The sequence below is a fragment of the Natator depressus genome, chromosome 26 (genome assembly GCF_965152275.1).
Source record: "Natator depressus isolate rNatDep1 chromosome 26, rNatDep2.hap1, whole genome shotgun sequence".
NCBI lineage: Eukaryota > Metazoa > Chordata > Testudines > Cheloniidae > Natator > Natator depressus.
Window position 1 is genome coordinate 3,977,432 of NC_134259.1, and position 576,716 is coordinate 4,554,147.

A 576,716-nucleotide genomic window follows, 5' to 3' on the forward strand; every position below is an offset into this window, starting at 1 on the left:
TGCAAAACAGTGCTCACAAACACTCATTCAAAACACATATGGACGTTGGTCTAGTAGCCATGTTAAAGGACTAGCAGCCAAAACTCCTGGGTTCTATTCTCATTTGCCACTGGCTTGAGGTACTACTTTGGACAATCCGCTATGCCTCAGCTTCCGACTGTGAAGATAGTATTAGCTTTTTGTATGAATGGATTTTTGTTTGCACAAATGTTTGGGGAATGGCTATGAGAGAGAGACCAGATTGGTGAGATATTATCTCTTATTGGACCAACGTCTGTCAGTAAGATAGACAAGCTTCCAGAGCTTACACAGAAGAGGTGTAAGTTTGAAAACCTGTCTCTCTCACCAACAGAAGTTGGTCCAATAAGAGCTATTATCTCACCTACCTGGTCTCTCTAATATTCTGGATCTGACACTGCTACAACACTGCATAGAGCAATGGAGAATGGCTATCTTTTGTACTAATGTTTGTACTCACATGGGAACAGGGTCTTTATGCAGATAAGAGAATTCACATGTTCATTATTTGCTATTTGTAGTTTGTTATTCAGTAGCGTTTCAGCCAGCCAAACACCAGTACAGACATAGTAACATATGACTTAGGTGAGCAGCACATATTGCAAATAGCCTAAGGAAACAGTTCACATACAAGCCAGAGACTGAAAGTTGTTCCCATAAACTGTTCTGCAAACACACCCATCCATGGAGGTGTTTAGGTACACCCTACCGCTGCACTCACTACACACATGGAGTTTCTGCAGCCTACTGAACAAGAGTTTGGGTGTCATATGTGTGGGTGCATGTTCCCTCTGGTTTAATATCAGCCTACTGGAGCTTCGAACTAGTGGGTCCTGAGTGCCACAGAGTCATAAAGAGGAACCTTCCATTTTACAGTCCTTAAAGATTAACAGATGAAAGGGTACTTTGTCAGGTTTATGACTGATTTGGGGTTTGGTTTAACAGGGGTATCATATTGGATCCCATGTCATTTGATCCCCAGTGGATTGCATTATCAATTCCTTTCCTTAGGTAACCACTGCAGATATTACTGTAATACAGACTTGACAAAAATGAGGTAGAGAGAGAGAGATCTGCCAAAGAATATTCCCTATACTTCTCTGCAATCCATCATCTTTTCCTCTTAAACATTTTGATTGTATACACCATTTATACCACCCACCCACATAGCACAAAGTTGTGTTTTACACACACACACACACCCCTTCCTGTGAAGCATAATATTTTGCGTGATACAGTGAGCAGGGTAGTAAACATCAAAATGTTTGATGTTCATGCTTGGTTTGAATAAGCTTCCAGAAGCTGATCTGAGCTATATGAATCCTTTTGGGTCTGCAGAATTGGGTTAGAAGTTATCTTAGGGACAGCTTTACTGGTGAAATTTCTGGTCTCTCTGTTTCTTCTGGTCCCATCAAGAAACCAAGAGTGAAAACAACATGTACCAACACCTGACCTAAAAACACAGCAAGGCTCTTGAGGCAGGACAGACAGACTCAAGAGCTTCACCCACCCCTACTTTTCACTCTTTATAACTAGATGCCCATTGGCCTGATTATCTGGTTTCTCTGTTTGGTTCTCTTTTTTTTCTTCCTGCTTACCACTGCATGCGCTCAGTGAACTTGAACTGAACTTCACTGAGACTTAAAAGGAACATACTGCATGTCTTGTCAACATCTATATATAAAAAAAAGGAAAGTGTTGAAAGCAGTTATTTCTTGCTGACGTCCCTGAGAAGGGCAGCATCTCATTCTGCAGTGAGCACACAGTGATCTGGAAGGAAGAGGTGAGAACAGGGATCTTTTAGGGTCACTGGTAACGTCCCAATGTCATGGAGAAGGCAAGAGCAAAAGAAAAAGGCAGTGGAAGAAAAACAAAACAAGAGAAGGCTTATGCAACAAGCTTCTCCTCTATGCAATTGATTCTGCTAGCTGCTAAACCAAACAGCTTTACCTCCATCCCTTTGGTTCTCTTTAAAAAGCACTGCAGAAACAGCCATTTAAAATCATAAATCACTTTCATTAGTAAATGATGCAGAGTGGAAAAGACACTGTAGTGACTGAATCTCCTCTCACTCTGGTGTAAATCAGAAGTGGTATCTGTGGAGTTATACTGGTCTAAGAGAGGCACATCATTTTTATATAGCTGCCCCCCTCATGTCTTCCCCAAACTCTCTTCCGTATACCTTATATCAACTCTGCTAGGCCCACTCTGGCCTGCTCAGAGCACATCTCAGTGCAGGAGAGTGTCTGCACCTCATTTTGCAACTTGTGCAGTGTTGGTTAGTGATGTAAGACAAAGCGTATTTTAAACACAACACACACACTCTCTCTCCTTTGGTATAATTCCTGCCTCCAACTCTTCATAGACACACACATGAAAACGAATTTGTCTTAATGTCAGCAAAAGTGACAGAAACTATGGTAGATTGATGATTGTGGCCCTGGGTGTCAAACAGAAAAAAATGCATTCTACAGGAGTGTGCACTGTGTTTATGGCCAATTATAAAGTCAGAACATCCCCTGACTTCCCAGACCTAATGGGATACGAGCAGAACATAACCAATAGCAGCTAAGCCTCCATTATATCCTGAACATTCATTATCGTATCCCCAAGACAATACTGAACAGCACACATGCCAGATACCATAAAAGTTCTTTGATTATTGCAGAGAGCCAGTGGATATGACTCAGCAGACAATCCATTACTAATCAGCTCTGACTGGTAATTATAGAAATGGTGACACACCACACTCTGGACATCTTGGAGAAGGTGATCAGGTAATGAGAGCAGAGCACTGCCAGCCAAGCCCCTTACTGTTGTTCCTGTCTCTGCCATTAAATTGTGTGTGACCTTGAGCAAGTAGTTTGGAACAGATCTGCAGAGCACCCAGTGTCGCCCACTGTGACCCTTCCAGCCAGGTTTTCAGCAGAGCTCAGCACCCAATGTGCACTTAGTGTGCTAAACTCTTTTGAAAAATCTGTCCCATAATTCCCTGTTCTTCAGTTTACCCATTTCACATGGTATTTTTTGAGGCTTTACGAATGTTTGTCAAGTGCTCTTATATCCTCAGAATAAAGGGGCTTTTGAGATTTAAATGATTTTTGTTCGCCTTGTTTTTTACCCAAAAGGTTTGGGAAGAAATTCACACAAACCTATGAAAACAAACTCTTTTCCCCCTTGGCTAGTTTCTCCAGTGGGGAGAATTACTCCAGTACACAGAGCTGTAATATGTTTCCCTATTGGGAGCACAGGGACGAAACCCTTAAGAAAAAAAGCAAACATGAGACTGGAGTGAGCTTTGACTTTGGTTCCAGTCTGCAGCCCAATTTAATAATAAGGTTAATGTCAGAGCTTGCTGGCTAGTTTCCCCAGGGTGATGCTTTCATTTAAACCCCTTGCCATGCCAGCTATGCATGTGACATTTCTGTATTCTCCCACTGCAGAGCAGTGCCACCTGCTAATAGGAACCAAGACTCCAGGTGACATTTATGTCTTCCTTCCTCCCTCTCCCTTTTTCCCCATCTAGTATTATTGTTAAAGGAACAGAATTAACTTGGGAGACAGAGGACAAATAGATCAGAGCTCTGTCTTTCCCTGATTTTTCTTACATTTATGATCTCCTAGTTCAGCAATGGAACGATCAGTGTATAATTTATGGCAGAATGTCCATAGAAATAAGTTTGTAGTTATGTAATAAAAAGCTTGGAGCACTGGCAACTCTAATAAACTGAGACGTAAGGGTGGAGCAGAATAAAGAGGAGAGGGAGAAGAACAGAGAGTCATTAAATCACTTATACCAATGTCTGGCTCTGAGCTGCACTGAAGTCAATAATATCATAAAGTTTTATACTGGCTCTAGCATGGGAAAATGTTATTATCTGTGGCAAGTTATCACAAAACAATTTAGATCTGATGTGCATAGCAGGACGGAAGGAAGGATAAATGGTTCTGTGATCTGGAACACATGTAGGAAGAAAAGATTGTTCAGGGAGTGGATCCCGAGCTGAGGGTCACAGACAGGTGTCAGGGTGTTGTAAACACCCTGCCCTTCCCATGTTGTCTTGGCTAGATCCCACCTAGATGGGAATAGTTTCGGGGAGGAGGGACACTTCTTGCATAGAAAAAGGAGTCCTGGTATGGAAAAAGATGAGAACCACTGGCTTAGGGTAGCATCTTAATAGTCCTCTGATGACTTTCATGGAGAGAGGGCAGCATTGGAGGGGATGAGAGGAACTAACCCATACATGTGTCCACATAGGGCGGAAGAAAGCATTACACTCTCGTGGCAAGGTGATGAGTGTGTGATAAAGAGAATAGATTTTATCAATGATCTGAGAGAGAGAGAACATGGTCTTTGCAAAAGATGATTCGTTGTGAAATCTTAAGTATCAGAAACTTCAAAAAACACCAGAAAAATTCAAGAATAAACACTGGAAGATAGACCGTTATAGGATGGAAGGACCTGGCTATGAAATTCCCCCCCAAAGTCAATTCATTTATCCACAATCCATCCTTGACTTCTTTTCACCCTTCAGATTTTTTTTCCAATTCATTTCCTTGGCATTGTCCATTCATCTGCAGGATCAGAGCTGGGGGGAGGAACTAAAACCTCACCACCTTAGACTCCAAGTGCAAGGCACATTTGTCTGACTGGGTCTCTCTGACAAACAAAAAGCAGCATATTCATTTGAAAAAAGAAATCGCAAAACCAAAAGCTACCAGAACAAAATACTTCATGGCACACACAATTTTCCTGCGTGAAGAGGCTGAAAGAGAGAATGAACCACATGTGACAGATGTAGTGCATTGTGTTGCAACTCACTGGAAGGTACTCAGATACTACAGTGACAAAAGCAGTCTCAGAACTTGTACAGAGCAGAACAGATGGGACTAGAGAGAGAGATAATAGAAGAGCTGAGTGAGGGCCAGGCCTAAAATACAAAGGATGCTCCAGGTTAGGGCTGAGATGTGTGGGCAGAGCAGTATGTGAGCAGGACTTTGCTTAGTACTCTTCCTGCTACACTTGTCTCTAGCAAGTGCAATTAAACCCATTAACTTCACAGTCATCCAAAAGTTCATAATGAGACTAACCTGAAAGTCTGGATGATTGAAACTGCAATCTTTTTTTTTTTTGTTTTGCTCCCCAGAACAAGTCTCTGAACTTTTAGGATGACAGAAAGTTTCTGGGGGAATTAGTTACTGCAAAAAGATTGACAGTAACAGTTCTCCTCGCAAGGATGAAATCTAGAGCAGCGTTAACGAGGAGTGGGACGTTGGAAGGTAGAGAGGAAGATCTCAATAAGGGAACAGGAGCAGATATAACTTATACTGTTGATAACATTCTACTTGAACTTTCCCAGGGATTTGAAAGAGAGAAAAAGACCAAAAATTATTCAGTTTTAAAAAAAAATGAGAGAGCAAGAACTTGGAATAAATTTTGCTCTTCTGTATCCCAGGAAACTGAAAGTGACCATGGCCTAAAAATAGGTGGAATTTTACTAATGTAGAAGAGAAAAGACTAGCAGAAGAGTATGGATGGGGAGAGACAGAGATACTTATACTTAGCAATAAAGCAAACTAACTGCAATTGAATGTCTGTTGGTTTTATGGACAGAAAATATATTAGCAGAGTACCATGTACTATTTGATGTTAAATATCACTTAGATGGTCTTTATTAATGTGTATTATGTTCCACTACCCAACCAGAAATGAGACGTGCATTAAAGGAAATTATAATAATGTTTATAAAGAATCTTCCATCTGAGGAAGGTGAGAACCATGGAACCTCCTGGATGCTGAGCACCTTTGAAAATCTGGCTATTAATCTCCCTGCCTCAATTAGCCATCTGTAAAGTGTGAATATTATATTAGTGCCTAGGAACCATTTTCCTTAGGCAATAATCATCCCTCCTTTCTCCCACCCTTTGAATGTCTTGCATATTTAGAGTATAAGCTCTTTGGGACAAGGACACCAAACTTTTACATTCTTAGTCAATAGCATTGCAGGGCTTTGTCAGAAAGCAAAGGCGTATAACAGAATATTGGTCATGTACCCTCCAAGTGCAGCTTGGAGCATTTGCAGTGATTAGATGGTTTCTGATCTCACTTGCATAGATGCAAATCAGGAGAACTCCATTAAAGTCAATGGAATTACATCAGGTGTGAGATCAGACGTAAGCTTGTTGTGTGGTTCAGCGGGATTAATCTGTCCCTTAATGGAAGTGTTTAAGTAATGCCACCTTGTCCTAAGGCTTTGAACTGAATTTATATCCTTGTTATCTACACTAAGACTACTTGCTTTTTGTATTTATGGTTGAATGAACCCCAGTTATTTTCTAACAGGAGTCACAATTTAATTTATCTCCCCTTCCCAATCTCCAAGTCTCTGCATTTTTCAGCACCCTTGAGCCAGAACCGCCTAGGGATATCTTCCTTTCTTAAAGCCACTAATGGCATTTTGCTTAAGTACAGGACTTTGCGAATGATAATGATTATTCCCTCCTCATATCCCTCTCCCTCCTCGTATAGAAAATAAGTATCACAAATTATACAGATCCTTATTAGATGTCATAAATAAATGCATGAAGTGCGACTGGATTTCTGATTCCAAGCCTATCCATTCTGACAAATGAGAATCAAACTCCTTCCCTGTCTTACTCTGGTTAAGAGTCAATTGTTTATTGGGGAATTAATGACTGGAGATGACGGTGTTTACCTGTGGGCTAATGCTTGCCAGGCACATTCGTCTGACCATTGCTTAGTAGGTGATGAGCTGAGACTATTCCTTATAATGCAAACCATCCTCTTATTACCATTGTTTCCCCCTTCCCATTCTTCCGTTTGTTCTTTTTATCTATTGTATGTTGACATGTTCCTAAAATGTGAGCTCTCTGGAGGAGGATTGCCTCTTTCACTTGTTTGCAGAACACCTAGCACAATGAGATCCTGATCTGTAATTAGAAGGGAGGGACATTCTTCTGTCTAAGACAGTGCACTGGAACTCAGGACATAAGACCTCAGTTCCCAGTTCTACCATAGATTCTCTGTGTGTATCGGAGCAAGTCACTCTGGGTGACAATTTCAGAAGTGTCTACATAACTCAGGGCTTGTCTACGCTTAAAACTTTATAGTACTGCAGCTGTGCCACCCTAGCGCTTCATTGTCCACACTACCTACACCAGCTTTAGTCCTATTTTCAAAAGTCACTTATACACTTTTGAAAATATTACCCTTAATCTCTATACCTCTGTTCCAAACTTGTAAAATGAAGATAATATTTATTTTATCTGTCTTGTTTGTTTAGATTTTAAATTGTTTGGACCATGGACTGTCTCCTACTATATGTATGTACAGCACCTGACACAACACATCTCCAATTGTGGTTGGGCCACTAGGCATTACCATTATACAAATAACTAACTAACTACAACATTAGGTACTATTGTAATATGAATAAAAATAGTCCTGTATCAGGGGGTAGCCGTGTTAGTCTGTATCCACAAAAACAACAAGGAGTCTGGTGGCACCTTAAAGACTAACAGATTTATTTGCGCATAAGCTTTCATGGGTAAAAACCATCTGAAGAAGTGAGGTTTTTACCCTCAAAAACTTATGCTCAAATAAATCGGTTAGTCTTTAAAGTGCCACCGGACTCCAAGAATAATCCTGTAATTAGCATAGCAATGTATTAAAATGTCATTTCCGCCATAAAGGTTTTAAAAGAGAAATGAATAACTCTTCTAACCAAGTTTTACAGCAATCCCTCTTTACCATTTTAAATACTAATTTCAAAAGAGAAAATGTGGAAGGAGGATAAAAAAAACCAAGCTTCATTTTTACACAGCTCTCAAAATTATAGCACAGCTAATAAAATGAGGGTGTCCTACACGCATGCCAATATTGTATAAATCATGAATAATACATCAGAAAAAAATGAGAAACTGCGATGGAATCAAACCTATATGGAAATAAATAAAACACAGCAGCAGAGCAGCAATCATGTTAGCTATGTTCATAAAATGTGTGTTTGGGAAGAGGGAGGGGACTTCTCCAGTAAATGATCGTAAATGCATTAATAATAATAACGGGACTATGTGGCATGCCAAGAGAAGTGGTAATTAACGAATAAGCCTTGAGTTCACTAAGACCATTTGGAGGAGAAAGTAGTAAGTTGGAAAATAAATGAAACAGCATTATGAAAAACAAAACAAAACATGTAATGAATGAGTCTTTAGGAAGGATGCCCAGACACTGCAGAACAAATCTGGATTGCATTCAGTGCTTTGGGGCTTCTTTATTTTTAAATTTTATGCTTAAAATAGTTCTCTGTGGAAATCAGAAGGGATTTTGGGACAGGGATTAAGGAACAATCTCAGATCCCTGGTAAGCAAAGTGTTAAACCCTAGCTTCCCTTCCCTTTGCTCACAGACAGATATTCTCAGGGGAGGAATGACCGCTGAGCTGCTACTGGGCAATATTGCCTGTTGGAAGGCAGCACTCCTTACTCACTTCAGGGGTGAATCAGTGCCTGGAATGGGTGGCCTTGTGGTTACAGCCCTACACTTGAACTCAGGAGATGTGGGTTCAGTTCTAGCCCTGCTACAGACTCCCTGTATGACCTTGTACCAGTCACTTAATCTCTTTGTGCCTCTGTTCCCTGTATGTGAAATGAGCTAATGATACTTCCTTTCTCCCACTCTTCATCTGCCTTGTCTCTTTGGATTGTAAGCTTTTTGTGGCAGGAGCTGCTTCTTACTATGGATGTGCACAGCACCCAGAACAATGGGCACCCATTCTTGGTTGGTAATCTGGGAGCTAATGTAATACGAACAATGGTGACAAGAGTCATAATAATACTCAATATCTGGCTTCATTCCCAGATCGTGAGGATGGGTTTGAGCCCCAGGCTGGAGAGGGGTGCTGTGTTTTATGGTTTGACTTTATGATAACTTGCCTTGATTCATGATTATAAATAACAGCTCCTGCTAAAAGCCATTGCTGCTCACTGTTGGATCTCATCTCTGCTGAACCAGTTGACAGATCTTTTCAGGCTCTCACCGAGATTTAAAGAAATATTCAAAGCATCATTAACTAGCAACAACAATAATCTTACACTCCATCTCCTTTGCTTATTCTCATCTTCACGTCTTATATCATGCTGCCTTTAAAACTCTCCTTCTCCTCGTTTCACAAATATATTCTGTCTCCTTTCAATCCTCCCTAAAAATCTAGCCATCCACCCAGGAAGTCTTTCCTCCTAACTTGTCACTGTTAACAGTCTCCAGCTCCCACCCTGCTATCCTATGTCTTTTCTTAGTTAGATTGTAATGCCATGGGACAAAGATGTATCTTATCTAAAAGAATGCTGAGCACATCCTTGAAAGATGCTGAGTGACTTTAACTCACATTACTTTAAGTAGAAGTTGAAGGATGCAGGGAGTGGGCCTAGAAACCTGGTTTTCAGCAGCACCTACAACTCCAGTTGAAATCAACAGGGGCTGTAAGTGCTCAGCATCCCTGAAAATCAGATCTTCAGTGACTACCCCCATGAGGAAGATGACCCCAACAGCTACCAAAGGAATTAATGATTATATTACCCCCTTTTGTACTCTCTAGCCAGCTCTTAGACCAAGTGAGAGAAGCAGAAGCATCGGTCAGTGCAAGCAGGAATATACATCAGCATCTGAAATCTGCATTCCTCTGATAAATGGCATACTAGATTGCTGGGCTATTTGCCAGGGAGTAAATTCAGGGAAATTAATTTCAGTGGCTGCACATGATGGATAAATGGCATGGCTAATTCATTTAAATGGCACGTGCAACTCCAAGAAAGATATTGGGAAAACTGGAAGCAGTTCAAAGAACAGAAAAATGTTGATCAGGGGTAAAAGGGATGAACTTTTGGGGATTGCTTAAAAGAGTTTGTCACAGGGTTCACTCACCAGAGCAGCACCTCCTGCTGGCCATCACAGAGATTAACTCTGCCCACTGGTGCACCCTCTCCCGGTGGTACCTCTCCCATCTCCTTCTCTGCCTACAGACCTGCCTCAATCTGAGTATCCAGCGTCCTCTTCATGACTCGGCCCTCTGGCCATGCCAACAGCCACATTTCCCCCCTTCCAGGGGAGGGGAAGTATCACAGTCCAAATCCTGCCACTTCCCCAGTGGCAAGTGGGGGAACCCAGGCTCACCCAGTACTCCAGGTCCCAGCCCAGGGACTTTGTAGATAGCAGCCTCTTGCTGCAACTCTCTAAGTTCCTTCTCTGTTGTTTAAGTTCCCTGGGCCACTTCCTCATGGTCCCAGCACCTTCTTCACCATCCTCTCAGAGCCAGAGTGAGTCCTAGGAGCCAGCCAGCCAGCCCAGAGTTCCCTCTTGTCCCTCCAAGCAGCTGCTTTGTCCAAAGTACTCCTATTCTCGGCCTCTCAGGGACACAGTCCTCACTCCCTGAGCGCCCAGCAGCCATTGACCCTATGCTGCCCTTCAGCTCACTTTTATGTGTGCCCACTGAGCCCTGACTGGCTATTCCTTACAGCCTCCCTCCAATTGGCTGCTTCCTGGGCAGTCTCTCTGGTCTGCTTGGAGCACTCACCTTCACTGCTCCTCTTTGGAGCAGGGTGTGGCAGGCCCATGAGGTCTTCATTAACCCCTTCATCTCCAGTGTAGGGTGAACAAAGCTAAACATGCATAATTGGCTAAAGGCCAACCAAAGGAGGTAGGGTTCACCTAGTAATATGAAAAAGGAATTATTCAGATTGGTACATCTGGTGATGAAACCAGAGTTAAAACCCATTGAAGTCAATGCACTGACTTCAATGAGTTATTGAGCAAACCCATAATGAGGAGCAATGGGATGAAATTAAGAAAAGAGAAAATTAAGGCTGAATATGAGGAAAAACTTGCTTAAAGTGAAATGTATTAGTATCGTGGAATAGCATCCCAAGGGAGCAGGTGATAGCCCCATCACTCAAGACAATTAAAGCCAGATTAGAATGAAAATTTGTACCACTGGGACTCATCCAATTTCAGACATTATACTGGGGGCTGGCAAATCTCCCAATTCATATTAAACATTTTCTTCTACATTTCTCCTTCCCCACCCCCTTTTCTTTTTTTCTCTCCTTTATTACAATAGAGTTCTATCCAGAAAGGTAGCTTTGGTGATTTTGAACTGTAAAGTACATGTAAGTCGAGCTCAGCAGAACTAAAGCATGAAGGGTACCCTCATGCATGTTTAATTGAACTCCAAAGAAAACACTCAAGGACAAAGACTCCATTGCTAACAAACCCCCTTTAATGATTCCTGTGTTTCAGAGTAAATCTCTCACCCCTAAGATTACTGTTAACATTTTATGAAAATTGGATGCATCTCTGTATGTTTTTTAAGATTCAGAGTAATCTATGCACATCTTTATACTAGTTTTCAGAGCCATTAGCCAAGATGAGTTCATATTTTTATTCCCTTTGCATGCTGACTGTATTTTATTTCTTTGGGGGTGTCAGCTTTTATTATATAAGTCAGCAAAACCTGATGCATCTGATTACCTCACTTTCTTCCTTCTTGCTCCCCCGCTACCTCAAGTGATTTATTAATCAAAATCAAAGTTTGGATTTTTAATGAGCTGTACATTTTCCTCCACCTTCTTTGCACTCTTTTCTGAATGGAAACAGAATTCACCTGATCAGAATAACTCTACGCATAACATGAACAGTAATAATAAAAGAGAAGCCATAGCAGTTTTCAATACTTGTCAACCAAATCTGTACCTTGAATAATTTGAAAAGGGTTTAGTTTATCAAAGGGAAGATTTAGCTTATGAGAGAGAAGGTGAAGGGATGATTTGATCACAGTCTATAAGTACCTACATGTGGAACACAAATTGGATAACAGAGGGCTCATCAATCTAGCACACAAAAGTATAAGCTGACCCAATGTCTGGAAGTTAAAGCTAGACAAATTCAGACTAGAAATAAGGTGCACATTTTTAACAGTGAAGGTAATTAACCACTGAATCACTGCTCAACCCCCTGCTCTGTCCCAGGCCCTGCCCCCACTCCACCCTTTCCCCCAAGGCCCCTACCCCTTCCCCCAAGCCTGTCATGCCCTCGCTCCTCCCCACAGAGCCTCCTGCCATGTGAAACAGCTGATTGCAGCAGGCGCTGAGTGGTGGGGCTGCCGGCGGATGGGGGATGCTGGGGGCTGGAGGGTGGGAGCTGATGGGGGGCTGGTGACATATTACTGCGGCTCTTCGGCAATGTACATTGGTAAATTCTGGCTCCTTCTCAGGCTAAGGTTGGCCACCCCTGCTCTAGATGAAGCACTTCAGGGAAGTCCTATAGCCGCTGTTATTTATGCAGGAGTCAGACCAGATGATCACAATGGTCCCTTCTGGCCTCAAAGTCTAGACATCCATGAAAACTTTCTGTGAGGTGATGTTAAAAAAAGATCTCTAAGACAAGCTGGCAATGGATAAAGGAAAGGAAAAACAATTGTCTTGCCATTAAGACATTAGATCTAGGTCTCCTGGTTCCCAGTCCAATTCCTGTCTCTAATGCAGACTTACTGCATGACCTTGCATGAGTCACATACGGTCTGATCCAAAGCCTATTGTGGTCAATAGGAGAATTGATTTCAATGTTTTTGGAGTAGGTCTTTAATCTCGGTTTCTCAGCTCCTCAACTATAAAATGGGGGTGATAATCCTTCCTTTCTCCCATGACTTGTCTTGTCTAGGCTATAAGGGATGGCCTCCTATGGTAAGCACAATAAGGCTCTGATTTTCTATGGAGCACCTAGATGCCACGATAATGTTAATAAAAATAATAATTACTGGGAAGAATGAATTCTTTATGCCTATCAGCTACATCAGTGGTCAACAATGATGCAGTAAAGAAAAGAAGCTGATTTCCACTTGATCCATTTGCAGATGGCTGCAGAATTCGTTTGGTTAGAGTGCAAAACAAATATTGTTTATCATGCTCTTTCTAAGAAAAAGATAATGCTCAGCCCAAGAATGACTCAAAGGTCAGTGCCACAGCACCATCAGCTGCATCACAGCAATCAGATCCATTTATGCTGCATCCACCCTTCAGTGGAGGTCTCTGGAAGTCTTACAGAATCAGCTATAAATATTAAAAAGTCCAAATGCAGCAGTAGGCAGGTGCCTCTTTAATTTAATTATAAAAGTTGCAGCAGACCAAGCTTTACAAGTATGAAGGAGGGACAGGTTCTCCTGCCAGAAACAGCAATGCGTACAAGGTTCTAGCTCCCATTGTCTCAGGGCTTGTTTACATTACCCGCTGGATCGACAGGCAGCGATTGATCCAGGGAGGTCGATTTATCGCATCTAGTCTAGACGCGATAAATCAACCGCCGAGTGCTCTCCCGGAGGCATAGGCGGAGTAGACGGGGGAGCGTCAGCAGTCGACTCACCACAGTGAAGACACCGCAGTGAGTAGATCTAAGTACGTCAACTTCAGCTACATTATTCACATAGCTGAAGTTGCGTAACTTAGATAGATCCTCCCCTGCAGTGTACTGCAGACCTCAAAGACTGCAGTTTAGGGAATATTGTCAACCTATTCAGATCTCAACGATCAGGAAGGTGGAGCATAATCATTGCACTTCAGAGTTGCTGCATCTTTGGCAATCCCATTAAAGGTAATGGGAGCTTGAGGTATTCAGCGTCTTTGAAATCCAGGCAAATATTATTTATAGTATGGTAGCCCTAATGGAGATCCAGGCCTTACTGTGCTAGGCACTGTACAAATACATCTGAGCCTTTGGACATCATGAGATCCCACCCAGCCAGGCTTTCCTTAATTAAAGTGCATGGCTACTTTCTGTACTTCCTGTTGCTGTGACAGTGAAATGTGTCCAAGTAGAAGGAACAAGTCTCCACAAGCAAAACCGAGAGCAAAACAAAATGAGTCAGTCAGTCAGCCCCAAAACAAAATAAATGGCACATTAAACTTGGGACTCTGACAAGGTACTAAGGGGGCCAATGATTGATCTCATGATGCCCTTTGGTAATCTTCTCTTTGTGCCTTATCTGAGCACATCAAAGGCTCTGAAGCAAAGTAAGCAGTCCTGGGCTAAGAGGGGAAGGTCCTCCCATGAGTCAGTAACTGGTTAAAAGATAAGAAACAAAGGGTAGGAATGAATGGTCAGATTTCGTAATGGAAAGTAATAAATAGTGGGGTCCCCCACAAATCCATATTGGAAAATGATCTGGAAAAGGGGGAAACCCCCATTTTAGCAGCCACTCCCATCACCTGTCTTATTCACACTTTGTTTCATAAATGTATGTGACATCCTCCGTCACTATGATGTGAAATAGTCAATCCATGCTGAAACCACAATTTAGTATCAGGATGCAGCGCTGAATGGAAGCAGGGCAGCTCTCTTAGTAACATTAATGCAGGATGGATTTAGATTTGGACAGGCCAAAGCCCTTGAGGTTATAGTGTAGACGGGGAACAATCCTGCACCAACAGAGACCAATGGATGGACAGTGACCTAATAGGACTTTTCCATCTCTGTTTTCTATGGGCTATTGCTTTCAATGGGGAGTTCCACTTAAACTATGGTAGGATGCAGCCTTATGGTTCTCACAGTTCTCGGCACTGTCTGCATAACCGTGAACGTACAGATTAGGATTGATGACAGGACGTGATGGCAACATAACAATACTAAACAAGAAAAGGGGACCCAAGTATAAAATGGTAGGTGGTTTCACCAGTGAGAAAATGGAAATAAACTTCCAAGCATTAATCCTTTTAAGACCCTTTCCCTAAGGCTTGTTCTATTATTCACGAAGTGGTAATCACATAACAAAAGCAAATCAGCAGAAAACACGGAGCAACAATCGCCAGAGGTTCTTTCCCTGCTCCAGCCAACCAGTAGGGTACAGGACACATCTTTGCCTTTTGATCCAACTTCCTGTTCCTTTTATGCTCTTCCCCAAGGAGTCATGTGATCAGCCAGGACTTGTCCACTCTCTAAGCTTCCACACAAAGGTAGACTCAGAAGACTGCACAAGAAGCCCCTCATCTTATCTTATGATGTGTAGCTTACTGACTATTCCTTCCCCTATTGCTGTCTCACATTCTTCCAGCAGACCCTCTACCTAACACCATTCATTAAACCAATCTAATGCTATCCCACCTCTTGACCAAATTATCCCATTGGACCATAATGTTGATTTGCTGCAGCTTAGCAAAAGCTGCTGTGTAAGGCTGGGAAGCCTATGGTAAAGCCAGTGGGAATTGTCATCTAGAGGGAAGAGGTGGTGAGGATATCCCTTCCCCTGGTTCTAGTGCTTTAGGTCAGATATTAGTGGAGAAAAGGTTTCCATTTGCCTACACAGGTGCCTGATTCAAAGCCTACTGAAGTCATCCCTTTAACTCTGAAGGGCTTTGCATCAGGATCTGAAAAAAAAAAAACATGTGAGAGTGGGTGGAAAATAAAAAGTTAACAACAATGGTATTATTGGAGATGCACATCCCCATGTGGTGCAATTGCATATGTTCCATGTTTAATAACTCTGATGCTTTGGAGAAATTTGTTAAATGTGAAAAGTCACAGTTCATATTAAAGTGAAACCCTCTCAGCCGACTGTGAGATATAGGCAAGGATGAGAACCCAGTAATTTACAGCATTTGTGACCTTGTTACAATGTATTTTGTGCTTGACTGCTCTCCAGTCCTAACAGGGGCTGTTATTGAGGGCTCTATGGAATACTGGCCATTATGTATAATTGGACGTGAAAGGGATATGTCTAAAAATACTAAAACTGCTTTTTTGAATATTTTTATCTTAACTTACAAAAAGAAAAAAAAAATTAGAAACAGCAAATTGCTCTTCGAAGCTCTAACATGAATCTAAATGGTGATGATGAAACTGTCTCTCCATAATAAACAACAAGCAGTACAAGGTCTGGTAGAGCGGCTTCTAAAAATGGGCTAATTATTCAGCTAACCAGCACAACAATAAGTGCCCTCCAGGGACTGTTGAATAGTTCCTGATTTGAAATTTTCTAACTTGCACCAGCACTGTGGAGATGACAGTATTGCAATCTGCCCAATGGCAGCACCCTCAGGTGTTGCTCAGGCAATCTAGGGTAAGTTTTTGCATCTAACATAAGAATGGCCATACTGGGTCAGACCAAAGCTCCATCCAGCCCAGTATCCTGTCTGCCAACACTGGCCAATGCCAGCTGCCCCAGAGGGAGTGAATCTAACAGGTAATGATCAAGTGATCTCTCTCCTGCCATCCATCTCCACCCTCTGACAAACAGAGGCTAGGGACACCATGCTTTACCCATCCTGGCTAATAGCCATTAATGGACTTCACCTCCATGAATTTATCCAGTTCTCTTTTAAACCCTGTTATAGTCCTAGCCTTCACAACCTCCTCAGGCAAGGAGTTCCACAGGTTGACTGTGTGCTGGGTGAAGAAGAACTTCCTTTTATTTGTTTTAAACCTGCTGCCCATTAATTTCATTTGGTGGCACCTAGTTCTTATATTATGGGAACAAGTAAATAACTTTTCCTTATTCACTTTCTCCACACCACTCTTGATTTTATATACCTCTACCATATCCCCCCTTAGTCTCCTCTTTTCCAAGCTGAAAAGTCCTAGCCTCTTTAATCTCTCCTCATATGGGACCCATTCCAAACCCCCATCATTTTAGTTGCCCTTCTCTGAACCTTTTCTAATGCCAGTATATCCTTTTTGAGATGAGGGGACCACATTTGTACGCAGTATTCAAGATGTGGGCGTACCATGGATTTATATAAGGGCAATAAGAGATTCTCCATCTTATTCTCTATCCCTTTTTTAATGATTCCTAACATCCTGTTTGCTTTTTTGACTGCTGCTGCACACTGCGTGGATGTCTTCAGAGAACTATCCACGATGACTCCAAGATCTCTTTCCTGATTAGTTGTAGCTAAATTAGCCCCCATCATATTGTGTGTATAGTTGGGGTTATTTTTTCCAATGTGCATTACTTTACATTTATCCATATTAAATTTCATTTGCCATTTTGTTGCCCAATCATTTAGTTTTGTGAGATCTCTTTGAACTTCTTCACAGTCTGCTTTGTTCTTAACTATCTTGAGCAGTTTAGTATCATCTGCAAACTTTGCCACCTCACTGTTTACCCCTTTCTCCAGATCATTTATGAATAAGTTGAATAGGACTGGGCCTAGGACTGACCCTTAGGGAACACCACTAGTTACCTCTCTCCATTCTGAAAATTTACCATTTATTTCTACCCTTTGTTCCCTGTCTTTTAACCAGTTCTCAGTCCATGAAAGGATCTTCCCTCTTATCCCATGACAACTTAATTTACATAAGAGCCTTTGGTGAGGGACCTTGTCAAAGGCTTTTTGGAAATCTAAGTATACTATGTCCACTGGATCCCCCTTGTCCACATGTTTTTTGACTGCTTCGAAGAACTCTACTAGATTAGTAAGACATGATCTCTCTTTACAGAAACCATGTTGACTTTTGCCCAACAATTTATGTTCTTCTATGTGTCTGACAATTTTATTCTTTACTATTGTTTCAATTAATTTGCCTGGTACTGACGTTAGACTTATCTAGAACCTTGTTATAGGGGAGGTCAATTTTGCAGGTTTATGGGCCCAAAATAGCAAACACTTATTATCAGATGTAGTGTTTACTACTACTTTGGAGTCAAGTCCCACTCAAATCTGCTTAGATGGTTAGCTCTTTGGGGAAGGGACTGTCTTTTGTGTGTGTACAGCACCTGGCACAACAGGGCTCTGATCCATGACTGAGGACCTCCAGGCACTTCCCCACTACAAATGGGTAAATAATAGGGCTGATCAAAATGAAATTGCTTCAAAGCATAAACTTTTTGTGGAGATGTATCAGTTTCAGGAGGTTTTTTGGGGTCCAGGACTCTCTGAGTGAGAGCGTGAGTGAGTGCATGGAGTATGGTAGACCCAAGTTCAAGTCCCAGGGACAACAAACTCTGCTCTGAATCAGACAGATCAAGAACTTGAACCCATGTCTCCCACACTGCTAGCCAGATAGTGAGAATACTTTTGAATCCTTAGAAAGCAAAGCTCCGATATAAATGTTCTCTTCATGGACAAATGCTATAGAATTTAATAGAGAAAGATAACCTTTCCATGGAATGCAAAAACCATAAAGAGTTCTACAAGAGGAGGTATCATTCTCTATTACACTTTGTGGGCTGGTGTAAAAATTTTATAGAAAGGATCTCCTTCTCTATTAAATTCTGTAGGTTTGCAGAGTAATTCCTGTAGAAGACTGTTTAATTTCTGGGGCGTTCTAGCAGTTTTGTAGCTATTCAGTTCTACAGGGCTTTTCCATACACTTTTAATAATGAATGGAAAACTATTTAAAGGAGAGACTTCCAGTTTAAATTATCCTGTCAGTTTACTTCTGAACTCATCTTAAACATAATGAAAGGGCCCCTGCCACCCTCTGGAATATAATCCCAAATCAAATGTTTATTGAAAACCCAATTTAACCAACATTTGTCTGTGATTCCTTAGCTGGAGATTATTATGTAATTAGAAACTGCCTCTTCTCTATACAAGCTTTCTCAGGTGCTCAGATACCAGTATGATGGGTACATTATAAGAACCTCAATATTCTATTTTATTCATGTACTCATATAATACCCATCATCATGGAATATGATCTCTTCAGTCCAACCAGGGGAAGAGAAGAGAATCATCTTCCTGCCAAATTCATTCAGAGATCTGCAAGCATGTGTCTTGTTTTGACATTACCATGGCTTCCATAGTGATGAACTGGGAGATCACCACAGGACAATATTCACCTATCCATATACATATAAGGACCTCATGGTCCTATCTGAGCAAAATCAGTCAAAAAACAATAGCCTAGTAAAAACCAAGAGAGTAATCTGTAGACAACTGGAGACCAAGGCTTAAAGTGGATATAGTTGTCATAATCTCCCAGACCACAAAATGACCCTGTGTTTTGAAGTTCAGAAGAGACTTAGTGACATCCCTGGCCAACCCAGATCAGCAGCCGTAAGTGAAATGTCTAATTTGCAGGAGTGCTATGGAGGTACCAAGATTGCAATCCGCACAATGGCAGCATTGTCAAATGTTACTCCGGTGATCCAGGGTAAATGTTTGCATTATAGGGGATGTCAATCTTGCAGGCTTAGGGACTAAGGGTGTTTCACTCACTGATTTAATGTAAACCTGTTTAGTTAAACTAGTGTAGATTTCATTGTACAAAGGACTTACTTCAGTTTAGATTACATCTGCAAGGAATCAATTTAAGCTAAACTGACACAATCTACTCTTAAATAGAAAGAAGATGGTCTGCATAGGGTTTTGCATTGGCTTAACAAAATGAACTTAAATACATACCTTTAGTTAAAGTGGCGCAAGTCTGTGTATAGAGAAGGCCTGTGATATGCACAACTAATGCATGAAAGCTCAGTATGATCTCAAACGTATGTTTTATGCAGGAGGTAATGCTGATTAGTGATGTGCACTGGTCAAGACTCTTCGGTTCTTTCCCAATCTGATCTAGGCATTACAGTTCATATTGAGGAACTCAGAAGCTCCTTTGCTGGAAGTTTTCAAAAGGAAGCTGTATAGCCATCTGTCTTGGATGGTTTAGACACAACAAATCCTGTATCTTGGCAGTGGGTTGGACTAGATGACCCTTGTGGTCCCATCTAACCCTATGATTCTATATCACAAGACTGGATCAGAGCAATGGTCCAACTAGCCACATTTCCTACAGCAGACAGAATCAGCTGTTCCAAAGGAAGGTGACAAACTCTGGCAGCAAGTAGTTATGGGATCTCTGTGCCTTAGTTTCTCCATCTGTAAATGAGGCTCCCAATACTTTCCCTACTTTGTAAAGCACTTTGAGAGCCTCAATTATGAAATATAGCTATATATTATATTGTTTTTCATGGCAAGTTGAAGCAAAGCAGCAAAAAGGCACTTTTAACAAAGACTGTTTATTCATTTTTAAAAGCTTCTGACTGTGACATTTGCATCACAGAAGACTCTGCTTCTGCTATTTCATTTTGTTCTTAGTTTATTGTGGGAAAACAAAAAAAAGGGCAATTTAAGAAAGTTATTCTTTGAACTTCTGTAATCTTTGCAGCAAACAATTTAACAAAGGTTTTCATGTTTGCATCTATTGGGTTTTTATACCAGAACATTCAGAGCCTTTGCTTGATTGCACTGAGAAACCAAACGGTTGCTGCTCAATCTCTTTGCAATGTTCCCTATAGTGCAGCCACTCAGAGAGCTATCAAAGCTCTGTGGAGGGCTGATAAAATCAATCTGTTGAAATCAGCTATACAATCTGATCTCACCCTTTTCTTTAAAAAATAAAAAAAAAAGCCTGTTTATTACCTAGCAGCCCAGACCAAAAGAAAAAAAAAAGAAAAGAAAGAAATCCCCATCTGTACCATGCTCTTGGATAATGCAAACTGTATTGATATGTAGAGTGTTTGCTTTCACAGATTAAAAATTCATCTGTTACACTTGAGGTGTTCAAGCTGTGGAGCATATTGCAAAGGCAGTTAGCAAATGGCTGTGCTGATTTTCTATTTGGGTTGTGGGGAGAATGGTGAATCAAGGAAGATGTAAATTAAGCTTTAGCTGATGGAAGATGAATGAGAGGCAGGACAAAGAAGGCTTCAAATGGCTTGCTGGTCAGCCCTGCTTTAATCACCCTAGCAACATCTACAAAACTGATTCTCATAAATCACTTTTCTTTGTGCCCATCATCCCCAATGAGAGAGGTAAATGTAGATATAATAAGACCATTTTATACCTAGGGCTTGTTCAAAAAAAAAAGGGGGGGGGGTGGTACTAGATATCTTCCCACAACCCACGCCCTCAAGAAAATCTCTTTCCCTAGTTGCCATTTCAGTCTCTCTTTTCATCGCACCTGTTGGCCACTTACCAACTGATGAGATTAATTAGCCATCAATTATCATCAGTTACATTCTGACTTTTTCTACTAGTTAATCCCTTCTAGCTGTTCAAATAACCATGTTCTGAGATCCATCCCCAGTCAGTCAGCATGTGGCCTTCCCACTTTAGCCCTTCCCTGGCCAGTCTTTCTGCTTGTCCCTCCGCCAGCATTCTGTAAAAGAATGTCGTTCCATACAATAGACTAGCAATGTGCCAGGCGGGTTGCTTTGCTTCCTTATGTGAGGGGGGATGGTTCCTGGTAGTGCACCCCTGTGTACACACACACACTGCTGTAACTCTGTGTATTCTGGGAACTAGCTAAAGTATTGGAGATATACCACAGCAAACAAAAGCATAACAAGATCCAACGGCTAGCAGGTGAAGTCAGTAAAATTCAAACCGGAAATAAGATGTACATTTTTAACATTGATGGTAATGAATCAGTGGAACAGATTACCAAGGGATGACTTGGAGTCTTTAAATCAAGATTGCATGCCTTACTAAACAATATGCTAGCTCAATCACAATGTAGAGGCTAGATGAAGGAATCACTAGGTTATGCCAGAGGTCAGACTAGATGATCATAGTGGTCCCTCCTGGCCTTAAAATCCGTGCATCTGTTAATCCTGAATTGTCTGGAGGGTTGGGGATTTCAACCATATCAAAAATATAAATTTGGGTTCAAAAGAAATTTCACAGAGCTCCACAGAAATTACCCTAAAATCCTGTAACATTCAATAGAGACTGTTATCTCTTCTCGAGAATATTTAAACCAACAGACAGTATTTAATCAAAATGAAATCCCTGCTATAGTATTCTCTTGCACTGGTTGTTTAAAAAAAATTCTCTCTTTCCACACAGTGCCAATCAGTGGGGTATCAGAGCCCTTTCTGAAAAAAAAAAAAAAAAAAAAAAAAAGGTTCTCAATCCTTGTTAAATTCAATACAACTTTTTCATAAGGTGTACAATGGTCTGGAATGGTCTTTTCTTGAAAAATGAGAGCTACTAAGTTTTAGAACAAGATTAAAAAGGGGGCAAACAGTAACATCCTTTACAGCCCCAGAAAGCAGAAAAGTGTAGCTTAATGCACCATGAAAATAGAAAATGTTCCACTCTGCTGACCCACCTGATGTTCATGCCAAAATGTCTGATATTGGTGGTGTTGGGAGCTGAATTCTAGGGTCAGCTTACAACTGTGCTGAGCCTTCCAAAACAGTCATGGGAGCAGCTGGTGAGCTGGAGGCGTAACCTGTAAAAAGCCAAGAAGATGACTGAAGCGAGTCGCAGCCAGTATTAGAAAACATGGATTAGTACCTGACTTCTTAGGGATTTATTTTATTATTATTTATTTATGCTTTATTTTCTAGTGGCAGGAGGAGACGAGGATACGGTGTTAGCTCCTCCAGAGGAGATCTCTTTGCTTCTACAGCCAGTATAGCAGTGCTGGCCCTTCCCTGAGCCCAGGACATATAACGCAATGGCTCTCAATCTTTCCAGACTTCTGTACCCCTTTCAGGAGTCTGATTTGTCTTGTGTACCCCCAAGTTTCACCTTCCTTAAAAAGTACTTGCTTACAAAATCGGACATAAAACTACAAAAAGTGTCACAGCCACACTATTACTGAAAAAATGCTTACTCTAATTTTTACTATATCTTTATAAAATAAATCAACTGGAATATAAATATTGTACTTACACTTCAGTGTATGGTGTGTACAGAGCAATATAAACAAGTCATTGTCTGTATGAAACTTTAATTTGTACTGACTCCGCTACTGCTTTTTATGTAACGCTGTTGCAAAACTAGGCAAGTATCTAGAGGAGTTGATGTACCCACTGGAAGATCTCTGCATTCCCCTGGTTGAGAACCACTGATATAGTGTACATATGGCTAGAAGAATGGGACACCATAGTTGCAAGCAAAATTAAGCCTCTGCAAATAGAACCCTGGGTCCTCAGCTTCCAGAATACAGGGCAGCACCACTGCTTGAGCTAAATGAATCTCTGCTATCTGTAGTCGAACTGGGTACTGTGTATAGTTTCAGGTGGGGTAACCCCCTATTCTAGGGAAGCTCAGACATTCCATCCAGTAGAGAACAGCAATGCACATCACATCACATCATCCATCCCAGTTCGGTAATGACTTATCACCTTGATCACCATATATACATGCTTAACTTGGCATAGTGTGATCAGTCTTACTGAAGTGAATGGGCATAAGTCTTGGAAGGACAGAGGTTTAGGTCCCAAACCTGCTCTGGGACTGAGGCCTTAACTACTGTCTGAAGGCATACAAGCAGAGAAAGAGAGAGAGAATCACAACATGTGCTAGGAACTGGGCGGGGGGCGGGGAGGAGGGTCAAACCATTCTATGCATTTGAACATGCATCAAATTCCGCTATTGTGTAAGCAAGTGCGTCTCTATTAACTTCCAAGGAACTGCAGCTCTGCTTGTGCCAGGCCTGGAGAGGAGGCCCTGTGAAGTCATAGACATTCAAATCCAGGGTTTTAAAGAAGGGAGCTGTGTGCCTGAATCCAACAGAATCATAAAGCTCCACTTTGAAATGCCACGGTTTATTACTAAGCTTTTCCCTACCTGTCAGGCCTAAATTGTCTTAATTGTCTGAGATATATCCTTAGCAATTTCCCTTAGTGATTTATGGGATTAAGAGCTGTTTTCTTGCTGGTAGGCAACATTGTTTGCCAGCCTCTCATCTCCAGTTCCCATTTAATTTAGACATACGTGGTGAACTGGCATTATGAAAATTGGATTGTTTCTTTATCCCCATTAAACTAAAGGTGATCTGATACCAAGTGTTAAAATATTATTGCTTTATGCCTCTCCCCAGTCCATCAAATTCCCAGCATGCATTCTGTGGCACAGCATGGAATAATCATATGTTAAGATTCAGTGCTGGTGTAAACAAACGAGACATCCAGCTTAGTATCCATTTGTCTTTAAATGTTAAGAATGTGCTTCTTTCTAATAGCTTCTCTCTAAACAATGCAGAGGAACAGAGAGAGCCTCCTGCCTGCTAGAGGAGCGTGACAATTGAGCATCTCTCCAGTACCCATCACCGAAGGAATAGGTCAGAGACAGAGAGAGAGAGCGAGCAAGCAGAAGGAACATGACAGTGCCTTGTTTAGATGATATTAAAAGAAGACAAGTCATAATCAAAAGACATACACACAGAGCATGGTGAGAGATAGGGAAGCTATAGCCTCACAGCCAGCAAAGAGAGATGAGGCATGGCAGTCTGGGAAAAGAGGAAAATCAATCTTCTGGTGTGACATGAGATTCCTTTGATCAAACTAATCTTTTCATACCTCTCTTCCCTTTTCTTGTTGCTCTGAACATCTTCTGCCTTTGCGGGGGGAAAAAAAAAGAGAGAGAGAGAAATAGATAAATAGACCGGCATCTGAAATCAACCAGCAAAGCATGGACTGGGAGAGTTTGCTTAGGTGGGAAAGGGACTTGGCAGGCACGGATTCCAAATAAACCGGTAAATTCAGCACTGACTCTTGCCCTTGTGGAGCCCGTTGGTGCAGGTACAGGGAATGAGCAGAAGGGGCTGAAGAAAGTCATGTGTATTATACTCCCTGGATCTGATTCTCTCCCTCCTCCTCAAATCCCCAAGATCTGAATAACTGCCAGTAAAGTCAATAATTGGGCCAGATCCCCTGCTGGTATCGACGGGCTCTGCTCCAGTGATTTCAGAAATGAACAGTTGGAGGCAGGAAGGGGCACATTACATTTCAAAAAACTCTGATTCAGCGAAGGATGTAGGGATACTCATATTTTTAAGCATGTGAGTAATCTCCACCCAATGCAGCAAAACATTTGCACACCTGGCATAAAATTTGCAAAAGTGCCTAAGTGACTTAGGGCCCAGATCCTCACAGGGACTTAGACACTTAACTTACATTGAAATCACTGGAAGTCAGGAATACCTTTGAGGATCTGGGCTTCAGAAACCTAGGTCCCATTTTCAAAAGAGACTTGGGGTCTCCTTAGGCTTCAGAGCCCAAGCTGCAACTTCAAAGCACAGTCCAGGCAGCTATTCTTAGAGCACTAGCATGAGCCTTGCTGGCCCAGGTTTATCAAATCAAGCTGGAAGGCTCGCTTTCGTAGGCTGTGTAAATGTACCCTTGGGAACTTCAGAGCCAAAGTCTCTTGGGTGCGTCTCAAAATTGCACCCATGTTTAATTTTTAGCATATATTTAAATCCTATTGAATAGAGAGAGACTTAAGCACATGCTAGTGCTTTGCTGAGTAAAGGTGAGGTTATATGCTTAAAATTGTGCACATGCTTAAGAGCTTGGTTGAGTCTATGGGAATCTAAGGTGCTTCAGAGAGAATCCAATGGGTATAACATGCACATTTTGGTGTCTGGAAGAAAGTATAAATTGCACCAATTTAAACTCATTCTAGATTCACTTCGATTCACCTCCATTTTGGGGCCAGGAAATCTGGAGATGAGTGCTGATGGTGCTGAGATGGGAGGATTAATATAAGCTTCCCAGTTTCCACTGGCAGACAGTAGGAAAACACAGACTGCTAAAGTAAGCAAAACATTTAAGTGTCAACCAACCAGCAGCATGAATATCCATTGTCTCTCTTCCCAGGGGGTACCACTGCTGAATTACATTGGTAAGCTTTCCATCCTTTCTCCCTCCAGTCATTGCGTCAATCATAAGTAAGTTCTGCATGTAGGACATAACATGTCTATCTGTGTGTATTTATTACGAGACAAAATATGTATAGTATGTGTGGATTGGTGTGAATTTTCACCATCAATGTGGGGGACTGACAGCACCTTTATGTGATGGTATCCCTTAATCTCTTATAGGCAATCAATAGGGTCCAATAGTAATATAAGAGATTTCTTTAGAAATCATTCTAAAAAAGCTATAGGGTCACATTATCAGCTGGTGTAAACTGGTGTAGCATCAATAAAGCTATATCAATTCACACCAGCTGACAATCTCTTTTATAGACTTTATTTATGAATGAGATCCTTTCTATAGGGCTTTTTTTAACCATCTTATAGCCACTGATAGCAAGGGATAGAATATAGTATGAGATTCTATAGGATGGTTCTAAAAGGCAAAATAAAAAAGGCCCCCATTCATTATTAAATTTCAGGGGACTTTCCCATACAGGTTAGGAGACTCAAGTGATATGTACATCTAAGTATCTGTGAATAAGCATATTTTATACAGTTAATAGGCTATATGTGCATATAGCATACAAAAAGTAACAGTTTGAAGCTAGAAAAAGGAAAAAAGTCATGCTAGCTATTGGAGCGAGGGGCGGTATGGAAAGTGTCTAGAGAGTGAGTTCACACAGTTAGTGGAATAATCTCCCATGGGACGTTGTTGAGACTCTTTCACTAGACGCGCTCAAGAGAAAATTGGATTTAAAGGTGAACTGTAAAGGTTTTGCTGAAAATTAAAAAAATTCACTCATAAGATCCCGAGAGGGGGAAACAGTCTATAGCCGCTGTTTAAATATGTCATTAGTGCTGGATTTTAGCAAATCTGAGACAGTTACCAGCTCTTTAAGATCCTGAAGCATTTGATCAGCAGAGGTCTTGTTTCCTCCACTGGAGGGAGTGACATTTCACAGCCACCAGAACCATAGCATGCAAGAGACCCCTTCCAGTTTTAAATCCTCATAACTTTCAGCCCAAAGGACAAAAAGAAATCGAGACACTTCTCACTCTTAAAATCTGCTCTCAGCTACGTGGACACAACTCAAATCAGGGCTTAAATGGGACTAATGTGGTGCATAGGCCTTATACAAGGCCATCCACTCAGACGTTGATTTCACCCAGTGTGTGCTGTTGCTGTGTTACAATACTGCATTTCCGCTCCAAGGTTTACATCAGTGTGACACTGGATAGGTCATTATCGTACTACAACCACTTGAAGAAGAGGGCAGCCAAAGTCAGCACTTGGAACAACCAGCTCAGAAAATTGGTCAGTTCCATGTAGGGTATGAGCGCCCAGACGCTTAGAACATCAGCCCTTGCCTTCTGCTATTCAATAGCAGAGAGCACTGTGCACCCACCTGGTGTCGCTCATCTCACACGAGGCTGGTCGAAACTGAGCCTAACAAAGCTATACCTGTAGTTACTGGGACTTTATGTGCAACTCCGTTGCGATGGCTACCAATACTTAGTAATATAGCACCACCCGATATTTGCTGTGAGAAGGCCTTTGTCATGCTGCTGGCCAAGCTGCATGAGAACAGTGACCTGCGTTTGTACGCAGACCTCTTCAACCACCTACCAGCTCACCTGTCTTCTAGACGCCCTGTATAGTCATTTATGCCACCACAGGACAGGATGGTGGAATCCACTTGGCGGAACGAGTGGTCAGCGAGGACAGTCATTAATCACTCTCTCGTCACTGACCCAACCATCTGTCCACCAGGTTTTGATCTGCCAAGGCACCTGTGGTCATCTCTGAACCGGTTTTGAACAGGACAGGGCGGCTGTGTGGCCAGTCTCTTTAAATGGGGTTTTTCTAATGACCCGCGATGCAGCTGTGGTCAACTTCAGACTATGTCACATAACCTTGGTGAATGGCCATTGATTTATTCCGACGGCAGGCTACCAGCTCTCCCCTGGCTGATGACGACGCCATCAAATGGCTGGGGACATTGAGCATACGCTGAGAGCGCTCTAAGTCAAACTCACTCTCTGCATATGAATTTTAAATAACCAACTCAATTTGGAAAATAATAAATTCCCCACTGCAGAATTCTAATCAGATCTAGCTCCAGTTACACAACAGGTTGCAAAAATCTCATTTTGGAAGCCTGTCTATAGATTCCTTCATCTTTATCCAGCCACCCTTCTTTCAGCCTATATTTATCATCAGCAGCATCTGTCTATCTAGACGCACGTGTGTGTCTGCCCATGTGTATTGTGGCACATGTGAGCCCTTAGAAGTATGGGAACTTCAAAATAGATGTGCCAGATGCTATGAGCACAGGGAATAGTCATAAACTTTTGTCTCTATAAATGTTGTCTATATCTTTAGGAGCAAGGGATTGTATTCTAGCTCCATGGTGGAGGGTTACCAAACTTCCTCCAGGAACTAAAATCAGTGGCGGGTGGGTTATTACTGCAAATCCCGGGACAAGTAAGTCAACTCCAGAGAAGTACGCCCCTGGGGGAGAATTGTACAAAGTGGCTCAGTGCGGGTTCAAGAGACTAATAAACAAAGAATGGTCTTTTGGTATAAAACGGGAGCCTGAATTGACCCAGAGGCCCCCCTCTGATCCTTGAATTGACATGAAACTGTAACTAAGAGGATTTGAAGGACTTTGGGAACCTACCAGGGTCTCCATGGGGAAGGTGAATGACAGCTGGTTAGCTTAGTATGCATGGAGACTGTTCATTTTTCTGATAGGTATTCTCTGTAATGCATGTGTCCTAAATAAATGTACTGTGCTTTGTGAAAGCTGGTAACACTCTCATAGCCCCTGGGGGAGAGTGAGAGAACTCTGGGAGAACAGCAGGTGCTAGACTAAGGTCAGACCTGCTGGGATAAGCACAGTGTGCAAGGGGAATGCACACCCAAACCTAGTCTGCACACCCCCCGCCCCACCCTCCCACACACAGAAAAGTGATGCCAGGATGCCTGAGATCTAACGGGGAGCCCTTGAGGAGACCAAGAAAGTTACTCTGACATGTATAATTAATTTTAAGCATTAAACAACAAGCGTTGCACCTGGATCAACCTCTGTGATTAAGTAGACTGGAGAAACTATTGTAAATCTCTCTTTTTAGCCATTCCATGATCTGACAAAATATTCAGGCTCTTCTCATTAAGTTTGATGTCTTATTATTCTAGTCATACATGGCCCTGGTAACAACAGTTCCACATTCAAGGCTGGGCTAAGTCCTGTCCCTTTGTTGGATCATATTAAAGACGTTCTGTATTAAAATCACAAATGAATTTGATTCCCCATAGTTTAAATTCCAGGGTATTACTAATTAAGAGGGAGGTCTCTTGGGTTTTGGCTGCTAATTGTGTTAGTACATCCTAAGACAGAGTCTGTTCTCAAAGCAATACTTTGTAACAACAACTACTCACACACAGAGAGACTCAAAGCAATACTTTGTAACAACAGAAACAGCACACAGAGACTCCCCACCCTTTTGTTGTATTTATCTCGCTTTGTTAACAATTGTGATTAAAATAGAGATAGAGGATGTATGTGGATGGATGCTTGGTGTGGATAATAAATGAATGATCAGGGAGGTGCCAGCCTAAGAATCCAGTGTCCAACGGCCGAAGAAGGCGTCAAGTGGAAACAACCAGAGGACCTCTGGAGGGCAGACTGGAATCCACCCAACAGCCTCAAGGATGGGAGAACCCAAGAACAAGATAACAATATCTGGCAGCACGGAGCCGTCAGGAATGTACCATCTGCTGATTGATTCAGCAACAGCATGATGAAGCAATTCCCATAGACTGGCATAGGAAGAAATTCCTACAAAAATGGACTCTAGAAAGTGAGAACTTTGGGGTCTGATTCTGCAAACCAACTTCCAGGAGCATCAGATGAGCATCTGACAAGGCCCTGCTCCCTCCTCGTGTCCAGATCACCTGGCCAGTGGCTTGGCACAAGCAACTCTAAGGATGGTAACTATGATAACCTTGCAGAACCTGTGTGTGTGTGTGTAAATATGAGATTGAATGGAATGTTATAGCTATAACTAACTGCTTACTATGATTCTTTCTGGATTCACAACAAATGTGGTATTTTGCCTTATTCCCTTTAATAAGATCCTGCAGGTTTTTATTTTATTGGTATAATACCTTCCCTAATCCTGTAACAGCCCAAGCAACTGCAAGAAGTATAAAGCACCATCTGCTCCCAGTGAAGCTAATGGGAGTTGCGGATATTTAGCACCTCTTAAAATATAGCCCATAAGAGAGAAGTGTGTTCAGTATCCTGCAGGATCAGGCCTTCTGTACATAGGTGTGTGCTGATAAGATACAAGGCTGGAGATATGGGGGGAAAAGCACACTGAGTGGTGGCAAATGCTAAAGATTTGCTGGAGTGCAGACTGAATGGGGAGCAGCTGTAAAGGACTAATAGTCTTTTCCACATCTGAATTTGGGATATAAATAAGCACTCAGATGCTCAGATAAGGTCAGTGAGTCTGCAGGTTGCCAACCAGAAAGGGGAAGAATGGAGGGAGGTGACTGGAAACAGGGGAAGGAATCAATCAAATAGATTTTAATTATTTTGCATGTACCTTTCTTGTGATTAGAGATAGAGACCACTGGAACCACTCAGGGAAGATAAACCATGCATAGAGGGCTGTGCAGGAGAAGGTACAGCTTCAAAGGACATGAATAAGCTCCCTTCTCCTTTGATATTATCACCTTGTAGACAGAACAAAATTAATTCCTAGATAGGAAGGTTGGTTATATAGTTAAGATGCTGCACTGGGGCTCATGAGATCTAGGTTTAGTTCTCAGTTCTGGTACAGACAACCTGTGTGACCCTGAACAATTCACTTACTCTCTCTGTGCCTCTGTTTCCTCATCTGTAAAAGGGGGATAATAATCCTCGCTTTGCCTGTTTACTTCAGGACAGGGCCTGTCTCTTACTACATATCTGCTCAGCACCTAGCACAATGGGGTCCTGGTCCATGACTAGAGCTCAGAGGGGCTACTGCAGTATAAACAACAATGGTCATACACTGGTGGAGAATTTGACAAATACTTTTACAGGTGGGAGAGGGCACAAAACAAAGCGTAGCCAGCCCCTATGAAGAGAATAGGTTTCTGCCCTTTCTCATTCCTAACCTGTTGATTAACTTTGCACTGTGAATGGATTGATGCTCATGCTGCTTCGTATTTTTGTCAAAGGCCTTTGTCACAAAACTGCTGTATCAAATATTTAAGGTCCTGTATGCTCTGTGAGTTATAGCAGGGGAGATGGGGCTACACTGACCTTTTCAATATTCTGTATTGTGACTAGCTTTAGCCATTCCATCCATTCCACTGTTTTACAGCCTCAGTGAGCTGCAGAGACTGGGCAGACTAGCCACCCCAATCAAAATACGAAATGACGAAAGGTCAGAATAGTAAAGTACACTAGTATATTTCAGGGGATACACTAAAGCATTAAAATTCTGATACAACATCTTTGTGCCAGAGTCTGTAATGAGAAAAAGAAAATGGCAGCACATGAATTCATAGTGGAACCAGAAACGTAGACACAAACAGGAGTGAACACGCACACATTTGCACATGCATGTGTGCACAAACACAGATATGCACACACACGTACATGGATGCACACAAACGTGAACACACACCCACTTGAAACAACAGAACACACCCATTTGTTATGATTGTAAGAGTGATTCCCGCTCCCTCCCACACTCTCTCACCACCTCTCTCCCCCGGTCCTTTATAGGCTTGGCCCAAATTCTCAGAAGTATTTAGGTGTCTAACTTGCATTGTGATCAATGGGAATTAAGGACCTAAATAACTTTAAGGATCTGGGCATTTGTCCCTGTCCCAACACTTAGTGACTGGTAAAGTTGCATGAAACACAGCTGCTGAAGTACACAGATGGACAGTAAAAAAATATTTTGGTTCATTTCCAGCAGGGCTCCCACCTCCCCAGTCTCTCCTGAGTTGGGCTGTTTTTTCCACATACCTTTTTCCGTGGAAACCACAGGCGAGATGTCATCTTAAGGTAGCTACACCAACTTACACCAGCTGAGGATCTAACCCCATAAAATCAGCCCATGATTACTTGACATTCAGCTGACATAGGCTCCAAACTTGGCTAAGACTGGCTGAAAACGTTTCCAACCTTTTTGACTAGCCTGGGATATGGTTCAGGTTGGTAGCAAATCCCCAAAGCAATTTACACCAGTACATCATTGACGTTACTCCTGATTTACACGGGTGTAAGTGAGCAGGGAATCAGGCCCTGTGCATTTGGTTTACTGTAACATTTTTTGTTCCAGCTGCATTGTTAGCCAGTTTGCTCAGAAGAATTAACAATAGAACAAAAAAAAAAAATCACCAAAAATTGTTAAGAAAAGAAGAAAAAAAGTAATGAGATCAAAGTTCCTTGCTTCTGCTACAGACTTCCTGTGTGAGCTCAGACAAGTCATGTAATTTCTCTCTCAATTCCCCATCTGTAAGAGGGGCATAATAATACTTTCTTCAGTCCACCCTCATTTCACCTTTCTTTTCTATGCTCTTCAGGGTAGTGATGGCCCCTGACTAGGTGACTATTTGCCTAGTACAATGGAGTCTCAGTCTATGTTGTGGCCTCAAGATGCTTCTGTAGTACAAATAAATAATAAGAAACTCAACATTTATTTGGGGAAAAAAGCTGCTTTCCAATATCTTTCACAAGTTAATAACCAGAACTCAAGATAAGCTTGAGAACTGATACAGACGCACACACAAAGAGACTAATCTTGGCAAATTAGATGATAAACTGTAACGTTAACTATATTTTTTAGATGCCATTTTAGATTATTCTGATTAAGGACAACATTTTTTTAGCCTGATACATTTGCAAGGTTTTCCCAGTCTGAAAGCCCCTATTGAAACTACCACAAAGTGAGAATGCATGAATGAGAAGATAACTTTGATCAGAATTTTATTGATTTTCTTTGCATGTCTGTGAAGCTGGTCTTGATTCAAGTACCTATGTTTTAGGGATAATTTTTGAAGGCTTTACGCCAAGCAGTTTTAAATTACATCTGAGCCAAACGCTACAAATTTCATTTCAGAATCGGGGATGTTGCTGATACCAGAAGATCTTATTAGCAATAAAAGAATATTACCTATAATTGAATAGCTCCTCAATTAATAAGTGGGGTGGGAGAGCCACCAAATACAAGCAGTTCCCACAGCAGGAGACATCTGAATGATCAATGAGCCCATCAGCCTACTTCTACCCAAACAAATATAACAAGATAAAATATGGATATAACAAGATAAAATATGCTAAACTGAAAGAGGTAAATATTAGTTTTATCAAAAATGGATGAGAAAAGTTTAACAATTAAAAAAATTTGGTACCTTTCAATAAATAATTTATATTTGCAATACAACCAAAGTTAGATTGAGGGCATAAATTAACAGGGCCAAATTATTGTTATTTGTATTACGGTAGCACCTAGAGCACCCGTTGTGCTAGACACTATACAGACATAGTAAGAGAGAGTCCCTGGCATGAAGAGTTTCGGTTTAAATAGACAATGGGTGGGAGGAGAATCAGAGGCATGGAGTGGGAAAGTGACTTGCCCGACGTCACAGAGCAGGTCAGTAGCAGATCCAGAAATAGAATGTAGTCTTCTCAGCCTCCTTCCAGTTCCCTATCCACGGAACTACATGGCATCTTCTTTGCCTGTGATGACTTGTGCACGATAAAGTGGTGGCCCAGAGAATTTCCATTGAAGTCAGTGGTATTTCTGAGGTGTGAATGTCAACTGAATGAGAGGAAAACCTGGATTTAAGGCTATGTCTACACTATGCACCTTTTAGTGACACAGCTGTGCCACTGTAGCCATGCTGTTAAAAGGTGTGCAGTGTAGCCAGGCAGGAGAGAGCTCTCCCACCAACAGAAAACTTGCACCCCCAACAAGCGGTTGTCATTCCGGTGTAGACAAAGCCTAAGTCACATGTTTTTGGTTGCAAAGACAAAATATTCATTATTTGGAGAAATATATCTGTGGGGGTAAAACAAAATGTCAGCTTTCACCTGTTGAAGCTAAATAGGCATGTTGTTTTCATGAATAGTGTGTAATTGGGTAATTCTGATTACAAATAAGAATCTTCTTCTTCTTCTAAAACAGGTTTAAGTTTGTACAAGGTAATGAAGCAGGGCTCTAAAGATCAGTTATGGAACAAATTGCATTAAGGGAAAGCAGGCAGTTGGCTATTCTGATTTCTGTGGTTGGAAAAGTTCTCTACCACCCCTTCCCCATTGCTGCTAGATTATTATGTTTTTCGTTCTATGAAAAGACAAAAATTAAGTGATTAAGGGGAAAAAATTACAATCAACTTCCATTCATCTGCCACCCAAAAACTGATGCTGTTTCATCCCAAGTTTTGTTAAACCCCTTTCAATAAATAACATGGAGACAGAAATGGGAAGGATGTTGCTATGTAACTTACAGTTTTGAAATGTACTAGGCACAATGACCTTCGCCTCTGGAGATTATGTGCAAACCATTTATATGCACAGCTGTACAAATTGCCAGAGTTTAATGTTAAATTCCATGGAAAATCATGTTTGCTGCTCTGCATTTGAGGGAAGGACAAGGTTTAAATATTTAATAGGTTTCCTTACTGTGCAAGCACATTCACTATTGCATTAGTGGCTAGGCCAGCACAGAGCCCTCTTTCAGGAGTTTGCCTTTCAGCATCTGACAGACTTGCCTATAACTAGAACATAATGATACAAGTTTATCAAATCACAGACAACAGGGGCAGGAAATACAACCAAGGTGGTCCAGACAGTTGCCGCCTACCACCAGTGTTCTGCGGGACTACATCCAACAGCATACCTTCCCACTAATATGTAATCCAGCCTGCTGCTGAATCTCTGCAGAGATGGTAATTCATCCACCTCCATCAGGAGTCTACTCCGCTGACCGTTTGATCTTAGTGGCTGAAAATGACCCCAAGTTCAGTGGCTCACACAAGGGCTCATGTACCATCTATGCATTATTTATGTATTTATTTGTATTACAGTAACAACTAGAGACCGCAGACAAGATCAGGGCCCCATTCTGCCGACCACTGTACATGCACATTGAGAAAGACCATCTTACCCTGAAGGGTTTACAGGGAGAGATCAGGGACTTTAAAAGTCAGGGGAAATTATAATTAGTTGAATTCATTAAAATCCTGCCCTTGTATTCACCCACAAGAGCTCTTGATAGCCCTCAGAAAGCAAGACATCCTAATATTGTAACATGGTGCAATATTCTATAGACATGCCCAGGTAGCAGACGGACAGATAACCCCCTGATGACAGAAGCTGGAACTTCATGTCATGCCTACTGCTGTCCAAAAAGAGTTCTTTTGCAAGACGAACCAACCACGCCAAATGAAGCACAGAACTCATACCACTTTAGCTGTGATTGCATCAGGTCTCTCAAACTAAGGGTCTTGTCCCACTTCCAAATAAAGAAAATGGAAAGAATTCTATCGATTTCAATGGAAGTTGGATGGAACCCAGCACAGCTCAGGTCCTGGTCAGTAACTGGCTGTGCATATCTGCTTGTGGTAATTGCACACACAGATAACAAGCTGGATGGATTTCAGTCAAAGTATAAGATAAGAAGATGGAGAAAACTAGTTACAGGGTTAATGCGTGTGACATTAACCCTGTAACTTGTGTGTTTACTAATAAACAGTAAACAGTCTGACCCAAGATATTTTTTACTGAACAACTGAATTATACCAACAAGGAAAGTCCCACAGAACCTAAAACATTTTATTACTGTGAACTAGTCTGAAAAAATAAATCATTCACTGGGAAGAGATTAAATCACCAAGTCCAACAGTGAGGCGGAAGGGAGTTGGGGGCTTTCACCCAAACATTTTTAGAAACATGGAGATCTAAATATTAGGAGAATTGCTCAGATTTTTCATGTAATGAGGACTATTATATCTCACCACTTGAAAAAAGGTAACATTTTCAAAAGAGCATAAATGAGCTAGAAGTTTAAAGACCACATTCAAAAGTTCAAAAGGGTTTGTCTACACTGGGCCAATGCATCCAATGAAGTGAGCTGTAGCTCACGAAAGCTTATGCTCAAATAAATTGGTTAGTCTCTAAGGTGCCACAAGTACTCCTTTTCTTTTTGCGAATACAGACTAACACGGCTGCTACTCTGAAATCTAGGAAAGTTAATCTTAGATAACTAACACTGTGAATGTGAAGTGGATTATTTAATCCTCATTAAAGCCCCGTGTGAGGATTTAAATTAAATTAAATTAAATTAAATTAAAGTGGCCATAATTCAGTTTATTTGAATTCCCTTTGGAAATTAATTAAGCTAAACTGAATTACAGCCACATTAACTTTGAACGAGGGTGTTCACACATGGGTTTAATGTGGTTTAACTAATCCATCAAATTCACATCTTAAATTAATTTGGATTAATTTTCCTGGGTGGCCCTATGTAGACAAACCTTTAAGCACGTACGGGCCAGATTTTTAAAGGTATTTACGCATCTAACTCCTATTGAAGTCAATGGGAATTAGGCACCTTAATACCTTTAAACAATTGGGCCCTTCCAAGCACAAGTCGTATTGACTTTTAATTTTTGACTCTTAATGATTTCAATGGGAGTTAGGTGCTTAAGTGCTTTTGAAAATCTCACTCTGTGGCTTAGAGGCCTAAATACCATTTAAAATCTAGACCTTACGTGCTTTTGAAAATGTTACCCCAAAGCTAGAATTATTGTTGTTATTGTATTGCAGTAGCATGTAAGGGCCCCAGTCAAGGATCAAGCCCCCTGGTGCTAGGTGCTGTACAGACAAATGAAAAGGATGTCCCTGACCAGAGGATTTTACAATCTAATTACAAGATGAGATAAAATAGGTATCCAATTCTCCCACCTAAGGTAATTCCCATTGAGAAAACCACATGGGCAGCAGTCATTTTTGTGTTAGAACACACAAATGGCCCTCTAAGTACCAGTCTCCACAAAGGTGGAATGTCTCGTCTCCCACCTAACCTGTAAAAGCCATCAGCCAGCACCTGTAACCCAGCATACACACGAAGATCTAAGTGGTGAGTTCTTCCATGGTGACCACCCTCTTCTGACGACATTCGAATGCCTGATGGCTGATCTGTACAATGCTAGCCTAACTCCTGTTCTCACCCACCCCTATCTCCAAGCTCTACACTGTCAACACGAATCAGGTGCCAGCACCGGAACAAACGCGAACATTTGAAAGCAGCTTCCCCTTTTTTATTCTTCTTTTATTTCTCAATATTTTTTTCAATTTACCACGGGCCCTAATTTCCCTATCAGTGCTGAGGCTTTAAGCATATTGATTTAGACTCCTCTCTGATATCTGCCACAGAGAAGCACTAAACAGATCAAGAAAAATGCTAACGCGATTCCCAAAAGCCAAATCAACAAAAAGATTCTCAGTGGGGGAAAAAAAGCTAGAGACAGAGGGGGGAGAATGAGAGAGAGAGACAGGAATACAATCCAGCAAGAGCGCAATGCCTCTGCACTGACTAGCTCCACTCCACAACCACATTAAGCAAAGAATTTGTCTGTAGGACCATCTGACCTGTGTGTGTGTGTGTGTGTGTGTGTGTGTGTAATTTCAGTGCAAGCTATCACTGGAGAAATACCTTTTTTTAAAAAAAATAAGCCATTTGAAAAAAAAAAAACCCAGCTAGTTACAGAGCCTAAGTGAATAAGGAAATTAATGTGCACTGGCAAAATTTTTAGTGGGTGCAATTTATCCCTGTGCAGAGGGTGAATACAAGACGGAGGAACCACTTATCTTGAGCCCTGTTTTGAAGAAATAAGCAAGACTTAAACTGTGCACTGGCCCCTCTGCATAGGACAGAGAATTGAACTTCAATTGCTGTTTTGAAAAAGAAGGAAATTAGAGTGTGCATTAAATACAAGACACTAAACTGAAATGATAAGGGTGAAACTGGAAACTAAATTGAGAAGAATGAGGAAGTTCTGAGCTGAATGCATACAGAGCCTCACTGTGGACCTGATTCAGGAAAGCACTTAAGCTGGTACTTGACATTTAAGCACATGCTTAAGTCCTATTGACTTTGATGTCATTTAAGCACATGCTTAAGGGCCATCTTGAATAAAGATATTTCCCTGAATCAGGACTAGAGCTGCTTGGGAATTTTTCAATTTAACATTTTGTTATTGGAAAATGCCAGTTCATCAAAACTGAAGCTTCAAAAGGGATTTAAGCACTTAGGAACCTAAATCCCATTGACTGTCAATGGGATTTAGGCTCTTGAGTGCTTAAATTCGTTTTGAAAATAACACTTAGACATTGCAACTCTGGGCCAGATGATGATAACCTTACTGCTAATAGTACCTTACTCCAGAAATATTCACATCATCTTCAGTGGAATGACTTGGTGCAAAGTACTATTCAGTGTGAACAGGGATCTCACCATGTAGCCCTCTGTGATCACTCACTCTGGAATCACTTACACTACTTATACAGTCAGGCACAACTCAGCATGAGAAAGGATGGCCGAATTGGGCCTGGAGTATATGTCATGTTCCAGGCACTTCACAAACATCATCTAATTAATGTGAACGATACACTGCCATTGCTAAACATAGTTTGAGACACCCTTAATCACCTGATCGCTGATCAGATAGATATTTTGTAGCTATTACAGTCTAAGTCACTCGGCCATTTGAGATCTTTATTTTATTGTTATTATTCTCAGATGGAAGATTCTAGGGTGAGATCTTCAGCCAGTGTAAACAAGCATAATTCCCTTAATGTCAGTGCAGTTACACCAATTTACAACAGGTTAAAGATTTGGTCCTAACCTTGCAATATTGCCCAGAGAAGCACTGTGATTTGAGAAGGTTTCTTTTCAGCTGACTCCCATGAGAATGTATTGAGGAAAGCTTTGGCAAATACTTGCTATGCTCTGTGCTACCCGTTTAGACCCTGGTGATATCAGTGGACACTGGTTCTGCCACACCAGCTGGGGGCAATGTGAGGAAGTTAGATTATTAATAAACTCACATAACAGATGGGAAAATGTAGTCAGCCATTTATTATTGATCCAATTTTGCCCTATATCTTTCTAACCAGAGGAAATTTCCAATGTGGAGAACCTTATATTGAGCTCTCCATCCACTTACGTAATCACATTTCTTTTTGTAACCTATTTATATTGAAGACTCCCCCTATACTGAACACAACTTAATGGTATTATATTCTGAGGCACAAGCACAGCTGAAATATTAACTTTATTAGTTCCCTGACTCTACCTGTCAGGAGTTCTGGCTGCAGCCTGACAGAAGGTAGACACATACGAGGAAATGAGGTTAAAAACAAACAGTGTTTGGAAGAAGTTACAGAAGGCAAAAATGCTCCCATATGTAAGATAAAACCAGGTATTGCTTTTTTTGTGGATGTCTGGTTTTCTATAGGCTTCTCCGTCAACATACAAAGAAAACAAACAAACAAAAAAACCACCCAACCAAACCACAGTACATGTGATCTCTGGATAGAAACTGTATTTGTAGCCTGGAAAAGAGAGCAGGAGGGACTGGACCTTTCTGACCTTTACTACAAAGATCTGGAGCTAATATAATTTTTGCAACATTTTGACAAGTTGATGAGAAATGCTGTGTTTGTGAAAAGGTTATAAAGGGGATCTGCTGGGTCCAAAGCACTCCCTCAGTGCCTGTGCCTAATCAGATTAATCTTCTGGCTATAAGACATCAACCTTGTGGTGCTGATTCTTCATGTAGACTGGTTTCACATAAACATAACTACAGGAACTTCACTAGAGTTACTCCTGATTTAAATGCGAGTAGAATCAGGTCCTCTCTATTCAAAGAATTCTGTGTAGATACAACTTCCTCTTTTGCCATAACTGCTGGTTCTCTAGCTGACCTCTGCTGTACATCATCATTTTCAACACAAGAGAGATATGTGGTTGGTGCCTGTGAGTTAAAATAGAGGAGCGAGTGCAAGTTTACAGAGTGGCACTATCCAAGGTGCTGAAAATATTGCTCATCTGAAATTCAGACATGTAGTAGGGAAGTGTCATAGATCTCTATCAAGCTTTCTTACAACTACAATATTCTCCTGCTGAAGTGAAGAAACAGATTGACAGAGCCAGAAGAACACCCAGAAGTCACCTACAACAGGACAGGCCCAACAAAGAAAGTAACAGAACTAGCCATCACCTTCAGCCACCAATTAAAACCTCTCCAATGCATCATCAAGGATCTACAACCTATCCTGAAGGACGATCTCTCACTCTCACAGATCTTGGGAGACAGGCTGGTCCTTGCTTACAGACAGCCCCCCAACCTGAAGCAAATACTCACCAGCAACCACACACCACACAACAAAAACACTAACCCAGGAACCTATCCTTGCAACAAAGCCCTTTGCCAACTCTGTCCATATATCTATTCAGGGGACACCATCATAGGGCCTAATCACATCAGCCACACAATCAGAGGCTCGTTCACCTGCACATCTAACAATGTGATATATGCCATCATGTGCCAGCAATGCCCCTCTGCCATGTACATTGGTCAAACTGGACAGTCTCTACATAAAAGAATAAATGGACACAAATCAGACATCAAGAATTATAACATTCAAAAAACAGTCAGAGAACACTTCAATCTACCTGGTCACTCATTTACAGACCTAAAAGTGGCAATACTACAAAAAAAACCTTCAAAAACAGACTCCAACGAGAAACTGTTGAATTGGAATTAATTTGCAAACTGGACACCATTAAATTAGGCTTGAATAAAGACTGGGAGTGGATGGGTCATTACACAAAGTAAAACTATTTCCCCATGCTTATTTTTCCCCCTACTGTTACTCACACCTTCTTGTCAACTGTAAGAAGAGGGCCATCCTGATTATCACTACAAAAGGTATTTTTCTCCTGCTGATAACAGCTCATCTTAACTGATCATTCTCATTATAGTGGGTATGGCAACACTCATTTTTTCATGTTCTCTGTGTATGTGTGTGTGTATATATATATATATATATATATCTTCCTACTGTATTTTCCACCGAATGCATCCGATTAGGTGGGTTTTAGCCCACGAAAGCTTATGCTCAAATAAATTTGTTAGTCTCTAAGGTGCCACAAGTACTCCTCGTTGTTTTTGTCATTTTACTGGGACTCTTTAGAAATCAGATAAGGTTGCATGCTGGGTCCTCAATGCTTCTTTTGAGGAAGTGCCCCATGTATTAAAATCTATGAACAATACAATATTTTAAATAAAAATACTATAATAATCAATGGGATAAAGTGCCACATTCTGGGAATCCCTTCCAAACATACAGACTGTGACATTGTTTGGTCACAGAGACCTCTTTGGGACTGTCACCCGATGTGCTGAAACTACCTCTGAGGCCATTTTGTCTGCCAGTTTGGGACTCCAGAACCCTGTCTTGTTGAGCCAGACATGCAAGCCTGCTGCAACACAGACCCAGGGTCTGAACCACATCCCCAAAGCTGCAGACTTAACTGAAAACAGCTTAGCAAGTACTCCTGTCTCCAGCACCCAGATGCCCAGTTCCTAATGGGATCCAAACCCCAAATAAATCCTTTTTATTCTGTATAAAGCTTATACAGGGTAAACTCATAAATTGTCCACCCTCTATAACACTGATAGAGAGATATGCACAGCTGTTTGCTCCCCCAGGTATTAATCACTTACTCTGGGTTAATTAATAAACAAAAGTGATTTTATTAAGTATAAAAAGTAGAATTTAAGTGGTTTCAAGTAATAACAGACAGAACAAAGTAAGTTACCAAGCAAAATAAAACAAAACACACAAGTCTAAGCCTAAGAAAAAGAGAAACTGAATACAGGTAAATCTCACCCTTAGAGATGTTCCAATAAGCTTCTTTCACAGACTGGGCTCCTTCGTAGTCTGGGCCCAATCCTTTCCCCAGTACAGACCTTGTTAGTTCCAGCAGGCATCTTAGGTGAAAAGCAGGGGATTCCACATGACTGGGTCCCCTTTGTTCGGTTCCACCCCCTTTTATACCTTTGGCACAAGGTGGGAATCCTTTGTCTCTCTCTGGGTTCCCACCCCTCCTTCTAAATGGAAAAGCACCAGGTTAAAGATGGATTCCAGTATCACCTGTGACATGGTCACAAGTCACTGTAAGACTTCATTACCCACTTGCTGGCATTCAGGTATACAGGAAGGCTTACAAGTAAACAGAGCCATTTACAACCAATTCTCCTGGTTAATGGGAGCCATCAAGATTCCAAACCACCATTAATGGCGCACACTTTGCATAATTACAATAGGACCTCACAGTTATATTTCATATTCCTAGTTTTAGATACAAGAATGATACATTCATACAAATAGGATGACCACACTCAGTAGAGCATAAGCTTTGTAATTATACCTTACAAGAGACCTTTTGCATAAAGCATATTCCAGTTACATCATATCCACACTTATAAACATATTTTATCAAACATATGGAGTGCATCATCATAGACTTTCACCAGCTTGCAATTATTTAGAGATGCTAGAGAAAACCTAGAAGGTGAAAGAGCCAAGCAGAGAAGAGCACTCAAGTAGCGAACAGGAGAAGACCAGATTTGCCAACCTAATACTGAAACACATTTTCTTGCTTCATCTTTACTGTCATCCTTTCTTCTCCCTGCCCATGCAGCCCCATTCTTTCCTACCCCACAGAATCATGCCCCCAAAATATTCTCTAGTAAAATGGGCAAATTAAAAAACAACCACAAACAAACACACAAATGCATGATGCATACAGAACCATCATCACAAAGGAATCTGCTGGACCAGGCCCTCACACTCGCATGGAATCCTACTGACATCAGTGGGGCACATGGAGAATCTCACACCTGCATATTGCTTTGTCAAGTCACCTGCATGGGCATAAGAATCCACTTGTGCTGTTCTCTTAGCAGGATCAGGGCCTTCAATTTGTTTCTCTCTCCCTACCACCACCTGATCCCTTTGTCTTTCTCTTCCCTTTCCATTCCATATCTTCTTAAGCCCCAGTTCTGCAAACTGATCCAACAGGGTGGATCCCAATATCCCCAACTTCAGTGAGACTCCTTACAACTGCCAGGACCAGCCCACACAGATTAGATGACAAAGTTGGAGCTTTAGGGCTAGATCTACAATTGGATTCATCTGACCACCTCCATGCACTCTTGTGAAACCCCTTTAGCTTCAGCAGGTCTTTGCGCAGGCACAGGAGCACCCACACATTATAAATTGCTGAACGGGGGCCTTAAATTTTGCATTTTCAAGATACCATCTTTATGCAACGTTTTGCACAAAACATAGCATGATTGTTGGTAATTAGTAAACAATTACATTTGAAACCCTTATGCCAGGCACAATATATTTAGGAGTCTGTCTTAATACTAAAACACCACTGGCTCAAGTCCCCACCCAGAATTTCTGTGATCACTAAATACCTTCCTTGTGAGCCCTTACTAGGGAATCGTTCCCCACTTGCAAGTACTGAGTCTGTGTAAATGGGAAAAGAGAACACAGTATCAACTTGGGAAAATACAACAATCTATCTATATGAATAAGTTCAAGACTCCCCTGGGGCAATGTTGGCAGTTGTCCATTAACTCAGTTCCCTACCTGCCCTTAGGCAAATGTCTCTTCCATATCACTTCTCCCTTCCCATCCATTAAACCTTACTAAACATCAGTGTGTAGTTCAGTCCCAGAGTCCAGAGGTGCATACAGGCAAGCCTGTCTCAAGCCCTTTGGGAACTTCTGGCTGGTTGTGCCTCGAGGCTCCACCACATAATCGTGATTTCAGCTTTATTTACTGGCTGGGTAGCAGGGGGCCTTACTGCAGTTCGCTGAGCTTTGCTGTTGCCCTCTGCCACTTCAGCAAAGCACCCCATCAAGAAACTGCCTCTGTGCCACTCCCATTATAAAATCATTTGCAACAGCTCTTGTAGCGAGGTCATCAGCCTGCATTATCTGTTACTGCAAAGACCTCTCAACAGCACAGATTCCTCTAGGAAGGGAACCACTAACATATAGGACCTTTGAGCACAGTCCCTGCCAAAAGGGATGACCAAGGTAGAAGCCCTTTCCCTGTCAGTTCAGTTCCAACACCCAACCAGTTCTGAGTTTGTGTACAGTTATGGTGACTCCCAAAATGTCACTGATGTAATTATGGGTAACTCTCTTATGCAGGTGATGCAGCTCTGTGGCCATTCTTCCCCTTGTTTACCAACAGACAGGGGCAGAGAACAACTTACCCTCTAGGACCAACGAGAGAGAGAGAGAGAGAGAGAGAAAGAAAATTGTCCCCTATTCTCTTAAAAAACTAGGGACAATGACGATTAGGACAGTCTGGATTTTGTGCATTCCTATAGATAAGTTGGGAGCGAGCAATAATTTTCCTTCTATGTATGTGAAACTACTACTACAGTACAAGGCAAAATAAATAAATGAATAGTTTTGCTTATGCGTTTGAAGTGCCTGGAATAATGGAATCCGAGGTCCCAGTTCAGGAGAGAGCAGCCATGTTCAGGAAAGCTTAATTGCTCAAGGTACTTGAGTTGAAACATGCGCATTTACACCCCATCACTTTAGCACATGCTTAAAGTTAAGAAATTGCTTACGTGAATTAGGGTCTGATTTATCTTTCCCCCCACCCAGTATGAGAGCTTTTGGGCAAAGTCGATACCATTTCACAAATGCTTTTTCCCCCTAGTACTTCTTACTAGAGACTTCGTGCACCTTATTCAGTGAACATACCAGATGTTGTAATTTGCACCTGTTTGGTTAGTGTCAAAAAGGCCTTTTTATTTTTCGGCTAAGCAGAAGGAAAAGTGTCTTCAGTGCTTTTTAAGAGTTCCATTAACTTTTTGCACTTCCCATTAACTCATCTAGCAAGACTGTCCTAAAGAGGCAGAAATACATCAATGATATGCAATGGAGGAAGTAAATCAACATTGTAGGCCAGATCCTTAGCTGGTATAAATTGTATAGGGAAATGTAGTTCATACCAGCTGAGTATCTGCCACAGGAAGAATTTTCCATGGGATTTAGCCGTAAAAGATTGTCTTGCAAAGCAGAGCGTAGAGCTCAGCACACTTATCATCATGACCCTACCATTTAATTGGTTCTCAGAGCAAACCAAGATCTGTGTCCTTGCGAAGGCCCTCTCCAATAATGACTCAGCTGTGCCATACAGTGTAGGGCAAAATGGGAACCAAGCTAATCATAAAAGCAAATATTTGCCAAATATTTTATTTGGAAATATTTGCAAAATTCATCAAGAAAATGATTACATGAATTTGTTCTCAGGTTAGTCGCCCAGCTCTACACATTGAGTGGAACTAGAATTAAAAGGCAGATTTTCAAAAGAGCTCAACACCTACATATGAAACCTGATTTTCAAGAGCTCAGCTCCCATTTAAGCACCTAAATGTAGTGACCAGCTTTTCCAAAGTGCTTAGCACCCAGCAGCACCCACTGAAAGCACTTTGGAAAAGCAAGCTATTAATGAAATTTTGGGGATGTTCTTTTTCCCCCCTGCAAGCTAATTAGTTTCACTGATATCAATAAACAATGGATCATTCCACCCCTTCTCTGAACATAATTAAACATGAGAGCTGAATTTGAAACCCATCCAGGGGCCCTCAGAACTGCTGTATATTTATTTGCTAGAAATGTTCTCACAGCTTTCCAGCAGAGATCTAAGCAGCAAGATGTCTGAATCGAGAATCAGCTCCTCTCTCAAAGGCGGTGAAGAGCCTCACAGGAATTAGGTGACCCCAGTGACTAATTCCCCTACTGCAAACCTTTTGGAAGGATGCCTGTGATTACACTGATGGGGGTGCAATCAAGGTGGTTTGATTAAAATGAAGGGGAAAGAACTTCCCCTATTCAAAAATAGAGACTATCAAATACTAATTAAATCAGAGCTAGCCATTAAAAAAGGATGCATGGCCCATGCAGCGGCATTGAAACACAGATTCCCAGTTTATGACCCACATGCCTGTGGTGAAATTCGTCCCTTTCCAGAGGAGCCAGAACAAGGCCAATTCAGCACTTCAACCCTCAAAATCAGGCTGAATTGAGATGGCAGAGGTGCATGGAACTTGTGCTGGCTCTCTGCCAATGGTAAAATTTCACCCATAGAATATACATATCCCTGCGATAAACCATTGTTTTCAGAGAGAGTCCCATGCTTTTGACTTTGAATTTTTGTTCCTGTTTCAGTTCTATTATTTGTTCAGCCCTGTTGCTATTGGCTAAATATTTAAAGATTTTTTTAGCTTTTTTTTTTTTATCAATATGTAATATTTTTGACCCGAGCCTGCAAGGCATTGAGCACTTCCAGAAAGATGCATAATATCAGCTCCCACTGAGTTCAATAAGAAGACACAGACCTTGCCACATCCAACAGAAGATCTAGGAACAGAATCCAGGTTTCCGAGCATTTAGTCCTATTCCTTCACCATAACACTAGCAAAGGGACTGAAAGTTATTTGCCAGTGGAAGAGATCCCTACAGACACATTCCCATTTTGAAAGGTCTAGTGGTACTGATGAACTGATATAATTACTCCCCTCCTTGACACAGGGAAGATGCCAGAGAAGTTACAAGGTTTGACACAATGTATATAAGCTTCACCTTGCAGATAGCATACAGTCTAACTCCTCTGCTGTGTCACTGAGTCAAGCTAATGAGAAAACTCCTGAGGTTTTTCTAAAAGTCACAAAAAGGAAATAGAGGACACGCATCAGGGCTGGATTATTTATTGGAAACAAATAGGTAAACGACCTTGGGCCACCAGAAGCCCAGGCCCCTTATAGGCCTAATGTTACATGTATTACTTCATTTCCAGACATGTGCTCTCTGGGCATTTAAACTCTGCCACATGAACTTGCATTTGCTTTCAGGTTGTCTTCTCCCCTTTCTGTACCGGATAAAGGGAATTGGAACTAGTTACTGTGTAGTTGTGGTGAAATCAACCAGATAAAACAAAAATGTACCACCATGCTGCCTAAATAGAGCATGAGGATTCAAGAGAGACCTCAGGTGAAGAAAGCAAAGCAAGAGACTGACAATGTTATAGCTCATGAAAGCTTCTCCTCAAATAAATTTGTTAGTCTCTAAGGCGCCACAAGTCCTCCTTTTCTTCTTATGGAAAGGTGGATCTACAGAGATGCTTTTCTCCTACCTGCCTGGTTTCCTAATGATTTGCAATTATGTTGATCCATCCCAGAGAGTTTGCACTTGCTCATCCTTCGCTTGGTTGCATGCATTTGTTCTCTCTCTCTGATTCAGAACAGGGTTTTTTATGTATAAAGATGGTTGCTTTTGGGGGGGTGGGAGTGTTGCTCTGACTATGTTAGCCCAGATACTAAAGAGATTAACAGGAGTGAATCAGAGAACGGAACCTGCTGCTGGGCTGTGAATAGGAAATGATCTGTGAGTAAATTCAACAAGCTGGGATGCAGTAAATAGGCAATTAACATTCATTTTGGCAAATCTGCACCTGTGAGCTGAAATGTGAAAAGAAGAGCCATAAAAGGGGAAACGGCTCTTAAACGAGGTCAGAGACAAAGAGGACCCATCACACATTCTTGGTCCTGTGTTTATCAGATTCCTGGCTGCATATCACCAGCCCGAAAGTATTGGTTTTATTTATGAAGGGCGGCAAGTGTGCGTGATGTTTTGCAAAAAAAAAAAAAAAAAAAAAAAAAAAAAGGGCAAAGTGGGGATTAAAATAAGAAATGTGGAATAAAACCCAGCTCTCCACACATTGTATCTTCATTTAACCCTTCTGGTGCTGGATTCCATCAGCCTGGTCTCTCTTCCTGAGTGCTTCATTCAACAGATACCCTGGTGAAATTAGTGCTGCAGTTAGGGCATGGCAGTTGCTCTGTCTGCTCATATTTCAGGGGCTGATTTTAAGAGCTGCTGAACACACATGCAAATCCCATTGACCTCACCTAGAGTTGTGAGTACTCAGCACTTCTGAAAAAAAATCAAGCCCATACTTGCTATCACTACGTACATGAGAAGTATAGAGCCTAAACTGAGGCAGGAAGGCTTAGTGCATAGACACCAGGCTAGGACTCAGAAGACATGGGTTCTAGTCTTAGCTCAACTGGTGGGTGACTTTGGGCAAGTCACTTCACCTCTGGGCTTCAGTTTCCCCATCTGTATAATGGGGATAATAATACTGACCTCTTTTCAAAAATGCTTTGAGACCTACTGATGAAAAAATGCTACTTTTAATGCTAGGTATTAATTATGCCAATGGAAAGACTTCCATTGACTTCATAAGCTTTCATTCATCTCCTAATTTAAAACAAAGAAAATATCTGCATAAATCCCTTGAGAGGGATCTTCACTGTTTCAAACTCCAAGCCTCTGAGCTTCTCCTCATCAGAGATCCTGATTTCATTGCAAACATCCCTAATAATAAATAAATAAATGTAAAAATAAAACAGAGAGAAGGTCAGGAACTAGCAAGTCTATCCGCAGAACTGTCTGTTAACAGGATGTGTCTCAAAGTTTGCCAAAAGGCCTTTAAAAGAACCTGCCTCACCTATTTTAGTTTCTCAAACAAAAGGATACAAATTAAATCACTTGCAACAAATCTGGCCAGTTTTTTTCCCTGCACCCACACCCCCCACTTTCAGATTCTTTGAGCCTGAAGTACCAAAATTCTAAATGCCAGCTGAATTGCAGAGATTCTTGTGCCCCAACAATAGCATTAGATTGATTTTCTGATTGTGCAAGAGAAGTAGTGGGGGAAAGAACTGATTTGATTTGTCTTGAAGGTTCTGGAAAAACATGGAATCAAAGAGCCTGTACTGCCAACTGATGTAATCAGAGCCCCTATCACTTAGAAGATCATTGCAATACTTAAGCTAATCAGCTGTGTCAAAGAAAAACATGTTTCATTACTTCCCAGGCCCTTGTGAGAAAACATATTTGCAAAACAAGAAAATGGCAGCAAAAGTGACCTAGAAAAAAGAGAGAGAGAGAGATGAAGACCATTTGGAAAAATGAAAGTAACAATTTAGGCCCGGGTGGTCCTGCAATGATCCCCATGCAGTGATCACCGAGGAATAGCTTCATTGTTGTGTGAAGATGTGGGGTTGCAGAGATCAAAGATCATCCTCCCTTTTGATAGACATTGTCCTGGACAGAACTGAACCGGAAATGGTGCTCTCATCCCACAAACATTTTCCAGATTTCAGAAATTTCCCATTATGTATTGGGAAGAAACTACACTTTCTTGATATACTAGGGATCGTCTGGTGCGTGGAGGCATGGTCACCTGGAAAGATTCACTGAGAGCACTCCACGCCTGGCTGAGAAAACAGGAAGGGGATTTTCAAAATTCCCAGAGAATTTAAAGAGCGGGTCTGATGGTTGGTCACCTGAGTGCAGGGCACTAGAGTTCAAAGTGATGACCAGAGTGGCTAGAACAGGCATTGTGGGACACTTCTGGAGGCCGATCAGAGCGCATTAGTAGACCAAGGTGTTCACACTGGTGCCGCGGCGCTCCAGCGAGGGCACACAAAATGTTATTCCACTCTCCAAGGTGGAGTACCAGGAGTGCTTTAGCCGCGGAGTCAGAGCACTATACATGCCTTGCCAGTGTGGATGGGTAGTGAGCTAGCCCGGGGCTCCTTTAATGTGCTCTAACTCGCAAGTGTAGCCAAGCCCTTAGAAATCTCTTTTGGCTGTGTGTTTTCTTCACAGTGTTAGAAAGCACCAAGATCCTTGAACTGTTAATTGACTCCATTTGAAACTGCAGCATTTGTGTGCGGGGGGGGCGGGGTGTGTGTGCAGTTGTGGATGGTAAATATGGAGAGTTTTGGTTTATTATTGTTTCAAACAAATATATAAATTAGTGCCTCTTGTCTTTCAGCCTGGGAGTGTTGAGTTCAGACTATGACTAGGTGAAAAGGAGTTGGGTGGGTGCTACTAGATTTACCAGAGTGATGGAAAAACCCCTTTTGCTAGCGCCTGTTTATGCACACTCCAAAAAATGAAACACACCATGCATTTCAGAACTACTGGCTGTCTTTATACAGCAGAGGCCCAGAGTGGAATTGCCGGGGATGCTACAGGACAGGATTAAAGTATATTGGCAGAGTTGTGGGCAGTCCCAGGACTGGAAGAAGCAAGGAAGCATACCTACTTGTAGAAATTGCAATAGATTTGGTTTAGAAGAATTCATTCGACTCCCTCAGGGAACAGATGGCCAGGATCCCCTGGGGGACTAACATGAAGGGGAAGGGAGTCCAGGAGAGCTGGCTGTATTTCAAGGAATCCCTGTTGAGGTTACAGGTACAAACCATCCCGATGAGTCGAAAGAATAGTAAATATGGCAGGCGACCAGCTTGGCTTAATGGTGAAATCCTAGCGGATCTTAAACATAAAAAAGAAGCTTACAAGAAGTGGAAGGTTGGACATATGACCAGGGAAGAGTATAAAAATATTGCTCGGGCATGTAGGAAAGATATCAGGAGGGCCAAATCGCACCTGGAGCTGCAGCTAGCAAGAGATGTCAAGAGTAACAAGAAGGGTTTCTTCAGGTATGTTGGCAACAAGAAGAAAGCCAAGGAAAGTGTGGGCCCCTTACTGAATGAGGGAGGCAACCTAGTGACAGAGGATGTGGAAAAAGCTAATGTACTCAATGCTTTTTTTGCCTCTGTTTTCACTAACAAGGTCAGCTCCCAGACTGCTGCGCTGGGCATCACAGAATGGGGAAGAGATGGCCAGCCCTCTGTGGAGATAGAGGTGGTTAGGGACTATTTAGAAAAGCTGGACGTGCACAAGTCCATGGGGCCGGACGAGTTGCATCCGAGAGTGCTGAAGGAATTGGCGGCTGTGATTGCAGAGCCCTTGGCCATTATCTTTGAAAACTCGTGGCGAACGGGGGAAGTCCCGGATGACTGGAAAAAGGCTAATGTAGTGCCAATCTTTAAAAAAGGGAAGAAGGAGGATCCTGGGAACTACAGGCCAGTCGGCCTCACCTCAGTCCCTGGAAAAATCATGGAGCAGGTCCTCAAAGAATCAATCCTGAAGCACTTACATGAGAGGAAAGTGATCAGGAACAGTCAGCATGGATTCACCAAGGGAAGGTCATGCCTGACTAATCTAATCGCCTTTTATGATGAGATTACTGGTTCTGTGGATGAAGGGAAAGCAGTGGATGTATTGTTTCTTGACTTTAGCAAAGCTTTTGACACGGTCTCCCACAGTATTCTTGTCAGCAAGGGCCGGTTTTGTTCAATATCTTCATAAATGATCTGGAGGATGGTGTGGATTGCACTCTCAGCAAATTTGCGGATGATACTAAACTGGGAGGAGTGGTAGATACGCTGGAGGGGAGAGATAGGATACAGAAGGACCTAGACAAATTGGAGGATTGGGCCAAAAGAAATCTGATGAGGTTCAATAAGGATAAGTGCAGGGTCCTGCACTTAGGATGGAAGAATCCAATGCACCGCTACAGACTAGGAACCGAATGGCTAGGCAGCAGTTCTGCAGAAAAGGACCTAGGGGTGACAGTGGACGAGAAGCTGGATATGAGTCAACAGTGTGCCCTTGTTGCCAAGAAGGCCAATGGCATTTTGGGATGTATAAGTAGGGGCATAGCGAGCAGATCGAGGGACGTGATCGTTCCCCTCTATTCGACACTGGTGAGGCCTCATCTGGAGTACTGTGTCCAGTTTTGGGCCCCACACTACAAGAAGGATGTGGATAAATTGGAGAGAGTCCAGCGAAGGGCAACAAAAATGATTAGGGGTCTAGAGCACATGACTTATGAGGAGAGGCTGAGGGAGCTGGGATTGTTTAGTCTGCAGAAGAGAAGAATGAGGGGGGATTTGATAGCTGCTTTCAACTACCTGAAAGGGGGTTCCAAAGAGGATGGATCTAGACTGTTCTCAATGGTAGCAGATGACAGAACGAGGAGTAATGGTCTCAAGTTGCAATGGGGGAGGTTTAGATTGGATATTAGGAAAAACTTTTTCACTAAGAGGGTGGTGAAACACTGGAATGCGTTACCTAGGGAGGTGGTAGAATCTCCTTCCTTAGAGGTTTTTAAGGTCAGGCTTGACAAAGCCCTGGCTGGGATGATTTAACTGGGAATTGGTCCTGCTTCGAGCAGGGGGTTGGACTAGATGACCTTCTGGGGTCCCTTCCAACCCTGATATTCTATGATTAGGCTTCCATTGGTTCCTCCTCGTCATTTATTTTTTAATTGGAGAACCAGCCTCCAGGAATCAGTGGACCAAAAGACCTGTTACATTGGGTTTAAATTTACTTCAGAACTAGAAGTCAAGTATTTTCCCTTAGAATGTCCCACAAATTGACAGTGCTCTACTGGGATTTAGGACAGGAACAGGAAGCGGTAGTGCAGGTCAGGGCTGAGGTGCACTGAGAGAGTTGCATGGAGAAGACGACTCTGCACGTACGTGCATCAAAAGCCTCAAATATGTTTGCTTGTCGAAATGTTCCAAAGAAAGTACAAAACGTGTCTAATCTGCAGTTCCTTCAGACAAGTCTCTGACCCTTTTAATCCAAGCAGTCCACATCACAACAGGGAGAGAGAGTGTGTGTGTGTGTGTCCTTTTAATCCAAGCAGTCCACACAACAGTGTGTGTGTGTGTGTGTGTGTGTGTGTAAGGGATGGCTTGGTATCTGTATGTGCTGAATTGTAGGGATTAGTTCTTGCAGCCACTAACAAAGAGAATGGGACTGAATCCTAAGAGGTCTTCTGTATGCTGCAACTGAATGATTTATTATTCAGTTAAAGCCTCTAAAGAGGGAAACAAGACCTCCTTGTCAACTCTGATTTATATTCTCTCATTTCGCAATTCAATGAGCGAATCAGGTGGGCATTGCTAGAAACTGCTTATGGATTTTGCCCAATGAGATATAATTGTATTTGTATTCAAAGTTTCATTTTTATTTCCTCTCCATTTTTGATCTTTTCCTTCTTTTCTTTTCTCGCCCAGAAAATCAAACTAAAAGGCTGGAGTAGGTCACTTGCTATTTTTGCCATTTTTCTTGTTTTTCTGTGGTGTGGCCCCATTGTGAAAGTTATTTTTTACTTAGCCCCTACATGATGCTAATTGCCATAGACTGAGAAACCTCCCGCACTGGAAGAGAATTAACATGTCACATGTAGGGTGAAATCCTGGCCCCACTAAAGTTAATGAGAACTTTGCCATTGACTTCAGTGGGGCCAGGATGTTAATGCTGGGTGTTTCCAACAAACAGGGGAATTAGAGAGAACGTTCAGGATAGCAAGAGGCATTACATTAGAGCTCATTAAAAAAAAAGTGGCCAAAATTGTTTTGGATCGAAGTAGGGGGTTTTTGGAAACAAATTTTGCTTGCTTAAAATTAATTTTTCAAAATGTTCTGGGTTTTATTTTTGTGGGTGTGTGAAAACCACATTAGAACTTTCAAAAGCAACACCATTTTTTAAATGTTCATTAAATGCAACCGGCAAAAATATCATTAACATGGATTTTTGTTCCCAGAAAACACTTTCCATTGTCTGACCAGCTCTACATTCAGTCTTCTTTGTCCCTTTCTTCTCTCCCAGTAGGGGAGTGAGCACACTCAGGTAATTACACAGCAGTTGCTAATCATGCCATGTTCATTGAATGTCTCTTAAAAGCTCTTCCAGAGTGAAATTCTATTTTAAGGGCTTGGTGCATAGGCAGTGTGCTTGTTCCCTTTGCACAGGGGTGAAGTTCACCCTCAGTGTTTGCACAGTTTCATAATCAAATTCACTTGTGAACAAAAAACTAGTTAAAATAAGGAGAAAAGCAGTACACTACAGTACAGTTGCAGAGATTCATCTGCCAATAAATACATCCTTCTAGCAAAAGGCTGCTTGTTGCTTCATTTATAGCAATGAACAGATGCAAAGCAGCATGTATCACAAGGACATCAGCATCATTATGAACATGTTCCATGGTGTGCAGAGGCCCAGTGAAACATATGAGACCAAGATACCCTCGCTATCATAGCAAGATAACCTCGCTATCTCTTCTTAGTCCTAGAGCCACCCCCGCACCACCAGACACGGATCTGATCAGGCCAGCACGTAGAGGTGAAATGAAGTCCATGCTGCAGCTCGCAGTAACCAGTTCTTCCCCCATGCTTAGGCATTAAGGCTTTTGACAGTGAAAGGAAACAGTTCTTTGAATTAGTGTGAATTATTTTGTCGGGGAATAGTGTAACTACCAGTAATTTTCAGATCAGTTTACATGACATTCCATTTATTTTATGCAGCCCCATGTTGCTATTCCGCTTGACTGCACAAATAATACGTGCCCTTAAAATTAAAACTTTTCATCTTGGCGTAGCTCATATTTCCTCTGGTTATATATTGAAATGTCTCCTTTTTATCAGCTGGTTTAACTCTGTTTCCCTCCAGCCCTGAGCTGCTGCAAAGACCTTTCTTTAAAAAGAAAAGAGGAGGAGAAGAAAGGTACATGCAGCGCCTAATGATATAGGGCCTGATGTTGAACCTTGGGTGTATTTTTGAATCCATACTTGTGTTGGTGTCTATATATCACCCCCATAGCATCTGAGCACCTCCCCAGTCACAAACCAATTTTATCTTTACAGTACCCTGATTTACAGATGGGGAGCTGAGGCACATGGTAAAATAAGTGACTGGCTCATAGCTACACAAGGAGCATATGGCGGAACTAAACCCTAAATTTCTGGGCAGTAGGGCAGTACTGTAGCCACTAAACTAACCTTCCTATCCACCCCAGTAGTTGATGAAATGACTTTCCCAAGGTCACACAACAGGGTCAGTGATTGAATCAGAAATGGATGGTTTCCTGGCACCCTGTCCAACTCCCTTGCTACTAGACCATGCTAGGCAGTAAAGTAACAGATGATTGGAAGCTGAATTAACGTCACTTAGAAGCCTAAATAATTGATAGCATCTATGTGCTGGGTAGACATCCAAGTGGCATTTTTTACACCTGTAATTATTTCCAGGCTGAACAATCTGGCCCATAATCTTTAAAAGGGGAGAAGTTGCGAAAAGCCTCTTCTATGAAAAAAGAGGAGAGACACAAGGTGGGTGAGGTAATCTCTTTTATTGGACCAACTGCTGTCCAATCTCAAAGATTTTGATTGAGAGCCAACTGAAGTCAATTGATAGACTTCTACTAACCCCCAGTGCTTCATAACAGGATTTGAGGCAGATAAGTATCATTTTCGTCATTTTACTGATAGAGGCACAGAGAAGCTAAGGGACTTGCCCAGGGTCACACATGGAATCAGTGGGAGACCTGGGAATAGACTCCAGGAATCTTAATTTACCACCCAGACACCACATAGATGGGCACAATGTAAACACAAAGACAGAGTGATTCCCAACACCTGATTCTCCTCAAGGACTAGTTTTGCTAGTGAAGCTCCGTTAAATGGAGTTAATCTTTACTTACATGGGTCCTCAATGAGACTCAAACCCTCTGACCTTTAGAACAATCACTGGCCACAAACCAAGGGGAATAAAAGAAGGAGCAGAACGAAAAGATCTTCTCACTTGTTGCTTCAGTGTGAATTGTTCATCCAGAAAATAAAACTGTTTTGCCAACGCTGAGTGCTTTTCCTGCTAGAAAGCACCGTACATGACAGTCACCTGATGTCACACTCACCCTGAGTCTCCAGACAGGGTATGAGCACAGTCTAAGGATGTCTCTAATGGAGAACCAAATTAGCACACAGAAAAAAACAAACAAGAGCTACTCATTATGAATTGTTAATAGCCTGTTTACTGCCGAAGCTGTCATGGAAAACAAGAGAGTCTGCTAAGTCAATAATTTATTTCGGGCCGTGGAATTAATTAGGGAGACAGTTAAATAATTGTGGGAAAGTGAAAATATGTTTGGATTTTAGATGCGACTGGCAGTTTTCATTTTTTTCTGCAATAAACAACAAGTACAAGAAAAAAACATGCTGTATCCAAGGGGTCACAGGCAAGAAAGGGATATGACAAGCTGCACCTTAATTAGGGTTGGGAGAACTCATTTGGATGAATTTAGCATCCAGTTGAAAACAATAGATTGTAGATTTAGGGCTTGACTACACAAACATTTAGTTCAGTGGTTCTCAACTCCTAGTCAGTGGGCCACTTGCAGCAGGATCAGCACACAGCTGCAGCCCATGTGACTTCCTCAGGGCCATGCAGATAGTATATATTAGGGTGGCCAAACTTACTGACCCTCTGAGCTGCATATGATAATCTTCAGAAGTTCAAGCGCTGGATGCATGTGCCAGGGCTTCAACCCCACAAGATGTGTTTGCCAGGGCTCAGGGCTTCAGCCCCAACACCCACAATCCTAAAGGGCAGAAGCCCCTAGCCGAACCACCCTGCCACAGGGCAGAAGCCCTGACCTTCCCCTGCTCCAGTCTGGTAGGTGGAGAATGTGGGGGGAAGAATATGGGAGGCTCCGCGAGTCGCACTTTAACTGTAAAAGTTAAAACTGCAGCTTGTGAGCCGTGGTTTGGCCATACTTGGTATATATATTGCATGGATGTGGCCCACAGTGGTAAATAGGTTGAGAACCATTGTGAGTTTGTGGCAAGCTGGGGTCTAACTCTACCCTGCACTAGCCTGCCATGCACTACGTGTTTGTGTGGACTCAGCTGACACTCATTAATAGTTATTTAGTGTGCTTTGAGCTACCCCACTTCAAAGCTTATTCATGAACGGTTAGTTCAAGGCTGCGGGGTCCACATAGATACTTAGGGCTGGTCTACACCTAAAACTTAGGTTGGCATAGCTATGTTGCTATGTTTAAGCCAGCCTAAATCCCAGTGAATTCTTCCTTCAACTTAGCTACTGCCTCTTGGAGAGGTCGATTGACTAGAGTGATGGAAAAACCCCTTCCATCACTGTAGTAAGTGTCTCCACAATAGCAATGCAATGGTGGAGCTGCAGCGGTCGCCCAACCTGCATGACCTGGGAGTCCAGCTTCTGAGCCTAATGCTGCTTCCTCAGCATGCCAAGTGAGCTGTCGCAATGTATTCTGTGAGCTCACACAGCAGTCACTTTCTATCATGTCATCAGACGTGACACAACGCGAAGGTTCAAGGAAAGGGAATCCAATGCGACTTGTTACAATGCTCATGGAAAAACTGGGGGGAAAAGCTAGGTGAAGCTATATTTTGTTCACACTCACACACATACATACATATACACACACTTATGTACCTTTTGGCTGTTCATCTGCACACACATATACACACACAAACTTGTGTGTCGGGATATTTATACATATATATCATAGTGAGTTTGTTCATAGTGTCTGTGTATGAATGTGTGTGTATGTATTTATGTAATGTATTTGCATAGTAGCGAATGTGTGTGTATATAGTGAGAGTGTATATAAATATTTCATTACATATCAAGGAATGGGATTCGTGTGTATACTTTCTGTGTGCTGTGCCTATTTTCCCATTTTGTTTAAAGTTTTCAGCTGCCTGCAACTTGTGGCATTCAAAGACTTGGCAATATGAGTGTCAGAACTGTCAGGAAGATTAACAATAGGTATTTTAAAAGAAAACAATAGGTAGTTAAGGAGCTGTTCTTGGGATATGATTTATGGGAGTTTTTATGACAGAACCATGACTTTGAGATTAAAACAGTGCACATTCCACGAAAACCCAAGTAAGTTGGTGTTCTGATAAACTGCTTGCTCTTTGCCAGGAAATGCTGTCCTGCTGTTTATTTCTTAAAGATGTTCATATTCTCTAAAAGGAAGATAAAGGAGAATACTAAAGCTACAGCCCTAAACAAACCAGGGGCAGATCTGGGCCAGATCCTCAGCTGGAGCAGGGTAAATCCATTGAAGATGGATCTATGCCGATATACTGCAGCGGACGATATGCCCTACAAGTTTAGGCAGTTATTCATACTCACAGGGAATTAGGTTTCAGAGTAACAGCCGTGTTAATCTGTATTCGCAAAAAGAAAAGGAGTACTTGTGGCACCTTAGAGACTAACCAATTTATTTGAGCATAAGCTTTCGTGAGCTACAGCTCACTTCATCGGATGGGAATTCTTGCTCCCAGTTAGGGACAGCCCATCTCAAACTCACTGTTCTCGCCCTGCTCCCTCTACTCACCTACTGCCACCATCTGTATTTTCTCCCAGAAAAATCTCACCCCCTGTTGGTGCAAGAACCATCTTCTCTGCAGCTTCTGCTACCTGCAACAGGCCTCTGTTGAATTTCAGCTTTCCCACACCACATCATATTTTCCTCTCTCTGCCACTTTTACTTTTTTAACTGTGATGGTCTTATTCTCCACCTCCTTGCACCTTGTTTCTCCATTCACAAAGCAAACATATCAGGTTGTAAAAATGGTCTCAGATGATCACAATTTACACCCACGTTGCCCAGATAGAAGTGACTCCACAAGGTGCATAGCAAGGGGGAACCCAGCCCTGCAGATTTCAGGACACTCACTTGTCTTACAGAAGTGACACTGGTGTCTAGTAGTACAGGAAAAGGAACCAGGGCTTGAGCCAGCTCCCATTAGAGCCAATGATAGTCTTTTCATTGATTTTAATGGGGCTGGGTGAGACCCATAGAAAGAGGTGTGCAAAGGAGGAAATCTCTAAAAACAATCCTTTTTTTCTTGTTCTGTTTTAGAGGGCAGGGCAACAGTTACTCATTCTACAGTTAGGGTATCAGAAACGGTTATGGTATTTCTGATAGACCTATTAAACAGCACAGTTGATGAAATTTTCAAGATTTTTTATTATTATTTACTTTAACTTTTCAGACAGCAGGGGACGGTTTTGCCTGGGTTATTCTTAATGGGGAATTAGACTTTGCTGGAAATATGAATGCACTGGCACACAATGTCCCATTTTCTGAGTAGTCTGAATGAAAAAAGTGACTTTACTTTTTGGTTATGATTAAGCATTTGCTTCTCAGCTCTGGGAGCTGTTTCTTAGAAAAGGATCCAGCTCTTTTTATTAGCTGGCAGTACAAATATAAAACTATGGAGAAGATTAAAATGAGAAAAATTATTTTCCTTAGTTAAAAAAACCCACAAAAATACTAAAGGTTGAGCTTCACCCCTGTGCAGCGATTCAGCACAAAGTCTATGTGTTGTAGAAACATCTCAGGTTTAATGAACTTTTGTCAAATGTCAGGCAGGTTTCTATCAGAAATCTGCCTGGTTTCCTGCTGGTAGGGCGCCTTGGCTTCCAGAGTAGATAGCTCCGGGGGCAATCCCACCATGCAGATGCCCTGGGTACTCCAGGGTTTTCTGGCTCCCTGATGCAGAGCCAGTATAACTAGGTTCAGGAAAGACTTGGACCTATCCTCTATGAACTTATCTATCATTGTATGTCTGCCAAGACGGTCAGGGATGCAACCCTATGATCTGGGTGTCCCTAAATCTCCAACTAGCAGAAGCTGGGACTGAATGATAAGGGATGGATCTCTCGAAGTTGCCCTGTTCTTTTCATTCCCTCTGAAGCATCTGGCACTGGCCACTGTCAGAGATTGGATACTGAGCTAGATGGACCATTGGCCTGACCCAGTATGGCCATTGTTATGAGCTCTCAGGACTTCCAAGCTCCTTGCTATGGAGCTGGAAGCCCTGGGAGCCCCAGCTCTAACCAGGGCTCAGAGCCAGGCTCTGCAGTAGAGAACCTGGAAGCTTTAAGAACCCCAACTTGAATCAGAGAGGCAGCTCCCTGCCAAGAAGTCCTGGGACAGGCTTTAAGGGTCTGCAGCCCTCCAAATGCACATTCTGGGCTATTACTGAAGTCAGTGGGAACCACACATGAACACAAGGGTAGAATTTAGTCTCTCATGTCTACCTCTCACGCAGACCTCAGTGTCTGTTTAATAAGGGCTTTTTCTAGTTCCATTCTTCTGTTGCTGGCCTCTGAACTTGACAGCAGCTGCTGATACCCAAACTAGGTGTTTCTGCTGCAATAATTTCATTGGGAAGCTTTTATCTAAAGAAGGTTCAGCTATTAAGTTTCATCAAGACAAATTTTAGCTCTCTTTCATAGAAACAGCAGGTAAGTTACACCAGTTGCTGTCTAGAGCAAAACTCATTAAGCAGCTTGGATATAGAAGTGTCTTTGGTGATAAAATCTAACACATAGGACATTTCTACGGCTATAAGCTAGATGATTGAAACGAGCAATACTATCTTAAGTTTAACATAGAGGATTTCATGCCTCAAGGGTTCCTCACAATTGCCAAGGCAGTATCAGATGGGCTGAAAAAAAACCAGACATGTCAAGTAAGTGCTGGGGCTCAGACAAAAACATATGTCTTCGGCAATGACTTTTTTGGCCATTTCAAAGGCTTGAGAATTATGCCCATCAGCCAAATGAGAAAAAGGGAAGTTGTAAATTGTAAAGAGATTAAAAAGTTTTCTTTAGGATATTTTCAAATTCTGAATGCGAATTCCTTAAAACATTTTTTCATGACCTTCATTTTCACACATCCACTCCACTGATCAAAACAATAAAAAATAACAATGAATGACAATAATGCTTTCAATTCCTCAGAGGAAAGCTCTGTCCCTATGCTGATGCAGAGGGAAACTGAGTCACAGAGATAAGTTTACCTTGGACTTGAGGGGTGTGTGTACCCCAGAATGTGATCAAGCCAATTGCAACCATATTATGTGCATTCAGCCACCATGAATTAATAAAATAGAACACCACATAAAAGCCTCATAACAACTTACAACTTTATGAACAGAGGGCCAAATTCTTCAGTCCTTTCTAAAGCAAGACGTCTACTGACTTCCAAAGACTGGCCAACACCTCCCATTGATTGAATAAAGCTTGCAGGATTTTGGATCTAGCTTTAATTCCTGACCATTCTCATCTTTATTATATAGTCTATCCTTTCCCTTCGCTTGTCAAGTACTTCAGGATATCTAGCATATGAATTGCACCTTAAAGGAAAGAAACAGAAAGGGACATGGTAATAAAAGAGATTGTTGTCACTTGCAAATGCTGTTCCCTAGCAGAGATTTAAATACCCCATGATAGTCAAAGTGGCCATAGATGTTGAATGGAACAAAACATCAATTGTTTGGAAGAATTTTCTAGCTTTTATTTTATTAAACGTTAGGGAAAAAAAAAGAATGAAAGTAAAGAAGAAATCTCTGTGCTTAAAACCCCAGGGGATTTTAGGAAATGGCCTGATGTAATTGTCTAAAACAGCTGTGAAACCATTTATCCTTGTTTACATTTATGTCCTCTGCCTTTATCCCTTGCCTTTTTTTTTTTTTGCTTTGTTCTTTGTGGCTTCTGTCTCCAGCCTCCTATTGTAGCTTTTTCTCAGGGTTATCATTCCTGGTCTTCTTGGCTGTCCAATCTATTAATAATGCTTTGCTGTTACACGCAACCTTTGACAGCGAGTTTCAAAACAATATTGCAAATGTGAATGATGCCTCACTGCTCACCCTGAGCGAAATTCAAACACATGCACAAGGTCTGTGCAGTACTTCAGTCCTCACTCCCTGTGTGGTAAGCAAGCGTTACCACCCTGATACTACAAAGTGGGGAAACTCATGGTACTAGTCTACACCGCACGTTCAGGGGTAATTGTAGCATGAGGAGAAATGCCCGTGCTAGATTTAATCTAGCTAGCACAGGTAAGAACAGTAGTGAAAATGTTGTGGTATGAACATCAGCATGGGCGAGCAACCTGAGCACGTACCCAGGGTCCCTGATGGGCTTATACTGGTGCAGCTAGTCTAGTATACCTATTCATACTACAATCGCACCTTAATTTGTGGTGGAGTACCCTGAGACAAAGAGCAAGGAAGTGACTTGTCCAAAGTGACACAGCGAGTAAGACACCAGACTATGAACAAAACCTGGGAGTCCTGCTGTCTAATCACCTTCACTCATCATTAGAGTATGAGAGAGCAGCCAGATGTCTCTTGGTCTCCTTTTTGACATCTTTGATTTGCTCTTCATTTGATATGATGGAGCTCCACGGATTGGGAGCAGAGCCAGTGCCAAAGCACAGGGGTTCGGCTTGGAAATCCTTTCCTTCCTGTGGAGCCCTCTCTAGATACACCTGGCTTGTGGATTATGGGAAGGGACCACCAAAAGCGGATCCTTGCAGAGATTTCCTCCTGCAGAGTTCCCTTCCTGTGGGTTTTACAGGGAGAAGGGAGAAGCAGGGCCTTAGCCAGTGCTTGATGTAGCTCTCTATTCCCAGACTGCAGAACTTGTGGTTGTAGAGTTGTGCTCTAGAGCCTAAAGTTTCATATTCAAAAACGAGAACTACTTCCAAATATTAATGGAGCGTGACCCAAGAGACTGGATTAATGGAGTGTAATCCAAGGAATTGCTGCCTTCCAGACAAACTGGAATAAGAGCTCTTAGAAAGTTATGAGCTCCCCACATTCACCTCAGTGGAGTGTTGACACGGAACCCTAATGATTGTGATTTGAATGTCAGCAATGTAAACTCTTTCACTACCAATCACAGCCACTTAATTCCCACGCTGTCTTACATGTTCCAAAGTGCCAAAAGTCCAGGTGCACCTTACCCGGATACTAAAGCCTCTTCCTTTTCCCCTGAAAACTTTTACAATGCCGCCATATGTTTTCAAAGCAAAATTCTGTAGTACTGAACATTGAAAATGTAGTGGCAGTGCAAAATAAACTGAGTTTTGTATCAAGTTAAATAGTGCATTTAGCCAAGCATTCCTGATATTATTTACTGACATTTTTAATTAAAGAAAGACTTCCCTTTTATAATTTATCTGAAGCTGCTGCAGAATCTCCAGTTTGCTGCATGGGGGTGCTGCAGAATTCAGATGATTACGGTTATTATTTATGTATTTGCAGTATGGTAGAACCCAGAGGATCTGACCAATACGGAGGCCCCTTCATACTGTGCAAACACATAAAAGTAGATCCTGAGCTGGTATAAATTGTCAGTAGAGCTATGACAACTGACACCAGCTGAGAATATGCCTGGTAGTAAGAGATGCCCTTAACAGCTTTTAATCTAAATAAACAAGAAAGATAAAGGAAGCATTGTTATTCCCATTTTACAGACAGGGAACTGAGACACAGAGAGATTAAGTGACTTGCCCTAGACACATCCTGGATTTGAACCCAGATTCTTCCAAGTCCTTAGTTGGTGCCATAACCACGGCAGTATCTTTCACCTCAGGCTTGCTATAGTATACAGGGTGCTTCACTCTTAGCTCTCTGCAGCATGCAACCCTCTAATTTCCCCCCACACCTTCTCCTTTAGCTTTCACTGCTGAAACATTCTGTCTATTATATACTGTTGCTTTATTTCTCATTTCCCCTCCCATCCTTCTCCTCTCTGCCCAAACCTGTCATGCCTGCATCAGAAGAGCAATCAGAAAGGGGGATCTCAGAGGAGCTACCTGTCAGCTCTGTCTACTTGGAGATCAGCTCCACTGCTTTGATGCGGAGTTGAGTGATTCCTGGGAGGAAATATTGCTGGATTGGTGTTAAAGAAAGGCTGGTGCTGGTGGATGTACCAGAGATCTATCAAAATAAATAATAAGAAATATATATTAAGCCATCAACCCTCACTAGGCCACTTGGGCACCAAGGGAAAATAAGGTTAGGAACATAAGGGAGATTTATTTGCAAATTGCAGCTGAGTATCAGAGTGCAATGTGCCCCACAGGGATTCTCACTGATGCGTCCTGAAATACCTACACATGTTATTATGCACCTTCAGGTGAAAGGCATAGAGGAATTAATATGCATTTTAATGACAACCAAAATATAATTACAGTTTTAGGCCGTTAAGTGATAAAGAGAAGGATTCAGCAATATTATATCCTGCAGCATCCAGAAAGATCATTTGTACTCGCTGTCATTTAACTGCATGACCTTGATGAGTGATGGTTTACTGCCTTGTTTATATATGGTAGTCTAGTCAGATCTTTGTGATTATTATCCATTTTAACTCCCATCAGACAGGTAAATTTTCCTGTGGGCCCAATTTAATCTGCACTCTTTGGACAAATACCTTACTGGTAGTTCCAGAGAAGCAGACAACCCATTAGCTAGTACAGCATTTTCCATAGGTGAATTTATGAATGGATTGCAGGAACTTTTCGACAACTTTCCCACATTGCTACGGCCAGCTAAAATGTAGTCACTGCGTATCTTAATTCTGTTCTGTTCTTTGTAGCATGGTCTAGCTCCAATTCCTTAGTCTCCTGAAGACTCATACAAGGAAAGATCTCTGTAGATAGTCGTACAGATGCAGTAAATGGGTATCTGAAGGATAGGTGGCTGGGGATATTAGGAGCTAGCCATCCAGATAGATGTCCAAGAAATAAGTGTTTGTTTCTGAATGTGGATGACATTTCACTTCCTGAACCATGAATGTTTCTGAAAAAATAAACCACAAGATAAAACATGCTGACGAGTAGGCGGCAGGAAAAAAGTCTCTTTCTTTTGGTCAGTAAACAAACCTAGAGAGAATAGGTTTTCAGTGTGTTGACGATGTTCTGGCAGTTCATTAATCCCAGCAAAATCTCTCCAAAGTTACTGATGCGTGGATTCCATTTTCAAATTTCTCATTAGTTCCTCTTTATGGATTAAATGCTGATGTTCACGAATGAATGCACACAGCTTCAGTTGATGGATGTAATTGGGTTGTAATGGATTTTAGCTGCTGTTCCTTCTGATCTAGCCAATTTGAAATGCAGTATCAATGTATTCTCCCCATCTCTCTATAGGGAATGAGAAATTGAAACCTACAAGATGAAATTTATCAACTTTCATAAAGTCAGCTTCAACCGTCATAAAACTGTTAAACTTCTCATTATCATTCTGCCACAGTTATTTCCCGAACTCTGGTCTGGCAGTCAAAATATTAAAGTGCATTTGAAATAAGTAGAGTTGATCCTTCAATATTCTATGTGTCCTCAACATTGATTTAGGTGCTGTAAATATTACCAACCCAGGATGACATTAACATCGCAAAAATTTAACAGCAGGAACATGAATGACAAGAAAAGATTTAAAGGTTGCAAAACTTCCTTCCAATTATTTATTTATTTATGTATACACACATACATACATACATATACACACACACACACACACACTGTTGTTCTTCATTCTGCTACCTCCGCATTTCTTGATGCTCAGAAATATCATTGGATTAACAATAGCTGACTGCAGGTATATAGAACCTTAAAGATGGGATTATCCTAAGAATTTAAGGGAGCTAGGCTCTTTGAAAATGCCATCCTAACTCTCTAAGTCACTGGTATAAATGAGACAAGTTTTAAGTGGTTAAAAGCTTTCAGTTGCCATCTGAGGGCTACTTGCTGAGTCCGAGGCAGTTAATCTAATTCCTGCAAGACAGGGGTCCACATCCTTCTAACCCATCATAACTGGAACGAATTAGCCCTTTGTTGGCAGTTTCAGAGTAAAGGCTGAGGAGAGAATATTGGGGGGAGATTTTCTTTTTGGCATTTTCTAAACAAAACATTTTGATTTTTCAGTCTGAAATTAATTTTTTGTTTCAAAATTTCCTTCAGTGTTGTTAAATGAAAATTTTAAAAAACACTAAAAATGCTCAAAATCAAAACAATTTTCCTTACTTTTCAATTTGTTTCCTCCATTGCCTTTTCACGCTGGCTTTACAGCTACAGTGGGCTGTAAGCAAACTGTGGGCTTGTCTACATGGCGCTGCAGTCTGGACTGTGGAGGTGTGATTTTTAGAGTGCTCTAATGTGCTGCTCTGTGTAGACCATGGTGGCATGTACTAAAAGGCACCTAGTTACATGGACAATTAGAGTGCAACACTTTAGCGCGCTCTACAAAACACACTCCCATTGTTCAGATTGTGGTACCAGGTAGACAAGCCCTAAGTGCAACAAAAACTGCTAAAAAAAAGCCTCTGTAATAAGGCTTGTATTTCAATGCTCAAACTTGCCACAGCCATTTACCAACCCTTTCCTACTATGATGTGGGAATGGATCGTTTGTGGCGTTTGAATGGTTCAGGTACAGTACATGGACACAGCGCTAGGCTTAATTTTCTTAGCAGCACTTAACTGTGCCCATTCTCAGCTCACAGATACCTTAACAACAACAAGCCTTAGTTCCAGATGATAGTCTCCAAATTTAGCACTGCATGTTGTGCAATTCATCACCTTTCTAAGTAATGTGAGGCATGTACTATTCAGATGCATTCCTATTCAACCAGCTTTAAAATCTCAATTATTAAGAGCATAATGTGGAAAACATGACTGTTGTTTTATACTCACATGGCTTTACCTAAGTAGAAATCTCTTAGGAATGTTTTCTACCACAGACAATTTCAATGGGGTTGGAGATTTTCAGCCCCTCAGAAAATAAAGTGATCAGGTGAAAATTGAACTATAAGAAATCTTGATGGAAAATCTAAGTTTCAGAGTTCAGATCTAAAAACTTTGACCTGTATTAACATGGATCCACAGTCACACACACCTACATTGGGCACGTTTTCAAAAGAACTCAGGGACAGATATACCATAGTTCTCAACATCCAACGTTCTCCCAGCGGCGCTTTTAAAAATCTGGCCATAGTGTATACACACACAGACCCATAAACAGGGGTCTGTCTATATGTAACACCAACAGACCCTGGTCGTCGGCAGACGGGATCAAACCTGGGACCTTAGTGCATGAGCCTCTACCGCATGAGCTAAAAGCCAACTGGCTCTAGCTAAGGCTGTAGAGCAGACTCATTAATATATAGGTTTCAGAGTAACAGCCGTGTTAGTCTGTATTCGCAAAAAGAAAAGGAGGACTTGTGGCACCTTAGAGACTAACCAATTTATTTGAGCATAAGCATAAATTGGTTAGTCTCTAAGGTGCCACTATTAATATACAGAATGAGCGATACATATATATATATATATATATATATATATATATAAAATATATAGAACTAGTGATATATATATAATATGGCTCGTTCTCCCTCGTCTTGGTGCTACTAGAGATGGGTCAGAACACCACACCCAAGAGGGGTGTGGGTTACATATACACACAAATCCACACGCCACACACACACACACACACACTATGAAATGTCTCCCTAAGTTTTACATGAGTAACAAAGTCAGGTTTATGAACCCCTCGCATACCTAACATAGGTAACATGGGCCTTGATGTAATAATTAAGACCTACAGAGCTACGCTAATTGCCATTTCAACTGTTGGAAAACAGGTGAAAGTTCATAAAATATTATAACCTGTAATAATGAATGTTGATATAAGGGGCATGAAAAGGAGACAGAAAATCTAGATTTGTTCGGAAAAAAACGGCTACTGATGCAACCCAAGGACTGTGGCAGGATCGTGGCTGAAAAACATGGGAGGATAGAATTGGAAATCAATAGTCCCAAATTGGTATGTCAGAAATTGGGCTGTACTGGTGAACAGAATAATGAATGGATGGTTTATTTTACCCACCATTACCCCTTTTGGAGCTTTAAAAAGAGAAACTTTGAGGACCAAACTGGTGGAATGGACCCTTGGGATTCTCGCAGGAAAGGTAAATAGGCCTGTGTTTCATTCCAGAAACTGTCTTTCGCCAATGAGCCTTGACCATTGGGACATCCTAACCAGCACGCTGGTGAGGATGCCTGATCATCACCACAGGACCAGCAAGGACCCCAGCTTGATACAGAGATCCTTCTCTGTTTTCCCTTCCCTTTTATGTTCCTTTAAATCCCCCTGTATCTTCCTCCTGTCCTCTCTATCTCCCCCGTTCTCTCAGCTTTTCATCTGATTCTGAGACCCCCTGCACTGCAGAGCACCAGCACAATGGGTTGAGGTGACCCATCCAGCTCTGCCCACCCTGAGAAGGACAAGTGAAGGAGAAGAACCTGACCCAATAAGCCAGATGGAATCCCAGATGTGACAAAATAAGAGATTCTAACTGATATCTTCTCTCCGAAAAAAGGGACTTTAATAAGTTTTAACTATTAATTCTGCATAAACACTCAGGCTATGTCTACATTACAGCAGCTACCATGGCACAACTGCACGGACACAGCTGTGCCACTATAGCGTTTCTGGTAAAGACACTCTAAGCCAATGGGAAAGAGCTCTCCCGTCGGCTTAATGACTACTGCCTCTGCAAGAGGTGGGAGCTACGTGGGCAGGAGACGCTTTCCCGCCGACACAGTGCTGTGCACACTGGCGCTTAGGTTGGTATAATTTACGCCGCTCAGGGGTGTGGATTATTCACAGCCCTGAGTGATATACAATACAAATTACTTCAGTAAAATTTACATGTAGCCTCAGTTTCAAAATGCTTTATGTTTTCTTTTTGATTCTCTTTCTCTTATGCATCCTAGTAGATAAATGTCCAAACTTTGGCGTGAATTTCCTGTGGGTTTGCCTTGGTACTACTTAGCAGGTTGAGGACTCTGTTCTCCACCCCAAACCATGTTTAACTGCTTAGTGTTGTACAGTGAAAGGGTCATGTTAGCACCTCTGACTCTCTGGGCACAATTATTCCATTGAAATTAACACAATAGCCTGAACCAAAGCCATGTCAAGTAAATGGGAGTCCTTTAATTGACTTCAATAGGCTTTGGCTCAAGCCCTCTTGGCAGAACCTAATTTTTGAGGCTTTCCCAGTTTTACAACTTGCCAATTGTCTCTCTCATCAGTTGCTACTATAGCTGAATTCATTCCCTCTGTCTCACTTTCTCTTTCTTTCTGTTCTGGAGCCAATTCAGAACTGGGTATAAGTGGAAACAATTTCATCCACTTCAGTGGAGTAACTCCTGATTGTGTCAAGACTGAATTTGACCTGCTCGGTCTATTCTTATTCATGGAATCCCAGACTAATTATACAGTCCCAGTAAAGGCAGATTCTACATTTCAGAATGTTATTGCCTCTCTCATTACACTATCCACTTCCATTTTACAAGGTATTTAAATGACTGTCATCGACACTAAACTGTACATCAAGGGCACTACATAATAAACTTTCCTTACACTGCAAAGCTTGTGCACTCTGACTGTCTCTCTCTTGCAGAGGTGTGAAATACATATTCAAGTCATGCTTGGTTAAAACAATAAACCTCCAAACTACTGAAAACTTGGAGAGAACAAATACGTGTTTCTGATCTTTCTATGTAACCCCAAAGCTGAGATCTTCAGCAAAGCTTGTGCTTAACTAGAATTGGGGTTTTAGTCAATGAGTTGGCTTTGGGATATGGAGCATATACTACTTTGCAGCTGGTTCAAATCCACCCAAGATGATAAAGGTCAACATTCATTGTCATTTGATGACAGGTCCATGTGAAAGGAGTTCAGGTCTCAGTGTAGCTCCTTGTGGACTCGTATCCACAGAATAAATCCACCAGCTCTCCTGGCTCCCATTTCGGATCATATGGACCTTGAGGAATGATTTCACCACTACATTTGAACACGGATTTGGTCATTTAGATGCAGCCATAGCTCTGAAGGATCAGTTGTGACACAATCAGATAACATTTTCTTTTGTAAAATGCCATCAATGCTTTTGCACTTCTGGGTTCTGATCCAGAGCAAAAAGGAAGTTTCTAAATACCACGAGGGGACCCAACTTACCAGACCATCCTATTCACCAAGCATTCAAGCACATGCTTAACATTAAGTATATGCTTAAGTCCATTTTAAGTCAAAAGGACTTAAGAGCAAGCCTAAAGCTAAGCATATGCTTAAGCTTTGCTGAGTTGAGGGCCTTGATATTTTCAGCCAGGATGGGAACAAGGAATGCTAGAAATCTGAGCAGTAAACCTGTTTCGCATGAAGTTCTCAGCTAAACTCAAAAAGTTTGGGTAAGCATCAGAGCTTTTGGGTGTTGATCTTTGAACTTTGAGAAGTTTGGCCACTACTAACTGTAAGGATGGGAGAGCAGCCGCGGAATGTTTGCCAGACTGTTCTTTTCCACAAGCCTGCCAAAGTTTTCCTTTGAGCACTTCATCTGCCCCAACTCCATTTTATTATTTGAATAATTTTCCATAAGATGCTTCCATCTGTACAAGTGTTAATCAATACCACATATTAGCACACTGAATCTCCACATGCAGTTGCATTATGTAAAGCAGGCTAATACTAGTGGGGGTTTATATCTTAAACCTCTCCTGACAGGAGCTTCCCCTACAGCTTGTCCATTGCCTTATGGTTTATATTTAATTTATCATAGGAAGCCGAAGAAGCAAACTGCCTTTAAATTTAAATAATTTAAACTTTTATTAAGGGGAAAAAATTAATGCAGGGACAGTAAGAAAATGGCAAAGAAAAGCCTCAATATTATGAAAATAGAATAGAGGTTCAGAATTGAAAGCTTCACATGTTCCCCTAGCCTCATCAAAGCATAACAGAGATGAAATAGGCAGCTACTGACAGCTCATGTGTTTGAGAAACCCAGGATGTATGGCTCTGGTTTATTTATTCCCATTTTTCCCCCCATTTCCTTTCCCACATCAAATAGAATTTTACAATGTATCTTTGTGCCTTTTCACCTATGGCTGTGCATGTGTGAACATCAACTTGACAGGGGCTTTATGTGTTTTCTGACTTTGAATCCCTCTGAAGTAAGGATGTTCCTATCAGATGCAGAGATTCCAAATTGCCTATGATCAGAGGTTCCTGCATCTCTTCAGAGGCAGCAGTCTTCTGTCATACCTTGTCAGTGGAGTATGGGAAGAGAGGGGGAAGGAGACCAGAGAATGACACTATAAACATTACAGAGAAGGAACACAGGAATATAAGACTTGCCAAACCCAATCAGCTCATGGGTAAGTCTAGTCCTGTCTCCTGTCACCAATCAATCTTCAGGACAGGGTCCATTTCTTCTTCCACATCTGCACAGTGCCTGTCACAATGGAGCGCTGACCTGCATTGGAAACTACTGTGATACAAATGACGAACAAAGGGATTTCCATACTAGATCAGACTAGTCCTCTCTCCAACCGAGGCCTGTGCCAGCTGCTTCAGAGGAACATGTAAGGAACCCTGCAGTAGGCAGTGATGGGATGACCTGTCCACCAAGGAAATTCAATAAGAAAGATGTTGGCTTAAACCCTGAAGCATAAGGATTTATATTCCTTCCAGACCTCTTTATTTTTTAATACTTACTATTATAACCAAATATTCTTATTAGTCCTATAAACGGCCAATCCTTTTTTGAATCCTGCTAAGCTCTTGGCCTCAATGAATTCATGTGGCAATGGGCTCTCCAGTGTAATTGTAAATTGTGTGGAAATGTATTTCCTGTCATCATTTCCATGTAATCTAGAGGGATGGGGCTTCTCCAACTCTTTTTGTTCTGTGAACAGCTTCATAGCAGAGAGGTCCCCACATGAGACAAGTTCCCGACCAGTCATCACATTGCTTGGCTCTCAAAATATTTAATTTTGCCAGTTACCAGGAAGAGCTCCATGCTCCATCTGAGTGAGAACCATTAACTGTGAATTAGAAAACCCCAGGTCGAAACCTTCAGCGAGTTCAGGTCTGAGTCTGAAGTTTGGAATGGACAAGCTGTAACTTTAGGCAGGAGTGTGAGGCTCCCACCTACTTTCCTTCCTTATCATTCCTCAGATCTGCTTCTCTTGGCAGCTCCCCAGGAACTGGTGAACATGGCATTCAGCCTTAGCCAGAAGGGAGCGAGTTGATCACAAAGGGAATTCCTTCTCTTCCCCCCAGAGTTAAGCACCCCCAACCCACACCTCCAGGGTGTAGCTTGGAAAAAGAAGATAGAATCGAGTCAAGATCACCAGTAAGAGAAATCAGAGGCTACGAAAACCTATTAGATCAAATATAGTTCCTTCCACCACTCCTCCCTGCCCTCACACCATACTATCGTTGCCGGTAGAATGGCATGCCATGCTAGTTTGGAATCTTCATATGCTTTGTCCAGACTAAATCTCTGTTCAGACCACTTAGTTCAACTAGCTTAGCCCCCGTGGCAATACACAGTTGTTCCCTGCTGCATTTCCCCAGGGCTTCGTCCATTTTTAAATGGCTCATGCAATGGAGCTTCTGTTGCTCTCGTGGTAAACCATTCCATTCAAAATGGCCGCTGCAGCCTTTAGAAAGTTGTTCCAGTGGTTAATGGCTCTCACGGTTAAAACTGTATGCCTTATTAAGGGTCTGAATTTGCCTAGCTTGGAGGGATTAAAAATGTCCTTCAAAATTAAGGCCTAGTCTACATTAGAAAAGGTTTGCTGATACAGCTATACAGGCAAACCCTCCTCATGGAAACACGTCTTATACCAGCAAAAACCTCCTTTCGCTGGTATCGTTTATACCATTCCCCAAGTCAAACAAGCTATACCAGCAAAAGCACTTTTTTGCTCAGATAACTGTATCTGCAGATGGGTTTGCCAGTATAGAAATGTAATTTTAAAAAAACCCATACAAAGCAAATATACAAAGAAAACACCCCTACCTATCTTTTCAAAGTTTCTAGCATAGACCTGGCCTGAAATAATGAGCTTTCAGTGGCCACATGGGATTTGGCAGCACTGAAAATAAAACTCAATATCAGACCATCTTCTTTCTTTATTTCCATTCAAACAGAAAGGATTTTTTTCATATCTTATCACTGATGATTCCCCTCCCTGCAAAAAGTACCACATATACCCTTAATTAAATGATTCAGTCCTTTTTTTGGATTATGAATAAATCTTCATTTGTTTTCTTTATTAGCATTCGATCTGGTTTTGTTAATTGTGTAAATGTTCCCCTCAGGCAGAAAAGCAATATAGTTCAAATGAAGCAGGACTTTTTGTTAGGGATAGTCAATTTGATTAACATCACTGTCAATATGATGAATGAAAATGCTCTCAAACGAGTTGCCCAATAACTTGAAATTGATGCCGGAATATTCGTGTCATTAGGACACAAATGATTAATTCAATTTGGAATCATGTCAGTGTGTGCTGAATTTCCCTTAATTTTGGAAACAATGGTAAATACTTCGTCTTCTTTAATGTTTTTAATGAAGGATCTCAGCTTCTTTAAACCTCACTATCTCCCTGTCAGCTATGGAAGCCTTATCATCTTTGTTTTACAGATGGAGAAACTGAGGCACTGGACAGTGAAGTGATTTGCTCGAGGTCACCCCACAAATCAGTACCAGAACTAGGAATAGCATCCAGGAGCCCTTGTTCCCAGTTTCCTCCTGTTCTGCCCTCTAAAGCATGCTCCCTCCTAGTGCTTAGGAAGAAGAACCCTGGAGTCCTGCTTCCCAGACACCAGATCTAGCTGCTAGTCTACAGTCACTCCTTACTTTGACCTCTAGTATCCCCCACCCTTCTTTCCTCCTTCTAATCTCTCTTTTGCTTCTCTCCCCATTATTTTCTAACCATTTTTGCTCATTCTTTCTCCATCAGTCATTTTCCTCTCCTAACTCAAATGTTACTCCCAGAAGCTGATCCAAATTCCATTGAAGTCAATGGAAAGTCTCCCATTGGATGAATGGGTTTTAGATCCTAGTCACTTTAGCATCTGCCTCTACGTAAACCAAAACCTGAATCCAAGCACCCCTGAATTCTAGGAAAATTTGGATATGGTTCTGAATTCATTCTCTGGGGTCTGGGATCCTCTCTACCTACTTTATCCCTCCACCAGAGCTCCTTATAGGCCACTGCTATGCACAGAGAAGGCTCTGCTTCCTACAGTTCCTCTCTGCACCATCAACCCTGTGAATAGTTCCAGCCTTTCCGTTGGTTTGTGTCCCAGCTCATTTACAATCTCCAGCAGCTCCTTGCTGTCAGCTCATCTCCACGTCTGTCCTTCTCTGCCCTCCACCCTGGAACATGACCCCCTCATGTCCATCCTTGAAGAGGGGTAGGGAGTCTTTTTGCATCATCTAACAGCGAGGAGCTAAGCAAAGTGGCAGCCCCTTTAGTTCTGAACAATACAAAAACTTCACACAACGGGTCTTGAAATACAGCCATGTTCAGCAATCACGTTCCTCATGAGGCACATAAGAGGTTGAAGACAGTTAATCTGCTGTTGAGAAACAAAGGAATAATAGACCTCAAAGTGTGAATTACAGCTTGCATAGAAAGTGAAAGAGATGTCACATCTTAACTGTCCCTTTAAGTACCCCTAAATCTCACTCCTGCTGGTTGTTTCATAATCGCCTTTGTTCTAGGCTGATTATTATAAGATCCTTAATTTAGCCTCACAAGAAAGGCTTGGTGAGACTTCCTCTGTTCTCCTTCCAGATATTTTTTTCCCCCTGCAAGCATATGAGGAAGGTACGAGAAGCCTAAATGGAGTGCAAGCTCCAATCAGCTGTGATTTCTAGCTGTCCCATGGTGCTTCCAAAACACAGCCTGCTGATCATGGTTAGACAGGTGGTAAGCTGTGACTATTCCTTTTCTTTTTCCCTACCTTGAACCCACTTAAAAAATACAATCTATGTAAACTAACAATGCTAGGCCAATTCTGCATCGTGTTCATTTGGTTGTCCAGTATGTTGTATTGCCATCCTCATCCCTTTGTCTCTGTCTGTTTGTGTCTAAAGTCCTTCAGAGCTAGATTTGTCTCTTTTCTTTATTTTGAACAGCACCCAGCACCCTGGACGTTCAATACCAACTGGGTCCTTTGGGTGCTACCATAATAGAAATGTTAAGTAATGAGAGAGAGGATAGGGGGTTGGCGGCAAGAGAGTGGAAAATGAGCCAGGGTAGCTTTAGAAATGCACCTAAGCATTCAACTATCACCACCTTAATGAAGCACAGAGAAGGAAAGATTGAGGTGATAGAGTGGGTGTGTGGCCAAAGATGGTGAATCTTGTACTTCCTCAGAGTAATGGTGCATTACATTTGATGAGATGCAATATATAATTAGAAGCACAGGAAAAGGGTCTCTCTGCTTTCTACTCCCTCCAACCTCCCTGCCGGTCTCTTCCTTTTTCTCTCTCTTTTGTCTTTTTAATTAAATATCCTCTAATCCTAGTGATATTGCCATTATTTAACACAATGTGTGTTCATTAGAAATGCATTTACACTTATCATATCTTGATTTATCAGTTCTTCCCTTCATTTCCATATGCCAGATTAATATGCCTTGTGATAGAATTTATTTGACAAGTTCAGAAGAGCCTGTGTGAGAAGATAACATTAATAACCCAAATGGAATCCTATTAGAATTAGTGGGAAAAAAACCCAGAAAAAACGAGGAGCATCGGCAGTTGATTGAAGGCACAGTCAATAGGTTGGACTCTAAGTATATATTATCCAGCCCTATTGTGAAAAAAGCCCAATCAGACACTTTTTACCCGTTGGCTTCTCTAGTATATACATGTAATCCTAAAATCCTAAATATAATAAATCCTCATGCTTCAGGGCCCAAGACAAACTCTAATTTACAGGGGTTAGGAACAAGCTTTCCATGTTAGGCATTTATCTAATCACGGCCTTGCTCAGCTGGTACCAAGATACTGGACTAAATGACCCATTGGCTTGATACAATATGGCTTCACTGGAACTACGTTAATTTATATCAGCTTAATATCTGGCCCATGGTCTCTGGAAGATTGGATCAGTTTAGGGGATTAGTTAGCGCTGGCACAGAAGTGAACAATCCGCAGTGAAAAAATTGAAACTGGTGTAACAGGGCGTGGACGAGAGGAATGGAAATCTCTAATTATGTGTGAGCACAAGGAGAGAAATATCACATAGGTGCCCATCCTCTGTATGGAGCTAAAAATGGCGCCAATTTTCTGGGGCAAGCTGTCTGTTGGATTCATCTACAAGCCATCACATGCTTCCCCCATAGTTACATAGCAAATCAATTTCATGCTTTGACTGGCACTACTTGTCTCCACCTACCATGAATTGGCAGGTGCTTTGTGCTGGCCAATGTATTGCTAAGCATGTATTAGAATGAATTTTGTCATCAAAAGCTCCCATCTTGTTCTCTCCCTGCCTGTCCGATGGGCAGCATCAGTAGCTTGGGCATTAACAAGCCATATCAAAGGAGGAAGTTTTCCACAGTTCACTACATTTGCATTCTGGCATAGGCCAGCTGTGGATTGCACTGCATCGCATTACTTCTATCAATATCACTGTGTTAATTGCCCTAGAAATACCAAAGGTAGCCAGGCAAGAAACATATATTTCGGAGACATTACAACTATTGGCCTCGTCATAATATTTAGGTGCCACATACATGTCAGTATGTCACATCCTCTTTAAGGGTCTGATGTAAAGTCCATTGGGGCCAATTAAAATATCCTCATTTATTTGAATGCCCTCTCTCTGCAATATAGCCCCAATCCAGACAAGCACTTAATTAATATTAGTTTTAAGAATATGAATAGTCCCATTGACCTCAAGCTTTACTAGATGGTATGATTTAGGGATTTCATCTGTCATGTTGATTCTTCATGTTGTTCTCCAAGTCAGCTGGTAGGCGGAACTACATATGCCAGGTATTAAATTAACCCATGCTGTTTATAACCTAACAGACACTCTTTCAGGATGATGGTTTGAATCCTCATCAGTTGCCATCTCTCTAATCTGCAACAAACTCTAAAATAATGTCTATACTACAGACTGCTTTCGGTATAGCTATGTTGCAATTCTGTGGGGTGAGGGAAAGATGCTGCAGATATAGCAGTTTCCCTATACTCCACAGAGAGAGAGAGAGAGAGAGAGAGAGCGCTCTTCATCCCCTTCAGAAGCAGAGGAGAAGATACAGCTCAAAGAGATTAATACAAACATTTGTTTAGCAGTGAACATGTAGTATAGTACTGTCAGAATCTTTGCAATACCTTTGTGTGGATATGCTCTGCACACCTTGTGCAACACATGCAGACTGAAAAGGGCATGCAGCCTTGAAATCAATTGACAGAGCAGGGAAGAGCATTATTAGGCATCTGCAACCTCTCGACACTCTGCAGCGGCGAGATTGGTTGGAGGGCAGAAATGACAGCTATATAACAACAATATCTTATTGATATGGGCTTCCTGAACAGAGACGGAAGAAAGGGTGAATGCCTCTGACAGCAAGCGACTGCAGCGTATGTTAGAGGCTTGATGGAGCAAGCAAGGCTACAAATGAAGTGGCAGAGGAAGAGAAATGGACATGGCACGTTGCAGATAAAGATGTAAGTAGGTCAAGCACCACTATCTCGTGATGGAAGTGGCATTTTGTCCTACACATCAAAGCGAGTCATTCGTTATTATTTTGTTTAAGCCCATTAAGCACACTGGCTGGCTGCTAGTGAAGCCATTTGTATTAAAATCATATTGATGATTCCACTGCTGAATGCTGAGTTTGCTCTACAAGGTTATTAATTATTATCATTGTCAGGCTCAGAGCGTGAGAGAGTTCACCTGTTCGCAAGAGTATTATGCAGAGAAGTGTAGTTATCAAGCCACAGCTGTTTATGATAGGAAGATTTGATACATAGGGGCTGTTTTCTTTAAAGAGGAAATGAATAAGAGAAGACATGATAAAGGTATAGAGAACATGAATGCCATAGAGAAGGTGGATAGGGCACTTCTATTTACCCTTTCACCTAATAATACAAAAATAAAGAGTCATTCAATAAAAGGCAACCAATTTAAACGGGATAAAAGGAAATACTGTTGCCATACAATGTCCAGTTAGCCAAAGTTTAAATAACATTGAAAGAGATCTAGAAGAACAATTTCAAAAAGCAAGACCCTGAATGACTGCGGACCCTGAGTCTCATTTTCCGTATCGAATTAGACACTAAGCCCTGTGGGAGTAAGGTGCCTAAATACCTTGGAGAATCTGGGTTTAAGAGTCCTAAGAGCCTAAGTCACTTATGAAAACATATCCAGCATTTTATCTCCTATGTTGCCTTATTAGGAAAAAGGCAAATAAACCAAGCTGGGATTCAGAAACACATGATCAGATTTTATTTATTCATTGTTTCTAGCCCACAAGCCCCCTTTAGAGTGCTGCTTAATTTATCTGGAGTCTGAAGTTTATATAACTTGAAGTACTGATGTAATTTTAAAGAGATGTAACATTTTTCTAGGCAGTGATGGTGAGATAAGTAGAATGAATCAATCCAGAATATTTTTCCAATATATCATAAAATACAATTCCTTACTCTTTTGTGGCATCACAGACCTTCCTCCCAGTAGATGCAGTTACATGTTTTTTATTATAATCCTCCCTCCTAAAAGTAGGACTCGGCCACATGACCCTACATTTATCCAGGAAAACAAAGGATATGGAATAGTGAATGGCAGAAATTCAGTGTCAGACTCTCACTTGCGCTGATTAACACATCACACCACAAATGGTGACCCTGAAGTCAGTGGGATCGTTCAGGCACTAAGGTGCTAACTAAATATAGAGCACGAGAAATTTGGTCCCAGATCTCACAGGGACAAGGTAGCTAGGATACCTGAGAAGGTAGCTGACCTCTGAGAGGGAAGAGGGTATATGGACAGTGGTGAACTACCTGTGAAAAAAATGGAGGCCCAATTTTCTAAACGAAACGTATTTCATGTGCTGCCCAGAATTTAATACTGTGGCTAGAGCTGCTTGCATAGGCGCCGATTCCATGACTGCTCCCGGGCTGAAGGACCGCCACAGCTGTTCCCTGCCCTCGCTGATCAGCTCTTGGGGGGGTGCCACTACTGCCACCCAAAAGCTGATGGGGGCTGCGCTGCTGCCACACAACTGATAGGGGGTGATGCTACCACCAAACAGCTGTTTGGCAACTCGGGGAAGGTCTTGGGGGAAGGGGGAGAGCGGCGGGTGGGTGGCAACCTCAGAGAGGGGCGGAGTGGGAGCAGGAAGAGATGGAGCAAGGGCAGGGCCTTTGGGGAAGGGGTGGAGTGGGGGAGGGCCTTGGGCAAAGTGGAGGTTGAGTATCCCTGGGGGAAAGGAAAAGTTGGTACCTATGGCAGACCCTAAGGTGCCAAGCTGGAAAACTGATCTCTAAGCCTCATGATGGGCAAACCTTGGAAGGCTCAGATAAATGCCCAAAAGTTCTTGGGTCTCAAAAAGCGGGTAGGAAATATATATATTCCTTTTCACTATTGGTCTGTAATTTGCCATCAAATCCACGGCAATTAATGTATTTATGCTGGTAATAAGCCAGTGTAAGTGAGATCAGATCAAAGGGACAAATCCTCAACTGCAGTAATTCACGTAACTCCAGGAAAGTTAGTGAAGCTATGCTGATTTATACCAGATGAGGATGTGGCCCTGGGTTTCTTTTCAAAATTATGTACCTCCCTGCAAACTGTTTATACTGATTTGCAAAGGTCCAGCTGACAAGTGTAATGATGAACCAGGAGACATTAAATAGAAAGGCCTGAGAGCGTTGAAGGTCAGGTTAAGCTTTGTTCGTTAACAAGGTTATTTTGACATTATCACATGCAAGAGACGCAAAACACTGGTAAAAGCCATTAGATTAATGATGGCGTCAAAAGCATTCACAAATTCTATTTGTTAGCTTGGCTTTTCTTCAGTCCTTTATTACTTGCTCAAGGCAATGGATCTGGAGATCCAAGGTGAGCCTGGTTTAACCCAGGCTTCTGTATGTATTTTGTTTGTATTGTCCATCACAACAAGAAAAATAGTTAAACAAAGAAACCAAACACCACCCTGACACAAACCAACAAAACAAAACAAAATTGAACACTAAGTTTGGAAAATGGAATTCATACAACCTCAAATTAAAAACAACACTCTCCTTGCAGGTTTCTTTTGTCTCACTGCTCCCAAATATTTGGTAGAAGTTCCTTTACTAATAAAGATGAAAGTTGGGAGGAATTGGAACTATGACAGTAAAGATTTTATCATCTGAAGTTTTAATGATGCCTGAAATCATTCCCAAAGGCAATTTGTTCGGCGTTTGAAGGAGATGGACATTATTTATCCATCAGAAATGCAGGCATTATTTCAGTAAGTAAGTAGGTAGGAGTAACAGTAATGGGTGCATAGAATGGAACAAACAATGTCCCAGGGAACAAAGTCTCTGCTCTTAGCAAAGGATTGTATTAGGACATATAGAAGTGCATCAGTTCAATAACTTAATGGAAATTATCATTTTACATTTGTCTATTAAGAAGATGAGAGTCCCTATTAATAAATGAAATGGAGTTTCCTATTTTTTTAACTAACCACCAGCTAAACGGCTTTCTTTAAACTGCTTACTCAGTTTGGATTGATTTGAAAGCGATCTCACTGTAGCTTGACAAGATTTACAGTGATGCTGTGCATGAGCCTTAGGGGATTGATATCTTTATAAAATTAAAAACATTCATTCTCTAATGTTCATGCAGAGAGCTCTTCCAAAATCCCCTGGTAACTTCACCCCCCGTCTGAAATGAGATGCTATGTTTAAAACAAAATAAAACAAAACAAACAAAGAACATGGACGATTACTACAGATACTAGGCAAGGAATTAGATTAAAATTGAATTGTTTAACTATTGGAGAAAGAAAGAAAGAAAGAAAGTTAGTTTAATGGATTTCCACCAGTTGATATTTTATCAGAATATGGCCCAATGACACTTAATACTTCTTTTCTGCACGTGACATGAAGAGAGAAGTGAATTCTTGTATAAGGACTCTTAGAAGATGAGGAGAGTGGAAAATATGCTTGACCTGAGTTTTATGACAAGATGTCAAACATATACATAAAAGTGTGGTATAAAAGGAATCTTTTTTGCTCAGTATATGACGCCAAGGTTACTTCTCAGATTAATAGAAGCTACTGCCTACAGACTTCAATAGTCCGAAATCAAGACTTGGCTGCAGTAATGTGCACAACACACACAAACAGGCCTTGTCTACACTGGTGTAACTATACCAGTACAGCTAGATCGACAAACCGCCTTAGTGGAAACCCAGTATAAAATAGCAAGGGAGTTCTTTTGCTGGCATAGCTTATATCAGTCTCTCCTCCCCCACACAAAATAAGCTATACTCACAACAAGACTTTTTGCCTATATAACAATGTTGACACTGGGGCTTTTGCTGGCACAGCTATGTCAGTCAAGGTGTGATTTTTTTCCCCACACTCCTAACTGAAATAGCTATGCCAGTAAAACTTTTAAATATTGATCAGGCCACACACACAGTAAATCTAGGGCACTCCAGAAATGGGTTAAGACATGCACTAATATCCAGCCATCACTGTTAATATTATTGCAGATCTCCACCTTTGGAGTAGAGTAATACTCTAAAAAGTGGCTATGTAAAAATAACACTGGATGAAACTAGCTCAAGGCCTATGCACCACCTAAGCTCCACTTAAACTCTCAAAACAAGGTCATTTTTTTCTAACAGCTGATGTCACAAACTCACCCTGGGATCCAAAAACCATTCTGTTTTTATATTGGCAACAAAGATTATAATATCAGAATACAGTGGATTAATTAGCTAGTGGTACATGAGGAAGAAGATACTCTAACTCACTCTCCTGTATATATATATATATTCGTTCTGCAAAGCTAATTAACGGAGTGGGTGAATATATTTTTCTTTGAAACATTTATTTGGAAAAAATGCATTTTTAAAAACAAAATTTTCACGAATAACTTGGAGGTTTTTAATTTTAATTCATGTTCTGCTTTTCCCTCCTGCCTCCCTTTTTGCCAGTGAATGCAAAAGAATGAATGATGTTGACAGGGTATTTTTTTCTTCAATTCTTCATTTTTTGTTTGGTTGTTTTCTTTTCACCTTTCTGCAACCTTCGAAAACTTCCTCAAACTTGAGAAAGTTACTGAGTTGTGCAAAAGGAGAAAGGAAAACCCTGTAACTTCACCACTCTGTTACTCTTCCAAAGTCAGAGGTGTTTTCAAAATGCACACAGCACTTGAATTACAGTTTCATTTTTCCTTTGTCACTAACTTTTCCCTAAGTTTAGGGCATTTTGCAAAGTTACAGAGTTGCAAAAGTGGGAACGAAGAAAGGAAAAAATGAAAAAGGGAATCTTTGGTGACTTGGAGGGTGTGGAACAAAGCAATAGGAGAGGAAAAAATAGGGGTAATAGTCCTTCTTTTGACTGTCTTAGAATCATAGAATATCAGGGTTGGAAGGGACCTCAGGAGGTCATCTAGTCCAACCCCCTGCTCAAAGCAGGACCGATCCCCAACTAAATCATCCCAGCCAGGGCTTTGTCAAGCCTGACCTGAAAAACCTCTAAGGAAGGAGATTCCACCACCTCCCTAGGTAACGCATTTCAGTGCTTCACCACCCTCCTAGTGAAAAAGTTTTTCCTAATATCCAACCTAAACCTCCCCCACTGCAACTTGAGACCATTACTCCTTGTTCTGTCATCTGCTACCACTGAGAACAGTCTAGAGCCATCCTCTTTGGAACCCCCTTTCAGGTAGTTGAAAGCAGCTATCAAATCCCCCCTCATTCTTCTCTTCCGTAGACTAAACATTCCCAGTTCCCTCAGCCTCTCCTCATAAGTCATGTGTTCCAGTCCCCTAATCATTTTTGTTGCACTCCGCTAGACTCTTTCCAATTTTTCCACATCCTTCTTGGCGTGTGGGGCCCAAAACTGGACACAGTACTCCAGATGAGGCCTCACCAATGTCGAATAGAGGGGAACGATCACTTCCCTTGATCTGCTGGCAGTGCCCCTACTTATACATCCCAAAATGCCATTGGCCTTCTTGGCAACAAGGGCACACTGTTGACTCATATCCAGCTTCTCGTCCACAGTAACCCCTTGGTCCTTTTCTGCAGAACTGCTGCCGAGCCATTCTGTCCCTAGTCTGTAGCGGTGCGTGGGATTCTTCCATCCTAAGTGCAGGACTCTGCACTTGTCCTTGTTGAACCTCATCAGATTTCTTTTGGCCCAATCCTCTAATTTGTCTAGGGCCCTCTGTATCCTATCCCTATCCTCCAGCGTATCTACCTCTCCTCCCAGTTTAGTGTCATCTGTAAACTTGCTGAGGGTGCAATCCACACCATCCTCCAGATCATTTATGAAGATATTGAACAAAACCGGCCCCAGGACTGATCCTTGGGGCACTCTACTTGATACCGGCTGCCAACTAGACATGGAGCCATTGATCACTACCCGTTGAGCCCGACAATCTAGCCAACTTTTTATCCACCTTATAGTCCATTCATCCAGCCCATACTTCTTTAACTTGCTGGCAAGAATACTGTGGGAGACCGTGTCAAAAGCTTTGCTAAAGTCAAGGAACAACACGTCCACTGCCTTCCCCTCATCCACAGAGCCAGCTATCTCGTCATAGAAGGCAATTAGATTAGTCAGGCATGACTTGCCCTTGGTGAATCCATGCTGACTGTTCCTGATCACTTTCCTCTCCTCTAAGTGCTTCAGAATTGATTCCATGAGGGCCTGCTCCATGATTTTTCCAGGGACTGAGGTGAGGCTGACTGGCCTGTGGGGAGTATAAGCTCTTGGGGGCAGGGACTATCTTTTAGGGTAAGTCTACCCTTGGAGCTGGGGGTGTGATTCCCAGCTTGTGTAGACATACTCACGCCAGCTCTCGGCGAGCTAGTGCACTAAAAATAATAGTGCAGGTGCACTAGCATGGGCAGTGGTGAGTGGCAGCATGAGCTGTCTGTGCAAAACACTAGCTGAACTGAAAACTGTGTACACACACTCAGGGAGCTAGCCAGTGTCATTGCTGCTCCAACTCCCCGACTATTTTTAGTGCGCTAGCTCAGTTGGAACTAGCACAAGTATGTCTGTGAGCTGGGACTCACAGCCCTAGCGCCAGGTGTAGACATACTCTTACTGAGTGTTTGTACAGCACCTGATCACTGCTCCAAATTCTACCAAAATGCAAATGATAATTAGTTATAAAAATGTATTGCAAAGAGCAGCCATTTGCAGGACAGAACAAGAAGTTTTACCGGTTGGATAAAACCCAGGAACTATGATCCATCTTTTTGAGTGCCATCTACTTGAACCTTATCTATTAGCTATTTACACGTATATAGACAGAGAGCACTCCTGTAACATACAGAAAGTGAGAAGGTACCACTGCTACGTAATGACTTTGGCTGATTACAGACATAGTTTAAGGTGAAAGGAAAACACTCCCAAAGGCCTCAGGATAATTTGTTTTCATACATCCCCTCTTATTACACTGCAGTGACATCATTGTTGCTCTGTCCAATGCAGCTCCTAAGCTTTCCTTAATGCTCAGTCCCCAGTCCCCTGAGTCCACTCCAGGCTGTCAATACAGTCATTACCAATTATGTCAAACCAGGGAGAGCAAAGATTAATAATTCAGAGTTGAGACATCATAAAGATTTTTCATCTTGCATGTACAGTCTGCAGATAGCATTGAGAGGCTGTCACTGAAAGGCATTAGCTGGAGAAAATTAGAGCTTTGTATTGATCACCAAACATTTATAGTTTATCAAGCAGTGATGCTTTAATTGATGCCAACAGGTAACGTTTGGGTGCTTATTATCTCTGCATTCATAATTAACGTCATATTTTGCAAGGCACAGAAGTGAGGTTCTTGTGAAATTAACTCTTGGCTCCTCACTGCCCCCATTGCCGTCTCCAAGGTTTGGAGAAGCTGGATGCTGATCCCCTATATAAGAAGGTGCTGCTCCATCCAAATCACGAGCATAGACTCTGGTAGAGGGGTGGCAACTCTGCGCAGGAGTGGTGGGAGGGTTTAGGTGATGCAAGTGGCTCTAGCCTCCCCATGCTGAGGGAGGCATTTAAGGGCTGGTGTCACCCAAAAAATAAGAGAGGGGACTAGAAGGGAACAAGACCAGAGCAAACAAAGGATGTACTGATTCTCCACATCCGCTTGGAAACCTTTACTAATTGAGCTTCTGTGAAGCCCCAATCAGAAAGTAAAGTTCTTCTGTTTGTGATTAGCTTCAATCTACATGTTAGGATTCTCTGCAAACCTCTGTAAGCTAATTCTGCATTTTAGCCCAGTACACGTGTTTTGCTTTTCAAAGTAAGCAGTAAATCACCAGAATGACCTGACCTTATCCTATCTACCTACCTTCCTATCTCTCTGATCATTGCTGCACATCTCTCTCTCTCTCAACATTTGTGTTGTGCTTTCAAAATGTTCTCCCCCCCCCCTTTTTTTAATTAAAAATTTCATCAAAAATTTAAGATTTGAAAAACATTGGCCCACTATAGCTTAAAAATGTAGGACAAAGATTATAAAAATGAACACAACGTTTTTCTGTTTGTTTTTTTTAAGTGAAACTCAAAATTTCATTATTTCATAATTAGAAAAAAAATTGTCCCTCTCTGATCATAATGGGTGCCTCATGACCAGTGAGGTGGATGAAAAATCAATTTGCGTTGTTAAGATGTGAAAAATCATAGAGAAAGCAAAAATTGGATGATTTTTCCAAGGCAGATGATAAAGATTGTAGAATCAATATGAATAGATAATAACATTACTTTGATACAAAGGATGTCAAAAAAGGGTATTTGAGAGAGAGAGAGAGAGAGAGAGAGAGAGAGATTTACTGTAAAAGAATAAGGAGTAAAAAAGTTAAGTGCAGGTGAAGCATTAAATATGAACAAGGTGACTGAATAAAAAGACAAGTCTCGTTTTCATCAGATTTGATGCAGAGATGAGTCATGATCACCTTAATAGGTTTCAGACCTATTTAAAGACATTAATGTGTCTATAGCTGAAATTCATTCAGGGCCAGACTGTGGCCTGAGCTATGCTCTCATGCAGCCATCATGCCTTCATCATAGATAGAAGTCTCCATACCTTTCCCTGCACAGGTGAGTGGTAAATAGGTGGAGCTGCTTCAAGGTGTATATGGTTCACCAAATATAGACAGTATGATGACTCCCCAGAGCACCAGAGAGTGGGGAAGGAGAGGTGGTAAGGCCTTAATTGTGACTCCCCAGACAATTCACTGTTCCTAACCCAGGACTCATGGTAAAGCCACAACTGAGCCTTAGTCTCTAAGGCTGCCACAAGTACTCCTTTTCTTTTTGGGAATACAGACTAACACAGCTGTTACTCTGAAATACATACATGGACTTAGAATTCCCCACCTGATAAAAACTGCCAGCGATCAAGTCCCTTGGGTCACAGGAGGATATTTACACACTAGCACCCTTCCCATGTTCAACCAGCAGTGAACCCAGTATCTGCTGAGTCACGAAAATCAATCATCTCCTCTCTTGGAGAGAACAATAAACTGTTGTTTAATACACAACCTGTGGATTCTGGACAACTGAAGGAAAAGCTTTCCCTGTTCTTACAGCTCAAGGGGAGAAAAGAGAAAGCTTTATGCTTCTTTAATGAAAGTGACTGGCCAGTTTCCTCATATTTAGATTTAGAAATCCCACACTATTTTTGGGACATCTATAGAGGATGGTGGCAAAGAAACAACTTGGTTAACTGGTAGGAAGTTTGTTTAGAGAAATAATTCTGTTTCACATTTTCTACCTTAATTCCATTCATGGTGCATTTTACTTTGTATTAAGCATTGGACTTCTGCCTAAGCCTCTGGTATCGATCCAGTTCTCATTGACATCACTGGAAATCTTTTCACTGATGTGAATGGACTTTGGATCAGGCCCTTATTGCCTAAGGACTGCAGGATTGAACGTTTCTTTTATGGATCCCTCCCTGACAAGGATAAGCCTGTGAGTTGTAATTAAGCAGATGGCATCTATGAACATGACATGGTCAGCCCCCTAGTCTTTATTAGAAGCCTCATCTCCTGACTTCAGCTCTCTTATTCCTATGCAATTTTGCTTGTGATGGACAGGTGTTCTCAGTCCATGCGAACCACTATTCCTGCTTATGCAAAAAAATAAAGACCCCAATTATACACTCCAGATCCAGGTGAGAGAGAAGTTAAATAGCAGCCTTAGATAGCAGCCTTAGTTTTGAATGTTTTTTTAAAAATGCATTTCTGTGGCTTTTTCCTTCTTTAAACTGATTATTATGGCCTAAATAGATTACTTTACTCTTTTACAGACACTCTCAAGTGATAAGTTAAAGACTGTATTCAGAGTAACAACCGTGTTAGTCTGTATTCGCAAAAAGAAAAGGAGTACTTGTGGCACCTTAGAGACTAACCAATTTATTTGAGCATAAGCTTTGCATCCGATGAAGTGAGCTGTAGCTCACGAAAGCTTATGGTCAAATAAATTGGTTAGTCTCTAAGGTGCCACAAGTACTCCTTTTCTTTTTATTTATTCTTTCTTATTTCAGTGGTTTCACTTCTTGGGAACAAAAAATTGATCCAGAATGAAATCTCTAAGGGATTCATTTACTTGGCAAAGACTTTTTTTTTTTTTAAATAATAGTCTGATTAAACATTGGGGGAGTTACTGAAAGAGGAGTACATGCCCAGGGTGCCGTTGGTCTTATATATAATTAATCTTCTACCTCCAGTAAACCTGCAGTACAGACAAAGAGAAAGGAAGACTCAGGTCTAAAATCATGATTTATTTTTTAAAATATTCATCCAAATGGCTGTTTCTCTGCCGCCATCTTCCCATTGTGGGTTTTACATGTTAAGAATCAAAGAGGGAATTACTGTGATCATTTGAAGGCCACTACAACTAGCTGACACCCTGGCATTGTGCAGGCAGAACGCTTAAGGCATGCTGCTGCTTTGGGCTCCCAGGGACCTGCTACACTGAAGGAGTCAGATCCTGAGCTGGAGTAAATCAATACACCTCTGCTGATTTACAGCAGTTAAGGATCTGGCCTAAGGTATTTATATATATAACTGAAAAGGTGCTACAGGAAAAATAATAATAATAATAATTAATAATGATTTGAAAAGCTGGTTTAACTCTTTTAGATTTATATATTGTCAATAAGTGGCCTACAGTTTCTCCCAAACAAACACAATGAAAGCTATTAATCTTCTCTGCAGGTAGATGAAGTAGAAAGGAAAACAAAGAGTTGTGAGTCCTTTAAATCTAATCATTATTTAACTTAGCTTCTTCCTCCACTACCTGCAGCTATTGGATTTGAGGGAAGCATCCTGAAAATGAATAGTGATCTATTGCCAATTACATTGTTGAATTACAAACACTATTTTCAAACACCCCAAATGGTCCAAGTTTGTCAGTGTATCTATCCCCAATTTCTGTTTCACACCATGTTCTTGTATATTAAAGAGCCAGTTTAGCTTTAGAAACATGGAGGGATGGAGTCCTCTCCTGTTATTACTCAGCATATAGTACATGAAACAGTGTTGGCCCTCTGCATAGAGGTGAATTTTGCCCAGAGATAAAGTGATTTCCCTTGTAAAAGAATGCTATGGCATTATACAGCAAACTTAGCATGGTTTGGAAAATTACCCAGGTTTATTTTTTGTTTTGTTTTGTGTTGTTTTAATAGTGGCTAGTGAAGTTCACAGAATTAGTGACAGAGCCAAGAACAGGACCTAAGATCTGAACAGGATCTTAGAGATCTGATCCCCTGTTCTTTTCTCCAGCCATAGACCATACCTCCCCCATCTCTCTCTCTCTCTGTGAATCTCTTGCCATCTATGTATTTATTCTTCAAAACATCTTTTCTAATATAGTGAGCACTGCATAGTAAAAAATAACCTTTAAAAAAGGAAAAAAGGCTGTGTAGAAGGAAAGCAGATAACTGAGGAGCTGAGCTGCTGCTGAAGTAAAATATTTTAGTCTCCAAGTTGGAAAGAGAGAGAGAGCATGTTCTGGTGTCAGAGGAGTGGAACTATCATGCTATTTTCCAACTTTCTATGTCAAAGGGATGTTTAATTTACTATTTGATTTAATTATTCATTGGGTCTAATACACTTAACATTTCAATAATTAACTTCTACAGCAACTGTGGGGAAAATCTGATTTATCTGTTTATTTCTGTCTTTGGCTGTCTGACTAGCCATACTATCCTCTTCTCTGTAATCTCTATTTGTGGATGAAAAGAGAGAGACAATTGCAGGGACAAATCAAATGCCCAGAATTTCCTTTAGCTGATATGAAGGTCGGAAAGTGGACACTGTGGCAGAGACAACAAGGTAAAAGGGTTTTTATTCTCATTGCCCTTTAAATAGAGTTGGAAGCTAAACCTTGGATCTGAACCTTTCTTCAAACTCTGGGAATATTCAGATTTAGGTTCAAACGCCACACCTGGGGCTTATCACTACTTTGAAACAAAAAAGGAGGAAAACTAGATGTAGCTTTGGTTTTGCAAAATCCATTTTGTTTTGCTTTTGTAAAATGCAAACCAGGGAAGGTTAAGATCCAAGTATCCTTGTCTCCAAATCTTCAAAGTCCTAGTAGGACAGGAGTTCTTGATTTGTCCCAGCTCTGCTTTTTTACAAACAAAATCTTCTTTATTTTTCCCTTGAATGTTTGACCCTGTTTTCCATGGAAACACCACAGGTAGCCAGCAACCGAGAGCAGAATTCTCACATGTAGATTTCAGATAACAGTGGAGAGAAAGCTTTGAAGGCTGATTTCTAAAATGTAAGCCTCTCCTGAGAAAGTTTAACTCTTCGATCAATCAGAACAAGCCATTCACATTAATGGATCTGCTCCTCCTATCACCAACTGTCCTCTTTCACTTCAGACTCTAAGATATTGTATAGTGTTGCAGTGCACTATTAAAACAGCTGCTCGATTCCCCTCCCACTCCTTGATTCTGAGGGGAGTCCAGTGATGGGTGAAGTGATCCCTAGGCATAGTTTATAAAGCACCATGAGATCCTTTAGGATGAAATGCATGCTATATGATCTATATCAATATTGCCATCTTTGTAGTGTGTGTTAGGAAGTTGCACATGGGCAATCCCAGGTTTTGTGTTCAGGCTGTCTGCTTTACAAAATTTTGGCCATAATATATATTTTTTCATATCTTTCATATGATCTTATTATGTGAAGTCTTCTAGGTTGTCCTACCCACTCTGCAAACTAACACAGGCAGGCAGCAATGGAGAATACAACCACAACTGTAAGCTATCAAACTCCCATGTTTGCAAAATTTTTATTTTGCTTTTTAACTCACCATTCCTTTAGAAGTAACTCCTCTCTACAGTAAATAAGGTTAGAAAGCCTAATCATTAATTCTATTTACACCTAATATGTTATAAAGCCAAGGAAAGCAGGCCATTTTCCTCTCTGCTGGGGCACAAAAAGTGTATTAACTATTCCAGCTAGTGCTGTGAATGATTTATTAATTCAATTTTGGAATGTGTGACTGTCATATCATATAAGTTCATCTTATAAAAAGACAGTCTCTCTTAGGACTCTCTTATGCTTTTTTAAAACCAGCTGACTGACACTTCACATGGTTCACCACTATATCCATCTATCTCCTTGAGTGTTGCATAGAGGTTATACAAATTGCTGGTCAATATCAAGAAGTTGTTTTTCCCTGAGGACAGGCATGGGGGTAGTACTCAGTGTGCTAGTGGCATTACAGTCTCAAACTATGCCCTAAAATCTTGTCTTTGGCCCATGGACTAACCCTCTCCGTGGAGCACTGAACAAACAGAATTGCTTGTTTCCAGAGAGAATTCTATATTGCTCTTCTTTGCCAAAGGAAGGGTTGCTGTGCCTCTCAAAGATGAGGAGCAGAAAAAGGGGGCATATGTGGGATATTCTGGGCCTAGAGGACTTTTTAGAAAACAAGAATGTGTGTGTATAGATACAGATATATATGCACAGAGACAGACAGACATAGGTATTAATATAGCAATGCAGCTATAGATTATAAATTAGATAGATAGATATCCAAATGTAATCTCATTCTGTCTCTCTTTATACTTACATACATATATATGAGCATAGATATACAGAGAGAAGAGGATAGAATAGAAAATAGCACCTAGGCTATAAGAAAACATCAGATTTGTTTTTATAGGCAGCCCATGTTCTTAAAACATTCCGCTTATGAACCCATATAAGGTCAATTTAGGTTTTGTGAAAACAAGTTTTACAAAGCCTAACATCAAATGGTCTGGTAACAATCTGGATGGTTTTGCCTTCATTCCCCTGCTGTGTTCTCAAGAGCAATACTGCTGCAACATGATAATCACAGAAAAGCAGAAAGTGAAACCGATAGAAACTAACTAATGAAAGACAATGAAATTGGACTTCATTGTCCAGGCTGAGAGAAATGCAAAAAGCAAACCAGAAAATGGTAAAAATTAAAAGCCAAATCGGATTTTTATTTTTTACATTTAGTAACCCAAGGTGTTATTTTCTTAGCAACACGGGTAAAAGAAGCAATTTTTCTTTTAAATATGTGAGATCAGCGTCTGCTCCTGATTACACTGCTGGATATTCAGCATGACTCCTATGGCCCTGATGTTGCATCTCCAATGAACCTGCTCCTGATTTACAACAGTGTAAGGCAGAGGAAAGATGGTACAGTGGTGAGGGTGCTAGTTCTGGAAGACCCAGGTTCAATTCTCTGCCCACTACAGTCGTCCTGTGTGAACTTGGGAAAGCCAGTTAAGCCCAGATCCACAGAGATATTCAGGCTCCTAACGTCCACTCAAATCACCCATTTCAATTGATTTAAATGGAAACAACGAGTCTAAATACCTTTGTGGATCTAGCCTTAGTCTCTTTGGGTTGTATGCTTGAAAGGAGTTCGGCTCCTAGTGTCCACTGAGCCGAGTGCCTCGGTTTCCTATCTGTACAATAAGGATAAGAGCACTGCTCTATCCGACAAGGGTGCTGCGAACATAAACACAATAAAGATTACGAAGTGCTCAGATTATCTGGTGGTGGCGGGGTCATATAAGTACTTAAAGGAGAAAAATCAAGCCCAGTAAATATAATTTCCACAGGCCTTGGTATTGTCAGGGGGGCAGTTTGGAGTAAGGGCTGCAGAATGAAGCTTCCACTCAGGTTATTTTTCATTTTTATAGGTTAGTCCCCCTGCCGACGCATCCCCTCCTACCACCCCTCTTCTCTGATTTCCTCTCTGTTTCCTTGTGCATTTAGGAGCTGTCTCATGACTGTCAAGTCAGGGGAGTCTTTGGATGTTAGGATACACACAGTGAAAGAACAATATAGCTCTATGCTTCTGGCTGTGCTGAGAGACATTCCTATTACATCTAGGGTGTTCTTAAGTGGTTGGATAAAGGCTTTTATGAATCACAGTTTAAATTAATATTAAAAAAATAGGCTATGATTTATTTCTAATCCTATTCTATACACAGCGATTAGACCTTTCTAAAGCTGGGTGGCAGTGAGTGGGCTCTGTAAAATTTCATAGTGTTACTCTTTTTGACCCAAGTGGTTAGCCGGTTAGATATTGATGATGGAGTCTGGTATTTCTTTGATGCAATCCTGTTTATTTTCAAAGAATGTACAAAGTTCTGTTTCCCTGAACACAGCAGGGTTCAAACTACAGGAGACAATTTCTTTGCTCACAGTTCTAAGCCTCTCTCCAGCCAGCACTTTATCCAAAAGATTTCTCTTTGAGCTTTTTTCTCAGGGATATGCTACCTGGGCTTCACTAGCTGTGTCTGGGGCTTCTTTACTCCATCTCTGTGCTTTTCTATGTATTTCTGCTGCTTTTCTCACACACAGAGATATACACACAGCTCCATGGATCATTGCCCCAGCCCTTCCTTTGCTATATCAGTCTCCATGGAAACAGCTCAGGACCACATAGTTCAGCCTCTACTCAACCCTTGCCGTGTGCCTTTGTTTTAGGTGGTGGCTTCTATTATTTCAGCTGCTTGGTTCCACAAAGGAGCTTGATTGTTTTTTAGATTCGTCTGGAATGAAGGGCAGCAGTTATGCCCACCAACTTCAATGAGGTTTTTCCCACTCCTGCAACATAACAATACGAGGTAACTGAGGTGAAATTCTGTGCCTATTGAAGTCTAAGGAAGTATGACCATTGACTTAATGGGGCCAGGATTTCACCCAGGATGTTTTAAGTATCTGTACTCACGGCTCAAGCCTGCTCTCTTGTCCTGACAGACCTGAGCAGTAGGCTGGGATTTTCAAAGGAGTATAAGGCTTTGTCGACACTACTCACACCTTTGAGTGACATGGCTGGGCCACTACAGCTGTGCCACTAAAAGACACGCAGTGTAGATGCTGTTTGTCAGCAGGAGAGAGCTCTCCTGCCGACAAAAAACTTCCACGCCCAACAAGCGGCATTAGCATTGTAGGCAGGAGAGCGCTCCTGCTGACAAAGTGCTGTTCACACAGGTGCTTTTCATCAGCCAAACTTTTGTCGTTGGGGGGCGGGGCGTGAAAGGGGCGTGTTTTTTTCACCTCCCTGATTGACAGAAGTTTTGTGGTTCAGTTTGCAGTGTAGACAAAGCCTAAGGAAGTTGATGCCCAAATCGCACTGAATTTTAATGAATGTAGATGCCTTTAAAAATCTTAGCTTTAAGCCTTCACTTAGCTTTAAGCAAATGATCAGTCCTGACGCTAAATGGATTCTGCAGGAACAACATCCAAGCTCAGAGAACTCTTTGTAGGACGGGCATGTTAGACTTTAAACTGTTTGGACTGATTGGCCCATTTTATCCATTTTTCAGTGTTATTTACATCTATAGCATTAGATAGACAGATAATGATGAAATGAATGATTAATCTTCACCATCTAATGAAGGTACATTCACATTAATTATTTCCCCTGAAATCCTCATTTTTGGCACTGTGGGGTTTCAGTTTGGGTCCATCTCAAAATAAAATAATTCTAACAAATGGTAATCTCAACAATAAACGCCATCTCTCACCAGAGGAAATAGCTGTGAAAAGATATCTTCAGACTGGGAAGTATTACAATTCTGCAACAACATGATCATGATCTCAGTTCCATTTTCAATCACTTAGGCAGAATTTTGCAGCTACATCTCTCAAAGTTAACCACACTTTACTTAATCATCTGCATATTTGAAATGCAAATAACAGGGTCAGTTCTATTACATGACTGATTCAGGCCAGGCTGATACTTTGCAGGATTACAAATATATGAGGCCAGAAAGATAAGCATTAGGAAAATGACAGGTTTCAGAGTAGCAGCCGTGTTAGTCTGTATCCGCAAAAAGAAAAGGAGTATTTGTGGCACCTTAGAGACTAACACATTTATTAGAGCATAAGCTTTTGTGAGCTACAGCTCACTTCATCGGATGCATCCTTGTCATTAGGAAAATGAATCATTTCCCAACTCATTTGTAAATGCAAGGTAGAAAGGAACCTATGTGCACTGGACATGCAAGGTGCTAAGTACACTGGTCACTGACTTACCTTTCAGATCTTCCCATATGGGGGGAAAAATAGGGGTGGGAGGAAAGAGAAAAATATTTTAGCTTTGCTCATTTCTGGGGAGGTTTCACCCTTGTGATTTCAGGATGGTCTGGGTCTCTGCACTTAAGGGACTTCTGGGTGCTGGCTTAGCCCCCAGACAGACTCAGACAGTACTCAACAAAAAGTAAAAGAGTGAGCAAGGGACAGGGGAACCTGAAAATCTCAAATACAAAAAATTTTAAAAAAGGAAAAACGTACTATTTTATTCAGCTCTAAAGCAAAAATTCATTTTGAATCAAAATGAAACAGAATTTGTCACTTATAAATTTCCTGCAAAAACCTGAAATTTTTCATTGAAAATTGTTTCGGGGAGGGGGGGGAACACCCATTCCTCTCCCACCCCTAGGTATAAATTGGGAGTAACTTTATTACAGCCAGTGGTGTGAGATCAGAGTGTTTGGCTGGTCAGCCATTTTTCTGTCATAGGAACTCATGGAATGCTGGAAAGCTCAGCAAGATTTTAAAGAAAGGATTAGATCATAGACAGAGACAGGCCTGAATCAATCCCTTCCCAAATCCAAATACCCACAGGGTCTGGAAGAATTTGAACCTGGAACTGAACTCTGTGACTCAGGCTAGTCTTTGATGAATGGAACTCAGAATACTTAAACCCTCTTCTATCGTAAGCCCCTATTAACAACCCCAAGCCTCAAGAGAGGCAATTAATTAAGTCTTTAAAAACAATGAAAACCCCTACCCCAAATGGATCTCTACCCTTGAAGAGGGAGACATGCCAGAGACTCCATGAAGTCTACTAGGGCCATCTCTATTTATATTGATTTGACATGGAAGGAGCTCAGATCCTCCGGTGAGGGGTGGCAGCAATGCCTTATGCTGTAACAAGCAATAAAATAGTCTTGCCACTCTAGTTCCTTTGCTTTATAATTTCCTCTGATTCATTCAGGGCAGCTCCGGTAATAAAACCAGGACACGCTCCTCTCCTTCCTCCAGATGGGGACTAGATAATTAAATGGATGTTTCTACCACAATGTTTTTATATATATATATATACACACACACACACACACACACACAGAGGCTTGTGTATGGTGAATTAATATTGTATCTCCAAACCAAGAAATAGCAGAAAGAAATTGATTTGTATCTAGCTCTGTTGAATGTGAATCTAGGTTGAGATATGTTCCTCTCTGTATTATACAAGACAAGACGGGGAAAGCAGGTTTATAATGGTTTAGAAAATCAAGATTGTGGTGATTTACCCCCACTTTGTACTTACTTTGCACAGACACAAATGAATGCTCAAGACACAAGGAATAGAAGAATCAGACTATTTATATCCATTCATCTATCCAGGCCGGAGTCTCATTTATAACACAGCATATTGGAGCAAGCGGGAGCAAGCATTCCAGCCTGGGTCAACAGGCTCAATGTGGTGGGGCTTATGCTAGCACTCTAAAAACAGTTGTATAGACAGAGCTTTGAAGCCGCGGTTTGGGTGGAAGCTCAGGCCCTGAAGCCGAGGGTGGGCTTCAGACCCCAAGATGTGACTTCAAAGCGCTGTCTTCATAGCTATTTTAGAGCACTAGTGTGAGCCCTGCTAGCCTGAGTCTGTCAGCTCAGGCTGGGAGGCTTGCTCCTGCTCACAACAAAATGCTGTGTAGACATACCCCTAGAATAAAGGGTTCTTAATGTGGGAGTAAGGCCCTTTACACTGTAAAAGTGGTGTAAAGGGACCTAAGGCTTTGTCTACACTACCAAGTTTTGTCTTCAAAAACTGCCTTTTGGCAACAAAACAGTGAGTGCGTACACACTGCAATGCACTTTTGTTGGGAAAGATGCCCAGTTTTGGCAACAAAATATTTCCAGCCCTCTGAGAGACTTTTTTCTTTTCCCATCCCTTTATTATCGACAAACAGCCAGGGTAGACACGACGCATGCTTTAATCGCTTTATTTGGCCTCCAGGAAGTGTCCCACAATGCCCATCCTGACTGCTCTAGTCAGCAGTTTGAACTCCACTGCCCCGCAGCCAGGTAAACAACAATCCGCCCCTCCCCCTTGCAAGCCCCGGGAATTTTAAATTCTATTTCCTACTTGCGGGCTTGGCGTGGGGAAGTCTCATCCCGTCTTCCCAGGTGACCATGGCTGGCTATCACACCAAACTCTCTCTCGCCTGGACCGCAGTGAAGCTGTTGGATCTGATCAGTGTATTGGGAGAGGAGGCTGTGCAGTGCCAGCTGCGCTTAACCCACAGGAACTGGGATACGTACATGCCGATTTCTCAAGGCTTGTGTGAAAAGGGCTATGATCGGGACACACTACAGTGCAGAGCGAAGACAAAGGAGCTGAGGCAGGTGTACCATAAGGCGAGGGAGGCAAACCGTCACTCCGGTGCTGCACGTAAGACCTGCTGTTTCTATAAGGAGCTGGACGGTATCCTCAGTGGTGACCCAACCTCCATCTCCAAGAGCACTTTGGAGGGAACGGAGGTAGTGGAAAGATGTCCTGACCCAGAGGACGAAGTTATTGATGAAGAGGTGAAGCTAGTCGAGGATGTGGAGCTCCCGGCAGGGTCGACTGGTGGGGCAGGCAGCCAGGAACTGTTCTCCGCTTCTGAGGTGTCTAGCCAGTCTCAGCAGTTGCTCTCCAGTGAGCAAGAAGCAGGAGATGAGATGCCTGGTAACTGGCTGTGGCTTGTATAGTGCAGAGCTGGGTTCAGGGCATAGAAATGTACAAGTCTGACTGTGAGAGCTGGACATTTCCCCATGTAGCTAATCAGTATGGTGGAACAGGGTGTTGATGCATGCCGAGATCTCACGGGAATCCTCCAGAGAGATCTCCACAAAAGTTTCCTGGAGGTACTGGGTAATCCTCTGACACAGGTTGCGTGGCCATGCAGCTTTGTTCCTTCCCCCATTGTAGGACACTGTCCCGCACCATTCGGCAATCCCTTGTGAAGGGACCAAAGCAGCACATAGGTGAGCTGCGTACAGAGCAGGGTGGAAGCCGCAAGCATGCAGCAGATGTACCCTGCTTTCCCCCTCGGCAGTGAGATGTCTGCTAGAATGATCCCTGCCTGCGGAAAAGTGTGGGATAATTTTAGAATTATTTCCCTGTAAAGCTGCACCGCAACCCCTGTGAAGACTGTATGTTCTTCCATCCAGTTGCAGCACCCTCCTCCCTCCATGCCCAAAACTCACCATGTTTCGGGTGCTTGCAGAGATGTATGCCTGGCAAGGGTCAGTGAGAAAGTGACTGGTATGTTGCAAAAGGTGCACATGAGTGAAATGTTTCAATGCTGTGCTTGAATTCTGCTTTTGTGCATTGTCCCCTGTGCTTCATTAGATGTTGCCTTCAGGAACACCCTCCACACCCCCCGACGACCGCCTCTGCCAGATAAGAAAGAGGCCAAGATGCAGCAAAGAAGACATGTTCGGGAGGTACTGCAGTGCTCCAGTACAGAGAAAAAAGAACCAAAGGAGTGCTGGGAAGCCAGAAGGCAGGACAGAAAAGAGAAAACAGAAAAGAGCGGATGATAAAAGCAATGGAGGAGGAAACAGAAATGCTCAAGTCTTTAATAAGGCTTCGGAGTGTGCAGGTCCAGGCTCAACCTCCACTGCACAATTGTTTACCAGCCCTCTCCCCCCCCCCTCCCCTCCACCCGCACATTCCTCTCCACTTTCGGGGACTCCTCCATTTCCCCATCACTCCACCCCCTTGCATAACTTTCACAATGACAGCTGGACCTATACACAGTTGTGAGGGTCAGCCCTTTCCCAGTCCCTTCCTTTCCCAGAAAGCATCTATGTTTTGGTGAGTGTCAGTGTGCTTTTTCTTGATCAATAAAGGCAAAGTTTTATAATGGTAAATCATCTTTATTTTGTTTTCTACAAATTCCCATTGCAATCACTATGCATACATGTACAGGCATTTTAATCATTTTCTTACTGGGATACATGGCCCCAAATGTCAACATAGCCTCCTTGGAAAAAAGCATAGAATTCATCATGGAAGCTACTCTAAAGATATACGTTGCTGCTGCTCATTGTCAAAGTGCTTCCTCAAAACCTCCTGATTTCAATTGCCGCCCTTTGGGCTCCTCCGACAGCCCTGGTATCTGGCTGCTCAAACTCAGCATCCAAGAACTCTGTCTCAGCGCTCCACCCCTGAGAGCAAACATTTCACCCTTAGGTTCACAGCGATTATGCAAAGTGCAGCATGCGGCTATGATCATGGGAATATTTTCCTCATTAAGGTCTAATCTGTCATAAAGGCAATGCCACCTCACCTTTAATCCGCCAAAGGCACATTCAGCTGTCATCCAGCACCTACTCAGCATGTTGTTGAAATGCTCCTTACTGCTGTCCAGGTGTCCTGTGTAAGGTTTCATGAGCCGGGCTGTAAGCTGGGTCTCCCAGGATCACTTTGGGCATTTCCACATCCCCCCCTGTAATCTTGTGGTCTGGAAAGAAAGTCCCCACTTGTAGCTTTCTCTATGACCGGTGTTCCTGAAGATGCGTGCATCATGCACCTTTCCAGACCACCCTGCGCTGATGTCAGTGAAACTCCCACGGTGACCCACAAGTGCCTGCAACACCATGGAGAAGCACTCCTTCCTATTGATGTACTCTGTTGCATGGTGGTCTGGTGCTAAAATTGGAATGTGTGTGCCATCTTTCACCCCTCCACAGTTTGGGAAACCCATCTCTACAAAGCCATCCACTATTTCACGCACATTTCCCAGAGTCACAGTCCTTCATAGCAGGATGCGATTTATTGCCCTGCACACTTGCATTAATACAGCCCCAACGGTAGACTTCCCCACTCCAAATTGATTTGCAGCCGACCAGTAGCAGTCTGGACTCTCCAGCTTCCAGACAGCAATTGCCACACACTTCTCTACTGAGAGGACAGCTCTCATTCTGGTGTCCTTGCGATGCAGGTCTGAGGCCAGCTCAGCACACAGTTCCAGGAAGGTGGCTTTACGCATCCAAAAGTTCTGTAGCCACTGCTCTTCATCCCACACTTGTATGACGATGTGATCTCACCATTCAGTGCTGGTTTCCCTAGCCCAAAAGCTACAGTCTACCATATACAGCTGCTCTGTGAATGCCAAAAGCAATGTAAAGTTGCTGCTATCCACATCACGCAGAATCTCGGGAGCCTGCGAGTCTTCCTCTGTCAGTAATTTCACGATTAACTGCACTGCCATGCATGATGCCCTCATGACACTTAACAGAGCAAAGGAGAGAAGTGTGGGATCCATCCCTTCTCACAAAGATACCGGGGTGCACAGCAGAGAATGACCATTTCAAAAATGCAGTGAAAGAAAGCCAGAAGCCAACGGAGTGCTGGGACACAAAGCAATGCATCACAGGACATTTAGCCAGGTCCCAAGATGCCTCCTGACCCGCTCCACCTTCCCACGACACCTAGCAACAGAAGGTGTCGCACTGCACTGTGGGATACATACTCACTGTGCAGTGCTCACACGGTCAATGACAATGCCCCCAATGTGGATGTGGTCTGTCGCCAGAGGGGTCTAGTGTGAACAAGCTTTTCCTATTTTTATTAAGTCGACTTTTGAGTGTCAATATAAGTGTAGTTGACAAAACTTGGTAGTGTAGACAAAGCCTAAGTGTCAGTGAGATATAGGGCCTTTATCTTCTATCAGAACACCCAGGGCCTCTCTCTCCCTGTGCACTTTGTACAGACATTCACAGGAATGCAAAGCAAGTGCAAAATGGGTGTATAATTCCACCATATAGCAATCGTAGCATTTTACATCCTCTTTCACCTTACATTGCACAGGTATAAATAACAGCACATGGTGCAAGACAGTGGGGGGAATCAGGGCCTGATTCTCCTTTCACTAGCACCAATTTTACACTGGTGAAACTGCAAAGATTACAGTGCAGTCACTCCTGGTTTACATGAGAGTTACAGAGAAGAAAATCCAGCCCATAGGGTCTCAAAATTCAAAAGAAAAAGGAAAAAAAATGTTTATCTAAAGTTTTGAATGTGGCATAATTATTCTTTCAAATGGCATTGCCCATAGAAGAAAAGTGTATGTAATTAGTATAATTAGTGTACCTCTGCAGCTGGAAAAAACAGATAAGCAGATACAGTGCATGTCTTTCTGCTACCCATCAGAGGGGAGAGTCACCAGATGGCCATGGGCCAGCATTTCTGTACACTTTGATTTGCTGATCCTTATTAACCCTTTGTAAAACACAAAGCTGTAAAATCACAGTGGAATCTACAGATGACCAGTGAAAGGGCGAATTTCAACCACAGCAACTGAAACCATTGTATCAAGTTAACCTCATCTCATGCAAGCGCTTCTACCCTTCTGTGAATCAGTTCTCCCACCCACACCCCTGAGCGTCTCTCATCCATCTTAATGGGGACATCACTTCACTTGCATTAACGAATGGCTCCGCAGGTGTGTGAGGGTAAGAGAAGTCCGGCTGTGGACTTCAAGGAGCCAATCTATCAATATAATTGGTGCCCTAACTGTCAAAAGACTTCTCAGGTGCTGACAAGCAAGAGACACATAATTACATGGCATGATTCTCTCTTTGAAAGGAAAATTGAACTTAATAAACATAATGTCCACAGGGTGCAAAGGGGAAAATGGTTCTCTCATTGTACTCCTGAGTAATTTCTTCTCCCCTTATGTATCCTGCAATAAAGTGATCTCTCCAATAGGGACAAGAGATTTATTGCACCTATCAATCTAATGTAAGGTATATTTTCCATTTGCACCTACATTACCCCTGACTGGACTGCAAGTCTTTTACCTTCCAGAGGCAGGAAGTGTCTCTGCACTGAATTTTTTTTTGTACAAGGATGCAGCGTTTTGTGACACTGTACACCATATTCTTCATAATTGTATTATTATATGAGTTTTGCATAATTATGATGAATTTTATTCAAGACGGGTCATGTGAGGTGTCGTTGGAAAAGTTAGGATAATCCTCTTCAGGAAATCATATTTGTATGCATGTATCATTTTTGTATCTAAAGTTAGGAATACTGCCTGGGAACTGTAATTCAATCGTGCTTACTCTGGGTGACACCCACAACTAGCCTTTCTGGTACAACAATGAAGAAGCCAGACAGTGCTGATGGTCCATCAGCAAAGACAATGGACCCCAGAAGAACTTAACCTTCCTGTGAACATTCCAAACAGCCTACAAGTAATTGCTGCTATAACTCAGCAAGGTCATGTGATCAGACCACGTCTCTGGACTCCATCTTGATATGTCAGTATTTTTCCACAAACCGGTCTGGGAACCAAGTTTTGAAACAAAGGGTTCCTGTCCTATACTAAAGCTATAAAAGGCAGGGAATTACATCATCTGATGTTCTTCACTCCCCACACAAGAAGACTCCTGGAAACACCAGAGGAAAAAAGACTGAAGGGGGGGTGGGGCGGAAGTGCTGGACCTAGGCTAAAGGGATTTCTAGTCTGTGTATGAAGACTTGAGAAACCCAAGCTGTAAAGCTAATGCAGCTTGTGCCTTAAGAATCTACAGGTCTGCCTGTACCATCAGTTAGAATGAGAATCTGCTATTCATATCCTATCTATCTAGTATATTAAGCTTGTGTTGCATTTTTATTTATTTGCTAGGTAGCCTGCCTTGATCTGTTTGCTATCTCTTATAATCACTGAAAATCTATCTTTTGTAGTTAATAACTTTATTTTATGTTTTAATCTAAACCAGGGAGTTTGGAGTGAAATACATGGGAATCTTAGCTCAGAGAGGCTGTTGCATATTCTTCTCCACATGGCACGTGGAGGGGGGCAAACTCTATGAGCTTATGCTGTACAGTTCACTGTACAGCACAAGATAATATAATTTTGGGTTTTTGCTCCAGATGGGAGCATGCCTGGGGAGCTGAGAGTTATCTTGGCTTTAGCCTTTCTACTGCTGGTCCATGCAGTGGCTAGTCAGAGCGCCTGCATGTAACTGCAGGTGGGTGTGTCCCTACCTGTGTGTGTATGCTGGTGGAAGTGTAAGACTGGGAGCGTGTCTGCAGCTTGTCACAGCAGCACAGTGAGAGAGCATGCGCCCAGGCTGGTGGGGCAGAAGGCTCAGTGGTACCACAGTTCTAGGTGGCACCCCAGGGGGAACCCGTCACATGTTTCTCAAGTTAACAAAAGAGGAGGAGCAGAGGGTGGAGTAGGAGTGGGTTTGGGGGGAGAACTGAACTACGGAGGGTGTAGAGGTCAGTCTGAACTCTCCTAAATAGCAAGAAAAGGAGAGGAAATTTGGCTAATGCTGTGATTTAGCCCATAGGGGTAGCTCACAAGTCAGTCTTTTATACTGAAGATCAAACGTTTCAATGGCCTCAGTGTAAGCAGGGTACAGAGCAGAAGTAATGGACTGCAGGTCTAGCCTCTGCAGGTCATAAAACTTGGGAATGAGAGCAGATTTCCCTTGCTGACCTCCCACATCCTCTACCCATCACCAAAGGTAAAATCAATTCCAAAAGAGAGTCCCAAGCAGAATCAGAAATGTTCCAGCTGAAAGCATCTGAACGGGGTTTCAAGGTGCACTAAATGGGACCTCCCATAGCAGGATGACTACAAAACCACTTGTACTGAGCCTTTAAAAGTAGAACTTGCCTGGATAACTCTAAGACAAGTTTCTTTATGTATGGCGGCTTCCACTCAGGACAAAATTCAGTTCCCTGCCCGTGCGTGTTCTCCAGACTGGCACTAGTAGTAGGAAGTGCAGCCTGAGAGGAAGATTATAGAAGGGACCTAGCAAAATGGGGCCCTGGTATGGGATTCCTAGCCACTACTGTAATAAATAAATAAATAAATAAAGGGTAAAATATTCACAAGTACCTAAGTGACTTAGGATACAGCTGGATTCCATTTTGTGCAGGATTTCAATATTTTGACATTTGGTTATGTTCCAATTTGAAATGCAAACCAAAAACTTCAAAATTGTCCATAAAAAGGGAATGAAGCTTTGACTCTGGGGCCGTTCACCACGGATCCTGGAAGCCCTGGAGTCCCCAGCTGCAAGGCAGTCTGTCTGGGGGACTGTCTTAGAGCCACAAAGCCTGGAAGCATTAGGGTCCCTAGCAAACTGCCAGGTAGGCTGCTAAAGATGTGAGCACGTGACCTAGCAGGAAACCCAGGCAGGTTTCAGAAACAACCTTGCCCAGATTCCATTGGGTCTTCGGTGAAATGGAACTTTGTCTTAAATGTTTCAATTTCAGTGAATCAGCACATTCCGATTAAAAAACACTTGACTGGAATGATTCCAAGTCTCTCTAACTTGGATGCCTAAGTTCCATTAATTTTCAAATAAAAATTAGGCTCTTAAGCACCTAAGGGCTTGATTTTTAAAGGTACTTAAGGTATCTACTGGGATTTTCAAAAGTACCTAGGTACTTAAATGGGTAATTCCCATTGAAATCAATGAGGTTTAGGTACTTAGCTGCTTTGAAAATCCCACTAGATGCCTAAATACCTTTAAAAATCTGGTCCTAAATTACTTTTGAAAATGGGACTAAGGCCCCTTGGTTGGTTTGAAAATTTTACCCCAAAAGTCTTTACTGTGAAAATGTGGGCGCTTTTACCTACTCTGAGTAAAACTCATTCATCTTCTGTGTGACCTTGCCCTTGTGAAAAAGCCCTAAAGCCTGTAACAGAAAAGGATTAACCGTTCTATATCTTCTTTTTTTTTTTTTTTTTTTAAAAACCATCCTATAGAATACGATAGAAAGCATATCACAATTCTAGGATTCTGTGGAATGGTTCAAACCCCTACAGAAATATCAGCATTTGCTATTAGGATTTTAGAATAATTTTCTGCAGAACCCCATTTGTTTCACCACTCTTTAGATTCTATAGGACTTCGCCACCGGAGCAAAGTGAGCAAGTCACTTCAAGTCCTCTTGGTCTCATATTGGTCTGATGCCAGAAGAGAAATTCGCAAAAAGAAAAGGAGTACTTGTGGCACCTTAGAGACTAACCAATTTATTTGAGCATAAGCTTTCGTGAGCTACAGCTCACTTCATCGGATGCATTCAGCAGCTATTATATTTTAGTGGGCCTGATTCTATCATCCATAAGGAGCGTAATAGACCTTTGTGCTGATGGCTAGTGCAAAGCCTTATTTTGAGGGCTTACGTGGTATGTAGGGTTGCACAGGGGGTGAATTTCACTCACCATTTCAAAGGTGGAAGAATTGAGTTTAGAGATATCCATCCTTCCTTCCTCACTCAACAAAATAGTCCAGAGATTTTACAGTTCAGCTAATACATCCCTTCTAATGCTGCATCCACAAGGCTATTGCATATATAACAGATCATGAGGTAACCATGGCAAATGCAGCAATTCCTAGTGAGGGATTTTGAACTTTAAATCTTCGTTTGCCATTCAAGGTCACTTCACAGCTACTTGCTCAAGAGCAATGTGTGCCACGCTCCACATGGGAAAAGTAGCATGTTATTCTATTAGAGGAAAGAGAGAGAGAGAGAAAAAAAAAAGGGATGCAACAAGAGATGTCTGATTAGAATTTGTTTCTCTCTCACACAGGCTCCCAAGCCAGTCTGTGAGAAAGCCTGTAAAGTGAGTGCCAACTCTGCACAAAGTGCCTGAACCATCAGATGAGAGACGTTCAGAGAGATAGATTGGTGATTATTATTAGTTGAATATTATAGATAGGAAAACTGAGAGGGTAATATGGATGTACCTAGGAGGCACTGTAGTCCAATGAATAGTATGGCAGCCCCAAGCATTCAAAAAGACATGAGTCTACCCCACCTCCCCCAAATCATGAGATTTAAAAAAAAAAATCATGATTTTTAAACCAAAAATATCATTAATGGTTTTTGTTTTTCATTTGCCTTCTGATTTCTGAAACTTTGGGGTGCATTTGGGTCATAGTTTCAGGTTTTTCTCCACAATGAGGTAGGCTAGAAACTTATTTTTTATTAATTAAAAAAAGCAAAAGAAAAGAGCAAAAAAAAGAAGAATTTGAGATTCTCTTATTCACTTGACTTCAGAAGCTGCGGCTGTAAGAAACACACCAGATATTGGGAGGCTTACAATAAATCACGAGAGTTGGCAGCATTGGGAGGGGACAGAGTTAGGAAGCTCAAATTTTAATCCTGGTTATTATTTATTTGTACAGTGGTAGCATCTAAAAGCTCCGAACAAGGATCAGGGTCTCATTATGTGAGGCACTGAGCACACATATAACAAAAGGAAAGTCCCAGCCCCAAAGATTTTTTTTCTTTCCACTTCCCTATTCAGGGTTGACAACTTTTATAGCCTTCTTCCAAAACTAGACACTGTATTCCTGGCTGTCGTGCAAAATTGGATTCTCTAATCCATGGACAGAGTCTTTGGCCTCCCTCTTGGTCATCTTCTATCCACCGTCATCGAAAGGGCCATCCTATCAATATAACTCTCAAGTCTCCATTGGACATGTCCATACCAACATGGCCTAGCTTCCTTCAACTTGTCTTCAGCTGAGGCAACCCACATTAGGCCCCTCACAACCCCATTTCATTTCCTATCATGAAGTGCCCAACCATTTGACCATCTCTACATCTTCATTTCCAAGGTGGAGAGCAACTGATTTCTTTTCTTGTGGCAGGCCAAGTCTCTATCCTGTACATGAGGTTGGGTCAAATTACAGTTTCGACATTCTAAACATTTTGACTTTTTTGAAATTTGTTTGTTTTTGACGAACAATTTGGTGAATTTGACACAAATTCATAAAATGTTTCAGTTGACCCAAATCTCCAGATTCTAGCCCCCCCCCCAAAAAAATCTTCCCCCAAATGTCACCCAGCTCTACTAAAATCATCTCCCCCCCTTCCCTCCTCTCCTCCTTTTTAAGCCAACATTAGACATTTATGAAAGGAAAGTCAGTGGCTAGTGTTGTGACTTTAAATAAATAAGCAGGGAGGTGTAAATATGTGATTTCCAGACATCTCTTGCCATTGTACGTGGTAGAGAGCTGTGTTTATTCCTCTGAACCAATTTGCTAAACGCAGAAAGTTTCCAAACCCTGTTTCCATGACCCCAAGTTGTCAGTGGTTAAAGAGTGGGACTGGGAGGCTATTGCTTAGAGTATGGGTCATCAGATGCTTCCCCCACTCCCTCTCTTCCCCAGTTGTGAAGTACACAGATCTCCCATGGGGAGTAAATTGCCACTGGCTCATCTTTCTAGTCTGATTAGACCTTCCTGATGTAAACTCCAAATGGCAGGCCATGGATTTTCCCCTACAGAGAATCATTTTACAGATTAGCTGGAGTCTGGCATCATTTATTTATTTGACTCTGTCACCACAGAAAGCAGCTGATTGGAAAGCAACCGGAGACTCCTATTCATGGGTGTCCTGTGCCATTTTGTTACAGGGCACTAGATGGGACAGAACACCAAATGCAGAAGGTGTGTGGGTTACACTTGCTCCTCTCCTTCTGCAGGGAGAAGGAACGGTGGCTTTTTCTGATGCCAAACCCTTGTCCAAGCTCCCTACAATCAATCAAGCTCAGGGCCTAAATTTATTATAACACATTTCCCTACTCTGTAGGATGATGATCCACTTCTGCTCTCGTACTCGTTCCTTACGCACAACCAGCAATGGCTGTACCTACACACAGCCTCGCTACTGTTGATGCTAGAGCCGCCTCCTCCTCCTGTGAGGCTCCTGTCATCTGGAACAGCCCCCCCGTGCCTGTTCACATCATTAAGCTCCTCTGTAAACATGGGGCCAGACACACCGCCATGCCCTGGTTGCTTTGTTCCACCCAGAGTTCAGAGCAGTGGTAAACCTAGCCTAACCATTAAGCATAATTTACAGTTGCTTTCCATTGTCAGATGTGTGAAGCAGTCAGCAGTGGGGCACTAGTGAATGTGGCCCATAATTTGTCCCTTTCCTCTGCTGTTAAATCGCTCCCATGTAGTATTTAACTCAGTAATTGCATTGTTTGCACAGCATCACTTTGACGCATTACGCAATAGAGTTTGTCTGGAACAGACTATATAAAAACTGAATCGTTGTAGATCAAAGCTACTCAACAACAGATACAGTGTGAGCAAAGCCCAGACCCAGAGGCTCCCTAACGCCTGTCCCCTACAACAGCCAACACTTGTATTGCTCAGCCTGCACTTGTTGCTCAGCAAGTTAGTGACCTCATTTACTGCAGATCTTGTAGACCCTGAAGGTTTCAAATGTGTTCTAAGAACTAGCATCAAATTTCTTTGCTATATCATACAGCCTGGATTCAGCACACAATGAATCTGATTCTCTGCAGCCCTGCGGTAGGATCCAGATCCTCTGCTGTGTAAATCCACCTAGCTCCACTGAAGTAAATTTAGCAGCAATTTACACCCACTTTTCACCGGTGTAAATAACCACCTTAGAAGACTGATCCTTCACTGTTCTAAAGCAGCATAGCATCACTGAAGTGAATGCAGCTAGACGATTTTACAACAGTGCAGGATCAGGCCTTTTATGTGGTTATTTTCACCAGTGAAAAGTGGGTGTGAAGTAAAACCAGATCAGATTTACCTGCATTTTGCCCTCCCTTTGCAATGTAAACGTCTACACAAGACGCAGGGCAACAGAGAGTCAGGCATCCAGAGTCTTCACCAGAAGGAGGTTAGAGAAAGGCAAAACATTATTATTCTAAAGTTACTTGGCAGGCTTTTCTTTTTTATTTTTATTTAATATAACAGAAAAAAAGAATTTTTTTCCAAACTCTCTGGCCTCCATGATTAATGAATATGCTGAAGACCCAGTCACATGCATCTCAGGAACAGATGGGCTTGTTTTGGCTCAATTGCCACCAAGAGGCACTTTATCATTTTTCTTTTCCCCCAAATGTACGTATTGTATTTATTTTGTCAAGACTCTAAATTTTCAACCTAAAGGGGAAGGTAGGAGAGAAGTCAGGAGGGCGAAAGCTTCTTCTGGTTAGAGATAAAAGCTGAATGAAACAGAAAGGAAGGAGAATGATATACAGAGAGTGGGTGGATAGGCTGGTGGGGCTGGATAGAGACATACTATTGTGGAAGTTATTCCATGCAAAGGGGATTCATCCACCCAATAGTCCCATTGACTTCATTTGGCTCTGTACTGGATGGAATAGATGGGGGCAATCAGAACCTAAGAGAAGAAGGGGAGAATAATGAAAAGAGGAAGAGAAAGAAAAATCAAAAGGAGAGGGGGAAACAAAGGCGTGAGAGAAGACTAGAGAGATAGGGAAGACAAAAAAGTAGAAATACAAGGAAGAGGGAGAAAAAGCAAGAAGAGTGAAAGAAAAAGAGGCAGAGAGGGAAAAGTTAGAGAATAAAGGAGAGGGGGATTTTTTTTTTGTTTGCATACTGAGGCTAAGAACTCATCTAGTTTATTAAGTGAAAGGACCCCCTGAAGATTCCAACTCTCAGGAAAGCAGAGGGAGCTTCTTGTACCAGCTACAAACACAATGTGCTTCACTGCTTCGTAACCAGAACCAGAGAGATCATGGGGATCTGACGCTGGGGCGTCAGAAAGAAAACTTTGCAGGGTGCTAATTCATTTCTTATTACCACTCCTATTGTTTTAACCCTCAACACTGCCCAGAGAGACATTGAAAATGAGGTGGAATTTCTAAAGATTTTCAGGCTTCTGAGATCTCTTCTTGGAAATGAAAAATTTCCTTGAAAGGCTTTGGATGCAAAAAAACCACCCAGCTGACTGAAATATTTAGCCAGCTACTTTGACTAGAGTTTATTTAGGACATGGAAGTTAGTGGGAGGTTTGCCACTGATTTCAGTAGATACGGAATCAGGCTCTTAGAGCATTAGGATTCTTACTCTCAAGAGCCATAGTAAGGTATGGTAAGGAATCAACTTAGGTTACCTCAATATTCGTCACTTTTAAACTGATTGTCCATATAAGGGGCATTGCACTGGATTTAACAATCAGTTTCTAAACCAAATCAGTGCAGTTCTTGTGTGTGTAGATAAGAACTACACACATTATGTCCGATTTTCATAGCTGCTTAAGGATACCTTTGGGTGGCTCAGTTTACCTCCTTGCAACATGGGGATAGTCTACTACATCGGCATGACTATAATGATACAGTTAATGCTATTTGTAAAGGGCTTTGCAATCCTAGAATGACAGACAATACAGAAGGGGCAGGTATTTTTATTATTGTCATCTTTGTATTTCATCTTTTCTTTCCTTCTGTTTTGGCTTCCTTGGTTGGCATACAGACTACATAGAACAACAACAGACAAATCCCTCTCCCAGGTGGTGAGTGAACTGCTAGACAGAACCGTGTGTAAGTGACTTCTCTCTCTCATCCTCCCCTCCCCTCTTTCTCTCTCCCTCTCTCCAAAGGCAGAAGGTACACATTGTACAGCCAAGCTGCCAAATCAGATTTCAGCAGGCGGACATGATAGAAAGAACAACCAGAGCTCAGGATTAAATTTGCTTTGCTCTCTGCTCCTTGACCTTTGACAGGGGTGCTTGTGTCATCCCGGCATCATCAGCTGAATCTTAGGGTATTTATTTAAGCCTAGCAAAAGGAGGCTAGAATTGCTCCACATCCCTCGCTACCTGCAGCTTGTCAGCTCTCTGCAGCCCCTGTGACAAATATGGTATACCCTTGAGCAGAGCACAGCACAGGGAGGAATCCAGAGGGCAGGCTGGCATGCATTTATGGGAGACAGAGAAAACACAAGGCCTTAGTGCAAATGAGAATGAACCCCAAACTCAAACTTGGTTTACGGCCAAGATTTATCCTAAGGGATGAATTTTCTCTTATCCTTATAGCTAACATTTATGCTACAACATTCCTCTGTACCTGAGCTTCTCATCTGTACCATAAGGATACTTCCCTTCCTCGTTAGGGTGGTGTGAGGATAAATGTATTAAACGCTGTAAGGTGCGCCAATACTGCATCGAAGGAGGCTGTGCTGTTTGTGTGATGGTAATGATTATAAGCCCCAAATGAGAACAAGGTCCCATTGTACTAGTTGTCGTACGGAAAACACACAGTGAGAGACAGTTCCTGCCCCAGTGACATTACACTCTAAATAAACCAGATTGACAAAGGTGAGAGGGAAAAAATGAGGAAATGGGCCTTGCCCAAGGTCACACAGCAAAGCTGGAGCAGAACCCAGGTATCTGTTCTAATCTATAGTGGTTTTTACAGCACCCTCCTCACCGTGGTATCTGAACACCTTCCAGTAGCGTAATAAGCAACGTGACTTACATTCCGAGTGCCAGCCCAGTGCTCCGCCTGCTAAACTACCCTGCCTGGCCCTTCTCAGTGGACAGACAGTAATATCTACTCAGCCCTTGTAAGTGATTTTTTGAGGACTATGTCTCAAAAAACAAAAAAACCAAACCAAACAGAAAACAACCCTATAGTGTGATTGGATAGATTTAGGCACATTCAAAAGACATTGTGGGGCTTGACAGGTTTCTTTATACACATTGTTTGACACTAGAGATGGTTGAAAAATTTGCAAAGGTATAGTTTTCTGTCTGAAAGTGCTGTTTTGTGAAAATCAAAAATGTTTCACGGGAATGTGTCCATTTCTATGAAATTTTCAGAGGAAAAATTTTGAAATGATTCATTTTGGCTTTTTGTTTTGTTTCATATTTTGCCCTATTATATGACAACTTTAATGGTATATTGTATGTCTATATATTATATTTAATGTTTAATGTTTCATGTTATTTTATAATGTTTCTTCATTATCAAAATGATTTTATATATTTTAGAATCAACAGTTTTGGAATTTCTCTTCTGAAAAAAAATAATTTTTTACTTTTCTTCCTGATTTGGGATGAAAACAAATTTCAAAATGTTGGAATTGCCCATTGGATGGAAATTCCTTTAAAAAAAAAAAACCCACTAATTCTATTTAACACACAAACAGAGGTGATCTTGATATTGTACCATCTTGGCCAAACAAATATTTAGTGCTGAACATGTCTGCAGGTCATATTTGCACTACACTGCACCTAGCTCGCAAGTAACAATATCAAGAAAATAGCAATCTCTTCTGATAAAGGAAGTACAAGGTGAGGGTTTGTTTTTTATTTTAAATGGAAGAGAATGCTGGGGATATTTCAAATATCCCCAGCAAAGGACACATTCTGCTTGCTCATTTAATGCATACCCAGCAAACCAGACATCTGCACTCCAGATCAAAAAGCAAGAACATGTAATTCATTTGGGAAAGATAGTTGTTAATCGCTAAATAATTATGCATTTTAGCTTCCAAATGCAGAATTTCCAACTCTTAGGGGGAGTGAAATAAAACTTGCTCCTTCCCCCCCTTTTTCTGTCTTGTCTACTTAGACTGAAAACTCTTTGGGGAAGGGATTCCTTCTTACTGCATGTTTGTACAGCACCTAGCACAATTGGGCCTCAATCTCAAATGGGGCCTCAAATCAGTACAACAATAATAAAATCAATCATAATTGGCCATAGAAATGAGATGGCAAAATGCCAGGTTAGTTTCTTCTGAACTCTGAAGCAAAAGTAAGGTGACTGAGTAAAGATTTGTCCATCTAGATTGTTACACAGCAATCATCATGCTATCTCGGCATCGGATTGTCTCTGGAAGAATTTGGAGATACTCCACCCTTATAGTCCAAAGGAGAAATGAGCCAAATGACAGATGAGGAAATCAGGATTTGATTACATTTCTGCATGCAAGTGAAACAGGGTTTGGCTCTTTATATGTGCAAGATCAATTAGCAGCCTCAGTTACCGCAGCCCACTCGCACGGAGTTCAATGGTGTTGCATCAGTGAGAAGCAGAGCAGAATTTCCTTGATCTAAGAACCAATGATGGCAAAGTATGCATTAGAGGCGGACACACAAGGTGGGTGAGGTTATAGCTTTTGTGGGACCGACTTATGTTGGTGAAAGATAAATTGGCCCAATAAAAGATATGACCTCACCCACCTTGTCTCTCTCATAGCCTGGAACCGACACATCTGTAACACTGCACATAGGATAGATACATAGATCTACTACAGCATTCTATAGCAATGGGTCTAAGCTCTGCAATATCTCTGCTGTATGGTGCAGTATTTTGCATTATTAGTCTAGAATTCTGAGGGCTTTTCCCCCCTCTATAAGCATGCATTGTGCATGCCTGTACATCCAGCAGGGTGAACAGGTGGGGACTTAAGAGAGTCCAACCCATCCTTTTCCCAAAGGGGTTTAGCTATTAAAGCCCCTAAAGTAAATACAAAAAAGGTGGGTGTTTTTTTAAACATATTCCTGTCTATGGGCCTGGGAATTAGACCTGATGCAAGCCTAAGAGAGTGTCAAAATTACACCATATCACCTACTGAAAAAGGACAACACAGCAGGCCGGCTGGTCAGCAGGAGGCCACTTTCCCAGGGCTCCAGCTAGCACTTTATCTGTCAAAGGCAGGGGCTCAAATTAGGGCCTATTGTAGTTAATAAAGCGACACATCTCTCAAGCACTGGAGCAGCCGGGGTCTTTCTAAGGACAGAGCATGCTGTGGCTGGTGGGTAGCTGTACTGACACATCACGGAACCTCCCCCTGCTCGTCTCACTCCCAGGGTTTCACTGTGCCATTTTTTGCTAAATAGGGAGGTGGCAGCCACAAGTGCCTGTATGTGCAGAATATATTAGCTGGGAATGTTCAAGATGCACTAGTACAGCAAGAACTGCTAAAAGGCAGGCCTGTTTGGGGGGTTGTTTAATATATCTTTAATCTCCAAGAGGATTTGAAGCTAGAGCCTCATGTGGTATAAATAATATTTGGAAGTGAACATCAAGTTCAGATACTAAGGCCAAACAGACAGGGAAATGATGTGTTTGCACCTCCAGGGGACACTCTGGGAGAAGTTATGCCTTGAGGAGGTATAGTTCTTCCCTAATCTCCCTAGCAGACAGGGGAAGTGCCGAGAGCATCACCTTTGCAGTTTCAATGCCATTGGTTTGAACCCCTGACTATAACTTGCATTAGTCCCTACTCCAATGCCCACTGATGTCAGCATGAGTCTTTCCATTATCTTCAATGGGTTTTCAGTCCTTTTCTAAGCAAGTAGCAGTAATAGGGTGTTGTCCTCTATGTGGACTAGCCAATAGAGGGATGATACAACACACTTTCCCAGAAAGTGTTACATATGCACAAGAAAAAAGAGTGAAGGTCTCTTGCGTGCGTGTGTGCACACATATATTACACACACACACACACACACACACACACACCCCATATCCATCATAGGGACAGGTACAATGCAGCCTCCAGTGTTTTAATACTTCAGAAGTTGTGCCCTAGTTCCGGAAACCACTTCAGCATGTGCTTAGTCCCATTGCTTAAAGCTGAGTACATACTTAAGTGCTGTCCTCAACTGAGGCTAGCTGATCAGCCCAAGAGGTGATTTCACAGGCCAGGGGAGGAAAGTTAAATCAGAGTACCTAATGGTTACTTTAAAGGATCTTTTTTAGATTAATGCAACTATTTTCTAACAGCTAAGCTCATTTTTCTTTCAATCTATCTTATTGTACCATTATGCAGCTTTCCAATACACTTAACCACAAGCTGAGAACTCCCTTTCTTTCCCCGCCCCTTTCTTACCTTTGAATCTTATGCTTTTAAAATCTAATTGGAGATGCCTGGGATTCATGTTTAGCTGCTGTCTCTGAAGAGCAAGTGTAGGCAATATGAGAGACCCAGCCCACTGATTAGATAACATTGTACTCAGCTGCCTGGAGTCTATACATTTTTTGAGCACAGACTTAAGGCTAATTGGTTCCAAAATATACTCCCCATTCTCACTCATTACAATCCCTCTAGGGATAGCGTTTGTGAAATAACTAGTGATATTTAGGAAGCTGACACTACGCAGTGAGACTGTGGAAAATAGTCTCTGGGCATTGTTGTCACTTTGCCCATAGAATATTTCATTTCCATGAAACGTACACCTCTCAAAGTTGCTCTCCATTCTTATCTTTTTGCCTTACTATATGGATTTACCATAGTGGATAAGACTAGCAGCCCATTTAGTCCAGTATTCTGTCTCCAGTATTGACCAGTTCCAGCTGCTTTAGAGGAAGGCCCAAGGAACTCCATAATGGGTTTATTGTCTTCATTTTGACTGATCACAGTAATAGAGAGCCACATAGGATAGGGATAAACGAAACAGATATGGGGGGAGGAGGGTGTAATATCTTATTGGACCAATTTCTGTTGGAGAAGAGTCAAACTTTCAAACTTCAGAGCTCTTCCTTGGGTCTGGAGAAAGTAACTAGAGTGTCCGAGCTAAATAGAACATGGGACACATTGTTAAGCATATGGATTTCACACATGCTGTAGGAGACTATTTAAAATGAAGTGGGCAATTAAAAGTTAGCAGGCAGTAGGGTGTGTTTCAAATTGGTGCACTGAGCCACAAAACCAGCATCTCTGTTAAGTCCATTGTCTTTAGTGTCCAGCAGAGTTAAGTTTCAGGCTCATCTTTTGAAGGTGTTGTGCAGTTTCCTTTGAAAATGAGAACTGAGGGGTTACATATGGAGTGATCACTTTGTGAAAAAAAGTGTTCGCCCACAGGTGATAAGGTGTTTTGTCTTTTATCATATTTCTGTGTGTTCATTCAAGAGTGTAGTGATTGTCTGCTTTCACTCACACACTTGTTGGGGCATTTGATGCAGTGGATAAGGTGCGCCACATGTTGTGATAAGCATATGCAGAACCCATAGATCTTGAAAGGGGTGTTGTGGGGGGGGTATTGATCATCGTAGCAGTGGAGATGTGTTATTGCAAGTTTTGCATCTGTTGTTCAGGAAGGATCGGGAGGAAACTGGTTCTTTGTAGTGTGGTGAGTGGTGTGAAGATGGTTTCTAGGATATGCCTTCAGTAAGAGTGCTGTGGCCAGGCATCATTGGCCTGCCTGGGTTCCCCTGTTTGTGTAAAAGCAGGTATATAGTCCTGGGGTAGGTTCATGAGTTTTTCTTGGATTTGTTTGTGGAAGGATTTGATGGTATCTTTAAATCCCTGTGTGAATTGTGGTGTGGGATATTCTCCGAGTTCTTTATAGTACATGGTGTTGGTCAGTTGGCCTCAGTAACCTAGTAATCACAATTGAGGACTATGATGGCTCCCCCTTTGTCTGCTGGTTAGATTTCATAGGCTGTACAGCTATCCTCTCAGTGGTGGAAAGATTGTGGAGAATGTAATGTTTGTCAAGGATTTCACAATTGTTTTTCCCCTAGAGCAAATCAATGTAATGATCCAGTATGTGGTTCCATCCACTAGGGGATGCCCAGTCAGATGATTCTTTTTTGTTATGCTTGTCGGAAGGGATGTGGTATTTGTAGAAGGTGTTGTATTTCTTGTGAAAGAATTCCTTGAGGCAGAGTCAGCAAGAAGAACACTTCTAGTTCTCCACATATTCGTATGGTATTCGGTTTTGTGGCGTGGCAGAAGTTCAGTTCCTTAGAGTACAGATACTTCAATTCCAGTTAGTGGTAGTCTCCTTGGGTGGATGATGTTGGAGTGTCATGGATGTGGTCCCCGTAGTAGATCCTGGTGTCACGGTTTCTCCCAGAGATGGTATTCTGTTGGTTCGGGAGTTGTAGCTGGTTCCACTTTTTGGTTTTGTGTTGGATGGCTGTCAAGATTTTTCTGATAGTTGTTTTGGGTTTCCTGATTTTGTTTTTTTTTCGTTTTCTTTTACTTCCAGCGTGTGGGAGCACGTGATGATTTCTTGCTTGAGGTGGTCCCTTCTGGAGTAAGTAAGGTTCAGGAAAGGGCTCCTCAGTTTTTCAGAGGTCCTTCTGAAGAGCGGTTCAGCATATTTGGAATTGTATGTCAGAGGGTTATAAATAGAGAATCCTCTGGGGATGATGATTTATTTCTTGCTTATGCTCAGGAAGTGGATCTCTGTTCAGTCTAGCTTCTTCGTTTCATGAAATGTCCATGTTTAAATGGAAAAATTCACTATTACACACAGTAGTCTTAGCAGCCCAGCTCAGCATATACAGAGAGAGAGCCAGAACCCATATACCAGACTCTCTCCCTGGCCTCTCTTAAGGGGATGGTGCACCAGTTATCTAATGGTGCACAAATGCAATACAATGGACAATTATTTTCATCTCACCTAGGGGGAATTTTTTCTTAAGCTTCTTTAGTTAGTGGCTGGCTTATGCTCTGAAGCATAAGCCTTTATAGCTACTCCTTCCCTCCACTGGTTTAGCATCAGCCGTTGTTTTCTGCTAAATTTTTGTAAATACATTTGTTACAGCTGCTTTTACCAGATCCATAGCAGTGTTGGATGAACTGAACTGGTTCTATTCAAGGTGGCCCTGCTTAGGAAAATTGGATTTGGCATACCAGATAGAACAGTTGTCTATCCAGTCCAGTATCATCTCTCTGAAGACCTTCATAATAATGGTTCAGAAGAAGGTACGAGGAAATCCATAATGGACAGCAAAGTCACCAGCTCATTAATTTATTGCAAGTCTCCTGATATTGGTGTTTTTCTTATAGCCCAAAATTTTGAAGGCATGTGATTAAAAATATATAAATAAATATAATAATAAAAAAATTAAGAAAATTTCTAGCCATCCTGGCTCTGGAGAAAGCTTGAAAAACATGTAACAAGTGCACCCTAAAAGCTCAGAAACTAGAGCAAATAAAAGAACTCCAAAATATTTACACACAAAACTCATGATTTTTAAGCCAATTTCCTGTTAGGGTTTGGGGCCTGAATAATGATTTTTGAGCATGTGGAGTTGACAATACTGAGAGTTATTTTATCATCATGTCAATTTGACAGCTTCTATCCGTAAAATGGATCTGAAAACATCTGCCTCCCAAATTTACTTCTAGTTCGTAAAGTGCTTTGAGATTCTCAGATGAAAGATCAGGAAGGGACACTTATTTTTCCTGTGAATTTGGCACTGGCAAAATATGACAGGGGGGAAGAGAGATGCATTTAAAAATGGGAACACCGTGGTCTCAGGCTGGCGTTTGCACATGTTAATTGGAATTAGTTTAGTATTTGTTCTGCTTATGTCGCAAATCGTATTGTCCAGGCACACGTCAAGTCCTATCAGGAACAATCAGAGATTAGATTTAAATTTCTTGTGCTCTTTGCCCCCAAAAGTTTACAGTTTAAATCCAAATGCCTCCATTATCAATCTTTGTAGCCTGTCTCTGGTGACATTTATTGGTCTAAAAGTTAAACCGAACCAGAGACATTATGGTCCTACCTAGACTCCTTTGTCTTTTTTAGACAGATTGTAGGGAGGATGCAAAGCACTATATGCTATTTGACAAGAAACCACTAGCCTCAAAATAAACTCATCTAAGGTAGGAGTAATAGAACAGAGATACCATGATGACAGGCACACTAGACAAATTTTGAAAAAAGTGTTCAGGGCCACGTTTTCAAGGGCTTAACACCCATAACTAATCTAGACACATCAAAAGGCACTGGGCTCTTTTAAAATCTGATCCATTATGCAAAGAAAAAAAAACATATGGACCAGTAACATTCTCCTTGTGTAGTATATAGGAATTGAGTAGGATCCCTTTAAATAGTTTGAGCACCGGTGGTGCTCACGGTGTTGTGTGGTGGTTGAGCTGCAGTGTTTATAGGTTTAGTAAATATGGTTATTTGGAACCGATTGTGATGGTATAGTTGCTTCATATTATGGTTCTGGTGTAAAGAGCAGAAGAGACAATAATACCTTGCGACCATACTGTGCTTTGGGAAGTCTTTCATTTGAAAGACTTTACACTAAGCTCAGTAATCAGGGCTTTAATTAGCTAGAGCACCTCTGATTAGCCACAGTGCCTCCAATAACCCTGATGAGAACTGTCCAGGTTAAAATCCTCAGTACCACTAAAGCAGCTTTAAAGTAGTTTGCCTGGCTGCGGTATTGCAACAAAGCCAATCATTATTATTGTCGTCTTTACTTGTTCAGATAGCACCTACCAATGCTCTAGGCACTCTCTGAATGGTCCCTATCTATCTTTAGATTATGAGCACCTCAGGAAAAACAGAATTTAGAGGGAAGGAGGTGGTCAAAGTGGTGGTTTGAAACAGGTTTTGCATCGCTACACATTGTTACCATGGCAAAGTAGCTTTGTCAAGCAACCATAGTGTATTCATTTATTTACACGTGAAATTAAAATTCTCCTAATCCTTTAGCTGACATTTCCAAGAGAGTGAGAACACCGAGTTAAGGTCCAGAGTAGCACAGCTCAGTTTAATAGGTGGTTTTCAAAAGTGTTCAGTGGGCTCCAGAGCTCCAAACAACAGTAGTTGTGAGGCAAGCTTGGCTAGGAAGTTCCATTTCCATCCATTCTTCCAGGTAGAGGCAATCCTATGGAACAATTCTATCATTCAAAACAGTGGCAAAAAACTTTGATGTGGAGGGATTGGATGGACAGAGGAATGATGACTGTGTTGCAGCTAATTGACAATGATAAAATTTAAACCATTTGCAGATTTTCAGCAACCATTTGGCTTGCCTGCTGCAGAGCATGGAACTCTCTCTCAGTACAGCATTTACTTACAAATGTATTTGGACTAGATGCATTGGTTGCAAATGAACCTGTATTATTTTGGAGGAAACTTCCTGGACTTATTCAGCCGGCAGTATCCTTTTACTAATTTTCTGACCCCCAAAAAAACTCTGCCAAAGATGGAGAATTTGAGAGTTGCTTGGCATAGAGGTTTGGATACAAAACTCTGACCGAATTGAATACAGTTGTATCAATAGGCCTGAGACTAAGGCTTATTCACCAAAAAACCACTTTTTCAAATATACTGGTCCCCACATAGGCTCATGGTAATGGGCCTCAAATGCTGAACGCTGTTGGAAATGCAACTCCTTTAGTGCTAAATGAATTCATTTTTGGGGTGTGCTCCTATATCAAGAATTTCTGTTATGAGGTAGGTCAAAGGACCCATTAGATATTGGATGCTAAGTTGGAGTCCTCTCCCTTAAATTTCATTCTTGGATGTATTCTGGACACCAGGAGATTACCTAGCAACAAAGCATTGTGGTTCCAATGTGCAGCTTTGGTTGCTGAATATTAATCCCACAAAAATTGATCCCCACCAAATACGGATGCCTGGCTCAGTGATATGGCTGATTTTGGAGCTAATTAATAACTGGCATTCCACAGAAAGAGAACGCCTGAAACAATTCAAAGTAATTCGGGCTGACTTTTTAGTGGTCTACGATTAACACAGATCCCAGGACAGGACAGAAGGGGGTGGTGAAGCACCATAATCTAACTCTATTTATTTGCTTTGTGCATGATGATGAGTCTGGTGTATTTATTGTGTTTGGAAAAAATAAAAAATTAAAAAAATGTTCAGAATCAACCTAACTAACTACTTCCAGTTGTAAAGTCAGTTGTGAAGCTCCTTTAGGTGCCAATGGAGCAATATTAGGCCAACCCTGAGTGTTTTACAAAAACCCTGTGATGTTATCGAATTAAAATAGGACCATAGAGACTATTGTTGCAACCACTGTGATATATTTGCAACAAATCTTGTACAAAATGTGGCATGTAAGAGGTCTCTGAAAAGCGTCTGATTTGCTGGTTATGATTATGCTATCTGCATGCATGCATGCATCATTTTTGTATTTGAAGTTATGAGTATTGGCTGTGCACCTGAATTTCAAATGTTTGCTCCTGTGGTAACAATCACAAGGTAGTTAACCAGCACATCTTGGAGGGACTATTCAAATTGAATGGCCCATCAAAAGGGCACAACTCACAATGGGCCATGGGAGACTCCCATCTACACTGAATGGACTTTCCTGTGGACGTTCCATCTGAAGTATAGGTAATGGCTTCCTCAGATGACTAAGTGAAATCGGGCATGGAAGAGGGTCTGCCCATGTGACTCCAAACTCCCATCTTTTACCTGTAATTTTCCACTAGCTGTGCTGAGGGCTTTGTTTAAAACAATGGGTTTCCCTCCACATGGCAGAAGCTATAAGATGCCCTGGAACCACCTCCATTTTGCCTCTTTCCTGCTCAAACCTCTGGACTATGGATTTATACTCATGGGAGCGTTCTAATCAAGGAACTGAGGTCCTTCCAATGATTTGGAAGCAACCAGAGACTTAACAAGCCAGCAGTTTATTCCATCACGGCTACAAGCCTGAACCAAGAACTTTGCAATTACTGTATGTATTTGATTCCTTTAACCAATTTTAACCCTCACCTTTTTCTCTATGAAAAAACCTTTAAATACTAAAGGATTGGCATCAGCATAATTTTTAGGTAAAATCTAAGTTATATGTTGACCTGGGTGTGCAGCTGGCCCTTTGGGATCAGAAGAACCTTTTATTTGAAGAGATGAGTGATTCTTTAAAACCAATCTCTAAGTCTAGTGTTTTCAGTAGTAATACACGGACTGGAATGCCTAAGGAAACTGCTTTTATGACTTCTTGTTAGCCAGTACGGAGAGACAAAAGTTTACTTTTGTTGCTCGTTTGGTATATCCTATGGAGGATTAGCCACCAGTCTTGGGGTGTGTATCTGCCCTATTTCTCAGCAGTTTGTCCTGAATTTGGCTAAGGCGGCAAGGTTACAACCCCACCCTAAAACACCGAGGCAGACTAAATATGGAAAGGATCATGTTCCCTTTCTCTAAGACTTTCCCCCAGTTTATCCCCTTAACAAAAAAATCAAGCCCAAGCCATAGCTAGTGTAATCAGCACAGCCCTATTGAAGTCAGTGCTGCTATGCTCATTTGCACCAGCTGAGGATCTGGCCACAAATGTTGCAAACTATATTAAAACCATTTAAAATCACCAAGCAAACAAAAAGCCACTTTTCAAAAGTCACAGCCATTTAATGCTTGGTGCCAAGTTTCCAAAGCCCTCATTACAACGTCATTATTGTTCTTTCCCAAAGGTTCACCTTTACCTTGCAGTCAGAGGAATGGCTGCCAGCAGTACTGGAAAGTTAGAAAGATTTCATATCACAAATTAACTTTTTATGCCAAAAGGAAGCTTGACGCTAATTCCCTCCAAGCAGGTTCTGAGTTGTTTCCTCTTTCCCAAGCCCTCCCTTCGACAGTGGGTTCTGCTACATGGACAGTGAGATGTAGGTGAATTATTTGTCAAGGGGGCCATAGCTCCAGACTGGGATTCAGTAACTTGAAGGATTGGTGATGGGCTTCATAACACTTCACCTTTATGCCACTGGTTCACTATTGGCCAAATACTGGTTACTGGGCATCAGGTGTCCGTTCAGTGACCTACATGGGATGAGTTAGAAGTCTCTATGCAGCTCCAAGAAAAAAGGTGTCCATATCCCCAGATCAGTGGTGCTGTCAACATTATTGGCAGTCTCTAAAGAAAGGCCAAGGACTGAAATGGCCACGGAGATGAAGAAGGAGTCCTGGAAGAATGTTGTGGGGTTCCAAAAATCAAATAGCCAGAGGGACTGTGGGTCGTTTGTATACTCTGTGCATGATACCTTTATTTTCCAGAGTCTCTTGCATTTTAAAGGTGTAACTGTTCTGTTCCCTGGGTATGATCTTCACTCTGGTTGAGCCTCACATAAAACATATGGAGAGAAAACCATGCTCTGTTCTGAATGTTGGATTGTTACACTCCAGCCCCTGCCATCATCTACACTATTAAGGCTTTGAATTGGAAACAAGCATGGAATATAGTCATCCCAAGCTACCAGCTGTGACTACCCACGCCTTTCCAGCTTCAATCCTGTCACAGTGGGACTTCTCTCAGTCACTTGTTTCTTATCTAGCTGATTGCGGGAAGCTCTGCCTTCTCCCTGTGACTGTATGACCACTGGAAAACGTTCAGAACAAGGAAAAAGACTGATGCACTTAGTTTGCGCAGGTGCATGTTCCTTGCCAGATAGGGACAAAGTGTGACAAGAAAAGCCCAGCACTGATGCACCCTGGAATCACCACATTTGTAAAGCTGCATGAAGAACTCCTATTAGTATTCTTCACAACCTGCTAATGATTCAGAAACTTTCCAGCTAAAGATCTTGGGAGCCTTTTTTTCTGCTACCTCTTGGCTAATATTTCATGCCCTGAACCCCTCCAGTGCCAAACTACCCGCATTCCTGGATGGGGAGGCTGTTTCTGCCTACTAGGTATCACTATTTAAAAAAGTAATCCATGACGACATTATTAGGAGCATGAAGCGTAAGTGGCATAAATTTTTAATGAGGAAAATTTAGGCTTCGGGTGTTGTAGCTAGCAAGTGAGAAAATGCCTTTGAGCCTCTCTTTGCAGGCATGTGGCAAACTGTAGGTGTTTTTGGAAGAAGCACTGCCAAGGGTTTGAGGCCCCCCCGAACATGTCCTAATTTACTTTTTAAAAATAGTTACAGGAAAAATCCTGCAGCTCCTAAATAATAATGAAAAAGCAGTTCTGTCACTGAAAATTAGAGGGAAAAACAGGCTCTTTCTGCAAGTCCAACAGAAAGAGTGATTTGGGCTCCCCCTGATGGCTAGATAGAAGCAATTAACTTACAAGCAATGGGCCTGGTTCTGATCGGGCTTACGCTGCTGCAAGAACCAAGTAACACCACTTACTAGATTTGCACCAGCATGACAAATGTAGGGCTGTTATAGGACATGATGAAATTATGTTCTCGCAGTCAAAGAACTGGAGTGAGATCAAGTGGCTTGGTTTTAATTAGTGGCTCTGCCACAGATTCCGTGTGACCTTGGACAAGTCACGCGAGCTATGCACCTCAGTTTCCCTTCTGTAAAATGGGGATAATGATACCTCTGTGGTTTCCAGCATTGTTGTGAGAATACATTTAAGGATTGTGAGATGTTCAGCTACTATAGCAATGGGTGACAGAAGCACCTAGATGTAAGTATGAGATAAGTCTGGATGTACAGAGACTATGGATAATGCCAGATTGTAGATGCAAAGGATATATCTACACTGCATTTGGGAGGTGTCAGAACAGCACATGTAGGCATACCCATGCAAGCTTTGAGCTATACTTCTTGCAATCACACCATCCAATTGCAGTGTAGATATACACCAAAACCTCCCTTATGGCTTCTAAGGGTGCCCTCCCCCCAAACTTCAGATTCTGGGGCTTGCCTGGTTGGAGAGCTTTTTGCACAGGAAGCTGGAACCCAGACATTTACTTCCTTTACATCCTAGGCTGGACTGCCTCCCACCATTTACTTTCTAACAATTAAGGTCCAAGTAAGTTTTCTTCTTTAAATGCTATAAAGTTTGATCCAGTTTCCCTTTGATATTGAGGCAGCAGCCCTGGTGCTTCCATTTAAGGTACCTAAAGGTGAAGCAAGAATTAATTTTTTTTGTCAAATAAAGTCTGTGTTTTTATGGATTTGAATCCACTTGACATTTCTCTTTCACTCTGAGCAGCATGCAGCTTGCATAATAAGAATGCCAGTAAGCAACACCACCCAGCTCTGCTGAGGCAAAAGCTCTATCAGACAGACATTCTCCACTATATGCTCTGCCTTGCCAGGGTTCATACACGAGCCTTAAAACTGTGTTCAGGGTTGAATGGTCCATAAACTCTGCTGCTCTAATGTAGCAACCCAGCTTCAGCCTGAGCCACTCCGGGAACTAATCGGTGTTTTACAGGATTGTTAAATATGCATTGAAGCAAACAAAGATGATCAGTTGTTGTTGCTGATCACTTGCACTGGCCATATCATACCAAGCACTAGGAAGTGCACATGCAGCTCCTATTAACTTCAGCTGGAGTTTGTGTGTCCTGCTCAGAACCTAGCCCTTAAAATGGTCTAAATATTCCCTAATCCCATTGGCCTTGCTCCTCCAATTCCACAAAATGTTCTCACCCAAGAGAGACTTTCACCCCATGCAGAACTTCAGAATAAAGTAAGTAGCATATAGACCTTATGCTGGCTCTCTGCATGGGGTGAATGTCACCCTATATTATTAAACCTAAGGGCTCTGACCAAGACAGGAGCCTCATTGTGCTCAGTGCTGTACAGTCACATAGTAAGAGACCGTCCCTGCCCCAAAGAGCTTACTATCTAAATGGAGAAGTGAAGTATTAATATTGCCTTTTTACAGATGGGGAGCTAATGAATGAGTTTACGTGACTTGCCCAAGGTCACACAAATTCTCTGGTAGAACTGGAAATGGAACCAAAACTGATTTAAGGCAAGGGCCTTAGCTATCTATCCCCCATTGTATGTCTGATAGTCTGTATCAGCACTTGGGCTAAGCAACAAAAGAGCTTCCCTCCCCCCCAGCAGGAATGGAGCCCTTTTTTTTTTTTTTTTTTTTTTTTAAAAGAAAAAATTTTATTAAAATGGAGGAAAACTGAAGGGCTGGAGGCTAATAGCAAGCCTCAGAAAGAGGCTGTTTTTATGTGCATATCTCTAGGTTCATGTCTCTACCAGGCAGCCAGCTGATTCACAGGGACAAAAGGTATTAATTCCGCTCAGTGGATTAGCCCTCCTTTGGCAAACACCGCAGGTGGATCAAGGGGGGGGGGGGAAAAAAAAAACACCCCACCCCAGCACTTATTTTCCCATGAAAATCAGCAAGAACAATGCAGTTCGGTACCACTGGGTCATTATGTGTATTTTTCAGTCCGGGATATACTGTCGTAACCAATCCTGTCGTTATCCACATAAGGGAACCCTGGAGAGGACATGCCAAGCTTTGTATTATTTTACTTTTCATCCTCAGTGTCAACCAGTTATGGTGGTGAAACATTTTCAATTCCCCACCTTCATGGGAAAACAAAAACATGTCCCCTACTTCCTCCCGCCTATCCATAGCGTATAATCCTTGTGAAGGGTGACTACACAAGGACAGAACTTGAATGCTAAAACAGACATCATTGTGGGAGGGGGATTATATCAGAGCAGGGCAAGCCTCTGAATCTTCCAAATTATGCTTTCTATGTACACCCACATGCCTGGCTGGTAACCCACCCCTTCTCCAAGCTACTCAGCCTCTTGGGTATGCAAAACTAGGCTGAAAACCTCATGAGAATGAGTAAATTTCAAATACCAGACCACTTGTAATAAGTGACAGTTGCTTATAACACAAATTGTAATTGCCTCACTGTTACCTTGTGTTCCCCACCCCAGCCTGTTGAACACCCCTTGTTCGAAATTTATATTGTAGAGAGTGTACGGGGAAGGGGGGTTGCAATTATCCTGTCTCCCCCCTGCACCAGCTCAGCTGGCATAAAGAGACTGCAGGACAATGATGAATGGAGCTGAAAGGGTCTTTTCAATAAGGTGTAGAGCCCAGAGTCCAGTGTAAGGGGACTTGCCTCCCACGGAGCAAGTAAGATAAACCCAACCATGCAGCAAACCTAAGCTGGAGACAGGGGATACAGTAGGGCAGCACTTTTCTGATCTGCATTTTCAAAACTGATTAGTGGTGTGAAGGGCCTCAGCTGGCAGCTGTCCAACTTGAGACACTTAAAAGAGGCCTGATTTTCAGAGCCTAAGTGTTCAGCACTGTCTGAAAATCAGGCCCCCCTAAGATGCATGAAGTGAGGCCCTTCTAATCACTAGTCAGTTAAAGAAAAAAACAAAAAAACAAACAGGCTTGTAACGGTCATCTGTAGGATCACCAGTGGTCTATGGAACCCTTCATGGTCATCTGTAGGATGCAATGTCTCAAGAGGCAAGCAGTGGAAGGACTGCAGAGGTGAGAAGGGAGACAGGCTCCTTGGAAGGATTATCTTGCCAAGAAGCCTGTAGAACAAAGAACCTGGGGCCCCTCTAGGGATGAAAGGAAGGATGGTGCAGCATTAGGTGAACCAGTCTGGGGCTTGCAAGATGTGTATTCAGTTTTCTGAGCTGATAAAAGCTTTGGTGTGTCCCCTTTCTATGACAAGATTTTTAAAAAGTATTAGATACCTAACTCCATTGCCTAAATACCTTTAAAAAAATCTGGGCCTTAGTGTCTCTGTGCCTCAGTTCTCCACCTGTGAAATGAAAAGGAGTATTTGTGGCACCTTAGAGACTAACCAATTTATCTGAGCATAAGCTTTCGTGAGCTACAGCTCACTTCATCGGATGCATACTGTGGAAAATACAGAAGATGTTCTTATACATACAAACCATGAAAAAATGGGTGTTTACCACTACAAAAGGTTTTCTCTCCCCCCACCCCACTCTCCTGCTGGTAATAGCTTATCTAAAGTGATCACTCTCCTTACAATGTGTATGATAATTGAGTTGGGCCATTTCCAGCACAAATCCAGGTTCTCCCCCCCCCCGCCCCCAAACCCACTCTCCTGTTGGTAATGTGAAATGGGGATAATAGCACTGCCCTCCCTCAAAGGGGTGTTGTGAGGTTAAATTTTTGAGGTAACGGGAACCATATAAGTAACTAAGATTACATTTCTATCTACCTAGTCTTCCTTAAACATCTCAGCAAGGCTTCTATTTCCCATGCTCTTGCCTGACTCCCCAGGTGACCGGTGCCAGTGAAGGAAGATGAAAAACACAATCTTTGTTTTTGTTTGTCTCAAAGCAGCAGATGATTATGAATCACAGTCACATTTTGTGAAGCTCAGAGCATTGCTGACACACACCGGTCCCCCTTCAGATCCCAGGAGTGGGGGAGGGAAGAGTTCTCAGTGTGAGATGCAAAGTGAATTGTCATGCCAGCTGAGTCCAGTCAGATTAAAGCCAGAAAGATTTAAATCACTTGCACATGTGTCAGATGCTCATGTTTGCCTGGTTAACGCTTTGGAACAGGCGTGTTATTTTTAAACTATAAAGACATCATGCGTGACATAGATCATGTCTGCTTGATAGTCCAAGCTAGCTAACACCAGCTTCCGGAGTGCATTCAACCTGGCAGTCAAAAAATGAACTGCGCACACATAATGAGTTCTGACAGGGAAAAGCCTCCTGCTCTACCTAGCCATGAATTTTCGGTCTGATCTCTCACTTCATCGGAACCTCCCTACATTCTTTGGCTCCCCATCCTTGTACAAAGCACTTGAGGCACCCGAGCTTGAGCTCATTTAGGCTACTTGTTCTAATGACTTTGTTTAATCAGCAATTTAGGTTTGCTCTACCATGAGACAGACAGTTCTGCCTGCTTTCCCAGCTAGCTCCTTTGTGATGGTGTTAGTAACAGGATGTCTGCCTGCTGCATACCCACCCTCCCACCCCCAGATCAGCTGGAGTGGCCCTGCCACACCCTGCCTTGGTTCCCCTTCTTCGGGTCTCCTTAATAAGCATGACACTCAAGCTTCTCTTTGTTCAAACACCTCTCCTTAGGGCCTAGGTTTATCAGCATTGAGCTTTAATCTGAACTTTAAAGCTCCAAAATAAAGTCCACAAAATTCAACTCAGTTCCCTGTTTTTAGCAGGCCACTCCCAGCCCTTCCTCCCTGGAAAGGTTTTTTCCTTCTCCCCTAGGCGATAGTCTGCTCTCAGCAGCTCTCTCCAGGCTTCTGTCCTGCCTGAGAGCCCCAGGCTTAGCTGGAGGCTCTTTTAGATCCAAACCCTTTCCCCTGGTCTAGGGTGTTCTTCAGGAGCCTCTGGCTCTTCTGTCTCTACCACAGCTTCCTCTCCAGCTCTTTATGGAGAGCAGTTGCCCTATATCAGGCCCCATCATGAGGCTGTTAACGAGGTACAAGTGGGCTGGATCAATTCCCTCTTAAAGGGCCTGTATTACAGTAGTGTCCCATAATGCTGGGCTCTGTACAGACAGAAGACAATCCTTACTCCTTAGAGCTTTCTGTCTTTTCTATTAGAGTGTAAGGGTGGAGAAAAGGAAATATCCTGTTTTACCAATGGGGAACTGAGGCACAAAGGTATTTGATAACTTGCCCAAGGTTGCAGAGGAGACCTATGGAAGAACCAGGAACTGAACCAACCCAGATCTCCTGGGTCCCAGTCCAGTACCTTAACGATAAGGCCATTCCTCCTCATTACAAGACCAAGGCTGTCCTTCACCTTTCTTGTTAAACTAGAAAGGCAGTGCTAATCTGAAAAGTGGTATTGTGATGTTCCAGATTCCAATAAGATTATCCATTAGACAGAATTAGAACTGCTCATCTGTGTGTCATAGCCTCAGGTACCAGACAAAAGGATCTTCTCCTTTTGCTTATGCAGTACTATAGGTGTCTGGGTTTCTGGAACAGGATGATCTGAATTCTGATCTCAATGCCATTGTGAGGCTCTAAGGGGCAGAGTTCTAAAGATACTTAGGTACCTAGTGGGATTTTCAAGAGTACCTTGGGTGTTAGGCACTTGAATACCATTAAAAGTCTAGCCCTAACTGGCTACTGTACAGATAATAGTGATAAATGTCCCAGTAACCCCATGTTCAGCGCAAGATTTATTTTCATAGGGTGAATTTCACACCTGTGCGAAGGGCAAGCACAAGGCCTGTTTAAAGTCTTCGGATGTAAGTGGCATGTAAAAGTTCATATGTGAATTTCATAGTGCTCCCTGATCACATTGGCTTAGCTTGCAAGCTAAGCCAAAGATGCATTTGCTGTCTGCTGGAGACTTAGGTTGAGATTCTCAAAAGCCAAATCAAGGATTTATTGACATCTCCTGGTCAGCTTTGAGGAATCTCAGCTTTAAACGCTATCTGGGATCTGAGAATCCTCTTTTCTTTTTGCCTCTGATATTTTCAGAGGCAATCATGATTCACTATTCAGAATGCAGTGAACAACTGTTACTGGAGTGCAAGGCAGGGGAGAACCTAGCTCACTCTCTCCTACCTGTCTGGAGGGACATCCTGTGGCTCATGTGATATCACAGAATATCAGAGTTGGAAGGGACCTCAGGTCATCTAGTCCAACCCCCTGCTCAAAGCAGGGCCAATCCCCAATTTTTGCCCCGGATCCCTAAATGGCCCCCTTAAGGATTGAACTCACAACCCTGTGTACAGCAGGCCAATGCTCAAACTACTGAGCTATCCCTCCCCCCTAATGCTGAGCTGTTTCCAGTATTCTTGTTCCCAGAGAATCAGCAGGTCAGGAGTTAACAAGAAGTGAGCTGCTAGGAGACTGCAGGTTGATTATAGTGGGGGTGGGGAGGAAGGGAAGAATTCTCAGGCCCTTGGGCCCTCTGTTCCACACCACTGGCAATTAAAGCAAATTTTACCAGCTTCCTTTTCATGCATAAAGATCCAAGTAGACCTGGATGGGGAGTCATGCTCTCCCAGGGGTGCTGTAATGACTAAGGAAGAGTTGAGAGGGAGACCTGACATGAACCTTTGCCTGCAATTGAAGCTGAACTACAGACCTCTTGGGGAGGTTTACAAAATCTGCCAAAGGGTTTATTTTTTTCATTTCAGCAGAGTTCTTTCCCAGCAGGGACACCCTTCTTCTGACTGAGGAGGACTGAAAAACCAAGCACGAAGTGGTGAACCTGAGAGATTTGGGGGCTGTTTCCTCTCTTCTTCCCTTCCATTTCACACCCAACATTTCCCTACAAGATATACATCCACCTCACTTCTGCCCAGGGGGTAAAGTATGCAAGAGAGGGTCTGAGAATAGCTCTGGGAACCATGAACTCCTGAATTCTAATTTCAGCTCCCTCCACAACCTTGGCCAAGACACTTCCGCGTAGTGCCTCAGTTTCCCCATCTGTGCACTGGTGATAATACTGCTTATCTAATCTCCAAGTGGTGTGTTTATGCTTAATTAGCAAATAATGTTTGCAAAGCACTTAGATGAAGTCCACTGTACAAGTATTATAGGATGAAATAAAACCACTGTTTCAAAAGCCTCTGGAAATGGTTATGCATTTAGACAAGTTAATTCTCCTTGTAATGCTCTCTGGTCTCTTTTAATGTCTTCTATTAAATATTCTAGGAACTTTATATGGCTTGTATAATACATGAGAAAAACGGCATATAGTCAAGAATTAGGATGGGTGTCTGTCTTCATTTTCAGGCAGCACCAGTGCAGTCTATGGCGCGAGTCAGATGGTCTAGCACCATTGATACCATAGATTTTAAACAAGCAGTTAATATAGGAAAACTGAACTAAGGAAAATTTAATCTCATATTTCTAATCACTATTGAGAGCTAAATTGAGCTTGTCTTTTTTTCCCATTTGAATAGTTGGGTGAAATTTGGCCTCCCCCCCCATGAATGAAATTTCCACAAAACATTTAGATTTTCCTGAAATGTTTCTCTTTCCAATTAAGTTTTGCTGCTGTTCTCGCTTTTCAGACAGCTTTTGCTTCTCTCCCCTTGAGCTGCTGATTTTGGTTGGCCAGCATGGTCTCATGGCGAGATTTGGGATTTTTCAAGTTTGAAATTTTTCAAAAAAAGTAACATTTGCATTTCTAAATTAGGAAATTTCTTTAAAAAAATATAAATTTAAAAAACCAAAAAAAATGAAAAAGGTAGAAAGTTAATGGTAAGTCCTATCATATTTTAAAATACAAAATTTAACAAGATGCAATTTTAAAGTATGGAACAATCTCCCAGGGGAAGTGAGTAATTTAAAACTTGCCTGGACAAAGCACTTGAGAATATACGGTAGGAAAGGTTTCAGAGTAGCAGCCGTGTTAGTCTGTATTCGCAAAAAGAAAAGGAGTACTTGTGGCACCTTAGAGACTAACCAATTTATTTGAGCATAAGCTTTCGTGAGCTACAGCTCACTTCATCGGATGCAAAGCTTATGCTCAAATAAATTGGTTAGTCTCTAAGGTGCCACAAGTACTCCCTTTCTTTTTACGGTAGGAAAGAATCCTGCACCAGTGGGTAGAACAGATTACATCACTTTTAGTTTTGTCTCTAACTTCTAGGATAGCATGAGGCCCGATTGACCTAGAAATCTCAGTAAAGGGCTAGGGAAATCAGACAGATTTGGGAGTTCCAGCCCTAATTCAGCCAAAGGATAATTTTAGCTGCATAGCCCTGGATAAGTCACTAGATTATCTGAGGTCACATACAGCCGAACTAGGCAAAAAAGTAGGAATCTGAGTGGCTGAGCTGGTACTGAGCTTTACCAGGGAAATCTCTCTCTCTCACCCCCCCGTACTTTTATATTTTAGTGTGTGGGTTCTTTAGCTTTTCATGGTTTTGGGGGTATAGTCCACTGTCAGATGTAGCTTTTGGGGCAATTATAAACAGAATGACCAGATAGATGAGAGAGCAGCACAGTCTTATAAGAGCGAAATAATTGGTGAGAGCTGAACTGCATTGGGGTTAAATATTAACAAAGTTTAGACAAAAGTGACATCCTCTTTGCGTGCCATGTTCCTTTTCTAAGCATCTTGAGCAGATCAAGCAAGAGTAGAAGTGGGTTGGTAATTACTGAAATCAAGCTTTCTATGCAACGTATTAGACTCTTGCACCTTTCACGACACACTGACTTATGAGTAAAAAGACGTATTAAAACAGGTCATCAGCAAAGTTTGCAAAAATCAGGGGCCACATTTTCAAGAGAATGGAGGTTCTATATTGTCAGAATCAACATTTTGGTTCAAATCAATCACTCATGACACATTTCTGCCTTCTTAGGGAGAAGCATACATACACAGTCACAATTACAATCACATCTCACACCCAATTATATACACATCTCTACAAATCACATTCCTTGTTCACACTCTTCCTAGTCTCTCTCTCTCTCTCTCTCTCACACACACACAGAATCTCACCCCCACACACATGGTCAGTCATCCCAGCACAATCACACAGATGTGCAACTTCACCCCCCCCAAACAAACAGGTAGTCACACCACACACAGCAATCTCCTTTTAGAAAGTGCAAGTATTTTCAAAAGCTTTAGTGCGGCTTTTGCTCTGCAAATGCTATTTGTCAAGCAGTGATAAAACACACACAAGCACTCTGCACTGCATTCGTGTGTGTGGGTACCTGCTGCCCTCTCCTGGATGGACTATCAGAACTACTCAGATGGATATGATCCCGTGACCCTTTAAGTGGACAGACATTAAAGGTTTGTTTTTAGGTCAAGTAGCACTACAGAGTTTGTTATTTTGGGACCAAACTCCTGAGTTCTAGCCTTGCTGCTGAGCAGAAAGTCCACTGGGGCCATGGCCTGCAAAAGACCTGACAGACCATGCAGCCATGAGTGTAAGTATCATCACACTAAACCGTAAGCCTATGATTCGTATGTGATTTATTTCTCAGTGGAAGCACAACGTGGAAAGCATCTGGTTCACTGAGATTCCAACCATCTAGCCTAATTTTCAGATTGATTTGGATGAGGCATAAGGATATCAAGTGACCTGCTCTGGGTTACATGGACATAATCTTCCATTGGGACTGGAACTCCTAAATCATTCTGGATTGTCAGCCTTTTGCTGAGACCAAAGACTCCCTCATGCTTCCAAATCCAGCAAACAGGTATAACTGGTGTGAACCCCAGGCACTCATGCTAAAAGCAGGTATGTGCCACATTGAGGGCTGTCGGACAACCGTCAAAGAAGAGCCCTCTCCCAGCAGAGATCATTGTATTAGCCTAGATTTATACTCTCTGAAGCACCTGAGTATTTATCCAGCATCTGTGCCTTCAGTCTACAATTACAGTAGCTTCCCTCATTTGTTTGTCTCTCCGCTCCCGCTGCCTGAAGATAGACTGGTGTGCAGCAGATTAGAAATCTCTACAAAATTCCTGCATAATTTTACATGAAAGGGTCTGGCAGGGATGTCTTTTAGCGGAGTGGATTTTTAATGCACCTCCTCTGCTTGGGTCATCAGATAAGGCCCAGCACTTCCATGGATTGCTCCCCAGTTTGACCTATGAGACATCTACAGGAAGCAGTGTTTAAACTGATCCCTCTTCTCTGCCTTCATCCAAACATTTCCACGTGAACGTTAAAAATACATTGACACTCTTCTCCAACCGTAATCTTATCTTTACAATCCTTTTGTATTTCATCACCTACAGCATTATAGTGCAGCGCCTCAGGCTAATCCTTGTTATTTACTTTGGAGTTTTCTGTGCATAACTCCAGTCCAGACTGTCTTTTCCTTAAATGTTATTTTTATTTTCTTATTTTTAAATTCACTTTCAGCAGTTGTAAAAGGTTGCACTGAATGTATGGTGATTGTCCCTAAAGTTATCCACAAAAGCTGTTACAGTCAGTTAGATGGACAAACTAGTCAAGTCCCCCTGCTGTCCCCAGTTTCAGAAGCAAGTTAAAACTGAACCATTGCTGAGATTCTGAAATGTTTGGCTAATCATTGCACTCGCTCTCTCTGGGGGACGTGGGAGGTAGTTCTCGCTAGGAAGATATCTTTATGTGCTGCAATACTGTCAAGATAAGCTATTCTTGCACCACTTTTGTCCAGGACCAGGTGCCTGATTTTATGCCCTTTGGAAATATCTCCATTGATTTGAACAGGTCTTGGACTGGGTCCCAGAAGTGCCAAGAGTCTCATGGGAAAGCCTGTCCTTGCAGAGTTGTAGACCAATGTTGCAGACTCAAGGAGGTGTGGGTAGTTCAGATGTGCTTTGCAGAAGCACCTGAAATTTTGGATACTTATCTGAACCAAACCCAACTAGTGTTACATCATCAAGCAAGACCAGAAGCAGAGCATGGGCCTTCACGTCTATAACAGTTTGATGACAAAACTGAACCATTCAAATAGAGATGGGCCTGAAGAAAAACTCCAGATCTGAAGAGTTGGGAGATTAGTGAAGGTTCTGAATGAAATTCAAGCTATTATCATGATGGGACAAACCAAAAGCCTGGCTCTGCACACTCTCAAACTCTGCAAAAGTTCAGATGTGGGTATTAAATTAGGTGTATCTCAGGCCAAACTCTACTTTTAAGACTTACCAAGCCCTAGGTATTTCTAGCATGACAGAGCTTTAACATGAGTGGGCAGATTTTTCAAAGGTGCCCTGCAAAACACAGGTCCCTTTGCTCTCAGATGGCAGTTGCTGGATGCAGCACACTTTTGAAGATCTGGCCACAAGAGGTCACATTTTCAAAAAAAGCTCAGTTCTCCTTTAAAAAGAAAAAGGAGTACTAGTGGCACCTTAGAGACTAACCAATTTGAGCATAAGCTTTCGTGAGCTACAGCTCACTTCATCGGATGGTTAGTCTCTAAGGTGCCACTAGTACGCCTTTTTCTTTTTGCGAATACAGACTAACACAGCTGCTACTCTGAAAAAAGTTCTCCTGTAGTCATTGAAATGAAGCAGCCAGATTTTAAAGAGCACTCAGCAACCTGAAGAACAACGAGAGCTGCTGGGTGCTGAGGCCTTTTGAAAATTTGGGCTAAGATTCCTCCTTGGTGCCTCACAAGCCAAGTTTGCTGTTCCCAATGTCTCACATGGCATATCAGTCTGTAATTATATTGAGTCAGACCCTAGCTTGGCTTTCTTCTGCTAGAGGCTCTAATCTTTTTGAGTGGGACATCATCGGGGTAGCATATTGCACTGCACTCTTCTAGCAGAACATGTGCATGTGATGATATATGAGTGTGAGGTGCATAATCAGATCAACAGTTCACTCTGTTGATATATTAGTCTAATACTCCAGATGATGCACGAGTATCAGAATGGGCCCATCTGATAACATGTACGAGTAATTCATCACCAGAATGGGTTGCTCTGATGATGTATTACTCAAAATAGAATGCACCATCTAGGGGGAGAATGGGTCCAGGAGCCGCAGTTATTTCCAGAATGAAATATTCACAGGACCTAGAGGGCTTCCTTGGCACCTGAAATGTTGGCACTATGTAAAGATATATGATGTGCATTGCCAAAGTACAAATGCAGTTAAATGAACCCGTCCCCACACGCGCGCTCACACACACACACACACACACACACCCCCCTCTCATACGCAGAGAGCATGGAGCTGAAAATGCTGCACTCTTATTCATATTGAGAGCCCCTCTGGATTTCTTCAGGAACTGGGATCTGCAGTTTAAAGGTTGTTGGTTTTGGTTTTTTTTACAGATTAAAATTAATTCAAAGAAATTATTCTTAGTTTCTTATTTTGTATTGGTTTGCTTTTCTCTTTTGGTGTTTTGAGACTTGAATTTAGTTCAAACTAAATCCAGTTGGTTAGTGGGGAGTGGAGGGAATCTCTCTTGATGCTTGTGTTCTCTAATATCTGTTGTATTTATGTGCTTTGTATCTTTATAGAGATGCCAGCACAATGGAGAGAAATTATTTTCAAGAGGCAATTTAAAACCTGTGTAATAATGATGGCGGCAATATGGATAAGTAATAAATGCCTTATGTTTCCATAGTGCCTTTCATCCTGAAGCATCCCCAAACTCTTTGCAATCTTTATGTAGTCAAGTATCAATTCATTCAGGGCTCAAATGCAGCCACCTGGAATGGAATGGGGGTTCTACTGAATACTCCCAGCAGCACACTAGAGAACACTGAGGCAGGAAATGAAAGACATTTCCCAGGAGACGGAGTTTCAGGGGTGTGGAATGTAATCACCCAGAACTGAAAAGCTATCACCCCTACACTTGCAAATGTGGTTAGAAACATAGCTTTGTCGCTTATTGCCTTTCTGCTGCAGGAATTAACAGGTGAACATCTGTGGTCTTGGTTATTCAAGAAGTCAGACTGGATAATCTTAACATTTCTTTAAAATCTGTGAATTTTTAAGAGGTCATTTTCAAAAGCACATAGGGGAGTTAGGTAGGCGCCTACCTGTCCTTATCTTAACCACAAACTGGCCTCACAGCATAGATCTAGTCATCACAACGGTGTTGTTTCAGAAGAAAGAGGGCTACCTACTAAATCTCTAAGGGCAAAAAACTTGACAAGGGCCTAAGGAGGCTACGTTCCATTTTCAAGAGTCTTGGGCACTTAGGAGCCCACTTCTTATGGAAAGTCAATGGGGCTTAGACTCCTAAATCAACCAGGTACTTGAAGATTTTACTTGAATTGCTGGGATGGATGGGAGATCTCCCATCCAAGTACTAACCGAGAAACAATGCTGCTCAGCTTATGAGATCATAGCCTGAGGCGGTATATGGCTGCAGAATAGTTCAGCTGAGAAATATCAACAGCATTAGCAATCATCTTCTTTATGAACCAGTGCACAAGAAAGGAACATATTGAGTTACACATTCTACTCAGTGAGACTCGTTTTCAAAGGGTTTCCCATAAAACATTTTATGTTTTTCCCTTTTCCCCTTTCCACACTTGGGGAGACAATAATTTCATTAAATGCTTTTATTCTTCTGACTCATAGTTTATAAGACGTATGAGCATGAATTTAAATTAGTGTTTCTCACAGTGAGAACAGGGAGTGGGAAGAAAGCATTCCTGAGATGCATGAACTAACTGCACAATGGGTAGTGCATGAGCAAAACCGCACCTTCAGTTACACGGGGGTAAATCTCTAACAACTCCATTGAAGTCCGTTACACTGATGTAAAACTAGTGTAAATCAGATTAGAATTCAAATTCACTATATTCAACTAGTGTTGAACATTTGGACACCGGACTTCTATGAGGGAAAATTCCCTTTAAGGCTGGACTTAGAGACAGTTTCTCTTCCTTGCCTTTCCCTTCACTTCTAACCTATAAGATTATAGCTCGTGTCAGACCAGAATCAAAACCCTGGTTTCAAATGCTGTTAACTCTGAGGAGTGCAAAACCAGGCTCAGAGCTGATTGCAGCAGTCTGGGACACATTCTACTTACACATAGGCCCAACAACAGTGAGCATTAACAAATAATGGAACAGTATCAATTAGAATAAGTTTCAACAGGCCTTCAAGTGTTTGGATGCTTATCCCCATTTACTCAAAACCTGAAAAAAACCAAATTTTTCAAGTCTCTGGACTCCATGGGAATCACCGATGGAATTCGAAGAGAGCCACTCAGCCCTTCCTCCCCTGAGAAATCCATACACAGTAAAAATGCACAGAGATTGATGTTGCAGACAAGTCCCTAAGAATGGAGGTCCCCAGACTTTTATTTTGTGTGGGCATTCAAGATCCCATGGTATTTCTTGTCTAATGAAGGATCCTCCTTCAAAAATACCGCCTTTCCCTCCAATTCTGTGCAACTAGCTCGAAAGTGATCATCTGACTTTGGCACTGCCACCACAGAGAAAGTGGTGTGGGAGACGCACAGAGGGGTGGGCATGGTTGTCCTGTACACAGGACGGAGTGAGAATCAGGAACTTGTCTCTCCAAAAACCACTTTTCCCCTTTGCTTTCCACTAGCAATCATCTTGCCCTACTTCTGGCTGCTTAAAGAGATCAGAACGTGCTCACTATATAACATAGCTCACAACCGAGGAAAACTGCTGTTTTGGTTAAAAAACATCACCATGGTTTAGAGGGTAAGTACAGGCATCTACATTTAAAAAAAAAATCTATAACAAATGAAAGGGAAACTGGTAATATAGACTAACATAAGTTAGAAATTGATAAGGGAAGTCAAGGGACATAAGGAGAAATCTGTGTCCAATACAGTTAAGGACAATAAAAAGGAGGAAGGTATTAAGATATAGGAACAAAAAAAATCCTGATAATGGCATTAGTCCATTTCTAGATGGAAATGATATAATTATCAATAATGCAGAAAAGGCAGAGGTGTTCAATAAATATTTCTGTTCTGGAGGGGGAATAATATATTCTCATATCGTGACAACATTCCACTAGTATCTCTGGAGGATGTTAAAGTGAAACTGCTAATGTTCGACATTTTTAAAAAAAAGTCAGCAGGTCCACATAACTTGCATCCAAGAGTTTTAAAAGAGCTGACTGAGGAACTCACTGGACCTCTTCAACTGAGACTAGCTACGTCAACAGAAGACATGCTCTAATGAAGACACAGATATGCTGACATAAGGAGTTTTGATGGCATAGCTGTGTTGACTAGGGGTATGTTTTTTCCCCACATGCATGGCCGTCATAGCTAAGCTGACATTGTTTAGTTTAGACACAGCCTTCCACTCTCGTAACTACATTGACTTCAGTAGAATTTGCTCCTGTTTTTCTTCAGTGCAAAAGACTTGTTGCTTGTAGAGTTGCACTGATTTAAGGCACACAGGTTTTGTACCAATTTAACTATGGTAGTTGGGGTATGATTTTCTATGAAATAGTTAAATTAGTACAATCTCTAAGTGTGGGCTCAGTTATATGGATATACAGCTCCCTAGTACTGGTACACCTCATTCCCCTTCCTGTACAGGAATAGCTATACTGGTATAACTTTGCATCCCCAGTAGAAGGGGTTGTACCACTTCAACTATATTGGTACAATTTGCATGTGTAGACAAACCTTTAAGGTTTGATTTGAAATTTATTCAAACCAGTTCAAAAGGCTATGTGGCCACTCATTTCAGCTTAAAACAGGCTTTTTAAAAAAAACTGATTAGGAACAAGTTTAAGGTAAACTGAAAGTTACTTTAATGATACTATTAACGTGATATTGATCCCTCCTACTTTTGATATATTGGTACAAGTGTGCTTATATTGGTATAGTTTAGTCCTATATGGAAAGGAAAACATGTTATAAGGAACTTTTATTCTGGTATAACTACATCCACAGCAGGGTTACTCTGGTATAACTATTTTGATAAAAACAATCACACTGATAGATTTTTTTTTAAAACCAGAACGAGAGAGACAAATGTGTTTAGATCAGTCCCACCTGTTCACATAAACCAGTGCAAATACCTAACCTGGGGCATGTTGTGTGTAGAGATGATCCAATTCTCCTCTCATTGAGACCCTTTGATTCTTAGAATGTCAGTTCCACTGCTTAATGCTAGCTAATTTTAATCCAGAAGCTGCACCATTAATGCCCTTCAGAGATTTCAATGGTTCTGGCTGTCACCATTGAAAAATCTCCATGAACTATTCCTCAGCCACTATTGTCTCCTTCATTTGAAATTAATTCTTGTAATTATCCCAGCTTTTTTCCTTTGGACTTCAGACCATGAGGACTCTCCCTGCAATTAGCTCCCCAATTAGAGGAGAGAGAAGTGTACTGGCTGACAGTGTCTGGATTATTATTTTTTTGTGTACATCACTGTTTCATGACTAGAAAACACTTTAAATAAAATGCCCTAAATACACTTAACCTTGTTTCATTTCATCTTAATAGGATAGTTATTTTGTGTTTTAAAACCTTCCACTAATGGAATATTACTAATACCCCAGGTTTTGGAGGTTTGATGATTAATAAAAAGGTTTTACCTGGGAGAGACTTTTGCATTTCACTCAGCGTGATTTAATTAATATTTGAACACAATTAGATACTGCTCTCAAAAAACCTTGTTATTCTAACCCCTAGATTAGAACAAGTCAAAAATCTAAAAAACAGTTTCCATTCTACAGGTTTTCAACTTGAAAAAGTTATTTGGTTTTCAAGTTGTCATTGAACATTTTTGGTTTTGGTGTTTTTCCACCTTTCCTTCCCCATTTTACCCTGAAAATGGAGAGGAAGAGAGGCAGAACACTTGGGGGGGGGGGGGGGAGGGGATCAGAACCAAATCCAAAAGTGTTGCAAGGGAGGGGGATAGAAAACTAGAAAAATCTTTAAAACAGATTTAACAATTGCATTCAAAGAGTGGAGTATGACAAAAATAATCACTCCTGGTGTGCTTCTCCACTGCAACGTACAATGCAGTCAGAGCCATTAGAAGTTTGGCATATAAAGCCCACTGTGCAAGAGGCTTTAGATCAGTCCCAGTCAATGGAGAGACTCCCACAGGCTTTGGATCAAGCCCTATCTTTGTAAGTCCCATCTTCTTCTAGCCAAGATGTGAGTAGTCCCTGTGTGTTATCTAGCTCAGGTACTTATATGGTTCCCATTGACCTCATCTGAGCACATCACACATCCTGTGAGAAAGGGCAGTGCTATTATGCCCATTTTACAGATAGAGAATGAAGGCACAGAGGGATGCGTACATGGCAAAAACCATAAAACCCACAGCAGCAATTCCCAGAAGCTGGGTTTACAGACTTGAGCTCATGCTACAGCATTAATATGTTCCGGCTCAGGCTGAAGTCTAGGGAGAGGGGGAGGGTTTCAGAACCCAACCTCTAGCCTGTGGGACACTATGCCACAGGGCTTCTTTTTGCACAATGTAGATGTACCCAGAGAAACACTGACTTGCCTTAGGTCACACAGGGAGCTGGGAACTGAATATGGTTTTCTTCTACTTTGCCAGGTGCCCTGACAACTAGATCACTTTTTTCTTTGGTTTGCGGTCAGATCCATGATGCTGTTAGTACAGGAGACAGGAAAAAAAAAAAAAAAAAAAAGAGATTACGTGGAGCCAATTCTCCCTCCCGCTACAACCGTTCTGACTCGGTAGCATTGGCCTCAGTGTGAATGGCTGTGTAAGGTGCAGAGCAACAGGGAACCTAGATGTCTGTAAAGAATGGCCTACTCATTAGTGTGCCAGCTGTAGACCTACGGTTCAATTCCTGGCTCTGCTGCAGACTCCCTGTGTGACCTTGAGCAAGTCACTTAGCCTCAGTTCCCCATTTGTACAATGGATGTAATAGTACTTCCCCTACCCATACAGGGGGCTTGGGGGGTATAAACAGTAGAGGGCACTCTGATATTACAGTGATGGGGGCCATATGAAGATGGAAAACAATATGCCTCAGAAGTATGGGGCTGGTTAGAAGGTGCTGCCGATATATTCCTCCGATATCTCTTCAGACACCAGATAGGACTGAATATTTTATCACTCTATGCCCCTCTTCAGCCTTACACCATGGGAGGTTGAACTGGATACACTGGGCAGGGAGTAGATAATGCTGCAGGTATCAGGACTGCAAGATGAAGGCAGTCATTTCAGCAGCCAGAAAGAGAGTTCTTTGCACTTCAGGCAGGAGGAGATGGCTTCTTAAGCTAAATATTCAACAATTAAGAACAAAGCAGAAGGTTTCCACCTTCTCCAGGGTAAATGGCAGCCCTAAAACTTCTTAACCCTCACAATGCTGGATAGTATGCATTTATTCTGGACGACACTATTCAACCTGACGACACTGTTAAGACTTTCACCAAAAGTGCCAGGTGATTGCAGGGGTGGTTTGTACGTTGTGGACTTTTGTCCCACTAGGTACTAGATGAAGATCTCTCCTCCCGCGCGCCCTCCCCCCAACACTTCCTTCCCTGCAGGCCTCCAGAAAGCCCATCAGATGGTAATAAATTTTAATCACTAATGCTGTAATCCAGAAGTATTCATCTAGATCTGAAAAGTTCTATATCCCAAGCCCCATTCTGTCCCCAGGGTGTTCAATATTGCACATTTAATCAGTATATGCAAAAAGCATATCTGAACAAATTCAAATACCTACTGGGTATTTATGGACCATTGTTAATTGCCAATCACGGAAACCCAGGGATCTACATGGGATGCTTCTCTGGCCTGTAGTATTCGCACAGCTCAAAGCAGGTTTCAGGGGGAGAAAAGCATGCTGATCCTTCAGAAGTGTCAGCTAGATCATATGCTGTATTTACAATACTTTGTCTGCTTCAGTGAATCATAACTTTTAAAGGTGTATTTAATGAGCAAGAAGAATTTATTTCTTGACTGTGCATTTTCTAATAAAAGCCACAGCCCTGGACTGAAGTACAGAGGAAGATCAGCTCAGAGGGCAGCTGAGGGTGTCAGAGCTCCATTGAAGTCAAAGGAAGTATTCCTATTTACACAAGCTGCAGATCTGGCCTCAAGTGACTCGGGGATAGGGTGGTTCTCCAGAAGCTCTAAGTTCCTTTTACTCCACATTAGAAAATCTGCACCCAATTCTTGTGAGTCCTAGTTCTGGGTTTTAACTAGACCACCATCCTTTACCTGGGAGGCTGTTTAGGATAGCCGATGCTGCACAGAACGCGGCTCAGTAATGCACATTGGAAAACAAATAAAACGATGGGGTCTAAATTGGCTGTTACCACTCAAGAAAGATCTTGGAGTCATTTTGGATAGTTCTCTGAAAAATCCACTCACTGTGCAGTGGCAGTCAAAAAAGTGACCAGAACATTGGGAATCATTAAGAAAGGGATAAAGAAGGCAAAAAATATATCGCCTCTATATAAAGCCATGGTATGCCCACATCTGGAATACTGCATCCAGATGTGGTTGCCCCATCTCAAACGACATATTGGAATTGGAAAAGGCTCAGAAAAGGGCAACCAAAATGATTAGAGGTATGGAACGGCTGCCATATGAGGAGAGATTAATAAGACTGGGACTTTTCAGCTTGGAAAAAAGAGATGACTAAGGAGGGATATGATAGAGGTTTATTAAATCATGACTGGTGTGGAGAAAGTAAATAAGGAAGTGTTATTTACTCCCTGTCATAACACAAGAATTAGGGGTCATCAAATGAAATGAATAGGCAGCAGGTTTCAAACAAACAAAAGGAAGTATTTTTTCCCCACACACACACACACAACACAGTCAACCTGTGGAACTCCTTGCCAGAGGATGTTGTGAAGGCCAAGACTATAACAGGGTTCAGAAAAGAACTAGATAAGTTCATGGAGGATAGGTCCATCAATAGCTATTAGCCAGGGTGAACAGGAATGGTGTCCCTAGCCTCGGTTTGCTAGAAGCTGGGAATGGATCACTTAGCGATTCCCTGTTCTGTTCATTCCCTCTGGGGCACCTGGCATTGGCCACTGTCAGAAGACAGGATACTGGGCTAGATGGACCTTTGGTCTGATCCAGTCTGGCTGTTCTTAGGTTCTCAGAGATGGGACAAGAGGCCAGTGAGTGATGAGTGTACCCAATGGAGAAGGAAGAGAGCAAGCCATCATGTTACAATTTGTCAGCAAGGTCTATGTCAAAACATCAGCTTTATTTTTCTGCCTTACCTGACAGAGAGAGAATTAGAAGGAAAATCCTGACTTCAGTGTGGTACGGAGTCTTTGTCAAGCACAGTGCGGATGGGATCAGATTTACAGCATTAAACAAACATCGCCCCCACCCCCCCACCCCCACCCCCCCACACACACACACTCACTGGTGGTAGCTACATCCCTCAGACTTTATAAGTAAATCCACCTCCCTCCCCATTTATTAGCCTCAAATAGATTTGAGCTCAGATGCAAAAGAGGCTTCATACTGAGACATGATATAATTTTTACATGGGTTTTTTCCTGATGTGACACAGTAATTGTTGCAAAGAGCAGGGTCTGACTTTCAGGCTGTATGAGGGGAAAAGTTGCCTTCACATCAAATATTTTATTAGATGTTTTAAAGGGGCTGGGGTGACCACTGGTCTCAGGGAATGTTATGGAGAGACTTTATATAATCATAGAATATCAGGGTTGGAAGGGACCTCAGGAGGTCATCTAGTCCAACCCCCTGCTCAAAGCAGGACCAATCCCCAATTAAATCATCCCAGCCAGGGCTTTGTCAAGCCTGACCTGAAAAACTTCTAAGGAAGGAGATTCCACCACCTCCCTAGGTAACGCATTCCAGTGTTTCACCACCCTCCCAGTGAAATAGTTTTTCTCCAATATCCAACCTAAACCTCCCCCACTGCAACTGGAGACCATTACTCCTCATTCTGTCATCTGCTACCACTGAGAACAGTCTAGAGCCATCCTCTTTGGAACCCCCTTTCAGGTAGTTGAAAGCAGCCATCAAATCCCCCCTCATTCTTCTCTTCTGTAGACTAAACATCCCCAGTTCCCTCAGCCTCTTCTCATAACTCATGTGTTCCAGTCCCCTAACCCTTTTTTTGCCCTCTGCTGGACTCTTTCCAATTTTTCCACATCCTTCTTGGCATGTGGGGCCCAAAACTGGACACACTTTCACCTCCTTGCTACTGGTGCAGATCTGGTATCCATTGCAAAACAGATTGATGCAGAGAGTTCACCAGTCAAAACCCACTGCGAACCGATTTTAATCCTATTTCACGTAGATAGTCATCCAAATCAAAACTGGCAGCAGCAGCCTCTCTCACTGGCTGCAGCAGTAGTATACCCAGGGATTGAGTGGGCCATGGAGACCAAACTCCACCTCTCGCCCTTTCAGGTCAGAGTTAGCATGCAGGGGAAGTTAACATCTCGCTGCCCATGTTGTACCTTTTCTATGGGGAAGAAAAGAGGATTCAGGTCACCAGCTCTGCTAATCCCTCCCAGCACTAAATTCAGTTCTAAAAATAATTTTAGTAGTAGCTGCATTCCATTAGCATGTAGAAACCGCACCTGAGATCAGGGCCACCCTGTGCCAGGTGTGGTACACACAAGTAGTTAGGGGCAGTCCACTCCCCACAGAGTTTACACTCTAAATACATAAAACAAAGGAAGGATTATGCTCAGTTGAGGCAGTCTTTAAGCAATTTGCCCAAGGCCAGAGAGTCTGTGGTCAGAGTCAAAGTTCTCCCCACCAAAGGCTCATGCAGGGGACATGGTTAAGACACATCAGTGTCATAGCCAATGGTACACAAGGGAGCGATGTGGCCAGCATGATGTCTGACTGTCTTTGACTACCTTAACTCCATGGAGCTATTTTGCAGCTGGGTGAACTGGAGATGGCCTTTCAGCATGAGATTGACAGACTCAAGCTCACAATCTTGAGCCCAGGATCCAAGACTGTGCGAGGAGGAAGGGCTCAGGCCCCAGACCACATCTACATTGCTATTTTTAGCCTGGCAGCCTGCCTCAACTGACCCAGATTCTGAGACTCTACGGCAAGGGTTTTATTGCAGCGTAGACCTACAGCTATTGTTCTCAAGCCACCAGGGGTAAGATGACAGCAGCTTTCCCCTGCTCCCCTCAAGTAAGGCCAGCATGAGGACATGGCTTAAGGTTTCCATAACTAGGGGTGACTACTCCAGCCCTCCTAGAGGGCACTAAAAGTTGAAGTTCACAGCCTGTGTGAGGATTCCACCCCAGTCAGTCTCAGCAGGTGCCCTAATAAATATTCCGCACTTGTCTGGAGTAATTACTTGTGATAAAGGCCAAACACATGATTCTGACAGGGATGTCCTTACAAGTTTAAGTGGCCTGTAAAACTGTCAGGCAAATGCCTTTTTATATTTTGATACTTTAAGATGAGCTAACAAGTCAGGTAATCATCAAGGGAATCAGCTTGGATATTTCACTTGACAGAGACTCTGATCACTGGACTTCTCTTCCCTCTCCCTCTTCCCCTCCCCATTATGCCTCTAGAGCAACTATTTGATTAGGTTCTAGTGAGGTTTCTCCAATAAAACAAAGGGGTGAACTCCAATCGCTGTAGTAAATAGAAGAGGTGTCAACTGAGTTCAGCATGAGTGATGTGTCTCTGTGCTGCTCCAGAAAAATGCTGCATTAGAAAGAAGCTTGTGACAAGCAGATTCATCCTAAGTGGTTGTCTTTTTCCTCCTTCTGTGAATTTAGTGCTAGTGAAAGGCACCAGCTTGACAGTCCTTGAGACTGGAGTTTCATTTATTCCCAGAGTTAGGAGAGCACCAGGATCAGAGACAAGCTTGCCTCAACCCTGCCATGTAGGGGTTTCAACTCTGCAGCTAGGAGGGGTGTTTAGAATCCACCCTCACTGCATCACTCAACTTCTCTGCTGGAGTGGCTGATGAGGGTTAGTGCCAGCGGGAGTGGTGGTTTTGGCACCACCCATCCCATCAGAAGTACGCAGACCTGACAAACTGAGTTCACACTGGCCATCAAACAGCTGTCAGAAGGAAACAGCTCCTAGCCTATGCTGACCTGGGCTGGAACAAGAACTAGCCAACCCACTCTTGAATGGGAGTTATTTAAACCCAGCTAACAGACTAAATGGGACTGTCAAGCTGTCTGGAGCAGCTCACAACACAACTGAGTGCCATCCTCAGTGCACACTATCAGGAAACAGGGCACAAACCCCAAACTGATTGGCTGTTCTATACTTACATTTACCAACCAAATATGAACTCCTCAAGCACTGTAACAACCTTAACATGCATACAGACAGTCCCCAGGGGCACAGCGGTTTATCTTGCCACCCAGGCAAGCTTGCCTTTTTTGATAGATGGTCCCTTATACCAACCCCCCCCCCCCCAATAATATTCAGGTTACTCCAGTCCCAAAAGACCAGTGAGGCACTTACCCCAGGTCAACTGCACCCTAGCTCTTTCAAAGAATGCTTGTAACCAAAGATTAACTAAGGCCATGCCTACACTAGTGAGCTTACAGAGGCCCAGCTATACCGATGTGGCTTCACGGCTGTAAGATCACTCACGGAGCCGCTCTATGCTGATGGGAGAGAGCTCTTCCGTTGACATATGTCTCGCTCCTGCTGCCTTAGCACTGTGCATGCTACCACTTATGGTGGCAAAACTTATATTGCTCAGGGTGGTGCTTTTTCCCCCCCCACAACCCTGAGCGACATAAGTTTTGCTGACATAAGTGGTAGTGTAGACATTACCTAAGAAAAGAAATGAGTTATTTTAAGATTAATGCAGGTAGACATAAATGAGAGAGTCTTAGGTTCCAAAAGATATAGTAGCTGCTCTAATATGCAAGCGGTGTCTCTTTTAGGGCTAACCCCAGCCAAACATCTTCAGGATCCTTTGCCTATGCTTAGAAGTTCTGCCCTCTGAATTTCAAGCAGGACAATGACAATTTTCTTCTGTGGAGGCATTTTTCCCCCTTCCCTCAGATTTCAAACTGTGATGAGATGAGGGCTTGTGCATGTACCCTCTTCTTGGGTGTGGGAAAACCAGTCTTTTGTCCACTGATGTTCCACAATGGCTTGTCTGGTGTCTGTAGGCCTTCTTTTGTGGTGGTGAAGAGGACCCCTCTTGTGGTAAACTAGCATTTCACACTTGGTAATGCTTCTCTGCTAAAAGTGTAAAACCCTAACATACATACATATTTACAGAACACACAAATATTTCCTTATAACATGGGATACCGATACTTATAAAATTAATACATGCAGCATCCTACAAGTCTAAATACGAAAACATTCTTATAACTACTTTACCAATACGAACACAGGTAAGTCAGACTGGTTTCCAGCTATTCATTTGTCAGTGTTCAGTGAGGCCTTTGGACCTTGGCATAAGCTGGCACCTGGTCTGCCAGCACAGGGACATTATGAAGATAGGAGATCACTTGATTTAGGATTTTTTTTTTAAATTAAAGGAGAGTACATCTTAATACTGAGAATGTCACATGAACACCTCTTCTCCCATTCACCATTATCTGACCTCCCATTGTCTATCATGTGGGCCACTCTCCTCCCATCCTCCACTGGGAAACAGCTCTACTAATTGCTTACATGGAAGAGTAATACAGGGAAGTATTGAATATGTACTTTAGCTGCTTCTGTTATTTAGCACCGGGGTGGGGAGAGGAGTCAGCACTATGTTATCAGCCCGCCCTGCACACCACCAGCCAGTGCTCTGCAGGCTGCGGTTTGAAAACCTCGATTCTAAATAACTAAGTCACCGAGATCCAGATTATAATGAACAGGGCATCAGATACATCATGCAGAAGTGCTCTGGCCCATGGCTTTATATTCTACCCAGCAACTGGCTCCTGTTGTAGCACAGTGTAAGACCACACTAGGAAGCTGGGTTGATAGTGATTTAGAAGGAAGTGTCAGCAATGTTACAGCCGATACCACTTCTCTGACTTTGGAATCCCTTCAAGGAGAAGTGTAAGTCATAATCATTAAATACCAGCAGACATGAGTGCAACGTCTCACCCTCTGTTCTTGCCCAAATCCCTTCCCGCAGAAAAAGCCCCTTGGGAAATTTTAAGCATTTAATCATTTAAAAAAAAAAAAACAAAACAAAAACACACCACACACATACACACAGTATTGGACTACTAGTCAAATCCTCCAAGCAACAGGAGCCTTGCTCCCTATTCCAGGTAATCTAAGCCATTTGCCTTTCCCACTGACAGGTGGGCAGACCAGAAGGTTTTGATACTGGTATAGATTAAGTGAAAAAGGTAGTCTGTCCCTGGCTCAATGATTCTGCTGTTGACTAATATATGCTGGCTAGCATATCACATTATATATCTGCACCATATACATATTGATGCTTAAATGTTGTTAGTGTGCATTAAGAACAAGTGTTGTAAGAGTGATAGTGTCTAAACTGGCCTATACCACAACCCTGTTCACTTATGCTAAGTATCATGTGTCACTGCATTTGCTGAAGTAATCATTTGGCACAAGCAGATAGAATGAATCTTGGTTTTTTGACAAGTTTCCTATGTCTTAGTACAATCCCAGGAAGTACCTTAATGGATTCGTACCTGGAATGCTAGCATCCAAAACCAAGATAAGGAACAGAACAAGTTACGGAACTTGAACAAACTGATAGGTTGGATTGTTAATGGCATGTAAATAAAGGTGTAACTTGTAAAATCATAAATACCAGCTGAAGTGTGTAATTTGGGGAGCACATCTTCAAAAGGTGAATGTAACATTGCGGCATGGGACTGTTCTTCAAGACTGGTATCATGAAGAACCTCTCTCCTGTACCATATTAATAAACATGACTGACAGTGGTTATTTGGTCTCGAGTACATTTCATAATGCAACGAAAAAGTGTGGTCAAGCAGTTGCCTATACAATTTATCAACAATGCTAAGCAGCACTGTTCTCCTGTTAGGAGTGCTAAGGTCACCTAATTCCCATTGCCACTGTAATAAGAATTATAGGGCTTTGAAATACCTGATGGTGGTACGTGTATATTTTAAGTTTCCAAGTATATCACACTTAAGTATTTTGCTTTCTTTGCAGCCAGAGCCCCCCAAAGGACATGAGATTCTATTCAGGCAGCACATGGAGATGATGGGCTTGTGGGGGAGCAGCGGGATGAGAAAATGACAGACTCCAGCTTAAACATTGTAGCCTTTTATATCTCACTCAGGCTGAGTGTTTGCATTTTAAGACTCACTCTGGTTTCAAGTTAGGAATTCCAGCCAGGATCCCATCCTTGTTTTTGCTTGGTAGGTAAATATTGTGCACAGCAACTGGATTCCAAAATCACGTGCCTAAACTGAATGCCAGTCAGGACCAATAGCTGTATGAACACATCAGAACTCGTTATGCCCTATGCCTCAGTACCTTCAGCTACACGGCTACTGCATGCATCTGATGAAGTGGGTTTTAGCCTACGAAAGCTTATGCTCAAATAAATTGGTTAGTCTCAAGTACTCCTCGTTCTTCTTACAGCTACAGGGATGAGTGTGTGTGTGTGTGTTGTGTATACACACACACACACACACACACTCTGCTTCAAACTTACAATACATGAGCCAGACACATTCCACTTAGTGGTATAAGTCCACTAAACTCAGTGGAGCTAGTCCTGATTTACCGGGGGAAAGAGGGGAGAAAAAAGGAACGTGAGAACAGAAATGGGCCCCATTCTCTTTGAGCTCCTCTGCTTTACTATTTGTTTGGATAGTTCCCCCTTCAAGTTTAGCCAAACCTGTCAGGAATACACAGGAGACTAGAACACTTGCTGTTGTCTTTGTGTTCTGTTTTTGTGTAATGTTCACCCTAGGGCCACTAATCTTGCTGCAAATGAATAAAAGGGCTGTGGCTTATCCCTGTCATTGCTGTTCTGTTTTCTCCTGTGATCTCCTGATCGGAAATACTTTGGATCTAGCACAAACAGAAATCCAGTTTCTGCAAGGGATTGTTACCAACTGAATATCTGAAAGAATATTTTTCTTGCTTCAGTGTAGCTCCAAGCCAGAGAAACCTATTGTGTATATAAACAAGAATAGATCGATGCAGTATTTAGGATCCGAAACAAAGGTCCAAACTAGGAATTGAACCTAGGTGTTTAGGGTTACAGGCTAAGCTATTTCATTGCCTCGTTAGGCCTCCCTTCTTAAGCAAAGAAGGAGATAAAGGCTAGTTTCCTCTCTATTCTCAGTCAGCCCTGCTCAAATTGGGCCACCACAGCCTGCCAAGGCTCAACCCTGCTTCCCATTGACATCAGCAGGGTAGGATTGGACCCTTATTCACCATCATTGCTATAGGCATGCCCTATACGGTAGGCTGCAACCATAATAATACATTGCTGGCCTGATTTTTGAAGGGGATTAATACCTGCAGCTCCCCCTGATTTCACTGGGGGGTTGCTCAGCACCTCTGAAAAGGAGACTGAACTTCTGTAGCTTTACAGTCATTAGTGAACAAGTCTCATAGCATGCTAAGGAAGGGGAGGAATATCAGACCCATTTCACAAATGGAGAAAATGAGGCACACAGAGATAAAGCGACTTGGTCACAGAGCAAATCTGTGATAAAGTGCAGATTCAGTATCGAATTTAGAATCCTGGCTGCTCAGTCCTAAGACCTGCTGCTATAAAGCACTGTACTTCAGTCACTCCTAGGGTTGCCAGCTTTGGTTGGACAAATTCATGGAGATTTCATCACATGACAATCTTTAATTCCTGGAGGCTCTAGGACCATCCTGGAGGGTTGGCAACCTTACTCACTCCCAGAACCAGGAATACAAGAACAGGAGCCCTCACTCTCAATCCTCCATTTAAAACACCGTAATATTCACTCCCAGAGCCAGGACTATAACCCAGAAGTCTGACTGAGTCCCCTGGTCTAACCACTGGCCTTCCAAAGCTGGGAATAGAACCCAGGAGGTCTGACTCCCAGTTTCCTGCTCTGACATCTATTAGAGCACATCCACTTGCCTACAGTTTCCTTTTATAGGACAGTATCTTCCATCAGGTTTCAGAGTAACAGCCGTGTTAGTCTGTATTCGCAAAAAGAAAAGGAGGACTTGTGGCACCTTAGAGACTAACCAATTTATTTGAGCATAAGCTTTCGTGAGCTACAGCTCACTTCATCTTCCATCATTGGCTATTAATGTTTCTCTTCTTCTCATTGTGCATGGTCAGGGGTCTGCAACCACACAATGCATCATATTCATTTGGTGCTTTTAAAAAAAAAAAAGTTACTCCTTCCCCCCAAGACATTTGACCTGGAGGGAAATATTCCCTTAAACACACAGAAGGCAACTACATAAAACTTGGCTGTTTGCCACAAAGATGAGGCAATGGGGATGCTTTGAATAGAAAAAGGGCCTTTGCTAGAAACAGACCCTTCGATGAGCTAAGAGCTTTCTGCTGGGGATGGCATGAAGCTGAATATTCTCTCACTGCCGAGTATTAGAGGAAAGCATCAAATCCAATCCATTTCACAGTAGCCCACTATGAGACCAAACGACCAGGACCAAGTAATGGGTGAATGTAGTAAATCTACTTGTACATTAGTCTGTTAGACATGCAATAATCCAGGATAATATACCTATACCATTTTATCACGTAGTCTGCTATGCAGCCACCAGTTTGCGTATGGGTTATAGGTCTGTTTATTATGCAGTCTGCTGTAGTGCAGATTCAGTTGTCTTTTCTTACACATTAGGGCGCAGAGATTTTTACATCTGAGCCAAATGCCATGTTTTTCACACGAATTGGTTCCCTCTTGGTCTATTTCAACACCTCCATTTATTCCAGCCTAGCCTGCAAACAGTTTCTTCTGAGCAGAGTGTTCCATTTAGCTGTGGTCTCCTCTCAGACGGCCCTGTGGTTGCAATGGCTTACAGCAACATAACGGCTTGTTGAATCACACTATCTTGATCAAAATGCAGACCTGGAATGAATATTAGATGCTACAATGCAGCGAAGTGTCAGCACCACAAGGCTCCCATCGCACATGAAAAGTCAGCGTGAGGCATGTTTCAGCTACAAGTACTCCACTGGGAGTACACAATGCAAGGTATTTTGCCAGACATCCACAATTTAGTGTGTGTTGGGGGTGGGGTGGAAAATGAGCTGTAAGCATGTGCTGAAACCTTCTAGAGTCAAGCCTGTGATTCTGTAGCACTCCCAGCCAAGCCAGGAATGCAGCCTTGGTGTCTGTCATAAATATAAAGGGAAGGGTAAACCCCTTTAAAATCCCTCTTTTCAGAAACTGAATGCTTTTTCATTGTTCTTAAGATCCAAGGGTTTGGGTTTGTGGTCACCTATGCAAATTGGTGAGGATTTTTACCAAACCTTCCCCAGGAAGTGGGGTGCAAGGGTTGGGAGGATTTTTGGGGGGGAAAGACATTTCCAAACAATGCTTTCCTAATAAATAAACCCAGATAAACGTTTGGTGGTGGCAGTGGAAGTCCAAGGGCAAAGGGTAAAATAGTTTGTACCTTGGGGAAGTTTTAACCTAAGCTGGTATAAGTAAGCTTAGGAGGTTTTTATGCAGGTCCCCACATCTGTACCCTAGAGTTCAGAGTGGGGAAGGAACCTTGACATGATGGCAGAGCGGTGGGATTAACTTGAAATCATTTTGAGATCAATTTGAGATTTTTTGAACGAGAAAAAAAGATTTTAAAAGGAAATTTTTAAAATCCTTTGGGCTGCTAGAAAGCAGGTCTCCAACTGGAAATAGTTGGAAGGTTTTTTTGTTTTTTTTTGCTTTGCTTTGGGGCCAGAGCAGAGACAAAAGGGAATTCTCTTTTGTGAATAGCAGTTTTCTCTACCTAAAGGCAGAGTAGTTAACCTCCTGCAGGGAAATTCACAAGTCTTCACAGACCTGAAGTGTTTTTTTGTTTTGTTTTGTTTTTTAACCTAAAAGTAACTAGAGGGATTTTAAAGGGGTTTACCCTTCCCCTTATATTTATGACAGTGTCCCTGTGCTGTTAGGGCAGCCCATCATCTTGTGTTTACCTCTTGGAGCCTAAGGTCTCAAATTAGATTTGTATACACAACAGCCATGAATACCCGTGAGTCTGCAACACACACAACAGCCTGGCTTCCTCGTGTGCCAGGGTGGGACATGTATGTAATTAGTGTGTATCAGTGAAAGTGTGACAAATGCATGCTATCATAGTGATACCACAGGTATCATAGTGATCCAGCTTCCACCGCACTCCTATGCCACGGCTTCTGCTGCTCTCTTTGAGTCTGTTTCATAGACTCATAGGGTTAGAAGAGATCGCAAAGGGCAGGGGGTTAGACTAGATGATAAAGGATTTGTTGTGTTTAAGCCATCCAAGACACATGGCTATCCAACCTCCTTTGGAAAGCCTCCAGTGAAGAAGCGTCTACAACCTCCCTAGGCATCTGTCCCATTGGCCTACTGTTGGGATGTTTTTTCTGAGATTTAATCTAAATCTGCTGTGCTGTAGTTAGATCCCATTGCCCCTTGTCCTGCCCTCTGTTGGCAGAGGGGACACCTTTTCCCCACCTTTATTATGGCAGCCTTTCAAGTATTTGAAGGCCACTATCATGTCCCCTCTTAATCTCCTTTTTTCCAAATTCAACAAACCCAGGTCCTTCAGCCTTCGCTCCTATGACTTGCATGCCAGCCCTTTGATCATCTTTTTGTCGCTCACCTCTGGATCCTTTCCAGTTTCTCTACCTCCTTTCTATATAGTGGTGACCTAAATTGGACAAAATACTCCAGCTAAGGCCTAACCAGCACCAAGTACAGCAGTTCATCTATCTGCATGACCTGCATACTGTGCACTTTCCAGAGCAAGGCCTGCCCTCTTTGGGTGTCTACACTACCGCCAACATACACAGTAGGCAGATGTGTGCCCAGTACATTAAACATTCACCAGGTGAAATTCACCCCTGGACAGATGTCCTAAAGTCTTAAGCACCCCTCCCTCCACCCCAAAATGTTTTGAAGGCTTCAGTGAGACTTATGAGGAGTGTTAGCATTGCCTAGACACTCTGCACAGGGGGTAAGTTTTATAGAACAGGAGTTGAGGCCCTGCATCTATGTACTCCCTTTTTCAGCTGAATTTCAATTTTTGACTGTGTGCGCGCATCTATTTTCCTGGGATTAACTTCTGTCCTGAAGCCCATTCACTAACATCAAATAGATACAAAATTAGTGCAAGAAGGGTGTATGTGGGGGAGAAATCAATTTGGAGTAATTCTGCTCTTATGATTATAATTTACTCAATTTTTTCTACTTGTTATTGCATATTCAATTCAAAGTTTTCATGGCCATAAAAATAATTTGAAAAAATCTCAGTGCTGGAAGGAATTAGTTTCCCTTGTTCTGCTAATGGAGCAATTTCCCACTGGTCACTCTGAAGTTCTCAAGGTAGATGGTTGTAACCATGACTCCACAGGAAGAAAGTGGTCTTCCTCAAAGCCAGGACACAATGCCAAGCTCTTACACGGTGCTTTTCAGCAGCACGTCTCACAGCATTTTACAATAGGGGGTTAGTATCATCACCACCATTGTACAGATAAAGAAATGGAGGCAAGGTCACCCCGCAGGCCTGTGGCAGAGCTAGGAATAGAACCCATGTCTCATAAGTCACATCACATTTTCACAGACAGGTCACTGGATTTCCAGACTGGTGCAAATTAAAAGAAAAATTCTACCCTTTTGAATTCACAAGGCATTTCTTGACACTGATATTCTGCTTACCCTATAGCCACAGACCTCCCATAGAGGAGCTTTCATCCCAAGAAGCTCAACACAGATTGATCGAACTTGAGGTTCCCATTGACCAAGTGAAGCCCCAGTTTCCAGCACAGATGTTCAATACCAAGCGTTAATTGTCACTTGCCCAGCACATAGAGCCTTTCAACTTCCCTGGTCATGCGAAATCCTAACATGCCTGTGTTTCAGAACCATGAATCCTTTAATCTCTGCCGCTGTGTAGCACTCTCAGGGCTATGGAACATTTTCCCACCAGGGCATTGGTTTGAGCCTGCTCAGCTCGGCAGTGACTAGAACTTGTTAGTTTTATGGCTATTCTATGCTCAAAACGAGTGGATGGTCCTTTTCCAGGTCCCACACAGTAAGGTGCCTACATCGCAAAACACTGCACCACAATTGTTTTTAATTAGCATCAGCAGCACATTCAAAAGAAAGGTTGATCTTATACTTAAAGCACTGAACTAAGAATGCTAGATTCCATTATGAGCTGGGGCAAACCACTTCATCTGTGTCTCTCTGTTGCGGGGCGACACCACTTCCTTTCTCTCATCCTGTCTCTGATTTGTCTGTTAGGAAGTCTCTGCTCCAAAGAGCTTACAACCTGTCTGCATACAGCACCTAGCGCAAGGGGGCCGATTACACTAGTGTCTAGGTGCCCAAAGTGAAATGCAAATCTTAGTAAAACTGAATGAATGATGTCCTCATGAAGTCTACCATGATTTTATTATGCAGTCTGTTGTGTAGCCCTGATACCAGGGTAGAAGCACTTCTACCTCCAACCCATCTCCTGCTGCTGCCAGTCCCCCTTCAGAAGCAATCAGCCCCTGCAAATTCTTTTGCCTCTTTAGGAATGCAGCAGGGTTATAACAAGCAGTTCTATCTATATGGAAATGCAGATTCCAAAACAGATCCATTCTAATAATCAAATTATAAAGGAAACAATCCCCTAATATGGAGCTAATAAAAGTTGATTTTAAGTCAGCCTAAAGCTGTAAGCAATAAGGAGCAGATTTATAGTGGAGAGTTATTACGGCGGTTGTTCTTTACAATTTATGCCAATAGAAACCGATTGGCCAGCTTTACTGGATTTACTCATGCCCTCCCAGACTCACTCAGTTGATGCTGTTTTCCCTCTTGCACTCAAATGACTCTAAATGTATCTATCTATATACTAGGAACCAGATCCGCAGTGGATGTAAGTCAGCGTAGTTCTATTGGCTTCAATGAAGCTAAACTGATGTACAGGAGCAGAGAATCTAGCTCTATTTCCCACCCTGGTAAAGCTGTAACTGTTGCTGCTGCTCCCTGGGACTATTGATTAGCCATTGAAATCTTGTTTCAGGTAACAATGAGGCTGTTAACTTGGGGGCATAAGAACAAAGTCAGCATAACTCGAATTGGTGTAACACATTAGGAGCCCTGTGGTTTTTAATCTGTTCAAGTCGCTTTTCTGCATGTTCTGGCCCCCCATCCTCCTATTGATATGGATCTGCAGCTATAAAAACCAACAATGGAAAGATCCATGCATTATACCAGAAATGGAGAGAGAGAAGAAGATAAATCCCCACCCTCAGTGCTGCAAGGGATTGATCCTAGAAACAGTAGATGAAGCAGCACAAGAGAGGCTTGCTTGCGTGTTGTCAGTGAATGGAGGCACTCTGCTGATTACTGCGGAGACGAACAGCAGGCAGGAGCCAGCTGACGTGCACAGACCATATAAGCAAGTGAGGACAAACCAGCTGCGACCTAAAGCATCACCAGAAAAAAACAAACAAAAACAAAAAACGTACTGGCAGCATGCCTCAGAGGGCAGAGAGCAGAGCATCCGTCAACACCCAGGAATCTCCAGAGCTAACAATCATTGTAGAAGAACCACCCAAGGCCAGATATCTATGGCACACCACCATTTAAGAAAGGAGTTATTCCAAGGATTAATTGGACCTTCTTTAACAAGGATACTGTGATTACATTGAAGTTACAATGCAATTGTAACTGCAGTCATGCTTTATTAATACCTTTTTTAATAATCATAAGCAGAAAGTTCACTATATCATTATTAGTCCAATACAGAGTTGTTACTATACTTGGATTCCAGCAGTGAATTACAAACACCAAAGGGGTAATCAGTAAATTACTCATTACTTTGTTAGGTTCACAGAATACACACAGACATTAGATAAAACCATGAATACTCTTGCTGGAAAGTCACAGTATAACACTAGTTTATTTCTTAGAATTCAGAAAGATAATCCCCAAACTGAAAAACCTGGCTTCTCCCTAAGGCAGAACTCACTCCACCTTGCTTGAAGCTGGCTCTTTCCAGACTGGCTATCTGCTGACTCAGTGTAGGTCTACATGGTGTTTTAAACCCCACAGCAGCAAGTCTCAGATCACAACTCTCCAGAGTCAGGCTCACTCTAGGACACTGAGAACAGCTGTATAGATGTTTGGGCTCAGACCAGAGCTTCAGCTTTGAAACCCAGCCCCCTCGCCAAGCTCCAGAGCCCAAGCCTGAGGGTTCACACATCTGTTTAGTACCATAGTGCAAGCCCATGGGTGTAGACTTAGGCTCTAAGATGCACTACTGCAGGTTTTAAAACAGTGTAGATGACCTAGGTCACAGGGCTTCCTTCAGAGCCCCCTAGCTTACAAGCAGGGCCAGGAAATCCCTCACACTTTCAGCTAGTTTCAAAATACACCACATACACAAGGTTCCAATTATATGAATAGGTGGTAATAATTACCTTTTGAAAAGCAAAACCACAACATAATTACATGGTAATTCCATGGCAATATTATAAAGTTGACCCCCTGCTCCTTAATAGAGACTTGGGCCAGCAACGGACCAGCGATGGGTCTGCCCATTTCAATGGGCTAGTGGGAAAATGGTGAATTACCCCAGGAGAAACAGTACAGGGCAGACGTGCATGCAAGCCTGATTTTGTCACATGGCTGGCAAACAGGAGTTTGGGGATATTGTTAAAGCATCGCACAAGAAATTCAGAGATGATTTGCCCCAACTTTTCTCCTCCTCAAGAGACTTTCTGCTCCCTTGTATTCAGAATGAAATCTTGAGAGACATATTGCATCATAAGACTATCATGACCCAGGAGACACAATAAATCAAACAGTATACCTTGCAAGGTAATTGTAGGCTAGTGGATTTGACCACCAGCCTGAAACAAGCAATGAGCCAAGCCGCATTCCATTTATAGTTCCTTTCTTCAGGGCTCTATTCTCAAAATAGAAGCCAAAAGGAAACGTAGAATAAATTGCAAGTGCCCTGTTCTTCACTGAGATTGTGGGGCCCTTTGGGCTACAGACCTGTGCAGCCACAGGAGAACTGCTTTCACTTCTCACCTGCTTTCCCCACCACCAGGTAGGGCCCTCCCTCTACATCCACCAGCAGAGAATCAGACCCTATCAATAGTTGCTGTTTAGCTGGCACAGCTGATTCCCAGCACCTGCTGGGCTTCCCCCCAGAACAGGACCAGGTTGCTCCCTGGCTATTAAAAAGGTCCACAGCACCCTGCTACACTAATCACCAAGCACACTACTCCCAATGAGAGATCAAACAGCTTGAAGCTTTAAAGAAAAATCAGAGTAGAATGAAGAAGTTTTTAAGGGCATAAACACAGGGGAAGATGAGGCCACCAGATGTTACAGCTACAGGCATTGTGTTGCATTTGACCAGGGTAGATACACAGGTCAAGCTGGACATCCAGCAATGGAGGCAACCAAAATTAGCAGAGGCTTTTGAGAGCATAGGCCTTAGAGATAAGTTTGTCCTTGACTTACTTGCATAGCCTATAGAACCCTACTGACTGCTTCATTCACAGGTGCTAAGTCAGGAGAGAATGTGAGTGTAGAAACAGTAGACTCACCGCAGGCACGTCCCCCTCATGGCAAGGTGTGGCAGCTCTCTTTCTGTAGCACCTCCTGCTGAGTGTCACTCCAGCCCTCGGATGGCCTAGGTCTTCTTACAACTTGGCCAGATCATGATTTAATTCCACACCCCTTTCAGGGTACTCCAGTCTCAGCACGACATAAAACAAGACCTAAAGCTCCAGCCTATTCAGCCCCTCCTCCTGAGAGTTAAGACCAGCAGTCATCACCCTTCAGTATAGACCATTCAAAGAAATCCTTCCTCAACTCCTAGTACTTCACCAATCCTGTCTCAGGCTCACCCTGGTGAGAACCCCTTGTTTCCTCCCCATCTCTGCTGCAGATTGAACCCCTTTCAGTTCCACTGCAGTGAGAATCACAATTTCCTGTAGCCCTCACCCTTTCACTTTCTGTACCCAGGGTTTTCCCTGCCTCTAGGAACCTTCCCTGACACCCTCAGCTTCCTAAGCTCCCTAATTAGGTCTCATGCTCTCCTTCCTCAAGGCTTCTTGCCAGGGATCAGCCTCATGCCTGTGAAGTTCTTTCTTGCTCTTATTTCACAGTACAGACTAAGTATCCTCTTAGCTCAGGTTTCTCTCAAATATCAGTCCAACAGAAGAAACTCCCATCTACCTGTCAGCTAGGTCTTCTCCCTGGCTTTTTTTCCTACTACCCTCTGCACTTTCCTTTCTGAGAACACAGCTTGCACCCAGCTGTGTTTGATCACCAATTAGGCCTAATATTTCTCCAGGTGCTACCCAGTGACCTAAATTAGGCTCAGGCTGCTGGATAACCCACCGTTAACCAGTGTGAGGTTTATACACCCACTACAGTGAGCTATTGCAATAAGGAAAGTGTGAATTAGCCAACCATGAATTGTGAGCTATAGGGCCTGCAAGCTTTGAAGCATCTCTTTGAACCTGTACAAACTCTTTAAGCACTGTACAAACACAGGGCAAAAAGATGGTCCCTGCCCCAAAGAATTTACAGTCTAAATATAAAACAAGAGACAACAGCTGGAGACAAACAGGGGAGCGCAAGGAAACAATGAGATAACATAGGTCAATGTGATAGACAGTGGCTCAGCACACCAGCAGCCTGGGACTGGATGTGTTCCAGTTTGCCAGTTAGAAGCTTGGCTTGGCCAATGTTTATCATAAAGCTGCTTCACAATATTTCACCATGAAATAAAGCTGTGACTTTGATGTGGTAACATGAGATAAGGAACTCTGAGGGTGGGAGGGGGGATGGCATGATAGGAGGGTAACTGAGCTAAGGAAGATTTAGAATGAATATCAGAGAATTTTTCGTGCCCGCGAGGGTTTCTATTAACCTGAGCTCTCCAGATGTTCACTGTAAACAGGACATGTAAAATGAGAGTGGAAGAGGATAGATTGTGGGAAACAATCCTCCTCTGGTCCTTATGCGATTTAATAGATCTTTTCCACTGAGACGACTCCTGCTACCAAAGGGACCTATCTTGGCATTTGAATTTGTGTTTATATTTTAATGGCTTTTAGTGTGTTTGTGGAACAGTTTGGGGGCGGGGGGGAATGTGGACAGGGAAACACTCACATTCTAGCTTAATAAGCATGGTCGTGATCTGCCCCCTTCATAGTATTTCTGTCATCCAGGAAATCAAATTCAGTGAGTTTGGTAGTAATTCCTTTCTAATTGTGCATATTTATTAGATTGTGGCTCTTTGGAGCAGGGACTCTCTCTTGCTAGGGTACTTCTACAACACGTAGTTGGGACCTCAAGCTGCCACTGTAGCAACAGCAGTAGTCATAGTAAAAAAGAAAATAATCATAATAATTAATGACCCACCCACTATCTCAAGCCCATCAATGGTTGCTAGAGACATTTCAAAAAACCATGAGAAACATAAACCTAAATACACCTACAAATACAAAATTAGAACGCGGAGGCATACCTATTAATAACCAATGCTGAAAATGAAAAGTTACTGGAAATCTATCTATCTAGCTATCTGAGATATTACAAAATGAAAACCCTGGTGAAATCATCTCTAATTTTTCTGCCGTGTTAAATAATAGACCATTTTTCTTCTTTGTTTCTGTCAGCTGTGATTGATGACACATCTTTTGCTAAGGATATTATGGAAACACACACACAAATAAAACCACAGCCTGCATTGTACTTGTCTGCTGAAGAGAAGACTTGTGATTTTGACACATACAGTGAAAGACTGGCAATTAAGGGGAAAGGGATGGGACACTGGATGTGGATGTGTGATGTGATGTCTGCCTGACTGCCAGCATCATGGGCCCCAATGAGTTCCATCGCCCAGGACTTAGACTCCTCTATCATAACTTTGCAGTTATAGCATCCCAAGAGATAGTATCCAGTTTTTCTATTCAGGTCTGTCCTTAAGGGGAAAAATAAATCAGGATTATATTAGAATTTTGAAAAGAGTCTTTCACTTGGTAGTTCAAGTAAGAGAGTTTGAGAGGCATGATCTAGTAGCTTCAGCGAAGGACTGGGTGCCAGAACAGTTGACTGCTGATCCCAGACCAGAAACTGTCTCCCTCGACTTCCTTCTATATTGCTGAGAACTTTCTGTAGTCATTTTCACCTGAGCAACGTGGGTTCAAAACCTTATTTGGTGGCATTTTAAATTCACTTTGCACCGGCATAAATGATGACACCATGTACAAAGCTGTAGAGAATCAGGCTTCCTGTGTAGCCTTGGACAAGTTCTTTAAGTTAACAATTTTCAGATGTATCTTAGCTTAGGCATCTAAAGAAATGGGCCCGATTTTCAGAGGCGTTGAACTCCCCTTACCTTCCATAGAAGTCAACTGCACTTTTGGCTGCTTAGCATCTCTGATAATCAGGTCCTTTGGCTTTTACCACACTGGGCCAGCTCCCTACCTGGTTTGAATCACCCTAAATCCACTGATGTAATGGAGCTGTGCTGATTTACACCAGCCAAAGATCTGGCCCAGAGTCTCTGCCTAAGTTTGCCTCTCTGTAAAATGTCGATAACATTCACCTGTGAGGATTAGCTACATAATATTGTCACAGTGCTCTAAACATGAATGTGCTCCATAATTCTGTCCAGGTGGGGACTTGTACGCAGAGTTTGATTTCTGGATAAATAGGGCCTGATTCTCATTAACATTAAGGCCCCTTTACACCTCTCTGGCAGTGTAAAAGGGTCTTAAAGTGAGTGTAAATGTAATTTTTATGCATGTAAAGGCCACTTTATTGTGCCAGAGCAGTCTTCGTGTAAATGAGAATCAGGCCTTTAGAATCTGCCTGGGGATCATCACCACCTGCCAACCTGAATCACCACAATGAAACCAAGAGTTACAACAGAGTAAAACTGGTGTAATGTCCCCTAGTCTAACACTTACCCTACATCTGACATATACAGGGTGGTGCTTCACTATGGGATTTCGTATCACCGACATTTTAAAGGGCTATAAAATAGATTTATGAACATGCTGGGGTGGGGGGAATAATGACTAAATACCTGACATTATTTATAGTACCAGGCATCTTCAACACATCCACAGGATGGATATTGTTCATTTACTCTGCCTGGGTCTTGGGAGGCTTAATCAATAGTTGTTATTATTATTATAGCACAAATGTCTAGCAGCCAGAACTGAGATGAAGGCCGCTTTGTGCTAGACACTGTAGAAACACAAAGTACGCCATGTCTGCCCCAAAGAGTTTACAGTCTAAACACACAAAAGGTGAGTAAAGTGAAGGATTACTATCTCCATTTTACTGGTGGGGAACTGAGGCTCAGAGCTATTCAGTGATTTGCCCAAGGTCACCCAGGCAGTCTATGGCCAAACCAGGAATTGACCTCAGATGACCTTAGTGTCTGGCAAGTCCTTTCAGAACATGACCATCCTTCCTCCCTGTCTTATGGAGAGCTCGCAGAACCTTGAGTGGACAATATTACAGCTGAACAAAGTGTTACTAATATTAAAGTGATAACATTCTAGGCCTGATTCTGATCTTACTTACACTGACTTTCTTACTAGTGTAACTCTATAGATGTCAGTAGTTCACTCCCATTTTACACCACTGCAAGTGGGAGTAGATTTTGATACACCATTTTCTTTCTTCCCCTTGTTCATCTGTAGGGACACCTTTAAAAGTGTCTGTGTCTTGCCCTAGCTCGGACTGTCATGTCTCTCTCTCTCTCCCTCTGCATGTTTCATCTGCCCACTTTCTTACTTCTTCTTAGAGCCTCAAAGGGCGGCTCTGTTTATGATCAGCTAATACATCCATACAAAGAATGAGATGTGAAGTGTGCTCTTAAATATTACCTTGGACACTAATTAAGTTGAATCCGAAAGCGAGAACACATTGACACTGTGAAGGTTAATGAGCTAATCCTTTAGCAGAGGATACAACCTTGGCTTGGTAGTACTAATTGTTTTATTGAAGAGCATGGAGGTGCATTGTTCCACAATGTCCCGGAGCATCGCAAGTGCTATTAACATTAATGGTAGTGGTGTCTACATGTCCTTTGAGTAACTGGCACTTGGAAAATATTTTCTAGGGCTTGTCATTTTCCATCAGGATGGCAACAGATATTAAAAAGTTGTGTGTTTGGGGGAGGAGGGTTGTTTGTTTTGCTCTCTCCGATATAAGACACAAACCTACCACATTATCAGAAATTAAATGTGACCTGACATAAAACCTGCAGCCAGAATAAGAGAGGGTAGAGTGGAAGCAATATATCTATTGTTTGTTTTGACTATGAAGAGCCAGAGGCCGAAACGTCCTTTCCATATGCGGTTTCTAACACTGAGGCTAAGGAGAGAGATGGCTGAGATGGCAGGAGGCTATGTAGCAATGAGCCTCCATGTCAGGAAAGCACACTGCTAAGAAATGGACAGAGGGGATCAGACTCCAAATGCAGCAAGTAGCTCTGCCCTGGGTGGACCTTAGCATCCTCTGACAGACACCTGAGGGATCTAGTTCATTTTTACACGTTGACAACATTTGCATAGCTTCTGGTGCAAACAAAGTTTCATTGAAGTGAAATATTGAAGTATTAGCATTAGTATTAGTCGTATTACTATAGAGCCTTTGTTCTAGGTGCAGTAGAAACTGCTAACAGAGAGACACAATGTCCTGGCCTCGAACAGCTAAAAATCCAAGAATGCGGTCTTGTCTATACTACAGATTATGTTGGTATAATTTATGTCGCTCAGGGATGTGAATAAGCTACCCCCCTGAATGACGTAAGTTACACTGACCTACATGCCAGTGTGGACAGCGCCATGTTGGCAGGAGAGCTTCTCCCACCAACATAGCTACCGCCTCTTGCGGAGGTGGTTTTATTACACCAACGGGAGAACTCTCTCCCGCTGGCATAAAGCATCTTCATCACACGTGCTACAGCAGCACAGCTGCGCCACTGTAGAGATTCCAGTGTACTCTAGCCCTAAGCCTATAGACAACAGCTGGATACAACAACCGATGAAGAGGCAGGGAGAACAAATCATTGCAGATTTCCTTGAATGGACCAGACCCCAAAAGGTTTGCGGACGTGTGGCCTGTAGCTCTTGGCTTGAGAGAATCCCTTCCTGGGACTCTACAGCAGGGTTGCAGTCATTAGAACAAACTGCCTTGGTTTTCAGTACTCCGAGATATCTTGCAATGGATTCTACAACTTCCTGTCTCCGGGGACTTACAATGGACCTGACTAAAGAAACCATAGAGGCATCACATTCCCTATGGAAATATCTCATGTCTCTCTGGGGTGGATATTACGCATTTTTTTCCTGCCAGTGCACCTTGCTGAGCACGCACATATGCTCACTAATAACAGGTGGGTATTTGCATATGTCTCCTGTATAATGCTCTGTGAAACAGGTCTAGCAAGAAAGTACCATGATCACTGATCCTTCAGAACATAGGGCTAAGCAGATATGGACACTCAATTCCCATTCATTTTAATGGGATTTGGTTGTCCAAAGCCCTGTATACAGCAAAGGGATGGGATAAGACTTTGCCATTTATACAAGAGAATGAGAACATGGCTTAGGTCAATTGCTCATTGAAGTCTTCTTCTCCTATTGAAATTTCCTTCCAGATACGTGGCTAGGTGAACGTTCTCAGGATAATTTTTCTAAAAGCACTAATTGCTCTCTGATCACGTACCCACGCTAACGGGGAGCCCAGTTAAAGCACAGCACAAACTGACCTATTTTTTAAAACACTCCTCCTAAATGCTTACAAGGCTTCAGTCTCCCATGTCAGTGTGGATAAAATTGCCTGTAATAATAGCTGCCAAGAAGGCTCTTGTGGTAATTAGCAGAGGTAACATGACAGAGATATATGGAGCTGAACAGGTAACTCCCACAACTCCAGCATTCTCCCGCCAGCACAAAATGAATGTCTCGCTGCTCTCAGAGCACCAGGGCAGCAGCAGAGACATCCCCAAGTCAGGGCTCTAGGGCAATGAGGTCATCTCCATGACTTTATCCTGAGGCAGATCATCAATAACCTGTTTGCTGCCCAGGGTATGTTTGTTTTATCAATTACGTGCTGATTCCTATTTTTACCAAGAAGAAATTTAAGATCAATAACCAGCTATTGAGACTTTCAGACTGTTTCAAATTGACATCCATTCTTCTGTCTAGAGGAATAAAAATGTCAGTGGAATAAATTAAATTGCTGCATTTACCTCTCCCCCAGTCTTAATTTGCACACGTACTCACAAGCACACCTGTGTACATACACATGTACCATGCAAACACATAAATGGTCACCAACCCTGCTCTTGCAAATGCTCTTACTCGTACACACTTACATGAATACATGTCCTTACATGCATGCTCACACATAGACTCAATAGACACATGCCTTTATTTACGTGCACACTGAAACACCTTTTGAAGCATGCGCATGCCCCCCTCGTGGGGTCCCAGAGCTCAGGCTCCAGCCCGAGCCAGAACATCTACCCTGCAATTTTATAGCCCCGCAGCCCAAACCCCGTGAGCCTGAGTCAGCTGATATGCGCCAGCCATGGATGTTTTATTACAGTATAGACATACTTTTAATCCTCCAGTGCAAGCTCTATAGTCTCCTGCTCTTAGTTGCAGATGCATGGAAAGGGTCTATATAATTTCAAGTTTAAATGATACGCAGCTCCAGAACATTTCATCTGTGGAGCTTAAAGTTCTTTTCAAACATTAATTAGTCCTCTCTATGTCCCTGTGAAGTAAAGGTAATTACACCCATTTTATAGATGGAGAAACATGGACCAGGTGTGGTGAAGTGACTTGACATTTAACAGAACAGCCAGAAAGAGATTCCCCAGAACCAGTGATCCAATCTTAATCTAATCACTTGATGTAGTGACAGCTTCACAAAAGTTCTCTCAATATCCCACATCTTGCTCTGCACATTTGTCCATGCCAGGCCGGAAGTCTGGGCTCTTGACAGAACATTGCATGCAAATGAACAGGAAACATACATATTCATGAACTATGGTCTTGTAATTAAAGCCCCAGACGGGGATGGAAGAGACAGAGGTTTGGTTCTCATTTCTACCACAAACTGTCTGTGTGACCTTGGGCAAGTCACTTGGGGCTTGTTTACCTGTCACGGCAACGTGCACTAGAGGGGTATGATTTATAAAGCATACCAATATGTTGTGCACTACTTCCCTGTGTAGACCCTGCTGGTGCACACTAAAAGCTCCCCAGGGCGTGGTATCATAGTGCTGTGTGACACTGGACTGCATTAATACTCACTAGGGAACTTTAAAAAGAAAAGGAGCTACAGCTCACGAAAGCTTATGCTCAAATAAAATTTGTTAGTCTCTAAGGTGCCACAAGTCCTCCAGTTCTTTTTGCGGATACAGACTAACACGGCTGTTACTCTGAAACCTGTCATTAGGGACTTTAGTGCAGGCAAGCAGGGTCCAGTGGGTCTACCCTTTACTGCACGTTGCTGCGCCATGTAGACAAACCCTTATTCTCTCTGTGCCTCAGGTCTCCCTCTGTGAAATAGGGATAATGATACTCCCTCATCGCCACCTATAGTCTGTGTAAGTTGTCATCTCTTCCGGGCAGTGACTGTCTCTTACTACATGTACACAAGGCACCTGGCACAATGCAGCACCAATCCCAGTTGGGACCTCTAGATTTTGCTGTCATACAAATTAATAATGGTAATAAAGACAATAGTGTTTGTGAGCAGGCAATGAAGCTGGACAAGTTATAACAAAAGAACCAATTTTCATATGCCAAATAACAAACAAAACCAATTTGCTGTTGTTGTTAGTCTTCTTTGGAAGGACAAGCGCTTTAAAAAAAGGCCCCAAAGTTTTCAGTCAAAGATGCTGGCAGGGCTAATAAATAAGGGGAGCTGTTTTAATAGGAGTGCTGTCAGCATGTCCCCTTCTTTTAACAAATAAATGTGACAAATGAAGACCATTCTCCAGCCCCTATGTTGTATCTTCAGTACATTTCCGCAGTGGGATTATTCCTTTCTGGAGTGAGAACTGATTGGGCTTCACACAAATGAATCCCCTGTCACTGCTGGGAAAGCTCCTTAGTGCTTCAGCAAGATCCTGGTTGCTTGCATTCACACTTAACACAAGGTCCCCTAATGACCCTAGAGATTTTTAATTGATGCTGGTCATCAGGAAAGCCTGGGTTTCATACTATCACCCACCTTCAGCACTCCTCCCAGTTCACCTCCAAGACGGAACTGCGGTCTAGCGTATTGCTTACACAGGCTAATGATACCAATTTCCCAGCCCCCAGCAATTGTGCCCAAGGTTTTGGAAGCAAAGCCAGTTAGATCTCTTGAAGCTATGAGCTGTGTCTCACGAAGAGGCTGTGCTGAGACCCATTTAAAAATAACATCCTGACATTCTTTGGGCCTTTCTGCTCTCACACAAGTGTAAATCCTTTGAGGCCAGTTCGGTTACACCCATGTGAACCAGGAGTAATTCTAATGAGGTTAGTGCTGTTACAGTAATGTAAATCAAGGATAACTCCATAGACATCAGTGCAGTTACACTGGTGTAAAGACAGTGTAAGTGAGATCAGAATTAGATCCTTTCTATGTACATGAGTATTTGTGTCTGGGGCACGGGGGGAAGACATAGCTAGAATGAACTAAAACAGACAAGATCAACTCATGAAGAAGAAGAAGACGACCTGAAGAAAAACTCTGTGTATGCTCAAAAGCTTGTCTCTTTCACCAACAGAAGTGGGTCCAATAAAAGATGTGACCTCACCCACCTTGTCTCCCTAATGGCCTGGGACCAACACAGCTACGACAACACTGTAAACAAAAGATAGATGAGTTTATCAGCGGGACCCAAATATTCTGCCTGCTACGGTTTATTATCACACACTACCAATAATGCCAAGGTAAAATATTCATGCGCTTCCATTATCCTAATGTCCGTGATGATAATGGATGCCATTACTAGCCGTCATGCCATCTGGAGACACAACAGTTATCATCTCAGCATCATTGCTTAGTTTAGGTTTAAGAATACTGGCATTGGTTGGCATTAAATCCTAACTAGTCAGCCACAACACGTATGGCGAGGAGCATGAAACACCAATAAGTGGTGTAATATACGTTTCATGCACATGACTAAAACCCTATTAAATAAGACAAATGGCACCACCAGCATCTGAACAGCTAACTGCACTGAAGAAATATAAAACTGTCTCTAACAATGATAAATCCCATGGATTGCTTCAACTGCACAGCTGGAAACCTACCATGATGTGAAAGGAACAAGCCAGTTGTAACTCTAGGACAAATCAAGAACCAATCACAGAGAAAGAGAGAGCAATTTCTATATGGGCTCAAAGAAAAAGAACACAGAGGAGCTCATCTCAACACAATGACCTGCTTAGAAATGACAATCAAGTCTAATATTTCTATTAACAAGACAACAAAAGAACCCTGCATTTTTGCTCTCACTCTATGGGATAATTTACGCACCTTGGCTTTAAAGAATGTATAATCCAAAAATCGCCTGCCCATTGTCATAGCAGAATGGAGACAGAGAGTTATATAAATGGGTATCACTTAATGTGGGCAGGAGACTGGAAGGGTAGCACAGGCTCATAGAAAATAGGCAAACTTATTTTTTGCATCAATTCAGTAGACTGTAGAATAAACTTCCAATGGAATTTATATCATTACTGTTTCCTCCTACTTCATAATGATAGTTAGCACTTGTATAGTTCCGTCCATCCGAGGATCTCAAAGGGCTTAAAACATTAATTAATGAAGCCACACAACGTGCCACCGCTATCACCACAAAGTCATATTGATGCCCATTTTTACTGATAGGAAAACTGAGCAACACCAAAATCAGAATCCACATATTATAACCTTCATTCCTAGGCGCTGACCTCACGAGATACCCCCCTCTACAACACACATACACACACTCTTGCGTCTATGGGAAAGAGATGAGGAACGTGAGGATGGAGTCTTTAATACCTTGCCTGCAATTTGATTCAAAAGAACCATCTCCCGAGCATAGGATGAGTAGGCGATGATTCCATTTGATCTCAAATCCATGAAATCTTTCATGAAATGGAACGTCCATCCTCAGCACCATTCTAGTTTTATCTCCGCAAGTGGAGTTTTGTCAAAAAAGAAATTTTTCATTAAGGAAATTTGTTCTCCAGGAGGATACGTCAAACAACACCAACAATTCTGTTCACAACCAAAGTTTCCAGTTATTTTTGATGAAAACCCAAATATTTTAGTGGACAGCAACTTTCTTTTTGCTGAAAATTTTCATTTTCACGCGGGGAAAAACATTCCCCAGCCAACTCTACTGGAGATGAGCAGATTGTGCTGCTTTAATGACTTGTGCATTGGCTGGGAAGGTAAGAAGGGACAGTGATCAAATATGCCTATTTCCATTTGCAATGGCCATAACAGAGTCTGGGTCAGTGAAGGCTAGTAATACCTAAAAGCAGGTGGGCAAAACTGAAACACAAAGTTAGGCTTTGAGCCATTTTGCAGCATCAGATAAAACTCATACAGTGCTTGATTCAGAGGCAGCAAACTACCGTATCTGTCCTGAGGAATCTTTCATGTCTTTTGTGGATCTTTGGTGTCCGTGTACAGCAGGGAGCAAAGATCTTCAAGGGTCATGAGACATCAGATGTAAAAATGGGCTCTTGTGATCCTCAGACTTCCCAGGGGACTGGGGGAAAAGATAACATGCTACTGCGATCTTTGGTATAACATGCTTTTCAACAGGCAGCCTAGATATGTGAACAGCTCTAAATCCCTGTTGTACTTTCATTAAGTTGCATTCCCCTTTCTACTGGCAGTAGATTTTCAAGGTTGTTCCCCCTAGTCTTTTTTGCAGACTTATACCTACTGCTAAAAGATTTTGAGTAACATTGTGCAGTCTACAGAAACTGAGAGAATACAGCAGTCCTTATTGCTTCCTTAGTATTAAAGAAAAAAAAAACAGTTCCCCTTCTTTTGATTAATTTCCCACTTACACAAGAAAAGAATAGATCAAGAATTATTTTGAACATAATGGTCATCTCTTACAAAGAGCCACCGCAGCTTCGGCTTTCAGCAGCAGTAATAAAAATAAAATAATAATAAATAATAACTAGTTCTTATATAATGCTCTTCATCAATCTCAAGGTGCTTAATACGACCAGAAGAGTAGAGACATTCCAAGACTAAATAGCTTTAGCCCTAAGGCACCGGAGTACTGCTGCTCCAGAACCAACCGACTGAGAGCTTCCTTGTAACAGCGCGTGAAGACTGTCTTTTCTCTCGGTACCTGGTGTATCTCGCACTTTCCTTAAATCTCTGAGCCAGTGAGGGTGCATTAAATCATTTCCCTGAACACCCCCTGAGCCAGTAATGGTTCACTGATGATACCTGCATGATACATCCCTGGGACACTTGCATCAAAACAACAGATTTCCTATATGAAAGCCAATTAATTAATTAAAAACACGTCAATAATGTGAGCCAGCTATGATGACTCTGCTGGCTCAGTCCACATCTCGAGCCTGGTCTCCTTTCTATCCACTTTCACTGACTCTAGAGTTGGAAGCTCTCTTGCTTTATCTGCTCATCCCTTCCCTCCACAGTTTTATCCAAAAAGAAAAGGAGTACTTGTGGCACTTTAGAGACTAACAAATTTATTTGAGCATAAGCTTTTGTGAGCTAAGGTGCCACAAGTCCTCCTTTTCTTTTTGCGAATATAGACTAACACGGCTGCTACTCTGAAACCTGTCATTATGCAAGGCACAGAATTTAGCCGAATGGAGTGGAAATCTATCAACGGCATCCGATGAAGTGAGCTGTAGCTCACGAAAGCTTATGCGCAAATAAATTTGTTAGTCTCTAAGGTGCCACAAGTCCTCCTTTTCTTTTTGCGAATACAGACTAACATGGCTGCTACTCTGAAACCAGTTTTATCCAAGCTACTGAGCCTTTTCCCCTTTTGAAAGGCCATATCCCCAGCTAGTGTAACTTGATGTAGCTACATTGATTTCCTCAGGGCTACATAGATTTATATCAGCTGATGATCTAGCTCTAAATTCCACCTTTAAGACTTTCTCTTCTCTTCTAAACAGCTTCTTATACCACCCTTCTCACTACAATATCTGAGCGTCTTCCATAAATCAACATTACTAACATCTCTTCTCACGTGTGGTAGATGTTTTTTATTCATCCTGATCGGCATTCACGTTGTGCTCCCCATCAATACCCGGCCCAGGCCAGGGCAGCTAATGATGCAGACCAAATTTGGTGATGAATCCTGGTCACATACCACCTGAGACACATTGTGCATATGCTAAAAAGAAGATTCCTTCTGCAAAGAATTTTATAATGCCTCTCTTGGCAATGGTTTGCAGCGAACTACATTCCCAATCTAATTAATTTTGAATGATTCCCTGCTCCTCAACCAGAAATCATAATTGCCACTAAGTAAAAATACAAAATCACTACCCTTTCACTTTGCACAAATAAACTTTTTGTGACAGATATACCTTTATTTATGGGTTATTATTATTATTAATAGTAGTTATTTAAAGTTTAGGTCAACAGATGAGCCACCCACCATGCTCTGAAAGTCAGCATGATTACTTTCTGGATGGACAGGGAACCACAGAAACACGAGATTTCCATATTGGATCAGACCAAGGGTCCATCTAGACCAGTATCCTGTCTCCAACAGTGGCCCACATCAGCTGCTCAAGGAACTCCCTTCTGGGCAATTACGGAATAACCAGCCAATAGGGAAAGTTTCTCCCTAAACCCCTCAGTGAAAGGTTGGATTATGCTCTTCAGTATGAGGGTTTATCTCCCTTCTACTCTGAGCAGGTTAGAGAATCAAGGATGCTCCCCAGAAAACATCCTGGCTCCTGTTCTCCACATTAGGAATACAGGGATTATAATTATAGAGATGGTTGGAACTGGAACACCAGATTAAACCCCCTTTTCCAAAATTATGCAGAAGTTCATATCAGGAAGTGGGTTTGGCTGTGAGTTTCACAACTGGGATCTCCCTCTCTAGTGGACTGATCTAGACCACCAGGCCCAAATGCCCTTGAATCCAGATTAAAAAATGAGCTTCACAGCTCAGGGCTTATCTTTGTAATGGACTGCCCCAAACTCTAGGGATGTTGCATCTGACTGAGAAGCCAAATTTCACCACTTGGACCCATCTCATGTTGTAGAAGTGAAGAAAACTGGCTGATCTCAAATGACAGACTGGTACACAAGGAACTGCGGACTTAAAAAAAATGTCATTTTGTTTTCTCCTTCAAGTTCTTCTGACGTATTATTTTATTTTATTTGCTGTTTTTATCATGCTTTAACTTGGCACACTTCTCAGCATCAAAGAACATTGCTTTATTGTGACATTTTCAAATGAAAACTGCATGGCAGTAATAGCTTTCCAAAGAGCGCTCATTTACCTTGGCAACGTTTATGTGTTTCGGGGAGAAGCGGGGAGGGGGGAAAGATGACGACTCTGCATAAAACCAGCGCTCTGAGCAAAACTCTGTGAGAATTATTTAGTAAACAAGCTCCCATATTAGAATGGTGGTAAGGAAGATTGCATAGCCAGACTAAATTACACTTTACAGGGATATGGCACTGAATGGCTTTCTACTGAGGTTACGCTTAAATTATAGCTCTTGCTAAAGGAAACAGCTCATGATTTCTATGTGAATTTGAATTATGCTTCCAACAGGCAGCATATTTATGAGAAAAAAAGTCAAGTCAATAGATTGCTAAATTGCTGCTACATTTGTAAAGGACAAAAATAGCTATGATAGTAGGACATCAAAATGCAGCCACAAACACAATTATACACCCTTGCCCAGCAACTCTTGGGAGAAGTAATTTGGCATGTTCTATACAATGGAGATGGGTGTCAGTATAAAAACATAAGATAGCTAGACTTCTGGGTTGTTCCCAGTAGTCATCATTCCATGTCTGTCCACTGGCACCTAAGAAATACCCTCAATGCAAAGACTCTGTAGAGACATGGTCATAAATTTATTGCATTGACTTGCAATGGACATCTGGACTGGGATGTCTTCTGGAAATAAGTCATTGTAATTATATGACTTCGGGGCATTTACTAAGCAGCTTTCATCCAAGGACTGCAGAGAGGCTCACAATTAATTACACTTGATAACCCATCTTGGGAGGCGCATGAGTATTATTATTCCTATTGTATAGATTGGAGGTAACATTTTTGAAAGCACCTAAGAAATTTAGGCACCCAAGTCCCATTAAAACAATAGGATTTAGGCTCTTAAGTCACTTAGGCGCTTACCCTTGGAAACTAAGGCACAGGGAACATTAATTTCAAGGAGCTCGAACTCTTTAGCTCATCAAAGAGAAGAGTAAGGTGCAACTTCATCACAGTCTATAATTACCTACATATGGAATAAAAATTTGATAACTGAGAGCTCTTCAGTCTAGCAGGAAAAGGTATAACAAGAATCGGTCGCTGGATCATTGAAGCTAGACAAATTTAGACTAGAAAGAAGGCATACATTTTTAACAGTGAGGGTAATTAATCAGTTAAACAACTTACCAAGGGTTGTGTTGGCCTCTCTATCACTGGCAATTTTTAAATCAATATTGGATGTTTTTCTAAAAGATCTGCTCTAGTTCAAGCAGAGCTATTGAACATGAAACAGGAATTAATGAAAGGAAGTTTTCTGGCCTGTGTGCTGCAATAAGCCAGCTAGGGCAGGGGTGGCCAACCTCAGCCTGAGAAGAAGCCAGAATTTACCAATGCACCTTGCTGAAGAGCCACAGTAATACGTCAGCAGCCCCCTCATTAGCTTCCCCCGCATCAGCGCCTCCCCCTCCCTCCCCACACCTCCCAATCAGCTGTTTCAGGGTGTGGAGGAGGCTCTGGTGCGGAGGGGGAGGAGCGAGGGCATGGCAGGCTCAGGGGAGGAGGTGGGAAGGGGTGGAGTGGGGGCAGGGCCTGTGGCAGAGCCAGGGGTTGAGCAGTGAGCACCCCTGGCACATTGGAAAGTTGGCGCCCGTAGCTCCAGCCCCGGAGTTGGTGCCTAGACAAGGAGCCGCATATTAACTTCTGAAGAGCCGCATGTGGCTCTGGAGCCACAGGTTGGCCACCCCTGAGCTAGGCCATCACAATGGTCCTTTCTGGCCTTTAAAAATCTATGAATCTTTAAAGTCATCCTGTGAGCTAGCGGCAGAATCAGGAGGAGAATCCCATGTTCCTGACAGCATGCTTTGCTCTAACTAAGGCAGTGCTGGTAGCTGTCAAAGGCAGTATACTGAACTAAATGGATCCCTGGTCCAATGCATTTTGGCAGTTCCTATGGTCCTAATGCAGGAACCTATGGAGAAGAGGGAAAAATAAGGGGAACATAGGTGTAGCTCCACCAAGGCCCCTCCAAATAATTAAAATCAGAGCCTATTCACCCACTGAGGTGGGCTTTTCTGAGCTCTTACATCTTAATTGGCTAATGAAATAACACAGGAGATTGCATCAGGGGAACAGAGTGATTCCTCAGATTTACTAACACCATACAGGTTTAGTGTGTAGCTCTCTTGAAGAGGAAACTTGCTCCGTACTGAGTGTGGGAGAGCAAGACAAGGAGAAGGGAGGCAGGATGGCCTCTCTGGATGTGGTGGCAGTCTAGATATACACTAAGTGTGTGTACAAGGCCTAGTACAATGGTGCCCTAATTTTTTGTAGGAGCTCCTGGACACTAATTTAACTAAGAATGAAGGAGGAGGCAGCAGCAGCAAGGGTATAATTTAGGACAGAGCTTATCCCCTTATTTTGCCCAAAGTATTTTGCAGTGTTTGTCAGAAATTAATTTCTCAGCCTCTTAAAATTTGTAGAAGCCGTGCACTATCCAGGGCAGAATAATCTCGGAGGTAAATACTGCATAAGCTAATATGGTGCTCCAGCTTGTGATTTTATTGTGCATTGATCCATAGCCTATTGACCCTCAATGTTGTGTAAATAACTGATTCATGGTCTTGAAACAAAAGATCTAGAGACACAACCCACTGGGAAAGTGATGAGCAAATTTTAAGTTTATTTTTATATGCACATTTGGAGAAGGATTGGTCAGAAAGTGCTGAAAATTTTGCGATGATTTTTTTAAAAATTTTTGAAACATTTCCACAAGTGTTAAATGAAGAAACATTAATGAAATTCTGAAAAATAAAAAATGTGACTATCTCTAATGTACAGCGCCTAGCACAATGGGGCTTCTAGTCACTACCATGAAACAAATAATAAATAATAACACTCTCTCTTTTTACAGTGTGAAAATGCCAACAGGAAGAAGGGGGAAGAAAAGAAGGGACCATAATTGTTTTACAGAGGCTATTAAAATGTGCTATTAAAATACGCTTAATGAATAGATATTAATATCTGGTTAGAGCTGCTGTGACCTCCTGTCTTACAGGTTCCATTTATGTCTTCTTTGATGAAAGTTTTCCGCGACTGCAAAGCAAAAGGGCAAACTGATTTATGAACAAGACTTATTGTCGCAGTGGCAGATTTGTATAATGAGAAATATATTAAATCTAATGAAGGGAGAGCGTGCCTTTCCAAAGCAGTACGTTTCCACCATGATTAAGTGATTCAATATGCCTCAGTGGATTAATTTAGACAATGCAGCGGGGCATGGAGGCACCGTTGTAGCCTCTTGCACTAATGACAAATACTAAGCAACGCCAAATATTTGTGTTCTTTTCTAGATAACAAGACAAATATCAGGGATGCTAACGTCCCCACTGATTGTGCTGGAGGAAGATCTATCAGAGGTCCATCTTTGAACATCAGCGTGTGGCAAAACTGGCTTCCAGAGACTGGAAACATATAACTTTAAGTGGTGCACGGTACACTCCAGCTGACAGCAGCTAGCTATCACCCATTTTAATTCCGCTACCAGTCCTCTAAAGAGCAACAGTGAACCATGGGCCCATCCGTCATGTGCTCTGATTCCTAAACAGGGGGATGTTTGTTTTTAATTGCATCACATTGCAGACTCTGCGCAAAGACAAATCTCATGGGTGACACTTGGAAGCAACATTTATGGAGCGCGCCCTTCCATTAGCCAGGAATAACTCTTCTAAGCAATGGAGACTTTCCAGTTTCTGGATGAAAATGTGGACAGCCTGATTCATCACTGCCAATGTAACTCCATTAAAAACACCCAAAAAGAGAGGGGAAATGAGCCAGTTCCTTAGCTGCTGTAAATCAGTGTCCCTCCAGTGATTTGGATTTAAACCAGCTGAGGGTCTGACCCCATGCACCCCTGCAAGTCTGTGCTAAGCATATGCTGGACTATTGCAGAACTAGGGGCATGCACACAATGGTCCTGATGCTTATTTACACTAGGGCCTCTTTGCACCCTAGGGCAGTGTAAAGGAGCCTTAAAGTAAGTATAAATGTAATATATGCCCACTTAGAGGACACCAGGCACTGCCAGAGCTGTGAGACATATTTCTGGCAAAAGTATCACATTTTGGCTTCAGCTTGAACACACATTCCTATGGGTCAACTGGAAGAGGCCGTTTTAGTTTAATATTTGTATTATGGTTGCACCAACTGAGACCAAGGCCCCATTGTGCTAGATGGTATATATACAAACAGTGAGAGATAACCCCTAGCTCAAAGACCTTGCCATCTAAATGGATATGATGGAAAAACCTTGGGGAGAAGGTCCCAAAGCCCAGGCTTCAGCCTGAACGTCTACACCATACTTTTATGGCCAGCAACCCAAGCCCCATGAGCCCGAGTCAGCTGACACGGGCCAGCTGCTGGAGTTTAACTGCAGTGTTGACATACCCTAACCTGCTCCGTTCTCTATTCCATAAACCATCAATTCCTTCACCAGCAAGAAGTGCAGACCGGGACAACAGGCTGCGCTGCAGTTTACTGTGGAGTTTGGAGCAGCAACTTTGCAACGGATTTTAGATAAGCAGAGACTGAAGTACAGAACCACGCCAAGAGAAAAAATTAAAAATGGAATATAGTCAAAAGAGCTTCCTCCCCACCCCACTAAAAAGATATTGATTAAACAAAAGAATGGTTGTGGAGATGCTGGAAAATGGGGGTGTAGAAGCCAAACATTGATCAACTTAATTAAATTTCTAATGAAAACAGAAGCAGCCTGTGGTGATTACTCTGTGTAACTGAGACTAATACACCAATTAGGCTAATTCATCCCCTGATGCTCTAAACACAGTTATAAATTTAATCCATATTTCTTCTTGCATGTCAACAATTGATTTCCATCATTCAGTGGAAGCTTCTGGTTTGGACATGAAAAGCAAATGATGCTCATTCGCCAGGAAGAGGCAGACATCCCACTCGCTGCTTATTTCCCCACAGGGATTCTTCTCTCTCTTTCTTATTCATTTCCACAGGAGACTTAATCCTCCCTAAATCTTTAACAAGGCCTGTTCCAGGTGTTATTAATTACTGTACTTTGCAGGTTCAGGAGACAGAAACCCTGTCTGTGTCAGAACATATGCACAGTGAATGCCGAGAGATTTTTAAAGGATTTTGTTTCTACAGTCAAGTGAAAACCTCTGCATGGGATGATGCCCAAACAACTCCTGCCTCTCCCAAGTCCCTTGAGCTGGAATTCTGAAAGGAGCTAAGGAATTTAGGAGCATTGCTCCCAATGAAATTTACCCCTGCTGAAGGCCTATGAAGTTCACCTCCTCTGGTATAGTCCAGCAGAGTGTAACACCACATGATAAGCTTTAAAGCAATCTTCTGTCATTTTAACTCTGCTTTTATTTTAATTATACTATGAAAAACTGGCACAAAATTTAAAACTCTTTCAATTTATTACCACAGGAAACTTAGGTGTGACCAGAACATAGGTCAACTAAAATAGCATTCCCTGAGTCCATACCAGAAGTGGTCCTTTTCATCCGTCACATAATATTTGTTAGTTTTCACTTTACCAACATCCCAGCATCTCAACCATAGTGTGCAATTTGGAGACTGTTCCCCCAGAGTGAATGCATATGTCGCCAACTCTGTCTGTAAGACTTTTCACCTGCACATGTAAGTGTCCCCAGGTCCAAACATCAGTACAAGTCTGGAGCTTTCCAGACCTTGCATTCTCTTGCAACAGTATTTGAGGCGAGAAAACAAACTTCTTCCATACCGTAAGTTGTAGTGCTTTCTAGTGCTTTCACTGATAACACACTGACCAAGGTTGGGTTTGGGGTTTTTCCCCACAAACTTCATAGTGTTGGACCCTTGTTAATTTTCATACCCTGTACTAATTAGCATTACCTCCCTTGTACCAATTTTTTAACTTTTCTGTGGTGATAAAAGAGGGCAACCTTCCTTGTTCTATGTCACTGAAGGCCTCTTTGACTTTATATAGCATATAGTTCCCATATGTCTTTTTTTTTTGTCTTGTACCTTTCATAATAGGAAATTAACTTTATCTTGTACATTTAAAAAAACATTTACAACATCACACATAAAATAGTTAAAAGCTCTTTATCAGTGAATTCTTTGCTTTGTTGATTTTCAAAGTACAACACTCTAGATGCTAATTCTGGCTGCAACATTTGCTCATTAATATTATTAAACAATATTTCCTTAATAAATTTAACCTTAAGCGATTAGTTGATTTGTTTCCAATCTAGGGCATTTCAATCTTTTATACAATTGCATAATTTTAAAGCAATTATTCTTTTGCCATTTATAAAACGCTACCATCTAGGTTTTTACTTCCTAATAATATTTATTTTACATCACAGTTAAACAGAACTTTTGAATAAGATTGTTAATGGTTAAGCTGCGTTTCTAATAATCACTGATCTTTTTTAGTGCTGTGTCGGTTTCTGCTTCCAAACAGACAGCCATGTGAAAAAAGGAAACACAACCTATTGTGGCGTCTCTTTGGAGCCTCTATAATATTCAATTAAATAGCATGTCTTATTTACATTTGTTTTACCCTTTTTACAATATACACTACATGTTTGCATGGGAATGTATCTTCCGTCCATAGTGCAACCCTTACCCTTTATTTGCCATGAAATCGTGTTCGCCATATTCATTTTCACATGAAGTTTAACTGTTTGTTTTGTGCTTAAAGAGTTTCCATGTACCCCTCCTATCAAAGTGATTGTCTAATTACTCAGAGCTTCATACGGCTCAGTGTTCCTAACATTGCTACCTTTGTGACATGTCCCACTTTCCCCGCCAAAGTCACAGCAAGTCCTCTGGTCCCTATTTTAAAAGATGTTGAACTTCACAAAAGTATTAAGATTCCCAAATGGTTAAATGCTAAATAACAAAGCCAGATAACACCAGCTACTTGTGTTTGGCTTGAGAAGGGAAGGGGAAAAAAGAATTTAGCAAAGGCTGCAGGAGAAACATTGGCAGCTGTTCAAAAAGTGTCTGTCGGTTTTTGCAACTTTGACTGGAAAATTCAAATGGATTTTGGCTGGAATCTTTTAAAAGCCAATTAATTTTAAACATACAAAATGGGGTTTTACAAGCCAGGAGTGTTTGTTTATCTCCTTGAAACCTTGCATGATTACACAAATGTATTTTGCGTTTCTTTTAAATATTTTGCTCAGTACCCATGGTGTTGCTCTAACTACTTTTTACATAACTAAACCTAGATTACATTCATTACTTGTACATTCAGAGGCATCCAAGTTCAAATGGAAATCCCTTATTTCCTTTTAGTGAGTTTGACTAAATTGTCCATAGTCAAATGATTCAAATCAGATTGTCTCTCTGCCTACAGCGGTAGTTTACAATTGATTATTTACAGACCATTCCTTTGGGAAAGGGGCCCATTTTCCTTCAGAACGGATGTAAAGGATTCTGGGGACAAAAACATAGTGCTGGTAGGTCATCGCCGTCTGACCTCTCCTTGAAAATGTGGTTGACTTCCAGGGTTTCACCAGGTGAGACTACTCTGAGTTATACTGCCCTAACCAGGTTTTATTATCAAACCAAGCATTCTTTTTTCCCTTCTTATTTAATGTTACCGCCAATACCTTTACTACACCAGCCTGCTTAATCCTTTCAGCACTCTGTAAAGTTTTTAATGTCTTCACAAATGCTCCCTTGAACTCCTCACTCTCTTGCCTTAAATCGCTTATCTCCCAAAGTGACACATTTCTCAGCCGATTTCTCTTGGCGAATCTGAGCTTATCTTTGTGGTTTATTTATTCATTTATTTTTGCACTCATTCTTTAGTTACAGTTGCTGTTCTCTCCATGGGTGCCCTTGGGTCTTATTCTTTAAAGTTTTAGTGCATTTAGCAGACCTTTGTTGTGGTTTGTTAAGCATTCTTTTACATAGAGATCCAAAGTACCTTCCTCTATTCCCTTTATGTTACTGAATTTCTCTACTACAGTTTAATCACATGCTTCTCCCCACTACCCCCATTTCTCATCTAATACTATTTGTTGGACCTCCTTTTCCATCCAGTCCCAGTCTCCCCCTATCACTTCCCAGGGAGTCCACAGGGACCTCCTTTAGATCTAACCCACTCCTCCAGTACCCTGGAAACCTCCTCAAATTTGAACCCTTCCAATACCATTGCTAAGCTGCTTGCTTGTGATCATTGACAGCAAAGCTACACATATAATAAACCATGCGTTACCTGCTCCAGATGAATGGATCCGAGTCCTGGCACACTATGTTGGGATTCCCTCCAAGATCCATTTCCACTCAGCTTCCCAAGAACTCAGTTCGACTCCAGGTTTTGTCACTCGGGTATCTATGTTTGGTATACAGAAAAGCCACAATGAGTTGATCAGACTCAAGCATAGGGAGTGGGTAGAGGGCGCACCACACATCCAAAGTTACACAGAAAAACTTTTCCTTTCTATAACTTTACACATCACATTGCAGTTACTATACATTTCATCACATATTTTGGGATTGGCTTGGTTACTTTGTAGAAGCCAATGCCTGTATAGTATGCTCTGTCCATGCATACCTGACCTCTACCTTATCTTACATTTAAGCTTGTTTACTAATACCAGGATGCTCTTGCTGATCGTAGCTAACCATTCTGACTCCAGCATACTGCTTGTTATGACTACTTAACCTTCCATTCAACTCCCCAATCGTGGGCCACTAAGAAATACGCCAAGTTACTAATGTCAAGCCAGGCCTACACAAACCTGACCAAAACATCAGACTTGTCATAAGTAAACCTCCAGAAAAGACATCACAGATATGTGTAATGAGCTGATTTCTGGTTTCATAATGAAAGTTTCACATGATACTATTTATTGGGGGCATGATTGTTTAAAATGAGATGTGCATTTGCAGGCACAACTATGTAGCTCTATTTGCACATGCAATTACCACAATTGTGTGTGGCAGGCAGGTGACTGCAAGTGCAAATCGCCATTCAGGCACAAATATTTGCACATGGAAATGGGCCTCTACTTTTAAAAAAAATTGTCCCAGATTCTTAAAAGGTGAAAGCACCCCTATGTAGAGAACTACATACCACCTAAGGCCTTTTGTGTGTTTACATGTGATTTCAGTGATGTGTAGGCCTTTTGCTGCCTCCTCTGTGCATTTCACCTGTAGCAAATGGAAGTGGATAATATAAAGGTCATCTTCCAACCAATTCCCACCCTTTGCAAAGAAGAAGAAGGAAGAAACATTGGGCAATTTTGGCAATTTTGCCTGTCAATACTGTAAACTTAGCTCAGCTGGCTAGATACAGTAACTGCACCAAATAAATGCTATCTCTGGCAATTAGCAGCACTTAATTTTGAAAATGAGCTAATATAATCAATTATGTCTTTCAATTTGCTAGACAGCATTTTACAGGGGTTTAATTTTCTGCTACTACACCTTTCAAATTATCTTCAGGTGCTATCGGAATTTAATCATGGATGCTCATTCCAGATCCATTAGTATTAAAGATGCTCTCCTCCCACCACCAAATAATGTCAATGATCCCTGGTTCTGAAATAAGGAGACACCAACCCCTCCTTCTTGGGCCCCGGCAGTATCCTACATTTTCCACATCACCCCAACTTTTCGACTCTCAGATAAACCAGAGAGGATCAGTTCTACTGCTTTTTCTGAAGCTCATGTCTGGCATTTTTATTTTTATCTCACTCCGCTGAAGGATAACACTATTTCTGGAGGTTTTACATGAGTAGATTAGAATTATTACTAGCAGGAGGATGTACTGTATGCAGATTGTGAATGGCATAAAGAGAACTCATGTGTATGTATCTCCTACTCTCACTCTCTTTGTGCATCAGATAAGCTGTGCTGTGCTGTGTTGTGCTTGCAGAGCATTAGGAATAAAAAGTTTGAAGAGTGACTCTGAATTCACACCTCTTTGTTGTGTAGGAATTATTGCAACCGAAAATACCATTGACACAATTAAGCTAATATCCTCTTGACAGCTGTAGCTAAAAACATGTTTCAGGCCAACACCACCCCCAAGTAAACTAAACTATCCTGATAGTTCTGCAATAGTTTAGCACAAGGGAGGGCTGCAGAAATGGCTACATTTTAATGCACATTGAACTGATAAGCCTTGTACACACACATACACACACACACAGATTCTGAGCTGCAGTCGGTGAATACAGCGTGAGATGGGAGCACCTTTTCATTCCCTGACCCTGGAGTCATATGAAAGGCAGTCTGGTCCAGAGTGAGAAATTACAGCAATCTAAAGGCTGCTCTAATCTGTTCAAATGACCAGCATTCCCAAAGGGCTATTCCAGGAGCTGGGAATGATTAGTCACAAGCAAGCCCCAGTTATACCCTTTCTTGCCTACCCACATCCTCCTGAGTTGGCAGCCAGGAGAGGGGTGTCATAGATGTTATCAGAGCAGCTCTGCAGTACCAGGAGGATTCCCCTCTGCAAGGGAAATCCTTCAGTTGCAGGGTCAGGTGGCTTTAGAGTTGCATTGCATTGGTGGAGTGATACAAAGCTGTCGCCATGCCCCTGAGAATCAGATCTTTGGTCTCCAAAGGTCTGACTCAAAGTCCTCTGAAGTTAATGTGATCTTTTCCATTGACTACAATGGGCCAAGGATCAAACACCAAAAGCACCTTGGGGGCAAAGGTACTATAGAAACACCAAAGAAATTAGGGGTCAGATTTTCAAAGCAGCCTAAGGGAGTTAGGCACCCAAATCCCAATACAATTCAATAGGAAATGGGCTGCGAAGGCCAGAATTGCAAATACTAGGAGCCTAAAGATGCAGATAGGTGCCTGGTGGGACTTACGAAAGCACCTTAGCTAGAAACCTCAGCACTTTTGCAAATCCTACTAGACATCTATCTGCATCTTTAGGCTCCTAAATACTTTGAAAATCTGGCCCCTAACCTCCCTTAGAATTTTTTTGAAAATCCCAGCCTAGAATCTCACAAACAAGAGAAGCCCAGTGATGAGCTAGATGCTCTATCTGCCTTTTCAGGCACTCTGCAGATGCCAGTCACCCACTATAGTAGAGGAGGAGAACGCGGTGACCATTTCACTGCTGTCCTGCTTGGCCCAGGGAGGGTTTCGTGCCTACCTTGAAGCCAAACCAACTGTTCCAAACCACACAGAAAGTGTCAGCAATTGATGGCTGATTGTAGGAAATGATAAGAGAAGGAAAAGCCATTTACCCCAGATCCTCAGAGTATAGACACAGCAGCTCTGGCCTCCATTTGTCATTTCTGGGGAGTGATGGCATCACAACTTTCAGCTTGTTGAGCGGGTTTATTGTTTATTTTTTCCTTGGATACAGAACAGTTTACGTAGATTTATCTTAGTTTTGCCTGGGAAAACTGAGAATCTTAATAGATTTTTCCTATTCTCTGACATTTTTTATCATTATTATGGTTAGCTACACAGGAAATATAATGGCTCTGTTACTCCAGCCATTGTGTAATCAAATGGATTTTGGTAAGTAAAACTTATATGGGGAAGAAACAATTACAGACTTCAAAATAAGAGAATTACAAGGTGGACACTACACGGGCTGTCCACAAGCTTTAAGGCTCTGTAAAAGAACAAAGACACACAATGTGTACAGGAAGCTCCTGGTTGGTGACAGGGGACTCACTGAAAATTCACTGGAAAAGGGCTCATGCATCAGGATCCTTTACAGAAGGGATTAAGCTGGTGAGTAAAGGAGACTCTGTTGGGATTCAGAACAAAGGGAAAGCAAACGGCAGGTGAAAGCTAATCGACAAAGGCAAGCAGAGTCATGTTTCCAGCACAGGGATAATCCACCATTAAGCGGTCCAAAGCCCATTGAACTCAAGGGAAAGACTCTCACTGAGTTCGACAGACTTTGGAACAGGCCCTAATTCTTCAGTGGGGCCCCCGTTCAGCAAAGCACTTAAGCACATACTGAATTCCAACTGGCTTCAAGTTCCCATGGAACTTATGCATATGCTTAAATAAGTGCTTTGCTGAACAGGATAAGATGGCTCACGTGCTTTCAGTTAAGCATGTTGTGTGCCTAAGTTCTGTTTTGAATCAGAGCATTAGCACCAGGTCCAAAGCTGCCCTCCAGTCCATGTCTGGATGGCTCACTGGTCTCAAGTCTGCCGTATCCAGAGATTTCCGTGCTGCCTCGTTTCTTACCATACTAGTGGTGCATTTGGGCATGTGATGAAGCAGTGGGTCACTCCTTACATCTCTCTTGTATGGCTTGGGTTTCAGGAATACATAGCACTCCATCTGGCTGCACTTGTCTCACCGGAAGGCATTGCTCCTGCTTGGCCTAGGCAGCCAGAAATTGTGTTTAAATTGTCAAAGCAATTATGTTTATTCAAATACAGTAAATGTGTTTCTCACGTACTGTTTGGAATTAATGCAATGACTGAACAAAATCTGTGGCTGGGGAGAGGGCCAGTGGGGATTGCTGGTATTTGCTTACTTGTTTTCTTTTTTAAAAAATATACTTTAAAATAATTTGAAGCCAAGTTAGGATCATGGATGAAGATTCATTACAGTTACCCTCACCCATCCTTCTAAATGCGCTGTGGTCAACAGCACTGCCAACCAAGAGTCAGTTCCTCAACAAAATAATGAGATTGGCTTAAAAATCATAAGCTTTTTTTTAAATAATATTTTGGGCTTCTTCTAGCTTTTGAGCCCTTAGGTGTCACAACTTCAAGCTTTTCTCTGCAGTGAGTGCTATAAATGTACGTCTTTTTAATGAAAGCTAAGAGTCTCACATAATCACATGACTCCAGGAGCTGGGGCTTTAGGGAAAACACTAAATATAAACATTCATGATAGAATTGACTACACTGATTCAACAAGAGTCTTTCCACTGACATCAGTGGGAGTTTGATTGTCCCCTGTCCTAAATCAGATCCCAATCTTGCAAACACTTACCCCCTGGCATAATTCTACTCAGGTGATGAGTTCCACTGGATAAAGTTATACACATTGTGAAGTCTTTGTAGAACTAGAGTCTTATGCAGTAAATTCTTTGGGGCAGGAACTGTAAAACTCATGTATACATCAGCCAGCACAATGATGCCCTGATCCTGACTGATGCATATGAGTGCTACTGCCATTAATAACAACAATCACAATAATAATAATAATAAACTGAATAAGTGCTAAGAGTTAGTATTATAATACCTGCAAGTTCACTCCATGTGGCCACTTTTCTTATATTGTCATGTGATAGAAGAAGCCAGTCTGACAGTTTGAACAATCTGGTTGGCTAGAAAGTTTATTCTAACATGCAAGCCTCCTGCTTTCTGCGAGAAACTTCCCAAAACACACACACACACGTCAGCAGCTGATCAAGTATTCCCATCCCAGCTCAGAGCCGCTTAGCAGGCAGCCAGCAAGGTCAGAAGCCTAGATTTGAATGTAATAATAACTTTAGTCAATTTACAGAAATAATGTGATTTCCTAAAACATGGGAATTAGCAAGCCAGGCCCAGAGAATTAAAATCACTCAGCGGCTCAGATGCCCTGAAAGAAACCAGCAAAACTCCGTCTAAAGTAAGAAAGAAACAGGGTACAGCATCTATTTTGATGATGACAGCTTTAAGGTCACATTGGTGGGGGTGGGAGAAGGCAATGAAAAGGTATCTTCTCTGAAGACACTGTTTTACAACCCTTACTTTGCTTGTAGCTTGTTAATTTTCACAGCAGAGTTGCCCTGGGATATGAATTGAAGAAACAGATGAAAAAAAATTTTTTTTCTTGCGCCTCTAACTGTACTGAAGGCCCCATTGCACACTCCTGCGCCTTTGATGAGAAACATTAAACATTTTTAATTTAGCACATCAATTTGAAAATCTAATTTTTTTTAATGCTTTGTAGCAGCAGACGCTTTCCACGGTGCTGTCACGGCCATAGAAGAATTATGAGAAACTTGAACCGCAAAAAGTAAATTAGAAAAATCTCATTTCAGTTACTCTAAAAAGAGGGGAAATTAGATTCTGATTAAAATCACTCACACATACAATTTTAGGTAAACTAATTTAGCAAGACTGACTATATAATTTTTTTTGCCTGCTTCTGCGTCCTTTTAGTACCAGCTGTGAGGCGCCTGTACTCATCACCTCTCTCAATAGCCAGTAGGGTAGGGAAAGAACTGTTAATAAAGTGGCCTTTTCCTTGACCATATGCTGTGAGGCTGTCGAAAGGAGATTAATTTATTTATTTTGTCAAAAAAGAAAAAACAAGAAAAACCTTTAGAGTCCTTCCCAGCAATTTAAGGTTGTACTTTTCCCTTCTTCAAACTATTTTATGCATTTGAAATAAATATGTATGAAACAACAGCAATAAATGCCCCAGCTATTCAAAAGTCAGAAGGTCTGAGTTGCAGTCCTTTGTATATTTTTTTTTCAGTTTGATCTATCTATCACGAGAGAGGGGATTAATTTGCGGAGGATAATTTATCTACTACTTTTTCATTTATTTCACTTCTTTTTTTGGTTCATGAATGGTCCGCAAACAGCTTGTGATTTTTCTCAGACTTATTTGTTATTTTAAATTATTGACAGAAAAATGACAGCACATAATTCCTGACCTGTAGTTCATGTGCAAGCTGTTCACTGACAAAAGTTTGATATTCAGAATTAAAAATTCAAGCTGTGCTATTTGGTTTTGATTTGGTATATCACCCACATGGCACTGATTCTGTTTCTTGACTGGATGAGTAGAACACTTAGAGCCAGGTTTCCAGTGAAAATACATGTATGTGTTAAAAGTGTGTATATTTTATTATTATTGTATAGCACCGACAGTTTCCTGGGTGCTTTATCTACGTAATCTTCATAAACACCTTACGAGATAGGTACATGAGGGTTATAATTTTACAGATGGGGAAAAGAAGACACGGGGGGGTGAAGGGTATCAAAAGCTGCGTCACAAAACTTTGGTATAGCTGAGATTAGAATTCAAGTGTCCTGACTCTCAGTCTTTTGCTAAGTGATACTTCGAATATGGGACCCTGCCTTTCTGGCATTTGTGGAACCTTCCTCTTTCTTGCATGCAAAACCACAACATGATATCATTGGGGACAGCATCTATTTGGTGCTAACAGTAAAGGCCCTCTGGCACATGGCATACCATTTAGTGGCTCTGATTACATCCACTGTAGTGCAACCACACTCATGTACCCATGAACCAGCTCATCCTAATATGATGGTGTGACCCTGTGCACTGCATGTACTCATGGAATTGCCAGTGGGTTATGGAGCAGCTGGTGTTTTGCTTTAAATGAAAATAACTGTCTCAGTAATAGTGTCTGAAAGACCCAGGTCTGATATTTCCATGAAGCTATGCAAATTTATACTAGCAGAGGACAAGGCCTGATAGCTACATTTATACCTCTTCTCTTTCAGAACCCACTGATAATCCTGAAGAGACAAATTTAAACTCTTAAATTTAATTTTCCTGGGTTGTGGAATAGCCATTAGCATCAGATTGGTCAGATCTCAAAATACAGGTTGTTTCTTATCCATATTGGATGAAATTTATCCCTGTGCAGAGGTCCAATGAAACACTTAAGTCCCACTTAAACATAGGTGAATTATCTCTTTAATTTTCCATTATCCCATGCCAATGGCATAATTCTTAGCACTCACACAGTAGGATTTAAATGGTGCATAGGTACTCTAGTGGCTCCCTGCATTGGGGTGAATATAATCCATATAGACTTGAAGATCCTTCTACCAACATCAATATTCTCTTTTCCTTCCTGATCAGAGAACCCAGAAGCAGTAATATAAAGTAATACATACTTTTCCCCTGGATTGTGGGTTTAACCTAGAGTCAGCTGGTTTTCATCTCCTGCGCTTTGATTTAATTTGAATGCCCTGATAGTGGAAAGACCACAGTCTAAGATGAAATGCAGAAAACACTAAGTGAATTCACCTGGCCCTAATATTTGCAAGCCGTTCATTTTTTCCTCCTGTAACTGCAAATTATCAACATAATATTGATTGCAGATTTTCATTTCATTTTAGAGAACTGCGGGGGCCTGGGGGAGGCAGAGATAGGTCAATTATTTGTCCCTAAGGACAGACTTGGCTGAAATTGACACAACAGGCCTGATTCTCCATGTCCCCAAACCTTGTGGAGTCACTTACACCAGTACAAAGTGAATATAAGATGCTTGCAAATCACAGTGGCAATAACTTGCGCCCACTTTGCACTGTGTTCATAATTGCACAACTTTTGGAGGGCAGGAGGAGGAGCTGGGTCCAAAGCACAGGTGATATAGGAATGATGATAAGAAGGATGCCATTGGCATATGAGAGGTAAACTAAAGAGATAATGTGAGGTATAAACTAATGGGCAGTGGTGGATAAGCCTTTAGATGAAATTTATCCCTAAGCAGAGGGGCCAGCACTAAGCTTCTGCAGCTCTTAAGTCCTACTCATGGGGAAGAAGTGTTGCATCAGACTTCTTTTGGCTTCTCTATACATTGCTGAGTATCACCCTCTGTATTGTTTCTAGAAGCAGCTAGTAAAGATTTGTACTTCCACTCTCATAAGAACATAAGAGCGGCCAGATTGGGTCAGACCAAAGATCCATCTAGCCCAGTATCCTGTCTTCTGACAGCAGCCAATGTCAGGTGCCCCAGAGGGAATGAACAGAACAGTTAATCACCAAGTGATCCGTCCCCTGTCGCTCGTTCCCAGATTCTCAAAACTGAACCACTGAGTGTGACCTGAACCACAGATGAGCAGGTTATTGGGACACTTTCACCCTAATTACCCACAGGGGGAATCTCCAATTAGTTACACATGGGCCTGAACCAACCCTTTCCCCATAACCTCCCAACATCTGTTACCTCTGAACTTTGGCAAAGTGTAGAAGGTGTGTGAAAATCAAAATATGAATTTTTCATACAGGCCCTGGGTTAAATTCTACTCCCAGCTGCATTAATTAATCTCCCATTGAAGTCAATGGCAGCTGGGCTTAAGTATCTTAGGGCAGAACTGGAGCCCTACTTAATTTTACCGTGGCTGAGGATGTGGCCCAAAACATGACGCCCAATCTATTTTATAGTTTCCAAAACAAGTGCAACTGGTTGGGGATGCTTTTCCCCCTCATTATGTTTCATTTTTATTAGCCTGTTCTGGTCTTTTTAGTATATGATTAAACTGTTTGGTAGTTTTTCGTTTCTTTGTAAATTACTTACTTAATGGAACTCGCAATCCAATCAGTTTTATTTCAATAACAACAGTTTCTACACTGTTATGGCTCTGGCATATTTTTTTTTTTTGCCAAATGACAACAGTGCCCCCTTCACTGTCAATAGCTGTGAGCTGTTCCCCCTCTGAAGAATGGGGGGGAAGAATGGAGAGATGAGATGGGATCCACAGCCAGATATCCTCTCAGCAAATAATATAGCAAAACACTTAAGCACCTGCTTAACTTTAAGCAGGTGCTTAAATCCAACGCTATTCAGCACAACACTTAAGCACGTACTTAAAGTCTAGCACTTGCTTAAGCGTGTTGCTGAATCAGGGCCAAAAGCAATGAGTGGGTGACATTCACCCTTGTGCAGGGAGCCAGGTTAAGGACTATGCACCACTTAAGACCTCAAAATAGGGTTTACACAGGATTTAAGTGGTGCATGTGCCTAGTGCTGCTCCTCTGCCCCAGGGCGAATTTCACCCAGTCTGCATTCCACTCCCTGATTTGACTGAGGTGTGTTCACGAGTTGCAGCATGTAATTGGATACAAGATTCTCTTACTTGCTGAAGTAACCAGTTCATGGCCCCAGAGAAGGCTTCACTGATCAAATTAAATAAAAAGATGAATATTAACTGGTGGAGTGCTGAGCAGAATACAAGAGCCACTCCCAGCTTTTAGTGTTGGGCTGGTAGCCGGAACCCACCCGTCTCTGTGACATAGCAGGTCAAATCATTAAGTAGGAGGTTCCTATTGCAACCCTCAGGGAACAATACACAGGAGGTAAAGGCTGGAAGTTTGCAAATGGAAGCAGAGGTTAGAAGGTGCCTGTATGCGGGCCAAGAAGAGATGCCGCATTTAGGATGTATGATGAGTCAACGGTTGACTTTAGTTGTAAAGCTGCAACAGCTACTCATGGGAATCGGGAAGGGGCAGCTTTTGTTTGGTGGACTGAACTGATGGCTGGGAGTCCAGCAAGCTTAGTTTACTTCTTGGTTCTGTCACTGATTTGCTGGGTGATCTTGGGGCAAACTGGCAATAATCAAGAATAACTGGAGCCAGCCAAAAATATAAGTATTTTCTGTGAAAAATTTTTAAAGGAATAAAAAAATTGTTCAAATCTTTCCATGGAAGTTTTTGTGGTTTTTTTTAATTGGAAAAAACAAATGGATTTTGTTGTCATCGTTTTTCAGTGTTTTTTCCCCCTTTCCTTGTTTTAAAAAGGAAAAGGAAAAGTGGAAAAACAGAAAAAAGAAACAGGGTGGGGAACTAAAAACATCCAAATGAAAAAATAAAGTATTTATTTACTTTAAACTAAATAAACTAAAATGTTTATTGCTTTAGAAAAAATATACAGTTTTTCATTGAAAATCAAAACAATTCAATGAAAACAAATGAAAATTCTCTTGCAACAATTTTTGCATTTGTCAAAAAACCATTTTTTGCCACTGTTTCAAAGAACAATTTTCTACTTGTTCTGTTAACTGTCTTTTTAAGCACTTAGAGATCTCTGGATGAAATTGCTGTATAAGTGCAAAGTATTTTACATAGGAATTGCCGTACTAGAACAGACCAATGGTCCATCCAACCTGGTGCATTATCTCCAACAGTAGCTAATATTGGATGCTTCAGAGGAAGGTGGAACAGCATTACTTTGAAACCCACTCCAGCTTCCATTTGAAAACAAAGAACAGGGTCCAGAGTTTCTCAAGAAGAAAACAAGTGAATGCTCTTTGTTGAATGAGTCTGCTGAGTTTCAGGATGGGTTTCGTGATTTCCACATGGATTTCCAGGAAAGTGCACAATCCAATTGCTGTTTTTCAAGAGTTTAGACCTAGTCAATGCCAGAGCTGTATATTGTTCTCTGTCTAAAATATGGTAGGGCCTTTGAAACCTAACTAGATTGTCCAGAGTTTCACCCTGTAAATTGATGAAGTCTTAGGTCTTGTTAGCAGACTTTGTCAAAAAGGAGGTTTCCTAACTTAGCACCTACTAACCTTTTGGGTTTTGCAGATATATCCATCCAAACTCACTGCTTGGGTAACTAGGCACAGCTCTGGGAATTCAAGGGAATTCCAATGACTTAAGCTAGCAATGAATTTGGCCTCTGTGTGAAGGGAAGGATAGTCTTGAAAGATCATGAGTGAGCTTCATTCAAAAAGGACGATCCTGTGCTTACGTCACTGGAATGGAACCCAGGAGAGCTGTCTGTAAATCCCGTCTCCGTCACAGACTCCTTGAGTCGTAAAGATATTAAGTGACGCAGTTCCCTCATCTGTAGAATGGGAATAATAATACTTCTCTGGTCTACTTAGATCATAAGCTCTTTGTGGCAGGGTCTGTCTTACTATTGGTCTACACAACACCTAGCACCATGGTGCTCTGATCTTTGCTGGGGCCTGTAGGTGCTACACTGTAATACTAATGATAACTAAGACCACAAACTCCTCCTCACTGTTTCTTCCTAGCTGTAGGTACTGTGCCTAGTTCAATGGGACCTCCTTCTCAGTTAGGGTCTCTAGAAGCTACTGAAATACACATGACTATTAAAAGTGGGTACACTGTATACATATCCCTTTAAGCATTAATTTGGCTGGCAGCCTGGAGAAAACCTGTGAAAAGATCACCAGACTATCTGTGGGTCTGCCTGGGCCTATTTTCACTCTGCATCTTGTTCCTTTTTTGTGGTGTGCATTCCATTGGGCTCATTTAACCAGTGCCCACCCCATTCTGTCTCACCGCTGCTTTGCAGAGCTGTGCATCACACTCTTTTGCAGAGGTGCAGCAAGGCATCTACACAAAATGCGCTTGGCAGCACTTCAGATGCAACCAGTAGCTCATTAGTGACAGCTGCATCCATAGTTATAGGAAATGAGCATGGGAATGTTACCCAGTAATACTGTGGATCTGCCTACAGTCTTTTCATAGTGCTCATGCCCATTGGAGCATTCACTGGAAATCTATAGAGGACCGTCTATAGGAACCATCCCACCTCCCACAGAGACTTAAGTTTAGGCTCTGTAAGTGGAATAAGGGGGTCCGGGGGAGGAAAATGAACCTTCTGCAATCTCTGTTGTGTGGTCAGAACAATGACTAGCAGAGCTGTACAGATACATAGGGAAGGGAGGGTGTATGGTGCAGGCACTAAATGAAGGCAGAAACAGGTATGCTCCCTACTCTCCAGGGAGCACAGGGAGGCAGAATTTGTGGAGTGTTGTGCTTAAGTGCTATCATTGAGGTTTAAGACTCCAATCCTGCAAGCAGTACAGTGCAGTTGGACTCCGGCACGGTGCAGAGCCCCTCACGGGATCGGGGTCTAAGTGTACAAACAAAAATGGGGAAATAAGAATTTTCATTCACGTTCTTCTCTGCAAGCCACAGCTGACTAGCACACAGCTCCTGGAACCCAGACTAGAGAGCTACGTAACAAGGCTCACACTCCCTTTTGGTTTTTATTGCCATCAGTTTCCAAGAGAAATGTTGGGGGGCTGGCTGCCTTGCATGGGATGCTCAGCAAACTGCACCAGGCTCCTTAATAGCAATTGACTCTGACTAAAAATCCTCATTGTTTAATATGTAGGTGATTAGGGAAGCAGTGAGGCAGATCAGATTAATAACATTTCCAGACATCTCATATTTAATAAGGATTTGTGTGTGTTTGTTCTATGCTCAGAACAAGGCAAAGCATTAGGTCTTGAATCTAGGGAAGGTGCTTCACTTTATATAGAAATGTATTGCTTACTATAAGAAATGCTATAATATTATGTATGTTTTTATGCACCATCACAGGACTGGGACCCACGAGACCTGGGTTCAGTTCCCAGCTCTGCCACTGAATTGCTCAATAACCTTACGCAAGTCACTTCCCCTCTCAGTGACTCTGTTTCCCTTCCCACCTATGTGTCTCTTGTCTATTCAGTAAGCTCTCCAGGATGAGGGTTGCATCACATTATATGTTTACACAGCACCTAGCACAGTGGGATCCTGATCAGAGCTGGGGCATCTAGGAGTTACTGTAACACAAATGACAAACAATGGATCTTACTGATCTTATATTATGAGTGAGGGGAAATCTGAGCACCCAATATACCCTCTGTATCCCATCCATCGATTCCAAGGCTGGAAGGGGCTATTGTGATCATCAAGTCTGACCTCCTGGAGGACACAGGCCAGAGAGCTTCTCCAAAATAATTCCTAGAACAGATCTTTTAGAAAAACATCCAATCTTGATTTAAAAATTATCAGTCATAGAGAATCCTCCACAGCCTTTGGTAAATTGTTTCAATTACTCTTACTGTTAAAAATGTACACCTTATTTCCAGTCTGAATTTCCCTAGCTTCAACTGAAGAGACCACTAAATATTTGTTCCCCATGTAGATACATACTGCCTGTAATCAAGTCACCTCTTAACCTTCTCTTGTTATCCATTATTTTGCACACCTTTACCATGTCCCTTGTTATTTGTCTCCACGCTAAACTAACCCAGTCCAGTCCCAAGGTGAAAACTTGACCCTATAGAAGTCAATGGCAAAACTCTTATTGATTTCAATGCGGCCAATATTTCACGCCCTGTCCTTTCAGTCTCTTTTCATATGAAAGTCCCTCCAGGCCTCTGGTAATTTTCTTTGTCTCCTAACCCCTCAGTTTCTCTCGAAAGAGACTATGATTCCATTTCTGAACTCTCAGCTCAGAAAATACCAGCCCCACACAGAGACGCATCTCTGGTACCGCAGGATTGGAAACGTTCTTTGCAAATTAATTTTTGGTGTATTCATGGATTTGAAATACAACCGGCAAAAATTAATTTACAGCAATTATATCTAGCAATAGCAAGTAGCAGCTGGACGGGACAGCCAGTAGCCTGGAAATGATTGGATAGAAATACACAGGCAAGCTTTCTTGTGCTAAAATAGATACTGAAAAAATTCCTATAATTAATTATTATAATTATTATTCCTAGAGGCCCTGATCAAGGACAGGGTCCCATTGTGCTAGGTGCTGTATAATGAAAAGATGGTCCCTGCTCCAAAGAGCTGACAGTATGAGTACAAGATGAGAAACGACAGGTGGACACAACAGACAGAAGTGCGATAAACAGCAACCACAGCAGACCACTTGCCTAACCAATGTCACCTATTTTGCATCATGGTACAGGTTCTATAGTTTCTCTACCCACAAATGCCCATCCATCTGTGTGGAGGCCCCAGGCCTCCTTTCCAGCAGCAACCACTCCCTGCCCTTGGCAGCACACAGCCAGGGACCCTCCTGGCCGCAGCTCACCCTAAAACCACTACCTTGCTACTGAGGGTAGTTATATGGCCCCCATTGTCATAGTATTCAGAAGTACACAATCTTTAATACATTTATTCTCCCAGCATCCCTGTGGGGTAGAGCAGGTTCATTAGCCTCACTTTGCTGATGGGGAACTGAGGCACAGAGAGACTATGTGACTTTTCTAATGTCACATGGGGAGTCTGTGGAGGGGCAAGGAATTGAACCCAGGTCACCAGCTAACGCTCCAACCACTGCACCATTCTTCCAGCTATTGTGCATAGAACAGGGACTGCAGGAAAAAGCTAACACAGTCCTGAACTTTATTAACTGTTTCTAAGTAAGGCTTGTGGGATGTTAGCTGAGGAAAAATGTGCCAGCCATGCTCCCAGACCACCCACCCCTAACCAGTCACTGCATCCGCCCTTCTATGTGGGCTCTGGAATCATCTAGCAGGGGATAATGCCAGGCATGGGAAGGGGACAGGCATGTGTGGAGGGTAACTTCCATCCACAAATCTCATGCAAATGAAATGGGAATATGCATATAACCCTGTCTCGACTGGCAGAGGGCTCTTCTACTGCAGTACACAGGAGGTGGTCAACTAGGTGAAGAGGAGGCTGTCTGCTTTAGAGGCAGCCTCACTGGTTACCAGCCCTCTGGATGGTTATAATAGCGAATCAGTAAAAGTGATTGTACCATACGTCCATCTGGCCTTATTTGTTTTCGATGATTAACTAGCTGCAGACCATGTGTGAGCTAAGCTGGGGGATAAGAACACCTTCCCCCTCCCTCTTCTGCCGGTGTCTGTTTGGGAAGCTCTTGACTGAGCAATAGCTCTGTACACCGCAGGCAAAAGCAAAGAACCTGAGTGCATATCCTGCAAGTCGCACACCTCAAAGGCCTGGCTAATAAATGAAACACGCTCTTCTGGGGTTTCATCAACAACTGGAAGCCTATTTAGCACCAGGCTTAGCTACTTCCTGCCACAAACATGACCGAGAGGGAAAGGTGTGAAATGACACTTCAGGGGCTCCATTGTTGTGAAAAAGTGATGTTTCCTCTGTAATAGCAGCCACTCCCTTCATCTGATGTCAAATGCCGCTGGCATAACAATATCATTATTTAATTCAGCAATGCCGAGGCTTATTCCCTGCCCTGAGATAGATGCTTCATGGTTCTAAGTGCTGTGCTTACAAGAGCAAGAGTCATTCCATGCCCTAAATGGACAAAGGGTAGGAGAAAGGAAGGATTGCGATCCCTGTTTTACAGATGGGGAAACTGGGGAGCCGTGAAATTAAATGATTTGCCCAAGGTCACACAAAATGTCTGTGTCAGAGACAGACTTTCATCTAGACCTCTCCACTCAGAGGCCAGTGCCTTAATTACAAAACCATTCTTCACATTAGGTAAATTGCATCCCCATCTGCAACCTAAAGCCACCTTTTGGAAGGGGTGTTGTGGTGTGTGTGACTGTGCGACTGCAAGCTGTTCTATGTTGTTGTTTGTAGGAGGATGAGTGGAACTGGAGAAAGATGGTCAGTTTCCAAGAAGACCACAGTATAGTGTTTCACAAAGGGAACATTTACACGGCAATCCAAGGTGTGATTATAGCATAGATCGACATGCCCCCACTACCTTTTACTTGTGCTAGCCCAGCTAAAAATAGCAATTGGGCTGCATGGGCTTCATTGCAGGCTGTACAAGCACACCATGGCCCCTAGAAATGTACTCACATTGCTAGCCCTTGCTGAAGCTCATGTCACTGTGTCTACACTGCTATTTTAGCCAAGCTAGCACAGGTATGTCTACCCAAGATGCAATGCCACCTCAGACTGCAGTGTAAACATACTCTTCGAAATGCAAGAAGGTGTGAGGCTGCTAGCAGACACGTTTTAGAGCCCTTGCTTTTAACACTAGCCTCTCAACGTGTTTAATACAGATCTCTTTCTGACAACTCTACCTGCCTTCACCATCAATTATTGCTAATGAAACAGTGTTTGCACCTGCTTCACCTTTAATCACAGAGGTCTCTGCCTGCCTTTTTGTGCGTGTTTTAGTTCAGAGGCAGAATGTTACAGAGGAAGCCACTGCACGCTGTGTCCTACAAAAATCCTTCTTTGTTTGCTTTTCCCCTTAATCTGAAAAAAATGCCAGCTGCACTGGAATAAACATGTGATGCGCTTTGCATGCAGGAAAACAAAATGGGGGGGGGGGAGGAGAACGCAAACCTGGTTCAAGCAGGTACAGGCATATTAGAATAAATTATCTGCTGAAGAGCTATGATGTGACCATGACCACCGTCTGAATTACTAATGCTTAGACTGAATAGCTTCAAAGAAAGCTAGTTTTTATATATATTATTCCTTCTTCCGTTAGGACTTAGAAGATGAAAGGGGTGATTTCAAACACCCATGGGGAATATTTTGCACTTCCTGTTGTATTGACATAAGGTATCTCTCTTACTTAGATAAAACCTGTGAGTCAGATACTGTCCATGCAAAGTGACTTATTTCTAACAGGTTGCTGATGACAGCATTCATCCATGTCTGTTCAAACACTGTTCTGGCCAGAGGCAGGACATGCCAGAAAGCCTGTTCTCCTAAGATTTTCAGCCCACTTTCCTCGCCTTGAGAGGTTTGGTGAAACAACTGAGCGGCTGGGCATTTCTGGAATCAAATCCAAACCTCAAGTAGTTTGAGCTTCATGCCCCTCCCCACCACTTCAACATGTGGCAGTCTGGTTTGAATTTTGCGCAAAGATTCAGGTAGGTCCTGATTTTCCCTTCAGAACTGCTAGGGGACCTGATGTTCAGAGTCTATGATGAGAACAGATAGCTGCTCTGTACAGCTCTCAAGGCACTTCTCAAAGAAAAGTCAGTAATTTTTTGCAATGTGGAAACGGAGGGACTGAGAGGGTGATTTGCCTATGGTCATACAGCAAGTGAGCCAGGAATAGAACCAATGTCCATTAGCCCAGCCACTGGACTATGCTGCCACTCAGATAAATTATATGAGCTTCCACTGAATGTTCACTCACTGCACCCTTCCAAAGAACAGGAGTCCTTGTGGCACCTTAGAGACTAACAAATTTATTTGAGCATAAGCTTTCGTGGGCTACAGCTCACTTCATCGGATGCATCTGGCCGCGGCGCCTCGCTCGCTTCTCCATCCCGCAGCGTCTCCCCTCCCCCAGTGGGGGATCCTCTTCCTCTCCCTGGACCAGCCTGCGGGGAAGCCCGGGCCTCGCCCCCTCCCCACCATGCTCCACAGCCTGCCCCAGCTGCTGGCAGCCTCGCCGATGAAGTGAGCTGTAGCTCACGAAAGCTTATGCTCAAATAAATTTGTTAGTCTCTCAGGTGCCACAAGTACTCCTGTTCTTTTTGCGGATACAGACTAACACGGCTGCTACTCTGAAACCTTCCAAATAAAATTTCACCTAAAGACTTGTCTGTATTAGGGATAAAACCATGATAATGCAACTGTTTTTAAGCATGGTTTCAATGTGGCTTAGGCTCACATTGTTTAGATGGGGGTGATCATTTAAAATCCATTGGAAAAATTCTCTATTAATGTAACTCCATTGAAGTCATTGCACTGAAGTCCATGGATGTATGACAGCAGAGAATTTCGCCCAGTGTTTCAAAGTCACAAAGTCACAAACAAACCCTTGTTAAAAGCTGTTTATCCGATCCACGTTGGTCAGGCAAGTTTTATCCCCAGCATAAATGGAGCCTTAGGAATCATTATTTAAATTAAAACAATGTAACATTTATTGGAGGAAATCATTACGAATTTTGCATGGCTGCTAACTGCTGCCTTTTATTCTCCTATGTTCCTTACAACAAACTTTCTTCGCTATTAAGTGTCTGACATAAATACCCACAGTCCTTTTGATTCACTCAGTTTAATGGGTTGTTATTAGCCTTGCCCCCTCCAGCCATGAACTGCCTTGCCAACTTGCGCAAGTGGTGGTGGAATAAAAATCACTAGAGATCCTAGATCCCCAGCCTAGTGAGCCACTATCTGGAGATGTCCCGAGATATTAGAGTTCAGTAAAAAACGCAATGAGTTCTGTGACCAAAAATATGGAGTCATCTCCTGGGGTCTATTTGTGGAAGCTCCATCAGTGGAGATATTCACTGAGTGCCTAGGTGAAAAATACATGACTATTCCTTGGGGTCTGGATGGCTTGCCAGCTCCAGAACGCCATGGATCAAATGCTCCCCACTTCTGGACAGCGCAGAGGGAAGAAAACCCACAAATAATCCATTTGGTGCACACACAATAGGTGAGGGAATGGAGCCAACACTGCTTGTCCCCTACGCCAATCTCTTTCCCTGAGCTCATGCAAAACTATTCACAAGAAAATGATGCAGCTGTAGATGATGGAGCTTTGTGGAGAATGTTGAACCAAGGGGTAGCTGCGCCTGTCAAAAACTGCTGGATTGTAAACTGGTCAATACCATGTAATTCATACTGATCAACTCAGCACTAATTTTTACTCAGTGCTCTGGGAGCCCTGAGGGAGGAACGGCAGAGCACAGGTGCTGAAGGGAGATCAACAGCATCATGATCCCTTGGTCACCTTTGCTTCCAGCAGGTAGGAAACAAATCAATAGAGGAGATGGGGCTTTCAAGCCGCATGGATGCTCAAGGGGTGTCAGAGTGGGGGCTGAGTTTCCTTATTAGAGTTGGTTGAAAATTTTTGTCAACAATGAAACCATTTTTGTTTTTATCTATTTTTTTCTTCAAAATGTTCTTTTTTTGGTCAAAAAACAAAAACAAAATATTTTTGATTGTCAACAAAAACCCTATTTTTTAATGAAAATGAAAAGGATGTCACAAAAATCTCCATTTTGTCATTTTTATAAGAAAATCTTCAAATAGTTCCATTCCTTACAGCTACTCAGACTCCTTGGAGGTGTGAGACATGGTGACGGATCCTTTGCCTACAAGTTTCCAAGTCACTTCCTGATTCATGTGTGACACAGCCAGGTTTGAACCTATAGAAATTAGAGAAGCTGGCAGTTCTAGTCCTGCTCTTTTCTGGATTCTCTCTTGGTTGTACCTTGTGTTGTCATTTACACTTCTGCAAAGTGAGTACAAAGGGAGTGTAAAACATTCACTATTCTGGTCTGGTTGCATTTTATACCCATTGTGCACTTGATTTGCAGTGGTATAAATGGCTACACAATAGGTGGGACTATGGGGAATCAGGCTTAAAGTCTTTTATTTTTTTCCTTTTGCAGCTCAGTCAGGAGTTCTTCAGACTGAGTTTACCGACATCCCGTAAATTATTTCAGAGAGCTTGTTGTCACCATAAAGGAAATCCATGCTGAGACTGCTTAAACAGTCTGTGGAGTTCCAATACATAAGCAGGGCTTAGTGTAACATTCATTTACAAGTTCAAAATTAATATCTCTGACTCTGACAGGATTGCCTTCCATGAGTCTCTCTGACATGAGCTGGCAGAGGGCCAGTACAAAACACATGCACCCCTTAAGTAAGTCCCACTTAATCCTTCAAAATAGGCTTCTTGTGGAACATAGGCCTTGTGCTGGCCCCTCTGCACAGGGATCAGTTTCACCCATATTCACCAGGTGGTCACACACTTCAAGCATGGACAGGGCCAGCCACTAAACAGTCCGATGTGCCATCTTCCAGAAGTGCCCTGTCCGTTGTGACAAAGGACATGGGGATTGGCTGTCAGAACAGCGAAAAGCTGCAGTGCCCTGCAAAGCATCACAGGCACGCACGATGCCAAACATAAATGAGAGCTAATAAAATGCAGAATATACATCACCCATTTACATTTATTGCACATTAAACCTCAGCGCACACAAAAGATAATGACGGATGCAAATTGAGAGCACTCAAACGGTGTGTGTCTGTCAATGGGGCATGGGCATGGTGCCAAGGACCCAGATTTTCAGCAAGCTTCAATGCAGTGTCTATTAGATGGTAGATTAATCTCACTAGGGAAATGCTGGAAGCACATTCCCTTCTGCTTCGTGTCCAAATTTATTGCAGTTGTTTATTTATTGGCAGAGATGGGACCCACGCAGAACCCCAAATCCCAACATCTCTGAATTTTGGATTCTGATTCAGACTTCATGTCTCAGGCTCTTCTTACTGCTAATTATTAATTACTTGTTGGGGTCCCTCAAGGCCCAAACTCAGATCAGGGCTCCATTGTATAAGCAGATAATACAAGACAGTCCCTACCCTATGGAGCTTATCATCTAAATAGACAAACAAGGTGGGTGAGGTAATATCTTTTATTGAACCAACTTCTGTTTGTGAGAGAGACAAGCTTTCAAGCTTACACAGAGCTCTTCTTTAGGTCTGCAAAGACAGTTTCATCATCCCCATTTTACAGATAGATAACTGAGGCACAGGTTAAGGCACAGGCACTGAGGTTAAGTGACTCACCCAAGGTCGTGCAGGGAGTCTATGGCAAAGCTGGGAATTGCACCCAGGTCTCCTGTACCTATGTCCAGGGTGTTTAGTACAAGACCATACTTTCCCATCACTGTTTTTAGCAAGAGGAAATCGGCTAGTTATCCCTCAGTTCCTCCTTCTCAAATCACCCCCTAAAACTGCCCTCTCACATTAGCTATCAATCTGATTGAGCTATTTAGCTGGCACCCATGCTTGCTCTACTAGTGATGAATCTTCATCTTAGATGGAAATGTCAGGGTGGGATTCAAGTTCCTGCACAGCTGGAGCACAGCTAGTGTATCTGGGAAACATCTGGGTGGAACAAAAGATACTTAGGGTTACAAGAAGCAAGAGGTCCCACGGGTTCTTATCCGTTTAGCCACCTGGACAAGAAACGGAGATTTGATCCTCATTCAATTATTTATTTTTCAGAAACAAAATGTGTTGGCAGCCAAGAATGAAAGTGTTTGTCTTCAATCTCTCTCAGTCTCTGTCTCTCCACGTGAGCTCCTACAGGAACATTTTGTTGCTTCCGTTGCTTCTGCAGTGCCAAAGATAAACAGCCCATCAGCGCAGTGCTGAAAAGGAACAGAGAAAAGGGGCTGGGAGTAGTTTAATTACTGAGAATGCTTGCTTTGTGTGCGGTGTGATTGCTTCCTGTGATACTGAAGCTGCTCTTTGCCTTGTGCAAGCTCAGTGTTTCTATTTATCAGGATGAGATTGAAGCAGCAAATTACACACAGAGAGAAAGAGAGCACGTAGATCACTCCATTTGTGAGCAAAGACTCTGACAGGGCTGGCAAAGGGGCACAAGCCCTTTCAGGCAGACCTCTGTGGTCTTTTCCCCCAAGAGTAAGGGCATTAACATTGGTGTCCATGCCAAATTCCAACGTACTTAGCACTTCTATGCACTTTCCATTCACAATTAACTTTAAAATACTGACAGTTCCCACCACATCCCTGTGACCTTAGTATAGACCTTAGTATAGACCAAATAGACCTTAGTATCCCCATATTACAGGGGTGGGCGGGGGGGGGGGGCAAAGGCACAGAGAAACCCAAATGACTTGACCACGGTCACAGAAAAGATTCAGCTTTAAGGAGGATTAGAACTCAAGAGTCCTTGGCCTGTTACCTTGGATTCAGACATTTCGACCACTCTGCACAGTCTGGAAATGTCACTTAGGTAAGTATAATCCCACTCCCTAACGTTCCTTCTGCTGGTCCTCTGCCAATGGCATGAATTTCCCACCGAGACAGAACCATCACATTCCTGAATGGAGTCTGGTATCTTTCACCAACACTGAAATCACAGGGGACACGGGGCGGGGGGGGGGAGGGGAAAACTGGGAACACTGGGCCTCAAAATTGACTTTGCTTGGACCACTAGCAGCTCAGATATGCAGCGTGCATTGAAAGGTTGGCTCCAGACCAGAAGCAACCTTTCAAGCCCCAACCCTGCAATTGGATCCACACATACAGACCCCTTCACTACAGCAGATACCAGTGAGGACAGATCCAAGGGTCTACCCAGTAGATCCGATTGCAGAATCAGGACCTTTGATTGTTGGGAGTTTACAGTTGGTAACATTTCTTATAATCACCTTTTTCATTTCAGTCTCTGTTTCTTGTGCTGCCTGCTAGGGATCATTAAGCAATACTCTAGTTATCACTGCATATCACTCCATGTGCTTTGCTCTAATAAGCTTTTGTAAATAAAACCCAAAGAGATGAAAAGGCCAATGCCTGATTACAAGCTACAAATTTTGTTTCATTAAGCTCTTATAAGGGGGGAAAAGTAAATAGAATCTTTATCAATCTCTCACACTTGCAACTGAGAGGAGGGAGAGCAAGAGAGAGAGAGAACAACCTGAATTCATTAAGGAGAAGGCTGAGAATAGAGAACTGTTTCCAGATGCTTATGAAGCTATTAAAGGACGCTTTACTGATGATCAGCTTTTACCTCAACTAAAGGATGCAATGGCAAAGGGTGAATAATAAAATATTTATGTGTAATGTGTAACAAACACAGAAATAAATATCACAGGGACGGTAAATAGCTAGATACCTCTTCCCCTTCTTTCCTTTTCCTACTTCCTTACTACCTACTTCTACGATTAAAACAAACTAATGCACAATCAATAGATGCGACATACAAAGCACTCACAACTCATCACCATACTCATTTGCTTGTATGTTTTTCAAAATTCATAGGTTTTAATGAGAGAGGGGACTAGCACGATCATCTAGTCTAGTGGTGGGCAACCTGCAGCCCCTGGCTGCATGCAGCCCATCAGGGTAATCTGATTGTGGGCCGTGAGACATTTTGCTGATGTTGACTGTCCACAGGCATGGCCCCCTGCAGCTCCCAGTGGCCGCGGTTCACAATTCCTGGCCAGTGGGAGCTGTGGGAAGCGGCAGGCCGCAGGTTGCCCACCACTGATCTAGTCTAACTACTTGCATAACACCGTCCAGAAAATTTCACCAAGTGAAATTTATCCCCATACCCTACCCTGCATCTGTTTGCTCATTTAGACTGGGACATGGGTTACCTTTTATTATTTACTAAAGTTTTGGTCAAAAATCCAACTGTCCAAAAACCTTAAAATTTTAATTGAAAACTTGACATTCAGAAAATATCAGCTGACTTCAATCAGGCCCAAAGTGATCAAGGTGAATGCAGATACCTGCCTCATTAAGTTGCACTTTTGTTTGTTGATGTTTATTTTTCTATTCTTTACACTTAACTCACTAAATTCCCTTTCCCCATCCACCTTCCACCGTTCAAGCCTTTTATCTTTCCTCAGCTCCAGCTCCCAGCATTAGATCCGGTGTCCTTGTGTTCCTTCCCTCCTTGGAAACAAGGAGTTCATTCATGAAGATAAATAAATGAAACAGATGAGTAGCGATGGCTTAGTGAGCTAGATTCTTGCGGGTGTTACAGAAGAAGTGGGTGATTTTAAAAAATAATTGAAGTATTGTGGGAGGGAGGGGAGAAATATAGGAAGATTTTCATAGATTCACAGATACTAAGGTCAGAAGGGACCATTATGATCATCTAGTCTGATCTCCTGCACAACGCAGGCCACAGAATCTCACCCACCCACTCCTGCGAAAAACCTCTCACCTATGTCTGAGCTATTGAAGTCCTCAAATTGTGGTTTAAAGACTTCAAGGAGCAGAGAATCCTCCAGCAAGTGACCCGTGCCCCATGCTACAGAGGAAGGCGAAAAACCCCCAGGGCCCCTTCCAATCTGCCCTGGAGGAAAATTCCTTCCCAACCCCAAATATGGCGATCAGCTAAACCCTGAGCATATGGGCAAGACTCACCAGCCAGATACCCAGGAACGAATTCTCTGTAGTAACTCAGATCCCACCCCATCTAACATACCATCATAGGCCATTAGGCCTATTTACCATGAATATTTAAAGATCAATTAATTACCAAAATCATGTTATCCCATCATACCATCTCCTCCATAAACTTACCGAGTTTAATCTTAAAGCCAGATAGATCTTTTGTCCCCACTGCTTCCCTTGGAAGGCTATTCCAGAACTTCACTCCTCTGATGGTTAGAAACCTTCATCTAATTTCAAGTCTAAACTTCCCAATGACCAGTTTATATCCATTTGTTCTTGTGTCCACATTGGTACTGAGCTTAAATAATTCCTCTCCCTCTCCGGTATTTATCCCTCTGATATATTTATAGAGAGCAATCCTATCTCCCCTCAACCTTCTTCTAGCTAGGCTAAACAAGCCAAGCTCCTTGAGTCTCCTTTCATAAGACAGGTTTTCCATTCCTCGGATCATCCTAGTAGCCCTTCTCTGTACCTGTTCCAGTTTGAATTCATCCTTCTTAAACATGGGAGACCAGAACTGCACACAGTATTCCAGGTGAGGTCTCACCAGTGCCTTGTATAACGGTACTAACACCTCCTTATCTCTACTGGAAATACCTCACCTGATGCATCCCAAGACCGCATTAGCTTTTTTCACGGCCATATCACATTGGCAGCTCATAGTCATCCTATGATCAACCAATACTCCAAGGTCCTTCTCCTCCTCCGTTACTTCTGATTGATGCGTCCCCAGCTTATAACAAAAATTCTTGTTATTAATCCCTAAATGCATGACCTTACACTTCTCAATATTCAATTTCATCCTATTACTATTACTCCAGTTTACAAGGTCATCCAGATCTTCCTGTAGGATATCCCGGTCCTTCTCTAAATTGGCAATACCTCCCAGCTTTGTATCATCCGCAAACTTTATTAGCACACTCCCACTTTTTGTGCCGAGGTCAGTAATAAAAAGATTAAATAAGACTGGTCCCAAAACTGATCCCAGAGGAACGCCACTGGTAACCTCCCTCCAGCCTGACAGGTCACCTTTCAGTAGGACCCGCTGTAGTCTCCCTGTTAACCAATTCCTTATCCACCTTTCAATTTTCATATTGATCCCCATCTTTTCCAATTTAACTAATAATTCCCCATGTGGCATGTATCAAACGCCTTACTGAAATCTAGGTAAATTAGATCCACTGCATTTCCTTTGTCTAAAAAATCTGTTACTTTCTCAAAGAAGGAGATAAGGTTGGTTTGGTATGATCTACCTTTCGTAAAACCATGTTGTATTTTGTCCCATTTACCATTGACTTCAATGTCCTTAACTACTTTCTCCTTCAACATTTTTTCCAAGACCTTGCATACTACAGATGTCAAACTCTTCTCTCCTCTTACTCTTAGGTGCTATTAAACTTTTGAAAATACAGTGGATATTCCTCCCTAGGGCCCCCTACCCCCACCCCACCAACACCATCAAAGAGTATGAATTAATGCAGATGCATTAGTTTCATGACTGTTTCTCTCATGCATCAGGCTTGTCTATCACCCCATTTGGGGACAGGGAAGATTTGAACAGAGTTCATCCATTAGGATCAGGTGAATGAAACACATGATCAGTTTCCAAAAATGGCATGGCATTGCTGTACCCTGGTGCATGGTATGGCATCCCTTCCCGCGGGTGATGTTCTAAAATGGACACCACATTGTTCCTTCCTCTAGAATGGTTCTATCTGACCATTCCAAAGCACCAGAAATGTAACCTAGGGCCAGTTTCCCCATTCAATGGATGCACCCTACTAAACTGCCGTGGGGGGCACCAACCACCCGCAGCAGCACCCTCTGCCCTAGCACCGCAATCCGAATCCCAGCCCAGTGGGGAGGGGAGGTGCCAGAGTGGAGAAGTGGGGCTGGAGATCAAGCCTCCCCCCACTCATCCGGCAGCAGTGGTTCCTGTTCAGTGGAGCTGGGCCTGGATCTATGCTCATGCCTTTGCAAACTGGTGCATGGGGTTGCAATGCCACTCAGGTTTTGCCCAGCTCCCTGGCCTGAGTGTCACCGCAACCCTGCGCACCAGGTTGCAAAGCTACTCACTCCAATTTGACCCCGCCATGCCTACCCCTGATTTAAGTGGTGCAACAACTCTGTGGGCCAGGTCGCAAAGCCGAGAGTGGGGAGTTGGGTCTGGCCCAGCTCAGCCTCGCAGAACAGGAGCTGCCACTGCAAGATGACTTCACTGGGTGCTATTAAACCCATGAGCCCATGTTAAAGCCACCCGTAGCCCAGGTTTTCAGAAGAGCTCAAGGTATTGGGTGCTCAGCTCTTGAAAAATCTGGCCTCTCCTGAGGTACCTAAATATGAGTGGAGCACTTATGAATATCTGCATCTTAGGTTTCTGGGATTTCCATCACAGGAAGGCAGAGGAAGCAAATTTCCTTTCTCTACTGCAGGGATTTTAATCCTAATTGTCAACCTTGCCGGAAGGAAAGAACAGGAAGGGAAAACAGGGACTGAGGCTGTGCTTTGTCCAGTTGTTGGTCTGTCTATCTCTCACATTCCAGTTTGGTTGTATTCAGGCCTTTCTGCAGCAGAGCACTGGAAGGCTATTTCCTTCCAGAAATTAACCCCCTAATGTGCCTGGGGAAGGGGGCTGGTGTATGCAGGGTCTGAGAAAAGAGCCAGGAGCCTCTCCCCTACCAATGAAATTTCTGTTAAAACATCAGCAGGCTCATCAAGAAAGGGAAGCTACTTGTCACCACATTCAACAATTCTGTCTAAAAAGTTGCTCATCAACAATATGATGCTCGCAGCATGTGCTGGACACGTTAATGGCAAAGGCATGCATGCAGGTGTCAGCTTGAATAAGGCCTGTAAGATTAAACAATGCACAATTTTAATCAACAGGCAACTTGATTTAGGTATTCAGCCCCCTCCCCCTTAGTAATAATAATGTGCATATATGTCAAAATAGCAGACCATTCCTTCTAACAGTCAATGCAACAGTGCCACCTATGGGCCCTGAGACCGATGCACCTTTAGCAGGAACTGATTTTTCCACGCTACTATGTAGCTTGCCCCCCATCCTGCACTGAGGAAGCTCTCACGCGAATGAGGACGACTCTGGGGTCACCTGCCGGGGGAAGTAGCCCCCTCGCTATCATCAGAGCCCGGAGTGGCAAGGTGGTTTCACCGTCATCAAACAATATGATGGCACGACACGCGTGCAGGAACACATGGCCGGAGTGCACAGACAAAATGCAAATTTGGCGTTGAGAGACCCAAAATCAAGCTCTTCTGGGTTTGCACGCCCTAATCTATCTCTTTGCATTTGGAGATAATTCATGCTAATATTATGCTTTTGGCCTGGAGGCATTCTAGTCAGAGAGATTAGCTCTGCAAGTAGCTAGCCGGATATTTTATTTTTCCAGAAAGACAATTGTGAACATCTTGCTCTTGGCTTACAGTGTGTGTGTGTGCGCACATGTGCTGAGTGCTTTTATGTGCCTATATGTGCTTCAGAGACAAGGTGGGTGAGGTCATATCTTTTGTTGGACCAACGGCTGTTGGTGAGAACAATAAGTGTTCGAGCTGACACAGAGCTCTTCTTGAACATCTGTCTGACTGTGTGTGCAGATAGGTACATGGGTGCACGTTTTTTTATGCGTTCATGCTACTTTAGTGTCCTGGTGCATGATGTCTGGCTGCTGCTTTCATTGGTGCCTCTGTGCTTGCAGGTGTATGCTTCACCTGCTTGCTTTTGTGTGCCTACGTGCATAAGGGTATTCATATGTGTGGGAATGGATTTGTGTCCCTGGATTTTGTCTGTCTAGAGTTATGTATGAGTGAGCCCTCATGATAATGGGTCCCTCTACATGAGGTTATATGTGTGTGTGTGCCACTGATGTTGAAAAAAATACCACAGCAAACTTGCAAAGCAAAGTGAAGGTTTTGTTTTTATATTAGACACATGCAGGAAATAGAACACTAGTAAAAAGCCCAGAGCAAATGAAGTAAAAACACTGTCCCTTTTATATGAGGGAAATGCAGTCTGAACCTTGTTAGGCCTCATGCCTCCCCATGCTCCAGAAGATGGGAAATTCACTAATCAGAGAAGATAAACCCGAGGAGTGTTGCTAACAAGCCTTCAAACTGACAACAGGCTTTACAGGATTATGGCGTTGAAGGCCTTTTAAACTTTAGGGGTCGTTATCCTCACACACTTAAAAAAAATCCATCCAATGGGTGCACAGGCCTCGGATCTAATTAGGCAAACGACTGCGAAGGAGTATCTGATGTGACTCAACAGAGGACCGGTATAAGGCCATCGTGGTGTCTCCTCTAGGTGGCTGCTGCCTCTCCACAGGAACAACAGACCCTCTTCTGATTGTGTGGGCTTCAGAGAGCACCATAGGCCTGATTCAAAGCCCACTGACATTAACCAGGCCCTATATGTATCTTCCACAGGTCCAGTCATTGATTTGGGAGTGTGAGCACAGCCCGGACCTCACTGCACCTGTGGCTCTGTAGTAGTGCCATTTGGCTCTGCAGAGATGCAAATGAGGAACCAGCTCCTCAGGTTTCATTTTCGTTTCCAGCCATAGGAACCAAGCCACTTTCATTCTCAAGTTCAGGAATCTCCTCCTGCTATCCCCTGGAGTAGAGGCCTCTGGGAGTGTGTGATCCCCACCTTCTCCGCCTTCAACAGATCCATTCACTTCCGCCTTCCAATTTCCTCTGTTCCATTATTCCTCCCTCCTGAACCAGCTTTGCTTCCACGGATATTTCTTAAGTTCCCTTTGAACTTGTCTCAGATCCTGCAAGGCTAACTGCACCCTGGCACCTCTTAGCAGTTTCCAGCCAGGCTCTCATTACTGCTCTTTAATTAGAGAGGCTCTCAAGATGTAGCGCTGTGTGCTCGTCAAATCTGAAGTACCTCTTTTCTGTTTCTCATAGTTTTCATGCAGCTAATGCTCAGCCGGATGAAATAGATGAACTGGGAATTGGCCTTTCCCTTCTCATTCCTATCATGCTCACACACCCCCTCTCCTACCAATGCATACTCACCCCCATTTACAGTCCATACACCCCATTTACAGCCATGGACATAGTACAGATCCCTAGCAAAATAGGGTAAGGTCCTGATTTGCACTGGGCAGCTTACCCTTATGTCAAGCCAGGGTTAGTACCTCCAGTGCAAACAGCAGCTTTGCTTGTGGTCAAAATGGTGCCAGCTACACAGGTAGCTGGGGGCAAATACCCAGTGTAGATAAATCCACCCTCCCCTGAGTCTTGGTTTGACCTTGCCTATGTTAGGGCCCTATCCTGCTAGGTGCTGCTAATCACTTGCAACTCTAGCAGGAGTGGCAAATGCCCAGCATCTCTGAATCTATCCCTTGCTATTAAGTGGTGTTGAAGGTACCCTCTCAGGGATGCAAGATTTAGGGCGCAGCAACCCACATCTTGCTATATGAGTGCAAAGCACGGTGCACATTTATGGCACTGTATGAATGATTTTCAATCATAATGACCAATAACTGATAGCAGCCCAGAGCCATGACACAGTCCAATCCCACCTAACGCCAAGGCTCCCACTAGGTGTGGAATTCTGTCAGCTTTCATCAGCTTTCAGGGGGCTTGAGGTCACGCAGCACCCTCCAGGAGGCACTCAGTACACTTTGATGGATCAGGCCCTTAGTTAAAGTTACATTGGAAACATCCCTAGTAGAACCACTGATTGGCTGAATTATTGATAAGCAGCAACACGACAGCCATCGGTGACCACAAGGCAGCTATATCTTGATCCATGCTACTGAGGGAAGGAGAGGAAGGAACAGGCTGCTATTTGCTACCTCCTCTGTTTCTACGGGTGGGGACACAAGAAAACAAATAAAGCAGAACAAAAGCTACACAATAAAACCACCCCTTGATTTCTGTGTGCAATGTATTTCTTCATTTAGTACGAAGAGGAAACAAACTGAGCCACGCAAGAGCGGAGGTGTCATTCTGGAGAGATTTCAAACAGAAATGAAGAATTTGTATGATTAGTTGGAATTACACAGAGAGGCATAAACAACCCTGGCAAACTGGCTAGGGGCAAAAATAAATTCCAGTGCTTCACAGTGTCTGATGCTATTTTGTCTTTTGATGTTTGTTTTCTGCACCGTGCCAGCAATTTCTGTCATCTCTGGTGCGTTATGCCAAGTCTATTATGCGCGATGATTCCTGCTTTAAATATTTTTAGCTGCAGCGGATTTTTAATCATGGGGGGATTGTTTTCAGGAACGACTATTTTATGTGCATCCAAAAGCAAAGCTGAAGCTCTGATCCAGAAGCATTTGCAATCAGCTTGTAGCCAAGGGACAATGCAGGGGGATGGCGTACACTCAAAGGCCACTGAAGAAAAGGTTGTCTCATTTGGATTATGGTATGGTGGGGAGTCGACACTTTTTGGGAGGGGGAAGGGGTAGGGGGTCTTACAGGTGGGTGACCACCCGGAGGAGGTGCTGTAGTCACACGCACACCCGATACACACACCCAGCCAGCCCAAGTCCCCTTTAACCCTGAGCAATGGGGAGGAGCAGGGCTAAGGGGGGCCCTGGCTGGGGGCTCCTACTGTGCTCCAGGCTCCAGTTCCTAGTCCTGGCCATGCTGCAGAGGAACGTGACTTCCTCTTTCCCTGCACAGGTCGTTCCTGTGGCCAGGTGAGACCCACTTCCGGTGGCAGCGCAGAAGTCAGGGTGGCAAAACCATACCCTGCCACCTCACTTCTGTACTGCCTCTGCCTTCAGATCTGGGCTTCTGGCCAGCAGCCGCAACTCTCCAGCCACCCGTCTCTGAAGGCAGCGCCGCTGCCAGCAGCAGAGCAGAGGAAAGGGTGACAATCCTGTGACCCTCCTACAATAGCCCTGTGACACCCTCCACAGGCTCTTTTTGGGTCGGGACCCCAACAGTTACAACACCCTGAAATTTCAGATTTTAATATCTGAAACCATGACATTTAAGATTTTTTAAATCCAATAACCGTGAAATTTACCAAAATGGACTGAATTTGGTAGGGTCCTAGTCCTGTTGGAACTTCTGTGGCAGAGGAGGGAACTGAACCCCGATGGCCTGAGTTTTAGGCCAATGCTTAAAGCCTAAAACCATCCTTCCTTCCATTTAGGCTGGATATATAACCACATGCCCTTCCTTCACTCCCGTTGCTGCATTTCCTGGCCTGAATCAGGAAATGCATAATTCTATCCAAGCCATTTTGCCCCTCTCTCAGTTTTGATCCTTGTTGACAGGAGCACTGCCGTATCAGTTTGACTTCATTCCCAGTGGGGTCACTTCTGCAAGGGGCTGTCTTCCAGCACGATGCCACAAGCCATTTGGCACTGTGAACCCATCAGGTGATATCTGTAGGAGTCTCTCTCTCTGGTGGCTGCATGAGCAACAAACTCGTGATCCTACAATTCCGTCAGTGGTACTGATCAGCCAAAGCAGCATTTCCATAGTCACCCATCTCGGAATATCGTCTAATCTTTTCTAGCTATTTTCCAGGCACTGTCTAGTAAGCGACTGTGGTTTTAGCGCACTAGACAATTACAGTGATGGACAGGGCAATATTAGTTACGGTAAATTAGCTTTGGTAACACTCAGAGAGAAACAAGCACACAAACAGCCGCTGAAGGCTCTGCTGCTGCTCACTGACTATGTGAAGTCAAGATGGAACTTGAATTCCTTCTGCCCCGTATTCTAGCATGAGAGCTTTGTGTTGACTCAGGCAGCTGCAGGCACCTGCAGTGTTCAAACTGATCCAACAAGAGGCATTGTTCAGAGTGGAAATTTGTAATACAATCAATTTAGTAATTTCTGAAGAAAAGGATTTAAGAGCTGGAAGAGCAATTCAGTGTCTCTTTTCCAACAATAGGTGGGCGTTGGTTCATTCTAAGTCATTACAATGTATGCCAGTCAAAGGAAATACCGGTAAAAGACTATAATGAGGCATATTAACTTTATTTCAGTCTAGTCTTCATTAACCAGCTCTTTGACAGCTCAGAAGTGTACCTGCCTTAGGGACTTAGGAAGGGGAGGTGAATGAGATGAAGCGTTGATCCGTTGGAAGGCATCGGTTGCAATCAACTTTAGGCTACAACTGAAATGGATTTGGTGTGCTTTGACTACCTCTGGCAATTCTTGCTTAGGAGGGGTTCAGGATCAGAATAATAAAGGAACTGGTGCAGCACAGAATTCTGGTACCTTGGCATACACGAGGAAGGGTACAGAACTGGGATTGCTCTCGGTCAGCTTTAAGGTGCAACAGCAGAGGTCTAGGGAGAACACCTTGCACTGTGGTTCAGCCAGCTGGTGCATTCTTAGCCATCCAGCACTGTTTTAAATAGCACAGGGACCACGGAGCCAAAGCTAGTATATTTCATACTGAATGTTAAGTGCCAGACATAATCACATGTTTAAAAATCGAAGGGGCCTGTGTACATGTGACAAAATGTATGACTGCAATGAAAGCAGTGTCAAGAACATAATTCATAATTCAGTATTCATTAACCTCCTCACCTTCACGATGAGGCTAAACCACAGCAGGATTCAGTGATGGAGGACTAAGGTAATCCTAAAGAGATGGCAGGAGGCCGTTCTTAACCCTTTAAAGGGACACTGCTTTTAGTTCAGGCACAAAATACAAATTTAGTGTAAAAAAATTAAAATTAAAAATGAACCAAACGTAAACAGATCAAAGGGTTTTTCATTAAATTAAAATAAAATAAGAGGGTTTTTTTCCTGCTTAATTTTTTGTTTTAATAAAGATTTCTCTCTGATGCTGGAAATGCAAACAAATATCAAACAAGGACTACACTGTGTCTGTGAGGCCCTATTGCAATGGGGTCGGTCCTTAGGCACTATTGCAATAAACATAAACATAATAAATAAAATAATAATCAAACCAGATTAGGAGATAAAGCAGTGATCACGATTATTATTTATTTCCATTACTGTAGCACCTTGAACTCTAGTCATGGACCAGGACCCCATCGTGCTAGGCTCTGTACAAACACAGAACAAAAGGACAGTCCCTGCCCTCAAAGAACTCACAATCTGCTCTTATTTGGAGGGCTGTGCTGTTTGTGAATATTTGGGTGGTCACCAGATATTTGTGAAAATATTTATGAATCACAACAGTTTCAGAACATTTTAACATGAAGAATTCTTTGTCTGAAGATTCATAGCAGAAAGTGTATGATGTGGCAGAGTGTCATGTTTTGGAAACTGTTGTATCTAGTAGGAAATAGGCTAGAGAAAGACTAGGCAACTGACAGAATTTAGGAGTTCTATGAGTCTTTCATAGAAACCTGAAACTCCTTGCTTCCTTGAGAGTACTACACACTTTGTTATTCACTCTTCATTTTTCCTTCCATTTAAAACCATTCCAGTCATTCAGTTAGGAAACAGAAATAATTTTATGTGACTCAAAGGGCAAATCATACCCCACAAATAGCAAATACCAAAGAGCTGATGTAAAATTTGCTTGAAGAAAGAATTTAGTGAATACTTTTTAAGAGTGCAAGCTCAGAAGGATAAGCACGATCCAGCAGATTTCCAAGATCTCCAGAGAGATATAGTGTTGCCAACTCTCGCGATTACATCGCAAGTCTTCCGATATTTGCTGTTTTTCTTAAATCCACAATTGCTGGAGAGATGGGATTATGCAAGAATCTCAGCTCTTTTGTTTGTTTTAAAGTAACATTCTAGCCATCATGGTTGGGGAGAAATGAGACCTGAGTCTACCCTAAAGGCTCAGGAACCAGAAGTCATATAAAAACGAACCCATCCTTTAAAAAAAACAACAACAACAAAAAACAATTTTAATCACATGTGAATTTTAAGATAATGTAATATTTTTATGGGGATCCTAGTTGTGATTTTTGAATGCTTGAGGTTGGTAATCTGTATTTAAAAGCACAGGTCCTATTAAAAGTCAATATTATTTATGCTCCTAAATCCCTTAGGCATGTCTGAATGTCTTTGTGACTGCTGACATCTTAGTTAACCCTCAGGAATTTACCTGGGGACCTCGAAAGCTGAAAGCATAAACTTGAGCTAAACAGACAGGCCTTTTCGCTCGGCTGAAACAAACCCTAGCCTCTAAAATTCAGGTGCAGAATGGGAGGCGTAATGCACAGTGACCAGTGGGCTACATCTTCATGAGAGTTTGTATAGTCCCAACCACAATGGCCCTGTTTAGGGCCTCTGAATTCTACTGAGATACAAATCCTAAATAGTAATACTTATCAATAATGAATATATTGACAGAAATCAGGATTGGTTTGTGAACGATGTACAAACAGCAAAAATCAAAAAGGGACTAAATTAGCAATGAATATTATTCTCAGCTCTTATTGGAGCGCAGCACAAGTACTACATCAGCTTGCTCAAAGCATATTGTTGCAGATTATTTGTATGGAAAAGAGCACAGCAACAAGGAACCTGACGGTGATGGGTCTGCCCATAGCAAATGGCCCAGCTGCATGTTTTTGCACAACCAAAGCTCGTGATTGTTTTTGGAAGGAGCAGGCAGCAACAACAAAAGAGCTTCGCAAACCTATGGCAAACACAGGTAATTAACAGACAATCATAAAATGTGAGTGCTGTTGGGAACCTTGAAGGTCTTGTACCCTGTTTGTAAGATAGGATACTTTTTACAGGAAGACTTTGTGCAGCTTCTTTCATTTATCATCTGTACACTCTAACCGCCTGCACACTGTGCAATGTCATACACCAGACAAAGCTATGTACCAGAGGGGGAATGTTAATATTTTATTTTTCACAAGCTCATATTAGCTTGATTCTGCTTATAAGGTGAGCCCAGGGGCACTCAGTCAGCAGCAAGAGATAGAATGTACACTGTAGCTGATATGGTCTTGATTCTACATTCCCATAGTTAATGTTAATAGATAGACCCTACAGGAATCCTAGTTACTGGGCCAGATCCTCAGCAAGTGTAAACTGGTGAAGCTCCTGTAAAGTCAACACAGCTATGCCAATTTATACCAGCTGAGGATTTAGCTCAGCCTCTGCACTTAGCAATATCTGAAGAAGGAATTAAAGATTCAGATTCTCTTCTTGGAGTTTGTGCTACAGGCCTCACACAATAATGATTTTTGGTTATTGCAGACCAAACCTGAAGTTGGATTTGAATCAGGGACCTAGGGGTGAAACCAGGGACGTTTTCTGTAGATCAAGCTGTGCTCAGAGTTGCCCAGATAAAATACCATTTGCGCAGAATTCCTTTAATCTGTGCCTGAGGTGCCTTTCCTCTCATTTTCAGTTTCCTGGTAGAAACCACAGTCATATCGCCTTCAGAGTGAAGAACTCTAGATGGATTTTAGAAAGGGCCGGATCACTTTATGAGGATAGCATTCACAGTCAAGGACAACTAAATCTCATGCTTCAGGGCTTATAACTGGTCACTGTATGGGTCAGTGCATGTAAAAAGGGCATGGTCACCTCCCTGGCACCCCTTTGCAGCTGAGTATGGCTTGAGTAGCGGATAATCAGCCCTAGGTCTCCTGGATTGAGGAGTTTCTTCTCTAAAAGTCCCTGGCTGGGGTAGGCAGGGAAACCCAGGACCTCCCACAACACCGGGTTCCAGCTCAGGGCCCTTGTTTGGAATAGCTAGAACCAGTCTCTCTCAGTCCCAGCTGTTCGCTCAGCTACTTCTTGCCTCTACAGGTTTCCCCAGACTTCTGCTCTGTTTTCCCCTTTTTAGAGTGCCAGTCTGCTGGGGGGGGGGGGGGGGCGCGGGGGGTCTACTGTCTCTGCAATCCCTCTGGCAGTTTCCTTTCTCTGCAAGAATTTGTCCTCCAATTAAGGTTCTTTACCTTTTATCATGCCCAGATGCTTCCCTGCCTAATTAACTGCCTTCCAGTTACTCAGTGAGTTAACTACACCAAGGTGAAATTGGGTCCCCCGTGTAGAGCCAATCAAGGGTAGGCTGGGCCCCTGACCCCTTCTGAGGACCAGCTACCCTTTGACAGTGCATTATTGCAAAACTGGCCTATTGTGGATTTCTTACATTGCTCAGAAGCATCAGGTATTGGTCACTGGCCTCTCACACGGTACCACACCAGATAGACCAGTGCCCTGTGGCAGATTCTGTGCTGCCTGAGCTTACATGTCGAACGTGTCACAGACAAAGAGCTTGTAGAAGCAACCCAAATTAAGAGCTAGATTGCAAGTTTAGGCACAGCCTTGAGCAAGTGCTAGTGAATAATGTATACGAGCCCAAAGCAGCCCTGGAAGGCACTGGGACAGATTTTGAAAGATAGTTAGATGCTGTCAGAGGATGGCAATGACCTGTGTGCCCCTCACAGCCATTGGGCACACCTGTAAGCAGTCCCTGCCTCAATTTCCCCCTTCAAGGACCTTCTTCAATAATTCACAAACCCTTTTTGTCTATTCATACTCTCTCTCAGGTTCTGATTTATCAAATTATCCAACCTTCAAAATAAAGATCTCAAGTCCCTCCATCTCCCTACTTATCAGGTCACTCCCAAGTTCCTGCTTTCACCACTACAGCCTAATCACTCCCAGCAATTCTCTTCACTGCCACGTACAACTTCCTGGGGGAGCCCCCATTCTGCTGCTCTTTATAGTGAAACCAGATGATCCCTGCTCAGGTGTGCCTCCTTAGTGACTGGGGGTGGCTGGTCCCAGGCCTCTAGCTCTTAAAGTGGCAAACCACCCTCTTACAGGCACCTAACTCCCATCGGTTTCAATGGGAGTCAAGTGCCTGAATACCTAAATATCTGGCCCATGGTGCCTAAACACACAATTCCTCCTCTGCTCCCACCTTGCTCCCACAGGATAATAATTTATTGTTGGCCTGTATCAGCAGCGAATTACTACCCCTTCCTGGCACAGGCTCAGGGTAGGAGGATTGATAGCTCCAAGTTTCTGCACATTCCTCACCACCCTTCCCATCCACCTGCACCCAGGAGACAGTAACTTCACTTACTCCTACAGGCCTGGAGATCTAGGTGAGGATGTAAAGGGAGGTTCTTACTCCCTTCAGCAGATGTGTAGCCCAACACCACTAGCCCTAGACAGTGAGAGAAGATGAAATGGTCCTTTGAACTAGAGTGAGCACTTTAGCCTGAGAATATCATCCTTCTGGATCAGTAAATGTGTCAGATCCCCATCCTGGAGGCAGCCTCCATGTCCACTGGCTCACACCAGAAATGTGCTTGAAAATTAAAAGCCATAAAAAAGGGGGTGGGGGAAGTTCTCTGAGAATCACATCAGTGAGTCAGAGCCTTGCCCATAAAGAGGATGGATCTTAGGTGGCATCTGGAGTGTAATCTTCAATGGCTCTGCTGTTCAATGGTAAGTGACTGGCAGATAAGATCAAGGCTTTAACAAAATGAGGATCTTACCTATCAAGGAAGCTGACTGTGCATTCTGCCTTTGTAAGGGGAAGGGGAGAAGCTGGCATGTTGTTGCTCTCGCCCCCGTCTGCCTATGTCTTCTGGCTCGGAGGATTTGGGTGGGGTAGAGCTCTCACCATCTCAGGCTGGAAGGGTTTTTTAGGTGGGGGGGGGGGGAGGGGAATTTATAGCTAGCAGGCGATAAGGGAGTTAAAATAAATAAAGAAGAGATTTAGATTGAAATCTTCTGAAAAGCATGAGATTGAATTCTCCCCAACCTGACTGCGCTGGCTCTAGCCATGCTTGTCCCTACAGCCTTCCCCAGCCCCAGCCTCAAGGGCATTTAACTTGATAGAAAATGGTTCCTGGTGTGTTCGCTAGAATTACACAACAGATTGCCATACAGGAGGTGCTAGCTGCCCTGTTCTAGCTGCTGTTTACACGCTACCCTTCTGAGCCCCAACAGTCATTAACGAAGACATCCACATAACAACCACAGGAACCTGGGAATCTCTTCTCTATTTATCCTCACAATGCCCCGGTGAGTGAGAGGAGTGTCGCTATCATTTGACAGACCGGGAAAATGAGGCACATCGAGATTTATCAAGGTCACCCCACAAGATTTGAAGCCAGATCTCCTGATTTCTAGTCCAGTGCTATACCTTCAAGCTCATCCTTCTTACTGGCTAGATTGAAAAAGAAGGAAAAGTGGTCACCAACCACAGACAGTGAGTTTAATTAGCAGTTGGGACTAATTAACCCAGAGCTATTGGTATTTACCTGTCCAATGCAATGGGGTCTGGTCAGTACCTTCTCTGAGCCCATAGGTACAGTGATTGGCATGGTCTACTTGGAGATTTCCTTTGGCCCAGGTGTCCATGAATATTCTGTTTCACTCAATGAGAATAATGTTTTAAAGTGTGTTGGATGAAGGGATTAGCAATGCGGCACTAAGCCTTTCCCAGTTCAAATTCCACCCAGGTCAAAAAGCTGCTACTGTCTGGCTACTTGGCAGCCTATATGAAATAAATTTGTCCAGTACCTGTTGAACAGGAGGAAGGCCTTACTCTCATGGGAACAGAACAGCAAACAGCTATTTGCAGTGCCATGGTCACAAAACATGCTTGGGGAGGGCCATACGCTGCCACAGATGGTGCTCTGCAGTGGTATGAAGGATGCCCACGGACCTTACAGACACTGGGGTATGCTTACCTCCAAAACCACACTATTATAAGTGGTAAGAATGGGGGCCCTCATCAGGAGTCTGCACGGAGAGGCCAAGGACTGAATCAGCAAGAAGGCCCAAATCATCTCCTGCACCTAGGAGCAGCGACCCTCCCGATGAAGAATGTGGTGCACTGTGTGGGATGAACAAGCTGTGCCTGTCCTTTGGCCAGTAGAACTAAAGTCCCTTTGGGCTCTGCTGGCTCCCGTCAACATAGGGTGCCCCCCAACCAGTCCTGCAAATCAGAGGTGCTGAAGTTCCCTGCCTATCCAAACTGAGATCATCCTTGCTTAGCAAAGTAACAAGGGAGTTCTCCTCATTGTTTTCTCATGAGCTGTTTTGGGACGGGGATCCAATAGTGAAGTTTCCCACCATGCATCATGCTGCTTGATGGCTGAATGGAACACGTATATCGTTCTTAGAGGAGGATTTCCTCTGTCCATGTTTCCATCTGCCTCATGGACAGACCAAGTCCACTTCCCATCAGCTGCTATCCAGCCTGCTAGTGCGCTAAGCCACAGAGCCCTCTTATCCTCTGGCATTTTAGTGTAATTAAAATGATAATTATTCCCAGTCCAGAGCATTTCACTTACTTGTGGACCGTGGGAGTATTAACGTTGATTAAACACATATGCTGCCGTTAGATAGCTCCTCCAATCACATATGGAGTGATAAAGGGCTAGCCAAAGGAGGACAAAATATTACATGATACTGTACTAATGCAGCAAAACGCTGAGCCTGTAGCAGAGGGGGGACGAGCTTTATTTCTACAAGGGACTTCTCTGACAAAAGATAGAGCTGTAGACCAGAAGCCTAAAGAGGGTCTTTATGAGAAAGAAGTGGGCTAAAATGTCTCACGTATCGCCTATTCAAGACAAGCATCCTCACCCTTATAATTAATGGACCGAGAATGGAATGCAAGTGCTTTGGGTTCAAAGGATGACTGTACAAGCATTTTGCTTGGGCTCAGTTTGCAAGGGCTTTGCACACTGTTTTTATTTTGAGTCTGAATAAACCCCAAACTCAAAGAGACATGTAGCCAAATCTAATCAATTTTTGGCATACATACATACACCTCTATATTGCTATATATCTAGGTTCTTATATTGGTGTATATATAGTACCTGAGCATATCCAATTTCATCTGGTTTCACACCCGAACTAGGAGTGGGACCAGGAACTTGGGGGGTGCATTTGCAAACCCCAATTGGAGGAGTTCTGGTTCAGCGAACTCTCACCCTGGTTCAGATCCAGGCACCATTTCCTCAGAATCACCAAAGATGAGAGGGTGAATTTGCCAATTTCAGTTTATGAAACTCACTGAGCCTTCCAGCTCGCCTGGTCTGGGTTGTACTGAAATCCAGAACAGCTACATTTCACCCAGTTCGGCATTGCACTGTGAACATTTCACTCTGCTCTAAGAGCTGTAGGCTCTAAACCAAAGATACCGAGTGTGCGATGGGATATACAAACCCCACACTGGGATGGAAAGGGTTAAAGGACTATCCTGGGCCCAGCTAGCCCCACCACTCCCGCTTTGCAGAGCATATGTCAATTGGATACAGGGTTGAAAAGGGCAAGCTACCCAGCTCAGAAGGGGAAGACTAGGAAGGAGTGCAGGCCTATCCTGAAGGCTCCTGCCAAAAGGGGCTGGAGAAGCCTCCCTGAAGGAACAGTACTGTATGTGGAGCCCAGCTTGGGCTGACAGTTTGGTTTCATTTTTAATTTCTCCTTCTCTGGGACCAGAAACTGTAGGAAGAAAGCAATGGCAGGAAGCGACCCAGGGAAGGCAGCTCAGAGAGCCCCTCCTGGAGGCCAAATGCTGCTGACCTTCCTAGGGACCTGGGTCAGAGCCAGGTGGAGTGGGTGGGCCCAAGCTCCCCTACCACTGCCCCACGACCAAGTGGATGCTAACTGCTAGGCCCCTTGGACCACTGAGGACCCCAGTCCTGAGAGCAACAACTGTATGGGGAAAAAAAAAAATCACACTGCCACCTAAGAGTAAACAAGAGTCACATTCCCCACAGATGAGACAGTTGTCAATTACAAATACCTCTGAGAAGCTGAGCAGAGAAGCAAAGGAGTGAAAATCATGGTCGAGGGAGCTTGAAGAAAGATGCATGCACCAATGGAGACAAGTTCTTTTGGCAAAAGCACTAGCTGTCAGGAGACTTGGGTTCAAATCACACTTCTGCCACAGATCACTTTGGGCAAGTCACTTAACTTTTTTGGGCTTCAGCTTTCATCTGTAAAACATGAATAATTATCCTTCCTTTGTCTGTCTTGTCTATTTAGATTGAAAGCCTTATAGAGAAGAGGCTCTCTCTCGCTATGTGTTTGACAGTGCATAGAACAATAGGGCTCCTCTCAGTTGAGGTCTCTAGGTACGAATATAATAAAAATAAAAACAAATGGATAATTGTTGCTAACTCAGGGCTGAGGCACATTGGGGAGAGAAGTGTAGAGATGATGTCTGTGGATAAACAGAGGCCTCTAGTTTCCAGGGCTTTTCAAAGGATCTCCTTTCATTAATACAAAATTCACTTACAGGGGCGGAGGGGAGAGAAATAGAAAGCAAAGCTATTTCCTAGATCTTGTGGACAAACTGCTGAAGTTGGCCATCTTTCTCACTACAAACAAACATTTCTTTATGTACCTTGAAAGCACTAGTTGGACTGTGAGGCGAAGGAGGACAGAAATAGCACTTGCTTTACCAATGTAATTGCCTATATTCCATCTGGGGGGAAAAGTGTGAGTTTTCTCATTTGCAGAAGTCACAATCTGAAAGGCTTTAAAATGTACTTTTTTTTTTGCCATTGGAAAAAGTGCTGAGGTAGCTTTTTTCCCTCCACCGGTAAACAGGATGTTTTTTTATCATTATTTTAGGTACATTGCAACAATTTAAAAAGGAGAGCGAGAGGATGACAAAAGCGCCACACAGTGAATTTCCCCTTCATGTACCAGAATAAAAAAATAGAAACATGGTAGCATAGGATGAAGCCCTTGATCACAGTGGAAAGTTTGGGGAAGCTGTAGAAACAGAGACAGATTTTTAAATAACGGAGAGCGAGCTGAAAATAAAATGATGTGCACTTTTCTCAGTGCTGGTGCCAATTGCTGTCCCAGTTATTCCACCTGGAGTACCACCTCTGAATATTTGCACTATGGAAGCCTTGTGGATAAGGCACTAGACTAACTGCAGGAAGAGCTGGGTTCAGTTCCCAGCTTTACCACGCACTCCCTGCATGATCTTAGGCAAGTCACAATGTCTCTGTGCCTCAGTTCCCCATCTGTAAGATTGATTCTGCCTTGTCTATTTAAACTGAAAGTCTTTGGAGGCAAGGACTGTCTCTTACTCTGCATATGTAAAGCACCTACCACAATGGGGCCCTGATCTTCATTGGGGCCGGCAGCTGCTACAGTAATACAAATAATAGTAATTCATAACATTCTCTACATGGTTCCCCTCTGCAAGATACTTACTGTCCCTGGACAACAAAACCACATGGTGACATAGCCAGGGAACTCAGGAAGGCGGTCTACAATACTAAGCAACAAGTGAGCAGGGGTTTCAAGGTCCACCCTGAAGTTTGGATGGACACCCAAACCCAAGACTCTGAGGTTTGGGTCCAATTTTACAGCCCTTACTTGCACCAGCAGACAAATTGGGCTCAATGAGGTTACACACATGAGTAAGGGGTGTAGGATGCTGCCACTTTGGGGGTTTGTCTATCACTGAGTATAAGTTAGATTTCGTGCCCCTCTGAGATGGGCCCTTCCAGGGGGAGTGGAAAAGGCTTTGAACCATCCATCTTGCTCTGGTATGTGCGTGGATGATGAGTGGACCTTATCCTAGTAAATCCACCACGGCATTCATCACCCACTGTGCCACCAACTGTCCCTTTAATGAAAGAAACACAGACAGATGAGAGGGCTCGACAGACAAATGGACAAAAGACTGACCGACGGATGGACTACTGAGTCCTGCAGGCTCTCAGTGTCATAATTAATGGAACTCTGAAACTAATTGAACTAATTTCCCTCTATATGTAACTGCTACACATTTTATTCCATTTGTGTGTTTATTTTGGTCTCGGTGGGGTCTGTGTGCCACCGCAGATAACATGGTCAACTCAAGAGCAGCACCGATACAGACAGACATGGGCTTTTGCAGGATCTCAACACAGTAGGGACCAGAAATCACAGAGGAGAGAGAGAGAGAGAGAGATTTTTAACAGGTTCAGTATGGTGCACAGAGGATAAAACAGTGAAAAGTCCATGACACAGGGTTGTGAAAGGACGCTGGCCAGATAAGAAGACTTTGCAGCTATATAATACTGCTAACACCTGTACTTTTCGGGGACCTGATCCAAATACCATTGAAATCAATGGAAAGATTACGGTGGGTATTGGATCAGACCCACATTCAAACAGTCATCTATAATGATGATAATGCTCAGCACTTTTATAACACTGCTCATCTGTAGATCTCAAAGCACTTGACAAAGGCAGGTACTTCTTAGAGATGGTTGAAAAATATTGGAAGGGGTTTTCCACTGAAAATGTTGATTTTTTTTTAAATGAAAACTTTTTTGGGGGGGGGGGGTAAAGTGAAAAACTGAAAATTTGTGGCTGAAAACTGCCAAACCCTGATTTTTTTCCAGATTTCAGCTAAAATTTTTGGTTTTCAGTTTTCTGATGAAAAATAGAAAATTTAGAGGAAAGCTGATACTCCCCACAAACATTTGCATTTAGTTGAAAACCCAATTTTCCATGGGGGAAAAAAATTGTGAATGAAAATGTTCAACCAGCTCTAGTACTCATTATTAGCCTCAGTTTGCATACGGGGAAACAGAGGCACAGTTACTTTAAGGGACATGCCCATTGTAATGTATTGGTATTTTAACTTCCAGACCATTCTTTCAAAGGGCACTGAGAATATCCTTGCCATTCCCACACTGCTGAGCCCTGGAAATTGTCCTACTTAGCATGAGAAGTTAGGCTTCATCCACTCAAAAGCTCCTTGTCCTGTTCCTAACAGCCCCAGAAGATTTCTGGAAACTCTGACAATGATTTATGGATGTCACTCTGCTGACAATGGAATAAGAACATTCAAGTTGGTGTGTCATTGCTGGCATGTCATTGTGAATTCAAGGTGCAGGCAGAAGTGATTATGTCATTAGCACGAAAACCCTGAAGCCATAAGGAATGGGGGCGATACACATTTATTATTTACTTATTTCAACGTATACGTACTGCATGCTCTGGAGACAGCTACATATTTAAAATATACAATACAAAAATAATGTCAAGGAAATACATAATATAATGGACGCCCTACACAACAAGATATCTATTTACCTATCCCAGTACTGTTGTGTTTGGCCACTTTGTTTTTTCATCCTTAAAGAACAAACCACAATCCTCCACATATCATCACCCACCTCTTAACCCCAATTGTCCAGGAAAACAAGACATATGTGGAAGTTTCTTATATTTGTGCTCTGGCAGACTAAAAAGAGGAAGCAAGTTCCGGAATGAGAGACCCTTTAAAATTTTAATTATTATTATTATTATTTGTATTACTGCAGAGTCTAGGAGCCCTAGTTGACCCGATGGTGTGAGGCACTGTACAAACACAACAAAGCGATGTCCCCTACACCAAGGAGCTTAAAATATTCTGTCATCAGCACCCTACCATTTAAAGTGAGAAGGAGACCCGGCTCAAGCCCCTCCGCTGGTTGCAACTGCAGTGGTGTCACACACACACACACAGAAAGGAGGTCTCTCGTGGAGCCAGATCCACAAACCACTTAGGGCTTTATATACATTATACATCTGTCCGTGTGGTAGAGGCTTTGTGATCAAAGAAAGAGTAAATCCTGTCACCACTCTGCTGAGAGGTAGCAGATCTCGGGCCCTGGCAGGTTAGCTTTCAGTTGGAGAAGAAATCAGGGACACAAGTCTGAGTATATTCTTAGCGCAATGTGATTATTTTTACACTGTCTACACCAGTCCTGGCACTCAGGCAATGCTTCAGGATCTCAGTCCAACACCAATGTCCAGTTCCCAGGGTGTAATTCAGCCTCACACATTGACGCTAGCTAGAGAAATTAAGGCAGAGAGCAAACTCCCTTGCTGCTTTCCACAGGTCCCGCAAAGAAACCCCATAAAAAAACCCCACAACACAGCATTTCTTCCAAGACTAATGTGCTTGCACGCCAAGAGAGCTTATCAGATGATGTGTACAAGCGCCATCTGGTGACCCCTGCCATAACAATATCAGCAGAGTCTTCCGGGTGGAATGACTTGCAGAGATGTGCCCTTTGCTTTTATTGGGGAAAGCGGAAATTCATTATCATGCAGGAGGGGTGAACTCAACAGAGCATTGACACTGAGCGCCAAACCAAACAAGTAGTGACACAAGACACTGGGGCAGTAGGGGCATTCAGATATTATACCCTAGCAAAAAGCAATGATAGGAAACCTACCCTGTCCACAACCCTGTAGAAGCTGGCTTTTTCTTCTCTCGGGTGGAGTAATTTCAGGTCAGCTCCCTCTGAGAGTTCCCCACTGAAGACTACTGCTGCCCTTATCAGTGTTAATACATACTGACAGTCTGGAGAATTTGCCCCCTCATTTAACTCGACAGAAAATATTATTCTGCTGTCAGCATTGTCCGGGAGCTCATGAAGGCAATGAACTATGGCTATACGTTCACCTGTCACATCCCAAGGGATGGGGATGGTTGGAGAGGCTCAGGTTAGGTTGCTGCGTGTTTGTGTGAGTGCATAAGAGAGGGAGAGAAAGAGAGAGAAATGATACATACTCCTTTCCCTCAGTCTATTTTAGAGTGCATCTGGAATAAAAGTTACATAAGGAGCTGTTGTATCACTGCCTGGCCGGCACATAATAGGATAGTGAATGGAAGTCAAATGGGCTTCGAAGACCACCCCATCAAAATGTAACAAGGTTACTAAGAAAATCTGCCCAGCAGAGAGCTGTTTAAAAATATCTTTCATGAAAAGATATGTGGGATTTGTTGAAAATGAAAATGTGTTGTCAGTGAAAGAATCAGGTTTTTTTCATATCAGTAACATATGGTTTCAAATGGAAAGTTTTCAGTTTTAAACTGAAAATATTTGGTTGATGAAAACCAAAAAAAAAAAGAAGGCTTATTTCTACTTATTTATATTTTTCACAAAAACCTAAACTTTTTTTTTTGCAGGAAAACAAAAATTCTCAACCAACTCTGCCACAGATTGTCACAAGCTCCCAGAAGAGAAACCTCTCCACAGAATCAGGAGGACAACCGAAGGATGGATGAAATCTAAAATGTGGGTCAAGCAGAGAAAGGAGGAGCAGCCTCAGAGAACTAGAATTCAGAGAACTCCCGACTCTTCCTTAAACACAACAGTAAATTCAGGTTTATCTTCCCACCTGTGTTTAAAATCACCCTATGACATTATTAACTGGTGGGAGGCAGGAAGAAACCATCACTATATAGTTTAGTTCATAATTGCACACTAGGGATTTTCATTTAGCATCTTCTGAAGCAGCTGATACTGGCCACTACTGGAGATGCAATACAGGATTAGATGGATTCCTTGCTTGATCCAGCATGGAAATTCCTGTGGTCTCCTCCAGTCTGACAAACTAAGCATGGTTGGTTGGGTCAGTGATCTCACTGTAGGAATTTTTGCTGATGAGTCAGTAGGTGCAAATCCTGCTCCAGCAGACCTTATAGAGCTTGGTGCCATGGGAGTGCAAAAATATGGAGGGGTCATTAGGAGTAGAAGGGGAGCCCACTTTGGGTAGTGTTTGGGGTCCCATCTGAAGATCACCATGCTCCTGAAGAGGTGGAACTCTTCCTTCTGACTGGGAAGGAATCAGGAAAGGCTATGAGTAGCCGAAAGGGCTTAGAGATGGCTGCCTGGTGGAGCAGACCTCTGTGTGTGCTGGCTGAGGCTTTCAAGAACCTCAAGGAGCCTGTGAGGGTTGACTTTGGTTACTCTGTTTGTGCTTTTATCCTGGTTACCCTAAGGGTATTTCATGTCAGCTTTGTCCAAGGCGAATCTCCAAAGACATGATCTGCTTGTGATACCTGGGGGTATCTTCAGAGAAGGTCCCTGATTTGTCATGGATGCCCAGGTGTTCAGGAGAGCATCCTGGATGGAAGACAGTTGGTATCCCTGTGGTGATGTACACCAACTCGACTGGAATCTACTGTGCTAATGCTACATGTCCACACAAACACTGACAAGTGGCATTAATGGCTTCCATTACAAAGGAGGAAGGTAGTTCTAGGCACAAGGTAAAACACATACACTGTAACCAACCACTGAGTCACCTGCGGCCTGCAACGTGTGCCTGATTAAATGTGAAACAAGGCCAGAGGAGTAGCTGCTGCACACCGTGTTGTATTAGGTTGATTGGAAGGAGACAGCTGGACCCCAGGGAGAAGCAGATAACTGCTTTACCCTGGCCTGGCATTTAGCAGTTCCTCAGAGCCCTAAGAAACTTGGAGGGGAAAAAAGGAGAGAGATCCATGAATACTTAATTGCTATCTACAGTGTTTTACTGAGGCTTTTTTTTTTTGGGGGGGGGCGATCTCTGTCCATCAAATCACCTTTCAAGTGAGCAACAGAACAGTGGCTGTGGTTTCAGTCCAGACTGGGCCCAATACTATAATAAACACAAATATCTTCAGCCCTCTGATTGCATCTAGTGCAGATGCCACATGAACCCTAATTGTTTCCCTGTGCAGCATTACTGGATATCAGGGACAGACTGGCCAGCATGTTTGGCATCCACCTGACTAAGCGACTGCTCTGCCTGTTACTCTCCAGCACTCTGTTTGCCAGTAACATCACAGGAAGGCAGATGATTGCAGCCCTGCAAGATGGTCACAGCAAACCATGTGAAACTCACATGGTTTTGCAATCGACTCAGCCTACGTTCAGGGAAGGCTTCTTCAGTCTTTTAGTCTGTCCATGTTCCTGCATGACCCCTACCTCCATAGTGGAGGCCTATACTGCAGCTGGAAGCGTGCCTCCTGGCATGGGTAGGAAGACTCATGCTAGCTGTGCTTGAAGAAGAGCACTAAAAAGAGCAATATGGGCATTGTGGCATGGGTGGCAGCTCAGGTTAGCTGCCCGTGTCCAAGCCCATCTGAGCTCAGGTGCATTTCCAGAGCTGTGGATGAGGAGCTCAGGCCTGGAACAGCAGAGAGGAGTGAAAGTCAGGACTGAGGTGATGAAGGATCCCAATACTGAAACAGCAGGAGGCTGAGGGTGAGATGCAGTGGCTTTCAACCTGTGATCTGTGGACCCCTGGGGGTCCGCACACTCTGTCTAAGATTTCCAAAGGGGTCTGCAGCTCCATTTGAAATGTTTAGGGGTCTGCAAATGAAAAAAAATGTTGAAACCCACTGTGTTGGAGCTATCCAGAATGGCAGGACGCTACGTTAGATTAAGAGACCCACTGTCCCATTATATGATAGCCTTAAAGACAGCCTTTGGGATCACATTGTCTCCTCACTCCCCCAGAATCACTACCCAGTGGGATATTTCCAGCATTCAATGGGCAGAATCCTTGCAGATAATGTCCCCTGGATGTTGCACAGAACAGCCACAGAGGAAGGAAGGAAGGAGGACAAAGGAACAAGAAAAGGAATCTATCTATCTATCTATCTGGCGCCCAGCACTGTGCTATTTAAAGGGGACTGGGAGCTCATTCAGATGAGCTAGGACAGAGTGAAATTAATGATGGGGAAGGCTGCAGTGATCTTAATGCTACATGATGGACTGTAAATGAGAGAGGTGTCTTTCTGTCTCAGCTGAGTGAGGAAGGCAGTTCTTTCCCCTTCCCTGAATAAGCCCATCTGCAACACTTCCAATTTGAATCCAAATAATCGTTGAGGTTTGGGATTCCGTGGCAAACTAGCTCTGAGTCTCTAATCCCACCACCTGATGTCAGGGGGTGTTGGGATTTGGAGCTAATTAATTCAGCCACCTGCAATTTTCACTCAGATGTGCTGCCTGTTTCTTTCCTTCTTTGACATATAACATTGTTTCAAAGACTGCAGACAACAATACTGGCTCAGCTCCTCCTCCCCCTGCACAACTTCGCAATCCACCCCTCCACTACTCTCTCTCTTCATCTCTCTCTTGCTTCCTTCCCCTCCCTCCCTCTCTTCTTTGCTGCCATATCCATTTTCTAGATTCTTATCCAAAAATGCATCTGACGTTGGGTAATTTGTTTGGCTTTGTGGAAACAGAACCTTCGTGCTCCCTTTGATGCCTTCTGCAGAGTGACGTTCTCAGCATCTGTCCCACTCTCTTTGGCAGGTTTCATCTAAGCAGGAGAGGTTTGGCACTGACTATTCCTGCTGGGCCAAGGCATCAGGTGATAAATATTGCAAGTTCTAGGAGACCCAGGAGTCTTGTCCTGATTTCTTTCCCCTGGCGATGAAGGGAGGGGAGAGAGAAACAAAAAGATAATTAGCTTGGAGTGTTCAGAGATGACATGGAAAAACTTGGTTCATTCCCTTTCAGCACAGAATGAAAGTTTGGGTATGAACTATGTCAACTGCAAGCTTTTGGGAGTAGTGAACTTATCATCTTACTTGTCTTGTCACTCTTTTGCTCCTATATAAATAATATATCATAATAACTATAGCTGGATTCACTTTCTCCACATTTGTGTAGGCCAGATTTATTGTTATTTTGGAAGTGCCAACTAAATTTTGGGGTCCTTTGCACTGTGCAATATGCACACAAATAGTAGAAGACAGTTCTTGCCCTCAAGAGTTCACAATCTGAGCCCTAGTTCTGCAATGAGCTCCACACAGGCTGAGCCCTATACTGGTGCAGAAACATAATGACTGCCTTGGGGGGAAGGGGACTAGCTGCAGGGATCTGCCCACACAGAGATTAATGTAGGAGTAAGGCCTTAGTTTAGGATCAGAGGCAACAGGCCAGTGTGAGGAGGGGCAGAAAAGGACAGAGCAGCAGTGACAGAGGTGTGTTATTGAGTAGACTACCTGCATGCATTCATAGCTGTAAGGAGCAGATTAGCAGCTGTCATCACAGCTCATCACCTGATGAGCTGGTTCTTGGGTTTCCGCCTATGCCGGTCTGTTTGAATTTCAGAAGAACCCAGAATCTCCACTGAGTTTCCCCTGGTTTCAAGAATGAAGCAAAACTTCACATGTTGCGCAATTTCTTTGCGCAACCATAAATTGACTCCAGGTTTTCTTGAAAGTGGTATAAGGTTCAACTGAAAGGTTTGTGGCTGGTCAGAAAGCTTTTGACCACCAATGTCTGAATGCCAGGAGTATCCCACACTTACTGAGTGTGGTTCTCGGACAGCCTCTGGTGACTAGCCCACACGGAGGTTGATGAGTCTGCTTCAGCTCTTGCTGACAAAAAGGAGCCTTTTAACTCAGGTAGCAGAGTTTAGGCTTTTAGATCCAGAGTTCTGGGGTTCAATCCCCACTGCCAACAACCCACTCATGCATGTCCCATTACAAAAGCAATTAAACTGAGAGACGACACTCAACAAAACCCATAAACCCAGGAACATTTTGCTCAGTTTGGGATTCTCTGGCAAATATTTCATACTGTTACCGTCAAAACTAGACTGCTAGTTACTTTCAGTTGTAGGAAATGCCTTCTTCTTTCTCTGCTGGGTCAGTGAGTGATACATTACATTTGTCTATCTCACAAAGCGATGTAACATAAATAGTGTTTCATTATTCGCAGCTGTTAGTCATTATTGCCATCAGTACTAAGGCCTGCCATGGGAATTTAGGCAAAATTCTTTGGCAATGGTCTTGCCACAATGGTAAGTAACTTGGGTTGCTGCTGTTTTCCTGACAGAAGTATTTCTTTGGAAGCTACAGGAAGGTCAACAATGTTTTGGCTGAAGGTCAAGGGACACCTGCAATGATGGCTACAAACAGCCCAGAAGAACCCAACGGATCAAGGGTTGTTGCTGTTTGAAAGAGATAAAGTTATAACTACTTAATGTGACTGGAAGTGAAATTAGAATGATCACATAATCTCATTAGCCTCTGACTACCAGTCCAGCATGGGAATATGAATCTTAATTGGTATTTTCTTATCAATACACCAAAGTTAGTGGGATTAGGGATAAGACTCTTAATACAACCTGGATTTTTGGAAGATGCTTCTGATTTTATTGTGATCAGGAAATACAGCCAGTGCAGAGATAAATGGCACAGGGAGAAGGTTCATTTATGATAGGAACAAGAACTTGAGTTTGCAAGGTATTGGAATATATAAACAGTCACATCTGCACAGCTCTCTAGCTCACACACAAAAAATACACAGTCTGTGCAAAGAAAGCCCAAGAAATCAGCAGCACAGGTATATGGGAAATTAAAGGTTTCAGAGTAACAGCCGTGTTAGTCTGTATTCGTAAAAAGAAAAAAGAAAAGGAGTACTTGTGGCACCTTAGAGACTAACCAGTTTATTTGAGCATGAGCTTTCGTGAGCTACAGCTCACTTCATCGGATGCATAGCATATCGTGGAAACTGCAGAAGACATTATATACACACAGAGACCATGAAACAAAACTTCCTCCCACCCCACTGTCCTGCTGCTAACAGCTTATCTAAAGTGATCATCAAGTGATCATCAAGGAAGGCCATTTCCAGCACAAATCAAGGTTTTCTCACTCTTCCCCCCCACACACACACACACAGACACACATACAAACTCACTCTCCTGCTGGTAATAGCCCATCCCTCTTTGAAACCTCTCTTTATAATGCGCATGATAATCAAGGTGGGTCATTTCCAGCACTAATCCAGGTTTTCTCACCCCCCCCCACACACACCCCCTCCAAAAACCACACACACAAACTCACTCTCCTGCTGGCAATAGCTCATCTTACAATGTGCACAGCAATAATCCAAGTTTAACCAGAACGTCTTGGGGGGGGGGGGGGGTTTGTAGGAAAAAAACAAGGGGAGATAGGCTACCTTGCGTAATGACTTAGCCACTCCCAGTCTCTATTCAAGCCCAAATTAATAGTATCCAATTTGCAAATGAATTCCAATTCAGCAGTTTCTCGCTGGAGTCTGGATTTGAAGTTTTTTTGCTGTAAGATAGCGACCCTCATGTCTGTGATTGCGTGACCAGAGAGATTGAAGTGTTCTCCGACTGGTTTATGAATGTTATAATTCTTAACATCTGATTTGTGTCCATTTATTCTTTTACGTAGAGACTGTCCAGTTTGACCAATGTACATGGCAGAGGGGCATTGCTGGCACATGATGGCATATATCACATTGGTGGATGTGCAGGTGAACGAGCCTCTGATAGCTGATGGCTGATGTTGTTAGGCCCTGTGATGGTGTTCTCTGAATAGATATGTGGGCACAGTTGGCAACGGGCTTTGTTGCAAGGATAGGTTCCTGGGTTAGTGGTTCTGTTGTGTGGTATGTGGTTGTTGGTGAGTATTCGCTTCAGGTTGGGGGGCTGTCTGTAGGCAAGGACTGGCCTTTCTCCCAAGATTTGTGAGAGTGTTGGGTCATCCTTCAGGATAGGTTGTAGATCCTTAATAATGCGTTGGAGGGGTTTTAGTTGGGGGCTGAAGGTGACGGCTAGTGGCGTTCTGTTATTTTCTTTGTTAGGCCTGTCCTGTAGTAGGTGACTTCTGGGAACTCTTCTGGCTCTATCAATCTGTTTCTTCACTTCCGCAGGTGGGTATTGTAGTTGTAAGAATGCTTGATAGAGATCTTGTAGGTGTTTGTCTCTGTCTGAGGGGTTGGAGCAAATGCGGTTGTATCGCAGAGCTTGGCTGTAGACGATGGATCGTGTGGTGTGGTCAGGGTGAAAGCTGGAGGCATGTAGGTAGGAATAGCGGTCAGTAGGTTTCCGGTATAGGGTGGTGTTGATGTGACCATCGTTTATTAGCACTGTAGTGTCCAGGAAGTGGATCTCATGTGTGGACTGGACCAGGCTGAGGTTGATGGTGGGATGGAAATTGTTGAAATCATGGTGGAATTATTAAGGATCTACAACCTATCCTGAAGGATGACCCAACACTCTCACAAATCTTGGGAGAAAGGCCAGTCCTTGCCTACAGACAGCCCCCCAACCTGAAGCGAATACTCACCAACAACCACATACCACACAACAGAACCACTAACCCAGGAACCTATCCTTGCAACAAAGCCCGTTGCCAACTGTGCCCACATATCTATTCAGAGAACACCATCACAGGGCCTAACAACATCAGCCACACTATCAGAGGCTCGTTCACCTGCACATCCACCAATGTGATATATGCCATCATGTGCCAGCAATGCCCCTCTGCCATGTACATTGGTCAAACTGGACAGTCTCTACGTAAAAGAATAAATGGACACAAATCAGATGTTAAGAATTATAACATTCATAAACCAGTCGGAGAACACTTCAATCTCTCTGGTCACGCAATCACAGACATGAGGGTCGCTATCTTACAGCAAAAAAACTTCAAATCCAGACTCCAGCGAGAAACTGCTGAATTGGAATTCATTTGCAAATTGGATACTATTAATTTGGGCTTGAATAGAGACTGGGAGTGGCTAAGTCATTATGCAAGGTAGCCTATCTCCCCTTGTTTTTTTCCTACAAACCCCCCCCCAAGACGTTCTGGTTAAACTTGGATTATTGCTGTGCACATTGTAAGATGAGCTATTGCCAGCAGGAGAGTGAGTTTGTGTGTGTGGTTTTTGGAGGGGGGGTGTGTGTGGGGGGGGGTGAGAAAACCTGGATTAGTGCTGGAAATGACCCACCTTGATTATCATGCGCATTATAAAGAGAGGTTTCAAAGAGGGATGGGCTATTACCAGCAGGAGAGTGAGTTTGTATGTGTGTCTGTGTGTGTGGGGGGGGGGGGGGAGAAGAGTGAGAAAACCTTGATTTGTGCTGGAAATGGCCTTCCTTGATGATCACTTGATGATCACTTTAGATAAGCTGTTAGCAGCAGGACAGTGGGGTGGGAGGAAGTTTTGTTTCATGGTCTCTGTGTGTATATAATGTCTTCTGCAGTTTCCACGATATGCTATGCATCCGATGAAGTGAGCTGTAGCTCACGAAAGCTCATGCTCAAATAAATGGGAAATTAAAATGCATCATTGTTTCTTGCTTGGGTAAGTCTCTGGGGGGGTCTTTTGATTATACCACATTGCTTAAAATAATACCCTGGAAAATATGCCACAATACATATTACCTAACCCCCAAACAAAGTACTCCATAAATTGCAGGAATTGCATTAAGTATTATATTTTTACAGGTTGATTAAAGTTAAGTGCACGTTCAATCAATTTGCTGAACAGGGATGCTTTGCTGAATTGGGACCTAAATGCATATCCAAGCACTTAGAGGGATTTTCACCCCTCTTCCCCCTTCTAAGCAGAGAAACAAGAATTCTTACATTAATTTGAATCTCCTGTCACGCTAACAAATGAAGAGCGGCAGATATAATATCCCATCAACCCAATCCCAAAACACCAGCTGCTCGCTTTGTCAGGGTGACCCAAAGTAAACAACAGGGTGTTGGCTGGTGTATTTTTCCACTGATGAAGCATAAACTCAGGATTCCTCAGAGTGCATTAGCCTTCTGGAACATTCTTCTGAGTGTGACTGCCTTGCAGCAGATATCCCATGCCCATCTTTGTCAGCAGTGAAAGGCAGAGCTTTGCCCCTTTCATGGGAGTAAATGAGCAAAAATGTCTGTAATAATCAAATCTGCAATTCTTTCCTGTTGTGGAAGTACTTCCCATTCATTCCCTGTCTGTCAGCTCCAAGCTGCATTTTTCTCTTTATTATGTCAGCTATAACATGTAGCTCAACCTCTCCCGCAACTCTCTGCAAGCTTTTCTTGTTCCTAATTTCTTTCACTTCATTTTTTACTGCACTCATTCCCCTCTTGGCGAACATTTTCCTTGGGAATTGGCTGGATAGACGGGAATACCCTCTAGGACATGCCCCAGACCACAGGTCTCAACCAGTGGGTCAGGAGCAGCTTCACTTGTTTTGAGACACATCATGTCCTGCATGTCCACACACGATTGTAAGAGGGTGTAAAGTATCTCCTTATTCCCCTATAGTGTCTACCACAACACAGGTAGCAACACAAGAGAGGAAACAGCTTCTGCAGGACTGCTATTCCCTCTCCCAGGCAGATGGGCAGAGAGTGAGCAGGGATGGCAGCCTTATCCCCAGTGCACTGAGCAGCATGCTGAGGGACATGGTATGCACCAGGCATAGGGCTGGAGGGAAACTGGAAAGCAGCTTGTGACTGTCTGGGTCACAGTCTGCTTCCTGGGCCGATCCTAGGGCAACTCGACTATGCACTGGCCCTTATACAAGGCTCATGGCAAAGCCACAGTCACAGTTTATCCTTTTATGGTTGTATGGGAGGCGTGGTCCCAAAAATGATGGGAAGTGAGTCCTGAAACTGTTTTCTTTTACAACGTGCTGTCACAGTATGGGAAAGGTTCTGAATCACTATGCTAGGGTAGCCAGGGACAACCGGCCTACCTGACATTTGAAAAAAGTAAGGAAGAAGGTGTCTAATAGGCACAGTGATTGTACACAAGACTAACTATCTAGTTAAGCCAAGAAAGTAGTGGAATCCCCTTCCCCCAAGTCACTTAAAATAAGAGGTAGAATTTAGTGTATTAGAAGTTATTTTCAAAAGTGACCTCGGCTTTTAGGAATCTACAGCCTAAATTTTTTAAGTATTTAAGCATTGCAAGGCCTAAATGATCTAGGAGTCTGTCTTTTTTAAAGTTACTTTTGAAAATAGCAGTCTACATCACATAGGCTTTGCAACGCTGAGCAAAGCAACACATAAATACCTTTTCAAATATGGGCCCAAGTCTGACTGACTTTCAATGAGACTTAGGCTCCTAAGTGTCTGAGTCACTTTTGAAAATGGGACTTAGGCTAGTATGTCATTTTGATTCCTTTGGAATTTTTACCTAAAAGAAAAATGTGAAAATATAAAACAAATGATTTTTTTCCATTTTTGAAAATTAAATTGTACAAAACGAAATGTTTCCACTTTGAATTAGAAAAATTAAAACTAAAAAAATTACTGTGAGAAATCCCTTCCTAAGCAATCAAGGGGAGCAATCAAAATCGGCAATGAAACAAAACTAAACAAAAACCAGCCAAATAAATAATCTTGAACAAACAAAAACCAAGTGACAAAAAAAAATGAAAAAACAACAAGAAGTTTCTATTTTTTGAGAACCAGAAACTTTCTAAAGAAATGTTTTTGTGAACACTTCTGGTTCTGTAAAACAGCCAAATATAACTGAAAAACATTTTCAGATTAAGATTTTTGACTGTCTGTCTTTAGAACTGGATTGAACAAAACACTGGAGAATGAGCTGATTCAGTCCTGTACTGGGAATGGACTAGGTCATGTAGTCATAAAAATGAAAGATGCCACGGCCCATTTGATCATTGATTGTATCTTCCTGTTGGTGCATGATTAGGTACTACTGTATATTTTCTAGACATAGGCTGGGATTTTTAAAAGTGCTTTAGAGCCTGATCTTGCAACAAAGAATTCAGTCAAATTCATAGATTCATAAATTCAGTGGGATCTTAGGACTGGATGCACAAAGGGAGTTAGGCATTTTAATGCTGAGCATCAAAGTGCCCAATATTTAGGCACCTAGAAAATCACTGTGATTCATAAAGCCTGAGTGAGGCTGCTAGGCTCCCTATATAATGAATGGGGAGAGAAGGGCACCTTAGACAGCAATTCATAGAAGTCAGCACGCTAGAAAAGAAGACGCCTAAGCTAGCCAATGGGAGATGCCGACAAAAGGGGCGTGTGCTAAGCACCACCCCTCTGTTATAAATAGGCACCTATCGCTGCTTGAGATTCTCAGCTATGAACCCTCGACTGGAGTTAGAGGCCTACGCCGTTTTCACAGGAGGAGAAGGTGGTGGTGTCCACCTTATAGATTTTAGCCCCATAGTTAAAGCACTGTCCTGGGATTCAGAAGACCTAGATCCATTTGTCTTCCCCCACCCCCAAATTAGATGGGGAGAAAGTATTTGAACAGGGGGTCACCTATTTCTCAGGAGAGTGCTCTAACCACTGAGCCATAGGATATTGGGATATGGAGCTCCCTCAGTCTCTCCTGTTGAAGGTGTTCCACTGTGCATAGATAGAGTGATTAGAACAGGGAAACTGGATCAGGCATCTCCAACCTCCCCTGTAGGAGCCCTAACCACTGGACTACAGAGTCATTCTCACACTCTCTCCACTGTGGATAAATACGTAAATAGTCATTGGGCCAGAGTGAAAGTGCCAAAGGAACTTGTACCCTGAAAACATAGACACAGACTGCGTTTAGGCACCTACTGGGTTCAGCAGCAGTTTTGTGGATCGCAGTGGCCCTGAAACTGGAACTTAGGCTCCTAACTCCTTTGGTGACTTCAGGCTTTTGCCACTAACTTCAGTAGATGCAGGATTGGGACCTAAGTGACATAGGAGCACAAGTCTCAGACTTAGGCACTTTTAAAACCCTGCCCATTATGTAACACATTCTGTCCCTAAATTGGTTAGTCTCTAAGGTGCCACAAGTACTCCTTTTCTTTTAGCGAATACAGACTAACACGGCTGCTGCTCTGAAACCTGTCCCTCTAGTGTCCATGATGGTGTCCTACCACCATCAGCACCATGGACAGTGCATGAAATAGGAAAACACACAGGAACAAGAGGCAGCTATGGGAAACAAAAGCGGAGCAGAAAAGAGGAACAGATCTTGCTGATTAATCTCAGCATTTTGGACCAGAGTTTTAAAGGTATTTAGGTGCCTAAAGATGCAGCTAGGACTTGCTCAAGGTCACACACAAGGTCAGTGGCATTCCGGGGAAATAAACCAGCTCTTCTGATTGCCAGCCCAGTGCCTTAGCCACTGGACCATGCTGGCTATGTGAATAAGTTTCAGAACCTTTACAAAGATTCCCTTTAAGTTTGATTCTGAGAGTGGATGAATGAATGTTAAAGCAGATGGGGTACTATGTCTGGATCTATTTTTTCTTTCTGCCAGGGATTGCTGCAGATTTTTGGACAAGTCTAGCAGCTGTTTCTTTACGTTCACTGCAGTCTTGAAGATGTTAATACTCTGAACTTTATTCTGATTTTTTCAAGAACAGTGACTTGAGCCCTAAAAGCAAAGAACTATCAATATTCATACAGTTATTTCTGCTCTATTCACCCTCAGGACCTCTCACAGGAGGAAGTTAAAACCACAGAAAACTACAAATGCTTCCAATTCAGGAAGGCTGGGGCTTTAATCTGATCTAGCCCTTCTAAGGCTCTTATACAGTGCCCAACACCATAGTACCTGGGCTCCTGAACGTGTCCCTGCCACTTAATTTCTTCATGCCAGGCATATCCTGCTGTCTAATTAAATGTATCATTTTCTCTTCTGAGTAACATTTCAGGGATAAATGGAATCCTTGGCCTCACAGAACAGGCTATTTTGTGTGTAGATATTTGAGTCAGTTTGCAAAACAAGCTCGCTATGCTGCAGAGATATGCTCCTGGTTATTATAATACAGCTCAACAAGAAAGAGAGTAGTCCCTGTCACACAGGACCAGACACCAGGGATGTCTAGACAAGAGGCTCATCGGCAAGCAGGAGCCCAAGAACGGTTCCTAACTTGTGTTTAAATGGGGCAGATTGCAGCCACCCTGGAGGTGCAACCTGCAAGACAGCAGGCCCATAGTACAATGTACTATCTTGATCGCAGCAGCAGACAGTACATTTGTGATGGAGCATGGCATACTGGGACTTGGCATGTTAAATAAAGCATTCATCAGCCACACCGTAGAACGGTGCACTCTGCATGAGGCCCCCGGGTTGCAGCATGAACAATCTTCCATCACACTAGCTTTTCTTGTATGGACTGCAGCTTAGCTAAACACCAAGCTCCTCAATGAGAGTGGAGAACTCTGCTTTGCTATTTGTAAGAGAAGAGAATGTCTTTTAGTAGCATCACTGACAGAGAAGGAGCGTGGCCTAGTGGTTTAAGCAAGTGTCTGTGAATTAGAACGCCATTACGTTGGGAATAGAAGGCTGAACATGCTTTCGTGCAGTATGTTACGCAGCAACTAGTTGTCTCACCTTCCAGACAGGGTGTAGTCGCTCATTAAAAATAGAAGACAAAGCAGAGACTTAAGGCAGAATGAAACATGTAGTTGGTAGTACCTAGCTACAGCTAGTTTAAAAACAGGGGAGGAGGGTTGTGATTTTTTTTTTCCTGAAATCTCAAACTTCAACCAAATTTTGAAATTTGAAACATTTTGACCAATAATGTAGGTGAGCAAAAAAGAGACAGTTTATGAAAATTTAACAAATATCCCCCACCCCTTTTTAATTTAGAAATTTTAAAACCTGACATTGCATCAAAGTTTTCAAAATTCAAAAAAATTGTGACCACCTTCATTTAAAGCGTTTTTCTTTAATACACTTCTCCTGTTGAAAAACTCTTGAGGTTCCCTGTATTATTACACATCTTGGCCATGGATTTGCAATGGGCCAGTGGGCAAATCATTTTGCCTTTCTGTGCTTCCGTTGTCTTAGCTGTAAAAGAGAAATCTTTATCTTTCCTACCAATGCAGCCATATTGGAAGGCTTTATAAGTCAATGTTTGTAAAGTGCTTTTATTTTTACTCATTCATTCATTATTTGCATTGGGTTAGCGCTTCAGATCCCCAGTCATGTACCAAGACCCCATGGTGTTAGGTGCTGTACAAAACACCCAACAAAAAAGACAGTCCCTGCCCCGCAGAGTTTACAGTCTAAATTAGGAGTGGGCAAACTTTTTGGCCCGAGGGCCACATTGGGTACAGAAATTGTATGGAAGGCCAGGTAGGGAAAGCAGGGGGAGGCTATGCCTCCCCAAACAGCGAGGCATGGCCTGGCCCCTGCCTACTATCCAATTCCCGGAACCCACCCCCCTGACTGCCCCCTGGGACTCCTGCATCCTATCCAAACACCCCTGCTCTCTGCCCCCTGACCATCCCCATGGGACACTTGTCCCCTATCCAATCCCCCCGCTTCTTACCCCCTGACCACCCCTGGGACTCCCACCCCCGGGACTCCCACCCCCTATCCAACCCTCCCTGCTCTCCCCACCCCACATTACCTATGTGGTGGGGGAAAGGGGGGCTCAGTCCTTTCCCTGTGCATTTCCCCCGCTCATTTGGCTGCTCTTCATAGAATATGAGGGTTGGAAGGGACCTCAGGTCGTCATCTAGTCCAACCCCCTGCTCAAAGCAGGACCGATCCCCAACTAAATCATCCCAGCCAGGGCTTTGTCAAGCCTGACCTTAAAAACCTCTAAGGAAGGAGATTCCACCCCCGCTCCTAGGTAACGCATTCCAGTGTTTTACCACCCTCCTAGTGAAAAAGTTTTTCCTAATATCCAACCTAAACCTCCCCCACTGCAACTTGAGACCATTGCTCCTCTTTCTGTCATCAGCTACCACTGAGAACAGTCTAGAGCCATCCTCTTTGGAACCCCCTTTCAGGTAGTTGAAAGCAGCTATCAAATCCCCCCTCATTCTCCTCTTCTGTAGACTAAACAATCCCAGTTCCCTCAGCCTCTCCTCATAAGTCATGTGTTCCAGTCCCCTAATCATTTTTGTTGCCCTCCGCTGGACATTTTCCAATTTTTCCACATCCTTCTTGTAGTGTGGGGCCCAAAACTGGACACAGTACTCCAGATGATGCCTCACCAATGTCGAATAGAGGGGAACGATCACATCCCTCGATCTGCTGGCAATGCCCCTACTTATACATCCCAAAATGCCATTGGCCTTCTTGGCAACAAGGGCACACTGTTGACTCATATCCAGCTTCTCATCCACTGTAACCCCTAGGTCCTTTTCTGCAGAACTGCTACCGAGCCATTCGGTCCCTAGTCTGTAGCGGTGCATCCTATCCAAACACCAAATCTCTTCCTGGCAGTCGGGCAGGGCTCGGTCCCTGTCTGGGCTTGGCTGCTGGGGACAGGGGCCAAGCATGCTGGGCTGGAGGGGGGCCCTGGCTTGCTCTACCCCTGTCCCCAGCAGCAGGGCCCAGGCCCCTTGACCGCCCCCCCAGAACTCCTCCGCTCCCTGACCGCGCTGCCCTGGAGCACCAGGTCTGGCAGCGCTATAGCCATGCCGCCTGGCCGGAGCTGCAGCCACTCTGCTCAAGCACTGGGGGAACTGTGACGGCGAGTGAGTCAGGGAGGGAGGGGAGCCGAAGGGGAATCATAGAATATCAGGGTTGGAAGGGACCCCAGAAGGTCATCTAGTCCAACCCCCTGCTCGAAGCAGGACCAATTCCCAGTTAAATCATCCCAGCCAGGGCTTTGTCAAGCCTGACCTTAAAAACCTCTAAGGAAGGAGATTCTACCACCTCCCTAGGTAACGCATTCCAGTGTTTCACCACCCTCTTAGTGAAAAAGTTTTTCCTAATATCCAATCTAAACCTCCCCCATTGCAACTTGAGACCATTACTCCTCATTCTGTCATCTGCTACCACTGAGAACAGTCTAGAGCCATCCTCTTTGGAACCCCCTTTCAGGTAGTTGAAAGCAGCTATCAAATCCCCCCTCATTCTTCTCTTCTGCAGACTAAACAATCCCAGCTCCCTCAGCCTCTCCTCATAAGTCATGTGCTCTAGACCCCTAATCATTTTTGTTGCCCTTCGCTGGACTCTCTCCAATTTATCCACATCCTTCTTGTAGTGTGGGGCCCAAAACTGGACACAGTACTCCAGATGAGGCCTCACCAGTGTCGAATAGAGGGGAACGATCACGTCCCTCGATCTGCTCGCTATGCCCCTACTTATACATCCCAAAATGCCATTGGCCTTCTTGGCAACAAGGGCACACTGCTGACTCATATCCAGCTTCTCGTCCACTGTCACCCCTAGGTCCTTTTCCGCAGAACTGCTGCCTAGCCATTCGGTCCCTAGTCTGTAGCGGTGCATTGGATTCTTCCATCCTAAGTGCAGGACCCTGCACTTATCCTTATTGAACCTCATCAGATTTCTTTTGGCCCAATCCTCCAATTTGTCTAGGTCCTTCTGTATCCTATCCCTCCCCTCCAGCGTATCTACCACTCCTCCCAGTTTAGTATCATCCGCAAATTTGCTGAGAGTGCAATCCACACCATCCTCCAGATCATTTATGAAGATATTGAACAAAACCGGCCCCAGGACCGACCCCTGGGGCACTACCCCAGTGTGATGAGTGGGGCCAGGGGCAAGCCTCCGCCCCACTCATCACACTGCCAGGGAGTTGGGCTGTCTCCTCCACAAGCCTATCCTGATCCTGCTCCCTGGCAGGAGCTCGGGCGCCAGAGGAAAGGGTCCTGCGGGCCGGATGTGGCCCGCTGGCCATAGTTTGCCCCCCTCTGGTCTAAATGCAAAGAGACCATTAACATTTCATAAAATCATCATTTGTGGAATCCGGGTGTACATTACATGACTTAAATTGGGTCCAAATAATAATAGCCCCCCACACACACAGCTTGTAAGCCAGGACACAGAATGCCTTGACTATGGAAAACACTAAAGAAGTGCACAGACAACAACATTTAATCCTGTGTAGCAAGCCAGGTCAAGGTCTACAAGCTACTTAAAAGTCCCACCCAGGTCGTATGATAGCCCTCTGAGTAAGGCTGAATTTCACCCAGTATTACTACCTTCTATCTCACAGTCAGTAGCCCAGCTTTCTGGTCTGGTTCTAAGGAGTTAAAATCTTATCTAGGAAAAGTTGGGTGCATCTAGTCTGCACAGACTCTGACACTATCTGGAGCGGTTTGGTTCAGGAGGCTGCACTTAATTAAAACTGCAAAATGGAACAATTAGCTGAAGCTGAAAATTTCCTCCAGCCTCAGTTGAGCATGACAGGTGTTTTCTAATCTCTATCTTATTGTCAATCTATAGCTATCAATTAAAACAATTCTCAAAATTCTATTTTGATGGGTCCATTTGGAAACCACTTAGATAACAATAGAATCATTTAACTTTTCTTTTGTGGAGCTTAATTTGCCTGGGGCATTTTTTTTCTGCTTTACCATTATTAAAAAGGATTTGGGTTCTGGTCTCAGACCTGGCAGGCTATTGGCACGCTACCAAGCAGGGGGATCCAATCTCAGCTACCAAGGCTGGTAAGGTTACAGAGACAGCAGAAGGAACCAACTTCCGACACACCGCTGGAGCATAGGTTTGGTAGGTTGAGGGAGCACACAGGGCAAACCCTCCCAGGCCAGAAGAAAGCTACTATGATATGGAGTTGTTGTGGTCTGGAAATAGCAAGGACAATGGAATGGACCCAGACAGACCTTTTCCTCTTTTAGAACAGAGCTGGTTAGTTCACAGGTTTGGTACTGGGCAGTGGTGCCTTTCACAGCTAGAAGAAAAAGGAGGATTTGTGGCACCTTAGAGACTAACCAATTTATTTGAACATAAGCTTTCGTGAGCTACAGCTCACTTCATCGGATGCTGTAGCTCACGAAAGCTTATGCTCAAATAAATTGGTGAGTCTCTAAGGCGCCACAAGTCCTCTTTTTCTTTTTGCGAATATAGACTAACACGGCTGCTACTCTGAAACCTTTCACAGCTAGGTTATAAGTTTAAATCCAACTCAACTTGGTAAAGGCTGAACGGTGCTTAGTCTGTCAGCAGTGCTAGAAGAGTTCAGGGCATTAAATAATGTCCTTTTCTACTAGTCAACTGAGTTGCATATAACTGAATTCAGCACTGGTGAGAGGTGCCATATTGCTAGTCCTGGCTGCATGCCTCCATTTATCTTTAGCAGGGGTACCAGCTTCCCCTAACACATCAGTCTGTCTCTCTCTTGTCATGGAAGGACCATCTCTAGGGCCCAGAGGGGAGTTCAGTCACCAAGGCCTATTCAATCCTTCGCCTCTCGGTTTAGGCCTAACAAGCCTGACAATCAGGATGGGGTTGCTGAGTTTTATTTTTAATGTAGACATCGGTCTCCTAGCCCATTGCATTCAGACCACTGAACAGACGGCAACAACCTTTACTCGCTGCTGATCACAGCAGTGTCTCAGAGATGCCTGGCTCCTTATTCCATCCGCTAGCACTTGAGGCATCCAGCTCCCCCTTAACATGTGATTTATGATGGTAAATAAACTGTGGTAATAGCTGACATTAGCAATGGCCCTTCCCTATGCTCCAGGTCACCCATTCTAGCTGAATGCAGCAGTCATTGGTTAGTGTAAGTTTGAAGCATTATAAGTAAATCAGGAATCTCACTGAATACCCCTGGTCAGCACAGACAGCTGAGATTATTCTTTCACAGTGGTTTATTAAAATAGCAGTAAGCTCTGAATTGGGAGTTTAACCTCCTTATTTATAGATCTGACTCTTTAGGAATGGGGAAGGAGTTTCCTGAACCTGCTGGCATTCTGAGCATGCTCCAGTTAGATGGGAGAGCTCCCCAACACACAGTGCACAAAACTAAAGCAGGGTTGCCCCATCTTTACCCAAAGAAGGGGTCACACTGGCGGTTTGCTAAAAGGATCGCACCTGCTCTGACCCTGAGTGTACTCAGGTCATATGAAAGGGGGTCAATTTTTCCACCATGCACATGATTTGACCTCTTACATGTATACCATGTTCCAGTTTGTATCGACGGTGGCCAATGATGAAAGGGGGAAAGATGGTAGCCCTGCTACTCTTTAGAAATGATAGGGACAAGCACACAGTAAGATCTCTGCTCAGAGGAGGATGGAGCATTGCAAAATTTACAAAGGTGCCTAAGTGATTTTGGTTGCCCAAACTGAGATGCCTTAAAATCGGCCTGATTTTCAGCATTATCTGAGATTGGCCCTTTTAAGGTGTCTCCAACCGGAACCCAAAATCACCTGATCCAGTTGAAAATCTCAGTCTGAGACCTCTCTCCTCTATAGATTGCATGTTTATTAAAAATAAGAGTGCCTGAAAGCCATAGCATTGATCCCCTTGGACTGAAAGGAAAGCCACCCAGGAGTGAAGTATATATTGAAAGATAGTAAAAAGCCAAAACAAATAGTAACTTTAAGCCAATAGTACTGTTTATTTGAATTTCAAAATGTTGCACTTTTCTTTTCAGAAATTGTGAAAGCTCAAAGTTGTGCAATAATCAAAAAATGTTGACCAGCTGTACAGTGAATACATGGGTGCAGGAAGGTATCTATGAATACAGCTGGGCAGTTTACACAATACATCATTGCAGTATCCTACATTATTATGATGCCTTTGAATGTTTGTGCAGTTAATTACTTCGTTGTGTAAATGGCAAGTGTTTTCTTTCAGAGGTACATGAATACAGGTTCACCCTTTCCCTTCCTCTACCTGGAAGCCTAGTTTTTCCAGTACAAAGCAAATCAAATCTTCTAGCAAAAATGGTGACATTTCATGCTTACCCAAAAAATTGAAAAAGGGAAACTCAGTCAGCACATATATTTATTACAAAAGCACCCAGACTCATAACCAGGATCAGAGCCCTGCTTTATTAGGAGCCGTATACACACACACACACACCATAAGAGACAGTCCCAGCCCCAAGAGGCTTACAAGTCTGCATAAATGGGGAACTGAGGCACAGAGAGATTCAATGGCTTGGCCGACCTCACACAGTAAGTCCGTTTCAGAACCAGAAATGGAATGTGTATCTCCAGAGTCCCAGCCCAATGCCTAACCACAAAATCATCCATATTCCCCATGTAAACCTACATAACACAAACAATCAGTTTCACAGGGATCTAAAGATCAGCTATGGAGATAAATTTCATGGGCCAAATTCACATCTTCCTTACTGAACACACACCCATGGGGTGAACCGAGCATAATGGGGCCCTGTTCCACTAATGGGATTCATAGGTGCTACCACAAATACAAACAGTAACACCTGTCACCCATTCACAGTCAGGAATAATCCCACTGAAGTCAGAGTTTCACCAATGTAAAAACTGAATCAGCCCAAAGTTAGGTCCGGCACAGGGAATCCTGGTCTCAATGAAGTCCATGGCAAAACTCCCACTGACTTCAATCAGATCAGCATTTCACCCAGGGAGCTGTACTGTGCTATCTATGCAGCCTCAACTATTGGACTGAACATAGCTCAGAGCAGACTTTATCCTAGCATCTTCCCTGTAACTGACATTCACTCTGGGCCTGATGCTGCTTTCTTATACCAAGGTGTAAGTCAGGAGTAATGATGGAAATTGATGGAATTAGACCATTTTAAAATTGGTCTGAGTAGAAGAATCAGGCCTGGGTATATTTGAAAAATTTAGTATAAAATGCATTACAGAATGTTGCATAATATATGAACTAGCCAGTAGATGGGGTTTTTTAATTCCCATAAATATAGAAGAGCATAGAGATTTAAAAGAAAAAAAATGGACTGCTCAATGCATGGAAACTATAATAAATGATGATTCAAATGAAAATAGATTCTTAGGTGACTCCAGTTCCCTAATGCAATACAATAAAACATCCAACTTCTCAGCCAGCGTAAATCAGCATTGCTACATTGACATCAATAAAGCTACGCTGATCTACGCAAATTGACGAGCTCTCTCCCCCATCCCAAAATTAATGCCTTTAAAAAAAAAAAAGGAGAGAGACACACACACAAGTTTGGAAAGTTTGCCACAGTTTGTGTGTGTTAGCTCAAGACAACTTTCTGAAACTCAGATAAAGAAAAACATTCAAAACGAGGAAAGGATGAGTAATTGACGATCATAACTGTGATTACAAGGTATAATTACAATTAGCTGCACAAGACTGTTAATCATAAAAATAATTACATGCCAGCTTTCTTCCTACAAAAAACAAAACAAAACCATAATTAAGTGGCCCAGAAGGGTGACAAAAAACACATTTCAGACTGACAGAGATGTTGTTAATGGGGGGTTATGGCTAGGGGTAATGCTTAGCATTGCTGCTCAAACCTCTTGAAATGAGGAGAGGGTACGCAGTGTTATTAGCACTAATAACTGGCTGTTCAAGTTAACTGAGCCAATTTTAACACCATTAAAAAAGAAAAAACTCCCAGGGATATGGCATCTATGTTTCCAATCTTTGCAAGGCTGAATCTGTTGTTATTCCTATTGTAGTAGGATTCAGAGCAAGCCAGTTCCCAAGCCACATTTTCTCCAGCTATCATAAAACAAGACAAGAGGAGAATGCCACCTGATTTTGAGTAAAAAGAAAAGGAGGACTTGTGGCACCTTAGAGACTAACAAATTTATTTGAGCATAAGCTTTCGTGAGCTACAGCTCACTTCATCGGATGCAACTGTAGCTCACGAAAGCTTATGCTCAAATAAATTTGTTAGTCTCTAACGTGCCACAAAGTACTCCTTTTCTTTTTGCAAATACAAACTAACACGGCTGCTACTCTGAAACCTGATTTTGAGTAGACAGCCAAAGAGCTTTGAGGTCTAGTTGAAAAGAGACAGGTCTAGGAGTCTGAACAGCTGCATTCTATCCTATTCTAGGCCACACCACTGATCTACTGTGTGAACTTGGGCAATTTACTTCCCTTCTCTTTGCCTCATTTTCCCCTATCTACAGAAAGATACCAATAGAGAGAATTGAGTGTAAAGTGGGTATGAGATGCTACCAAATGGTAATATTTCACATCAATTTTGCACAGGTTTTAAATGACAAACACAAGTTGTGTGGATTTGTTATAAATATATAATAATTGTACATTTATAAAAAAAATATACAGTTGGTCAAATTCTGCTCTCAATTCCATTCATGCAGTCCCATTGAAATCAATGAAATTGCAGTGGCATCACTGAGAATATGGGGTTCATTGTGTGTCCTTCTTTGGTTTCTAAGGCTCCGCTCCAGCAAAGCACTTGCACAATTTTAAACATGTGAGGGGTTCCATTGAAGTCCCGGAGTCTACTCAGATGCTTCAAGTTACTCATGCTAAAATGCTTTACTGGATCAAGGCCTGAATGTTTAAACTGCATCTTCCCACTAAGAATATCATCATATCTGGCCACGGCAGTGGCTTTCATCGTAATCCTTTTCTACTTTGGGCTTGCCTATTTGCTCCACCTGCTGTTGGGTGAATTTGATGCTTCAGCCTCATGAGAAGGTCTGCGTGCCGCAGGGCATCCGTGGACCACTCACTGTCTAGCACGCACACCATGAATCATAAAAGCTCTCTCTTTAGGCAGTAAGGGTGACAAGGTCCTGTAATTTATCTCAAATGAAAGGAGCTGGATTATCCGAGTGGGCCAGAAAACGCTGTCCATTAATTCTCCAAGATAGCTTCTGAACCCTCTGGGGTCACAGTTCCAGTCCACCCATCTCATTCACTAAGGGTGGTTGGTTTTTGGTTCATGCTGTTACACTGCAGACCCAACTTTGACTCTTAAGATTACATGGGTCTAAAAATCTGTCTTCACATCACAAGCCAGTTTACCCCATGTGAATCCTTTCATTAAAGCGGGGAGAGGGAAGGAAAGGGGGGAGAAATCATGCTCATGTTAAAATTTCCGTTTCCTGCAGGTCTTTGGTTTGCTTAAATTGTGTTTTGTTTTGTTCAGGAAGCAGCACTAAGCGCAGAACTCAGGACTGGTGCGAACTAGGGAACCTTTTCTTCCCCTGAGCAAATTTTTTGAATAGTCAGGAAACCTGAAAGAAAGGGGCCAAATTCTTTTGCAGGTATAAATTGGAGTAGCTCCATTAAGTCAATAGAGCTGTACCAATTTACACCGGTAGGTAACGTGGACCTGTATTACAGTGATCCCACTAGGAAATTGGATGTGCAGATTGATAGCTTCAGAACTTGCCACATTTTTCAAAGCCTTGTCTCTTTTGCTTTTGACTATCAGGTTAGAAACAGGCTTTTCTTTTTTTTAAAACAGTGATGGATAATTAACCTTTGGAACAACTTGCTTAGCAATATGGTGGCTTCTCTATCAGTTGGAGTCTTTCATTTAAGATTAGGTGTCTTTCTTTAAAAAAAAAAAAGAAAAGAAGCCATAGTTCAAACAGACTATGGGCTAGATGTAGGAATCACTGGGTAAAGTTTCATTGTCTGGGGTATGCAGGAAATCAGACTAGATGATAATGGTCCCTTCTGGTCTTCAAAATCTACAAAGCATATGGCAAAGCCCAAATACATTACAATGATCGGAGCTATAAATTGAATGCTCTCCAGCATGATTTGAAACCCCAGCTCTCAGCTGTACAAACTTCCACCACTTGGAGGAACCCTGTTAACTAGTAGCAGTAGTAGGCTTTTATCCCTTCGATGAATGAGCCACTGTAAGACGACAACACCTGCTTTGCAGGCATAAATCCACCTTTGATGCGAAGCACTAATAACCCTTCCCAAAGAATATCACTGGTGAGCCATGACGAGCTGTAGCTGTGAGATCTTCACCAGTACAGCAATTTGCATGGGAGCTGGCTTGTTGGATTTCAGTAAATTGCTGGAGTGACTTCATACCTCTGCAAATCATTAAAGAAGGCCAAGTCTCTCCAGGAGCTGCTTTGATAAATTCCCCTGGAGTAGCAAAATGTTTTTTGTTGTTTTTTATTTCCCCTCAGCTCCATTTGTAATGTCAACACTATGATTTTTTAATTATCTGTTTGAAACAGATTTAAACCTGAAGCCCAGGAAGGAACCTGGCCAGAATAGGGAATAAAGATCCCCTTGGGGATTGCTTGGCAGGTCTGACCTGAATTCTTATACAAGAGTCATTAGAGTGGAGCCAAAATGAAAGGCACTAAATATTGCAACCCTTTTGCTCCCCTGCATAGCCATCTGGCCCTCCCATCCCAGCTGAGCACACACTGCGTCTGGTGCTCATACAGAGGGGACTGAAAGTCAAGAGAGTTCTCTCCCACACACTGCAAGAAGGCACTCGTGAGTCTGGGGAAGGCTCTCCCCCATATACTGTGGGAGGGAGCTCTCTCTATGGTACAAGGTTAGGGGCTCATGAACTAAAGGGAATCATCTAAAAATGAGGACACAAAGAATATGGTGGTTGATAGGGTACCTAGACCTTGACATTCACTGCCCCATGGAACTTATCTTTGTGGTGGTATCTGAGGTCCTCACAATCCATAACAACGAGTGATTAGATAGACAGGGCACAGTGAGACCAGGATTCCCCCGCAACTCCTTAGGAAGCGCACATTGCACCAAATGGGATCCCCACACTTGATTGGGCCCATTTTTCTGGTTCCACCTCCCCCCCATTCCTCCCCATCTGTGGAGCAAGCACTGCCTTCTAACCCCCCACACATATGGGACCCACAGACCTCCTCCTGCCCCTCAACTTTCTCACACTTTCAGGGGATGTAGGGGAATATCAACTTTCTGACCCTTGCCCCTCTCCCCCCCCCCCCCCCAAGCCTGGGACAAATCCACTTTGCTGTTTAATGTTCTGCATTTCCCATTACAACTAATCTCCTCAGATGAAAGAGGGGAGCCTGGACTGCTTCAGTCCATACCGCCTTCAAGGGAGCGTTAATCCCCAGCCTTCAGTGCTTAACATTACCAGGGGTGGCTGAATGACCAAGCACACAGTGCTCCACTTCTCAGTCTTCCCCTCTGCAGGCTGTAGTGAAAGCACCTGGCACTGGGGACAAGTACTTGTGGTTGGGATGCATCGGTACCTGGACAAGAAGTGCCCATCAGCCATTGACTCTTGTCTGGGGGTGGTTTACATGACCCCCCCTACACTGAAGGGGAAACTTAGAGGTCCTGAAGCCTCAGGGAAATTTCAGAGAAATTCATGCAAACTGAAATGCATGGCATTCACTCAGGTCTGTACTTCGTTATACTGATGTGGCAGTGACCCCTTTGTCTAGAGAACAGCTCACAGGGATCCTTCAGGATGAAAAGATGCTCTAGCCATATAAAATGAGATTTGCAATACTCTCTGGGTTGCCAAATTAAAAAAAAAAAAAATTAATAACTTTAGCCATCTCATTTGCCTGCATTAGTCTCAGCTTTTGGCTTTATAGCACCAGGCATGAAGAATATGGGGGATTTGAAAAATTAACCAGCATAGTGAGAGTTGATTATTAATGCTTGGAGCTAAGAGAAAGAGAGAGAGAGAGGAAAACAAACAAAACAAAAAATGAGCCAAAAATAAGGGTAATCTCTCATTTCCCAAAAGTGAGATAACTGAATTATTGCCATAGTTAACAGATGCACCAAAGGAATTGAATAAATACCACCTATTAGCTTTTTGGGGACCTGATATTTTAACTTCTACTGGCGCACCTGTGGAATTTTCTAGAAGAGTTTGAGGAAAGGGTGGTACCAAAAACTCTGTGCCTCTGACTATGGGCAAGTCACATAGGAGCAGATTTTCCAAAGCATTCAGAACCTAAAAATCACACCCAGATTTTCAGAAGAGCCCAGCTCACATATGTTGCCCCAAGATAAATGGCCAGGTTCACATCCGATGAAGTGAGCTGTAGCTCACGAAAGCTTATGTTCAAATAAATTAGTTAGTCTATAAAGTGCCACAAGTCCTCCTTTTCTTTTTGCGAATACAGGTTCGCAAAGGAACTCAGCTTCATTGGTCCTGAAATCTTTTGAAAATCTGGTCCTTAAATGGCTGCCCACATAGGAACTCAGCTCTTTTGAAAGTTGAGTGTGTTGAGCTGTTTAGAGCAAAGGTGCTCGAGGATAGACTCTGAACAGGACTCAGGGCCAGGTCTTCAATCTAACTACATTGCTTCACACCACTGAGCAACACAGTTAAGTTGATCTAAACCCACAGATAGATGGCTGAGTCAAACAGAAGGATTCTTCGGTCAGCCTAGCTTCTGCTGCTTGGGAAAGTGGAATAACCACATTGGAAGGGGTCCCCCCCCATCATCAATGTAGGGAACATCTACACTATGGTGCTACAGCACTGAAGCTGTGCCTCTAGTAGAGCTTTGGCCTTACTCCCATGATATAGATGAGGAACTGAGGCAAAGAGAGAGTAAGAACACTTATTTTGACTATAAGCTCTTCAAGACAAGGCCTGTCTCTTGCTATGTGTCGAGCACAAATGGGCTCTGATCTCATCTCCTAGAGTCATTCCTGCATCATAGAACATCAGGGTTGGAAGGGACCTCAGGAGGTCATCTAGTCCAACCCCCTGCTCAAAGCAGGACCAACCCCCAACTAAATCATCCCAGCCAGGGCTTTGTCAAGCCTGACCTTAAAAACTTCTAGGGAAGGAGATTCCACCACCTCCCTAGGTAATGCATTCCAGTGCTTCACCACCCTCCTAGTGAAAAAGTTTTTCCTAATATCCAACCTAAATCTCCCCCACTGCAACTTGAGACCATTACTCCTTGTTCTGTCATCTGCTACCACTGAGAACAGTCTAGATCCATCCTCTTTGGAACCCCCTTTCAGGTAGTTGAAAGCAGCTATCAAATCCCCCCTCATTCTTCACTTCTGAAGACTAAACATCCCCAGTTCCCTCAGCCTCTCCTCATAAGTCATGCGTTCATCCCCTAATCATTTTTGTTGCCCTCCGCTGGACTCTTTCCACATCCTTCTTGTAGTGTGGGGCCCAAAACTGGACACAGTACTCCAGATGAGGTCTCACCAATGTCGAATCGAGGGGAACGATCACGTCCCTCGATCTGCTGGCAATGCCCCTACTTTATATATCCCAAAATGCCATTGGCCTTCTTGGCAACAAGGGCACACTGCTGACTCATATCCAGTTTCTCGTCCACTGTAACCCCTAGGTCCTTCTCTGCAGAACTGCTGCCAAGCCATTCGGTCCCTAGTCTGTAGAGGTGCATTGGATTCTTCCATCCTAAGTGCAGGACTCTGCACTTGTCCTTGTTGAACCTCAGATTTCTTTTGGCCCAATCCTCCAATTTATCTAGGTACCTCTAATCTATCCCTAGCCTCCAGCGTATCTACCTCTCCTCCCAGTTTAGTGTCATCTGCAAACTTGCTGAGGGTGCAATCCACACCATCCTCCAGATCATTTATGAAGATATTGAACAAAACCGGCCCCAGGACCGACCCCTGGGGCACTCCACTTGATACCGGCTGCCAACTAGACATGGAGCCATTGATCCCTACCCGTTGAGCCTGACAATCTAGCCAGCTTTCAATCCACCTTATAGTCCATTCATCCAGCCCATACTTCTTTAACTTGCTGACAAGAATACTGTGGGAGACAGTGTCAAAAGCTTTGCTAAAGTCAAGGAACAACACGTCCACTTCTTTCCCTTCATCCACAGGGCCAGTTATCTTGTCATAGAAGGCACTTAGATTAGTCAGGCATGACTTGCCTTTGGTGAATCCATGCTGACTGTTCCTGATCACTTTCCTCTCATGTAAGTGCTTCAGGATTGATTCCATGAGGGCCTGCTCCATGATTTTTCCAGGGAATGAGGTGAGGCTGACTGGCCTGTAGTTCCCAGGATCCTCCTCCTTCCTTTTTTAAAGATGGGCACTACATTAGCCTTTTTCCAGTCATCTGGGACCTCCCCCGATCGCCATGAGTTTTCAAAGATAATGGCCAATGGCTCTGCAATCACATCCGACAAACTCCTTTAGCACTCTCGGATGCAATGCATCCAGCCCCATGGACTTGTGCTCGTCCAGCTTTTCTAAATAGTCCCGAACCACTTCTTTCTCCACAGAGGGCTGGTCACCTCCTCCCCATGCTGTGCTGCCCAGTGCAGCAGTCTGGGAGCTGGCCTTGTTCGTGAAGACAGAGGCAAAAAAAGCATTGAGTACATTAGCTTTTTCCACATCCTCTGTCACTAGGTTGCCTCCCTCATTCAGTAAGGGGCCCACACTTCCCTTGACTTTCTTCTTGTTGCCAACATACCTGAAGAAACCCTTCTTGTTACTCTTAACATCTCTTGCTAGCTGCAACTCCAGGTGTTATCTGGCCTTCCTGATTTCACTCCAAGCCTGAACAATATTTTTATACTCATCCTTGGTCATTTGTCCAATCTTCCACTTCTTGTAAGCTTTGTTTTTGTATTTAAGAGCAGCAATGATTTCACTGTTAAGCCAAGCTGGTCGCCTGCCATATTTACTATTCTTTCTACACATTGGGATGGTTTGTCCCTGTAACCTCAATAAGGATTCTTTAAAATACAGCCAGCTCTCCTGGACTCCTTTCCCCCTCATGTTAATCTCCCAGGGGATCTTGCCCATCAGTTCCCTGAGGGAGTCAAAGTCTGCTTTTCTGAAACCCAGGGTCTGTATTCTGCTGCTCTCCTTTCTTCCTTGTGTTAGGATCCTGAACTCGACCATGTCATGGTCACTGTCTCCCAGGTTCCCATCCACTTTTGCTTCCCCTATAATTCTTCCCGGTTTGTGAGCAGCAGGTCAAGAAGAGCTCTGTCCCTAATTGGTTCCTCCAGCACTTGCACCAGGAAATTGTCCCCTACATTTTCCAAGAACTTCTGGATTGCCTGTGCACCGCTGTATTGCTCTCCCAGCAGATATCAGGGTGACTGAAGTCTCCCATGAGAACCAGGGCCTGCGATCAAAATCCCCCAGCCCAAAGTCCTAACCAACTTTGCCTTTATGAGGAAAGAAAAGCACATAGTGAATTATCTACAGAAAAAGATACCACATTGACTGCCATAGCTCCATTGAACCGGGTGGGATCACCCAGGACTGTCAAGGCTAATGGTAATTGATGTTTCCTTTCACACCTGCTCTCTTTCCTGCTTTATTACGCCTTTGCAAATACTGTTGTCTCGGGGGGGGGGGGGGGAAGAGTGGGAGGAGAGGAGGCAGCCCGCAGAAGGGAACAATTCCGGTTGTGCTGCACAATGCTGTTAAATTGCATTCAGCCTCCCTTTCATAAAGTAATAAAAAGTGTTGTCTGAAAGGCAGCACGGAGTTTTAATTTTCTCATTGTCAACGGATACCCTAATCATGTAATTGAAGGGTGGGTGCTTGTCCTGTAAAGCAAGCAGAGAAATCCAGCACGTGGGGCAGCTGCTAGGGAACTGGAACAAGTTTGATTCGCTCCTGAAAATGCTACTTCTAGAAGTAATTTTAATTCTGGAAACCTAGAACCCCCCAGATGAGTAATGGGGCTGAAGAAAACTGAAATTTTCTCCATGGCACCTTCAAACTCAAAGGGCCTGTATTTCTCTTGTATTGTACCAGTCCGAGACTGGCATAACGGCACTGAAAGCACAGTAACATTACACTGATGTAATGTAGATGGGAATAAGACCCAAGGTATCTCAAAGCACCTTAAGCATGGAGTCAGATGCCACCAAGGTGAGCTAGTCCCTCTATACAGTTGTCATCTTGGGCTGTGATCCTCACGTATTTCCCATACTACGCAGCATTGGGACTGCTCAACAGTTGGATGAGAGACCTACAGCAAACACAGAATTGCTGCAGAATCTGGCCATGTTGACTTAAATTGCATTTTACCTTCCTGTCCCCTATAGGGCTCAAGGCCCTACAATGATGTTGTGATGCTAGCTTGTAACAGAGAATCCAGCCAAGCCCCTCTGCACGATTCCTATGAAGCAAAGGGGGTTGAAAGATGCTAGATTAGCCCACTATGGAGCAGACGTCAGTGGCGGTAGAGATGACCAAGCTGGCTTCTCCACCCCCTCCCCACTGCACTCCGCTGGGGGAGGCATGTATTTCTGTGCATGCCATAAATCCTTGCTTGGTAGAGGACTTCTTGGAGAGTAAAGTGTGTTGACACAGATTAGAGCAGGCCCAAGGTAGCTTTAATCTAGGCCTAGATCAGTGTAGAACTTGCTCGCTGGAAGCCACAGAATCCCATGGAAGCATGTAGTGAAAGCTGGGCATGGCTGAGATTCTGGCCTCCATGGTTTCTGGACAACCCAGAAAAAACAATCATCCTGTCTGGCATCATTAAAGAATTCCTGAAGCTGTTGGCAAGTATAGGGGTGTTGTTTATCATAGGTTTCTTGGTCAAGTTCAACTGCCTCTTTAGATTTTTTTTTGTTTTGTGGTGGTCTGCTAGTTCATTTATGCTATAGATTTAGGATGAAATCCTGGCCCTACCGGCAAAATTCCCATTAACTCCAATGAGGCCAGGAGTTTGACCATGGTGTCTAACTTCCTGTACAAGCCTGTTGTGTTCTTTTCTCTACTTTATGTCCCCCGCACCCCACCAGTTGTCGCTCTTTGAGCTATTTTTACAAAGCTTGTACTAGGATTTTCTGATACTACTTTTCTAACAGCTGACTGACTGCTTTATAGTACAGTGACATCATCAGTTTTGATTTTTTTAAAGTGCATCCCACAAAAGCAAACAGAGGACTTTTCAGGCAGCAAAACAGCAATGCCACTCCCTTCCACAGGAGAAATGGTTGTCATGGTATCCAATATGGACACATCACGGTCATCTCAGAGTAATCAGCAATCTTGTGGAAGACAGCAGGCAGTGCTATGTAACCACTGACTTTTCAGACTCAGTGATCAGCAATAGGCAGCTGACGACTTTTTCAAAGTAACTTTTAATAACCCTGTGCCCAGACCCTGGATACAAATACAGCTGCAGAGCTGCAGTCAGATGGCTCACATACATGGCCCGTCAGCAGAGCTTGTTTTACTGGGGAAAAAATAAATCTCCCCCCACCCCTGGAAGTGGGGATTTTCTTGTAATTAAAAGGGACTTGACAGTCATGGGTTCTATTCCCAATTCTATCACTAAGGCAGTGCCTGGGCTTGGGCAAGTCACTTCACACCAGATTGATAAAGATATTTAGGTGTATAGTAAGATTACAGAAGAATCTACTTCAATGGGAGTTAGACATCTGATTTGGTTAGGATGTCTGAAAATCTTATTAAGTGCCTAGCTGCATCTTTCAGTGCCTAAAGCACCGTTGAAAATCTGGCCCGTAGGCGACATCTTTCAAATTCAAAGCTTAAACTGAAGCACCTCTACCCAGCTGTAGGCAGACCAATGAAAGTGGCCAGTGGGAGCGGTGCATGCTCAGTACTTCTGCAGACACCTCAGTAAAAGCAACCCAATTTTCAGAAGGATGTAGTTGCCTAACTTTAGGAGCAGAAAGCTCTATAGATCATTACCATTTCCAGAGTCAAGGGACTCAGTACACCAAGTCACACGGCCGGGGGGGGGGGGGGGGGGGGGAGGAGAAGAAAGAGGGAGGAAGGATGTAAATAGTAAATTAATTCAAGACTGATGAAAGGAAATACACAATGCACAACTAACCTGTAGAATTCACAGCCACAAGAGCTCTTTGCAGTCAAAAAGCTTAAACAGAAGGCTTTAAAGAATATAATGGCCAGACTGGGTCAGACCAAAGGTCCATCTAGCCCTGTATCCTGTCTTCCAACAGCAGCCAATGTCAAGTACCCCAGAGGGAATGAACAGAGCAGGTAATCATCAAGTGATCCACCCCCTATTGCCTATTCCCAGCTTCTGGCAAACAGAGGCTAGGGACACCATACCTGCCCATCCTGACTAATGGCTATTGATAGACCTATCCTCCATGAATTTATCTAGTTCTTTTTTGAACCCTGTTATGGTCTTGGCCTTCACAACATCCTCTGGCAAAGAGTTCCACACGTTGGCTGTGTGAAGAAATACTTCCTTTAGTTAGGTTTAAACCTGCTGCCTATTAATTTCATTTGGTGACCCCCAGTTCTTGTGTTATGAGAAGGAGTAACTAACACCTCGTTATTTACTTTCTCCGCACTAGTCATGATTTTATAGAGCTCTATCATATTCCCCCCTTAATTGTCTCTTCTCCAAGCTGAAAAGTCCCAGCCTTAATCTCTCCTCCTATGGAAGCTGTTCCATACCCCTAATCACTTTTGTTTTCCTTTTCTGAACCTTTTCCAATTCCAATATATTTCTTGAGATAGGGCAACCACATCTGCATGCAGTATTCAAGATGTGGGTGTACCATAGATTTACATAAAGACAATATGATATTTTCTGTCTTATTATCTATCCCTTTCATAAGGATTCCCAACATTGTTAGCTTTTTGGACTGCTGCTGCACATTGTGGATAGTTGCCTGAAAACATCCACTCAATGACCACTCAAGAAAGATCTTGGCATAACAGCTAATTTAGACCCCATCATTTTAATATGTATGGTTAGGAGTATGTTTTCCAATGTGCATTACTTTGCATTTGTCAACATGAAATTTCATCTGCCATTTTGTTGCCCAGTCACCCGGTTTTAAGAGATTCCTTTGTATCTCTTTGCAGTCTGCTTCGGATTTAACTATCTTGAGTAGTTTTGTATCATCTGCAAATTTTGCCACCTCACTGTCTCTTTTCTCAGATCATTTACCCCATTTTTCCAGATTAAATAAAGAATGTGCTATAAAAAGTTACATGAAATAGGATACAAATGTGCATATATTATCTCATTTTATAGCACTTATTTTTTAATCTGGAAAAAATAGGGTAAGTGATCTGGGAAAAGGGTTAAACCATGAGGTGGCAAAATTTTACATATGTACAAGGGCTATAACTCCTCATGCTTCAGAGCATAAAGACCTATAACTGACAGGGGTCAGGAAGAACTTCCCCAACAACAGGTTATTCCATTATGGACATTCTCACACCTTGCTCTGAAGCATCTGATATAGGCCACTGATCTAAACAGGCTATGTTGGACTAGAGGGCAGATGGATTTCATCCGGCAGGGTTGTTCCTGTGTTTCTCTTGGCAGCATTTGATACAGGGACAGGCAACTTTATGTTCTCCATCACCTCCACTGCTTGTTCTGGTATTGTATCTACAGTACTTCCCATACCAGACTATTTTGCCTAGTCCTGGATGGAGGCCTGTCATGCAAAATCCAGAGGCTCTGCTTGTAAAGTAATGAGCCCTGCACCAAGCTGTACATCCTTCCCTAGGTTCCTGATCATCACAGAGACTCACTGCATACAGTGCAACCAGCATTTTGTAAGCCATCTGATATGTAAGGAAGCTGTAAACCCACCCATTGAAAATGGACTGGTGAAATGCTTCAAGTTCTCATGTCAAAAAATCCCAAGTTTAAGTCCTAGGCCACCATCCTTCCAGCCACATGGATGCCGAGCACTGGCAACAGATGGCATAAGGCCAGATCAGTCATTTACATCTAGTCTCCATAGCATCTCTCTCCTGTACAGGTGGAGACCTAGAGAGAACTACAGGGTATATCAATGTCCAGTAGCCTCACTGAGAATCCTCTTTTTGTATTCTTCTATTCTTCTCTGCCACAAAGGATATTGATAAATATCTAGTCCTCATGTAGTGCTTTTTATCAGTACATCTCAATGCACTTTACAAAGGAAGTCAGTACCAAGAGCCTCATTTGACAGATGGGGAAACTGCAGGAGAGGCCTTTGTCCTAGTTGCTAGAGTCCAGCCTCTCATATGTAGTGTACTGGGGAGAGTGCTGTCCATCCTTAGCTTTCTGTTTTCAAAGGGACAGCAGGGGGAAGGAAAATGTAATTGAACAGAATCATAGACTTTAAGGTCAGAAGGGACCATTATGATAGTCTAGTCTGACCTCTTGCAGGCCACAGAATCTCACCCACCCACTCCTGTAACAAACCCCTAACCTATGTCTGAGATATTGAAGTCCTCAAATCATGGTTTAAAGACTTCAAGGTGTAGAGAATCCTCCAGCAAGTTACCAGTGCCCCACACTGCAGAGAAAGGCAAAAAACTCCCAGGGCCCCTGCCAGTCTGCCCTGGAGGAAAAATTCCTTCCCAACCCCAAATATGGCGATCAGCTAAACCCTGAGCATGTGGGCAAGACTCACCAGCCAGACACCCAGGAAAGAATTCTCTGTAGTAACTCAGATCCCACCCCATCTAACATCCCATCACAGGCCATTGGGCATATCTACCGCTAATATTTGGAGATCAATTGATTGCCAAAATTAGGCTATCCCATCATATCATCCCCTCCATAAACTTATCAAGTTTAGTCTTGAAGCCAGATATGTCTTTTGCCCCCACTGCTCCCCTTGGAAGGCTGTTCCAGAACTTCACTCCTCTATGGTTAGAAACCTGTGTCTAATTTCAAGTCTAAACTTCCTGATGGCCAGTTTATATCCATTTGTTCTTGTGTCCACATTGGTATGGAGTTCAAATAATTCTTCTCCCTCCCTGGTATTTATCCCGCTGATATATTTATAGAGAGCAATCATATCTCCCCTCAACCTTCTTTTAGTTAGGCTAAACAAGCCAAGCTCTTCGAGTCTCCTTTCATAAGGCAGAAAAGGAGTACTTGTGGCACCTTAGAGACTAACCAATTTGAGCATAAACTTTCGTGAGCTACAGCTCACTTCATCGGATGCATACTGAAGTGAGCTGTAGCTCACGAAAGCTTATGCTCAAATAAATTGGTTAGTCTTTAAGGTGCCACAAGTACTCCTTTTCTTTTTGTGAATACAGACTAACATGGCTGCTACTCTGAAACCTTTCATAAGACAGGTTTTCCATTGATCATCCTTGTAGCCCTTCTCTGTACCTATTCCAGTTTTAATTAAGTAAATACTAAGAAGGATGAATTCAAAACATTAAAGGATCTCCTCCAGAGGAAGAAAACATCAGGAGGGCACAGGTGCTGACTTCCCAATGTGCTAGGGTGGGGGGAGGGGGGTGCTTGATCCCTGAGTCTGCCCCAGCCCCACCCCCACCCCACCAAGTCCCCCCCACCTCTTTGCCACCCCATTCTGCCCCCTCCCCAAAGTGTACCATGTCCTTGCTCCCCCCCACGCCTCCTGCACACTGCAAAACAGTGATTGTTGTGGGCAGGAGGCACTGATTAGAAGGGCCTGCCGGTGGGTGCTCAGCATCCACCATTCCCCCTTTGGTGCTCTAGCCCTGGAGCACCTATGCAGGGGGGGAGGGGAAGAGATTTCTTATGCGAGAAAGGCTTTTGTCTGAGAACCCTGTAAACACTTAAGCAATGGAAGAGTTCTAGAGATTTAGAGATGCAAGAGTGCTGACAAAGACTAAGTTTTATCCATTTCTCTCTCAACCCCTCTTGGCATATTTAGCAGCAGCTCATGAAATTGAATCTGGTGAATTTAAATGATGGCCTTTCCTATTCCGACTTTTTAATTTCACATCCCTTGGACTGCCCCTTTGTTCTCCTGTGATGTTATCCATCTGTGCCCACCCTCAGGCCACTGGACTGGAAATTGTTTCCTTAAGGAATGTTACAGCTCTACTGACTTTAATTAGGAGAAGATAGCAGCCTGAGGGTTGCAGCCAGAGTGTGGGCTCTGTGGGTGGGGTGGGGGGAGTTTGAGAACCAAAATGAGCTCAACAAAATGTCGTAGATAGTCTGGAGGGCCACTGACCTCTGATGTTCTCCCACCAGGGAGGGGCTGGACCTCTGTTCACACTCAGATGCCTCAGTGCTTTTGTTTGCTTTACAGTTCGTTAGCTGAAAGCTAGGTCACCCAATGGAGTCAATGATTCTGTACTCTTGGCCTTGGGATGCTTTATATTTACATAAATATGTTGGGGCCTTAAATATGTTGATGTATAACTGTATCTGGAGGTCCCAACTGAGACTGGGGCCCATTGTACTTGGTGCTCTACAGCCACAGACAGCCCCTACCCTAGAAAGGTTACAAGGCTGATGAATGGTGGGAGAGAACACCTGGGTTAAGGTCTCACAGTGGTGGAATAAAGTGGTCCTCAATAGGGCACTAGCTTGGGACACATGTCCCTGTGCTATCAACCAGAGACCTTAGACCAGAAACTACCAGCCAAGCCAATAGAAAAGGAAGTTTCACGGAGAAGACAATAGCTTTTCCACAACTCATTAAGTGTCCAGACTCCATTAGACCTTTGCTTGCTGTCACAGGAGAGATGCTGGGACAGGCACCTGCAATCTGGATGCTGCAGGCCCCTCTGGCTGGATTGTCATTGTATTAGGAGTGACCACTCCAAAACCCTGTGACACCTGGTCCTTGCTGGCCCTAGCCCCTGCCATTCGAGGATATGTTGGCCTGCTACAAGAGGGAGTGAGTTTTATTCAGGTGGAGAAAACTCAGGCCCAGAGCAGGCAAGAGGCTGGCACAGAACCCTGCATCAGCAGTGGCCTGAACTGTCAGCCCAGCCCTGAAAGACTGTTCAGCATGTTAACCATGGTGAGAGGCAGACCGAGTATAAAAACAGCCTCTATAATTGGCACTGTGTCAAGGTTTCAGGCTGCTGCACTAGGATGTCAGACTGCCTGCCACATAAAAATATCAATAGCTAGTGGATTTCATGAACTCTCTGGTGCTTCTCCCTTTTGGGGTCAAAAATGCTGCTTGGGGTAGGGTTTTTGTTTTGGGGGTAAAAGAAGAAGTCAGCATTGAGAGTTATTCTTATGGTGAAAGGCTGTTGTGGTAGCATCTCGAGTCCGCAACCAACCTCAGGGCCTCCCCCCATCTGTTGGGTGCTAAACAGAGACACAACCAAGCCGTCGGACACAGAAAAGCTTAGAATCTTAACAGCTAGATAAAATGCGCCGGACAACTTTTTTGATCACTCTTCTACAGATCTGAAACAGTTGCCCAAGGTCAGTCTTTGGCAGAGCCAGGAGTTTCATCAAGATCTTTAGAGTCTCAGCCTTTAACCACAGGGCCTCCCTTTCCCTGTGAAAGGACACATACCAGCTTGATGCAGGTGTAACTATTGGCTCAAAGGAATTACTCCTGATTTGCCCCAGCATAAGAGGAAGATCAGGCCTTCCCTGCATGTTAGTCACAGGGAAGATCTGATCCACGACTCTGGTCTATAGCAGCCCTTCCAGGTCCGCAAAGCAGAAGCCTCATCCATAGCTGCTCTGTTAGCAGCCGTGCTGAGCCCCTCCCACCTAAGAGTCCCTGCTTCTGCAGTGTGCAGCCGCCCACAGCAGTAATTACTCACCTCTTCACATTCTTCTGTGGTTCTCTGCTGCGATTTTAAATCAATCCATCGGTCGTGACAGTTTCTGAGAGCGGATATGGCTCATCCCCTGAAACAGGCAAGCAGTGGGTAAGAGCAATTATTCCATAAATGGTTCTCTTTTTCACCTTATGTCTTCTTGGATCCATTACCTCTGCTTCTGTTCCTAGGTAACCCCCATCTGTGGCACATTATTTTTGCACATCAGTTCAGTGTTTACAAAGCCCTGATCCCACCCCCTCTATCCCCACAATGAAAGGCTCAGTGTTGTGTAGGGGAAAGGTAAATTGCATGTTAAGTGATTTAATTTGTTAACACAATAGACAGCAGCACAGGCTCCCCTCAGAGCTGCCATTTAAAGAGAAGTGCTGTAGATGGATAAAGTGCACCCAGAAAACTCAAGACACAGGGACATCAGCCAGTGAAATGAGCCCTGTTAAATAGTTCATCACTCCCCTGCCATGCTGGGAGTCAGGAATCACTAAAAGACAGTGGGGTTAGTGCCAAGAGGAAGTGGTAGGGTGACCAGAGGTCCTGATTTTATAGGGACAGTCCTGATATTTGGGGCTCTCTCTTATATAGGTGCCCACTAGCCCCCACCCCTGTCCCGATTTTTTACATTTGCTGTCTGGTCACCCTAGGAAGTGGCGGTAGCAGCAATAAGGTGTGTGTGTGGGGGGGGGAAGAACAGCAATGTGGGGGACGCTAGGGGTGGTGGACGTGTTGGTGCTAACACTCAGGTTTTGTCTACACTAGACAGGTGGTCAGCGTAGCTAGACTTGACTTGGTCTAGTGTGGATGCAGGTTAGACACCTTTTAGCTGGCCGATCATCCACCAGCTAGACTGGGGTAGAATAGTGTTAACTTGCATTTGCGTAGGGAAAGGTAGAGGTTAGTTACAATGCATTAGCTAACTTTAAACCACTTTTCCTAGTGTAAACAATAATTAAGACTAGGTCTACATTACAGACTTTACAGTGGCACAGCTGTACCACTGCGCTGCTGTAAAACAAGTGTCTGGTCTAGCTGCTCTATGCTGGTTGGAGAGCGAGAGCAAGAGTGCTCTCCTGCTGGCATAGTGCTGTCCACACCAGCACTTTTGTCAGTGAAACTTATGTCAGGGGGAGGGGGGGGCTTAATTGAGAGAGTCTTATCCAAAAGAAAGAAAGACTTAGTCAGTGAAAGGACTCCCATTGATTTTAGAGGGCATTGGATCCGGCTGCAAGTGAGTGCATCAGGCGCATTGTTTGAGGAGCTAGAGGAAAGAGGGGTGGGGCTTTGCATCACCCATGGCCTTTCCTGGTCTGCACTCAATTATACTTAAGCAAACAGCTTTCTTTCCATTGACTCCTGGGCTGAAATGCCTTCTCAAATGTGAGCAATAAACTGTTTTATTGTTTTCAAACTTGAAGCTGGGTCAAGGGAAGAAGCCAGGAATTGCTGGATGATTTTATGATCTAATTTAATTCTTCTAGTTCATCAGCCTGAGGTTCCTATATTTGTTCAAGTCCCTGACTGACATACCAGGCCAAGACCTATAAAACAGGAGTGAGTGAATGAGTCTCAGTATAACTACGAAGGAAGAGAAACGCACCAGAGGAAGGGAAATACTTGCCTGTTGGCTTGCATGTCCTATCTACATAGGGCCAGATCCTGGTTGATGTAAAGTGGAGCTATGCTGATTTACACCACCAGGATCTGGCCTACAGCATCTATTTTTAGTGGAGAAGAAACTCCTTCAAAAAAAAAAAAAATCTACATTAATCCTATAGAGCAGTGGTTCCCAAACTTGTTCCCTTGCTTGTTCAGAGAACACCCATGGTGGGCTGGGCCGGTTTGTTTACTTGCTGTGTCCGCAGGTTTGGCCGATCATGGTTCCCAGTAGTCGCGGTTTGCTGCTCCAGGCCAATGGGAGCTGCTGGAAGCAGCCGGTACGTCCCTCAGCCTGCACTGCTTCCAGCAGCTCCCATTGGCCTGGAGCAGCAAACCGCGACTACTGGGAACCATGATCGGCCAAACCTGCGGATGCAGGAGGTAAACAAACCTGGCTGGCCCGCCAGGGGCTTTCCCCACACAAGCAGTGGAACAAGTTTGGGAGCCACTGCTATAGAGGGGGAAAAGGTTTTAAATATGCATGTACACAGAGTTACACCTGCCAACCCCCATTGCCTTCACTGGTATCAGCCCCAATATAACTGGGGGCAGAGTTTTGCAGATGGCGCTTATCTTGCTTACAACACATCCAGATCAAAAGCCTTGAATATTTCAGCAACAATTCAGAGTGCTGAAGTGACTCAAGGTGCAAGGTCAGTCTGTGGCAAAGCTAGGAAGCAAACTCAGATCTTGAGTCCCAGTCCAGTGACGGCCACCCTTCCTCCCTCTGGAATCTTATTTTCTTAGCCTGCTAAATATATATTGATCTTGTTTGGTGTTCTCTTCAGCACAGTAGGAATAGAAGAGTCCAGGTTGCATGGATAGTGAAATAGAACCCCCTCCCTCCCTGAAAATTCTCATCTGAGGCTGCCAGAGGAATTATGCATAACAAGATGGCTGGGGGGTTATGTCACTCCATGAAAGCTGTAATTTCCCTGCTATTGATTTCCTAAAGATAAACTTGTGGTTTGCATGTGGTGAAAGCTAATTTAAAACAAGAAAGATGAGTCTCTCCAGAACACCTTGATTGGCAATTGTGATAAATTCCTATAATTACTATTGACTCCAAGAAGGATTTTCATTTGTTAAAGATGTTGCTGAAATGACAGCCCAGAAACGGAAGGAGACAGGGAAAGCAGCATGCAGCTCCTGCCTTTGCCAAGTTACCCGAGTATTTAGCATCATGCAGATGTGCAAAGGGTCAGAGTCAAAGTACTTTGGCAAGCCCAGTATTACCAACTCCAATCACTGGAAAATTGGAGTCAGGCCACTCAATCATGAGCTTGGCTTAAATAAGGGTTTTCCCCCTTAAAAAAAGTTTTCTTCTTTTTAATTGGCCTTCTGGTTTGGGCATTTAGGATTAGCTTGAAAAGGTGATACAAGTGTTTCTCTGCAACCATGAGGGCTAGAAGTTTATTTTAAAAAGTGAAAGCTGAGATTCTTATGCATTCAACAGCTGAAGCTTTAAGATGGACACCAAGTAGGACCAACCCTCCCCCCCCACCACACACACAAACCTTCAGCTTGGGACCTTATTTACGCAATTAGCCTGCCCCAAAACCATTGTACCTTCGCTGCTATTGGTACTCATGCTAGCTAGATCTGGCACATCTACACAAGCTGCAGTCACACCCCCGAATCCAGTGCAGACATGCTCCGAGTTCAGATGAACACCCATATGGCAGACTGCACCAGTGCCGATCCATTTGGATCTGCAAACTCAGGCTGGAAACAGCACAGGAGTGGCCTCTTTGCTGTAGTTCTGTTTGGAACATATTTGGGAGGGGAAGAAAAAAAAACCAACCAACCACCACCTAAAAATAGGGAATGGGGTAGGGGGAGCTAGCCAATTTTTTGAAGCTTCAGTGAAAGTTCAGTTGGACTATCAGCTCGAGAAGCATATAAGTATTGTATTGCAATACATGTATCATGGTCACAGGAGAAGCTTGAATGGGATACACTGTCCAAAGTGGAGAGAACTGAAAGAGTGTGGAACATCCTCCTCTCAGGGACAGCGAATCACAAGCATTTGCCACTGAGCAGAAAACCCCACTGTATAGTGTAACCCACACACCTCCTGGGTGGGGTTCTCTGTCCCATCTAGTGGCACCGAGACCACTTAGAGAGAATGAGTCTGCTCTACAGCCTTAGCTAACAGGCAGTGGGCTTTGAGCTCATGCTGTAGAGGCTTACGTACTAAGCTCCAGAGGTCCCCAGTTCGATCCCGACGACTGCGGTCTGTTGGTGTTACAATGGTGCACCCTGCGATGATGCATTGTGCAAAAGCATGGAAGTATTAGGATGGAAATCAGAGTGCAGCATAGACAACAAAAACCCAAAAAGCACAACTTTGGGGTGTTTGGATGCACACAGGGATGAATGTGAGGGACCTGGTTGCATGGCAGGAGAAAGACCGTCCCAAAGAAAGCTAACAAAGTCAGTGGACCTTAGTACTGCCTTGGACAGACGAAAAAATGGTGGATCCTTGCATGACAAGCAGACCCCACACTTAACGAGATAAGGGGAAGAGTCCAGTAAATGCATAAACAAAGGGGACACTGGCCTTCCAAAAAAAGTTATATATATTATATACACACACACAGTGCAGCTGCTTGCTCCCAAGAAATGGCTTGCAAGAGAATCCTCTGGCTTCTGCGTGACACTCAAAAGCCACACTAGGATACCTTAGGCCACCTGCAAACAGTGTTTCTGCATTGAGATTTTTCACCCTTTAAATCTAGTCTGTTGATGGGCATGGAAGCCTCAGCCAGAAGCTCTGCTACTCACAGTCAGGAGGTGAGCGATCATTGAGTGGCACAGAGGAACAGAACAGCAGATAAAAAGAGTGCTTTGTAGGAGACCGTCTCTTGCTATTTAGGTAGTTGTTTGGCTGGTCTAGTTTCCTTTTTCCCCCTGGAGATGGAGCACTTGATGGTAAAATACAGCCTTTATAAAAATGAAGGGTCAATAATTAACAGCTGCAAAGCTGTCATTTCACACAAGACCCAGCTTCTTAACTACAGGCGGAAGGGAGAAAGTGTCAAGGACACAGCAGATATTTCAATTTCCTCACCTAACTGCTTTCTTCTGGGTTTAGACAGGCTTACACATGTCCTGTACATGTGCACACTGCAGACCACCCCCATAACCACCACACGTGAACAGTAAGCATACAAAGAAATGTTTGCATAAGCCACTCGCATAACTACCCAGATCCACATCCCCATATATGAATTCACTGAGACAAGTACCCAGTCATTTTTACACCCACATACAAGTTTGAACTTCCTCTAATTTTAAAGACTGTGGAAACTTTATTGAACTGCTAAACATCCCAGAGCATCTGACATAAGCTTCTGAGAATGAAGTTTCATTTCCAGGATGTAAGAGAAGAAATTAACAGGTGATTCATTCATAAGTGAAGGTTTTTTTTTTTTTGGTTTTTTTTTTTTTGCACACTTCAGTTCTGATTCTAAGCTATGGATGAGCTGAGAGGCTTCGGACATGAAACATACTAAGAGGCATGTCAGTATTAGCCTCGTTTTGCAGAACAGATACAGAAAGGTACCGTTGAGCCAGTAGCGGAACTGGAACTAGAAGCCAGAAAATCTGGCCTTATTCCCTGCTCTACTTTAACCTCTAGACTATATTCCCTTCTTGGAGTTTTCCTTCTTTTAAAGGAGGCAGGGATGCTAGCTTCACTTTGAGGTGTGCTCAAGAAAGTTTGCAATCCAGATACTGTATGGATGTTTTAGCCAAGGCTAAAAGTGGGAGAAGAGATACTGATATCTTAACAGCTGTTCCCTGTAGCACAAATAATTTGGGGAAAAAGAGAGGAGCAGGGAGGAAGAGTTCCTCAAAATACTTCAGCTCTTCATTCAGAATCCATGAAGGAGGCCATGTTACCATGGAAATGGAGGGGGGGTTGTGTCTGCCTTTTCAATAATCCCAAAGGGGGTGTTTAATTGGAATCAACCACATCTTTTTAAACTGGAGAGAAATAAAAAGAAACTGCTGCCAGAAGAGGAACATTAAATTAAATAAAAAAATAAAGCCATGAAACAAAAAAGGAAATCAAAAAGAATAAATTTACTGCAACTAGCAAGGGATTCATTAGGGTTACAAAGCTCAAATCAATTTCCCTTCTATTGACATTAACAAGTTTGATGTAGGTCCAGCTTGAAAGCCAAACAGAGCAGCTCTCCCCCTCTGGATCCCCACAGGGCCCAGCAGCTGTTTGCAGATTGTTCCACACTGGGGGAACAAGGGCTTTCTTTCTGCCTTCATCTAGCTCCACCTAACCATACCAGCAATGAGAAGCTTTTCCGAAAGTCTGCCTCACCTCTTGCCAGTCACAGCTTCACATTCCCAGCATGCCTAGACCCTCTGACTTGGATGTGCCTGTTTAATGGGAGATGTTCTCATAGAACTAGCTTGGGCTGTGGCTAGCAATATTTTTGGGCCCAGCAGCTGATCCTCAGCTTTTATTATTGGATTAAAAGCAGTATAGAGGCTCCAATCACTATCAGACCCCATTGTACATACACACCCACACCCCACCCTCCCAAAAGCTTACAAGCTAAATACACAAGACAAAGGTTGAGAGGGGAACCAGACAGAGGAAGTGACTTGCCCTGTCACCTTTCATCCTGGTCTTCGGATCATAGAATATCAGGGTTGGAAGGGACCAGGAGGTCATCTAGTCCAACCCCCTGCTCAAAGCAGAAGCTATCCCCAATTTTTGCCCCAGATCCCTAAATGGCCCCCTACAAGGATTGAACTCACAACCCTGGGTTTAGCAGGCCAATGCTCAAGCCACTGAGCTATCCCTCCCCCCACCCCCCAAGATGAGGGACATCTGCACCACTTCCTAGAGTGGAAATGAAATAAAGCTGCCTTACCAGCTTATTACACAGTGGTGAGAGATGAAGACTAGTATTCAGGGCAGGAGAGACTAGGAAGGGGTTTGCATTGGCCTGCTAAACCCAGGGTTGAGAGTTCAATCCTTGAGGGGGCCATTTAGGGATCTGGGGCAAAACTTGGGGATTGGTCCTGCTTTGAGCAGGGGGTTGGACTAGATGACCTCCTGATGTCCCTTCCAACCCTGATATTTTATGAACCTTAGATCCTGCAACTCCCTGTGTGCCCTTGTGGAAAAGAGCTATTATATATTTGTGCCAGTAGCACCAAAAGGCACCAAAGAAGATAGAGGGTCATTGTGCTAGGTACTGTACAAACACTTAGTAAGAAACTAATCCTGGCCTGAAGTGCTAGATTCACACTCAGAGCCTCATGCTTCCTAGGGAGCCATTCAATCCTGCAAGCCAAAAGAGGTGCTGTGCTCATCTCCCCCAGCTGGAAGTCATTATGTGAAGCTACTAGAGTATTTTCCCCTCCATTTGATTCTTAAGCTGGATCTTCAGTTCACAACACCCCACCTAAAAAATCAGAAATCTGAACTCACGCCTACCTTCTTGTTACCCTAAACTAGCCACTGCCCAGCCCCCACCCACAGCACCTTTCTGAGAAAATAGAAACAGTGAGAGAAAAAGGGACAGCTGTAACAGATTTTCCCCACTGAAGTTTAAACCTTCACTCTGGGCATTGAATGGCTGGTCATTTATGCTGCCAATTCGAGGCATGTTAGACAACCTCCATAAGTGCTGCTATGAAAAATGGTAACAGAGATCAGAAGTGATTGGAATGCAGACAGGACCCTCAGCTCTTGGTATAAAAGTGATTAATGAAAAATCCCCAGCATCCTCTCTCCTCCCTGCAAAAGGAGGAGTGAGCAAGGCTGACAAGAACAACTGCTCCTCATGTGAGGAAGATAATAGCAGGAATGATACGTCTCCAGGAGATTCCCAAGGCCTCGTGCTCATGTAATAAATGCCCTTATCGCTTTCAGGAAACATGAAGAAAGATCACTAAAGCCAGTGAAAGTAATGAGGGAAAAAAAAAAAGATTCAACCTCAGAAGTGCTCCTGCTCCACTTGCCTCCCACCTTCGTTTGTTCTGCAAAGTGTTTTCTGAAATGAACAAGAGTGGCACAGGCAGGGCCCTGGGCTCATAAAATGACAGTCAGACCGTGACAGCAATAAAGCCTGGAGTGGGGCTGCCTGCTGCAAAGCCACAGCTCTTAAACAGCATGCTACAGAGAGCTGAGATCACGGAGACACTGGCATGGCATCGTAGCACGAGACCCTTGTAGACAGGTAATTAGTTGGTTTCTAGGTGCGAGGAAGTCCTTGTGGTTAAGACACTGGACTCAGGAGAGCTGGGATCAATTCCTGACTCTGCCGTGAACTCCCAGTGCAACTGTTTGGGCAGGTCAATCTTTTAGTGCCTTGCTTTCCCCCCACCCCATTCCCTTCGGTACAATGGAGAAACCCTTCACAGTCATGACTATTTAGACTGGAGTTCTTCAGGGCAGGGGCTGTCTCTTACTATGCGTATGTGCAATACCGATCATAATGGGACCCTGATCTTGGTTGGAGTGGCCAAGACAAGTAATAAGAACAAACGCTAGCTAAATCCTAAGTATTTACATGATCAGGGCAGAAAAGATTAGGATTTTAGCCATGGTAAAAGTAACTGGACTGATGACCCTTAGACATCAAGGACCCAGTTCTCATTTACAATAGAGGCCCTTTATACTGCTCTGACACCCGTTATATGGTCAGCATATATTGTCACTGCAAAAGTGTTGTAAAGGGGCCTTAGTGTGTATGAGAATCAGGCCCACAAGTCTTCTGTTTATCCACAGGACAAGTACAGCACAAGCAGAGAGGTAGTGCAAGTCACTTGGTCTTTGTGGCTCAGTTCCCCTGCATAAAATAAAGGTAACAGCACTGCCCTTCCTCACAGGGGTGTTGTGAGGACAAATGCAAAGACTGGGGTGCTACAGAGATGGGGATCTTGTGAGTTCCTTAGTTAGGCCCTCAACTGGTTTGATAGGGGAGGTATTGCAGGTGAGGAGAGCAGGGCCTTGGCAGAGCTGTGAGATCATAGCCAAATGCGTAACTAGTTCCACACGCATCACCACTTCAGAGAGGAAGAACATTGCTGATACAGCAGAACTGAAATTGTGCCTCCCATTGCAGTGCATGGAGCAAACAGGATCCCGAGACTGGGGCTATAGAATATGCTCGGTCATCAGTGGGGAATACCCCATACAGATGCGGTTGGACAAAGCTTCATTTCACCTTCTTTCTTTTGAGCAATATCAGCCAGCCAGAGAGATGCAGGCCAAGTGCACCTAGATCTGATGTGGCTTTCCCCACCTGAACGCGTCCATTTACCTGCCATCACATCCCATTAGGCCCAATGGATCTCGCAAAGCTGGCTCCAGCCCTTCAAGACATTTCCTTCTAAAGGGAGACAAGGGAAGGAAAACATCCAGCAGCAGCATCATTTAGTAGGTCATACTTCAGGATCCTGGAGGGACAGGCAATGAGCAGCCTCCTCCTCAAAAGGGGTTGCTTTGGTGCCTGGGATTCATACAAGGCTGTAGCATCCATGGTCTCTTTTCCTTTACCATGTACTGCTGTTAAGGTTCTTAGAGAGGTCTTGTTTCCCAGATTCTCACTTCATGGGAGCCTTCACTATTGCCAGGATTTCAACCTACAAATTATGATGCTCAACTTGTTTCAAGGTGTTTCCTTTTATCCTGCTTTACATGGAAGGGAGAGAGAAAGTTCAGTTCCTCACCCAAACTTCATACCAAATCCTACAAGTAGTCCCTCCGGAGTCCTCTGTGATCCCTACACCTGGAAGCATCATCAGTTCATGCTTCCAGTTGTGCTGGGTCTTCAAGCCAGCTGACAATCCATAAACAATCAGATCATGCAGCACCCAGATCAGTAAGATGAGTATAATGGTTCCTTTCTTCCCCCATTTGTCTGTCTTGTGCTTTCTTTGGGGGTAGGGACTGCATCACTATATGCCAGTACAGCTCCTAGCACAAGGGGCTCTGATCTTGGGGCTCTGAGAGAGAGAGAGTGTTCCCACAATGCTAATAAGGATGATAATTAAGATCACAAACTTCCTCACCATCTGTTTCCCTTAAGTCAGGCCCAGTTGCAGAGCTGGTCAGTTTTGGGGGGCTGGATTTTATCCCTTCCAGTTTTGTCCTTTGTGACCTTTCCATCTCATGCTAAAAGCCATAGTTGGAAAAGCAGACATCTCCCCTCCCATTGCACCACACATTCCCACAATGGAAAGGCCATTCCTTTCATAGCCAGACAACGTGTCCGATTAACTGACATGAGTTGCCCTTTCTCAGGCTAAGTCATCAGCTTCAGTGTTTTCCCTCTTTTTTATATGTCCCTCCCCATGCAACAAGAGGCTTTTTCTACCTCTACTGAAATATCACTTTCTCCCTAGCAGGGGGTTTGGGTGGAGGGAAGCTTGAGGCCCAGATCTTGTTACCATTAAGAAGCCAGAAGAAAAACGTAGTGGACTGTTGTAGCCCTTCGTGTCACTGGAACAGCTGCTCCTCAGAAGACTTGAGGCAAAGTGAAGAAGAAGTAAAGTCTAGGGTAAAGTCCTGGCTCTGTTGAAGTAAATGGGAGTCTTGCGTTTCACTTTTAAGGATAAAACCCTGGCCCCCTTGAATTCCTAGCCCTTCCTTTGTTTACCCCAGCGTTCATGCTAACCAAACAGAACCTACACTGAAAGTAGGCAATTGGGAGGTGTGATTGCAGATCAAAGCTAGCTCAGGCAATAACAGCAATGAGGCTACAGCAGCATTGTTAACTACAGGGACGAGGCCCGCCTGCCTAGGGCCCTGGGTCCATATGCACAACTACCAGCCATGGTTTCACTACTAGCATGGCTCAAAGCTAACTTTGATCCAGCTAGTTTGTGTATATCTGCACATCCTGCAGTCAGACCTCTCAACTGCAGCGTAGGCATACCCTTAAATTCATGCAGCCAAGTCTTCAAGAGTGAACAGTGATTTTTGCTCCTTAACCAAACCCCTTTAAAAGGGTTTCAAGTTATCTGAAGTGCTGAAAATCCACAGCGCCAACAGAATCCCATGAAATCTGCAGATCAGGCCAAAAGCATCTCAGGTAGATGAGACTGAAAACTGGAGTTTCCATCCCAGGGGAAAATCCAGTATGATTTGTTTTTATTCCCAACTGGGAGGAAAAGTCAAATATATTAGAAATTTTACATGAAATGGAAAAAGTTTAAAAAAAACAATTTAGAAACGTTGAAGTATTTCAGTTTGAAAAACAATTGACTTGTTTCACTGTGGGTCAATTCAATGTTAAACAGAGTCCACCCAAACCACCACATGCCTCATGGGAGTTGTAGTTTGGGTGCCTCATGCCCCCATTCTTCTCTATGGCTCAGGCTAGCTTGATGGACTACGTCTCCCATGATGCACTGTGGTCCTGTCTTCTGTGATGCACCACAATAATCTCTGAGCACCTGTTTCTTCATTGGTCTCGTGGGGATAATAATGAACTAATTACTCAAAGGAACTCCACATGTTTGCAGAGTGCTGTGTGAGAATCATCATCTCAACTCTTCCTCCTAAGGGCATGAGCCTCCAGGTGTTCCATACACAGAAGTATACATGTGGGGGTCTGATTTTGATCTCACTTATGCTTGTTTCACATTGTAATCCCACTACATTCAGCGGGGTCACTCCCAAATTACATGGGTGTAAATGAGAGATGGGTCAGACCTGGAGTTTGAGTTTCTTCCCTGCTGTCACAATGCAGTTACTCCAGATTTACACCTTTATCATTGAGATCTGTCTGACCCAATCACTGGACATCTCACTTCCTGAGCTCTCTGCCTTGTCTCATCAACTACTTCGGGGGGGGGGGGGGGGAGGAACAGTCCCAACTCAGTAACAGAAAAAGGGGAGCTGATTTTTGACTTGTTACATTTGCATGTATATTACAGATCTGTGATCTTGGACATCTTTCGATCATTCTCATACACACAAAAAAGCCCTCCCTGATTCTCCTTTAATGGATCTGAAGCAAGCCTTTCTCCTCCAAATCACCAGCAGCTGCCATAGCTGCTCCATTCCAACAAACAGAAACCTTTTCTCTGTGACATTTAGATCTCCCTTTGTAGCAGACTCAGATATTTTTACTGTTAAAAGCAGCCTGCACAGCTGGGCAATTTCATTACTGCAAATGTTATTACAGCAAGAGTCTGTTTAAGACAATGTCATTGACAGGAAGATATGCCTTAGCAACAGGCTCAGCTTGAGTGAGTGCCTGGATTCATCACAGCATAAACGGGAACCTTCAGGCATCAGAGTCCCTCATGCAACAGCAATTTCCTCCAAAGAAAAAAAAATACAAGGTGCCCCAGAGCCCTAAAGCCTGAGGGCTGAGATTTTCAAAGGCAATTATGGGAGTTGGGCACCCAACTCCCACTGAATTTAGATTTGAGCTTGTCACAGGTTGGGTGATTGAACAGGAGCAAGAAGGGAACCTTGCCTCACTCTGCAACACAATGGTCCCAGTCCTAGGCCCTTAAAGGCAAGAGTCTTCTTCTCTTCCCACATCTGGCCCTGAGGTCCCCAGGATCATTGCTCAGAAGATACTTCTTGGAATGGGATAGGCTGGACAGTTCTCAGCCACTTATCTTTCAAGGGCCAGTACAGGGCTCATAAATCATTTGGGCAGCTTTGGAAATCCCAGCCCAGGTTCTTTAGCCTAGATATTATGGTCGGAAATGAAATAAGAAATGTATGGTGATTTGTAGATCTAATAGCATCCCATTGGGCTAGGGGCTGTATGTGTATATAATAAGAGACTAATAGGACATATAAACTTCACCAGCATGGAAGGGGATAAGGAGCTGCTTTTGTTTGGAATAGCCCTGCCCTACCACACCTGCAAGTCATGCCAGGTTTGGAGGGGTTTAAGAGGAGGAAGCAGTAGTGGGCAGTCCTGGAGAGGAAGTAGGTGGTTGAACTTCCCAGCTTGAAGTCTAGTAGCTAGCAGAGCCTCTGCCCTCACAGAAAGGGAACACAGGGTCCCTATGCTAAAGAAGGGGGAAAGACTATTTATACATTGTGCTTGGAGGGCCAGCAAACTCCGGATGGACTGGGGCCCCTCTGAAGGGTTCAACTATCATGACTAGAACTTCCCATGGGCAGGGTTTCCCCCCCTCCTGTGCCTGTGTGCTTAGTCCTGACCTTGGATTTGTGTTTCCACTTGGAAAAGGGAAGACGTCAGGAGGCCTTGGCCAGAGGGCTGAGGACCTGCCATTGAATGTTCTTGCTGGAAGACCTGAACTTGTGTGCGCGCACTTGCTATGTAGCATCTGAAGGGGGTGCTCTGGTGGACAGATCCCTGACAAACCCTGCCCTGAAAAGCGGCCAATCTTAGTAAAATGTGTAAATAGGGACAGAGGAGGATATACGCTTTACCTGCTCATAGAGGGCCAGATCCTGGCTCCACTGGGGTCAGTAGGAGTTTTGCTATTGACCTTAGTAGGACTAAGACAAGGACCCTAATCCTCAAGTGACTGAGCTAATGTAGCTCATTCTTCCCCCCAACCCCCAGGCAAATTCCACTTGGCATCAATACAGAAGCACCCATTTAGTGCAGTAGTGAAGCCAAGCCCAAAGTCTTAAAAGATCAATCTTTATAAGGTGTGAGGTTCTCAGATGCTATGGTAAATGAGGCCATTACATACCTTAGATATAGTTCATTTGACCCTGCATTTTGACCGTGCACTGCTCTCTCCCCCAGTTAGAATCTTGTACTCAAGGGGCTAATCTAAAATGCACTGAAGTCAATGGGAGTTTCTCCCCCACTCATCAGTGAGCTTTGAATCAGGTCCTGGCTTCCTTTGTTGACAAGCCCCTAGCTTTAGTGAAGTCAGAAAGGAAGCATCTTGATTTAACACATTTTGGCAGCAACTTATTGTTTTTCTGTCTTTTAGGTCCCACCCCCCCCCTTCCTTTCTTGAAGGCCAGCAACTCAAATCCATCCCAGATTTCAGACACTAACAAGGCAGCATCTGACAAGCAGAAAGCATCCACGAGCAAATCGGAGATTCCCAGCTCAGTCATCATAAATGCTACAAGTTCTCTACAAAGCAAGTGGCTTCAAGACAGGGTTTAAGACCACTGTCTCCTCAGGTTTCAGAGCTGTAGGACGACTTGTTGGGGACCTTTGGTTGCCGGAGGAGTCAAGTTGAGCTCTTGTGATGAGATCCATTTAAAAAAAAAGGGGGGGGGGGGGAAGAGGAGATAAAACAGGCACCAATCAATAAGTTTCAGTAGGCTTTAGCTTCCCTTCTGGCTGATGCTGCTGTAATCAGCACCTGAAAAACTGAGTTACCTGTCCTTCCGTCCCAGGGTTTATCTATCATGTTTCTTATAGGGAAGCATATTTATTTTGAGGGGATTGGCATCCTGGACTGTAGTCATGGCCAGACAGCTTCTGTCTCCTCCCTGGTGCCTAGCATGCAGCAGCGTGGGGGAGTTTAATAGAACACTTAACTGTTAAGAGCTTGCAGGAGGAGGATCACTTACAGATTTGCGGTTTCCTTTGTGAGACTATATCCCTGAATTAAATTTTCATCCCCTGGCTCATGCACTGGGAGGGAGAGAGCGAGCAGGATCATCATAAAACTTGGATTAACACCTTAGTGCTTCATTTGGGAAAGCAGCATGAGCTAGTGGTTAAGTCACTGGTATTTGGGAGACCTGAGTTCTGGCTCCAGTTCTGCCACTGACTTGCTGTGTGGCCTTGGGTATGTCACTTTCTTTCCTTTCCCACCACTTGTCTATTTAGATTAGGACTACCTTTGGGTAAAGTCGGTCTTATACTACATATGCACAGCACCTTGCACAGTAAAGCCTTGATCTCAGCTGCAGTTGTGGCAGTACTGTAATACGAGTAGTTCACTATTGTTGCAACTTCCAGTAGCATCTCAATTTTCTTACACAGAGCCTTCCTGCTTCGCCAGCAGACAATAGTTCCAGACAGGCTGGCATAGCATTAAATCAATCTTGAATGTTGTATGCAGTGCCATGCATGCTGGCTAAAGATTCACTACCCCTCAACAAGGCAAATAAGTGTCTCAGAGGATAGGGAACTCAGATTCCTAAAACCCTGGACAGCATTCCTTAATCAGAAGTGTTTCACCTACTGCCTGACATCACATACGTGAGATCCCCATATTGCCACACCTCACATAGGCATGACAGCCACACCAAGTGCATGTGTATTATACATACACTTCACACTCATGCATGAGCTGTACACCACACAAGTGCATGCCACAGCTCACATACCCATGGATGACACTTGCATGCTGTCCACATGTGATCCATGCACAGCACATCTGTGACTTGCTTACACCTCACAAACCTACATGATGTGCACCAGGCATGAGTAACATACACAGAGCTTTCCTCACATGTGACACACCCACATTTACACAGAAGGCTATTTAGAGGGCAAACTTGCCTATTTTCAAATTATTCCTGGAAAGGTAGAGGTGTCCTGGAACACTTTCAACCCAAATCGCACATAGGGACCACACTACTTTTCATACTAGAAGGATGTAATTCTCTACATACTAGAGTCATTCTAGGAGCAAACACATACAGTCTCCCTTACAAAGGGCTTTACAATCCCCTGAGCCTCTGGGTTCCCTGGAAAGTTTACTTAGTTATTTTTCAGAGAGATGTCTTTTATTTAGCAAAGACTCATACCACTGGGGAACTCAGCACAAGCAGCAAAGACAGCCCTAACATGGCATCCTGCTTCTACACCTCTCCGACATCAGCATAGCCTGGGAAGGGGATTCTCCTTATGCAAGTCTCCAGCCCATTCCATCTGCTATAGGAAAAACCAGGGTCATGCCATCAGACAGCACCTCTTTAGCACAGACAAAGAAATCTGAAATGACAGTGTCCCATCCAGCAGACCCCCCTGTAAACATACATCCTTACCTCTAGGTCACCTCTTCACATCTGGACATGGCATTGCAGGGTTCTTTGCCTCACCCACCAATTGGCTGCCAGAGCAATCACACCCAGCTGATCTCCTCCCCAGACTTCCTCACAAGGGCTTCAGGGTCTCAGCCCTCCAGCCAAATCACACAACAGCTCAGTTCCCTTCCAATAGTCACCTCTAAAAATAGGTTCTTCACTCTCCTGAGCTCAACTTCACATACAGCAGCTCCTTCACCCCTCCCAGGTCTGACTTCAATTCCCTTTGGGCACTACCTCAGAACTCATCCACAGGAACCTATCATGCTACCTGGGAAGCTCTCCCAAGAAAGCTGCTCCCCTTAATAACCCAGTCTTCCTGCCACTGTTGAGGGCCCAGCTCTGTTTAAGAAGTGTGCTCCCTGCTTCAGCCCCACAGCTGGGGGTGGTTGGGCTTTCTAATTAAGCCCCATTACACCCAGCTGGGATCACTGATTAGCCCTTATGTTGCCAGATCATCAGAGAGACTGAAGGTCAACTGCTAAGTCATGAGCCAGGCTGAGCCCAGCTTGCCTCAAAGGGCCAGCCAGCCTCCGACATCATGTTCTCTGCCACACCATTACAGAGGAAAACACACAAGGGGTGGAGAGACATTTTGTCACATTTGAAAGTGTTTCCCAGTCTTACCCTTTCCAGCTCCAATGCAGTCATGAGGTGATCATGAAGAGATGGATATAGGTATGCAGAGAATGTTCACCTCGCTCTGGCCTGCTGGCTAGCAGACTGCTGCTGAAAGAGAAACACACAGATAAATTCAAACCCTCAGAACACAGTACCTAGCACAATGGGGTCCTGCTCCATGACCAGGGCTCCTCTGATCATAGTAATAAATACATAAACCTTTTCCTTCCTCCAGCGGTTTCCAGCTCAGGCCCACTACGTGCTTTGCAAACATTCCTTCATGAAGTAAGGCAGGTCAGGAGAGGAAGAATGGTTGACTGGTTAGGGTGTTAGCCTGGGGCTTAGGAGAATGGGGGTGGGGGGCATAGCCCTGCTTGGCTACAGATTTCCAGTGTGACCTTGGGCCAATCACTTAGCCTCTCTGTACAGTAAGAATAACTGCACTTCCCTACCTGACAGAGGTGCTGTGAGGATAAAAATGTTGAAGGTTGAGATGCGCTGAGCTGCTATGGTGATGGAAGCCTTATCTGTATCTAGGCTGTGTTCTCTTCTTCATTTGATGGACGGGAAATGAATGTGATTTGCCAGGTCATAATTATTTTTGGTATTAAAAGACATTATTTGTATTACAAGAGTAATACATTATTTGTATTACAAGACATTATTTGTATTACAAGACCCCGTCCAAGACTGGGTCCCCATTGTGCTGGGGAAGTGACAATTCCCCACCTCAGAGAGCTTATAGGGAACTGAGGCACAGAGAGGCAAAGTGACTTGATACAGGTCACATAGTAAGTCAGTGGCAGAGCTCAGAAACGTTACCCCGATCTCCCAGCTGCCTCTCCCTACCAAGCTGCTCTTCTTTTCCATCTAATGAACTGGAAGCTCTTGGGGTGACTGCTTACGCTGAGTCACATGGACACTTATCCCCTCTCAGGCCTGTGTACTCCTGCCTGACGACACCTCTCTCCTGCATCTACTTATGCATTTGCCCCCCAGCCCTGGGAATTCTGAAACCAGTTAGAAAGTGATAGAATATTACATCCCTCTGGGTCCCCATGATTACATCCCAGAGGCACTGCAAACAACGCTCAAGCTTCCGAGCATGTCACTTGCCCCCCAGATAACCCTCTGCCACCTTCCTTTGCTCTGAGGTCCCAATGGATCAACAGAGGTAGGCTACTGCCTGGTGCTGCTGGCTCACTTGCAGGGTCTGATTTGCTGCTAAGATGTATCTGATGTTTACAAGAGACTTTGTGAGGGAATCCATAGGCATAAGGGTCTGCAAACAGGGTATTAAGATGTCGCTCGATTCACCTGCTCTGCTCTATGGCAAACAAGTACAGCATCCATCAGTCATTTCTCTTCCATTTACACACACACACACACACACACATACACACACACACGCCCAGGGAAAACAAAGCTCTTGTTGACCTAAATCTGCAAAATAATGATAATAAAATGTACCTTATGGGTGACATCCCCTCTCTCTAAGTAACTATGGGGACCTGCTTTTTTGAGCACTGGACTCATTCCTCTGAATCTTTTGCCTGAATAAACATTGTCCGCTGTTACTAACCAATTTGATGTGAAAAGTGGGAGGCTGAAATGCAACCGTCCTCCCACTCTGGGTCCTACAGAGAAGCCGGATGGGAACAGATCTCATGGCCCTGAGCTGGGAAGTCCAGACATAGTCACATAGAGTTTGGGTGGTGGTCACCTCTCCCTTGTTATGAATGCAGTAGATAAACTCATGTGGCAGAATATTCACTGGACTTACCCAGCTGTGGCATTGCCTGACCCCTAGGGCCTATGTACAGCCCCCTCTTCAGAGAGTGCCTGCTTCCCACACCTGCCTTTGACTGTCACATGCAGACAGCAGGTGGGTCAGGATTCCATCAACTATCCGTCACTGCAGTATCCAGGGTCTCTCTGCAGACAAGAGTCTACCACACTGGGACATCCTGCTTACTCCCTCGGATACCTGCTAGACAGGGGTCCCATACTACAGAGCCTCTTGTATTTTCTATCTGCCCTTCTGGTGCACCCTGTAAGAGAGACCCAGTTGAAATGATTCTATCAGTGTCCTGCATTCATGCTGCTTTCTTACCCCATACCATCCCCCCTTCCCACACCCTCTGAGCTCCCTCCTTTTGTGCACCTGCTTCTCAGTGAAGCCACCCACCTGCGGTCACAAGAGTGAGATGCCTGCAAGCAGCATGGAAACTTTTTTAAAACACCATAATAGAGGCTCAAATTAAATGTATAACAAAAAAAAAAACAGCAAACGGACCAAAAAAAAATGTCACCATGGCTAAACAACAGACTAAAAGAGGTGGCTGGAGGTAAAAAGGCATCCTTTAAAAATAGGAAGTCAAATCCTACTCAGGGAAATAGAAAGGGGCATAAACTCTGACAGACCTTAGTGAGGTGGCAAAATTTGCAGATGATACAAAATTACTCAAGATAGTTAAGTCCAAAGCAGACTGTGAAGAGTTACAAAGGGGTCTCACAAAACTGGGTGACTGGGCAACAACATGGCAGATGAAATTCAATATTGATAAATGTAAAGTACTGCACCTTGGAAAACATGATCCCAAATATACATACAAAATTATGGGGTCTAAATTAGCTGTTAACACTCAAGAAAGAGAACTTGGAGTCACTGTGGATAGTTTTTTGAAAACAACTGCTCAATGCGCTGTGGCAGTCAAAAAAGAGAACAGAATGTTCGGAATCATTAGGAAAGGAATAAATAATAAGACAGTTAATATCACAATGCCACGATATACATCTATAGAACAGCCACACTTTGATTATTGCATGCAGTTCTGGTCACCCCATCTTAAATAAGATATATTACAACTGGAAAAGGTACAGAAAAGGGCAACAAAAATTATTAGGGGTATGGAAGAATTTCCATATAAGGAGAGATTTAAAAGACAGACTGTTCAGTTTAGAAAAGAGATGACTAACAGGGATATGATAGAGGTCTATAAAATCATGAATGGAGAAAGTGAATACGGAAATGTTATTTACCCCTTCACGTAACACAAGAATCAGGAATCACCCAATGAAATTAATAGGCAGCAGGTTTAAAACACACAGAAGGAAGTACTTCTTCACCCAACGCAGAATCAACCTGTGGAACTCATTGCCAGGGGATATTGTGAAGCCCAAAAATATAACTGGGCTCAAAAAAGAATTCACTAAGTTCATGGAGGATAGGTCCATCAATTTAGAAATAAATGGAATTTAGCCAAGAAGGTCAGGGACGCAACCCCATGCTTGGGGTGTCCCTAAGCCTCTGATTGCTAGAAGCTGGGTCTGGGCGAGAGGGGATGGATCACTCAATAATTGCCCTATTCTGTTCATTCCCCCTGAAGCATCCGACACTGGCCACTGTCAGAAGACAGGATACAGGGCTAGATGGATCATTGATCTGACCCAGTGTGGGCATCCTTATGTACTTATGCAGTGGCTTTAACCTTACCCTGCTGCACTGCAGCCATTTATACCCTCTCCAGTACAATCTCTCTTTCTGCCAGCCTCCTTCTGTGATCGGTCTATTGGATGGCAGATGTTCAATGAAACATGTAAATCCTCCCTTGTTTATGAGTGAATATAATAAACTCTGGCTACTGCGCTTTCCAGGTGGCCGTTGGATGCGCTGTGTTTAGTGCATAAATACCCAGTGATTGATCTCTGATCTTTAAAATAGGGCTGTGAGATCCGCATGCATCTGGAGTCCAAAGCGGGGAAGCGGCAGCTCTAACACTCCTTAGACACTGCTATTTATTCCCTTGTGTTACATTTTCTGTGTTTTACTGCAGTCGAGACAATGCACATGATGTGATTTATGTATAACCAGAGCAGCCCCCAGTGGCTGCATCCGTGAACTCCTTCACTGAGGTGCCTGTTGCCTTTGTCTCTCTTGCAAGCTCTGTGAGGCTCTGTCTCCCTAGCCCTGGCATTGAGCCCAGCACAGAGAGGGTGTGCTGGGGGCGGCTTGCACCTTGCCTATTGTGGGAATGCTGGGGCTAATTTGGCCTCCAGAGCAGATTAAAGCAGCCCTTGTGCCCTGACTGCAATAGTCCCTCTGGGCATGGGGGTACCTGCAAATAGCTAAGGCTGGCCACCCCTTCTAAATCCTGCAACCCACCCCCAGCATGCTGCTGGCATGCGCTCTGCACCAGGGGCTCTTGCCAGGAAGAGAGTATAGAGTCAACTATGCCAGACCCCTCCCCTGGTGATATTCTCCATGGGGCATCATACGGCTGCTTTGCCACCCCTGTTTCTCATGCAAAGGGGCCACAGGCAGGAATGAACTCTTCCCTCTCTCTCTCTTTTACATTGTCCAGAATGACCCGAGGTATCCTACGAGTCCACGTTGTATTCTTGACACAGCATTGAATAGGCCAGGGGTTCCTCTCCCATGTCTCCTGTCTGGGAGGGTGTAGGAATAAAGGCATTATATACCGATTCATCCCTGGTGTAGCTCGTGTCAACGTTGATGGAATTACGTCAACCGAGAATTACCGGTAATTTAGTCCGTTGTGGCTGAACATTGTCTCAACAAGGCTGCAGACTGGTAGGTGAGATTGGCTTTTGTGACACCTGGATTCTGTGAGCTCCGTACACCTGCCATCTCCCCACCTTGTACCAAGACTGGGGGATTAAGGAGCGGAAGTAACTCCTATTCCATGAGGCATGCAAAGGTGGCTGGTAAGGGCCAGATCCTCAGCTGGGGCAAATCAACCGCCCAGTCCTGAATGCAGGAGTCACCACAAGCTCCAAACCGTGCCCATGTTTCCACTGAGACTGCAGACATATGCTGAGCTGCTCCTGAACTTTGCAAGAGACAAGCTTCATAAGAAATGCACTGAGCCACTCAGCAAGTAGAAACCCCAGCCGGGAAGGAGGGAGCAAATCACTTTCTGCTCCAGGACCAGTGTTTAGGGAGAAGTGTTGGGATTGGCGGGGGGGTAGAGTATGCACATAGCTCCATTTTTCATATCCGAGCAACTTCCCTTAACTTAATCAGGGGGTGGCTTATTGACATTTTTACTCTATGTGGCTCCCCATGCATTTCAAAGTGCCTGAAATTTCGTTATGTGAAAGGCAGTCACTGACTCTGCTCCAGAGTTTGGCTACTTTTCAAAGCATTTCCACTATTATTATTGGAGTAGAAACATGCAGAATGAAAATCCTGCCGTTAAATGACCAGTAAGTGCCCTATAGGCAGCACTAAACCAAAACATTTATCCACCTAATTTTATTTCTCAAAGATTTTTTTTATTCAGATTTACACATGAGTGACAGGCATTAGAAGCATTTCTTTTTCAATGTGAACTGTGTGCTGGTGAACAGTCCTTCACTGGTGGCCCAGGGAAGCAGAGACCTCTGTTTATCCACATTAAAGGTACTGCACCGGGCAATGGAAGTGCAATCTTCCCCTTACACTGCCTGGCCAATGACACTTCTCTGCCATGACACTTCCAGGAATAAGTGGGGAGTTCAGTCTCTATCATGTTAGGTAGAGTCACAGTCCTTATTCTTGAGGTGGCATTTTTTCAACAAAACAACTACAGACAAGCATGCAGGCTTCCACAAAACTTGAGTTCCAGTCTTGTCTCCCTCATTTACCAGGAATCATATTTTCTCTGGAGCGCCATGTAGCATGTAGAGATTGGATTAAATACTGCAAGTAAATATATTACCATCTCCAGGTCTATAATATTCTTCACTTCTCTGCTGAGACTACCAGCAAGGGGGGCAGATGTATTATGGACTCCTGTCCACTAGGTACACCCTTCTATGTAGTTATACAGTCCCAATCACCATAGTATCTAAGACCCTTCCAAATATCAACAAATCCATCTTCCAGTATGCTGTAATACTATCCCCATTATACAGATGGGGGACTGAGGCACAGAGAGAGACTAAGGGGCAGATATTTAAAGGTATCTAGGTGCTTAACTCTTGATTTCAACTGATTTCAGTGTGAGTGAGGCACCTAAAGACCTTTAAAAATTTGGTCCTAAATGACTTGCCCAAGGTCACACAGCGAGTCAGTTGCAGAGCTAGGGACCAAACCTAGCTCTCCAGGCTGCTGCCATAGCCACAAAATTATGTGTGCCTTCCCATCAGTTCATTTCACATAAGTCACCAAACGACATCCAGATGGCAAAAGCTTTTGATTACTGCTGCCCCAAACCAGTGATCTATATGCAAAGACCCCTATAGCCCATCAGCATTCCCTGGAGTCATGGATCATTGTTGTGGGGCCATAGGTATGCAGAGTATTTTACCACCATGCCAGGTCCTTGCTGCAAAAATCTGTCTCCTATTTAAGTGATGATAACAAGCAGTGAAGGCAAGAGAGGGAGGGAGAAGAAAGCCTATAGTGCAGTGGTTCTCAACCCATGGTTTTCAGGCCACTTGTAGCCCAATCAGCACAGCACAGCGGTGGCCCCTGTGACATCCTCAGGGCCATACAGGTCGTATGTGTATTGTGTGCATGCAGCCCACATAACACAGAGAGAGCTGCAGATGTGTGGGGCTTCAGTGGGGGTCAAAGGGAAGGATCAGCAACCCATCTCTTTCCTTCTGTTGCCTGGAGCTGCTAGCAGCTGGCTGGTTTTCCTACAGACCGAGGGCCTGGATACCCCATCCCAGGAGGCAGTGAGGCTGCTCTTGGAGGGGCAGAATGGCTTCTGATGACTCCAGTGGATGGCGGTGGCAGGCAGTGCCTCTCTTCCCCGTCCCTGGAACTGGCTGCAGCAACATAGTCATCAAAGGTATTACACACGTTCTCGCTCCCTCCAGTCAGCACCATGTGGGTAACCAGCTAGTTAACACAGGATCTCGTCAGACCCTCCTCGGCAGGCTGCTCTAGCTACCATTTCAGAGGCGCCCTGTGGGTAATTACACAGCAGATTGATTCAGCAAAACCAGGAAACAAACATTAGTGAGGGATGGGGCTGAAGCCTCTCTGAAGGATGTGATAAGTCCTAACCAGCAAAAAGAGGCTGGTGGATTCCCCCAAGAACCCACAGCTCCCTGGGAGCATCTTGGACCCAAACTCTTGCCCTTGTGCATGTGGTCTTCTGTAGAAATCAGTGGAACTGCATGAGATTATCCAAGGTATCCTTCCAGACATACGGCCAAGCTTCCTCCAGCCTTGCAGCCTTCTGTCCTCACTGTGATCACTGCGTTTTAAAGTGAGATGTTCAAACAGTGCTGGCACTCCTGTCAGGGAACCCTGACTTTGCACCAGAAATGCCAAGCCTGATCTTGGACCTTTGGTACCATCAAACTTGAGCTCCTGGCCAGGGCTGGCCACCCAGCTGGAAGGTGGGTCTGGTTCCCCGCTGTGTTTCTCCAGTTTTATGCTAGTGTAACAGACCCTCTTGTGAAAGGCAAAGACCAATTTCCTGGAGTGCCATTGAAAGATGGGCAAGGAAAGAAAAGAACGACAAGATGGAGATGATGGCCCCAGCTGCCTTCATTCAGGTTCACTCAGTGACTTGCCTTCACTTGCCCTTGAGTACCTACAGCCTCGATTTACCTTCTCATAGCCCTACCATGATGGGTCTCTGCCCAATACCTCCTGCTGTCACCCATTAAGATGGGGGTGGGCTGTATTGGCTAGCTAGGGGGCAGACTTTCAGGAGAGCCCAGCATGCTGGGTGCACATTGGATATTGAGCTCTGTTGGAAATCTGCTCACAAGGGTACAATAGAAGTTGCTGGGTGCTGAGCTCATTGAGAAATCTGGCCTCACATGCAGATGTGTCCCTCACACTGTGACCACATTCAACATGCATCTTGCATGTTACTACAGCTAAGACTCACACCAGGTCTCTGTGAGCTATCAGCAGCAGCTCTCTCAGATGAACTGAAAGGACGATGCACCACCTGCATTGAGATGGTTGGAGCTGTGCTGACTTCTTGCTCTGGGCAATCATTTCTCAGGCACCATTCCTAAAAGCTCATGCTTCTGGGTTTAAACTGGCCACCTGCAGGAGTCAGGAAGGGATTTTTCCCCCTAGTGTATTCTGGAGAGGTTTTTTTTTTTTTTTTTTTTTTTTAATCTCCTTGCTCTGAAGCATCAGGGATAACCACAGCTAGAGATGGGACATAGAAAAGGGAGGACCAGGGCTCTGAGGTGGCACCAAGCATTCTCTCTCTCAGGTGCTTGGCTGGCTGGTTCTTGCTCACATGCTCAGGGTCTAACTGACTGCCATAGGCGGTGTTGGGAAGGAATTTTCCCCCACATCAAGTTGGCAGTGACCTAGTGGGTTTTTGCCTTCCTCTGCAGCCTGGGGGAGACAGGGTTTTTTGAGTATATCTCACTTAACCATTTCCTGACATTGCAGGGGCCTCAGGCACTGGTGCACCTTGGTCCCGTCTATTTCCTGCCTGCAGCACATCACAGTCTAGTCTCCTGTGGGCTGTCATACTTTGGTCTCGTTTCAGTTGTTTGGTTTAATGTGCAGGTGCTGGGTGGCGCTGGTGGTCTGTGATATACAGGTCAGACTGGATGATCTGGCGGTCCCTTCTGGCCTTAAACTCTGTGACTCTATTCCCCATTATTATTACTATTCATAATCTTAACTAGCTCTTAGATGGAGCTTTTCATCAGTAGAATAGTCTTTCTTTCCTTTTTTATTTCCTGTAGCTAGCTGTGTATTGCGGGGGGATGGGGCAGGGGGGAGCACAGAGATATGGAGAAGAATTTGTATGCGTTTGGATGCAAGTTTTTGTATGTGCATATTCTTGTGGCTGTGCATGTGTATTTCCATGCATAGGAATATGCATGTGTGTGTGTGTGTGTGTTTATATGTATGACTGTGTGTGCGTACACCTACACGTGTGTGTTTGCATGGGATGTTCTGTGTTTGTGTCAATCTCCCTCTGCTTTCTCTCTCCCCCACCCTCCACCCACCCACACGATGATATAAACAAACCTGCCTCTGGACATGTCCTGGCTTAAAATAGATGTTCATATATCAGCCTTTCTACAGCAGCAGCAGCGGCAGCAACAAGAGCTGCAGCAGTAGGAAGACATGGCCGACTGGATCTGACTAGAAAACTCACCCTGAGCTGAGAAATCACAGCCTGCACAAAGGTAGAGTAACAGGGACGGGTGTCTCCCTCCTGCCTCCTGTCCGTCTGTCTTTCCGTCTCTTTGCTGAGCGTGTGGGGTTGGGCAGCCTGCCCGGGTGCGATAACGTCTATGCAGAGCAGCCGTGTGTGTAGGCAGGGTCTGTCTGTCTATCTGTCTCTCTCCTCCCTCCGAACGCAGCGTGAGAATGGCAGGGGTGGCAGAGGCAGCCATGTACCTTGAGCAAGAAGTCACTGCATGCAGTAGCTCACCCTGTGTTTTAATACAGGAATGGGCCACACCTCCCATGTAGCAATGGTGCTTTGGGGATTTGCTCTGGGGTCTTGTATATCAGGTAGCAATTGGTGATATTTACCAGCTAGAGCCCACTGCACGTCAGCACCCAGTGGGTGTTGGGGGCAGAAGATGAGGGTCAGATACATCTGTGAGGCCGATTGAGTTATATGCCAGAGTGGCTCTGTCCCACAGATTCTCAGGCTTGTCTCCACCTCAAGCAAAGGTGGGTTTGCAGCTCAGCCAGGCATGCCCCTGCTAGCTTTAATCTAGCGAATGCAGCTAAAACTAACAGTGCAGACGCAGCAGCCCAGATGCAGTATTTCCAACTTCGAGAGCTCAAAAATCACGAGTCGGGGCTGCCAAAATCCTGAGATTGGCCCCAAAGTCATGACATTTTTGAAAAAGATGGTTTTTTAAAATCAGTCTCTTGATGTTTGAATTCCCCCTGTCCATCATCAGGCATGTGCATGCGACCATTAGTGTCACCCACTCCCCCATGTGTACTGGAGAAGGTGATTTTGGCCCCTGCTGCAGGAGCGTTCACCCCCACATCTGCCCGTCTCCTGCCCAACAATTAATCCTGTCCCCCAGACCCCCATCGGTTCTGTCCCCACCCAACCCCACTCAATTCAGCCCCCCTCAATTTAGTCCCCAGCCCCCATCTTCTGCACCCCATCATTTCAGCCCCCCTGCCCCATCGACCCCCACTGCCTTCAATTCACCCTCCCAGCACCACCCCATCTGCTCAGAACCCACCATCAATACAGGCCTCCCACCCCACCAGCCCCCCTCCTCACTTCAGCCCTCCTGCAGCCCCCAGCCTCCCCTCTGCTCCTTAGGGTTCTTCACCCTCCCTAGGCCTGAGGCGCTGCAGTGCGGTCCCCTCTCCCACTTCCCAGGCCGGCAGGGGAGCTGCCGCCTGGGGCTGATAGCTGGAATCCTGGCTGCACCTGGAGCAGCTGATGGGATTTCTAAATAAAATTAAGCCTCACTTTTAGAACTGTCAAATGTCAGGATTTTTTTTTTTTTCAGTGATTCAATTGCTTATTTGAGATTTGGCCTTGCCCCCTTCTATTTGTCTCAGATGAGTTTCTCTTCCCTGCTGGGTGTAACCCTTCTGTCTCTTCCCCCTACTTGATAGCTTGATGGCTCTGTTTATCTGATATGTAAATGAATTCTCATGGTCTTTCAAAGTACTTTGGAAGTAACTGGCCAGTGAAGAAATCGCATTCGTTTGTTGAAGGTGGGGATAACTCCTGTTGGACTGGAAACACATTTTAAGAATGTGGCGGGGCAGGAAAAAAAAATCCTGACATTTGAGAGTTCTATCACCAGATCACGAGTGAGGCTTCATTCTGCTCAGAAATCGCGACTCTCCCAATCGATTCGCGGGAGCTGGCACGTCTGCAGGTATACAAACCCACCCGGAACACTGGATAGGTACTTGCGTGTGCAGCCTGCACCAGGGTCTGTGCTGACGAGTCTTTGCTGCTATTTTTAGCCATGCTAGCTAGATTAAAGCTAGTGCAGGTATGTCTACCTGAACTGCAATCACACCTCCAGTTACAGTGTAGGCAGACCCTTAGCCAGCCATGGATCTGCTTGTAGCCTTATATTAAGGGGCACGGTATGGGCCAGGCTTGGATGGGCCCAGGCTGAACGGCCTGCTGCAGCATGAGCGGGCAGATACCCCGTGGCATTGTGCTGCGGCTGATCCCAGCTGTGGTGTGCTGCCCACGGGCTTACCAGGTATTTATTCCTGGAGCCAGCAGGTCAAACATTCAGCAGAGTGTAGGAGACATAGAGCCAACTCTGGACCACGGTATACGCTGCTGCAGCTCCTGTTACGATCTGTGGCAGCTGCACCCAGTCATACCAGGGCTGATAGGGAACCCCTGGCTCCAGAAAAGTCTATTCCATGCCCGGCACAACCATGTCCAAGGCAGCATCCAAAATACCCTGCAGAGAATAAACTGTAGGGAGAGGTCGGTAGGGAGGGAAGTACTTAGCAGGTCTCTTTAGATCCCTTCCGAATTCTGCGGTGCCCTCATGACGTTTCCATCCTCTGGGCACAATCAGGTAAGTGTCTCGGGGTTTCCTCCTTCGGCACCACTGGCTGCCGGCCATTGCTGAGGGCGGGGTGCCAGACCGACCGAACTGATGGTCTAAGCCAGCAAGGCAAATCTGAGGTCACTCCATTTCCCCCTTTTAGCCGCTGAAAACAGCTGGCCAGCGCGGAGCCGCTGACGGGAACGGAGCTGAGAGGTGAGACTTTGGATGGGTTCCCAAATGCTTGGAGGCAGCTCCTGGCATCACCAGCAGCAGCAGCTTTCAGCTGGCTGCACTGAGGAGGAAGGCAGCAAAGAAGAAAAATGTTCCCAAGGCTGAGGCTTTGTTACGGAGGCCGGGTACATCCCCCATGTGGGTGGGAGTGGGACTGTCCCAGGGGGCTTGTTGCCGGCTTGAGGAAGTCACACCTGGGAGTCGGGCCTCTTGGGCTCTATTGCTTACCCATAAAAGTCTCCTGCCCCACGACTAACGCCTCCCACCCCAAACCCAGAGCAGCCTCCCAGCTTTTCAAATGCAGCAGGGGGGTTGCTGTGCCAAGAGAGGTTAAGACCGCCTCTCCCTCCCATCAGGCTGTTTTTATTGGTACACGACAGGCCGATGCCCAGTGAGACCCCACGTGACACCGCATGGAATCCGCCACCTGCTTCTCCTCCCAGCCCCAGAGCCTGGCACCAGGCCCAGAGTCTTCGCTGCCTGCCAGCTCCTCCAATCCTAGGTTGACACAGTCAGCTCTTGAGTTGGCATCGTGACCCTGGCAGCCAAAGCCCTCTAGCCAGTTCAGAGGGAAGGCGACAGCTGAGCTACTCTGTCATCTCATAAACAGAAAACCCTGGGTATTCTGGGCCTGCCCGTGTGGCACTGACCCAGCAGAGCAGAGCTGGAACGTTGCCCCTTCACCATGAAAGGGGTGCACAAGTGGGCTGAAGGCTTTGGTGACCCCACTTCCTCCTTTACTTGGTTCACAGTGCTCTGGCCCCATTAAGCCCTCCCCAAATGCTCCACCTTCCAGGGGGGAAGCCTATGATGTACGGCCCCCGCCTGACGTTGGGAACCCGTGGGCGGAGAGGGCTCTACACCTGCAGCTAGTTGTTCACATAGGTTGCTGGGAGGATCTGCAGGGCTGCTTTGAACTTTTGTGAGGTATTCCGATGCACGACCAACTCACCCCACTTCCAGTGGAGCCAGGAGTCTCAGCCCAAAGCTGCTTGACCTGGGTCTCCCGCTCAGGAAGAAGCAGCTGGATTTGTGTGTGTGTGTCAGGGCAGCGGGGCGGGGCAGGGCCGGGGGGGGGGGAATTCTCTGAGCTGATCACTTGTCACGTGGGGAAGGGCTTGGCAATACTCCCATGCCGGGGTCACCTAATGGCATCTCCACTACTTACAGGACGGGACTGCGGGTGACGGCAGCTGCAGCGTTATCGCCCACAGGGATGCGTCGTGGGTCTCGGGAGCTCCAATGGCGTTTATGTCCAGGTTCTCCAGAAGCAGCTCCAGGTCACCCAGCCGGGGGTCTCAGGAAGACGCCAGCAACCACCCCATCCTCAGTGTCTTTGAGCTGGAGAGGCTGCTGTACACGGGGAAGACAGCCTGTAACCATGCAGATGAGGTCTGGCCAGGACTCTACCTGGGAGACCAGTAAGTGCAGGCCCAGGGTCATGAGGGAGAGCGGGAATTGGTGGGGATGGGAAGGAAGAGTGAAAGGGACATGGTAGCATAGTTGTGGGAGGGGGCACGGCCTGGAGAGGAGGAGAGTGCAGCGCCACTGTGTGTGTGTGTGTGTGTGTGCGCGCGCGCGTGCGTGCGTGCAGTATTCCCAATGCCAAGTATTCAGGCAGCCCCGAAATTGGGGGCTCTTTTTATTGGCCTTCTGGCTTCCAAGCCTGTGCCAGCACATTCAGGTCACGTTTTCAAGCTTTTCTCTGCAGTCACAAGGGCTAGAAACACACTTTTTGTGTTCATGAAAGCAGGGATTCCCCAGTAATATTGATTCCAGGAGCCAGGGCTACAAGAAAAACAACGTTTGTGTGTGTGTGTGTCCATCCTTTCCATTTGTGATAGTGGCACTCAAAAATGGCCCCTGAGGGTAAAGGTATCCATGTGAAAAGACCCACCACACACGAACTGGACACAGCAAGCACCCTAGTTTGCAGCAAGGGATAGTAGGTCAGAAAGGTCGGATATTAGGAAAAACTTTCTCTAAAGCTGTAATACTCAAAGTGAGACTCGGGAGCCACAAGTGTCTTCTGTAAGGCTCTTTGCAGGGCATGATAGTATAACACTTGGCAATTTAATTATTAACCAGTCTAAATTATTAACTCATCAGGATGCTTTTACTATGTTATTAACCAACTGTAGTTGATAAAATAATTATACTTGGTCAGAATATCCAAGAAAATATATATAGTAAATGAAACAATGAATTCACACGACTGTGGCTCTTTTGGGTAATACTGATCGCTAATTTGGCTCCTGAATCACTGAGGTCTGAGTATCACTGTATAAGGACAGGAGGACTTGTGGCACCTTAGAGACTAGCAAATTTATTTGAGCATAAGCTTTTGTGAGCTACAGCTCACTTCATTGGATGCATTCGGTGGAAATACAGTGGGGGGATTTATATACACAGAGAACATGAAACAAAGGGTGTTACCATACACACTGTAACGAGAGTGATCGGGTAAGGTGAGCTATTACCAGCAGGAGAGTGGGGGTGTGGTGGGGAACCTTTTGTAGTGATAATCAAGGTGGGCCATTTCCAGCAGTTGATAAGAACGTCTGAGGAACAGCTGGGGGGGGCGGAGGGGGGAATAAACATGGGGAAATAGTTTTACTTTGTGTAATGACTCATCCACTCCCAGTCTTTATTCAAGCCTAAGTTAATTGTATCCAGTTTGCAAATTAATTCCAATTCAGCAGTCTCTTGTTGGAGTCTGTTTCTGAAGTTTTTGTTTTTTTGTTGAAGAATTGCCACTTTTAGGTCTGTAATCGAGTGACCAAAGAGATTGAAGTGTTCTCCGACTGGTTTTTGAATGTTATAATTCTTGACGTCTGATTTGTGTCCATTTATTCTTTTACGTAGAGACTGTCCAGTTTGGCCAATGTACATGGCAGAGGGGCATTGCTGGCACAAGATGGCATTTATCACATTGGTAGATGTGCAGGTGAACGAGCCTCTGATAGTGTGGCTGATGTGATTAGGCCCTATGATGGTGTCCCCTGAATAGATATGTGGACACAGTTGGCAACAGACTTTGTTGCAAGGATAGGTTCCTGGGTTAGTGGTTCTGTTAAGCACTGGAACAGGTTATCTAGGGAAGTTGTGGAATCCCCATCACTGGGGTTTTTAAGAACAGGTTGGACAAACAGCTGTCAGGGATGGTCTAGGTTTACTTGGTCCTGCCTCAGCATGGCGGGGCTGGACTAGATGGTTTCTTGAGGTCCCTTGCAACCTGACATTTCTATGATTCTTTGTTCAAGAGGTCTGGGAAACTGGCGGTACAAGACTAAGCAGCACTGGCAGAGCTGGAAAGGAGAAAGGGGAACCCAGACTGGTATAGCAGGGGGGCTGTGGGTCAGGATTGAGGCCCATTGGCAGGAGCTGCATGGGGAGCCTCAGGCTAGCATCTCTTGGGAGTGAGAGAGAAATGTATGTTGCTAGGTGGGGAATGACAGATTTTCTTATTTTTTAGTGTACCCACCAGATGACTGCCTCTCCTCACCCGCACCCCCTTCTTCTGGCCTGTTCCCTCCAAGCCAAAAATCCATGCTGGCCTGGCCCAAGTAGCTCTCCCCTCCCGAGTACCAGTTCTAGCAGATAATACTTGCACAGTCCACTGTCAAGAAGCACCCCCTGCTCAGCTGCCGCCACATAAGCTCCCCCATTTTAACCCTTTGCTCCCTTCTCCGCAGAGATATAGCAGCCAATCGGCGTGAGCTGGCCCGCCTGCGCATCACCCACATCCTCAATGCGTCGCACAGCAAATGGAGAGGGGGTGCTGAGTACTATGAAGGCACCGGCATCCGCTACCTAGGCATTGAGGCCCACGACTCGCCCAGCTTCGACATGAGTCCCTACTTCTACCCCTCAGCTGACTTCATCCACCAGGCGCTGAGCGAGAGAGGAGGTGAGGGGCAGAGGAGGGGTTGGAGGAGAGGGAGCAGGGGCTGGGACGAAGAGCTTGGCTGGGGCTGTGTCCAAAACCCTCATCTCTAGTCGCCTTCTTTCCTTATAAACACGCCACCCACGGTTCTGTGCTGGAAGCAGTGGAGATACCATTAGCAAGACGTGGGGATCCTCACTCCCACCTCCATAGCCCTCCCCCACGTGATCAGCTCAGAGAAATCTCCCAAATCCAGCCACTTCTTGAGTCTGCAAAACTTCCACCATAACACCAAGTGTCACCAAGTTGGACCAGCACAATGGTCCTTCTAGCTCAGTATCTGGCCTCCTGCTGCACCAGAACAGAGCCACCTCCATCTACGCTGGGATCAGCTAGCCCACTATCCCAGCAGCCACCGTTCTGGAAGAGACCCAGGCCCAATTATGGGCCATAGCCTGGCCCTTTCATGCCATCGTGGTGGAACAAATAGGCCAGATCTGAGGTGGATCCCTTCCTCTCACAACACGGGGAATTCCTATGGTGCTGGAGGGTGTAAGCAACCCCTGGCATAAGGGTATGCCAGGGTGGGGGTGGCTCTAGAGCAGGAGGGAGTGGATCTGGAGTCCCCAGACGAGACCAGGATTCAGGAGGTGCATAGGGGGTACAGGCATCTTTGGCCTCCCGCACTGGGGAGGCGCAGCTTATAGTCTGGCTCACAGGGACCGGGGAGTAGGGCAAGTTGAAAATTTTGCTCTCAAAACGTTGTTCAAAGGCAGATTGGGTTTTTGACTAAACTACATTTTTCACTCAAACGAAAGTATCTGCTTTCCATGCGAAGCTTGGATTTTTCACTGAAAAAAAAAAAAAAACCAAAACGTTTTTGATTTTCAACCAAAAATGGAACTATTGAGCCATACACTGGAATACTTTGATTGGAAATGCTGCAGCAGAGCCTCATGGGAGATGTAGATCAATGGCCTCACATTCCCATTCTCCTAGTTGGAGCTGGGCTCCCTCACCAGACATCATCTCCCATGATTCACTGTGGCAGTGGGACTCCCATGATGCATCACCTCCCCTGCCCAAAATGAGAGACTGTGGTGCTGTTATGCTTATAGGAAGCACTACAGTGAATCCTGGCAGATGTCATCTGACCGGTCCACCCAGCCTAGAGAGGGAAATGAGGGCATGAACCACTCAAACTACCGCTCCCGCGAGGCAACACAGCAGCATTTCTGAATCAAAATAATTCAGATTTTGATTTTTCAGTGAAAAGTCACCTTTTTCCAAGGGAACCCGCCTCCCCTGCCATTGTGTGACCATCTGTCCCATCGAGCCCTGTATCTTAACTCCTGTACTGGAGTGATCATCTCATCCACACTGTTGTACGACTGTTTCCTGGACTTCCGTAACCCTGCGCAGTGGGGCCTTGGGGCTGTAGCCCCGCTGTGACACAGCTCCCCTTCTCCCCGCAGGAAGGATCCTTGTCCACTGTGCCGTCGGGGTGAGCCGTTCAGCCACCTTGGTCCTCGCCTACCTCATGATCCGCCACCGTATGACCCTGGTGGAAGCCATAAAGACTGTCAAGGACCACCGCGGCATCATCCCCAACCGGGGCTTCCTGCACCAGCTGGTCTCCCTAGACAACTCCCTGAGGCTGAAGCGGCGAGCATGAGTGGGCAGGGGAGGGGGCACTGTTCAGTGTCCGGCACTCAGCCCAGCCCTACTGCCAGCTGAGCAGCAGACACAGGGCTTTCATCATGGGGCAGGCGCTTGGCAGACACAACTGGGCTCCCTTGGGTCCTCAAGGAGTGGAAGCTATTCAGAGGGGCCCCCAACCTGCAGCTCTGTCGTCTGTGGAGGCCTAACATGCAGCCTCCTTCCAGGCTGCAAGACTTAGAGGTGCACCCCACAGGGACTATTATCCCATGTCTCGGGCTTCTCTTCCCCTCACCCTGCTGGCTCTGGGAAGCCCAAATGGGTTGGTTCTGCCAGCGGGCACACCCAGGCAGCAAGCCAGCCCTGCCTGTCATTCCTATGAGATCCAAGCTGCGTACATTTCTTGGTGGCAATGAGAATTAGGCAAGGCCCATGGTGTCGTAGACTTGGGGTGCCCTCAGTGTAAAACATTTACCTGTAAGAATAAAGTTACTGCAGAGGAAAAACATCTGCCCCTCTGCTTCTGTGTTTTGGAGCATCTTTGCCCAGACCCCAAGGGAGGATGAGAGATAGGGTCTAGATAGACTGTGTGTATTCACGGATCACATCCCACCAACGAGCTGAAATGCTGCTGCCTCTTCGCTGGTAGCTGTGTGTGCAATATACTGATATATTGACTGCGGGGCAGTCAAAAGTCCAATCGCCCAATGCTTAAAGAGATCTGAAAAAAGTGTGTGTGTGTGTGTGTGTGTAAGACAGTGTTTAAGTGCAGCCCCCAGCAACCCTGCTCAGACTGGGGGGAGGTTTGGGGGGAGGGGCAGTCTGCAACCCCCCTTGTGACCCTTCCCCCTTTAAGCACTGCAATCAGCTCTTCATGATCCTCTCCCAGCCCCTTGGCTGAGGTCGGGTTTGTGAGAAGGAAGCAAATCCCACCTCCCTACAGGCATCTACCTGACAGGATGAGGTGGGCTGGGAGAGGGAGTTTTGTCTCCCTTCTTATCTCTGCAGTGAGGGATATAAGAAGTGTGCTAAGTGGCCCCTCCAGCCCTTCTCCTCACCGGGACATGGGGCCCTCAACACAGACCTACTGGAGGGAACGAGCCAGCAAAGCACTAAGAAACTGAGACCCTAGGGATGGGCCTGGAACCAAATGCTTGGAAGAGGTGGGATCCTGATCCAACAGCAATAGCAAGGGTACCCAGCACCTCCCAGGGACAGGCTCCATCTTTGAAGCTTGGGTTCATTTCTAGAACAGTGTTTATACATGGGCTTTGGAGGGAGGGGGGTTGAGTGCAATGAGCTTTGAGGGGTGTCCACCCCGTTTCTGGTGAGGGGCAGGTGGCCATATCTTAAAAAGTCTACTGACATCAGGGCAGTCACTAGCTAGTCCGCAGAGCAGCAGACTCCGGGCCATGGAGCCTGAGCGCCGCTTTGCCACAGGCAGATCAAAACCAGCCCCACCTCTGCCATATTCCCAGAATTGCTCCCAGCTGCATTCATTGCCACCCTGCTAAAAAGTTTCCCTGCATAAATAACAAGACTCAGGGAGCCATACTACCAGTGACCCCAAGGGAGCAGAATACGATCAAAGAGTAATCCTCCCTTGCCAGCATTTCGGGTGGCTTCACTGTGACACAGTTTTCCATCCCTGCAGGAACACATTTGAGATTCAGCTCTTGAGATAACTAGGCTCTGCATTTGGGCCCAGCTGCCTCCCCCTATTACTAACTTGAAGCTTCAGACCCCCAGGCTGCAAAGGAACTGCTCCCCACCCCTCCCACTTTTAGGATTTCGGGGTGGGGAGTGGTCCCAAGCAAAGGTGAGTGTACAGTCCTCTCCAGCTCCAAATTCCCCCTCCAGTTCTATGCTCCACCCAGAGGTATTCTCCGGGATGCTGCCAGCAGAGCTGGTGCCTTGGCCTAGGAGTACCTGCACGAGGTTACAGCACAGCACCACTGGCCAGGCACATTATCAGGGCGGTTCTCCTTATGCAGAAGCATCAGGTATCGGCCAGTTCCGCAGACTGGGCTGGAGGGGTCCAGTGGCCTGATCTGCCTTGCCAAATCCTAGCTCGATGTGGATGGATGGGCCGGCCAAGTAGGGGGCTGTCCGTAAACTACGTAACGCATTAGGGGGCAGGTGGGTCCCTAATTTGGCATATTTGTTTTAGTGTTACAAAATGATACAAGGATAACATTTGGGTCTCGATAATCACCCAAAAATGTGTCATGTAATGGATGGACCAGTTCTATGGAGGCAGAAAGCAAAAGAGAAAGTATTTCCCAACTGAAGGGAGAAGGCAGGTAACAAACCCGTGAGATAAAAGGCCTGAGGCCCACAATCTACAGTGGAGCTGCCGGGGAGAACCAGCCCCAGGATATAATACAATACAATGGATTAGAACACAACACAAAGAAATGCTTAACCCACTGCCATGAATTGTATCAACCACCAGATGGTGATGTTGCTCTCTGCCAGAAGAAGCCAGGCCACAGAAACCAGGACCAGCAAAAGTTAGCTTCCCTGATAACTATGCGGATACAAAAGTCTCCTTTTAACGCCCAGGAGCGGGCTGTACCCCTAAACACGCTGAAGGCCCACGTGGCAGCAACAGCAGCTCTGAGAGCTTCAGGAGTCTGGGAAGATCAAGGAGAGGTGTTTTGGAGCTGCTCTCCAAAGCACCTAACTTGGGTATGCCTGGCACATCCCAGGGGAGGATGTCAGTGCTGGTTCTGCTGCAGTCAGAACTCTCTGGCTGCTGGTACTATGTGAGGGTAGCTCCTATATCCATGAAGGAATCTCCTGCTTGGTTTGACCTGAGCCCGGCAGCCAAGACAGACTATTACCGGTACCTAAAGGACTTTCATAGCTCAGGGCATGTCTACACAGCATTTTGGGGGCAAGCCTCCATGCTGGGTCAACAGGCTCAGAGGTTAGCACAGTCAGATCTTGACTTGACAGACTCGGGCTAGCGGGAGACTAAGTGAAAAGCAGCCCCTTCTTACTCCTCATCTCTGATCCCTGTAGGTCTCTCGTTCACACTTGCTCAGCCTTTGAACCATGCTTATAATGAAGGCTTTAGAACTATGGGCCTCTGTCCTAGCTCCTTAGAGAGCAGCCTTCTGGGGTTCATCTTAGCAACTCAGGCTGGTCCCATCTGCAGCTGTGTTCCACTCTGCCCCCAACGGTCACAGGGGGGAACACAAGAACAAATTTCCAATGAGTCAGACAGGATTCAGAGTCAAGCTGTGTGCAGTTTTTCTTACCCCAGTGCACTTGATCTGGAATTGTGGAAGCGGCCATCATTGCCAGAAGCTTTACTGGGGTGCAGGGCCTGTTCCTTCATGTCTGGGGTGAGCTCCCTTCTCCCAGTGGCTGCCAAAGGAGGAGGGGGTGGTTTCAACCTATAACTAGAAATGAGGTCAAGCTGCAAGTTTTGGGTCCACATTCCCAGCACCATTCAAGTCCCCAAGCCACATAACATGTGACCATTCTAACCACATTTTGCGGGGTTGATCAAAGCTGAAACTCAAAACAACCCCCATAGGTCAGGTAAGTCATGTGCTGGGAACCAGTCCGTCTGCATAGCTCCCAGTCAGAGCTGTCTGGGGGCTGGGATAGCCTTCCTACCCACACGCATACAAGTCGGAGCTAGGGTGCTGCACAAGCCTGGGGTGCAGGAGTGGGGAAACTTGCACGAAGGGCTATGAAGCAGAGACCAGAGAGGTGGGACCCCACCTGATAACTGCAGAGGGTGCTCTGCACCCTGGCTAGGCTTTCATCCTAGGACACCTGCCTCTAAAACCACATGCCTCTAGTGCCTGAGCTAAAGTGTCAGGACCAGATAGTAACAGCCACTAACAGGGAACAAAGACATATTTGGCCAATGTGTTACATGAGAATCGGGCCTAAGGTATTGTAAGTTGGGCGCCCAAGAATGGAGGACCCTGCAATCGGTGGAGGGTTTTGAAAACCCTTTGTGCCTCAGTTTCCCCATTATTTAAAATGGACATGATCATACTTACCTGCCTCTGTAAAGGACTCTGAGATTTATGGCTGAAAAGCACTATCACAGGGCTAATTAGCAGTGCCTATATTATGATCCACAAACACATCACAGTTCAGAGCTGAATCGAACTGGCCTCATAATGCTTCCAGGGGTTGTTGTCCATCTGTTCCTAATATAGCTCCATTCTTCTTCCACTTCCTGTCACATTAGCTGGCTGGGCAGCTCTCTGTATTTAGAACTTGGTTCTTGTAAAAATATGTCATTAAGGGCTCTGATAGGCATACAACAGTGATTTGCTCTGTTTGGATGGTAGCCAGGTTGTCTGGGACTCCATAACACACCTGGCCCAGTGTCTTGGCAGGGCTGAGGACCCAGGCAAGCAGTGGGCTGGCAGGGTGCCCATCAGGCTCCCAGGGAAACATTGAGAAATGCTTCTTTCCCCCTTTGTCAGTGAAAGGGATGTTTATGAGAGGTGGGGGACTGGAGGAGGGCTAGGAATTGTGGCAAACCCTCCTTAAAAAGGAGTTTGGAAAGGGAGCGTTGTATCCTACTCCAAAGGGCTCAGGTTATAGTCTCTATATTCATAGAATATCAGGGTTGGAAGGGACCTCAGGAGGTCATCTAGTCCAACCCCCTGCTCAAAGCAGGACCAATCCCCAATTTTCGCTGCAGATCCCTAAATGGTCCCCTCAAGGATTGAACTCACAACCCTGGGTTAAGTAGGCCAATGCTCAAACCACTGAGCTATCCCTCCCCCCAAGTCATGGTAGGACAACACATAGGAACTGCCCAGAAAAGGCACTGAGAGTATGAACAATAGTGGTGGCTCTGGGCTGCAAACCCAGGGATTTCTGGGTAACAGAGAATGTGCTGGAGCCAGGCGGGGCTCCAGAGGCTCCTAGGTAATGGAGACTGTGTAGTCGAACAGGACTCTGGCGATGTTCTGAAAAGTCCTTGCCTGATTTTGTAACTTTACCGCACGTGTTGTGGGCCCTGCTGGTGTGTGGCTCCCATTGTGGGTCCTGCTGCTAATTAAGCCTTTAACTGTGGGCACGGCCACTGTTCAATAAAGCTAGGATCATAGAATCATAGAAGATTAGGGTTGGAAGAGACCTCAGGAGGTCATCTAGTCCAACCCCTGCTCCAAGCAGGACTAACACCAACTAAATCATCCCAGCCAGGGCTTTGTCAAGCTGGGTCTTAAAAACCTCTAAGGATGGAGATTCCACCAACTCCCTAGGTAACCCATTCCAGTGCTTCACCACCCTCCTAGTGAAATAGTGTTTCCTAATATCCAACCTAGACCTCCCCCACTGCAACTTGAGGCCATTACTCCTTGTTTTGTCATCTGGTAACACTGAGAACAGCCGAGCTCCATCCTCTTTGGAACCCCCCTTCAGATAGTTGAAGGCTGCTATCAAATCCCCCCCCCCCCCCACAACGCTTCTCTTCTGCAGACTAAACAAGCCCAGTTCCCTCAGCTTCTCCGCATAAGTCATGTGCCCGAGCCCCCTGATCATTTTCGTTGCCCTCTGCTGGACTCTCCAATTTGTCCACATCCTTTCTGTAGGATCAGGGAGGTGTGGGACACAAGGGGAAATTTGTATGATGGCTGATCAGCAAATTAATTCAGTGGGTGAAATCACAGATGCAGCTGTGATGGTGGATGGTGCTGTGACAGGAGACAGGAGACAGGCCTGAGGACAAAGGGGATGCTCAGATTTTCAGCTGGTGGAAAGACAGAGAGGCCTGCTAAGCATGACAAAGGGCAGGTTCAATGGGGGAGCATCAACAGCATTACTTCATCCGTTCTGCTCTCCTGTGTTAGGGACTTGGGGATAGTTTGGTCCCTGGTGTAAGTTAGAGCAGCCCTAACTTGCAGCAGGGGATAGCTGCCTCCCTCCCTCCCCCAGGAATGCCCCTGGCACCTAGGGCTCCTGCAGGAGATGGCATAGAACCAGTTACAATGACTGCCAAGGACATAATTGGGGGAACTCCCCAGGGGGAACCATATAGTGGCTTCACAGTCCCTTTACCTTAGCTCTGCCAGCCTGAGGTGGCCATGGGTCAATGGAGGAAGCACATCGTGAGTTATTTTGATGCTGAGCCCCTGTAACTTCCGACAGGCCATAGGTGTGTTGCCCAAATGCCTTCCAGAGGAATAGGTTTGAGGGATGGTGCAGCAAGAAGGGCCTATTGCTGAGCCTTGTCTGCAAATCTCTCTATAGCCAGGGGAACTTTTGCCACTCCAGGAGAGGAGGTGTGGCTCTGCTGGGTGACTACTAGCCTTTCTAAGGTATGGAACGTATCAAGCTATGAGCAGATGTGGTCCCTCTAAACCCCTAGTGGTACCCAGAGCGACTGACCTCTTAGAATCACTGCCTGATGGTGACTGATCTGAGAGCCAAGAGTGTACAATACAGAAGACAGGAGCCCAAACATAATGGCACAAGGAAAGTCAGGAGGGACAGAAACGGGAAACTAGGACGTTATCATTGCAGTAGCACCTAGAGGCCCCACTCGGGGATCAATGTTGTGCAGAGCACTGTACACATATACTGAACTGACAGCCCCTGCTCCAAAGAACTTCCAGTCTAAGGAATTCTTCTCTTTTGCATTAAAAAACACTTGATGTCACCTTAGTTCCATGAGCCAGCATTTCTGGGGTTGCTAATTTGGAGCAGAGAAGCTGAGATAATACCAGGCGAGTGTGAGATGGGGAGGGAAATTTGGGTCTGAAATTGACAGTTGAGAAAGATGATTCATTGCTTTGGGTAAGCACTCTCTCTCACGCACACACACACAAGCTTGGGGAAGTGGACATGGGCTACAAAACCTTTCAAGGGTAGGGCATGAGGACAAATTCAACTGACTAGTAGCAAGCAAGTGATGTTAGTATTGCCTTTTTGGTAGCCTGTATTAAATGTATTTGGCAGGTCTCTAGACTTGTCTACAGGCAGAGTTGAACAAGTTTAACTTGTAGTATGTTGTTAAACTAGTGGAAAAGGCTATGTGACATTCTTATTTCAGTTTAAATTGGACTCATTTCAGTTTAATTTAAGTCAATTACAAACAGGTTTAAGCTAAATCTAAATAAGGCCCTCTTAAACTGACATTGGAGTGTCCACACTATGGGTTTGCATTGGTTTAGCTAAACTGGTTAAATTACACTGATACAAGTTTCTGTGCAGACAAGGCTGGGGCATCAGTGAATGGCTACCACTTAGGGCTGAAAGACTAATTTATATACTGACTTCTGCCTATTTTTCTGTTTGCAAATTATCCAGGAGCAGTTTACAATTGCCTCAGATTGATTTACTATTGAAAATTATTCCCTAAATAATTTTTCAAATGGGCCCATCATAGGCAATCTGATGAGGTTCAGAGATCCACAAACTGAGCTGTGGTGGTTAGTATTGATTAGACACATAGATCACATGGCATTGTTTCTTTCCCTGATTGGATGAGTCTAACTATTAAAATCAGGTTTCTGTTGCTGAGATTCATGTTGACAAATACGTCAAATTTGGTTTGCACAGATTATTCTCTGATACTCTCTTAAAGCCACTTATTTCCAGGATCATTCCGGCCAGTAAGCATGTTTGCTGGAATATCAGCGAAAGAAAACACTAACGGATGTGAACACCACCACAGCCAATTCATTTATAAATGGAGATGGGCGGATTTTTTTGTTTAGGTATTCATCCACCACTACTGTAAAACCATACAATAAAACCATAAGGAAATAGAGAGAGAGGAACATAGGAACTTGCAGACTGGATCAGACCTGTTGTCCACCTAGCCCATTATTCTGTCTCCAGTAATGGCTGGTACCAATTGATCAGAGGGCAGGACAAGAAACCCCATAGTGGATTATTGTGGCATATGAGTCTTTTCCTATCCACCATCAGTTAGAGATTGGATTACTCCCTGAAGCATGACGTTCACAGTTCACGTCCTTTCAAACTTTTTCTTCCTCCGCCTGTAGCTATGGCTATGCACATTAAATGGCCTGTGGGTGTGACTGGCCTGGATTCAAATCCTGGAGGAGGCATGGCAATGGATGTGAAACACAAAGCTGTGAGCTACATAAAGATTTCTGGGGCTCAAGAGAGAGAATATATTTATTATTTATAGGAGAGTTTTCCACCGCACTGAAGTTAGTCTGAGCGTGGGCCAACGGCCTCATCCCAGGGTAAGGAGCCTTGGATTCCTGAATTCTAATCCGAGCTCTACCTCTGATTTCATGAGCATGGCCCTGGACAAGTAACTTCCATTATACCCCAAGCCTTGATTTCCCAATCTCTACATAACAAGGGTATAGTGACGTCTAATGAGTGTTAACACAATGTTGTGGCAATACAAAGCCCGGTGTAAATGCTAAGAAGTATTGTAATTTGTGACCTTCAAAGGGAATAAGAGGAGCTACTCTACTGTTTAGGATGTATATGCCCTAAAAAGCAGACTAGCTCCCTTGTAGAAACATGCATCTTTAATCATTAACTCTTAGCGGACTCTTTGATGACCCTCACACCTGTGAAAGACAAACCCAGCTGTGTTTGAGTTCACTAACAGACTTTTGAAAATAAATTTAAAGTTACATTGGATTAGCTAAGTCCATATGCAGAAAAGCACACGTTGCCTGTTGCCTGAAAACCATAGGCTGGAGAGACACTTCAAAGCCAGCCTATCACACTCAACCCTTTAAAAGGAAAGTATGTTAATAAGGCATGCAGCTCAGGCTGTGATTGGTTGTGTGTGTGGCTAACAAGCTAGAAGGGGGAGGCTGCTTCTTGTCACTCTAAGCCTTATAGAAATGTATCAGAGAGTAGGAGACAATCCCTAAGCAAGAGCTGCTTGTAAATTGCAATTGTAGGATCTAGCAAACTAACAGGCCCCTGTTACCCAAACCATCAACTTTCCTTCTCTGCAATTCTATCATTATTTGCTCTGGGATTTTTCTTTTGTCACTTACAAACCCACCAAGCCTGTTTCCTGGACTGCTGGTAGCGAGAAGAGAGCTCTTTCCAGGGCTGCTAAACTCCCCATCCCCGCAAGTGAAAGGATCCTCTTCTCTATTTCTCTTTTCCTTGCAGGACTTTGGGACTCATTGATGCACCCATTTCAGTGGTGTAACGGTGAGTAGCTGGTTGTGTGTGTGTGCGTGCACGTGTGCTAGTTGTGTGTGTGTGTGTGTGTGTGTGCGTGCATGCATGCAAAGTCTCCTTGTATTGAGAGAAAGTGGTTCCCCTCCCCACATGGACACCAGCTGTGCCCAAGTTCATTGTATTACATGGTGGGGTGGGAAGCTGTTCCTATTTATAAAGGCAGACTGACTCTGTAAACAAAATCCAGAGATATTTTAAAGAGATAAAAAAGTCTGTCATTTCCTTACAGATCTGGAGTGGGAGAGATCTGCTGAAGCATGTGAGATGCAAGCTCAGGCTTTGTTTCCACTTTCCTCTTTGTGTTTAAAGCTGGCCTTGCTAGTGATTCATTTTTCCAGCTTTATTAAGTTAAAATGTATATATTTCCCACTCACATTGTTAAATTTACTTGTTCATGTCGATCTGAGATTTTTTTCCCCTTCATCCATTTGTGATTGGAGTTTATAGTAAGAATTTGAATGTGGTTAATTTTAATATTGTTAAACAATTACTAAGATGAGCCAGTTCATTCACACAGCTTCCATTAAAAACAAAGCTGAATATGGTATTGCTCTTGAAGCATTTAGCTTCTGTTGTGGCTAATAAAGATCAGCAAACCCCCCCCAGCCACCAAATTAGATTTGCTTATACTGCTGCTTTTTATTTTCCTTTACCAAAAAAAAAAAAGGGGGTCTCTGTTGTCTTTAAATATCAAAGTACCTTTAATACAATTCTAAATAGTTTTATAGAAATTTTTTAAGTTTAGTTTTAGAAACTTTTTATTCCTTTTCTGCTGTTTTCCTAGTCTGATTCCTCTCTCTCCTCTTTTTTTTTTTTTTCCTTTTTCTTGAGAGAGAGATGATGTTGTGGTTTTAATAGCTAGCAGATGGTAAATGCTCTTTGTATGTAACGTGGTTAATTACAAGAAGAATCCTTTCTTGGACCTACTCAGGCTGAGCTTGGATCAATTATTTCAAGAGGCTTTTGTTCTAAGCCTAGTTTGCATTGCGTTTCCCCCTCCCTTAATTGTATATAGTTTCATGAAATTTAACTAACACATGTCACACACACAGTCGATTGGCCATGTGCTCAAAGACAATAGAAGGGAAAAGGAAGGGGAGTGGGGAAGAGAATCAGTTTATTTCAAGTACAGTGAATCCTGCTTAGCTCCAGTGAATAGAAGCCAATTACTAAATTAATTTGCCATGCATTCATTTCTGATGCTGCTTATAATGAAATTCCCCCTTTCAAGGGGCCACAAATTGGGAATAAACCTGTTAAAAAAAGGACTCAAGACAGGGCCTTGTATCTCCACTGTATTGTGCTAAACATACAAAAGGGACATGAAGACAAAATCAAGTATATTCGTGAGTTTTTTATAAAAATAATAAACCATTTTTTATGACTAAGTAGTTCAAAATTGTGCTGGGAATTCTATCATTAAACCATAGTTGAGTAACAAAGGTCAGTTTTATTTAAATTTCTGAAAGAGCTGCAGGCTTTGAAGTGAAATATAATGCAACCAGTGGCTTCCTCTTCCATAACACCTCTTCATATACTGCCTGTTCTCATGCAGCTTTGGGGACAGGAAGCCAATGGCCTTGCCATATGTTACGTGCCAACTTGTTCTGAATGAATGCATTCTCTTTAAAATAAGATACATATAAAGACATCAGAGAAAAATATTCAAACCTGGGTGCTTAAAATTAGCCTCCTACATCCATATCTAGGCTCCTAAAGAACAGAGACTGGGATATAGTTGTTCTGAGCACCCCCAGCTCCATTGGCTTCAGAGGCTGAGGATGCTTGGAAACGCTGAAAACTAGACCACTCTTATTCAGGAACCGAAGCATGGATTTAGGAGACTAATCTTAGGCAGCTTGGTTTCTGAATTTTGGGACTACTCACGTGCTTAAAGTTAACCATGAGCATAAGTGTTGGCAGGATTGGGGCCTTGGTGTGTGAAGCCTAAACGCTGATAGACAAATTGACCTTTCAACGTAAATAAGGTTTGTTGAATATTTTGTAGCAGCTTGTGCATGCTACAGTTAACTTTTGAGTTCCAACTTCCATTATTTATTTATAAATATATCAAATATTCTGCTTCTTGTTGAACTATTTACAGAATACTGAATTATATATTTATATGCTGTCAGAGAGAGAGATACTAGTGGGTAAATGAGAGTCAAACAAGCCACCTACCTGTAGCTTTATGTGGAGGGATGCCATGACCCCCATTGTGCACTGCTTGGTACAGAGATGACTGGTTTGGGGGAATGCACGTGTTTAGAAGTCTTCTGACATCAGAGCAAGAACTGCAATGGATGTTGCATTCTGTTTACAGATGTGGAGCGTGTACCTTTTTTACTGGGGGGGTGGGAGTGATGTTTATTTAATGACTGGCTGAGTTTCTGATTCATCTCATTAAACAGTAAGTGGGGTGAGGCTAGCTCAAAGGTCTCCACTTGCTCAAAGCCCTGATTCTGATCAGTGTGGCTGGACCCTGGCATCTGCACTTTTCCGGATGGGGCAGTGCATGCAGACTCTTGCACCCAGCGAAGTCAATGGAAATCCTGCCATACCGCTATAATTGCAAACGTAGGCCCCCAATCCTGCAATGGTTCTGCTGTCCATTTCTCATCTGCAGGCCTATACATGTCTGGGGCTAAAATCATTGTCACTGGGATTGCTCGGGAGTGAATCTGGCACTTAGACTCTGTATGATCTCATGCCTAAATACGTGCTAGCAAATGCAAATCTTGTCCTTGACAAGTAACTTTGAAGGGACAGCGTCAAGTGCTGTTTTTTCTCCGTAGTTTCCCTCTTAGAATCTCTTGGGGGGGGGGGGGGAAGAAAATTTCCCACCTGTGCTAACAAGTTTGGTCTCCTCTAACCTCCGCAAACAAATTTTTATTTTTTAAAAATTCCTTGTGTTGCCTTTAAATGTTGAAAATTAGCATGGCTTGTCTCATTGCATCCTGGTTTGTGAGCCAGGATCTGTCAGCACAGCTCTGGGAAACAGATTAGATTGTTGCTGTCTGCTCATTGTTTTTGTGGTGGCCCTATACAAATGTAAGCTTTTCCTCCGCAAAATGGAGCAGTGGCTTCTACATCATGAGGGGAGCTTTCCTCATCAGAGGATGATTGGTTAAAAAAGTTCAAGTGCAGATCCTGTCTATACACAAACATGCGCTATTTTGCTTAAACCGATGCAAACCCCTACGTGAATACTCTTATTTCGAATTAAGAAGGGTTTTGTTAATTTAATCTTAAACCTAAACCTAATCCTAATTGATTTAAGATAAACCTAAATAAATCACTCTTAAACTGAAATAAGAGTCTACAAAGGGGTTTGCACCAGTTCATCTAAATTGCTTTTAAATTGGATTTACGTGAACCAACGTAGGTGTACATGTGGACAAGGTCTTTGTCTCGGCTAGAATTTAAAGGCATGATGTTTGAATTAGGAGGAGCCTTGGTGATTATTCAACTAGTTTAGCATGTGTCAAAGCTTATGCTGCCTCGGCTAGGCTACACTTTTAGAACTTTACCTAACGTGCTCCAACAATGCACCTTTAAAATCGGAGTCTAGATGAAGCCTAGGACTCTAGTTTGCTGTTGGAAAGGGACACTACCTCCAAGTCTGGCTGGCTCCCTTTCTGGCATTTCTAACTGGATCTCTTGGGTTCTACATGCCTGTTTTTAATGATACTTGCAAAGTGGGTGCATCTAAAATTAGCTGTGTTGTGGCTGGAGAGCACGCTGGAGAGCAAGGTCCCCTTCTTCCTTCAGAACAGGAGTGGGGGGATAGTTACTAAGGTTTTATTCTTTCTCCTTTCTCTCCTAAAATTTCCCACTGTGGCTACTGTAGTTTTGACACCCACTGCTAGTTCCAGTGAGAATCTTAGTTTAGAGGCATGCGTTCCAACTACGGTGTCACTCATCCTGCTTGGAGCAGGTCTTGATGGCAAGGTGGTTAAATGCCAGCTGCCGGTGGTGCCTTGTGCACCCTAGTGTTCCCACTGCTGCTGCCACCAGTGGGAAATGTTAGGAAAATAGTCAGTAGCCAGAGCATGATTCTCCTATGCTTGTCCCCAGGCATGGGGCCATACTGGAACCAGGGAAATGTGCTCCCAGAAGCGGAGCTTCTGTGCAAGGGTGTGTGTTTATCGACATGTCCAAAGGGAGCAAAGGCAAGGTCCCATCTAGACTACACATTGGAACAACGTTAGTATCCGGTCCCCTGACTCAGTTAAAACTAGTGTAGGTGAAGGCCTGCTGGGAAGCTCACTTTGACACCATTAATGCTTAAGAGCTCTCTGAGGTCTGTCTGGGCTTCATAAATAAGAAGCCAGGTACTCCTATTATTATATGGACTGTCCTTGCCTAGCTCACCCTGTCTTTGTATGCACATAATCAAGAGCCCCTGTAGCTGGCTTTCATTTCTCTTTTCTCTCTCGTTTTGAGTCCAGCTCTGGGCCCACTTATTTATGATGAGGATTTCCCACCCCATCATAAATGAGTGATTAATTAACTACTCAAGAGGCTTGCTCATAAGTCCAGATCATCTTTAGATGAGTAATGATAACCTGCCATACAACTAGGCCGCTTGCAACTGCCCCAGGTGTTTGTTTTACATTGTGCAGATGCAAAAAAACCCCTTTAGAGTCACCACTTTCAGGGTTCAAGGCAAGAGAAGCCATGAGCTGGGAGTTTCATACTCAACTCCCCAGCCAGAGGGGAGTCCAAACTCTTTGAAGTCTGTCTGGAAGCATGAAAACAGGAGCTGAACACATGGCCTGATGTCACTTGCCCGAGATCACACAGTGAGTCTATGACCGATCTGAGACTTGAACCCAGATCACCTGTTTCCTAGTCTAGTGACTTTAACCATATCCTTCCTCTGAGTCGCTAATAGATCTCAGACTGCCAGAGAGAGATACTTCATATAACTGGGTAGCAAATTCTGTCTGAAAATCTTTGACAGAGACACTCTCAGGATTTAGTGGCTAGCACTTTGCAGTAGGTGCTAAAAATAGCTCACTGCTTCAAAGTAGACTTCTGCTGGGTTGTGTACTTTTATTTTTTTTATCCTGTTTCTTACGTATGCATGGCCCATTATTACCATCTTTAGTCATTACTGTTTGGGGGTGACTTCTAATGGGCTTTCCTGTATCCAGTAACAGCTGCCCCACTGCCTGCAACCCAAGTGAGGACTCTTAAGTTAAATATGGCCACAATGGGTACCACCATTGTGTCATTATTTTTGATGGGTGATTTAATCATGTTTTGATAATTTCTGATTAGTTTTGCTCAGAACAGTGAGAAGAGATCACTTCTCTCCAATCTCTTTTCCTGCCCCTGATGATCTAGAGAGTAGGATGTTGGCAAATGTGGAGTATTGCTCTATTCCAGTATGGCAAGAGAGCTTATGATCTTTTTCAGTCCAACAGGAAGTGGCAAAGGAGACTAGATAGATGATGTATTTTCTTCTGATACAAAAAAAAGGCAGGATATTGAGTTAGATAGGCCTGTCCCAATATGATAAATGCTGTTTCCTATTGTAGTGGAACAGATCACTGGTCTATATAACCCAGTATCCTGTCCCCTCCCATACAGGAACAGATCACTGGTCCATACAGTCAAGTAACCTGCTTCCTGTCATACCAGATTTGATCACTGTTCCATCAGGTTCAATGAATACCCAATGCTTCAAAACAGTGCAAAAAAGATGCCCTATAAAGCTCCTAGCTAGCAGTACACAAAGGTGATGGTATATGGAGTTTCATTCCTAACCCATGGAAGGTTCAGTTTACACCCTGAAGCATGAACTTTGACGGCCCTTATCTTGATTTGTATCATTACAAATTTTAGTACCAAACATATAATTATCCATCTAGCTATAGTATTTGGCTCTGACCCTCCCTGCAGCAGCAATGTGAGTAGCGGTTGCAGAATCTGGTCTTTGAAGGTAAGATCTTTAGGATAGGAACCTTGTGTTCATGTGTTTACAAGCATTGTGCATGCTTACTGTGCTACCGAACTAATAAATACCTCCTATGGGGGGATGTCTGGGACTTCAGAATAGGAAGAGCTGAATGTTGTTGAATAACTACTGTTTAATTAATAATACTTCCGTAGCACTTTTCATCCCAGGATTGTCCAACGCTTTATAGCTGTTGATTACACAACCCCACAGTCCTCCTCTGCAGGTAGGGAAGTGGCATCATCCCTATTTAAAGGATGGGTAAAACAAGAGGTGAGGTGACATGCCCAAGTTCATACAGTGAATGCGTCGAAGAACAGGGAGTGGATTCCAAGGGTGACCTCCTGGTTCCACTGAAGTCAGCAGGCATTTTGCCATTGAATTCAAGGGGGCCAGGATTTCACTTCAGCAGCCTGGGCTCCCAGTCCCCTTCTGTGCTCACAATCCCTCCAAGAGATGGGACTAGAACTCAGGAGTCCCAGCTCACAGACCCCTCCCCATTCACTAGACACATGCCGCTGTCTCCAGGCAGCTGTAGCTCCGCTTCTCCATGCCTCCTGCTTTGCTCCTATGGGAGTCTGGTTTGGAGGGAGATGGCGCTGCTTTTGGAGCATGCAAAGCATCTCTCCTGTGACTTCTGTGCTCATGCGCCACTGTCCACAACTCCACCAATTGCCCTGCCCCTCTCTGTTTCTAATGGCAGAGGGGAAATTTCACCCTATTATCAGAGGCTGCAGGGAGGGAAGGGGGATTTAATTGGCTGTAATTAAAGCCATGTTTCTCTAGGAGGATTTTAATGAGATTCAGCAGAGCAGGGACACAGGGTGCTGGAGCGGAAAGGGGAGAGGAAGAGGCACTTGAGAACACAGATGGGGCCTCAGTTCAGAAACTGCTGTCCTTTTAAATTCCCATTTGAGCACGATCTAAAATGAAATCAAAGCTCCCCTTTTCATTTGGTCAGCATTATTTTGAAGTACAAAGCCGGTGCCTTTTCATGGCAGAATCTTGTTTTTTAACAGCTTCCAGGGGAGTTAGTCTGCACTGGCTTTGGGTTTTTTTCCCCTGCATTCTTCTCTTTGTTTGAACTGCATCTCTCTCCCCACTCCTTGAGAGGGTTGGGTTTATAATCCCCTGCTTTACCATTGCCCTCCTACCAGAGCCTGCTGTGCCCCATTTAGGACTCCTGGGCTGATGCCTCTGGAATAGTAGTTGTGATTTTGCCATTGGCTCTAGTCCCAAACTAGATGCATCCCTGGTGGGTCCTTTGAGTTTCCAGAACCTAAGGAAACAAGCCTATGAATGTATTTGGATAGAGAAGTAAAATCCCATCCTACCCTCTAGCACCAAGATGACCTGCAGAAGGATTGCATTGGTCAGTGTATCTGGGTACACATGGGAATATTGGGCCTAATTCAAAGAGCACTGAAGTCAATTGAAAAAAATCTCCTTGACTTCAGTTGGTTTTGGAGCAGGCCCATTGAGTGTGTCCCCACTCCTGGCTTGGAAGCAGAAATCTAGTGAAGGATCTAGTCAATTTCCGTTTCTGGCTCTTGTGCGCTAACACACGGCTGGAATGACACATGCCGACTGTCCCTGTTTTTCAAGCATTTTTCTACTGTGCCCTTGGACTAGGAAGGGAGTTTGTGTATTTCTATGGAGATAGAGAGTATGTGCTTGTCTTTCTTCCAAAGCCTGGCTTCCTGGCTGTGATGCTTTTAGTCCAAGATGCTGAAGGAGGATGATCATTTTTATAAAAATCAGTTTCCCCTGGGATTGAGAAAAGCATAGGTCAGAAGCAAATGGATGGTGTCCCCTTTGCTCCTCTTTTGACAGCACCTATGACAGAGAAGCACTCACCATTCTGCAGGACTGCACTGGAGCGTCTGCACTGTTGATGCAAAACTAAGGCCTTTTCTACACCAGAGGTTTGCATTGATTCTAGACAGCTGTGTAGCCGCACCAGTGCGAACCCTTCGTATAGACAAGCAAAGCTGCTGTTTAGCTTGTAAACTCTTTGGGGCATGGACTGTCTCTTTTTTGTTCTGTTCGTACAGCACCGAGCCCGGTGCAGCCCTTGTCTATGATTGGGCCCACTAGGCGTTGCTGCAATACAAATAAAAACGAATAACAATAATATTTGCACTGGTGCAGCTAACCTCTGCAAACTGGCTTTTAGCAGTTTATCCCATCTAAGCTGGGGGGTTTCACCAGCTGCTGAAATCAGGGCAAGTCTCCAGTGCTCATAAACCCAAAGATTGACTTGCAGAACTGAAATCTCTGGCCTTGGGGGTCAGGGGGAACGTGCTAAGAACAGTGTCACACCAAGAATCCAGTTGAGGTAGAACAAAGGTGGCCTTCAGCTAAGGCAATCCCCAAGGAGCCCTAACAAGTCTCGAGTCTCCCGAGGGAAGATCTCCGGGAGATAAAGGTATTGCGTTAAAGATGTGGCAATGGCCATAAAAGAGACTTTGTAAAGAGGACATAGTAAGGCTATTTCTTTTCTCTCTCACACACTCATTCACAGCTCCAGAGCAGGGTCCTTCATTCTACAAGACACAATAAACTTTCTGCAGTTGGACTGGATCCTCTCTAGTGGATGCTTGTGTCAGAGCAAGACTCCCGTTTGCTCTTCTGTGGCGGTGTTGGCCCCACAAGGCTAATGGGAGTGAAAGCATACTTTGAGGCAGTGAAATCAGCCGTGAGGACTCAGACTAACGGGGAGCAGAGAGGTGCTCTGTGAGCAGAGGCCATTCTTACATAGGGTATGCCTGCACTTAGGCTTGGCAGAATTTGATTTTTATTTGTTTATAATTTTGACAGATAAGAATCAATGGCTGATTTTTAAGCTTTTTTTACCCATTTTAAATTTTCACAATTGTGAGAAATTATGGTGGGGGGGGCATCAGAACATTCTTTAATGACCATCGATGTTGAGATTCAAAACATTAAAGCTTTATAAACTGTTAAAACACAAATTGTCGACGCCACATGCCAAAAAATACAAAGTAAATCTCTTTAAGTCAATTCTGACCCGTTTTTACTATTCATTCACTAGTCCATTGGTAACCAGCCTAATTCAAAAGTCTAGGTCACTGGATTTTAACTCTAATAATTTCTTAAACAGGATTTTCTTACTTTGCCTATCTAAATTAGTAGTATTATTGGTGGAAATAACTTTTCTTTGGTTTGTATGTGGGCGATGAAATCAACGTTTACCTATTTTTTTTTTTTAATCTAATCCTTCCAAACCTGTGCACACTGCAAAAAAAAAAGAAAAAGGGGGGGTGTTCTTAACTGGGGTTAGCTAATTCAGCTTAAACTAGCAGTGGAGACCTGACAATACGGCTTTTAACTCAGATTAGCAGCTCAGGGTCAACTCCAGGTTGCCCTATAGGCTTAAATTTGAACTGGTAATCTGGTTTGCTGTGTCTTCACCGCTGTTCGCTATCCCAAATTAAGAATACCCCTCCTTTTGCAGTATACCCCTCCTCTTAGTCACTTTCTTCTGCATAGCTACCCATTATGGTGCATGATGTGTCTGAGGAGAATCCACGAAGGTATCTGTTCAGTGGCTGGAGCCCAGCTTAGCTAGATTCCCTTCCTTCCCACTAAGGATTAAAGCCATAACCATGGTGTGATGGCCAACACCTCAGGAACTGAAAGGCGATCTCCAAAGCTAGAAGCATTAATCTTTACACCTTGAGTTAAAGAGCCAGGCTGTCTAGCTGGGGGATGTAACAAGAGGAACAACACAAATGCTACAGTGGGTTACAATTGCGCTGTCTGTGCCCCAAGCAGAGAATTTGGGGAAAGAGAGTTGCATTTCTCTAAGAAGGGTAAATTTGATCTTCCATTTTCTCTGTTCCATTCTTCATTCTAAAGGCTGTTTCTCTCTCCCCAAAGGATGCTTCTGTGGTTTGGGGCTGATTTATACCAATAAATCGTGCACAATGCCTCCCATCACCTTCCAGGATCTACCGCTGAATATCTACATGGTCATTTTCGGCACCGGCATCTTTGTCTTTGTGCTCAGCCTCATCTTCTGCTGCTACTTCATCAGGTGAGCTAGGGACCCAATGGGCTCTGCCTGCATCTGGCTTGGAGGATACAGGGGAGCCTGTCTATCAGATGACCTCAGGGCTCCAGCCTGGGAAAGTTTCACCCCCAGCTGCTTTTTGGGTGGTCTAAGGGACAGTAGGGCCCGGGGGACCAAGTGGAATTTTTTTAGGTGAAAGCTGAGAGTCTCACATAATCACATGTCACCAGGAGCTGGGTCTTGAAGAAAATCCTGAGACTCATGATAAAATCCATGATAGTTGGCAACCCTGACTCAGACTAACCCTGACTCAGACTAACTTACCCTTGTTTTAAGAGCTCCCATGAAGAATCCTAGCAACCTCAAACTCTCACTGATCACTGAGCCTAGTGGGATCCCACTGGGGTGAATCCCAGACAAACCCACTGAACAGCCCCACTGTATGGAGTCACTTTTATATACATATAATACAAAGATCTATATGTTCCTTTGTCTTTCTGCTTGGCTACCACAAATGCCTTAAATGTTGCATTAGCAAATTTTTCCTCCAGCACACAAACACAGGAGTTTGTTATCGTAGGATTGCTTACGAGCCCTGCATTGAGCGCTCTGATTTGTTATTGTAGGGTTGCTTCTGAGTGCTGGGCTGTTGCAACTGGTGTTTTGCTTTAAAGAGCCCTCAAACGTATGGTTTGAATAAGACCAGTGAAGAGCTTCATGGGCTTTGCAGACCTTTGTGTGAGGGGAAAATACACCATTGGCTCTGCTGACCTCCAAGTCCCTTTAAGGAAGCAGAAGTAACACCCTTCCCATTGCAAATTATAACCGGAGGCTGTTGTATACCTCATTCATACCGCAATCATACAGTCATTCTACCACAGTGGTATTTAGGGGTGACCCCTTAAAAAATACCATCCCTCCTTCCCCACCCTTGTACACCCTGTAATCTGCTAGGAACCATTTGTCAAGAGCAGTCGCTCCAGCTCTCTCCCCGCCAAGGAGGAAACAATCAACTGCTTGCTAGACGCAGAGCTGATTTGTGTTTGGGGTTACAGAGCCAGGGAAGGAGGAAGAGACCTGCTGCAGACCTGACCTCTGTGTTGACATGCACCAGGGGAATTCTGCAGATGGCATCATCAGAGGATCTGGGACTATTTTTAGAAGCTTTGACTAGCCTCCCAGAAGCTGCCTGTCGCCTCCATTCCTAGTCTGAGATCTATTATTTTTATTAAACCTATTAGAATAATTTCATCTCTTCTGTGTCGCTAGAGCCCATCCGTCTGCCTTGAGCGTCATGGCTGGTCATGGTCACAAATCTATGAGCATTAACCCCATGTTTACCCAGGCCTGGCACTGCTGGGAAAGCTCTCCATTGAGGAGGGATGGCGTTTGGGAGGAGGGCTGGGAGAGGACAGCGGGGGAAATAATCTGGTAGGATTGAGGGGATTTTTGCCCCAGCAAATCAAGTATCAAAAGCAGCTTCTGAGCAGCAATTTCCCTTCCACATATGGAGGCTTCTGTTGTCATCTGGTCCTTCCATGTGTCACCTTTTGGAACAGCAGCTGTTAATTGGCCCAGTACAGTTTCTCCTGCTCCAAATAAAGCCCCTCCCACCGCCGAGTAATATGATGGGGAGACAGCAGAAGGGAAAGGGTGTTTTCCAGTATGGACTACCAGGCAAACTCACTTGCTCATGCCCAGAACAGCATGGGGAAAGACTGGGTTAGTGGTCTCAGTCCAGGCCTGAGAATCAAGACATCTGGACTTTGCCACTGTTAGACCTTGGGTAAGTCATTTAGGCCTTTTTTTTTTTTTTTTTTTTCCCCAAAAGTAGCCTCTGATTTTAGGTGCCTCCATTTTTGGCAGCCCACTTTGAGATCTAAGCTGCATCTGCGCTGGCAAAAATGGGACAAGGAACTCCCCCCTTCTTCGTACCTCCACCCAGGGTAGCCACAGCAGACACGGGAATGTGGAAGGGCTTGGGCATTTTCAGCACCATGTTGTCTAGGCCTGCTCTGAGCCAACTGCTTGCCGCTGCCTCTCTGCTGTTTATGTCCATAGCCTGCTGGGAAACATTTGCCAAGAGCACTCGCCTCGTTTCCCCAAGGAGCAAACAATCGACTCCCTGCGAAGGCTCCGAGCCAAGCCAGGATCCTGGTCTCTGCAGGGCTCCATCTAAGTAAGGGAGTTGGACTGAGCAGAACAGGAAGGGGGGGCGGTATTATTCAGGTGACCGAGCAAGACTGATGTATTGTTTATAGGGGAAGGGGGGAGGATGTGTCTTTTCAGTACCCTTCCCTGTGGAAGAAGGCTATTTTTAAACTCTCGAGTTTAGCAGCAACTGGGATTTCTAGAAAAGTTTGAGTGGGTTGGTGAAAAATTGAATTCATTACCCCACAGCTGGGCCCCACCCAGCTCTGCTAATGCACTTCACTTCTACCCTGCAGCAGCCCCTGCTGTCCCAGTCCTGAGACCCTGTCCAGCTTGACTTTGCACCTTCCTCCTGTTCTGCAGCCCTTCCATCCTGGGCTCCCCCTCAGCTTCCCCAACTCTGCTAGTGCCCCTCAATCTTGCAATTGTAACGTGCTGTGTGGGATGGATCTAAAAGAGTCTGTCCTTTGCAAGGGAATGACCAAACCTTCAGGAAACCTAAAGCTCCCCGATAAGAGAGGGGGAGTCAGTCCCCTCCCAGTACCCCGTGACCTAACTCTGCAGCCTTTGGCAGTGTAATATCTGCCTTTTTGCCATGCCCCATAGCTTCTGGATTCTGCAGTGGGATCTTGTTGGGGGCAGGGAGCACAGCAGCTGCCTCTCACAGGCTCAGATCTGATGCCCACCCTGCCAGAGAGACCGCTGTGGACACAGTACCCTTGCCCCGTGCTAGCTCATGCCAAGCAGCCGTGCCCTGCCCTGCCCTGCTCTGGAACTTGTCCCCCACCCTCAGCTGCTCCCTCGCTCCACTGATTTAGTTAATATTATTAATTATAAAAAATAAGCTGTTGGGTCTGGAGGAGGCACTGAGTGACCTGGGTTTTTTACAGCTTGGATAATGAGCCTGGTTGTCTCTCTGGCTTGCACGCGTGGGGCACTGGGGAGGCAGGCTGCCCAGGAAATTGTTCTGGTTGATAGTAAGCCATTCCTGCAGCTGTTACTCCCCTCCTGCTTACAGCACATAAAGGATGCTCTGTATGTGTGAGGGGCCCTTCTCAGGCCTCTGCTGTCTAACATTCACTTGGAGGCTGGGAATGAGCTGAGATTCTGAGAGAGAGAGAGAGAGACATGAATTCCAGCGAGAGGAACCACAGAGATAAATATACAGCCTCATGCCAGCCCCAGCTTGCCAGTCATACACACAGGAGATGGCTCAGTAAGAACCTCCCATGTGTAACACGCTGGCCAAGTATGTGCTGTGTTCCATCCCTCCACCCCATGTCTGGGCACTATAGGATAACAGCCCTGCTGTCAACCATGGGGAGGGGTGGCTCTTGCACATGTAGGGACGTGGGGGTTTATTTTCATTTTGTCAGCAGTGATTATTCAGCAGGGGGAAGCCAGGACAAGCCATAGAATCCCGGCTTCTGTATCCAGTTAGAGCAGTGGATGGGTGATCCTGTGACACTGGCTCCCTGAACAACTTGAGGAAAGCAGCTACTCTGACTTCCTGGGTTCAAAGGGGGACTGCAGATGTGCGCAATGCTCTGTGGTCGGAGAGCAGTGAGGTAACCCAGCCCAGCTGTAATACAGACAGGTGCGAAACAGGAACTTGTCGAGGACCAGGTGCTGCATCCTGTCCCGTCCTCTGGGGAATAAAATCCCTCTGCATAAATCAAAGCAAGAGAGGAACACATGGGAAAATAAAACAAGTTTCTGGGTAAGCTGGGAAGAGCTCTTTGTCCTTATGGGGATGGGGCATGTGTCTTATCTGGCCCTACCACACGTTCTCACCCAACCATCCTCCCTCCCTTCTCCCAGAGTGTCTATAAGCCAGGCCCCTCCCCATCTGTGGCTGGGCACAGCAGGCAAACAGCTTGCAAGATGCTGGCAGTGCTCAGGGAAGAGAAGCACAGCTTATAGACACAGCTCAGTTGCTGGGGTAACAGACTTTCCAGGCTCCTGCGATGCTCAGCATAGATAGTGGGAGGGTATCCCTCAGCCAAGAGGCTTTTCCATGAGAGCTTCATCGCGGTGGGACTGGGGGGTGATGTTTCCTGAGCCAGGGGTGCAGGAGAAACGAACAAAGCCATCCGCTGCCTGCACTGGGTCAGGGATCTCTTTTTGTCACCACCCTGTGTAACGTCCCACTGGAGTTTTGGGACAGTGCTGCCTCCCCCTCCCCTGCTCCCCCATCAGACCGAGGTTGGGGCCAGGCCGAGCTGCTGTTGACAGGTCAGCAGAACGCTGGAAATACAGTGCTTCCTGGAGCGCTCACTACTTCCTAAGTGAAACAATTGGGGCCGCAGGCTGCATGATCTTATCGGGCCCCGTCCTCTGGTTCCTGCTGGTATTTTGGGAGATGCTGTGCTCTGTTTAGCAATGAACTTGCTGCCTTTGGACAACAGCAGACTAGTGTCCTGAATAAATACCCTCCCTGCAGCAGTGTGTGTGCCAGCTGCTTTCACTTGCAGAGGAGTGAAGGGAGGGACGTTGTCTCAGTTTTATTTGGATCATGGACAGGCCTGGCATAATGGTCCAAACACAAATCTGGGAGCTGGGTACACATGAGTTCTAGTCCCACCTCAGAAATGGCTTCCTGTCTGTGGCCTTGGATAAGACACTAAGGCCAAAATTCTCCAAAGTGACCACTATCTTCAGCTGCCTGTTACCGGGTGCCCAACTTGAGACACCTTGGGCTTGACTTTGGGTTCTAACAGCTCTAGCTGAAGTCAGTGGGAGATGCAGGTGCTCAGTGTGTCTGAAAGGCACAAGCCATCTCAAACTGGGGTCCCCAACATGGGAACTCCGCAAATCAGAGGAAGCTTTTGAAAATCTGTGTCCAGCTTTATGGGTTCCCATTATGAGTGCTCAACACTCTACGACACCCATACGTCTCACTGTTCCTACCTGATGCTTCTTCCCTGAGTGGGGTTATTAAGTGCCAGGGTGAATGTCTGAAACACTTCATAAATGCTACTTAATTGTTAAATATGAATGCTGAAAATCTCATCTGATTTTTTTTTTTTTTTTTGGAACTGATTTAAAGAAGTGTAGGAATTCTTTTTTTAAAAAATATTGAATATACGGTCAGTGAAAAGTTCTGGACTGACTGCCCAAGAGTCTCTTATGAAAAGGCCCATTCACTCTAATTGCAATGTACTTTGCACTATGAATAAATCTCTGTGGGTTGGTGTCCCTTAATAATAAGCTTTGTCCTTTATTTCCTTGGTCGCCCTTCCAGGAGGAGCTGGAAGAAGGGAGCTCATTCTCCTTGGTTTATTCAGTTCTTGGCTTCTCTGCTGAAACCAGAAGCCAGGGGGCCATTTAGTGAGAAACAGGCCATGTTTCTTTTTGATATAGGCACCTCAAGGTGGACAAAGGTCACCTCTTAGAGAATCCCAAAGAGCCTTCAGGAGGTGATGACTTTTAGTTGCTGATGGTCATGATTGAGTCTAATCTTATCCAATTATAGAGCCCCAAGCCAAACTCCCCTCATGCCTCTTGTGCAGTTAGATCAGATTTGCATCAACAATATAGCTCAGCAGAGAAAGCAGACTTGTCTCTGACCTTCTCATTGTCCTGCTCAGGCTTTGATGGCCTTTCCTGGTCCTCTCCAACTGAAAATTCCCATATCCCACAAGATCACTGGAATCAAATGAAGGGCAGAATAAAGGTGGTTTGGGTGTGACCTTGGGCCCACATCCTCAAAGGTATTTAGGCAGCTAACTCCCAAAATCAATGGGAGTACCAACCTCCTAAATATCTCTGAGGATTTGGGTCCCAGTAACTGTAGTTGGTTTGGGTCTGAGGGGGGATGGATGGTGTGTGTCTGTGGGGATGTCTGTGTGGGATGATGTATGTAGGCTTTATGCTGTATTTCCTTAGTTTTATGAGCTTGAGTTTTGCATTCGAGTACCTTATCAGCCTCAACTGGCTTTCACAAAGCATGTTTTATGACAGAATATATTATTTTTCCTTCACCAGCAAACTTCGGCATCAGGCACAGAGTGAAAGATTTGGATACAAGGAGGTAAAGTGTGGCTAATTTCTAAATATTTCGGTATGGTTTCACGGCAGGCCTATGATATTTACAAGCATGTAGATTAGTGCTAGTGAGGGGAGGGGATTGTGAGCCATGCACTTTTCTATGAGGAGCTGGACTGACACCAGAAAAAGCCATCATTGGGAATAACTTGAGGTCACTGCTGACCCGGAGCTGGATTTGAACAGATAGCTTGACCTTCGTTTCTAGAGGCAGGGTCTCAGTACAGCTCTGTTGTTCACAAGAGGGTGAAATTCACCCCTGAGTGGGAGACCAGTGCAAGGCCTGTGAGCTTACCTCCCAGGCCTTCAGAGTAGAGACGCAAGTGGTGCATAGGATCTGAGAACCTACAGAGAACAGAGCTGAGGCATGGCTGCATATTGGGTCTGAAGGAGAATGCCCAGGGTGGTTTAGTGCTGGGCTCTCAGCTTGGAGAATGCCACTGAACTGAATAAAGAGCCAAAGCAAAGCCAGTGCTGGGAAAAAGCCAGTCAGGATTACAATGGGAATCATATACAACAGGGGAATAGGCCCCAGGCAGTCTTGCAGGGGAAAGACCAGCCACTGCAGAGGCTCTTTGTCCAAGGTCAAATGTCCAAAAGGGAGCAAAAGGATTTTATTTCTGGGGAGGAGAGGGAGGGACTGTCACTGCTGGCTGGAGTCAGGAATGTGCAGGGCAGGCCTCTCCACAGAGCTCTGCCAATGCCCCTCAGTGCTGACCTGCTGCCTGCTCTTCTCTTCTAGGCCTGGTCTCCCCCACATTGCTCTGCCAATGCCCCTCAATCCTGATTTGCAGGTCCCTTACTTTCCAGCTCTGGGAGCCCTAGAGTTCCTAAGTCCTGCCTTGCTGTTCCATGCCAGGGCTCCCCACACACCGCTCTGTCAATGCACTTCAGTTCTGACCTGGAGCCCGCCTTGCTCTCCCAGTCCTGGGGTTATCCTGAGTCGAAGCTCAGACTGGCAGAATTGTGTGCCCGTTATTAGTTAGCACTGCTGCTACTTGTGCACTGCCTGCTCTCTGGATAAACAGAGGCCTTCTGTCTCTAGCACTGTCAGGCTGACAACTTTCACAAGCACAAAATTTGCTTAAAAATAACCACACCAGTCATTTTGATAACTGCTTCTGCCTCCTTCTTTTCCCTTTTCTCCCACAGGTGGTCTTGAAAGGTGATGCCAAGAAGTTAAATTTGCATGGGGTAAGGACAGCCTCCACTCTGATTTTTAACCTGAACAGGCCTCATGGGATTGCTGCCCCCCTCTAAGCCCCTTTTCTTTCTGCTCTTCTTACCTGAAGGATAAGAGAGAGGTCCAGCAGGACCTGAGCCCTTATGATAATTTCGCTGCCTGGGAGCAGATGCCTTTTAACGAAACTGGTATCTTGTAACAAGATGGGGTTTCGAGGTCAGACGAACATTCACTAGCCCAGAGAGCTCAGCTTACCCACCTGGGACTATCACTGAGTCACTGTGTGACCCCACACAAGGCCTGTGTCATGCTGAGGATGCTTTTTGTGGGTCATTTGGGTGGCTCTGGGAGACAAAGATGCTAGGTAGGCCCCTACCTGTGCCAATGCAGCCTGTTATCAGTGAGCAAGCTTCCCTTCCGAGGGCTGTTTGTTGGCTGTGTGAAATGAGATGCCGAGGGAGCAAAAGAGAAGCGGTGCTGGTGATGGTGTGCGGCTGGTTCCGTCTGGGCTCTCTGGTGCCTGTGGGTGTGATGCTTTGTTCTGCAGGCTCATTTTCTCCCCCCCCCCCCTTTGTCTCCCCACAGCAGACCTGTGCCGTCTGCCTGGAAGACTTTAAAGTGAAAGATGAGCTGGGAGTGTTGCCATGCCAACATGCCTTCCACAGAAAGTGAGTAGCTGCCAAGGACAGCCCAGAGCCTGCTCTGTGCCCCCAGCTTGGCCCAAGGCCCAGTGTTCAGTTATGCCTCTCATGCCTGTGATTGGAGAGAGGCCCAGCCCATGCCTCATACAGCTCCTGGGTGGTAAGGGGCCCATGTCTGGTCCTTTCCCCTCTCAGGATGGCAAAGATGCCCAGAGCAGCTCTAAGCCAGCTGGATAATAATGTGCACAAGTCACCTGGCTACACCCCTTTGCCTTCTAGCCCTATGCTAACCCAGCTGGGGAGCCAGGACAGACTTCCTCCCATCATTAGGGCTCAGCCTGTCTTTGCTTTGGGGATTCACATCTCGGCTGGGTGTAAACTGGCCAGGAATAAATTTAGGCTGCACATGAGAAGATGGTTTCTAGCCACCAGGGAGTGAGGCTCTGGACCAGCCTCCCACTAGGAGCAGTGGGGATAAACAGTGCAGGGCTTGTTTTAAGATGTTGGTAAATTTGAGCGGGATTATATGATGGGGTTGCCTGCGATAGCAAAGGACTGGACTTGGAAGACATGGGAGGTCCCTTCCAGGCCTTCGGACTGAGTTTCTAAATCAGCACTTGCAGCTGGTCCCCTTGATTTCTGCAGCCCCCTCCACTGCATGAGCGGGAGCAGGGAATCCAGACTCCAGGAAGGGACAGATCCCTGTTGGAACACAGAGTCACTGCTTCCCCCTCTCCATGCAAAGCCTGTGTTCAGAGAGAAGCACTGACTAGGGAAGGGTGAGGTGGGAGATCTGCCTGGGACTGTCCCGCTCCTGAGCGCCAGGGAGGAACAGAGGTAAAGCTCTCTCCTACCTCTGGAGCCTTCTCACACTCACATGCTTTGGGATCCCTGGATGAGGGGGCGGGGCACCAGGGTAACATACAGCAGCATGTTGATAAGCAAGGGAGAGAATGGGAGGCACATGGACAGCTGGGCAGAGAGAGGAGAAATGACTCTCTTCCCATCTGGCTGGGCGCGTGCCAGTTGCAGGAGCCTGCTGGGTTGCATGGACCCATGATACCATACGTGGGAGGAAAGCAGTGAGGAGGGTAGTGGGCTCAGGGAGCTGGCGAAGGACACCTCTGTCCTAAATTCACCCCCTCCATCTCTGTTTCTTGGCTGCAGGTGTCTAGTGAAATGGCTGGAGGTTCGCTGTGTCTGTCCTATGTGCAACAAGCCCATCACAGGCCCCACGGAACCCCACCAAGGCATTGGGACACTCCTGGATGAGCTGGTGTGAGGGCCTTTTTTCTCCCCCCGTAAAGCCTAACAGCCATCCAGACGGACCATTTCCTGGTGATCTCTGCACTTAACCCCTCCACCCACCTCTCCTGTGGATTGCTAAGCCAGCAGCCCGTGATACCTCCTGCCATGGGCATATGGCCCCCTCGTAACCCTTGGGACAGATCCATTGCCATGAGCGCAGGAGGAAAGCAAGCTCCGTCCCTCGTGAAGTACACAGAGGAGGAGGGGTTGGCCCAACTCTGGGGTCATTGGGACCTGAGCGTCAAACTGCTGATGCATGAAGGGCCTGGGAGACTTAATTGTGCCCCTTCCTAGCTGATCTTGCATGGACGTCTGATTCCTTGGCACCAGGCTTCTGAAACTGGATATTCCTCGCAGAGACCACCCCGTTCAGGGTGGGAAGCAAGGCAGGAGCCTCCTCCCCAACCCCCCAGGGACGGTGGTTCAAACCTACCTGCCACTGCTGTTCTTAATAGGTTTACTATAACCCTCTTTCAAAACCAGAACTTACATTTAGGGCCTTAACTCTTCCATAGGTCCCTTCTAAAGGCCAAAGCTTTAGCTCTACTACAGCCAGCCAGGAATTGTCCCCTGACTGCTGGAACCACAGTACTGATTCTTATCTGTGGCCCATTGATGGGATCTCTTTGTCTTAAAAAATAATAGTCAGTGTTTACATAGGGCCTGAATAAAAACAGAAGCCACAGAGGGCATGTCATGACTGATTAGATCCTGTTGGCAGAGCTGGACTGTTGCAAGAGTGGGAGGGGTGTTTAGGGAACCACAGCTGGGGGGCAGGGAAATGCCCCATGTTGGACATTAATATTCCTTTGTGTCAGGCTAGCAAGACCTTTGAGCAGCTGGTGGAGATGGTTTGGAGATGTTTCAAATACAAAGCAAGTTTTTCTTTTGAATTATTTTTAATTTAAACTTGGAGGCTGTTTGTTCTTATTTTGTTTTTAAAGTCACCTCTCAGAATTTCCTTCCAGCTCAGATTGCGCAAAACAGTAAAACCGCTCTGAAATATTCTGTTTTGTATGTTGAAAGTGAACTGTCACTGTTTGCATAAGGCAGAAAGTTTGGGGAGAGGGAGGGGCTGATGGGTGGAAAATCCAGTCTGGATTCCCCCACCTCCTCCCCACTATGTTGCACTGTAAATAATATTTTTGTATGTATTACTTTCCTGACTGTCTCAGGCTTCCTACACACCCCTGAGGATGGGGGATGGACAGTTTTATGTAAAACAATAATTAAACTGAAGACATCTCAGTCTAAATTGTGAATGTTTGTTGCTAGCAAGGTGGGTCTGGCAGTAAGTTCTCAAAGCATAAAGAAGTGTCTTTTCTTTGGACACACACTAAGTTGTGTGATTGGGGGGTCCTCCATAAACATTCACATTAGAACTGAAACTAAGCCTGGGAAATTTCAGGAATATTTCAGAGTTTTGAGGGAATAAAATTAAGAAGTTAGAATGGAGCAGAGAGAGTGATCAGCACAAGAAACTGGGAATCAAGGCTCATAGGTTCTGTTGCTACCTCTGCCTCCTTGATCTTGGGCAATCCACAACCTTTCTCTGTCTGTTTCTTCTTAGGTAAACTGGCAATGATACTTATCTCACAGGGGCACATGAAGTGCAATTTGTTAATTGCAGTGAGTTTGCAGATGGGAGGTGCTTTAGCAAAGCCAAGTATTCTCCTCCTGTATTTTATTGGTTTTGGTGGTTGTAGTAACAGGGGTAAGTAACAATAAGGCATGCTGCTGTAGGGCTGTTGCTGTATTTACCACTGTGTCATAAAGACCTGCTCTAAGCAGCGTTAAATGACAGTGATCAACACACCTGCAGCCTGGTGTCTTCAGGAGCAGCCCCACACTAGTGAGTAACTGGTGGGGCTGCATCATTGCTGGTGGCACCTAACATGGTTAACATAGTACTTTGGATGCTGAAAATAAGTTAACATCTAGAGCTGGTCAGGAATTTTTTCACAATGTTTTCACAAAAAAATCCCAATTTGTCAAAATGAAAAGTGTTTGCAAAACTGTTGGGTTTGACAAGGCACCTGATTCACAAAAATTGTTTTAAATTGAGATGAACAAGGTCTAAATAGGACATTTAGACAACCTGAAATTTTCATTTTGAGAGTCAATTACTTCCCATTAAAAAAGTCAAATTTAAATTAAATCTGTCAATTATTGAAATATTTCAATTGACCAGATCTAAAAAAGATTGTTTTCAGAAATTTGAGATGGACTTTACCCCAATTCAGCACAGGAAATTTTTTCAAAAATATTAAATTCTCAAAGAACAGGAAAATGGATTCCTGCCCAGCCCTATTAACATGTACATCACAGGTAAAACTCACTGCTGTGGGATATTAAATAACTTAGGATGATCTAGACATCACTTGGACATTTATTTGAATAAAAGCTCATTGGATATGACTGAGGTCTGTACAATCATGACTGGTGTGGAGAAAGTAAATAAGGAAGTGTTATTTGCTCCTCATAACACAAGAACTAGGGTTCACCAAATGACACTAATAGGTAGCAGGTTTAAAACAAACAAAAGGAAGTATTTTTTCACACAAAGCACAGTCAGTCTGTGAACTGTTTACCAGAGGATGTTGTTAAGGTCAAGACTATAACAGGGTTCAAAAAAGAATTAGATAAGTTCATGGAGAATAGGTCCATCAATGGCTATTAGCCAGGATGGGCAGGGATGGTGTCCCTAGACTCTGGTTGCCAGAAGCTGGGAATGGGCTACAGGGCATCAATGGATTACTTGATGATTCCCTGTTCTGTTCATTCCCTCTGGGGCACCTGGCACTGGCCACTGTCAGAAGACAGGATACTGGGCTAGATGGACCTTTGGTCTGACCCAGTCTGGCTGCTCTTATATTCTTAAACTGCAGTGACAGTGGGAGGGACAAAAATGCATGGGTTATGAATCCTCATTCTTCAGACCACAAGGTGAATACCACTAAGGATCAGTAAGAAAACAGAGTTTAAGCACAGCTACTTGTTTCCAGCCCCACCAAAGGATGTTTAAGTCTTGCAATTCATGAGCTTGCATAGGTGGTCTGCTCATGACACACACACAAACACAGCCACAGCATGAGAAGAATGGACGTGTACAGGGATGCCTCACCTGCCACCCAGTGAGTGTGTGTTATGTTTTGATCAAACATCATATTATTTCTCAGGTAGATCTGTTTCCCTGAGCCATGCAATTAAAGCCTGACAGATGCTTCTCTAACTCTGAGTCCCTAGGTATTTCTTGGGCCATTTCTCTAGCTCTGAGTCCCTAGGTATTTCTTGGGCCATTTCTCTCAGGCTAGTAAAATCAGAGTTTAGTGGCTGATGGATAAATTGCAGGGACATAAAATCTGTACCTCTATCCCAGCTCTGTATTCCATCTTTGTTCTCTGGGGCTGGTGTGACAGGAGAGACTAAAGGGGCCATGGGGCAGAGATCATTTAGTCCTTGATGCACAAAGCATTCCAAATACAGCTCTGTAAACGTATTGTTGTGAGATATCTGGCAATTTTAATAAGAACGTTCACTTCATGCATTCCCTACTGCCATCTGTCGGGCGCAACAGGAAAAGTCACACATCAGACACAGGGAAGGAAGTCTGGTTAGCTCAGCAACTACGCCACTTCCTTGGGATTTCTCAGTTGCCTGGCATTGTCCCAAAAACCTATCCAGTAATTAGATACGATAGTATTTCCCCTTACATCATCCATCGATAGCAAAGCATCTCTACTGAGGAAATTAAGTATTGTTATCTCCACTTTACATACAGGAAACTTGGCTTCAGATGGCGAAAGTAACTTGCCCAATTGCAAAGCAGGTCACTGTGACAGCTGAAGCTCTCAATCCAGAAGCTACCAATCCAGACTCTGGGTAAAATTTTCAAAGTGTCTAAATCCCAATTCGCTAAAATAAGTCACCTTTGATAATGGAATTTAGGCAGTTTGAAATTTTACACTTGGTCTGGTACAGTGGAGGCAGGATTCCTGAGTTCTATTCCCAACTCTGCAGCTGGCTTTTGAGACTACAGCCAGGTCACATCTCCTGTCTATAACAGTTTCATAATTAGCAAAGAAGACTACATAGCCACCTACATAAAGTTTTGAGGTGAATAAGCAGAGACTGTACTCATATATTGTTTTCTGTACTTATTTCAGAGGAAACACGGGGATTCTGTAAGTTAGATAAAAAGATGCAGTGTCCTGATAAAATAAGACCTGTTACCTCAAGGCATAACAAGAGTTATAGTCAGCCCTGGTCATAAAAATGACTTCTGCAAATCCAGGGCATGATTTTTTTAAAATGACTAGTCATTTTGTACCCAAAGTTAAGCATACAAAATACACCCAATTTCTCCAAAAGCAAAAATCAACCCCTTTAAAGCATGTCAAGCTAGGCACCCAAAATTAGGAATCACACTTGAAAATGACAGGTTTCAGAGTAGCAGCCGTGTTAGTCTATATTCACAAAAAGAAAAGAAGTACTTGTGGCACCTTAGAGACTAACCAATTTATTTGAGCATGAGCTTTCGTGAGCTACAGCATCCGATGAAGTGAGCTGTAGCTCACAAAAGCTCATGCTCAAATAAATTGGTTAGTCTCTAAGGTGCCACAAGTCCTCCTTTTCTTTTTACACTTGAAAATATTGTCCGAAGAGCACATTATACATACGGTACAAAGAGCATTACCATCTGTTTGAGAGTATTTCTAGAGCACCCAGTAGCACTCTGGCCACACATACAAAAGGAAACAAAACCATGCCAAAACCTTGCCTTTGTGTAACATTTAACAACTCCGCACACCGATTTGGAGCCTGCCAGCCTCTCTAAAGACAAAGTAACACAGAAGCAACAACAGAACACGTGAGCACCACAGCGCCCCCTCTAACTCACAAGGGACTTGCCCCCCCCCCCCGGCACGCCCCGAAACTGCATCCCCCCCAGGTTCCGGTCAGATGGGTTCTGTGCCCCGTCGTAACAGAGAAGGACGGCACATCTCACACAAGCGTGTGCAAACCCCATTCATCACACGTCAGAACCTGAAGGATCAGCCTCGCGCTGCGGCGCTCGGAGGGGCCAGGCCACGCCACCGGCTTACAGCTCAGGGCGAGCGGAGCGTGCCCGCCCCCCAGCCCGGGCTGCCCCTGGATTCCCCTCCTCCCGCAACGAGAGGCGGTTTTCAGCCCCGTCCCGCTCCAGCTGGCCCTTATTTCCCATCCGGGCCCCCGTGGCGGGGCAGGATCGGAGCCGGAGCCGCCGGCTCATTACGCATGCTAATATATGCACCTCCAGACCCCGCCTCCCCTCCATTCCGGCGAGCGCGGCTCGCTCTCCGCCTTTACGGCCGCGCTGTGCCCACGTGGAAGGGAGGGAGGGTTTTGCGACAGCGCTGGGAAAGGCAGGGAGGGCGGCGTGGTTTCCGGCAGTTGGGGGAAGGGGGTTTCCTGGGGAGCGCGGGTCCCCCAGCCCTGGGCTGGAGGGGTCGTGGGGTCTGGGCGCCGTGCAGCCCCGGCAGGAGCTGGGTCTCCCACTCACGCCCGCGGGGGGCTGCACCCGGGGTGGGGAGGGGACCCCTTGCCCTGAAGAAGGGGGGGCACCTGGTACCCCCACCCTGCTGAAGGGAGATTGCCCCTCCCTCTTCTCAGGAGGAGACTCAGTGCCTTGGGAGGGGCTCTAGCGCCCCCCCCCCCACAGGACGGGGACCAGGACTGGTGATTATAGCGCCCCCCCCCGGTAGTTTTTCTGTACCCAGGGCAGGGCTGGGCACGAGGGCCCAGTGGAGGGTGGGAGGGTCTTTTCCTTCCCCTGGTGTTGAAGACATTTCCTGGGGGGTGCCAGGCTGACCTGGGCGAGTCAGGATGCAGGGTTAGGATCAGTGTAGCAGAGGGAGTGTGGTCAGGATTTAAGGGTGGGGGGGTTACACTGGCCCCCCCCAACTGTAAGTCGAGGGGGTGGAGCCAGGGGTCAGTATAGGGAGAGGCGATTGGGGTCAGGGTGTGGGGTCCATCAGTGAGGGACAGCGGGTAGGGGGGTGGTTGTGGTCAGGACTTAGGATCAGTGTAGGAAGGGTGGCGGGCCGGGCGGGGGGTCTCTGCAATCAGCACCATGGAGCTCAGCAGCCTGCTGAAATCCCTGCAGTTGGAGAGCCCGCCAGACAGGGGAGACCCCGAATGCCTAGCTGTCACTGCCCCCCCAGCAGAGCAGGTTCTCTCCCAAATCTTGTCGCTTTTCTCAGCGGAGGGAATCAGCAGCAGTGTCAAGGCAGGGATGGTCAGAGACCTGCGTGCGCTCTTCGAGGCTGCAGACTGCCAGTGGCTGTTTGGGGGCTGCCACCCCAATGTAACCCGCAAGTTGCTGGGGGACTTGGTGGCCGCGCTGAGCCACTATGCGGCTCTGCCAAAGCAGAAGTCAGACACCGGCGGCCCACCCAGCAGTGATGGCTTTTACACCACAGTGGCCGATAGAACAGAAGACGTTGGCTTGGTGTTTCTTAGCCTCCTTGCTAAAGTGGAAGCTACCAAGGGATCCAAGTCCCTGGGTGCTGTGGTGGTGAGGAAGGTCCTGCCACATTGCCTAGGACTGATCTACATCTTTGCTGCAACACACCATGCAGAGAAGCCGTGGACCAGCCTGAGGTCTCGGTCAATAGCACAGGAACTGCTGACCTTGCTAGTTCAGGTTGCAGGCTGTGAGTCGGTGCCTGAATTCCTCCAGGGAGGAAGCGAAGATGAGGAAGGGAGGTTTGCTGCCGTGATGAGACTCCTGAAGCCAGAGCTGACTAAGTGAGTAAGATCACTTGCCTGGGGGGCTTTGCTTGGCGAGGCTTGGCACTAGTGGGTCAAAGGACTGGAGATACCGGTGAGCATTGCAGTGAGGTGTGGGGCACTGCTGGACTGTGGTCAAGTTCTGAATCTATTGAGACACTTGTGATTTCAGGAATAAATAGTTCAGTGAACAAGCTTTACTGATTTCAGAGTAGCAGCCGTGTTAGTCTGTATCCGCAAAAAGAAAAGGAGGACTTGTGTCACCTTAGAAACTAACCAATTTATTTGAGCATAAGCTTTCGTGAGCTACAGCTCACTTAATCGGATGCTTATGCTCAAACAAATTTGTTAGTGTCTAAGCTTTACTGAGAAGATTGGGCAAGTAGCTGGGATCAGTGTGGGTGCCTAGGTTGGGGAGAATCAATTAGCCAAACATTGGATTTCACCCCCACCCCTGGAAGTTGTATGCACATCTGCCCCAGTAGTGGAAGTTGCTGGTTGCCCCTCTGGCCTGGTAATTGTTCAGCACATGTTACTGAAATAAACAGTGTACCTGTTTGGGGCCTGTTCTTGCACTTTTTCTCCTTGAAGTTAATGGGAGCTCTGCAGAAAAGCAGGCCCAAGGGGTTTCAAAGGTGTACTCCAAAACTAAGGCACCTAAACCCAGTGGCTACAGAAACAACAGGTCATGGGTAGCATAAAGATGCTGACTTTGTAATATGGTAACAGTTAAATAGAACGGATGATTATATTACTGTATAATGTTTCTCTAATCTAAACAAAAGTCACTGTTGCAATGATTGATTATTGTTATGTGTCTGATATTTACATGGCAAGGATTTGTAACCCTCTTAAAACTTCCTAAACATGTAAATAGTTAAAATAATAATAATAATTTGTGGTTTCTTGTGAAAATGTTAGTGTTAATGTTTTACGTACTTGGAATCTTCTTTCTGCTGCTAGTTGCCTTGTCACCTTTTTGCTGGTTAAAGTGTCAAAGACTCTTTACAGAGCAAGAAACTATTTGATTTAAAGGGGGAAAGGGTTTGCATATAAAAAAGAACAGAAGTCTGCCCTAACCACGTGCTAGTCCTGGTCTGTTATCTGAATCTTGTGGTGCGATGCTGCAGTGAAACCACTAGGGTAATGTTTGCTTTATGCATTTTTCCAGAGAAACGTGGAAGCACAACCCTGCCACAAAGCATGTGTTCTCCTGGACGCTGCGTCAAGTCACCCGGCCATGGCTTAGTCGTCACCTGGAGAGTGTCCTCCCACCATCACTGCTCCTCTCGGATGATTACCAGGAGGAGAATAAAATTCTGGGTGTGTGCTGCCTGCATCATATCATTCTCAATGTGGTAAGGAAAGATCACTGCTGGGAGGAGGAGGGACCATGTTGCCACAGGCAAACATAAGGAGGAACTGTGGTCTAATGGTTAGAGCAGAGGACTCTTAAGTCAGGATTCCTGGCTATGCTGTTAACTCTCAAGATGACTGGACATGGCACACCAATTCTCAGTTCATTTTTCTAGTGTTCAAACTGCAGTAATAGTGGCAGCTGGAAAATATTCATATCCATCTGTGTGTGACTCATGAAAAGGTGGATGCTAATCGGGGCTATTTATAAGATGCTGGGCAAATCTTAAAATATTTCCACATATGTTCCTAATTACTTTAAAGTTAGTTTTGTGGGGGTTTTCCAGCAGTGCTGCTGTGTGCGGTTTTGTAGCTTAAGCAGGAGCAGGAACTCGGTTTATTAATAATAACACTTTGCTTTTCTCTAGACCTTTCACTTAGTATCTCAAAGCACTTTATAGACACAAATACATTTACCATCTCCCCCTCCTGCAAGGTTGGTGAATATGCACCCAGCTATAAAAGATGGTTTTTAAAAAAAGGTACAGACTTATGGCCACTTATGGTGAGTAATGGAAATAGAACTCGTGGCCTGTTTCCCAATTCCCTCTAAGCATTAAACAAACAGCACTCCTTGCTTGCAGTATGTCATTTGGAGGAGTATTTTAATAGCCCTGGTTTGTAAAGCACAGATGTGGTGTTGCACTCTCCCTGTATTGTGAAGGGCAGCAGAGCTAGTATCCTGTTCTTTCTAACAGAGCTGAGGTGATCAGCTTTGTACAGAACTGCTGAATATGGTGTATCTTCCATCACATTGAATTACACACAGATGTTTCTGTTGTTGTTGCAGCCAGCTGCGGATTTGAACCAGTTTAACAGGGCACAGGTTGTCTACCATGCACTGTACCATCACCTCTACGTACGGGAGGCACAGCTCATTCAGGTAAGCCACTGGGGTTTAGTCTAAACCTTGATCGATCCTACTGGGATTTTAATTAATGTAATGGATAGCTCAGAGGATTGGGATACAGAACCTCCATTTTCCAGGTCACCCTTTCTAATCTAGCCTTAGGTTATTAGTATGTGACAATTGGCTAGTGGCCCCCATATGAAATTAATTTGGATCTCAGTTAGGTCTTAATGGACAGGGAAAAGGACCCCACCTCCTGGCCCCCCTGTTCACAGTCTATGAAGAGAGGCCAAAGATGTGAAAGGCTATGAAAGAATGACATACATTCTGGTGCCCCAAGACAGTGTTTCTTAACTAGGGGTACAACTCATCTAGATATCTGCCTAGTTTTACAATAAGCTACCTAAAAAGCACTAACGGCGTCAGTGCAAACTAAAATTTCATACAATGACTTGTTTATAGTGCTCTATATACTATACACTGACATGTAAGTACAATATTTATATTCCAATCAATTTTATTTTATAATTATATGGTAAAAGTGAGAAAGCAATTTTTCAGTAACAGCATGCTGTGACACTTTTGTATTTTTGTCTCATTTTGTAAGCAAGTAGTTTTTAAGGGAGGTGAAACTTGGGGGTACGCAAGACAAATCAGACTCCTGAAAGGGGCACAGTAGTCTGGAAAGGTTGAGAGCCACTGCCCTCAGACTACCAAAGAATCTGCATAGTGACTCCTTCCCTGCTTCTCATTGCACCAGGTGGTGCTGCTGTGCTTGCTGGACCTGCTGCTGGTTCTGGAGAGATCCCCGCAGCGGCTGTCCCAGGAACCCAGAGCAGCTACTCCCTGTCATGAGGTCCTGCAGCTAGTTCTGACTCACATGGAAGCAGAACACCGGCTCCCACTCCGGAGAGTGTATGCCAGGAACCTGCCTGCCTTTGTGAAGAGGTAAGAACTGTGCATTAGCCCTTCGGTGATTACTTATTGGCCACAGTAACTTCCTTCCATGACTTTTCTTGTCTTGGCAGACTTGGCATCCTGATAGCACAGCACCTGAAGAGGCTGGAGCGCGTAATTGTGGGATACCTGGAGGTCTGTGATGGTCCAGATGAAGCAGCCAGATTGGGAATATTAGAGACACTGAAGTGCACCATACAGCATGGCTGGCCAAGGTATCTTTAGGAGACTTAGCTATAATATCAGAGGGGTAGCTGTGTTAGTCTGGATCTGTAAAAGCGGCAAAGAGTCCTGTGGCACCTTATAGACTAACAGACATATTGGAGCATAAGCTTTCATGGGTGAATACCCACTTCATCAGTTGCAATACGAAAGCTTATGCTCCAGTATGTCTGTTGGTCTATAAGGTGCCACAGGACTCTTTGCTGCTTTTATAGCTATAATAGGAAGCAAAACCTGAATGCTCTCACTCTTACTCAGCTACACTTGCTTGGGGATCTGAGGAAGATGTTTTGAACCGTGTGAAAAATGGATCTCTAGTCTTAAGTTCTATGTAAACAGGACTCACTCCTATCACAGCACTGAAATCCCCTCTACGCATTGCTAGTTGAGAGAGTCCCACAGCTAGACCAGTCCTCATTTCGGCCTCACTTGGCAACTGTGGAAGAATTACCACATGCAGGACCGAAGGCTCTTTTTCTTGCATGTAGATCTTAGGATGAATTAAGCAGCACTTTATATTGACTTTAGTCCTATCTATGCAATCTTTAATACTCAGTTTCCTTTGTATTCAGGGAATATGAATGCCCCCTGGTGGTTACATTAAAACATTTTAGTCATTCTACCTCATGGCCACAGTATTTGCCTGCATTTTAGGAGAGTTCAAATCACAAGGGTGGCTCTAGACAGCAGGTTACTGTGCAGTGAGCCAGGCTGTGAATTGACAGCCCACCAGCTTGTTGTGTGGTAACATCCCATGTGGACACTGCTAGAGCACCGTCCAAGTCCCAGCGTGCAGCTTAGCACACTTGAGTAAGCCACACCGTACTGCAGGGCTTTCACTGCACTGTAGCGACGTCCATAGGGGATGTTAACACACGGCAGGCTACCACGCTATAGATTCAGACCCTGGATTGCTGAATAAAGTGACTAAATGGGGGAGACTTAATAGAAGTGGGAGGGGGAACACACTGTATAAGCCCTGTTCTGTCAGGCAGTATTTCCTAGCGTTTGTGGTATAAGGCAAATGCTAAACTACTCTTGCTGCTTTAAAAATGAGCCTCTTGCCCCCGCCTCCGAAGTGTTTTCTAACCTAGCATGTAGTTTAGGCTGCTGTCCTGATCACAGCTGAGCTCAATGGCAGTCTAGAGCAATGCACAGTTGAATGGCAGACAGGCACTCTCTAGTAAGTGGCTCCTGCTGCCTGCAGAGTTTAGGGCACGCTTCCCCTATTCTCCACCATCCTAGAGACAGGCTTGGGAAGAGTTTATTCAGAGTGTCTATTTTCCATCACAGAATGGCATGCAGGCTTGCTGTGCTCCTCAAGGCCCTGCTGAGGATGATTTGGGACGTATCTACTGATGGAGGCCTGACACAGCCAGTGAAAACATCTCTGCTCCATGGGGCCACAGAGTGCCTGATCCTGCTGGATCACTGCTCTCGGGGGCAAGTGAAGGTGAGCCAAGGACTCCAACCAAGTCCCATTCTGTAAATGTTTCTTTAAAAGGAAAAAAAGAGCACTGCTGACTTTTTAGGACAGAATATCAGGTAGAAGGGCTTTGGGCACGTGGGGCTTTTTTTTTGTTTTCCTTTAGCAAAGTCCTGACGTCCAGAGCAGCACCTGTCAAGGGAGACAGCTAAACACACCACCCTTATGGAATTGTAAGGCTCTCTGGGCTAGCATGTAACTATAAAGGCACATAGACATAGTCAGGTGTCCTCTTCTCTAGGTGATGCAGAGGTGGCTCAGGAGGTAACTCAGATGCATACATAGGGAAATTGTGGAGATATAAAAATGACCCACTGAAGTGCTGGGACACTATCACCCCATAGTGCCTCAGTGTTTGCAGTATCCTTCTCCGGTTGCTACAACATAATGAAGATGGTTAACGAGAGTAGAAACATATGAGGAAGGCTTGAGGGCCACACAGCACTGAAAGTGAGGTGTCTGTGCTTTTCCCCTTTCAGATCCTGCTTGAAGGAATCTACCACAGCTGTGACGACTGTAGCCTTCGGGCATGCATCAGGCAAGTGCAAGAGAACACCTGAGACACAGCTACTAATAGCCAGAACCTGCTTTTTTGTTTTTTATTATATTAAAATATTTAAATTTGATTTTGCACCTGTCAAAATGCCCCCTGCTAAAGTCACACTGTCATATTCCTCCAGCTATACAGTCCCACTGTCCAGCATACAGCTCAAGTTATACCCTCTTTCGAAGGAGTCAGGTTGCTTTTGATTTGGATGCAGGTTCTGTTTCCTGTTCATACTCTATTTCAATGTAGGCTCGTTTTGTCCTGACTGGTCCTTTCACAGGAGCTTTGCCCTTGGATTTGGAGTGACAGGTTCTCTCCGCCATCTCTCTCTCCTCTTCCTCGCTGGAGGATTTGTCATCCTGCTCCTCCTCACTACTTGTCGCCAGCTTATCCATGTCCTGGACAGGAGGGAAGACAGGAGGGTTAAGACAGATACTGACTTGAAAGCGCTGTACTTTAACTAAGCCTCCACTCCTCTGCAAATGCATTACTCCCATCGTGTAGGTCCTGGCTCCCTGTTGTCTATTCCATGCTGCCTTTGAAGGGAACAGAATGAATATGCTGCAGTCTGATATTACAACATGTGAATCCAATTGCTCTGACACTAATCACATGAACACAGCTCTGAACACAGCCAGAGGGGAGGATGTTTGGAATGAAAAGGAGCTAAACTGGGCAGTTACAGGAGGACTGAAAATGCAGGATGATCGGGGCTGCATTCCATTGATTTAACATCCCTTCATGCGCTAAGTTTAGCTATAACCCTTCAGCCGGTTTAGTGTAATCATTGAGCAAGATCGGAGCCAGAACTCGTGGTATCTGTATCACTGCACATGCATTATTCCCCTTTCCATCAGGCTATCAGGGTGTTTCACATACCTCAAAGTCACTGAGGTCGCTCTCATCTACCTCTACAAACTCCCTCTTGTCAGCGTCCTGTAAGAGATCAGGTCAGAAATTGAGCATCTAGACTGGATGCACTGCACGAGGATTGGAGCGTCGGGGAATGTCACTGTAGGAAGGGTGTGCGCAACCCACTCAGGTACTGGGAGTCAGGGTCCTGGACCATCTTCTACAGAGCTGAATTTACAGGGGAGCCTGTAGCACTGTTCCCCATTTGCTACACAGAAGACTCAAAACTATAAATGATGAACTAACCGCAACTTGCTCTCCCCACCACACAGCATTCACAAAGGGCCAGTTCCAGCAGCTAGTGATGCATTTGCCTGGTGTCTCTGCTGAGCAGGGAACACTACTAACTGCAGAAGCAGCGTTCAGCATGCTGCCTTCTGCAAGCTATAGTGGTATCTCCACGATCTGACTACTTCCTGGACTAAATCCGCCAATTATTAGCACTGATTCTCTAGTAAGGGATTTTAACACTCGTAGCAGGTTACAGACAGTGGAGTCATCTGCAAAGAGCTTTGGGGTAGGAAGAAGGGACTAGGCACAAAGTGACAAGCCAGACTCCCACTGTACTTGGCTAACAATAGGAGAGAGGAGAATGGAGACGTGAGTGAATATTAATATGCAGTTGTCTATATATACATCCCTCTTCTGCAAAATTCATACAACCCCATGTGCATATATATATAAAATGGGTCCAGCACTACAGCAGTCATGGCTTAACTGCCCCACTCTGATGGGAGAATTTTACAACCATTACCTCGTCTTCTTCCTTCTCCTCCGTGTCAGACTCTGCTTCGCTCTCTACGTCCTGCTCTTCCAGAGCCTTGTCAAAGGCATGTATGGGGAAGTTATAGATATCTCCATACTGAAAGGAAAACAAGCACCTGCTTTAAATCATACCAGGAAGACAGATCGTCTAGGAATTGACTCCTTTTGGCTATGGTCCACCTCATGCTGAGGGCTAAGAACACAGGTTACACCAAACTAGATTAGACTAATGGGCCACAGAATCCATTTATCCCACATTTGATACTGGCCCTTAAGGAATCTGTCCTGACTCGCAGTGTGCCCCGGGAAGGGAGGGGTACGACTTACTTTCTTGACCTCTGCATTGGTCACCTAATGCCCTGAAGCATGAGAGTCAGCTCCTCCAAACTCACCCCCTTATCTTAGCCTGCACAGATCTGTTGATCATCAGGTCACACACTGTAGCCAAACCCTATCATGCGCTGCCTCCAGAAGTGACTTGCAGCAGGTACCAAGTGACCCAGCTATGTGAAATCTAGCACCTGATCCACAACTGCATGACCTGTTTCTGGTTTGGCAGGTGGGGGTAAATCTCAGAGCATCGGTAGGGTTTGCTGGATTTGCTACATAAAGCTTCCAAGCTGCCTTACCCCTTGGGCACACAGAGAGCTGATTGTTAGGATTGGTGGAAAAGACTGAACTTTTGAATATTTTAACATGATAAAAAGGGACAAATTTCAGTGATTCCCCCCTTGTGTCTTTTTTTTTAATCAGCTCTCCTCATCAGCCCTCGCTAAAGGCTGCACTGCAGCCCTGGCCAAGAGAGCCCTTTACTCTGCTGACCCTGCTGTAGGTGGCCAGAGGCCTTGCCCAGACAGAGATGCTGAGGAAGTAAAGGGTTTGACTCTAGCAGGTGGGCGAGACTACTCAGGTTATTCACTAGTTTATAGCGGTGGTTTATTATGCATTTTATGCCAGTCACATTATACAGCACTTCAGGACTGAGGCTCAGAGCCAGATACAGCTACGAACAAGTACAGAGCCAGTGACCAATAATTCTGTCCTAGTAATATTAGAGAGCTCATCTTCCCAACAGCATTCCCCAAAGGCAGAAGAGTGGCTGTGTAAGAACAGCCTCCCCAATCTCAGCAGAGCTAATGATCACAAGCAAGTCTGAACTGTTAGCAAACATGGAGCCAACACAGCTATGGGAGAGCAGGCTGGATCCTATTCTGCCTCATGCATCGCTGTTCGAATGAGCTTGGTAAACACCCCCCTAGCTTAGCAGAGGGATACACTTTTGTGCTAGGAGACGGGAGGTGGTAACCCTTACCGTTTCCTGCTTTAGTCTCTCCAGTAACTCCTTCTCAATGGCATTGTCCAGCTGAGCAGCAATCAGGGCTTTTTCCTGGTACCAGGGGAAAGAGGAGTTGGCATCAATTCATTTCCAAGATGCAAAAAAACCGGAAGCACAGAAAGAATCAGGGCTGCACAAGAGTCACATTACCTCTCTCCTTTTCTCTCGCCTTTCCACCTTTTTGCTTAAAGGAACAAGCTTCCTCCTGTGATGGGGAAGAGAGAAGTTAGTGAAGATTTCAGTCTACCGGCCACTGATGCACACCAAGCGAGTGAATGTTTATTCAAGTCCCTTCCCAGCCTCCGATACAGGATGCTCCCTGCTCCCCACCTGGCACAAACTGGCCTCTCAAAGGAAACTTAGGCTAAGCTCATAAAAGTGCAGTTTTAATCAGTTTAAGTGCATCTACATTAGGGTTGTAACTAAATTAATTTCAAACAGATTCAGTTAGATGGACCCAATGATTTAATTTATTTATTTATTTTAAACTATAGACCAGCCCTAAGAGAGGCAGACAGGCTGATGGTATGGAGCAGAGGGAAGGAAGTGAACCGTCATCACTTACTGTCGCTTGAGTGTCAGCTTCCGAATGCGGATCAGATACTGTGTGATTTTGGTGAAGCGCTGCTTGCATTTGTGCCGGATGAAGCGTGGCCAGTAGATGAGGTTCTCATCTATCTCCTCCAAAGCTTTCTCATAGTTCTTGCTCAGTCGGACCTGACAGAGAGAGGGAGGGTGAAAAACTTTGGAGCAGAAGCAATTCTGGGACATCCTCACAAAGGGGAGTGGAGTTTAAGGTGGTTGTGGTGCTGGACCACTTCCTCCCCTGGCTTTTTTCTAAAACCCAGCGGGCAAGAAGAAGGATGTTCTTGCTGTTAAGACACTGGACTGGGACTCAGAAGATCTGGCTTTTAATCCCAGCTCTGCCACAGACTCCCTGTGTGACCCTGGGAAGTTATTTAATCTCTCTGGCCCTTATTTCCTCTTCTATAAAATGGGAACATTCCCTTCCTACCCTTTTGTCTGTCTTGCCTGTTTAGACTGTAAGCTCATTGGGACAGGGCCAGTCTCTTATTATGGGTGTGTTCTAAAACAAAAGGAATTCAGTCTGTAGTCCATCTATCCAATCTTTGGTCTCTCTGCTGATGCTACATACAAGGATCCAGCTGTGGTGATGGCTTTTGTGACGTGGACACTTGCGAATGGAATTATTTCCCAGCATCTCATTTTACAGATAGGCCAAAGAACAGCCATCAGTCAGATGAGAACTGAGCATCAGACTAACTCAGATCAGATTTGAAAAGAGAGGTTCAAGTCTCTGTATTAACAATCCCCAGAGCCAACCAGACCAGACACATTCAAAGAAAAAAAATCCCTTGGCCGTTACATCAAAGGAACACTTTTCAAACATTCCTGGTTTCGGATTCTATTGATCATAGGTTAGATTACCAATGAAAGCCTAGCAGTTTCGTCAGTGATTCATCCATTCTGTGTTCTACCTAGTGTCTTATACAGCCTCCATCTCCATGGTATCTTCACATCTTCCCAAGTACTATCCCAGTTATACAGCTGAGTCACAGAGAGATTCAAAGAGTGTCTGTGGCAGAGCTGGGAATTGGGAGATCTGAGTTCAAGACCGAGCTGTGGGCTCTAGAAAGCCAGGGCACGCTGTGTTAAAGAAACAGTCAGTGTAAAATGACAGCGCTAATAGTCTGTGAAAAGCAGGGACTACGCTGCCGTTGGATATTTTCTTGGCATAAGACATTTCATTATGTTAAGTGCCATAAACTGCCATGACACAAGGGTTCTGCAGGGCCAGTATACAAGTAATATACTACATTAATGCTCAGCAATGGAGGATATGTTCTCTCCAGAACAGCTGACACTTTTTAATATATGTTTAAGAAAAATTAAAATAATGTGGACTAGAACAATCCCAAGGTGGAAGTGTCCGTATCCCATTGCCGGTCCTGAGATGTTTACCCACATCAGAACCTGCTCTTTATACCGCCCACACCTAGGGACAAAAACATCAGGGTTAATTTAGGTGGGCTTAAACAGGAATGCTTTGGATATGTTGTAAATAGTGGAACATTTTTTTTAAAAAAACAACGGTGACATCTGTCAACTTGCTAGATTAAGTTTCAGGCTCGGTATGGGATTTAACTCACCCGCTCCCAGAGTCGATTGGGGAAAGCCGCCCGCTCTATTGTCTTCATGTACAGATAACACTGACCTAAGGGAAAGAGGAATAACATGAACTCACTCAAACCACCAGTAGGCACTCAAGAGACAAACTTAGCTCATCCCAGTCACTGCAGAAAACTCCAGCACTGGGACACTTGCCCAGATCTCCAATGTCAGACACAAGCATTCATCACAGGGGGGCTTACGCTCCAAAGGGTAACATGCTTAACTACTGCAACATCAACAAACTAAGTGAAAGGCTGCAAGCCTGGGCTCACCCACTTGGCATGGAGTATGCGTGGCTTTGCTGTACTCTCAGCCAAGGCTACCACTGACAGACACAGAGCATCACAGACAGCCCTACAGAGAAGCAGCCACCTTCAAGGCGGAGGGCAGCAGCAATCTGCTGCCCAACCGCTGTTTGGGCGAGGGGGAGCAGGAGGCCATACACCTCAAGGCAGACTAACTCTTAGAGGAAAGTCCCCTGGGACGGAGCTTTCACACCTACACAGGGCAAAGGTCTCAAACAACTGAACTGCAGAGTGGGTCTGAGCCCACCCTGTGGTTCCAGAGGGAATGTCTACATTGAGTTCGAACCCTGGGTTTACACTGCAGACTCAAACCTAACCCTCCTCCTTTCTATACACAAACCACGCTCACTTAAGGTTTCCTGGGGGTGGTGGGTCCGAGCCTGAGTCAAGCTGACACGCAGCGTTCAAGCCCTAATGCTTTGCAGTCTGGATGCAGCCCCACTGCACTTGTGCTCTGGAAGTATCCCACAATCCGACAGGCTGGCTGACTTTGTCCTCTGAACAGTCCAGTTTGGTAGACTGTAAAGTTTTCCCACCCTGCACCATGAACAAAGGGCTAGAGTGGCCCTTTGGGAAGGCACAAGGAAGTTTGGGATATGGGCAGTTGGACTTCAGCGTGCATAATGCAGTGTAGATGCAGGAACCCAGGTTGGGACCCAGGGTTGAACAATTCGTAACCTGGGGTTACAAATGAGGGTAGATGCTCAACCCCTAAGTTAACAGACCCAGAGTCTGGTAACTTGAGTTCTACTAACCCAGGGCAGTGTAGACATACCGAGAGCGTCTAGGGGCTTCAAACCTGAGGCTTAGAACCCTGAGCCATTCTCTCTGGCCTACAGTTAGCTTACTGGGGAGGTGAAAAGAAAAGAGGAACACAAAGAAAATTCCTGAAAGCACAAAGCTGGGCAATTCAACCCACTGGAGAGAGAGAGAGACACACACACACACACCAACCTTACTTAATACATGCCAGATGTCTGGCTGGATATTTTACCAATGTGCATTTGAGACCCAAAGAAGCCTTAAAGGGACCCTGTCTACCAGAGGAAAGAGCAATAGCTGCCCATGATTCCAGTGAAAGAGACAAGGGGAAGGGCCGTGCAAGGTTGCAAGGCCCTTGCTGGGGCACTGCAGAAGTCTCACCTTTCTCCTCTTTGATGGTTGCATACTGGCTATTTGCCAGAGGACAGGATGATCGATTGCACAGACCTGTCAGGTTATACTCATTGCGGCAAAAGTTGTGTGTCTTTGTCCTGGAAAGAAGAGACTTTAGATGAGCCGCTAACACGGAAGATTCCATCCGAGAATCTCACATACTGTACAAGTCCTCTTGCATTAAACTTCACAACTGCTGCTGTCAGGTAGAGAAGGATTATCATCTCCAGTTTATAGATGGGGGAACTGAGTCACAGAGACACTCAGGGTGTGTCTACATTACAGACAAACACAAGCGGCTGGCTCATGTCAATCTGCTGGGTAGATGTTTGGGGTCAGGCTGGAGCCCAAGCTTTGGGACCCTACAAGCAGGGAGGGTCCCAGAGCCCAGGCTCCAGTGCGAACCCAAAAATCTGCACATCAGTTTTTAGCCCCACAGCCCGTTAGCTGACCTGAGCCAGCCACGGCCATGCTGTGGGTCTTTTATTCCAGGGTAGATACACCCTGAGCTTCCTAACCTTTTAATTCCAGATTGTTGGTTCCACCCCAGCCTTTGGAATGTGCCGAATTCCTGAAGCAGTCAAATTAAAGCGCTAAGGGACACTCTGAAACAGATAGCACTTGGCCGTGGCAGCCAGGAAGTCATCCGCCCAGTAGCAACCTGGGTCTCAAATTGGAATCTGAAGAGCAAGATGCAGAGCTGGATCCTGAAATACTCACTTTATTTTGTAAGAGCAGAATTGTTTGTTTCCAAGACTATCCCAGACAACCTGAATAAACCAGAAGTCAGTTAGTACATTTCATAGGGTAGCACATGCATTTCTAGAGAAGCCAGTCATCCAGGGCTCTCACAGCACTTTACAAACATTCATTAACCAAGCCGCCCAGCACATCAGAGGGAAGATCTGGATTATTATTTCCATTTTACAGATGGTAACATTGAGGCACAGAGCAGTGAATTGTCTGGGTTAAAGTCAGCAGAAGATCCTGGAATAGAACCCAGGAGCCGAGACTCACGTGGATCTACTACAGCACATTGCAGGCAAGGAAACCAAGCTAGGAGCCTGCACAGCATATGTATCCATACTTTCTCTTTGTTTTTGTTTGTTTTGGGGGGTGAGTTCACCAGCAAGGAAGGATGCACTGTTGCTGACACAACAAGTTATTATAAGTTTTCATAAGGTAAAACAACAGCTACAAAAACCCAAACAAAATATTAAAACCCACTAACATGGATGCATGGTTCTCTAAACCAGCATCTGAACTTCCTGTAATCTACTACCCCATCCCCTGTGGGTCTCTCACATGTTTTCATTTTAACCCAAAGCTCTTTAGGATAGAGACCATGTCTCCTATGCAGTCTGTAAAGCCTCGGGGCATTCCAAGCTCTACAGTTATAATTACAATAGTGTTGGGTACAGCGATAATCACAGGCAGTATTTAAACACACAACAGCAATGCAACTTGCTGCCTTATATGCCAAAGCAGCAGCCAGCTGCTAGCACATGAGCATCACAGATGAAGCCAGAGCTGCTTGGACAAACCTGCTAACCTGAGCACAGGCTCTTGCCAGGCTCCTGTCCTGACCGTGCTCTTTCGCTCCCAGGACAGTCCTGGGGGTGACCCTGTGGTTACCTGCCATGCAGGAAATCCAGTTTCCAAGCCTCGGAGGGGAGACCCTATGACTAGGGGTGCTGTATAGCCATTCAGAGACCTGGTTGCCCATCACCACACCTTTCTCCCACCCCCAGAGGCCAGGAAGCAGGAGGTGGGAGTGTTGTCCCACTCCATGTGCTGAGCTGCCACATAGGCGATCTGGGTCTGCTTTCCCCACTAGGGCGAGCAGCTCCCTGTAACGCTGTGGAGGAGGGCACATTTCCCTGCTCCAGCATGGCCAGCGCCCCATGGGAGCCGGTGGGTCCGTAGGTTACACAGAGTGGGGCTGGGACCCAGACTCTTCAGGGGGCCCCAGCTTTGGGGTGACTGAGACAACCACCCCCAGAGCTGCAGCCAGCCCTCGCACCTGGGAGCTCCCCTCCCGGCCACTCAGCGCCCCGAGCCCCCCGATGCTCGGCACCCCTCTGATTTCCACGTGGGCAAGGGGAAGGGAAACGCGGCCGGACGCAGCCGAATCAACCCTGCCCTGGTGGCGCTGATTGGCTAGGACGCAGCTGTCTGGAGCCGGCGGACGCAGCCGAACCAACCCCCACCACGGACTCACATCGTCCGAATGCATCTCGCCTCCGCCGCTCGCCTGCTCCGGGCTTCCCAGACAACTCCACGCCGGGCTGGGGCTGGGGCTGGGGCTGATCGGCTTCAGGGAGTCACCATGACAGTGGGAGGGCACAGGGCCGAGCCAGCGCTGGGCTCTCGCGAGATCGGGGAAAGCGAGGGGAGGGGGAAGGAGAAGGGAGGGGCGAAGGGAGGAGGAATTGGGAAAGGAGCGGTGGGGAGTAGGATTTGTCTGGGGGGTGGGGAGGTGATGGGGGGAAGGGGTTAATGGGAGGGAAGGAGGAATGGGAGATGGAGGGAGGAGTGGGGGGTGTTGCGGAGAGGAGGGGGAGTGATGCAGAAAAGGGGGGAATAGGGATGGGCTATGTGTGGACACCCCAATATCTACGGCTTCCAAAACCACCGTCTTTCCTCTGCTCCTGTCTAAGAGCTTTGGGCTGGTGAGAAACACCAGGGTTAGCGCTGAACAATAAGACAAAAGCGCATCCTGAATATCAAAATGTGGGATGTAGCGCGCACCTGCCGCCAGCAGATGGCAGCACGAAACCTCTAACTGGTTCATTGGCCCTAACTGCCTAACTAGGGCTTTTGGGGTTCATTAGTTTCGCTTTTTGGGGGTGGTGGTATTTTTAGCAGGGCATTAATTCTGTGTCCAAAATGGAGTTTGGGGGGCTTTCTCTTTGATACTGTAATGAGAAGGGTGGGGTTTTTTTTAGCTATTTCCCAAAAGTCTTGTCTAAATAGGATCTACTTTCATTTCTGTTTCGCCTATAAAAATTCCTTACGTGTTAGTTTAAGCTTTGTACCCTTGTTGCTGAGTCCCTAGTTTAGCATTTAGTGTGTTTGTTCCCTCGTGCACTTTAGCATAGGACTGTTTCCAAACGCGCTGTGTTACAGTGCACTAGGGAGCCTTTAGTGCCTACCAGCAGGGTCTGCATGGACCAGTTAATACTCAGCATATTAGCGTGCTTTCGAAATCACACTCCCGTAGTCCACATTGCTGCTATAGGTCAACCAGCCCTTAGGGCTTTTCTACGCAAACACTGAGTTTGTGGCAAGCTGTGGTGTGAATCTACCCCACGCTAGCCTGCCACGGTCTGTCTGCACCTTGCTGATGCACATGCTTTGATCTTGTCCTCTTTGAAACCCTCTCTCAGGTCCCTGCTTTTCTGTCTGTCTCTGCATCCCTCATACCCCAGTGATTTAAAAGCATCTAAAGTTCCAGGCTGGCAGGAATAGTTTACTGCTGAGTTCAATCTGGTCATGTACTAGAGGAACGGATGTGACATTGACTCTTGCTGATGCCTTCTTTTCCGTCTCATGGAGACCAGGGGCTGTCACACTCTTTAATAACTACAGTCCTGACATCGGGGGAAGATGTACGTGCACCTCTGAGTTAGCCTCCCGGAGAAGCCATGTTCCAGTAGGCTCCTCCTCCAGGTCCGGCTACCTCTCTGTCATTGTTCTGTTGCTCCGACAGAGCCCACGTCCCTCTCCGCTGGCTAATAATAATAATAACCCACCTAATCAGGTGAAAGCAGCCGCCCTGTGCGTGCTGCAGGGAGCTCAGTGAAAAGCAGGAGGAAGTCTGGGCTTTTAGGTCTTATAGCTTGTTATGGGCCGGATTAAAGCCAAGGTCTTAGCTGATTGTATTCAGTGGCTCTGGATGATTCAGGGAGTCAATTGGAGAAGGCCAAATAAAGGGATTGTAATGTCTTATCAGCTAGGAGCTTGTTATTTAAACTGGCTGCTGTAATGGGCTGAAACAGAGCAATGGAACATTTAGCATGAATGTTAAATGGCGAAGTTTCTATGAGATCATGAAACCATCCCCCTAAAAGAAACAGTGGGAGCCTCCTCACGTGGGACTGTTAAAATCAGATGGGACAGAGAGAGCCCTGACAAATTGATTGTAAGAAGCAATCCTATACTAGGCCCAGGTGAAGTTGAACTAGACGGCCTAGCAGGCAGAATGGAAGTGCACCAAATCTAGGTCAGACACCAATGTTAAGGCCCTTGCACGGAGTCTCCGGATTGTAATGACCTCAGGAAGTCAGTTTTGCATTTCATCGGAACAATTGCAGCTCCAGTAGCATACGCTCTCCCCCCCCCCCCCCCCCGCACCATCAAAACGTGCCAGCATTGTGTTCAGAAGGAAGAACACCCCCTTCTGAGCCACAATACAGCTCTTTGCAGCACCTGGGTTTTCTAGGGAGGTGTCTCATCCAGGAACTGGCCAGACTCAGCCCTTAGCTTGTGAGATGTTGTGACTGGGGTCCCAGTGGGGGCCAGCTGAGGTCACTCAATTAGGGTGAACTGCAAAGAATGGGGCAGATAATCCCCAAAACTGGTGGATATTCAAATACTGAGGTTTACCCAGCCAGCACAAACCAGCTTCTTTATTACCTTACTGGTTGCCCAGAAGCTAACAACACAGTTCCCTTAAAGTAACCCAGCCTCAGGCCTCCATCCAGGTACCCAAGTCAAATATGATGAAGATTTCTGAAAATTTTATTTCACCATATAAATGGAAAGGTTCTACCAATCCCAAAGGATCAGACACATTACTCCCAGGTTGATGAATATTCCAGATCTTGCCCAAATACACGCTACAGACAATTCTTATTAACTAAACTAAAATTTATTAAGAAAGAAAAGAGAGGGAGAATGGCTAAAAGATCAACATACAGACAGACATGAGTTCAGTTCTTGAGGTTCAGATACATAGCAGAGATGGTGAGCTTTGTAGTTGCAAAGAATTCTTTTAGAATGTAGTTTATAGACTATAGTCCAATGTCCAATATCATATCCAGGGTGTTTCCAGCATAACTGGGATCTCAGTCTGGTGACTCAAACTTCCCCTGATGAAGCTTAAGCAGATATGAGATAAATAGGATTGGGACCCAAGGATCTTTTATACAATTTCAGGCCTTCTTTGACAAGTCGGAGTCCCTCGGGGAATAATAGGTAATCAGGGCATCTTTGAAGTGGGTCCATCACCGGTACTTAGCTGTGCGAATTAACACAAGACAATTAATTGCCTGTTTCTCCACCGTTCACTGATGATTTGCTATACATTTCAAAGAGAGATGAATACAGAAATATCCCGAGTTTATAATTCATTTAAATGCTAGGATGTTCTTTTGATCTCTGAATGATCAGAATACAGCATAGACAGGGACTGTTGATTACATTGTTGACCACTACCCGTATGTATGTAAAGACACAAAAACACCAACATTATCTCCCCCGTCTTTAAGGGTTGAATATGAGTCATTTATTTTGCAGGATGTTTAACCCTTTCTGGACATGTGTCACAGATGTGAAAGGATCACAGGAGAGGGTGCTCTGGCCACAGGGCATATCTGTTCTTTCCATTCACACGCTCTGTTTTTCAGAAAAGGAAATTGCAGCTGCCGCAGTGACAGAGACCGACTGATACAATCAGCTCCTGACATAGATGGATTCTTTTTAATTCCACACTGAGCAGACATGCACCTGAAGCTGTGAGGTGTGTGTATATCTGCAGAGGTCCAGTCCCATGGGGAGGTATTCCCTCCTGTTTACCACCAACTCCCTTGTCTCCCCGAGGACAGACAGATGTTCAACTGAATGAGTAGGACTAGAATCAGTTGTATGAAAAATAATAGAATCATAGGACTGGAAGGGACCATGAGAGGTCATCTAGTCCAGTCCCCTGTATTATCTAGACCAGGGGTGGGCAAACTTTTTGGCCCGAGGGCCACATTGGGGTTGCAAAACTATATGGAGAGCTGGGTAGGGAAGGCTGTGTCTCCCCAAACAGCCTGGCCCCCACCCCCTATCTGCCCCCTCCCGCCCCCTGGCTGCCCCCCTCAGAATCCCTAACCCATCCAACGCTCCTGCTCCTTGTCCCCTGACCACCCCCTCCTGGGACCCCCATCCCTAACTGCCCCCGGTACCCCACCCCCTCTCCAACTTTCTCCCTGTCCCCTGACTGCCCCAACCCCTATCTACACCCCCGACCCCTGACAGGCCTCCTGGGACTCCCACCCTCTATCCAATGCCTCTTGTTCCCCGTCCCCTTACCGCCCCCCCCAAAACCTCCGCCTCGTCCAACCGCCCGCTGCTCCCTGTCCCCTGACCCCCACCCAGAACTCCCAACCCATCCAACTCCCCCGCTCCCTGACTGCCCTCCCCCGACCCATCCAACCAACCCCTGTTCCCTATCCCCTGACTGCCGCCCCGGGACCCCCCCGCTCCCCACCCCCTTACTATGCCGGAGCCAGCCACGACGCCACGCTGCCCGGCAAGAGCAGCGGGCCAGAGCGCTGGTGGCATGGCACAGTGCGCTCAGACTGCAGGGGAGAGGGAACAGCGGGGGGAGGGGCCAGGGGCTAGCCTCCCCGGCCAGAGCTCAGGGGCCAGGCAGGACAGTGCCACGGGCCGGATGTGGCCCGTGGGCCGTAGTTTGCCCACCTCTGATCTAGAGTATCCCTGACAGGTATTTGTCTAACCTACTCTTATGTACTACAGTTTCTCTGCTTAGCTTGCACCCTCTCAAATGCTAGCAAATTATTTTCTCTCTCTGTCTGGATCTCAGCAACAAACTCAATTTGTTCAAACACAGAATTAGTGTGTGCAAGATGGGTGTATAGCCAGCTTGACGGGCATAATCAGCTGTGTGGGTGAACAATTGGGTATGCAAGTTCTCAGGCTGGCTGCAAATTTGGTCCTAACTATCTCCAGAAGAGAAGCCGCTAAGCAAGTGACTGGTTAAATTTGCAAGCAAGGAAAGGCTCCTGTTCCCTAATCTAGCCCACAAAGGGCAGCTGTCACTGGAGCATGAAAAGACAACAACAGGAAATGTAATATAGTTTATAAAGTGAAAGGCTACCACAGACACAGAACATAGACGCTTCTCTGCTATGAAGTGAAATGGACGTGCGAATGGCTGCAGGGCAAAGATCTCCATCTTCGCTGACAAACAGCAAATACCATCAATAGATGATTTTGCAGTCACATGCAGGTTCTCTCTGGCCACACCTACAGTGGAGACACAGATTCTAAAACCAGAAGGGACCACAGGAATCCTCTAGTCTGACCCCCAGCTCCCCTTCCTGGAATTAATTCCTGTTTTCTATCTTTCAGAACAATCTCTAATCCTGATTTAGAAAGGGTTGCCTGTATAGCTATTCCAGCAAACCCTCTGGGCAGGATGCAGCGTACAGCGTCGAAGAGCTGTGTTCCCCCAAACTGAATATGCTGCGTGTAGAACAACTGTTTTGCCAAAATAAGTGCACCCCCACTAGTGCTTTTGCTGGCATAGCCTTGCCAGGCGGTTGATCTGCCTGCTCCTAACCAACATCGCTAGCCCAACAAAACTTTGAAAGGTAGATGCTTCCCTGGGCTACGCTTGAGATTTAGCTAGACCTAGCGACGTCCCTCAGCGGTGTGAAAAATTCCCAGCCCTGAGCACTGTAGTTAAGCTGACCTAACCACCAGTGTGTGCGCCTGACTAAGTCGATGGAAGAATTACCTCCTTTGACAGAAAAACCCCTTTGGTCAATGTAGGAAGCATTTATGCTATGGCACTACAGCTGTGCCACGGTAGTGCCCGTAGTGTAGACGTGCCCTAAGCGTCTCTCTCTCCCCACTGCATGCTGCTCCAGGGCCAGTGCCCATCTGGAATAGGTTTCTTTTATTCTGTGCTAGGTTGTCCGTTTCACACAGTTCAATGCACACGTTTCATCAACTCCGTCTTAACTACGGAACCGTGGCTGGTGCCTCCCTAACGTTTGTGTGTGTGCATGTGCCCTTACAGGGGCATTTTTGTCCTATTCGTGTACAGTGCATGGTAGATTTATTAAAGTGACACACTCATTAGGATTAGAATCTGCATCTGTTTTAAAGCTGCATTCCCAGGCAGGGAATATCAGTGGGATTCTCCATTTTTCTCAGTTTGAAGTCCATGGGTCTGATTCTCCTCTCACACCAGTGCAGTTCCATTGAGTTCAGCAGAGCTACTACTAATTGACACTAGTGTGAGATTAGAATCATGCCCACTGACTGGCACCTGCAAGAACCTGCAAAGACTTCAATTTTCAGAGCAGAGTATTATGAGTCCGTACAGTGACTAGCACAATGGGGCCCTGATCCTGACTCGGGCCCCTAACATTACTGTCATACAAATAAAATATATGAATAATAACAGTTTACTTAGAAGGCCAATATACTGGCATTGAGAAATGTAACTGCCTTTGCCCAGGCAGCTCTGGGCAGGTGGAAGACTGATCCCAGTATTTATTATACTCTAATGTGTAATGCACTTGAGGTCAAAATGGCTTTCTGTGTTTTCGTCCCCAATGCCTTTTTCTACAACCTTTCAGAAAACAGAATATTTATTAGTAATTGACACTGTATCTATGATCCAAGCAGTTGCCCTATTTGCACGACCAGCCGCCGAAATAAGGAAGAGGCAAGTGGTATGGTGATTATATGGTTTAATTGGTTTGTGTTCTTTTTAATGTGTATTTATATGTATTTTAATATTTTAAAGTTATGGCTTTTGTTTTAAGGTTTATTGTAATACGCCCTGTTTTGGGCACGTTGGCTAAGTCATTATTAATAAACTTGACTGGACAGGAATGATAACATATCGCATATGTGTACATCTTTACTTGGCTACATGTACAATTCTCTCCAAATTGTTGGCATAAGATACTAATAAAAAATCCCAAAAGCCACCATCCTCAGGCAGTCAAAGCGTTATAAACTCAGCATGCACAGGTGGGGTGGTTTCTGGGGCGCAAGCCCTCTGCTCTTGATTTATAAACACACACAGAAATGAGCAAGGGGTCTGACTTGCATTCCCCATCTGAACTTAATGGAGCTTTGCCAGCTAAGGTGCGCAGCGGCTGAGTAACTGATGAGAAACCCATTGTGTGGGCACCATTGTCTTCTAGTCTTGTCTGCATCCCTTGTCAGTCACGTTAGGTGAGTTTCCATAGCATCCAGCCGCAGGGTATGCACACGTGAGGTTAAAGTTAATATTTAACTGGGAGACCCATTGTAGAGGTGTGAATAGATCTCAGCATAGGAAGGTCCCTCCTTCTGCCTCCTCCCTGGAGAAAGTAAACACGCTTCTCATTGGAAATCCTGGCAGCACAAGGAAGCAGGTGCTGATGTTCAGGAGAGCTGGGGAGGAAGTCGTAAAATAAAAATATCTGGTTGCTGTATGTAGGTTTTGAGCTAGTCAGTCCCAGGTGGCCTAAGAAATTTAATTGTACCATTTTCTATTTGCAAGAGGGGGAAAAAAACAACCTGCTGAATATGGACTGAGCAAGATGGGCACTCATGGCACACATGGACCCTTAGTTACGAGTAAGACTATGACTTTGACGTAGAAATTTCACAGCAGAGATGCGGAGGAAAAACTAAATCAGGGAAAGGATATAAACCCTCTTGTTTCAAGGCATAAGCTGATCGCTCACTGATGAGGGTGAGGAAGGAGCTTCCTCTATGGGCAGCTCATTCCAAACTTGCCTGCTGCAGGGCTCCTTGTACCTTCTTCTGAAGCACATGGTGATCGCCACTGTCCCAGGCAGGAAACAGGGCTACATGGACCAGTGATCTAAGCAGCTATAAAATTTGCTGAGTCCAGACGATATGGTAATATAAGTAATAATATGGATTCTACATGTGGGTTCCACCCCATTTCCACCTGAATTTCTTCATCAATTCCCAAAGGAAATGAATGAATAGGTAGAAGAGGCACCTAGAGGAGTCAACACTGACCTCAGAAACAGCATGCATGACACAGAAGCCGAGACAGTGGTAGGCAGGGTTTGTTGTTTGTTTTGCCACCTTGATACAAGCCGGGGAGCACATTAATGTTGTGGTATCTTTATTGGCAGAGGTGCAGAGTGATGGTTCCACAGTGTTACAGAGAAAATCCATGCTGGGGGTTAAAATAGGATCCCCAGAGATGAAAATCCCCTGGAGATAATATTTTACCCTTTAGTGCTTTTCATCCAAGGAGCATAAGCACTTCACAGACATTAATTAACACAGCCTCACAACACCCCTGTGAGGTAGGTTGGTACTATCCGCCTATCACAGATGGGTGGATTGCACCGCACGACTGCTTTTCTGTAGGACAATATGGGCTGACTCCACCTGATTATAATCCCTTATCATAGATGCGACTTAATGAGGTTAAGTGAGTTGCGCAAGTTTACACAGTAGGTGAGAATAGCCAGGGATAGAACCCGGGAGCCCCGGCTCTCAATGGCTTCCTGTCGACTGCCTGACCTCCCAGTGCCATGAGAATGGCAGATTAATGAAGCCAGGACTCCTGGATCTTGTTGGCTGTCAGGAGGGAGGTCTCTGGGTTAGCCTTGTTTGATAAGACGTCCGGGGTTTTGTAAACTTGACACAGCTTCAGAGCAGGAGCTGCATCTTTGCTCCTGCTATTCCTCACTCTCTGCCTCCTCGTCACTACCATCTGTCAGGGGGAATTCCCGCAGAGGTTTCTGGGTGGCGTAGCATTTGGTTTGCATGGGGTATTCCTGGTTTAAAATTGCCTGGGAATTGGGGGAAAATAATACAATATTTAAAAATAATAATTACTAATACATTAATTAATACAAATATCTATCACATCTATTAATTAATACAAATATCTACCATAACCCAAAGCGCTACACAGACTTTGCATAATGATGACAAATGGTGGGCCATGGGAAATTTTAGGCGTTTTATTGTTTGTTTGTTTTTTTAACCATATAAATTGTTTGCCCTCCAAGGGATTCTGGCTTCTTATCCAAAACACAAGAGAAGGGTTTGTTCTGTTGAGTGGATAGAAGTGGCACAGGTTGGAATTCACTCTTGTGAGCAAATGGGTGAATATTTTGCTAATTGAGCATGGCAGGGTTAGAACTGCTGAAATATTATATTACCATTACAGTAGCAGTTAAAGGGCCCAACCAAAATTAGGGCCCCACTGTGCTAGGAACACAATGCAAGACATACACAAAATATACAGTGCAAGACACTCCCTGCCTCAGATTTGCTTACAATCAAGCTAGACACAAGGTAGAAAGAGAAACAGGTGCAGAGAGAGGAAGTAACTTGCCCAAGGTCACACAACAAGCCATTGGCAGAGCCAGGGATAACACTCAGGTATCCCAAGTCCTAGGCCAACTCCCTGTCTACAAGACCACTATACCACAGATTTAACACTTAGTCTGGCCTCAGTATGTCAGTCCCTCCAGCATCCAGCCTATTTGTTAATATCTTTCTAGTACTGCGGTGCCCAGACCTGCATACAATATTCTACACACATTTGCACCTGCCACATGCAAGTCTCCTGGGTTATCAAGACCACATGCTGTAGAATTCAACTCACAATCTTCTCCTCTTTAGCCGGAGGGCTCCGCAGGTACCAGCAGAGAGGGGCGTAAGCGATGTTGGTCACTCCAATGATGACCATGAGCCAAGGAAACCCAATAGCCCGTACAATCACACCCCCGGTAGATGGACCTGGATGTGAGGAAGGGTTAAACAAAGAGCAAGATTACAAAAACCTCCTTTGCCAAATTGGAGAGGTCAGTGCAGACGGACTGTAAAATTACTGTATCATGGCTGATTTCTATGCCCACTACCAATTGCTTTCAGCCAACACTGAGGTGGGGTGCTATGGATTAATGCTATGAAGCCATATACTGGGAAATCATCATATATGCTGCCCTTTCAGGCAAATGTTAATCCGTACCGATCGCAAAGCCCATGCAGAAGGCAACATCAGCAATGGCATAGACGCTGCCATAGACAGAGGTGTGGCGAAGGTCCACCAGGTATCCCATAATAGGCATCATCGAGGAATCCACCATGCCTGCCCCCAAAGCAAAAATAATGTGATCAGCCATTGCCCTCTCCAAGTGAATCTCTTCAAAGGCAGACAGAAGGGCATGCAACACTTCTCCCGCACTTTTCAGTAAAGGGCACTACGCTTTCATTAGTCCTCACAACCTCCCTTTGCGAGATGGATAAATATTGTTATCCCCGTTTTACAGAATGCGGCAACAAGGCCAAGAAAAGCGATTTGCCCTAGGCCACAGAGCATGTTGGCAGCAGAGCCAGGACTGGGACCCGGATGTCCTGACCATGCTCTTTCCAGGATCTAGGGCTTTCAGTGTCTCTCCTGAGTGCAACACACACGATTCTAATCAAAGCAGCACTTGAGGGGGAGACAAGCGACTGAGCTCCGTCCTATGGCCTCTGAAAGACCTCGTCCACCATCGCTGTCCCTGTGTTAGTGGCTCTGCAGTCACTTAACAGCACAAGGTTGTTTCTTGGCCAGACTCATTCCCACCAAGCGTGGGAGGGGATGAGTGATACAGGGAAGTATTTGAGAGCAGGGTATAGGGCATTTTATAGGTTATAAGGGTTCCTGGGAGTTCATACATGGACTAGAGGCTCTTTGGGTATGTTGTAGAGACATCTGCCTTCCAAAGGGATGGAGTTTGGATTGTGGTATATGGGACTGCCTTGGACAGAATGATTAGTCACCTTGGCATCTTACCTATGGCAAAGCCAAGCCCACCGTTCGGGCCGATCAGTCCATAAATATTTTGCGCAAGAGGCACCTTGGAGGGGAAAGAAAGAAGATATGAGGGAGGCCAGAGGGGCTTTGGCCAGAGGCCTTTCTTTGTGGGGCATATGACCAGTGGAATAGATGCACTAATGCAGCCACTGGGTTCCCACTAACTGCCAGGCATGTGAGCACACTTCTCACGCCTCCACCACCCAGTGGGACCTGCAGGAAGATGAGACATTAGAAAAGCCACTAAAAGCCAGAATGTCAAAGGTATTAAGGTACCTATTTCCCACTGAAATAAATGGGTCTTATTCACCTAACGCACTTGGGCACTTTGCAAAATACCACTAGATGCCTATCTGCAACGTTCAATGCTGAAATACCTTTACACATCCGGTCCTAAGATATTGCAGAGCACCAGAACCCATTCAGTGCCTCATGCCCCAGAAGAGTCCTGTTGGCTTTTGAAGAAAAGGACGGTTCCCCATTTACAGATTCCACAGAGGGAGAGATGGGGCACCAGTGTTACTTCACACAGCTTTGCCAGGGCACCTTAATCCTGATATGAAGCACTCTTCCATTCCAGTCTTGGATCCTCATAAAGCACTGCCAATGACCCTTAATTGTGACTAACAGAAACCCTCTTGTTCACCCACAGCTCTGCCAACACAGTATCCTCTGCTAACCCTGTGCTGGGTATCCCTTGAGCAGGGACAATTTATCTTGGCTTCATGATATGGAAAAACTCCACTAAGGGTTGGGCTTAGTCAGCTCATGCATGATGCGGGCCCCAACCTAACCCAGTTTTGCATAGGTGAAAGGCTGGGGCAGTGAAGTTCTTGGTTTCCCTGCCTAAAGCTCTGATGATTCTTCTGCAGAGAGGTCTCAGAATATCTTGCAATACTTACACAAAGGAGACTAATCCCCACTACAATCATTCCAATCAGGGAGCACAGCCACCTGCAGTGAGGAAGAAGATAGGAAAAGAATGACACACTGTAAGCCCCAAGGGCACGTGAACTGTCATACTGGATCGGATCATTGGGCCTTCCAATCTAACATAGCACCAGCTATGCAGTGCTACTGACGGAGGGGAAAAGTTTACTTTCTGACCTAGGAAGTTTACACCCTGAAGCATGAGATTTCATCACCTTATCTTATCCTACATAGCCATAAATATTATTATTGGTCATAAAATTATTCAACCCCTCTGAGAAATCTAGACAGTATTTGGCTCAATATCCTCCTGCAGCAGTGGGTCCCATAGGTCAATTTCACTCTGCATGAAATAGTGAGTCTTTGCATTGCTTCTAAATTTGCTGCCCTTTAATTTCATTGAGCTACCCTTCCTGCCCACCACACTGTAGTGTGAGACAGGTATTCCCCTGAGTAGCATCACCACCTCATTACAAATAAGCAGCTGGGTGGTCTGAAGACAGCTGGGAGGAACACCAAGGTTTGAAAGCCATTGAGTTCCACTTACCGCCCCATTTTGTGGGCCAACACCCCAAAGAGGTTGGTGCCAATGAGGTAAGATATGCTGGCAGGCAGGAACGCCATCCCTGCAAAAGAAGAGCCCCAGCCTCAAATACATAACACATGATCATCAGAGATTTGCCTAAAGACTTCAGAGTTTCCTGACACCTCCCAAAGAAGTTCAGAGCTCAAGCCCGTTAGGTGCTAGAAGGCTCATAGTCAGATGCTCATAGTAACAACCACTTTGTAAATGCGTGGAAGATCTCAAGGTCCAATTTGATCTGGCCTCCATAGAGTCTGAATCTGCTCCAGTGATAAATCATGAACAGTCTTGCCATCAGTCAAATAACATATGCTATTGGCCATGTGAGCCAGGGGAGATTAGACAGGGCAAATGAATATCCAATGCAGAGTCCCCAGGTATAACGTATATTAGCCCTTGCAAGGCAATGGCTTCTCTTTTCTTCTCTGTTATTATTATTCTATATCTGTATTACAGTGCTTACAAATCCCAGCCAAAATCAGGGCCGCATTGTGCATATAGTGAGAGACAATCCCTACCCCAAAGAGCTTGCAGTCTAAATAGCCAAGACACACACAGGGTGGTCGAAGAGAAATATTTTTATCCCCTTTTTATAGATGAGAAGCTGAGCCATGAAGTGGTTTGCCCAAGGTCACACAAGGCTTCTGTGATAAAACCAGGAACTGAACCTAGATCACGTGACTGTTGCTTTAACCATAAAGCCATCCTGCTACTCTGTATTGCTTTCTCTCTTTCTCTTCCTCCCCCTTCCATCTCACAGCGTAGAAAAACTGCCTACTGAAAAACCTCAGGGATTATAATTAAGTTAAAATCAAATATTTGACCATCCTGCTGGTTTACCAGTTGTTTATTTTTAATATACTCTCCCGTACAGACTATAACTAAATCATGATTGCCTCTATTTGCCTGTATATTAAGGCAACTTCCTTATTAAAGCACACTTGATTTGTTCTTAATTTCCTTTCCTCTTTTTTAAAGGTTATACAGCATTGTTAATCCTGCAGGTTTGCTGGGGAAGTCTGAGCTTTTCCCGTTTCTCCAGGGAACACAAGGGTAGGCAAATTGAAACAAACAAAGAATAACACTTGGGTTTATAGTTTATAGTTCTATGATTCTATAGTTGCTTTTAAGATGGATGCTGTTCAGCAGCCCTGGGACCTATTCTCCTACTGCTGGACACCAGCTTTCCCTTTGAAATCAATAAGAGTTAACTGGTACCCTATGCAGAGTGGAGAATCAGGCCCCCTTTGTCTAGTGTTCAGCACTGGTACCTGAGAGACCTGGCCCTGGTGGCTTTCTTTCCAGGCTTTTAGGCCTCTGCAGCAAACGCAGCCCTGGGTGATGAGGGGAGCGAGGTCGTGCTCCTTCTGCAGTTTCCGCATGGGAGTGACATGTCAGTGGCATGGATAGGAGCCAAATGGCTGCAGATCTATGTGTGTGCAGCACCTAGCACAACAGGATCCTGGTCCATGACTATAACTCCTAGGCACTAAGTAATACAAATAATTAATAATGACAAGTCACAGAATCTGGAGGGAAGGGGTGCAAAATTGGAAGCTGGGGGGGGGGGGGATCCTTCCCAAATAATGCATGTTATTTATTAATCCTGTGTAGAGGGGCAGCACAGCTGGGACACGGCTTTGCCATGTGCTTTATAAATGTGAAGATGTGCCCTGGCTGCAAAGTTGGGACCCAGATTCAAAGTTCCCTAGGGGTGTTTGTACTGAGAGTTTGGCTCAGCCCAAGGAGTTTGTGCTTGGATCCAAACTTTTCTGGGGATGGTTACAGATGAGTTTTTGTTTTGGGCTCCTCTCTTATGTTCCCAGGTTAGTATCCCTCTGGGCTCCATTTCCACCATCTCTGCAAGGGCCTGATCAGATGTCCACTGACATCAGTGGAAAGATTCCACTCATCTTTAGTGGGCACTGGATAATTCCCCAATGAATTGCTCAGTGACTTCCATTCCCACCACCAAGCACTGTCCCTTCCCCCTCACTACCCACAGCCCCTGAGAAATGAGTCTGCTAACCGCATCCACTCCTGCTCAGTCACGCACGCCAGCCAAGGCATGATGGCCCCTTATCTGGATGAAGGCTCCTGCCTGATTAGTTAGTAACTCAATTAGCAGCTCTCATGAGCACTGCTGCTGCCAGGTTGCAATTCAATTTGGGTCGTAAGTGTAGCTTGGAGCGTCCCCAAAGGTCATTCCACTGCCAGTTGGATTTTATCATTTTTTTGTACCAAAGGTAGGCACTGTTACCTTCTTATCACATTTCCTAGACAGTGAGTAATTAGTGTGTACCATGCGTCCTGTTCCGCCCTATTGGCTTTGCAGATAGCCTTATTTCACCTGTAGCTTAACATTGTGTGTTGAGATTGTGGCACTGGCAGAGGCGTGGGCCAGGCCCCTGAGCGTGGACCCGTCCAGCCCGGCGTCTGAGCTCGGGTGGCTATCCTGAGCCTCCACCGGCGCTGCAACACCCACGTTACTAGTTTTAGCACACTAGCATGAGCCTGACTAGCACAAGTCTATGTACCTGGGCCAGGAAGCTCGCCCCCAGCTGCCGTGTAGAGTGACCCGGGTGCCAATAATTCTGCAATGAAGACGTACCCAGAGAGAACCTGGGCTCTGGTTCAGGTCTCAGCAGCACTAGCATGCTGAGCACACAGAGCAGGTATGGAGCAGGGGAACCTGCTAGTTGGCTAAGCCCTGTTCTAGTGTCTGGCCACGAAAAGGGCAAAATTCAGCAGTGAGGGAAGCAGGCACATCTCCACTGATTTCAATGGAGTGGCACCCCTTACGCTAAGGATAGATTTGGTCCTAAGACACCTAGCTTCTACCTCACAGGATGACATTGCTTGGTGTACCTGAGCTGTCAGGCTCAGAGACTGTGTCAGGCCTGACTCTGAGATCGCGCCCAGAGGCCCCTCTCCTGCGTGGGAGTTGCATTATTATGGGCCCATCTGCACAGCACTTTCTTTGACTCCTTTCTCTCTTATCTGCATCCTGAGTCCTGATTCTCCTCTCACCCCGGTGTCACCCCACTGACTTCAGGGCAGTTATTCCTGATTTACAGCTGTGTATGTGCGGGGGAAATCAGGCCCTTGGTGTTTCTCCCGCTTCAGTCAGGAATCTCCTCTAACTTTTATTTATAGACAGCAGGGTGACCCCCATCCAGAGACCCTGAGTGTCCCTCCGACCACACTACATTGCAATAATCTGGGACCACTCATCCTTTGCAGGTGGAGGCATACATTTCATTTCATGCAACAGGCCGCATCAGTAACCAGCACCTTCACCCCCCTCTACAGGCGCCTCCTCTGAGCTGATGTGGTTTAAACACATGAGGGCTATTATTGTTGTTCAGTAACCAAGAAGGCTGAGAAAGGAGGCACCTACCCAGCTGCCACTTTGGGGAGCACATGGTTTGCATCATCCAGATGGGTAACGTGGGCTCCAGCATTGCCACCCCCATGTTAGCAAAGCACAGGGCACCTAGGAGAGAGAAAACAACAGGAAACACTCCATTTTAACTGCCCACATTTCGATCCTGCTAACGGATTACGAGTACGACTCCATCACAAGCCCCCGGTGAATATTCTCAAGAACAAGGTAAAGATGCACTGTGGGGCAGTGAGGGATGCAGCCATCTCACCTTACCTGCAGCAACCAGGATGTAGGGATCTCGCAGCAATGCAAATACGGGGGTGCTTTTGATGCTCTGCATAATACAGAAAGGAAGCAGGGGGTTACAAGTAGTGCTCTAGGGGAAGCATGTAAACCAAACCAGATGCCATAGAAGTGCACGGTCCAGGCCGTGAGCCAGCCTGTGTACAGGTGCATGGCCCATGTGGCCAGCCTGCCCTTCTGTGTAAAGGCACATTGGCATTGTCCTGTGAGAGCCAAGATGGGGGAAGTGCTAAGAGAGCTGGTTCCACCAGGGGGTTGTTTCTGAGCTTCCCTTTCCAGGTCCGTGCCCAGTGTCTGTATGTTCGTCTCCTCTCAGCATTTTCACCTAGCCATGGTTCAAAGAGCCAGCGTGTCAGCTTGTTATACCTGACCCCAGATCTGCCAACCTGGCATCTCCCTTTCATGGTGGAATCAGCACTGAGCGAATCCTAGCAGGGTTGAGCTCAGAGCAGTCCCCCAGCTCTCCAGATGGCTGCCTAGGGAGCACAGTGCGCTGGTCAAACTGCGGCTGCCCGCAGGGAGTCCTGCTGCCATGGACTGGTTAAATCCACACGAGCGTCTGGCCAGCAGCGGGAAGCACAGCAGTTGTTTCTCACAGGGCACCCTATGGATGTCCAGAAGAACTGAGCACCTTTCACAGGGAAGGCTGAATTTCTGGCTGTTTCAAAAGGAAGATAATAGGGCCAAACTATGCTCTCAGTGACACTGAGAGTAACAGCTCTACTGAAGCAAATGGAGTTATTCCAGAGTTACACTAACGTCACTGAGATCCGAATATAGCCCCGGAATCTATTAAATACACATTACGATGCGCTAACCACTGGTCTAGGTAACCATTCCTTGCTGCCATCTCTGACCCTTTCCCATGCATTCATTTCCCAGTGCTGCCATGCTCTATGGCTGGCAGCTTCACCACAGTCTTCCCCGACAGGGAATCCATGCCCGCATTGTTCACACTGTCTAGCACAAGGTCACACACTCATATGTTTGTACTTACTTCGGGGGAAATCTTAGAGGGCTGCAGTATGCACAGCTGTAAAGCTAAGAGAAAAATACCATTATTTGCTTATTCCTTGGCATGGCACCTCCAGCCACTATTACCTCTTGTCTCATATTTACTGTAGACCCCCCACTTCAGTATCTCAAAACCCAGTGATCCCAGAAATGGGCCAGTTGTCCCAATTCTAACACATTCAGGGGGCATCTGCTGAGATGGGAGAAATTTTAGGCCCTAATTCTGTTCCGACAAAACTCCCGTCGATGTCAGTGAGAGCAGGATCGGGCCATTATAGTGTGAGTGCGTTATTCAGATACGAAGCAGTAAAACATGCAAACAACCTACGTTAAGGTGAGAGCCATTTGTTAGGTAGCCACAATTAGACCACAGCAGAAATTACAGATGGAAAGACCTATGGTAAGATTTTCAAAGGGACTAAAGGGCCAGCTTTGTAAAGGTATTTAGGCACTTAATTTGCATTGAAATCAGTGGGAGTTTTAAGGCCAGATTAGGCCCTTGGAGCTTTAGCAGCCTAAATCCCATTTTCAAAAGTCTCCCATGTGCCTAGGGGCTCGTCTCATCTCTACGGTGAGTGCAGCAAACCAGGGTGTGACTCTGCAGTGCACCAGCTTGCCACAAAGTCATGTCCCATGTGGACACTGCTACAGCACAATGAAATTCCTGGAGCATGGTTGTGCTCCAGGATTTTCCCTGCGCTGTAGCCGTGTCCACACAGGACACCACTGCATAGCAAACTGATGTGCTGGAGATTCACAGCCTGTCTCGCGGGGCAGTAAATTTGCCGTTTAGACGGGCCCTTAATCTCTTTTGAAAATGGGATGTAGGCTTCTCAATGATTCAGGTGCTTTTGAAAATGTTACCCCTATTACTCGGATTGTAAGTTCTTTGGGGGCAGGGACCATGTTTTCATTGTATGAGAGTAAAGTAAAGGGGCCTGGGGCCTCTAGGGACTACAACTACAATACAAATACAAATAATAAATTATAACAACAAAATTAGGTCACCACGTCTGTTCCACCATGCTACTGATTTGTCTCAGCACGAAGTGACAGAGTATTACAGGCAGAGCAGTACGGATGGCTATAGTTAACGATGCCGATCACTTACTATAGGTAGAGTTGGTAGCAATGCCTCTAGTTAAGGTTGCCTAGCACTTCCTACGATCAGACCCTGTTTTCAGTTGTTTTCTGCTTAACCAGGAGGGTCTGTGGAGCAGAGTAGCCACTTCAGCCAGCGCATGGAGCTCTTAACACACATTTCCCTGAATCTGTTACTCACTCCAGTGAAGCAATCAAGGGGTTTACATGGGGAACGAGAGGCTGGGTCTGACAGTATCTGTCAGTCATACGTCAGGCAGTGAGCACAGAGGCAGCGTATGAATGTGTACAGTGCTGAGTGCACAACCGAAAACAGCGATAGTCACTGCTGCTGCTAGCACCTGTAGAGCCTGTCTAGGCCTCCGTACAAACCCTGTGACGTTCCCTCTCAGATACCCATCCCTGAATGTTTTAGTTTGGAGGTGGGGGTGGATATTCGGAGCTGTGAAGCCAAAACTGGCCGGCACATTTCGTGACTCACCTCCGTCCAAAAGGGCTAAGCATGCCAGGATCAGAAAGGGGGCTGATTTTCCAACAAACTCATACATCACACTTCCAAAGGGAGCCCCAACTGCAAGGGAAAGGGCTGCGTCAGTCCAGTGGGTGTGAAGGGTACATGGGTGCGCTGGAGTTATGGCAGTAGCAAAGCCCAGTCAATTGTTCGTGATGCCTGACCCCAGACCCAATGGAAAGACTCCTGTTGACTCCCGTGGGAGAGCCAGCATTAGAACCACGGCATTATGTCAGTACTCGGTCCACCTCTCATTATGTCTTGAACTGAACAGGTGGGGAGAAAGAGGAGGAAGCATTTTATATTCAGTAGCAGTTTTCATGGGATCAGGTATCTGCTGAGAAAAATTTCCAGCATGAGCAGAAAACGGTGCCAGAGAATGAAAACAGGAGAAAAAATGGGGCTAAATCGTGGGAACGGCAGGAGGAAAGACCAGCCAGGCCTTTTGGAATGAGCCAGCATTGCATGTTAGGGGACAGGTGTGACAGTGATGCAGAGCAAGGACTTAGGGAAACCGGTATCTACTGGCTGAAGAAGCATCAGAGTTCTCACTAATCTAAATTTTTGGGGAACAAAGTTTACGCACCAAGCACCCCCAATGCCAGACCTCCTAATGCTATCCCCATAGCGTTTCCTCTCTCGTAGTCATCTGTGTACACACTTGCCAGCATTCCCAGGCCTGGAAATAGAAAGGAAGCAGAGGTAAGTTGAATTAGGCTTCTCGCATCTCATCAGGACCCATGTCTGAATCACACCTGGATACTTCGGTCTCCAGCCTACCTGAGCTCAGTTGCCTGTGTCACACCTGGGCCCCTAGTTTCATCCTGTTTGTAGTCAGTGTTATGTATTACCTTGCTCTGTATTGGGGTATGTCTACACTCCAAGCGCTACAGTGGCACACCTGCAGTACTGCAGCTACACCTCTGGAGCGTAGACACTTGCTGCAGCGATGGAAGGGTTTTTTTCCATCAGTGTAGTAAATCCATCCCCTCGAGAGATGGTAGCTAGGTCAATGGAAGAATTCTTCTTTCGACCTAGCTGCACCTACATGGAGGAATAGACTGACCCAGCTACATCGCACAGGGCATGACTTTTTTCACAGCCCTGAGCAATGTTGCTAGGTTGATCTAATTTTTAGGAGTTGCCCATGCCTTAGTGTCTGCACGAGCGATGTGCCAAATTGTGGCAAAGGGGAGGAGGAATTGGAAAGGGTTCAGAGAAGGGCCACGAGGATGATAAAAGATTAGAAAACATGCCTTATAATGATAGACTCAAGGTGCTCAATCTATTCAACAAAAAGAAGGTTCAAGGGTGATTTGACTACAATCTATATGTATCCACATGGAGAACAAATATTTAATAGTGGGCCCTTCAGTGTGGCAGAGAAAGATACAACGTGATCCAATGGCTGGAAGTTGAAGCTAGAAAATTCAGACTGGAAATAAGGAGCAAATTTTTCCTGGTGAGAATAATTAACCATTGGAACAATTTACCGAGGTTTGCGGTGGAGTCTCCATCACTGACCATTTTTAAATCAAGATGGAATGTTTTTCCTGAAAGCTCTGCTCTAGGAATTATTTTGGGGAAGTTAGGCAAGAGGTCAGACTAGATGATCGCAATGGTTCCTTCTGGCCGTGGAATCTATGAATTCTAAGCCTACAGAGTTTAAACCTCACCCCCTGAATAGTCTGAAATCTGATTCCTGGTCTGTGCACTGTAGCACCTGGGGCCTCTCTTGAATAATCTTCCTTTTATCCAGTGATGCTTGGGCATGCTAGTGAGAGTTTCCTAGGCTGGAGGAAGGATCTTTGTGATTCTCTGCTCTGCAGACTGAACCATCACATTTCACACACTGTGAATTTCACTCTCTATGGCCCAGGTTGCTTGAGAGGCACCATTTAAGCTCAGCCAAAGCAGCCAAAGTCCAGAAGCTGCTTGTGGGACATCAGTCCTCCTAGCTGGCTAAGATCTGCCTTGCTGCCAGCTACTCCCATAAGCCAGTATATTTACCTGCGACAGATGAAAAGGATGAGCCAATGCCCTGAAGCGCTCTAGCCACAAGCAGCAGGGTGTAGGTACCTGAGAAAGCAAACACTGGGGGGAAAGTAGAAATTCAGAGTCAGTATTTGGGGCTATTCTTCAAGTCCATCTCTAATTAAAACCAGCTTGCACAAATCTTCTTAGCTATGCTCTCACAGGCCTACAGTCTCTGAAGGCCACTTCAGTGTCTTTCACTATCCTCTGGTCCAGAGGAAGGGAGGTCACCACATACCTTCTTCAAAGATCTCATTTTGGGGGACTTTAAATGGTAACCATGCTGATGGGGCTGCCCAGAGGTGTTCCAAGAAGAGTTGAATGCTGCTACAACAAACACCCAACTCAAATGCTGTCAAGCACTGGAAACCACCTGTTGAATTTCACTCTCTGTTTCTAGAATGGAAGTCGGCCGATCTGCTGTCCTCCCATATCTCAGACATTGGGACAGTCATGGACAAAGGATCCCAAGGCTCCATGTTGGCCTCATTGCAGATTAGTTACTTGTTCACTGGAACAGACCTGGCGCTACCCCATGAAAGGCAGAGAAAGAGAATACTCACTGACTGTAGAGAGAAACATGATGATGAATCCAGCGAACATGGGAATGTGGTATCCTATCCTAAAAAGGGAGGAGACAATCAAGAACTCAAGGAGAGTTTCTCATTCAAAGCTAAGGACTTTATCTTAGCACCAATGCATTATTGCATTTATGCGAATGAGTATATGTCTGTGTACATGCATGAGTAAATACTGTATGTGTGTATGAGACTGCAGGAGAATGGCAGAATATGGGTGTGTTCAATATACGTATGTGTAGGTGTATAAATGTATTCAAGGCTGTTGTCTATGGCTGTGTAGATGTGTCTCTAAGGATGTGGTGAATGTGCATCAGTGCACATATGTGTGTGTGTGTTTGTATAGGGAAGTGTGAATGTGAGCACCATTGTACATATCAGTGTACATATCTGTGTGTGTCAGTGAATGTTTTTATATGGAAGAGTGAGGCTCTATATCAAGGTATATGGGTGCAAATGTGTGTGTTAGTCTCCGCATACGTTTAAATGTGTGTGTATAAGTGTGTGAAATTATTGTAACAAGTTCTAGGACCCTGCACAGAGATGCAGATCTATTTTGCTGACCCATCCTGCCAGGCAGATCAGGGGGTCCTATTAGCTCTAACTCGGGAGCGCCTCTCTGAAGCAGAGGAAGTGAAGTGCAGGGACAGAGAGGTCCTGCAGAGAAAATACCTGGGAACATCAAGCTTAGGGGGAATTTTAGGCTGAGGATTATGTGATGATGTTGTTGTTTAAATTAAAAATAAAGGAAAAGACAAATTTAAGGGAGTGGGAGTGGGGAGGGTGTAAATTTGAATCAAAATGTTGTGATTCCTAGCTACTGACATAGAATGTGTGATGACAACATTTCAGTTCTTTCAGTCTCATTGGAGCATCATGCAAGCTATTGATGCCCTTGGTTCAACTTGGTACATGGTTCCTAACTCACTCATGTATGCTGGGCTGAGCAGGGCCTGGGCCAAATGAGTTTTCGGCTAGGGAGCACCAATAATATTTCCTTAGGAATTCACATGTTCAAAGCAATTTGCTGGCTTTCTTTAAGAGATGGAATTCCTGGACGATTGGATGCTTATATTTCCACTGTGCTATTCTAGCTCACAAGGGGCTTTGGTGAGCTCCCATACTGTGTTATCATAATGGTCCCAGCCGTGGGTCACTGGCAAGGCTTAAATGCATGCCCTTCAGCACTGCAACACAGGCCTCTACTATTGAAGAAGGAGTAACTTTATTTGCTAGCAGCATCAATAGGCTGCTATCCTCCAATGGACTACCCACTAGAGGGGGAATGTGACCCAAATTTGTTCATTGCATTACATGCTCATAAACTCATTTATAGCCTGGCTGACATACCTGTTAGTCAGGGGACCCACAAATGGATTGATTGTGAGCTGAATAAGAGCCTTGGAGGCAAACAGCAGTCCAACACGCACGTTCTCCTCCATGAGGAACTCCTCACCGTCTACACAGCTGTTTTTTGGTGGCAGGCTGGTCCCAGTGAGCTGAGGCAGGCTGCTGCTTTCTGTCTCATTCACCCCCACTGTGGTGTTGACAACCGTGTAGTCTGAGACAGTCACTGTGGTGTTGTCAAAGTGAGAGAACATGGAGGAGAAGGGAGGAGCTGCAAAGGCCGTGGGGGCTGCCACGATCCAGTTCTGCGAAGCAGAGCTGTTTGCACCTTTATATTCTGTTGCATAGAGGAAGGTGGGGACGATTGGCACTGGAAGAAAATTAAAGGAGGAGATTAGTTAGGGTTTTATTCAGCACTTCTGGTGTGTGTGGGGGAAATTAATGAAAGGTTAATAGTTCGAGCTAGAGACAGTTATCAGGTAAACTGCCCACACCCAACTCTCCCAGTGCACCTTGCTCCACACCTGCAGCACTGCCTGGGATGGAGACCAGTCAAACTCATTTCTCTTGTTACTGGTTTCTGCAGTTGCAACTGAGATTTACAGAGTCTTAATTTCTTCAGCACATCATTCAGGACACCTTGACACCTACACACGCATTCACACCCACACTGAACGTACCCACAACAGTGAGCAGCATATTGTCCAGCAGCAGAGCGACAAACACGACCACCAGAACCAGTCTCCGCGACTCCCTTCCCTCCTTCATCCACCTCCAGGGGGCGCACTCCACCGCTCGAGGCATTGTTGGAAACCCAGCAGGGCTGCTTCAGTCTTTCAACTCCTGTGTGTGCTCCAACTACTTCTCAGGGCTGAGGATGTCCTATAATCTTTAAGAAAGACACTCTGCAAAATACCCAGGAAAATACACAGGGCTGATCCTAGGGCCAGAAGTCAACAGGAATCTTTCCATTGACTTCAATGGGCTTTTGACCATACCCTAATTAGGCTTGGAAAGATTAGATTTGTTCAGTTTCACCGTCCACACACGCAAACAAACTGAGGAAAAAAATATTTCCATCAATAATAATCAAAATTTAGAGTTAGGCAAAGTAAGAAAAATGTTGCTTGAGAACTTATAGAATTTGACGCAAGGTTATTTATTTTGTATATTTTGACATGTGATGTTGACAATTTGTGTGTCAATGGTTATAAAACTTTAACTTTTTGAATCTCAGTGTCTGTTATCAATAAATAATTAATATCTGACCTCTCCCCATAATTTCCTGCAACGGTGAACATGTAAGTAGATAAAAATTGAAAAAAAATTATTAGAAGATAATTTTACGCAATTTAGAAAAATTGAACAGATAAAAATCTTTTTTAAGTGCTTAAAAATAAACATTGATATTATTTGTTGAAATTACAAAAAGTAACAATTGGATTCTGCAAAGCCTGCCCATAATGAATGAGAGACGAGGGGGTGCCTCATTTCAATGGTTCTTTGCTCAGGAGTCAGGCTGAAGTTCTCTGGTTTATGCACACAGCAGGGCAGCAACAGTGCAAATGTCCCCACATCCCTTTCCACCCCTGCTCTTAAGGAATCTCCGCTGGGTCATGCCCCCACAGTGCCCTTGGCTTATCTGCGGAGATTGCCAGGAAGGGGTCATGCTGTGCCAACTGCTTTTGAGAAGTGGGCACCACTCATTAGCTCAAAGGGTGGGAGGGATAGCTTCAGTGGTTTGAGCATACACCTGCTAAACACAGGGTTGTGAGTTCAATCCTTGAGGGGGCCATTTAGGGATCTGGGGCAAAAACTGGGGATTGGTCCTGCTTTGAGCAGGGTTTGGATTAGATGACCTCCTGAACTTCCTTCCAACCCTGGTATTCTGTGATTCTATGATTAGGAGTTAAACTGGGACCATCAGCTCAGCTACCAAGTGACAGTAATTTCATCAGCTGTGGATCTGTGCTGCATTTGAAACTGTGCCTTTACATGCAAAGTTCCCTGTTACCCATTACCAGTCTCCTGAATCAGCCACTCTAACTTCAGGGCATCATTTCATTCTTCTTTTCTGTAAGGCTTTAGAAGACGCTAAGCAAATATTGAGCGGATAGCTTATTTGTAGTGATCTCCACATCTTTCATTTCATCTTTGGTCCTTGGAGATTAAATTAAGTTTCTCAAAGGCTTTTCATTTCCCTTACACCTCTTTTCATTTCACCTAACTGAAGCATCATAGCCAAACACAAGACTTAAAAACCAAACAAATGCAATTAAGATCAGGGCTTAAGATGGATTGAGAAAAGATTGCTTGTTCCACCATGGTGAATATATTAATTACAAATCTGCAATTAATTTGCACCGAAACAAACAAACAAAATCATTAATATACTAAATGGCTGATACGAAGAGCTGTCACCTCATAGACTAGAGTGGTAAGAAGAAAGGGTCTGGAGACTGGATCAGAACTACGGTTCATCCTCCTCCACAGGTTGATTTGTGAAATCATGGACAATGCCATCTACCCTTACACTTAAATCTTTATGAAAAACATTGTTTTTCTTTAACCTAATGCCTGAGTCCCACCCATCACTTGTTGGCACAGAACCTTGGGTTATTTCCTTTGGTTATTTCCTCAAGGTAAATGAGAACAAGCAAACAAATGTAAAGTACGTAATCTAACAAATGCAAAAGCACAGATCTACATGAGAAAGGAAGAAAGAAAGAAAGAAAGAAAGAAAGAAAGAAAGAAAGAAAGAAAGAAAGAAAGAAAGAAAGAAAGAAAGAATAGTTTAGGGATTCGAAAGGAAGGAAGAAAGGAAGAATATAGAAAATCTAAAATAAATATAATTAAACTCAGCCTTTAAATCTAGATCTTAAAATCTGCTCCCAGAACAACAGATTGCAAATGTGTTGCACTGAGCAGAGAAGAAAGGACTCTTACCAGAGAACACATCTTGGTCTCTGCAGCTGGCTGCTAGAAAGTAGCGGTGACAGCACTGTGGTCTGAAACTGCTGTTCCCAGTGAATGTATCCTTTTATCTGGGAAGGATATGAATGTCCCTCTTCCATGAAGATTTAATTGGAACCTCAAATAGGTTCCATTCAACCCTGCAGCTCCCTCTGCGTCAGAGGCAGGAAAGAAGGGTGTGGGGGGGGGAGCGGAGAGAGGATGCAGAGATTATCTGCAGCAAAGAAGCACCAGCACTCCACAGCTTTTCATCAATGCTTGTCTTTCATCACACACCTTAACTGTTGTCTGGGCCTCAGCACAGTGCATGGAGGCTGTTCTGGGGCTTTATAGCTCTCCTCCTCCATGGTGTGAAAGGCACCTGTATGCCACAAATGGCCTTCTACAAACTATGGGCTGTAATAATGATAATAACAACAATAAAAATAATAATAAAATATTTGGAGGACTGGCTAGCTCAGGCAACGGGTCATGGGAAATGGACCTCTAGGTTACCAGCTCCAGTTACAGATTCCAGATACTGACAATCACTCACATCTGAGCATTGTTCCATGATCCTTGAATGAAATGAGTTTGAAGGTTTGTAGTCCAGTGTCCACATCAGAAAATTCCCACCTACACAAGTGCCATGAGTTAGTGGGCAGTTTCAGCAGACAGGCCAAGGAAAGAATGGGCCATGGAATGTAAACTCCACTCTGACCCTTATAGGTGGGACCCTTTAAGTTAGGAGTGATGCAAATTGGTGCAAGGACAGGATGTTCTGATGCAGCCTGCTTCGTATCTGTTCCGTGGATGCACAGAAGGTATTCAGCTCCACGGCTGTCAATCTGATATCTTTCATCAGCCTTAAATTCACTTAAAATTAAATGTAAAAATAATAAAATCCTTCTGTTGTTTCTCCACAATTGTCCTGAGGTACTGAGAACAAACCGGCCCCACTGTGCCTCTGATCCTTCCAGGGATCCCAAATGCCTGCACAGGTGGGCAGAATGCCCCCGCAGAATTGAGGTGAACCTGCTGGGTTAGGAGCAGAGTCTGAGAAATTAATGATTATTTTCTGGGTTCCAAAATACCAACTACAGGGACAAACAAGACTTCCAGACAAATGAAATAGGTAACAAACCGCCAAGTTCAAAATCTCCAGTGCAGCTTCCACCAGGTTAAAATGGCAAAAACAAAACCTCCTGAACTCAGAGGAATCATTTGTTCAGCCTGAAACGGGCGCTGTAACTGTAGCTTTTGTCTCCTACTTCATTGTTCAAAGATTGAATCAAAGTTACAGCGCTCCTATGTATGAAGAGGCAGATTTCACTGGCAAGGCCTCTGGTGGTGCAGGAATTTGAGGGTTAAACCTTAACCATCATTCTGGGACCCAACTGAAAAAAAAGAGGGAAATTGCTGACTCTGTGTGTGTGTGTGGGAAGCAGGAATTGAGGCACTATGTAGGGATGTGGGTCTGTGTCTATGTGTCTGTATGGGAGCTTGTGCCAACATGTGGGCTGAGTCTGTTTGTGTGTAGATGCTACGTCATTGTGTATGTGGTGAGCTCTGTGTCAGTGTATGGGAGGGCAGCTGCATCAGTGCACATGTGGAGAGCTGCGTCACTGTGTGTACCTGCATATGGGGTTGCATCAATGTGTTGTGTCGGGGAGGAGGCTATTCCAACGTGTGGGAGAGAGGTCTGCATCAAGGCATAGATGCAGGGGGCAGCATCTATGTGGGTGTGTGAAGGGGGCAGAGTACATGTGTTTATATGGGGGAATTGCATTAGCTTATGGGCTACAAATGGAGGAGGGGGAAAGTTTAAGTTAAATCCTTGCTGCAAGCAGAAAGTAAAGAAGTGGCAATGCTCCTTCTCTCCTGGGACAGATTGCAAGGGGCTCCCTCAAAAGGATACTTCCCCAGCCAGGCCTTTCTCTTTCCATGTTTAACATGGAAAAAGCTCTTATTCTCTTCCCCGAGCAGACATACGATTGGGTCTGACTTGTAATCTCACAGCCCTCCAACCTGGTATAACATTTTTCCAGTGGACCATTCGGTTTATCTCACTGCTTTATTGGAGGGAGTCATTAAAAACAACAACAACAAACCTCCCCATGAAAAAGAAACGGAGCCGCCTATTGCCCCAATCCCGGGGAAAAGAAAGCAGCTCTGAATAAGACCCTCTTTGCCATGTGAAACGTAAGCATCGCACCATAGGATTTGACACACCAGGCCAGACCACTGGCCAGTCCAGTCCAGCAGCCTGCCTCTAGCAGTGGCTGATACTGGGTGTTTCAGAGGAAGGTGAAGGCCACACCACCCGACTGTGCAATGCTGCGTGTGGATCTGGACGAGGTTCCTTTCAGGCCTCCATCACAATGCTGCAATCAAACATTCCACCTCATGGCCACTGTCTTGCTCCTTTTCCCCTTCCACACCTGGGCATATTTGTGCCATTGCAGCATGCCCAGAGACTGGCACTGGCACAGTTGCTACCTCTGTTTGGGATTTTCTAAACAAACCCTTGCCCCTTGTTTTCCTGCTCTCTGCTGCTTTGTCCTGAGGGATGAGTAGCATTTGCCCTGTCATTAGGGAAGTGAGAAGTCCAGTATTTCAACTGAGAAGCTCCTGGGGCTGCTGGCTGGAAAATAATGGCCGTGTGTGGGTGATACATTGTACACGTCACTTGAAATATGATTTATTTTATATTTTATTCCATTATTTATTTTGCTCTTTCAACATAATGCTCTGTGGTCTCTAATTTTTAGATCCAAAATGTTACCTCCATCCTTTCATGATAGAAGTTACCACTGTGAAAGAAAACAGTTCTTGATAGTTTTCACCTTCCTTCTCTTGACAATTATACTTGACATTGAGACCATTTACCAGGCTTTTGTATAGTCAACAACTATTGTCAATAACACCGGATGAGTGCAGCCTACCAAAGAATTTCCTAGTTGTGGAGGAGAGCAGAGGTGTATTTGGGTTGTGAGTTTAGAGCAGAATAGATAGATCTGGAAACTGTCTTCCAAATATCTACAGTACAGATCCAGCATGAGCAGTGTACCACTACCATCTACTGGATAGAATCATAACTGCTCTGTTATGTCCTGGTAACCACCTAATAGCAATTCTTCTTTAGCCTGAGTGATAGGGATCCAGAGCTGGAGGATTTTAGTTCTATTTATGCTGTCACCAGGAAGTTCTGAGCAGCCATAGGCTTAGGGGGCCACACATTTGTTACTTTATTGTGTATCTTCTTTCACAGAGATGATGGCAAAACTTATTCAAATATTCTCCTTGGAAACATTTCCATGTATGCATTAGACATTTTACAGTCTCTTCCCCTGGACTTTTAAAAAAATTGTTATTACTACTAAAGGTATCTGCAATGAAAACATGAGCTTGGCTTCTCAGTACTCCCACTAACTCCTGTGGCTTGTATTCCACCTAAGTCATCATCAAGAAAGCAGCTGATTGTGATGATGACTCAGTGAGTGTGATGGCTCCATTCCCACTTGCATTCTTACTTCTCTATTTTATAGACAGACAGAGACATGGGACAGGCAGAGGTTCTAGCCAGGCACTGGAAAGCAAGACGTTAACCTCCAGTTAAAGATGTTTGCATTGCATGCTCAATCAGGTATAAAGGGTGGGTTATGTGGCTGAGGGCCCAATCAGAGACACAGGGTTAGACCAGGGAGAGCTCTGAGATGGGGGGGTTTCATTTTTTATTTTTTGTCTCTGTTCCGGTACCTGCTGTTTTCCCGGCTCCTAAATCCTGACAATAAAGACTTGTGAGAAAGGCTGGCTTGGAAAGGTTTTTTCTCTCATATTTTTCCCAGTGTGCCTGGTTGGCTGACTTTGCAGGCTTTCTAGCCAGTGTTGTCGCATTCAGTATATGGGACCCTGGGTCCTAAATTCTATTTCTAGTTCTGGAATTGGCTTGTTGTGTGGATTTTGGTAGGTAGCTTAAGTACTTTGAGCCTATGTTTCTCTACCTATAAAATGAGTATAATATCTACTCTACTCAAATGGGTATTTGTAATTTAAAGTTTCCAGATGCTGTATAAATGCAATACACATATGACAATGGAATACTTTCAAGGAGATTTCTTTATACATTACATACAAAGAAATAACTAAACTTTTACTCTTGACTGGACTCACCTCAGTCCTTGGAAAAATAATGGAATAGGTCCTCAAGGAAACCATTTTGAAGCACTTGGAGGAGAGGAAGGTGATCAGGAACAGTCAACATGGATTCACCAAGGGAAAGTCATGCCTGACCAACCCGATTGCCTTCTATGATGAGATAACTGGCTCTGTGGATGAGGGGAAAGCGGTGGATGTGTTGTTCCTTGACTTTAGCAAAGTTTTTGACACGGTCTCCCACAGTATTCTTGCCAGCAAGTTAAAGAAGTATGGGCTGGATGAATGGACTATAAGGTGGATAAAAAGTTGGCTAGATTGTCGGGCTCAACAGGTAGTGATCAATGGATCGATGTCTAGTTGGCAGCCGGTATCAAGCGGAGTGCCCCAGGGTTTGGTCCTGGGGCCGGTTTTGTTCAACATCTTTATTAATGATCTGGATAATGGGATGGATTGCACCCTCCGCAAGTTTGTGGATGACACTAAACTGGGGGGAGAGGTAGATATGCTGGAGGGTAGGGATAGGGTCCAGAGTGACCTAGACAAATTGGAGGATTGGGCCAAAAGAAATCTGATGAGGTTCAACAAGGACAAGTACAGATTCCTACACTTAGGACAGAAGAATCCCATGCACCACTACAGGCTGCGGACTGACTGGCTAAACGGCAGTTCTGCAGAAAAGGATCTGGGGATTACAGTGGATGACAAGCTGGATGTAAGTCAGCAGTGTGCCCTTGTTGCCAAGAAGGCTAATGGCATATTGGGCTGCATTAGTAGGAGCATTGCCAGCAGTTTGAGGGAAGTGATTATTCCCCTCTATTCGGCACTGGGGAGGCCACATCTGGAGTATTGCTATCAGTTTTGGACCCCCTACTACAGAAAGGATGTGGACAAATTGGAGAGAGTCCAGCAGAGGGCAACGGAAATGATTAGGGGGCTGGGGCACATGACTTATGAGGAGAGACTCAGGGAACTGGGCTTGTTTAGAAGAGTGAGGGGGGATTTGATAGCAGCCTCCAACTATCTGAAGGGGGGTTCCAAAGAGGATGGAGCTCGGCTGTTCTCAGTGGTGGAAGATGACAGAACAAGGAGCAATGGTCTCAAGTTGCAGTGGGGGAGGTCTAGGCTGGATATTAGGAAACACTATTTCACTAGGAGGGTGGTGAAACACTGGAATGGGTTCCCTAGGGAGATGGTGGAATCGTCATCCTTAGAGGTTTTTAAGGCCCGTCTAGCATGATTTAGTTGGTGTTGGTCCTGCTTTGAGCAGGGGGTTGGACTAGATGACCTCCTGAGGTCTCTTCCAACCTTAATCTTCTATGATTCTATGAAACAATGACATTTAATGCACAGTCCTAATATACTACTTAAATTATTATAGGCTTCCTAGTGTGTCTCACATCCATGCCATGTGGGACTGAGCAACTCATTGTAAGCAGCACCTGATGCGTAACCTACAGGCTAGTTGCAATCATTGTGAATTCACTTTGTCAATAGGTTATGACTGGGTTGCTCTCTGCTGTTGACTCCTCATTCTAAAACTGCAGTAAAATATATTAGCTATGGAGCATCCTCTAAGTGACCCATAAGAGGGCTGGAACACCAGTGAGTCAAAGCAACATGTAATAAAATGACGTTTGACAAAAGGCTCATAGATATAATGTTGCCAGATGTCAGATGAAAACTGCTGTCTAAATAGAGATCAGCACAGACAACTCCCAAAAGTGCTCCATTCACAGTGAAACTTGAAATTAATTTCTGGTTGAATCTATTTTGTTGTGTAATGGAGGAAGCTTTATGTTACTTGACACATAAATTAATAGCTTTGTGGGTTTTTTGCTGTAAGCTGATTGCTGCTCCTTTCTCAAAGTAGCTGAATTTCTGTGGTGCTGAATGTATACAGTCTGTAAAGCTCTTTGCAATGTCAAATGTTGTGTTATTGTAGGCTGTTGAAACTAATACTCTCAGCCACTGTATTCAACAATACATTAAATTATTTAGAATATGAAAGGATCCTTCTGTCTAGACCAGTGGATCGGCCAAATCTGCGGACGCAGCAGGTAAACAAACCCGCCAGGGGCTTTCCCTCCACAAGTGGTGGAACAAGTTTGGGAACCACTGGTCTAGACTAATTGGACTATGTCTCCCTGAAACACTTTTTAGAAAGGCTTTGCAGACGACTGAAAACAGCTACTGGAAGAAAGAAGAGTAGAACCTCATCCTCAAAGTGATTGCCACTCATGATCTCCCGATTTCTTTCTATTTAATATCAATAGTCTGTCTAGTGTTTACCAGATATTAATAAACTAAACAGAGCAGGTGAGTGATTTGCTAAAGGTCACACAGTACATCAATAGCAGAGCTAGGACCAGAACCCATATTACTGGGATTCTAGCCCTATGTTCAATCTACTAGACTACACTGCTTCTCAGTTAGTGCTTTACCTCTTGATGATTGTATCCTCACTTAGTCATTACTTAGCTAAACTATGCATAGTTAGATTATTACATCTTTCCCTCACATCAGTCCCTCCAGCCCCTGATACTTTGTTAGTCTTCCAAACCTGCTAAAATTTGCCAAAATCTTTCTGGAAATGTGGTGCCTAAAGGAAGAAGTAGTCAATAAATTATTTCTCTTCTATATATGGAAAGAAGTGAAATGATGTATTTCTATCTTAAAGTGGTAATGCCTTCTATCCCATCAGTAATTGAGGAGGATGTTAAACAGCAAATATTATAGTTAAATAGCCGGGAACTGATAACTTGCACTGGATGTTGATTTTTAACAAGTCTAATGCTAATCAACATTGTCGGGGGGGTGAAGTCTTGTCAAGCAAACTTGATTTCATTTTTTATTAGATGAAAAGTTTGGTTGAGAAAGGCAACTCTGACCCTGCCCTTACAACTATGAATCTATGAAACTGCTAAGTTACATAGTTGATGTTCCACATATGGCTGAATCTGTGTATGGAGCATCTTTGCATTTGAAGCCATGTTTCATTTCATGTTTGCTATGTACTCTAGGACACTCTTGTTGCACTCCTAGACCTGGCTGTGGTTTTAAGCTGGAGCATTTTATTAAAACTTTTGTCAGAATACAAACACACACACACACAGATTGATAGAATATCTTCCAGGAGCACCATATTCTGCTAAGACCATTCCCGGCTGACCAAAGCGGAGTCCCTGTGTCCTCTCCAGCAGAGTTCCAGCAGGGACAGGATGCTGGGAAATATATCCCCGGCATTCTATTCACTCTGACCAAAAAAAATAGTTACATTCATACAAACATACACGTAACTTCTGAGTGCTACACCCTCAGATACAACTGTTCTCTTGGCATAGCAGTGCTCTGGAGTGCCACAATCAGAGAGTCATGCAGTGTTTTGAAAGGCCTGAAGAGCAGTCACCACCATCTGCTGGCCCACCACAGTTTATTTTCAACCGGTGTTTCCAGAAAATACTGAGCAGATGCAAGAGTGGCTTAAGGCTGGGTCAAGGGGTGTGTGACGAGGAGCAATGGTGGACCTGAGCAAGGGGAAGCCTAGCCCTCCCTCTCAGGGAATAGTCCCTGAAGGTGCCGGGAGGCTACGGGGGAGCCTCTGCCAGGCAGCGGTGCCAGCCGCGCCCTTGAGGATGCTGACAACAGGAGATGGACAGAGTTCAGAACTGACACATTTTTGAAGTTTAGGACAAAGAAGGGGGGAAAAGCATCATTCTAGAGATTTTTTAAAATCTATTTGTTCCCTTTCTCCCCAACCAGCTCCACTGAAAACTCCCCTTTTCTTTCTTTCTTTCTTTCTTTCTTTCTTTCTTTCTTTCTTTCTTTCTTTCTTTCTTTCTTTCTTTCCCCCTTCCCCCCACTTTTCTTCCTCCTTCACCTCTTTCCCCCCCTTTCCCTTCCTCTCCCCTCGCCCCAGCTTCCAGCACCCTGGCTAGCTCCCCGGCCCCTGGCGGTCGCGCGCCTCCCCCCCTCCCCCGCCAGTTCCGGGTCTCGGCGGCGCGCACGGCGGCGGGAGGACGGGAGAGGCTATATCAGCGCCTGCGCAGTGACGCTGCGGGGCTCAGACGGGGACAAGATGGCGGCGCTGCGGGCGATCCGGGGGATGGTGAACGGGGCCGTGTCCGAGGGCGCCAGCGGCGCGGCCGCCGCACGGGAGCAGGCGGCGGCGGCCAGCCGGGACTACATCTCCCAGCCCCGGCTCAGTGAGTGCCGGGCCGCGGCCCAGACCCTACCCGGGCTCCGGCTCCCCATTCGGAGGCCCCCGGGGGGAGGGGCTGGGCCAGAGGGGGAGGGGGGCCCCCGCTTCATCTCTGAGGGGGGAGAGTGAGACTGGGCTGGGCCAGAGGGGGAGGGGGGCCCCCGCTTCATCCCTGGGGGGGGTGAGACTGGGCTGGGCCGGGGGGGGTGAGACTGGGCTGGGCCAGAGGGGGAGGGGGGCCCCAGCTTCATCTCTGAGGGGGGAGAGTGAGACTGGGCTGGGCCAGAGGGGGAGGGGGGCCCCCCGCTTCATCCCTGGGAGGGGGGGAGTGAGACTGGGCCGGGGGGGAGGGGCTGGGTCAGAGGGGGGACCCTGCTGTACCCCAGTCGGAGGTGATGGTGTGCCGGGGGCTGGGGGAGAGGCCGGGGGGACCTTGCCGTACCCCAGTCGGGGGGGGGGGGGAGGAGGGAAGAGGCTGGGCCTGGTGCCTCGTGACCTCTGCATCCCTAAACCCAGGCTTTGGTTGCTAGCCCCCTCTCCGGCCCCCCCAATCCCAGGCAGGTGGGTGAGGCCCCAGCCCCTGTTCCTGCATTTAGAGCAGAGGCCCCTACCCCTTTTCTTAGCCATTAGACTCTCTGTCCCCCCCAAGTCCCTGTTGGTGCTGTCTGGTTCCCCTTGGCTGGGGGCCCCTTTGCTCCGGGATTCTCCTCTGTCCAGCACCCAGGCCATTCTCACTGCCCCTCTCTGTGCCCACTGGCCCCAGTGCTCCCCAGCCCCTCTTGTGCTGTCCTCTGGCCCAACTCTTCTCCCCACACCAGTGTCTTGGGCTCGAGTGTCCACTGGGGGGAAATAGACCAGCGGGGCTCCGGTGTAGGTCTGTGTCAAGCAGAGTACAGCTGCTCTGTTAGTTCCAGGGTCTGGGTCTGCCTGGTGTAGGAATAAGAGTCAGAAGTTGGGTGTGCCTTGTGGATGGGACTGGATTTGAGGAGCACCACCTTTTGGGTGTTTATCAGCGTAGTAGAGTTTACTTCCCCTGTCGGGGTAAAGCTGGACAGATTCTTATTGGGGACAGAGCAGTTAATCCACATAGGCAATTAGGAAAGTTGGGGGCTTTATGTGGCTTCTTTACACAGGTAAATGGCTTTTCCTTGTAATATTGCCACATGGGACTCTTGGCATGGATGAACCACAAATGAAAATTGTGAGATACAGAGGCTATTGGGAAAGATCATGTTGTTGGCTACATTTACTAGGCACAACCCCTTGAAGTAGCATTCTGTGTGCAGAATATGGTTGCTGACAAATTCCAGTTTCCATTTCAACAGGAATGGTTCTATAACAGGCAGATGGTGGACACTGCTTTTAGTTAGTATTCTTAAAGTGGTGTGATGGTCTTACGGAGTATGTATTGTCCTGATTTTTACTTGAGTAAAGGACAATAAGGGATTGTGAAACATCACTCTTCCTATGGGTTGACTAATCTGTTCCTGATCTGTTTCAAGGTCATGTGATTACTCTGCAGTTTAATGGAAGTGTGAAACTGACTACATAGATACTCAAGATGTATCATACAATAAAGGACTTTTAACAAATATGTACAAGTATCAAATGTGGTTTGGAGCAGGTGTTATGTAACTTAATAGCCAGTCATGACTGCAGTTGTCTTTATATTTCAAAGTGACTTATTTATTCTAGCTCTACAGTAAAATCCTATATTTAAATTTAGGAAAGGCTAATTAGGTGGAGGTGGGCACATCTGACTATTGCAGATACACGTTTCAGAGGGGCCTGCTTGCTCTCATTTGGAAATGCATGTGCTTCCAGAAGGAGGGGACAAACTGAAAACTGTTTCCTGAATCTGAGTGCACTAGATTGTAAGGGGACAATCATTTGCTGTAGTGTGTGTGTGTGTGTGAGAGAGAGAATATGAATGGATGAGAAGGGAGCAGGGGATGGAAGTAGATGTGGTGTGTTAGTTATAACTAACTTCTAAGCTTCTGTTGCATGGAGTACAGAAATATAGCAAGGTGAATCTCTCAAGCGATTCAATTCATAGTCTGTTTCATGAACCTATTGCTGCTAAGGTTTCTCTCGATGAAATCCTCATAATAACCTGCTGAAGGTGAGGTTGCTGCTGCTGGGCATCAGTCAAAATAAAAAGCTTAAGCATGGTCTACGCTATAGAGTTAAGTTGACATAAGACCTAATTATGTCAGTGTACACAATGCAGCCTTGCTCCCACTGATGTAAATGCCCTGATACACCGACATAACTCCACCTCTGTGAGAGGCGTAGGGCTTATCTTGGTGAAGTTAGGGGGACACAATGTCCCTGTACACACTGCATTACTTGCATTGTCTATTGGCTGTATTTCTTGTCAATTTCACAACTCCATGCTGGAGCCATGAAATTGACAAGAAAGCCTAGGCTGGTGGTGGGCTCCAACTAGAGCCTGGTCCCTCTGCGCAAGGAGGTGAGAAGCCTGGACAGCTGCCCCTCGCTCAGGGAAGCAAGAAGCCTGGGGTGCAGCTGGGCTCCCAGCGGGAAGCTGAACAGAGCTGAGAACCCTGGCTCTCGGCCCCCAACACTACCCCTCTTCAGTTGGAGGAAGTGCTCCTAGTGAGGACATGCACCACTGACAGAAGGAGGGTAGTATGGACCTCAGCCATGTAGTAATTACTGCAGTGGCTGTAAATTGATCTAACATAGGTTGACTTCAACTTGTAGTGCACACATGCCCTAAGTTAGAGACTGCAAGTCCATCATAAGGTTTCTTTTGGCTATAGACATTTAATGGAGCTAAAATTCAATATCTCGAATTCAGTTAAGCCTAATTTTTCAGTTAAACGACTGGGTGGATTAGTCTCGTTCTTAATTCAAAATCGGTAAGGACACGTGAATATTTTTCTTTGGTTCTGACAACCTCTTCATAAATAGAACTGACTCAATTGCTATGAGCTTATATGTTTTACTGGATACAGAAACTGGAGTTTCTTCAGTGTAATTGGTATGACTACTGACTTAATTTTGTGCAAATAACAGTCAAATTTTGGATACATCTAGTTGCTAGTTATCCACTATTTTGTATTTCCCTGCATGACACAGATCAGTTTTCTGGCAGAAACAGGACATATTACTGTAAACAGTGTGAAGTGATATTGGGGGGAGTGATGTGATTTTGTACGTTAAAACTGTTGTGATTGTGAAAGTTGAGGAAAAGGGGAAATAGTGATTCTACTAGGCAGTTATTTCACAGCTCTAAATCCTTTACTGCAGTGTGGGTATGAGGAAGGCCAAAACTGATTGGAGCAGTGATTTTGCTAAAACTTTTGATTTAGATCAGTTGAAGTTGTGTGATTAAGTAACTCTGTGAAAGAGCCTGTATACTTAAGTAGCATGAATTTTCTCACTACGTAGACAAGTAACTTCTTTGCTTTTGTTTTTTGAGTATTTCAATTGAGTCTGAAGTCCAGATCAGTAACTGTGGACCCAAAAAGGTCATACAAAATCATATTCATCCAAAAGTAGAAGGGAACAGGACACCAAAGCCCAAGATATACAGCCAGATGGGGTAGTTTAGTGGTTTGAGCATGGAGGTTTGGAACACCTGTTCTGTTTCTTGGGGTTTGAACTTAGTCAACTTAGCTCTCTGTCTTTCTAAGGCAGAGTTGCATGCAGTTTAATGGCTTTCTTGGATGAGCCTTCTAAAAATTAAGTGCATGTCTATTCTGCATGGACAGTAAAGATCCTGTGGTCATGTATCAGCATGGATTTGTTCCAGCTTTTTTTTCCCACCCAGAGTGACCCTTCCTCTGTTGCTGGGCACTTGCTGTCTGCTTTCCACCTCATAGGTGGCTGCATTTTTTGTGGGGTATGTATATAGCTTGTAACACTCTGGAATCCTTTGAGGTAGAAGGGTCTTTATACATGTAAAACAAATTGAGATTTAATTGTAACCCACTTCATCATTGGAATGGCTAAAATGTTATTGAAAACAGGGATTTGGAGTCAGCATGCCAAGCTGCTTGTGTGATACCAATAGATTTGATGCTGTTTAATGTAATGTAATCCCCTCTGGTATCTCACTGATCGATAGTGTTAGGAAGTGAGCTCTTCACCCTGGATCAGTGAGGAAGTGCTGACAAGACTGTCACAAGTTAAAATGTAATGTTGCTCAATATAGTTCTCTCCTGTTTTTGCAAATGTCTGGCTCCACCCTCACCCTGATATTTTTTTTAAAGTGCCATTCACATTGGTACACACACTGAATAGTTCTAATTGGCATAACAAGAATGAGAAGTGTTCAGTTCAGAGAAACCCAAAGTGCCTAACTTGGGACAAATGAAACATTTCCTTGTAAGTAAAAAAAGATGCAGAGCTAGACTTCTCATCCTCTTTAGCTTTAACATTTATCTAAATTCAGTTATAACTAACCAAATGTGACAGAATGGCTCCTATAACCAGCTTTACACAGTATTGTATCTGATTTTTTCATCTCCAGGTTAAAATCTTTCAAGATTATACTATTATGCTTGTTCGTCAGCAAACTCTTGTTACCTTTGTTAACACTGTAAATATCACACTGTTGATGTAATACATAAAACATGATTTAGGCACACATCTTTCAATGTGTACTAAACTCTCACATTGTCTGGCCTACGCTGTATTTCCAGGTCTTTATAGCCTGTTTGTGTCTGCATGGGATTTGTGATCTTTCCTGGTAACATTCTTTTCTTGGTCATATTAGTTTGTTTTCCCAATCTAGAAATAGCTCAACTTGCTCATCCTTTTTCCCCCGTGGTAACTGATTAATGATTACTCTTGCTTAGTCTTCCCTTGTGACCCTGGTAGAACCTTGTGGCTCTCAAACACTTCCTGTATTCACAGATCAAGTGAGGCTAAGCTTAAACACAGACACTGGTGCCCTGTTTGGGAGTAATAAGGATTCTAGTGGAATAACTGTAATCATGATTGGAAAGTCATTTCGTATTGTCAGCATCTGCATAGTTATGTTCTTCACGTTAATAGTAATGTCTTACTACCAAAAAGATGTGCCAATTACAAGGTGAATAATAAAACCCATCCAGTAAAGTATTGGGCTCATCTCATGCCACAGTCCCATGAGTCAATGTTTAGTGCCCACCAGTGTAGAGGAATGTTCAGAAGTAGCTGTGAAATATCCACACCCCTGAGCAACTTAGTTATACCAACCTTAAACCCTTGTAGGCTGCCCTATGTTAATAGGAGAGCTTCTCTTGTTGACATAGCTACTGCCTCTTGGGGAAGTGGATTAACTACCCAATCTGCATAGCAGTATCTTCACTTAAGTGCTACATCTGCATTTGTGCAGCTGCTCTGGTGCCGTGTTTTTGGTGAAGACCTACTCTGTTTGTCTAAAACATTGACTTCAGACATCTGTGCATGTTTCTACGCCTCAATGACTTGACAATGCACCTTATATGAGCTGTGGTAAATACTATGTAATTTCTGAATTACCGACTAAAGTGAAACACCATCTTTCATGGTGCAGTCCCTTAGCTTCTCTTGGGATGGTGCTGAAAGGTTCTCTTCCAGCAGCAGTTGGCATGGTATGCTGGAAAATGTTTCCCAAATGCATTGTAGGTGCTCTGAGGATCATCAGCTTTTGAGCAAGTGAGATTCCTCATCTGTTCACATCTGAGTGTAAATTAAACTAAATGTAATGCAGATTTTTTGGGGTGATTTTGACATCACTCAGCAGGATACTTTACTGCTCTTGTTAAAGATGACTGTTAGATTGAGTCTTGAGATAATGGCATATAGTGTTCACTTGTTGCTTTGATCTCTGTCAAAAGACTAACACTCAGTGAATTATACTGCCCTTATCCTTAGGTTGCTATCAGTGACTTTTTAAGGTTTTGCAATCAGTTGTATAGTATTATCTTAGACTTTTCCCAATTGATAAAATGTTTGTATGCATCACATTGATTACCTTTCTGATGGATTAAAATGGCAGTTATTTCACTGAATGCAGCACCATTACACAATAGTTTAGGCTAGGTAGTGAATTGAACTGTCTGATGGAAAGAACAGGGAATCTAGATAGTTTTCTGTTTAAATTTGACCATATTATGTAGGTTTACATCGCTGAACTCATAGCTCTTCTCTGGACATAAGTGACCTCTCCAATGCTAGAGTCCTGTAACACCACGTGGGGATATTGGCCAAGTAGTGAATCAAAGAAAAGAATGCTGGTTATAGAATCACCAGCACCAGGTAATGGCACTTGCTGTTCTGTACGCGTAGCTTCCACTATATATGGAAGGTCTCACAGATTCAGAGAAGATTAGACTCCCAGACTTTGCAAAGGGTGTGTTCTACTTATTCAGCATAGAATGCTTATGCTGATTTTAATATATTGTCTGACGTGCACCTTTTATATTTCAGCATATAAAACTGTATCAGGAGTTAATGGTCCACTGGTAATCTTGGATCAAGTTAAGGTAAAAATTATTCTAATGAAATCTTCTTTTGAGGGAGATGGTGTGGGAAAGCTGGCTTGTGATCTAGACACACATTTGAACAGTCTTTAGCTCTGCATTCCATGGGTTCTGTGATCTACTTTAAACACAAGATCTTGTTTATATTCCAAACACTTTGAGCTAAATGCCAAAACTTGCCGCACAGACTGCTTCAGGAAATTGGGACAGGCTGTCAGGCACCCTGGTTGGAAAGAATGTCCTGTGGCTGAAATGGAAAGGAGTATAATTCTGCAGCTATGCTGTTCATACTTCTACGTTTGAAGAGAAGTGGGGAAACGGATGCTACAGTTGAACAGTCTAAACTCTAATGCATATGCATTTTATCAAACTCAAATTTAATATTAATGATTCAAATCTTGTAAGGTACTCAGTGCATAGTATTGGATACATGAACAAGAGGAAACAATTTAAGATTTTTAGCATATGCTTATCAAATATTTGGGGGGAGTTAGAAGGGAAGGGGTATTTGTTTCATACGAGGGTTGCAGGGGTTATTGGTGTTTGTGGTAGACAAGCTACAATTTTCCCTTGCTAGAGTTCTTGGCTTCTCTTTAACGTGGATCTCTGTTGTGCCTGACTACTGGCATATGGGTTCAGATACTCAAGAGAACAGTTTCAGGCTGTCTTTAAACAAGTGTTTTTTTCCTCGCTGCTTGCTAAATCTGCCACTCAGATTAAGGAGCTCATCATAAAAACAGTTACATTTTTATCAGTAAACCTTAACTGCCTTGGCATTTCCCTTTGACTATGAATTGTGTAAAAGATACGGTAGCTTTTTGTCTCAAGATCTATTTAGTCTATTATGGATAATGTGGTAACTCTAATTTGTGGATTTTAACTTTTTCCCACTGTCTTACAGATTTTTTTTCTGCATTAGTTTCCTAGGTATGCAGAGATTGTCCACTTGACACTTCCTGATGGCACAAAGAGAAGTGGGCAGGTTTTAGAAGTCAGCGGCTCTAAAGCTGTAGTTCAGGTAAACTAGGGACAGAATGGTCCCATGAAGACTTTTCCTTAGTGGGCATCAGTTTGGGCTATGGCAAATCTAAAGTCCTTGTAACTTTCTTGAGTCAAAACTTAATATAAATGCAAAAAACACTTGAAAATAATTGGTGGGTGGATCTGAGTAACCTTCAGTTTTTGCTTTTGTTTAAACATTAAGGAAACTTCTGACCACAATAGGGTCTTGTAGACATAAGGCAAGAGTCCTCCTTCATCTTCTCCATGCAGCGTGTACTACTACAATGTAGATCCATTGCAGAGCTTCAGTGTATTTGAGACACATCTATGTGATGTTCTCAAAGCAGCTGTTAATAGTTACCACTGTAATCCTACTTAGCTGAAGAGCTTTATTGTGTAGGCAGCAGAAAATGATCTTAAATTTTAAAGGAGTGATCCCTGATAGCCACTGGCATTCTTGACTAACTACTTTTACAGGTCATGTGTAAAATATATTTTTATACAGTGTTGCTTTCTTAACATATCTGTACAAATGAACAATTTCTAAATGGTCTTGGAAATAATTCCTGTATTACACAGGTCCGTCTTGCTTTTGCTGCTTGTTGGTTAACCCATTGCTTGTTGTGTTAGAGATTCACTGACCCGTATATCTCCATCCCATCTGTTATAACTCTTTGCACAATGTCTTTATCTACCTACGCTAAAGGAACATGTATCCATTTCACCTGGTGTCTCTTCTGATATGTTGCAGGTATTTGAGGGAACTTCGGGTATTGACGCTAAGAAAACATCTTGTGAATTTACTGGGGATATTCTCCGAACCCCAGTATCTGAGGATATGCTTGGTATGCACTAGACCTTGCTCTTTGGATTGAACATATTTATTTTCATGTAATACTACTACAGATGGGAAAACAACTAGGTAACTACTGTCCTGTTCATATAATCATAATCTTGTTACTGTTTTTGTAGGCCGTGTATTTAATGGATCAGGAAAACCTATTGACAGAGGTCCCATTGTCTTGGCTGAAGATTACCTGGACATTATGGGTATGTGGTTTTTTAAAATCTGTTTTGGTTTCTGCTAGCATGAATTTTGCTTTCTGCTTTTGAATAATCTTAGTGACAGGCTTGTAACTGAATATATGAATGCTAATTGGCAGCATAAATGAAAACAGTGACTTGCTGAAGAGTATTTAGTACTTTACTGAGTAAATCACTAGTAATACTAGAGAAACAGAAGAAAGTGAGATGAGAGATGGCCTCTATGCATCCTCTCCCAAACCAGAAGGTTTGAGACAATTCAGTTAATCTGTCAATTGGCTGAAGCAGAGAGATCGGTGTGCTCTGAAGCTGCACAGAGATAAAATGAGTAGGCTTCCTTTCAGTTTGAACCTCTGGTTCAAAAACTATTCATGGTACCCATTTCTGGTAGGGAACAAGAGGCTGACTTTTGACTTGAATTCCAGTATGTACTCTACACAAAATGCAGTGACAAGCTACTTTTCAGAGGCCTCTGCAAATGAAACAATAGCCCTAAAATCATGCAGAAGGTGTACAAAGTACTGAATGCCTAGTAACTCATCAGAAAGTTGTTCATAAACTGTTAAGATGGGCCCACAGGGCAAGTGGTCTGTTTTTTCCTACAGTAATGCATGGCAGTTCTTAATTAGGGAGAGTGCTTTGGTTAAAGTGGTTTAATAGTGCTAACTATAATAGGCTTGTGGTAACCTTCCCCCAAAGATAAGAGGGTGTTAATTTCCTTCCAAGGAGTAGGATGACAGTATCCTGTCCTTTTTGTCCGCATGCATATAAAATGCCAAATTGATAAATGATCTCATGACCAATTAAAAAAAAATCAATGGACTAAGTTCAAACTAGGACCAGAAGTGTCTGGTGAACTAAAATGTTTGTGGTTCTAAATGCATTTTTATACCTTATTTTGAAACTTTGCCTTGAAACCTTTATTAATCTATGCATTGTTAAAGTTAGGTAAATAATGTGGTGGTTTCTCTGTGAAAATACAATAGGTCAACCAATCAATCCACAGTGTCGAATCTACCCAGAAGAGATGATTCAGACTGGCATTTCTGCAATAGATGGCATGAACAGCATTGCCAGAGGACAGAAAATTCCCATATTCTCTGCTGCTGGTTTGCCCCATAATGAGGTGGGTGCTTTAATGGAGCTCTGACAGCCTTGGGAAAAACTAGTTGCTGGAAACATTCAGTTCTGCAGTGCAAAGAACTTAAAATGAATGAGCTATGTGAGGTTACAAGTGGGGAGAGTCTAAGAATATTTGTGTGCGTAAAATATACACCAATTAACACAAAGCTTTAAAACAGAGTCCTGCTTTCTCAAGATGCTTCTTATCAAATATTGATTGGCCAGATACCACATAATCTTCCTTCTCTAGCACCAGTTTTCTGCTTTTTCTCTTGCTTTTGGCCGCAGGGCAAAGTTCTGGGAGACCATTTGTATTTAACTCAGGGAATAAATCACTTTTTGACATGGTTAATCTGTACAGTAGATAAACAAATGTGCAACTTACTACAATAGATTTATGCAGCTCCTTCTGCATTCCTCTCAGATTGCAGCTCAGATATGTCGCCAGGCTGGCTTAGTGAAGAAATCCAAAGATGTGATGGACTACAGTGAAGAGAACTTTGCCATTGTGTTTGCTGCTATGGGTGTAAGTACCACTATGCTTAGGTACATCGTAAAAGTGGTTTACTTCCAATACTTTGAGCACTAAGATGGAACAATCAATCCAGTTTGCTATATCACTGGAATTATGCAAACTTAATCATTTTTTAGAGTTGCTTGTCACATTTTAGGTCCGTCTATACTATGCTGTTGTAAAAGCAATAGTATTATCGAGGCTGATGAATCTACCTGGCTGTCTGATGGGAGAATGCCTCATGGGGTAGAATGGTATCTGTAAGAATAGGTGATTCCATTGTAATTGGAACAAGAGGAGAACATTTTAAAAGGTCCCAAGCACTGCATTTTTAAACACTTCGTTAACTGTGTAAGTTGCCCAGATTGTAACGCCTGCCACAATTGAAGGGGAAATTCTAATAGCAGGATATTCTGTTGCTGTCTGTAGCAAGCCATCCTACTGAGATGCCTTGCTACAGACACTGTTTCTTAACATAGGCATCTGTTTTGTAGTGTCATTGCATTGTTACATTCTCAGATTAGGTGGAGGCAGAATTGTTGTATTTTGATCTCCAAATTCTTCTTGGGACAGTGCTTACTAAAGAGCAGTATCAGTTACTTGAATGGTAGGATGACACTGCATATGCATCCAAGTTAGATCTCTCTGGAGTTGTGCAGAACATCTGACTGTCAGAGGATTGTTACATGTTCCTCCCTCCAGATTGACAGTTGTCTTCACCTGACTAGGGTTGGTCATGAGTAAGGCAAGATATCTCATCTCTACCCCTCCTGCCACACTTGGTCCTGAGCTCTGATTCCTTTATGATAATATATTGCGTTATGGATAGACTGTCCAATGTTATTCTTAGTCACAGGTTGACCGAAAGGATGGGCTGGTAGTATAGATATTAAAGGCTTGCACCAGCTCTGAACCAGTCTTTTAAATAACTTACTTTATAGAATGGGAATTTGGACAGTCTCCCTGTTTGCAAATGACTACTTAATATTGTGGTTTAGGTGAACATGGAAACGGCTCGGTTCTTCAAAACTGACTTTGAGGAAAATGGCTCCATGGACAACGTGTGCCTGTTCTTGAACTTGGCCAATGACCCAACGTAAGTAGGTAAAATGACTGTTTTTCCCAACCAGAAATGTGGAGAACTGGTGCACTGGAAAACATGTCACTATGGTGTCCAAAAGCTGCTGGAAATTGATTCTGAGACCCTTAGAATCATAGGGTTAGAAGGCACCACAAGGGTCATCTAGTCTAACCGCCTGCCAAGATGCAGGATTTGTCATGTCTAAACCATCCAAGACAGGTGCCTCTTCAGCCTTCTTTTGAAAGCCTCCAGGGAAGGAGCTTCCACAACCCCCGAGGCGTCGGTTCCATTTTCCTTAAAAGAAGCCACGTTACTGGCTTGTCAAATACCTTACGTTCGTGGCAGTAGGCTCAGATACTATAGACCTGGACACTAATTATGTGCATTCCAATTAGTATATGGAGTAGATTTCACAGGGCTCCTAACCTGTTTCCTCTCTTACTTTTGAGTTGTGCTGTTCAGTGTATGCAGTTGTAACCTCATAGTATTGGATGGTGTTGAACGTGCAATTCTGTCCTTTCAGCATTGAGCGTATTATCACACCTCGACTTGCTCTAACCACCGCTGAATTCTTGGCCTACCAGTGTGAGAAGCACGTACTGGTCATTCTGACAGACATGAGCTCCTATGCTGAAGCTCTACGAGAGGTACTTGTTCCTATGTAGCCGATAAATGTGTGTACGTGTTCGGCACCCTGCAAAAAGGCCTGAAATCGAATGGGAGCATAAAATGGATGAGTAATTTATTCAGCAAACCTCTTGCTGTTCTTCGGTCCCTTTTGAGAAAGATACCTAATCCATTTTAAAAAAGCTACTCTGTCAGGTTCCGTTATTCCTAACAAGTTAGTCTGTATCCGGGGATGGGTACTGCATGCAGCTGATGTTCCACGTTAAACCAGACACGTGTAAAGTGGGCTCTGACAGAAATAACAGCGCGCGGGAATCTCCCATTTCAAAACTAAGTTATCCAGTTGCTTATAGTTCTAGTGGGAAAACATGTAAAAATTGCTGACGTTTGCATGCAAGGTTAAGCTTCTGCATTTCTCAGGCTTCTGAAACTAGCCAGAACTGTCTCATAAAGCATTGCAAAATTGGCTTGTCTGCCTAGATATATAATTCATTTGTAGTGGAGATTGATTCAGTAGTTCCTTGTTAACCTTGCAGTCAATTTCTGATCAGCATTACAGGATCTCCGTTTTACACAGGGAATGATCTTCATGCCTGGCTTGTGGGTGTTCTCTTGTAGAGGATTTGAATAGCTGTGTTTTGGCACTACCATGTGGCCAGTCCTGTTAATCATCAATATAACTTTATTGGACGCCGTGGCGGACTTTGTGGTGGCTGTGCCTGAACTCTCAGTGATGAGCTTTGAGTAACTTTGCCTGAATTGCCTGCAGGTTTCAGCAGCTAGAGAGGAAGTGCCTGGCCGACGTGGCTTCCCTGGTTACATGTACACTGACTTGGCCACTATATATGAGCGAGCTGGGCGTGTGGAAGGCAGGAATGGCTCCATTACTCAGATTCCTATTCTTACCATGCCCAACGATGGTGAGTCCTGGCCACTGCTTTTCCCTGGGAATAAATCTGCTTTTCACATATGGGCATGTAAGATCACTTGTGTCATGTAGTTCTTGGATGTTTTAGCACTATTGCGGTGTGCATTCTGTGGGAGGGTATTGATTGAGGATAATCACATGGTGCCTGATTCATACCAGTCAGGAGGCTGGAGTTGCTAGTTTTAATCATAGAATCAGAGGACTGGAAGGGACATCAAGAGGTCTTCTAGTCCAGTCCCCTGCACTCACAGCAGAACCAAGCATTATCTAGACCATCCCTGACAAGTGTCTGTCCAACCTGCTCTTAATCTTCAATGACTGAGTTTCCACAATCATTAAGTTCCTTCCCCTTATTGGGTACTGGAGCTCCTTTAGACTTCGGATAAAGATCTGCAACCTCAGTGTTGGCCAAGAAGAGAGAAGCTGAACCTTAACAATAAAATGTGTCCATCCTACTGTGCAACATATAACATCTTCTCAGAGGAATCAGATCTGTCATACAGCTGAGGTGCTCATCTGTGTGCAGCACTGCAGCTGTGTTGGTCCCAGGATATTCGAGACAAGGTGTGAGGCATCCACTTTGTGTCTCGTGCTCATTTATGGTTGGTTCAAATCCCATCTGGCTCAAGAGATGTATGTATTTCAAAGAGTTAGAAGTACTCTAATTTCAGCATCCTCCAGAACCAGTTGGAGAGAGAATGTATTAAGAGCATCGCCTCGCTTCAGAGCTTTGAAAAAAATATGCAGTGTAGCATCTTGCATACAAAATACTTTAGTTCTCTTCACTCTTGAGGTGTATGAAGTATCATTCCACATCAAATGGGCAGTGAGGCACAAAGGTGAGATGACTTTCCCTTTCAGTCTTTTGCATGGTAAAGCAACTGCATATGTTCAGGCAGTTGGGTAACTAGCAATTTCAAGATGACTTGCAGAACAAACAGCCTCTGTAATAATGCATTGCATTGTTTCTAGTAATAGAGTGTAATGGCAGTGCTGCCTAGGATTTTAGAATACCCCTTACATTGGTTTAACAAGCCTATTGGTGGCTTTTATCAAGTCCTTTGGTCCCTTTTCTTTGGATGTATTTCTACTTAGCTGAAGACTGCACTGCTCTGTTTTGTCATCCTCTGTTTTCTTATGTGCAGTATTTGAATTAGCTTCAAGGCATTTTAAAAGGCATTCTAATTACACTAGAATATTGTGGTATCTAAAGTAAAATATGCTGTTCAGACAGCTTTTATAAAGCTGACTCCTCAGTGTGGCATTGGCTGGAATTAATATAAAAAGCAGGGTCTGAAAACTTAACATAAAACCACTTCCTCTGCAGATATTACTCATCCCATCCCTGACTTGACTGGATACATTACTGAGGGGCAGATCTATGTGGATAGGCAGCTGCACAACAGACAGGTAGGTACCACACCTCTGAGCAATCTTACATGCAAAGTTCTTAAGAGTTAGTTTTAGCCTACATTCTTCTATTGGCTGGTTCTTCTGACAAAAGATGTTAGAGGAGGGACTTGTATAATACTGGTCTGGTTGAGGTTGCAGGTCCTCAGCATCTCTAGAAGTAGGCAGCCCTGGGGGAGAAGATGCCATAGACTGAAGACTGGAGGTCTAAAAGCAATTGTCTGTTTAATAGACCTGGGTGTCTGAATTACTTGTCATGTGTAAGCTGTCCACTCTGACTTCATTGCAGAGTAAACTTAGCAAGATAACAGGTTACAAAGATCCTCTTTGTAGGTTTACAAATCCGTTCCTTGCAAATCCACTCCTGAACTTGAGGGCCAGTCCAAAATGACCACTCCTCCTCAGACTTTCCAGGTTGTGCTATTTCTTTCTGTTCTCAGGAGAACTTTTATCTTCATGAGCTAGCTCTTGGGAAGCTACGTTTGTATCTGAATTAATACAGAGTTGCAGAAACCATAGTTAGGAATTTGTGGTGCTGGTACCTGCAAACTACCAACACTGAATACATGGAAGTGCTAGAAGCAGCAGATACCAGGCTACTGGCTTTTTGAACAGTGGAGTGAATGCCACCAACTTTCTCTCAAGTCTCTGTACTATGAACAGATTGTAGGGTACATGTAGGAAGAAAACTTTCATGTAACTAAGCAGTAATGTTGAGCTCCACATGCTTTTTTCAGTGCTATCCATTAACTTTCTTTTCTCCTCCCAAAGATTTACCCACCTATTAATGTGTTACCCTCCTTGTCTCGACTGATGAAGTCTGCTATTGGTGAGGGTATGACCAGGAAGGACCATTCAGATGTGTCCAACCAGCTGGTATGCATTACCCTTCTTATGTGGAATCTGTATTGAGCTGTACATACACCTTTGGTTCTTCCGTCGAGAACGCTGAAAAAGATCAGACATGGCTAGCCCTTTCAAATCTGAAGCTGCTTCCCTTTGATGCCTTAAAGCTGAGATTCTGCTGTAGTCCACTGATAAGAGCCCTTGTACAAATCTGTTTTATAAGTGACCCACTCCTCCCATTTGGTCTGCTGCTACAGTACTGGGCTTTTCAGTACTGGGCTTTGTGCACGAACCATAGATAGGCTGTTCATGTACCAATAAATAGTCTGTGGAGTTCTTTCCAGGCTCATTCTGCCAAATGCTGCTTTATTTTTCCACACCAACCACCCTGTTGACTGTATTTTGTGCAGTGTGTCGTCGTATCCAGCAAATGCTGTATGTACAGCTAGTCAACTTAAGTTTTTGTTCCTTAAGTAACTTACTCTAAAACCACTCTGGTCAGGTTCAGACACGGCACTGTAGTGTCTGAGCGATGTCTTGCTGTTTCTTGCTCCCCCATCCCTCAGCGCTCTTTAAAATCATAAAGACTCTGGAATAAAAGCCCCAAATTCTGTCCTCCTATCCACCCAGTACACTGTTGGTACTGTATTAAAAATCCACATAACTCCTTGTAACATTGGTCAAACGCCACATGATCTTGCTTTCTCCCCTGTTTTTCCCTTCCTTTCTAGTATGCCTGCTATGCTATTGGAAAGGATGTGCAAGCTATGAAGGCTGTAGTTGGTGAGGAAGCTCTTAGCTCAGATGATCTTCTTTATCTGGAGTTTCTGCAGAAGTTTGAAAGGAACTTCATAGCTCAGGGTAAGTATGTCTAAAGTATATGGGACATACTGTGCAAGGCACTCAAACCATGTTACACCTGGAGTGACCAGGTCTTGTCTTTGACATTGACCCTCTGGGCTGTTCCCATAATTTAGTCTCTTACCTCTTTAGGTCCTTATGAAAACCGCACTGTTTACGAGACCCTGGACGTTGGCTGGCAGCTTCTGCGAATCTTCCCCAAAGAGATGTTAAAAAGAATTCCTCAGAGCACCCTGGCAGAGTTCTACCCTCGAGACTCCACTGCAAAGCACTAGCCACAGCTTCATCTCTAGCTCTGTACTCTGTGAAAGGCTGTTTATTTTCCTCTTTCATGTGTTGGTGTTTACTTGTCACTCCTGTAATTAAAATCAAGAATAAGTGACATGTTGTGCCAGTGTTCCTGATGTGTTAAGCTGATTAAGAGTTTAAAATATCTTTCCAAAGCCTGGATCTTCAGTGGTTTTGGTAAAATTTCCTAAGGGGAAGAAGCTTCAAAGTCACCTATCTTTGTAGACGTATGTAACTGCAGTGACTATAATTGTCTTCTAGACTGACTTCCTTTAAATCATCTTAGGAGGGGGATTACCAGAAGCTGAACTTGGTCTCCAGTCCAGGAACAAATCTAACTCGTTATTTATGGGGAGCCAAGGAGCAATGGTAGCCCCCCTCTTTCCCAGAGCATCTGCCTTCAGCCTGATCACGTGCCACTGCTGTGCTGTTGTTTAGAACAGATGGCACTCTGTGCTGACCTGCTATTGTGATTGATGGACAGACGAGCAAGACGAAAGCTGGTTACATGGCAGTGTACATCTGAGTACCAGAACACAATTCACTGTTGGCTTTAATTAGAGCTGGGGGATCCTTGATCATTTTGCTGCTGTCCCCAGAGTTATACATATATGAAGTTGCAACATTTGCACAAAACAGTACTTTCCAAGTAGCACAGCAAGATTCCTACCTCTTCAGAGATCCAAAGCAGTAGGTCTCTATATGAGGATCATAGGTTTTGTCCTTATCTTGGACTAGGGAGTCAATCAACCTGTTTAACTGCCCCCTTGAAAAGTTAGAGAAGCAGGAAACTTACTCCAACCATTCCACTCCCTGAAATATAGAAGTCACAAATATGAAAAGTGGCTAAAGCCCAATGCTGTCCCAAATCATGCAAACATCTGATGGTACAACACTGTAGACTGTCCAAAGCTTCAAACTCTCCTCATTACAAAACTGAACTGTTATCCCATTATAGGAGACAACCCTATTATACCAGGTCCTCCAGATACAATTGTATGGGTAGTGTTGGGGGGCCCCCAATTAATTTTGTAGTTTAAAAGTCTTGTACTAAATGATGCAGAGGGACAGAAGGAAACTCTTGTTGGTATGTATGAAAGGATATTTTGAATTCTGTGTTAAATCATTCTCTGGATGACATTGGGCCTTAAACCATGTTTTAACTTTGGTTTAAATCACCCTTCCAAACATGGATTTGGCTAGCCCATTTAGATTGGGCCAAACAGTTAAGTGTTTCCAAAATAATCCTAACCCAGCCAGTATCTCCATGCTTGCAATTAGTTTAAATTGGGTTCAAAGCCCCCTGCAGAGAGGGTTTTAGAGTTCCTTATTTGTCTGCTTTCCATTTCCAGGCTAATCTGGTCAGTTTGTTATTTTGCCTATCCATGCATGAGTTGCAAACCGTGTTAGCACTTTCCTAGACAGGTGTTAAACTCAGAGGTGCAACATGGTTTAAACTGTGTCGAATACTGACTTCAGCTTGTCCCTGATGTTGCCCTGCAGCTCTGTCCTGTGCAGGTCTAACTTTGTTGTTTGGTCTCTGTAACTTGGGTGCAATAGCAATTTCTTTAGTGCATTCCATCTTAAAGTTGTGTCAATTCTATTTTTCTTGGGGAGGGAGGCATGGGAAGGTGTTAGCATGAGAATATTTTAATGTAGAAAATGTGATATCTGAATAAGTTAAATATGAAAAATAAATGTTGAAGAAATCAAGTCTCAGTGGCTCTATAGTGAAAAGTTTTGCTTGGGCTTTCCTGAGGCTGTCAAGTCATTTGGAATAGACAGCAGGCGCATCTCCCAATTCCAGTGAAACCATTTAGACACACCTCCGCTATGCTAAACCACAAACCTTGAGACCTACTGGTAAAATTGTAGCAAATCTTCCTCACGCTAGCAGGCAAATTTTACATGAGACATGATCCTGTAGTTTCCCCAACTACAGTTGTGGTGGTACTGGTGCACAAATAGGCATTGGCAAAAATTAGCGCTGCACCTAGAGGACGTTTATCCCTGGATTAAATCTTTAATTCTACAAACATGTAACCGTGGACACTGAAGCTTAGACAATTACCATGTCTAAGGTGTAGACTTAAGGCTAACTGTCCCCATCTCCCTGTGCTTGCCACTATTAGCTGTAGTGGCTCAGTGCTCACGTATCTAGCCATGAGCCCATCGTCCAGTTTCTGAAATACACTGGAAGCTTAGGAAGACTGAGGTCAGTTTTATTGTAAGCGGGAGAGTAATGGGAATAGGCAGACCCTGGTTTTATTCCTGGATCTTCCTATGTGACGATAAACAAATCTCTTCTGCTGCCCTTTCTTCAAAGGGGAATAAAAGTATACGGTCAATGAATTAGCTTCAGTTACCAACATTCATCGTGGCTTTTGAACTGATGATTGTGTTTATGAAAATGGAAAATATTACAGTAGTACAGAACTCCTGATAAGCATATATTACGGTGCTGGGTTCCTGACTACATCTAACTGGGGGGAAATGGCAGGAGTAGGGGGTAGCAACCACATAGCTTTCTTCCAAGGCCAGGATCACAACCAAACCTGTTTTGAAGAGGGGAAATTGCCTGGATCATCTTTGGTCTGTTCACAGGGCTGAGTGCTGGTCAATGACTATGGTTTGTTCATGGCTCTCCACTAATGCAATTGATGTCTCAGTCACTTCTCAGAATAAAGGTAGGACTGATACCAAAGTTCAGGATAAGCCTTTCCTTCAGATTTCATGCGTGAGCATTTTTTGAAGTCTCTACTTAAATTTGTAGGGCAGGTGCCTTCCGTTACCTGTCTACAGGGCTCTGCTGCTGTATTAACAAAAGTCAGAGGGTTGTGCTAGCAAATAAGCTAGTCTCTAGCCTTCTCCCCCAACAGATGGCAGGGTGGGTGAAACAGCAGGAGCTGCCTGTGCTCTGTCTCCCATCGTATTCCCATTGTTGCTGCTGCCAGTGGGGAAAATATAGGGAAGGCCATAGAGTGGAAGTGAGCTAGTGTTATGTGCCCCATAATTGGTACAAACCTGGCTCCAAACCCCACACTTTGGCACGTCACCAAAACAGTCTTGGCACTACAATGAGACAAGGTGCGTGAGGAAATCTCCAACTCTGCATAGCTCGAAAGCTTGTCTCTGACTAACAGCAGTTGGTCCAATAAAATACCTCACCCACCTTGTCTCTCTAATAGCGTGACCAACATGACTACAACACCACATACACAATTCACTGACTTTACCACATTACTGGAGTAGGCTATCCAAAAGTTGAATGTAATACAAGTCCTTACCATGTTCATCTGTGGCGTGAGTTCACAATGTGTCAGGGTCACTAGCATTAATGCTTTCTGCTGAAAGTCTGGTGGGTGATTGCAGAAAGTGACTCATCCTCCCTTTAGGCCAGTTATCTCATCCTGGCTAGGGTGATGTAGCCTGCAAAACAACATTAGCATTTGAATGGCCATAAACTCTGAGGCTTAATGCTTCAGCTAGGCAAAAGTTGAGTGAGTTGCTGTCTAGCTGAAGCCAGTTTTCAGGAAGGGTGGGATAGCATGGCACCAGCAACTCTGTGCATCACAACTGTTCGTTTGCGCCAGGAAAGCATGTAGTAGAAATACACTAAAGGAAAGGCACCGACTGACTGTAAAGCTTCAGAATAAGGGGGTTTCCATGGGCCCTACTCCAGAGCCCCAGGCTACTGCAACCGGGCCCTGATCTACGCAATTTTTGTGCCATAACTGTTGGGTGGGGGTGGGGTGTTTTTTTTAATACTGACATTGTTATACTGGTACAGCCCCTAAGGCGGAATATGATATACTGCCGGAAGTTTGTAGCGTTGTAGCCATGTTGTCCCAGGATTTGAGAGACACGGTGGGTGAGGTAATACCTTTTACTGGACCAATATCTGAGGCAAGCTTTTGAGCTCCTCTTCAGGTCTGCACTGGATCTCAAAAGCTTCTCTTTCACCAACAAAAGTTGGTCCAATAGAAGATTATTCCCTCGCCCACCTTTTGTCTCTGCTGCTTTGACCATTTTTATGGTGGTAAAATTGCTTCCACACTTTGTGTGTGTGTGTGTTGGGGGTGGGAAGGGAGGGTTATGTCACTTTATAGTTATAATGGTACCACTGTAAACATGGGTAAACATCCTCCCTGTAAAAAGACAAAAAGTAGGGGAATGTAGAAGGAAGAGAGCCTGAACCATAAGGCCTTGTTCACTTTTTAAGGGCTGTGCCCCCCTGCACTTCAGTTCACTTTTTAAGTGCCATGTCTGGAGTTTCCCCAACTTCTGTAGTGCTGCTGTGACAGCCATCTTCTCTAAACAAAGTTTCCTTTTGCTTGCGTGATAAAACCCAGGACTCACTGAGGTCTCCTCCTCCCTATCAAACAGCCATTCCATTTTGAAATTCGCTAGGTACAGGAATACAACAAGGCCTTGCAGCTGATGAAGGAGTTAGTTGATATTTTTAAAGTCACTTAAATGTTCAAACTAATTCTTGGAAAATATGTTTTTCCCTGGGCACAAGCCATTATCTCTAGGAAAATGGCATTTATAATTGCATTGCCAGTCTTGGATATATATCTTGACTTTTCCAGGCACTCTTTTAAGAGAGCAACATTCATTCATTCCCTGCTGTTCTCAAAAAGGGGGGAGAAGGAGTAGAAAAATGGAAGACAATATACATAGCAGAGAAGGGAGCCAAGAGCCAGCAGAAAGGCATTTCTGACTCAGTGGGTGACCTTGGTTAATTCCTATATGCCTCAGTTTCCCCATCTGTAAAATGCAAATGACACTCCCTTTTGAAAAGCATCTTGTGGACCTTTGATGGAAAGGGAGAAGGATGGTCTGGTAGTTGACGCACTGGCCTGCATCTAAGTCTGGAGTCAATCCCAGCTCTGCCACATATTTCCTGTACCCTGATATTGAGCCCCATAGAGCCAGGTGCTGTATATACACCTAGTAAGAGACAATCACTGTGCCAAAGCGTCTAAGTAGACAGGACAGACAAAGGGTGGGCAGAGAGGAAGTATTATTTTACAGAGGGGGAGTTGAAGCACAGAGAGATTAGGGCCTAGACCCTCAAAGGTATTTGCACTCCTAACTTCCATGGAGTTCAGTGAAAGGAGCCTAAATACCTTTGGAATCAGAGCCTTGCCCAAGAGCACGCAGGCAGCAGTATTGCCATCATCGATCGTTCAGCAAGTGTAAGGCAGGGTCCAAAAAATCCTGAGATGGAGACTGTTTTTTTGAAGCAGAACCAGGAACTGAACAGGAGCCTTCCAAGTTCTAGCGCAGGGCCACAATTCCCCTTAAAGGAAAGTCTTATGATTAAGGCACTTTGATAACTGCTTTAAATTATGGCAGCAGAGCGAACCCTCTGTCCAGCTAGGGGAGACTGGATTTGCCTGTGCCCTGGGGCTTGTTCTTGGTTTGGAAACATCAATTACAGAAGAGGGTCCAAAGTTCATAAGTGACCTCAGGCAAAAGAGATTTCAAACACTGGTCAGGCTGGGAGAAGGGATTCCTAAAGCCCTGCAGCAGCTGGGACAAAGGCCATGCAGACAGCCACAGAGCAGGAGTGTCTTGGAGCCAGGCACCTGCCCTTAAATCTCTGCAGAATTGTGAGGTTCGTTAAAAAAAAAAATAAAGAATCCCTGTGAACGTGAATGGGCTGGAATTAAGCGTGACTCAGAAGCCAATGTATTTGCTATAACTGAGGTGCTTGTCAATCAATCATTCTCACTTGCTTGGCGAAGGTTGCACGGGATCTATTTGTCAATGGGCTGCAATAGTTTCTCATTTGACAAGCCTTCTACCTCCTGATGAAAGGAGTTTCCTTTCGTCACTTAGCACCTTCCTTGTAAGGGGTGAGGAAGGAGCAGCAGTATCAGTGCCTTTAAAGCTCATTGCTGGCTGCTGATAGTCTTGGAGGTGCTAACTAATTGGTGTGGCTTCATCAATGAGAAAGCCCTGCTGATCTTGACAAGAAGCACAGACTTAATATAAGTGATCCAGAAGCAGGGGTGGGTGTCTTATGGGTTTAGTTAAGCAATGGCTTTCTCCAGGCACTCATGGACCAGTGTGAGGAGTATACTTTGCTGCCAGTGTACAAAAGGTTTGTTTTCTAAAGTATAACATCAATTTTTAGTGGTAGTCTCTTTGGTTAAATGACCTGCTCAGTCATAGTTCTCTAGGACTTTAACATGATAATGGGCTCCAAGCTAGTAACCTTAGAGCTCAATGAAAACTTCCTAAAACTTAACTTCTTTTTTTTTTTTAATTGCTGTCAGAACTCTGAACTTTGTTAAAAACACCCAACTTAAAGCTGCTGCTTCTTCTTTCCTCCAGTCCCTCTCCTGCGTTGCTATAACTTTCTTCTTGCTGAACAAAGCTACAGGCTAACATTTTCAAAAGTAGGTAGTGACTCTGGTTACCTCACTGAAGACACCTTTAATGCATATGTTGTGGTGGTGGGTGTCTTGCTGTGTGCATTTATTTTTTGGTGGGTGCCCAGCAATTTCTAAAAGTCAAGTGTTTTAAGGTGTCTGACTGGGTACCCAAAATAGTTAGTAGTTTCTGAAAAACTGGACTGTAGCTTAAATGAGATTAATGATCATGATTCTTTAACTTGCTACCTTCTGGTATAAGGCGTAAAGATAACTTCTTATATTCCTCTGCTACAGTGGTCTTGCCTTTCCTGCGTGTTGTCTTCCATTAGGCATGTGAAATCTGATTCCCATTAAGAAAAGGAGTACTAGTGGCACCTTAGAGACTAACCAATTAACTCTAGTACTGGGCTCTTCTTAACAAGAGATCTGGCTGTATCCATATCTGTGGAAGTGTGTGTGGGGAAACTGTTACTATCTCTCCTTTTTAGATGGTTTATTAGAGCCTCAGAAGAAGCAGCAGTCTCCACTGTGTGTGTCTGATGGCCCTGAGTGTCCAGAGGATGGGGTGGTAAGGCTCAAAATAACCCCTTCTAGCCATGTGTAATAGCTCTTGGGGCAGTTGCAGACTATTTTAGACTGAGTGCATTTGCTTAGACTAGCCACTTAACAACACTGAAGCAGCCTGTGTAATGACTGGAAGAGCTCTTGTGAATTCATATAAATCTGAGGGGCTTAAGCCTGCCTTAGACACATGGGTTCCCCAGTGCCTGTTAGCTACTGTGCTGGGTACCCACATTCAGCTTTGAAAACCTGTTCTCTGTCAGATGGAATGCCTCCTCTTGAGTTGGTGAGTGTAGAAGAATCTATAGTACTGCAAAGTAGGGTGACCATATAGCAAGTGTGAAAAATCGGGACAGAGAGTGGGGGGTAATAAGAGCCTATATAAGAAAAAGCCCCAAATATTGGGACTGTCCCTATAAAATCTGGACATCTGGTCACCCTACTGCAGAAACTCTCCCAAAACTAACTTTTCTGTAGCAGACACCAGAGTTTTCACCTGATGTGAAAACAAACTGTAACTAGCCCCAGGCTTAGGTAGTGAATTATGACAATTCACATTCAATTCCTGTACACATTCAATTCAATTCACATACAATTAACTGTAGTAAAGATTGCTCACTCTAAACAATGAGATTCATATTTGCTGTATGCTTGGTCAAGTGCTGTTCCTTGATTGTTGTCTAGCCCTCAGTGTGGACAGTTTCCTTTTGTACTTGAGAAAGGAAGCTTCTTATCTCCAATTTGTTGCCAAATTGCTTTGCTCTGGCTGAAATATTCTGGGGTGAGGTGTGCGGGGAAACAAGGGGAACTTAAGTGCCCATGTTGGGAGGAGATTTTGATTGATCTCTGTGGTTAAGACTGACTGGAACCTCTGAGACTTGGACCCTATTTCTAGCTATGCCACAGATCCCCTGTTTGACCTTGGACAAATCACTTAATCCCTCTTCTGTTTTACAGAAGAGGGGAAACTTTATTTCTCTGTCAGATGGGTATTCTGAGGATAGCATTAATTTCAATTCAATGAGCCCATTGGCATGACAAGCTGAGTTTTGCCAGAAGATAACAGAACTAACTAGGTAGTAAGCCAGCTACCTCAGAAATATCTCCAGATGGCTTGATACCCAAAGGAGGGTGGAAGTCTTAAGATCTGTTGCAATCCCAAAAGGTGGGAGGTGGTGGTGAGCAACCTTCATGCTGGAGATATTACTTGACAATAGTAAGTGCTATAGCTATTAATAAAATGTGAAATAGCCATTCAGTCTGGAGTCTAGGAAAGCCCCTTCAGCATAATCAGCCAACACAATGCTCACCTGGAAAGGCTGTGTCAGGTCTGAACCACAAGATCCACACAAACTTCAAATTTCAGAGTAACAGCCGTTATTCGCAAAAAGAAAAGGAGTCCTTGTGGCACCTTACAGACTAACGAATTTATTTGAGCCATAAGCTTTCGTGAGCATCCGATGAAGTGAGCTGTAGCTCACAAAAGCTTATGCTCAAATAAATTGTTTAGTCTCTAAGGTGCCACAAGTCCTCCTTTTCTTTTTACAAACTTCAAAGTGAATCCTAAACACAGTGACAAACCAATACAACCACTAAGGGGCAGTATTAGTCCATGGTTTGGCCTGATTCACCCATATACCTTGAGTTGTTACTTAAGGCTTGTCTAATTGAGAAAGTCGTAGTGGCTTAACATCAGTATGTGTGTTGGTTTTTAAGTAGACTTAAACTGGTGCAAAAGTGGACGTAAGTAGACTTAAACTGGTGCGGATGTTTTGGGTTTAAACTAGACTTTTATTTCCCTTTAGCTGAGGCAAATTAAAAACCTGCGGATACAGACTAACACGGCTGCTACTCTGAAACCTGAATTCTGAGTGTCTACCCAGAAGCCTACCCTGGCTTAATTTAAATTGGTTTTTAAAACAGATTAAGATAAACCAGTGCAACTCTTCCTGTGCACACAAGGCCTTGATCCTAATTTGATTTGGTAACAGGAGTCTTGTACTCATGTCACAGTTGCATCAAATAGGCTGAGGTTTTTAGTTTCATCCCTTTCTTTACATCTTCTCTGGCTGATGACTGACAACAGAAAATTGTCACTAGCAAAAAGAAAAGGAGTATTTGTGGCACCTTAGAGACTAACCAATTTATTTGAGCATAAGCTTTCGTGAGCTACAGCTCACTTCATCGGATGCATACTGTATGTATCCGATGAAGTGAGCTGTAGCTCACGAAAGCTTATGCTCAAATAAATTGGTTAGTCTCTAAGGTGCCACAAAGTGCTCCTTTTCTTTTTGCGAATACAGACTAACAGGGCTGTAACTCTGAAACCTGTCACTAGCAAGTGGGGTGGGGACTACATAACTGCTTGCTTCAGTGAGGTGTTAACATCAAAGCCTTACCAGTGTCCTTTTAAATGCAAAAATCATCAGGTTGATGTTAAAACAAACACTTTGCAGTCCCTGATCTCCCCTCCTCCTTTTGTTCTAGGCTAGGCTCTTTGGTTAATGATCCTCCAAACCGATACTGCAGGGATGGGATCTCTGTATTTTTGGATTTTCTAGAGGTACAAAATGGCCTTGGCTGTGAAAAAGAGCAGGGTGTTTTCTCTGTCCTCTGAAGTCTTGAATTTTTTCCAGTTAGGACCCTTTTCATACTCTGATCTGATGGATACTGTCTGTATTTAGCCATGACTATGCAGGGATTCTATTTCCTGAGACTGCTATTCACTAGTGTAAATGTTCCATAATCCAGGCTATGCTACAAAGTATCCCGCCTTCTGGCACACACGCTATTATAGCAATTGTAGCTTCCCAAGATGGTTAAGTCCACCTTGCTGGGTAGCTGGGATTGAATCTAGTGCATGGGAGACAGTAGTATAGCCTGGAGGACTGAGTGCTGGACTGGGAGTCAGGAGACTTGGTCCTGGCTCTGCCATTGACCAGCTTGACTTTGAGCAAGTCACTTCCCACCCCTCTGTTTCCCCATCTGTCAAATGGGGATTGTGATATATGCCTCGCCTTGAGATGTGGTGGTGGTGGGCACTATATTGGATGGGTATTACATTATTTCTGTTGTGCAAATACAACCAGCTTTCACCGCCACGCCCTACATTACACACCAGGGAAAAAGTCCATGGAAGCTTTAGGTTGGATGCTAAAATGCTGGGCTGGGGGTCAGGAGACCTAGATCTGACGCCCATCTCTGTCACTGGCCTGCTTTGTGACCTTGGGTAAGTCTCTTCTCCTCTAGGGTAAGCAGACAGCAAGTGTGAGAAATCGGGACCGGGGTGGAGGGGTAATAGGCACCTATATAAGACAAAGCTCCAAATATCAGGCCCTATGAAATCAGGACATTTGGTCACCCTATTCCCCTCCCATCCTGTGTCTAGCTTGTCTACTTAGATTGTAGGCTCTTCAGGGCTGGGGCTTCTCTTGCTGTATAGCTGGTCTTGTCTAAATACAGTTACCCAGGTTTAACTCTGATTTTAATTAGACTGGAGCCTGATCTCCCTTGTTACAAGCTAAACCAACAGAATGAGTTTGAATCAGCAAATGTACCGATCTAAGCTAATGCCTTGTCTTTTTTTCAGACTGGTTCTATTGCATTGGTCTAACTAAATCTGTACACAATAACACTAGTTCTAATGGAACAACTCTGTAGGTCAGGCCTCTGTAAAACAGTTTGCACAATGGGACTTGGGGGGTGCTTTCAGGAGCTATGGTCATACAAATAAACTCTTTGCCAGGCTCCACTCCAGACTAGTGTGAGTCCCCAGCATGACAGTCCTCTTCCTCCTGCCCAGGCAGAGCCTCAGAGCAGAGAAACACCAAATCAAAATGCTGAACGACTTTATCTCCAGCGCATTCATGGTAAGCTCAGTTCCACGTGGGGGGAGGGGGGGGGTGAAGCGCAGGCTTGGAGCATGTCCTGCAGGAAACTCTTCCTGTGTGCAAGCGTTCCAGTCTTCTGCAGTGACTTGAGTGCTAGTACTGGCCTGAATGCCCCATGGCTCCGCAACGGGGCATGTGGCACTATACAAGGTAGCATCTTTCTGTGACGTGAAGACAAGGCACTGACCACTTTGCTAGTGTCTTGGCCCAACTAGATAACTCTACTTAAATCTCCCCCTGCAGTGTGAGAGGTAGTAATCCTCACTTCCTGACTAACACTGCTGCTGTGATATAAACAGCTGCCATGTTCTGTTCTAGAGGGGGCAGAATTTCATTGCATGCTGGAGTGTACAATCAAAAGTAAGTAAGCCCATTAATGGAGAGTGCTGGGGAAATGTGGACAGTGTCTTCAGTGACTTGGCATCTTTCAATTCAGAGCTCGAGGAGGAACTGAAATGTTCTCAGTCGTGGACCAGACAGCTGTCCTGCTGCGTGAATGAGCTGGAGCGCCTCATGTGCCCAGAGGTAGGCAGACACTCAATGGCTCTCATGGGAGCATTGAGGAGGTCTGGATTCTGGTGACTGATCTACTTTCTCCCGGACCCCCTCGCACTGTGCAGGTGGAACGGCGTAGCTCTGTCCAGCCCAGCCTGGGTGAGAAGCTGCAGTTGCACCTGGAGCACTCGCTACTGGAGAAGCAGGAGCTGGAGTGCAGAGCTCCGAGGGCTGAGGAGAACATCCAGGACCTCAAACGGGAGAGTAAGGACCCTGTGTGTGATACAGGGGAGGTGTAGGGATGTGTGCAGCTCTCTGCACCACGTGTATGGCTGATTCCAGGCTCTGAGCAATACTCCCTTGTGGGAAAGGAGGCTAGGATGTGGCCAGGAACAAAAGCTACTCAAAACTTGCTGTCCATCTGGGGGTGGAAGCAGGGAGACAGCCCTCACCATCCCAAACACCTATACATGGAAGCTCAAAGCATTTCAGAGATGGGTGAATCTCCCCCTCTTCTTACACACCTGGGAGGCAAGTCAAGGGACTTGTATCCAGGGTACTTAACTGTCATGCCCTTGGTGTAACCACTGTCCAGCGTTGTCATGTGCTGATGCCAACATTGACACTAAATGGAATAATGTCTCTTTCCCTCTCCCCCTCTGTAGTTGCTGTTCTGCAGAAGCGCCTGCAGGCCGAGTGTCCCTCTCCAACCACCCTAGCTCTATTGGCTACTGCTCCTCAGTCTCTTCCACCCTCCCCTGCAACTTTCTTCCATCAGGTAAGACGTGTGGCAACTCTCTCATTATTATGAAGGGATGGGTATAGATGGGCAACTCTACAACAAACTCAAACCCTAGAGATAAACTAGGCTGTGGGGCTGGGATGACTAAACAGGTGTCAGGAGTAACAGGGGAACTCCAAATTGCACCTTACAACCAGGCTTCAGCCCTACAACTCTGCAAAGAACTGACTCTTTGGATTTGCCAGTGAACTGAAAAGTTGGTTTTGAGTTGAACCAAAACTTTGAGCTAATTTAAAACACTGAACTTTGTTCTGCAATGTTTGAGTTTTTTGACTTCTGCCATCTTTAAACTCCTCTGATAAAATAGAGTTCTGAAACAGTCACTCAAAACTGAAAAACAAACACTTAGATTTTTTTTTCCAGAACCTTGTGGTGGTTTTGCTTAAGAAGAAGAAGAGAAAATTCTAAATTCTGTCAGTGTTGCAAAATCTGAATTATTCCACTTGGAAAAAGGACATATTTTGCCAAACTCTATTCAGGTCCCTTGTGTAGCTGGTAATGTTGGGACTTGAGACGTCCCCATCCTGGCTGGATCACTGCCTTGGGGGTGCTAACGTAGTCACAGTCCAGGGTTCCTAAGCCCTCTTGGGGAAGGGTATTGTGCCATCTGGGCTCTATCAGCATTGCAAGATGTTCCCTAACTAATGCTCGTGACTTCAAAAGCAGAACAGGCTTTTTCATGATGTACCACCCTCAGACCTTGCTCTGGTGAGGGGGAAATAGCTTCCTTCAAGAACTCCTAGGCCTACTGTGGGAGTACAGCCAAGAGGAATTCTGGTTGGGACTATAATGACCACCCTGGCAATGCCACTCGCTCGTGGCCTTAAGACTTCTAGGGGCACAACCCATGGTTCTAGTGCTGCAGGAGGCTGAGCTGCTCCATGAATTCTCTAACAGTTGTGGGGGAGAGAGACTCTTTCCTCTTCTGGGTGCCCAGGGTGGGGGGATTGTCCTGCAATGTGTGGTCACAGACTAGCACCACTCAAGTGGTCCCAATCACAACTGGTAAGTGCTGCTCACCCCACTGGACCCACCAGCTCCAGGTAGAAACGCCATCGTTCTTGGCTGGAGTATGCCTGTCAAGTTAGGAGTAACACTCGCGCTAACTCTGCAGTGAAGATAAATCCAGAAAGGGAGATTTGGGAGTTAGGACACTTAGAGACATCTGGTCATTCCTGTGAGCACTCAGCTGTGGTGCAGTGGCATGAGCTATATGTGTAGCGGCAGTGCTCAGATGGTTGTGGTACCGGATTTGGTTGTGGGATGAAGGTGGCTTTAAAAGCAACAGGGCTGCGAAGTTGAGAGATCAGATCCTGCTGTATAATTGCATACCTGCTGGACAGGTTCCATCTCCCCTCCTTCAGACCCTCCTGGGTCTGGCCTTTACCTTTCATTCACCAAAGATCTGAGTTAATCTTTTTTTCCTGGTAGCAGCAGCTACTCAGCGGTTGGCCCTGGCCGAAGGTGGTGCTAACGACTCTGCATCACTGGAATACCTCTACCCTGGCAGAGACCTGAGCTCTGAGCCAGCACACAGAGGGATCTAGAAATAGCTTTTCCCCTTGCCGCCTCCACCATCTGCCATGACGGTGCTGTAGCACTGCTCCCATGCTGCATTGCTGCTGGACCCATATGGGATGACAGTGGGAGGGGAACTGTGGATGAGGGGCTCAGACATGACACAGTTGCTTTTCTTTCTTTCTCTCTCTCTCTCTCTCCAGACTCCTCCTCCTCTAAAATGCACAAGAAGTCAGCAGTGAAGCCAGCTGCACAGACTCCACCGAAGAAGGGACCTGCCCCCTGGGGTATGTGTGGCACCAGCCTGTGCTAGCTCGCACCAGCTAGGGCATCGGGGCTGGGGGGAGGAGACTTTGTCAGCGCTACGTGTAACTATCCTGAATCTGAATCGGGCACACATGGCCTGGCCCAAGTGAACAAACCTACCCTGTCTCCCTCCTGGGAGGGAAGGATGAAATGGCGTCACCAAAACTGGATTGGAGGTGCTGTGGGAAGCAGCTCTGACCCCTGTACTCTGGTCCTTACCTCCCTGAATTGGAGGCTACACTTTCCCTGAGCCACCTTCCAAGAGAGCTCTCCAAGGCTCATGTCGAACTGCACCTTTTCATCCTGCAGATGAACATGCCTTGTCCAAGCAGAACAGCATGAAGGAAGTGCTGGATACAATCCGCCGTGGGGTCTCCCTGAGACCGATGCACATGTCCAGAGAAGTAAGGGCTGGAGCAACCTTAGTTGTAGCACCCTAGGGTACTTAACTGCTGCATTCTAGACAGACCTTACCAGGGAAATGGTGCCATTTAACAGGTCTGTTAAGGGATTTCCTGAAGATGCTGATTTGCTAAATGAGGACAAAGCAGTAAGATTGGAGGGTGTTAAGGGAAGGAGATCCCTGGGTGAAGGGAGGTAACTAAATCTCCCAGCTAGCTGCAGTAACTGGTAGTGATTGTGCCTGGCACTGAACTCTCCCTGATCGGTTTTCCTCCTCTTCCAAAGGGCAGGATGTTCCAAGTGGAAGAGGCTGCATCTTCAGAATATGAGCAGGAGAAGCCCTTGGTCAAGAAAGGGAGCAAAAACTGCTCTGAAACAGGTATGAACAACAGGATGTGAATGGCCAAAAGCAAGTCTGAGGCACAGATCCCAGTGGAGAACACATGAACAATGGCTAAGGCATCCCACTGTCCATGTCTGAAGCAGATATTAAGAACCTTTTTGTTTCTGCTTGCAGATGGCCCTCTGGATTCCTCGAGCAACATGCCCACTTCAAGCCAGACTCTTCAACCCCTTGAGAGCCGCCTCGTAGTCTCTAGCTGTGGGACTTCTAGTGGTGTCTGTGCTTCCCAGGCTTACAGAGAGGACGACAGCGGCCCACAGAGGTAAACCAAAAGCTTGCATGGCAACGAAGTGCTCATGAGTTACCTGTAGCTGCTAATGTGGATGGAATTTAACTTGCTGGATGCTTTCCTTGCAACCACAGCCAGCTTCTAGAATGCTGAGCTCAGTGTATCTAGCAGGAGGTGAGTTGCTCTCAGGAAGAGTGAAGTGGCCTCCTGTAATGCCTGCTGTTCTATCTCTGTGCACACGTCGGTCCTGCACCCACTGTCCTTTTCCAGTTCCTCCAAAGGGTGAGCTTGGACCCTTTCCTGGCTAGCTCTAGCTGCTGAATCTCTAGCAACTTGGCTATCTGTAGGTGAGCACTCTTCTTAAAGACTAGAACTAGCCTACCATTGTGCAGTGTGGTATGTTCCTGCTGTAGGTTTCTCCTTGAACAAAATTAAAAGCAACCATGGTATCTGCAAGAAAAGGGCCATAGGATGGATGGGGGCTAGAAGATTGGAGCTGACTAAAAAGATGATGACCCTATTTTGCAGGAGATCTTTCCATAATGTTTAAGCTGTAGCACTTTCTTCCAGTCTTCACCCATTCCAGAATTCTTTTGGCCAGCTCTGAGAACCTTCTCTGGGGTATGAAACCCCACTGTCTTTTGAAGGTGTTAGGATTGGAAGGGCTGGTGGCCTCTACAGATGTCTAGAGTTCGTGACCTGAGACCAGGGTCCTGTTACTGGGCATGGACAGATATACAGGAAGAGATGGTCCCTGCCTCAAAAAGCTGGCAACTTAAATAGTACTTCCCTTCTCGCCTTTCTTTCAATCGATCTCCATTGCACAGATGGAGGTTGGAAGACTACAAGGAGTTTGGCAGAATTGGGAATAAATCCAAATCTCTAGTCCGGGTGCCTTAACTATAGCCTACCCTTCTGCTCCAAAAATGAATTCAACTGGCTGGCTTCTTGTGTCTCCAACTGCTTACGGGGAGACTTTCCAAGGCCCACGTGGGAGCTGGGCACCTTAACTGCCCTTTGTGCCTCTAAATCTCTCTCCCTGGTGACCCTCTTCTGTCTTGCATGCTTAGTGAAGTTCCCAATCAATCCCCAAAGCTGTCTGGGAACAGCAGACTGAAATGCCACACCTAGCAGGGCCCAACAGGGGACTCAAAGGTGCAGGAGCACCTGCAGGATTGTCAGCTAAAATCTCAACATTGGGAGATTTTTCTCTCATCTGGTTCAATGCTTCCACCTAACACCATAGAACCATCCTCCCCTCTCAAACTGGCATATTACAGAACTGATATGAGCCCTGTGTTGAACTCTAGGGAAAGGGAAGATCCCTGCAGAAGCTCTGAAGATGACGCAAGGAGCGCTACTAGTCCCCTTCCAGCAATCACCCTGCTAGAGGAAGGGGACAACCTTGAGGAGATCCCTTGTGGCTCTCTGACTAGCCTGGAATTGGGCACTACTGCTCAAATCCCAAAGGACTCTGAAGCAACTGACTGCAGTGGGTCTCCAAGTAGCAAGAACCCACTGGTTGTGGGGAAAGAGAACATGAAGGATGAAAGAGAGGCAGAAACTGTAGCAGCAGGTGAGATGTGTGAGGGGGAGCTGAGTGCATGCCCAGCAAGTGAGGTGGCCCAGCCTCTTGGCTTTGGTGATCAGGGTTCTGGGGAGACTAATCACTACTCAGAGTGTGGTGCTCTGAAGACTGACCTTGCCAGCTGCAAACATCTGTCTTTAGCACCCCTTGATGCCTCTTACCCATCAGAAACCAGCTCTTCTGTGGAAGATCTGCTTGTCAGGGGCACAGGTCAGAACATAAACTCCATATCTGCCTCCTGCATGGACGATGCCATGGTTTTGAAATCAAATGCCAGCCAAGCCCTGTTTGCTGAGCCGACTACTAGAGACCTGGGTCTTCCAGGAGCCACAGAGAAGCCGCCACCTCTGTGCCCTGTTGCCACTGAGATAGAAACAAAGATGGTTCTAGAGGGTGGAGACCTTGGTGAGGGAGAGAAGATGCCTCCAGCTAGTTCCATTGGGCCTCTGGTGAGGAGCTTGCCTGCAGGGGCAGAAATGAAGCTGGAGGGAGGAGTTGGGATGAATTTTTCCAGGGACCAAAGCCCCCTAAAGGATAGCCCAGCTATTGCTACAACTGCCCTCCCACTGCCAGGAGCAATAGAGCCTCCCGTGCCTGCTGGCTTTGAGGAGGCACCCTCAGCAGCTCTGCCAGATCTGTTCATGGAGGCTGGCCCTGCTGACTCCTCTGACTCCAAGCAGACCAACCCTGTGCTCTTGAACCCTCTTTGTAGGACTGCAATAAAAATGCACCAAGAGCAGCTCCAAGAAACAGCAGCTCAGGCTGGTTCTAAGACCTACTAGGGGGTGTGTGGGGGGGGGTGGAGTGGGAGGGTGTTAACTATCTAGTACAAACAGCGAGCAAGAAGTGGTGCAGAACTTGATAAGGACATGACTGTCTGTTAGAATCTTGTTCTCTGTAGTAGTTACTTGACTTTTCCTACTAAATATTTAGACTTAACTTTTTTAACAAACTTTAAAAAAAACACACACCCTAATAATGACCTGACCAGAAAGGCATGCAATGTGGGGGAGCCCTTTGCCAGCTTGTGGACACTTATGGGTGGATCTAAATGAATGGGCACAGCGTGCAGTCTGGGGGAAGAAAGGGTTCACTGGCACTGGTCTCAACACTTTTAGCTTGTATGGCATCCACTGAGGCGCTAATTGGTCAAATGCTGCTTACCCCAGTGTTCTGAGGTTCCTCAGGCCTTGTTGGGGGTGAATGAAGTTGGGGGCTGGTGGACTCAGTCCTTCTTGCCAAGTTTTTAACTCTAACTTTTCTGGTTATGAAATACCCTGTGTCTGTGCCATACGCATGCTCTGCAGTGCACTGGGCAAACCTTTCTCGGACTCCAGAATAAAATCAGTTTTACTTATGACTCAAACTTTTCATGTCTCTGTCCCCTGCTGCTTGCAGGTACCGGGTTGGGTCTGATGCTATCCTAGTAATGACCACAGTATGGTGCTCTTGTCTCAAATGCTGGATAGCGCTAATTCTGTGGTGCTATGTAATAGCCCCTGGAATTTCTAGGCAAGGCTGAGCTTGTGGACTGCAAGTGAATCTGCTCCAAAAGCTGCAGCAAGCAGACACTGAATACTAACCTTAATAAATAAAGGCTACTGGGGCTCAAGGAAAGAGGGCGCTTCCCCTAACAGACTCAAATCTTCCCTACAACTACTGCTTTTTATCTGAAGGAAGCCCAGATCGGCCTGGCAGTAGCTTATTCTCTGGGCTGTTCAGTTCTTGGCATCTGAGGACGGGCTTAGCACTCAAGTGCTGATGGAATCTGGGGTGGATAGGTAAAGAGCAGTCACTTGCATACACAGAAAAACTAATTTGTAGTAGCTGAAGGCCCTGGAGTTCTGGAAGGAGCCTGGTTGTGCTAGGTGCTGTATGTACATCTTGTAAAGGCCATTTAGTGTCTGAGCTGGTCACAGAACCCTGATCTCCTCCACTGGCCCATACTGCCTTGCCCAAAACTTAGGGAAGGGGGAATCTTCTTCCCCATCAGGCTATTACTTCAGCATAAGCTGGCTGGAAGCTGGAAGTTTGCTTGAGTAAATCAAGCTCTACTCTTGCAGGGTGACAGCTGATCATCCTGCCTGCTGTAGAGACTAGTCAGGGGTTCTGGAGTGAGACTAATCCTTGCCTGCCATGGACAGGAAGGTTAGTCCTGTGTCTTCAAATCAGCCCTGTGCACCTCTCTGCTCCTCCATGTCCCAGACCTGATGCACTAATCCTCTGCCCTAGCAGGTTCCTCTTTACATAAGAACAGACCTACTGGATCAGACCAAAGGTCCATCTAGCCCAGTATCCTGTCTTCTGACTGTGGCCAATGCCAGGTGCCCCAGAGGGAATGAACAGAAGAGGTAATCAAGTGATCCATCCCTTGGAGCCTATTCCCAGCTTCTGTGCTCTTCCCCTTCCTTCTCCTCCCCCTCCCACTTTCATTACATTCCTCAGAAGCTTCCAGCTTGACTCAAAGATTTGTTTGGTGAGGGGATTCCTGCAGCGTTTGCTGAGTGAGGACATGTGCTTAACAACAAATGCTGGATTAATGCACTGACTCTACACTTGGATAGGCAAGGTGAGGGAGGTATCTTATTGAACCAACTTTTGAGCTTACTAGACAGTCATTTGAGCAGTCACTGCTCAAGAGGGTTAGAAACATGAGTAAGAAATAAGATGTAACGGGGCACCCAAAAAGCAAACACTGTGTGTAAAAACATTTGTGGGAGGGTGATGCTTTGAATGAAGCCCAACAGCTGTAGCTATGCCAACTTTTAATTGTAGACCAAACTCTTGCCTCATTAGGATCCTAGTGTCCTGTGTTCTGTTGTAGCCAGGGGACCAGAGATGATTCCATTTAGTTTGTCTGTCTGGGCACACCCCAGTGGGCACAAGGTGCTGGATACCAAGAAAATACCAGGGTTCTGTGGCTTAAAATGAAACTCGGTCGATCTTCGCATGCAGCAGTGTGTTAGCAATGTTAGGAAGCACACAGGAGCGGTGGAAGGAGGATAAACGTGAATGAGGAGTAATGGACTGAAATGCAACAAAGGAGGCGGAGAGCCTGGAACACACTGGGACAGGGTGCAGTCTGTGCTCATTGACCTTAGGAGCCTGAGCCTTGGTGTTTGATATTTAAAACTGGAACTGCAATACATGCTGTCACGAACCCTCCTGCCTTGCCACTGAGATAAGAGGTCTCTGCTAGTAGCCTAGTACGGTCCTTGTCATATAGTGGGGAGTAGCCCTACGATAGCAATAGGCATAGCTGCATGGGTGCAGGCAGGGGCAAATTGGTTAGCATTAACAGAGCCCATTACTCTGAGTGCCCTTTACAACGCTGCAGGCAGGGGTTGCTGAATGGGGGTGATTTTAGAATATAGATGAGGCCTAACACTTGTGTCAATGGGACAAGAGAGGCAAAGTACAGCCCCAGAGGTGGTTTGAGGTGGAGCTGGCCCAGCCGAACAGGGCTTGTCTACACTAGAAAATTAATCGTGTTCAAAACCACATTAACTAACCTGATAAACATAGGTTAAACACTAACCTTACTATGTAGAGAGGGGTGGGTGGGTTTAACTGCCAGCTGATCATGGCTGACCTGACCTGAGGGTTATTCCCAGACAACTAACCCCAGGTTAAAAACAGCTGTCTACTCAGAGCATTAGTTAATATAACTTTCCTGTGCAGATGAGCCCAAAGGGGGTAGAATTCCCCTTCCCCTGTAGTTCTTGCTGAGCTGATTAATGCTAGCTCTGCCATTTAGGGTCATGTGGACTAATTGGATCTCTGACTGCTTACATTTCAACTCTGGGATGAGAAAACTCTGTCCCTGTTTGAGACAGGAGGAGCTGGGCTGTGTATGGAAAATCCACACTGGCTGCTAGACAAACGCTGCCACTTTGCCTTTGGTAGAAAGAAGGGGAAGTGGAAGTCAGATAATAGGGAGGGTTCTTAGAAATTGAGGGAACATTCAATATGAGGCTGTTTCTCCAGGTGAGAGACAGATCCATGTTATGCTGTGAAAAAACGCTATTTCAGCCTGGGCGTGACAGAGCTGGGGAAATGCTGTTCCTCCTCTTTGCCCAGCTCAGCACAGAAGCTCTTTAATATTATTTCTAGTGCCTCAGAGGACAAGTGCCTTACAGGGAGGATACTTAGCAGGATGCTAAACAAACAGCCCCATATTTCATTGCGAGGAGACAGCAGGTACTGTGCTAAATGGGACGTGCTGATCCCACAGCTGCTGCCCTCATGCATTTACACACTTGTCTTAATTTTTTTTTTTTTAAGTAATGATTAATGAAGGCTGCCTGTGGGTCTTATCCCCTCAACCACCCGATTTCAGCCAGTCAGTCCCTGGGAACAGCTGTCACCTCATTTAGGGAAGGGGCAAGAACAAATATTCCCCCTAGGGCTCTTGGTTTGTGCTGGCAGATGTATGGCGGGGGTTGATGTACTTAGGAAAGTGACTGCAGGTGATTTGCAAATCAAAAGAGGCTTTACCTCCTACCCTCTCTTGCCCTGTGTGATCAAGGTGGCTCTGCTTAATTAGTCAGACTTTCAAAAGTGATTCTGGCCTTCTCCATGTTTGGGATTAGCCATGATTCAGCCCTCAGTGGGCAGCAATGGGTGTAGCTGCACCAATGCAAAAACCTCTCTAGTTAGATGACAAGAAAAAGCAACAGCTTGCTCTGGTCAAATTTACCCCAGCTTGAAACCTGGGTTAGCTCAAGTGGTGCAAATCGTAACTTTCCTTCTGTATGTTCAGGGTTAGTATGACTGCTTGCTGCCACGCTGGATGATTCAGGGTTAATCCCAAGCATGGATAAGGCAAGAAACATGCCCTTACTGCTGCCTAAGGTCTGTGGCTACTGTTGCTCCTGTGATATATAGTGCCACCATCCTGTGCGTGTGGGGCTGGACTATATTGGCTGTATACCACTGAGCACTGCAGTGGTCAAGAAACCATGGGCCCCCACCTGGTGAATTGGCACACCTGTGCCATCTCTTCCTGCTAAGTGTGCCTCATGGGGAGTGTCTAGCTTCAAATCATCAACTCCATATGGAAAGCCATCCTCCCAATACCAGCTCTCCAGCTGGTGATGAATTCAAATGGAGGACCAGCTTCAGGGGTGGTTCACTCATACAAGTTATCTGGCAGTGAGACTCGCCAGCAGCTAAGCCACATAGTGCTGTTAAAGGAGAGGACCTCTGTTAGCCTTTGCCCTCTTCCCCCCATCCCCACAAAGAGTTTATTGCAGTCATAATGACCCACAATTTGAAGCGGCACTGGGGACTCTGGGATGCATGCCAAGAAAGCATAGCGGTTAACATGACTGAGGGCAGGGTTTATGTGGATGTGGAGTGTAACAGCAAGTCAAATTCAAATAACGTGAGAAACAGACCATCGTTTTTGCTATCACTGAGCCACATACATTCGGGCTATTTCCATCATGGCCTCAGGTTTCCTAACTCTGGCTACAGCAGAGCTGACATTATTTGTATAACGGTAGCCTCTAGGAGTCCTAGTCAGGGACCAGGACCCCATGGTACTAGGCACTGTACAAACATAGACCAAAAAGACAGCCACTGCCCCCAAAGAGTTTACTGTCTAATGCCAGTAATCACAGATTCAGTAGCAGTTTTACCTGTAACTGGCAAGGATCCTACCAGCTGCCTCTATAATAGAGAGTGTTTCAATTCCCTCCACTGCCCAGGACAGAATGATACAAACTCCAGGTTTGTGGAAAGATGCAGCTAACTTTGTTTTTTAAATCCCTTTTCTGAATGGGGGGAAAAAACTAGGCCAACTCACCCTTATTATCATGAATCTGTCCCGCATGCAGTCTCCTCCCTGCCTTTCTCTCTACCCCACCCTTCCGCCATGGCCCTGCCTCTTGCTGCTTATGCTGTTATTAGACACCCTTGCTCCTGAGAGGGCACTAATTACCTAGTTAGCTCATTAAAGTGAAGTTCCCAAGGGCTCTTGAGTTCTCCTTCATGGGCTCCTCTCCAGCCTAGTTCTGTTGTCTTGTCCCTCTGGACACCTACATGTGGCTAATCTGCTGGGCAAATGGAATGTTTGCCCTGGTGAAAAGAAAACAAACAGGATGTGACAGGGCAATATTTTTTTAAAAAGTGGCCTGTGGTTTTGGTGCAAAGGTGGCCGCAGGGTGTTTTACATACCTATGTGTGAGAGAAACAGCCCAGAGTTCACTGAGGAGCCTGGATGCCTCCCAGGATGGAACCAGTTCTGACAGCTGAATTCCATCCCGGGGCATGATGCTGCCCACCTGCCCCCACTTCACAAGTTTCAGGGTAGCAATCTTTACAGTGTGGCCTTGAGCTCTCTGCAGGGGCAGCGCCTTAGCTGATCAGGTGCTAGACCAGGACTTGGGACCTGGACCTGGACTCTATTTCAAGCTGTGACCTTAGGTAAGTTACTTTGCCTCTTTCCCTAACCACTCTTTATCTAATTAGACTGTAGCCTCTTTGGGGTGGGGAGTGCCTCTTATTACATGTCTGTACTGCACCCAGTAGGATCAGGTCTTGGTCTCTATGAACTGCTATAATACAAATATAATGAGATCCATAATGACCCAAATACCCCAGACTTAGGAAAAACTTGAATCCAGCTCAGGATAAGGCCCACCTTAATAGCGCCTGCCCGACAGGGCTTGATTCCTTTCAGCTGGGGCAGTGGCATGGTGAGGTCATTTGAAGACACAGTAACAGCAGATCCAGCTCAGAACGAGGGGGGCATCTCCTCCTACCCTGGCTATTTTCAAAGATTCTAAAAAACCCCCAGGCCCTGTGAGCAAAGCCAAGGTTTTCCTGGAAGGCATCAGCAACAGATGGCAAGTGTCCAAGATAAATTCCTGCCTCCTATTCCTTCCACCACCTTCCCCCTGGAGGATGCCTGTAAATGATGCCTCTTGGGATGGAGACAGGCACTGCCACACTGAATTAATCTAGTGCACAGCTCTCCAAGGGAAGCAGTGATGAGACCCCTTGGATCCTGCATGCCCCTCCCAGGAAAGGAATCAGTGGAGTGAGTGAAGAAGTTGCTTATGATATGCAATTTACCTCATTTGCATATTCCTTCCATCCTCTCCCCAGCTGCCACCCCCTGCCTTTAATAGGGCATGGCCCAGGAGCCATCACTCTGAGCACTGCATGATAACTGGGGGATGGATCATGGCAGGAAAATTGTCCTGTTATTTTTAGTGCTGGGAATATGACTTGTCTCACCTGTCACATATTATGAAAGCTGCTTAAGGCTCAATTACCCATAATTGAGGAGGTGAGGGGGGGGTAGGGTGTGTGGGGCTGGGGCCGGGCTATACTACGTGGGGCTGCTGCGGTTAGACAATTAGGGTGCTTTGTGGATCCTGTCAGCCATTGTATCCCCACTGTGGAGCTGGTTTTTTTCATTATTTGTGCCACTGAGATGCAGTTCAAACTGTGAAGATGTCAGATCCACACAGCAGAGAGAGAAAATTGGTTTAAGGGAGAATAGTCTGGGAGAACAGATGAAATACGGCCTCCGCTTTGGGTATGGCTTTTTAGGGTGTGTGTGTATAATTTTTTTTTTTTTTTTTCCCCTTTCATCCGATTGTAGAGGAAAATCTGCCGGTCCTGGAGAGCTCTAGCATTGGCATAGGAAGGCAAGCTGCAGTTCAAGACTTAGGCTTGGCCTGTACTAAAAAGTTAGGTCAGCGCAGCTACATTGTGCAGGGGTGTGAAAAATCCACGCTCCTGAGCGACATGGTTAGCCCCGGTGTTGACGGCCCTAGGCTGATGGAAGAATTCTTCCGCCAACCCAGCCCCTGCCCCTGGGGGAGGTGGATTGCCTACGCTGATGACAGGAGAGGCCCTCGCGTCAGCCCTGCAGCCGCAGTGCTCCGGTGGTGCCGCTGTAGCTTTTCAAGTGTAGACAAGCCCTGAGCTGCATCAGAAGAACTGGGTGGGGAAGACTAGGACGGGAACAGCAGGGAGTGGGTGCTGCAGGGGGGGAGTTTATGCAGCTCCCGTCTAGACCATGCCTGGCTCTAACCAGAGCTATCAGCCTCTCACATATATGCAAGCAAGTGCTACGCTATTCATACTAAAGGAGGATCCCTGGTGTCTATAGGGTGCACAAGAGAGGCTCTGCAGGCTAGTGCATTAGGAGAGCTGGGTTCTCTTCTGGGCTGACTCTGAGCTGTGTGTCTGACCTTGGGCAAGGCGCCTCCCCTCTTTGTGCCTCACCTTATCTCTGTTTTACAGATTGGGAATGATACTCCCCTTCTTTGTAAAGAGCTTTGAGGGCTCTGGATGAAAATGCCAGGGGACATATATTGTCCTGAGTAACCCTGCAGCTCACCAGGGTTTCCCAAAGCAGCATTCCCAGAAGATGGCTGTCTGTCATGGCCGACCCTAAGAACTCCACTGAAGAGATTTCCTAGCAAGTAACTTTGCGTAGTTCCTCTACGCAAGATCTGAAAAGACTGAGGCCCTCCTTGAAATGTTCCACTCCCAGTTGTACGCCTATTGTCTGGCTGGGTGCTGCCTTCCACCCCCGAGTTGGCTGCCTTTCAGGTGTGGTTGAAGTTTTAGCCGTTATGCCTAGATCCTGCAAACACTGACTTATCGCAGGCGTAACTTGGTGCGTGATTAGTACCCTGGAACTCAGTGCAATGACGAATGTGCGTGTTTGCAAGGTCAGGGGCATAAGCTGAAATGCACTTTGGGGTCTTCCAGTGTGAGCTGTAGTGCCTGCAAGGAGAATAGAATATACTGGTCCTGGGATGATACAAAGCTGGGAGGTATTGCCAATTTAGAGAAGGACCGGGATATCCTACAGGAGGATCTGGATGACCTTGTAAACTGGAGTAATAGTAATAGGATGAAATTTAATAGTGAGAAGTGTAAGGTCATGCATTTAGGGATTAATAACAAGAATTTTAGTTATAAGCTGTGGATGCATCAATTAGAAGTAACGGAGGAGGAGAAGGACCTTGGAGTATTGGTTGATCACAGGATGACTATGAGCCGCCAATGTGATATGGCCATGAAAAAAGCTAATGCGGTCTTGGGATGCGTCAGGTGAGGTATTTCCAGTAGAGATAAGGAGGTGTTAGTACCGTTATACAAGGCACTGGTGAGACCTCACCTGGAATACTGTGTGCAGTTCTGGTCTCCCATGTTTAAGAAGGATGAATTCAAACCGGAACAGGTACAGAGAAGGGCTACTAGGATGATCCGAGGAATGGAAAACTTGTCTTATGAAAAGAGACTCAAGGAGCTTGGCTTGTTTAGCCTAGCTAGAAGAAGGTTGAGGGGAGATATGATTGCTCTCTATAATTATATCAGAGGGATAAATACCGGAGAGGGAGAGGAATTATTTAAGCTCAGTACCAATGTGGACACAAGAACAAATGGATATAAACTGATCATTGGGAAGTTTAGACTTGAAATTAGACGAAGGTTTCTAACCATCAGAAGAGTGAAGTTTTGGAATAGCCTTCCAAGGGAAGCAATGGGGGCAAAAGATCTAACTGGCTTTAAGATTAAACTCGGTAAGTTTATGGAGGAGATGGTATGATGGGATAACATGGTTTTGGTAATTAAATATTCATGGTAAATAGGCCCAATGGCCTGTGATGGGATATTAGATGGGGTGGGATCTGAGTTACCCAGGAAAGAATTTTCTATAGTATCTAGCTGGTGAATCTTGCCCATATGCTCAGGGTTTAGCTGATCGCCATATTTGGGGTCGGGAAGGAATTTTCCTCCAGGGCAGATTGGAAGAGGCCCTGGGGGTTTTTCGCCTTCCTCTGTAGCATGGAGCATGGGTCACTTGCTGGAGGATTTTCTGCTCCTTGAAGTCTTTAAACCACGATTTGAGGACTTCAATGGCTCAGACATAGGTGAGAGGTTTTTTGCAGGAGTGGGTGGGTGAGATTCTGTGGCCTGCGTTGTGCAGGAGGTTGGAGTGATGATCATAATGGTCCCTTCTGACCTTAGTATCTATGATTCTCCACTGCCCTGCGCTCATATACCTCAATCAGCCCTCCCCTGATCCCATAGCGTTCGCACTTGCTGTGCGCTGGGGTAAATAACTGCATGAGGGCAATAGGAAATCAGCCCCCACGTGTTTATCTCACTCGGATTTGTAGGTAGCAGATGGGGAAGTGGATGTGCCTAATAACTGAGTCACGGCCCTAGCTGGTAGCTTCCGCAAAGGCAGAAGGGATGTGAATAAGGAGGGATGTGCGTGTGTGTTAGGAGCAGCATCTGCCATTAACACTGATTCCAGTCTGGTTTCCGACGCCAAGAATCTAAAAGAAAATCAATAGATTGACTCTTCCTTGGGCTTGGCATTTCCCATCTCATTATAAGCTGGAATCACAGCCTCATAGTTTCATGAGTCAAAGCCGGGGGAGGCCCTGTAGTGTCAACTTGCACGCCGCCTTCTTAGGGAGGCCATGCTGGTGTGTCAGTGCCTCTCCTCTGGAGCTGCTGCTGGCTCCTGCTAGCAGAACAGGAAAGGGAAAAACGAAGGCAGCTGGTTGAACAGCATCTTGCTTCATTAACCCCAGCAGCTTGCCATGCAAATGAGGGGAGTGTGTATACCCTGACACTGAGGGGAAAAGGGGCTGAGTTTATCTGGCTTAATTTGATCCTGGAATGGGGGAGCATCCCAAATGTCTGGGATGAAATTTAATGGTGCAGAGTTCAAGGTCATGCCCTTAGGGACTAATAACAAGAATGGTTGCTATCAGTTGGAAGCAACAGAGGAGGATAAAGACCTGAGTGTATTGGTCAATTACAGGATGACTGGCGGTGTGATGAGGCTGTGAAAAAAGTCTAATGCAATCCTAGGATGCATCAGGCGAGGTATTTCAGTAGAGATACGGCAGTATTGTTAACATTATACAAAGCACTGGTGAGACCTCATCTAGAATTCTGTGCAATTCTGGTCTTCCATGTTTAATAAGGACGAATTCAAACAGGAACAGGTGCAGAGAAGGGCTACTAGGATGATCAGAGGAGTGGAAAACGTACCTTATGAGAGGAAACTTAAGGAGCTTGCTTGTTTAGCCTAACAAAAACGAAGGCTGAGGGGAGAGATAATTGCTCTCTATAAATACATCAGAGGGATAAATACCAGAATGGGAGAGGAATTATTTAAGTTAAGGGCCAATGTTGGCACAAGAACAAATGGATGTAAACTGGCCATCTATAAGTTTAGGCTTCAAATTAGACAAAGGTTTCTAACCATCAGAATGAAGTTCTGGAACAGCACCCCAAGGGGAGTAGTGGGCTCAAAAACCTAACTTGTGAGCTATGGAGAGCATGGTATAATGACGTGTCCTAGAATGGCACATGGCCCATCCATGATGGCTATTAGCAAATATCTCCAATGGCCAGAGATGGGACACTAGATGGGGAGGGCTCTGAGTTACTACAGAGAATTCTTTCCCAGGTGTTTGGCTGGTGGGTCTCACCCTCAAACTCAGGGTCTAACTGATCGTTATTTTAAGGGTCGTGAAGGAATTTTCCCCTACAATAGATTGGCAGAGACCCTGGGTTTTTTTTCCACCTTCCTTTGCAGCGTGGGGCAGGGGTCACTTGCTGGTTTGAACTAGAGTAAATGGTGGATTCTCTGTAACTTGAAGTCTTTAAATCAAAATCTGAGGACTTCAGTAATGCAACCAGAGGTTATGGACCTACTGCAGGAGGGGGTAGGTGGGTGAGGTTCTGTGACCTGTGATGTGCAGGAGGCCAGACTAGATGATCATGATGGTTCCTTCTGTCCTTAAAATCTATGAATCTGTGAGTGGGGTATTGGATATTGGGGGACAACATCTGACCTGCCTCCCCTCCCATATCTGTTTGCAAAGTCAATGAAATTTGTGTTTGTTTTTTGTGGGGGAAATGATAGAAGGGGTGCTCATCTCTACTCTTTGCTCCCCATCCCCCAAAGCCAATCCATGATAGCAGCAGCCCCCAGACTCATCAGAATTTCCATGCAGTTCCAGCACTAGGGAGCAACCTTACAAACACGGCAGAGGGGCAAATAAAAAGTGGCCCAAAAACTGAATGGAGACTGAACTCTCCTCTGTTGCCTAGAGGTGGCGTCTCTCCAGGCACTTTGTCCCAAATCCTGAAAGTTAGGAGCCTAAATACTTTTGAGGATATAGGCTCTTGTCCATCACAACCAGAGCCTGGATTCCAGCGGGACCTTGTGGCATTTCAAATAAAGCCACTGTGTGCTAGAGAGGATGCAATGCTTGCTACAGGAAAGGGACTCTGGGGATTAGGTTTAATATTTAGGAGGATGTTTGGTTCATGGATTGATTCTGCCAATGTGCATGCCACTTAAAATGTCACTGCACATTGTTTTAAATCTCTCTCTGCATCTATGCATCACTGCATGATTTTTTCCTAGCTTTTTCCTCTAGCAACATCGACTGCTGTGATGTAAGCCAGACAATTTGAGGTGGCTGAAGTAGCACTCATTTAAAGCTGACGAAGAACTGTTACAGTACTGGCCAGGGACCTAGGAGATCTGGCTTCAATTCCCAGCTCTGCCACAGAATCCCTGTCTGACCTTGGGCATGTCACTTATGGCCAGACTTGCAAAGGTATTTAGGTGCCTAAGAGGCAAATTTGCACCTAGCTGGATTTTTAAAAGCATTTCGGTGCCTTAGGTGCTTTGGAATATCCCATCTGCATCCTTGGGTGCTTAAATACCTTTGCAAATCTGTCCCTTAATCTCTCTGGGCCTCGGGTCCCCATCTGTAAAATGGGAATAATAATGTTTCCTTTGTCTGCCTTGTCTATTTAGATTGTAATTTCACGACTGGTTATTCAACCATGAATTGTTGGGCTAGATGCAGGAGGTCAGACTAGATGATCACAGTGGTCCCTTCTGTGTAATATCTATAAAATATTCCACTTAGAGAGAATGAGGATAGGTTTTAAAAAATTTATTTATAATATAAATAAAAACATAAAATTACCATAGTTTACATCAGTCACCAGAAATAACATCTAAAAACCTGCAGAAAAAAAGTAATATCTAATATATACAGACTAAAACCTGGCCTCGCCCCTTGGGTGGGTGGGACAGCATAGCAGTTACTCATATGCCTAAGAGTGACACATTGGCAATGCATACAGTCAAAGTCAAACACGGCATTGTGCAAAGGCAGCGTCTCCAGTCAATCACATTGTACAGCGCTTGTGGAAGATACGGGGCTGGTGATACAAGGAATTCCCATGGGGTGCCATTGAAGTCAATGGGACTGTGCCCCTTGACTTAAATGCGGAAGGAGCAGGGCCTTAATGAGACATGAGCTGGTGCCTTGTGGAAAACTCTTGACGGGATCCTGGTCAGGAACAATTTTGCTCTTCTTGCATCATGTATCGTTTGCATCTCTTGGGCCGTTTGCATCTGGCGCTTACCCATCAGCCACAAGAGGCAGCAATTGCTGGGTGGAAAATTCTCTGGCCTGTGTTCTGCAGGAGGTCAGACTAAAATCTGGATTATTCTAGATGGTAATACCCGAAGGGACCAGGATAAGTCACAAGGCTCGGCCTTTAGGCTCGGAATAGTCTTGCTCCATTATATATTTTTTTTCTTTTGTTCAAATTATATCCCAAGCTGTCTTTTCAGAAGATATGGGTAAAATCTAGAGCCTAGGGTTTGAAATCTGAAACTGGATCCAAATTTTACAAATAGCCTTTATCTTTCTACTGGGTCTATCAAAACCACCCTGAAGTTCTAGGTGTTCAGAATCCAAATGCAGATGTTGTAGTTTGAGGCTCTCTCTGAAGAGCTGTATCATTTACTTCCCAATCCTGTATCTGCACCTGCGTGGTGCCCTGGAGACTTCAACAGGGTTCTGTGTGGGTTACAGGATACAAAGCATATGCGTGCAATTGCAGGCTCAGAGCCTTAATATGCCCTGAACTTATCTGTGCACCAGTGGGAGGTAAGCTTTCTGTAATGCTATGTCTTATGTGTGGATTGCACTACCTACCTCTCATCATGAGGATCTGCCACATCACAGTCATGGCCCTATCTTTCAGAGGTGCTCAGCACCTGCTGCTCCCGTTAACTTGGGTGCAATTCATGAGTGCTCAACACCTCTGCAATTCCAGCCCAGGGTTTGGTATTGAAGAGCAAGCTGAAAACAGACACTTGGTGCCACTTGCTTGTTTCTTTTGATTTGAAAAAAGAAGGCATCAGCGCAACATTAAAATGTGGAATTCTTCCTGATCAGACTGTTTGTTTTTCCAGGAGGAATCCACTGTATTTAAGGCAAATACAACCACCCCTTTCTGTAAGACGTTATCTTGGGCACTACAGATATAAGGAACCATTCGTTGGTTCCAAGTTATGATCATTTTAATTGCTAGCTGCTTGGATCCTCCCTGCCTCAGTGTGCAGCGTGTCAGAGAGGCAGTGAACGCATGACACATGCGTGGGGTGGAGGGGAAGCAAATCTGTTGGGAGAAGAACACAATATCTTACAGAAAAATGTCTGCAAACTCGCATCACCTCCCAACAGAAAATCTCTAAGGGGAAAGGCAAGGAGGAACTGGAACTGGATCTGCCTTGTCTGAAAGATCTGATGGATTTACTCTGTAAGGGTGGCAGGGGGACTTATTCCTAGAGATGGCTGGTATGCCAAAGATACTCGCTGCTCCTGGGCTGAAGGAACAGCATGACTGTGGGAAACAGTCAACTCCTCCTTCAGTAAAGAAGGGCTCGAGACACAAAGTATCCAAGCCTCCCTGAAGTTTGTGGAAATTTAGCACTAGGGGACGTGATTCTCTTTTCCCCTGAACCTGGTGTAGTTATTTGCACAACAGTGCAAAGTCTGAGCCAAACCAGAATGGGCTCAGTCGTCTGTTCCGAGAGTAAAGTGGGGGTGGGGGAGAGACCCCTTCCTCCCCTGCAATTGTTACACAAGTTCCAGCCATGCATGTATGGGGGAGAACAGCAGCTCTCCCTCTGAATATCGGAGCCAATTCAGATGGAGAAGCAGGGATGAGGCTGTGACTCTGATTCAGCATCTAATTTCTGCCCAGATCCTGAGGCATTGCAGGTGAGCACTGTCCCTTACTCGGGCTGGCTTGCAGGATACAAATCCAGCCCAGTGGCTTTGCATTGGTGGAAATGACTATGCAAAATGCAGGCCCACGGAGAATCAGTGCATGGTGGATGGGCTGGGGCCTTTCCTACCCTTGATTGTTGGGTTCTGATTTTGGGGGACTGCACAGTAGATGGGACGGTGGTGGTGGCCAAAGCCTTTTCTCTAACCCATTAGAGGAAAAGACTAGTGTGTGCTGCCCACCTGTCACGTTTGAGCCAAATGTAAATAGCTTCCAGAACGACACCTGGTTTTGCTTTGGTTGGGGAAACACACAAGGCACAGATCGGTTTCAGAGTTTAGAAGCTGGTAGGCTGGGGCACTGGCAATAGAATGCAAAGTCCATTCACCTCTCCAGCTTTGGCTTAGGAATTGGATAGCTCAGGGGTGACGGCCTCTACCTCATCAGTTTGAATTCATGCCCAGAGGGTCGTGGCTGAATGCTGGAGGCTGTGCACCAGCCCACGTGAAGGGAGTTTGGTGGATCTCGGCCCAGGTCCTTTGGGGACCAATGTCCCCGCTCCACTACAAACCCCACTGCAATTGGCACAAATCGGTCTCCTGATTGGCAGGCTTGGCTAGGAGAGAAACCAGCGGGCGATGGAGACTGAACTCTCCTTGCATTCCTAGAGGAGCAGGGGTTCCTTCGAAGCCACAGGCAAAGCATGGTGGGAACGCAGCATGTCACGGACTCCTGACCTGCTGCTGTCCATCCGGTACCTGCTCCGTGGATAGAAGCTTCCGGCTTCTGCCGAGCCAGCTTTCCTGGGCACTAAAACTCCCCATGCCTTGAAAAAGGCGTTCAGAGGCTTGTGGCTGAGAATTCTGTTTCGTGCTTTCTGGCCCTTGCAGAACCTGCCCTCACAACAGGATCAAACGGGCACCAATGTGAGGACAATGAAGCCCAGTTTGCTCACAGCAGCGTTTGGCAGCTGCTGAGTTCAGGAGGGCTGGTTTACATGCTGGAGTTTTGTAATCCTCCATTAAAGGCTGGGGGAAGATTTAAGACTTGGACTAGAAAACAAAATGAAATCCTTTTCTCTTACAAGCTCCTGTCACCCACTGGGCCTGGAACCCACTGACTTAATGGCATGGAGGGGAATAATAAGGCAGTCAGCATTCAATAGGCGGAAACATGTGGGGAAATCAGAGAGAGAGCAGGGAAGCTGCCTCCTAGCTTGACATATGATAACTATTGAGCCAGGTTTCTCCCTGGGGTAGCAATACTGGCTTCAGAGGGGATTCTCCAGAGATGAGTGTGGTTGAAAATGGTAATTTATGCATGTTTTGACTCTGGAGGGTATATCCTAAAACCCGGCTTCCTGGCTGGTATGTGGAGAAGAAGGGAGGATGATAATGGAGTAGCCTTTTCCCCTTGGAAACTTGGGGCCTGATCCCCCATTGCCTTGTGTCTTTTGCAGTTATTTATGCTGGTGTAAAGAACTACCATTCAGGTAGGGCAGCTTTTCACACTCACTTGTTCTAGCACCAGTAAGTGCACACGGCACAGGACAATGGAGAATTAACTCCTTGAGCTCCAAATCTTCCTCAGGTCACACGTGAGAGGAGTTTCCCAGGGCTCAGTTTAAGTCCTTCACGAGCATTGGTTCACATAGCCACCCCACTCCCTACCTAGGTGAGACTTGGTGCAATTCATCCAGGACTGGAAAAATGGAGTGATGCAGGTCAGGCTGGAGGTGCACCTGCAGGGCAAAGAGGGGACCACAGTAGCAAAGGCTCTTCTGGGTCAGGGATATGACACACTGGCAGTGAAGGGTGGGACTGTTCACCACTGCAATATCGGGGGTTATTCTGGGTCAAGACCTGCAGTCCCACCTTTGTGTGGGTTCCCTTACGGCTAGAACAGCACAGAGAGATGGAGGTCAGGATCGAGGTGCATTGGCTCAGCTACGTGTGGGGATTTTCTCTCTTTTCCACATGAGCAGTAAAATCCAAGAAACCAAAGAAAGCTGTAAATATTTGGTAGTGGTTTAGAAGGTTGTTTTTCGGAACAATGGACCCTTGTGCCAGTGAATCTAAAACAGGTGATGGCCAAACTCCAGCAGCTGCCACCTGGTGGATCTTGACAATAGCCAACTTGGCCTTGACCCCCACCTGTGCCTGACTGGCATATTAAAATATGGGGATCTGAACTGTAAAAAGTATTTTTAGCAGCTGTTCAGGGCCAACCTTCTTTCCTGCAGCATCTCCCTTTACTAGCCTGAACTTTGATCATGGAATGGGAGGGGGGAACAATATAAACACAAATAAAAATGACCAAAATGATGGAAAAAATGAGATGGACCGATATTTTGGTAGCTCCCAGCTCCGAGATGAGAGAGACAACAGGAAGAACATAGGGCAGGATTTTCAAGGAGTGCTTTTGGCTACATGGCTTTGAATTTTATGCACCCAGTATAAGGTGGGAAGTCTAATTCCCCAAAGCACAGACTACCCCATCCTCCTCAGGCAACCAGACACAAAAAGCAGCAAGGAGCTGAGCTGGACTGGTCAAAATTTGTTAAACAAAAAATACTTTAGGTGGAAAGTGGCTTTTATTCCTAAAATGGAAATCTTTGCAAAAAAAAATATCATTTTGTAAAAAAAAAATAGCGTGTTTTTTTTTTTTAATGAAACCTGTAAACTAAACATTTGGGGATTTGGTGTTTTCAGTTTATTTTTCCTTTTTCTCCCCTTCTCCTTTTAATGACAGAAGGAGGGAGAGGGCAGGGGCTGGGTTCTAAAACTGAAAAGCTGAAAATTTTCTAAACTTGGAATTTTCAAAACTGAACATTTTGCAATAAAAACATTTTGCAAAAGCTTTAGAATAGGTGGAAAACTGTTCCTTTTGGAAACCTACCGGCTCAAAATTATTATGAAATGTTCAACCTCCTTTTGCAAAGACTCTTGCAGCATTTTCTGACCAGCTCTGGAAGCAAGATAGTCGGGCTTGCTGAAGTCATGGGCCTCGTTGGCATGAAGCAGTTTGGGGTGGCATGAAGCTGTACTGATAAGCACTGTCAGCTAATGCTCCCTTGAGAGTGGTCTCCTTCTACTGGTTTCTTTTTTGCCTGAGGGCACAAGATCGATCCTCATCCTCTTCTCTCTCAGAGACAGGGAGGGATCTTTTAAATTTCCATCCCTTCCCCCAACATACCCACCATCATCCTGCTTGCCAAGGAGAAATGGATGGGGCTCCCTTTGGTCCCTGGTCCTGAACTAGCTGGTTGGGGTGGTCATTCTTGAGGTCAGGTTAAGCTAAGGAGCGAAGAAGCAGATTGGAGATGCTAATCCAAATCTCTGGCATGGCAAAAATACCACCTTGGCCTGTAGGGACTGGAGCCTGGACGGGTTCCACTGGACTCAAGCTGCAGAGGGATAAAAGCCTGTAAATCCTAGAAACCAGAATCCCCAGGAGGAAGATAAATAGATTTTTTTTTTTTTGATTGGCTCAGTGTATTCCTTAGCCCTTGGGCCCGGGCTCAGTGGTTGCAATGAGGCATTATTTCCCATGGCGCTCAGGAGGAGGAGTGTGTCCCTGGCCACCCTCTTCCAGGGGCCGGACCAGTGTGTGTGTTACACACTGGAGGGGGCTGATTTCCTTAGTCACTGTGACCCAGTGGCCCCTTCTGCACCCCTGGGAGAGTTTGGCCAGCGTGTCACTTCATTCCCTGATTGCAGAATCATCTGCTAAACTCCTGTTCCAATCCCCAACCCTCCCCTCCCCCTTTCTCAGTCCTACAAGTGGGCGACCAGCATCCTGCTGAGGAGACATCAGACACGAAGGGCAGATGCCGGCACGTCACCATTAGCAGGAGTTGTTTTCTTTCACCTCCACAACATGACAGGCAGCTTGGGGTACCATCCTGGTGCCACACTAGGGGCTCTTGAGCTGGCTGGGCAACCAGCTTGGCTAACACATACACGGCTCATCCGAACTGTACATGGGCTGTCCGGCGTTAACTGACCCATGGGGCTGTGCCGCTCAGTCCTTGCCTGAAAGAGAGACTCCTCCCCGCCGCTATGAGGTGCGGGGAGAGAGAGAGCAGGTCTGGTTAGATCTCCGTGGCTATGATGTCCTCGTAGGGGACGTCGGTGCCATGGATATCCAGGTCGATGGGCTCTTTGCCGTCTCCCCCTGCAGCCAGTTGCTGGAGCATCTTCTCCATGTTCTGGTTCCTTTTGTACATGTGCAGGTAGCTCTGCTGCAGCTGCTTCTGGTAGCGGATCACCTTCTCCTTCTCCTCCTTCCAGATCTGTCGCTCCTGCTGGAAGCCGGAAGTCATCTCCTCGTTCTTGTCTCTCTCCTCCTTCAGCTCCGCTTTCAGCTTCTCCACTTCCCCCTGCAGGGCTTGGACGTCGTCCATCATCCCCACAGCCGGGCTGGCGGAGGCCATCCCATCCCTCCGCTGCTCCTTGAGGATGGTCAGCTCCGTCCGGAGCTCCATGATCTCCTGCTCGAGCAGGTTCACCTTCTCCCTCAACAGCTCCGACTCATTCCTCTTGCGCTGGAGCTCATTCTCACACACCTCCATCTCCATAGCCTTGGTGCGAAGGGAATCTTCCATGTCCTGGGTTTTCATCTCCAGTCCCTCCATCTTCCCCCTCACGTCCTTCAGCTGGGCTTTCAAGCTGAGGATCTCGCTTGTCTTGGCATTGAGCTCCATCTGGGAGTCCTTCAACTGCTGCTTCAGGAGGGAGATTTCGCCAGACTTCTGACACACCTGTGGGGGGACACCAACCGGCCAGCGTTAGGGCCACTGCTTAAAAGCCACACCCCAAAGTGGTACAAAACCCACCATGTCGCTCACCCGTGCTCCATCCAATTCCAGTCTATGGTGGAGGTAGGAATATAACCTGGGGGTCCTGGCTGAGAAACCTTCTCTTAGCACAGTTCTACACTACCAGTTGGACTTCTACACCCAGGCACCATCCCTGAATATTGCAAATAGAGCAGTGACACCCAAAAATAGCTTCACTGAGGTGAAATTCAGTCCCTAGAGTGGGGCCTAAACTTTGCACTGGGTCTCTGCAGTGTATGTCAGGATCAAGGCTGGGATTGTCAAAGAAGCCTATGGGGGCTAGGCACTCAAATACTACTGAAATTCAGATTTCCAAGGGCTCAGCACCCACAACTTGGGCCAGAATTTCAGAAGTGCTCAGCATCCAATGTGCACCCAAAAACACAGGGCTAATTTGAAAATCTGGCCTTTAAAGGTATGTCTACACAAGCTTGTGTTGATGGGACTTCCGCCAGCACACTAAAGACAGCTCTGTGGACGTTGCAACACTGGCAGAGGTTCAGGGGAACTGTCTGAGCTTGGACCCAGAGCCTTGCTCCCAGCTCGGTGCACGCACACCCTGAGATTTTAGTTTCTGGGGTTTTCAGTTTAGGAGCAAATCAACAGAAATATGAAAACAAATCCGCAGATGGGGGTGGGAGGGGGAAGGGCTAATATCAATTTTGATTAGCCGCCATCCTCTAATGTACAGATTAGTCCACCAATGGCTCTGCACATCCATTTGTAACGAACACGTTCACGTTTCATTCATGCTGCAGGGAGGAGAATGCTGCTTGAGTTTTCAGCAGCTTACCTGTCTCTTTTATTAAATTTATATCAGATCAATAAGGAGATTATATAAAACACAGGCATGCAGTAGGAAGGTTTTAATACTCTGATAAAGTGACCCACGTCAAGTCCAGGTAGTTACTTCACATGTAAGTAAAGCAGCTTTATAGTTCCTTGGGGGATGAGGGGAGAACAGTCTACAGCTGGAAGAATTGTGTGATTGGCTGTTTCATTAACTGAGTTATTTTAACAACAAGGTTTTTTTAAATGTCGTAGTTGTGTCTTTAAATGATGTGAGATGCCAAGATGTCATGAGGGGCACAGGATCAGTCGAAATGAATACATTACAAAGCCTCCACATGCCCGGCAAGCAAGAAAAATGTCTTAAATGGACATATTCTCTGTATTCTGTGCCTACAAACAATGCATCCACACACAACAGATAACTACCTTCACAAATTGCTCAAACACGACAATGGTCAGTGCAGTATATGTGAGCACAGAAAAACAGGCTGGCATCTAGAAAGCCCACTTAATCCAAAGACAACTGGCATTTATTTCAGTAAGCACTGGTTTGGGCCTTAGGTTCTGAAATACTAGAATTCTGGATGCTTCATAAATGCAACAGATAGTGTGAAAGAGCTCAGCCACAAAGCATTTGTAGACCCCAAAAAGGGTAACTGTGCAATCACCGGTTTGCACAGTTATTGCCTTTTGCATGCCTACCTGCGGGTGCAATCTCCTTACTTTCACGTGCGCTTTTTTTTTTTTTTTTTTTTGCAGTCACAGCAATTTGGAAACCCCCCCGCCCCCTCACTTGTGTGACTTTAGTGTGTTCAAAACAGAGCACTGTCTCACCTCCCACTGAGTTTCTTCCAGCGCTGGGGCAAAGGTGGTTTTCTCTTTCTCGTAGGACCTCAGCTTGGTCTGCAGCAGGTCTTGCTCCTTCATGAGGTTCTCCAGCTCCTCACGAAGCTGCTTCTTCTCCTTTTGCAACTGGAACACTTGGAGGTGCAGCACCTGCTGCGTCCGCTGCATCTTCTGAGAGGTTTGCTTGAGCTTGCTGTTGCACTTCTGCTTCAGCCCCTCCAGCTCTTCCTTGCAGCGCCTCTGCTTTTCCTCATAGGCCTGGCAGGAGGTGATCTCCTTCTCCTCGAAGCTGCACTGCAGTTCCTGCAGTTCCCCTTCCCTCTCCAGCAGTTTCTGCTCCAGCTCCTGGATGGTGGACTCATCTGTGGAGATGGGAGACCGGATGCAGGAGGCTTTCTCGTGGTGGTGGGCAGCTTTTCCAGGGTTGAGGATCTTGTTGCCGCTGTCGGAGAAGGACAGCGCCTTGAGACTCATCATGTTGCTGTCTTGTATGATGGTGCACTGGGTGATGTTGTGGGCTGAGCCCCCGAAGCGGCTGATGGGCCCCATAGGGGTGACCAGGGGATCCAGCTGGTAGCTGCTGGTGGTGCTGTGGGTTGGGAGGCTGGACATAGAGTTCCTGCCGGAGTCTGACAAACCTCCAGAGCACAACATGGGCTTGAGTTCTTGATCCTTCGTTTTGTCCAGAGGGTGCAGCTGCTGGGAGATGTGGCTGCCATTTTCTGGAGAGGAGTGGAGGATCGCGCCTGAGCGGGGGATCACTGGCTTGAAGGCAGTTGGCCTTATAACGCCCTTCTCTGTGCCCTAGAGAGAAGAGAGATTCTGATCAGTGCATACCCAAGGACTTGGATCTTAATCCTTTCTGCTTAGTCCCTTGTAGGTTTTCTAACGTCAGGGTCCCTAGCAGCTGAGGCTGCAGGGGGTCCCAGAGCACAGCTGAACCCTGCTAGCTGACTCACTGCAGGGCTGCCCCACTTGGGAGGAAGGCGGAGGGACTGAGGAGGGGGGCAGGGAGATCCCCGCCTGTAGAATTGTGCTGGCCTGTGTTCCAGTGACTGGGGGAGTGGTTTTCCCCAGAAACTGAAATTAGAGTTTGAAAATGACTAAATTGGCAACAATGCATGTAACTAGCTGACCACTGGGGGGAAGTTCGGAGTTCCAGAATCAGCTTGGCCTCTAGCCACTCTCCTCCCTTGGGAGCTTCCTTTGCTTCTCCTCCCTATGCCTCTCTTAAGGCATAACTGCTGTTTGTTCCCAGATGCACTGAAATACCCTGTGTCCGCTGGGTCTAAACAGTGCAGCAGGCAAGGGAAGGGATGTTAGCGGTACCTCAGGCGGCTTCTCCCATTGCTTCCTTGGAACGTGCCCTGGGAAAGATGCAGCTCAGCCAAGGGATAGCTCTCTCTCGGCTCACCCCAATGAGAGTTGGAGCTGTGGGATGGGAACATGCAGGGGGCAGGGTGAGCACGCAGCAAACCCAGTCACTGAAAAGGAGAATGTGGCTGGCTGGTGAATAAATAATGGTCATATCTGCAGTGATCTCAAGTACCTTCCAGAAGGGGGGGGCGATGTTACCCCCATTTTAGACAACGTGGGGAACTAAGGTCCAGAGAGGTTCAGGAACTTACTCAAGACCATGCAGTGACTCGAGGGCAGAGCTGGGAACAGAACCCAGGCTCCCTAAATCTGAGGCTCCTGCTTTCCCCATCAGAGCACACTCCTCTCCCAAAGCAGGGAATGGAGCCCAGTACCGTGCGGCTGGTGCAGTCATTTGCACCAGGGCAAAGCAGGGAGAAAACTCCACCCGTCTGATCTCCTAGCAAGTTACACTCAGTGGGCAATGGTGCAAATGGCAACCCAAGGGGCAGGGTTCAGAGCCCAGGAGACCTGATTCACAGGGCCCTGATCTAATCACTAGATCATGGGTTCATAACTGGGGCATTGTGACCATTCTCCCTTTCTTTAGGGCTAGGTGGGAGGGGAGTCCCAAAACTATTTGCCTTGTAACCTGGGATTGTGGTCCAGAGAGTGTTTGGCAATAGTGGACAAGCCATGTTCTTGGGCTGACTACCAGTGGGCACATAGCCCATGTCCTGTAGCACTGGGCCAGTCTTTTAAATATTTTGAACATCTGGGGATCACGAGCTTTGATTCCTGAGGCAAATGCATACTACTGTTTACACGGGGCATTGCTTCCTTGCTGGCCTGTGGCCCTCGGAGGGATTGTTTGGCTCATTCCTGTCGCTCGAAGAGCTCTGCTGTGAGTGCCCTTAAAGCCACACTTGGTTATGGAAACGTTTCAGTCCAGGAGCGAAGCCAAGCTGTTTGTAAACTGCAGCTTCTCCAGCGGCACAGACAGGGACCTGCTATCAATCTAATTCCTGGCTCTGGCCCGCAGAGCTTGACTGGAGCGCTCAGCTCCTTCGTAACCAAGTTCTGGTTTAAAGCGTAGCAGCTGCCTTGTGAAAAGCTTCCTCAAGCCTCCTCTTTACAGACTCTTGTGTTTCTCCTTTGTTGTACATACATACTCCCTGTTACCATAGTATCTGAGCATCTCACAATCTTTTAATGCATTTATCCTCACAACCCACTGTGAGGTAGGACACTGCTATTATCTGCACTGTACAGATGGGGAACTGAGGCAGAGAGAGACTAAGGGATGTGCCCAAGGCCACACAGGAATTCTGTGGTAGAGGAAGGAACTGAACCCAGATCTCATAACTGCTAAGCTAGCACCCTGAGCTCACAACCATGTTTCCTGTTTTGTAGCTTAGCTCTACACCATGGTTTTATTTCTCTTTTCCTTCACTTTCACTCTTGCCAGGGATGGCTTGCTATGTCGCAGGCCTTGGTCATGTGAACAGTGAGCAGCCATGGACCTATCAGAGCTGGGGGAATCCTGGTGGCTTCAGTTCACAGTAGGGTCTGGCAAACCTTTTATTTGGTTTCAGTCCTGCCAGCCTCCTGAGCTTCAATCTGACCTCGAACAAAGGCCGCAACTCTGTGCAAAACTCGGCCCACCCCAGCTGAGCTCCACCATGGTTTCCACCTGAAACCCTAAGGCTGCACAGTCACTAAGTGGGAGCTATAAACCAGTCCCAGGCTAACTTGAGCGAAGCGTCTCGGGAAACTGCTCTGGGTTTGGAGTTTGTAATGAAGTCTCAAACTAAACCATTCTTGGGGTTTGACATTAACAATTCTGCACCTCCCTAGTGGCCTTCAATTGGCTTGTGGAACTGGGAATTTTGTTTCAGCAAAGTGACTCCCCAAGTCAACCAGGGGCAGAGTTGGAAATAGAACCCAGGAGTCCTGAGTCTGCTCTAACCACTGGATCACGCTGACTGTGCACAGCTGCAGCTCCACTGGCACAAATAGCAGGCTAGCCTGTCTGCACTAAAGGCTTCATTAACGCCACTGACTACCCCACTGGCTGAAAGTGGGGCAATCTCCCAGTTCAGACAAGGTGTGACTGGTCTCTGTTACTAACCAGTTCCAGCTGATTGGAAAATGGCATCAGTTTCTGGGGAGTGGGTGTGCCAAAGTCCATGCCAGTGGCCCCTGCCTGGCTGCCCAGGTCCCCGCTGGAAAGTGACGTGTAATCCGTCCGGTGGGAGCCATGGGCTTTCTGGCTGACCTTGATGTAAAAGAAGTCCTCATTCTTGTTGCCTTTGGAGCTCGACTTGTTGTGGCTGGAGTCCTGGGAGAAGCCGAACCTCAGCAGCCCATCTGAATACCTGTTCAACTTCTTCAGGTGGGACGACTTGCGGAGCTTGTACTGGGAGGCCCGGCAGTGCTTGCTGTGGAAGCTGTGGCCGGAGATGAGGCTACTGACGCTCCCCATGATGCTCCTGGGCTGATGGCATGTAGAGGAGAGAGGAGACCCCAGGAGTGTCTTCTACGGAGGCGTCCTGGCTAAGGGTGGAGACGGGTGGTGCTGCAGTCATAGCAAAGATCTCGCTGTACCCAGGAGTTGCAAACCTGCGGGAGACAAGAAGTGAATGGAAGAGGATAGCACAGGGCAATTCAAGTGCATGGGTCATGGGGGGTTTGGGGGCGGAGGGGGAGTTCTCTGGTCTGTGCTGTGCAGGAGGTCAGGCTACAATGGTTCCTTCTGGCCATAAAGTCTCTGAATCTAAGTGGCTGGGTCCAATTCCAGTTCCTGCTGGACATATGTCCACACCACAAAAACTGCCTTCCTGCCCCCGGCCCCCTTGCCAGGCTTGGCAGAGGGGCCAAGGATTGTTTGGGTCAGAGACTGCAGGTCCCTCTCTCCACTTCCCCAGGTCCAGGCTCTGAAGCACAGAGGGGGCGTGCTCCCAGTGTCGCACGGAGCAAACAGACAGCACGACAGGCACCTGACATGGTGAACGGGGGGGGGGCTGTGGGTGAAGGCACACGTACACACACACACGTACGTACGTACACACACACAGAGAGGAAATAGCCAGGCTCCCTTCTGGAGTGTTTGGAATGCTGTCTAAAGCCTTATCTACACTCAGGAACTGTCCTGATTCAGTAGCTGGTGCAGCTGCACCAGTGCTGACTGCTAGGGCCAACCCAATTGACTTAGCTGGGGAAAACCTTGGCTTGCTCCAGGGGTCGGCAGTGGCAAGCACTTCTGCGCCTGCATTGATTGCCTACCGCTGGTGGCTGATTCGGGGCTATTCCCACATGTGGACAAGGCCTTTTCTTAGTGACTTGCAGCCTCTGTTTGCCGGAATGGACAAGGGAAGGAGTCTCTAATGCAGCACTGAGGCATTCTGAAAACAAGATGTGTTACCTACAACAGGTCCTAGCCAGCTCTGTGGCTCTTAGCTCCTGACTCTCATTTTTATTGTACTGCAGTAGCACCTAAGAGCCCCAGTCATTGACCCAGACCCTGTTGTGCCAGGTGCTGTACATGGTCAAAAAACACATTCCTAAAGTCTGGCCCTCTGCAAAAACAAATTGCTAAAATGCAGTTTACACATCCATGGTATGTTGGAGGTAACAGAAAGCAGTATGTGATTTCCTGTCGTGGGGCAGTGGGAAGTTTTCTGTTAGTCATCCTGACAACCTCCTGGCGTGTTCACTGGCCCGTGCTGGAGGGCTGCTATTACCAGATTCCAAGCAGACTGCTGGGGCTTTGTCTCGAAGTACGGCAGAACATAAATGAAATGGTTCAGCTGCACGTGGGGCTCCTGCGCATCTGTTTGGAGACCAGTGTGAGTGAGCAGAGCGGAGCAACATTTTTGACCCAAACATTTTGTGTGGGACAAACACAGTTTTGAGTCAGCTCAAACCATTTTGTAAATTCACATCCGATTTGCCAAATTGTTTTGGTCAAGGGAAAAAAAAATCCTAAACATAATAATTCCAAGAGAGGCTAAATGTTCTGTTCTGACAAGGTTTCAAATCAAAATGTTTTTGTTTAGCTGAGCTTCTTGTCTCAACATTTCTTTACATTTTTATTTTTTAAAACCAACAATAATAAAACCTTTATAAAGCTCAAAACTGAAAACATGTTTTGTTTGCCCTGGGACCATTTAACAAAAAAACAACAACTTCAGCACTGCCAGCAACCAAACAATCAGATTTTAGCACAGCTCTGCATTTGAGCCACAGTGGAGCTCCTCCCTCTGCCGGGTGCGTGATGCTGTGTAACTGGCCGAGGGGATGCTGCAGCAAGAATCAGTTTAAATTCAAATACAAGCTGCTGGCTCAGATGTGGGTTTTCTTCTCTTGGAACCTGCAACGAACAACCTTCCAATCATCAGAGTCTTGTCTGATTCAAGGAAGTTCCCTTCCTGTAGTTAGCACCGCATCTGCCTCTGCCGCTGAAATATTCACTATGCCATTGCAAACACTCATCCTCTGCCTCAAAAGGGTTAGTGAAAATAACACTCTGCCCTCATCTAGCATCTTTTAGTCAAGGCTCTCAAATCTCTGTGCTCGCTTGTCCTTTTCTTTCATTTCCCCCACCATTTTTCAGGATCAGCAGCATGGACATATTTCCTCCACAAGCAACTGCTCTTCTCCTGCTTTTATATATATATATATAATACATACACACACACACGCACGCACGCCCCATTGTTGCATGCACGGCACACACACACATACATCCTTGTTGCAGGATCTTAAACACTGTATCAATGAGAACATATAGGACGCTTCCAAAGTCATCAGAATCCCTGTTCAGCAGCCACAGTGCTGCTGGGCCCCTCTATTAACTTTCTGCCCTTTCATCTCGTTCACTTGCGGGCACTTAATGCAGCCTGACTGAAGTCCTGTTGCCGTACAGTCCTTTATCGGTTTTCCATTATTGTCTGAGATGGTGTGAGTGCGTGTGTCCGTGTCTGCACATTCGTACGTGTGAAGGGATGTATGTGCATGAGCGTGTAACTGTGTGTGGGAATGCATGGGGTCCGTGGGCATGACTGCGTGTGTTCACAAGTGTGCATGTGAGAATGCCAGGTGCAAAGGTTTTGTCAATGCCTGCATGTGCGTGAAAGCAAGTTTATATAAGTGTGCAGGGTGAAGAAGCCACATCGTAGCCAGGGGCATTGTTCGCTTGTAGCCTGCTGGCATTCCCTCCATCCCGGTTACAAAGAACAGTGACTGAAAGGACAGTGGCTGAGGAAGAGACGTACAGGGTATGTGTACACTGCCTTGACCTGCGTCAGCTGGCTTGGGCTCGGGACAATAAAATTGCAGTGTAGGTGTTCAGGCTCCGGTGAGGGGGTGAGAGCCCGGGCCTGAACATCTCGACTGCCATTTGACAGCCCTCCAGCCCGAGTCTCCCAAGCCTGCGTCAGCTGCCAGAGACCAGCCATGGCTGCTTTACTGCAGTGTAGACATACCATAGAAGGGCTTTTCCCTGGTGGTGAGGAAGGCTCTGCTGACCTCCCACAAGCTGCCTGAATTCCCCGGAGCTGGAATCTCAAACTCCCTCGCTTTGTGGCATGGTTCCCAGAGAGCTGGATGCTATAAGCCTCAGGCTGGAGTAACTCCAAAAAAGGTATATTCCACCCTCTCCTTGGGCAGCCTTTTCCCTTGCCAAACTGTCCTCACAGCTTGCGCGCTCACCTCACCATTTAACCTTCGCTTCCCCTGCTGCAGCTGAAGCTCACGGACTTCTCCTGTTCCTGCTGCCTGAGGGCTTGGCTGCACTGCAAAGTTAAGTCGAGTTATAACGGGCATAGCCCCGAACGCGAGTCCCGTCCATATCTAAAGAGCCTTCATTCAAGTCTGGTGGTGTTAACATGAGTGAAGAAGAGGTCAGGGCTATAGGCACAGCAAGTCAGCTGTTAACACATGTCGTGTGGATGCAGGCTGGTGCCAGGAGTCCTCCAGTGCTGTCCCCCAATTCCACCCATGAGCCCAGAGAGGACAGAAAGGTTCTCCCACAATGCCCTGGGAAAGCATTCCCAAAGCAGCTCAGCCTAGCGCAGCGCTCAGAAGGGTGGGCTGCGTCCCTGGAAGTCTTAGCAGCACCACACAGGAGCGAGTGCAGCGCCGGTGCGGACACAGCAGCTCGGTGTTATTTGGCAGTCTGGCCGCGCTCGCTCGAATTAGCCTAGCTCCAGAGGAATGACGCGAGTGTAGAGAACATGAGTTCACTCTGCGGGGCAGACAGACCCTACGGAGGCCAACTGGCCCCTGGCCCCTTTGGGGATTTGCAGGTAGTTCTCAGCTCTCCCCTTAGACGTCCAAATCAAACAGTTTTCAAGTAAGGCTGATGCCATTGCAACAACTTCTTGAATGCAATGCACTATGGGACACCCCTCTGCAGCGACAAGGCCAGTGCAATGCCGTTTCTCATAGACTTTAAGGTCAGAAGGGACCATTGTGTACGGTGCCTAGCACAATGAGCTGTGGGTCCATGACTGGGACTCTTAGGAACCACGGTAATATAAATAACAGTAAGAGCTCTTTTGACGTGCTCATGTATTTTTCTCACTGAACTGGCACCTACTCTGGGAGGGTTGTGCCAGCAGCTCTACTCAGCCAGCTTTTAAAAGTAGACAAAGCTCTGCCCTTTGGGAAGGCATTTAAGCTGAACCAAAAAAACAGCCACACGTCTTGGAATAAGTGTGTCCACTGGGGACAGAGTCCTGAGAACCAGCAGCTGAACCAGCACTCTGGTTACTGATAGAGGAAAGGTGTGCTAATGACCAGTCTGAGGAGACCTAACGAGCTAATTAAGCCATTAACTGGGAGAGTAGAAGAGAACACAGGAAGGAAGTGCTAGGGGAAGAGAGAGGGCATGGGAGTGAGCAGACAGGGTGGGTCAGAGTAAGGGCGATCTCCAGCTGGAGAGATGTCTTCCCTTCTCTCCTTTGGATGAAGGTGTTGTGAAGCTGCATAATGCTATTGATGGAGTAGGACTGTACAGGGGGTGGGGTGGAGCACTGTAAATAAACTTCAGGCAGATACCTACAAAGGGGAGGGGTCAGTAATTAGAGAAAACAGGAGAGGGGGAGCATGCCCCCCTTACAGGGATCGTAGCAGTATACGTTGTAAAGCTTTCCCATGATGACAAAGCTTAAGAAGAGGGAAGAACATGGTCAAACTGAGCTGCATTTGGAACTGGCATATCCTTGAACCCTGAAAGTACAGTATATGATCAGCCCTAATAGTTATCGTGCCTTCTTTACAGTCATGCTTAGCCAAGCTAGACACATTCAGCTCTTTAAATCTCTCCTCTTAAGTCAGCCCCTTGCTCCCTGAGCTCTCTCCAGTTTTCAATGCTTCTTTTAACCTACCTCAAAGGGCTGTTGTGAGGCTTAATTACATTTAATGTCTGTGCAGCACTTAGGAAGATGAGAGGAATTATATATGTGCTAAGTATTATTATTATTATTATGGTTTGGAGGTATGCAGAGCTGTATGCTAATTCCCTTTGCTAGAAAAACAGCTCTTCAAAGCCACAGTGGCACTTGGTTCCCCACAGCAGGGGTATAATGAAGATGTACCCTCTAGATAATTCAAGAGTTGGGTGGAGGGAAAGGGGGGGGCACAAGTTGCTGGTGGGCAGAAATTAGGGCATAATCAAAATGAACTAAATTCAGAGTCCATGGGAAGAAACGACTGAAAGGGAAATTGTTTGGTGGCTGAGTCATTCTAGCAGGGCGAACAATCGGAAGCCATTCTGCTTCCCACTGCTTGCTAAAAGCTTTTACGCTCCAAGCCCCGGGTATTAGGGTCACGTGTCTTCACCCCTCTGGCTGTGCACAAGTGCCAGAATCCCACCACTGAACGACTTCCTGGGCGTTGCAGGAGGGATTTGTCTTTACACAGGAATGAAAGTATACGCTGCTCCCCACAAAGAAGAAGAAGAAAAAAAAGACAGACAGGTTGAGTGCAAAGCAGATGCACACACATCCCTCATGAGACTGCGAGGACAGGGTAGAGGACTGCTTGGCATTGCTGCACAGTGCTGTGACAACACTGTGAGGGATTTCCGGACAGGGACGTCCCAGGCAAAGTATGAAAGACACCTCGGCCTCTCTGCCTGGGATAATATAAACCACATGGCTTTACTGACACACAGTGAGGAGAGCAATGAAGAGCACTGTGTTACCCAGGGGCCATTTCATAAGTGCACCTTCTAACAGAGGCAAACTCAGCCCTGTCCCTACCCGCTGAGCTGGGGAAGGTGCTCTTCTGGATCACCCAGCAGGCTGCTGTGTATGGAACACAATAGCCCTGGTTAGATTCTTTGCCATAAGAAGGGGGCTCCCTTTTTAGATGGCCACATGGGGCTGTTAACCGTGGGCTGCTGTGAGTCTTGGCTGTTCGCCTAATCCGTCAGCCTCTTCTTGAGGGCTTTGTCCAATCTGCTTTTAAATGTTCTAAGCCAAGGTCCCTCACAGCCTTGGGGAAATTGTTCCACAGCCTGGTACAGTTTGTTTCTCCTAAATTTTCTTGTACTCAGTTGCATCCTTTCATTCCTAGTTAGACCTCCGTGCACCACCCTAGAAAACTCCCCTCCAGCCTAGATGTTCACTGCAGGCCCTTTTCATGCCCCTGTGTACCCAAGCTAGACATACAGCTCTTTTGATCTTTCCTTGTCTATCATTTTCCCCAACCCCTTAATCACTCCTATTGTTCTTCTCTGAGCGATTTCCAGACTGTCTAGCACATCTCAAGTGCTGAGAATTAGACACTGCGTTCCAGGTATAGTTAACTTGTACCAGAGTTATGGAGTGGGATTATTATATAAAGGTTGAGAAAAATCCAATTAACTTTAACTTTATTAAATATCACACACACACACACAGATTGTCATGAGCCAGGAGAAGTGGATTCTACATCCAGCCCTGGGTTTTTCTAAGTTTCAAACTCTTGGTCCTTATAAACCAAGACAGGAAGAACCCCCCGCCCAAGAACTCAGAATATTCACTCTAATGCCTATATCTATTTGGGGAGATTAACGGAAATAAGTAAGAGCCAAGACCTAAACACTGGAGTTTCTCTCTCCTGGCTGCGATACATCCAGACAACGAATTTTGGGCCCATTCAGAGTTTACTGATTAAGAGAGGTAATGTGTGTGAAGGAGGGTAATTTGCCACAGGGCTTAGGAGAATTGGTGCAGAAATTCACTGTGTGTGTGTGTGTGGCACTATGCCTGTGTGTGTACGTGGCAGGTAGCAATCAGAGTGAAAACCTCACAACACAGCTATCGCCTTGGCAGAGCAAGACATCAGGCAAAACAAGTGAAGGAAGGAGATAAAAGCAGCCATCATACTTACAAACATAGGCTGAGATTTTTCAAAGGTGCCTAACAGATTTTGATGCCTTAAACTTAATGGGAACTGAGTGTCCAAATCTTCTAGGAACCTATCCAACCCATGGAGCGCAGGCCAGGCTGAAAGAGAGAAAGCTTTGACTGAAACACACACACACACACTCTCTCTCTCTCTCTCTCCCCCCCCCCCCCAAAAGGACTGGCTACTTGCTAAAATTTCTGTGGTACCCTTGAGCCAAGATTCTCAGTGTGCTTTGTGCATATCAGTAAAAGAAGCCTCGCCATATTCCTGTTTTACCAATAGGCAGACTGAGGCAGATGTTTAGGCCAACAGTTCCCAAAAAATGGCCTCTGATTTTGAATGCCCAGTTGGAGGCACCATGGGCCAGATTTTTAAATCCTCTGCAGTGCTAGGTGAGCTGTGGCCACTTAAAAACCAGACCCCAAGATCTTTCAAGCAGGGGACCTGTAAATGGAAACACCCACAGTACGAGGCCACTTTCGCCGTAAGGGGCTTGTGCCAGGTGACAGAAGTCAGTGGCAGAGCTAAGAAAAGAACCAGCCGGTCCCGATTCCAGGGCTGTGCATTTAAGCTGCTTGTTTTGCCTTTCCTTGCTCAATTTCTGGTGCATCTCTGGGAGATGGGAAAGAGCGTGTGGGAGCTGCTGGGACTTTCCGACAGCTCAGCAAGAAACATTTAAATAATTCTCATCCCTCCTACGCACCTCTGAAAGTTGGTTCCCCCCCCCCTTTTCATTTAAAAACTAACATTTGAAATATACAGAGGAGTCTGCACTCCTTGTGCTTCATTAACATAAAATAAAGGGCCTGCAAACTGACAGGCTGCAGAGAATTCAGAGCAGGAAAAGAAAGCCAGTCTCCTAAGATAATCCTATTGTGGCTAGGGCTTGGAAAAAGAGGTGTGTGTGTGTGTGTGAAAGAGAAAGATGCTGAAAGTGTGGAATCTGTATGTGTGTTGGCAATTGTGTGTGAGTGCATGAGTGTGTCTGTTTCTGTGTGTGATGATGAATCTGTGTGTGTATACATGTGTATGTGATGGAAACCATATGCGTATGTGCTGTGTGTGTTTTTGTGAGTGTGTAGCACTATCAGTGTGAATTTCCGGTGTGTGTTCTATAAGGGTGAGTGGTGAGTCTGTGATGCTGAGAGTGAGGTGTGTGTGTGGGGGGGGGGGGGGGATGTCTCTAACTGTCAATGTGAGCATGTCCGTGTGCTGCTGGGTGTCTATGGTGTCTTTGTGCGTGTTCTCCATTAGCAGGTGAGGAGAAGTTTGTGATATGAGTGCATGGTGTGTCATTGGGCATATGTTTTCCCATTTGAGTGTGTGTGTGTGTGTGTGTGTGTTGGTTCTAGGCAAGAGTGAGATGTGTATGTCTGCAGCAGTTTCTGATGAGCGTGTGGCATCTCTGTCTGTGTGTGTTCGTGTCAGTGTGTGGCGTCCGTGCGTCTGTGACGTATCTGCTCACGTCTGTCTGCCAAGAGCCAAGGAGACATGGGAACAGCGGAGAGGCCAGGATGGGAGCCGTCATCACAGCCCCACCATCGTGTTAAACTCCCCTTGAGTCATTAACTTTTATGACAGATTTCAGAGTAACAGCCGTGTTCGTCTGTATCTGCAAAAAGAACAGGAGTACTTGTGGCACCTTAGAGACTAACAAATTTATTTGAGCATAAGCTTTCGTGAGCTACAGCTCACTTCAGCTGTAGCTCACGAAAGCTTATGCTCAAATAAATTTGTTAGTCTCTAAGGTGCCACAAGTACTCCTGTTCTTTTAATTTTTATGAGTGCTGCAGGTTCCAACCATCTCCGTTCCAAGCCCGTGGCCTCGCCTGATTCAAGGGGTTCATCACCATGACATTAAAATGCAGTTCACCCTATCACTTGCCAATTGACAGGGACAAAATAAAAGAAAAGACGTGAGCCTCCCCCCGGCCCTGCCACCTCCTGGTAAATTAGCCTCATAGCTCCTGCTTGCTCTTTTGTATCTGCTGGTTGGGTTGTGAGTGCCCTGTGGGGAGGGGGTAAATACACAGCACGGGCCCAGCCTTGGTCAAACGTCATTACCGATGCATTACATGTCAGAGCAGCTCTTGGGGACAGAATGCAGGGACCCATCAGGAGAGCTGGAGCATTGTGATGCAAATAGGGGCCGGGCTGGCACAGTGTGCAGGGGGGCCTATGACAACAGGGCTGGGCTGAACAAAGAGATTATATCTTTGCCATAGGGTATGGAGATCAGGGTGGGGACAGATTCGGCGCTGGCATAACTGGGGTGCAACCCCACTGACTTCATTAGAGACAGTCCTGCTTACACCAGAGATGCATCTGGCCCCGGGGCTTTGTGTGCGCAGCAGGGTGAGCTGGTGATTCAATGGCAGAGCTTAGAGACAGGTCACTCTGATTGTGTCTGGCTAGATGACCCTTCATGAGATTTCAAGGGCCTGTTTAACGAAATCAATTGAGGCAGAATGATAATGGGCCATATGTGGGGGTTTGTTATAAGGTCCCTGCTGTGCTCATGTCCCTGTGTTACTGAACTGTATTGGGACTGTAAAGAGAGATGTGCTATCATTAATTTGTATGACAGTAGCACGTATAGACCTCAGCGGAGGTCAGGGTCCCATTCTCTGATGCTGTACAGACACACAGGATACGTCCACACTTACCCCATGTTTCAGCACACCGACCACCCCCACCATCCACATACGAAGCCCTTAAGCACCTGGTTATATGTGCTTTGAGCCCACCCTCGCAGGATTATGGGTTAGAGCCTGTGCTTTGCTTTAAGGCATGCGCCGACCTGCCCATTTTGCGGTGAGGATGCAGCTAAAGCACGCGTAGCTGAGGTCATGTTTACCTAGTCCTCCAATGTCATCCCACAATTCCACAGAACTCACTTCCCACTCACCTGCAATGCACCGGAAGCTACCTGTTTATATACACTTCGCTAGTGTTGAACCCTTCATTCCAGGTGGCCTGCTCCGTGTTCTGCACGGCTCAGCCTTACCAGGTACTGCATACTGTTAGCTGTCCAGGAGAGCACACCAGGGTTCAGAGACTCTGCCTGTCCCGAAGCAATTACAATATGGACAAGCCAAACAAAAGGTGGGAGGAAGGAAGGATGGATTATTGTCTCCATTTTACAGATAGGAAATTGAGGCGCAAAGAGACTAAGGCCCAGATTTTTAAAGGTATTTAGGCACCAAACTCCCATTGAGTTCAAAATCAACTTAAAATCTGGGTCAAAAACTTGCCGCAGATCACACAGAGTCTAGGGAGTTTGTGGCAGAGCCAGGAAGTGAATCCAGATCGCCTGGGTCTCAGGCCACCCTTCCTTCCTACTGGCAGCATTACTGACACTGCTATTTTGATGGGGAGGACATTTCCGGGATCGGACCATTTATTCACAGCTTGTGGAATGCTAACTAATTTCTGGCAAGAGGAATCCACAGGGCCATCAGACTGTGACTCCCCCATTTATCACACTCGACAAAGTTTCAGAGGGGGCTAGGGCTTGTAGGAAAGAAAATGCCAACCATTGCAGTCAGACTAGATGACTGTCTAGAGACTGAGAGAGAATCCCTAATTCCCTGTGGGGGTGGAAAGAAGGAATGGAGTAAGGTTAAGTGGTCAGAGCACAGGTCTGGGAGTCAGGACTAGACCCTGAAGAGTCTCTTGTGACACTCAAAACCAGGGGGGAAAACACCTTCTGGTTTTCGGTATCACCACAAGCTTAAAACTCAGGCCAGGTCTGCAGAGATTCCAAAGATTGTTGAGCGAATCTGGAGGTGACTGATGGTTTCATTCCAAAGCAGAAGAAACTCCATTGTCTGGCCATATGCTCTGCAAAATTCAAAGCAAAGCACCAAGAAGTGCAACCTCTGCACGGATCTAAATCACAAGAGGAGTGCAGCGTGATCACCTGGGACAAACCCTGCTGCATTGCACACCAGGCTGCTATTGCCAGTTCTGATACTGACTCACTGTGTGACCTTGCGCCATCTTTCTGCACTTCCATTTTCCCTAGATAAAACGGGCATAATGACAACGAGGAAGGTCCTTGTGAGACTTCAATTAATGTTTGCAAAATGCTTTGACATCCTAAGTGCTAGGGAAGCGCAAATATATTTTTATCCTAAGTAATTTGAATAGAATGGAATGGGTTTTTTCATAGGCAGGGAGAGCGCTGCAGTCTCCCCGTTAAATGAAAGAGTGCGATAGGACCTGCAGGAAGGAGGGGCATGAACAGACCAACTCTTGCCTACGCAAGAAAAGAAAGAAAAATAGATCACATTCCACATTCCTTTCCAAAATCCAGTCATGTCAACCCTGCCACCCTCCCACGGGGAGGCAAATCTCTCCCCTCCAGGCTTCTTTCTGGGTGGATTGAAGGAATTCAGTCTTATCTCTTCACTGCTCCTTGAAGTGTACTTGCTTTGAAGCCATTTGCCCATACAGCTTGTCACCTCTTCCTTGCTAATTTTCACACGCTCCCTCTCCCTCTGTTTACAAGCTGATCCAAGTAAAGTGCCTCTTTCCAGCCTTCCTTCTGTGTTTATACCATTCTCATCACCTTGGTGTGTCTCCCCCTCTCCCCTCTACTTTCTCTCCTTCATTATTAGTCATCATTCCCATTACAGAAGCAAGTAAGGATCCCAGCTAGTGGTCAGAGCTGTGCACACACAGGACAGACGGACCCTGGCCCCAGCAGCTCACAGGCTAGGATCTCTGGGGCGCTCTCTCACCAGGTGATGCTCCCCATGTTCCAGCTGACAATCAGTAAAGGGACAAAGATGGAGCTCTGAGTGGCGCTTGGAGAATCTGACCCCCGGCAAAATGTTGCCAATTATCATAGTGACAAGGACAAATATTCTATCCAGGGCATCTGACTTACGTTTCCATTACGAGATGGACTGACCGAAACCCTGAAACTGACCAACCTCAAACGTTTCTTCTAGGAGTGGGATCGAAATTTCATACCTGGCACAGGTCAAACCGCAAACGTCATAGCCCTGAACTAAGCCCCGCAGAGCTAGGACGATTGATACCAGCTGAGGACCTAGCCTTGCCCTCCTGTGTGCAAGGAGGGTTTCTATTAGTCTCCTATAATTTTACTGCTGGTTTTCAGAGAAGGTTCAGGGAGAGCACAGACCTTCTTTCCCAGATGGAGGCAGGTTCTTAGAAGTCTGCTAATTTCAGCCCTCCACAGAAGTGGCAGCAGTAGCACCCTGAGTGCCCAATCAGCAGCCCCGACCCCTGCCCGTCCCCTGTAATCTTCACCCTAATTGTGCTAATGGGAATGAATTCAAACACCGCCCTTGCAGGCGCCATCCTTTTGGTGTTCAGTCGTGGTTCCGCGCTGTTGAAGGGCCCCATTAAAGGCATTCATTCACTCTAGTTCATTGTCCCCATTCATTCATCGACATTCATTGGGATCATTCTGATCGCAGGCCGTGAGTGAATGGAGTCGGGGAGTCACAAAGCGTGCACATGTGTTCCGTCCTGATTTGCCATGAGTGAAGGGGGACACTTCAGATGAAGAATAACCAGCCTGAATTGCATGTTACATCCACTCTAATAGCCTGGGAGTTCATCACACTTAATGTTGAATTCACACCCACTGGCTGCTGCTTATTATTGAAGCTGGCAGTAGGCTTGGCACGGAGTTCAGTGGGCTTGATGCCAGTGCAACACGACTCTGTTGTACCATGTCTTGGCAGTGACCGTGGGCAGCTGAGGCCATACCCTTGCTCAGGAGATCCTGCTGTCTGCCCAGTAGCTAAAGATGTATTTGCCCAAATAGGAAAAATGGGACAGAAGTGAAGGATGACAAGGAATCTTTATAAAATCTGACCTTGGGCACTGTCTCGTTGTGCCAGTCAGAGATCAGGCAATGCTTGCATGAAGAAGCTCCTGCCTAAGCTAGAGTCCTCTGATTGCAGGCAACACTGAGCTCAGGATCAGATTCCTTACAGGAGCCAGACACCTAACTCCTTTAGGCTCCTTTGAAAATCTAAGCCATTACACGAAGGTGCTCAGTGCCTGGCTTGGGTCCTGATCCTGCAATTGGATGCATGCAGATGGGCCCGCTCCACATGGGCATAAAGGTTCACTTGTGCAGAGCCAGTTGTGGGCTCGGGGCCTTGCTTGGTTAGTACTGGAAGAAACCCCTGCTCTCATATTCAGTTACTTCTGGTTCCTGGCAGAGGTGCCATGAACTAACTCATTAGTCCCTCACCGTGGAGATGTGAGAGCCAGTGCTGTCTAGCCTCAGAAATAAAGGGGTGGGGATATTTTGGGTGATGGTGGGGATTTCTGCATTGGACATGGATAGGAAATCTCCACCAAGAAGGGGCACGTACCTGGAATAGGTGATGTCAGGGGACAGAGGTGTGGGGATCCCAGAATGGGAATAGCTAGGGCACTGCTGATGAGGGATTGCAGTGCTGGGTGTGGGGAGTCCAGGACTGGGGAAACAGAGAGGGCTGCAGATCAGGGACTGAGGTGCACTGGCAGAGCTCTGTCTGGGGAGCCCCGGCCTAGAATAAGAGGGATGGCTGCAAGTCAACAATTAGGCACACTGGCCGAGCAACTTGGAGAGGAAACTGACTCAGCACCTGCCTCTGCTGTGCCTGGTTTTAAACTGCCTCCCCGCCCCACTTTAAAAAAAAAAACCAACCATGAAAATTCCCATTATGGGAGAGCCCTACAGAATGTAATAGCGGATTCTGTCCTTGCTATGGAATAGCTAACGAACGTACAGCAAGGCTCTCATTCACAGGAAAGACTATATGGGTCAGATCCTCAGTTGCTATAAATCAGTGTCGTCTGGCTGACTTCAGTGGAGTAACGCCAGCCTACGCCAGTGGAGGATCAGCCCAATGGGTGCTCAGAGTAATTTCTAAAGAACCCCACTGCATTTCTATAGACCCCTCATGCTTTAATCCCTGTGACATTTTACAGGACTTTCCTGTCAGGGTCACCAATCAATAACATGAGCAAATATGTTTCTGAAATGCAGTTTATTATTATTTTCCCTCCCCAGTCAGAGAGGGACCTAGAAGGGAAATAAACCAGGAACAGTTAGAGCTGGTGGCTAAAATGCCCTAGCTGCAGCTAAAGGGCATTGTCCCCAGAAAGAGCTGAGCTTAGCACAGGCAGGCTGTAAGGTGCTCCGGGCAGGTAAAGCCCCCAGGAAAGTCATGAGATGGACGAAATTACCTAGTTGGATAGGGACGGCTCTTGGGGAACCTGCGGCTGAGCTGCTCCTGATAAGATTAATGAGCTCGGCTGCGCCCCCGCCCCCGCCCCCCCCCCCCCCCGGTTAAACAGATTGTCCCTATGCTGCCTGCTATAGCTGACCCTTTGCACTCTCTCTGGCTTCACCGGAAGATGAAAGGGTTTGTTCTCTCACTCGGAGACTCCTGGTGGGGGTGTGGCGCTCTACTGAAATCCAGCCCGCTCCCCAATGTCTATCAACTCAGCCCCATCTGTGGTCACCTGGTACCCTGCACCTTTGATCACAGTCACATAGGTGTAAATCCATAGGTGCTGGGAGGGCTGCTGCACCCCCTGGCTGGAAGTGGTTTCCATTATATACAGGGTTTACAGCTTGGTTCAATGGCTCTCAGACCCTCCACTATAAAAATTGTTCCAGCGGCCCAGTGTAAATCCATTGACTTTAATGGAGTCACTCTCAATTTACATCAGCGTACATGAGATGAGAAGCAGGCCCCATGTGTACAGGTACACTTGCTCAGGTTCACCTTCATTTCCATCAAGCCTCACGGTCTTACCAGTCCCAATAGCTGCCGTCCCTCAGAGACTGCCCATCGGACCCCTTCTCTTTGCCCTGCAGCAGCTGGGCTTGCACCAACCAAGCCTTAGGATTAGCACAACCTTAGCTAAACTGCCAGAGATGGGGACTAGACTGTGTGTTTCCTTCCCCCTACTTAAAAGTGGACAAAGTGGACGCTCCCTGCCACCTTTCCCATCTGCTGGGGAATCTCGTACTGCCATGAATTGTTGAATAAACATGAGATAGCATGCAAACAATCCTTGCCCCAAGAGCTGCTTGAGTTCCTCACAGCTAAGACCATCTCTGAGCCTCATAATTGCTACAAATCCACATGGAGTAAGCAGGATTCCAGAGGCTTGCTTTTAGCTGAACACAGCAAGTCTGGGAAGGATTTGATTGCCCTGCAGGAGGTGCTGAACAATGCAGGGAATAGGTGGCAAAACAGCAGTTGCCTAATTTGCTCAGTTCCATCTCCCCTCCATGGCCAGTGGTTAGAAATGGGGTAATTAAAGTCAGGCCATTTCCTGCAGGAGGGTGGATTGGAAAAGCAAACATTTCCAGCATGCTATGCCTGCTCTGAACTGCATCCAGGCTCCCTTTGACTTTCTCTCAATGGAACAGAAAACACACCGTTTTCAAAGCCAAGGCATCCTTCATTTGCAAAAATAAAATAAATAAAATGATTTCCATCCTTGAAAAGCAGAGCACAGGCTCCTGACTCTCTCTCTCCCCCCCCCAACCCCCCACCCCACACAGCTGCGGTATTGTTACATAGCTGCACACAAAGGATCAAGATGTTATTGTTACTGGGAGCTGTGCTTGAAAAGTTCCAATCTTCCCTCCTACTAGAAATATTCCTTGCCTTCAGTGTCAAATAATATGGGTGACAGCGGGGTCATGTTGCATTCCAGAGGGAAATAAACGTATAGCCAGTGCTCTGAAGAATGGGCTGACTACTCGTGGATGCAGGTGTAATAAGGACAGCCATTGTGCAAGCTTCCCCTACGTCGCGCTGCATTTCAGTCCTCAGCAACATCTGCTATTCTTGTCCTCGGCCCCAATGCATCTCAGTTCTGACCCATAGCACTCTTGTGCCTCCTACATAGCTCTGAGAATGTCCCGCCATCCTATCCCACGGCATCTCCAATCCCAGGACCCCATATAACTTCACCAATGCCCCTGACTCACAGCTCTGCCGCAATCCAGTTCTGGGATCCTCACCAGGCAAAATGACATCACATGGAGTGAGGCAACCCAGGATGCAACACTAAATGCATCAAGGTGCTTTTCAAACATCCCCATGAATCATGAAAGGCTGTTAAATCTTGGGTTTTGGGGCTCAAGCCATTCTCTGACAGAGATCTGGACGAGACCCACGCAAGGGGGCAGACAGCCCCACATCTGCTACTCTGGGGTTCTTATACCTTCCACTTAAACAGCTGGTGCTTCAAAAGTCAGAAGGCTGTACTAGCTGGACCTTGGGTCTGATCCAGCCTGGCAATTCCTTTGTGCCTCATAAAGCCAGAATCAGCAGCTGCAGTCCACATGGGGCAATGCTGCCAACACGACGACAGTCTGCCCAAATACTGTCCATTCATTATTTCTTTCCTACATTATTTATTTACTCTTTTGATGCTCTGTATTGCAGTAGCACCCAGAGGCCCCCCGTCAGGAATTGGAGCCACACTGTACTAGGCGTTGTACGGACCTAGAATGAAACCCTGTGCATCCCCCGAGAAATAATGTCTGAATAAAGCAAAAAGAGAGGCAGAGCCGGAAAAACAAGTGGCCCAAAGAATCCAATCTACTCTCAGCCTCATTTTGTCACATGAATTTCCAAACCTCATCAGCGATTTAATGCCAGAGCATGGTGCACACACGTGTCATATCAGTCATGCTCCCAGCACAAAGGAAACGTGTATGAGCCATAGCAAAATATTCCCAGGGTGGTGATGGTGGGGAGATCTTTTTAGTTTATTTAATTCCTAAGAGCATCTGGCTTTTCCCACTAATGAGTGACTCATACTGACATTAAAGTGTCGCTAATTGGAAACTTAGCTTTGAATCTCCTCTTTTCTCACAAGTTTGCTGAATCTTTGGAGATTCAGGGTTCAAACCTGCAAGGCACTGAGTGCCCCCAATCTCTCTTGAAGTCAGAAGATGTTCATGGGCTCTCTGTCTGTAAGCATCGGCGCCGACTCTGTGGGTGCTCCAGGGCTGGAGCACTCAAGGGGAAAAATTGGTGGGTGCTCAGCACCCACCGGCAGCCAAACTCCCCACCCCAGCTCACCTCCCCCTCCACTCCTCCCCTGAGTGTGTCGCGTTACGCGCTCTCCCCCCAGTAGAAGAGGAGAAGTTGGCACCTATGCCTGTAAGAAATTCATGCTCTGCTGATATCAGACACAATTTATTAGATAAGCTACAGGCAACAACAGGGAGCTGAGACTAAGACCCTGATCCTTCAAGTTCACAGGACTCTAACCTTTGAATAACAATCTCCCCTGGTTGTGAGCTGTACCCAGGTCCCCTCTCTTCCCATTACAAGTTCCTGGGAGACATTTCTGCATAGTCCCCAATAGGTGTTCCAGCCACATGGTGACAAAGAATCCCTAGCAATGAATAGCTCTTAGGGGTGTTGGTGGTAGGCAACAGTTCAGGAAGGGTTAATGAGAGATAACATGGCTTGTTGACTGACAGTCACACCCACCACCCTTCCTGGAGCCTGGCCTACACTTAAAGTTTAACCTGACCTAGCTACAGTGCTCAGAGGTGTCAAAAATACACACACTCCTGAGCACTATAGCTATGCCCACCTAACCCCAGAAGCAGCTAGGCTGATGGAAGAATTCTTCTGTCAAACTAGCTACTGCCACTCAGTTTGGTGGATTACCTACATGGATGGAAAAAACCCTTTCCGGAGATGCAGGAAGCATTTGCATGCCTGCGCTCTAACAGCGTAATTCTGGCACTGCAGCTCTGCTGCCATAGCTCCCAGAGTGTTGTAGACATAGGTGGGATGTGCACCCTCCTAGCTGACAGATGCAAAGTGATTGTTCTCCCTCCGGGAGGAGGGTGAACGGGACCTCGTATACCCAGCACTGGTTATTTTTGGGTCCTGGAACAGTGCGAGGCTGGCAGCTGATGCCGAGGTGGGTGACAGCTGAATGCCGAGCGCGGCTTTCACTTCAGATCCGAAAGGCCCTTTTCACTCATCTATTTCTGAATCAATAAAACATGATCTGCCAAGACGGAAAAAAAACAACCCCCAAAAAGACGGTTGAAAGGGTCTGCCTTGGCCCAGGCTCTAATCAGCCCCCAGAACGTCACTGCAGGGTGTTCTTCTGTGCTACCTCTGCCTCTGAGCCATGCTTAGGAAGCAGGAAAGGACTATCTCTTGTCCTGTGCTTGTACAGTGCCTAGCACAATGGTCCATGACCAGGGCTCCTAAGTGCGATGGTCATACAAATAATTAACAACAATCAGGGAGAAAAGTGAAGGGCTCAGAGCTGGAGTTCAGCTGCATGGCCAGAGGCCTGGTTTCTTAGCTGAACTATCCAGACCTCTCTAAAGCTGGAAGTTACATGGAAAAGGGTTCCCAGATGGGACTCTAGGTACTTTCCGTTTCCTGATCCCACCAGAAATGCCACAAAATCTCCCTTCCTTGTGGCCCTTCCAAAACCAGTCTTTGGAAGTGGCCAAGCCCTAATATATCCAAAAAATGGGTGACCCCATCCCTGCACACCACCTGGGTAACTGCTGCCTATGGAGGAGAAGTTGTGAATACCTTCCTGACCTCTGAAGTCCTATCAGCTAATGCCCAGAAGCATGGATTTGATTTTCCCACACTGGCCCCATTTCCTGCATAAGCTCTAGCAGCTTGTAAGACAACAAGCAAAAGTGCCTGAATGTATCGGGTAATGTAAAGATAGCATCATGTCAGCAGCTGTCATGATGATGTAATACTGCAGGGGTTAAAACGCCAGAGCCTTCTCTACACTAGGGCTCCTGCTATTGCTGCAACCAGTGGGAAATTTTAGGAGACAACCACAGTGTGGGCAAGGTAGGGAGGGGTAGAATTTGCCTAGGATCAGACAGCAGCAGAGCCAGAAACAAAACCCAGGTGCCTCCCAAATTTCCAACTTAACCACTAGATAGTGTGGCCTAGGAAAACAATGCAGTCCTCCCTAGCCCTGCTATCTACGATTAAAGCTGCAAGGATGGATAGGAAACCCACTTTCTGACGTTTAATGACCAGCTGGCGTAGTGAAGGGCTTGAACCTCAGGCCCCTCAAGCCAGTCACTCCCCAAGTGCCAGGAACTGCCTGCCCCGGCTGTTATTGCTGGGAATAAACCCTGGAAACATACAGAGGGGAATTGACCTCTCCATGGACAGTGAAAAGTTAAAAGTTGAGCAGCAGGTTGCCATGGAGATGGAGTTCTGTTTGTAATCTCGTCTTCTCTTTTCTTCCTCTTCCGACCTAATAAAGGGCAGCTGGTAACCAATGGGAAAGCAGGGCTCCATCGGTCTCCTTTGGCTTGGAGCCTCTGATACAAACACAACCATGGGCACTTGACAGCCTTCCAGGGCACAAGGCACCTACAACAGCCTGCCACTTCCCACTCCCCCTACCTTGTGCCCACTGGCGCAGTGCAGGTGTCACTGGATTTGCCTGCAGGAGCGCTCTTTCACCTTGAGTTAACTGATTGGCAATCGACTCAAGGCAGCTAATGTTATGTACGAGCTCGTATGGGCACTCCCCACGCGTGTGTCCTGGAACACGTCTCCCCAGGGGAGAATCTGCCTCACTAAGTTTAAGGCAATTCTGAGATTAGATACCATAATGATTGGTGAGACAGAGAGAGGAGGAAGGACGGAAGGAGAGAGTATCCCAAATCTTAGCTTGGAAATTGATGGCCTGACTCAGAAACTAGCTCCCAGGAGAGAAAGGATGTGGGGTTAGTGGGAGTTTCTGACCCTGACAGTCCAGCTGACATCCCCATGTTCCCTCTCTGAGAAAGTGTAACAAGGAGAATCGCTCTGAGGGCCGCCGCCACCAAGCTGAACAATTCAGTGTCACTGCTCAGGCTTCTCTCCTGCTGGCAGCATAAATGGGAGCTGGTTTCTACCCTACGCTCTGACTTCCCGTCTCCTTGAACGTTCACCTCCCTTCATTGCTGCTGTTCCATTCACCTGCACAGCTCACTTCACTCAGCTGCTACATTAGCATTCCATGAGGCACTCGCGTTCTGCCTCTCTTCACCCCCATCCACCCCTGACAGATTTTTCTCCCGGCCTGCCCCCCTATTTGCACTGTCACAATATTCCTCCCTCAAGTGACCTTTCCTGGCAGAATAAGCAGACAAGCCCTCCTGGTTGATTCCTTAAGCCCCTCATCTCAGGGTCAACTTGGGCCAAGCACTGCCTCTTCCTGGCTCTGCTGAGCTGTTAGCCCCAGGAAGGATCACCACTAATTTCCGTTGCACAAGCGCCCATGTGCGAGAAGAGCTGGGACTCATGAACATCTTCCCCTGGTGCATTTCCTTCCTGCCCCCATAGTCTTATAGCTGCAACATGACCAGACTCCTCTCCCCGGGTAGAACCTTGAACCTTCGTCCATTTCTTTAAACAAAGTTTTACCCTCTGATAAAAGGGAATCAGGTTTTACTCCCATTTGTGGTTACCTACTGGAGCTGCATGAGTCTCACTGGCTAGATACATGTAATTGCAAGCCAATGATGGGTGCTACAGACCCGCCTCTGTGCCAATTCACAAAGGAAATGCATTATTTCTACCCCCAGGTATGTAGCTCTAGCTCTTTAGTCAAGCAGTTCATGCTTTTAGTTCTAGAGGTCAACAGTTCAGTCCCCAATTTGTCAGCCATCTAGGGTGACCAGATGTCCCGATATTTGGGGCTCTCTCTCATATAGGCACCTATTACCCCCCCACCCCGATTTTTCATACTTGCTATATGGTCACCCTACAGCCATCATATAACAACTCCCCCGCCGCAGCTCATCATCTGGGTTTGAACCAAAGACCTACAGTATTGCATCACAGACCACCACCACCTGAGCTAAAGAAATAACTCCATTAGCCGGTAGCAGTAATAGGCTGTTAACTCTAGCCACGAAAGGATCCGTTTTGTAAGTGGGATGCAGCCAAGCTGGCAGTTCCAATTCCTAAGGGTTTGAACTCCCCTTTACTTAGAGTTTAGATTCCTTCAAAACCAAAACCAGTAGGCAAACCTTGCTTATCCAAGCATCACCCCATACTTTGTTATCTGAAACAGACATGTCCCCTGAGTGCATTCATTTTAATCTATGAACTGTGCAATTTAATATCTGCAATTACAGACCTCACTATGTAAGCCTTTATGTGCTAAAATCAGACTTCTCTGCATAAAGACTTGTGCCCTGTAGTCTCACAGTTCCAATAGCTCTCTAGCAGTCTTGCATTTAGTCCATACAAAGGGTTCCTCTGTCTGCCTATGGAGTTTCCAGCATGCCCACAGCATCTAAACACCATAAGCAGAATTAAGAAAAGCAACTTTTCTATCTGAAATGACCATACCTTCTATTCCTCTCTTGCTTGCGCTGTCAATTGTACTTGCTCTTCAGCCAGACCCTTGGCGGTTTTCATGTCCCACATTATTGGACAGATGTGACTCTACAGTAGTTGAAATAACAGCAAAGGCAACAGCTGCATTTTGTGCGAAGTAAGGGAGCAGTCTGCAGAGCAGAACTGGATTCAGACTGACATATGAAGGCTTCCACCATTTTGTAAGTCTCCTCTTTCTCTCCCCCTTCTCCTAGTGTTCTCAAGTGTGCATTGCATTCCCTCACTCCTGCTCTATTCAACTAGCCTTAGATGCAACCGCAGTTGCAGGAAATGTCTGGAAAATCCAGTTCCCTTTTTGTATTTTCTTCCTTCTCTCTTTTGAAGCTTGGCCCATTGTGAAGTCCGCCCCTTTAATTCCTGGCTGCCAAAGGAGGCAGTTATATCAAAAGAGAAATGTACATCAAACTTGCACGGAATATTCAATTAACTTTTAAACAAGATTGTCGGTAACCCGTTTGCAGAGATATCATTTAATTTTTTTTTTTTTAAATATACAGGCACTTACATTTCACAGAGGCATGTCTGCTGGTAGAGTAGCTGTCTTTGCTGCTGCCGCCGCCGCTGACATCTTGTTAAATGTCAATTAAAGATGTAAATGTTCCTTGCAATTTGCATGCTGAATTAGAACCTATGACATAGTTTTCTTTGCTTATGCAATATGGCAACCAGCCAAATTCATCCCTCTTACATCTGTGAAACCTCAATAAACTCCCCTTAGAAAATTCCATTGATGGCAAATGGTCTTGCATTATTACATGGCAAGGTCATATGAGGTTGTCGGATGGATGCCTTTTCTCTTAAAGCAGGATGTAGGCATGAGTCCAGCTGTGGGCTCTCTCACACAGCTGTCGAGAGCCAGTGCCCTAAGCCAGAAAAATGCTTATCTCCCCAAAGCAATCGGCTCAGGAGATGAGCCTTTGTCATAAATAATTGGCAATAATATTATCGTAAGGGACTAGCTTGCGTGTACGTGCACCGCTGCCCTCTGCTGCTTGGAATCAGGCTGTTTGTCACAGGCTTTATGTTGCAAACAAAGCTAACGGAGATTCTCTTTTAGCTCAAGTGGTAAATGGCTTTGCTTTTGCAGCAGGAGGATCCTAGTTCTATCCCTGTTGTTTCCAGCCCATGTGGCTGTGGTGAGCAGCATGGGGACAACACAGTAGCCCTTTCTTGCAGTCCTGGACCATGACAGGGTCCCTAGGAGCCACAGCGATACAAATAATATAATAATAGCAAAGGTTCCGAGCTGGTTAGGAAAAGCATCCAGACAGACTCTGCAGACCTTCCCAGCCATTTATTAACCAGTCCCCAACGTCACCCCTAATTTTAGATCATGCTCACTTTTTCTTTGTAATCTGTATCTCTTGAAAAGAGCTTCAAAGGCCAACACAGCAATGGTGCTATTGGCTCTATGCTTTGAATCTCCTCCCTGGGCCTGGCTTGCGCCAGAGCTTAACCGCACTTTTAGAGCGGGGTTTTTTTCCTTTCTGTTTGTGCACCTACAAAAAGTCTTGCAGGGAAAACCAAACTCAAGAGCAGCAAGGTAAACAGGCAACAGTCAAATAAATTAGGCAGCTGGTGACTTTTAAGGCCTCCCAGCCAACCAGCTGGGGGAAGCACAAGATCGAGGAGAAAGGAATACTGAGACACAGGAAAGTAAACAATCAGGCAGTAAGAAGAAATGCTCAGGTTTCCCACCAATGCTCAGCTACCCTGAAGTCCGCAGGGCCTCTGTTTAGCCCCAACTAGAGCTGGTTAGAAACGTGTTTTGTGCCAATTTGTCTCTGGTTTGATGAATTTTTGGTGAATCAAAACCTGTATGTTTTCCTGCCAGCTAGGCTGCTGGGGATTGGTCTTCCATAAGTAGGTCAATTTGGTGGCATCCACACTAGCACTCAACGTGGCTTATCCTCCATTGCACTGACAGCTGCGGATCTACATGCAGTGCATGGAGTTCTCATGGGGCTAGTGCCTGGGGAAGCGTACCTCTCTGCATGCCCTGAATGCCTCCTTTGAGAGCATGACCCAGTGTCACTCACAGGACAAGGCTCCCAAAGGGAAGGACGGAAGTTAACAGTCTGGGGATAATTAGCTCAGTCTGCCTGAGCCCAGTGTCCAGGGGAGGCCTGGGACAAGGGGGCAGCAAGCATCCCGGCGGCTAGTGTAACGCCGCAGGCTCAGGGCTGCCTGGGACTCAGCCACCGCTTTGCACAGTCTCTCGTCCGCACCTGCAGGGACATTTCAGGGTTACTGACGCAGCTCCTGGTGGTGTCTTGCACGGGGCAGAGAACTGCGCCCAGCAGGATTTAATCATTTTACAGCCACAGGCTGATTGTCACTTAGGAGCATCCCAAAGCTTTCCCTCTCTTTGAGAGGGCCACTCCATTGCCTCCCCCCAGCTCTCTCTGTCCTGGTGCCCTTCCCTAGCCACCCACCTACCCACCCATGTGCCCTTCCCTGTCTCTCTCTCCCACATGGGTCACCAGAGTATCTGAATGCACAGACACCCTGCAGCCTTCAGGCCCTTGTGGTGGGTTAATGAGCAGGAGGGTATCCCGCTGTCGAACGGTTCTGTTGCTTTGCATCCCTGCCATAGCCAGTGGCCCTCCTACGCCACAATCTGAGCAACCTGCTGCTCTGCCCAGGCTGTGGCTTTGGCCTCTTCTGCGTCTCAGCCAATGCCCCCAGCGCTGTTGCTCCTCAGGGGTTGTTATCTAGCAGCCTCTTGAGAAGTTCCGTCACTTTGAGGTCTGTTTTATAGTCCCTATAGCTTGAACCACAGGCTATGCCTCAGAGTTTGGCTACTCTAGAGTGGGAAGGGGCAATTTCCAGCCTGAAGAGACTTTCCCGGGCTCCTGCTCATCCAGCCAGCGTGCTGAGACTTGCAATGTAGCCAAAGCTGCCTGAGCACATACCTGGAGTGGGGAACTAGTCCCCTCTGCTCATCTGCTGTGGCTACATTACTATGATTCGTGTGCTAACTCAATCAGAGCTAGCAGAGATGTGTCTACCCACTTCATTACACCTCCTGCTCCATTGCAGACATCAGTCACAACTCCCCTTGACCACAACCTCTTGATCTCTGGCCTCAGGCGTCTCAGCACCTCTCCCATCCCTCCAGTCCAGCTAAAGCACTTTCGCTGGGACCATCCCTCTTTCCTGCTGTCCCAGTCACTTCACCACCACCCGCCTCCATCCTGCACCTCTCTTTCCCCTCAACTCACTCCACGCTCCTTCTCCTCACCATGCCTCGCTCCACCTCTGTTCTCGTTCCCTCAGGCTACCCCATTCCCTTGGCACATCCGCCCACTTCCCAATGTCTCTTCATCGCTTTATCTTTGAGTGGATCATTTCGATTTAAGCAGGGCCTGGACCTTGCTGAGTGCTCTGTGTGTGTTGCCAGAGGCAAGCCATGGCATTTGTAGGTGGACTGTGGTCTGGACTGCAACCACAATGAAGTGTGGGCTTGCCAGAGGGCTGTGATCCAGGGCCATCTCTTGAACTAATACGATAATGCTTTAGAGAGGGCTCAGGAGTAGTAACCAAGACACACTGACAGGCCCTCGAGGGATAGCTCACACTAGGTCACTTCTGTTCCCAGCACCCCTGATTCCAGCCTTGTTAACGAGTGTAGCGGTGAATAAGAAACCTCACTCCTTGCTTGGGCCAGCCTATATCATGCACCCTACTCCCTCCCCTCTCGCTGCCTCTAAAGAGACCAAACAAGTCTCATCCTTGACGTCAGATGGCCTCTGTTCAAGGTCAGTCCGTTTTGTCCAGTTCCACCCTGTGAATGCCAACACTCCAGCAGCTGCCCCCTCACACTCTTCCCCCAAGTGCCGGAGGCGTTCCCTGTGCTCCTTCTCCACAGCCCCGTTGGTAGGAGCTATCAGTCAGCCACTTTTGGGGAGGGCTCAGTAGAAGGCCCCCTTCCCTCGCATCCAGCTTGCTCATCCAGCCATTCCCAGCTTGCAAGTGCACAGAGAACAGGCTCAGCCCTCAGGGGAGGACTTGCGTTTATTAGTACAGTTGTTAGCGAGGGTACCAATTATGGCATATGCCCATTCTCCCCAGCACGGGAGCAGAGTGCCAGCCTGGAGTATCTTTGCTTTTCTCCCCTCCGGTGAGCCAGGCATTGTCCCCATTCTCCAGAGTGGAGACCTGGCTTGAGGAACCCTTGTTTTCTGCACTCCCAGAACAGAAAGCCCAGCCTCAGGCACCCCAAACCACTCAGCAGGGCTTTTAAGGGAAGTAGCTTTTGAGTTCTCTCTTTCCTGTGAGAATCTAATGTTCATTTGCCTCCCACCACTCTTCCAGCCCTGCCTGCAGTGAAGAATGACTAAGGTGGTGGGTGGAATTAGAGTGAATTAAGACCAATTTAGTAGCCCGCAGCGCCGAGTGAGGCTGTCATATTGGGAACTGGGTCTGTTACAGACACAGCTGGATGTCTCCAACACTAGTGAACTGAAGGGCTGAAGGGTACAATTGTGTGTGTGTGTGTGTGTGTAGCTCAGATGTGAGAGACCGTGCAATTGTGGCTGTGATTGTGACAGAAAACGTACGTGTGCAACTGTGTGTGAGACAAAAGGCCAGCTTTTGTGTGGCAGCCCCATGTTTTGCAGGTGCACTTTTGCATGTGCAATTAATGGCACCAACAGTTTTGGCACCCACAGTATATTGCACCAGTGATTTTTTTGCACTCAGAATTCACGGCACCAGTGATTTTGTATCCATAGATAGATGTCCAAATGGCAGGGTTTGCATGCTGTCAAAATAGCCCCTTTTAACATTAGGTCCTGAACTGGGTATGAGACTGTGAAGCTTTGTGCAATGTCAGGTGCATCCAAGTGTGCCTGTGTGGATTTGGGCGTGCTACTGAGAGCGAGTGTGATTACAAGGGGGTGCATGAGGCTGTGGATGTCTTAAGATGAACCTGACAGGCTCTCCTCTGGTGAGGTATTTAATCAGGGTCTGGAGTGATGGAATCAGGAATTCAGATAGTGCAGCCTCATTAGGACTTTTGTTCCAGGTGGTGCACTCCACTGAGATCACGTCTGCTCACACTCCTACTCACCACATCACTCAGCAAGAAAAACAACCTCGCTGGCTGTATTTGAACAATGAGCATTAAGTATAGGAATAAACACTTAGGAGATAGATGGGATTAGGCACTGCTTTTTCGCCTCAAACGAGCTGGGCTACAGTAGGCCTTAGGTCACAGAGACAATGAGTTTGCTGGTCTCAGTTTAGCACATTGATATTTATTTTTCCACATGGAAAAGAAAAATATAATTAGTCTCAGTTGGCACTCTCCGGTTGAAAAGGATACAGGACTAACCAGGAGGAGGGGACAGCAGGGCAGGATTAAGGGGCACTGGCAGAGCTGTGAGGAGGTTCAGGACTAAAATAATACAGCGCTGTATCAAGTGGGGGAGCAAGGATCTCAAGGCAAATACCCTCATCACATGATAGGGGTTAGTCTCCAATGATTTAATGATATAGACCCTGTAGGTCAGGATGAAGGTGCATTGACAGAGCTATGCACACAGGAATCTTGTACAGAACTTGCCCACACTGTGCCTGCCTCTCAAACGTTACAAATTTTAAACATTTGCCAAATTTACCCACACATTTAGAAAAGCAACACACACTCTATAGACCCCAAACTCCAAATTCTAAATGAGCACAGAAAATCCACCGACACCGCAAACTAGCGAGCCAACTTAAAAAGGGAGCGAACCCCAACACACGAAAACCTGCCAGCATCTGCGGGCATCCTCCAAACTTCTAATCTGCTAGGGGGCAGTGAGAGGCTGGGCTGCTGCGTTCCATGATGCCCAGCTGTCTGGACGCCACTAGAAGACGAGAGTACCTGTGGGGGGTGACGGCACAGAGCATTCCTCTGCTATGGCATCGCTAAACCCTCAAGTGCTGCTTTTGGCTGCAGAAACAGAACCCTGATCTTCCCATCATTGGCATATGAAACCCCATTAGACCCAAAGACAACACTGGCACCCTCACAGACCAGTAAGAGTTTCTCACATGTACACTCACACAAGCATCCATATTCTAAACACACCGCCATGAATACCGAAATACACACAATGAACACACACTAACACACGTGCACATGCATCCCCCCCACACACATAAAGGCACTCACATCTACAGAGACATACACCCACACAAACAATAAGCCCTTTCACCCTCACACTGTTTGCTTCTCCCTCTCCACTAACACGACACCCACTCACTGCCTTCCCACAGCAACTTATTTCTTATGCAAGAGATCAGTCCTTTTCTTGAATGTCGTACGGAGCTGGGAACAGTTATTGCAGTTCTAGCTCTTATCTTCCCAGACGGTACATGGATTCCCATCGTAGCAGAGCCGGATGTATAACTCAACTCCCCTGCACTCTAACTGAACCAAACTAGACCTTGAGGCTCTCATACCAGAAAAATGTTCTCCACTTTCTTCCATAAGGAACTTTTCAAGACTTAGTGCAAGGAAGGAGCTGAGCCCGAGATAACCGGCCGTGCTGCTCCGACAGAACTCACTGAATAACTCGTATTAAGCAATGAATATTTCTTGACGTTCCTGTGCTGGGCAGCACAGAGTTACTGGTTTCATATTGGGCAAGAGCAATACCTGGCTTTTTTGGTGATCTCTGTCACTCTTTGTGTCTCAGCCATGTGTGTTGTAATTTGTAGAGCTGTGAGCTAGGCTGTGTGCGCTATGATTCGACATAGGGCTGTACAGAAAACACACACGGAACAATACATGCGTTAAATTCTGGGTGCTGGGTGTGCAACCAGTATGCACTGTATATTGTGTCTACATTGTGCATTGTCCATCCACTGTGATGCGTGTGCCCTGGGCATGTTGTGTGTGTAATTTGCATTGTGTGTTGCATGTGATGTGTGGGCACTTAGGTGTATGTCAGTTGCACTGAGCACTGCGTGTTGTGTCTGCACTATTCATGTTGTGTATTGCCTATGCACAGGGCATACTGCGAGTGCACCGTGTGTGTTGCCTACATCCGATGAAGTGAGCTGTAGCTCACGAAAGCTTATGCTCAAATAAATTGGTTAGTCTCTAAGGTGCCACAAGTCCTCCTTTTCTTTTTGCGAATACAGACTAACAGGGCTGCTACTCTGAAACCTACAGGATTGAGTTAGACAACTCCAACTGATGAGCTGATGAATCAACAGCGCCTGGATCTTATCCTTACCCCCTTTGGTTCTCTGTCCTCCTGTCAGTTCTCCTTCCCTGCCTGGGACTCCCCCCTCCCTCTAGTCATAGGTGCTGGAACGAGGGGTGCTGCTGCACCCTGTGGCTTGAAGTGGTTCCCATCACACACAGGGTTCACAGTTTAATTCCATGGCTCTCAGCACCCCCACTCTACAAACTGTCCCAGCGCCCCCGCCTCTACTGATTCAAGTCCACTTACAGTCTCTCCCGGGACAAGTCCAACCTCTTAACAACCCTCTCATGTTGCCGCAGTGACTGGATCGAAACTCCGGCAGACCCGGCACCCCTGACATGTCCCCAGCCCCAGGCAGCCGAGCTCAGCTTTCTGTCCCCCTGCATCTGATGAAGTGGGTTCCAGCCCACGAAAGCTGATGCCCAAATAAATGTGTTGGTCTCTAAGGTGCCACAAGGACTCCTCGTTACTTTTGCTGATACAGACGAACACGGCTTTCCCCCCGAAACCTGTCCCCGCTTGTCCTCTCTCCTCTAGGGCAGGGAGCGCCCTGTCCAAAAGGGCTTATCCCCCCGGTGCCTCTCCACCAGCCTGCTGCTCATCTCCCCCGGGAACCCCGCTATCCAGAGACAAAGTGCAGCCAGGCACCTGCCCGAACACGCAGCCCGGCCCCTTCCCCCTGCACCGGCCTGGGGCCCCGCTAGGGACGGGGGTGAAAGAAACTTACGCTCCCTGGCGTCGCGCGGGTCTCCTGCGCCCTGGCCCGCTCCATGGACGCGCTCAGCGCCGCCGAGCTCCTGCCGGCGAGTTGGCTCCTCGCCCGGCCGCAGCTCCCCGCTCCAGCCCCGGCAGGAGCAGCCCGGGCTGGGCGCGGGGTGGGGGGAGGCGGAGCTGCGCTCTGCACGCCCCGCGCTCATTGGCGGGCCGGCTGCAAGCCCAGCCAGCGGGCTTTGTGTCCTGGATGACAGCTGGGCATTTAGCAGGGACCCCCCCCCCCACTTTCCCCGCCCGCTAGCTAAAGCATGCACCGACACCCCCCTTCCCCAGCCGCCCCTTCCCCTTGCAAGCAGAGCCGGGCCCTGCCTTAGTTCCCGGGTTTGCTGTCACCTTTATGATGGGGGGGGGGGGGAAGCCAGGGGAGTGGGAACAATGTGTACAGTGGGGGTGCTGAGAGCCATTGAACCAAATTGTTCACTGGGTGTATGATGGGAACCACTTCAAGCCAGGGGGTGCGGCAGCCCCCCTCGTTCCAGCATTTGTGGGGAAAGCGGGGTGGGATTTAGAGATGGGAGCGCGCTGGCTGGGGCTGCACTGTCTCGCATCTCCATCTACCCCTGGGCAGAATGGCTGCACCATGCAACCCGCTCAGAAGGCCCCACTCCCACGGGTGACCGTGAGCCCAGGTGTAAATGACAACACAAGGGGCAAAGCAGGGGGAGAATCAGGTCCCATCCTGTTGAATCCAACACAATGTTTCATAACGATTTAAAAAAATGTCCAGATAGTCTCTCTCTCTCTCATATGTGAAGGTGGCATGTAAGCACCGATACCAATCGCCCATTACTATCTTCCATCTCCTAATCCGTTGTGGAAAACTCCCTAACAGGGATGAAGGCAATAACGGCTTGGTAGTAGCTGTCTGAGCCATCCGACAGAGATCCTGCCTCCAGAATTGTTGGAGCATCCTAAAGAACTCGACAGCATCCTAAAGAACGCTCTATTCCGTTCGATAGGACACATCAAAAACCTTTAGAAAGGTGATAATGGCCTGTGAAATTCTGTAGGGCTTTTCCATAAGGGAGAACTGGGCAAATGGTTTGCAGTAATCTAGGTAACAAATTTCATCTCTTCTCCCCCCCGCCCCATCTTTAGGAGAGATCTTATTCTCTATTAAATTATATAGAATTTTAGAGTCACTCTGATTATTTGTTACTACTTATAATTATTGCTACAGTACTGTCCAGTCATCGTCAGGATGCCACCGTGCTAAGAAATGTACAAACACATGATAAAAGACAGCCCTTTCCCTGAGGGGCTTGTAATCTACTTGGGCAGTTCTACAGAACCCTATTGATTTCATCCCTATTTGGTTCTATAGGACTTTTCTTTAAGCAAATATTAATATACTTCTGTGCATCTTCTGGGACTGAGCAAGGGTGATGGAAGTGGCATAAGACTAGGTTTTCTCATGGCATTTTGGTGTTTCTGCTCTTGAGTGGCGTCCATCAGGTGGGACTACAAAAACAGAAAAAAATTAAATTAAAAAGAATGAGCTAGATTTCTGCAAACCTCAATAAAGATCTTGTTCCATTTGAGGCTGAAATCCTTATTCTAGCTGATCCTGTTCAAACTGGGTAGGGATAATGTGTGTTTTCTCACATAGGTGCAATGCCCATCTGTCTATAGCGAGGCATGATAATATATTTATCTGGATGTATCTGTTGAGATGTACATATGCATGTCCAGCCAAAGTTGGCATGGACATGTAATGAGTGACGTTGGTGTATGTGTAGGTATGGGAGACAGAGTAGTCCAGTGGCTCAACAGGCTCTGAGACAACCTTACGTTGAGTAAGTCACCCAATTTATGTGCCTCAGTTTCTCCATCTGAAAAATGTGGAATAATACTTACCCACCTTATAGGGATGTTGTGAGGATTATCACTGTTATTTATTTCTATTACAAGAACACCGAGAGGTCTCAAAAAGATCAAGTCCCATTGTGCTATGCACTGTACAATCAAATAGCAAATCACTGCCCTGTAGGAATTACAGTCAAGTCAGAAAACTGGAATAGATGCACACAAAGTACTATATTAAGCAGCACTAATTGTGGGTGTCTGTAATGTGCATTTATCCATGCATGTTGCATATGGACATGTATCTGTCTGACTATGTCTACACTGCAGAAAAGGTGTGCTCTTAACTGAGTTAGCTAACCTGGGTTAAAATAGCAGTGAAGACAGGGCAACTTGGCTTTTAACTTGGGTTACCAGCTCAAGGTCAACCACAGGGTGCCCTTTAGGCATTTGCACGAGTTGCTAACCCAAGTTAAAAGCTGAGTTGCTGTGTCTTCACTGCTCTTTCAACCTGAGTTAAGGGCACACCTTTTTTGCCGTGTAGACATAGCCTGTGTAGGAATGCGCTGTGGGTGTTCATAGGTATGAGCACCTCTGGAATCTGCTGTCCAGAGCGGTGAGTGCACCAAGAAGTAATGAGCCCTGTCTCTACTCTGGGGATGAAATGCTGCTGTGTAATAGTGGGGTATGTCCCACAGATCTCCTTTGGGCTTAGCTCGTACAGCTCCGCTCTCCCTTTGTCTAGGGAAGCTCAGCTTCCTGACCCCTCCTGCCCTCTCCCTCTTTACTGAATGGCACATTATTGCAGAGGGTTAGATGTGCTGGGAAGCAACACCCTAGCCAGCTTTGCTATATCACCTCCTTAGAGTGACTTAGAGACCTTGCAAATAGCTGCATTCTGGGGGGTGATGGGGAGTGTTCTCCACAACCCACTCCCTCTGCTCATTCTATCACGTGGACAGCTTCCCGCCTGGAACCTTACACCCTTTAAGGGAAAGCCCTATAGAATGTAACAGGGAGGAAAACCAGTAAGACTTTATAGAAACTGAACAGGATCCTGCAGAACTGTAGCTCACGAAAGCTTATGCTCAAATAAATTTTTAGTCTCTAAGGTGCCACAAGTCCTCCTGTTCTTTTTGCGGATACAGACTAACAAGGCTGCTACTCTGAAACCTAGAAACCTATAGTTTTTAACAGAGAATGAGAGCTTCCCTATGTATTTTTGAACCTTCCTATAGAAGGGAAAGAATTGCCTATTACATTCTGCAGGATGGGTGGACATTTTGTACTGCTCTGTATGGGGCTTTTCCATCAGGGAAGGTGTTTCTGCCTCCCGCTTTCTCACCCATTCTCTAATTCTTTCTTCCTACAGTAAGATGAGGTTTCCCTCCCTCCCATGTTGAGCAGACCTGTTTGCAATTGATAAGCTGACTTAGCCCTTTGGAATGCACTGGCTGGCTGGGTAGCCAGCAGCACATCTGGGCTTGCACCACATGCTGCAAGACTGTCTGCCTCTCAGCCAGGTGGAAGGTGGGAGCGCTCTCTCCCTGTCTTGAGCCCACACTTGCACCCGAGGAGGGAGAATGGGCCAACGTCACCCCCGTCCCCAACTTCAGTGCATTTTGGCACCAGTCCAAAATCTGGGTGTCTGCAGATGTTTTAAAAGCTGTCCTGTCAACCTGAGATTTGCCAATGCCACTGTCAAGTGGAGCACATGCCTCACATCTCACAGCATCTATGGCACAGAGGGGAAATCAGAGGAGTGGCAGCAGCAGAAGGAACCATCCTGATACTAATACTAGTGCCTAATGCTGTGCAAAACCTTTGCGCGGCAGTGGGAATCTTACTCCGAGAAGGGGTTGGCCCTTACAATCCCCACAGCAAAGCGAGGCACTTTCTCAGGCAATGCAAATGCACACACATGGTACCGCAGTGTGGAAATGCAGAGGTGGGGCTGCATCGTCACACTGCCAGTTCTGGAAAGGCAGGAAAGACAGTTCATCAGTGCCAGAAATTAACCAAACCTCACACAGGGCTGTGAATGTGTAACCAGAGACAGAACATGCCCTATCCACTCCGTGGTCTGTCCGCTCTTCTGGTCCTGTAGAGCCAACTGTAATGGCCTATGTCCCAGCCACTCTAGATTCCTGAGCAGGACCTTGGAACAACCAAAGAATAGACGGACAAGGTGAGGTAGGCAATATCTTTTATTTGACCAATTTCTGTTGGTGAGAAAGACACTTTTTCAATCTTACACCGAGCTCTGAAGAAGAAAAGAAGAAGAAGAAGAAGAAGAAGAAGAAGAAAGAGCTCTGTTTCAGAGTAACAGCCATGTTAGTCTGTATTCGCAAAAAGAAAAGGAGTACTTGTGGCACCTTAGAGACTAACCAATTTATTTGAGCATAAGCTTTCGTGAGCTACAGCTCACTTCATCGGATGAAGTGAGTTGTAGCTCACGAAAGCTTATGCTCAAATAAATTGGTTAGTCTCTAAGGTGCCACAAGTACTCCTTTTCTTTTTAAAGAGCTCTGTGTAAGCTTGAAAGTTTGTTTCTCTCACCAACAGAAGTTGGTCCAATAAGAGATATTACCTCACCCACCTTATCTCTCTAATATCCTGGGATCGACACGAGTACAACACTACCGCATACAAGAAAGAGACTGGCAGGCTCCACGGAATCCATCCCGGGTTTCACACTGAGCTCACTGCACCCTGGGATCTGACTTGGAGAGTACGGCTTGCTGTGTGAATATACAGAACTATGCAAACTTAAGCAGCAAAGCTAGATTCTCCCCTGCCTTATATCAATGCAAAGTGGGTGCAAAATGCCACCAAATCAGAACCCTCCACTTACACCAGTGGCTGCATTTCACATCAGCTGTACTCTGATATAAACAGCATACACACTGTGGCAGGAAAGAATCAAACATAGTTCATGTCCCTCACTGTCGAGCCTCAGTGCCTTGATTTAAGGAGCTCCTACTAAGCAGACAAGACACACGCCCCTTTCTTTCTTTTCCTTTTTTGTATTGCTTGCTGGCAGCTCAGCTAGCTTCTCTGCTGATTTGTGCAATGCTCCCACAACACCATGTGCTGCCTGGTTGCCTTGAAAGCAGTCAGCTGGAATTTGCTATTTTAGGACCTAAAACTGAAAATAAAATATATTAATGTGTGCACAAAGGGGCAATTTAACAGGATTTTACCAGGAGGAAAAATGTTAGGATTCGTTTTCAGTTTACTGGAACTTAATATTTCATAGTTAAAGAAAGGAAACTAAAACCCAAAGCCAAGAAGTTGATTGTGTCAAATGGCCTAGTGGTCAAGTCACCAGCCCATTGGATGTGGTCCTGAGTTTGGCAGGCTTGTAGTGATCTAATTCCATCCATCCTTGTGGTTGCAGATGGAGCTGCTCAGAAGATAGTGATGGGCAAAGCTCTGAAGGGAATAGGGTTGTGGTGGGCCCCAGTTCTCTGTTGTGCCATTCAGGTGCTTGCTGCAGACATGGAGGGATGGGGCAAAATTGGCTTTGAGTCACCTTTGTACCTCCCCTATTTTGGGCCTAGCTCTTGCCATAAATTAGTGCAGTGTCAGGACTAATCTAATTTATACTCTGTCTGCAACAGCCCCCTATGGGCCATCAACCAGCTAAGAATAGCAGAAGGGCATGGGCTCTCTGGCCACACGTGTCCTTCATCCCTGAACACCCTGCTATGTCCCCTGTGCAAGAGGCAATGATGGGGAGCGGATCCGTAGCCATTCTGACAGTTCTATCCCACCTGTACACAAGGGGTATTTCCTGGAGACAGTTTCCATTCCCTTCACGCCACTGCAGAAATGTAAAGGGGCCACAGGGCAAGAACAGCTGGACCCCTGGTTTGTATTGTTATAGGACCTGAACGCTTCCATTGCTGCCTCTCATTCTGCCTCTTATCACACCCCTTTCCTTGAAATGAATCCCATTCCGAGATAAAACTCAAAGCCACTGATTCATGCATCACGCACAAGTCAGAGCTCGCCCTGTCTGCCGTCCTCGCCCCCTCAAGCCAGTCTGACGATCTCATATTACCTCATCTCTTAAAATCACCTGGCAGGTTTCCCAGGCCAAGGTAGCTTTGGAGAATTCTGGCAATGGGGAACACAAAGAAATTTGCTTAAAGAGTTCAGTGTAAACACCCATTTATCCCCCTTATTTTGGCAAATGAATTGACCTGTAGGACAGAGGCTATGTCCCGAGGAGACTCCTCTGGCCAAGCAGTCAGGCAGCGTCATCGAGTATCTGCTTTTGCTCCCAGAGCATTTGTGCACAAACAGATCACTAAATCTGGAGTTGCATGGACTGAGTGAGGGTGGAATTACCACCAGCAAAAGCACCTTCTTATAAGGTGAAATAAAGGAATTTAACCCCCACCCCTAAGCCAAAGAACTCACTTAGCTGTAATATCAGAGGATCACATAACTCCCTGCACCAGTGCTAGGGCCAGAGGAGAGGCTGTGTATGCTTCTCCTATTCTGCTGCTACTAGGGGGCCAAGGCATAGACCAGGGAGCTGTCTTAACTTGTGCATCCCTCTGCCATAGTCCCTCTGGGGCCTGAGGCAGCAGGAAATAGCCAGAGCAGAGATCTTCCCCAGCCATGGCTCCTCCTTACCGTGTCTCACACCCACACTGGAATGTCCCCTCCTTGGCCCGGGCTTCTGCAAAGGTAACAGAGGAGTCAGGCTCTAAAAGAGACAGGCACCCCAAAGAGTATGTCAAAATAGACTTTCACTGCAAGGCTGCAATTCCTGGCTCTGAACCAGAGCTCCTTGCTTTAGGGTGACTATACGTCCCATTTTGGCCGAGACAGTCCCTTTTTTAAGCCCTGTCCCGGCCGTCCCGACCTTTTTGGCAAAACTGGCCATTTGTCCCATTTGCTCTTGCCAACTGAGCATCAGAGAGCAAAAAGGCCAGCCCTGTGTAGGAGGGAGGGCTCAGGAGAGCAGCTCAGGCTGAGCCAGCCTTGAGTGGGCGGGCGGCAGGGGGTCTTGGGCCCTGCATGCAGGAGGTAGAGGGGAGCTTCTGGCTGGCCAAATTCACTTAAAAAGAACAGGAAAGCTGAAAAGGAGAAGGGGAGAGGAAGGAAGGGCAATTTGTTACGGGCTCCCTCCAAAATATGAGGTTTTAAAATTCCTGTTATTTGTATTACACTAGTGCCTGGAGAACCCAACTGAAATCAGGGCTCCACAATGCTAGGGGCTGTACAAACACATAGCGAGAGATAGCACCTACCCCAATGAGATTACAGTCTAACTAGACAAGACAGATGATTAAGTGTTATTGTCCGCATTTTACAGATGGGGAACGGCGACACAGAGACTAAGGTGCAGATCACAAAGGCATGCTTGCTTTCAGTGGAAAGCTAGGAGCCCAAACATTTTTGTGGAGCTGCACCTAAGTGTCTTGTCCAAGATTACAGAAGGTGTCTGTGACAAAATCATGAATCAATCCCAATCAATCATTTGAGTGGCGGTTCACAGGCCCACCCATTTAAACTTGCTTCTAAAATAATATTTTATGGCAATGCTTCCACTACCCAGCTACCAAGAAACAATGAACTGATAAACTTATCTCATGATTCATATGGAATCAGAATTAACCAAGAGTAAAATATAAGGTGCTGATCTTGCAAATGGATTTGTATGGATGGCCCAAATGTCCTTTTATTCTTTTGAGGAATGTAAACAGAAATAGATAGATGTCTCTTCAGATTCCTGGGGTAAAATCCTGGCCTCACTGAAGTCAAAGGGAACTTTGCATTGACTTCAAGGGAGCCAGGATTTCACCCTTGGTAATTCAGCTAACAAGTCTATTCAATCACTTTGACTGAATACCAAATGCCATGTACAGAAATGTAGTGGACAAGGAATAAGTGAGTGACTTGCAGGCCATTAGATTAATGACTGAGCAAAGATAAAGCAGACAGGAAACTCCATTGTGTCCAATGCTCTGCTCATTCTTCGTGGGGCTCTCTGCTGAGATGGCCAACAAGAAGGCCGAACAGAAAGGGTGCCAGTGGCAGGAGCACTTTTTGTGGTGTTGATACTTCTCCAGCAGGCAGCAGGGTGAGACCAAACTCAGACACCGCTGAGCAAGATTCAAATATGGATTGGGACCAAGGCTTTCAAGAGCCACTAGTGATTTTGGGTGCCCCCAACAGAGACATCATCAAGGTTTTTAGGCAGTGCTGAGCTCCCACCTTCTGGAAATCAGGCTCCTTTTATGGGTCTCAAGTTGTGCTCCCAAAATCTCTAGTCACTGTGAAAATCTTGGCTTAGGGTATTCTACCTTGGAGCTGGGGGTGTGATTGTGGCGACATACCCACGTCAGTTCTCCTTGAGCTAGCACATGAAAAAACACAAGGTAGCCGTGGCAGCATGAGCTGTGGGATGGGCTAGCTGCCCCGAGTCCGTGCCTGTGGTCTCTGATGGGCGTGTATTCGGGGCGGCTAGCCTCTCCCACTGCTCACACGCCATGGCGACAGCCTATTTCTAGCCCGCTTGCTCAATGAACGCTAGTGCGAGTACATTTCCTCAAGCTGGGAATCACACCTCAAGCTCCAGATCCTTAGGTATGTATGTCGATAATGAGAATATCCACAGTTCCATTGAACAGGAAAAGCAGAAGGGATATAAACCCCCAGCTTTCAGGGCATAAGCTGATCTGAAATGGATGGGCTCAGGAAGAAAGTTCCACCGTGGGCAGGTTATTCCATAAATGCCCACTGGGGATTCTTGCACTTTTCTCTGAAGCAGTTGGTGCTGGCCACTGTCTGAGACAGGAACTGGGCTGATAGACGGACCCCTGCTCTGATGCAGCTTGGCGGTTCCTATGTCCCCGTTTCACAAAGGACACCACAACAGCCATCAGATGATATGGATTTGGGTACCAACTGACCCAGACCAGAATCCAACATGTGTCTTAGAGGCAAAAGGCTCCATCTCCTAATTTTATTTAAATGCATTTTCCCCCCTGCAAACCCTGGAATTATTTTGTCTGCTTTGTGACGCTCTCTGGTGAAAGGGGCTCATCAAAGCTCCTAATTACTGCCACCCACACACATCCCTGCCTGCCCGCAAGAGGCAGCTAAATAGGGAACTGGCACTCTGAGTGCTGTCATTGCCTCCTGCAGCACTCGGCGCTTCTAATGAAGAGCTCTAGCTCCTGCCTGGGCCCAGGCGGCCCAGAGGAGCCCTGGCCCTCACGCTCTGTGCTGGCAGGAGAAGCAGGGATGCTGTCAAAGACGGACTGCTTTCTTCCCTCAGAGAATGGCGTGGGTGGGCGTTTGTCAGCTGTGGCAGGCGGGGGATCCTTTGCTTGCACACACTCTGCTGGCATCAGCCACTTAGCCTGTTAATTCTATTCCAGCTAAAGAAGAGGCAACAGGTAAAGAAGGCCACAGCTCAGCATCCGAGTGGCTGTACTGTGCCGGCCCATGTGGATGCCCTGCTTTTCAGTCTCTTGTCTCTGGGAGGGGCATCTGCAAAAAGAAACCCAGGACAGTGGGGGAGAGAGGTCACCATTGCAACCTCTCCTGGCCAACTGAGAAGCAGAGTCGGTAGCCGTTCCCTCCAGCTCATGGTGGGTGTGACACTGGGCAGGGCGTTAAATCTTCTAGAGAGCATGGAAGAGTGCATGGTAGCTTCTCAGACACCCTGACAAAGCAGTTAAGGGGGCAAAAGATGGTTCATCCCAGCCATCTCTGTGCCAATGGCTGGCCCTCCAGTCACCCATCCAGTGCAAGTCCTTTCCCCTCACTGAGGGGTAAATTTTGCTGTGGGGGCTGCTGGGTGCTGAGCACTGCTTTAATTCTGACCAGGCATAAATGGGAGCTGAGCTGCACTGGAAACGGGTTCCTGACTGAAGATGCTGAGCCCTTGGAAATCCAGCTCTGGCGTCTCTAGGAAACCTGTAGATTATACTGTGGTGCGCCGTACGCTGAAATAAATACATGCCCTTCACTATATGGGCAGCATAGTGCAAGGCGGTGTCTGGGGATTTGCAGGAGAAATACACTGGGGGAAATAATGGGCTAATATCTGATTCTTCCAGTTGCACTGGTAGATGACACATGGCAATTAGCCGGCAAACCTGCTCAGCATGGTTACCTGGCACTCTGCTGGGACGTGCGTGCACTCCCATGCACTTACTGTCAAAAAGCCTGCTCAGCTACCGCCTTGGCAAACCGGCACGCCACGGCATGACCTGCAAGATAGTCACAGAGACCAGCTTAAATGCAGCCCCCCCTCCCCCGGCTCAGCTGGGGGAGTTCCTGGTAATCGTGAGGGTCTCGCTGCAACAGTGCAGGGTACACATGCATGGGCAGGGAGTGGCTCTGTTATTAAGCTAAGCCCTGAGTGAAGAGGCCATGATATCATCTTCCTTGCTCCCCACAAGGTATTTGTCAGCCAGTTCCATTATTTTTGGTTTGAGATTAAGAGGAGGATCCATCCAGCTCACCCTCTCCTAACCCAACCCCGCCAGAAGGGTTGACATAACAAAGCAAAACAAAAGAAAACGTTGTGGCACTCGCATAAGGTTTGCCCCCATCGCATCGTTCACTCGGCTTGTGCGTTCTACCCCTTGCCCCCACTCTTTGTCTGTCTTAGACTGTAAGCTCTTCGGGGCAGGGACTCTGTCTTAGCATCTGTCTACACAGCAAAAGCTGGGCACAGGCTGGATTACCCGAGCTAGCTTGTACCCAGTTAGCGCGGGTGATAGTAGCAACGAAGACAGCAGAGTGCAGGCTAGCGAGCCAACTCTGGACCCAAGATCAGTGCTGGGCTTATACTACCTGCACTGAAGCCCGTGCTGCTCTGTCTTCACTGCTGTTGTTACCCCTGCTAACTGGACTCAAGCTGGATCAGGTAGCTTTTTTTGTGTAGACACATCCTTATTTTATGTTTGTACAGCACCTAGCGCAACGGGGCCCCATTCTTGGTGGGCCCAGAGGCACCACAGTGATAAACCTGATCCATGAAATGAAAAAGAGGGGGATGATCAAGACTCATTGTCCTTCGTTGCACCTCGCTGCTGCCGTTTCAACTGCTTCCCCTTCCAAGGGGCAGGGAGGGATGTGACGGGGTCCTTCCCCCTGCTCCCATCCCCTTTGTTTCGCCCAGAGTGCCCAGAGTCCTTCTTTCATGTAGATACCAAGATGCAGGTTATTTAAGGGTTTTGCTCAGTGTAGTCCCAGTATTTACAATTTCAGAGTAACAGCCGTGTTAGTCTGTATTCGCAAAAAGAGCAGGAGTACCTGTGGCACCTTAGAGACTAACCAATTTATTTGAGCATAAGCTTTCGTGAGCTACAAATGTCGTTCAGTTTTACTGCCCCTTTTCCAAGTGGGGAAAGAAAAGGCATCTCCTCCCAAAGGTCTCCCTTTTCTCAGGCCCTGCTAGCTTTTCTCTGTCTTCTGCTAACCCCACCCCCTTCCTTCCGATGCTCTTTTAGCCAGTTTCCTTGTTAATGGGCTGATTAGTTCATTAGCAACCCAGCCCCAATCTGATCTGGTAATCAGGAACTCCGCTCCTTAATCAGCCCCTACCTCCCCGGGGGCCTAATTGGTTAAACAGTGACCAGGGTGCTGGTTCAGTTGCTGATCCCCGGAACTCTGTCACAAGGGATTTCCTTCTTTCTTCGCCCCGAGACACAAGGCTTATATGGGCAGGGGTAAAAAGGATGGCAGAAGGTGGAGGAGATGATCACTCCCAGAGGACAGAGAGAGAGGGCGGGGGAGAGAGAGGGAGAGAGTGGATGCTGAAGGAAGGGGAGGATGGGAAAAGATGCGGGGGAGAGAGAGTGGGAAGGAAAGAACAGGAGACTGGAAAAAGGGAGGAGAGTTTCTCAGTGCAGCCTCTGTTACCCCATCCGTGCTTTAGGGAACCAAATAACTTGTGTTAGTTAAAAGCTGTCAGGTTTAATTCCAAGGATCCTGCAGGAAAATTGAGTGTGAGCTGTTAACCTCGGCCCAGCGGCCCAGCACTCCCAAAATGAGCAGTCAGCCAGAAGGGCCTCAATCACGCGCATGGCTTACCCTGATACGTGAGGGATGTACACAGGATCTGGGACTTGGCTGGATTCAGGGCCCTGACCCACTTAGAGATGCCATCATGCATGGGGTCTTTGCAGGCAGGTTCCTGGAGGAGCAGCTAGCCTAGGAAAAGAAAGGAAGTGACAGGGGTTTGGGATGTTCCTGACTCTGGTTTGTTTGGCTGCATAGGCATTGGGTTGTATTGGTCCATGGGGCTCAAGCCCCACCACTCTTCTGGAAAGCCCCTTAATGTTTGAACCAGGGGTGCAAGCAGAATTTTGTTAAGGAGGGAGCCCAGATTAGCCCCAAATATGAGTGGCATTGTGACCTGGGGTCACAACTCCAGAGGGAGGGGAGGCCAGGCCAAATCTGAGTAATGTTGCAATCTGGCACGCAGGATTGCAATGCCTCTCAAATTTAGCCTGGCTGCCCCAGCATCATGCCATGCCTACCTAGAAGGCTTCACATCCCCTTCCAGACTCCTATGTATGCTTTGCCCCTTACTCTCCATTGGGGGCTTCACCCCGATGCCTGGGCCCCACAAAAACATTACAAATCCAACACCTATGTTTGGCTGTGGCAGCAGCGCTTGGAGTCACAGCTGGGGAGATGAGTCACTACTGAACAAAGCCAAGTTTCTCCCCCAAACCTTGTACTGAAGTAGCCTCCTCTCTCCTAGCCCCTTCTAAAGGAACTTCAGCCTGAGTGCCACTCTGAGAGAGGAACCTGGAGGTGAGGCTGTTACTGCCCGTAAACCAGCTCAGCTTGACCCCACCACGAGGCATCGATCTTGCCATGTGCCCGAGGACATCTGGACAAGGCCCAGAGCTGAGATGGTCCCATCCCACAGTCAGAGGTAGAACTGGATGGAAAAGGCTGCCTCATCTCAAGTGAAACATTTCATAGAGACATGTGGGTTTTGACAAAATTTCATTTAGGAAAAATAAAACACCCCAAACTAAAACAAAACGAAACCCTGAAAAAAGTGCCTTGATAAAAAAATTAATGTTTCTATGTGCTGTTTCAAACTAACCTTTCAGTTCATTTTTTAACATTTCCTGTTAAATGATATAAAATTTTAAAAAGTTAAAAAAATTTGAAAAAGTGTACATCGGAAGGAAGTATTTTGATTTTACCCAAAACAATTTTTTTTTAATTTTGTTTTGTGGGAGGTTTCAAATGTTACTGGTTTTGTTCTGTTTCAGAACAGAAAAAAAATCAAAATTGCAGATTTTCCTTCAGAATAAAAAGCCCATTCCAGCCCAGCAGTTGTCAGGGATGTTGGTTCAGGATGGTCTGAAGGATGAATCTGAATGGGGTTTGGGGTTGGGAAAGGAAGGAATAGTACAGAAATTTCTCTCCCTATTGGACTCTTTTTGCCTAGGGGCATCCCTGATGACACAGGGATGAATCCACCAAAGCACAGGTGTTTCAGTATCATGGATGGGCAAAACATTTCAGTCCAAACAGAACCAGCCCAAAGCATCACTGAATACTTGAACCAAGCCCCATGTGACTTTGGAATTAGAGGAAGTTTAAGCACCTTCCCCCAGTCCCGGCTGCCTCTACCTCATTCATTCCCATTTTCACGTCAGCCTCAGCACTTCAGGGTTGCTGCTGAGACGGGAGGTGGAACTACCACGACCAGGAAGAGCCCAAGACTCCAGTGTGGTTCTGCAGACCCAGGAGGAGAAGCAGTCAGACTTCTGAATGCTTCTGACACTTCTAAGCTTTGCCTCTCACAGGCAAGGATGGAGGAGTTTGTTGCTTCACTCTAGTGGTTGTTAAAGCCATTCATTTAGCTCCAGACCTGAACACCCATAGAGCTGAAGAGATTTTGGATCCAGGATATCAGTCCAGGCCTCTCTTACAGCATAAAAGACTTGGGGTCATGAGAGCAGAACATATCATCTTAAAAAGATGTGTTTATGAATACACACTGAATTTTTCTATCTCACTGATGGGATTTGGCTGCCCCATCCAAATCCTCCCCCCGAAGACAGCTTTGAAAATCTCAGTCATCCATGACTCTCCATGTTGCCAGTCAGTTGATGGCTCTTCAAACTCCTTGTGATGGGGCGTGAATCCCACACAGGCCCTGAAGGGGTTAATGTGGGCCTGCAAGGCAAGTTAAAATACCAGGCAGCACCTGCCAGAGAGAGCAGGAGACCCAGGCTTAATAGATGATGAAGCCCAGCTGGGGAGGTGATTATACAGCCAGGCAGTGCTATCCCTCTGTGTGGGATAAAAGAGGTAGCAAGTGGTTTGGGGAAGTAGCAGACCTTGGCTGCCAGCTATAGCATCCCTGGGCTTGAACCTCAAGAAGAGGGAGGGCCTGGGTTCCTTTACCAGGCACTGAGAAAGCTGGGGTGAAAGCCCTTTGGTAAGGGGCATAAGGACCATGGTGCCCAGAGAAAAGGTGGCAGACCTGATGTAAGGTCATTTGGCTACGGCTGGGTTGGATGCTGTTACCCTGGAAGGGATGCACTAAAGTGTGACCTGACTGGAAGGCCAAGTTGCAGGAGAAGAGACTATTGCAGTGACTGTCGGGAGGGGGCATAGTACAGGGAGACCCATGCCATGCCTGGCAATGAGGAGGTACTGTGGTGAACCCCTTCACATTCCTCCTTTGTCTGATGTTAAAGCACAGAAAGGCCCTAACAACACCCCAGAACCAAGCAGCCTCAAATGGGGGCAATGTCTGTATCTGGATCTAAATGATGTGGCTTTCTGTAGTCCCAGCAGGGTTGCTAAGCAGTGGTGGGTTCCTCAGTGGTTCTCTGTCCTGGTCTGCGATGATAATCTGGGTGGTGGTTAATGAAGCAGGCAACTGCATAGTGGGTTAGTGTTGCCAAGTCATGTGATTTCATTGCAAATCTCACAATATTTGGAACTTTTCTTAAAGGCCCAGCTCCTGGAGTCATGGTATTACAGGAGAAGCTCAGCTTACTTTTTGGTTTTTTTTAAACAGAAGTTTCTAGGCTCATGGTTGCAGAGCAAAGATGAAACCTAAAGGCTCATAAACCAGGAGGCCAATACAAAGCCCCCAGACTCATTATGTGTTAAAATCTCATGGTTTTTAAGCCAGTCTCATGATGTTTGGATGGTTGGAGTTGGTGATAGTGGGTGAATAGCTCCAAGCTCTAGGCAGGCACTAGAACCCAGGACTCAAAATCTGGTTTGTTATAGAACCAGGGGCCAGCAATTTGAACCCCCAAATTGGTTCAGATCTAGGGGCTTGGGTGGGGTTTCTCTGTGTAGTCAGTACCAGATGGTCTTCTGCTTTCAGTAGAGCTCTGTGCCGATACAAAATTTGTATCCACATTTGATCTGCAAAAATGGTCTATGGATATCCGCATCTGTGGATGCGGATATAAAACAGATATCTGTGGATTTGCAGGGCTTTAGCTTTCACCCTTCTCCCCACAATTCTTATGCATTATTCACTGAGTTATGTAATACCTGATCTGGGAATCTCACACAAACACACACGTGAATAACCAGTTGGGCAGCAAAAATGTGATGCTAAAGAAGGCGGTGAGGGCAGTTTGTCTCACTCTGTCTGCCTGCCTTTATCCTACAGCTCATGATGACTATTGTACAGGCTGCTTTTCCACCACTTACCAGGGAAAAAATTGCCCTGGCTTTCTCCAGGGACTATTCAACTTACTGCTTGGCTCTGTTTCCTTCTGCTTCATTGGTCAACAAACCTGAATCCCTCTGAATAATTCAGCAGAGGCACTGCACTATTTGTCTAAATAATTCATCCCAGCTCTTTGGAGAAGGGGTGGAGGGAGAGGCATCACCTATCAGAGCCAGGATTTTCCAGAGTTGACAGACTCCTACACTACACTTCAAGGTGGAGTTTCCTTCTGATCAGGGGAGGGAGATGTGGCTGAGGAACAGAGGAGGCTGTGCTGGGCTAGAAAGAAACAATGCAAACAGCAACATCTCTCTGTTCATGTCATAATTCCAAATGGGACCTGCCGTGCTTTATGGTCACGGCTGCTTGTATGGTACCAGGCATTGTCTACACACAAACTTGCACCGGTTTAACTAAATCCTTGTTTACACAAAGTTACATAGATTTAAATCAATTTAAACCTGGCATATGTTAATTCAGTTTAAGTCCTTACTGAATTAGCTTAAATCGATATAAGCCATTTTAAAACCAATTTAAGTATGTCCACTGAGGGGTTTGCAACTAATTGGTTTAAAAGCACTTAATTATAAACGGATGCAAATTTGTGTGTAGACAAGACCTCAGATGGAGCCCTTTGCTGGTCACCACCTGTTTGGGTGGGGGATTCAGCTGCTTTGCCCCACACAGACACCTCATAAGTAAATGACTTGCAAAGCCTTCCCCAACAGGAACACCACAGACAATTGTATGGTGGGCACTCTGGGGCTAGACATTCTCAAATTCTCATCTCTGGCACAGTCCTTTCTCAAATGCTCTGCTAAAATATCCCCCAAATCCTCCTATGAACAAGATCCTGAAAGACACCAAACACTCCTCCAAGCACCCCAGGCTGATTTGATGACTCCTTCCTCTTCCAACCAGTCTTTTCATTGCCATGGCAAAGTCCTTCCAGCTAAAACCGTGAAACCATCCCATCTGGAAAAAACAGCTGACTCTGCTCTCAAATCCATCCTGTGCCAGGAGAAACCCAGCTGCTCATTAAGGGAACACAGTCTTCCACAGAACAGCCTCAGCAACAGGAACCCTGGGAATTGGGCAAGTGGAATCACAGGTCTCATCTGTCTGCTCAATCTTGGATGATGCATGCGTGAAGTCTGCCATGATCCTCTTCCTTTAGCAATGCCATTGCAACATGCCAGAAGGAAAGGCATGTTGCTAGCACCTGGAGTGAGTCAACAAGTGTTTTATCCTCACCACAAATGCCCTCCCACAGTATTTTACTTGTGGTTGTGCAATGATCAGTGCCGGTGACTGAAGGTCAGGAGACTTTCTGGGTTGCACGCCCAGCACTGCAATTCTGGGCAGGTCGCTTCCCCTGATTGCTGTTCCAGTCCACGCCCCCTGTTTCACAGCTCTGCTGATGCTTCTCATTCCTACCTCCCGCCCGGGGCTCCCCACATAAAGCTTGACCAGTACACCTAACCCAAATATGCAGCTGCTCCTGCTATTCCAGTCGTGGGCACCCAGCCCAGCTCTGCCAATGCAGCTTAATGCTGGCTTGGAGCCGCTCCTCCCATTACAGTCCTGGGACCCCTCTCCAAATGTGCCACATTTCATTTCCTTTTTCAGGGATGACATGGACGGAGCTGATTACTTGGCACCAGGTATCCACCAGTTTCTCCCTTTGCTATGACCCTGCTGGGAGTGGGAGCAGCCACGGATGTGAACCTCCTATCTATCTAGGTTTTCATTTTAGCCCATTTCACCATGGTATCTGAGTGCCTCGCCTCCTGATTTACCTCTTCTTGGAAGGCGGTGGGTGAAGTGCAGGGTGGTCTGGTCGGGAGTCTCAAGACACTGCAACTGGGCATCCATTCAGAGTAGGCCTAGGCTGTCACTGGAGAGAAGTCTGTTAAGAACCACTCCATCATGCAGTGCTAACAAGAGCTCTCTTCCCAACCCCCTCTCTGTGATACCGGGAGGGCAGCAGGCAGAGAGCTGGCTGGCTTGATTGCGGCAAACTGAGGTCTGAGGATGACGAGCAGCAGAGGATCAATTCTTTTAATGAATAAAAAATAAGAAGGCCAGAAAAAACAGCAAGGTAGTTGGTGATCTTTGTAGGCCAGGGACTCAGCAAGGCTTGACCTCAGTTGATAGGTCCCCAGCGATAGCCAGCTGAAATGGACAGTGCACGGAATCTTCCTTTGATCAGCCTCCATGAATGAAGCTGCAGTACCCCTGCTGGAAACAGCGAAACCAGACTGGGATCTGCTGGGCTGGTTAGTGACTTAGTGTCAGTGCCTTATCCACAGGGGAAAGCCCCAACCAGCTGCAAACACTATGATCAGCACAAAAGGCTGATCTCTGGGGCCATAGATTATTACTAAATAATACCCATTCTGCTTTGGAATTATGATAATTTTGGTGGAATTTAAAGAGAGGCACAAAACTCAACAGGGAAGCAAAGGAAAGAGCTTCTCTGCCTGCTTCTCTTTTTTCCCCCTTCATTCTTTAAATATATGATCTTGCTGTTCCTGAATGTGAATCACTGCAGCAGCTTGATCCTAGAATTGTTCTAGCAGGGGACTTGCAAGCTTCCCACACACAGCTGTGATAAGCACACCTCAGTCTTGACATGCAGTTCCCACTGCTATTCTAGTCCTGACCCCCGCTACAGCTCTGCCAATGCCCCTCAGTCCTGACCTCCAGTACCCCTGCTGTTGCGGGCCTGAGCTCCCTCCCCACTATTCTCTAATGCACCTTAATTGTGATCCCCACTCAGCTCTCCTCCCCTTCCTGTTAGTCTAGTCCTGGGTCTCCTCACCCAGGTCTGCCTGTGCACCTCAATCCGGAGCTGCAGCAGACTCTGCTGTATCAGCCCCCCACACCAACTCTGCCAATGCACCCCAGTCATGACCTCCAGCCCTGCCTGCTAGCTGAGTCCTTAGACCACACACTGTTCTGCTTGCACACCCCAGTCCTGTCCTAACCCTACTTTGCCAGGGCACCTTGCTACACTTGTCCTGGGTCACTTCTGAGCACATACTCTGGCTGAAATTCTTCCAAGCTGCTTAGGGGACTTTGCTTCACAATGCCCACTGAAACTAATGGGAGCTGTGCAGCGAGGGCCTGATCCATTGCCCACTGAAGTCAATGGTAAACTTCCCATTGGCTCATCAGGAGCTGGATCAGGTCCCGAGATCCCTTTAGAAAGTCTGAGCCTTTGGTGTCCCATACCGTATAGTGTCTAACTAAGTTCTGACACGGGGTCACACTTTTTCAAACAAAAAATTTATATTTTTAAAAATAAAAGGCCTTTAAACAAAATTAAAGTATTAATGAAAATATTCATCCCTTCCCCAAATTTCCAGTTTTTTAAAGAAACGAGTATATGAAAAATCAAACCCTTTTTTTGCAGGGGGATAATTGTTTCTTTCTGTTTATAGGCTTTATTTTGTCCTCTCTCTGCCTCTTTCCAGTGGCAAAAAGGAAAATAATAATGAAATCCTAATAAAAAAATGGTGGGAGGAAACTTCCTGCAAAAACAGGGGGAAAAATTAATACAAATATTTGAAAAATTTTGAGTAAAACTAAATCTCATTCCTTTTTGGAACCCAGGGCACAAAAACAGCTTCAAAATTTTTCATGAAAATGTGGTTTTTTTTGGTCTCGCTCTGATGGCCACAAAGAACATTCTCTCCAGGGGTATACACCTTCACTAAGGCATTGGCTGAGAGTCACTTGTGATCTAAATTTTTGCTGCAGAGAGATGAAAGGCCAGTGAATTAACGCACCACAACACTGCTTGCCAAAAAGATCTGTTAAAGAGGGGGAAAAAATGTGGCCCATCTTCACCTCCACATCCAGAACAACTTTGAAACTAGGAATGGGTTCACTTCTTTGGCCTAATTTCAAGTCCACTCAAATGCTGCAGGTTCAGAAGTTCCACCTGGATGGAGGCCAGTATTGCTGACATGATGTTCTGTTTACCACAGTGAAAATGAGGAGCAAGGAATAAAAATCCAATGAAAACAAAAGGTGAGACATGGAGCAGAGAGCAGGGACTGAGTAGGAAACAGAGTGAAGAAAAGAGGAAAATCTGATAAACTATTGACAGAGGGCCTATTCTCCGCTCGTATAAACTGACAGACCAGCACCTTTGGGGCCAATGGAGCTGTGCTAATTGACACCAGGAGAGAATTCGCCCAGTATGTACTGCATCCACTTGTGCCAGATGAGCTCTTGGGTGGAACTTCTGCCCTTAATAGGTGGAGGAAATGCAAAGCTCCCAAACTCCACTGGGCTTCCCTATCCTCAAACTGAGCAGTCAGAGGAGTGCATGCTCTCTACCCTGCCAAATAGTCAGGGCAACATTTGCAGCCCACCTGAAATTGCCAGCTGGTGTCCCTGCCCCCTGAGGATAAGTTGAACCTCCTAGCAGAAGCTCAGAGCCCTCGGAAATGAAACCTCGGAGGCTTAAATGAGTTTGACGTTTGATTCTGAGAGCCTGTGATTGCAGCTGACATTGCACGGCAGCTGGGAAGTGCAGCGTCACTCAACGGGATAGGTAACTTAGGAGGAATGGAAAAGGCACAGCTGACGCACCCAGAGAAGGCCGTTCCTCCATACGGAAGGGAGCAATGAGGAGAAGCGGCTGTTCAGCAGCCACCAAGTATTTGTCTCAACACCAGACTGTGCCAAATGCAACCCTTCCATGGTGATGTGCATGTAACACCGGCTGGAGCTAGAGGGAGAAGAGGCTACACAATGGAGACCCTCCCTCCTGAAGTAGCTGGGCAGGGAGGGCAAAGTGCAAGTTCCGTTTCTCCAAATTCTCTTCAGCATGGGTGCCGTTAGCATGGACAGGTGGTGTAGTGAGGGGGACTAGAGGATGGCCTTTGACTACAACCCCACAACTGGGACTTCCCTTTTGACGGGCTGCTCATGAGCAGAACCATCCTGTAGTTTCCTCTGGCTATTATTATTTGTAATGTGATAGCATCGAGGACCAGGACCTCATTATGGTTGGTGCTGTAGAAATCCAAAGCAACATCATAGGACCAATCGTCTACTGGGAGGGGATGGATCAGAGGAGGGACAGGGTGACCCTATGGCACATGAGGCTACAGGGACTCTGGGCTGTGGAGCAGCCCATGGGCACCCCAAGTAAGGCTGCAATAAATCCTGAGACTGCTCTCATTTATCTAGGATCTGCATTGACATCACCAGCACCTGACCTAGAATTTGGGCTTAAGGCCAAATTTCCCCCTCTGCTTGGGCTGCACTTTCTGGTTTGCTCCTTACATGAGGAGCAGCATAGAATCTCTTCCAGTATTTTTCTTCACTTACTGTCTTAAAGTTACAGCACGCAGCCTGATAAAGGCTGTCACATTCCACCCCAGAGGTGGCTGCATTTCAGCAATGGCTAAAGAAAAAGCACTACAGGATTCTTCAGCAATCAGACCATAAGTGCTTTTTATTACCCAGTGGGGTAGGTAACAAGGTGACGAACAAATACCACAGCTCCCAGCATTTTCCTTTCAAGAGCAAAAGAAGAAGAAATCATTTATCAATGGAATCATCAGCGAGCCCCAGTCCCAAATAGCCCTGGGTCCCTTTCCAGCTGTTAACAGCTGCAGAGCTGCTGCCTTGCTCTTTGTGCCCATTTTATTCTCAACAAAGGCTGCACTATCCGCTCCTGTAAAAGCAGCTGTTAGCAGCATCTTGAGCTGAGAACAATCACTCCCCACTATAACCAACAGGGTTATTATTTCTACTTGGCTCAAGTGTTAAAAACAACGCACACAACACAGGGTATTAAAAGGGTGTGGGGGTAGGGGGGAGACAAGAATCCGCTGAGGGAACACAGATGGCTGGAGATCTGTCAGGAGAGGGAATTGTTAGAAACCTCCTCGCTATTCACATCCTTCATGTATGTGATGCTAATAAATCCTGGATTTGGAGAACATTGAGAGAGCTCCAGATGTAAAGCCCCTTATAGATCATATGGTGTTTCTGACATATGCTGGGCAGGCCCAGGACTCCAGGGGGATGATGGGGAAAGCCTGTAAAGCCAGATCGGAGCAGTGGTCTGTGCAGAGAGCTCCTCAGCTCATTCAAGCTGCGGCTGCTCCTTTACCAAAGGCGTAATTAGATGCTGTTGTTCAATACAGAATCCTACAGGGGTCTGCTGAAGAAAACCCTTTCTGATTCTGTTTAGGAGTGGGAGGAAAGAAAGGGAAATGTTGCCCCCCTTCCTCCCCCAAGTGGAAAACAGAACGCAGCAGTGGCGAGATAGATTGTAGCTGTGAAGCAGAGGAAGCCGCCTGCTTCTGCTGCATGTGAGAAACCCATTTTATTTTCTAAATCCCTCTTGCCGGAGATGACTCTCCCACGGGGAATCACTTAGGGGCTAGCGCCAGCAGCCGACTGCTTTCAAGATTAAAAGACATATGTGCCTTCCTTTCCAAGGGGCTGTTTAATTAAAAAATTATACTGTGTTGCTGGACTGAAAAACAGGGTTCTGGCAGGACTGGATAAAGGCTGCGATACTATGGATAGGGACTGTTGGGGAGGTTTCTGGAGACAGCTCTGCTGATGTCCCTTATTTCTGTTCATTAGCCACCCCTGCTATTCCAGCCTTAGGCTCCCGATACCCCCATACCACTCTGGTAGTCCACTTCACTTCTTACCTGCAGCCCTGGCCCCCCCAAGCTACTTCAGTCCTGGACTCCACTGCAGCGTCACTGGTGCACCTCATTCCTAATGTGCAGCACACTCTGTTATATCGTTCTGGGACCCCCTGCCCTCACCTTTGCCAATGCACCACTAAGACTGACTAGCAGCCTCCCATGCTCACGATTTCAGACCATAGCTCACTCTATCCCCAGCTCTGTCAACGGACGGGGCGGTGCTAATCTGTAGCACCGCTCTGAAATTCCAACCTAACCCCCAGCTCTGCAAACAGTCCCGGACCCTGACCTGTAGCACCCCCTGCTAAGCCAGGCCTGAGTTGAGGCCTTGCATTAGGGGGGATTCTTCTCCCCCTGAGCTAAATCCGATTTGAGCTTCCAGAGGTGAAATAATGGATCATTAACTTGTTCTAGTGACAGACTGACATATATATGGACTCTGTCTCTCTCTCTATATATATTTCAGTTCTCAGTAACTAATAAAACAGAGTATCTTACATTTACACAGTGCCTTTCATCCTGAAAGACCCCAACGTATGTCACAAAGTATTTATAAAGTATACCAGAATTCCTTCACCCATCACTGAAATGCAGTCAGCTCTGGGGAGGAATGTGGCAGGTATTTAACTGCAAAATTAAGTCAGAAAATAAATTTGTGCCAAAAGGCAAGGCGAATCCTTGATCCACCTAGAACTGCAGGTGGGGGGGGGGAAGTATAGTGAGGCAGGACATAAGTTAACCCCCCATCCTTGTGAAAAGTTCCCAAGGGGCTCATTAATTTCCACAATTGGCCTAGGCTAATTCTGCATCTCGTATTTCCTTTAAAAAAGGTGATCTGAGGGCTGTCTATCAGTTCTCCCATCCAGGCAGAACATCTCCTAGGGCAGCAAAATGCTTAGCAACTGCTCAATGTGCGAGTGCTGGCAGGGCTGTGTAAAAACAAAAAGGGGGAGAGAAACCATCACTTTAAAGATAGTACAGGCTCATTTTTGCTTCCCAAACCAGGGGAATACCCAGTCCTTCTCTGGCCCAGTCTACACTACAGCCTTCTGCCCGCATACCTGGGTGTGTCAGGGTGTGAAGAGGTGTGATCCCTGACCAACAGAGCCGTCAGTGGAAGGCCCTGAGGTAGATGCCGCTATGCTTTGCTTTTATTGGTGTAGCTAGTTTCCATCTGAGGGTTGGTTTTATGATACTGGTACAAAGCACAGCTTTGATGGTACAGCAGTGTCCATGCCAGGAGCGCTTTGCCAGGGTCGGACACCAGTATTCCTGTACCAGTAAAGTGCTTCTAGTGCAGACACGGCATTAGCAGAGGGGCAGACACAGATTTCCTGTTAGCTTAGGACAGCAAAAACCATGGAGCTAGTACTCCCTATAAGGTGTTTCCACAGCCATCCCAATCAAACCATTATACCCCCACATACCCCCCACCCCCTGTTTGGGGTGACATTATTAGGCAATACTGGGTAACACGAAGGAAGGATGGTTTTGTGGTTAAGGGACAGGAGAAAGAGTCAGGAGAACTGCGTTCATTTCCCAGTTCTGCTACAGACTCCCTGTGGGACTGTCTATCCCAGTGCTTCTTATGGCCCTTTGCACAGTAATGTCAGAGCATCTCTCCTTACTGAACAGATGACCTTGGGCGGCTCTCTGAAACCATCTGGGGCCTCAGGTTTCCTATTGTTAATACGGGAATAGTAATCCTTCCTTTCTCCCACCCGTTATCTTGTCTGTTCAGACAATGAGCTCTTTGGGGCAGGGACTGTCCCTTACTATGTGTGTGTACAGCACCTAGCACAATGGGGAGCACGGAGGTGCTCCTGCAATATAAATAATTACAAGGATGATACCCATCAACAAAGGACATCTGTAGATAGTTCCCTCTTGTTTTGCCTTATGTGTGCAGAACCTCCCCTAGACTCCACCCCCTTTCCCTCTCTTCTTGCTGTGCTCACAGTCACAGCCACTCAGACTAGTAACGCAAAAACTGGTGGGTTGATATACCCATTGTTCAACATGGCCAAGACGCTCACAGCCAAAGCCTTGGCAGGGTATATACTGAACTGCGATGCCATGCAATGAACCACCATGGTCATTGGTGTTCACTGCAGAGCAGCAGAGCACTTTGCAGAGAAATGTAAAGACGAGAGACTGAAGGGAACCAGTGACTTCAAGGGGAGCCAGGCAGCGTGATCTTGTCGATGTCAGTCAGCCAGAGTGAATTTGTCATGTTACTGCAATGCCTGGGATCCGGTGCTAATAAATCCTGTGTGATGTGTTCATTACACCAGTCCATTAAGATGGCAGGGGGACCCAGCTGCAATTAATGATTTACCTCATTCTTCTCGATAGCATCTCAGCCATGGCCTTGTAATTTCACCTAGTGGAATTTGTCTGCTGGGGGATCTGCAACCTCGTCTCTTTTCTCCTTTATGGGAGGCAAATGAAGAATACTAAAAACCAGAAAAGCTGTATGTGGGGCTAGGGAGTGGAATAGCAGGGTGGGCTTGAGAATGGGACTGAAGGGCATTGGTAGAGCTGTGCATGTCGGGAGTCTGGGACTATGACTGCAGTGGGGCTCCAGAGTAGGACTGAGGAGCGTTGGTAGGTCACAGTGTGGAGAACAGGATGGAATAGCCAGGAGACTGCAGTCCTGGCTGCATCAGCAGAGCAGTAAGAACAAAGGGGCCTGAGGACTAGAAGAGTAGAGAGTGCTGTCTGTCTGGTCAGGGCTGAGGTGCGCTGTTTTCATGGGAAGATTGCACATTCCCCTTGAACCAAGCCATGTCAGTCAACCCTTCGCTTTCAAGAGCTGTCTGCCAGACCTCCCTGGTAGGAAATACTGCTTGATATCCAGCTGGGAGCTCTGCCCCAAGCTGATGCAGGCTGAAGGGACTGGCTCTTCCTGGAGAGCAGTTCGAAAAAACAGCACCAGGCAAAGGCAGGGAAAACACTAAGACCCCAGGTCCCTTTACCCATTCCCCTTCGTTCTCATCTCCAGTCCCCCATGCAGTTGTCTCAGCAGAGAGGAGCCAAATTCCTGATTGGTCTCCTTTTGTTCTCCATTTCCTCCTGCGCTGCGTCTCCGTGATAACAAGCCTTCATGTCTGTTCTCCCACTGCAGCCTTGGGCTGGGGCCTTATCTTGCCGCAAACTAATTTGATTTTTATGGTGATAGAGGCATCAGTAATTACTGTAATAAAAGAGGAGATTTGCAGCCTCTCCCGTTGCCCGAACTGAGAGCGGGGGGCTGCTGGGCTGACACCACGGTCGACTTATTTCATAAGTCATGCATTACATCAATGATTAGTGGTGTCCCTCTTGGGAATGTGGGGAGGGGGCTGCCGTGGGGTGGGGGGGGAGAAAGTGTTTCTAATTAAAAGAAGCCACTCCAATTCCACCTCCCCCTCTCTTCCCCTTTGTTCTCAAAATTAGAAAGCAAAGAAAAGAACAAAATAAATTCAGAAATACGGGGAAGGACAGGAAGACTTTAGATACCACGGCCAATTGAAAGAAATTAACATGGGGCTGGGAGGAAATCAGCATCCAGGGGTGCTAGCATAGGAGGGGTGACAAGAACCACCTGAGTCCAGCGCACAGAGGGACAGGCATCCAAACATCATCAACACCTCTGTCACAATTGCCATTCTTTTAACATATTTTTGCATGTGTGCATTGTTTTACATATCTCTGCTCTCAGTCATACGAATCCATTAATTAACACAAATAATTGCAGTAAGATGTAGCTCCCTAGAGCTAGCTAAACATTGTACAGTTAGTAACCCCCTAACCTATTGTGCACATGATAAATGTGTGCATTAGATGCACAGACTGACAATCTGCAACGCTATCTAGGTATCTACTTCCCCCACAGAGATACACTCAGGCTCCTCTAGTTGTATTTCGATTGCAGAGTAGTTAACCCTCATTACATATGTAGCTGGTCTATATTAGGCATCGAATAATGATCGTACTAGATTTAGCGTCAGTGCTTGGGGTCTGATTTGGCCTCCCTTACATTGACCAGTGCCTTGTTCCACAGGTAGCCCCACTGGTTTCAGTGGGGGTTCTCACAAAGTAAGGTACTGTTCACCACGAGCAAGAGTAACTAGCCCTGAGTTTGATGCATTTACTGAAACTGGAGCTCCTGCTCGGGAGGCAAGTGTCTCCATGACTGTTTGAGACTGGCTCACCCATTACAGAGCTGAGCCTTTTGTAACTCCAGACTCCAGGATTAATATCTTGCTTAGCTTAGCTCATCCTTGTACCCCCAGCACGCTACTTTGGGCATCATTCTGCAGCATCAGTTTCTTCCCGGCCCACAATTCCTTTTTGGGCCATTCTTGGGCTCACACACCTGATTTGGTTTTCTCCCACACTAGGGTGACCAGCTAGCAAGTATGAAAAATAGGGACAGGGGATGGGGAGCCTATATAAGACAAAGCCCCTGAAATCGGGACTGTCCCTATAAAATAGGGACATCTGGTCACCCTACCCAGACCCCTAGTCCTAGGGGATGCTGCTAATGTACAGCTGGCATAGTGAGAGGAGGTAAATGATCCATTCCAACCAGGCAGCCTGCTCTGCAAGGCCTTTCCCACAAGTGCTGCCATTCTCATTTATGGATGTCCATGAAAACCGAAATGTGCTGTGCAGTTTAGCTTAATATATTATAAACTAGAATCCAAAGCCCATAAAGGATGAGTTTTTTGCATAATTGAATGCATACATCTCTTTATGCACTTTTACCGCATTCCAGGTGTGTGATTACAGTAATGCTCCACCTCACTGATACGCAATTAGCACCGCAGGAGCATTCTGCTGAGGCCTGATCACCTTGGGCTGAATGGAACGGCCAGCCAGTGAGATGTCAATAGTGCTGCATCTCCAGCGTGAAAGCAAGTGCAGCTGACCCCACTCTGGCCAACCATGGGACCTGTCAGCGGTAAAAGAGAGCTATGTAGTTTTGAAAACCTAGCCCCAAATGTGTGGGCTGAGCTCCTGTGAAAATCTGTCCACTGGGCACCAAAATCAGTGGCCAGATTTTCAAAAGGGCTCAGCATGTCAGGTACTCGGCACTTTTGAAATTGTGGCCCCCATTCTGGGAGCTGAGCACTGGGAAAATCTGACAGCTGACTCAAGAAACCTTTGTGGCTCAGCCATTTGATGGAGACACACACAGAACAGAAGGTCACACCAGTAAAATTTCAATCCATCTCAAGCTTATTTTCTATTCTTAAAATAAAACTGGCAACTGGGCATGCAGCAGAGGAATGAGATTCTGGACAGCTCCATCCCTGCCTATGTTTCTCACTTTTCTCCTCCTTATTTATTCACACAGCAACTGAAAGCATGCTAGTCACTGAGAACAAATTAAAAACACAAGGCCCCTGTGCAAGGACTCCAACAAGATCATCTCAGATCACAGTATTTTGATCTCTGCTCCCAGCCCTAATGAGAAGATCTTTCTCTCTATAAAGAAATGTTCCACAACCCATTGGCAGGGGAAAATGCCTTACTGTGCTTTGTTTTGTTAATCAGTATGTAAGTTTTAAAAAGAAATGACTGCCTGGGATTTCAAGAGTCTAAGGGAATAAAGTCCAGATCTGGGCCTTACACACCCAAATGTCATCAAAATTCCATGGAAGTTAGGCACCTAACTCCTTTCCACCCCTCTGGAAATTCCCGTTTTTGTTTCTAATCCTGAGCAGTTGTATGTCTGTCAAACCCACTCATGGGGCCTCTCCCCCTTACAACAGAAGGAGACCCCTGAGTTGAGGGCTCAGGGAAGGTCTGGGGCATGTGGTTATTTCATCTCAGTTGCTCATGCTGTGAAGAACACTAGTGGGTCTTTGGTTGGGGGAGAGAAGGGAGGGTTCTCCAGGAAGCATTTTTAAGGGCAAAATTGATAGCAAAAGCCTTGTCTACACACAGAAATTCAGCACTCAATGCAGCTGCCTGGCTGGCCCTTTAGTACGAACATGGGCAAATTGGGATCTGCACTAACTGAGAAAATAAAGGGGGTAAATGCAGGATCTGGCTTACCCTCGGCTGCGCTCAAGGGTCATCGTCAACACAGTTACACCAGATTCAGCAATCAGGGGGCTACTCCCCAGGAGGACAAGGCCGAGTAACACTGAGGGCTTGTCTACACTACCCGCCGGATCGGCCGGCAGCGATCGGTCCAGCAGGTGTTGATTTATCGCGTCTATACTAGACGCGATAAATCGACCACTGAGCGCTCTCCCTTCGACTCCACCAGAAAGAGGAGCGCAAGCAGAGTCGACGGGAGGGTGTCAGCTCTCGACTTACTGCAGTGAAGACACGGCGGTGAGTAGATCTAAGTACCTCGACTTCAGCTACGCTATTCACGTAGCTGAAGTTGCGTATCTTGGCTCAACGCTGCGCGGTAGTGTAGACAAGCCCTAATGCCTGGCCTACACTTAAAAGTTAGATCGATCTAGCTAGTAGCTACATCCTTCCTGGCTGTGAAAAAACGTGTGCACTGGAGTTAGGCTGACGTAACCCTGGTGTGGATGTGGTTAGGTTTTCCATCCATCTAGCTACCGCATCTCGGAGAGGTGGATTAATTACATCGAAAAAAACCCCTCTTCCTGGATGTAAGAAACGTCGACACCGCAGTGCAGCAGTGGTACTGCTCCCGCCCCAAGGCTGTGCCACATAGACATGGCCTAATATTTTGCACTTCTCCAGCACGGCTCCTGTGAGGATTTCAAAGCACTTTGCAGACATCAGTGTAAAAGCCTCCCAAAGCCCCTTGTGCAAAATGGAACATTCATTGTTTGTTCAGCTAACCCACCACACGTGCATGAACCAAAAAGAAAAGGAAAAAAAAAAAGAGCAACCCAAGTAAAATGCAAACTCACCCACTTCTGAGCTGCACCTTTCAGAACCACTCAGGATCAGCTTATATAACAAGCTCTTATCCCAACACAAATACATGGTGTTTAAACTGGGTTAAAAGGCCCTGCTGGAATGGCTCGGGGAACTAAGTACAGCTTAGCTCAGTTAATGAAACAAAGAAAGAAATCCTCCCTGTTTCACTTGGGGCATATCTACATGGGGAAATTGACTAGAATAGATAGTTGGGAATAGCTCCCAGTGTGGACACTCTTATTCTGGAGTAAGGGTAATTTTTCCTGATTTACCTATAATCTACTTTGGAAGTGAATATGCATCACTTAATTTTGATTTAAACCCTAACAGCTTGATCCAAAGCCCTCTGAAGTCAGTGTAAAGACTCTCATTGACTCTAATAGCCCTAAAAGAACTTCAGCCTCAGAAATGGAGCGTAAGTGGTGCATAGGGCTTGTGCTGCCATCCTACAAGGGATTAAACCAGGGACCTGGAGAACTAAATGTATGTGCTGATGCAGCTTGAGCTAAAGAGCCAAACTTCCTCATGGGGGGCTATAACAGATGCATATCATCTGTGAGTCTGGCTGGCACAGAGAGGGACCTGTAACACACACCCTGACCAGTGGGTTACACAGGCTCTGTACCAGGATGCATTTCACTCTACTGCCTGGAACCATTTCTGTAGTAATTTTTCTAAAGGGAAAAGCTCAATCAATGGCTGGGTTACCTCACATGAGAGCCACTCGATGGAGTCATGGGAGCTACAGAGTGTCGTCTTTAACCTGGCAAGCCTATGGCTTTTTGTTTTGTAGTGGGAGCCTAGTCTATGAGTTAGAGCACAGGTCTGGAGGCAGGAGGACTGGGAAATATGGCAAAAAATCCAAACGCCAGCTAGCTCACAGGCTAGCACCATTTGCAGCCAGAGGGAGTGTTCATGGCTCGGTTATACAGACTATGTGTCTGCTGGATTCTTTAATGTCCTGCCTTACACGGGAAATTCCTTGTTTGCTCCACATCATAAACCCCTCTGCGCATGTCGGCTAGGATAGGTTGCCTTTGTTGCAAGTAGCCAAGTGATCAATTAGTCTGCTCTTTTCTGAATCCCCGGAAGTGCTGACCCAGCCTGTCCCATATTTTAAGATTTATTCAAGATAGCCTCTTCCAGACATCTGTCTATAAGCACATCTATAAGCCTGCAATGAAGAGCCCTTTTGCCCTCAGAGAGCATCAGAGCAGCAGTGACTTTACAACCTCCGGCAGGGAAAAGCAGACCAGGGGGACATGTAGAATTTTAAAGGGAACTACTGACAGCGAAAGCACTAGCAAAGGGAAAACACAGCTCTCAGGAGCAGAGCTGCTGAAATCCCCCTGTTCTTTTCTGGCTGGGACATAGGTTGTTCCAATCAGAGTGCATGAATTTGGCAAAGTGCTCCCATCACTGCCAACGGCCACAGCTAGCTTCCAGGGGGATGTTTCCCCCACCTCCTCCAGGGGGAAAAATCCTGGTGGGGCTGAGGCAGGAGCTGGCTCAGGTGGGGAGTTGGAGGGGCTTTGTTTTCAAAGTAAGCATGGTTTTGCATCAAAAACCTTTGTTTTCGCAACAGCCCAAGGTAAGGCTGAATCCACTAGGTTTCTAGGAAAATGGAATTTTGTTTTGCTTCAGCTGGTTTCCAGGGCAGAGAGAGAGATTTCATTGTGGTGATTTGGTTAAGAGACACCTCCTCTCACTCCATTTCTCCTTCTCCCTCTCTCCAGTATCTTTCCCTTCCTCCTGTCTTAAAACACCTACACCCACACTCATGGGCCTGGGCCAAGGTCACCTGAGAGGCTGCATTCAGTGGCTGGTGGATTGTGCCCCATATCTTCAACTTTGATTCCTCTCTCTCCTCTTCCTCACTCCTCTTTCCTTCTGTCTTCCTCACACTCCCTTATGTTTAGCCCTCTCCCTCCTCCCAGTAACTTCCCCTCACCACAACAGGGACAGGTTTTTGCATTAGCCGATTGAGCCGCCCCACATTTCTCTCCACCCTTCTATTCCCTTCAGTTGAGCTTACTTCCCCTTTTGGCCAGGATAGTAGGAAGAGCTGAACTGGCACAAGAAGCTGGAAATGTCCTTGACAGAGAGTAAACAGTGCCCAGCTGGCATCTGGGGGACCCTAAGTCAGCATCCTGGACATGCACACCCTGGAGAGGAAAGAGCATATGTGACTTCAGGGTGCCAAACTCAGATGCAATTCTTTAAAATGAAAAGGCAGATCTGTTGCTTGATCTTGGCATGTACCTGAAATCCCATGGGGATGGGGTATGCATATTCAGAACACACCCAACCTCCCAGCTTCCAGCTCCAAGTTGGCATCTCCTTGTGTGTCATTAGCGTGCCGCCTAACTGCATGGTGTGCAATTACTTGGTGAGGATAACCCCATCAAACACTCCAAAAAAAGATTCTCTAATTGCCTTGCAGTTAATAGGTTTGGAGCCTGGGGATGTATGTCCACTGTAGTCTCTCTGCCTATAATAAGAACTAGCAGTCCTGGAATGCTGAAATGTAAATCCAGGGGTGCTAGGGACACCACAAACCCTGAACCACTGGGATCTTCCAAGATGCAATTTCTTTGTGTCCAGTGGATGGTAGTTAATTTTATATTTTAGGACAGGCAACTGGAAGGTTTGTATTTGAAACATAATCACAAGAGAGTATCACTTTTGTGCAGTGTGCTGTGTGAGTGGCTGCCACCCTCCTTTCACCCCAGAGGCAGCTGCATCTCATCAGCCTTGCAAGTAAACAGCTGCCAGAGAGCCTTGGGATCCATTGGGATGAAAGATGCCACAGGTATATAAGAGGTAGCTGTACATGCAGTGACCTGTGTTATAGGTGTGGTTACCTGTTTGCCTATCCAGGAGTATTTTTGTGGATGCAATGCAGGCACTTTGTGTTGCTCAGACAGAAATGATGATGCACATGGAGAGGTGCAATAAACAAGGTGCCAGCGAGTAATGGGGTGATGGAACACAGACCCAAAGTCGTTCTGCAATTTGGGAATCCACAACCCAGATAAAAACTTTGATAGATGCAAACACTTTCCCTGGCTATTATTGAAAGCATATGACAAACACAATGGGCAGGGGATGCATGACCCACTTCTGGCCACATCACAGGTGGCTCATACAGCAGATGAGCTTTTACTGGCTAATATCTCTCTGCTGTGTTCCCCCAGCCTCCCTCGGGTGAGGAGCAGAAGCAGGGAACTGGTTAGCTGCCACTCTGGAGCTGTGAAAGGGCAAAGCAATCCTATCTCAGAGCAGATGCTAAGCTGACAGCTGGCTCCTGCCCAGGGCACCTCACCTCTCCCTGGAACGGGAGGGCTGTCACTGTGGGGAAGGGTTCAGTGACAGACCAGTCACTGGGGGGCTGTCAATCAGCGTCACTCGACCACGGTGCCAGGAATCAAGTCAAAATCCTGGAGCTTTCAGCCAGCCCCCAGGGAGCTCAGCCACTCATAGTGACCAAACGGGGTGAACAGAGAAAAACAAGGGACATGGGCGTCACATCTACAGAACAAGGCAGCTGGGGAGAGGGATGCCACAAGATTCATTTTTTCCCTGAGTGGAGATTCCGTCCCTAAGAGTTTGGAGGTACAGAGGATGTTCTGATCCACTTCTCCTGCTGGGGCCAGATCCTCGGATGTTGTCTGAAATGGGAACATCTTGCACCCAGGGCCCCACTGGCCAACTAATGCCTGGGGGAAAAGTGAACAGAAGGGTCCCTGAGGTTAATGGTGTTAAGAGGGAAATGCCAAAAGGGGGCAGATGAAATCAGGAAAGAGAGAAAGCTTAAGGAATCGCTAATTCCTGAGAGACATTGGCTATAGTCCTAGGGGCTGAGGCCAATGTGGGGAGGGTGGTATGGATGCAGGGGGCTCTTCCTCTACTAGCATTCAGCTGGGACTGCAAAGATCGGAGTATTACGGGACTGTACAAGGCAACTACCTGAAAGGGGGTTCCAAAGAGGATGGATCTAGACTGTTCTCAGTGGTAGCAGATGACAGAACAAGGAGTAATGGTCTCAAGTTGCAGTGGGGGAGATTTAGATTGGATATTAAGGAAAAACTTTTTCACTAGGAGAGTGGTGAAACACTGGAATGGGTTACCTAGGGAGGTGGTGGAATCTCCTCCCTTTGAGGTTTTTAAGGTCAGGCTTGACAAAGCCCTGGCTGGGATGATTTAGTTGGGGATTGGTCCTGCTTTGAGCAGGGGGTTGGACTAGATGACCTCCTGAGGTCCCTTCCAACCCTGATATTCTATGATTCTATGGCATCTGATTTACTGCAATGTGTTTAGCCATCTGGCTGAAGGGCCTTTGTCCTTAGCTTGTGCTGCTCTCTGCTGGCCACATCCTTGCTAAACAGGCACACCGGAAAAAAGACAGGGCACTCTGCATAGCAGAAGCATGTGTGCAGCCTGGTGTCATCTACCTCTCCCAGAGAAGGGGACATATAACGACAGAATACCTTCCCTTTTGGGGACAGGGGTGGAGAATTGTTCTGCAGGGTGGAAAGTCAAGGTGGTCTAGCGGATTGGGGTACTGGGCTGGGAAGAGGCAAGAGATTTGGGTTCTGTTCCTACTTCTTTTATGTGACCTCAGGCAAATCACTTGCCCTCTCTGTGTCTGTGCTCCACCTCTCTATCTTATCTACTCAGAGAGTAAACTCTTGGGGACAGGGACTGTCTCTCACTATGTGGCCATACAGCATCTAGCACAATGGGGCCCTGATCTCAGCAGGGGCTTCTAGTCGCTTCTGGAACAGAAAATAATTTTGCATGGAGGAACATGCATCATAACGACATCAGGTTTAAATTGTCCTTGACCTGTGGTGTTACATAGTCATCACTAGAGCTGGGGGCAATGGTTTGACTCAAACTTTTTTGGGCGGGAGAAAAATGCAGATTTGGGTTGATTGAAACATTTTGCGAATGTGTGTCAGTTGTGTCAAATTGTTTTGGTCAAACACCCCTTCCCCTCAAAGCCCAAATTCTTCAAAGCCCTAAATATTTTATTTTGACATTTTTTAAATGAAAAGTGTTTCATTTTTTTAAATTTGAAATGACTTTTTGTTTATTTTTTTCAACTTTTCGGTTTGCTGAAAATTTTGGATAATTTCCCTCTTGGGTCAGCTTGAAGCAATTCCCTCCCCCCCCCCCCAACTTTTTTTGGAACTACCAGCAAACCAACAAATCAGTTATTTTCATGGCGCTGGTCATGATGCAACCTAGTGGCAGAACGGGTGTCAGGTGAGAGAGGGAGTTATTCTGGCAGAGTACGGCTTAAAGTTACATTCACGCCTCTGAGATGGCCTAGTCCAGTGGTTCTCAACGAGGAGTCCTGGGGGCTGCAAGCAGGTTTCAAGGGGTCTGCCAAGTATGGCTGGTGTTAGACTCGTAGGGCCCAGGGCAGAAAGCCAAAGCCCCGCCCCGCAGGACCCCAATCCCCAACACCAGGGGATGAAACCGAAGCCTGAGCAACTTAGCTTTATATGAACCCGGGGCAATTGCCCTGCTTGTTACCCCTTAATGCTGGTCCTAGCTTTTATATGGAGAAAACCAGTAGTTGTGGGTGGGTGAAATTATGTGGCCTGCATTGTGCAGGAGGTCAGACTAGATGATCATAATGGTCCCTTCTGACCTTAGTGTCTATGAATCTATGAACTGGGCTGTGGAGTTTTTATAGCATGTTGAGGGGGCCTCAGAAAGGAAAAGGCTGAGAACCTTTGGCCAAGTTGAATCACTGGGACTGGAGCGGATTTAAAGTAGCTAGTCACTAAGCTGCAAGGCCATTTTATTCGGTAGAGCCATCTCTAGCACAAAGAGCATCTTATTTTGAGCTCCTGGTCAGTTTCATTTTCGAATCTGCTCACTGAGTGGAGACACAATTAAATCACGATGTGATGGATCTAAATCCTGACGTCTTTACTCAGGCAGGACTTCAGGATCTGGCCAATGATTTTTTTTGTTACTTTCACTTTGATTCTGAAAGTTTTTCCTTCTCCTAGTAAAAGGTGAAGACTGCTGGCCTGATCCTGCCAGCCCTTACTCACCACAGTGGTCCTCTCTCCTGTGAGGAAATGAGACAACTCACACAAATAAAGGCTGGCAGGGTCAGGCCCTAAGATTCAAAGAGCTTGTGTCTGTAACACTCTCCATGCCCACAAGAGGCTGCTATGGCTATTTAACTGCTCAGCCAGTATCAAATCTGGCATTCCCTTTTTATCTCCAGTGTTTAAAAAATGAATTGTCCTCCCTAAACCTCCACACAAACACACACAAGCGGCTTGATTCTCCACTGCCCTGCATCTTGTGTAGGCATTTACCGCTGGGCCAAGCGAGTGCAAACCCTGTCCCATATCAGAATCTAGTGACAGTTTTCCATTCCCTTTGCACAGGTAAATATGAGGACACAATGCACCAGGCAGCTGGGAACCAAGGTCAAGGTGTCACTAAATGCCCAGCAGCGGTGGCTGGGAACATCAGTGGAAATAAGGCCTGTTTTCATGGTGACAGCAACCGCAGACTAGTTGAAAAGTGGCAGGGTTTAGTGACCTATCAAAAGACGCAAGATCTCATTCATCTTGGTAGAATCTGAACATTCCACATACGTAGTTGCAGAAGCCAGTGAGCTCAGACAATCGTCATCTTCATAAAAGGCAGCCCCACAGATAAACCTGACCTCATGTATCAACCATACCCAGATACATCCAAAGAGCATTAAGGAAACACTCTACCGTCTGCTGGCAAGCGGCTGTGATGGATAGAAAATCCATCCCTAGGTGACACCAAGATCCTGTAAGTTCATACATGTTGGCAGATCCCTGCACCCATTCAGGGGTCCATCTGCATGGAGCTTGCAGGACTGGGGCCTACATTCTCAGGACATCCTAGCTCAGCCTTTGGAAGTCTTCATAGTGAATCACCTGGCAGAGGTGTTGGATGGCAATGTTGAGGTCCAAGGCTCAGCTGCAGCTGCACATATGATTAAAAACATACATATAGAGCTAGTTCATCCACTAATTAGTTGAGTCCCACTGTGGAGTGCAGCTTATGGTGCTGCAGAAAGGGCTTTTGTTTACCTGTATATTGCCTGACAGGCGACATCAGGCAATACACAGGTAAACCAAAGGCCGTTTTACAGAACCATTAGCTGCGCTCCACAGTGGGATTGAGAACAAGTGGCAAGAGCCTGGTATCAGCTGATGTAACTGACAAGACAAGCCGAGGATGGGTGGAATGAATCTGATATCAGATAATCTACGGGAAACTAGGGTTGTTGAGTGCCTAATGCAGGAACAATACTTGATATCCTGACTCCAACTCCCCTGCTCTAAACACTGGACCATAATCCTTCCAGTGTGGGGTCTAGAACCCAGAGTCCCTACAACTTGCTTTAACCACTTGACCACACTCCTTCTTAGTGCTGGGTTTAGAACCCAGGAGCCCTTACTCCCCATCTCCCTGTTCTTACCAACAGACAAAACTGCCTCCCTGCTGTGACATGTTTAATATATCAGGGCAACTCAGTCTCACAAGAGAACCACACCCCCCCAAACAGAACAGTGTTTTCATGCAGCAGTGGAGAAAAAATAAAAAAGACTCAAGGTTTCTCTGCAAATTCTATCTTGAAGTAGGTAATTTAATTACTTTAATAAGAACAATTTAGGAAGTTAATTGATTTGTAACTAGGCTTAAATTTCTTGAACATCAAGTGTCAATTTCTTTTTTTAATACTGCTGCATATTAAAGTAATTAGGTAGTTAGCAAAAATCTTCCTGATCCCCTTAGCACATGTTTGACTAAGATTAAGAGGAAAGTCCCTGACTTTGGGAACAGATTTTGAAGTTCTACTCTTTCTGATGTGGCTGGCTGAGTTTGTAGAGCTAAACTTCCTCATTAAAACTACAAGGGTATTCTAGTCTATTCTATTCCTCCAAAACCCTATTGCATTCAGAGAAGGGAAGATCCCGGGCTATGCCCCCGTGGATGTGGGTTCAGTTCCCCAATCTCCCACATTCTTCCTGTGTGACCTTGGTCATGTCACTTTACCTTCTGTTTCTCCTCCCAATGTTTGTCTATCATGTCTATTTAGATTGTAAGGTCTTTGGGTCAGGGACTATCTTTTGCTATGTGTTTGTACAGGGCCCAGCATGACTGGGGTCCCTGATCTTGGTTGAGTCCTCTAGGTGATGCTGTAATTCTACTCATAATGTAATTCCTGTTTGAACTCGATAGGACTTTTCCATTTACATGGTGCTTGGGAAGGGCAAAGGACCTGCTGTGTTGCACCGAAAGCAGGGTTCTTTGAACTCAGCACTGGGATCATAGAGTGAGAGTTCAGGGTACAAGCTCCAAGAGCTTCCTGCCTGTTGGGGTACATGGGGGGCAATACTGGCAGTCCCCCCCCACAGCTCCTCGGAGCGCCTCCCAGCAGTCACAGCTGAAAGCCCCTCTAATTTTCTTGCATCTCATCACGTATTGCTAGCTGTGCGATGCCAGGTAACTATGGCAACTCATTGATTAGCATCCAGACCCTGTGAAACGAGGAGCATGCAGCCATAAGAATTACAAATGATGCCATATTGTCTGCTGCCAATAGGCTGATTACTGCCATTTTCTGCCAGGTAGACTGGCCTTTACAGGCAGCCCAGTGGTGTGTAATTACCGCACAGTGATTGATGCATTGCTATAGCTACTATCTGCTGTGTTCCCTGACTAATAGCTTTTAAGTTCCCTTTTCAGATGGAAATGCATTGTCTGTAAATGCAGAAGGCCTAGGTCTAAAAAGCCTGTAGATTCATCCTGGGAAATGCCAGCCTGGGCATGGAAAAGGGCGGGAGCCACCTAGAACAAACCACTGCTTGGATGTGGGGAAGAAGGAAAACAATCCTGTTTTGTATGAATTGCTGTGGAACTGCTCTCAGGGTTAAAGTGCAGACAGTGGCACAGCCAGGTTTTTCCAGTCCTAAACTCTTTGCCACCATTAATATCACCTGATGACTGCCTTGGAGATAGTGGGGCGCTGCCATGCTCTCTGGAGTGGGGAGACATGGAGGAATGGAGATGTTCTGGACAAGTGTGATCATTTCCTGAACGCTTGGGGAGAGAGAGAAATGTTATGATTATGTCTGCACCTAGAAACACCAACAGAGATTGGGGCACTGCTGTGCAGGGTGCTGCGCAGACATATAAGGGACAGTTTCTGCCCCAAAGAGCTTGCAATCTAAATAGACAGACAAGGGAGTATTATTATCCCCCCATTTTACAGATGGGGAACTGAGGCACAAGAGATTAAATAACTTTCCCAAGGTCACATTGTGAGGCTATGGCAGAGCTTGAAACTAAACCTGGTCCTGAGTTGAGTCCAGTGCTTTAACCCTGAGAGCATCCTTCCTCTCCATTTTAAACAAGATGCCTGTAATTTCTCAAACCCGTTCAATAGCAATGCACAGACCTCACGCAGGAACTGCTGGGCATACTAGAACAGGACAATGGTTCATCCAGTCCAGTAGCCTAGCTGCTTTAGAGAATGGCACAAAACACCCATAATGCTTTAAACTGCGCAATATTTCCCCTTGGGGAAAAGTTCCTTCCTGATCTGTTCATCCCCTGGAGCATGAAGATCAATAATCCTTGAACTCTTACCCTAGATAGTATCACCATGTGAATGAAAGCTGTTACTCTTAAAAATCTCTCAGCTAGAGGTAGAACTCAAGATACAAAATTCAGATATAGATCAGGATTCTGAAAACCCTGAAGTTCAAGGTTTTTCTGAGACAGGGTTTTGAAACAGTTAAATTGGCAGTGCCTATTTATGGTGATGGGAAGAAGAGGGCTTATAGTTTAGAGAGGAGGGATGTCATTTGTGACTAGGGCTTGCTGGAGAGATGGGTTTGATTCCTGGCTCTACCCAAGACTTCCTGTGTGGATTTGGGCAAATTACTTAATCTCTCAGTTACACATCTCTGAAATGAGGCTAGTTATTCATGCCTGTTTTACCTACTTAGAGTGGAAGAGAGAGCAACGAAAGCAGCAGTTAAACCAAGAAGTAAATTGTACAGTCCTTGACAACCTTAATTCGTTCCCCCCTGCTCCAGTACACTATAGTGATCTGAATAGGTAGGTAGGCAGATAGATTGTGGAAGTTAGAGGGACATCAATACTGTTAGCTTGTGTCTAAATAGACAATGAACAGGAAGCCATCCCAGCTGCAAGCTCTGCTGGCTTAGCTGACTCCTGATTAGTAAGTGACTAACACTCAGACCTCAATGGTTCAAATGTGTCCTGGAAAAGGACGGTGTACATCCTGGCTCAGATCTGGAAGGATCACAGATGGGCTTTGCCTCCACTGGGGAGAATGCCAAATACTGCTCCAGACCTTTCCCTCCCCTTCCATCCCTCATGCATTACTTCTGATATTTATAAATTTACCTAACCTACACAGAGTTAAAAGTGGTTTGTTTCTTTTCAGGCTGTTGAGTGCAGCCAGGGTAATTTAGTAGAAAAATGTCATGCTAATGCAATTCAAAGTTCAAATGATCTTTCATTTTGAGGGAAAGAAGAATGTGTGTGCCGTCGGAATGTTAAAACCCTCTACTTGCCCTGCAATTCAAATAGAAATATGAGCTTCAGGGGATACATAAGTCACATGAAGTACTGTGAGTGAAATGCACAAAATGAATAAAAATGATCCAGAAACTGTTATTAGCATTGCTGGGGGGCAGATACAGCACAGAACAAGTGTAGAGGCAGTCAGGAGCGGTGTCGGAAAGGGGAAGTTTGCATGAAATTACATTAACACAGAAATAATGAGAAAAAGTGATCAGTAAGACCTTTTCATATTAATATCTACGTGTTGCAAGCCAGGAACTCCTAGCCCTCTCTGTTCTGATCTGCTATAAACACATGGATATGGTGTATAGTTAAATAGCACAACACAATGTTATCGACATCTGGCAGTGTAGTCACTATGCTGCACACACACAACTTCATGGCAAGAGCAGGGATAGAACTCTACTCCTCTTGCTCTAATAGCATAGGGGACCTCCATTTGAACTAAAGGAGAATCTCCCAGTAGCACTATAGGGCCTATTACATAGCTAAGCAGTACTGATTTCATCCAAGAGAAGGCAGTGGTGGATAAACATACAGGCCAGTTCATTACAATGACAATATTTCTGTGGTTCCCAAACCCTGGCCTTGAACCTCAGATTCATTCCTAATCTGGATCTGAATCTGAACATCACCTGCTCTGTCTTTCTCTATCTAAAAGCAAAGTCATCGAATCATAGAATCCTTCTGACTACCTGTAGTAATGAAAAATCCCATGGCACATCTTTGCAAGAGTGGAGGATACTGTTAGCTCCTGTGTCCTGGTCACACTCCATAAGGGCTGATTATAACCCCCCCCCCCCTTTCCTATTTTCACTGGGTACAGAGTCCTCTAATTCATAGGAAGAAAAGATTTGTCACACCACATCAAATGAACTGCTAGATGGAGTCTGGAAACGCCATCTCAGGTAGCAGTTTAAATGTCAGATGATCCAGAACAAAGTGAAAATCCCTCTCAATGCCCAGAGCGCATCATTGTCTAGGACCAGATCCTCAGCAGCTGTAACTCAGCACAGCTCCAGTGACTTGAATCTGCTATGCCAATTTACACCGGCAGAAGATCTGGCCCTCCAACTTTAGTGGCACGGCAATTTCTTTCCTATTCCCCACCCACTCTCCCATAGGCAATCAGTTTACTCCCTAATGCATATGGGTTTGTTAGTACTGTCACACTGCGTAGGCTGTTTAACTCCAAACTATTAATGGTCATAATATCATCCAGTCCTTAAAAAAAATCCCCCTACATTATTTATCTCAGCGGCCTCCCTGCAGCAGTGAATACCATAAGTTGACTGAAAGCTGAGTATATTCCTTCATAGTTTACAAGGGATGACTCAAAACTAGAACCATTTATATGGATCTGACATGCTTTACTCCAATGCAACCCAGATCCCAACCATCTGTGGTCTAAATTTTGCAACCCAGAAACCCCAAACCATGAGCTTCTTCCAGCCCTTTTTGCCTGCCATTCATATTTATTGGATGAAACCAATGGCAAAATTCCCACGGACATAAACAGGGCCAGGATTTCACCCCTGCCTTTTGGTTTCATTGGGTATCCCCGAGTTCTCTCAATGACAGGCAGTAAATATTAGTGTCTGATGAAAGCATGGTTTGGGGGTTTTGGTGTTGCAAAAACCCTAGACTAGGGTTACACTTGACCAAAGTATGTGGGATCCAAAGGAACAGATCTGTGTTGGACTCATTACTTGTTCATAGGATAGTCAAAAGGCAAGGACATTGGACTAAGAGTCAGAAGATGGGAATGATAATCCCATTACAGCCACTATCCTGGTGACCTTTGACAAGTCACATCGCCACTCTGATTTTGTTTCCCCTCCTACCTCTTGTCTGTTTAGACTGTGATGCAGGAACTGTCTTTCCCTATGTATTTATATAGTGGCATTTATACACAATGGAGCCCTGATCTCTGCTAGGCATTACTCTAATAGCAGCTGCACTTCGAGAAACACTTTTAGTGGCTGCAAATGGTGCATAACCCTTGTGCTGCCCTCTGCATAGGGGTGGATTTCACCCAACATTTGTAAAGCACATTGAGGTCTCAGGGTGGGAGTTGTCATAGAAGCGCAGAAGCATTATCCTTCTAAGAACCATACAAGCATGTCTGGAAACAAACATCGATACCTGCCAGAACTCATTAAGCGTAACTGAGGGCCAGAACGATTCATTGCTGCATAGAGAAGAGTTTGCAGCATCTGGTGAGGAACGAGCAGCAGGGGCAGTCAGACTCTGAAAGAAGAGAAATATTCCTGTCTCAGTACAAGCGTCATTAGCAATCTTTTTTTTTTTTTTTTTAGAGGAAGAGAAATACCAAAACCATGTGATACAGAAGCATGACTGTCTCTAAGCAGAGTTGTTCAAAGTTCTCCAGGAGACAACAGAGCCTCTTTAATACAGAAGAATCCAACAGAGTTCCTACTTTTGACTTTGGGTTTGCTAAAGGAAACCCTGGAGACAAGGAGTTCTGTCTCCCTTCCCTTCAGAGGACAGTGGCCAAGTTCTCTGTTGGTAAAAATATTTCAAAGTTTTCATTTTCTTTATCTTCTCTTCAGTGCTTTGTCCTTTGTTCCTTCCTTGTCCCCCCTCCCTCTTTCTTCTCTTTCTCTCCATAGCAAGCCCCAGGGCAGTTTTCATTGCACTCCATGGTTTTATTAGCACACACAGAGGTTTGACAAGCAGAATAAGGACGTCCATGTCCAACAATTAAGTCTTGTGTTTAAGTGTCAAATGTGGAAATGCCTTGGCTGGGTTGTTAAGGAAGGATGGAAGTTGGGTCTTCCAATGCATCTCTGCTAGTTTGTATGCAGTTAAGGATCTGACCCAGGGTCTTTGGATCGCAAGTTGCCAGTGGGGCTGTCTCGCCATCATATTATCCACACACCACATCAATGCTAATAGGCCTTTTAGGGCTATATGGGCTTTAGTGTAAACAGACAATTGATCAGATTCTCACCTAGGGGATATCAGCACAGCTCCACTGAAGCAAATGATTATGATGTCGGTGATCAATGGAGCTATGCCAATTTACAGCAGCTGAGGATCCAACCCAGTGTTTCAAATAGAAATGTTCAAATTTGATGTTTGTTAAAATAACACACATGAAACCACAACACAAGGAAATTCCATGGGGTGAGAAAACACTTAAAACTGTGCTCAGAATGCATCTTGCCGGAAGAATCCCTAACTAGAATTATAGTGATGGCTAATTATCTGTCTATCTAATAATTCTTCTGCAACTGTATACAATTTTAAGACGTATGAAACAGTTACATGTACATGTCCAGAGACAAAATATTAAGCAGGTAATTAGGTTGTAAACTTGTGGAATTCTTTCTGATAGTACTGTGGTAATCTGGAGAGCAAAATTTGATTCCCCGTAATCCTGGAATGCGTGTATTGCTGCATTCACAATTTACTCTGTTGTGTTGTATACAAGAGTGTCACAATATTTTAATATGAGCATTGTGTGTGTGTGTGTGTGGGGGGGTTGTTCATTCCCATCCTGCATAAAGCATAGCTCTGCCCTGAGCCCTCTGGAAAAGGAATTGTTTGTAAGAACCTGATTGCTAGAAGGAAAGCATAAATAGGAGAAAAATAGGAAAGATTAAAGAAGACAATGTTGGAAGCAAGGCAGGAGTGTGTCATCAGATGAAACACAGCCACTTGCAGAAGGTTGTCTTAAATTATTGTATATTACAATCCCATTGGCTAAAAGACTGTAAATGTTGCATTGGAACGGCTGTTGAACTTAGCGGAATACAATTCAATAGGTAAGGACAGGAAGTAAAAAAGAAAGCTGTGTCCAGCTGATGCTGCAGGGAAAATTTAGGCTGGCTGAATGTAAGTGTCCCATATGAAAAAAACCAACCCAAACCAGTCACAGCACATGGTGGTCTTGTTCCATGCCACTATTCAGGTCCTGTTTAGAAAAATAAACTGTGTCTCATTCACAAGTTGAGGCCCTCCCATGTGCTCTGGAGAGAGAGACAGAGAAGAAATGAACATGGGGAGAAAGAGAGGAGGGGAAAAGGAGACTGCATCAGCCCCAAGTGGCCATAAATATTTTCACTCGGGTGTTTCTTCTGTGTCTGAATTGTTCACAAATGCACTTCTCTGCTGGCAGCAGTGCCCATAGAATCTATGGTTAGGATTGAGTTGGCTTTCCATCATCATCATCGTCATCAGTTTATGGCCTCAGGCAGCATGGGAAAATTCTCATGCCAGTGGTTAGGGCTACAGTCCCTGCCTCGAGAGGCCAGTTAGGTGCACTACTCACACTACAACCTTATGGCTGGATATAAGGAACTACCTAGATCCCAAGTTCCTGAGGTGGAGAGGGGCTGAGAAAGCTGTGAAGGCAGCATGTTTGCTACCAGGGCCTGGGAGAGAGACAGAGCGATTCTCACTTGTCAGCACTGTAGCAACATGGGTGGGTTGTCAGGGGAACCATATCCAGTCCTCCATAGCTGGAGGGAGGGAGGCTGGCTGCAATGTGGGGTGTGTCATAGGGAGAAAATCTCTGTCAGTGAGTTTTCCAAGAGCACCATCAGTACATTGGCCTTCTGGCTGATTTATGCGGCAGACAGGGAAGGGGTCAAATTCTCGCCTTTCTCCACCACATGTTGAAGTTAAAAGCTCCTTGCTTCCTGCAGGGGGAGCATCAGGCCCCAGCGATTGCCCGCCCATCTCACCCCATTTCTGGAGAAGGGGGATGTGGAGCGGTGGGGCTAGGAGTCTCCTCCTACTCTGGCAGAGGGAGCTGAAGGGGTAGTTGAACAAGCTCATGAGCTAAGCTGAGCTGGGACTGCCAGGCCCTTGCCGGTGGTCCTTGCATTGTTTAAGCCTAAGGCATTGGATCCCTTCTTGTGAAAGGCATTTGAGCACCTTCCTGTGAAATGCCTCACCCCGAATGGCAACAGCACAAGTCCTTCCCATGGGCTAAGTGTCAGGCCTTACAAACCCTTTCCATGGTGGGATGGCCACTGCCCTACATATGCAGTTGAGTTGCTGTGATTGGTAGGCAGGGATTGCTGGGCCCTTTCTCCTCCCAGCTCATGCAATCTATGCAGATATAGAAATTCCCCAACCACAAACCAAGCTATGTCAGGTACTTATCCCCAAGTACTGTAATATCTGAGCACCTCACAATGCCCCTGGGAGGTAGGAAAGTGCTGTTACCCCCATTGCACAGGTGGGAACTGAGGCACAGAGAAGGTAAATGACTTGCCCAAGGTCACACAGTGGACTGTAGCTGAGGCAGAGAACTGAACCCAGCTTTGCTTTAGGCTAGCACCCTTATCACTGGACAAGCTTTCTTCTCTCAAAGGCCAGGCTTGCTCCTGAGTTTCTTTGGAAGGAAGAGGCTGACTAACTCTAGTAATATATAAACTTGAAGATGAAGCTAATTTACACCGTTGATGGCTCAGGCTGTCTTTGCAATTCTTTGAAGCATCAATTACAAGATGAATCCCTCGCCTTCCTGAACCTAGTGCTAGAATATGCCTTCGTTGTTATTCTGGAAGCAAAGCTAGTTTGTTACACCTTCCTTTCTGCAGAAGATAAAAAATATCTCCATCAATAATGAGGCTATTCCTCTCTGAGGGAGACAGGCAGACCAAAAAATAATGCCCCAGTCCTCTACAAAGGCAAAGAGAGAATGAATAAACCTTGACCGCCTCAAAATCACCCCATGCAAATGAGTTTGAAACATGCCCAGGACTTTGCAATTTAACTTGAAGAAGTTGGAATCACTCTGCCACTTTTGGAAAAGTCATCCCTAATGTCTAGTATTGTGTCTCCAGCACTAACCAGTGGTGGGAGGCATCCAGAGAAGGTGTATGCCCCACCCATACCCTCAGCATCATAATACACCTGACTGCAGTAGTACAGCAAGGGGAGAAATTATTCCCCATCCCAGATGGTGACCTGAAGCATGAACATCAATAGCCCCTGTGATTTTTAATGCAGCTTATATGGATTTTGGCTAGTTCCTCAGCTGGTATAAATCAGCATAGCTCCATTGAAGTCAAGAGCGGAATTCCCGTTTAAACCAGTTGAGGATCTGCCCCTTAATGTGAAAGCCACCAGTCCATATACACTATTCCTGGTCCTGTACATTCCACATGCGTGTTTGAAACACATACAGTGATTTGTCTCATCAGAAACCAGCATTATCTATACAGGTACTTATGGTGCTTGTCATAACCTTGGTATCTAAGAGCATCACAGCTTTTTGAATTTATCCTCATACTAACCCAGTGAGGCACAAATGTACATACACATAGTAAGAAAGAGCTTTCTAATAGACCAGACAGACAAAGGATGGAGTCATTCAATTCCTGTTGTATAGATAGGGAACTGATGCACAAAGATACTAATTGACTTGCCTAAGGTCACACAAGAAGTGCGTTACAGAGCCAAGATTAGAGCCCACATTTCTTGTGTTCTAGTGCAGTGCTTTCACCCTAACCCTGTCTTTCCTCTCCAACATGCCACTGATCTCAGGACACAAGTGGATCTAGGAACTCCTGAGCTCTTATCCTGTCTCAGACATTGTCTTTTACCTGTGACAAGCCACTAAACCTCATTTTTCCCCATCTGTAAAATGGGGATGATACTTACCTATCTCATCATGGGGGAGTCGTGAGGATTAATTGGCTCAAAACATATATATGTATTTTTTTCAAACATCTGCTAATGCTAATCGAATAGCATAGGAGTGAGTAGATGCAATACACAGATGGAGACACTATAGGGTGGAAGGAAGGAAGAAAAGTGCTGAGAGGTGTGGCCTTATAATTTATGAATTGGCTGAGTTAGCCTGAATAAAGAATCCATTACAATCTTACTAAGTGCAACTGTCTGCGAAATACAAGAGCAGATGGAGTTGAGTGCGTTCGTACTCCTGGGGTTAAATTCTTAGTGATTTTCTTTGTAAACTTTTTGCGGCAGGGACTGTGTTTTTGTTCTGTGTTTGTACAGTACCTAGCACACAGGGGCCTTGGTCCGCAATATTAGTAATAAATATTAACTAGGCAAATGGGAGACCTTAAATTTTCAAAACTTGTCAGTCAGACTCTCCCAAATCATGAAACTTTTAAAAATAATGCACTTTTCCCCTCTGATGTCTGTTTTTTGAGTCCCGAGGGGGTCACGTTTTCAAGCTTTTTCTGCAACAATGAGGCTAAAACTTTTTTTTAATTAAAGCTGAGGTTCTCATATAATCACATGACTCCAGGAGCTCAGGCTTTAGCAACTAATATCACAAGAGCTGGCAACCCTGGTACATCCTGTACATTAGTGGAGACAGGAACATCTCAAAGTCCATGGGCAGGAATTCTATTAGGTAAAGCCAAATAAGGATCTCTCTGGTTGAGACTGTTGGTGTCCTGCTGAGCTTGCCTCAGCTGGAAGCCACTCTGTGTAAAGCCGGCTGTGCAGGCAGGCATTTCAAAATAGTGTTGTTGAGAGATGCTCAATTGGAATCTGCTTTCAAGTCACCATCGAGGTATTTACTGGTAGTGAAAATATCCCAGCAACAAAGCAGCAGCAATTGTAGCCTCAGGGGTCCCAATCGGAAGATGCTGAAAGAAAGGGATGCTTGTTTTTGTTAGCGCCACTACAGAGATATCACATATTCAGGGAGCAAATATGCTGCACATGGCGAACAAGACTGCTGCAGCTGTAGGGAAATCTCACCATTGCCAGAGGAGCCACATTATGATTGTTAATTATTGGTTTTGCTGTAGTAACTGGAGATCCTAACTGAGCTTGTTGCCCTGGACTTGGGGGGTGTATATACCCCAGAATGTGATCAAGCAAATTGCAACCATATTATGTGCACTCAGCCACTATGAATTAATGAAATAGAACACCACATAGTTAAGGGTTAATTTGGAGACAGGCTTTTAGAAGCAAGGTCATATCTAGCTGGCAATTTTTGCGAATCAGAATGGGAGGAGGGGACAGACTAGTAAACAACTGAGACTGAAAACCTTAGTGGTTGGAAAACCTTGAATCTAGATGCCTCTGATATTAAAAGTTTGTTGAAAGTTAGAAAAGTGATGATCCAGTAGGGGTCATTATGACCTATGTGTTTTGTAGAAGTTAGTTATAAAAGATTAGCTAATAGAACATACTCTGGAGCAGTCATAGATTCATAGAAGATTAGGGTTGGAAGAGACCTCAGGAGGTCATGTAGTCCAACCCCCTGCTCAAAGCAGGACCAACACCAACTAAATCATCCCAGCCAGGGCTTTGTCAAATCGGGCCTTAAGAACCTCAAGAATGGAGATTCCACCACCTCTGAAGCCATCTTGAGAGATATTTTTCCTGACACCTTTTCTCCCTGGTGGGTGAGCAACTGGCCACTGTGAACCTGCTGTAAATTATTCAATACCGTTCCAGATGTTAGGTAAATATCTGGGATGTTTTAAACCTATTGCTTATATCTGTGTGTGCTTAAATCTAATAAACTGCAGTGGTAGACAAGAGCACACTGACTTGCATTTAATCCTTGATCAGACAGAATTGCTGTGTTCCTCTTGATTTATTCCTGACGCCGCCTGGAGTGAAATAGTTAAGTTACCCCTGTTGGGGGTTCTGAAAACCCCGGGTAACAAGCTCGTGGCCCCACTGTGCTGGTTTTTGTAAAATATATATTGAAGGTCTTGCCTCAAAGAGTTTACGGTATAAATAGACATGGTAGAATTATTTTCCCCATTTTATAGACAGGGAACTGAGAGATTTGTCCAAAGTCACAGAATAAGTCTGCAGCAAAGGAACTAGAGCTGATTGAAATTTTTTCAATGGACAGTTTTTCTGAAAGTTTTCTTGGGAACATGTTGATTTCAATGACATTTTGTTTTGAAAAAATATTGAAAAAAAAGGTGTTTTGCAAAGGTGGAGATGTCTGTTTCAACATATTTTGGGATGGAATGTTTCAGTTTTTCATTGAGAAATGAATTTTTGTTTCAAAATTTATATGGAAATGGAAACAAAATGTTTTGGTTTGAGCAAAATGAAACATTTTGACTGACCTGAATTTTTCAAAAACTTCATTTCGGGGGAAATTTTGAAATTCTTTGTTTCCATTCCGATTCAGAACAAAAACAAATGTCAAAACGGTAGGATTTCCCCCAGAATAGAAATTCCAGTTCCTGCACAGTCCTAATGGGAAAAGAATCCAGGCATCCTGAATCCTAGCCCGTGGCCTTAACTTCCAGGTCTAGAAACCACAATGGTAGTATTCATGCAGATAAGCTTTAGATTATATTGTTGTATGACCTGAAACGCAAGCAGGGAGTGTTACAGTGGTGACATGTAGTTGTATCCGTGTATACATACTTGTGCATGGGGTGGGGAGCAATATTTACAATTTGTTTAGTGGCACTTATAAAAAGTGACGTCTGTTGTTGGGTGTATAAAGTGTTCATTAGTCAAATAACACAAGCTGTTCAGTATTAACTGACTTATGCCCAACAGAGTTGCCTTTGTCATGACAGAGCTCAGAGGATTAATTCCCAAGATATATACCCCAGCATTCAGATCCCGCAAAGAGCTGTACACTCATAAATCAAAGGTGCTTATTGCAGGGAATTTCCTTCAGGCTGGCAAGGCCCTTTGCCAAAGGGAAGGAAATATTCAAGAGAATTATCATCCACTACTCACCAGCCCACCTTCCTGAGTCCACACACTGAATCATCTATAGACGAGCAGGGTCTGAGGCTCAAAGAGCCCTTGAGGCAAAAGTTCATTAATGCCCATGTCTGGTCAAGAGCTCAGTTTTGTGACTCATCTGAAAGACGCTGCTGCCAGAAGCAGTATGCTCCTTATTTGATCTTGTCTATGTGCCCATGCTGCTGCCGTTACTATAGGAACTGATCATCTTTATCAGCGGCCTGCTGGAGCATAGGACCCAGTTTTGATTCAAAGGGAACTACACTTTCTGATTTACCACCACTTCTTGGAGCTCCTACATACTGAATGAAGATCTTCCGTCCAAGCCCAGAGCCAACCCTGTTGCTTGGCATGGTAAGAACTAAAAAGAAAGTACAGCCCCTTGGTGAATTTTTTGGCTGCTTTTTCTGGGCCTGTACTTATGCCGAGTAATACCTTACCCTTCAAGTAATTTCACTGAAATCTTCAAATTAAACTGCTTGCAGAGTAAGGTACTACTAGATTCTGGCCCTAGGTGGGTGAGTGGATAGATAGATAGATAGATAGATAGATAGATAGATAGATAGATAGATAGATAGATAGATAGATAGATAGATAGATAGAATGGACAGACAGCATCCAACATATGAAACCATATAGACATAAAAAGAAATCAGAGATATCAATCGCAATAGCTTCTGAGTGACAGCCACAGTCATTTTGTCTTTCAAATTTCTGCCTCCTTCTTCACACCAGCTATGTACTGCACACCTGTATTTCCCAGGGAGTTCCTTATGGCAATTCTCAGATGCTTCACACAAGCTCTCTGGGCACTGGAAGGGGAGCACCCTCCCCCATCTTTGACTCCCTGGGTTATGAAAGAGGATATCAGAGATAGAGAGAAGAAAGGAAATGCTGTATTTGTTGGAGAGGCTAGATAGCAGGAGGCCTTGTCCTGCTCCCATTGAAGGCTCAGGTAAAAATCACAGTGGGAGCAGAATCGCAGCCTGAAGAGAAGAGAGACATCATTAGAAGTGGATTTTTTAAGAGAGAGTTTTAATGGGACATCCAGTTGGCTGAATCTGGGCTTCCTCCTATATCCTTCTCTTCCCCACTCCTTCCTTCCCCCATTGCACTTCCTGTCACTCTCTCATACTCCCTTCTCCTTTGCACCCTGTCCCTTTGCCGCCTCTCCCATTTCCTTGAGGATTTATGCCTTTTAAAGCACATTATTTTTGAAGCTGAATGTTTTTATTGGGATGTACGGAAGAAGCACCACCACGTTGGGAACTGGTTTGCAGCAAGGGGCATCGTAGGTGTTGATAAAATTATTCTGCCTCCACAGCTTCCCTTCTCCTTCCAGTTAGGCTACACCTTGGCATCTGGATAAGCCTGAGTTTTACTTAATGGCTCTCAGCTATGGGAAAAGTTCCTGGGCAGAATTCACAATCAGCTGTGTTACAAACCCCTCGTATCTGGTGATAACTTTTTACGAGGTTTTTGTTCTCTGACAATATATTAAAGCCATATTTTTGCCAGGTTTGCTTCAGCTCGTTCCTTGCCCTTGAATCACTCCCTCCACCCCCAGCTCCTTTTCACCTGAGTGGCATTTTCACTGGAGATGTTTAATACGCCTCTAATCCCCTGATTCCCCGAGGTACATGAAAGTGGCTTTACGAACCCATAAATCCAGAAAGATAAAGTGCATTTTTATTTGTTGTGTTGGCATCAAAGAAAAAAAATGGAATCTAAAATGCAACAGTCAATAATGAATTTGCCTAACAGCCCTGCTTATCACAGGAAAAGCACTCAGCGGAAGGACCCGCCTGCAGGTTGGTGGGTGTGCGGCGAGCCAGTGAGGGTATGCACAGCACCCCTGAGACCTGCAGAAAGCACGGCTGGCTAAAAAGGAGCCCTGTGTGTGGCAAACCGGCAGCCAGACCAGGGCTGCTCACTCAGGAATGCTCCTGCTGCCTTGCAGCATAACAGACTCCCCAGGGTTCCAGCCTGCCCTTGATCTGGTTCTGGTTCCTGCCCCAGGCTTGTTCCGGCCTTGTCCATGACCTACTGTGACCTTGCTCCAGGCTTGTTACTGACCTGCTCCAGCCCTGCATCCAGCTCCTGACCCCAGACCCTTGGACTGACTCCAACCCAACTTCTGCCCTTGGCCTGCATCTGGACTCCAACTGTGGTCCGGATTTGGCTTGTCTGTGGAGACTCACATCGGTTCTGACCCATGGCCTGTCCCCAGATGCCGCTTTCAGCACTGTCCTCGGCACGGTCCCAGACCTACATCTGGCTTCGACCACCACTCCACCCACCAGGCCTGACTGCCTGGAACCAGAGCCTGACACCCCTGTCTCATGTAGAACTGGGTTGGTGCTTGTATGGAAGGATGTGTAGACATGTGTATGTATGTTTGTGAATGTGAATTAGTGGCTCTGCGAGCATGTGTGTGGAAATCTGTTTGTGTGCAGCCACATCAGAGTGTGCCGGATAAGTGTAGGAGAGTGTGAAATCTGAAGGTGTTTGAAGGGTCGCATGTATGTGGGGGCAAAACATAGTGCAAGATGCACTGGGGCATGTGAGATGTGTGTGGACCCATGTGAGTGTGCATGGGAGAGAGATGTGCATGGGTGTGCGCATGTGTTTGAGCTGTGGGAGTGGGTGTGAGCATGCGTGTGTGTGCTATTTGAGTGCTGGTGTGTGTGAGCATGAGTATGTGTGAGGGTGAGAGGTGTGTGAATGTGTGCAAATGAGCATCTGTGTGTACTAGTGAATGTTTGAGTGGCATGAGTGTGTGACAGAGGGCATGAATGGGAGCATGGGAGTAGTATTCCAAGAAACGCAGGGGAGGCGGCATAGGAGGCGAGAGTGTTGGGATTACATGACAGTCCATACCATTTCCTTGCACAGTTGGCTGAAGAAGCCTTGTCATGAAGCGATGTGCCTTGGGCAACTCATCCCTAACAGCTGGATTCCAAATCTAGCTTCTGTCCCAGTCCTGCTCTGGCTGACAAAATGCTTGTGTGTTTGAGCAACAACGAGCATTTTTCCAAAAGCAAAAAGGCCCTGCTCAGGGTCTGTACAGTGCCTGGCACAATGGGGTTCTGGTCCATGACTGGGGCTCCTAGGTGCAAACACAAGACAAATAAGACAAAAGAGTAATAAAGGTCCCCGCACCTTTGGTTTCACACCCTGGAGAGCCTACACAGGGGCAGTGTGGGAGACCTTCACGGCTGAAGAAGAGGACAGACAGCAGCAATGATCTTCTCCAGCATTTGACTCAAAGCATCTGGTTTGAGCGTGTTGCTGCAGTCACCACATCAAAGGCCACCACAGGGACATCACAGAGCTCTAGATTGGATTTCACCCAGCCATATAATCCACTCTCTCGAGTGAACGGTCAGACATGAACTCCTTCCAGGCAGCAGGGAGCTGGAGAAGGATCCTTGTTAATTACCCCTACATTTATCCTAAAGTCTCAGATTTGAGCAATAACCTCTCTAATCTGACCTATGACCTTTCTGTTTGGACTCCTCTTTGGGTGTACTGGTTGTGATTGCGGTTCGTGTAGACATACCGGAGCTAACTTTCATCTAGCTAGCTCAAGTCTCAGAAAAGTGAAGCTGCAGCAGAATGTGCTTCAGTGCAGGCTGTACAAGCATGCCTGGAAACCTGGATAATTACTCAAATAGTTAGCCTGTGCTTCAGTATGCATTGCCTTGGCTTCACTGCTCCAGTACCGAGCTAGCTAGATTAAAGATAGCTACTCAAGCAGTACTCACACCCTGTGATTGCAGTAGGGACATACTCAGAGATTTTTAGGAGTCAAGGGACATGTCACATATTACCGGGAAGATCATCTTCTCCAAGATCTCTAGGGAGATTGCATGCCTGGCCTATACCCTAAATGGCACTAGAATCCCTCCGTTCTTACTCTATAAAAGGGGCACTCAATTTATGCTGAGCAGAAGGCAGAGTTTTCAGGATTGACTGGGAAGCTGATATACCTTCAAGAGGACACTAGATGGTAGGAGTCAGTCATGCAAAAGCATGCAGCCTGGCTCCCTCTAAAAATATATTCAAAGCCGGTGAGATGGAATTCCGCCAATTTGCTCAAGGCTTGGGGTGACTAGAAAAGAGATTAAGTCACATAATTCAGATCTGCCCCCAGATTTGGACGACCCCAATATTTCAGGAGTGCATAGATCTGGAGGTTTTGGTCCAGCTCATTATAAAGATGAGGGCCATTTGCAAAATGGATCCAGACTCATATTTTGAACAGCTTCGAAGTTTAGGGTGTTTGGATCTGAGGCTTCAGTTGAGTGTGGTCTCAAAAGGGGACATTCACTGAGTGGTGTTTCAAGATCACCTGCTACTTTGGGGATGGGATGACTTGGATTTGGTCAGTTCTTTTTCACCTTCAGCCAGGAAGAAATGGAGGGACTTGGCTATGGAGCTGTTGAAAGCCTCTGTGCTTTAGCATCCATGGAGTCCATTCCTGATTTAGAGGATGACATTTTCTCCTCACCCTGGCCATAAGAACTTAAAGGAATTAGGGTGGTAACCTGGGACTTTGAGACCACGGCTTCAATTTTCCACTCTGCTGCATATTGCATTGGGTAAATCACTTAGGGTATGTCTACATGGCAAAAAACAACAAAAAAACACCCCTCCCTGTAACAGCACGTCTCAAAACCTAGGTCACAGGGCTCATGCTACAGGGCCGAGAATGGCAGTGTAGACATTCCTGCTCAGGCTGGAGTCTGGGCTCTGAGGCTCTGAGACCCACCTGCCTTCCAGAGCTCGAGTTCCAGGTTGAGCCAGACTGTCTACAGGGCTATTTTTAGCTCCATAGCACAAGGCCCATGAGCCTGGTCAGTTGACCTGGGCTCTGAGACTCGCTGATGCAGAGGTTGGGTTTTTTTTCCACCATGTAGACATAGCCTCAGTCTCTCTGTGCCTAAATTCCCATCTGTACAATGGGGATCCTAGCCCTGCCCTATATCACGGGGGTGTTGTGGGGATAAATACATTAAAGATTGCAAGGTGCTCAAGTACTACGGTGATAGGGGCCATAACTACAGCTGGAAGTAGACCCATCATCTAGGCAGACTTGTGTTAGTGCGGCTAAGGCTAGCAGGATGGACATTGCGGCTCAGGTTCTCAAGCCTAAGGGGTCGGATGGGCTTGGAGCCCAACCTGCAACATCCACACGGTTAGCTCGAGCCCCACCAGTGCGAGTCTGTCTCCCTGGGCTGGGAGACTTGCTCCCAGCTAGAATGTAGACATACCCATAAGGTGGACAGGGCTCCAGTCTTCTTCCTCAGTGGTGGCACCTACCTGGTCCTGCTCAGACTCCTACAGGGTGGGTCAGACAATTACCTGTTCAGCCATGTCGTTTTCAAGGCAGGGGGCAGTGAAAAAGAGAGTGCCCCATGCTATGTTTAAGAATGTTTCCACCTCTCCCGTTTAGTTCCCGCCAGTGTGTCGTTCTGGGAGATGGGGCTGGTAGCCAATAATTGCAGATTTGGCTCAGCAAAATGACAACTGTTTCAGTGAGAGGCACTCAGAAGTGCAACATTTTCCCCAGGCTTGTTATAACTTTTATCTCCCCAGGTTTTGCTTTTGAAGACACTCTCACCGGCTTGCGAAAGGTAGCAGCTATCTCACCTCCCACTCACTAGTGGTGTTTCCTTTTCATAACAAGTCAGGGCTGCTGTAGCCTCCATGTAGTTTGTGCTGTGATGTTATCGGACAAGAAACCGGAGAGAGAGAGAAGATGCTAAGTCAATCATCTATGGAACACTTGAAGGGAAATGAGTGACATCAAATGTTATAGTATCAACAAAGAAGCCCAATTTCTTGCGTGAATTGTCTGCCTTGCACATGCATCCCTGCAGCAGTACAGAGCTTGGTGTAGAGACTAAGAGGAAAAGCAATTTGCACCTCCCCTATCCTGGACCTGGTAGGGGTTGGTTAGAGAAGCCCTAACTTGTGATCCTGTTGCATTGACCTCAATGGGTTATTACCCCACTGCAGAATTGCATACCGTCAGCCATACCCCTGACATGCCTCCAACATGACTCCTGCATAAGGGTTACACAGGGCCAGCTCTGAGGTTATTATGATGATTTATTTGTATTGAAGTAGCCCAGCCATGTACTAGGTGTTCTACAAACACAGAAAAGACAGCCCCTGCCTCAGAGAGCTTTCAATTTTGGAAGAGAGGCCCTGTTTGCCAGTGTAGCTGTTACAGAGGGGTCATCAGGAACTGTGATGAGGTGTTGACCCCACACCACCCCTGAAGGGATTAAGGTGGCTCAGAAGGGGCTAGTTAACCTAGTAGGCTGCACCTGGGGTGAGATGTAGGCTTCACTGACAAGCACTAATTGAAGATGGTGCCCATCTGGGCAGCAGTAAGAGGGGCTTGTAAAAAGCTCGGGAGTGCTAGCAGAAGAGGTCTGTAGAGTGGAGGTCTGCATCTGCTCTCTGGGCCTAGTTGAGGGAGAAAGTGGAAATCCAGGGGGAGCAGAAGCCCTGGACTCCAGGACCTGAGGAAAGGGGTTTACACAGAGGAGTGGTGGAATAGAAAGCCTGCAGAGGGTAAAGTAGGAAGAAGCCGAGGGAAACAGCAGCAAGGGTTGAGTCAGTGCAGACCGTAGGGTCCCTGGGCTGGAACCTAGGGTAGTGGGTGGGTAGATACAGGTTCCCCTACCAACTACTGGGAATGTGGCACAGTCTTGATTGGGAAGCTGGCCTGGAATGTCACCTGGACAGCTGGTCTGGTGAGAGTTTGGTACTCAGAAGGAGAAAACTGTATGGTGAGCTGGCTGAAGGGCCAAGCCATAAAGAGAGAGCACTGCGACTCCTGGAGATCAAGAGGGGCCACGATATAAGCAAGGGGCCATCAGACTGGACAAAGCTAATCCCCCAGACACAGCCACAGGGGGTGAGTGAACCCCATGATGGGCACTGACAAATTCCCCTCATTGTATCACAATTAGAGATGGTCAAACTGGCTAAGATCAAATGAGGTGCACCTTGAACCTTTGCTAGGAATCCAAACACAACCCAGCACACTTCCTGTTCGAGCCTGGACCAAGTCTGAAATTCAAACTAAGATCCAGATGCACATTTTCCAAATGCCCACTTGGATTTGTAATGGGCTGAAACATGACTCTGGAGCTGACCCACCCCCCAGTTTTGGTGTGGGGATATTTTGGAGAAATCTGGGTCTGGATTCACATCTAATTTTTTTTAACACACTCTGCTATTCAGCAACTCAGACCCAAAGTGAAGCTAAGGAAGAGCAAACCCAGAGCTTGTGTAGTGAGGTGCCCTTAGGTATCTTACATCTTTGACATTAAGGAGACAGGTTTGTGAATAATATGATGTTAGCCTGAAGGATAAGATAAAGCCTATGTATCACGTTGCAGAATATCACCTATGTCTGGTGCTGATGGGGATATTTATTTTTACTAAGGCCCAAGTTTCCTCCTAGAAGGAATTAGTCCAGACACAATCTCTTGAACCTTAACCTGACTTCCCACTGGGTCAAAGGCCCTGCTTATTGTTCTTGTAAAAACAATGATTTTTATACGAGAGAGAGAGCTCCCCTATTAAAAATAATGAATACATCAGGCCCTTAATATTCACAGATTCATAGATTCTAAGGCCAGAAGGGACTATTGTGATCATCTAGCCTGACCTCCTGCATAACACAGGTCAGAAAACTGCACCTAGTAATTCCTCTATTGAGTCCGAACGCTTATGGAACAAAATGGCATATGAAGACTTGAAGTGCAGCCCAATTGCATCACATTTCCTGGGAAGATCCTGCTCTGTGCCACAGGCATCTGGGCCTGATTTTCCACTGCCTTGCACCTTTTGCAGTCGCTTGACCAGCCCTAGCTCATGCCTCTTGCTAGCAGTGAATGAGTTTAGGCCTTGTCTATGCACCAATGTTGTACTGCTTTAACTAGACAGGTACAGCTGAAGTGGTATCTACCACTCTATGGTGTTTTTATGGCATCTATTCCCATAGTATCTGAGCACCTCAGTCTTTAATGTTTCAGAGGGGTAGCTGTGTTAGTCTGTATCAGCAAAAAGGACAAGGAGGACTTGTGGCACCTTAGAGACTAACACATTTATTTGAGCATAAGCTTTAAATACAAAGCTGGAGTTGACCTTTCTTTAAAGAGAAGAATGGAATGGGAGGGGAGGCGTCTCTCTCTCTCTCTTTAATGTATTTACCCTCACAGCACCCGTCTGAAGTGGGGAAGTGTCATTATCCCCATTGTACAGACAAAGGGTGGAGACACAGAGAAGCTAAGGGCTTGTCTACATAGCCTGTTAATGCATGGCAAGCTGGGATGTGAATGTTTCAAACAGCAGTGCACGATGAAGCTTTCTACAGCACAGTAGCAGGGGCCACAGGGCCAGTTACTGCATGGCAGGTGAGGGTGCTGTAGAGTTACACCCCGGCTTGCTGTACTCTTTCAAACCATGTAGACAAGCCCTAAGTGACTTGCCCAGGGTCACACAGGAAGTCTGTGACAGCAGTGGGAATGTGCAATCCTTCAGAGACGTATTTTGCATATAATTGTCTAGATTTATTTTTTTTTCTGGCATAATGAGACAGAAGTAGGTGGCATGACTGTGACCTGCTTCTCTGAAGGACTCATATTAGCTCATGCCTCCAACCCCATCTCTTGGAGGAGAGAAGCTGAGTTCAACCATCTCCTGGCAGCCTTGCAAAGCTAGATCTGACCTTTCTTTAAAAAGAAGAATGGAATGGGAGGGGATGTATCTCTCTCCATTCCCTGAAGCAAAGAGAAGCAGCCGCCTCTGCAGTGCATCTCAGATTGAATGGGGGAGCCAAAGCTTGGGGTTAATCACCCAGGCTGAGCATTGACAGAGAGTCTCTGTGTGCATATGGGCTCTTCATTTTATCTGCATGCTTTCTCAGTGTGCCATTCACAAGGACAAAACACCTCCCTGCAGCTGGCTGGAACAACAGAGAGCTGTTTTCAGAGGAGAGGCCAGAAAGCCAGAGGGGTTTTGAAAGGACTCTGCATGTTTTTGGTTTTTAAAATCAAGAAACTTCCAACTTAATTCCTCTTTTCCTCCAATCTTATCCAACACGTGTCGCTCAGCTGAAGACCTTCAAGGCCATCATTGTTCACATGTGCAATGGGTTTGAAGGTTCTATAAACTCCCTGGTATTGTGCAGGGTGAATTGTGAGGGACGGGCTGCAGGTCAGGATGGAGATGCATTGGTAGAGCTGTGTGGGATCAGCTCAAGACTGGAATAGCTTGGGATGGGGGTCTACAGATCAGCACTGAAGAGCACTGGTGGAGCTGTGTATGATGAGCAGAGAACTGGGACAGCAAAAACAAGGGCTGCAGGTCAAGACATGTCTATCCTCTATCCTTCTTGACCACCAAAGAGAAAGTAAAGGGGGCAGGGGAGAGAAAGGGAAACCTAGAGAGAGGAGAAGACAGTGATGACTGTGATGGGGGGAAGAAGAGAATAAAGAAAAGGGGGAAAATCGTGGGGGGAGGATGAGGAAGAGAAGAAGTGCTAACAGAGATGAAGGAAAGTGTTGCTAATGCTCTGTAAGGTCTGAGGGGTTATCTCAGGACTGGAGATGATTAATGTGCCCCAGGATTCCTCGCTGCTGTGGTCTGCTGGCCATGTGATCAATCACTGGCGTCTGATGGACTGCCTGGTTCACACATGTCACCGTTTTAAGGTGGATTATTGATGGTCCTCCTTTAAAAACCGTTCCTTCTAATTACGTTTTGACCTGCTAAATAGCTGTCAACGCTGGTTGGTGGGAGCATGGTGGGAGAGCTCCCCTACACAAGAGGCTGCATGGTGCCCAACTGCCCCTTATGCTGGGAGGGTGGGGAGCACTGCTCATTGGTCCAAGAGCAGAGCGTGCCCTAATGAGGACTCAGGCAGCTGGAGGCAGAGACCTAAGGCACCACATTTCAACAGGTGTCTCCATTCTGGAAGAGATCCCAAAGGCAAGAAAAATCAAGCTAGCCAGAAAACACCCCCACCCCTGCTGCAGGGGTATGACCCTAGAGGGTAGGCAGGACAATAGAGACTATGCCATGGGAGATCCCAGGCCATGAGAAGCTACACTTCCTACACTAAGAAGGGAGAGGTAGGAGTTAGCGCCTAACTTCCTTAGGTGCTTGTGAAATCCCACTTGGCACCTGTTTGCATTTTTAGCTGCTTAAATACCTTTCTAATTCTGGCCCAAATGGACCAAAAGCAGACCAGCTGGCTCTGATAACGCAGGGCTTCCTGCAAACCTGGTCTGCCTATCCCATATCTTCCTTTCCTCCATCCCCTTCCCCTACACTTGTTTCATTTGATTGAATTATCATTGGTCTCTTGCAGCCCCGTCCTTCCAGCTCTGAGAAGCCAAGGTGCCGGAGAAGCCAGAGCTGCCCTTTTGCCCTGTGATTTGCTAGCTTTGAGATTATTTCAGATTATCTGAGTAAAAGTTTCTCCTGGCTGCACAGTCTCCAAGGTCAATTAAAGCTGACCACAAAGAGATGGATGGGACAGATCCTGAATTCCCCTCCACCCCCCTAATTCTTTCCCATCTCTGGAGCCTCTTCAAGGTTAATTGTCCTGGCAGCTTGTTCCTGCTGGCTTTATAGGATGTAGTCTGGCTACACTGTAACTGATCTGGCGTGGGGCGGTGGAGGGGCTTGGGTTGGAGAGGGGGTGAGGGCGGGAATTGATTTGTGCCAGGAGGCAGTAGCAACAACCTTGATCTTTTAATTCTTAGCTTAAGGCCCAGCTGTGAATGCAAACAGTGCTGCTTCTCGACCAATTTACAGGTGCTGACAAGCTGCTAGACATCTTTATCAAGCACCCGCGCGCGTTTCTGTGCATGTGTGAGAGAGTCTGTGGGCTTGTCTCAGGGTGACAATATGATGCACAGGAAAGGCATGCAGATGTTTCCACCACTCCTAACAAGCCCAGTTTACCCCAGGCCACCAGCAAACCCTGGATTAATTCCCTCAAGGCCTGATCCAAAGCCCATTTAAATCCTCACAGTGACTTCAATGGCCAATGGATCAGGGCCAAGGGGCCAAAGTCATCCCAAGAGTAGGCAGGTGTAATTCCATTGAGTTCTAGTGCCACAACTCTCTTAAACTCTTATGCTAGGTCAGGGCCCTATTGTGGTAGTGTACAACACAATCTGTAGTAAACGTCAGTCCATGCCCTGAAGATCTTACTGTCTAAAAAGACTCTGTGAACATGTGTGCGTGTATACCTGCCTCTTTGTGTACATGTTATCTGTAGCAGAGTAGTGTCCTGCTGGCTCCCCAGGGCTGGAGTCTTTCCAAGAAAAGTCTATGGCAGTAGGAAAAATCTTTGGCGGGGGAGGCAGTGGGTAAAGGCTGAGGTAGGGAGAAAGGCTGGGATTTTCTCCACTGCCTTCTTCCTGGAAGAGCCTTTCCTTGCTGCAGTGAAAGGATCCAGCAGCAGGGAGCAACCAAAACCTTGCCCCGCTGCTTCACCTCTGCCAGAGCCTTTCACTGACACATGTGGCGTGTAGCTACACGAATGCTACGTGCTGCCGCAAGCGATGCATAGCCCAGACATATCTACATGTATGCTCTAGGGCTGCAAAGCTTGCACCTGAATCCCATTTGCAAACATCCCTAAAGATCTGAGTTTAGTGAATTATACACGTGATAGCCAGAAACACCATTCAGAACCAGATCTGGGTTAGGGTTACAGCGTGCAATTCTTAAATTTCAGCAGCATTCAGATTCTGGGTTTTCATTTTAATCAAGTCTAATTTTTTTCTTTCTAGAATCATGGATTTGACTAGCAGTTAGGCAAATCCTTAGCATTCCAGTAATTCATAAGTGCATCTCCTGTCCTATCAGGCTGGTGCATTGTGGCAAAGAAAAACACAAATCATGACAAGTTGGCAAACCTTACCTGGCACAAAAGCACCTTTTAGGGAGGCAGTATCAAACGAGCAGAACTGCACTTGGAGAAACAAATCTTCTGTGGCTAAATCTGCAATCCCAGCATGACCATGCTTTGCTTTGTCTTAATGGTGAGCGACCAATGGCAAACGCTGTTCCCACATTTGCCAGTGTCAGCATTAATGCAGCTGCTGCAAATGAAGAAGCAAACAAAACACAACCATCTTGGTTTCAAACTCCATTCTATAGCCTTAGTCTTATAGCTGAATCTGTTAAGAGTGTGGGAGTGCAAGGTTAGCAGATCCAGTTACAAGATCAGGGCCTTGTAGAATAATAATAATTAAAGATTAATAATTAAGTGGTCTTGTGGCTAAGGAAGAGTCGTCTTATAGTTCAGGCATTGGAATGGGACTCAGAAGACCTGCAGTCAATTCCTGATACAGTCTTCCTTTTTGACCTTTGGCAGGTCACTTGGGGCCAGATTTTTTAAGTTATTTTAGGCACTTAATGATGCAGCTAGATGCCTAGTGGCATGTTCAAAAACACCTAGGCACCTACCTACCTAGGTGCTTTTGAAAATCTCACTTAGACATCCAGCTGCATCTTTAGGTGCCTGTATAAATCTAGCTCTTGATCTCTCTGTATTATAGTCCCCCATCTGTAAAATCAGGGTAATAACTTCCCTGTCTGGTTTATTTAGCTTACAGGAACTAGAGGGCAGGGACATGTTTCTTACTCTCTTGACACTACCTAGGGCAATGGGACCCATGTTCTTGTGTGTGTGTATTTAGGTGCTACTGTAACACATGGAGGCTAGGTCCATCAATGGCTATTAGCCAAGGTGCTCAGGGATGCAACCCCATGCTCTGGGTGTCCCTAGCCTCTGACTGCCAGAAGCTGATGGCAAGGGACAGATCGCTCGATAACTGCCCTGTTCTGTTCATTCCCTCTGAAGCCCTTGGCATTGGCCACTACTGGAAGACAGGACACTGGGCCAGATGGACCATTGGTCTGATCCACTCTGGCCATTCTCATGTAAACAATAAATAATAATTGCATTGCTGTAGTACCTCAGAGTCCCAATTAGGGATCAGGGACTCGGTGCTAGGTTCTGCAAATCAGTCCCAGTCATCATGCTGCAGGCTGATTTGTCAAACAGAAAGGCACAAGAGTCAGTTGGAGGAAGGTGATCTGTAAGCTCTAAGAAGGACTGACAAACAATGCTGACCCCATTTTTGCCATTGACTTCAATGGGGCTAGTTTTTCACATATATATATATATGTCACAGGATTCACTGGTCCCTTTAAGAGGGAACAGGTCCAATCCACCTGTGCCTCATTAACAGCCTTTTGATGAGGGAGGTCTGACTGAGGGCAACTGGTCTGTGTAAGTAGCTAGAGGGGCAATGGGAAGAGGAAGCTATGGTGGAGTAAAGCCACTGTGAGTAGAAAGCTGTAGGAGAGTCTGAGGCTTCAGGTACTAAAAGACTCCATCTAAGTAGGGCTGGCCCAGAATGAAGCTGGCAGGGTTGGCTCTTCTCCAGGCAAAGAGGAGAAGGCCCAGGACTGAGAGCTGTTGTGAATTGTATATAAATGAATTAGACCCAGAAGGGAATGTGGAGTTTATTTCAAGAGGGTAAATTGAAGCAAGGTGGCTTCAGAATCCCCCCTTGCCCTGAGGGGGCTTACATTGTTTACACACACACAGACACTCGTTGCAAAGGAAGCCCATGGCAGGAGGGATTTCTTAATCTGATCAGTAGGATGTTCCCCGCTGTCTGATATGGAACTCTTCCCTGAGAACTGAAAGAATGATGATGGTAAAAGTGCAGTGACTGGTCTGTCCCTTGCTCATAATCACAACTGCTTAGGAAGCTCAGGCAGCCCCTGATGTGTTTAGGTGGGAAAGATTTTGAGTTGATTGAGTGCTAGCCAGAAGCATGCAAAATCTCAGAAGGACTCCAGAGAAGATGTAATATAAACTCATACAGTTTGTATGCGCTCTCCAGGGCCATGTGGGTGTGAAGCCATTTTGGGTCAAACACCAGCACTGCAATAACTCTGGCCCTAGGCACTGAGATCAATTCGTTCATCAGAATTACTTCTCGCTGCTTGGGGTGATATTCAGCAGCAGCGGTGACATGATGTAAAATGCTTCTAGATTGGTTGCTTTGCAGTGCTTTTCACTGAGGATCTCAAAGCTTGCTTGTTCTGGGGAGCAGGCTCTCCCCCGCTTCCTACTTTACAAAGTGGGAAATGAGGCACAGGAAGGAGAAGTAATTTCATTACAGAGACTCAGAAGCAAAGCTCGGAATGGCACCCAGGAGTCCTGGCTCCCAAGCCCTCTGCTTTATCTACCTCACTGCGTCCTTTCCAAATCTGGAAATAGAGCCCAGGTGTCCTGAATCCCAGTCCCTTGTTCTACCCCGGACCATGCTCCCTCCCAGAGCTGAGACTGGAACCCAGGAGTTCCTTGTTACAATCGCAAGACACACTGGCTCTCGTTGAGAGGAGAGGAGGCGGATTCAATAGGGTCTCATAGCCAGAGCTGGCCAACAATTTTCTGACAATATTTTCCTGTTGGGAAATGCCGCTTAATCAAACTGAAACATTCTGCAGGAATGTTCCAAATCCACTTTAAAATGTTTATTTCGATATCTTTTTTAGAAGACTGAAGCATCAGAATGTTTGATTTTTTTAAATTTTGTTTTGATACTTTTCACTTAGAAATCTTCTTTTATAGTATATTATACATTTTAACAAGTTTGAAATTGAAATGAAGAGCTGTTTGACCCAAAACTTTTCTGTTTTGAAAATATTTCATGGGAAATTTTGAAGGTGAGGAATTTCCCACAAAACAGAAATTCCAGTTCCCACACAGCCCTACTCATGGCTGAATGAACAGCGGCATTCTATAGTCCATTTTTCTTTATATTTAAGGGAAAGTCTATATTTAAGGGAAACTCTCATTCCATGGAAGTTTTAGCAAGATTCCCAGTGAGCATCTGGAATCAGGACCAGCCCTTTCACCTCATATGAGTTTGGACTAGCAAAGTCTTCTTGTTAATCAGGTTTTGTTAATCTGAAGAATGGAATTAGTTTGTTCTGTGCTCAGCAGGGGCCTGCTATTGAATTTAAGTAAATTATCTCCTTAACTACGAATCAATTACAAGTGCTGATTTCAAGGAGAATACTGTGGTTTATCTTTTAAAACAAACAGTAAACCTGCCTCCTTTCACTGCGACCAGGAATACAAATTAGCGGCTGATCTGAAACCAAAATAATAATAATCAATCTAGCCACGCAACTAGCAGGTTAAAGAATTATCCTCTATGGGGTAACTGGGTTTTTGAAATTGGGGCAGAAATGTAATGTCCACGGAGATCTTAGTGGGTTACAAAAAGTTAGTCCACTTCCCTTTACCTCTTTTGTCCCCCCTCCCCCCAAAAAATAAGTTCCTGTGAAACAATTGAGGGTAGCAACATTTACCATGGGTTAATGGAGTTAAATAGGTGACGGATTGATAATACTTAGCTCTTATAGGGCACTTTTCATCCTAGATCTCAAAGTGCTTTACAAATGAGGATACATATAGCTCCATTTCACGGATGGGGAAATTGAGGCACAGAGCAGAAATGGCTTGCTCAATGTCACACAACAGCTCCAGAGCTGGGAATGGAACCTAAGTTTCCTGATTTCTCAGCATTGTTCCTTACTCACTGTACCACAGGGGGATGAGTTAGTGAAATAGGTAGGAGCTGCTTTGAAGCTTAGACTAACCTGGAGGGGGAGTGTTGAGAATAATACACTGAGGTCTTCCTACACAGCAAGGTTTTCATGGCCTCTGTGGAGGCAAGAGCCACTAGTTTGAATCCTGATCTGAAACTGGTTCTTTCCATGGTCTTGAACAAATCACTTAGGGCTTTATCCTGAAAACTCTTTCACATGTGGGAGCTGTTGCAATGGAAACCTCAGTCTCTTTGAGACTCATTTCTGCTCTTTGCAAAAAGGGTTATTATAATATCTCCCACCCAGTGGGGGTTATGAGGCTGGCTTAGCTAATATTTGTAAAGCACTTTGAAATGGAAAACGTGCCATAGCTCACTATGCATTACTTGTCATTCATTCCCTCTTCCTTTTTGCCAGACATGTCTCTCCTCATGCAATTGCTGATTGCCACTCACCCTAGTATTTCTGTTTGTTTGGTTTCATCAGGAAAAGTCAGTGTTTGTACAATCCTAAAACAAGGCTTCTGTACGGGATGGTACCTGAGAGAATGGAACAAAATCCTTTCGTAGGAGGCAATCGACGGAGCAGCTAGCAACGGACTTCATCTCTGGGGTGAGCTTGCTGGGGTGCTTGTGAGGAGAGCTTGTTCCTCCTGCAGCTGTCCTTGAGAATGCCGCTCTGTGAAGAGTCGGCACTGGAAAGGTTAAATAATAATAATTAATAATATTCTGGGAAAGGATTATTGGTGGGGGTTATGGGGAGGACGGGCTCTCCAGACTGAGGCTCAAAAAACCCTCTGACAGAGAAGCCAATCCTGTGAAGAAGCAGGGAGGGAGATATGTTCCCCACTCTAGTTGTCTCAGCTGCCTTCAGCACTTGATGGCCTTCCCCATACCCATCAGTGTGCAGGCAGGAAGCATCTCTTTTCCACATGAGCCATGTCTAAGAGCTGAGTTCAGGCTGTTGGCCCTGGCAGATGCCTGTAACTTCAAACAGCTCATCTCCCTTCTTTCCTCTCTCCAGTGTCCAGGGTTTTGAGATTCTAGACCTGCAAGGCGTAGGGCCTGCATTGGCCTGAGCTTCCTTCTGAGGGATATTGTGATAGTCTGGGGAATGTCTGTGTCCAGTTATGAGTTCCATTTGGTTTTATGAACACCAGATGTACCTGGAGCAGTCATTGTGAATTAGATCATCCATTTTGGGTAGGAATCTGACAAGGAGTGGGAAGCTATGTTTGGAAAACTGTGAAGGAAATCAAAGACCATCAGCATATAATATCCCTTCCTGGGTGAAACAACAGGGCTGAGACCCGTATGGCCTTTGCTTCCACACCTTGGGGAGCAGAAGAGAGGCTGGAATTCTCCCTGGTGTGTGCACATGGCAGGGGACAGCTGCAGTTTTCTTCAGTTGACCAAAGGGGGACAGGGCCTGTTTTAAAAGTCATGTTTCTCCAAACCACAGGGATAAATGGACAGCCTAGAAGGAGATGTGGAGGCAGGAGGGACCTTCTCTCCTTTAAAAGACTTAGACCAAACCCAAAGACTCAAATGCTGTGGGGGGAGGGAGATAGTTTTCCATAGGTCTGCAACTCTCTTGTGCTTTTTAAGAGTAAAGTGTCTAAAATTCCCTGGTTAGTCCTATGTTCCCTTGCATTGACATGTTGCCCTTTTGAAGGGTCTAAGTAGGGAAACAAAAGTCCCCTAGCCAGGAGGCCTCTGCGGGGAATGTGTAAGCACCTGAGGGGCTCAGGATTGGTTCCAAGGTCTAGGTGGCCTTATTGTGGAGTACCTCTACCAAGAGTGGGGTCAGAAACATGGTTTGTACCTAGGGAGTGCGCCTGAATGACCCAGAGCTGGAAGCAGTGAACAAACCCAAGGAGAACAGAAGCATGTGGGATTCAATGTTCGGATCCCATCATGCTGACTGGGGCCCGGATTGTCTTTGTTCTGTGTTTGTACAGCGTCTGGCAAAGTGGGGTCCTGGTCCATGACTGGGACTTGTAGGCACCATCATCACAACAGACTGGTCTTTGTTCAGAGAGTGGGACTAGGCCAGGTTGTGATGGACATAAAGCGTTGAGACCCTCTCCTACCTCAGGCTTCTTCCTTCTGGCAATCAGCTGCTCCAGGAGCCTTGACCTGTCTGAGAAAGTGAATGCTCTCTTTACCCGATGCCTGTAGAGGAGAGGTGGACTGTATGATTAAAAGCAATGGCTCTCGACCTTTCCTGTGTCAGGACCCCCTTAAGAGCTCCCCATACCTAGCTGGGATATAGCTGGTGGAGCCTTCCCTCACCTATTTAGCAATCCTGTTTGCAACCCCCCGATGCCTGACTATGCCTCCCTGGTGAACTCTGGTGCACAGAATGAATGAATTGTGAGCAGAGGAAGGGAGCAGTGTTATGTTAACTGGCCAATGGGATGTTGTCTTTAGAAGACCTTTGTTTTTCAGAAGGCTTGTCCATAATTCCCAGCACAGGGCTGTTGGCATGCTGAATCTCTTGCCTGGACTGAAATCGGGCCAGTTTTCAATGTGTTACCATGTAGATGTGATTTGTGGTATACCTATTAGCATCTGATCAAACGTGGCCCCTCCGCATGAAGCTGCCATCACAGTGGGCAAGAGAAAGTGAAAGCCTGTTCTTCCTTCCCGATGTCTAAGGGGGGGAGAAGGCATCACCAGGCCATCCAGTTGGCAGGTTACCCAGCCACATAGTTAGCCTACAGCAGGGATAGAGAGCGGGGGGAGGGGAGGGCGGGTTTGAAAATACCCAGCCAGCTTTTGTCTGGCACTGGGTGCTCCAATGACCAGTGGAGCTTGGCATGACTTCTCACTGCCTGCCAAGCCTGTCTTCTCCTGACCAACCCGCGCGGGAGCCGGAGCTGGGGAGTAGGCAGTGGGTGGAGAGGTGAGATCATTCCCTGTCCTTTGCTGCCTCCTCTTCCCCCCCCACACTTTTGCATCTGTTTGCAAGCACTAATTGCCAGGCTTTTCATTCGGATGGCAGGTGGGCATCCATTATTTAGTGGCATTATTTGTGTTGACAGGATTGATGGGGACATTTCATCAAGCAATTAGAAAAAAGAGCCCAACTTGTTCCAAAATACAAAGGCAGCAGCCGGCATAAATTAATGTGTGTAGTTTTTAAGTGTTTACTACAGCACTGTTTTCTCCTGCCTTCCCATGGGAGATAATTAAAAAAGAGGTTGTTTCCGTGCTACCATTAGGTACCAGAAGATGCTGCCATGTCCCCTTACCTCCAGCAAGCATTCTCAAATCTGACAGATCATCAGTTTTAACATAGCCAGAGAGGAGGGTTATTTCTTTTCCTGTTTAGGTTTAGGGGAGAAGGCGTTGTTATTTCCCTTGGCGGACTGATTCATATTCACTTGGCTCCGTTAGCTGAAATATGCCATACACCAAATTAGCCCTGTGCATTTGTTGATCAAGAAGGATGGAGCAGTTCATTCTTATCAGTAATTGATCATGGAGCTATTCATGGATGCAAATGTGTTTGTTCACTCTGGTTGGATAAGTAATGGCAAGCCGCTCCCCTGTGATGTGATTTGTGCTTGTGTTTCCTCCCTCTCATTGCTATACATTCCCCAGGCCATGGGTTGAAGCATCTGGCTAACAGGAGATGGCTCTGCTGGGTTAATTTTCTTTTGCTATCTGTTATTGATGGGCAAGCCCTCCCCAGCCAATTCATCCAGGATGGCCTGTGATTTCAACAAGCTTTTCGGGTTTTGTGGTCTCAGAGCAGACGACTTTTCCAACCAGGGTTGATTCTTCTGCAAGGAGTAACCTTTTCCAAAAGCTTTCATGAGCTGTGTGCTGGGAGGTATCTTAATTAGAGTCTTGCTGTTTGTAGAGGCCTTTTTAAAAGCTTTCTGATGCTGTAACCCATACAAATGCATGGTGAGCTCTAACCCACCACAAGAGGTCTCAGGCCCGCAGCAGAGAGCCATGTGTTCCACTCCATTACACCAGTGGAAGGATTGCAGCCACGTACATGCTGCAGATCTAGGTAAATTGTCTGAGTGTATTTAGCAATGAATGGTGCTGAAACATCTGGGGGGAAAAAAGATATAGGATGGGGAAAATACATTTCCTGCCTTCAGAATCAGGGGACACGCATGTGGGAGGCAGCGTGAGCTAATTGGAGAGAGAATCAGGAAAACTGTGTCCTATTCTCTGCTCTGCTGCTGACCTGCTGTGTGACTTCAGGCAAGTCTCTTCCCCTCTCCTTGCCTGTTTCCTGTTCCTTGTCAATTTTGGCAGTAAGCTCTCTGTAGCAGGGACTGTGTGTATATGGACAGCACCTAGCACAAGGGGGTGCTGTTCTCAACTGGGACCTCTAAGTGCTACTGTAATGGATAAAAAATCAGGGTAAAGCATGAGGTAGTTTGGGAGGGCACTTTGCCATCCTTCTCTGCGAATATATTGCTGATAATGTGTCCCCCCCCCTTCGTTATGTAACCATATCATTTCTGCACACAGTAATTCTCTGGCACAAATAGCACCTAATCACTTATGCTCTAATGCACTTGTTAGTCTCTAAGCTGCCACAAGTACTCCTTTTCTTTTTACAGTTACAGACGAACACGGCTGCTACTCTGAAACCTGTTCCCTTTATGGTAACTACACTAATATTAACATCCTGTCGTCACACAATGACTTTCAGTGTTTCAAAACCATACACGTCACACTTTACCGAGTGGTGAAACTGAGGAAGGGGGCCATGTTCTCCTCTCCTTTATAACAACGTAAACCCAGAGTCAGTCCAGTCAGGCTGATGAACTCTGCAGCAGCATACATGAGAACAGAATTTTCCTTGTATGTAAAAGGAAGGGCTTTTCTCAGAGTCACCTCAGAGTCATTTTAGAGCCAGAACTAGAACCCTGAAATGCCTCTCATTCCCCGGCCCTGTGCCTTCCCCAGCAGAGGGAAGGGTAAAGTATCTGTGCTGAATAAATGAGGAGACTAGGAAATGTAGTGTTGGGTAAATGAGAGGGCTTCTATGCATGGCGTAGCACTCACTAGCAAGTCAGGCATGATTGAGAGAGGAAAGATGGTCCAATGGTGCTAGTCTAAGCTTTGGGAGACCTTGGTTCAAGTCTTGCTTTTCCACAGACTTCCTCTGTGAGTTGGGGGAAGCTACTTAGTCTCTCAGTGCTTCAGTTCCCCAGCTGTAAAATGCAGGTAACAGCATTGCCCTACCTCACAGGGGTCTTGAGAGATGCTCCGATATTACAGTGATGAGGGCCATATAAATACATTAGATGGAGGACTAATCCTGTTTGCTCAAAAATGGGAAGTCAACAGAGCTATAACAATTTACTTTAGCTGAAAACTTGGCTCCTGGTTTCTATTTCTGATCCTGCCAGATAATGTTGGGCAAATCACTTCCCCCTCCCTGTGTCTCTGCATTGCCCACTTTGCTGGGATTCTTTTCTGTGTGTCTGTACAGAACCTAGTGCAGTCTCAGCTAGGACCTCTGTGCTTCTGGGATATAATATTTCTGAATCAATGTGATGCTTGCAGTCTTTACTTTCAGCAACCAGTTAGTGTCTGAAATGTGCATAGTGTCATAGTATTAAATGTCACTCAGAAATGTTTAAACTGGTTTTTAGAGGGACCATTGCTAGAATTCCATATGTATATTGTTTTGCGTGCTGAGGAGCATGGCATTCAAACAAACAAACAAAAAAACAGGGAGGGTTTTGCTCCTAACCCTTAGACTCTGGGCCAAATTTTTGTTCTTGCCCTGGTTGGTGCTGATCCAGATTCACTCTGCAACTTGCACTAGAATGCAAGTGAAACTTTTGCAACAGAATCAAAAACTATTTTTTTTTTTTTTGCATTTTATTGCAGAATTAAAACCTGACCTATTCCTATGGAAGTTTCTCACTGAAAACACCACTTCAAAAATAAAATTGGAAAGGGCAGCATTCCTCTCAGAAACAAATGCAATTTCAAGCAAAATTAGAGCCTTTCTTGAGCCAATCTGCATCTGCTACAAAAGCATGTGAGGAAAATTAAGGAAGGCTGGTGTAGCATTGAGGCATTGGACTGGGTTTCAGGAGGTGTGGGTTCAAGTCCCAGCTTTGCCATAATCTCCTTGGGTGATCCTGAACAAATCACTTTCTGCCTCAGCTGCCCTTCTGTAAAATGGGGATTATAATCCTTCTTTTCCTCCTGCCTTATCTCTGTTTACAATTTAAGTTTTTTGGGACCAGGGCTTCCCTTACTGTGTACCAGATGCAACGCAATGGGGCCCTGATTTCAGTTGGAGATTCTCTGCAACTTGAGACCATTGCTCCTTGATCTGTCATCTGCCACCACTGAGAACAGCTGAGCTCCATCCTCTTTTGAACCCCCCCTTCAGATAGTTGAAGGCTGCTATCAAATCCCCGCTCACTCTTCTCTTCTGTAGACTAAATAACCCCAGTTCCCTCAGCCTCTCCTCGTAAGTCATGTGCCCCAGCCCCCTAATCATTTTCATTGCCCTCAACTGGACTCTTTCCAATTTGTCCTCATCCTTTCTGTAGTGTGGGTCCCAAAACTGGACACAATACTCCAGGTGTGGCCTCACCAATGCCGAATAGAGGGGAATAATCACTTCCCTCGATCTGCTGGCAATGCTCCTACTAATGCAGCCCAATATGCTGTTAGCCTTCTTGGCAACAAGGGCATACTGCTGACTCATATCCAGCTTCTCATCCACTGTAATCCCCAGGTCCTTCTCTGCAGAACTGTGGCTTAGCCAGTCGGTCCCCAGCCTGTAGCGGTGCATGGGATTCTTCCATCCTAAGTGCAGGACTCTGCACTTGTCCTTGTTGAACCTCATCAGATTTCTTTTGGCCCAATCCTCCAATTTGTCTAGGTCACTCCAGACCCTATCCCTTCCCTCCACCATATCTACCTCTCCCCTCAGCTTAGTGTCACCTGCAAATTTGCTGAGGGTGCAATCCATCCCATCATCCAGATCATTCATTAAGATGTTGAACAAAACCGGCCACAGACTCCTTAGAGACTGTTCTCTTGCACTATATTGAATGGTATCCCCACATCTAGGATATGGCCAATGTATTTTCCTAGAGGGGAAACTTCAGGCATGTTGACCCAAAAGTTGGTGCTCAGTTCCACCTACGGATAAGAATGACTGTAGCTAAATATCTAACCCAAGATACTGTCAGTCTAAGGGTGAAATTCTCCCCTGTTCAGAGGGCTAGTGGAGGGCCAATGCACCCTCAAAATAAGCCCTTAGTCCCACTTAAACTCTGTTTTGAGGTTTTAAGGTGCAAAGGCCTGGGGCAGTTGGTATAGCTCTACTGATGTCAATGGCTTGGATACAATGCTCCTCTGCATTTTCCCCCCTTTGAATACCAATAATGTGGTTTCTGCCAACACGTCTGCTAAGGCTGAGTACTCTCCAACATGCATTGCCAAATTGGCCTGAAAAATGCCAGTGTTTGAGGGGTTAATCTCCAAGCAGAGCTCAGGATGGCTGAGGCATCAGAGGGATGCAAAGAAAAATACAGGGTGTCTGGGTTTTTTAATGGTATCCTCCCAATACTTTTTAAAGTAAAGCCTCAAAGAGGGAGTGAGAAAAAATAACTGGCACATACCCCAGGTGGCAGGATGTCTGTCTGTCAGCTTACTTCGTTCACTGGGAGAAAAACAAATCCTATGCTTTGTTCTACGGCAATGTTTTGTCCTGTGCATTAATTTTTTTTAATTAAAATAAAATCCCAGAGATTTTGGCACAATGCAGAGGGTAAAAATGTGTTGGTTAGAGGATTAAAAATAAAATAACTTTTCTTTCAAATAAATTACAAAGCACTTCCTCTCTGCTTTTGTACCTGAGAAACCTGTGGCAGAATAACTGTTTATTTTTAATGCCAGATTGGACTGAAAGATGGAGTCATTGAGTCTTCTTCAAAAGGCACAGAAGGTGAACCGGTAGCAAGGTTGAGAGGCATTATTGTTGTTATTTTTTGTCTAGAGCGACTTGACATTCAGGTTTTTTTATTCCTGATCAGAGACAGCCTGAATCACGTTTGAAAGACGTACTGAACTGGTAAAGAGTCAGGTGTAAGGAAGGCAGGCATTGAGCAAACTCCCCCTGTGCTATTCTGCCAATTCCTTTCAATTCGCAAAGGCACCTTTCCCTGCTATTACAGCTTTATCTTCTTCTCACTGCTCTGCCAATGCCCCTCAGCCCTGAACGGCACCTCCACGTGCTGTTCCTGTCCTCTGCACCTTCATAGCTCTGCCTGTGTCCCACTGTCCTGAACAGAACCTTCCCCAGCTGCTCCAGCTCTAGGTTCCCTAGGCTGCCCTCACACTACATGCAGTGATCTGCCGATGCCTCTCAAATGTGAACTTCTACACACCCTCTCCCATTTCAGTTCTGGGCTCTTACACTGCTCTGCTGATGCCCTCAAATGCAGCATCTCCTGCTATCCTAGCCTCCTTGCAGTGCCCCTGCTATCCCAGCATTACCATGTGATGCTTTCCTCAGTTTTTACAAGTCTGCCCCCTTACAACTTAAGCCCCAGGCAGGCTGCTGCTTGTCTCTCTGATAACTCTAGTTTCTTTCCATGATAGCCCCCTAGCAGGGCACCACTCACCTCACCATCCGTCCCAAGTTTTAGAGTTCAACATCCTGGCAAGGTGAACATCAGTGCTGGCTGACTTCCAGCATGGATGTGCTCCAATGGTGACAATCAGTTAAATAACAAAAACAGCTGTCCACCCAGATGTGATGAAGTTCTGAAACACTGTTGCCTTGTGGCAGGTTAATAGCTTTGAGACATTTCAATAGGCATAGGAACAAGGCCTTAAATATCAATTTCCTAGCTCTGCACTTCCCAAACCAAAGATTACTGCCAACAGGTGCAACAAAACCAGTTCTCATAGGGATGGGACAGAAGGGCCTCATGATTCTGCATTGGTGCTGGCTCCCATGTTAGCATGAGAAGTGTCATTAGAAGAAAAAGGCAGGCAAGGAGAGTTCTCTGAATGGGAGGCAGGAGCACAGGTCTTACACTGGCAAGTATCATCTTCATTATTGCTGTCATGGTGCTCATAACTACCATCATCCTTCATTCTCTCAATATCTCAGTGAAATTAGCCAAGTGCATGCTGGAGCACAAGCTAAAATGCCAATCTCCCCTGAAAGCATAAAGCTGTCTTCTGCTAAGAGTCTCTTTCCCCTTCCCCTCCTTTCTTTTACTGCCACATTAATGATCTTTCATTTGCATTGTGGAACAACGAAGTCCATTGGCCAATTATGTTAAATTACAGGTGCTAGGTACGTAGTTTCAATGGCCCTCCTGCCTACTTTGAGGCAGTAGCTTGGATCCGATATAGATTTCAAACACTCATTTGACTCCTGCTGTGTTAAGTAGCAAAATATTAGTTTGAACAAAGCCGTGGAGACAACTGTGGCAATAAACTGAATTACATTTGAAGATGATGGGGCTATAAAGTTCATCCTTGCTGCTGCTAGATGCTAGCACCTGCTGAGTGGGATCCTTTCAGCCTCTGAACTATGAGGAGAAGAAGATATATCGGTGTCTTCTGCTCAGGTTGCTAGAAGACCTATGGAACATCTAGCCAGTTTTATACTTAAAACTTTTGCTGGTATAACACTGTTTGTCAGGCGTGTGATTATTTTTCTAATGATATTTTTATACAGGCAAAAGCCCTAGGCCAGTCACAGTTATACCAGCAAAAAAATGCTCTTGCTCTTTATTTCATTCCTGGAGCTGGTATAAGCTATAATGGCAAGAGTGCTTTGTAGTATAAACCTGCATCTCCATTAGGAGCATTTGCCAGTACAGCTTTGAGTATAGTTACACCAGCCAATCCTTTTCTAGTGGAGATGAGGGCCCAGATTTTTAAAGCATTTAGGCGCCTAACTCCTGCTGAAGTAAATGGAAATTAGGCCACTAAATACTTCCAAAAAATCTAAGTCTAGGTCTCACACTGGAAGTGTGGTAAAGGCCGGGGTGACTTAGTCAATCTCCTTCCACCCTAGCTGTGCCTTTTGTCGGGTATTTTTGTCAGGGCTCCCTTGCATTGTGTAGTTGTTCTGGCATTCCCTGAATGCAATTTGTGAATTTTATCCTCTTCCTCAAGGCTGTCTGGAAATGATACGATGCTGGAGAATATGGCTTGATGATCCAAAGCAAAAGTTACAGAACACCTCGACTCTGTGCACTCATAAATTCAAAGCCAAGCAAGGTCAGTTCTGCCTCCATTTCCCCAAGATAGCTAAATAGGATTTGCCGTGTTAGATTGAGGCAGAGATCCATCTAGTGCAGTATCCTGTCTGACATTGGCCAGTACCAGCTACTTCAGAAAAAAGGTAAAGGAAAATCTGCTGAAGACAATTCTGAAATAATCAGTCTGAAAGAAAAAAATTCTTGCTTGCCCTCACCACTAGTTAGAGGCTGGTGCATGAAGTTCCATGTAGTTCGTTCTTGTGAGGCCTGTCTGCTATGAATAGAAAAGTGGGTGGTGATTGGATGGCTCCAGCATTGCTCTCCTAGGCCAGGGATTGTGAGTGCAAGTCATCTCATATTATGATGATGATTCACTACAGAAACCTTCATAGAGTAGGCCCGATGGAATTTTTTGAAAGAGTAGGGCCTGCAACTCCTACACTATAGTGTTAGGTACTATGGTCTTCCATAGCAGGGGCGAAATGATTCTTATATGCATATGGGGCCAGATCATCAACTGGTGTAAATTGCTATAGGACTATTGAATTCAATGGAATGATGTCAATTTACACCAGTGGAGGGTCACTTGATCCACACCCCACTGGAATGAGTGGAAAGACTCCCATTAACTTTAATGGGATTTGGATCAGGCCCATGGTTCATAGGGGATCTTGGGATGAAAAAGGCTTTCTTTACATTTAAGGTAGTAATAAAATGAATAAATAATTATCAGCTAATGCCAGGAGGCTGTGAGCAGTGATCACAGCCGGAACTCAGAGTGTGTTCAGCACTTGTCAAAATAAAGCCCCATAATAATGAAATGCGGATTACTTTAGGCATTGAGTTTTAATATGAATGTCAGTGGAGCAGAGGGGACACAGGCCCTTCTGTTTTCAGTGAGTCCCTCTGTGATCACCAGCTTCACTGATCCTGGGCCAAGTTACAGAACTGCTCTTTTCCGAGACGAATAAATACTTCAGCCTATTGCATCGTTTGCTGTGTTTCAGCACCCTGGAGAGTTCCCATCCTTGCCTAGCTCTTATGTTAGGGCACTGGGTGCAAAGCGTAGAGAAAGTCTTTCTCTCTTCTTCAGTTTTGCTTTTCTTTATTTCTGCCTCCTCTCTGCCCAGGAAGTCTGGCTTTGAATTTTTCCTCAGAGGCAGCTTTAAAACATTATAATACAGAGCCCATGAACTGGTAACACCCACCAGTTTACTTAGTTAAGGGCCTGGGGACTCGGTGCATCATACTCAAAGACCACCGTGTCCTCTTGCATGGGGAGAAGGGAAATTTGGTGAGGTTGGACAGATGTTTGGCAGACTGAGGAGGAAATATGTGTCCCTCTTCCTGATCTCAATCCTTGGCTCTGTCCAAATGCACTTGGCATATCTTGGGAATGGGGTGGGGGAGGTGGCATTCTGCCCCCTTGATTCTGGGGATGGGCCCTGACATAAAGTAGACTAGCCTCTGGGAGGCTCAACTTTGCACCAGCTTCTGACAGCCCCAAGGGTTCCTCTGGCAGGGTGATCACTTAGGTGGTGGGACATCCTGCCTTCCACACCTGTTCTCCCAACATTTTCCTACATTGTAGGCACCAATGGTGTGGCATAGTAGCCTCTATGGTAGCGCCACATCACCCCAGGATTTCCACAGATGGCTGGATCCACTGCTGGTATGGGGCTGAGCAGCGGTCACAATTTGATCCCTTATGTTCATAGAAGATCCATAGGTCTGAGGAACGGTGCTAGGGGCTCAGCTGAGCCTCCAGCTCCATATGGGAAGTAGATCTATCCCCGCTGAGATCCATGGAAGTTCACATGAACAAAGACCACAAGGTGTGGCCCACTGTAACTAAAGCACAGGCCCAATGACCAGAAGTCCCAATTTAATAGTGGTTTAACCCCCCTACTAAACATGCTGCATCAAAGACGAGATACATGTAGGGGCTTCAGTAGGAAGTAAACCTCCCTTCCCCACAAGGAAGGGAGTGTTAGTTATTAGAGACAGTCAGGAAATTAGTATTTTTTATGATCTGTTTTTTTAAAAAGGATCCTTTTCCCAGAAAACTTCCAGTTTTCATGCAAAACAAAAGCTAAACAAATTAATAGAAAAACTAGAAAAAAATCAAACAAAATAAGCATTTTTCATGAGATTTTGGTTGGGGGGGAGGGGGAAACAAGTTGCTAAAAATTTCTTGACTAAGTCTTTTAAATATGCTCTGCATTTACCTGTTATCTTTTCCCCAAGGATCTCATAGCATCCATTGACCAAGCATAGGAACCAAACCCTTGTTAACTCCATTTTACAAGTGGAGAAGTTCAAGTGGAGTGGAGAGAGAGAGGTGCAGTGACTTCCCCAAGGTTACACAGTGAGCCAGTGACAGAGGTGAGAATAGATGAGTCAGGACACCTGGGTTCTATGTATTTATCTATTCATTTCTATTATGGTAATGCCTAGTGATCCTGAGATCTGGGCCCTATTGTACATAAAATATGAGACAGTCCCTGTCCTGAAGAGCTGACAGTCTTAGGCCTTTTCTACACAGGAAGATTTTACCTGTTCTACCATAGTAGCTATACTGATCTGGTTATATGGCCGTATATCCTGGGTGTGTGTGTGTGTGTGCTTGGACTGAGCATGCCTGCCTGGGGAGGGGTTTACACTTAAACCAGAACAAGAACATCTACAAGGGGTGGGGGTGGTTATACTGGTATAAGTATATGGGTTTAAATTCACTTTCCCAAGGAGACAAGGCCTTACTCTCAGCCCTCCATCTCTACCCAGTGGGCTGCCTCACATCTGATCTGAAGACAAGCTGTGTTTTAGCTCGAAAGCTTGTCTCTCATCAGCAGAAGTTGGTCCAATAAAAAGTATCACTTCCCCCACCTTGTGTCTCTCACATCTGATCTTGACACCGACAAAAGCACACACGCTTTTGTTTGACAAGCATTAAGTGGCTGTTTCTGGGAGGGTGTGTGCGAAGTGGCTTCATGTCGTAGTGCCTGCAACTTATTAAGGATGCTAGCTTCAGAACATCTCATGGTGGTTAAACACCTCAGGTCTCTTAACCAACAAAATCAAAATGTGACTTTTCACTGAATAATCATCTCACAAGGAGAGAGGGGGAAATAAATTATGGAAATCACTCCTTCTCTACACACCTCTGCCTCATCCTGTTTTCTTTTTTGTTGTGGGTGATTTGTTTTGATCACTCGGAGCCTTTGCTGTTTAAGTTCATTTGAATCCCATTTGCAGTGAATTCATTAAAATAACAATTTATTAATGAGTTTTACAACCGTTGGCACCTTGCAGAACTCAGATGGTGGTACAAAGGCACAGTTCAGCCCTGCACCTCACAGCACTCTGACTCGCAATCAGAGACCTGGAGTGACAAGAGGCCCAGACAGGTTTGTGCAGTTGTGTTATGTGCAGCTTGTGACAATGCAGTTATTTTGATTTAAGATTTTCCTGCAAGTTAGTCCTGCTGGGTCTGGCTCAGAAAGCTGAAAGTGAGTGCTGAAGCGCTGAAGTCATTTAATAGTTGTCTAAATGAGGGTTATACTGAAAGTGGTTCTAGAAATGATACATCAATGATACCTCATTATCTTCCTTACCAAACTGTAGCCAGTCAACATGCGCTCGTGGAACAGATGTTTTAAGCTAGCCTTTGGAAATGTGATATGCCATTGCCAAATATTCTGAAGAATGTCTTAAAGTAGTGCCCAGGCAGGGATCAAAACCTGATTGTGCTAGGAACTGTGCAAACACACAGGAAACAACAATAAAAACCAGTTCCACCCCCAAGACTTTAACTTTAGGGTTAATGACTAGCCTCAACAGGTGGTTGGATCTAGAGGCGGTGAAAATTCTTCAAATTTTGACAAATATTCAATGAAGCTCCAAATTTGGATGAAAAGAAAACAGGAAAAAATGTTAACAACATTTCTGTGACTTTTACCTTCCCTAGCCATTTTTTTCAACCCAATAGAGTTGGTTGAAATTTTTGGCCCATCAGAATTTTGATGAAAGAAGTTGAAAAAATGTCAGATTGAGGAGGGCTCTGCCTCTGACTGAGTGCAAAATCAATGCTCTAGCGTGGCTCAAATGGCTTCTTATTTATTTATTTATTGTTTTACCATAAAGCCATTACTGTATTTCAATGCCGCCATGCTGTATTGCTATAAATAAGGGGCCTAGAAGCCCCAACCAAAATTGGCGCCTCATTGTACCATGGTGGATACACCCATAATAAAAATGAGCCCCTGTCCCCAAAGACTTTGCAATCTAAATAGACAAGACAGACACAGTGTGAGGGAACAGAAGCACAGAGATGAAGGGTAAAACTTTCAAAAGTGCCTAATTGATTTCGGTGCTTAAGTCCCATTAATTTCCAATGAGACTTTGACTCCTAAGTTTCTAAGTCACTTTGGAAAAAAATGTATCTTCGGTCCCTATATCACTTGAGCACTTTTGGAAAATTTTGCCCAAAGTGAGCCAGGAACTGAATTCAAATCTCCTGAGTCTCAGTCAAATAAATGCCTTAACCAGAAATCCACCTTCCCTGCCTGTGGTTGGCTTCTCTTTCTGTCCTAAACTATCATACAGTGTTGCGTGACTTTCAATAAACATAAGTCAGATTTATGCAAAAGCATCGAGGAGAGAATGCCCTCATTTATCTGCAGGTCAAACTCATCTCAAATGATGTTTCATCTGAAATACATTTTCCATTGTTCAATGAGAAAAGAAAATCCACAGGCACCTACCTGCCCTGAAAAGCACATTTCAAGCCTCTCCTAGGCTGCCTGATGATCACTCTGTCCCAAAGTTTGTTGTTGCAGATGTTTTCAATTTCTCACCACTTTGTCATAATTGTTATGATAAGCATTTCTGCCAAAATGGTGGTAGTAACTCAATTTTCCTGAGGAAAATTAACAAAAAAAATGTTCACGGCTCATGCAACCTGGTTATTAAGCTGTAGCAGGAATTGACTGCAGCTTTGAAATAAGATATAATTAAAATCTGGGACCCTCCACCAGATATCAGGTTTTCAAAATTTGCTATGCTGTAGATACATGAATTATTGTGGCCAGGCAGCACAATCTGTCAATTGGGAACATTTCCAATGGTGTGTTTTGCATAAGGTGTCGGTGTGCACATACCTCTGGGATGTATATATTGGTTTGCACTTATGTAGGGCCAGGCACGGGAGCAACTCTTATTTGCACCAGCTGAGGATCTGGCCAATAATTTGTCTCCTTCAACGTCTGAGGAGATTTAAAGGAGTTTTTACTCTACATGTTTTTCCAAAGGAGTGAAATGAAGTGCACAGAGGGCCAGTCATGTGGGTGGGGTCACACACTGAAGCGGTGCCAGAGCTAGCAAAAGACGAACCCAAGAGTCCAGAGTGCCATGTGCTAGATGCTAGACTAAGCTGCCTGTGAGCAAGTGTGAACAGTAAAGCATAACACCTCTTCAGGGGTTCTAAAGGCAGCCTGCTGCCCACATATAGCAAAGCCTCTTGGGCGACGGGGTGGAGGGGGATTATTTGGTGGGATTGAACCTGGGATCTCTGGGTCTAAAAGCAGAAGCTTCCACCATCTGAAAAGCCTCTCTCCCAGGCAGCAGCAGACCTGTCTATCTCTATAAGTAGTCTGGAGGGGCACAAAGCTCTACATTGCATTAGCATGGGTTACATAGAGAAACCACGCCTGAGTCGCGTGTACCCAGAGATGATGATGATGATGATAATGAGGCCTTCTCCATGGTGCACAACATATTAGGCTCACTTTAAGGGTTGGTTGCTACATCCACTGTTTACCAGGGCTCTTATCTGTTTGAAGGATCTCTCACATTGTGTTTCCATTAATCTTACTGTAGATATTACAAACTGCCCCTCTTCTCTGAGCTTCTGCTCAAGATCCAGCCACCCTCTGCCCACACATCATCCTTAGGCACGTTATCCACACCAAACAGCCTCCCGCCGCTGCCCGTGTGCCCCACCATTGCTCTGGAAGTCTCAGGCTCCCAGAGTCATGTAGGGTGCTCTCCTCGCTCCCCACCCTGCCCAGCACGGTTGCTTAGAGCTGGCAGAGCGAGTCAGGCAGATTTTATCGAGTGGAGGGGCAGGAAGGGAACTCCGGCCTCCTGTAGAGCCAGGAGAAGGGGGACTTGGTCTTCCACCAATGAGGAGGGTGTTGTGTGTGTCCAGGAAACCAGCCGAATATCAGATCCCACTGACGCTGTAAGAATTTAGAGCTGTAAAGGCCCCAGTTGGGCTGCTCTGCCACCCTACCCTGGTGCGGTTTCTAGTTGCTAGTGTTACACCCTTAATCACAAGACTCAGTTTCCCCAAGAGAATATTGTTCTGGAAGGTCTAACCCTCTGCTTTAGGAGCTTCTTGCAGGCAGAGAAGGCCTAGCTAGAGGCCAGCAGAACTCACTCTGCAAGCTGTAGCCCTGGGAGTAGCTCTCATGCCCTGGGCTCCCACCCTGTTCTCAAAGGGGCGGCTCCCATTGCTCTTATTACGTAACATATATCCCCATTAATGAAAATATATACAACACAGTATTCAAAATGGGTACTAAATACAAAAGCATATGAATCTATTTCTAAAATCTCTATCCCAGGGACCTCACATTGGCTCTGCTCTTGGGAGAAGTTGTCTTTTTCACCAGCCATATGGGAAGAGAGAAGAAGGGGCTGCTGATGGCTTTAGACTTGACTGTGCTGTTATTTGGGCAGCTTAGCAGTGGTGAAGTTGCTTGACTTTGACTTGGTTCATTTGCATGCAAGGGAATCCTGCCCACAGAGCAGCAGGAGCCTAGCAAGAGCCAGGAAAGCGTGGAGAGCTTACGCCAGCCGGGGGAGGAGGGTGGGAGGGAGGATGTATAACCTTGCATCTGACCATCACTTCTCTTTGCAGTGCCTACAATTCGTTCTCACTTGTGTGTCACAGCTCCAGGACCTTGCAGGTCATAGCTTGTTCTCTGCAACAAGCAAACAGGCTGAGACTGTATCTGTGACACTTGGATTTAATAAAGAAATATTTAACAACGCACTGCTGTGACCCTTGCACAAAGGCAGGGATCCTCCTGACAGCTGGGAAGGCCCAGACTGGTCAAGAGGCAATTTTCTGATTAAACAGGTTTGCATGATGTCTGGCAAGGTCTTGTGTATTCATTTAATCTGCTGACATTCTCTGAGCAGAAGTGGACTGGGGAGGCAGAGAGAGAGAGAGGGTGAAGGCTACAGAAGCCTGGCTGTGCCCAGTTTGACAGCAACTGTATCTTCCAGGTCTAACCTTATTCATGTTTATATTGCTTAAGCTTCAAAGAATCAAGCGGGGCCGTTGACTAGTGAATTTGACATGGACATTGGCTTTGGCAATTTTGGTCTAGAAGACTCACCATGGGACAGAGAGTCAAGATGCCTGGGCTCTCTTCCAAGCTCTGCCACTGATTCCCCCTGTGATCTTGGGTAAATCATTTAATCTCTCTGTGCCTAAGTTCCCCTCTCTAAAACAGGGCTTAACACTGCCCTTGGGCAAGGGGGTGCTGTGAAGTCTTTTAATGTTTGTGAGGTGCTCAGACACCCCATTATCTCTGAGGCAGCACTGCCTAGTGGATAAAGCACTGCACTGAGACTCAGGAGACCTAGGTTCTATTCCTGACCCTGCTGGGTCAGGTCTGGCAAATTGCTGTGCCTCAGTGTCCCCATCTGTTAAATGGGGATAAGGATACTAATCCCCTTTGTGAAGCACCTTGAGAGTCTAATATTCTGTGTTTGTACAGCACCTAGCATAATAGGCTCTTGCGGCTCCTACGTGCTGCTTCCATACGAATAACAAGGATGAAAAGTGTAATATGAGAGCCTGGTATTCCTGTTACAGAATTGGGCAGGTAGATCCTAAGAAGGGATAAGGTATAATTTGGAAAGTGCTTTGAGATCCTTGAATGAAATGCAAATTACCACCACCTTACCCATCCCTTTCTGCTGGCGCCGGCACTTGCCACAACCTGACAAATGAGGTCAGACAGACACGGCACAAGGGAAGGAGCTGTCATTTGCTTGTGTTTTGGATGGGTGGAATATCATGTCCCCAGGACACTCTCTTGCAGAACCATGATGAACGTACCATGACTGCATTGCATGTGTCTGTGTGGCGGAGTATGCATGTACAGGGGGGTGTAGTCTGTGTTTTTCACCAGCTCCAAATATAAATGCTAATGGAGACGCCTGAGTGACAACGTGCGTCCATAGAATGTCGTGAAAGGCGCTAAGTACAGTAATTTGTTGTAATGACTCAAATTTAAAACAATAACCTGGAGGCATAATGGCACCAGCCAAGAATACCTACCGTATGCAACAGGATCATTAATGGGAAACAAAGGCCTTGATTCAGTGGCAATGTGATTGCACTCTAGATGGAGACTGTGGAGTGCTAAGTTTCCTATCAGGCATAATTTGGACCACTTTCCCCCTTCCCTGCAGAGAGCTGTTCAGCTGATGGAGACACTTTATTGCCTTTATTGCTGCACTCTCCTCATGACTGGAAGTAAATTTCTTAGGCATCTCGCTCTGTGATAAGGCCTGTGCTGCAAAGCTGGGAGCTAAATGAAAAGAGAAATAAATGAACAGCAGCAAATAATGGGACCACAGAGCCGGGGCAGTCTATGGAGTTAGTGCTGTTTCCATGAGAGGGACTAGTCTGTTTTTTTTCTCCTCCCAAAAAACAAAAGGAGAGAGGAGGAGGGGCCCAGGGAGTCAAGAATCCGCAGTTTAATCCCTAGATCGGCCACAGGCATGGCCCCCTTGTTGAGCCTCAATTTTCCCCATTTGTGTAAGGAGGATAATGATACCAACTGACTTTCTAGGGGGAAGGGGATGGCCGTGAGGTGGAATTAATTGTTTGTAAAGCACTTTACTTTGTAAAGCTCACAAGGGAGGGGCTAGAGAGGGGGAAAGTGAAACAATCCTCATGATTATTATTGGAAAACAAAGACTAAGGATTCAGAGTTGTAGCCGTGTTAGTCTGTACCAGCAAAAACAACAAGGAGTCCTTGTGGCACCTTAGAGACAAACACATTTATTTGGTCATAAGCTTTCCTGGGCTAAAACCCACTTCATCAGGAGCAAAGCACAGTTTGCATCCCCAACAGCAGTGCTGCCTCCTCTGCGCTTCCATGGCCAGTGGAGTGACGCTTGACATTGGTCAGACTTTTCATTACTGGGCATCGCATCTCGATACACTGGGAGGGAGAGGCATCCAGGAGACATTCGCCCATCGCCTGACCTCTCCCATTCACCATTGCTCTGCCCCTACTCCTTTGCCCGGAGCAATCAATGTCTCTGTGACAACTACTGCAATTGCATGTGCAAAAATCATATTAGGGATGTATTAGCTTCCTTAAATGTAATTTAACCACTGGAAGGAGGGGGAACCAGCACTACGTGGCCAACCAGCTTTCTGCACACCACCAGCAAGTGCTGTGCAGACCACAGTACTAAGTAACTAAGGGGTATGTTGGGGTTTTTTGGCTTGGAATGGGTCCTGCAGAGCCATTCAGCTCTGCTTACATATTGGCCAGAAGGGACAATTGCAGAGCCCCGTTGGCCTTTCCCATCCCCATGCTGCATCGGAAGGATCCTCAGGCTGTTGGGAGGGTGTGTGGGAGCGGGGGCTGGAATGTGACTGCTACGTTCCATTAAGGTTTCCAAACACCCAGTTAGTTCAGATTTCACCAGACAGCTATTTGTTTGTTAAATTAAAACCAGCTGGTTATTGAAAGAAACATTTATTGGGAATTAGCAGCCATGTGCTAGATGGATATTTACTACCTAGTTGTCAGAGCCCAGTGAATCTGTGTTTAATAATCATTTTTTCTTTCAATTAACATTCGAAAAATTGTCCCATTAATTCCAAATTAAATGCATGTTTGGAAAACTTTAATTCAGAACATCAGTGACGTCTCTATTGAATTATCTCTTCACTGGCTTTTGTGCTGTTGAAAGAGACCAGGCTAAAAGAAAGTGCTGGAGACAGATGGCTGATATCCTCTCACCAGAACAGCCCCCCTCTGCCTACGTGTCCCTCCACCCTGACCCTGACAGGTGCCCGATCCAAATTGGAGCCAATGGACACATTCCCATGGACTTCTCTGGGATTTGAATTTTGAAACGAACAAAAGGAAGTGCTTCTTCACAAAAGGTACCGTCGACCTGTGGAACTCGTTGCCAGGGGATGTTGTGAAGGATGTTGTAAGTGGGTTAAAAATAATTAGATAACTTTCTGGAGGATAGGTCCATCAATGGCTATTAGCCAAGATGGTCAGGGACACAACCCCATGCTCTGGGTGTTCCTAGCCTCTGACAGGCAGAAGCTGGTAGTGGACGACAGGGGGATGGACCACTTGATAATTGCCCTGTTTTGTTCATTCCCTCTGAAGCTTCTGGCACTGGCCACAGTTGGAAGACAGGATTCTGGGCTAGATGGACCATTGGTCTGATCAGTATAGCTGCTCTTATGTTCTTACGAATTGTGTTGTAGGATGAGAGTGGGAACTCTGTTCATTACTTCTTTGCTGAAGGAAAAAGATTTCTCATTTCTGAGATCTGGACTTTTGTCTAGTAGGAACTGGACTGAGACCCACCAGCAAAAACTACTGAACAGGCCTCAAGGATACACTTCATTCTAGTGCAGAGGGCCACCAGCGTGGGCTAGATCTTCAACTGGAAGTCAATAGAGTTAAGCTAATTTATGTTAGGTAAGGATCTGGCCCAAGGCCTGTGACCATTTAAACTCTCCAGATAAGGTTTAAATGGGACCTAGCTCTTGTGCAAGCTCTGCTTCTCTGCAGAGGGGTGAGTTTCACTCCAGATGAGAATCAGCTCTCAATCACTACCAAGCTGGACTGGACTGAGATGTGAAAAGCTGGTTGTAGCCCCATTGTGAGTCCCCCATACCAACCAACCTGCCCCTACCCAATGTCTTCCTTGACCTTTCCAAAAGCCATGATGCTTTGCACCAGAACTCCAATCCCTAGTGGTTTGAATGCAGAGGCTTGGCTGCTGCTCTGTGTTATTTTGAGCCTCATTGCCAGGGCAAGTCAGGGTAACCCTGCCTCTCTGGCAATCACACTCTCTTTTTCTATCCTCTCAGCCTCGCTGCATTCGGCTTCACACCACGTCTCACTATTACGTGCTCAGCATGTGCCTTGGAAACATTTGTGTTGGTAGTGAATGCTCTGAGGGTTAATTACCATCCAAAACTTCAGAAAGGACCACCGCACCAGGCACCGAATGCTGCGTGGAAAGCAGCGATTCCTCTCCTCTTTCACCTTGCCACATGGTCGGAACATGTGCCAGATTCGAGTGCTTTGGTGCAACTGCTCTCACTCATATGACTTGCAGCCACAGAGCAAGAGAGAAATGCAACCTTCTCATGCTTAGCAACCCTTAGTAATAGGGTTGGTAGTCTGCTCTCCCTAGATGGAACAGGAGAAGGTCCTTCCAGCTGCTCTGCCTACTTCCTTGTGAATGATCCCAGAACAATAGGTTTCAAATATTCCAGTGGTTGGAACTAAATGTTGGTAATTCAATCTTCCTGGAATAAACAAAGGAAGATGTGAATCATTTAGAGAAATCTGACTGGGGGAATAGATAGTGTGTTTTCTTTCCTCTTGATCTCCAGCTCCATTAAAACATTTATTCTCTATCACAAGTGGTTTCTTCAGGCACACTCCAAAGGAGATGAGGTTTTGTTTGTTCATCTGAAAGAGCTTAGGTATACAGTGAATCATGCAGGCAGCAGCTTTTGCTGGTCTAATGTCACAAGCTATCTTTGCATTGTGTTAGGCAGTTGTTTTGCAAATGCATGAGGGCCAACAAGGTGTCCGGGAGGAGGATGCACGGCACAAAGATTCTCTTTTCAGATGTGTAGAAAGAGCAGGGTGTCAAGGTTCTTTCCCCACTCCGAACTCTAGGGTACAGATGTGGGGACCTGCATGAAAAACCCCCTAAGCTTATTTTTACCAGCTTAAGTTAAAACTTCCCCAAGGTACAAACTATTTTACCTTTTGCCCTTGGACTTTATTGCTGCCACCACCAAGCATCTAACAAATATATAACAGGGAAAGAGCCCGCTTGGAAACGTCTTTCCCCCCAAAATCTCCCAAACCCTACTCCCCCTTTCCTGGGGAAGGCTTGATAAAAATCCTCACCAATTCGCATAGGTGAACACAGACCCAAACACTTGGATCTTAAGAACAATGAAAAAGCAATCAGGTTCTTAAAAGAAGAATTTTAATTAAAGAAAAAGTAAAAGAATCACCTCTGTAAAATCAGGATGGTAAATACCTTACAGGGTAATCAGATTCAAAACATAGAGAATCCCTCTAGGCAAAACCTTAAGTTACAAGAAGACACAAAAACAGGAATATACATTCCATTCAGCACAGCTTATTTTAGCAGCCATTTAAACAAAACAGAATCTAACGCATATTTAACTAGATTACTTACTAAGTTCTAAGACTCCATTCCTTTTCTGTTCCCGGCAAAAGCATCACAGAGACAGACAGACACTTTGTTTCTCCCTCCCTCCAGCTTTGAAAGTATCTTGTCTCCTCATTGGTCATTTTGGTCAGGTGCCAGCGAGGTTATCCTAGCTTCTTAACCCTTTACAGGTGAAAGGGTTTTTCCTCTGGCCAGGAGGGATTTTAAAGGTGTTTACCCTTCCCTTTATATTTATGACACAGGGGATGCTGGGATAGTTGTACAATTCTTTCCGATAATCATCCCGCCAAGAGCAGGCAGGTCAGTACTCTCAGACAGGCTCTTTGCTAACTGCTCTATCTAGTCCCTCCCAAGCCCAGTTAGCTTGGCAGCCTCCTCCGCTGGTTCCATTCTGAAAATCCTTAAAGGGAGAGTCTGTCTCTCACCTGATTATCTGGAGAATCATTGTTCCATGGCTGCTAACCCTTCATTGAGTTGTCATCCTGCTCCTTCCTTGCAGAAGAGTGAGGGGTGTGCACATTAATCAGGACATTTGCCCCTTGAGGAGAGCCCTAAGGAGAGATGAGAACAGCAGGGGCATTCCAGGTCAGAACTGAGGCACGTTGATTGGTGGGGGGCACCAAGGATTGGAATGTCATAGTTAATGGTGGTGTATTGACCAAGTTGGTGTGTGTGTGAGTGAGAGAGCGCGGTGGTGGGCTGAGGCCTGGAGTATCAGTGGTGATGATCATGATTAAAGTACATTGGTGGAGCTGCATGGGGAGATTTGCACATTGCCTACCCAATCTATCCTGGGTTCTCAGTTTCTTCTGTTTTCCTCTCACTTTCACAGGTACTAATCCTGAATCTTTAAATTTTCTCTCCATCCCTGAACAACTGCATGAAGAAATCTTGATCCAGACAGACCGGGTCCAATCCTTCAGGCTGGGCTGATCTTTACAAGAGAGTTGCGTCAGCTCTAGTTAACTTGACGTAGTTAACCTGAGCCAGCACATCTGCCCTCAGCACTAGAAAGAATACAACATTTTCCAGCGTAACTTTTTTTCCACAGAAAATGGCTCTTCAAAGAAATGCAAATTTTCATATACAAAATTTCCATGTTCGTCAAAAAATTTTCGACGTTTAGTTTCATCAGATTTTTTTCAGGGACGTAAAAAATTTTTTTTTCTGATCAGGTCTACTCAGCACTCAAGTTGGAGGATTTGTGGCTTTGCCTTGCCTCTACATCAGCGCTGCACTCAGCTGAGTTGGCAGCAATGTCATCTGGGTTTGTATCCCAGAATTCCCAGCACTGAACCAAGCACCAATGCATTATGTATGATTGCCAGTGTCTTTCTCGGAGACCTAGTGGGAATTGTAGCCATGGGTGGACACTCTTATTCTGGATTAAATTGAATGCTGGCTAAAGTCAAGATGCCCCTTTTCTGAAATAGTAGCACTCTGAGATAGTACTTCAGACATGCTCTTTCTCAGGAACAGCAGCAACAGGTGGTGCAGGACTATATTTTAGGTCAATGGCACATTTCTTGTCAGATAGACAACTCAGATCTGCGTCCCCTAGTCTCTCTAGATCAGCTCTTGCATATCCCTCTCGACAACCATACGAACCTAAAGATCCTTCTTTGGTACAACAGGGTACATTGTGATCACGGGTGGGTAAATTTACATCTTTACCACTGGGGATTTTTGAGCTCCCCAGCCTGCCCCTGAGGAGCTCAAGAACAAACAGTGGGCCCTGTCTGGTTACAGCCTGCACTCCTTGTCATCTTGATGGTGGATGGGTGTGCTTGACATTTCTGGATGATGCTGCCATGAAAGAGTGGCTACATTACTTATCCAACATCTAATTCATTGTTCATGCCAACAGAAGCCATATGCTAGAAGAAGCAGCTAAACTGAAACAAGTTACTTTTATTCCAGAATAAGAGCATCCATATCTGGAGTTATTCCGGAATAGCTATTGCACTTGAAATGCACGATTCATCTTAATCTGAGTTAATTTTCAAATCTATGCAAGCTCTTTAATCTGCACGGGGAGCTATGAGGAGATCAGATCTTTCTGCCTGAACATCTCCGCTCTTGGAAACAAAAAACCCCACTCCTGTTCTGAGCCAGGCTGCCATAAATAAATCTCTCGCTAAAGTCGGCAAGCGTGGGCCCAGAGCCAGAGCTGTGATCTGCTGCTCATCAATAAATCCTTGAGGTTCTGTCTCCCACAGAAGCCTGGCTTTGTTCTGATGGTGCTGGTTTCTACCTGAGGCTGCCCTTTCATGAGTAATTTCTTTTAACCTCGAGGATCACAGCTGCGAGCAATGAAAAGATTTCTAGTGGGTGGAGGCTGGGAAATGCAATGTGTAAAAAACACTCCAGAAAGGTGGAGGGAAAAGGAAAATGTTGGAAAAAGTCAGAGCTTCAGGGCCAGGACAACAGCTGGTGTAAATCATCCATTGCTCCACTAAAGTCAATGCACCTCTGCTGATTGATACCAGCTGAGGATATGGCCCATAGATTTTATGTTCAGAAGAGACCATTTTGATTAGCTTCCTGCATAACACAGACCACTGCATTTCACCCAAGGGTTCCTGCACCAAGTGCAGCATCCCGTGGGTGAAGTAGAATGTATGTTTTAGAACGTATCCAGTCTTGATGTACAGACTTTGGGCCAGATTGTGGTCCCCACTCTGGCAGTGTATTCGACTGTAACAGAACCACAACAGCCTCAGAGAGAATTCCTCCAGCACACGAGTAATGCTGGCTTATGCAACTTCTGTCCCCTCCCCTGCCCTCATGGCCTCAGCCATAGGGGTCCACTGGGGATCCGAGGTGGTGTGCTGGGGCAAGATGGGGAGTGGCCAGAGCATTTTGCACTATGGGTATCTTGAGCTGCGGAGCAGCCTCTTGGTAGCTGTTGGGTGGCTGCCATAAGCGAAAGCAGCCCCGGGTCAGTAACGAAACAATGTACTTGGTAAGTGGGTCTCAGGAGACCTGGCTTCAATTCTTAGATCTGGTAGACACCCTGTGTGACGTGGAGCAAATAACTTAATTTCTCTGTGCCTCAGTTCCCCATCTGTAAAGTGATGTACTGATTATCTTCCCTGAAACTTCTTTTTTTCATGTTCTCCAGTACGTATCCAGCTTCTTAATGAGCTGAATGGATTAATCAAAAGGCTCTCTGAGTCTTCTCAGTAACTCTGCATCAGGAAGGCATTTGCATATTATGGTGGGGGGTTTCCTGGGTGCTAATTCTGGTATGCAGATTTTTAAATATTTATAACTGTCTTTAATTTCTCCCCTTTGGAGAAGTCTATAACCAGATCTTCCTAGACCAACCATCCAAGAACGTAAGGGCAAAGGGTTGCATTTAAAGTCAGTTCCTTAACTGGAAGGCAACACAGCAGAGAAATACTTATATAGCAAACAACTAATGACAATTACAGAGGGGTGTGTGTGTTTGTGAGAGAGAGCGAGATATAGAGGTGTAATTGAGGGGGAGTGGAGGGGAGTGGAGAGAAGAAAACTCACACAGGTTGGAGTGATGCAGAGATTGCTTTTCACTTTCTTTTTTATAAAGGGTTCTGTTATTATGAGCCGTATCGCCAAGAGGCTGCAGTCAGGGATCAGGTCCCCATTGTACTAGGCCCTGTACACACACACACACACATGGTAAATCTAGTTCCTGTCCCCAAAGAACTTCCAGCCCATGCGTATAATGAGAGATCACATTCCTCATCCACACACAGAAAAGGCAAACTTACCTGCAAAATTCGTGGGGCCAATCATTCCATTACACCCCGTTGACTTCATTTGGGTTTGAAGTTGTAACTGAGGGGGCAGAATTTGCTTCTCTTGTGTTTTCCACTTTATGCATCCGATGAAGTGAGCTGTAGCTCACGAAAGCTTATGCTCAAATAAATTGGTTAGTCTCTAAGGTGCCACAAGTACTCCTTTTCTTCTCTTGTAAATTCATCCTTTTCTGGGCTGGGCTGGGAGCAGCAATGCTGTGGAAGTGGCAGGGACCAGGGCACCCAAATCATACAAAGTCCGAGGGGAAAGACCGGATGGACCCTGCGGATTTAAGACCAAACACTGGGACTTCCACTGGCCCATGCACAAATGTCTGTCTCCTTTCTAATGCTGGCAGCATAGCTAGTTCCTTGCCATGCTGCCACTGGCATCTGAAGCAATAGGCAAGTGGCCTGATTTTTCAGAAGTGTTGCAATGGGAAAATACTCTTTGGTTTTAATGGGCTTGATTCAGGCTCATCAACACCAACAGGAACTGCAGGAGCTCATCAACTCTGAAAACGAGGCCATTGACTTAGGTGCCTAAATGTGGATTCCGATGATTAATTTTAGGCTCCCAGGCATGAAAACGTTGCTTTAAGTAATTTTCCCAGGGCCACTCACTGCGTCTTTTTCCTCATTCCCAGTCCTATGCCCTCACCATTCAGCCACGCTGTCTCAGCTAGAGCAAATCCTGCTTCCAATGGAGTCCCGCTGAATTACACTGGCAGTATCTTTCCAAAGGACATCTAGCACTGATCATGTTGATTTGTGGCTCTTTAATGAAGGCAGGTAAAGCAGCTGGGGTTGGACTAGGTGATGTTCCCCAAAGAGGAATGTTGAAATCCCTGTTCCAGTATCCCCCAGTGACAGAAAGCTTGTCAGAATGGGCTAATGGCGTGGTTTTAGTTCTCAAAGTTTATCCGAGTCTGGATCGACCTCAGGCAGCCTGGATGATTAGACTTGTGACCCGATGCATCTCATTTCAAACCTCAGCTGCTCCAGGAGGACACTTCAATATCATGCGTGGGATTCTAGGGATGATACTGTAAATAATAATAACAAGTGGCACTTGTATTGATCAATAAGTGATTCAGGGAGCAGCCAAACATGAGGTATTGGTGCATGCATGCTCCACGGTTAGGTTGTCGATTAGAAGAACAGCCACTAGGTGGCATTGCTAAACAACTAAGGAGGAACACGCCGACCTATCAAGGATCTGTTATCTCTTTGATCATCCTTAAACATCTGAGCATGTTCTTTTTGGAATACGCATGTTCCTCTGTTCTTTGGGCTTTTGCGATACGGCTTAACTTGTTAAGAAAGGTTTTCTGTGCTAGGTGAGGAAGACACAACACATGAGCATAGGAAATGCCATTGTGAATCAGACCAGTGGTCCAGGTAAATCAGTAGCCTGATGTTGGTCAGTACCAACTACTCCAGAGGAAGGTGCAAGACCCCCGTAATGGGCAGATATGCACGTCCTGTCCAGAGGGTCCCTTTCTTCTTCACCGCACATAGTTAGTTGTTTTATACCTTATAGCATTAGGGTTTATATCCTTTATAAAAGAAATGGACCCCATCTAACACAACTCTATGTGGTTATATAAACGTCAGACCTTGATAAATCCTTATCCTCAGTCTAATTACGGGCTGTGTTTAAAAAAAAAAAAAAAGCATTTTCTTTTAGTAGCTTTAAATTTCCGTTTCATTTCATGCTGTTTTGTTCCTGGTCTATGAAGCAGGGCAAGCGGCAGAGCCCAATCTGCATTCTCCACATCATTCCGTGGGCATCTCTCATGTCCCTCTTATTCATCTCCTCTCAAAATTAAACAGTTCCAATATTTTCCTCTCTCTCTTCATAGGGAAGTCTCTTAATCTCTCCCTTTACTCGCTGGCAGCACACCAGACCCACTGATCCTCTTCCAGTCTTTCTTGTTTTTATGTCTTTGGCTATTTGTTAAGTATTCCCCTTAACCCTCCTATTTCTACCTGCCCTATTTTCTGCTCCTTGCTATTGGCTTCATTGGAGATGGAGGGTTGGACTAGATGACCTCTGCAGGTCACTTCCAGCCCTACATTTCTATGACTATGATTTCTGCATGGCTCAAATAACCCTTTGTACCTTGCTATTTAGCCAGACTGCATTTCCCCCTCCTGCCTTCTTCCTGTCTGTGGGGGTGCATCTGCCTTCTGTGACTGCTTAAGTAGCCTCCATGCTGAGAAGAAGGATTATAATTACATTGCAAAGCTTGATATCCTAAAAGTGAGCGAGGATGTGGGTGTATTTCCCTGGGCCTGCAGCCAGACCACCTTGTGCTGCGGTGCTGGCAAGGTCCACGGTCTTAGGAGGGTTTGGCTAGGTCATTACTAGGGCCCTACCAAGTTCACAGTCATGAAAAACATGTCACGGACCATGAAAACTGGTCTCCCTCCCATGAAATCTGGTCTTTTCTACGCTTACACCCGACACTATACAGATTTCATGGGGGAGACCAGTGTTTCTCAAATTGGGGGTCCTGACCCAAAAGGGAGTTGCAGTAGAGTCACAAGGTTATTTTAGGGGGCCATGGTATTTCCACCCTTACTTCTGCTCTGTCTTCAGAGCTGGGTGGCCAGAGAGTGGTGGCTGTTGGCCGGGCGCCCAGCTCTGAAGGCAGCGCCCCGGCAGCACAGAAGTAAGAGTGCCAATGCCATACCATGCCACCCTTACTTCTGCGCTGCTGCTTCTGGGTGGCCAGAGAGTCGTGGCTGCTGGCTGAGGGCCCAGCTCCGCCGGTAGCAGCACGTAAGTATGAGTAGCAGAACTGCAACCCCCCTACAATAACCTTGTGACACCCCCCCCCCCCGCCCGCAACTCCTTTTGCGTCAGGAGCCCTACAATTACAACACCATGAAATTTCAGATTTAAATAGTTGAAATCATGAAATTTATGATTTTTTAAATCCTGTGACCATGGTATTGACCAAAATGGATGGTGAATTTGGTAGGGCCCTAGTCATTACTTAGATGGGAGACCTGCTTAGATACCACAGTGTTGGGCACATGGTCAGACCCTAAATAGAACAGAATGGACTTCAGCTGCTGGAGGAAATTGTGTTGGTTATCCAGCAGTTGACACTCTCACCTTTATTATTTATTTGTATTACCCTAATACCCAGAGGACCCAACCAATATCAGGACATCTTTGTGCCTGATGCTGGACACGCATGGTAAGAGGCAGTCCCTTCCCAAAGATCTTACAGTCTGAATAGATCAAGCGTGGGAGGAAAGAAGTATTATCCCATTTTGCAGACAGAGATCCAAGGTAGGTGCGGAGTGAACAAGTGACCTACCTGAGGCAGTCAGCTGCAAAGCCAGGAATGAAACCCAGATCTCCTGAGGCCCTGTCCTTGAGCACAAGGCCATCCTTCCCCAGTGAGTCACTGTGAAGCCCATCTTTCCTCTCATACACAAAAGCTGAGGTCCTGCGCCTTGTAGTCAGTCATTAAAGATTCTGTGGCACTTTCTGCCAGAACAGCGGTGTCATTAATCCTAGTGTCATGACTCAATTCCAGCTCACATTCCAAATTCCTCCTGCTGGTTCAAATGGATGCAACATCCCTTTTTGCTCCCTGTACTTGCTAAAAAGCCCTTATTAAGGACAAGGACACAACCTATGATCCTAGGAAATGCCACCCTGGATCAGACCAGTGGTCCATGTAATCCAATCTCCTGGCAGTGGCTGGTGCCAGGTGCTTCAGAGGAAAGTGCAAGATGGTGCAGAGTCCCTGCACTTGGCTGTGCGGTTGCTGCATGCTGCCCCAGAGATGGCTGCTTTGCAGTGGTAGGTACAATGACTGTCTGGAAGCGGGTTGCGTAGCTGTTTGCAAAAAGAGGGAAGGTGCTCTATAAATCTCGGTTATCATTAATTAATTGCTAATATGTACATATGATAAGTGTGTGGCCTTGACGCCGGCTGCACAAACAGGGCTAGACTCATGCACTGCAAAACTGATTTGTGCTTGGGCACCCCAGTAGAGAACAACAGACATTTACGTTAGTTGGAAGGTATTTAACAGATGATTTATGAGACGTGGGGAGATAAAACTTGAAAGGTCCATGGGCAGCGTGGAGGTGCAACTTTTCTGAAGATCAGAGAACCTGAAGTGCTTGATTGGTTGAGATGGTTGGAGTGTAGCTATGGGCAGCTTTCCCAATATAATAATGTCAGCTTCTCACACCAAGATCTCTGCCCGAGGTGGCTTGATCAGGAATAGAGATAGGCACATATCTGGACAAGTATGGCTGCTTGTCTATTGGGTAATAGGCTTCTCGTCAATGACCACTCTCTCTAGGACCCACATATCATTGCACCAGAAAGGAATAGTCAAATTAATAATGTTCATATAAGGAAAGATCTAAAAAAACCCTAATTTTCCTATTCCCTCCCTGTTTGCATTTGGATCAGTGGGTTAGGGTAGGGTGCTAGGGGACAGGACTCCTGGGTTCTAATTTCTGCACTGGGAGAGGAATTGGGTCTAATGGGTTAAAGCAGGGTTGGATGGAAGTCAGGACTCCTGGATTCTAGTATAGCTCTGGTATGTGCCTGTAGGTAGTTAGAGCAGAGCACTTGAATGCAAGATTTCTGGGCTCTATTCAAGCAATGAGAAGTGGTGTGGTCTAGTGGCTAGAACAGGGGTCTGGGAGTTGGGCCTCTAGGGATGTATTTCTAGCTCTGGGAAGGTCTCTCAGTCTAGTGGCTTGAGCAAGGGACTAGAAATCTGGGCTTTTGAGTTCCATCCCTGGCTCTCCTACTAGCTCACTGTGTGATGTTGGACAAGTGACTTTTCCTCTTAGCATCTCAGTCTCCTCGTTTGTGAAAGAGAAACCACACAATTGGTTAACCAGGACATGACGAGCTTAACTGAGCAGCGGGATTGGCGGGTGTGCGCAGCTGAAACTTCTTCACCATGTGAAACCAAACCCCTGCAGCTCCCCTCCCCCCACACCCATTTGCAGCATAAAGCAGCCCTGGCACAGGGCAACTCCTGCTCTCTTCTCATTTGGTCAATGCCCTAAAACACCCTGCACTGCGGTTGTTATTGCTTGTTTCCAAAGGCCTTCTAACCCAAAATGTATTGCTAGATAGTCCACTCACAACAGTATTTCCCTCATAATACTATAGCATTTTGCAGTAATTATCCACAGCCACCTTACACTTGTACAGCATAAGTATTTGTATTGGTATGACAGTAGTGCCTGGAGGTGTACCGGGGACATGTAGTGAGAGATGCTGCCCTGATGAGCTTACAATCTAAATAAAGACAGAGAAAAACGGTTGTGGGAGGGTAATGACTTACCCAAGGCTCTGAAACAGAGCCAGGATTAAATCCTAGGTCTCCTGATGGCTAGGACAGTGCTTACTCTATTAGACCATGTTGCTACCCCTACGTACTAGCTGGCTCCATGTAGTGTTCTGGAAGGATATCAGACCAGTGCTCTAGTAGTTTTTATACGTAGCAGAGTTGTTCACGCCTTGAACTATTATTAAAACACATGATGATAGCAGGGACTGTCTCTTTAATGTGCTTTACAGAGGATGTCAGTATCCTTATTCCCATTTTACAGATGGGAAAACTGAGGCACCGAGCGAGGTGGTGACTTGTCCAAGGTCACCCAGCTGACGAGTGCAGAGCCGGGAACAGAATCCATGCCTCCCCTTATACAAATCCATGTTATTACGTGTTTGTGTGGCACCTAGCCCAGGACGGTCCTGGTCCTGACGGAGGGCAATAGGCATTACTGCAATGCAAACAATGAACGATGACAATAATCACATGACTTATACATACAGATAGAGCCCAATTCTGCAAACCTTCATCACACAAGGGCATCTTACATTCCCCTTGAAATGAATGGAACTACCTGCATGAGAGAGGTTTTGCAGGCTTGAGCCCATGTTTGCCTCAGAGGGCATGAAAATATTCCACTCTTGTTGAAGCCTATGACAAGACCTCGGTGACTTCCCCCTTTCACTGCAGTGTGGTTATCTCTAATACAGAATTTGTGAGATATAAATACCAGAGTTCTGCGTCCAGCTCCATGTCCTTTAGCTGTCCTCCCACTAACAACTTTCTCTCTTTCCCCACCCTGCCACACTGTCCCCCCCAAATATATGTTTCCTTGGGGACCAGGAAACCTGATTGTGTTAGTGACTTTGGACGATGGACAAAAAAACAGCATGTCATGCAGGAGACTGTGCAGTGGTTTGCATTCCAATTACTCTCCTCTCCTGGCATACTTAGGAACAAAAAGCCTTAATCAAGGAGAACAATTATATTTGAGAAGAACAACAAATAGAGATCAATAGGGAGACTGTGCTGTCTGCTGGAGAAAATTTATGATCTCTTGGCTGGATTACGCGGGCCAGCCAAGATATATAGTAATACAAAGCAGTCCTGTGGACTGGGATCAATCATGACATTTTATTACTCTTCTAAAACCTGGTTAGAGTTCCCCCACTATTCCCCCAACCAATTTTATTAGAACCCAATCTCCAGAGGAAAATATTGCACTTGTTATCAAATTTTAAAGAAAAAAATTTACAGCACAAACTGATTGACGGTCTCACTCTTAAAGGGGGTGAGAGGAGGCAGGTAAATTTCACAGTTCCCTCCCGATTGGTCCCTTTGCTTATCTCCCTAGTTTTATGACATAATCTGTTGTGGCATTACCCAGGGTTCTCTCCGCTGTGTGTGCTCGCTTGGCATTAGATAAGGGGGATGATAGTGTTGGAGTGTAAAGTTTAGCGCCTGTGGTGAGGACTCATTTTTCTCATTTCAGGTAAGGGAGAAAGGATATAAAAGGAAAAGAAAGTAATCAATAAAAGAAGAAAGGCATATATCTTCAGAAAATACCTTGCTGCCTACCCTTTTTTCTGAGGTCTTAACACCAGAATAATGAGCTGAAAACCTTATTTTAGAGTTCAGATATGCTGTTAGACAACCCTCCCCCATACCCTCTTCCACCGCAAAAGCAGAGGAGCAGGTTCTTCTCTCTGTTAGGACAGCATAAATCCAGAGTAACGCCACAGGCTTCAATGATTTTGGGCTGCATTTACACCCACGTAACTGAGAGGAGAATATGGCCCAGCATCTTTTCAAACGATCCAAAGATCAGCTATGGAGGTAACAAGCTAATGATTGAAATTCTGGTTTCACATACACTCATGTAACTCCACTGACCCCAGTGGAGTCACTCCTGATTTGCCCCACTGTACCTCCACTGACCCTAGTGGAGTCACTCCTGATTTCCCCAACTGTAAATAAACAAAAAATATCCGGCCCCACGTGGCTGCTTAGCTACTGCGGTGAGATCTCTTCAGATTTCGTAGATTAAAAAGCAGGCACAGAATCACTGTTTTCCAGAGCGTACACTCCCATTCTCTCTCCTCCACACACACAAATAAATAAATAAATTTACAATTTAAAAAAAAAAGCAAACTATTCTTTCCTTAATGACAGGAATTTACGATAGATCGGTCTGATTTAATGGCTGTATAGTCACTCCGTTGTTAACAAATCTATATTTTCCTATGAAACAGTATGGACTGCCATAAATATCCTCATAGTTATATGAACCTTAGCCAAATCATTCATGCACTGCAGAGGCTGTAATGAGTTACATGATGGCTGTGTCAGAGGGGCTATTTATTATTTATTTCTAATATTAGCTGGATGGCCTGTTTTTAAAAAAAAGAAAAGAAAAAGAGGGAGAGAAAAGCCACAGACCTGTTCATAATTCTTGCCTTGCACAGCGAGTATCACTTTAAAACATACCTGTTCATTGTTAAAGAACTAAATCACATGGATATTGGGTAATACATTGAATTTATTTGCACTTGCAATATATAATCTAATAGGTATAAATTTACAGCTAAATAGAAACACCCCTAGGCTGTTGAGTGGAATTGATGTTATACTGAAATCAGCAGGAAGCGTTAGATATGTTCACTAGCGTGGCAGAGGCAGATTTCCCAGTCACATCTGGAATCATGTGCTATGTTTAACTGGGGAATGCAATTGGCTTGACTGTACTATAAAAGAAGGAGGTATAGATTAGTGTGTAGAGCAAAGGACTGGCCATTTGGACTCCTGAGTTCCTAGCCCATCTTTAGCAGAGAGTCTAGTCTGGTGATTAGAGCAAGGAACTGGGAGTTAGGACTCCTTGGTTCTACTTCCAGCTGTGGGAGAAGAGTATGGTCTAATGTTTAGAGCAGTGGGGGCTGGGAGTCAGGCATCTGGAGGCCTATTCCTGGCTCTGCTCCTGACTCATATGTAACCTTGAATGAGTCACTTGACTTCTTCTAGGCTTCAGCAGTTGCCTAATTAAACATCCTACACAAACTAGCAAATCAGATTAGATGAAAGAAGAACCAGATGGAATAATCATTTCCCAGACTGCCAGCACAGGTTTCCACCCAGAAGAGGGAGCCCGATTGCACTGTAACTACTCTTGTATCAGATTCTGATCTCAGTTCCTGTACATCCAGAGTAACTTCATTGACACCTGCTTTATGCGGATGTGACTGAGAGCAGAGGTGGGTCCGTTGTGTTTAAGTGAGACTGTTTGATCTTTCCTACCTGATATTGAGCAGCAGCCACTTTGCTCCTTGATGGCCACTTGATGGCCACATATAAATTGAACTGCATTGCCCAATGAGCCTCATTATCCACTCCATGCCAGTGTCCTGGATGGCCCTTTATTCCCATCCTGGGAACCTTTGTAGATGATGTGCAGAGAGCAAATTTGCCAGGGAGGAAATGAGCAATGCTCACTTGGCAAGAAAACATCCCCTAACATGCAATTATTTCCAAACATACTATTTATGATCCGTCAAACAACCCCTGCAGAATAAGAGGGGGAGGAAGAAAGTAAGTCATCAGGGAATCGTTCGCAGTTTAAATTGTCCCTAGAAAACAGATGTGTCAGACTAGATTGAGAGGTGGTGTTATATTGGGAAGGGGAGGGACAGACTGCAATAGATAGAGATGGGGAAAAGCTGCCATATAGAAAAACTGAAAAGATGTGTAGGACGTGATCCCATGACCACTGAAGTCTTTAGAAAGTCTCATTGGCTTCAGTGGACGTTGGGTCTGTGCCATAAATAAGTGATTCTTCTATTAAGATACAGTCACACTTTATTAAGGGTATAATGATAAATAGCTTATATGGGGTTAATAGATTAATAGAAGTTTTAATAAATAGTGAATTGATTATTAGAGAATCTAGTAGGTCAATAGATTGCTTATAATCTCTATAACACTTGTGGATGTGCTCATAACCATCCATAAAGTATACTACTCACCACCGCAACATGCTTAGAACATCTATTAAACATGGATTAGCCCTTAATAAACAATTATAAATGTACCTTTAAGATAAAGAGTGACCTAAGACACAGACTCATTGCATCAAATTCATCTGCATTCACTGAAATCAGTGGAATTGTACCGAGATTGAATTTGGTCCATACATAAAAATGCACATTCTCTCGTCACAATCCTAGAGCTGGTTTTTGTGATCCCCAAAAAATAAACAAATCATAATTTCCCATCTTCACTAAGCTTCATCCCTTGGCTTCTAGAAAGTTTTTCTGGGCCCTACATGAGCAGTCTCGAGAGGGGCCCTGTCCATTTGCTTCGGGCTTCTGATCCCACACCAAGGTCTATGGAAAGACTTCAATGGGTGTTGATTCAGGTCATCTGATTCCTGCTTAGTTTTCTTATGAATTACCTGCTGCTTATGTCTGTAAGTGTACCAAGATACAGCAGCTATCTCTTTCAGACTTTGAGCAGTCCTGGCTTATACCAGTCTCCCAATACCTTTACTCAGTTGACTCACTCCAACCTGTTTATCACTCTAAACTGGTCTTTTAATTTTGCAGTTCATGAAGGCCTCCAATGAAAAAGCCAGCCCTTTACACGGGGCTCATTTAATTACCCACATCTCAGTTCCACCTTCCCTTCTCTCTCATTTAATAAGCATCATCAGCACTGAATCATTTTAAAGGAGCCCTCCAACCCACATGCATCCATTAAAGGGGAAAAGAAGTGTTCTAAGAGACGAACAATAACAACTCTGTAATAGGAACTAAAAATATTTTTGCACATGTGGCCAGTTCGTCTTGTGTGGTGATTTTTACAGATTTCATAGGCTGGACCAGGTTGGGCTGGGTCAATACTCAAATAAGGAACCTTTAAGATTCACTGAAGTTGTGCTGGTGAACCAGAAGAGGGAACGGTACTAAGAAGCAGTGTGATCAAATAGACTGACCACTGAATTGGGACTCAGCAGACCTGGGTTTCTTAGTTTCCCCTCCCACTCTTTGTCTGTCTTGTGTGTTTTGACTGTAAGCTCTTTGAGACAGGGACTGTTTCTTGCTAAGTGGATGTCCAGCACCTAGCTCTGAGGGCCCTGATTTCCACTGGGGTCTCAACAATAGAAACAAGGAAACAATGTTTCGACATGTAGTTCAGGGGTTCCATCATGCTGTCTTTCAGATGAAAAGAAAAGTGAGAATTATAACCATCTGTGATCTTTCCAGATACCATGATACCAGATACCATTTTCTGCATTAACGAGTGTTATCCAAAATATACTGGTCATATATTTGGCCAGGAGTTATTTGGCATCTCTAAATTCCCCTCTGTAATTTCATTGAATATGGTATCCTTCAATCCCTGTCCCAAAATGTTGTGAAGTATTATTGTGTGCTGTTAAAGAGGGTGAGTGTTCCAACCCAGATGTGGCTGCACCTAAGCTGTGTATGGAATGATCCCTAAATAGATTTACAAGGTGGTTGAGGTAATATCTTTTCTTTGACCAGCTTTTGCTGGTGAGAGACACAAGCTTTCAAGCCACACAGAGCTCTTCTTCAGGTCTGAGAAAGGTACTCCCAATGAAACCGCAAAATGCAAGGTGGAACAGATTGTTTATCATAAGTAGTGTGACAGAATCAGGTCAGATGGCTACAGGAGAGTAAGAGAAGGCAGATATATTAGCCCCAGGTTAAGTAGGTCCCTTTTCCCTGGGTAAGGTAACAGGGAAGGTTCCAGAACAATCAGGAACCTTCTGGAGACAATTAAGACAGACAGGCTGATTAGAACACCTGCAGCCAATCAAGAAGCTGCTAGAATCAATTAAGGCAGGCTAATCAGGGCACCCTGGGTTTAAAAAGGAGGTCACTTCAGTTTGTGGTGCGCAGGTAAGGAGCTGGGAGCAAGAGGCGCTAGGAGCTGAGAGTGAGAACGCGGACTGTTGGAGGACTGAGGTGTAGAAGCATCATCAGACACCAGGAGGAAGGTCCTATGGTGAGGATAAAGAAGGTGTTGGGAGGAGGCCATGGGGAAGTAGCCCAGGGAGTTGTAGCTGTCGCACAGCTGTTCCAGGAGGCACTCTAAACAGCTGCATTCCACAGGGCCCTGGGCTGGAACCCGGAGTAGAGGGCGGGCCCGGGTTCCCCCCAAACCTCCCAACTCCTGGTCAGACACAGGAGGAATCGACCTGGACTGCGGGTTCATGAAAACGGCCAAACTGAGGGCTGCCGTGAAGCTCCAAGGCGAGCAAATCCGCCAATAAGCGCAAGACCCACCAAGGTAGAGCAGGAACTTTGTCACAGTAGTTAGCACATATTGTAGGAGACCATTCAAAGTAGAGTGGCCCGTTAACACCTCTGCGATCATAGGACAAAAAGAGAGGGTTATGAGGTTACAGATTGTTGTAATAAGCCATAAATCCAGTGTCTCTGTTCAGTCCATGATTTTTAGCGTCTAGCAGAGTAATGAATTTAAGCTCCCAGGCTTGTCTTTTGAAATTGTTATGCAGGTTTCCTTGGAGGATGGGGACTGATAGGTCAGCTATAGAGTGATTGCTTTGTGAAAAGTGTTCACCCACAGGTGATAGGGTTTTTTTCTGTCTTTTATCATTTTCCTGTGTGAGTTCATTTGAAGAGGTTAGCAATTGACCGGTTTCACCCACATACTTGTTTTTGGGGCAATTACTGCACTGGATGAGGCACACCACATGTGTAGGCATGTGCAGGACCCAGGGATCTGGAAAGGTGTATTGTACAGGGTGTTGATCATTGTAGCAGTGAAGATATGTCTGCAGGTTTTACATCTGTTCTGGCAGGGTCTGGTGCCGGTTTGAGTTTGTGTGTCCTGGTCTGCGGGGAGCTGGCTTCTGATGCTGAGCTTGGAGAGACTGGGGGTGGGGGTTGTTTGAAAGCCAGAAGTGGGGGTTCAGGAAAGATTTGTTTCTATCAATTTGTTAAGGACATGATTCTGCATACTTCTACTTGGTGTAAGGTACTTCTCAAAGTAACCAAACGTGGCAAAAATAGGCCCCATATCATTGGTTTAATAGTGTACCTAACAGGGTATGTCTACACTACATTGTAAACCCAGGGCTGTAAGACCCAGGCTTGTGGGCATGCCTACACTGCAGTGAAACACCCGTGGCTGGCCCATGTCAGTTGACTTGGGTTGCAGGGCCATACAACTGCAGTGTCGAAATTCAGACTAAGCTGGAGCTGAGGGTCTGGGACCCTATGATGAGGGAGGGTCCCAGACTGCAATTTTATAGCCTTGTAACCGGAGACCCATGAGCCTGAGTCAGCTGACCAGACAAGCCGCCAGTGTTTTCTTGCAGTGTAGACATACCCTGCGTTTCCAAACCAGTGCTCAAGCATCCACACTACATTGCTTGACCCAGGTCTCTCAGCCATGCTACTGCGTTCATACAGCACTACGCAGACCTCCTGACTCGGGTCTGTGGCTTGAGCTGTGTCCACTCTGCAGAATGATAGGGCTTGGACCTGAGTCACAGTGGGACTGGGTCTCTGACTCACCCACCATCAGCATCCTAGGACCTAGTCCTGGGTTTTTGCTGACCTGAATCAGACAGATTATACGAATATCTCCCCTTGCAGTAAACTGAAAACACAGGGAAATACTGTGAGCTAAATTCTGTTCTCAGTGGGGTAAATCCAGAGTAGCTCCTTTGACTTCAATACAATTAAAACTGCTTTAATCTGGAGTAAGTGAAAGCAAAATTTGGACCATTGACTGCAATGGAGTCACTTTGGATTTACTCGGGTGCAACCAACGGTGGAAGTTTACCCATAACGATTTCACCCAAGACTGAAAAATTTCCTCTTTGCAGTGTCTCTCTATGCCAGAGAAACACTGGAGAAATGCAGCAATCAAGTCACTCATGCGCACTGAAAGATTTCAACCAGGTTTCCTGTGCAAGCATCTCTCTCTCTCTCTCAGACGTTGCATGCCAAGAAGCCCTATTGAGAGGAGATGATTTAGGATGTGTGTTTTAGTTCCATGCAATATTAGGTCCGTTTTATCTCCCTTCAACCCAGGCAAATAATAAAGAGGAGAGTTTGTCGGGGTGACGGCGAGTGAAAAGGTGGCGACTTTGTTAATATCACTTTAAAATAAGACATGCTGTGTGCTTGCCAAGCAAAAAGAAACCTTTGTCCCCCGTCCCCCCCGCCTTATTCCCTCCTTTAACTGCCTCTTTAAAAGAATTTCATACTGACAAAAGGACCGAGATGCACATGGCGTGCGGACACAGCAAGTGCACAACATTAGAGGTTCTGAGAATCTGCAGGGTGCATTAAAACCAAATCAGACTTCGAAGCGGTTACCCTGGCCTCTCTCCCTGACCTCCTCACCCACACTCCATTTGTTTGCTTCAACCACTCATTATATCTTGTCTTGAACTAAGAGCGTACAGGGTTTTTTTATGGAGCGGGGACTGTCTCTTAAACCTGGCTCAGATCCTCGCTGCCAGCAAAGTAGCTCTGTTGAAGTCAATGCCATTGACTTCTTTATTAGCATTACACTGGCCTGTTCCTCAGCTGGAGTAAATTAGCATAGCTCTACTGCAGCAATGGAGTGACACCGGCCATTCGGGCACCTAATCTTGTATCCACCTGTTGTCTCTCATCTTGGAGACCCAGTTTTCCAAACGGCTCAGTGCCCAACTGGTCCCCTTGTGACACGAGGGGACTAGAATTTCAAAAGGCCCCAGCGCTCAGAGTGCACCCAAAAGTGGTGAGCACTTGTGAAAATCTGGCCCTGCATATCTTTAGAACACCAAGTACAATGGGGCTCTGACCTAGCTGAGGCATCTAAGTGCTACTGTAATATTAATAATTTAATATATACACAGAGTCCCAGTAGGAGATCAGGGTGGGGTGGACCAGGTATGGGGAAAGAGGGGGCACACACAGTGCCTGCCATGGAGGGGAATGGAGGGCATGTGGGAGTGCACACAGAGCCACTGGTAGTGGGGGAGAAAAAGAGGGACCCTCGTACGGGAGGAGTGGAGAATGGAGGGGGGCGGGGATTGAGGAGAGTTGCAGGGTCTGCCCGAAATAGAGGGGAAGGGGACCGTGGCATATGGGGAGCTTGTGGGAGCCCTTGGTGTGTGCAATATGCTCAGATGACATAAACTATGAAGAACATAAGAATGGCCACACTAGGTCAGACCAATGGTCCATCTAGCCCAGTATCCTGTCTGCCGACAGTGGCCAGTGCCAGATGCCTCAGAGGGAATGAACAGAACAGGGTAATTTATCGAGTGAGCCGCCTCCTGTCATCCAGTCCTAGCTACCCCCTCGTAATACTACTACCTTTGGATACTTCCCCATCTGCCTCCTTTTTATCTATAATTCAAGCATTGGGGTGTCAGCTTTGAATTCCCCCTGAGTCTTTGGGATCCAATAGGTAGCTTTCTTTAGAATTGAAATAAGGCTTGGGATTTGACCTATGACCCAGTTGTCACATGGTATTATTGATCTCCTTAAAGGGAATATGCAGGCACACAGATCTGCCACTTGTTGGGCAGATTTACTGGAGCATTCTTAATTTACCAGGATAAACTCTGTTAGGAGGCATTAATTTCTAAAATGTAGCTGATTCACAGTGGCTAGACTTGCTCCTCAGCTGAGGATGCCACTAGCTGAGAATTATTCAAATATTGATCTGGACATTTCTAATTAACTGCATCCATAAATTGTTATGCATATGCACAAAAATTGATTTTCATAGGCCTGATAATTAGATTTAACACCTATGGTAACTTATATTTATGTGTTTAATTATCAGAGTCATTGTAATTGAATTGTAATGAACTTTATTGGCTCAAGAACTAGCCACCATATTTGGCACTCATTGACTTTTCTATTTGCTGGTGAATTAATTGGCTAATCAGAACCATTTCTCCATACTGATGATGATGGTTATTAATAATTATATTCATTTATTTTATTGCATTTTCATTATAGTAGCACATAGAAGCCATGGCCTCATTCTGTTAGGCACTGTACAGATACTGAACAGATGGATCCTGCCCCAGATTGCTTATAATGTAAGTTAAAGATGAGAGACAACAGGTGGATGCAAGATAAGGAGAACAGAGGAAATAGTATATTCAAGTTATGCCTAAGACCCCATCATGCTAGGCATTGTATATCCTGAGAGGCACTTCCTGGCCCAAAGTGTTTACCATCTCAATAGACAAGACAGATAAAGGATGGGCAAAAAGGAAGTATTATCATCACATTTTACAGAGAAATCAAGTGACTTACTTAAAGTCACACTGTGATTCTGTGGCAGAGCCAGGAATTGAGCCCAGATCTGCTCAGTCCCGGTCCAGGGTTAGAACATCTCAATATTACTGAGGCGTGAGCCAGCAAAGAATAAAATCAAAGATGCTCCCCATCTCCAGACCTTTGCAATCTCTAATACCTAACATCTGTGCAGAGAGCCTGAGTTGACTGTGATTACAGTGAAAAGTCAAATGAGTGCTGACCCTCCCATCCCAGCTGTTCTTTTGCTCATTTGAATGTAAACCGCACATATTCAGTGCTTCACAATAATCTCTCTCAGATGCTATGAATTTTCAAAGGGCCCAAGTGAGTTAGAAGCATAAGTTGCATTGACTCTAAATCACTTTGGCACTCTGGACAATTTTACTGTTGGGAAAAATTCTCCATGTTGAAAGCTAGAAGTAGCTATCAGTATCATACACTCATAGGCTTAAGGCCAGAAGGGACCATCATGATCATCTAGTCTGACCTCCTGCACATTACAGGGCACAGAACCTCACCCACCCACTCCTGTAATAAGCTTATAACCTGTGGCTGAATTACTGAAGTCCTCAAATCTTGATTTAAAGACTTCAAGTTACAGAGAATCCACCAGTTACTTCAGAAGAAGGCAAAACCAAATCAAACCAAACCCAGGATCTCTGCCAATCTGACCTGGGAAAAATTCCTTCCTGTGACCAAATATGGCGATCAGTTAAACCCTGCACATGTGGACAAGACCCACCAGCCAGACACCTGGGAAAGAATTCTCTGTAGTATCCCAGAGCCCTCCCAATATAGTGTTCCGTCTCCAGCTGATGGAGATATTTGCTACTAGCTGTCACGGATGGGCCATATGCCATTGCAAAAAAACAACGAGGAGTCCGGAGGAGTCTTAAAGACTAACAGATTTATTTGGGCATAAGCTCTGAAGAAGTGGGGTTTTTCACCCATGAAAGCTTACGCCCAAATAAATCTGTTGGTCTTTAAGATGCCACCGGATTCCTCGTTGTTTTTGTGGATACAGACTAACACCCCTCTGATACTTGATGCCATTGCAGGCAACCTCATCATACCATCCCCTCCAGAAGTTTACCAAGCTCAGTATTGAAACAAGTTAGATTTTTTTTTTGCCCCCTTTACTCCCCTTGGAAAGCTCCCATGCCCTGACCCCGCTCCCAGCAGGAGCACTGAGCAGCAGGGCAGAGGAAACCCCCATGCCCCGACCCTGCTCTCCAACAGGTGCACCGGAGAGGGTGGAATAGGTGGTGAGGGGCCCCCACTTCCTCTGGCCCAGGGCCCCACAAACCCCTAATCCGCCTCTGCTCTTAGAAGTGTATCACAAAATCTCACCCATCTTCTCACCATGCATGTCCGGGGACTTGGAGATGGGGACAAGAGTTACCAAACTGCCAGCTTCCAAAGGGAGTGCATATAAGCTTTGCCCAAGCCTTGTTTTAACATCTTGGCTCTCTTTTCCCCCACCTTCCTTTATTTTGACCACAATGACTGTGCTGTAGCAGAGTATTATAGAGCATTCACTTGCAATTTGGTGCCAGGACCACTGGGAAATTGCTGACAATTTGGATGAAAATGCTTGGAAAATTGCAGTGTTTTAGGCCCATTTTGTGTGTGTGTGCAGAAATTGCAGAGGAAGCACAGGAAGGGGCCAGTGACTGGAAATCCGTTGTTATTTTTCCCTTGCAGCCCTTATGTATTTGTAAACAAATGTGTAAATCAAGCAAAAGAAATGGCCCTTTAAGGAAACAGGGAAAGAATAAAAGTATCAGAGCAAAGGGAAATGAAACTGAGAGCGCAGGGCAGGACTGTCTCTGCTCTTCCCTTCTCTCAGGGTAAAATTTGTCCTAGTGCAGAGGGGCTTAAGATAGGATTTAAGTAGTGCATAGACTTTGTTCTGCCTCTCCACACTGGGTGAATTTCACCCTAGGGAAAGGTCAAGGCTCAGATAAAGCATGTGTAACCCACCAGTTAGTGCACT

General features: G+C 45.0%; 7 protein-coding genes, 2 long non-coding RNA genes and 1 other non-coding gene across 14 annotated transcripts; 5 read left to right on the forward strand and 5 right to left on the reverse strand.

Annotated features, from left to right (window-relative positions):
* Nucleotides 1-24,326: 24,326 nt before the first annotated feature.
* On the reverse strand, nt 24,327-279,424 carry LOC141978219 (uncharacterized). Its single transcript, XR_012636353.1, has 4 exons — nt 279,336-279,424; nt 263,051-263,138; nt 180,397-180,513; nt 24,327-24,366 (listed from the first exon to the last, which is right to left on the reverse strand). It is a non-coding gene; the product is annotated as an uncharacterized LOC141978219 (long non-coding RNA).
* Nucleotides 263,141-297,087, forward strand: DUSP26 (dual specificity phosphatase 26). Of its 2 annotated transcripts, none has more exons than XM_074940142.1 (5): nt 263,141-263,158; nt 288,335-288,464; nt 292,191-292,441; nt 294,716-294,930; nt 296,382-297,087. In XM_074940142.1, exons 3-5 carry the CDS (start codon nt 292,263-292,265, stop codon nt 296,579-296,581), a joined length of 594 nt encoding a protein of 197 aa, XP_074796243.1. In that variant the 5' UTR covers nt 263,141-263,158; nt 288,335-288,464; nt 292,191-292,262; the 3' UTR covers nt 296,582-297,087. The 2 variants fall into 2 exon arrangements, with proteins under 2 accessions (XP_074796243.1, XP_074796244.1); XM_074940143.1 differs by lacking the exon at nt 263,141-263,158 and adding an exon at nt 290,950-291,002 and having other exon boundaries at nt 288,120-288,464.
* Nucleotides 297,088-305,379: 8,292 nt separating this feature from the next.
* RNF122 (ring finger protein 122) lies at nt 305,380-327,393 on the forward strand. Its single transcript, XM_074939947.1, has 6 exons — nt 305,380-305,712; nt 315,611-315,767; nt 321,882-321,927; nt 323,094-323,135; nt 323,710-323,792; nt 324,933-327,393. The coding sequence occupies exons 1-6, from the start codon at nt 305,688-305,690 to the stop codon at nt 325,045-325,047; spliced, it is 468 nt and encodes a 155-aa protein (XP_074796048.1). The 5' UTR covers nt 305,380-305,687; the 3' UTR covers nt 325,048-327,393.
* Nucleotides 327,394-330,029: 2,636 nt separating this feature from the next.
* On the reverse strand, nt 330,030-330,128 carry LOC141978337 (small nucleolar RNA U13). The gene has a single exon (XR_012636373.1). It is a non-coding gene; the product is annotated as a small nucleolar RNA U13 (small nucleolar RNA).
* Nucleotides 330,129-331,129: 1,001 nt separating this feature from the next.
* TTI2 (TELO2 interacting protein 2) lies at nt 331,130-337,383 on the forward strand. The gene is made up of 7 exons (XM_074939995.1): nt 331,130-331,862; nt 333,016-333,202; nt 334,051-334,143; nt 334,871-335,058; nt 335,139-335,282; nt 336,583-336,742; nt 337,255-337,383. The coding sequence occupies exons 1-7, from the start codon at nt 331,186-331,188 to the stop codon at nt 337,333-337,335; spliced, it is 1,530 nt and encodes a 509-aa protein (XP_074796096.1). The 5' UTR covers nt 331,130-331,185; the 3' UTR covers nt 337,336-337,383.
* A 7-nt stretch (nt 337,384-337,390) lies between these two features.
* MAK16 (MAK16 homolog) lies at nt 337,391-346,314 on the reverse strand. Its single transcript, XM_074939996.1, has 10 exons — nt 346,210-346,314; nt 344,709-344,758; nt 343,977-344,086; nt 342,507-342,571; nt 340,901-341,052; nt 340,486-340,540; nt 340,312-340,386; nt 338,989-339,096; nt 338,202-338,258; nt 337,391-337,720 (listed from the first exon to the last, which is right to left on the reverse strand). The coding sequence occupies exons 1-10, from the start codon at nt 346,222-346,224 to the stop codon at nt 337,511-337,513; spliced, it is 897 nt and encodes a 298-aa protein (XP_074796097.1). The 5' UTR covers nt 346,225-346,314; the 3' UTR covers nt 337,391-337,510.
* Nucleotides 346,315-352,767: 6,453 nt separating this feature from the next.
* On the reverse strand, nt 352,768-371,669 carry SLC18A1 (solute carrier family 18 member A1). Its single transcript, XM_074939970.1, has 16 exons — nt 371,541-371,669; nt 369,275-369,483; nt 368,598-368,964; nt 367,233-367,291; nt 366,646-366,729; nt 365,222-365,314; nt 364,606-364,695; nt 363,007-363,050; nt 361,980-362,040; nt 361,719-361,814; nt 358,283-358,361; nt 357,708-357,759; nt 356,785-356,848; nt 355,975-356,094; nt 355,609-355,742; nt 352,768-354,784 (listed from the first exon to the last, which is right to left on the reverse strand). The coding sequence occupies exons 2-16, from the start codon at nt 369,396-369,398 to the stop codon at nt 354,671-354,673; spliced, it is 1,581 nt and encodes a 526-aa protein (XP_074796071.1). The 5' UTR covers nt 369,399-369,483; nt 371,541-371,669; the 3' UTR covers nt 352,768-354,670.
* An 8,074-nt stretch (nt 371,670-379,743) lies between these two features.
* On the forward strand, nt 379,744-397,825 carry ATP6V1B2 (ATPase H+ transporting V1 subunit B2). The gene is made up of 14 exons (XM_074939968.1): nt 379,744-379,906; nt 386,329-386,384; nt 387,301-387,399; nt 388,135-388,228; nt 388,356-388,433; nt 389,414-389,553; nt 389,974-390,075; nt 391,062-391,159; nt 391,668-391,791; nt 392,541-392,691; nt 394,027-394,109; nt 394,881-394,985; nt 395,687-395,816; nt 395,949-397,825. Exons 1-14 carry the CDS (start codon nt 379,780-379,782, stop codon nt 396,089-396,091), a joined length of 1,530 nt encoding a protein of 509 aa, XP_074796069.1. The 5' UTR covers nt 379,744-379,779; the 3' UTR covers nt 396,092-397,825.
* A 9,802-nt stretch (nt 397,826-407,627) lies between these two features.
* Nucleotides 407,628-411,118, forward strand: LOC141978224 (uncharacterized). The gene is made up of 5 exons (XR_012636355.1): nt 407,628-407,700; nt 408,102-408,214; nt 409,960-410,043; nt 410,750-410,843; nt 410,982-411,118. It is a non-coding gene; the product is annotated as an uncharacterized LOC141978224 (long non-coding RNA).
* Nucleotides 411,119-425,696: 14,578 nt separating this feature from the next.
* LZTS1 (leucine zipper tumor suppressor 1) lies at nt 425,697-467,500 on the reverse strand. 4 transcript variants are annotated; one of them, XM_074940355.1, is made up of 5 exons: nt 467,372-467,500; nt 445,005-445,120; nt 437,755-438,245; nt 434,256-435,071; nt 425,697-432,551 (listed from the first exon to the last, which is right to left on the reverse strand). In XM_074940355.1, the coding sequence occupies exons 3-5, from the start codon at nt 438,106-438,108 to the stop codon at nt 431,883-431,885; spliced, it is 1,839 nt and encodes a 612-aa protein (XP_074796456.1). In that variant the 5' UTR covers nt 438,109-438,245; nt 445,005-445,120; nt 467,372-467,500; the 3' UTR covers nt 425,697-431,882. The 4 variants fall into 4 exon arrangements, with proteins under 4 accessions (XP_074796456.1, XP_074796457.1, XP_074796458.1 ...); XM_074940356.1 differs by lacking the exon at nt 445,005-445,120; XM_074940357.1 differs by lacking the exons at nt 445,005-445,120; nt 467,372-467,500 and adding an exon at nt 459,945-460,154.
* Between the last annotated feature and the right edge of the window lie 109,216 nt (nt 467,501-576,716).

Coding starts and splice junctions, on each gene's coding strand:
- MAK16 (XM_074939996.1), bottom strand. Junction 342,572..343,976: donor AACCATCAAAGAGGAGAAAG/GTGAGACTTCTG, acceptor TCTTTCCCTTAG/GTCAGTGTTATCTGTACATG. Junction 339,097..340,311: donor AGAGACTAAAGCAGGAAACG/GTAAGGGTTACC, acceptor TTTTCCTTTCAG/TATGGAGATATCTATAACTT.
- TTI2 (XM_074939995.1), top strand. CDS start 331,186: ATGGAGCTCAGCAGCCTGCTGAAATCCCTGCAGTTGGAGAGCCCGCCA. Junction 334,144..334,870: donor GGGAGGCACAGCTCATTCAG/GTAAGCCACTGG, acceptor TCATTGCACCAG/GTGGTGCTGCTGTGCTTGCT. Junction 335,059..335,138: donor CTGCCTGCCTTTGTGAAGAG/GTAAGAACTGTG, acceptor TTGTCTTGGCAG/ACTTGGCATCCTGATAGCAC.
- RNF122 (XM_074939947.1), top strand. CDS start 305,688: ATGCACCCATTTCAGTGGTGTAACG. Junction 305,713..315,610: donor CCCATTTCAGTGGTGTAACG/GTGAGTAGCTGG, acceptor CTCTCCCCAAAG/GATGCTTCTGTGGTTTGGGG. Junction 321,928..323,093: donor AAAGATTTGGATACAAGGAG/GTAAAGTGTGGC, acceptor TTTCTCCCACAG/GTGGTCTTGAAAGGTGATGC.
- SLC18A1 (XM_074939970.1), bottom strand. CDS start 369,398: ATGCCTCGAGCGGTGGAGTGCGCCCCCTGGAGGTGGATGAAGGAGGGA. Junction 368,965..369,274: donor TATGCTGCTCACTGTTGTGG/GTACGTTCAGTG, acceptor ATTTTCTTCCAG/TGCCAATCGTCCCCACCTTC. Junction 363,051..364,605: donor CTTAGCCCTTTTGGACGGAG/GTGAGTCACGAA, acceptor TTTTTCTCTTAG/CTTTACAGCTGTGCATACTG.
- DUSP26 (XM_074940142.1), top strand. CDS start 292,263: ATGGCGTTTATGTCCAGGTTCTCCAGAAGCAGCTCCAGGTCACCCAGC. Junction 292,442..294,715: donor GGACTCTACCTGGGAGACCA/GTAAGTGCAGGC, acceptor CCTTCTCCGCAG/AGATATAGCAGCCAATCGGC. Junction 294,931..296,381: donor GGCGCTGAGCGAGAGAGGAG/GTGAGGGGCAGA, acceptor TTCTCCCCGCAG/GAAGGATCCTTGTCCACTGT.
- ATP6V1B2 (XM_074939968.1), top strand. CDS start 379,780: ATGGCGGCGCTGCGGGCGATCCGGGGGATGGTGAACGGGGCCGTGTCC. Junction 387,400..388,134: donor GCTCTAAAGCTGTAGTTCAG/GTAAACTAGGGA, acceptor GATATGTTGCAG/GTATTTGAGGGAACTTCGGG. Junction 394,986..395,686: donor CAGATGTGTCCAACCAGCTG/GTATGCATTACC, acceptor CTTCCTTTCTAG/TATGCCTGCTATGCTATTGG.
- LZTS1 (XM_074940356.1), bottom strand. CDS start 438,108: ATGGGGAGCGTCAGTAGCCTCATCTCCGGCCACAGCTTCCACAGCAAG. Junction 435,072..437,754: donor TTTCCAATCAGCTGGAACTG/GTTAGTAACAGA, acceptor TCTTCTCTCTAG/GGCACAGAGAAGGGCGTTAT. Junction 432,552..434,255: donor TGGAAGAAACTCAGTGGGAG/GTGAGACAGTGC, acceptor GTCCCCCCACAG/GTGTGTCAGAAGTCTGGCGA.